Raw genomic sequence first — 461628 nt, forward strand, 5'->3', positions numbered from 1 at the left:
TAGGCCATGGAGGAGCCCCTGGTGGAGCAGGTGGATGTGGCCTGGAGGAGGCCCAAGGAGAGCTCCCGCAGGAGCAGGCCCTGGGCCGGTGCTGCAGCCCGTGGAGAGGAGCTCATGCAGGAGCAGGGGGTCTGAGGTGAGCTGCCACCCGTGGGGAACCCATGCTGGAGCAGTTTGCTCCTGACAGATGGACCCCGTGGTACAGACCCATGTGGGAGCAGTTCTTGAAGAACTGCTGCCTGTGGGCAGCCCACATAGGCTCAGTTTGGGAAGGACGTCATCCTGTGGGAGGGACCCCACGTGGAGCAAGGGCAGAGAGTGACCTAGAGGAAGCGACCTTGAGGGAGCAGCAGAGACCAAGTGCCCATGCTCCAGAGACAAAGAAGGGCTTTGTCGTGTAATCAGGCAATTTTAGTCTCTCAACTGTGCTGGGTAATCTTACTAAATCAGAAGTCATATCTAGGAATTGAAATAATGAAACTACTGTGAGCAGACTGTAAAGAGGAGCAGAGTGAGAATCCAGAGAAAATGGCGGAGAAAGTGGTGCACAACAGAGCTGAAACAAAAGGATGAAAGTTTGGAGTGCATAGACAGGAGGAAAGCTATCAAGAAGGACAAAATACAGTTGACAGCCTCCTTCTGTGCTGGTCTATTAGGAGACCTTTATTCCCAGTACTGGCTGCCACGCAGCTGGAAAGGGATACTCACTTTTATAGACTACTTAATTCCTCAGGTAGGGACAGCAAAAAATCTTGATTGAACTGACAGGTAAACTCATATTGTTTTTATTAACTGAAGAAGTATTTAAACGGTCTGACATGCTCACTCCACCAAGTGTGTTCACCATGCAGCTGTTAGTGGCCACAAGGTCATTTTCTACATAGTAATTTAGCAATGCTATGACTAAGTTCCAGTCCAACCCTCTCCCATTCCCTTTATGATCAAAACAAGCAATAAAGGGTTGCAATTTCTAAGATTTAACAACAAAAAACAAAAACAAAACAAAACAAAAAAAACTTTTTTAGATAGAATCAGTGTTGGGTAGATACAGATCATCATGAATGGACCAACATACAGTAGTCATTTCTTGCAAAAACTACTCTTGTTCATGCAACGCTTCCATTTTAATGTCAAATAGGAGCAATGTTGCTGAACTTATTAAGCAGCATGTGAGTTGCATGGATGTCCTCTGCCCCTTCCAGGGACCAGTCCCAGTGAGTGTCCCCCTGGCCAGGGCTTGTCAGGATAAGAGTAAGGTGCCCAGATGCCTGGTGTTGGTGGCTGTGTCACAAGCAAGTGTGGTGGTGGGATGAGCACTGCTCTTCTCCCGGTAGTCATGGGGCTGCCATTCAGGACTTCTGCTTTTCCTTGTTTCCCAAAAGGGACGGCTTGATCAGGAGACTCTATTTTCTTGCCTAGAGTAAAGATTATGAATGTTATTTTCCTGAAAGCAAACAGTGCTTTTCTTTCTTTTCCCCAGTGGATGCTGTTTCTTCTACATGCAATAACCCAAGTGTCTTGGGTTTTACACTTGAGCATCTGAGTGAGGAAACCATTAATAAGATAGTTAGTCCCCGGCTAAGAGCCAGTAAGTCCTCTTTGCTGGTTCTCACTGATGAATTTAAAAGACGTTAAGTCCTACTAACCCTGCTGGTACATGTGGCCCATGTGGTGGTCACAGACAATTGCTGATTATAGTCTTTATTTTCAATGCACCCACAATGCTGCGAAAATTATTTCAATTTAAATGAATGCTGTGGATCTGCTTCCAGGAGGAATCTGTACTGGCTTGGTCCAAAATTTCCAGTTCATTTTGGCCTCTCTAAGAAACAGCTATCCATCTAAATGCAAGACGGTTATGATGGTACTAATTTACTTTTCTCATCTGCATTGATATAAATACAACATCTTTTGCATGTGCTGCACTGTTTTTTACAAATGAGAGCAGAAGGCTTTGGCAGTCAGGAAAGGTCTGGTCCAAGACAGAGAATGGAGTATTTGTCTTCACTCTTTCTCAAGACTGCCCTGACTCTGGTACCAGTGCTGTATCCTGCACATTTCTGACTAGCCAGGGACTCCCTCATCAGAACTTACCACATATGTTTATTTGCCCTAAGACCAAAGCAGTCATATAAAAAGCTTCCATCTCATTCATAACAAGTTTTTCAATGAAAACCTCAATTTGTAAAAGAGGAAAAAAAGTCACACCTGGCTTAATTCACCAGTCCAGAAACAATGCTGAAACTTAATTCCTTAAATGGGTTCTTGGTTTCATGACTGGCATGACTAATAGCTGGGATTTGAATAAAAAATTTTGTTTGCAACCCCCATGCCTTGATAAACCTGTGTGACACACAGTCTAGTCTAAAAACATGCCTTTCCTGGGTGGCCATTGGATTATGGACTTCTGTAATTGGACAAAAACTGTGCAGTTATAGTTATCTGATTCCTTTCAGCTTTGTATTATCCCATTTTCTCAATCCTTCCCAGTCACCATTGGATGACAAAGGGGATCTTATCAGGAAGGTTGTAGGAGTTGTTTAATTTTTACCTTCTGCTTGTTTGGGATAGATTTCACTCTTTGTACTTGGTGCAAGTAAATCCTCCAGATCTTGCATCATGGAATTATTGTTGATTTTGTTGTTTCTCTTGTTTTTATCCTCTTCACGTTGCTGCATAAATGAAAATCATTGAGTTTAGTTTGAAACTGAAGATCTAATCTGTGAAATGGTGGCCTGATGTCATGCTTGGCCTGGCTATGTGGCTTTGTTGTTAGGAAAGTAATGTATATGCCAAGTTCAAAGTGTTGCTGAACCTTGATCCAGTGACCTAGGGTTAAAACCTTTTTATGGAAAGAAAGTGCACCCCAGGCAGAACCAAGAACCTTATAAGAGATGGCTCTGCTCCTGTTAGGGCAAAGGACTTTGTGATAATGTGGTTTATGTCTACCAGACCTGTGGGTTTCTGCAGCTGTCTATTTGTCCCCATGGGAGTTTTGTTTTGTTTCAAATTTGCATTTTAGGGGGTAGGTAGGAGTACCAGTGATTAAAAAACAAACAAAAAAAAAAGTGGATGAGGAGGAAGTGAGGAAGGCACAATAGCATGGTGATGAAGAGTAGTATAAGGCTATCTTTGTTGTTTGTTTGTTTGTTTGTGTGTGTGTATTTTTAGGTCTTAAAAAGATTCCCATATGGATGACAGAGAGAGAGGAATAACAGGGAGCTGTTAGGAAGCATAGGCTTCCCTCTCTTATGCAAAGAGAAAACCCACATGGATGCTACTCCAGCTCCACCCCTCGTCCCAAGAGTTCGATCCCCAATGGAAGGTATTGCATGCTGGAGCTATGGTGTCCAAAGTGACTCATGGCCTAGTTACAGCTGAGAGATTCCAACCCACAGGGAGGCCTCTGTCTCCTTGGACAAACCTGGCAGACATTTGGACAACCACAGCAAATCTTGCTGAGCTCAGTGGGTTGTCATACAAGGGTCTCTGGCAGGGTCCAGCAACTCTGAGGGAAACTGCTACTACCAGACCAGCACAGCCCTGGTAGCAGCCTTGGTCATAGCTCTGCTGTTTCTCATTGAGGCTAATTATCTGAGCAGAGCTAGCTCCACTTCTGCAGATGTTCTGCTTCCAGACCTAATTCATGTTAGTTCAGGCATCTTTGCATCATAGTCTTCTGCATGTTGCAATCTCCCTCAATTCTGGGTAACACAAGGTCCAAATCCTACCCTGCAAATTCTAGTCACTTCATCTGTCTCCATCTTGGTTTTCCCATCTATATAACAAAGACAGATACCAGCCTCCTTTGTAAAGTGCTTTGATAATTACTGGTGTGAAACATTATTGCCATGTTGTTATTTAGGGCTCTTTGCTCTTCAACTTGTATGAAATCAGGCTGCTGTTTTGATACACTTATCATTGTCCCTGGGAAATCTCAGGCTCCAAAACATTACTTGAACTTTGAGGTAACTTATTTTTGTAGGTGGAAATTGCAGTTTACGGGAACACTTATTGTAGTTTTGATGTATAAAATTGTCTGTTGTGGGATGTGACCACCCTTTGCCATTAGCCATTCAATGTTATCAGAGTGGAATGAACAACCATTAAATGCATCCTCCCCTTGTGTCACTAATGTGGTCTGAATAAAAAGCAATTTAAAAGCATATGTGTACATCAAACTTGAAGTACATGGTATTTCAAACATGGCTTTGCAGGGCAAGTACTTACCATTTGCATTTTCTTCTTCAGCTCTGCGTTGGCGCGCTGGTATGCTTCAGACACAGCATTTAGGTAATATATAGCAAGGCTACAAAAACAAATACGTTGCTGTAATGTTAGGATTGGGGAGAGAGAAAGTTTCATAGACAGGAAGCATAAAATTCATGGAGGTGCTGCCTTCCTGAAAGCACCAAGTGAAGCCTAAAAATCCAAACTGACTTCCTTTAGGACCCATTGCAACCCATATAGTGGGCCTGTGTGCACCCAAACATCCCAGGGAGGACTACCTATGGGACTTAATTAGACTTGATTCCTGAGCCTGGACTACACTGCCACTTACAGAATCACAGAATGGTTTGGGTTGGAAGGGACCTTAAAGATCACTTAGTTCCACCCCCCCTGCTATGGGCAGGGACACCTTCCACTAGACCAGGTTGCTCAAAGCCCAATCCGACGTGGCCTTGAACACTTCCAGAGATGGGGACATCTGCTGCTTCTCTGGGCAACCTGTTCCAGTGCTTCACCACCATCAGTAAAATTTTCTTTCTTATATCTAAGTCTAAATCTCCTCACTTTTAATTTAAAACCATTATCCCTTGTCCTCTCACTACACTCCCTGATAGAGTGTCTCCCTCTCCAGCTTTCTTGTAGGCCCCTTTTAAGTACTAGAATCCTGCTATACGGTCCCCCAGAGCATTCTTTTCTCCAGGCTGAGCAACCCCAACTCTCTCAGCCTGTCTTCATAGGAGAGGTGCTCCAGCCCTCTGATCAATCATCCTTGTGGTCCTCCTCTAGACTTGCTCCAGCAGGTCCATGTCCCTCTTATGCTGGGGGCTCCAGAGCTGAATTCAGTATTCCATGTGGGATCTCACAAGAGTAGAGTGGTAGAATCACCTCCCTCAACCTGCTGATCGCACTTCTTTGGATGCAGCCCAGGATATGGTTGGCTTTGAGGGCTTCTGCCCATTGCCAGCTCATATTGAACTTCTTATCAACCCAACACCCCCTAGTCACTATACCTTAGGGCTGCTCTCAGTCCATTCTCCACTCAGCCTGTGTTTGTGCTTAGGATTGCCCTGGCCCTGGTGCAGGACCTTGTGCTTGGCCTCATTGAACTTCATGAGGTTCGCACAGGCCCACCTCTCAAGCCTGCCCAGGTCCCTCTGGATGGCATCCCTTCCCTCCAGGATGTCAACTGTATCACACACCTTGGTGTCATCAGTAAACTTGCTGAGGGTGCGCTCAATCCTACTGTCCGTGTCACCAACAAAGATGTTAAATATTTCCAGTCCCTGTACAGACCCCTGAGAGACACTACTCATCACTGGTCTCCACCTGGATGTAGTTGTTGACTGCAGCTCTTTGCGTGCAACCATTCAACTAATTCCTTATCCACTGAGTGGTCCGTCTCTCAAATCCATGTGTCTCCAACTTAGAAACAAGGATGTTGTGCAGGCCAGTGTCAAATTCACTTGGTGGGGATAAGGACTCAAGTTCACCATTTAAGTTTTACCTACTTCCTCATATCTACTTTTCTCACTGGCTGTCTCCAAGCTACCTTTAGAGATTCAAGACTTAGGAAAAACTCAGGCTGCCTTGTGGCAAAGTCAGTTAAGGTGGGCTGAACCAGTCTAACAGCTCAGCTCTGCTTAAATAAAAGAAAAACGGCCTGCCTGCCTCTGCCTTGTCTGTCTTCCTCTACATCAGCGATGGCCCTTAGGTCCTTTCTTGATGGTGAGCTCATACAGCTTGTTCTCTGGAGGAAAATCAATACAGCTGATAAAACATGTGGCTTTCTGCTATGTGTTACAGGAGACAAAACAGATTAGTCAAGGAGCTTAGAAAAACAAATAGGAAACCAGGAAAACCATGACAGAACAAAGACCTGAACCGTCTCCTGAAAGGTGCATTGCTCAACTCACAGTCCACCAGTTGCAAGTGAGCAGAGATGGGAACAGGGGACAAGTAGGAACCAAGTGGGAGCAGAGCCACTGGCTTTTGTTTTGATTTCTTCTTCTGCAAAAAGGACATGCCAAAGCAGAGGAAGAAACCAGCCAAGCTTGAGGGCACTGAAAGGCAAGTGGGTTCTGAGAGGGCATGCTGGCAGCCGGTCTTTGGTGTGCAGAGAGGCACATGCTTCAGAAGAAGCCCAAGTGTCTGGGGCTGTCTCACTACCACCTGATAATATTTAGGTTGTCAAAAATGTCTTCTGCTTTTGTAGAGAGCTTTTATTCTCCTTAATTACAAACATCATCTGCTTAGTGACTCTGGACCATTCCTGGGAAAAGCCTAATCCATTTAGTTCACTGCTATTGTGCTTTGTTTTTTTTAAAAAAAATCTAATATTAAAAAAAAAAAAGAGAAAAGGGCAGACAAAAAAAAACAACAAAAACTTTTGTCAAAAAAAATATTTTCCTGATAGTTCACAAACACAACATATGACTCTGGCCCAAGCTCAGCATCGTCAAATGAGGCTAGAGGATTTTAGTACAGTGTCTGACTCTAACCACAACAAGGCACCATTTACAGTCATATTGGTTTCCAGGTGAGAGATTGGAAAGGGATACTCTGGATGGCCTTTCTGGAGACTTTTTTCAGGGGTCTGTCTGGAGGAAATACATTTATTTCCTTTTGCCTAGAATTAAACTAAAACTCAGTCTTGGTGATCTTGGTGATTTAGGCTCTTTGTCCCAACAAAGCCTTTTAGAGTTTTTATTTTTGTTCTTCTGTAAGGATGTGATTTTTTTTCTTCTACACTATGAAACTGACTGCTTAGGAAATATAACACCACCATAATCCTTTGAGGCTACTTGTACCATAGCAGAAGCTGAAGACTTTAGAGAGAAGGCAAGAAATCAGGGTCTTGCATATGACTTACAGTCCAGAGAAAATGGTGAAAGAGATATAAACCTAAATTTCTGTCTCTCTGTATATTGCCTCTCTTCTAGCTAGGGGTGTATGGCTTTTGTAGGTGGACAAAGATCGTGCATTAAATGGGATTCTCTCAACTGAAAAGTTTCCAAGATGAGAAAAATCCTTAGAAAAAGTACGTGTATGGTGGCTATAATTCTGTCCGGAACTTTCTCAAGAAAAGTTTACATGCACATGGTAAGCAGTACTTACACCATGCATCTGATGCTGTAAGGACATGCAGGAGCTACTGGCAGCAGGCTGTAGGTCTGATTTATCTGGGCACAGTGGAAGCATCAGCTTTTTATTTATTTATTTTTTTAAATGGCTGTGACCCTCTCAGTAGCCGCACAACTGGAAGTCACCAATATCTAATACCCCCAAAAGCTGCACAGACAGTGTATCTGGGTGGGAAGCAAGGTTGTTTTAGGTAATGTGGACACAGAGTGGTATCTCTCTTTTTGCACAGGGAGTCAGGGCAGAGACCAAATGGTGTTTTAAGGAGAGATGGATCCATGGAAGACTGTGGTGTGGGAGTGAGGAGCAGCCCTCCTCCTGGAAAAGGGATGATGAAAGGAATGTCTTCAGCAGGTAAATGGGATTCATGCTGTTTGCTATCCCAGCTGTCAGTGGAGTAAAGGGCAGGAGATTGTCACTGACCAAAATGTTATTTTCAACATTCTACCACTCTCATGCCACCTTTTTGGAGGGTTTGCATCAAAGCCTCAAAAACTGATTTGCAGCTCTTGTAAAGGTTATTCATTTGGGCTGGATTAGTTTTGCAGTTATATCTGCACTTCATATCAGCAGTAGCATCTGTGAAGCCTACAGGACTAGAGCTAATAATTCAACAATATGCTTGGCCATACTGGGGATGTGACATGAGACTGCCTTCTGCGTGCATCAGATCTGATTTTTCCAAGTATTCTTTTGTCTGCACCAGTTACAGTAACTGATCATTTTTATTTAGGTTAACATGAGTAAGGAGTTTGAGGCAAGTAGAGGGATGCTGGTTGATTTTCAGTTTAATTGGGATTTTTCTCAGGCTGTTCCTATAAGAAATTCCATAACACATAAACTTGTATTTGATTTAATTCAATAGTATTATCTTCAGTGTAACCTAGTAAAAACAAAGGATCACAGTGCCCAAGAGAAGTGGACCAGATCAGAGGCCCATCTCCAACGTGCACATACGCCAAAGGAAGTGTAAGAGAGGCAAGCCTGTGTAATATGCTCCCTGACCCTCTCCCCATCTCAATCTGTTTAGCCTAGCATGTTCAAAGCTGTCTGTAAACTTTGGCTATGGCTTTCCCACTCATTTTGATAGCCCTGAAAGCCTCAAGAGTAATGCCAAAAATCTCTTTTAAAAATACAAGTAAATGAGAACTGCCCTGGTCAGGCTGCTGAAGGAACTAAGGATTAAGCATGGTTTCAGATGTGGCTTCAAAGCTGAAATGGTCTGATGCTATTGAAACAAATTTCAGATATATTACTTGGAAGAAAAAAGAAAAAAAAAACATATTTTTGGAACATGTAATTTTTGAATGCCATGCCTTGGCAGTGCTGTAAATACCACCAGCTGTGACAGAAATTGCTTCTCCACAAGGTACCAGGCTGAGACTGTCCATTTAGTTCCTACGAGCTACTGAAAATTTTAGAGATGGAAGCTGTGACAACCACGACGTCTGTGTCAGCAATGTGTTTCATCTACATGGTTATGTTTAATTGGGTTAGGAAATTAATTTTTGGGAAATTGGGTCAGGCAAGGGTTGGGGGGGGCGGAAGGGAGGGATGCAACAAGGAGTGTGTCTGCTTTCATCCAGGCCATTATCTCAGCAGATGTACCTTGCTAAAATTACAGCATTTTTTTCAACCTCTTTCCATCCCTGCAAGATTGGGCATGTAATATTGCAAGGAAAACTTACACCATGAGTAGAATTGCAGGAATGATCAGTCCTGGGTTTGCCATGTAGCTGAAGATCTTGGCAATAAAAAGTGGGAAATCAAGCTCAATCGTCTCTTGAATGACTTCATACATCCTTTTCTTTCCACTGGAAAGAGAAATAGTCAGTTAAGGAGTGTACAGAACTCCTGGAGGGATACAGAAGCTCTCAACTTAATAAGTAGCATGTTTCCGCTCTGCCAGTGAGCATGATCTTGCTGTTGGCCAGCAAGGATTTTTAAGTAAAAATTCTACTGAAATTACTTCATTTCAAATTTTATTTTAGTCCTCTCCCCTCTCTCCCTCCTTTAGTTATACAAATAATCTCTGTTAAACCAACTTGCTCCAAAAGATAGTATGTTTATTTCAATGTGCAGATCCTTTATGAATTCTGCCTATTTACCATCCTGAAATGTATAAAAACCTACAGATTGCAGTAACTATACATTTCTGATCAATTTCTTATTAAATGCAGCCTTCTCATGGTAGAGGTAATTTTCCATATGCAAATCCCAGCTTTCTGAAATAATGAATCAACTTGAAGAGCTGTTAAGTAAGGACAAAAATAGCAAGCTGTGATTATGGCTTAATAGGAAACTCAGTGAAAGAGTCATTTCAAATTGGATTGGTAAAACAGATGAGAATGTTCTGTGTGAAAGTAGCACAAATCTGTAAAAATTGGTGGTTGGGCTGGTTTGCATAATTGACCTTCTTCTCTCCCCACTATCTATGAATTCAGCCCCATGAGTGCCATTCCTCATCTTTAAGCTTGCTTCCTTGTGAGATCTTGCAGTCCCTTTAGATTCTGCTCAGGAAGGCATTGGATTCCTTCCTTATAACAAAAGTCAATAAAGTCCAAGTGGCTAAGTGGGACTCCAACTTCATTGGCTGCCTTAAACCTAGGAGAGTTTTCAGTCAAGTTATGGGTGGAAAGTTATGCTGAGGGGAGTGAACCAGGCTAAGTAGATTTTGAAGGTGTGATTGGGAGTTAAAATAGTGCTCTCATTTCAGGTTAGTCATATCTAAAGGATAGCATGCAGGCAACAAGTTTCCTGACAGATCTTCGGATATTGCATGTTGACACCTATCCTTGTTACAGAACAGACGGAATTCTGGTCTATTGCCTTCTCCCCAAGTCATTTAGCTTTCTGATGTTGTTCTCAATTAGCAGAACAATTTGTTCCAATCTGGTTCTTTGCTGTGTCAGACTCAGTGGGCCTAGGAAATGGTGTTACTCAATCAGATCAGACATTATTGGCATGTTAATCCAGTCCACTGAATGCTCTGAACAGTGCTAATTTAGGAGAGAAGGGGAGGAAAAAGAAGGCTTTTTTTTTTAAAAGCAACAACTCCTCAGGCTCAGACCTATCCATTTCCTATTTTCCATCAAAAATTCAACACAGTTCATGCTGTGGGATTTCTTGGCTCTATGCAAGGTCTTGGGAGGCTTTAGACTCTAGTTTTGCTACCATAATGTTGATGAGAGCCTTAGGGCTGCTCCTGTTGCTTTTTTCCTGGGGGCTGCACCTCGCTGTCCCACCCCTGCTGTCCTCTGATGCTTCTCCATCACTGTGTGTTGGGGAAAGCACCATCAATCAGGTAGCAGAGGAGGGAGCAAAAAAGCTGGGTTTGCAGAGCCTTCCAGAGAAAAGCAGACATGCTCAGAGGAGGCGCAGCACCCATAGCAGACTGGGCGGGTCCTGTGGCTTCACATCACTAGGGATTTAACAAGGAAGGAAATGGAAGTATTATACCATCTTTGCTGGAGACCAGGCCTTCAAACTTCGTGAAATTAATCCCTTGTAGCAGAGCAAAAACCTTGCATTATTGGTGTTTTGCTAGTACCTGAATGGTCCACAGTCAAAGGAAGGAGGCAAGGACATGATGGTGTAGGCCACAGGCAGGAGGCTGAGGAACAGGATTAACAGTAAAAGTCCCATGTAAAAGTTGTTAGACTTGGATGCTTTGAATACTCGTTCATGAGGGACATTGCTACTCATAACAGCCCAACATTGAAAATACATGGAGGTTAATAAGCGCAGCACATTTATACCCACGAGCCCTGGTGCATAAAAGGATCCCATCCTGAAAAGGAAAGGAGAGGAAAAGATGTTTTTTTTTTTCTTTTTGACAGATTGGAAGGGTTTTTATTTTCAATAGAAGAAAAAATGTTGCTAATGTTGTGGAAAGCTTACCCACAACTAAAGTCCGAGTGGGAAAGCTTGTGCTATCTATCTTGTGTTTCTGGAGGAGAAGTTGCCTGCATCCGTGTTAATGTACAGTGACCATAAATTGAGGACCAGACAGATCTTAGACCTCAGTGGTTGCAAGGAAAGACTTGCAGTTTGTGACAAAAATTGTTTGGGGATAGCTTGGAATATGTCAAGTAGAAGAACCCAGCAGGGAGAGACATTCTTGAGTCTACAGAGGTGTTGTAGTAGAGGATCATTAAATCCTGGCAAAAGAAACCTTGCTCCCAGAGGAGGTGTGGGATTTTGTGTGGTTGCCTGTTGACTCTCATTCTGTCATATGAGCAGCTTTTGTTTGCCCTCCCTTGGGGCAATTTTGGGATATACTGTCTTGCCTGACATGTTCAGCTGACTCCAGGGCCAGCCTTGTGCTCACAAGTAAGCTCACAGCACCTTGCTCCCAAGCCTCTTCTGATCTCTTCCCCCAGCACGTGAGCCATCTTGAAAGGATGAAGTACATTTTTGTGAAAAAATGATTTTATAAAAGTGAGAATAGGGCCGGGTTTGCAAGACTGTTCTCTGTTTCAGTTGATAGTTCTTTGACAACTAAGCTGGCATTTTTAATTTTCTACTTTTTTATACAAGAACAGAAAGTCAAACAATCAGAGAAACCAAAACCCAAAGGCTATTCTATCTGGCTTGGAAGTCTTCTGACTACACTGTAGGTCTTTTTTTCAATAATGCAAAAACAAAGAAGGGAAATATCTTACCAAATCATTCCTTGGTTGAAGACCAAACCCAAAACATTGCCACTGATGTCAAACTCTGCATAGGAGGGCTGCATGGGAAGAGAAAGAGTTTGTTTTTGCTAGAGGTACCTGCTATTGCTTGCTGTAGCTGCTGGGTATAAGGATACTTATTTAAATTTGATATAGAGTAATTTCTGGGAGGGCTCCCACTGTGTGTGCACTGCTTGAATAACCAGCACCTGGGCTGTGGGCTGCCTTTCTCTTGGCTTGCTTAAAATTGGACAAATGTACGGAGGTGCTTAGAGTTGCACAATGTTTATATGTTCTCTCAGCTAGCAAAGTCAATTGTGAACAAAGGAGCCATGGCACAGGACTCGACTTTATACTCCAGCTGGTGTATCTGGCTGCTGATTTGCAGTTTTATTCTGGTAAAATATTGAATGTTAAAACAGTCATAATGATGATCTGGAGGGCAAATGCTACACCAGATATATCCATGTCCCTAGGTCTTGCAGCAGCAGGCTGCTGCAGAACAGAAGTGGAGAGCCTAGGGGAGAGGAATGTGAAGGAATATATTACCTGGTCAGTAAGAAGTGGCATTTTGCCCTGTTCTAGATAATAGTTAAAATATTGTTTTCTGTGGATCGGCCCTTCTAATGTGGGTGCTAAAGGTGGTAAGTCCAGAACAGGCAGGTCTAATCTATTGACAGTATTTGTCACTTTATAAGTTATTATTCTGGTAGATTTGCCTATGATGACACTACTGTTCTATGAGTATATGCATAAAAACTCAGGTCCAATTTAGCAGCTTATACTATGTAAAGTTTTTTCTGTTTTCTCAAAAAAATATTTTTTTATTTCAATACAGAACACAATTCTGAAAAATGATGGGTGATGCCCTCATATGTTTGAAATATCCTGTGTGGTATGTCTGCTTTCGACCCAATTTGATATCTGATTCTGTCTGAATCCATCTGTTTTTATCACTTAAATGAAAAAAATGAACCTTTTTTTCACAGTTTCGCTCTGTATTTGTGCAGCTCCAGTGCTGGCCGCTTTGTAATGTTACCTTTATGAATACCAAAGAGTTCAGCACTCCTGTGTGTTATGCATACATGAGAAGGGAAAGAAGAGCTCTTTACTCCTCTGCAGCAAAAGTAACACCAACCTCCAGAATAGATCAGAAGACTGTGCTATGAGTAAAGCATCCTACTGCCTGCAGGGCAGGCAATGAACAAGAAGGGCTTTAAGAAGAGATGAGTGTAGAAGGGCCCAAAGGTTTGAGGTTATAACAACTGAATGAACATCAGGTCAATTTTTTTCAACTCAACTTCATCTTTTAAATTCCTGAGGTGCGAAAGATAACTGTGTTTTTGTAGGGTACTTTCTGGGGTGAAACTGATTGATCCAGAGTAGTGATGCAGAGACTGCCTTCACAGCTTAAATTATCAAACAAGACCAGAAAATGGATGGAATCATTCAAAATCAATCTGTGTCATATTTGAACAAATGGCCCTGTATTACCTCTAGCTTCTCAGCTATAAGACATTGACTTACAAATCCAGCCTCTAGGTCCCAGCACCAACAGTAATTCACAAATCTGACAAAGCAAGCTCGGATAAAATCTCCCACCAGGATGGTTACATAGGTCACCAGGATATCAGACACTGTGAGCCTTACAAACTCCTGCAATTTAAAGCACAAACAAAATATTTAGCTCCTATAATTTCAGTAGCTCATTCAGGGAGTGCATTTTATTTATTAATCTATCTCCCTCTATATGACAGTAACCTTCAGAACTGCATGCTGTGAGTAATCTCCCTACCTGTTTTCAGCCACTTGGCAGTGCCAAACCTTCACTTTTGTGCTTGGGAATAACAAACTCCCTTACAGCTATTAGCCCTGATAGCTGTTATTAGTATTATTGACTGCGCTATATGTTGTGGCAACACATAAAATGGAAGCAGAATGCTAACGCTGCAATAAAGCTGTAAAACATGCAGACAAAGAAGGTAATTTTGATGGTGCTGTCACAGAAATCTGTGCTACTGTGGTTTACATTTGTGAGCTGTTTTTGCAGGTATTTCACTGTTCTGAAGAACTACAAAACTTTGGTGCATGATGAAAGCTGCCCAAAGCAAGAGAGTTGAAGGGTAGGTTTGTGGGGTGAAAGTTGTGGTGCTGAGGACTTAAAGGCCACCTTCCATGCATCTCAGGGTGGGTTATCTTCACCTAGCTCTGCCCTCATCCCCTGGCCTCATGGTGCATTAGTGGTTGGGATGTGTCAGGAATTCCCTTGGGAACACATCCTCTGGGTCAGGCTTCATCTGTGTGCTCCAAAACCTCTCTGCAATGCAAATCAAGTGCAACAACAAGTGGAGAAGACAGGTTTGCTTTGAAGGTGCTGTCATGATCTGAACCAAGGTATGATGTAGGCATGACCATAGGCTACCTGGACTTTTTTTACTCTTTTGAAGGAAGTGTTGGAGGTCTGTGTGTGTTGAGGGTTTCACGGCCATAGCTTGAGAACAGTGGTGAAGGATTTATATTGCCTTGGTACTGCTATGTGAGAGCTGGGAAAGGAGATGTCTTTTGCAAGGAAAACTTAAATCCTGGAAATGCTAAAAACATCAACCATAAAAACAAAAACACAAAAACAACACCGAAATCATCCCAGAGACTTACTGCATAACAAATTTCTTACAATGCCGACAGTTGTCTCCCAGCAGGGTCCCCTGGGCACGTCTGCAGGATCGAGGGGAGGTGGGGTGTCAGCACTGCTGTTCCCCATGGATGAGTTGTGGTGGCCAAGCAGCATCCAGCGTGTGATGTTCTTCACAACATCTTCTTCAGCCAGCTGCAACAGAGAGATACCTCAGCCAAAAAATGTAAGGATATGGTGACCACAGAGGGTGCCAATGTGTTCCCCTCTCTACCAGCTACCATTCCTAATACAAGAAACTACTTAAAACGGATTTGAAGTGACAGCACTGGAAAGAAGACTAGCACAGAACCTTGCTCCCTTTCCCCAGGTGTCAGGGAGCAGCCCCTCCAGATCAAAAGAAGCTTGGGGGCACCATGAGTTTTGGGGGATCAGCAGCCAGCTCCCTGCACATGGAGGAGCCAGACCTCCAGCAAGATGAGACATGGTTTGAGGGCCAGGGAGAGCAAGGAGCAGGGCTGCTGCTAGTATGCATGGAAGAGGAGCCTCTGTGCAGTTCTCCTTCCTTGCTTTGTTCTTCATTGTCAGGGCTGAACAAACCTCCCTGATTCCTCTTACTCTTCTCAGCTTAAGTAAGGGTCATTTTTTTCTATAGATCAGTTAGACATTTATCCTTTCCTGCTGTTATCTGCCTGCTGCATACTACCAGGATAATGCTAAAGTGGGGAGGGCAGGGGAAAAGGAATATAAATCACATCCTTGGGGTCTGCATTAATAGAAATTGCAAATAGTGTCAGATGGAAAAAAAAATACCCTAATATTCTGTGATTTTAGATGACAATAATAGACAGATCTAGGAGTTCTTTCTTGAGTCCCTGACCTCTGCTCAGCAGCAGGGAGCTCTGTTCCCAAAATCCATCTCAACCTCACTCTGGGACAGCTTGATGCTTAAAATGCTTGAGAGCACTGGGGAGGGGTGGGGGGCACTTGCTGCAAAGTGTGGGATTGCCCCTGGTAGCCATGGAGATGTGCTGCACTCACCCTTGGCTCCAAAAAATGCTAGTGCACTTAGCTTTTCAACTCAGCCCTTACTTTTTCATTGACGTCATCCATCAAGGCCAACAGGAATGTGTAGAGGTTCCCCAAGAAGAGGGCAAAGATGCGTCCCAGCTGCCACTTCAGCCCGATACGCGGATGGTAATTTTCGAGTGCAGCGATGGTTTCAAACAAGGGGGGGCAAAACATGCCCAGCAAGGACATCACAATTTCAACCTGCCAAACAAGGAAAAGGCTACTGCTAACAGCAACAACAGAGACTACCTTACTGTGAGTTGTGACCAAAATTAAGTGTGCACGATGACCCCTTTCAACGGGGGGCAAGCTAACAAATCTCTTTAATATCAGCAAATGACTTTCCACTAGAGCAGGGCAGCAGAAGTGGAAGCAGCACATAATGGAGAGAAAGTTGTGTTATGTAATAGTGTGCCACCAAATTAGTTTCTGCTCCTCCCTGCTAACAGAGGCCAATTACAGTAATAAGGTTTGGACCAAGGGACATGTGGAGTAGAGCACGAGCTGCCAGCAACCTGTCGGCAACTGGCTGGAGATTCTTGAAGGTTTTATGATTAGGAGGGAGCCAAAATGAGCTCAGCTCCTTGGCTTAGTGTGCTGGCAGCACAGCAACAGGCTGCAGGGCTGGACTGCAGGGCTTGCTCCTGCAAGAGGACTTTTGTTATTATCTCAAAGGGATGAGCTCTGCAGAGTGTATTCCCTGTCAGTCCAAGCTCATGCATATTTAGTTTCTTCAAGTCACTCATACTATTGCCTGCATCAGCTCCTCATTTGTTATTTTAGTTTTAGAGGAAGCAAAAGACTTGTCTTAAAAAGTAATTAGTCAATGCTAACGTTTATTTGCCATATTTGGCATGTCCTTTTGCAATAGGCAATTATGGATGTGAATGGAAACGCATCAAGGACTCAGTGTTGCAGCCCAAGAAAATATGTCCCCATCTCATATTTATTCTTCTGTATGGGGCAAAGTATTGGGTTGCTGTGGTCAATGAGATCATTGATGTGTCAGCATTAGGTCAGGCATGGTTTGCAAACACTATCTTCTTTTTACAGCCATCTAGTGCCTGTTGGCCTGCAGAGGACTGTGTCTGGACAGCCACCGGCAGGTTCTGACTCATGGGTCTCTTGTTTCTTACTTTTGTTTCCAGAAAGAGGAACAGTACCCAGAATTGTGTATATGCAGATCTTAAGTTATTACCAGGAAAGTCTCAGTTGCGAGACTTTTTTTTTGTTTGTTTGTTTGTTTGTTTTCCCTTTGGGAAAAGTTAACTAAATAAATCAAAGCATTTTGTGAGCTGTTTTGCTGATGTTTTCTGATGGAATTACGAAAATGCATAAGTTTGAATTTGAGTTGCCTTTGATATTTAGATACATGGTAATGGAGTATACATTGAAATTAAGCCTTTCAATAGATAGAAACAATTTTGTGTGAGCGTGGGGAGAGCTTCGAGTTTGAACAGTTCATTCCAAAATAAGACAAATATTTTTGACAACTGACATTTTTCTGCTGATTGTGAAATCTTATTCCCATTACTCAGAAGGAATGAAAAAGATCTGAGTTTAACTTCGTGTCTTACAATGGACATTTTCAACACTCAGCTTTCTAGTACAACATAATATTTGAGCATTAATATATAACTTGAAGTTGATGCTTTAAAAAATGGTGATGTAAGTACTGAAGGCCCATTGACTCTTAATGCAATTTATTGTGAGAGCATTTTCCCCTGCCTACAGGAGCTGTTAATTTGCCCTGAAAACTCTCAGTGAGACCAGTGTGATTCCTGGCTAACACAAGTACAAAGTTACAGAGGGACTTTTGAACATGGTGGGGAATCCCTCTTCTTTGGATGCCATCTTCAGGCTGTGGCAATGATTATGCTGATGTGCAAGGAAAGTTATTACATCAGAAAACTGGAAGGAAAGTTTCCATACCTCATTTCTTTCATACCACCCAACATTTTGCATTTTGGAAAATGTCTGGGAGCGTTTCACCACAAAGTAAATGAGGTAGCCACTCCCACACAAGCAGCATATGATGAGGACATTGGCCAGGACCCGCAGGAACCTCCTCAGGTGGATGTTCTCATCTTTGTTGCTTTCTTGCTCATCCACGATAGATTCCTGAAAAAACAGAGATACTCACAGAATTGGAGCAAGTAAGTTGTAGCACTGAGCCTAAGGCAACATCGGATAGTTTTCTACGTTATAAAATGTAATTCTGAGCTATGATGGCTATATTGAACATGGTACTTTGCGTTAAGCTCAAACAAAACTCCATGAAGACATCTCATTTTGCCTGGAAGGCACGAAGTGGCAGACAGCCTGCCACATCCCACGGGAATAAGGTGGGGGAATGAGGCTCTAAAATAAAATATCTCCCAGCCAAGTCTGCAGCTGGGTTGCAAGGCTTTTTGGATGTCACTGCTAGCTGCTGGACAGGTGGTTGCACACCGTCATCAGGTCACCTATTGCAACTCATCTTCACAAAAAAGAAAACTGATCAAGCCTTTGAAATCCGCAGCTGTTAGGCTTTTTCTTTACTCCATGTGTAATTTTTTCCTGTGGCTAATTCCTGCTCAGTATCCCAAGCCTTAGCTCTTTTACAGTCCAAAAATTGGTTTGTGCATTTTAGCAAAGATCCTTCTGGTTTTATCTGTGTGCAATACTGCTATTAAGTCCCCTTTCTCTGGGATTTTACATGAAGTGTTAGCTCTGAACAAGGTTAAACTGGATGAAGTTACTTTTCAGATCGAGCAGCTACATGCTGAGTGGCGGCTCTTTTATGTATTGCTTTTTCCTTACCCAATCTGGTATGAATATGTAAAAAAAAGTGTGGGGCGAGCTATTGTTGGAAAAGTTCTTCCCTCCTTCAGCAGATGCTCAATATATTTGGCCTTGCTTTATATGTGTTTTATAATCACAAAACTCAGTCCAATTTGTTGAGTATTTTCTTTATTTTTTATTTGTAATTTTTTAATTTTTGAAACAGTTTTTGGTTAATGGAGCTCCTAGTAACCCAGAGGCAGAACATTACATAGAAATTTCTGTTAACCAAAAATAGTTTTGGATCTTTTTTTTTTTTCAGTTTCAGATAAAACTGTTTTGTTTTTTACAAACTTTGTTAATTAAAAAAAAAATAAAGCCCTTTGAAAGTAGGCTTTAAGAGCAAATTTTTTGACAGAAAAATATTTTACATATTTTTTTTGTCTGCTTTTGGTTTCTGGTTTTCATTGGAGATATCCTCACTGTCCTCCACATTTTGTTTCTACTTGGCTTCCAAAAGAAAGAAAAAAATCTATTAAATTGTCTTAGAGTTGTTTTCTTTGATCTTCTCTGAGGTTAGGTTAGTCCAGAATTTCTGATTAAATAAGTACAAATCTGTTATTATCCACTGATATTAGTGGAATCATTTTGTATTCTTCCAGCATGCTGGAGATAGGATTTCTCATAGTATGCAACATAACTTTAATAGCGGGTAAGCTTTGTCTGTTTCTGTAGGTATGTATTGCCCCCATACTTACATGTGTGTAATCAGCTAAGCAGTGAAATTATCTTGGAAGAACAAACTTTTCGGTAGTGCGGACAGCAGCTGTGGTGGGTCACAGAAAGCTTGTGGACATTGAAATGGAAATGAAGAAATTCCTCAACTTCTTTGCTGAAATTTTAAGATAGGCTCCAAATGGGAAGCTTAAACCTACTGTGTTCAGAGAGACTGAGGTGTGGGCTTTGTGGTGTGGACAACAGGCTCTGTGACACAGCCCTGGGATCTGGGATGTTACAAGAAATCCAGGACAGTTTTACTGAGTCTTCAAGAGGGCTTTAGCTTTTGTGGATGAGATGTGGTCATGACTGGGACAAAGGAACAGAAGAGACAAGATATTTTGGAGGGGAAAGCTGTAGAAATTGCCAGCCTGTGAAGCTGTTGCCTTCTCTTGTGCTTCGAGTCACAGAGAAAACAGTGCCCCAGGAGGAGGATGGCTCTGGGCAGAAACTTGCCCTGAACTCAGGGGTGATGGGAGAAGAGGAATGAGGACATGGTGGCCCCCTGTGCATATGGCCTTGGCTTCATGCTGCAGGGTGGCTTGTATCCCGCCTGTCCCCTCTGCTGCTCCTGCTGCCCCAAACATTGGGCGTGCAATGGCATTGGGTTCCCACAGTTTCTATTCTGCCTGGTGCCGAGGAGAAACATATGATGGCGAAGTGATGGAGATGGTTAGGTTCTCACATGACCACAGCAGCTGTTTTTTCCCACTTAGTGCTCCAGAGGAAAACAATACTCATCTGGTTTTCCAAATCCTAAAAAGGGGCTTGGGGTGACCCAGGGCATTGGAGCTAGAACTGCTGTGATTCAGTGTCATACCCTGTTCATTCTGAGAGATCTTGTACAGATACCCAGATGTCCTGTTAACCCTATGCCATGGAAGGTGCTGGGAGCATCCCCAGAAGCAGAGAAATGCCAGTTAGGGGTTACCTTGAAGCCGGTGGTGATGGATGCGAACTTGTTGTCTGCAGTCTCTGGGTTGCCAATGAGGTAGTCCCAGCTTGTGAACATTTTCCAGCTGAAAATGAAGTTGTCATCGTCCCCATCTGCTGTACTCTGATTGGCATTGCGTGCCATCCTGTGTAAGGGCATGCACAGTGACAAGGTCAGGCCAAGTGTTTCACAGAGCCACCACACATCCTGTTTCACAGAGCCACCGCACTTGAGCTTTGCTGGGGCAGCTGGTGGGTGAGGAAGGAAAGCAGGGTGGTCTTTCATGGGGCTTGGGTGTGACTGTCAGGGCTATACAGGCCTTGTAATAAAACCCATAATGTATAGAAAAACTAGAATAGATGATGAAAGCAGGCAAGGGATTGCTTCCACTACCTTGTGCATGATGAAAGACTATTTACAGTGTTTCTGGGCCCTAGGGTAGAGTAAATGATAATGGCTAACTTTAGGTAGTTAAATTTAGTCAAAAAGCACTGGTGCTGTCCAGTACAGTCATTGCAACACAACATTTTAGTGATATTTTTGGTAGCTGCACAATGTTGGAGTGAAAGAGCTTGCAGCAAATCATGCAAGGAGAGGAAAAGGATTATTCTTGTTAATCAGCACAGGAGCAGATACGGCTTCTGTTGTTTCCTCTCTGTTATTTGATCCCTGAAATCCTTGTATGAGACAACAGATGCTGCCTTTTCGTGGTAAAAACACAGTAAATCCCCATGCCCTACTCCAGTCAAAGACTCAAGAGGTTCTTTCTGCTGCATAGCAATAGTCTGTTTCGATAGCAATACAAATACATTGGCTTATCCTTTCTTGTAAGGGAAGGATAACCTCTGCATGGTGTGGCCTCCAGAGTGAGACAGGGAGTTTTATTTTTGGCTTTGCAGACTGTCTTCACAGTGTGACATGATAGCTGTGGGGCTCACACTGGCTTTCCACAACTTTTTTTTTTTCAGTGAAAGCATGTGAAAAGGAAGCTTTGAAACCTACTGCGGGTAAAATCCTCCTTCATGTTCACATGAAGGAGGGAACCCAGATTTGGGAACCCAGCTAGGAGACACTGGCCTTACTTACGATCTTATAACAACCATCAGACTGTAGCCAAACACACTGATCCCAACCATGAAATATGCCATTGGTAGCCTATATTTCAACCAGCCAATGGTCCGCTGGTTGTTGTAGTAGCCATAGAAGAGTGCTGAGTACTTGATGTACCCCTAGAGGAAAAGCAAACACAAACCTTTGTGTAAGCCATTTGGCTGTTCCTCTGTAGGAAAAAGGTTTCTGGTGAAAACTGAAAATTTTAAACAAGGAAAATCATCTTGGCAATTATTTTAGCGTCTCACTCTGAGCCATTTGCTGCCTTGTCATTTTTGAAAGCCATCAATGCACTTATCCTTTTACAAGAGGGAAGAAGGGGATTGTGTCAGAAGATACTGGCTCAAAACTAAAATGCAATTTTTTGTCTATCACTGTTTCATCCTTACCAGAAAAAACCTCTTATTGTTCTTTGTGACTTAGCCCACCTACTTCTCTAAGTCAGTATCAAACACTCATGATAGGAATGCTGTAGTAAAGGGGCTTCCCACCATGATATGAAACTTTTCCAATCAGCTAAGATGCAGTTGATGCTTGGTACCCTGTGGATTTAGCTCCTTTTACTGGCTACTACCTGCAGAGCAAATATAACTAAAGACTAAAATCAAAGTATTCACAAAGTATTTTCACATTTCTGTGAAAAACAGAGCTCAGACAACAACAGCTACGTTGTCTCAAGTAGACCTATTTTTTACTTGCAAACTGTGGGGCATTCAGCAAGCATGCAGTTCTCCTAACCTGATCTCTCTATTTTTCTCTTACCTCATCCAGGTTGATGTGTATCATTGTATATTGTGCCTTTCAGCTCATAAGTTAAGTGTAGTTAATCAGTCTGCCCATGATAGTTGAGTGAGCTCCCTTCCAATCAAGGTTTTGGAAAAAGACAAAGTTGAGACATCACTTGAAAACCATATCAAAGGCTGTGCACTGGGTCTAGTTTAGGGACATCCTAGGGTGCAACATCAGCTGCACATCTGTCCTGCACAAAGCACAGTGCCACAGGTACAGGATAGTTTTGCGTGTTTTTCTTCCGGTGCTGCAGGCTGCAACTTGGGGAAATGCAGCAAGCCTGTGGCTTGCAGACCCAGAACGCATTGGCTTGGGGTTTGGAGCATGTTATTTGTAGCACGTACTGGGTAACCGCAATGAAAAAAAAGCCTCATAAAACATAAAGATTATGTTTCTGGAGGGCACTAGTGACATTTTTTTCTCAGATTGGAATCCCAAACTTTCATCTTTTTGATTCATCAAATTGTGGGGACTGAAAAATTAGTTTTTCTCTGCACATCAAAAAATTAGTTTTTCTCTGCACATCATCCAGTATACTCTTTAAACTCCATTTGTGAAGCATGGTGTCTGGTATCCAAGTGAGATTTATTCCTTTCTGCTCCTCTAGGAATCTGTGATGTGACCTCCTTTCTGTCAAAGCATGCTTTTCCCCTGACTCCTCTCTCTTAAAATGTATTTTTCAGGCTCACAGTATTGCCTCATTGTTTTACCCCTGCTCTGAAATATGTTCCCCACTGCACCTCTCCTGTGGAGCACACTGGACATCCATTCATTTTCAAAGGACAAGCCTCTGTGAAGGGCTTTATTCAACATCTTCTGGCTGCAGAAGGCAGTTTTAAGTTGTTGCCCCATAGCTGGATATTGTTTCACAAGCTTGCCAGGTGGGCGGCTGGCATTGTTTGGCAGAGAGACCCACAGGATCAAGCTCTTGATGAAGAAAGGGTGATGTAGGTTTATTTACCAAGCCAAAGGAAGGAGACTGGCAGGTGCTGGTAGCTAGTCTTTGATATGATGGCACAGCCTCAGCAAAAAGAAAACTTCTTTACTGATGTGAATGTGATGTGCGTGGTTTATTTTCTACTAGAGAAAACCTACAGCTGTGGTTCAGCAAAACACCTGTTTGGTTTTTGTTGTTGTTGGTTGCTGTTTTGCTTGTTTTTTAGGTAGGGAGGTGTTAATTAAAATGATGCTTCATGTATTCTTCCATCATGTTGGTCAGATGAAGTTTTTGTTCGCTACAAACTTATTTGAAGTGTTGCTAGTTGACCCCTGACTCTGGTGAATTTGGATTCTGACAAGCAGGTGAAAAGGCTGGGAGAAGGAAACATAATGGAGCAGATTATCTTGAGTGTCATCACGCGGCACTTGCACGGCAACCAGGTGATCAGGCCCAGTCAGCATGGGTTTGAAAGGCAGGTCCTGCTTCACAAACCTTATCTCCTTATATGACAAAATGACGCGCTTAGTGGATGAGGGAAAGGCTGTGGATGTGGTTTACCTTGACTTCAGTAAGGCTTTTGACACCGTTTCCCACAACATTCTCCTCAAGAAACTGGCTGCTCTTGGCTTGGACTGGCATATGCTTTGTTGGGTTAGAAACTGGCTGGGTAGTCGGGCCCAAAGAGTCATGGTGAATGGAGTTAAATCCAGTTGGAGGCTGGTCACTAGTGGAGTCCCCCAGGGCTCAGTACTAGGACCAATTCTCTTTAATATCTTTATCGATGATCTGGATGAGGGGATCGAGTGCACCCTCCGTAAGTTTGCAGATGACACCAAGTTAGGTGCGTGTGTCAATCTGCTCGAGGGTAGGAAGGCTCTGCAGGAGGATCTGGAGAGGCTGGACGAATGGGCTGAGGCCAACTGTATGAAGTTCAACAAGTGCCGGGTCCTGCACCTGGGGCACAACAACCCCAAGCAGTGCTACAGGATGGATGATGAGAGGTTAGAAAGCTGCCTGGCAGAGAAGGACCTGGGAGTACTGGTTGATAGTCAGCTGAATATGAGCCAGCAGTGTGCTCAGGTGGGCAAGAAGGCCAACAGCATCCTGGCTTGTATAAGAAAGTGTGGCCAGCAGGACTAGGGAAGTGATTGTCCCCCTTTACTCGGCTCTGGTGAGCCCACACCTCGAGTACTGTGTTCAGTTTTGGGCCCCTCACTACAAGAAGGACTTGGAGGTGCTCGAGTGAGTCCAGAGAAGGGCAAGAAAGCTGGTGAGGGGTCTGGAGAACAAGCCTTACGAGCAGCGGCTGAGGGAGCTGGGATTGTTCAGCCTGGAGAAGAGGAGGCTCAGGGGCGACCTTGTCGCTCTCTATAGGTACCTTAAAGGAGGCTGTAGCGAGGTGGGGTTTGATCTATTCTCCCACGTGCCTGGTGACAGGATGAGGGGGAATGGGCTAAAGTTGCGCCAGGGGAGGTTTAGGTTGGATATTAAGAAGAACTTCTTTACTGAAAGGGTTGTTAGACATTGGAATGGGCTGCCCAGGGAAGTGGTTGAGTCACCGTCCCTGGAGGTCTTTAAAAGACGTTTAGATGTAGCACTTAGTGATATGATTTAGTGGAGGACTTGTTGGTGTTAGGTTAGAGGTTGGACTATGTGATCTTGGAGGTCTCTTCCAACCTAGATGATTCTGTGATTCTGTGATAATGGGTTCCTCATCAGAAAATGGTGGTGAACATAAGTCTGTCCCTGTCAGCTTTCTTGGTGCATCAGTACTTGAAGCTTTGCTAATAAACTAGTTTAAATTGTCTGGTTTACATTAGCTTGTTAATTTGTTTGTTTTAACAAACGAAGTTGTGATGGTTTTTATTACAGAAGGACTGGGTCCCATACATGCAATGTGTGGGCCAGCACCAACAACCATTTCATAGTTGTTTCTATTAGCAGCAGCTTTGAAACTCAGATCCCAAGATATTGCCTGCAGCAGCATCCCTTCATGCCTGGCCCATGGGGATGGTAGGAGTGAGAGGATAATTCTCTTCCCAAGGCTGTGAGCAAACTCTGTGGTATGGGAAGATGTTCCCTGCCTACCAACCAGGAGTGCTGCTTGCATTTCCTTTCTGGCTTGCTGGGTTGGAGCAGCTCTTGTTTTTCTTCTTCATTGTGGTTGCCTTTTCAGTTGAAAGTCAAATGGCTCTTGTTTGTACTAAAGACTTTGGTTTTTCAGGATAAAATTCTACATTTATGAAAGTGAGTTGATACAGATGCAATATTTGTTCTATGCAAGCTAAAGATAAAGCAGAAATATGTTTTTTGGGCACTTTTTCCTTGGAAAAAGATATTTTTTTTGCCTGACTTCACAGGGCAACTCTGTGAAAGTGGTGTAAGTAAGTTGCACCAAGCTCACAACTGGGCAATTTACATTGTCACTGGCTTCTATTAATGCTCATGCAAAAATGTAACATCAACTCTGGTGTTTCATTAGTAAAATTATTGTGTAGATAAAAGGGCATGGGGTTCCTAAATCTGCTTTGACTTCCCTCAGCATGGAGCTGTGCAACTCCACTGGCCTTAGTGGATTTTATTTTGCCCCATTGCACCTCATTAACCCCAGAAAGCACATTTTTGGGTGGTGTTAGCCAGCTCTGTGTTGGGATGTGACACATCCCATTTAGACTAAAAGTGCATTTGTTTTGTTCCTGATAAAGCAAGAAATATACACGTGTGTATACAAACACATATGAGATATGCCAGGAAGCACATTTGTAGATGGAAGGATTCAAATCCATATGCATGTGTCTTAATACACATATGCTATTTTGGCCAGGAATCTCTGGGGATCTGCACTATGGCATCTGCACTGTGGCACTCATGGGTGCGGGCATCTCTTCATCTTCTAGAAGAAAAAGGTTCATTGTTGGTTTACCTCAGGACAAATTCATCCCTGTAGCTTCACTAAATTCTGAAGGGTTTTATCATGTATTAAACTGATCTACTAATCTCTTATGATTAACACCCCTGTACTTACTTCAAAATCCCAAAGAACAGAAAAATCCATAGCTGTTGCTTGTTCAGCCCGGGGTACAGTTTTTCTTGGCATGCTCCCATATGGCATTCCCATCAGGATCTGGTGAGCATTAATAAGAGAGATGTATGTGTAGTATAACACACTGTAGTTTTTGTTTGTTTGTTTGTTGTTTTTCTTCCTTAGTGAGTTGCTTTTGGTTGATTTTTAATATGTATTTTATTTCTTAGTACCTGAACAGCAGTGTAAAATATTGAGAATTAATTTCACCTGAATAACTAGAGGAGTTCCCTTTCCTTGGTAACATCCATTAAACAGGAAATATTTTGCTAATGAATTAGATCCCTCCATGAACAGCTCCAGTTTAAATGTCCTTGGTTTAGCAAGAGGCTTCTTTGTCTGAATTTCATGGGTCTAATGCAATAAAGGGATTAGTTTTATCTATTTATTCAGGACTCTTTGAGAGAAGTCAAGAGCACTGGGTTAAGCTTGCAGTAGATTCTGTATTATACAGTCTTGAATTGAAAAATGGTCTCAAGGTGAGGTGAAGGGCAGTTAGGTTTGGGTAAGAAGCATATGACATAGTGACATAAAGAATAGTTTTCATAGCACAGACTCTCCTGATGACACCATGCACAGCAGTCCTTGCAGCAAGTCCCACAGCTACTGAAGTCCACACAGAGAATGTCAAGGGCTATGGAGAGTTAATAACATATTTACCAGCAGACTCTGGTGTCCATACCAAAATATGTCAGCATTCCTAGCCTAGAAAGGTCCTAGCATATCATCTATCACTTATTTTTAGGGCTATCCCATTAATTTCAAAATCATTTGTGACTAAATGTTTATTGCCTAGCTACTCTCCATATTGTAACAGCTCAGTAGCAATGAGTAACATTATGCATACATTAAAAACAAATTATATAAAGCTTCTTAGTCCTCTACCATACACATAGTTCGCAAAAACAAAACAAAACAAAACAAAAAACAACACACAAACCCCATTTGTATTTTTCAGTGCTAATGGCTACATCTCTTCATTCTGGGAGGAAACAGAGCTTTTGCTTTTGGTAGTGTGAACAACCCCATCAAGGAGAACAAAAGCATGGTCCTCAGGAGAGACTCTATGCTGCATTTTTGCTCCATAAAAATCTGTGTTGAACAGAACAGATGCCACTGTCTGTGTATTACACAGCCTTTAAAGACTGTACAGAGTAATTTAGCCAGAGGTATAATGGCTACATTAAAAAATTATTCAATAAATGACCATATAAAGTTAGCTATTAAATCCTTTTCCTTCTCCAAGTACAGCGAGAAATGCAAAAACTAAAAATACAACTCATCCTTGTGAATCATCTGAACTAGAAATACAGAAAAGGGATGCTTCCCAAAAAAACATTATTTGGCAAAGTGCTTGGGACACCATTTGTTACTTCTCTGGATGGTTCCTTTTCAAGAATCTCCTATGCTCATTGATCTGAGGCCATGGCCCTTGTAGGGCCCAAATGGGCTCCTGAGCCCAAGGTGGGATGTTGGCATTGGTACTATCCATCAGAAACCTTGGCAGTTTTTCCAGTGTGACCTTATCCTTGAGCCTGTGAAAGCTCATGCAATGACATGTTTGTCAAAGCTGGACTCGTCAAATCTGGTGAGGATTGCATTGCAGCTGATGGCTCTGGTCCTTCATAATTATGTAGGAAGTTATATATGAGCCTACTTCATTATCTTCACTGTGATTCATAAAATGCAGAGAGGTGAATAAAACATTTGGAAATGTCCCATAATGTCATTGGGGTTTTCTTAATCTGTTTAAGAGCACAGTCCATTTCTTATGGCACTTACGGACATGAACCTGTACCTAGGTTGTGTTTTTCACTTTAGTTGAAACAGGAAAATAGCTTCATGCTAAGGTCTCTGAGTTCCTATGTGAGCTGTTGGATGGGCAGGATCTTCAGCAGCCTTTTAGGTCTACTGATTTCAATGCAACTTTTGCTCCTGTCTCAGTAACATCCTTGTAAGTTGTTCTTTGTAAGCAATCATCCCTACACATTTCATTTTTCTAAAGCACTGCCAGTTACAAATTCTTATTTGAGCCAACAGTCTCACATTCATGTTAAGCAGTGGGTATGATATTACAGAGAGGATTAAGCACTTACCTCTGGAATTATAACCAGTCCAAATATTAAACCAAAAAGGACAAGATTTACACCGTACATCCATCGCAGAAATATGAAGTAGGAAGCAACTGAGGAGCCAAAGTGACCTTAAAGCAGAAGATACTTAATGGTTAGGAGTTTGGGGGTGGCTAAGCTGTCCTCAGCAAGACCTAGACCCATATACCCCATAGATCTTCCCTCATATATTGCTGAAGACCCTCCCAACTGTCCCCACTGCTGGTGGAGATGCCAAAGACTGGTGTATGTGCTTCTTGTGTGTCACTGGTGCCTGGGGTGAACAGGGACCGGGGGAACTGGAGCACGGTTTGAATGAATGCAAAACTGCCTTAAAAAATGTCTCACTGCTGTCACATGGCATGGAGAAACTTCCACTTACTTTCCACTTCTTTTATCTTCATCTCCCAGGGTATGCACTGGGTTTTAAAATTGTCAAAGTCTCTCTTAAATTTCACCCATTTCTGAAACAAGACAACATGGCTGTGAGTACAGAGGTGCGAAGCGCGAGGCTGCTTTTTCTGTAGGGCTTCCTCATGCCAAGGTTTGGCAGCACTGCTAGAAGTGGGTGGAAAGCCCTGAAGACCAAATCAAAATCTCTGGTCTAGATCTGGGTCTGATCTTTTGGACTGTTTCAGAAACTACCTTCATCTCCAAAGCCCCTCATCCCCCAGGCGTTCACATTCATTATCTGAATTTATCCCTTCCCAGGCTTTTAGAAAACTACAGTTGTCCTATGATTTTACCATGTTATAGAAGGGTGGAAAATTCAGCCTAGCTCTGGACTGAAAGAATTGATGCAGAAATAACTCTTTAAAACAAAATTTAATATGATAAAGTACAGAGCTTGGATCCTTCCTTATCAGACCAGCATCTAAATTCCCATTGATTGCATCAGCTCAGGTCTGGCTCTGGTTTTCACTTCTCAATATAACCTCCATGACAACATGCAACTTGGTAACCAACCTCAGTCTTAAAACACCATCAATGCCCCCCCCCGTCATCTCATCATTAACTGGGAGGATGATATTTTACAGGAGTCCATAGGGCAGTGCAAGAGGCATGGCCTCTCGTGTCTTTAGGGGTACGTTGTCTCACACTTCAAGGTTTCTGGAGATCACAACCAGAAAGCTGTGCTTTTTGCTGTTCAACCAAATCCCTCCTTACTCCAGGGAAGGTGACAATGAGATTAAGATAGGGGGAAATTTCCCTCTGCTCTTTCAATAATCATCATAGAATTGAAGCTGGCTAGTATTTTTTTGAACATGGACAGCAAGTTTTATCCTGACATCCTAGTATTCCTTTTGCCTCCTATGAGTTAATAATCTACCAAAAGTATGCTGAATAAATAAACAGTTTCCATGCTTTTCTCTGCTGTCATTTCTGTACTTACTTTTGCCATCATCATCTTATATGCATACAGCTTTTTGCCTTTCCCTTTTCCCAGGGCTCCTTCAAACTTCTCAACAAAAGCTTGTGCCTCCCTAGTTGGAAAATAAACAAGCATGGATTACTGAAAAAACGAAGGGGCTCTTTAGCTTTACACCTCTGCTTCTTTGAACCCAGCATGACTATGATAATTTCTCTCCCCTCATGCATTGGTCAAGAAGAAAATGATACTTTCTAGCGAAACAAACTCCAAGAAGATGCAGAATTTCCTTCCAACAAACAACTCCATAGAAACAATTTCATTTAGGTTCCTTAGAAGGTAGTAATGATTGCAGTGGTCCAGGGATAACAAGAAAGGACAGAGGTACGTGATACTAGGTAGAATTTTCACCCTGGTCCTACCCCAAAGGGAAAATATGTCAGAAATAATATTGCTTTGCTCTTTTTCCTTTTATTGCAGAACTCCAGAATCTGAGGGTCATAAAATTTTATTTGTAATGATCTCAGGCTCATAGTGTACCTGTGAGACAGAAATGCTGCTTTAATGCAGTTTTCCTGTACAGAGCTACAATCAGATTTTTAGAAATACGTTGGGGTGTTCAAGGCTCCTGATGCTAAGGGAAGATAGAGCAGGTATTGGTCTTCAGGGTGTAAAAGAGTAGCAGAGGCACACAGGGACTGTCCACCTTCACAGTCCTATTATGGCACCTCTGAGCAGCCATTTGGCAAAAGCAGAGTGGGGACATCACCCACATCCATAGGGGGCTGTATGCACCTTACAATGCTATTTTTGAAGTTGAAATTGTTCTTGGGATAAAGGAGGTTTCATATGGTTTTTAACCAAAGATCTGGGATTTGCCTTGAATGGTTTGTGATGAGCCCTTCCCTGTTGGCCTGTGAGCAGCAAAGTTATCTTTGATCCACAAACCTTTGCAAATAATACACTATTTTTTTCCAAGCAACACCTTCTCAGGAAGTCTGAAGTAATACGGCACCTTGCTGCTTTGATTTCCGTCTAGCAATGGGTATGAATAAGCAAAGCAGGGCACAGAGTTTGCTTTAACAAGTAGACTGACAGAAGTGAGTCACTTGGTTTTAAATACAAGTGTAGAATGACATGGTAGTGGATATCAGTTGAACAGATTTGCACCTTGTCTGTTCTCTGGTTACAGAGACTGAAAATCAAATTCCACATTTTAACTCTGATCCTCTGAGCCCAAACAGGCTGGCCAGGTTCAGCTGGTCACTTTTTCTGAGGCTGAGGTGTTACGGTAACAGCAGCAAAAAATGTAGTTTCTAGGAAAGGCAAAGTGCAGCTACAGCTGGTGAAGACTCCAGGAGTGAAGGTTCCTGGTACCTGAGCACTGAGAGCTTCTTCACCATTCGCCAGGGCTTGTTCCTCATGGTGGAAATCAGTTTTTTCCTTTGCTCTACCTGCTCCATCAGCATCGCAAGCTCTTCCTCTGACAGCGATTCCTCATCAAATGAGTTGGAAGACTCAGAGGAAGTACTGTGAGAGACATAAAATTAACAGCACAAAATTGAAAAACTCACAGGAGTTATAGGGAAGTTCTCATGGGTGGGGTGGTCATGTTTACTCTGGCTCCCATGCGTCCTGGGGCAATGTGCAGAACCATCAGCTGGCCTGCAAGTGACAGTCTGTATCCCATGGGGACCACTGTCTGGAGGAAAGAGTGGCCAGCTTCATGGGAAGGCCTTTGGGTGTTTGTATACTGAAATCTCCAGATCTCATGGAGCAGGATAAACTGAGGGGCAGTGCCCCCTGAGCATGCAGCACCCACCAGCATGGTTGATCAAGAGCTGATTGCATTCCACCATAACTCAACTGACATAGTGCTTTGGACCATGTTACAGATATAGAAGCGCTGCCTAGTGCAACAACTGGCTCTGGAGAAATGTTTTTCATGCCTGGGACAAGATTTAACAAGGATGAGGCTTGAAAAAGTGACAGATTCCTTTTAACTTTAACATTTCTATAGACCAACCTGGAGAACGTGCCTGGATCTGAAGCATTTGGGCTGAGAAACAGTAATGAAAGAAAACTTTGGAAAGAGTTCGATTGCATGGCAATTTAAGTTAATGTTTTTTGCCCTTGTATTTTTTTGGAAGAGCAGTAATATATTTGTAGGCTACTAGTTTTGTAGTTCTGACCCATACACCACAAACTCATGGCGTGTCCATACAGCTGCACGTCTGTCATCTAGCACACTAAAAGGATCATCAAATTACCTGTTTTTCCTGTCTTTCTTCTGTTTGTTCTCCCCCTCCTTTTGTTTTTTATTTGTTTTCTTTTCTTTATTTTCTGAATTCTTCTGATCTTTAGTAGAAGCCTTTTTGTCTCTCTCTTTTACTTCTGCGTTTTTTCCATCACCATTTTTCTTTTGATGTTTTTTTCTCCTAGAAGCTCTGTTTTGTCGGGGACAATTTTCTTCCTCTTTGCTTTCATCTTCTTTGTCTCTCTGTGGCTTTTTTCTTTCAAGTCTACCTGCTCTGACAGTTTCCCTGCGGGGCTGTTTCTTAGATATCTTCTCCTTTCCTTCATCTTCTGCAAGGGATTAAAAACAAAAAACCAAAACGAACAAACAAACAAAAACACTTTGGAAAACACTTAGCTTTCCATATTGGATTGGCACAATAAGGATTCATTAGAAAAGTGCCAGCAGGATGCCTGCTGCAAACCTGAGGGAAGTCAATGAGCAGATTCCTGTTGACCTCAGCGGGTTTTGCATTATGCCCTGCCCAAGAGCCAAATACAGCACTTTGGTATGCAACTATTTAAGACAGCAAGGCCCATTTTATCACATCAGCAGCTGATGTGTAACTATGAGAAAATCGGAGCTTAGTTACAAAAGCAAAAGCCCATCCAGCAGAGAGCATAAACAGGTATCTTCCTGACCTGTAAACACTCCAGAGCAGCAGAAACAGAAACTGCAGTCAGTTAAACAGCATGCAATGTGCTGCTTGTTGCAATGTCCTTGAAAGCTCTTTACTTCTTTAAACTTGCTACGGAGGTCTTCTATTTATATATAGAAAAGGTAGTGCTTAGGCAGCACCAGGTTTTGCTTCTCTATTTTGCCTTCTATAAGAAGGTCTATATCCACACAAGGAAAAGAAAAACGGGTAATCTTTGATACACATTTTATTCTCACTGGCATTGCAAATAAGAAACTCATTTGTCCAGGTTAAGAAGCGTCTCCAGCTTAAAGGATTGAAATACAACATGCTTTTTATTGCAGAATATCATGGAAAAGGGGAAAATAACATTCTAAAAACTCCAAGCCCCTCCATCCCTTTTGCCACCAAGTACATTAAAAATAATAGTAAAGTTTTTCAGGTTCTCTTCACTTCTAATTGTCCAAAATTTGACTGATGAATATAGGGTTCTCATGAAAAATGAAGTTTGTAGTTTTGGCATGGATTTTTTTTCCTAGGGTTGAAGAAATTACAATGGAAGAAGGAAATTGTGCTGGAGTAGGATTCATAGGCAAAGATGAACAGCCTAAGAGTAGAAGAAAATGGAAGCAAAGAGGATTTTAGTATTTGTATTTTTCTTTTCATTAAAAGATAGAAGTTAATAACAAGCAAATAGTTTTTGCTTGCTAGTCAGGAAAAATAGAAGGAGATGGTAATCATACTTGTCTTTGGGAATGAGAAAGAACTTTTCAACTCATTTCTTGAGATCCATTAGGTAGGTTTCACTTACTATGTAATGTTCCATCTCAGCTGAATTTCAGATAGTGATCTAGATCAAAGGACCAACTACAGTCTTTGAGAAAATGTTCATTTTGTGCAGCCAGCCATAACAGTTTTAATTTGCAACCTATCAAATACTAGGGTAAATGTGGAGCATTCATCTATTACTTTTATCTTATTTCCTTCTTTTCCTGTATGGGAAAGGTGGATATATTTAAAAAAAAATCATAGTCATTTTGCTAATTACTTTCTCACATTTTATGGATAGTATAGACCGTACAGACATGGTTGTGAACCATTTTTTCAGTTGTCTAGACACTCGTATCATCTACCCAGTGTTGTTACAATCATAAGTCTTAGCTATCTCTATTTAGTGGTATAATCCTACCCCTTAGCTATTTCTCCTTATTAGGCTGTCCTCAATCCATTTTCATTTTTATCTTCTTGTGGTCAGGGTTAATCAAGACACCAGTGCATTATAGCAGCATGCATTGCAGGGAAAGCAAACAGGACCTCGGCACAATACAAAGCATTCACAGGGTGATGCTTTACTGGAATACCTGTTATACTTGGGGTGGCTGTAGAGGGACAAGGGCTACAGCAGCCTCCCACGCTAGGAGCATGGATGAAGAGGGGCAGGCTGCTTAAGCTTGGTGTTTTACATATCGCTATCATAAATCAAACCTCAAGGGAAAAATCTGTGTGCTTACAAGTAGCTCACAAAATGGTTCCCATTGTAGAGCATGTCAAAACCCAGAGAGAAAAAGGAAAGACATCACCTCCTGGATTTAAAACAAGACCATATTGTTTAATCTCTACATTACCTTCACTCTGTGTGTCACTCTCGACTTGTCCATCAATCTCTATTCCAGCTGCAAGACAAAGAATGAAGAGTAATTGCACTTGTTGCTGGGATTTACACATGATGCTTTACACAGCGGATCCTTAAGCGCAAGCTGAGCTTGGCAGAACATCCCTTATTGATTACACATTATATTCTTTTCCTACAGTGATGCTCTTAATATTCCTTTTAGTTTAGCAAATAGACAAAAATTCCTTGCATGAGCAAACAGAAATTGCACAGTCTTTGAAAGATGAAACATGGTGCGCTTGGGAAGTCCTGAGACATTTTGCTAAGTGTGTGGCAGCATCTGAACTGAAATGACCTCACAGTGATACCAACCATCTTCCATGATGACCTGTAACGTGCATTTCTTTTTCTTCCCCATGACAGCCTCTGTCTTTTGCATGGATACCAAAGCTGCTGTGCACCTTGATCATAAGCAGGTTACTCTCTCTTACAGCATCCACGTGCTCCTTCTCTCAGCATTGTGGGCAGACAGGCACGTCCAGCTGTGGCTGGGCTCCTGCATGTAAGCCATGCGGGCAGGGAAGGCAGAGAGGAACACAGCTCTGCCTCAGCCCACCCAAATGCTTTCCCTTCTTCTTCCCTCTCCCTGTGAAAGGCAGCTGTCGGCGTTATGTTGCATTTCATGATTTAAACATGAAGGAAAGCCCCATGGTGGATGCTTGGCAGTATCGTATGAAACACAGACACAAGTCACGTCTGGTTCTGACATAAGCATAGGGCTGCAGACTTCAGCTGTCTTAATGCCATATTCTTTACTGACCTGCCTCAATCTCTGTAGCCGTGTTAGTCCCTCTCTTGCACCTCAGTAAACATCTTAGTGTGGTGCCTCTTGGCAGTCTTGTTGTCCTCCACCCGTGTCCTCTGTAGGGGTCTCAGGAACAAATAGAGGCAGTAAGGAGCCAGCACTCAGGATGCTGGCCTCTCTTTTTCTTTCCCTCCTTCTGCTCTGTGTGACCTCTGCAGACTCATTGTGCTTGCTGGTAAAATGGGATAGATTTTCCTTCTAGGTGCTCCGAGGCTTAATTAATTAATGCGAGACCCTCATTTGGAAGGTCCTTTTGTACCGCAAAGTATTGTGTTGCATCCTGCAGCTTGTGTCTTTCGATGGGCTGAGCCTCCAGTGGTGATAGGTTTGTCTGAATTATCTCTGGTTTAAAATCCACAGTGTCTGCCCCAGCGGCTGGCCTCAGGAGAAGGATTCAGCAACAGCTTTAGCTTTCACTCAAATCGATGCATCCCCAACACTGGGTTTCTGGCAGGTGCCAGCCTAGATGGGGGATCCTTTTTTTGCTGAATTTTGGTCCACAGACACCTTCTGAGTATTTTAAGCCTGATCCCATGGATTGCTTGATCTACCTTTGACTTCAGCTCAGTTTAGCCTGAGCTAAATACATAATGCATTATAATTTTAATTATATATATATTATTTATAATTTATAATGTATGTGTCCATACATTATTAACTGCCCTGACCCTACAAGTTCATTACACAGGGCATTTCCACCATGCTTCCCCACACCTATGAGTCTGACTGGGGCTGAAGTGTTTGAAGGTCTTCCCAGTGAACAAGTTTCACCTGTAACCCTACCTGTTGTTGCAGTAGGCTGAAAAGTGTTTGCAGATGTGATCACTGGACCATTGAATTAATACTGCTCCAGGCCAACTTGCAGCTGCTGGAGGCTACTGCACCAGGTATTCTGCAAACCACTTCAAATGCCTCAGGGCTCAGACCTAATCATCTGTTTTCTAAAGGGAACTTCATTTCCCTTGTTAACTGAAAATCACGTTTCTGGAGAACCAACTGCTCCGTTCAGATTAAGAGATGAAAGGGGTGCAGGTGCACATCACAATCCTGCAGGACTGCTCTGGTGCTGGTGCTGCTTCTGTTTTAGGGCACCCTACTTCTTCAGCAAGGTGCACCTAGCTGCTGCTTACATTCTCAAGGTATGTTCATGTGGGCATCTCATTGCTGGAGGTATTCAAAATGCTTCAGGAAGGAGTGACTTGAGTGTCCTGGTTTCTACCCTGCCATGTGGGCAGTTATTCATCATTCATCTGAAATGGGGCAACCATGGGCTACAGGAGTACTTCTGTGACTTTGCATCCCCACAGATACTGGTTACATGATTTTTGGAAGGTGTTACAGACTGCAGAAACATTTTACTGTGGTTCACTGTGTCTTTGAGATCTGCATAGCCATTCCTGTGAAACACGGTGCCCCCCAGAACAGCTGCTAACACATGCAAATACATGGCCAGGTAATACTGCTGCCTCCTGTGCTGAGCCAAAATGCCTGCCCTCTGATGTTATAATCTGTACTCCAGCTCACAGATGTGATGGCAAGGTTGCAATGTTTTCATGGCAGTTATAGGCGTATTGGGCACAACAAACCCAGAGGAAATCTGTGGCCCTCACATTGTGCCCCTCACTGCACAGAGGATGAGATCCCACCACACCATAGAGGTGTGTTAGATAGAGGGTGTTAATGAGGGATCCCAGAGTACAGGAAAGAGCACAAATATTAGCTGTATTTAATGTGAGGAAATGCATGAACATGGCTGTTTAGTTGCTCAATTTATTTGCAATAAGCTCTCTGTTGATGTTGCTTTCCGTTCACTGCACCTACAATGTCAAACATAGCAAAGTTGACCATAACCAAACAGCACTCTTAGAGTTTTGGTGTCAGCATTCTCCCTTTTTTATAAGGAAGGATCATTATCTTTCACACTGCCAACTTCATCGGGCTTGCTCATGTGAAGAAGAGGGAGGTGCATAATGGTGGGTAATTATGTCCTAATAAAAAGGATTATTAAGATGTCTGACTGAATGTTTGCCGGTAAGGTGAGATCCCAACATTGTTTTTCAGATTTGGTGTATTATATTATACATCAGTCTCCTTTGCCTGAGAGTCTCACATCAGTGTAAACAAAATAACCACTCCAGCTGGTGTTGCCTTCCTCCTCCAGAAGCAGCGGTCCACCTACACCTGATCTACAGCCACATGAGAATGATAAAAAAACCTCAAGGTCTTTGACCCTCATGACACATATCCTTGGGAGGAGAGGCAGAGGAAGACCAGGCAGTGCCAGATAGTGGGATGCAGAAGACAGGCTGGGCAGGTGAGCCTGGGGAACCTTGAAAGGGTAAGGTTTGATGTGGTTTTTGATATGTGCTTAGAGATCTGTAGTTTTACCCCAGAATCAAGCTGAAGGAGATCTTCCTGTACCTCTGTGCTACTTTCCATGTGTGGCATTTGTAGTGCATTTCAGGTAGGCTGGACAGCAAAGAATGTTGGTCAAAAACAGGAAGAGTGAAAAAAAAATACTGTTTATGTATAAAGCTGAACTACTCATAAAAAAAAAAGCTGAGATAGTCTACAAAAATGCTGTATGTGAAGTTGGAAAAATACACTTTGTTTCATGCCCTTTTGGTGCTCCTCTTTCTTTGAAGGTTGCTTCATTAAAGGAAATATATACAAAAACATTGCAACAAACACCCATCATGGCAGGCCTGAGAGAGCAACAAGACATCTGTGTTCTGAGAGAGGTCGCACAGGAGGACCTTCCATGCATCAAACAGATCCTGAAACAGCTCTGCTTAGGACTGACCTGGGCTCACGTACCTGTACAGTGGGGAAACAGTGCCAGACTTCAGCATCAAATATTATCATCCTCAGCTATGAGTTTGATTTTCCTAAGAGGGTAAAGTGTCTTGCAGGTTTTATGATTTCTTAGGATTACAGATGAAGTGGGATTAATGGATTAGTCTGTTACCTCAGAGTTATTCCACACAAGGTATGAATAAGTAATGCACAATCATGAATCCAGCTATTACTTATGTAAATTTCAGCATTTTATGCGTAGCATGAGCAATTTATGGAGTTCTAGCACTAATTTTCTGGTCCTATACTATTTAGTTTGTTTCTCCTCACATCGGTGACTAATGCTACATAATTTGGCAGTTTCAAGCATACAAGGACGTTAGACTTCTCACACACCTCCAAGTGTTAAATAAAAAGCAGTTGTGTTATGGAGAGAGGGTAACTGAATCCAGGAGGCACATACAACATGCTCCTAAATGCTTAATGAGATAGTGTTTCTTGCTTGCTTGCTTTCTTATTAATATAGGGCTTTAGCTAATTAATCCATGGATTACATGTATTTAATATTCATCTCATCTATAAATAATCTTGACTTGAGAAGGTTTTTCAGTAATAACAGTAATACCTGAGCTGTGTGTGGATATTTTGATCAGAGCCTAAAAGTTGAGAATTGTCAGAGCCAACTCTAATGTTATATCTGAGACAGACATTTAAACTTAGAGATCACTTCCCAGAACTGACTCACTTCTGTGGGACTGATGGTTAAAGAAAGCTACATACTTTTGGGAAGGAAAATAATCGTGTTTTCCAGGGTCTCTCAGACATGCTCGATAAAATTGGATCGGGCACAGTTGTGATCCAATTTGTTGACCAAAATATGCATTTTATTTTGCAAAACAAATTCAGACTGAAGCATGGAAATGCAGCCTAGGCTACATGTTAAACCTGAGCTGTGCAGAGGTCATCCTCGCTCTCACACAATCCCTGCAATGCTGCAATGTTGCTCTGGACTTTGGTATAGGAGTCTGGAGTGACCTCAGTTAAGGCATCAGGGAAATGCTCAGAATGTAAGGAGTCATCAGCAGCATTTGCTGTAAATATGTGGGTAACAGTTTCATTAATTTAACATAATCTGGCAAAGAAATTTCTCAGCTTTTTGCAGTCTCTGAAAATTTAAAGAAGTCGTCTGTCTCCCAAGCAGAATGGTTGGCCTGGACTGTGGCTGGAGGTGCCAAACATACATCCTATGCTGTTTATGCACCATGGGCATTAGCTACTTTCAGGGACCATTTGGTCGCACTGAAAGAACATGTGTGAGACTAATCTTATGGTGTTTGGGATGTTCAGCTCAGTGTCTTGCCACCTCGTGCTTTTACCCATGGAAATAACCTTTATCTGAATAATCTCAAGCCAAGGTGGGGAGCACAAGGTCCTCAGAGCCATCAACTTTCAACAGAGCCATAAACCATCAACATCAACTTGAGAGCCTCAAAGCCATCACTTTTTCAATTTCTTTCTTGTTATTATTTCACAGTGTTCTATTTTTGGCTTTTCCTCACCTCATGCCTGAAGGCATAACTGAGATTTTCCTGGGAAGGATCACAGCAAGCTCTGAACATGCAGTTGGTCTGTATTTTAGCTAAAGAACAATTACTGCCAGAGGGCTGCTAATTCAGGTGGCCTGTCATGGAGAATTGAAGCAATAATAAAAAAAAAAAAGGTGAGGATGTGCACTGGTAGGTCCTGGAGCTGTGTCATGCTGGACAGATATCTTCAAGCTTCAGATCAATCACAGGATACAGCCCTCAATCTTCTACTTCTTACTGTGTAGAAGCCAGCAATAAATTATTGTTCTTGGTTTCTTGAAATGATGCTTATATTGCCCAGCTGTGTGAAGACAGAGCACTACTTTACCAGCAGCTTCATGGGAAACACCACAGTTATTAACGCCCCAGCCTAGGGCAAAACACAAGCCCGTGTCTGACCACTCACAGTTGTCATCACCAACTCCATGTCTCAGGTTAAGCCTGTGCTTGAAATTGTCCTGAATCCACAAGAGCACATGCCTTTAAGTGCTCTCCAAACACAGCATGTAGGTTTTTGGTAGCGGTGGTGCTGGACAACCGCTTTGATTTCTACCTGAGACAGAAAGCCCTACCCATCTCCCACACTTTTTCTGCACAAAGGTTTTTCCATTTTCTTTCAGAAGCATTAATGAAGTCCAAAAGTGAATATTGTCATGAAGTTTTCAAGGACAAGAAAACAGTGGAATTATTAAAATAACAGAAATTTCTTGCCTGTCTCCTAAAGCATGAAACTAAGGTCAACATACTCATGCAAGATTTAAGTGGAGAATGATTTCATCATAAAGGATTTCTATAAGGAAAATTCTTGTTTAGAGAACATATGTGAAAAACTGGAAAGAAAGCAATTTTATTCCATGAATTCTGGAGTAAGAGGTTTCTTGGGGAGGAACATTTATCTTGGGCTTCCTTCCTACCTTATACATCTGCTCGTCTCTGTTCTGGAGGAGAAATTCCAGTATGGCCCCTCCGCTTTGCAGGAGGTACTCAAAAAGCCTGCAATGTAGGGCTCAGAATAAGTCTAGGAGAAGAATGTCCTTCACTGGTGTTGAGCCTTTTTGCTGCCTTTTGTCCAGCCCCTCCAGACACAGAGGGATGTGATTGCTGAGTTTCCCTCTCTTTCTTCCTGAATCTGAGAGGATTTCCATGGGGAAAAAAAGATAAATCCTTCACTTTTGTCTGGAATCTTTTTTTTCCTGAAAAAAAAAAAAATATATATATATATGTATATACAGAGAGAGTGAGGGAGAGAGAGAGAGAGAGAGAAAGACTGAGGGAAAGTTTCCTGACAATCTAATCATGGCAAGAGGATCATACGTGCTTCTTATTTCTTCCTAAAATGCACAAAGCTCCCAGAAGGGCTCTGCTATAGGCTCTTAAAGCTTTAGTGACTTCCTCAAGTCTCTAACAAGTTACACCAGCCACAAATTTGTGCCAAATAACTCTAAAGCTTCTGCTAAATCCTGGGCTCAGTGATGCACAGGACTTTGAGGGGTCTTCCTATAAAGCATGTGCAGAGTCAGAAGTACATGTGAAGATATCAGAAGGGAGGAAGTGAGAGACAGTGAACAGGGACTGGGAGTCAGAACCAGTATCTCTGTTCAAAATTATCTCAAGGCCTTACTACACAGACTATTTCTATTGGAAAACAAAACAACATAGTCCTGTGCCATCGTTAGAAACATAAATGTGTATTAATGAAATGCTTTGACTTATTTTTTTCTGGCTTTCCAGTTAAGTTTTTATAAGGAATAAAATGAAGCACAAAAACAACACCAAGATATTGCACAAAACTCACATTGCTTGAAAACGAGTTAAGACAGAACAGAAGCAGTTTGTTTGGGGAAGAGAAATACAATCAATAGGCATCCTAAGCAATCTTCTGGTACATTTACATCATGCTATAGTGTGGTGGTTTCACAATGATGGCCAACTGAACTCCACTACGTTGCTTTCTCCCTCCCCCTCTTGAAAGGAAGAGAGGGAGAAAACAGGATGGGAAAAAAAAAAAAGGCTCACAGGTTTAGATAAGGACAATTTAATTAAATGGGGAAGAAAAAAAAAGAATAAAACAAGCAAAGGACATGTAGAAGCGAAAAGACAGGAAAAATTATTCTCTACTTCCCATCAACGAGCGATGTTTGGCCACGGCCTTGGAAGCAAATCCTCAACATGTGTAGTGGTTGTTTGGGAGGATGGACATCTTCATAACTAGAGCCCCCCTCTCCTTCCCCTCCACCCAGCTTTTAGCGCCAAGCATGAAGATATGTGGTGTGGAATATCCCCTTGGTTGGTGCAGGCCAGCTGCCCTGGTGATGTGTCCCCCCCTACACACAAACTTTGTCTCAGTCTCAGCTACTCTGTGAATGATAAAAAAATACTATTCACAAGAGTTATACCCTAGGGAGGTGTGGGGGTGTGGGGTTAGATTGGATGTCAGGAAGAATTTCCTCACTGAGAGGGTGGTCAAGCATTGGAATAGGCTGCCCAGGGAGGTGGTGGAGTCCCCATCTCTGGAGGTACTGAAGAGATGTGTGGACATGGTGCTTACAGACACGGTTTAGAGATGGGACTCAGTAGGTCAAGTTGATGGTTGGACTTGAACTTAAAGGTCTTTTCCAATCTCAATGAATCTATGATGCTACCATTCTATACTCCATGCAGCCAAGGTTCAGTGTGTGAGAAACACTTTGTAGCCAATAACTTAGGCTCAGGTGAGGATCTCAGTGAAGTAGTAATTTATTCGCAATTGCAACGGCGGGCATCCCATAAGCAGGAGCACATCTACTAGTCACATAGTACAGTTTATATACTTCCTTTCTCAACGACCGGGACCCTCCCCTGTTTTCCCACTGACTGGGCAATCCAGGTTCACAATCTATCCGATGCTTCCCAGACAAAACATGGCCTTCAGTTGCTGGCCTGTTAAATTTCAAATTTCTTTTGACATTTTTATTGTTTGAAGTGGTAATGTTTCTTCACTTATCTGACTTGACACTGTGATTTTCACCTAATTGCTCTAAGGAGTCTGGTTGTCTGCATTTTACAAGGTCGTCTGCTAAGCTTTCCTATCACTGCAAGCATACCCCATTCCTTCCCTCTAAACAATGTAACTGTGCAAAAACATTTTTATTCCCACAATTCCCCCCTTTTCTTCTTTATAAATTGTTGATTTTTGCAAAACTTTTCTCTAAGGTGTAATTGGTAGATATCTTCCTCTTCTTCACGTTTTTTGCTTTCCATCTCCTCTAATATCATCATCTTATCAGAGTAAGGTGGTGGCTCCATGGTCATTTGTTTCAATAGTGCAGTTTCAATTAATCACTGTACTAGTCCTCTTACACAGGGGATAATGCAACAACCAATGGCTGTCAAAACTCCTGCTACTACGATCAAGGATGTGAACATGGACACTACCATCCCTTTCCATTTACCAAACCAAGATTCCAACCATCCGGTGATGGAGGTGTCTGTTCCTAACTTTTCTGCCAATTCACTGGCAAGGGTGGTAAGTCCTTGCAATGCTCTAGTTACTGTGCCATCCGGGGCAGTATTGTTGGGTATAAAAGTGCAACAATGGTTGCTCAATATCACACACACACCTCCTTTCTCCGCAAGCATCATATCTAATGCTATTCTGTGTTCCCAAGCCATTTTGCTTGTGGCATCTAGTTGTTCAGTGATTCCTCTTACCGCATCCCTTGTATAATTTATGAATCTCTGCTGATTATAATAAATATAATTAATCCAATCCACATTCTTATTGATTGTTACCCACCAGAACAGTGACTTAAACCCTGCAGCAATTTGATTCCTGGCTTTCTGTGCATCGCAACTCCTCTAGGGACCCCAACAGAATTTATGTATCATCGAATGATACTCCTAAGCCTCTTTTACTTCTTCCAGGTATTTGTGATGTTTCTCTTTCAAATGCCAGGGTGAAGGGTATAGCTAATTGAACAAGTGCATAAGTGCCTCCCCAATTAGATGGTAGGGTGGACTGTAAGATCTTCTTTCCACAGTACCACCAGAGATCTGCCCTGGGGATCTCAAGTCTTGAGCAGTTTCCCATCAAGTCCTTGGTAGCATTCAAGGTCCTCGTGCACAAGGCAAATTCTCTCAGATGCCAGGTAGCACTCACACCCTGCTGTGAGAGGCAAGCTGCAGAGAATGCAGGGGGAACCATGGTAGTGCTATCACGCAAGGAAGGGAACAGCAAAGAGAGAGACTTACAGGCCTCATTTCCCCAGGCAGTCTTTTCTTGGTACAATGCAATCATACATCACATCCCCTGGGAATCCTTGGTCCACCCCAATGGGAAGGGCACTATCTGGGCAAACAGTCATCCCAAGGCAAAAGCATAGCAATCACTATGGTTGAGATTCTGGACAGTATATCTGACCCATTCTGTCCAGACATTCACATCCCCATACCCTGTTTCAATCTCAAAACTTGCCTAAGATCTTTTATTTCTTTAACTGTGACAACTGCCACATTTCGAAAAGGGCCTCCTGTTTTCTCTCCTGTTTTCTCCTCGTTTCTCCCTATCTTTGGTGGTAATAGAGGATCGTTTCCATATAGCTATTCTCAATATGGCTGTTGGGTCTCTCTCCCAGTTACATCTGCTCCGAGACCATAAGTACGGTTATTAATGTAATCAGCCTGACTAATTGTCATAGTTATTCGATTACACTGTAGATGCTGACAATTGGTCTGAACAGTTCCTTTAAATATATTACCATGTTGGGCAAAAGGGTCCTTCAAACATCCCCCTAGTCTTAGGTTCAGGGCAGGTTTGTCCTCTCTGCTCAATTGTTGTTGGGTGTTTAAATCTCCACAAGCTAACACCTCACAAGCATCAAACGTGATGGATTGTGGTACATAAGCCTCTGTCACAGTCACCCATATTTTGACAGGGTATCCCATCTTTGCTGTTATCTGGTCATGCCTTTTTCAAGTTGCCAATTGACCAAGGCCTTCTCTGAGGCCTACAATCACTAGAAACAAAAATAATAGTTGATTTTTCCCTGTCATTATTTTTAAACCTTAGGTTTCCAAATAATTATCAATACAAAGAATAAGACATACGTACACTACTACTAGAACAAAAACCCCTTGGGAGCACTTTGATTCGCTATAGGCTAGTCCTTTCTTTCAATCACAAGTCACACTCATTAGTTACCTGTGAAAATAAAAGGTTAGTTTACAATTGTAATCTTTTATCCTGCTCAGACTCCATTATGAGTTTTTTCTTTTTGATTTTAACCTTCAACAACTCTTCTGTAGGAACAACTTCCCAGGTACTAGGGTCGACGGGTGCTTTCACTCGAGTATAGTGAGTCCAACCTTTTTCTGCAGTTCTTACGGCTGTTTCAGTGGTTAGTAATGGTCCTTCCCATTCAGGCCGGAGTTTTGATTCTTTCCAGGTCCGAATCAGGACCCAATTTCCTGGGTGATGGTGGTGGGGGTTTGAGCCAACAACCCACAGGTCCTGAGAGATGACAAAGAGGACAACCCCAGAATACAGTTCTTAAGAAAACTCTCTTGTTTCGAATTGTGGTATCTCATCCCTTCTGCCCAGATAGGGTAATCCGAACAGCATCTCATACGGTGAAATTCCTATATCCTTTCTTGGTGCTGTTTGAACCTGTAGGAGTGCTAAAGGTAAGCATTTTACCCAAGGAAGTTGGGTTTCTAACACTAATTTAGTTAATTGCTTCTTTAATGTCTGGTTCATTTGTTCCACCTTCCCAGAAGAGGAGGGGTGCCAGGCGGTGTGAAAATCCCATTCAGTCTCTAAGGCCTGCATTAAACCTTGCAGTACTTGTGAAGTGAAATGACTTCCTTGATCTGAATCAATGTTTTCAACATCACACATTGCTTGCACCTCCCAAGGACTCTCTTGATGTAAAACGATTAATATTTGCCTCGTTGGTGCTTTACTCAGCATTTCTCTCCCATCAGGGAGTATCCATTTTCCGTCAGACTTCATTTCTCCTGATTACTTAAAAAAAAAAAAAATCTTTCTCTTATAACTTTTTATTTCTTTCTTAGTTTTCAACAATTCCTTGAATCCTCTCTGGATTTATTCTTCGTTTTCCCTCAGATATTAGATGCCTTAAATACTTGACTTTTTTCTTTTTTTTCTACATATTGTAATTTATTTTTCAGTACTCCCAAGCCCTGTTTTCACAGAAAGTTGAATAGCTTGTTAGTAGCTTCCTTCACAACTGTTTTCTCCTGTCCTGACAATAAAAGATCATCCACATATTTGTAACAGTAATACCTCCTCGGGAGGTTGGAATTGCCCCAAAATCTGCTCTAGAACTTGCCCAAATAAATCGGTGGCCCTGTAAACCCCTGAGGTAAAACGGTCCATCTGTATTGTTGCTTCTGCCCCATTTCAGGGTCTTTCCAGTCAGAGGTGAATATAACTTTGCTCCCAGGGCCTGAGAGTGAGAGAGGGAGTTAGGAGAATATAATAATTTACTAACTTTTAGAGAATTTACTAACTTTTTAGAAGAGGGGGGGCTGAGAGAGGGAGTTAGGGGAATCTTATCAAGTAGAGATAGAGTGCTGACGGCATGAAACTAGGATCCTACTTAGTGTCATACTAACTATGGTGTTTGTGCAAATTAATTAAAGCGAGAAGCCTTGGGCCCCTTTACCAAGGTCAGTCTCTTAATAAGAGTGTGAACCTATCTTAAGAAACTGGTAGAAACTGGTCCTGTGGATGGACAAGATCCAAGAAGCAACTGAGTCTGCGCAGAGACAAGAGGTCAACTAGCAGTGACAAGGAAGAGTCATCAATCTTCATCCCCACGATCCCCGACGACCACCACCAGAATACACTGTGCAAGCGCAGATGGGAGGAGTTTATGGAAATGACTCCTTGGAACTAATTTTAATACGAAGCGGGGACAGGTTATGAATATGTATAGGCGTATTGTGAAACTTCATGCATATGTAACTCTTTACTGCATATAACCAAGGCAAGTTGCTGTGTCAGGCGTGCACGACTTTGGCAGGACTACCCCCCATGCTGCCCAGCGCTGAATAAACATACCTACTTTACAATCTTACTGGTTGTGGAGTCCGTTTTCTGCAAGTCAAGAGCACTCCATTAATAACACTGCTATTCCAGTCTAACAATTTACTATTTGAATGCCCAATTTCATCATCAAATACTTTCCCAACAAGTTAGTCCCTGCCTTGGGTACATACAATAATTGCCCAGTGATCATTTTATCCCCTTGTCTCAGCTTGGTATCCCCCAGAAGTGGCACTGTTATCCCAGCGCCTTCTACCCCCATCACTTTTAGGATTTCATTAGATAATTGAATCTCTGATACTTTACAGGCCAGTAATGACCTAGCTGCCCCAGTGTATTGGGTTTAATGGCAAGGTTCTGGGGGGGGGGGGGGCTGCAGTGGCAGCCCCCGCGAGAAGAATCCAGGAGCCTCCCCGTGGCAGATAAGGGACAATTTCAGCCAGCCCCAAAGGAGCCCACCGCTGCCCAGGGCCAAGCCATAAGCAACACAGTCCGTGCCTCTGTGAGAGCACATCCACGATAACAAACAAACAAAAACCTGCTGCTCAACAGCAGCTGGGAGAGCTAGGAGCGAGAAACCTCCCCCCAGACACCAAAGTCAGCGCAGAAGGAGGGGGAGGAGGCGCTCCAGGCGCCGGAGCCGAAGCCCCCCTGCGGCCTGTGGAGACGCCCCTGGTGGAGCAGGCTGTCCCCCCATCCCCCCGTCCCTCCCCGATACTTGGGAAACTGACTAAACACCACAGCAAATATACCAAAACTTCTAGACTGTTACTTAGATAATGCCTACATCCTCTTTCCCTGCTCATTCAACTTTAAACAGCTCTGTCGAATACTACATACCATACCTTTAACACCTTCAATAACCCTTTTTAGCACTTCTTTTTATCTTTCTCCAACCTGTACTTTCACCAAAGTCTGTCATTGGCCAACTTAATTCCATACCGTTCTCCCTCCAGGATGCTGAAACGGCATATCAATATACCATATTTCATCCCATTTTCCTTCTCTCCTCCTTCTTCCACTCCGGATATTCCTATTTGAAGTGGCCAGCCTGGCCACACTTAAAACATCTTATCAAAGCCTGTTCCTGCTAGGATTCAGGCTGCAACACAGGTAGCTTTCCTTGCCTGCCATTCCTTCCTCTCTTCCTCTCCTTTCCATCCTGGCCCTGCCTCCCCCTGAAGATTTTCTTCCTCTTTCTCCAACCCTCTGCCTGACTACCTGCTACACTGTCAATACCATTAGTTTCACTCTCTGCTTTTCCTTCTCATCTCCCCTCCTGACATACATCTTCAGGGCCTCCCGCAGGAGGGCCCCCCAGTGACTGTTCACTACATCCTCCCACCCTCTGGAGCCCCCTCCTCCCCCCATGTATCTGACCAGACTCCAACCATAAAATGAACTTTCAAGACCCCCAGGACACCAGATCCCCGGGACTCACCTTGAGCACTCCCCCACCCCAACCCCAAGTCTCCCACATGACCCCTGTGCTGTGCACTATCACCACTCCAGCCAGGATCGGCAAGTGGGCACCCCTGCTCTGCCGGTATTACCCCCAGTCCCGGAGGATGAGTTACTTCCCATTCTTGTATAGCAGCTCTCCTCCTGACCATTCCCATTTCTTCCCCTCTAAACAACATACTTAGTATAGACATCATTTCCCCACAAGAGTATAAGTTAGGTCCTAGGAACTGGTCTAATTGTTCAGCTAGCCTGATGGGTTAAAGACTTCATCTCCTTCTTAAAACCCCTAACACCTCTCTGCCGGTAAGGAAAGGGGGGAGTTCACCTAAGAGGATACACAGTTAGTGTTAGTACTCTTAGTATCAGGGAAGGCAAAATTCTCAATATCTATTCTACCTTGTTCTAATTCTTACCAGAGCTTAGAGTACGCTCTTCTCTAGGGACAGTGTTAATTGCAGTCCCTGTCTCCCTTCCTGGAGCAACTGCTGCTGCCACCGGTGCAATATTAGGATTATAGAGAGCATAACTTGGCTCCTTCTCCGAAAAAGGAATCTTACTGTTTACATAAAAATTTAAAGCCTGAATTTTCATCAGACCTGTATTTTGGCCAAAATACTGCTGTTTCCTTAATTGGTTCTTTTGTCCAGACTAATACACAATATTTAACCATTTTCTTCCTTTATCATCTCCTCTAATTTTGGGATTATTTTTCTAATTTCTTATCATTCTTCAGGAAGAACTGTCAGCAGGCACTCCCCCAGGGACATCTCCCTGTCCCCTGGAACTCATATTTCCCATTTTTCCTAGCCCTTGTCAGTGTGCTCCTACAGAAATTTCCCTCCTGCAGGGTACCACACACTAACGTTCCGATTCTGGAAAATGGGGGTGTACTGCCAAGCACTTTACTGTAAAAGGGGTACCGCACACCTATGAGTTTACCAGATTCCCTGGTGTACTGCCAAGCACTTCACTGTGCAAGGGCTACCGTACACCAAATTTCCCTGGTGTACTGCCAAGCACATCCCCGTGCAAGGGCTTACCATACACCAAATTTCCCGAGACTCTTCCTTTCTCTCCCTTATCTCACGCTTCGTCCGTCTCCGGCCGCGCCCCTCGCGGAGCTGCGGAACCGCGGATCAGGACTCCACACTCGCTCCGTACAAAAGTACGTCTCAATCACACGGCACACAGAGTCTCACCCGACCCCCAAGGCAATACTTCCTATTTCTTACCTTGGTCTGTGCACAGAGTTACCGGATCAATTCTCAAAGCCGGAGTGCCTGCCTTCTTCCCTTCCCCACTCCTTCACGGATCCTGCCTCTTTCATCAGTGTCGGGCCCTCTGTCAGCTCTCCGCAGAACCGCCACCGTCGATGCACAGGACCGCTGAAATCAGCGGGGCATGCCTTCCTGCTGCTGCGGCAGTGGGGCTCCCCGGTAGGTGACTGGATCCTGGACAAGCCCCCAAATTGTGAGAAACACTCTGTAGCCAATAACATAGGCTCAGGCGAGGATCTCAGTGAAGTATTAATTTCTTTGTGATTACAATGGCGGGCATCCCACAAGCAGGAGCGCACCTACTAGTCACACAGTACAGTTTATATACTTTCTATCTCGACGACCGGGACCCTCCCCTGTTTTCCCACTGACTGGGTAATCAGGTTCACAACCTATCTGATGCTTCCCAGACAATGCATGGCCTTCAGTTGCTGGCCTGTTAAATTTCAAATTTCTTTTGACATTTTTACTGTATGAAGTGGTAATGTTTCTTCACTTATCTGACTTGACACTGTGATTTTCACCTAATTGCTCTAAGGAGTCTGGTTGTCTGCATTTTACAAGGTCGTCTGCTAAGCTTTCTTATCACTGCAAGCTATTTCAATACCACATTCCTTAACTTTAGACAATGTAACTGTGCAAAAACAACATTTTTATTCCCACATATTGCCCTCATATTTTTCTGAAGCCCTTAGCAAAGTTTTCAACCTGCAATGGGATTTTTTATTAGTTTTTAAAGCAGGAATACTGAATCTGTGAGATATTAAGAAACTGAGCCTGATTCCAGCTGTGTGTGCTTAACATGGGTCCAACTCTCCTGACAGTAGCTGTGCTGCTTTTGATTTTAACAGATGTCGCATCAGGGTACAAAGATGACAAGCTTAAATCAAATCCAAAATTTTAGTTCTTCTGTTGCGTATTCTTACAGCCTTTTTCACAGTCATGCTCTTACACATACTCAAAGAGATTTATCATTTATTTGGTTGATTTTTATCAAGCTTCAAATTTTTTTTAGAAAAATATTGAAAAACATACTTGTGTTTGAAAAGGTAAAATTAAGTTTTTAGTCTAGGCTATAACTGTTTGACTAGAGATGCTCTGCGTGAGGGTTGGTGAAAATAGTCAAATTATTGCTTTAGCTCATTGGCAGAGAAGCTGTCTTAAAAGATTTGCTGAGAAAGAACATAGCCTGCCTATCACTTTAATGTGACCGTAACTCATGGCTGTTCAATGTTGTGAGAAACACTCCGTAGCCAATAACTTAGGCTCAGGCGAGGATCTCAGTGAAGTAGTAATTTATTCGCGATTGCAATGGCGGGCGCCCCACAAGCAGGAGAGCGCGCCTACTAGTTCCAAAAACACAGTTTATATACTTTTTGATGACAGGACCCTCCCCTGTTTCCCCACTGGAGTGGGTAATCCAGGTTCACAATCTACCTGATGCTTCACAGACAATGCCTGGCCTTCAGTTGCCGGCCTGTTTTTGAGATGGTAATGTTTTCTCCCCTTATCTGGCTTGACTTAACATAGTGATTTTCACCTGATTGCTCTAAGGAGTCTGGTTGTCTGCATTTTAGGAGGACACCTGCTGAGCTTTCTTATCACTGTAAGCATATCTCAATACCACATTCCTTCCTTCTATACAATGTAACACTGCAAAAACAACATTTCTATTCCCACAATTCCCCCCTTTTCTCTTTTTATAATTTGTTGATTTTTGCAAAATTTTTCTCTAAGATGTAATCTGGTAGATGTCTTCCTCTTCTTTACTTTCTTTGCTTTCCATTTCCTCTAATATCATCATCTTATCTGAGTAGGGTGGTGGATCCATGGTCATTTGTTTCAAAAGTGCAGTTTCAATTAACCGCTGGACAAGTCCCCTTACACAGGGGATAATGCGACAACCAATGGCTGTCAAAACTCCTGCTACTACAATCAAGGATGTAAATATGGACACTACCATCCCTTTCCATTTACCAAACCAAGATTCCAACCATCCTGTGATGGAAGTGTCTGCTCCTGAGTTTTCTGCCAATTCATTGGCAAGGGTGGTAAGCCCTTGCAATGCTCTAGTTACTGTGCCATCCGGGGCAGTATTGTTAGGGATAAAAGTACAACAACGGTTGCCCAGCATCATGCACACACCACCTCTCTCCGCAAGAATCATATCTAATGTTATTCTGTTTTCCCAAGCCATTTTGCTGGTGGCATCTAGTTGTTCAGCGATTCCTCGTATCGCATCCCTTGTATAATTTATGAATCTCTGCTGATTATAGTAAATATAAGTAATCCAATCCACATTCTTATTGATTGTTACCCACCAGAACAGTGACTCAAACCCTGCAGCAATTTGATTCCTGGCTTCCTGTTCATCGGGAACTCCTCTAGGCACCCCAATAGAATCTACGTATGCTCTATCATCAAATGATACTCCTAAGCTTCTTTTACTTCTTCTGGGTATTTGTGATGTTTCTCTTTCAAATGCCAGGGTGAAGGGTATAGCTAATTGAACAAGTGCACAAGTGCCTCCCCAGTTAGATGGTAGGGTGGACCGTAAGATCTTCCCTCCACAGTACCACCAGAGATCTGCCCTGGGGATCTCAAATCTTGAATAGTTTCCCATCAAGTCCTCGGTAGCATTCAAGGTCCTCGTGCACAAGGCAAATTCTCCCAGATGCCAGGTAGCACTCACACCCTGCCGTGAGAGGCAAGCTGTATGGTTACCTATAGCTGTGGAGAATACAGGGGGAGCCCTGATACTGCTATCATGCAAGGAAGGGAATAGCAAAGAGAGAGACTTACAGGCCTCATTTCCCCAGGCAGTCTTTTCTTGGTACAATGCAATCATACATCGCATTCCCTGGGAATCCTTGGTCCACCCCAATGGGCAGGGCACTATCTGGGCAATCGGTCATCCCGAGGCACAAGCATAGCAATTGCTATGGTTGAGACTCTGGACAGTATATTTGACCCATTCTATCCAGGCATTCACAACCCCATACCCTGTTTCAATCTCAAATGTTTGAACTGCCGCATTTCAAAGAGGGCCTCCTGTTTTCTCTCCTGTTTTCTCCTTGAGTTTCTCCCTTTCTCTGATGGCAATAGAGGATTGTTTCCATACAGCTATTCTCAATCTGGCTGTTGGGCCTCTCCCAGTTATTTGTTGTCTCTGCTCAGTTGTCATTGGGCATTTAAATCTCCACAAGGTAACACCTCACAAACATCAAACATGACAGATTGTGGTACATAACCCTCTGTCACATTCACCCATATTTTTATGGGGTATCCCATCTTACTATTATCTGGTCATGCCTTTTCCAAGTTGCCAATTGACCAAGGCTTTCTCTGAGGCCTATAATCACTAAAAACAAAATTAATAATTGATTTTTCCCTGTCATTATTTTTAAACCTTAGGTTTCCAAATAATTATCAATACAAAGAATAAGATATACACTACTACCATAACAAACCCCCCTTGGGAACACTTCAATTCACTATAGGCCAGTCCTTTCTTTCAATCACAAGTCACACTCATTAGTTACCTGTGAAAATAAAAGGTTAGTTTACAATCGCAAGCTCTTATCCCGCTCAGAGTCCACTATGAGATTTTTCTCTTCGATTTCAGCTTCCAACAAGTCTTCTGTAGGAACAGCTTCCCAGGTACTAGGGTCGACGGATGCCTTCACTCGAGTATAGTGAGTCCAACCTTTTTCCGCAGTTCCTATGGCTGTTTCAGTGGTTAGTAGTACTTGGAAGTGTCCTTCCCATTCGGGCCGGAGTTGATCCTTTCCAGGTCTGAATCAGGACCCAATTTCCCACGGGTCCTGAGAAATGACAAAGAAGAGGACAACCCCAGAACACAGTTCTTAAGAAAACTCTCTTGTTTCGAATTGTGGTATCTCATCCCTTCTGCCCAGACAGGGTAATCCGAACAGCATCTCATACGGTGAAATTCCTATATTGTTTCTTGGTGCTGTTTGAACCTGGAGGAGTGCTAAAAGTAAACATTTTACCCAAGGAAGTTGGGTTTTTAACACTAATTTAGTTAATTGCTTCTTTAATGTCTGGTTCATTCGCTTTGCCTTCCCAGAAGAGGAGGGGTGCCAGGGGGTGTGAAAAGCCCACTCAATCTCTAAGGCCTGCATTAACCCTTGCAGTACTTGTGAAGTGAAATTATTTCCTTGATCTGAATCAATGTTTTCAGCTATCCCATATCTAGGGACTATTTGCTCCGGTGATACCTTAGCCACCGTGTTTGCAGTGGCAGATACAGAGGGGAAAGCTTACACCCATCCAGTCACGTGGCCAATTAGGACAAACAAGTACTTAAATCTCCCTCCTTTACGTAACTCAGTAAAGTCTACCTGTATACTTTGTAAAGGTCGAATCCCTGGCTCCCGTCCCCCTCTAGGTTAGTTACAAATGACCTTTTTATTTGCTTTTTGACATATGGTACATCCTCTGCATATTTGCTTCACTAAAGTGTATATTCCTACACAGACATACTTTCTTAGCACAACATCACACATTGCTTGCATCTCCCAATGACTCTCTTGATGTAAAACATCATATTTGCCTCATTGGTGCTTTATTCAGCATTTCTCTCCCATCAGGGAGTATCCATTTTCCCTCAGGCTTCGTGGCTCCTGATTCCTTACAGAAATCTCTCTTAAAAACTTTTTAGTTCTTTCTTAGTTTTCAACAATTCCCTGAATCCTCTCTGGATTTATTCTCAGTTTTCCCTCAGACATTAGATGCCTTAAATACCTGACTTCTCTTTCTACGTATTGTAATTTATTTTTCAATACTCCCAAGCCCTGCTTTCCCAGAAAGTTGAATAGCTTGTTAGTAGCTTCCTTCACAACTGTTTTCTCCTGTCCTGACAATAAACAATCATACACATTTTGTAACAGAAATTCCTCCTTGGGAGGTTGGAATTGCTCCAAAATCTGTTCTAGAACTTTGCCCAAATTAATCAGAGGCCCTGTAAACCCCTGAGGTAAAACTGTCCATATGTATTGTTGCTTCCGCCCCCACTTCAGAGTCTTTCCAGTCAGAGGTGAATATATCTTTGCTCTCAGGGCCTGAGAGCACTCCATTAATACCACTGTTATTCCAGTCTAACAATTTACTATTTGAATGCCCAATTTCATCATCAAATCCCTTCCCAACAAGTTAGTCCCTGCCTTGGGTACATACAATAATTGCCCAGAGATCATTTTATCCCCTAGTCTCAGCTTGGTACCCCCCAAAGGTGGCACTGTTACCCCAGCCCCTTCTACCCCCATCACTTGTTAGGGTTTCATTAGTTAATTTAATCCCTGATACTTTACAGGCCAGTAATGACCTAGTTGCCCCTGTGTATTGTGTTTGATGGCAAGGTTCGGGAGGGGGCTGCAGTGGCAGCCCCCACAAGGAGAATCCAGAAACCGCCCCGTAGCAGATAAGGGACAATTTCATCCGGCCCCAGAGGGGCCCACCGCTGCCCAGAGCCAAGCCATGAGCAACACAGTCCGTGCCTCTGTGAGAGCACATCCACGAAAACAAACATACAAACAAACAAAAACCTGCTGCTCAACAGCAGCTGGGAGAGCGAGGAGTGAGAAACCTCCCCGCAGACACCAAAGTCAGCACAGACGGAGGGGGTGGAGGCGCTCCAGGCGCCGGAGCCGAAGCCCCCTGCGGCCTGTGGAGAGGCCCCTGGTGGAGCAGGCTGCCCCCCCTGCCCCCCCCCTTCTCGATACTTGGGAAACTGACCAAACACCACAGCAAATATACCAAAACTTCTAGACGGTTACTTAGATAATGCCTACATCCTCTTTCCCTGCTCATTCAACTTTCCCAACTCATTCAAAAAAACAGCTCTGTCAAACATTACATACCACACCTTTAACACCTTCAATAACCCTTTTTAACACTTCTTCCTATCTTTCTCCAGCCTGTACTTTCTCCAAAGTCTCAGTCATTAGCCAACTTAATTCCATACCTTTCTCCCTCATCCCATTTTCCTTCTCTCCTCCTTCTTCCACTCCGGATATTCCTACCTGAAGTGGCCAGCCTGGCCACACTTAAAACATCCCATCAAAGCCTGTCCCTGCTAAGATTCAGGCCACAACACGGGTAGCTTTCCTTGCCTGCCATTCCTTCATCTCTCTTCCCCTCTTTTCCATCCTGGCCCTGACTCCCCCTGAAGATTTTCTTCCTCTTTCTCCAACCCTCTGCCTCACTACCTGCTACACTGTCAATACCATTAGTTTCACTCTCTGCTTTTCCTTCTCATCTCCCCTCTTGACACACATGTTCAGGGCCTCCCACAGGAGGGCCCCCAGTGACTGTTCACTACATCCCCCCCACCTTCTGGAGCATTTTCTGTGCATCTTGCCAGGCTTCAATCACAAAATGAACTTTCAAGAGCCCTTGGGATACCGGGTCCTCAGGATTCATCCCCAAGTACTTTCTCATTCTGACCCCAAGTCTCTCATATGATTTCTGTGTTGCACACTATTATTCTTCCAGCCAGGATCGGCAAGTGGTTATTTCTGCCCTGCCGGTATTACCCCTGGTCCTGGAGGATGAGTTCTTTCCCATTTTTGTATTGCAGCTCTCCTCCTGATCATTCCCATTTCTTTCCCTGTAAACAACATATTTATATACATAATTCCCCCTCCCCAAGAGTATAAGTTAGGCCCTAGGAAACTCCTAACCTCTCTGCTGGTAAGGAGGGGGGGAAGTTCACTTAAGAGGATACACAGTTAGTGTTAGTGCTGTTAGTATCAGGGAAGGCAAAATTTTCAGTACCTCTTCTACCTTGTTCTAATTCTTTTACCAGTTTGGGGTACCTCCTGTTCCCAGAGCTAATGTTATCTATAGTTCCTGTCTCTTCTTTTGGAGGAACTGCTACAGCAGCCGCTGCTGCTGCAGCAACTTGGGGGTTATAAGGAGGAGGTAAGTTATCCAGAAGGTCCCATTTATCACTTGTCTCTTCCTTTTTCTTTCCCTCTTTATTCTGATTTTGCTCAAAACCAAATTTATTCCTTGTATCCAACAAGCTGCATACTCCGATTCTTCTTCCGAAAATGGAAATTTGTTATTAACATAAAAATTTAAGGCCTGACATACCCAATCTTTGTCAGACCCGTATTTTGGCCAAAATACTGCAGCTCCTTTAATTGGTTCTTTCGTCCAGACTGATACACAATATTTAACCATTTTCTTCCTATCTTTTTCCTTAGTTTTGGGGTTATTCTTCCAATTTCTCAACATCCTTCCTAAAGGACAGTCGGGAGGCACTCCCCCAGGGATATCTCCCTGTCCCCTGGAACTCATATTTCCCATTTTTCCTATCCTGGAAAATGGGGGTGTACTGCCAAGCACTTCCCCGTGCAAGGGCTACCGCACACCTATGAGTTTACCAGATTCCCTGGTGTACTTCCGAGCACTACCCCGTGCAAGGATTACCGCACACCAAATTTCCCTGGTGTACTGCCAAGCACTACCCCGTGCAAGGCTTACCGCACACCAAATTTCCCTGGTGTACTCCGAGCACTACCCCGTGCAAGGATTACCGCACACCAAATTTCCCTGGTGTACTGCCAAGCACTACCCCGTGCAAGGCTTACCGCACACCAAATTTCCCTGGTGTACTCCAAGCACTACCCCGTGCAAGGATTACCGCACACCAAAATTCCCTGGTGTACTCCGAGCACTACCCCGTGCAAGGATTACCGCACACCAAATTTCCCTGGTGTACTGCCAAGCACTACCCCGTGCAAGGCTTACCGCACACCAAATTTCCCTGGTGTACTCCGAGCACTACCCCGTGCAAGGATTACCGCACACCAAATTTCCCTGGTGTACTGCCAAGCACTACCCCGTGCAAGGATTACCGCACACCAAATTTCCCTGGTGTACTGCCAAGCACTACCCCGTGCAAGGCTTACCGCACACCAAATTTCCCTGGTGTACTCCGAGCACTACCCTGTGCAAGGATTACCGCACACCAAATTTCCCTGGTGTACTGCCAAGCACTACCCCGTGCAAGGCTTACCGCACACCAAAATTCCCTGGTGTACTCCGAGCACTACCCCGTGCAAGGATTACCGCACACCAAATTTCCCTGGTGTACTCCGAGCACTACCCCGTGCAAGGATTACCGCACACCAAATTTCCCTGGTGTACTGCCAAGCACTACCCCGTGCAAGGCTTACCGCACACCAAAATTCCCTGGTGTACTCCGAGCACTACCCCGTGCAAGGATTACCGCACACCAAATTTCCCTGGTGTACTGCCAAGCACTACCCCGTGCAAGGCTTACCGCACACCAAATTTCCCTGGTGTACTCCGAGCACTACCCCGTGCAAGGATTACCGCACACCAAATTTCCCTGGTGTACTGCCAAGCACTACCCCGTGCAAGGCTTACCGCACACCAAATTTCCCTGGTGTACTCCGAGCACTACCCCGTGCAAGGATTACCGCACACCAAATTTCCCTGGTGTACTCCGAGCACTACCCCGTGCAAGGATTACCGCACACCAAATTTCCCTGGTGTACTGCCAAGCACTACCCCGTGCAAGGCTTACCGCACACCAAAATTCCCTGGTGTACTCCGAGCACTACCCCGTGCAAGGATTACCGCACACCAAATTTCCCTGGTGTACTGCCAAGCACTACCCCGTGCAAGGCTTACCGCACACCAAATTTCCCTGGTGTACTCCGAGCACTACCCCGTGCAAGGATTACCGCACACCAAATTTCCCTGGTGTACTGCCAAGCACTACCCCGTGCAAGGCTTACCGCACACCAAAATTCCCTGGTGTACTCCGAGCACTACCCCGTGCAAGGATTACCGCACACCAAATTTCCCTGGTGTACTGCCAAGCACTACCCCGTGCAAGGCTTACCGCACACCAAATTTCCCTGGTGTACTCCGAGCACTACCCCGTGCAAGGATTACCGCACACCAAATTTCCCTGGTGTACTGCCAAGCACTACCCCGTGCAAGGCTTACCGCACACCAAATTTCCCTGGTGTACTCCGAGCACTACCCCGTGCAAGGATTACCGCACACCAAATTTCCCTGGTGTACTCCGAGCACTACCCCGTGCAAGGATTACCGCACACCAAATTTCCCTGGTGTACTGCCAAGCACTACCCCGTGCAAGGCTTACCGCACACCAAAATTCCCTGGTGTACTCCGAGCACTACCCCGTGCAAGGATTACCGCACACCAAATTTCCCTGGTGTACTGCCAAGCACTACCCCGTGCAAGGATTACCGCACACCAAATTTCCCTGGTGTACTCCGAGCACTACCCTGTGCAAGGCTTACCGCACACCAAATTTCCCTGGTGTACTCCAAGCACTACCCCGTGCAAGGCTTACCGCACACCAAATTTCCCGAGACTCTTCCTTTCTCTCCCTTATCTCACGCTTCGTCCGTCTCCGGCCGCGCCCCTCGCGGAGCTACGGAACCGCGGATCAGGACTCCACACTCGCTTCGTACAAAAGTACGTCTCAATCACACATCACACATCACACAGAGTCTCACCCGACCCCCGAGGCAATACTTAATATTTCTTACCTTGGTCTGTGCACAGAGTTACCGGATCAATTCTTAAAACCCTGAGTGCCTACCTTCTTCCTTTTCCCCACTACTTCACGGATCCTGCCTCTTTAATCAGTCTCGGGCCCTCTGTCAGCTCTCCGCAGAACCGCCACCGTCGATGCACAGGACCGCTGAAATCAGCGGGGCATGCCTTCCTGCTGCTGCGGCGGTGGGGCTCCCCGGTAGGTGACTGGATCCCGGACGAGCCCCCAAATTGTGAGAAACACTCCGTAGCCAATAACTTAGGCTCAGGCGAGGATCTCAGTGAAGTAGTAATTTATTCGCGATTGCAATGGCGGGCGCCCCACAAGCAGGAGAGCGCGCCTACTAGTTCCAAAAACACAGTTTATATACTTTTTGATGACAGGACCCTCCCCTGTTTCCCCACTGGAGTGGGTAATCCAGGTTCACAATCTACCTGATGCTTCACAGACAATGCCTGGCCTTCAGTTGCCGGCCTGTTTTTGAGATGGTAATGTTTTCTCCCCTTATCTGGCTTGACTTAACATAGTGATTTTCACCTGATTGCTCTAAGGAGTCTGGTTGTCTGCATTTTAGGAGGACACCTGCTGAGCTTTCTTATCACTGTAAGCATATCTCAATACCACATTCCTTCCTTCTATACAATGTAACACTGCAAAAACAACATTTCTATTCCCACAATGTGTGCTTGATTTCAGAAGTATGACTGCTCCAGGTGCTGCACTGCTGACAGATGCATGCCTTATGGAAAAAGCAAATCTTTCATTTAGCATGAAATAAACCTCAGCACCAACTCAGATCTATTTGCAGCCCACAGAGAAAAATATTGTACTCCTTGCTGCATTTAATCTTACAACCTCTCTAGTATCAGAAAAGGGTCTTGCTGTGAAGAAATCAGCATTAATGGGGGCTTGCTGTCTCTGCACAGAGTTCTGTTACCTCCTCTCTCCCCTCGCACCCCTCTCCCCCCTTCAGTTTATGTCTAAAACGTAAGGAAAAAATATGATGGATACCTGCTGTGTAGAATACGGAACATAGAAATGAGCCCTCTCTTGCAGAGTAGCTTGAGAAAGTTTCCCCTACAATCATTTTCTCTGCATGTATTGCATGTATTCACCTACCTCCTTCCTCTATCTGTTTTCTTTATCTTTTTAAAATGATTGCAGCTGCTGGTTCCATTGTCTCTGATTTATTGTTTAAAGCTAGAACAGGTGGTGATATGTCTATTAAATACTAAACTGTGCCATACAGGAATCATTATCACAGCTATATTGGCCTCTTGTAAGAGTGATTTTCTCCTTTGAAATAGATTAAAGGAAGAAATAGATTAAAGGAAGAAATTCACTGCACTGTTGGATACCTGTGGTGGGCTGAATGGATGACACTCCACTCCTGGCCAAAAATACAGTGGGGAGGAACAACTAGCATCCTTTCCTGCAGTAGCAGATTTGCCACAGGATTCTGTATCCTTTAAAGCCATGCAGAGGGAGCAGCCGAGCAGGGCTATTTGCTGGAAAATGGCCTCCACAGAGCAACAGCCCTGCCAGCTGCTGAGCTACTCCCTTGCTGTCTTTGCATGACTAGCTAGTCAGAGTTGTATGAGGATACTGCTAAGGGAACCATATTTTCCTCTGTTTAACACAATTTTCCATGACTCCCTCTGCAATTGGATTGAAGAGCTCAAAGTTTTTGGAGCAGGTATTATCTTCTCTTTGAAATTTAGAACATACAGTGACTGGGTCAGTGTGCCCCAGTTTCTTCTCTTGGTCTCTCATTGCCACAGTGCAATTAATTAATAAGAGGACTGGTTGTAATAAGCCACAGGAGCTGCAGCCCTCTGAGTGATGCATTACAAAACAGGATTCAACAGGCCTAGGTTGGATTCCCTGGAGTATAGTAGTCTCTAATGCAAATGGATCAAAATGTTCTGTAAAGTAAAATTAGGATGTTTCCAAAGTACAGGACTGTATTTTGGTCTAATGAAAGTTGCCAAAAAGTATTTGTTTAAACAGAGTAATTCCAAATCCTCCATTCCTTTTTTCCTCAGTAAAATTGATTTTGCTGTTGAGATAGTTAAAATATCCTTTCCATCCATTTCAAGTGACACCATACAGTGCAATCAATACATTTAGAGAGTTTCATGTTGTTGACACAGTGTGGAAACACTCTTTGCTGGTGTTTCACTCTCTGATGGAAATGTGATGGGTTGTCAGACAAGGGTTCTTCTTGTACTGCAATTCACGCTTTCATGCCAGCACCTCCCAATTCAAATAGCTCCAATACACTTCTTCAGACATAGACTTCACTGAGGGTTCATTTCAGTTCTCTTATGCTCATGATTTTCTCTGTTGAAGTGTCAGCCAAGCTGTGCTATGAACCCTATGTGAACTTGGAAGCATTTCTATTTGTCCTGGAGAAGCGGTATTTTGCTGCACAGCTGTTTCAGGAGTTCATCAGCATAATGGAACTTGTGGCTTTTCTCCTTCCCTCTTTTCCTCCCTCCCTCCCTTCCACTGCTGACCATATTTTTTCAGCAAATGGTTTTTAAAACTTCACTGATTTTTTCAAGTGAGTTGGAAAATCTTTATACTGGGCTAACACTGCATATTTTCGAACCATAACAAATGAAATTGCATTTTATTGGGTCACTGACTTGGCTGTCTCCCAAAGCAATCCTCCACTGGTCCTGTTCAGTGTTTTTGTTAGCCATAAAACCATGCTTTTGGTCTGCTAGAAAAAGGCTTGCTCTGATACTACAATGAAAGGAAAGCAAAAGCTTTTAAGGCCCAGACTTGATTTGCATGTCTGTGTTATATAGAAATTTATAATTCATAGAAAAGAAAGCAGTATCGGTTAGGCTATACAGGTATAGTACCATGTACTTTTCCTCTACTCATTACTTTAATTGCTCTGGTAGGATGCACATCAAAGGATGCATATCTCCTTCCAATTGCAGCTTCAGCACGAGTTGTAGACTAGGGTAGCAGAGCAGACCTAGGTTTACCATGTCAAATCCAAGTATATATAATGGAAAATTCAAGAATAACCAAGAGAATATAACATTGACAAGCACTTTGGGATTTTTACTTCTCAACTTTTGTGTGTGGCTTTACAAGCTCTACATCCCTATCCTAATTTCTGTCTGGGTCAAGCAAATAAAGGATGTGTCACTCTAAAAAAAGTGATTTGAGGCACTTTGAACTGACTATTAATACAGTTCAGTTCTGCCATTTAGATAATAGATTTTGAAGCTGAGTTGCAGATGTGGATTGATTGGTTGACTGTTTGGCTTTCTTGTAACTTTGATGAAATTCAGCTAGTAATGCTAACCTCCAGAGAGGGTGCATGCATAAGCAAATATCCAAAGGCAGCCAGAGTCTTCATCCTTAGCAGCTAGTTAGCTCTGTCCCCTGTACTCTGTGTGCATGTTAGTAACTACATTTCCTATTGTTCACAGATATAGGCTCATCATCATCTGAGTATATATAGTGGTAAGAAAGCTTTTTCATGGTCTCTCTCTCTCTCTCTGACTTTTCCACCCTTCTAGAGCCAGCAGCATTTATTTTAACTATATTGTTAATAATATTTAACTGAGGTTTCTCAGTTTAGAAATATGAGCTAAATCCTTCTTTCTCTACATACTTCCACTAAACAAACAAACTAAACAAAATTAGAGTCTGGCAGTACAGGTCTTGTTATCAAAACTCTTGAGAGTCACTGGCAAATGTCAGCAGAATAAATTGCATTATCTATTGATAAATGGCATGTCCATGGATAGTTCAAGCTAAGCAGAGTATAATTCATTCATTTTCTTTGCAACCTGAAGTCTGTCTCTGCAGTGAAATAAACATTTATTTTCCCTGCTAAGCTTTTCATATTAGATTTTAGTTCAGTGTTGAAGGCTAAAATCTCAGTGAGTCATTTGATTCATCAGAAAACTTCCTGAAGTAATCACCATTCTTTGAGGCATATTTGTGGTCCTGGCCTTGCCAAAGAGATGAGGTGTTAGTGAAGGCCCCCCAAAGCTGGAAGAATAAGTAACTGCAGCTGCAGCAGGAACAGTGGCTGCAACCAAGCAAGCCCATGGAGGAATACACAGGCCAGTCCCCTTTTCTGTATGGTCCATCTTTAATGCTTAGTAGATAGTACCACTATATAAGCAATGAATCTAAGAATAAATGCATCGTGGTACATCAAAGCTCTGTTCACTGTACACACTGGGTGTTGCAGTGCTTTTAACCATGATAAGGATTCATTGCAGAAGGTCAGCCTGAAGGAAGATTTCTCAGATGCTGTTATGGCAAGGAGACCAAGGTCAGCAGAGGCATGGGGCACACTGATGTCACTGAATCACAGAATCACCTAGGTTGGAAAATGACAGCCTTTTCCCTGACAAGCCAATAGCCTCAGTAGACAAGTGTCTAAGTGGAAACACTGACTTCCTGAAGAGCACTGAGTGGGCTTATAACAGAGTTGGGGATAACATCAGGGCTTCATTCTGTGTCTTAACCAGCAGATGACACCACCTTTGTCATTATGCTGAAACTCGCTTGGCCTACCTAATTCCAGGGAAACAAACACAACCTTTCCTGCTCACCCATTCATGGGAGTGAGGATCTGGGATGGAGAGCTCTTATCAGGGTATCTGAAAATTTATTACCCCAGTTTAGGAGCTTACACTTGCTCTTTATCCCTTTTGTGCTTTCTGGTAATGGGCATGGCCTAGAGCCATGGACAGTTTTTTGTTGTTTGTTTTTCCCCCCATGTTACTACCTCTAAAAACATCACTCATTTCATGTTTTGACAGTAATCCATCACTGTGATAGTCTCCTCTACTTTGCTGGTTTAAATGGGGGAATGAGTAGCCCAAGGCACCACTTTTCAAAGTTACACTTACTTTTAAGATGTTTTAAGATGATATATTGGCATAATATCCTATAAAAGATATCCACATTATAAAGACGACAAGAGTCCTGAAGCGTCAGAGTGTGGCAGAGCAAAGCATAAACTTGCATTTGCTGGGATATAGATCAGATTCGGGCCCATTAAGCTATTTTGCCCCAAAAGTGGCCTGTAGCCTCTAAAGTTTTCTTATGATAATGTTATGTTAGAATTCTTTACCTGTAAAGAACAAAAGGCTTAACTTTGTTCCACCTCAACCATCTTTTTCTTAAACCTCTTAGTCCAGGTTAACTATTCACTTTCTCATGTTTGAATGGAAGAGGCTTCAATATGATTGAAGGCATATATATATTACATATTTTATTATAGAAGGCAGCATATAGTAGATCATGGAAATCTAGGTTTTTGTTAAAGTCAGGTGCGAGTGTAGATATACATATTCCTGGATGACTTTGCCACCAAGAGCTCTGTATCCTTGCTGACAGAGAGTGCGTATCTTTGTCAAAAACTGCCCTTGCTGAAGAGCTATCACAGATGGCAGTACCTGATTCTGTATTTGGCAATTAAGAAAGCCCAGCTTAATTATTTTCCTTAGCACTTGGAAGTTTAATTTTTAATGGAAAACTTGGGGATTTATAAAGTTTAAGAAGATGAACAAGCTTTAATATGGAACCCATAAAACATTAATTAAAAGCAAACTGGCTACCACATCCTTAGCTGCCCTTTAACAAGTAAATTTAGCTAATGCCTCAAGCAATGATATTCTAGCTAATTTCACCATTTGCAAGGGTCACTAATCATTTTTGGATGATGCTACAGCAAAGGGAATTTTAAAACAATTATATTTCTTGACATAGCTTTTGCAAGAAAACATTGTGAACTGGTAGCTTGTATTTCTGAGCAAGTGATTGAAAGAATACATCAGTTTCTGTGTTCCTGAGTAAAAGCAGGCAAATTGACAACATGGTGATGTAAACCATGCGAATATAAATAGTTATACGTATTGACCATGAATGAAACCTTACTTCTATGGTCATCCATGAGAACTCAGACAATAACATTATAGGGCCAGGAGTTAAGCTCAGAGATTTTGGGGTTATACTCCTTAAGAGTCTTGGATCTGGAAATCCCTTTTCTTGCATGTAGCTGGTGAAAATGTATGTGAAACTCCTTCACTGGAAGCTACACAGGTAAAGTTAGATTGCTGTACATATGAAAGATGATAAGAGTTAGAGAATTGAATGTAGGCATTTAGAAATTGATTTGCTAGATCAGGACAGTTGTTCATCTAATCCAACAATTCATCTCCATCAGTAGCTTAAACATGGTGTTTCTAAAGCATGATCTAGAAACTCTGGAGGAATTAGTTCATTGGTAAGACATAAGAGAGAAGCTTTCCCAAACCATTCTCTTAATATTTGAATTGTCTTACACATTACTACTTCTATTCTTTTAAGAAGTGTACCCCTCCTTTATTGATAAAAATATGGATCACTTCATGCTCCAAATGGAAAATCCTTTTTTGGGGTTCACTAAATTGTTCACCTAAAAACTGTGTCTGAATGGGCAGCAGTCTGTTCTCTCATATCGAAAAGTACAGTAAAGCAGCACCACATACAAAATTCTACCAGCTTGCTTAACACTTGAATCCAGGCCCTGAGCTCTGAAAATACCAAGCCAGCACTCTGTGTAGAGGTTTGTCACTCTGCCCATAAAAAAGCCCCATGCAAGACTCTAGTTTGATCAGGAGGATGCCAGGCTGCCAAACAGCTGATGCACTTCCATTACTTGCAGGTGATTGGTTAAACTCTCCTTCTGGACTTCCAAGCCTGGCTCTTGCCCAGGCAGTGTGGGATCTTTCCTCTGCAGCAATCTTGCAAGCTGTGGATACCCCCACCTCCTCCTCAACAACATGCTATTTCAGAATACTTTGCTGTGTTTCTATGTGTTGGATCTTTTCTCCTTGCCAGAAACTTTCTATAGAGTAGGAAGGGTGTGGAGAGGAGGAGTTGATGATATGAGGATGTTATCTATTGTACAAGCTGGTTTAATATGTGACAGGGCTCAAAATCCAGCTTCACAGAGCTTGGTCTCCAAATCTGAGTTCAACAATAGAAGTCTGCATCAACATAGTTATTAGGGTATGGAAAGATTTAGTGACATACATGAGATTTTGGAATATCCCTTTGATAAATTACTGCTATGGCTAGCAGTGTCTGAGAAAGCTCTGGGAGTTGTAGGCTTCACTGAAGATGTACCCTCCTTGCCAGGTTTGCTCTCTGGCTGACAGCAAGCAACCTATGTATGGATGACCACCACCAACTCCTTCGCAAAAGTCGTTAATGTAGCTAAAAATGTTTGTACCTTTACTTTATCTCCTTTAAATGCATTAACACTGTCTAAAGTGGAAAGGTCTATTCTGCTTTAGTTACATGAATTTCAGTGTACTACCTTAATTTTAACGCTGGCAGCACTATTGATTCTTCTGGGAATGGCACTGGGATCTCCATGGGGAAGGGAGACTGCTGGTTCTTGGGAAACAAAATGAAAAAAAAAAAAAAGTCATCAAGTTAAATTGACACTAACAAAAGTAAATAATATCCCAAATAAAAACCAGGTCTTGTCTCAGTCACTCAACGTTCATGCTCATGGCTTTTGCCAGTTCCTGGTTAGTCACAGTCTCCAGGGAAAACTGAATGACTTGCCTTCAATTTCTAAGACATAGGCCCCTCCATCCTCCAGCAACATCATCTTCACTTTCCTCCCCCAAAGGCAAAAGTAAAATATCTCACATTCTCAGGCCAACATAAAGCATAAGGAAGCAAACCAGACACAAATACATTTTGCCTTTTCAGTGATCTTTAAGTCTATTCGTTTGGATTGTAGGAAACAATTCAAAAGGATCTAGAAAGAGTGACAAATTTGTCACAATATTTTTTAGGTGCCAGATGGATTGCTCCCTTGACCCATCTCTCAAATGCATGAATTTACACATTAGAATACCATGAAATCTTCTTCATACAGAGATTATCGTTTGAACTGTTAAAGTCACAGGTAAGGTCTTTATTTTTACTTTGCATGCTGCTTGTATTCTACTGCTGGTAGTTAAAACATTGGCGAGGTTGAAGGGTGATATCTCCTAGGCAGCTGAACATTTCTGTTATTTCTCATCTGAACATGACAAACTCTGGTGAGGTCAGAGGTGGTTTGAATTTATCTTTATAATGAAAGATTTTCACACACATAGTCAGGATCCTGTTCCCATTTTTTGAGGGAAATGGGAAGATTCACATGACCTTCCAGCTGTGTAAAAGTGGTGAAGGGGAACAGTGGTTAGAGCAGCCATGGGATCAGGCTCCAAACTAGTCCATGCAATCCAGCTGTGGAGAGGTTTTGGTTTAAATCTATATCCTTTTATTTGGAAGAAAGCTTTATTTGGAAGAAGAAGCTTTATAAATTTGATCAGATGTTTATTGATACTAGGAGAAACCTGTGAAATACTGATAGCCGTCCAGTATACATGCAGCAGTCACACAATTTTTTCCATGTTAGTTTACTCGAGCCGATATCTCTGATCTTGTCTTGTTGGGAAAGAGTTTGCCTTTCCCTAGCCCTCTGCGAGACCCACTTGGCTGTGCAGTGCTTCCCCAGCAGTGCTGTGCTGCTGGCTCCTACGGGGACACTGCTGAGACCAGCAAGGCACTGACTTGCTTTCCCAAAAATGCTGCACAAGCACCAAATATTGCTGATGTGGGTTCACAGAACTACAAACAGCCCAGCAGAGAGGTGGTTTGTCTAAGGAGGAATGCAGAGGTAGCAGAAACCACAAGAGCTTTAGATTATGCTGGCAGAAAAAGTGTATTTGGCTGAAGGAAACAGCAAACCTTCCGGGGCTGCATGCAGGGAGGTGTCACCACTGTGACAGATTGCCTCTGCTCCTCTCCAGCCCTATGCTCCTCTCCCCATAGGAAGGTGCTGGACATCCTGTAGGAGCATTTCTGAACACCCACCTACGTGCAGTTAGGTGTCCTATGCTCACCCTCAGTTGCTTTTGGAAGAATCCATTCTCAGTTTTCCCAGGTTTGGAGTAAGGACATTTCTCTTCCTTTAACTTACACGTCTTTTTCTTCAGCTTCTCCACTTTCTCAGGCACTGTGAATTCAGCCCTCATTTGCTTTAGCTGCTTTCTCTATTTGTCTTTTCTGATTGCCTTCATGCTGCTGACAGATGAAAAATAATTCTGGGCAGGAAGTGCACCTGTCTGATGTGTTGAAGGAGCAACCCTAATTGCATGTGGCACCATGGCACAGTGTACGATAATTGCTAGAGGCATATCTTCTGTATTGTAGATACATTCATGATCCTAAATCTGCAAGTGCCTGTAATGATAAAGGAAACAAACTTCAATGAGAGCTGATGCTTTTAGTCAGGAAAGTGATTGACTGGCATGTCAGTTGTGTCTGCAACCTCCACCTCATGTATATCTGTCACCAGCCCTCAGAGGGATTTGGGGTCTCTCTGACTGCTGACTGTCAGTTATTTTAAAATGTGCAATAACTTCCCTGTTTCCCCCAAGCAGGCAGTGATGGACTGTCAGTTGAAATAACACCCTAGATTTATATAGATTTAAGAAGATATGCATAGGTACAGGGTTCTCTCTTTGATTAAAATCATAGTAATTGCAAATTGAATTAAACCATTCGTGTTTCTGTTCAACCAAGGCTCAGATGCTGGACCTGTGATATGCCCTGTGTGGCTGGTTGAACTCAACCAATATGAAAACATGTGTGGCTCATCCAAAATCAAAGTTTTATAGTTTTAATTCATAGAATCACAGAATGGTTTGGGTTGGAAGGGACCTTAAATATCATCATCTAGCTCCAGCCCACCTGACATGGACAGGGACAACTCCCACTAGTCCAGGTTGCCCAAGGCCTCATCCAACCTGGCCTTGAACACTACCAGGGATGGGGCATTAAACCATTCTGGTGGTTGCTGGATCTTTTTGCACATAGCCAAAAGTCAGTAGACATTTCTGTGTCTGTGTTGGTTTTGAAGCTTGTCTTCTGTTCTCATTGCCTTTTCATGTGTCACATTAATGAGAGTCACAATATCAGTTTTTGGGATTGTCCTTGAATAGCACCAAAATACAAGTTTAAAGCTGCTTCATTTTTATTTCCCTTTGGTGGATCATTGGCTCTGCATTTGCTGAAGACTCTGTGGTCAGCTCATAGGACATGGGTGTATTGTGTGGTAGACTCTCAGTCCTTGTTTTCAAATACTTCTGGCCTCTAAAATATTTGCTGCCTTCCTAAGGATTTGGGGACCAATCCTGACCTCCTCCCCAAGTCCCAAGGTTGGGTAAGATGCTCTGTAAGGGGAATGGGAAGTGATCAGAAGTGTCAAGAAGCAAGTTCAACACAGGTCTCTTAACCATTGTAGCTACTATAGGGTTCACCCTTCAAGATTATTCCACCTGATTCTTGAAAGTTTTAATTCTCAGATTAAAATCTGAATTGAACTCTTGACCACTTGCACTGCACTCTCTCAGTAGTTTATTTGCCTTTTAAGAACAGCAGAAAACAGAAAAGTTTCCCTTCTATGGCATTCTGCCTACCCAAATATCCATAATAGGATTTAACAACTTCTTGTCTTAAAATCTGGCACATTTCTGCTGTTAAATAACTGTCATGTTTCATGTCTGAACTGGTTCTGCATTTCAGTGATAGATGGTGTGCTGCATTTTTATGTATTGTATTCCATCCACAGACTGAAAATTCAGTGCAATCTTTTTGGGGGAAAAGCACTAGGTAATGGTAGGTATGAATCTTTTTATATAATATCTAACTGCAGTTATTGGTGGTTCAGATATTCATCTCACATCAGCACACAGATGTTTAGAAAGCAAGCTTAAATTAAACAAAATTAAAAGAAGTTTGCCTGCTTTAGGTGTTTGCATCACTTACTGCTTTTTGCATTATGGAAAGTAGAGCATTTTTAAAATTTTATATTAAATGCTATTTCCTACTATGGCTGATATGTTTCTGTTTCATTCTGCTCATTGTGATCTTATTTCTAAATAAAACTGGAAGATAATTAATCCCCTTCTTCTTCCCAGTGGATCAGAGGATTGAGAAGGGTAATTAGATTCTCATCCAGAAGTTATCTGAAGAGTGGCTTTTAAAAGAACAAGTTAACAAAGCCAGGGTGTCCAAGGAGTATTGCAAAGTGCTGACAATTAATTTATTTCCCATGTTAATCATCAATTCAGTGTTAATCTTCCTTGGCAGACAAAAAGCTGTCATATCAAAACCAAATTTTCTTCATCATTCATGTTCTGAGATCCCAGTTTCTTGGAGCATATATGTGTGTATTACAGGTGTTCGCATTCAGTGCCAGTAAAATTATATTATCTTTCCACACCTTGTCAAGCCACCATTAATTTCTGGTTTAACCTTGTTATGAGCAAGTGAAAGAATAGCATCACAGGCTGACGAAGAACAGCACAGCCAGTATTAACATGTGATGTAGCCAATGGCAGAGGGAAAAGGAATTCCATGCAGCTCCTATTGCATGGCCCAAAGACTAGCGTAAGGATGAAATGCAAGCCTAACAGGTAAACTGAGTGAAGTCCAGAAACAAGTGTTGAATCTCCCAGTGAGTGGGAGATTTGGTTGGTTGTAACTCCTTTTCGCTTGGTTGTAACTCCTTTGGTTACAGCACTGCTGGACCATCCTCTCTGGCATCTCTGGCAAGCCTGGAAGTACCAGTGCAGTTCCTGTGTACAATGGTTCCTGTTTTTTGTTTGTTTGTTGTTGTCATTAAAAAAAAGAATATCTTTTTTTTCCTTCTTCTTCAAGCTTCCATATAACATCAGAGAGCTGTCATGCATGGTTTTGTGTGTCTTAAAGACGTCATTGTGATGCCGCAAGAGGTCTTTTCAAGTTTGAAAAATGCAAATCACAATCTAGACAAATGAGAGTTGCAGAGGAGTGGGAGAAGAAGGGTTCCCATCTATAAAAGGAAAGCTTATGCACAGAGTAAATGAACTTCATGAGATCTCTGGGGAAGCTAGGGAAACAGCAAAGGGTTGAACTTGGATCTGAAGTGCAGTGGTGACCATGAGAATGCATCCATCTGAGGTGTGTTTCCTGCATGGAATGCACATTCTTGTTTTCAACTCAAATCCATTTTACATTGTTCCATCTTCACCCTAACTTTACTAGAGCTAAATAAATATTAGTAACGCTTATTTTTATTTTAAGTTGAATGAAGCACTTGATTTAATGCTCAAACATTTTCCAACTCCAGTTCAGTGTCATCAGGTAAAACAGGACTGTAGAAATTGAAGTACGGATTTAAATCTCAGGTGTCCTTCAGTGGTAGTCAACCTCTCTTCCACTACTCCTCTTGTCATATGCCTTCAAACAGGGCGTGCAGGAGAGATCAGCTCTGTCCTACCCCATTGCAGGGGACAGGGAACTGAGCCTGCTCTTCTCATCTGCTTTACTCCTTTAATTCTGTCCTGGTTTCAGCTAGGATAGAGTTAATTTTCCTCCTAGTAGCTGGTAGGGTGCTATGTTTTGGATTAGGATGAAAAGGGTGTTGATAACACACTGATGTTTTAATTGTTGCAGAGCAGTGCTTACACTAACCCAAGGACTTTTCAGCTTCTCGCTCTGTCCTGCCAGCGGGCAGGCTAGGGGTGCAGCAGGAGCTGGGAGAGGACAGACCCAGGACAGCTGACCCAAACTTGCCAAATGGGTATTCCATACCATCTGACGTCATGCTAAACAATATATAGGGGTGACTAGCCAGGGTGGGGGGGCCGGCTGCTCAGGGATAGTCTGGGCATCGGTCAGCGGGTGGTGAGCAAGTGCATTGTGCATCACTTGTTTCGTATACATTATTATTAGTAGTACTATTATTATTATTATTTTTTTCCTGTCTTAATAAACTGTCTCTATCTCAGCCCACAGGTTTCATTTTCCTGTTTCTCTCCCCCATCCCAGAGAGGGAGGGGGAAGGGTGAGCGAACAGCTGTGTGGTGCTTACCTGCTGGCTGGGTTAAACCACAACAAATCCTAAAGATATACACTAAATTGGTAGTGACTCTTTCTCCTCCATTTTTGGTTGTAATTTCCCAGCAAGTTTTATTTCAAACCCTTTGCTGGATTTGACAGAAACAAATGGTTAATTTCTAATCCTTCCTTCCTTCCTTCCTTCCCTCTTTTCTTCCAAGACAAACTAGTCATATGTTTCATTACACTTTTTGGGAAGATCTTGTTTCCTTTTAAGTGATTCAGTTCAGCTATAGAAATGCGTATCTCCCATGCCATCTGGAAAGCAGGAGCTGGGGGAAGTTCCCCTTCCCACAATTGTGTTAGCTGAGGAGTGGGGAGTTAGAAAGAGATATACACCTTGTGGATCTAATCCTACCTGTCCTTCATGGTTCACCCATGTACCATGGCTGGTGTTACATGTGCAGTCAACCCTGCTCAGGACCTGCTGTCTCTGGGATAGGAGCAAGAGGACAGCTGGGAAAAATGTCCTCCCCAATTGTCCCACCACCTGGGAGGTTCACTGCAGGGTAAGAGCCTCATGGCCAGGCTGTGGAGACACATGCTTATATCTCCAGCTCATCTGGGGTCATGGGGAAATTAACATAGTAAAGACAAATGTGAGCATGAAGTGTGAGAGCAGGAGCATCTTACTGCTGAATGACTGACCTGAAACATGGCAGGCTGTCATGTGCAATTGTGATGGACAAATTTGGTCTCAGTAACTGTTTAAGGCAAACCAATGTATTTAACATCTGTAGCTTGCACTGCATCTCAGCATTTAGTAAAATGAATTTTGATGGGATTTTCATTTGAGCTCCAAAGAGACAGAGTTGAGTTTGTTTAGTAATGGTTCAAAAGGGAACAGAAAACTTTCTGAAATCCACTTAGATTGCCATTTGTTAACTTATTTACATAAAACAGTTTGCCTGCTACTAGGAAACTTTAATTAATTAATTAATTTCATCTATCTAGGGATTTCATCTATCTAGGGATTTCATCTATCTCTCATCTCATCTATCATCTATCATCTATCATCTATCATCTATCATCTATCATCTATCATCTATCAATCATCTATCATCTATCATCTATTTCTAGGGATTTCATCTATCTAGGGATTAATTTCATCTATCTATACATGTTTCTAGCCACAGTTTTGCTCTAAGAAGCACGAAACCATTTTATCACTTAAGTCCACTACAGTGATATTTACAGATCATAAAGCCCACTAGTTTCATTCTTATCTAACATAGTTTAAGAAATTAGGGTTTTGCTTTCTTCTGCCTGAAAACATTTATTTTGCTATTATTATTTCTTATTCATTGCAGAGATTAGAATCTAAAACATCTATCTGTTTTCTCTATAGAGTTGGAGGTAATAAATGGATGAAATCAAGGACTGTCTTTCAGAGGCAGTGCTTGCTGACATCTTGGTGGTGTTGTCTTCTCCCTCCCCCAAGATTTTGCAAGTCTAGCCAGTTGGCCTCCAGCAAACAGCTGGAGGTGTTGCCTAGGGTATCAAGACTCTGAATTAATACAGAGACAGTGACTGTCTGGGCAAGTGCCCAATGCTGTCTTACTAGCATTCAGGAGTCCTGCCAATGTGTAAAGAGAAAAAAAAAATCATCAGGGTGTTTTTTTTAAATTTGCTTGGCCTTTTTGTGTGGTAACAGTGGTATGTGGCATAGCAGAAGGAGCAGGGGCAATGAATGTAAGTGACGTCAGCTGATGGCGATCGAAGGAATGGGATGACTGCTTTGGGCATGACAAAACTGTTCTATCAGGCATTAAACTATGAGTAATTTATAATTATGGAAAATGGCAACACAGTAGTCTCCTCTTCCCATTAGTTTTTGGGTGCAGGGGTACTGACTGTACCAATGGGCTGATGGAGCTGGGGCAGATTTTGGAGCATGGAGACCTCTTAGAAGCAGCTTGACAGGGTGGTCCTTGCTTTATTTATGATTTCTCCTCCTTGGATATATTTCTACTGCTTTTTAAAGCCTGTGGTTTTATAGCTTTGGGAATGATAATTTAAACAGAATTAGCACAAGACAGGACTATGAAACCCATTCACACAATTCAGCATCTGTGGTGGTTTTACCGTGCTAGGCAGCTGAACACCACAACTGCTCTCTCACTCCACCTCCTTAGATGAGGAGGGGAAGAAGTAAAGGAAAGAACAACTCACGGGTTGAGATAAGGATGATTTAATTAAAGGGGAAAAAAAAGAAATAATTATTAAGGAAAGATTATTATTAATTAAACAATTTAACTAAACAATTTAACTAAACAATTAACAATTTAACAAAAGGGGAAAAAAAGGAAAGGGGAAAAGGGAGGGGGAAAGGGAAAAAAAAACAAAACAAGCAAAGGCTATGTGGAAGTGCAGAGGAAAGAAATTACTCTCTACTTCCCACAAATGAGCGATGCTTGACCACGTCCTTGAAGCAGGGCCTCAACACACGTAGCCAGTGTTCGGGAGGAGGACAGACGTTTTCACAGTGAGAGCCCACCCCTCCCCTCTTCCTCTTTTTCCCACCTTTTATTGCTGAGTGTAACATCATATGGTGTGGAATATCCCTTTGGTTGGTTTAGGTCAGCTGCCCTGGTGATATTTCTTCTCTCACATCTTTGCCCACCCCCAGGGGGGTTAGAGAGATTCCTGATGCTGTGCCAGCCCTGCTCAGCAGCAGACACAACACTGGTGTGATACCATTACTGTTTTAGCTACGAGTGCAGAGCACAGCACTGTATGGGCTGCTGCAGGGAAAGTTAACATCCCAGCCTGACCCAGTACAGCATCATGTAACGAATGGTGTATTTACTGTCTCCTCCATGGTGCTAAACCAGTCCACTTTCAAAAGACTGCCTTACCTCAATTTACATGTCTTTGTAGTTTGTCTTCAGTATCTGGCCACCTCAGATTTTAATTGCCTTTATCTGAGCTGGTGAATGGCGTGTTAGTGGTCACAGGTCAGTTGCTGTTATTACTCTTGCTGTTGATGAATGAAAAGTTGTGCTTGCTTCCTGTTAAAAAGGTGTCTTCTCTTAAAAGTAGTTTGTGTCACAGAAGATGGCAAGCCACTGTTACAAGTTTTATTTTAGGGAGATACAGGCAACCTTGCTTGAATAATGAGTGGGTCTACAGTACATTTCATCACAGTTCATCACCTGCCTATGCCAAAGGGCTGCAAGTTGCCTACCCCAATTGGAGTTCTGCCTGAAGAACATGTAGCTAAAAGTGAGAAAAAAAAGGGTGGGGTGGGGTGGGATATGAGGACATGGGTAATTAGAGGGTGGGTAATTTGAAATTGGATCACTTGGTAGCTGCGATGTTTAAAAGAGACTCAGGTCTCCTTCTAAGGTCTCTTTTAAGTCTCTCAAAAGAGACTCTCCTTGAATTTCAGGGAACTGCACCCATCCTGCAGGTTCATTACAGGGATCAAGAGTTGGTCCAGTCCTGTGTAACAGATTCATGAATGATCTGGAGGATGGGGTAGAGTGTACCCTCAGCAAGTACACTGAGGATCCTAAACTGGCTGATGCACCAGAGGGCTGTGCTGCCATCCAGAGGGACATGGACAGGCTGGAAAAATGGCCTGACAGGAACCTCATGAAGTTCAACAAGGGGAATTGCAATGTCCTGCCCCTGGGGAGGAACATCCTGAGGCTTCAGGGCAAACTGGGAACACCCAGCTGGAAAGCAGCTCTGCACAAAAGGCCCTGGGCTAGCAATACTCTCCAAAGCGCTGTAAGAGGTTTCCTTTGTCAAGGAATGTGAAGAATAATAAGATGGGCTTCTACAGGTATGTTTGCCAGAAAAGGGAGATTAAAGACAATGCACACCCCCAGACACCCCAATAAACAAGACAGGAAAACTAGTGACAACCGACATGGAGAAGGCTGAGGTACTTGACGATTGTTTTGCCTCAGTTTTCGCTGGCAATCACTCTTCCCTGGGCTGCATTAGGAGAAGTATTGCCAGCAGCTTGAGGTGATCCTTCCCCTGCTGAGGGGGATCTCACCAGGTGATCCAGCCCTGGTGAGGCCACACCTGGAGAACCATGTCCAGTTCTGGGCTCCCTAAACCAATAGAGACATGGCCATACTGAAGAGAGTCCAGTGAGCGGCAGCCAAGCTGGTGAAAGGACTGGGGCATTTCTCCCATGACAGGAGACTGAGAGAGCTGGGACTCTTCATCCTGGAGAAGAGAAGGCTTGGGGGGATCTTATCCATGTCTAGAAATGCCTGAAGGGAGGATGGAAAGAAGACAGAACCAGGCTTTTGTCAGTGGTGCCCAGTGGATGTCCGGCTCTAGGTGGCCCTGCTTGAGCAGGGGGGTTGAAGCAGAAGACCTTCAGGTTCCTTCCATCCCCAGCCCCTCTGTAAGTCTGACAGCTGGGCACAGACCTGAGCTAAAGCAGGATCACTGAAACAGTCCCAAGCAATTGGGAAGGTGTGAAGTAGGCTGCCAGTTGGCTTTGCAAGCACAGGCTCTGTCTCTGAGGCTTGGGCAGCTCCCAGGTGCTGTCATGATACAAAAGGGGAGTTACCTGGCTCATGGGTGCATAGAGATCGCAACATTGGGTTTAAATCAGTTAACGTGACCTTCCAGCGAAACTTCAACCAGTTTAAGGAGGGGGAAAAAAAGAAACCCAAAATACAACCCAGCTACTAGAAAGAAAGGGAAGAGCATGTGCAACATGGGAAGCTTCTCAAAGAAAGTATCTCTGTTCTGGGTAAAAAACAGGCCCTTTTTATTCCATAGAGACATAAGATGGTGTAGGACACCACCATTTCAGGTAACTAAGAAAGATGCTGTTCATTTCTCTTGTCTTCCTGAGACAGCCAATAGGTAACAATGTTCCTGATATTCTTTAAACAACTCTTGATTTCTCATGCACGTTCCCACTTTCTTGGGCCAATTTCTTCATGCCCAGGCTTTTTCGCCTTCCCAGGTGATAAGTTGTTCCTCAAATTCTTGTTGTCTCCTCATTGATAGTCTCTTCAGGATGTCTCTGGTGCTCAGGTGTCCAGCTGAATGTCAAGGATGTCCCTGACTCCCAGGTGCAGTTTCCAGGCCAAAGGCTGAGCTCCCGGCCTGGACCCCAGCCTGGCAGACATTGCTCCTGTCAGCGTTGAGCAGACATTTCATGTCAGCATCTTCCCATGACAGTCAGGTTACTTCTGTAAGTGCTACCATCAGGGGCATCCCGAGACCTTTGTGATGTCACCCCAGAGTCACTATGGCCTCACAAAAGGCAGCTGGCCATAAGTGCCTGAGCGTCCAGCCTGCATTGAGTCTGCCTGGTGGCACTCGAGAGGTTGAGGTCCCACTGCTAGAACGTGAGAAGTGGAGGTGTTACTGGTGGAAGGTGTGACATCGAGGTCATTCCGGTGGCACGCGAGATGTCAAGGTCCTTCGTGTGGCACGAGAGACATGAGGTCCTTCTGAGTGGCAGGTGAGGCACCTCGGTCCTTCTGGTGGAACTTGAGATGTCAAGGTCCTTCTGGTGGAACGCGAGACGTCAACGTGCTTCTGGTGGTACATGAGATGTTGAGATCCCTCTGGTTGCAGGCAAGGCATCAAGGTCCTTCTGGTGGGGCACAAGGTGTTGAGATGCTGCTGGTGGGCTGCGAGTCTTTGAGGTTCTGCCATCGACCTGCAAGGGAGGTGCTGAGAACCAGAGGCACCTGATACCTGCTTGTGATCAGAGCAGCGTCCTTGGGAGAACAAGCATCTCCATGCCGGAGAAGCCATGGGCACCATGAGCCAGACACACCAGGAGCAGCCAGAGGAGGGCCCAAGAGAAGAGACCTGCACCATCTGCTTGAGCCCTTTGCACAAATCCATGTAACAGCTTGCTGGTGAGGGGGCAGGCACACGCTGTGTGGACACCCTACACTCATCTTCCAGGCTGCCCAATGGTCACTTCCCATCTCAAACAAGCCCCAGGGGAGAGGGACAGGCTTTCTGCTCAGTGCACGGATGCTGTCATTCCTCACAAGAGCCCATAGGTGTTGCAGCAGCATCAACATTAATTACAAATAATAGACAGGGACTTTCAGCTCTGTGGGGAAGTGCAGCAGCATTGGACATGGCAAGGGAAAGGTCTCTCCTCACTGTTTTGCTCAGTGTTCCTGGTGTGCAAGGCACCATTCACACCTGCAGGAGTTATTTTTACTTCTCTGTATCCCAGGTGTCTTGTTAGCACTTTGTTTCTCCAGAACATTTCTGTGGACTTCCTGTTTGAAACACAATTGCTGCACACTGGTCACTTAAAAGGGAGCCACTACCAGCTCCCTTACAACCCCGCCTGGGGGAGGAGGACTGGAGGCAAAGCAACTATGTGATGGTAAAAATTAAAAATAGGTCTGCTGGAAAATAATTCAAAATTCATTTTTTTTTTTTAAGTAGGAGGTTTCTGTATATTTCCATGACAGACAATTTAGCTGAGAACTTTCTATAAGGCTGTCTGTGTTTACAGCAATTAATTAAAAAAAGAACTTAATTTATATGTGTCAGCATGACCTGCAATTCCCTATAAAACACCAGTAAATATGAATGTATTTATATTCCTACCTCCAGTGAAATAGCCATGGGCAAATCTGATAATTAATAACCTCTGCTTACAAAACAAAACTGCATTTCATCTAAAGCCAAATACTCAGTTCTTCTGAATGCAAAATATTTTTCCATACCAGAATGTGATTTCTGCACAAAAATGTGTGAAGCTAAGCCTTATCTAACTGCTTGTGTAAGTATAGTTCTCAATATGTTTGTGTTTGTAATAACAGAGTAATATAATTTTCTCTCACTATATATTAGCATTAATAAGAAAAGAGTAATGTAATTTTGAGTACGTTTTAACTGTACTTTGAAGTAGTGTATTTGGCATGGCAAGTAATGAAACAAACAAACTGCTATACAGATAGAGGAAGACGTTGTAAAAGATGAGTTCTCTGAAATATCACAAAAGCATTTTAAATTGATAGCAGTAAATAACAAGGGGACATACTCTTGCTCAAGTTACTCCATTTTTAGAGGAGTCACAAAGCAAGAAATATACTGAAGCCATCAGTAAAAATATTTTATCCTGATGTTTAAAGATGAGAGGAAAGCAAATTATGTAGTTATGAAGTTAAATTATGTAGTCGTGAAGTTATGTCATTGGGACAGCAATGCCATAGCACCTCCACTCTTCTCCTATATATATTTGTTCTCTTCTTGGGAAGAATGGGAAATCATGCTCATAGCGTAATTTATGCCAATCAGCTTATGTGGAGCAACTCTTGCCACATCAGCTTGGCTTGCATGTGGGAAGTCCAGCTTCCTGAACGTTGTTTCCACTCTTTGTCAGCTCTGCTGCAGAAGGTAGCTTGCTGGGCTGATGCCCTGAGAAGGCTGTTCCAGGACCTGACCACACCTCCAGCTGTGGCATTCAAACCACACAGGCTAGGAGGCCAGATCAAGACCGACCTCTGCTTGCCAGACAGTCAGATATAGCTGGTGTCGCTGCAGAGGATTACTGCATCCTAGACACAGGACTTTACATTTGCCTGTGCAGAACTTCATGATGTTCCTGCTCACCCTCTTCCCCTCCCTGTCCAGCTCTCAGAATAGCTGCGTAACTGTCCAGTATAACCATCGCTCCCCCCAGTGATAAACTTTCTGAGATATCATGTCACTTCCCTGTTCTGATATTAATGACAGTGATACACAATATTGGCCCAAGTATCAATGGGCTGCCTGCTGGGTTTTATTCTGCTGATCACAGCCCTTTGAGGCTGGCAGTCCAGATTTCTACCCACTTTGTATTCCACTTTTCCAGGTGATAGCACACCAGGTTGGTTATAAGGAGACTATAGGAGACAATGTCAAAGGCCTTACAAAATCCAAGATATGCAATATCCAGTTCCCTAATCACAGGCATTGGAAATCAAACCCTCATGAAAAGAGCATTTGTGTTTGGTCTCATCCTGATACAGCCACATAGTCTACAGTGTCAGTGATTTAGCTGGTATTTCTGGCTGGCACATGCTTTTCTGTACAATTACCCATGCAGGTCTCTTCTTAATCCAAACATCCCATCCATAAACAAAGCAGAGCAGATAGACAGTATGCCCCTCAACACTAACAAGATACAAAAATTTGAAATGGTTTCAGGGAAAAGGGCTGAGTCATGCTCATCAATGGAGTTCAAACAAGGATAATAACTATTAATATTATTTGAAACCCTAAGAAGGCTTTCAGTAATCTCTCTAAAGTCTCAGTGTTGATCTTGGCTATTTTTATCTCATCTGAACTTTAAAACATATTGAAAACTTAGGTGTAATTCCTTCAGAGTGCCGAAAGAAAAAACTCCAGATAACTATGTTGAAATGTTGTGTTCACCACAGTCAGTGGGTTGCTTGAAAAACAGACCAGAAGTCACCAACTATTAACTGGAATTTGCTGATTGGGTGGAAATAGTTGCTGCTTTTATGTTCAAGTTTTTGTCTTAAGCACTTTCCACCTGACTGGTACTCTGACTAAGAGATGCATAGATGGCAGTGCCTAAATAAGAAAAATTACAATCCTACTAAGAATTCACCCTGCTCATGGAAAAAGCATGTTGATCAGGAATATTTTATGTCCAAAAGTTGTATATCCAGTAGAAGGTCAGAAGCAAAGCACTGGACCCTAGCCAATCAGTGAAACTGTGTCTGAAGATCTTCTCATCCTCTTATTAACAGATTTCATAACGGTTGAAATGAAATGCACTTATGATACACCAGTTTTGTGAAATGAATTTTCCTGCTGCTTCTGCTAAAGCTGAGCTCTCACTAAGGGTAGTGGTTTAACCCAGCCAGCAGCTAAGCACCACTCAGCCATTCGCTCACCCTCTCTCCCCCTCTCTCCCCCTGCCCTGCCATGGGATGGAGGAAAGAATTGGAAAAAAAAAAAAATAAAGCTTGTGGGTTGAGATAGAGACGGTTTATTAGGACAGAAAAGAAAGGAAAGCAACAATAATAATGATAATAGTACTACTACTAATAATAATTTGTACAAAACAAGTGATGCACAAAGCAATTAATTGCTCACCACCTGCTGACCGATGCCCAGCCTATCCCCAAGCAGCCGGTTCCCCACCCCCCATAGCCATTCACCCTATATTAATTCACTCTGTATTAATTGTTCAGATGCCGTATGGTATGGAATAACCCTTTGGCCAGTTCAGGTCAGCTGTTCTGGTTCTGTCCCCTCCCAGCTCCTGCTGCACCCCCAGCCTGCCAACCAGCTACTAGGAGGAAAATTAACTCTATCCTAGCCAAAACCAGGACACTAAGTAAAAGTTTCTGGTATTCAGGGCTCTGATACCAGTGTTTTCTGTGGTAGAGTGTTCTGTCATAGGCTGTTTTGCTGGCTTGTGGACTATTTTAGAAATTGTGTCTCTGAGCATCTACTTTGGGCACAGAAGGCTGTGTGCCACCAAGACTGGAATTATTAGTATACAGGTCAGGTTGGGTGTTTTTATGTCTTCCTTCTTGAGAGGCACTTTTAAGAGTAGGATTTTTAGAAAAAGATGGGTACTAAGCCCATTCTGAAAACCAGCACCTCTTAAACAGCTCTAAGTTGGGTGCCCAAAGCCATAAACCAGCCTGGAAAATGTTCAACCGGCATTTTTTTTTTAACTATTTTTTTTTTGTTTTCTTTCTGGGATCTTCCTTGAATTACTTAAGGGCAAAAAAAGAGAGATTTCTCCTTGGCCATATTTGGGTTTATTAAAAGAATCTGAACTTAATCTTATTTAGAGAAGACTTAGTGGTGAGGTTACGATTTGACCTTATGCTACCTTGTCAGGCACATGAAGAAGAGAAAGAAATATGCTCCCTGTCCCACAAAAGTAGTCTGGCTTCTCAAAGTCCCAGCAGAGAAGGCAGTATTGGGAATCCAGTGGGCAGCAGACAAGGTACCACCAATGTGCTTTCCTCTGCACTGCAAGGGGTGGGAAAGGAGCAGAGAGTTAGGGGTAAGGACGTGAGTACAAGCCAACACATTCATTATCCTTGCCATGATCACCAAACAGCTTCAGATTTGGAGCTATGGTGACTGAATCTTGTGAATCTTGTGTACCCACATCTAAAGCAAGATCATCAAAGCAAACTTGAAGAAGTTCACCATGAAGGCAGGGAAAGGGAGGTGGGGATGTGCTGGAGAGCCGAAAGAGCAGGGTCAGATAAGAAGCTGTTGTCTTGCTGAAGAAGAATGACTCCAATGCTGTGTCACACCTTGAAAGAGATTTAAAATGTGGTTCCCTGAGGAAGAATGAAAATGGATCTGCAAAGTTTGAAGCAATGAAAATAAATAAGGAAAGCCCTAAACTTACAGCAACCATCACGGTGACAGGGCTTGTTTAATAGCAACCTATAAATTCTGAAGGAATGTGGTATTCAGCTGTTAGCTCCTTTGTGTAGCTCGTTTGTCAGTGCTAACAAAAAGGCATTTTGGCTCCAGATCTTATTTCTGTGCAAAACCAGATATCTGAAGGAATTAATTACATAAAATGCAAAATATGTACATGTGCACAGGGAATGAAGGTAACAGTCAACTAATTCACTTCTCTGTTTTTGTTATTGCAGATATGCACACACAAGTATATAAACCTACAGACGAGTAAGAAAAGTCTCAGACAAAACCATATTGCTTTGCTGTTTGTTTTTGATAGACACTTTAAAAATAAAACAAACTATATCAAGTATCACCAAAGGAAACATAGGTGCTCCTTAGGAAAAGAGTGAAAGATAGAGGATGGGAATGCTGTATCTGGGTAGGTGGGGTAGGGGGGTCCTCAGTCATCTTGCTGTCATTTTCTTGCTGCACAGCTGAGACTCTCCATCCCAGGACAGAGCCTCAGCCCCTTCTTGTACCTCTGCTTATGAGCCAACGCACAGACCAACCAAGTAAGATCTCTGTTTTCCCTTTGCAATATTTCTCCCATCAGAGAGTGCTGATTTATGTTTGCATGCAGAATCAGTTTAGTTTTGACCTTTGTTTTTGTTCACCCACATCGCCACTCACCCATCATAGCATCCTCCCTGCATTGCTCTGGTTTCTAGCTCATGTGGGCAGCAGGACCCTGGAGGTCCATCACCAAGTGGGGACCCACATGCCTGGTTTTCAGGGAAAGCTTGCTATAGTCTTGATGTTACACACAGTAAAAAATGCCTTGATGAGTCCTGGATTCCTTGTTCAGAACCTGAAGCATCTGGTAAAGCTGGAAAAGCCAGTGTGTGCACAAGAGCAAAACATGTCAGATAATGCTGCTATGGATGTAACAAAAAATACCTCTGTGGTTTGGGTTATCTTTTAACACAGGATATTACGAGGAAGCCAACTGGATGACTATGGTTGATTGGAAGAGCTACGGTATTACACAATCCACTATGTCTCACACACATATGACATAAAAAATGCACAGCTAGACTGTGCAAGGAAAAGTGTTTTGTGTAGCAATAAAGGTTGCTGGTAATGAGAGAATAGTGTTGGTGTATATTTAAGCAGAACAGTTGAGTGCTGGAGACTGTCTTCCAGATCAGAAAGTTTGGGTTGATTTGCTATTCTATGCCATGTGAGCAAGGTAGCTATGAGATTATTAACACAATTATTTTGTAAGCAAGCATCAGGGATCTGTGTGTTCTAAAGAAGCAGGTTTCATTTTCAGTTTCATCATCTTTCCCTTTGCACACTTAGGTCAGGGTGGTGCAAGGCAAGAAGGTGCTTTAAGTGACATGACAGAGGTTTTTTCCCAGAGGGGTAGAGTTTGCCTGAGCCCTGGTGACTTCCCACATCTCCCATGGGGAGAGATGAATCTCCAGGGCTGTACCTCCTTCTGTGCCTTCTGCACCTCGAGGTGAGAGCAGGATGTGGTGGAGAGTCCTGCAGCGAAGCTCTGCCTCCAGTGAGTTCACCAAGCCAAGATCGAGTTGCCTTTTAGAGGGGTTTAGTTCAAAGCTTTGCTGCCCACAGGTTAAGACCCTATTGCTTAAACTTAAGCTACATAAAGGGATTCTTAATGCAGCCAGGGATCATTCTGCATGCTTAAAATCTTGCATAATTCAGTTCCAAGTCAGAGGTGCATGGGCCTGAGGGCTCCTTTCAGTGTTTAATGGAATAGCTGTGATAAACACTCTGTAGCCAATAACTGAGGCTCAGGCGAGGACCTCAGTGAAGTAGTGTGGGAATAAAAATGTTTTTGCAGAGTTACATTGTTTAAAGGTAAGGAATGGGGTATTGAGATATGCTTGCAGTGATAAGAAAACTTAGCAGGTGACCTTGTAAAATGCAGACAACCAGACTCCTTAGAACAATTAGGTGAAAATCACGGTGTTAAGTCAGATAAGTGAAGAAACATTACCACTTCAAACAGTAAAAAAGTCAAAAGAAATTTGAAATTTAACAGGCCAGCAACTGAAGGCCATGCATTGTCTGGGAAGCATCAGATAGATTGTGAACCTGGATTACCCACTCAGTGGGGAAACAGGGGAGGGTCCTGTCATCAAAAAGTATATAAACTGGGTTTTGGAACCAGTAGGTGCGCTCCTGCTTGTGGGGCGCCCGCCACCGCAATCACGAATAAATTACTACTTCACTGAGATCCTCGCCTGAGCCTAAGCTATTGGCTACGGAGTGTTTCTCACAGTAGTAATTTATTTGCGATTGCAATGGTGGGCGCCCCACAAGCAGGAGAGCACACCTACTAGTTCCATAACACAATTTATATACTTTTTTTTTTTTTTCTTGAGGACCGGGACCCTCCCCTGTTTCCTCATTGACTGAGTGATCCAGGTTCAAAATCTATCCGATGCTTCGCCGACAATACATGGCTTTCAGTTGTCGGCCTGTTGTAAGTCAAATTTTTTTTGACTTTTATACTCTTTGAGGTGGTAATGTTTCTTATACAGTGATTTCCGCCTAATTGCTCTAAAGATTCTGGTTGTCTGCATTTTACAAGGTTGTCTGTTAAGCTTTCTTATTACTGCAAGCATATCTCAATACTGCATTCCTTGCCTTTAAACAACATAGCTCTGCAAAAACAACATTTTTATTCCCACTTAGCTGACTCTGTCTGCAGGGTTTGAGGAGATTTGTTGATAGGATTCCTGCCTTTTATTGTGGACTCCCAGGGGATCTCACCAGTCTTTGAGAGGGCCAATGTTCATGTTTTGTTTAAAGCTGCAGTTTTCCTTTCTTGTTTTGTTTCTTTGTTGAATGTGACATGAGATGGCTAGGAACAAGGTATCGTGGTGTATTCTTCTGCTGCCATACTAGGGCTCAGCTTTTGGTTGTTCAGCAGTATGTTTCAGCAGTTCAGTCTGTATATTTTTTCCAATTATCCAAAACTATGAAACATTTCTATTATTTTCTATATAAACACAGGATGCCGTCTTATTTCTACACTAAGTGCAAGGACAAGTTGTCTCTTGCTCTATAGTGTTACCTTTGCAGAACTAGCTTAAAATAGGGTCTGGCCAAAAATTTTATTTATTCCAAACAAGAACAAAACAGAAAAATGAAATTAAAAATGAAATCTCCTGAGGAGATGGGGTTATGAATTTCCAGAGGACATTGCCCCAGGCTATGAGGGTGGGAGGGCAGCCCGCCCATGCCCACACCTGCCACCCACCAGCTTACAAAACCATGAGGTAGATAAAGGACAGAGGAGATCCAACATAATTTGTCACTATTTGCTGGATCAGCCAGTTCTCTCCAAAGAAACTACGGATCAGAAAGGAAGAAGACTATTTATTTATTTATCTATCTATTTATTTATTTATTTATTTTGAGGGGGAGGCCATAGCAGAGCAGCTGGCACTGTCAAGGTGGATGTTACAGCAAGAAGTACAGCTGCCTCTGTCTGCAGTAACCATCTTCCCTGCTCGTCCTCTGCAGCAAAACATCAGTCAATACAGGCTGGTGGGACACTTCAGGGGGTGTTGGTGAATCTTATGTGAACCAGTGTGTGTGAGTGTTTGAGCATTGTAGACATCAAAAAGCCACCAGACAAGGGCTCTATTGTTGACACAACATGCAGCAATCTAGTGGCCGCAGCAGTTCAGCTTTTATCAGGGTATTTATTGTGGTGTTGCATATACTTAGAGGAGAGACTGCTGCAAACAGCACCATAAAATTAAAGACAGAAAATAGGAATATTGAGTTTTTAATGGCAGTTTTAGTGTGCTGCAGCTCTAATAAGTGGTTTAGTTTTGTAGTGTGATTAATTTTCTGGCACAGAGTAGTTTTTGTTAATCTTGGAGGACAGAGAATTGGAAGGAGTGGAAAACAGGCATTTTAAGCCTAGAAATTTAATTGCAAGATAGTACCTGAAATATAAATTGATATGTAGAACTACTCTGAGAGATAAGCATTTCCAATGACATTGTTTTCTGGCAGGCAGGATCATCATGCTATTATGAAAAAAGATACTGCTGTGGGCTTTTCTCTGTGATTTATTTGGGCAGGAATTTATTTGACATGATTCTCCTGGCTGCTTCTTATCCTGCAATGTGGCAGCAAAGCTCTGAAATCTTGTTATGGGCATGTGGCTTCATGGAAGGGGTGGAAATGCCCAAACCCTCCCCGAAACACACAGTTGTAAGAACCAGGTTTATGCTTTCTCTCCAGTTGCCCTAAACCAAGTTTTTCAATCATGTTCCTACCTTGTCTCTGTTCTCCACAGTCTTCCCAAGGATTGGGTAAGCTTGTATTTTGCTAGAACAAAGCAAGGCAGTTCCCATTTATCAAGATGTGGCTGAATTAGCTCATAGTAATTAAAATCATAAATGGCACCATTCATCTAATTTCTTTATTGCTCTTCAGTGTTTGAATTTCCAAGCAGTTGTTTTTTTTTGTTTTGTTTTGTGTTTTTTTTTGTTGGTTTGTTGGTTCTTTTTTTTTTTTCTTTGCTGTTTTTTCTGCTCTTTCAGATGTTCATTAATTAGGAAGGGAGACTCATAACCATTTTAGCATCACAGAAGAGGACAAAGTTTACAAGTACCACTAAGTCTATGAAAACATTCCCACAATGGTGATGGCTGAAATGTTGACAGCAGCCATTATATAGACTGAAGTTGACCTTTTCTCTGTTAAGGATTTTATTTATTTATTTATTTTTAATAAATGGATTCTGATTCACGTTTAAAGTGGACAGATTTGAATTCACAGCTGTGCTGCTCATTGCCTCTCTTGCCATAGTACTGACCCTGGTAAGGTGGGTGACTGCTGTATTAAGGGTCTTTGGAGACATCTGCTCTTTTGTAGACATCCCTCAGGCAGCTTCATCCCTCTGTGGTATCACCACACAGGACAACACCAAAACATGTAGAGGTACCAGCTCTAGTGCAGAAACTGTGTCCATGGGCTACTCTAAGCTCATGGCAAGTCTGTGCAATGTCACATGAGCATAGCTGAATTGCTTTCAACTTTGGTTCATTCAAAGCTGATATGGTGCCTCCAGTCACCTTGTACAGTGATGCCCTCCTGAGCTGGGGTCACCCAGGACTTCTTTGTCATCCCACCCGTGAACCTGGTGTGCCCTTATGGATGGAACAGCTCTGCAGTCATTAGTGGTGCACCCCGCACATTTGAATGTATGACTTTTAGGGAAATAAAAGGGGATAGTTTCATATGAAGACCTAAGCCAAATACCGGTCCTTTCTAACTTTGGCAGACAAGGCACCCTCAACTGTGGAAACCTAAAATCAAGACTGTATCAACTTTCTGGTACCATCTGGATTTAATCCAATTTAATTTCAGACACCTGAAAGCTTGTTTTCTATTTTAAATGTTATTTCCAATGGAAACTTACAGCAATGTCTTTAGGAGCTTTGACCTGCCATATAATTCCTATATTCTATGTATTTGCAGTCTGTCATAAACAGGAACTGTGTATTAAAGAAAGTAGATATAACCACAAGCCAACAGAAACAAAAGAGTTGGGTTTCCAGCTCTTTCTCCTTGGATTACCAAGGACCCCACAATCTGCCTGCAATTGCTTTTCATCACAACACATAAACCAGTGCTGCTAAAAATATGCAGCTCTATATCAGAGCAGCCCTGGCCAGAGTTCACAGAATCACAGAATCGTCTAGGTTGGAAGAGACCTCCAAGATCACATAGTCCAACCTCTGACCTAACACTAACAAGTCCTCCACTAAACCATATCTCTAAGGGCTACATCTAAACGTCTCTTAAAGACCTCCAGGGATGGTGACTCAACCACTTCCCTGGGCAGCCCATTCCAATGCCTAACAACCCTTTCAGTAAAGAAGTTCTTCCTAATATCCAACCTAAACCTCACCTGGCACAACTTTAGCCCATTCCCCCTCATCCTGTCACCAGGCACGTGGGAGAATAGACCAAACCCCCACCTCGCTACAGCATCCTTTAAGGTACCTATAGAGAGCGATAAGGTTGCCCCTGAGCCTCCTCTTCTCCAGGCTGAACAATCCCAGCTCCCTCAGCTGCTCCTCATAAGACTTGTTCTCCAGACCCCTCACCAGCTTCATTGCCCTTCTCTGGACTCTCTCAAGCACCTTGATGTCCTTCTTCTAGCGAGGGGCCCAAAACTGAACACAGTACTCGAGGTGCGGCCTCACCAGAGCCGAGTACAGGGGGACAATCACTTCCCTAGTCCTGCTGGCCACACTGTTTCTTATACAAGCCAGGATGCTGTTGGCCTTCTTGGCCACCTGAGCACGCTGCTGGCTCATATTCAGCTGACTATCAACCAGTACTCCCAGGTCCTTCTCTGCCAGGCAGCTTTCCAACCACTCATCTCCCAGCCTGTAGCTCTGCTTGGGGTTGTTACGCCCCAGGTGCAGGACCTGGCACTTGGCCTTGTTGAACTTCATACAGTTGGCCTCAGCCCATCGGTCCAGCCTATCCAGATCCTCCTGCAGAGCCTTCCTACCCTCAAGCAGATCGACACACGCACCTAACTTGGTGTCATCTGCAAACTTACTGAGGGTGCACTCGATCCCCTCATCCAGATCATCGATAAAGATATTAAAGAGAACTGGCCCCAGTACTGAGCCCTGGGGGACTCCACTAGTGACCGGCCTCCAACTGGATTTAACTCCATTCACCATGACTCTTTGGGCCCGGCTATCCAGCCAGTTTCTAACCCAACAAAGCGTACGCCAGTCCAAGCCACGAGCAGCCAGTTTCTTGAGGAGAATATTGTGGGAAACGGTGTCAAAAGCCTTACTGAAGTCAAGGTAAACCACATCCACAGCCTTTCCCTCATCCACTAAGCACGTCACTTTGTCATATAAGGAGATAAGGTTTGTGAAGCAGGACCTGCCTTCATAAACCCATGCTGACTGGGCCTGATTGCCAGGTTACCCTGTAAGTGCCGCATGATGACACTCAAGATAATCTGCTCCATGAGCTTCCCTGGCACTGACGTCAAACTAACAGGCCCATAGTTCCCTGACTCTACCCTCCGGCCCTTCTTGTAGATGGGCGTCACATTTGCTAGCCGCCAGTCGCCTGGGACCTCCCCTGATAGCCAGGACTGCTGATAAATGATGGAAAGCAGCTTGGTCAGCTCCTCCGCCAGTTCTCTCAGTACCCTCGGGTGGATCCCATCCGGCCCCATCGACTTGCGTACATCTAAGTGCTGTAGCAGGTCACCAACCATTTCCTCATGGACAGTGAGGGCCACATCCTGCTCCCCATCCCCTTCCACCAGCTCAGGGTACTGGGTAACCAGAGAACAACTGGTCTTGCCACTAAAGACTGAGGCAAAAAAGGCATTAAGCATCTCACCCTTTTCCTCATCTCTCGTCACTAAGTTTCCCCCCACATCCAGTAAAGGATGGAGATTCTCCTTAGTCCTCCTTTTTGTGTTGATGTATTTGTAGAAACATTTTTTGTTATCTTTAACAGCAGTAGCTAGATTGAACTCCAGGTGAGCTTTGGCCTTTCTAATTTTGTCCCTGCACAGCCTCGCAATATCCTTATAGTCCTCCTGAGTGGCCCGCCCTCTTTTCCAAAGATTATAAACCCTCTTTTTTCTCCTAAGCTCGAACCACAACTCTCTGTTCAGCCAGGCTGGTCTTCTTCCATGCTGGCTCATCTTTGGGCACGTGGGGACTGACCACTCCTGAGCCATTAAGATTTCCTTCTTGAGGAGTGCCCAGCCTTCCTGGACTCCTCTGCCCTTCAGAACCTCCTCCCAAGGGACTCTGCCAACCAGTGTCCTGAACAGCTCAAAGTCTGCCCTCTGGAAGTCCAAGACAGCGGTTTTACTGGTCCCCTTCCTGACTTTGCCAAGAATAGAGAATTCTACCATTCTGTGGTCACTCTGCCCAAGACAGATCCTGACCACCACATCTCCCACCAGTCCTTCTCTGTTTGTGATCAGAAGGTCTAGCAGGGCCCCTCCCCTGGTAGGCTCTCTAACCAGTTGCGTCAGGAAGTTATGTTCCACGCTCTCCAGAAACCTCCTAGACTGCTTTCTCTGGGCTGTGTTGTGCTTCCAGGATATGTCTGGGAAGTTGAAGTCCCCCATGAGACAAGCGCTGATGATTTCACAACTTCTGCCAGCTGCCTGTAGAACTCCTCATCTGTCTCCTCATCCTGGTTCGGCGTTCTATAACAGAACCCCACCAGGAAGCTTGCCTTGTTGGCCTTCCCGCTGATCCTAATCCATAGGGACTCAACCTTATCATTCCCAGCCTCAAGTTCCACAACATCAAAACACTCTCTAATATAGAGAGCCACACCACCACCCCTTCTGTGCTGCCTGTCCCTTCTGAAGAGCCTATAGCCAGACATTGCAGCACTCCAGTCATGAGAGTGGTCCCACCACATTTCAGTGATGGCAACCAAGTCATAGCCTGCCTGCTGCGCAATGGCTTCCAGCTCCTCTTGTTTGTTACCCATGCTGCGAGCATTAGTGTAGATGCACTTCAGCTGGGCCATTGCCTTCTCCCCAGGCCTTGCCATTGTTCCCCCTGGCTCACCTCTAACGAGCCTTATTTCAGCCCCGTCCCCCTTCTTACCTAGTTTAAAGCCCTCTCAATGAGCCCTGCCAGCTCCTGGGCTAGGATCCATTTTCCCCTTAGAGATAGGAACCCATCTGCGGCCATCAGGCCAGGTGCCGAGTAAAGTGTCCCATGGTCAAAAAAACCCACAAAATTTCTGTGTTGGCAACAGCCTCTGAGCCACGTATTAATCAGATGGGCTTTCCATGTCCTCTCTGTACCCCTCGCTGCCACTGCAGGGATAGATGAAAACACCACCTGAACTCCCGCTCCATCCACTAACTGTCCCAGTCCCCTAAAGTCCCGTTTGATAGCCTTCAGGCTTCTCTCCTCAATATTATCACTGCCAGCCTGGACTATCAAAAGAGGATAGTAGTCAGAGGGGTGGACCAGGTTGGGAAACTTTCTGGCAACATCCCTGACCCTGGCCCCAGGGAGGCAGCAGACTTCCCTATGGGTAGGGTCAGGCCGACAAATAGGGCCCTCTGTTCCCCTGAGGAGGGAGTCGCCTACAAAGATTACCCTTCTGTCTTTCTTGGTGGAGGCAGTCTTGAGGTGTGGAGTCGACTTCCTCGCCCTAGGCATCCTCCTGGGTAGACTTTCTACCTCGTCCTCACCCACCGGTCTCAAACTCCAGGGCCTCAAATCTGTTATGTAAGGGCACCTGGGAAGGTGGGGCCAGTGGGGGGGGGGCGGGGGGGGGGCATCGCCTGCAAGGTCGAGCAGGGACCTGTCTCCATTCCTCCTCAACTCCTAGGTCCCCTCCCTCTGCCCGACAGCGATGGGGCAAGGGGTACACCCCCATTTGGGGTGTCTTACCGCGGTACCTCTCCTTCAGGCCCTGCAGGGAGTTGCTCCACCAGTCTATCTCCCACTCACACTCCCTGATAGCCCTCAACCTCTCCACCTCCTCCTTGAGTTCTGCCACCAGGCGGACCAGGTCATCCACCTGCTCGCACCTCACACACACAGTCTCTCTGCCTCCCTCAGATGGCAGCAACAGGCTCAGACACTCCCTGCATCCAGAGACCTGAACTGCTGCATTGTTGAGCAGGCAGTCAGTCTGAGTGGTTACAGACTTTCTAGAGAGCACTCTGCCTGGTGTATACCATTGCAGCCTAGCTAGCGGTCGACCGCCGTTAGACGAGTTGTTCGTGTGGGCGGGGGGGAACGCTCTGCCCTCCCTGCTCGTCGTGCCTGCGCGAACTGCCCCGCCCCGCCTTTCTGACGCGCCACGCCCTGTTTGTTCGCCGCGCTCGTAGTCGCCCGCGCTCCCTAGGAGCTGCCTTTGAACGGCCGGGGAGGGGCCGGGCTGGCTCTGCCTACGTCTCGTCAGCCTCCCCCGCGAGGGCTGCCGGATCCTGTCGGCTCCCTCGAGTGGCCTCGATGTCGGAAAAAAAAGCCCTGCCTGTCCCGATCCCCCGCTCCGCTGCAGAACACGTCTGCCCCGGAGCCGATCGCCTCGGCAAGAGTAAGGAGCAGAGACTAGGGTACAGAAGTGCTTGCTGTCATTCGATATGGATTTCCTCAGAGAAAGAATAGAGGCATTTTTGCATCAAAGACTTGGGATTGCAACATATGTAAACAAAGCATATCGATTGATCTCACCATATATAATCGTAATCCCACCCTTAGGAGGCAGCAAGAGGAAAAGGGATTTCAGTATCATCTGAGATCAAAGCAGAAAAGTGCAAGAGGGGTTCACATGAGGTGTCCCAAGTTCTGCCCAATCTGAGATCAAGTCTTAGCTGATGTCTGATCAGATTTAGTTGATTTTGCTTTCTGCCTTGCTTAATTCCAGCCATGGTGAGAGGAACTAGATACAGATACCTGCAGAAGTTTATGTGTTGTGTACATACAGATATATGTACTTTTCATCTCTGAAAAAAACGAATAATTGAATGAAAGAATAATAATGTTCAACTTGTATTTAAAAAAAGTGCAAAAAGATCAAAAAATATCTTGCAAGTATACTATTTTTGTTGTAATCTTCCTGTTGTAATTGTAGTCCCTTTTCTATGCTGCATCCTCAGCAGGTTATGTAAAATTATTGTAGGGGGCATAATTTATTGCAATATTCAGTAATCAGATAAGTGGTGAATTCACAGGAAGGAAGACATTCTAGCATTCAGCCCTCTGTTCAGCTCAAAAATAGCTCAGATGTTAAAAAAAAAAAAAAAGGAAGAAAAAAAAATAAAGGAAAAAGGACATGATTGCAGGCACTTACTAACACTGGGTTCCAGGGACTTTTTCAGTGATATGCAGTGCATCACTAGACAATACAAAGGCAAGTCATTTGACTTAACAAAAGAAAACTGCCATGGCTAAAACAGGCTGAATGCACCCGAGTGGCCACAATGCAGAGCTAGATCAATGACTCATGGGCAATTATAGCTGACATTAATTTCATTTGGCAAGAAACTAAACCAGGAATTTCAGTTCTCAGGAGAAAACCCTCCTAAGGTTTGTCAGCCTACCTGTGAGTCAGACACTTCCTTTTTGTTCCCCTAAATGAATTTTTAGCTGATATCCGTTTTAAATCACTTAGAGACTCATGAAGGGGAAAGCATGCCTGTGTGCTTTACTGTAGCTCAGAAATGGAGCATTAGCAAAAGGCAGAGGAGAGGTAAAGCATGTGCAGGGCAGATACTGGTCAGGTCTTGAGGGGTACAGCAGGGGCAGCATGCCAAGTTGATGCAAGAAAATGCTGTCATTGCTGCTTTCCAAAGCACCTGCCCAGCAGCACTGCATGAAAACCCTTAAAAATGACAGCCCCAGTCTTTACCCTACCAGAGGCAGAAACCTCATTTTCCTTCAGACCCAGGCCACTTCTGGCATAGCTTCTGATTATTCCAAACCTGAGGGTTAGCAAAGGATTACATTCTGGTCCCACAGTAACCCCTAGCTCAAATAAAGACAGGACCTTTGAAACCAGCATTACCATCCAGACCTGGGTCTGTAAACTGGTTTGAAGTTCTAATGATAAGAGTGTTTGAGACTGGGCATTGGATCAGGAGAAACAGGCAGCTTGATTTGGTGCTGGTGCCAGTAAAGACTTTCTCTCTAATGTTTGGTTTGGCCAAGTCCAAAATTAAAGTTGGGGTTCAGGCTGGAATCCGTGCTTGAAGGACTGGAGGAGGAAGGAGTGGTTTCACATATAATTGAACTGGCTATACTAGTGATTGTCTTTCCAGTTGTAGACTGGAAATGGCAGGTTAGGATAAGTTTCATTTTAAGACAAGATAAGGGTGGGGCGCTCACTAGGTGGAGTAGATGTGCACGACAGTGCTGACTGGGTTTAGAGCTCACTCTAGCAAACACCTACCAGTTTGCAGAATGGAATGACAGGACTCCGAAGGGATAGGGCTAAATCTAGGCTTCCTCATCTCATCTTTAACCCCCAATTGCAACTAGAATCCAAACTTTTACTCTAAATCCAGAAATGCCTACTAGCATGAGATCTAAAAATAGAGATTAACTTGGTTTTGGCCTGAGTCATAAACTTCATCTGGAAGCTTTCTGGGGTTCCAGTGAAATCCTAACTCATGGGTTCCTGATTGCATGAGAAGTATGTCCCTGAATTCTGCAGTCCACTGATATTTTCATAGAATAGGCTGAAAAAGTGAATGTTTTCATGTGATTTAAGACTTTGTAAATACGTTCCTTGAAAGAAGGGACCAAGTGTCTGCAGGCTCTACTATGCCAGACAACAGTCACTGAAACACATCTATTTCAGTTGTACCATTGTTACTGTAGCTTTCCTCATCCCCTGCTCTATGAATGACTTATCCACATCCTAAAACTGGGCATAAAAAAAAAAAAAATCTTATTATTGAGTACATGGTTTCAGCTATTTGTTCAAGGAATATCTAAAAGTAATAAATAAAATGTGACTAGTGGTGCAGGGAGGCACTATATTGTCTGCAGAACAGAATATTCTGGAAAAGGCTTTTTGGAAACATTATGTTTAGTCAAGAGTTTTGCAACTCTGTTGGCTGTTGGCTGCCATAGCACAGGACCTAGGCATAGCCACACCAAATCCATGCCAAAGATTTAACCCATGGTGTGCTGATATATAGGCAAAGAGTATGAAAAGAAGGAGGCATACAGAAAAAACACCCCTTTCTTCACCATCATCTGTATATCTGTATATCTGTATTGTCTCTTAAGCTGGTACCCTCCATCTGAGGGTATCCAAATGTCCCTTGGAGGATCTGGAAAACTAGCAGTTTTTTTTTTTTTGTTTTTTTTTTTCCTACAGGCACCATAATAACCAGTCATTGTGTAGCCTTCCCAAAATCAAGTGTTGTATGTTTGGAACTATTGCACTTTCAGGAAAATGAATCTTAGATCAAATTGTAAATGCCTGTGTTCCCCACAGTTCACCCAGAGAACAAAACTGAGGCTACACACCCCTAGTCCCACACTGAGCAATGCACAGGTAGCATTAAAGGAGTTAATTATATTTAAAGAGAATGGATTTATATATATATATATACACATACCTTTTCAGTTGTTAGAAGTCATTTAATTAAGTGAAACTGAACTGAACAGGCAACAAACCAGTTTAAAAGTTCCCAGAGTTCTTCATCTTGGTGATTCAGTAAGGTGATTTGCAAGAATGACGATGTCTTGGTGACAACTCAGTGGTCACGGTAGGGTGGATGTTTTCTTAACAAGACAAGAAAGAAGCTACTGAGTTTTCTGATGAAGGACTACTGCTGACCTGTCTGTCAAATGTTGTACTGCACCTTAAAAAATTAATACAGAAATGGGAATCCAGGTTGGGCTGAGGAGTGGAGACCAGTATCTTGATGAGTTTCCAGCTGAGCCTGTTTTCCTATAACCAGCAATGTCCCAGTGGTGATAGCAGAACTGTGTTAGGATGTCTTCAGGGCTCTCTCTGGATGTGAATTCCCAATGTGCCACTGGCATGTGAGCTAGTTCAGTGGGAGAACTAGATTCACACAAAAGCTTTCAGCCTTTTGTGATGAGAGTTCCTTCATGCTCATGCTCATTACTTGCAGCTCCATTGATCTGTCCTATCTGTCCTGAACAAGGTCAGCAATAAATCTTGATTTATTGGCATATTAAGCAGACAAGGACAAGGTCTGGAATATCTGCTCTCCTCTCCTCCATCAAGAAGAGGATCCTCATAGAGTGGTGTTGAAACACATTATCAAGACCAACCTACAGAAGAGTCTACTGCACCATTTTCCCTTGTCATCAGTGGGGAAGCTTTTGTGAGCATTGAACTGCCTGATTTTAATTTCATACTAATAAAGAACAAAAGCAAAAGCAAAGATCTCACAAATGTGGTGATATACACACACTTGAAAAACAAAATCAGGTAGGGTCTGAAATTTGTGCTAAATGCTAGGTAGATAAACACTCAGCTAGACTCGTTTAACAAATAGCAAGAATATCTCATACTTCAATCTTGGTTGTTGAAATCTCATATGTTTAAATATTATAAATCTTGCAAGCAACTGTAACATCTTATCTTGTCAATCTCTTAGCCTGGATGTAACAGAAGATAGAAAGGGTAAGGAAAGAGCGTGGACAAGAAGGTTTACAGAACAAATGTTTATATCTTTGAACAAAAATACATCAAAAACTGACCATTAATGAAGGTGCCCAGTATGATTTTATGATAATACAGAAAGGCACAGATGAGGCAACTGGTGTTTAAAACAATCTGGAATGACACTAAAAAGGCTCACTCATGGTGAACCAGAGAGATCTCTATTACTGTGTACCTCTGACCCTCTGGAATGAGGAAATACTTCCCTTTCAAATTTGAAACTTTTCTCAGGATTTCACTCAATTCTCAGACTTTCCTCCATATTTGCCAAATTCTCATTGTGTTTCCCTTGTTTCCCTTGATATGTCTGTGGAGGTACCTGCTGTTCTGCTCCTTTTGGAGCTATTGCAGTGGATGCTGAAATTCATGGTCTTTCAGCAAAAGATGGATTATTCAAAAGAAAAGTACTTCAGTAGTACACAATCTTAAGGCAATAAATGGGCTACACATGTCAGGTTCCCTGGGTCCATCTGTTTACTCTTCTTGATTCATGTGGGAAGCTCTTTTGAGCAGCTACTGTCTCCTTTGATATCTCAAATAATGTTTCATCTGACATGTAAAGTGCTTAACAAAGTGTATCTCAGGCCTAGCTGTGCTGTCTGCTCTCCATGTTGGATCCAAGAGGACAGTGTACTGACAATAAGAAATACAGACATTTCTGCCTACAACAGCATCAGCAAAACAACAATATACCAAACACCCTCTTAAAATATTCATTTGTTTACTTTGATTCTAGAAATATTCATAAATTTGGCCCACTCTGGCATATTTACCTGTCTTGAAGAAATCTATGTATAGTGAGTTGTGGGGATCTAGCTAACAGGGAACGATAGTTGAAGTATTGTGGAACAATGTCATTTCTGGTCACTGGGGAAAGAACCTGGTACTAACTATCTATTTTGATTACACGTTTTCCCAGATAAATTAATAAATGTGATTACACACAGCATATGACACTATACAGGTTGAACATAGCAGAATCCGAAGAGGCATGGAGGTTTTCAAAGACTGGATCCAAGAGTAGCCTAACTGCAGCTATTGTCACTGATATATCATGAAGTCAGAGCTCAGAATAGTGAAGAGGAGTTAGTCACTGGAAGGAAACCTAAATAGTTTAGGTTTCTGTCCCTAGCTCCCCATGGGCTCTTTTTCTCTTGTACTCAGCAGCTGTGACAGATTTCTTTCTCTTGTCATCTCCTTTGTATCTTCATGTAAAAACACTTAACCCATGGGAGCACACCTGTATATTTTAGTGCAAATTCCGAGGCATGGGAATAAAGCACTTTGTTTAGCTCAGGATGGTCCCCCCACCTTCTTGCAGTCCTTCAGAGAGATAGCAAACATGAATTAACTCCAGCTGCAGTGACCCTGAAAATCTTATCTAGAGGGGTACACCATTTATGTCATCTGTTCCAGCTGTTTCAGGTAGTACTTCTCAATTGTCTGCTCATGAAGAGCCTCATGCACATGATCAGAGTAGGTCCAACCAGCCAGTGTGTTGCCATATTGCACTGGCACATGGCAGGATCAAAACTCAGTATCTGATAGCTATGGATGTCTCTGTTAATCATGGAACATGTCTTCACGCTCTGATACAGCCAGTTTGGAGAAGCAGAGATCATGTTGCAGCTCATAATTAAGAAACATGCCTTTTCTTGTTGTTTGGTCTTCATCTTTCCTATTGGAATTTACCACACAGTTTGCAAAATGGGAACAAATAGACAGAGCCACCCTGGAAAATATATTTGAATTCTTTTTTTTTTTTTTTTTAAGTCTGTTGCTTCACAGACTCCATAATCACAGCAACTTGTTTGCAGTCTACTGGTAACATTACCCTTTGATGTTAAAAAGTTTATTAGTGGATCTTCATTTTGTATCTGAATAATACTTTATCCTGTGAATTTGTATTTAGAGCTTCTCTCTACTTCAGGCAGTCAGAGAGGAACAGGGGAGTCATTTCCCAGAGCATATTTAGTACCATCCTTGAAATCTCTGACTTTTGTATGCAGAAGAGTGAGCTTCGGAGAAGAAAGTATTGTTTCCAACAGTTCAATGTTAGCATTCATCATCTCATTCTTAAGAATTAATTATTTCTGTCATGGAGCTACTGTCTCAGATGGAAGACAATGCTTTAAAGGAACACAGGATTGGAAGGGATGCTCTGGGGCCACAAAATCTTACTCCTTGATATAGCAGACAGCTGTATCATACAGTTCTTGCTGGCCAAACACTGCATGAAAAGCCACTAGGATGTTTTTTCCTATGTTTCCTTTTCCTGCTCCTGTTTAGGCCAGATCTTTCAGATCCCCAATAAAAACGTCTCCACTTGTTATCCTCATAGGCTTTATTCTAACTTGGTCTGAATTCTCTTAGACATTTCAAAGTGCCCAGGGATGCGGACTGTACACTAGATGAGGCAGCAGGAATTGCTTGTGCAGGAGCTTTAATAGTTTCCTTTCCCACCTGGAAATGCCTTTTCTGATGCATATTAATACCATTTTGGCTTTTGCTTTGTCAGCTCCTTTATCAGCATGCACTTCTGCCTTTTACTGCATCCAGAAGCCACCAGCTCCCAGTGCTCCAGGTGACCTCCAGAAAACTTTGGACATCCTACTACACTGGGAAAAAAATACCTTGTCAGATTAGAGAGAATGATGATATTTTACAATGTGTAATTCAAGCATCTTACTGGTAACCGTAAGTTAGTAACCTGAAGTACAGTTATACATACGTTTTGGCAGTTCAGCTGCAGAACTGAGCTGTGGGAGCAGGATGCGGCTTCCTAATTGCAGGCAGCAGTAGGGCAGAACCCAAAGCCTGATAGCACAGTGGTGCCTGAGGAAAGGTAAATGCTTGCAGCAGCAATATCTGCAAAGTTAGCATGATGTTCCCTCCTGCAATTAAAGGTACTTTCCTTTAGTGCCCTCAGAGGTTTTGGAAACACATCTGGTCCACCAGCTTTCTCACCTGCCCTAACTCCATGCTACAGGCACTTGTTCCCTGCTAGCTACAACTGCAAGGTTACCCAGCTCTCCTCTGTGATTTGCCACCACTTTTCCATTGTTTTAATCTCTAGTTACAAATTTCAATGTTTTTGTGAGATTTAAAGCACAAATATGTCATTTCTGGATTCCTTTCCAGGGGAAAATGAAGTCTTTAATAGCCTGCATATCTACTGGCTGCTGTCTTCTGCAATATTTCTCCTATACCAGTCCTGATAGTTCACACTAGATCAAATGTTTAAAAATGTTTTTCACAAGTTTTATTTGCAGTTAGAGGAGTTTTCCAAGCAGGTAGCTGGAAAGATAGATATTTGCTCAGTTATGTATATTTCATCTCTTCTGGTGAATAAGTTTTTAAAATTATTGGCCTGCAAGTGAAAAATGTTGTCTGAATTTTTGTAGACTGAATATTCATAGGAGGTGAACATTTTAGAACATTTTAGCTGTCTGCAGGGTGAGTACAAGTGCAAAAATGTACATCCTGGACCAATTTCTACTAGAAATTTCCTGCACAAAACAAAAGATTTTGAAGTGACAACACTTTTCCACTTCATAAGAGAAGAAAAAATATGATTTAATTATAATATTTAAAGCACTCACAATCAATTCTTTGATCAGAATTTCTTTCAGAATTTTAAATTATCTTGTACACATAAGATGTGGACAGCTCACTGCTGGTCACCCATACAATATCCTCATCTTTGCTGTAGTTCTGCCATATATCCTTCCGGGAGTTTAATGCTGATAAAGCTGCTGAATACCTCCAAATTATTGTAATAATTTGCAGTAAGTTTAAGTCTGACAGAAAATGGAAATTTAAGGCAAGGACAAAGAAATAATTCCTTCTAGATTTTGCCTTGTTTTCGTAAGCTTATTTTCTACCACAGGTAGGTTTGTCATGTCTGTGTTTGGTCACAATACAATGGAATTGCTGCCCTGAAATTATTTTGCAGGAAGGAATGGAATATGTAAGGTATTTATTGAAAGATAAGGTAGAATATTTTTATCCTGAGGCTCCCCCTGAAGTTGTTTCATTCTTGTTTTAGAGCATGATTTTGGCAGTGAGAAGCACTGTGTTTCAGATGTTGTTAATGTATTTAATGCAATCAATCAAACTCTTCTAAGAGTCATCAAGGAGCTGTAAGAATTCTGGGAAATGATGTGGCACTTTTTGGCCCAAAGGCAATGAAATGCAGTGAGATGTTGGAGCCAAGAGAAAAAAGACTGGGATTGGACCCAAATACGTATGGGTTCAGATTGTGCTTTGGAGGGAGTACAGTTAGAGCCCTTTCCTTTGGATAGACTGAAGTCAATTGGAAACTTGCTATTGATTTTAAACATCTCCATTACTGCAGTCTTAGTGGACACAGTTACAGTTTCTGTATATTTGCTAGTAAGCTTCTCCTGTAGTCAGTGAAGTTACATTACTGCATAATAATGTAGAAATAATGGAAGAGAATTGGGCTTGCTTTTTTGCATATGGATCAAGAACAATCCAATGAGACCAGGGACATGGTTTACTGATGGGATTCAGTAGGTCAGGCTGACGGTTAGACATGGTGATCTTGAAAGTCTTTTCCAACCTACTTGTTTCTATGATTCTGATTATCCCGGTGTTACAAGCACCAAGAGCTGAATTTTCCTAGCTGTCCTGGCTACAGGATGACAAGCATGGAGCATTCTGGTGTTGTCTGCACTGTTTTGCCTTTGTGCTACCTAACAGCCATGAGCAGCATCTTTCAAATCAGAGCAGATCTCCTTCCATACTGCTTGCAAATGACTAAGATATCTGAACCTGCCAAGATTACTGGTTTCTGTCTGCACCAACATCCTTCCATCTTGATGTGCTATTTCTTGACATATTCGAGGACAGGAACTCTCTTTGCACTTCATGTTAGCACAATTCCTAGTAAAACAGCCATCTGGTGTGGCGCTCCTTTGAGTTTCAGCAATGCAGATGGGAAGTAACATTGGATTAATGCTCTGCATGTTTGTCTCATCACTGTAAAGACTTTCAATGTAAGGAAAAAATGTGTTCACCTTCAAGGCATGGCTGGCTGGCTGCACAGGGGCAAGGAAAAACAGCCTTCCACCTGCAATGCTGCTCTTTGTTGTCTTGGAGGCTAATACAAGTGTTAGTCACTCTGTTTCTGAAGATAGGGAGGTCTCAGCTTGCAAGACCATGTGGGATCCCTACCTAGGAAACGGTGAGAAGGACTAGTGGTAGGGACTGGTGGCAGGGAGGGCAGTGCTTGGGATACTCATCCAAAATCTCTGCTGAAGAATGGAAAGCTGCTAGGTAAGCTTGTGAGGAACTTCTGGGTGGTGGTGGGTCTGGGGGAAGGAGGCCGGTGTGTGTGTGTGTTGGGGGGGGGTGGGGGGGTTGTTAAGACTCTTCTCTCTCAGTTATACCTATTTGTAGTCTTACAGTAAGAGTGGCAGAGTAGTGTTATTCTCCCCCAAAACCTCAGAGCTGAGAGGTGTGACTTTGAGGCTGTAAGTCCAAGAGCTCTGTTTCAGGTTAGTGAAATCACTAAATGCTTACACAAATGGTATACAGCTACATGTTATATTTTCAAGCAATTAGAAAAAAAAAGGGGGGGGGGTCACAGTTACAGGCAGTAGCTGACAAAGCATTTACCCACATATATTAAGGGCAATCTTTTTACAGGTTCTTGTTAGTTTTATTATTATTTCTACCTCTTATTATTTGTTTTGGAAGTAATATTTTTTCTCTTTCATTGTAGACTGACAGAAAGCACAGGTAAACAGCATAATTTTTGAGCACTTTCTGACCCAACAAATGACATATTTTTCCTTACTTGGTAGGACGTGCACTGCCCTTCTGGATAGCAGTCTGCCAGAAGTTGTCTTTAGGCCAATGAATTACCTCAGCTACCAACACTGCTTGGGACCCAAGCCAAAGATGAATCTGGGTGCAAAAGAACGGAGTTAATTCAAACTCAAAAGATCTCCAGTAATACCAAAGGGTTGAGGGAGAACAGAAAATTAATGGATAAGTAAATGACTTTATGAAGAGACATTCATACTGATTTAGTTCTTTGTTTGTTTGTTTATGTTGGGTTTTTGTTTGTTTTGTTTATTATTATTTGCCCTGGTGTGAAACTCACTGTTAGAAGTAAAATTAGCAGTGGTATAGTATATTCTGTTTAATCAATATTAAACCTATTAAACTAGCTAGATAGACATGGAAAACAATTATATAATCTGAAAGAAACAGTAACAATAATTATCTGAAGAATTATATGGCTTTGGACTTGGATATAAAATGAAAATACACGAAGTGCAAAACTTTTTCTAAAAGATGTAGACAGATGGGGCAAAGTGCCATAAAATTAGTGTTGTCTGTCTGACATTTTGAAGAAAGATAGGGGTATGCATCTAATGGACAGAGAAATTTCTTTCAGAGTAAATACAATAAGCCATGCAGGGAACTACAAAGTATAATTGTTTTATTGAATTTCAAATTTGATGCTGGTTGAATGAAAAATTGCTGTCAGTGGATAGAAGCAACAAAACCTTTTGGGTGGTTGGTTATAACTACTGAATTAAAGGTGTAAATTATTCTGGTGAGGAGATGTTCCCTGCCTATGTCCCTGTGATTCAGTTTAGCATTGATCAGAGATGTGTACGGTACAACAACCTAAGGAAATATTTCTCTCTAGAGCATGTTTGATCTTCAGCTGAGGCTGTAAAGCAATAAATCAAAGCAACTACAGCAGATAGCAACCATTCACATTTCTGCTTCCTTTCCCACATATAATGTAGGATGAAGTGTTTTTACATTTCTCCTAGCAAAAGGTAGTAAACTACTGGGAAACACAAAATCTAGCTGTTAGAGCCTGGAGTATTGGGTGGCACTGAGAGCATCTGGCTTCCCTTCTGACTTCTGAGAAAGATGAGCTATGTGACACTTGGAAAGTAATTTAACTACTCCATGAACTGTGAAGTTGTAATAACCTCAGTACATAGCACAAGTGCATAAAAGTCTCATTGTGTCAGCACCTATTGTGTGAGTAGTGGCAGAAGCACCAAATAACGTCTTCAGAGATACTGGGCATTGGCTTTGCACTAACTTTTTTTTTTTTTTTCTTTTTTCAATTTTTGAGCAGCTCAGTCTACATGAATAGATGTAAAATCTTTGCTTTATCAGGATTTATATAACTGTCCACCTCAACTTTGTGCTGTAGAAAGGGTTGCTATTCATATTGCTATTCATATATAGCACATTTATTTTTCTCTGACTCCTTTGCATTTAAGGCATCTGAATTCAGCCTGCAATGCACACAGCAGATCAAGCCTGCTTCTGCTGTCCATCTCTGTAAAACATCCCACCACCACCAAACTGTTGCATAAGGGTCTGCTCACTGGGACTGGTCACCAAATCCTAGCAACTCAATAGAGAGGACATCTGTACAATGACAAATCTAAGCATGTCTATTGCTGCTTGTCTTGCATGATGCATATGAGTACTTTGAGAGACCTGTGTTAGTTATACCATGCAGGGAGCCTTCTGAAGGATCTGCTCATTTTCTCTCCCTGCTTTATTACATCTTCCCCATGATGCCATACGTTTCAGCTTGAAGTATTCACATAGACTGAACAGGCATTTCTCTGAAATCCATGGGTGGCATTAATTAAATGTGGCTGGAGAGCAACTTTCTTCATATCAGAACCTCAGAAGTAGAGCAAACCTGCTTCTTTAGACTACCTGGGGGTGAATTTAGTTGCTCTTGTTTTGTTAAACCACTTTGTTGTTGCTGTTTCCTAACAAATGGTTGAAAAGGGAAGTGGTTTGGTCTTCTATACTTCACTTTACATTCCTTCAAATAGAAAAAAACATATGTAAAGGAATTTTAAAGCCTGACCTAGGTGTGGCAGTGCCCCCGGAGCAACCTGGACTGGTGCAGAGGGAAGCATTCATTCACAGCAGGTGTACTGTAGGTCCAGGTGATCCATGATTAGGAATAGACAATGTATCCCAATGAAATGATCCTTTCCAGCTCCTACAGTGCAGCAATGGAGTAGCTATTTAATTGCTTTGCTTAATTCTACAGAAAATATTGATGTCTTCATGTAGTATGTAATCCTGTAGGACTGAATGAACCACATCTATATGCAGGAAAATGAGGTTCCTTAGCCCTGAAGGATCAAGTTTGATCAAGGTCTTGTAAAGCTTTTTTCATTATATTATTTTTGCGCTATTATTCAAGGCAAGCTGGGAAGATCATTTTATGAACTATTAGTTGGGTCATTTATTCTATTGCCATTAAAATATGAATACCTTCACCCTATACTAATAAAAACTTTCCCCCAGGGACATAAATAACTAGATGCTAAATGATGGTAACTTAATTTTGAAAATGTCCAAATTGTGCATAAAATTTCAGAGCTCAATTGCATTACCACATGTTTTCACACAGGCCAATTTAGTTAATTCTATAACAGGGCTCAGAAATGGCAGCACTCTTGGACAGCAAGATATTGGCTAAATTGACTTCTTACGTGACCTCCACAAGGTGACATCAGAATGTGTGACTTCTGAAGTTATATTCTGGCCTTTCTCACTTAACCACACATCCAAAAAACTGACACTGATTAACTTTGCAGAGGAAAAAGTGTCCCATTTCTTGTCTTTAATGAGCAAAACCAAGGACAGAACATTTCCAACCTTATCCTATTCTACCCTAAGCAAACTCCTGAAGAGTGTCAAACAGGTACAAGGGGCTATCCTCCTGGCCATGAGATGAGACTGTGGGTTCCTGAGGCCAATTGAAAAAAGGAATCAGTACCCAAAAGCAAGCTGAAGAAGAAAGGTGAGAAGTGTGCTGTGGTGTGGAGAAAAGGCTCCTTAGCATCAGAATTGCCTGTGACAGTCAGAGGACAAATTGTTGTTTGATTTGCATTTACCCAAAGAGCATATGGTTTCCACTTGGACAGAACAAGTCCTCATAAATGTAGATGCAGGTTTCTTCTTAGTCTTTTTCCCAAGGTGGGGAGGAGACTGATAACCCTTCCTGGGGGAAGATGGCCCCGTTGTCACTCAGTACCCCTGTGTGTTTGCTACATGTGGGAGCTGTAGTGAGGAAATTGCATAGAAATGGGGAAACAAAAAATGCCTAAAAGTTGGTATCTCAGAAGCTGCAGAGTGGAGATAAATGAACAAAAGGCATCTCCAGAGATTTGTTCAGCTAAATATCTGAATTGACAGTGCTCCAAAGATCCTTAATCTCATGTCCTAGCCCTTGTGCAGCCCACTAGGTTTAGGGCAGTCCAAACACCTATCTCAGAAGCTCTCTCAGCAACTGCATTTTCCAGCCATTGGTTCCTTTAACCTTTAGCCCAGGGGGACCTTGCCTCCACTATTCAAAAACATAAAAGCAGAAATGTCATGTACAATGAAACACAAAGTGATTGCAGAACCCAAATCCATTGCTCTCAAGGCACTTTGATGTTTGCTCTTTCAGGTTTTAAGGTTTCTAGATGTCTTGTCAGCACAGCGTCCCGATCTGTCCCACTCCTCCTCACCTCTTAGAATTGTGCTGTTGATTATTTTATTTGGGTAGTTATATAAATACAACACACTGAGGATTTGAGCTCTGTGCCTTTGATTTTGACTTGTCTTGTTCAGGCAATAATTGCAAACCTCTTGTTCAGCGATCCGCTAAGGCTACAGTTTGTGGGTACAGAAACAGTCTTCCAAACAGTGGCATTAGTCATTATTGTTATTTGTTAATAGAATTGGGACTTCCTCTAAACATTAAGATGCACTGTCCAGAATTAAATGAGTTAAGTGGGGTTTGTAAAAGGACTGTTGAGCAGCATAGGGAGATCTGAGTTGCCTAGCCTGTGTGTCCTCTGGGCTAAGCAGCCTTGGAGAAGCAGGAAAAATCAACCGTCACCCTGAGCTCAGCATGTACACAGCTTAAATCTGTGTCCTTCATATTGCATCAATAAGGGCAACAGCATTTCCTGCATTATTTCCTTCTTGACTTTTTTTTAGCTTGCATGCTCCCTTTTAGTTTCAACATTTTCTCAGTCATGGTGGTGAGATGGTGTCAGGTGAGGTGATGGATGGAAAGAGGGACATGCACAGCCATAGATTTGCTGTGGTGGTGTCCTTCTATCTCCTCCCACCCCGGCAGTGCCCTGGGAACATACTGTCCTCCTCCCACTCCAAGGATCTTGTTCCTGGCCAGGAAAGGGCAGAGAGGAGACAGCTAGTGGTCTTGTGGTCATTGCCTAGCTCCTGGCCCAGTTGCAGGGGACTGGTGTAGGGCTTTGGGCAAGGTAGTAGAGACACGAGTCTGACAGCTACTCTCTCATTTCATACCTAAAACCACCTCAAATAACTTTAAGGATCAAATTTTAAAGATCTTCTCACAGTAGATTGCCTGGGATTAAATAAATTTTAGTTTTCCCCTACCCTCATCCCCGTTTGATCTTTATGGCTCTTTTGCTAGCCTAAAGCCTTCGTACTTACCTACTGTGACAGGTTAGAACAATTTGTTCTATTTAAGGAAGCAGCAATGGGCCTTTCTGTCACCTTTGTCATTTAATTTGGCCCTAAAACCATTGGCTCAGATGATTAAATATGCTCTGGAATTAGGAAGCGTTGGACAGCAGTTAAACATATCATTCTTTCCAGATGTGCTGATGCCAAGCTTGTGTGCTTCTCATCCAGTCAGATATACCCCAGCACCTTCTGGGCCCTAAAAGGTGGCTGTAAAACCTTACACCCTGAAGTGTTCCTCCAGAGCCCTGCTGATAGAAACATCTCTGGATTTCATGGGAAGGAAAGACAGTAGGGGTGGCTTGCCTGTTTCTCATGTCTACATGGGTTTCCTCTGTACTTCCCTGTAGAGAGGGTAGGAAGTTTTATGCTAGTTGTGCCATCCTGACATGTGCCTCCCAGGACAATATGAACTGGTGTTGAAGTCTGGATGGGGACAAACATCAGCCAACAAACACTCTTCACACAAAGACCAATGATTTTGAAGTACACAAAAGACTGGGCATGTTTTAATGAAGCAATTCAAATCTTTCTGGGGGCAGAGGTAAAAAAAGTCAAAACAAAACAGCGGTCCTAGAAATAGTTGTCTCAGAAATCATAGTTCTTTCTTGAGTCATCACACTGTTTTTACTGCTTTTTTCCCTTGCTCAGTTCTATGTGTGTGTGTGGATATATTAAATTGCATTAAATCTAAGCAATTTCATTAGCAAGAAACACCTGTTTTAGCCCCAGAGGAAAATAAAGAGGTAAGCATATCCATTTCTAAGCAGTGAGAGGCTGACTTTCCCACTCTGATTCAGCATTCTGGATTAATATTGAAAAAGTGTTTTGAAGTTTCTCTTATTTAGATTGCCACTTCAGCAAACATAGGCAACAAAGACAGAGGCTCTACTTCAACAGAATACTTTATGTTGTGTCATAGGGTGATGCCCCATTTCTGCTCTGAGATAATGGCTGCAGACTTGAAAATTGGCTCAGCAGCTGCTACTTCTCAAAGCACTGCACAGCTGCTTAGAATGGCTTTGATAGCCTGTCTGGGAAGTGGACATGAGGGAGAGTCCTTCTTCTGTCCAATGACTGGCAGCTGTCATCCCATTGGGCTTCGGGATAGCAGAGTTCTTGCTTTGTAGCATTACGTAGATACATGTTTTTCACAGAATCATAGCAAGGCAGGGAAGAAATGGTGAGTCTCACACTCAGTGTGTAAAGCCAAATGGAACAGTAGTGGGGAAAGCCATCAGAACCTCTAAAGAGCTGTGAGGCTTTGCTTGTAGACAAGGGTCTGGAATATGGCCATGGAATGGCAGTGATGTCATTGGTTCAGCAAGGAGCAATGCTACCCAACTTTCAGGGGAAAGACCATGGCTCAGCCTAGGAAGAGGAGACAGACCCCAGGGAGTGGTCTCCATTCCTCACCAGCTCACCTGGCACTGCAAGGGCAGATTCAGCAAGCATTTCATAGGTCCTGGCTTCAAGTTTTTCTGTATATCTCCAGCCCCAGCGCCAAGTGGGGTTGGGCCAGTGGCAGGAGGATGCACACTGGGATAATTCTGGTCAGTCCTGTGTTTGATGGTTGGCTCTGTGTGGTTTTTTTTTTTTTTTTTCATTTTAGATCTCCTACTTGATATTTTCCCTCTTGCTTTTTACTCCTTCTTGAGGAAATTAGAAATATTTTTGCAACCTCTTATGCTGCCCCTCACTTCTTGTTAATTTTTTTAAGCCCTTACCTCTCCTAGAAAGGACTTTTACACTACCTGCCTCTGATGGGGTTGGGGGTAGGAAAGGACTTGGAAATCAGCTTTTTTTTTTTTTTTTTTTTCTACTTCAGCTAGAAAGTTTTGCAAATGCTGCATTTCTGCTGCACAGTTTTCATTCCTCTAAGGTCCATATATACTCTTCCTGAGATGACATCTACCTCTGGAGAGAAAATAAAAAAGAAATATATAGTCTGTGGCTGCTAGCTAAAGATTTGCCAACTCTCGCTTAAGCCCAGGGATGATACCATACATACCAAAATGCCTAGCCTGTGGAAAATGGAGGTGATTCACTTGGATTGAAAAAGCTATAAGAAACAAAGGGTTCAGAAAGTTCTGCATGCTTTTTGATCAATTTCTTTTACAACAGTACAACGATCACCCCACAACAATTTAAACTGTTCTGTTGGTTATAGCCCCAAGGAAGCCTGTTTTGCTACAGATCTTCTGCCTCCTGTGTTTTTCCCTACATGTCTTGACAGAGCTGGATGTTCCCATAGGATGGCTCTCCTCACCTTCACTGGATGTGTTCCGCTGCCTCTCTCCCTCCTACCCATCGACATCTTTTCTTGAGCTTTGAGGCATCTCCTCCATGAGATGCAGTTGAAATTGTCCTATCTATTCAAAGTAATTATGTGGGCACTTGCAGACAGATAAGACCATTTCATACATCCTTTTCTTGAAAAAACAGGATAAGAGTGTGTAACTGGCCAGCAGCATAAAGCATTTGCATTAAAAAATGAGAACAGCTCTGGGTTGTAATGTATGCGCAGAGTCTGAAACATAATAACAGGATATACACTTCTTCTAGGGTTTATTAATAAACTGCCTGACATTGTATTTTATGATAACGTGATTGCACAATGGGGGAGCACTGCACAAGACACCCACCAGGCCTGTTAATGCACCACACGCAAGGATATGTTTTTACGTCCTTACCTCTGAGCGCACCTGTGAGGTCCTCATTCTCTGATATGCCCCTTTTTTTATATAAGTGTGTATAAGTTACATGATATCCAGAAAGACTAAGCCACCAAAAATACTCCTCGTGGCAAAATCAAGTATCTATCCATTTTCATTGGAAAATGACTGAAAAAAACTTTTACGGAGAAGGGCACATCTGGCATGCACATCCTCACTATTTCATTAATCTAAAGCAAGAAATACCACAACTTTCAGTATATGCATTAAATGAACCAAAATATTTCCCCTTAGCATCACTCAGGGGAATGGATGAAAAATGTTAGCTCAAATTTTCCCTACTTTCCTTCAGGCAAGCTGTCTTGATAATTTTATCTAGAATGGTTGAAATTTACCACATTCAGAAGTGTGTTCTTTTTTTTTTTTTTAATGTATTTTAAAAGAAAATATCCACAAGTTTGAATGCTAGACATTATGGCCTTCAAGCCAATACTAGGGAAACAGTGTTATTTGTGCTGTTGAACAATTTTAAACAACGCCAACAGGTGTCTAACTGTACCTATCCATACTAACCATGAAATCACTGCCAGACCTCAGCGCTGATTGATGCAGGATGAGTTTAGAGTGCTTGGATGCTCAGTGGTTAGGCTATATTGGGAATGGGGGCATTGGCATTAGCAGCTTTTTAGTGGTGATTATATTTCACCTTGTATGTCTTCTGTCAAGTCATTGAATTATTTGAGTGTAGCTTTTTTAAACAAGAACAAACCTTGAAATTTGGAAACCTGCATGTTGTGACTCTAACGGATATAGTTTAACAGTACGTCAGTTTGATGGTTAGACTTGATGATCTTGAAGGTGTCCAAACTAAATGATTCTGTGATTCTGTATTTGGAGTGATCTTAGACGTCTTTATACAAATCTCTTCTGCTATTTGACATCTGCCCGTTTTCATTGCTATGCAAAACCAAGATCTTATTCCCATGCTTGTCAGCCTCTAGTGCAGCCTAAATAAAAGTGCCTGCAAACATCCCAGCAGGAAGGATCTGTTGCTCCTATAACATCTGGAATGGGGTGCTGGTGCTGGGAGTCTCATGGATCCCCCTCTGTGTTTTCGCAGGCTGTGGGAGAGCCAAGCACCCCAAAATCATCTATTTCCTTTAACTTCTAAGAGCAGCCTTGTTCTGGGAGATTTGTAGATGGTACAAGTACAAGTCTGTGGGGCCTGATGACATGCATCCCAGAGTCCTGAAGGAACTGGCTGGTGTAGCCGCCAAGCCTCTCTCCATCACATTTGAAAAATCCAGGCAGTTAGGTAACTTCCCTGGTGACTGGGAAAAGGGAAACATCACTCCCATTTTTAAAAAGGATAGAAAGGAAGACTCAGGGAACTACAGACTGGTGAGCCTCACCATTGTGCCTGGAAAGATCATGGAAAAGATTATCCTGGAAGTAATGTCAAGGCACATGCAAGACAAAGAGGTGATCCAAGGCAGCCAGCACGGCTTCAACAAGGGCAAATCATGCCTGACCAATCTGGTGGCCTTCTGTGGTGGAGTGACTGCATCAGTTGACAAAGGAAGACCGACTGATGTCATCTACCTGGACTTCTGCAAGGCTTTTGACATGGTCCCACATGACATCTTGGTCTCCAAATTAGAGAGATAAGGATTTGATGGGTAGAGCGATTATCCACTTTCCATTCAGTGGATAAGGAGTTGGCTTGGAGGTCACACCCAGAGAGTGGTGGTCAATGGCTCTATGTCCAAGTGGAGGCCGGTGACGAGTGGTGACCCTCAGGGGTCTGTCTGGGACCGGTACTGTTTAATATCTTTATCAATAACACCGACAGTGGGATCGAGTGCACCCTCAGCAAATTTGCAGATGACACCAAGCTGGGTGGTGCAGTTGATACACCAGAAGGAAGGGATGCCATCCAAAAGGACCTGGACAAGCTTGAGACGTGGGCCCATGTGAACCTAATCAGGTTTGACAAGTCCAAGTGCAAGGTGCTGCACCTGGGCTGGGGCAATCCCAGATGTGAGGACAGACTGGGAGAAGAACTCATTGAGAGCAGCCCTGCAGAGAAGAACTTGGGGGTTCTGGCAGATGAAAAGCTCAACATGAACCAGCAGTGCGTGCTTGCAGCCCAGAAGGCCAACTGCATCCTGGGCTGCATCAACAGAGGGGTGGCCAGCAGGTCAAGGGAGGGGATTGTGCCCCTCTGCTCTGCCCTTGTGAGGCCCCACCTGGAGTGCTGCATCCAGGTCTGGGGCCCCCAGCACAAGAAGGATGTGGGACTATTAGAGCGGGTCCAGAGGAGGGCCACAAAGTTGATAAAGGGGCTGGGAGCACCTCTTCTACGAAGAAAGGCTGAGAGAGCTGGGGATTTTCAGCCTACAGAAGAGAAGGCTCCGGGCTGACCTCATTGCAACTTTTCAGTACTTAAAGGGAACTTATAAAAAAGATGGAGAGCGAGTCTTTGCTCAATCAGATAATAACAGGATGAGGGGGAATGATTTTAAACTAAAAGAGGGAAGATATAGATTAGAGGTTAGGAGGAAATTCTTCACTTGGAGGGTGGTGAGGCACTGGAACAGGTTGCCCAGGGAGGCTGTGGATGTCCCATCCCTGGAGGTGTTCAAGGTCAGGTTGGACGGGGCCTTGGCCAACCTGATCTAGTGGGTGGTATTCTTGCTCATGGCAGGGGGGTTAGAACTAGATGATCCTTAAGGTCCCTTCCAACTGAAGCCATTCTGTGATTCTATGGCTCTAGTGTTGAGCAGCTCCAAGGAAAGGAAAGGGATGGAAGAGACAACAAGGTACCATATACCAAGGGGGAGCTATTTAATGGGAGTTACCTTTTTAAAAGATGGAACAAAAGCAATAGGGAATCCCATCTGGATCAAACACAGCTTTGAAACTTGGATGCAAGTGAGAGGCTTTCACTGAAATGGAAGTGAAAAAAAATATGCTCCATACCCAACAAATCACGCTGTTCTTCCCAGAAGGAAGACATTTGTTTTCAGGCACTTGACATCAAGGCAAAAGAAGGCAAATGCTTGATTTGCAGAACCACTTGTGTATGAATGGCCCCGGGGCATCCATCCAGGGGTGCTGGAAATCACAATTTAACTCCTCTCTGTGCCTCAGACTTCTGAATTTGATAAATTTACAAGATTTACTTTTCAGAATAATGCCTTTGGATGTATTTGTCCCACTACAATCTGTCACTTGCACTGCAGGGCACTGTGGAAGTTAAATAAGGTATTATTCTAGTGGAACCTTCTGATTCAGAAAACAAAATCCAGGTCATATCTTTGAAAATGACAGTGGGAAGGTGGAAACAGGGAACACCTTTCGGTGTGTGGTGGTGGAGGAGCCTGAAAGCATAGAAAGGATGGTCCAAGGTCCCACCATTGCAACTTGGTTTGCAAGGTTAAAAGACCTAATTAAAAACAGAACTTCTGTATGTCTTAATTACCTGCACAAAACCCACAGGGCTAATTGGTAAGCAGAAATGCTGTCTAAGGAATACCTCCAGTACATGAAGTTTATTGGCAAAAACACTTGAAAATGTGTTTATCTTGACCCTTGAGGGAAATAGCAGAAGTCTGAGGTGCAAAACCACTACCTAAGTAGTGGTGATGATATCTAGTGGTGGTGACCATTACCATTACCTAGCACAACATGAGGTTACGCATGTTGCATGCAATGCTTGGAGCTGATTGTCACTGCGCTGGGGACAAGGAGGAACTTAAGGGTCATTTGTGTTAAAATAAAAATAAAATTCAAAGAACTTGAAAGTATCAACTTGGCTATCTTGTATGTTTATTATCTCTTGCCTCAAGCAATAACGGTCTACTCTATTTCTGCTTTCTAACTTCAGGGAAATGGCCATCAGTGGACCTAAAGGGCAGGAGCAGTGCTGTTCCCCTGTTCACCTCCCTTATAATCTCAGAGGGGTGACAAGTACAATCACAGAGGAGTGACAAGTCAGGTGGCAAGGCATCCACTTCGCCATGAGAGCTTGCTCTCTTTTGGCCATGGGGACGTTGAAGGGCTCTCAGGAGAAGTAAATACAACAAGCTTTCTGTACAGCACCCCACAGGCTAGCTCCATCAGTTTAAATCCTTGTGGGAAATGTTCAAGTGACATGAACCTGTAGAAGCTTGGAGAGATTTTCTACTAAGAAAATAAAATGTATAAATAAAAATGTGGCTTGCTTTATTTGAAAGCATTTAATCACTGTTTTGATAAATTTATTTTGGTCAGCAGGCTAGTCCTGCACTAGGCTGATCTGCCAGCTGTGTAAGGGATACTTGACAATTTAAGTGCACCAGTTTCCCTCGACATTTTACTATGCCATCCACTTGCGTTTTGCTGCCAGGCAGACTTGCAATCTAGCCTTGCAATCAGTAGCATGAAGCAGGCAGCTGCACTGCATTTCCAAAACACAGGTCAACACAGAGGTGCTGCATTGCCCTTCTCCACAAAGTCTGGGACTCTGTTTTGCCCCATGTCAAGCCAGATAGAAACCTCAGAAAGGGAAAAGGCCAGCCATACAGAAAATGTGACATTGTAAAAATAGACAGGTTGGAAGAGGATTTGCCATTTAAGACAGGCACAATTAGAGTCACTTTGCCCTGCCAGGCTCAAGCATGCATGACTTTGCCGGAGGAGCTAGAAAGTGGACATGGGGACAGTGAGCCTGGGCTCAGCACACAGCAGAGCCAGCCTGCATCCCCAGTGTCAGAGGGATTTCCACCACTTGTTTGCAGTCCACCCCATGTGTTGCACATGGATACTCAAAGGTGAGGTTAGGGGCTCCTTGCATCCTAGCTAAACAAAAGCACCCCGTCCTAGCTAGAGCCAGTGAAAGAAGGATCACTACAGAGCACGTTACTGGGCTCGTTTCATGGGAAGCACTAGGTGCTCCCAAGTCCTACTGAGAGCAGCATTCAGCACATGACTGGAGAAGTGTAGGTGTGTGTGAGACAGAAAAAAGGATTGTGAGGAGCCAGCAGAATAAGATACCACTTTCCTTCCAATTATTATTATTTTTGATCCATCTGGTGTTTAAAGCAACCTTGCCAAATCATAAGAAAAAGATCTGCTTTTCAGCAGTATTGCTGTGAGTCCCAGTTGATGCATGTTCATGCATTATTAAGGAAGTTTCTGGACAGGAAACAGCCCTTTCAGGGCTAGGAGAAGCCTCACATCTTTCTGCTCCTTGTGTTGTGTGAAAAACAAACCAAAGGGTCAGACATCCACTCTGATTTCACTGCTAGCTAAAAGGAGCTAAGAATATTATTTTCTTACAGTGTTATAATATTAAAGGTCAAATCTTAGTGGGGCAGATAAGCCTAAGTCCTTACATAGGTAAATTACGTGTTTTAAATATAATGTAGGTAATTAAGCAAAGGTGTTATTTATATGTATTTCTAGTGTATATTTTTTGCCATATTAATATTTAAAAAATATTTTAAAAATTGCCTAAGTTGAGTACAGATAAGTACTAGTATATATTTATCAGTCTACTCTAGGAACACAGTACATTTGCTCTTGCATGGTAGAAACCAAGGTCGGAACAAATGGTGATATTATATATAAAGATAAAATTTGAGATTTAATCTTCTAAAAATCATTCATCTGTTTCTGGAGAGTATTGTAGCAATTATTTGGGACAGGTTTTTACTATGAAGACTTTGTTCAATGATTTTTCAGGATTTTATAAGCAGTCATTACTGAAGAACTGTATCAGATCTGTGGGGAGGTACAGGTTAAGTCCATGGTACAAAAAGAAGTGATTACAAGAGAAGTAATTGCAAGTTAAAGGCTGAAAATTTCAAAACTTGTAATTTGCCCAAATGAGGAAAGCCATCTTCAGAAAAGATGACTTTTTATCCCACCCTTGAATAAATATTTTTCACATCTTTGTAAATTCTAGAAATTGCTGGAATGAACTAGAAAAGAGGAACGAAGTGAACAGGTCATTTCTTACTATGCTGTGCTTTCCCAAAGTGTAAAACTTCTAATTTTCTGTCTCCTAGTGAGGTTTTTAATATCCTTTTTCAGTGTGTGTATGTCTATATTAATGTCAGATTTCAGGCTGGTTGTCTGTGAACACTGATTTCATTACTTTCTCATTAATGATTCCAGGTAGAAAATTTCATTTGGACCATTTTGATTAACAGGAATAACATTTCAGGCTTTCTAGAGCTAATTTTAGAATTTGAAGTTATACAGCATTTCCTTTAAATCACAGAAATTAGAAATGCAAATTAACATTTCGTTCTTTTTTTCTGCCATTGCAAACCCTAACTGCAGCTTTCTGCAGCAAATGTTGTTAAGCCAAAATCCATTGCTCCTGTGTAGATGCCAAGAGACCATGAATGTATGGAGATGGGGAATATTTGCACTGACCAAAGAGGGCTTCTTCCTTCTTTCCTGTTACTCCCACAGAAGTAATTTGGGGGATGGGTGGGTTTGGACACCATAACCTGCTCATGGGGACCAACTCGTAGCACTGGAGCCTTGTCCTTCTGGTACCACACAGTGCTTTTGAAGCTGCTTTTGAAGCTGCATGGCAAGAATGCTCTCTATAGGTGGGACTGGTTTTTCTAATTAACTGTAACATGCTGCACATCCGTAGCTATTGAACATGAGAGCATTATGGATTTAAGAAGTGGGAGGGGAAAAATTATATGAAAACCAAGTCAAGCCATGATAAACATCTCTGTCCCTTTGCATTGTCTGTTATTTCAAGCCGATGAGTGTTCCCATTAGTCGGGCTCCGTAGCATGCCTGGCCATACCTGTTTAGTGGAGTAGGGGGGTGCTTTCTTTATAAAACTGAAGGGATGAAAGACACGGACTCCTGATAGCTCTTGAACAGAAGGCCTTTATTGCCATTTTTCTCCACTACATATACTTTCCCCGTAACCCCATGCGCTGTCCACGCGCCCGAATCGGTCATACAATTGGTTAGAGACCCTTAGACACACACCTCGAGCCAGCCAGCAATTCACCACTGCCCAAAGCTCATCTTTAACACTGTAGCCAAGTTAATTTATCTCGACCTTGCTCAAGTTTTTGTTTCTACCGCTTATTTCCTCATTATCTCTAACTCAGGGACGTGTGAAACAGCGCAAAGCCACCTACAGATTCCTTTCCCACATAAAACGGTCCCGTTGCTTCCTCTAAAATAGTGCTGGTAAAAAAACCCACATAAGATAAGACTGGTTTCAAACGTGTGTAACCTTACATTTATTTGACAGCAATCTATGAAGATCCCATAACTCTATTTTAACCTCAGTCTAGGCTTAATTTTGCCTAGTCCATAGCATTTACTAGTTGTACCAGGCTCAGATATGCTATTTTTTTCAAGTAACATTGTTATTTCCTCCAGAATGATGAATCTGCACCTTCTGTTGTGTTACAAGAACATGTTCATTATCTTCATCTTCATTATAACCCTTCACAAAAGCAAATATTTAAATACTGGGCCATTCAAACAGCTGACTTGAGCTCTTGTGGCTCACCAGACGTTTGCTCTCTTCTTGAATCCTCTTCAGGCATCCACCAGGAGCCACAGTCACACAGGACCCATATCTGGCCTCAGCTGTGGTCAGGACAGGACCATGCATTTTTACGCTTTTAGGAAGTAAATATTACATTTGAAATTCAAGGCAGTATGATTTTTTAAGTTTTGTAAGTTTTGCTAAAAATTGAAAGGTTGAAGTGAAACAGCTTCATTTGTCAGCACATAAAATAGTGAATGTAGCATTCTTGAAAGCCTATACTAGCAAAATGGGAAATTATGCCTCCTATTTATCTTAAGATAAAAACTGATTCTTTGGAACATAACCCAGGAAAAGCTACTGTGGAACAACCCATTTCCTACCAAGGCCTTTTAGTAAATTTTTTTTTTTCAAATCTAGTCTGCTATTTAATTTTGATATGCAGTCACTTTTCTTCCAAGTTGAGCAGGCAGCACAACATCCAGATATTGTGAGAAATGTTATGTGTGCACTTTCCATGGTAGCCTTCTGCAGCTTCTGCTCTGCATTGGCTGGAGAGGTGGAGGAAAGCCTTTGCCAGGCTGCAGCAACACAACCAGCTTGAGGGGTGGTTAGCAACAGCCTGGTCCCGGGAAAATGGCCCAACTGTATGTTGTTGCTTGTTGATTTGCTCGAGTGGACTGGATGGGAGCAGGCTGATATTACGTATTTGGGTGGAGGTTCCCACCAGCTGAGCACTGGCCCCATGGACAGATCCATCTGTGGGAATGGGCAAAGCTTTAAAGAGGAGGTAGGGGGAAGAGTGGAAGTGTAAAAGAGTCATTCTGCACAGACTGTGGAGAGATACCAGCTGACCCCACTGTATTTTGTGCTTGAGGCTGAACACAGAATCACAGAATCGCAGAATCACAGAATCATCTAGGTTGGAAGAGACCTCCCACATCACCGAGTCCAACCTCTGACCTAACACTAACAAGTCCTCCACTAAATCATATCATTAAGCTCTAAATCTAAACATCTTTTAAAGACCTCCAGGGATAGTGACTCAACCACTTCCCAGGGCAGCCTAAATAAATCCCTTCACATGAAAATGGGAAGTGGCTTTACAGAAGGATACAGACTCCTTCAGTCCAGATCACCTTCTCTTTCTTCACTGCTCAGGAGAGCACGAATCATGTTGTTCACATAAGAATAGTAATATGAGAAATTATTCTGCTAAGGCTAAGGTTGAAGACTCTGGCACAGGTGTAAGACTTTGTGTCCACTAAAATTGAATTAAAAATGTTTGCTGCCCTGATACAGCCAAATTTAGGTTCCAGGATATAGAACAGACTTGGGTCCACTGAATCTATATAAGCTATTCATTTCCATAGAAACCATATATTAAGCTCTTCTTCCTAGTTCCCCATTAAGTAAGAAAATGAGTGGCTCCTCTGAGTAGTGAGCTTTGAGCATTAAAGGGAGATGATTAGGTCAGCCTTCCTTTGCAGTGTGAGACCTGTAGTAACTGACTGGTTCCTAGTGCACCCAAGCCATTAGGCATAGTCTTCTCTCATTAAAAGCAAAACAAAGCAAAGCAAAACAAAATAAAACAAAACAAGCTTGTGCAAGGGAAAGAGCAAGGAAAATGAGCCTAAGCCTTGATCCCCAAAAGGCCAGTTCTGACCATGGTTGCTAACTCCTTCCACTAGAATGAGTAGAGCGGCTGTCCCAGGTAAACACAGAGCAAAGGCTAAGACAATGACAATGATGTGTTACATGTATACAGCTGTGTGATATATTTCAGGCTCTTCTGTGATCCAGCAAATCCAAACTTAAGTGAAAACCTCCAGATACAGGGCCACACATCTTCCCAGCTCCAGACATCACTGGTCTCTAAACAGCCCAGAGCAGGGACAGCTGGCAGAAGATGCTCTGCTGGGTGTTCTCCCACCCGGAAGACAATGAGCACCTGCATCTCCATCAGGCATGAGGTTGCTACAGAGGCAAACTGGGACATGGTTTGACATTTTCTTTGACCTTTCAGAGCTACCCTTCTCTGCTGGGGGAAGAAGAACAAAGAGCTTGTGTCCTCCATGGTTGCTATGTGCAGTCCCCACCCAGCAGCTCTCCCCTCCCGTAGCTGTGTTGTTTGAACAGCCAGAAGCATGGACAATTTGGAGCATGTTGAGAGAGGCATCTGCCATTACTTCTAGCTTGGCTTCAGTGCAGCATCTTATGTGGGCACCTGACAGTCAAGCAGAAGCCAGGAACTGTTCTGTCTTCTAAAATTGAAGCAGTGGCTAGAGATGTAACAGGTGAAGACTCACTAAAAAAATAGAGGGCCATCTTCATCTGTTGTATCATTTGAATATGGAGCACTAACTTCAGGTTGGAGTGCTTTTATACTCAGTGCCATTTGCTGTTCCTGCCTCTTCCTAGTCCATTTACTTGATTCCTAGGTGCTGCTTTGCACACTGGTCACCATTGAAACAGAGTATTCGAAATACTCTCAAGCACACTGTAATGGGAGACTTGTTTCAGTCATCTGATCTAAATCTGAATTCACTCTGAGATAGGGTATTTGGATTTGGAGTTTCCACATGACCCAGTACAGAAGGAATGTCTCACATCCAAATCTCAGTCCCTATCTAGTTTTCCACGGAATACAGCTTGACAGAGGAAGTTTGGCAAAAGAAAGGTTGAAAATTTTATTTAAGCTCTTAGGAAGAGAGGGAATTCTAAACTGAGGTTTACTGGGGTGGAAAAAAATATGTGTTTAAAGAGCCAGACTGACACTCAAAAGAACAAGGAATGTTTCCTGAGTCTAGTACAGCTGTCTTTCCCTTGGAACTTCAAGAAAGTGTTTTGAAATGCTTCATGCATCTGTTTTCTCCATCTATAAACCCAGGCAATTGTTTCTAATTTGCTGCACCCAGGTTTCAGAATGATTTATTGAAATGATATGTACACCAACTTTCTGCTCCTCTATCTGATGTTATGTGCATCTTTCCACTGACCACCTGGATGTTAGTGTTGACATTTTCAATCTGGAGAGGAGGTATATGTCAAGTCCTCAGCATGCCAGATCCTTCATCTAGAGGAGTATGCTCTTGATGTTGGTCCCTTCCTTCTCAACTTAGGATGGTTGTGTTGGGGTGATTTTTATGCTTGCTGACACAGTCTCCACATTTCTCTTTCTTCAATGGTCTGCATATCCACATTAGATCCAACTTTACTATCCATGGTATATTCCATGCATGTTAGATATATGTTCTTTGCTCTCTTTGTTAGTCCCTAAGCTGGTTATACTGAGCTGTCAAGGTTTCATTTCTCTGATGGCCAGTAACGGACCACTAATGAGTTGTTTATAGCCATGGGACCTCCTATACAATTCTGTCCCTGTATTTCTCAAAGCTCCATTTTATTTTGTGATCATAGGCCACTCATTATAAAAACAATAACTAAATATTCTCCTTATCAGTTACAACATCTATATAACAACAGCTGTTGCATCACACAATGTTGCAACACTGAGTAGGCAGGTAATAGTTACCTACATGGTCATTAGATAATTGCTGTTACAGGCAAAAATAAATCTCCATATGGGCTAGGCAGGGTCTGACAGGTTTCTGAGGGCTGCTTCAAGGCTGCTTAATACAACCCTGCATTCTCACAACCCTAGTTTTACTGATGTCTCCTCTGTTTACAACAGATGTGAAACAATCAGCAAAAAGGAGCTTTTAACAGGCATCTGTAATATTTTTACAGGCATCTGTAGGTACACTGCATGGGCAGTGATCACAGTGTCTCCACAAATGGTCTATGTAAAAAAAAATAATCAGATGTCTGCAGGTCCTAAAGAGCCCTTGAGCCCCAGGATTTCTGTTCTGAAGAATGACCTTGTATCACACAAACTGGAAATCAACCCATCACACAACCCTTGTATCACACAAATGGGATCAATCCATCTAGCACTAATAGTACTTTTTCCAGTGCCAGCAAAAGAGTCCATGGGCTTGGGGACATCACCTGAGCAGGGAGCTCCTTCTGTGCCCTGGGTCCTTTGTTCTCATTCATCACTTCTTGAGGAAAAGGGAAAACACAGAGCAAGAGGATGAGGAAAAGCCTCCTGGTACCCCATGCGAAGTGCCCTCCCCTGTTCTCACCCTGAGTGGCTAATCAGTTAGGACTTCAGCAAGCCTGTGGTTTTGAAAGGGGCTTCCTGTGGACTTCTGTGTGCCTGGAGGAATCCTAGATGATGAGGATGCTCCCTGTCCTTTCAAGCATTGACAGAAATCTGCATTTTTTTTTTTTTTTTTTCCTGGAGCTTTGTTTGCATTCATATCTGTTTCAGAGATGGCAAACACATCTATTTCATCTAGATTATTTAAGACTGACAGGTCACTTCACCAAGAATACACGCAGTCTCATGTACCTGAGCACTGAGGTAACATGCATGAAGAACTTTGCCAGTATGTAATTACAACTGTTTTTCAAGAGAAATGTAGAGGAGGAGATCCCGGAAGAGAGGCTGTCTGCTTGACCACGTGGTGATTGCTCCCTGGGACATGTTATCCAAGGAATCTAAATGATGGAAATTACCTGGCTGCTCCACAATGACAGAAAAAGCGGGTAAGAGCCAGGTCCTGCTTTAGGACCAAAGGGCTGTCTGATTGATGGAGAGGCTAGAATGTGAATTTAGTGGGGGAAAATCATGCAAATGCACCCACTTGCTGCTTCTGTACAAAGAGGATCTACTCCTAGGAGGAAAGGAGAATGGTGCAGAGAGCAACACAATGAGAGAGATGCTGCACCCTGTTCTGTGTGCTTAGTTTTGGAGGGACCGAAAGTCTCCTTCTAAGAAAAAGGTCTCTGCTAACTTTGAATCAATCACAACTGAACAAGCAGCAGAGAGGTGTTCCTACAGGAAAAAATATAACCTGTGGGTAGTTAAGCTTCTCTGAAGGAGTGAAGGAGGAAAAGGGAAATTTATAAAGGTATGACTTCAGAGAGAAATAAAAGGGATGTGTGTTTCTGCAGCAAAAATAAACTACATAATAAATTAAACTGGGAATTTATTGTCACAATTTTAGGGAAAGCATGTTCAGTAATATTTGGTTATTAAAATGCCTCTGAATAACTACAAGAAGTTTATCAAGGGAAAGTGCAAAACAAGAATGAGAAGTAGCTAGGAAAAAATGGTGTTGAAGACATTTCAGCTAGAAATTGTTGCTAGAAAGGGTTTAAATGGATAAATAGCACTGGCTTCAGTCAGATGTTGGGTAATTTTATTTCCTTTTCCAGATTCATTATGGTACCAGTTTGTGGTGTGCAATGCTACTATTTCTTCTGGATAGTAAATGGCTCTGAGCAAAAATAATGTCATGTTTCATCCTGTAAATAGAAGATGACTGAGCTGAGGTCACTATGTTCATTTGCTTTGTTCCCAGCTGATGTTTGAAGTTTCCAAAGTTGAAAGGAATCCCTGTCTTATTACAACAGAATTTGGAGATGAGTCAAAAATGCCACCCTGTTGATATTTGCATTTCTCTGAATATTTTGTTGGAATTGTCATTTCATTTTTGGTAGTTGGTGGGGAGGGGGACAATTTCCATTAGAATTAGTGTAGATACTTCTTGAGTGTCTTTGTGCATTTCTTGCAAAGCTCTACAGTTCACTTTCCTGAGAGTGGGAACAAAAATGTTTTTGCACAGAGTTACATTGTTTAGAGGGAAGAAATATGGTATTGAGATATGCTTGCAGTGATAAGAAAGCTTAACAGACAACATTTTAAAATACAGACAACCAGACTCCTTAGTGCAATTAGGTGAAAATCACGGTGTCAAGTCAAGTCAGATAAGTGAAGAAACATTACCACCTCAAAGAGTAAAAAAGTCAAAAGAAATCTGAAAAAAAACAGGCTGGCAACTGAAAGCCATGTATTATCTGTGAAGCATCGGATAGGTTGTGAACCTGGATTACCCCGTCAATGGGGAAACAGGGGAGGGTCCCGGTCATCGAGAAATAAAGTATATATACAGGACTATGTGACTAATAGATGCTCTCCTGCTTGTGGGACGCCCACCATTGCGATCGCGAATAAAATTGCTACTTCACTGAGATCCTCGCCTGAGCCTATGTTATTGGCTACAGAGTGTTTCTCACATGAGCACTGGTAAAAGGAATCATTCATTTCCTCTTCTAGATGTCATCTGCTGTTCCCCAGCACTACAGGATGTGGTTCATTTGTAACATGAGTCAGGTGAGGGAACTTGGATTGTTTCTTCTGGGATTGTATGTAGCATCAAAGTAGAAGACATCTCTTACTTGAACCAGGTTAACTCCACTGATATGCTGGATCTATCTGTGGGTAGGGATCAGGCCTATAGAACAAACTATTTACATTTTTCTCATTAGATTTCACTGAAGAACTGAATGTGAAACAGAGCCTAGAGAGTGCTAAATAACGTGGTTGCTCTTAAAGCAAGAAAATTTATGTTTCTTTGATTGCCCATGTCAATCTTGCTTTTTACTTTCAGAAAGTTTGATTGCTTTTGGATTCCAAATGCCTGGTCATAATTTTTTGAAACAATATGTGAAATAAGGAAAAACGTTATAGTAAGACTATACTTCTGCTACTTCTCAGAAGTAATATAAACACTAGAGATCCACTAAAAGCAACCCAGATCTGGGCCTGGCTGTGGTACTGTAGTGGGTTTATGTGGCAAGGTTTTGGTAGGAGGAGGGCATAGGGGTGGCTTCTGTGAGAAGAATCTAGAAGCTGCCCCATGTTAGGTAAGGGCCCCGCTGCTGACCAGAGCTGAGCCAATAAGCGATGTTGTTTGCTGTGGCGTAGTGTTCTTCATGTCCCTGTTCGGGTGCCATTTGTGGTGTAATGACCACACAGACACCAGGGTTCTTTTAGGGATCAGTAACTGCTACTACTTTATTGATGACATAACTTCAACTCCCTTATTGAGGGCAGGCTCCCTTCTTATACCATTCGCTCTACAGCAGTACTTTTCCACTAACTATTCATTGGTCAACAACTTTGCCCGGCAACAGCAAACACCCAGCAACTTCTATGTCTTAACGACTGGAGAACAAACAGTCTGCGTGACAGCAAAGCATCTTTTGAATCACCCTTCTTTTTTCCTTCTAAACACTTTACATTCCTCCTGGCCTCATTGCTAAGAGTCCGATGTTCACACTCCCACAGTTTGTGCCCCTGTGAGAGCATATTTAAGAAAGAGGGAAAAAACAAAACAAAACAAAACAAACAAAAAAAACCACGCTGCTACACAGCAGCTGGGAGAGAGAGAGGAGTGAGAACTAGCCTTGCGGGAGCCAAGGTCAGTGAAAAAAGAGGGGGAGAGGTGCTCCAGGCACCGGAGCAGAAGTCCCCTGCAGCCTGTGGTGAGGACCATGGTGAAGCAGGCTGTCCTCCTGCAGCCCTTGGAGTACCACAGTGGAGCAGGGTTCCATGCTGCAGCCCATGGAGGAGATCACAGTGAAGCAGGTGGACCTGCACTGACAGAGGCTGCTGACTCGCGGAAAGCTGACTCCACAATCAGTAAGATTGTAAAGTAGGTATGTTTATTCAGCGCTGGGCGGCACAGGGGGTAGTCGCGCCAAAGTCGTGCGCGCCCTAACACGGCAACTTGCTTTGGTTATATACAGTAAAGAGTTACATATGCATGAAGTTTCCCAGTAGGCCTATACATATGCATGACCTGTCCCTGCTTAGTATTAAAATTAGTTCCAAGAAGTCATTTCCATAAACTCCTCCCGTCTGCGCTTGCGCAGTGCCTTCCGGTGGTGGGTGCTGAGGGTTGTGAGGATGAAGTAAGATGTCTTCATCAGGGTTGAACTTTTCACCTCATCTCCTTGCGCATGCTCTCTGAGGCCTTGGTCACAATCTGGGCCATAAGGTTGGTTTGGTCCGGTTCTCGGGGTCCAAGGGGCTCCTGTTATCTCGAGGCCTTGCATTTTTGACATTCTTTATCTTGTCCTTTTGTGAACAGTCCTCCTTATCTCTGAGCCCTTGGTCAAAGTCCGAACCATAAGGTTGGTTTGATCTGGTTCTTGGGGTCCTAGGGGCTCCTGTTATCTGGAGGCCTAAGCACAGCACAGGCAAAGTACATCGCAAATGTAGCACATATTAAGCAATGAGTGTTGCCTACATATTCATTCTTAATCAATCACTCTCTAATTTCTAATCCCATGGTTCACTGCGGCCTGTGGAGGACCCCTGTCAGAGCAGATTCCGGGCCAGACCTGTAGCCTGTGGAGAGGAGACCACGCAGGAGCAGGTGACCTGGCAAGAGATGCTGCCTGTGGGTGACCCAGGTTAGAGCAGTTTGTTCCTGATGGATGGACCCCATGATACAGACCCATATCTGGAGCAGTTCTTGAAGAGCTGCTGACTGTGGGAAGCCCACGCAGGATCAGTTCAGCAAGGATTGCATCCTGTGGGAGGGACCCCACGGCACAGGGGATGAGGGTGACCGAGAAGGAGTGGCAGAGACAAAGTGCTATAGACCGACCACAACCCCCATTTCCCCGTTCCCCCGCGCCACTTGGGGGGAGGAGGTGGAAGTAGGTGGATGGGGAAAAGGCGTTTTTGGTTTCTTTCCTGTTTCTCACTTCTCTAGCTTGTTAGTAATAGTTTATAAATCTTACTATCTCCCTATGCTAAGTCTGTTTTGCTCATCACAATAATTGCTGAGTGATCTCCCTGTCCTTATCTCAACCCTTGAGTCCTTTGCATTGTATTTTTCTCGCCCTTTCCCTTTGAGGCGGGGAAGTGAGAGAGCAGTTGTGGTGGAGCTCAGCTGCCCACCCAAGTAAAACCACCACAGGTATGCAGGTAGGTCAATTTCAATGCTGAGTAAATTGTTTTAGTATTACCAAAGTCCTGGGGAGAACATTTCTGTCATTCTCTGCAAAGTTCATGCTAGCTGGAGTTTCTTAGTAAGCTCTCTCTTATTTTTCAGCCTAAGATTAAGGTGCTGAAATAAAAATTCCCTTTACAGTACAATACACTGGTGACCACTAAGAATTACTGAATCCAGTATGAATTTCTTAAAGTAACACCCTAAATTTCCTGGGAATATTTCTAATTTTAGTACGTATTATCTAAGTGCTTATTAACTGGAATATTTTCCATTTTCCACTGACATATTTTCACTGCAAAATAACTACCCAAATACAATGTTATTGAATTCCTATCACAACCGTTGTCTTTATCTTACTGCCAATAAGAAATTTAATTGGCCTTGTACAGCCTTCCACTAACCCATGATAAAAAGTTATTTAAATGGGATGGATATCATCTCCACATAATTGTGAAAGTCTGTCTTGGTAGGCAGAGCTGAGTATGCAATTTCTTTTCAGTAGCCTTTAGAGGTAATAGAGACACCTTATAATTAATTGCAACTGTCTTGATAAATCTGATCTTTCTAACCAAGCTAAGACTTTTTGTAAAAGACTTCACTAAACTGCCACTGAGGAAAACTGTGGAAAGAAAGCATAATTTTATTGTTAATTGTCTGCTTAGTTGGTTAAAAAGTTTGTGATTTCATGTACTGCTCCTGAAGTAAGAAATGGATGCTAAAGGGATTTCTATAGGTACTGTAAACTAATCAGGACTGAGAAAGGAGGGCTCTGGAAGATAAGGGATTTCTATAGGTATTGTGAACTAATCAGGACAGGGTGGAGACAATGGAAATGATTTTCCGGAACTCATTGCAATAAAGACCACCCTTTCAGGGAGAGGTTATGAATATGTATAGGCAATCCCTTACCTGTGTAACCCCTTCTGTATAAATACAAGATGAACTACTGTGGTGGGTGTGCATGATTGTGGTGGGACTACCCGCCGTGCTGCCCAGCGCTGAATAAACATACCTACTTTACAGCCTTACAGGTTGTGGAGTCTGTTTTCCGCAAGTCATTCCTACTATTTTAACGAGGAAGACAATAACAACATCAGGAGTGTGTATATGATAGCTGGTTCCAGGAAGCTTGGGAGGATAATTCAAATGGGAAAATGCCCAGCCAAACACTGTCGCATCCCCACTCTGTTTCGTAATCTGTCATACATCAAATTCATCTGCAGTAACTGACGATATGTTAATTTTTCTACTGCAAATATGTCTGGCAGCTGTGTAAGTAATTAAGGCAAAAGCTGTATGATTTTTTTGCTATGTTGGAGGAGCAGATTAGATAATGATCCCAAAGCATGCAATCCTTGCATTTTGACAGCCGCATAGCAGTGTGCCTTGCCATCCTCATTAAATACATACAGCAAATCGTGTGGTGACACTGCCAGCATTTAAAGTGCCTGCAGAAGCAGCATGAGGGGGAAAGAAATTCGGTATGTACCTTTCTGTACCCTTTACAGCACATCTATTTTTAACACCTCTCAGAGGACTTTGCCCCTATTCTCTTTAGAGCATGAGCCTGTCAGCATTGCTCGTCACTTCTATTTTCCCCTGACTGGAATAACTTGTAAAGGGAATTCAAGAAGTAAGCAGACAGCAGACATGACGTGCACCATCAGGGGCTGATAGCAAGCAGCTTTAAGCCATTCTCCAAAGTGCAATCAGTTTTATTTCATCCTCCACCTGCTTGCCCTGTTTTCTCAAGGCTCCATGATTCCGCTCAGAATCGTTTTAGGGGAATTGGCCAAAGCAAGGCAAGCTGGAGGAAAAGGGGTAAGAAGAGGCTGCAGCACACCGAGAGCACTGGGCTCGGGCCTAGCGGGGGATGAGCCGACGGTCTGGTCCACAAAGGATGTTGCTGGCCCAGTGCCCTCTCTGTGGCAGGAGCACACAGGTATGAATTGTGGATGTGGTTCACTGCTTTGCTATGCCAGTTTGGGGCTGGAGCAGATGGCGTTGAAACCCCATGGTTGGGCAGGCATGAAGTCCAAGTAAGCTGCCAGGGTTCAGGCTTGAGTTATGCAGTGTGAGCAGAAGTTTGTTCCGGCTGAGGTACCAAACAGCGGTCACTGGTTAAGTTGGCGAGAGGATGTAGATTCTTCCAGCCACCAGAAATCAAAGAGTGATGTTAAACTGTTTGGATCAAATGTCTCTAATTGGATGAAGAGAAATGAGCAAACAGCAGCCAAGTAGGAAGCTCTGGGTGCATTTTCATCATGTGCCAGGGTTGTCTGAGCTACGTTTAACAATTAACACTTCTGTGGCTTAGCAGCTCGCCGGTCCTCCCGCTCCCACAGACATGTCTCAGCATGTCCCTCACGTGTCTCTTCCCTGGGCCCAGCCAGCCTTTTCTTTTTCCCTTTTCTTCTCTCAGCTGGGTCCTAATAAGACCTGCTGTGCTCGTATGCATCCTGGGGTGGTGGCAGCAGTGGTGATGGTGGTGGTTATCATCTCAGTGCAGACAGTGCCCAGGTGCTCTATTTAAGCACTGGCAGGACTACATAAGTATAAACAGAAGCTTTAACATGGCCAGTGCTGGTATAGAAATCAGACTTAGGTCCTGATTGTCAGGGATATTTGGCAGCCACTATGGTCCTCTTTTCTCCTACCCCTTTCATGGCAAAGCCATGTCCTTTCCTTGTCAATTGAACAACTGCCCTATTTTGTGGGGACGTCAGGAAGCAGAGCCTGCTCCTCTTGCTTCCTTGCCCACCTGTCTCATCTGAGTACGCAGAGATGGATGACTTCATATCAAATGTGTTAAAGGGAACAGGAAGCTAAATGTCTTCCTATAAAGCCTAGGCACTTTGCTGGGAGATGTCACTGCTTTCTTCAGATAAAGTAGTGAGGAAGAATGCAGGGGTTTGTAATGATTTTCAAGGAAACTCTCAAATACCAATCATTAACTCAACCTAGGCGGTCTTGGTAGGGGTACAATTTATACAGCTGTGAGGTAAAACCAGGAGGGAGTGGTAGCTGCTCTTCAGGTTTAATTAATTCTTTTTAATGCAACAACAGAAACTTAATTTACAAGTTACCAGCATTATGAGACCTGCTCTCCTACTGCCCAATTGTTCTACTCATGGATTGTTTCCTGAGTGTTTCTCTCCTTTCCTTGGCCACGTGGTTTTGGACTTCTCTATTTTTTTCCTGCCTCACAACTCCTGGACACCTTTTCAAATTGTGATTAGCTTTAAACACTTGCTCAGTCATCCTTGATGCTGAGCTTGGCTTCTTTCTTCTATCTTAGCAATCTCTTCTCCTTTGAAACCTTTAAACACTGACAAGTATCTGTTCTTCTTCCTTTTCTCTGAGCTCCTCAGCAAACATTTCACATTGTCATCAAACAATGGTGCTTACAAGCTGTGATTTTTTTTTTTAACGTTTACTTTTGGTAATCACCCCCCTACCCACCCCACCCCCCCAACTGCAAGCTGACAGCTTGTGGTGGGGAAAAAAAAAAAACAAAACATTAATTTTATAGGCCCTGAATAACAGGCTTTGTTGAGGTTGCACCAGCAAAAGTAAAGCAATTTGCAGTGCAGAAATGAATCTGAGCTGTTGATGTGGGAATCTTCTCCTGTGGATCTGCTCTCCCTGATCTGCTGTTTGTGCAAACACAGTGGATTCCTGCTCCAGGAGCACAAACCTCAGCAGCCTGATGCGGAGGAAATCTGTAATGCTGCTGGGCTGGCTGGGGAGAAGCAGCAGTCCAACCTGGCCCCTTGGAGAGCTCAGCTCCAAAGGAAATCATCTGGTTATCTTGCTGTGGATAGAGGAAGGCTGTAACTGGAACCTTCATCAATTGCAAACAGTGAGGTAAAAACTTGTCAATGAGTCATGCTAAAAATCAGTATTTCTTCTGTAGGCTAGAGGAAATGATACAGGGAAGGTGGGTGTCCAGCATATCTTTATCTGAGCTTGTTCTATACTGGCCTGTTCCCCTGTGTCCTGGGGAAATGCACTTGTGCCTGATCCAGCAAAGCAGTTAGGCAAACTTCAGTGTTTCAGTTCAGGCTTACCTGTGTTGGCACTGTATGTTAAAGGACATCTCTTAGACGCAAAGCAAAGTTAGAAAACCAGGGACAGAGTGATCATCTCCTTCTGGAACAAGAGCACAGGAAATGTGGTGAGTCAAATTAATGCTATATTAAGGAAAAACGGAGAACATTGAGATTTCAGAACACCAGGTGGAGATTCACTGTTGTGGTAAGCTGATTGAAGTGCAAGTTGCTGGCTAAAAATGAACGTTTTGAGAGTTATATGGGAAGACAGTTTTTGGCCAGACAAGTTCCTTGGGCTAGCTCACTATGTGGCTGCCCAAGAAGAGAGAAACATGACTGAGGAGGAACTTAGTGACAACACCATTTGAATGCAACCCTCACCCAGGCTGACATCTCATTAGCAAGGAACTCCAAGCCTCAGAGATATGGCGATGTTTTTGCAATATGGTGTGTTCATGACAATTGTCCACCATCTTTTTTCATCCCTGGGTTCCATTTTGCTTAGCAGAGAGGAAACTTCAACCAACAACTGTGCTTATCACTTGAATGAAGATCAGGATGACAAATTAATCATGGATTCATGATTAACTCTTGTGCTATTGTGTAACTCATCAAGCTCAAATCCCTACAGAGCTGAGGTATTTTAAGAAGAATTATCATAAATATGGCCAGAGCATTGAAGATGTCTATTGTTTTTCTCACTTGCTCATGAACTACCGTGGCACATGATTCACTAGTACTGCAAAGAATGAGCTCTGGGGACATCATGCTTGCTTTGCTGTCCTACAAATACAAAGGTCAAATTTTAATATGAAAGGTCTTGAAATTTCCTATTGGAAAGATTCTGTTTCAGACCAGTAGAGGGAGAAAGCAGGCCAAAGACGTAAATAACTGGTTTTCATGAAGATTTATTGTGGAAAAAAATCCAATTTATCCTCATAGTTAGAGTGCAAGAACAGTTGCTCAGTTTACTGCTGGATTCTTTGCTGATGCCCTTTATTATTTCATTTATTAAAAAAGTTAATGAATAGTAGGTGTATATTTTCCTATCCTGACAGAGTAAAAAGGATAATTTAATTTGAGTAGCAGACTTTTAGTAGTTGGTAGATGAAAAGTACACTTGAATATTCAGATAGGTAAAAATAAAGTATTTGTACATATGAAATACTTGCTGCAACTCAACCAAATTAATTTTCTGAATGGGTGTGTAAGATATAATGTCACAGGAAAACATTTAAAAATCTTCAGAGTAATAAAACAACAATAAGCAAAATACTAAATGTAGTCACAAAAATTTGGAAAGCAATTGGCTCATATTTCCCAAGGAAGTTATTTTTGCTATGAAATCACTGGTCTTATCTATTATGGGTCTGGTACAGTATAGGCAGAGGGATCTCACCAAAAATGACATGTGACTCCTGTGAAATGAGAGTTCACTGTTCACTTGTACTGCCAGCTCTTGAAAACGTCTTTAGGATATTTTTTCTCCAAACATCTTCACAATTTTGTCTTTCCTGTGTTCATCTTCTCCTAGATAAGCCAATTTCAACAAGTATCTGAACCATTGTGCTGTTGATTTGTCCTTGTATTGGTAAAGACAACCATTCACTTAACTTTTACTTTAAATAATAAATCTAAGTAATCCTATATATGAATAGTAGTCCTGCAAAGTAACAACAATCACAGCCACACAAAAGGAAGTCAGAAATGCATGAGTTTATTTTCTTACTTTGCTGTCTTCTTTTCCATCACTTATTATATAATCGTAGAATCATTCAGGGTGGAAAAGACCTCTAAGATCATCTAGTCCAATCTTTAACCTAGTACTAAAGTCCACCACTAAAAGTACCATTATAAAGTACCGTCTCATAACATGTCCCTTTTTCCCTTTCCTGTGTCCCAGATATGTCCTAGGTTTGACATATCAGCTTCCATGAGTGTGTGTAGCTGCTTCTTTATAATTTTCTCTATAAGTAGGAAAGGATATTCAGGTACTACAGCTGACCAGAAAAGCTGATACAAATGTCCTGCTCCTGAATTAGACTTTCTCAACAGGGTGAAGGAATTTTATTTTCATTATTCATACAGATGGTAAAATCCTATGCTTTTCTGTCTTGCTCTTTATCAAGAATTCATCCTTATCCTCACCACCTCTCATTCAGAGAACCTCACTTCAAAGATAAAGCTGCGCCTGGGGGCGCAGCCTGGGGGCGCAGCTTTAAGTAAAGAACCTCAAGCTTTAAGTAAAGAACCTCAATAATACCATCAAGGATAGAGCACTTTTCATTTCTTGGTACTTGATCTGGAATTTTTTTGTTTGTTTATTTATGAATCCAGTAGGGGTAAGATTAAGTTGCAAGAAAGGGCAATATTGCTGTGAATGAAATGAATGAATATCAGATATAAAAGCTAATGTCTTAGAGCAACATTGAACTAACAACTTATTTGCTGTGCTGTTTATTTGTTTGTTAGTGTGTGAAAGAATTATAGCTGGCAGTAAAGCTATTTACATCAAGTACATCAACTGGGATTTGGTATTAAAACTGTAACTGAACCTGTTCCTGTTAATGTTGTTTAATATAGACCAATGAATGGTTTAAAAGTAATGAAGTCACATAGTACTTAGGATCTACACTGGGTGACCACTAACAGTTGCTGTGGAAACCTTATCGTCTCTTCTTTTCTACCTTAGCAGTAGATAATCATAGAGTTGTGGTTTTTTTTTTTCAGTGATTACATTCCATAACAATTTCAAAGAAGAAAAATTAATGACCTTCACCTAAGACAGCATAATTAAAGGAGAAAAAATTCCTCACTTATCTGCACTTGGGAACGGGAGAGTGGGGCTGCGTTTCAAATTGCATGTCAGGATGACTCCAGCTTCAGTATTCAGACACAAGTACATAAAAGTACAGAGCCAGGAGCACTGAAATCCAAAGGGCTGAAATTTCCAGTATGAGCTGTGGTCCATCTGCTGTTCCAGAAATGAAGCCATAAAGCAATTGAGCTGTAACAGCTTAATTGCTCATGCCCATGGAGGCCTGATCTGGATGGTTTTGCATTCAGGGAGGATCCAGACAACCACGGTTTTTCACATATTGGGTGGTAGCAATGTGCAGCACATCATTGGTACTGATGCATGGAAAACACCCACCCAGGAAGGCCATTTGCAACAGGCTGGCATTTATGGCCATGCTACTGCCCATGTGTGTTTAAAGTAATCAGCACTCTTGTTTTTTGTTTGTTTGTTTGTTTTGGGGTGGATTTTGTTTTTGTTTTTATTTTCTACACTGTCAGGGTCCATGCTCTTTCTCCTAGGACAACCAGCTGTCAGTCCTGCTGTGTCCTGCTATGAGGAGTCACAGGCATCTTTCTGGTCCTCGAGTTGTCTCCTCAGCCAACAGCAAAGACATCTGAATAATCCTTCATAAGGATGACCACAAGAAATCAGTTGAGGGCCTCCAAAGTAGATGTCAGGAAAGAAAGGATGATTTTATCAGAAAGACCATTGGATTAAGACTTGGTTGCAGAGCCTTCTAGTCCTGACAGTACCGCATGTGAAAAATGAGACAAACATTCTCCATTCTAGACCCTATTTCAGTACAAATCATGTATAATTTTTATTGACTTTATTAATATTGCACAGATATCTTATTTGTACTCATTACTCAGCTTTCTTCATTACCCCATGGCCTACAGTAGAGATGCCACTGAGGAGAATGGTAATTGGCACCCATAAGAAATTAAACTATTTGAGCTTTACACTTAGAGACCAGTCTCTCCCCTTAAATTCCTAATTAATTAATAGATGTGGGTATTTCAGATTTTAAAATCTCAGTGACTGTATTTGTATATATTCACCAGGAACTTGAACAAGGAAATGAAGATCAGTATATAAATATTTGTCTAGAATGACACACCCTGTTAGTTTTAGAGCTGATCAGGGAAAGAGGGCATGTTTGATTTGTTCCTGGGTGTATGGAAGTGCTGGTATACTCCAGTTTCCAAACTGGAAAGGTGGTTCTTATATGAATTATAAAAAATGAGAAACTCCTGAAATCTGTTTTGCAGTAAGATACTGTCAATTTTGGCAAAGTTAAAGGAGGAACAAGCCTTGCAGAGATATTTGTAGTCTTGCACAAGGATGTATTTGTGCTACGTCCGTAGCCCTCAATGAGGACTTAGCTAAAGTGAAAAAAACTGGCATGGTCTTGTCAGGCACAATAACTTTAAAACAAGATGGGAAAGTATAACAGCTAATGTGGGGTCCCAATGCAGGCAGAAAAACAGAAGAACCTCCTGTGGATCTGGGACAATCCCTGGAGGATCTGATTTGCATAAAACCACACAGTCATTTCAGCAGCTTGCAACAAATATAATCTTGCTCCAGTATGTCCCATGCTCTTTTGGGGTTAAGTTAAGTAAGAAGTATTTTTTTTGTGTGTGTGAAAAAACACCAAGGAACAAACTGATTATACATAATCCAGGGAGGGGTATTAGAGCATTCATGGGGTAAGCTCTTTGAAACAAAAACGATGTGTTTTCTAGGGTTTTGTAAAGAGCACAGCTCAAAGCATACTGAGAGCATAATCAGGGCATATGAGCAGTTGTGCAAGAATATGTCAAACAGTAATGTCATTTCATGCACCAGCATGTGACACATTTACTTTCATAATACTTTGACTCAATTCTTTTCTGCAAAGGGGTTATGGTATGCAACCATCTTTTAATTGACATAACTATTGCTGCTATGTGTTTGTCTCTAAACTTTGGGTTTGGTTACAAAGAAGCTAACTAAATGCAAAAGTCATCACAGAAATCATTTTTTCTTGATTATTTTTGTTTTAATAACTCTCTCTGGTAGATGCGCTGTGAAGACAAGTTTCTCTGTATCTGTTGTTAATAGAGCTGGGTAAATCTTACCTGTCAGTGCATCTAATTAATATAGTCTGTGTTCCTGGCTCAGCAATGTTCATAAACTACACTGTGTTGTTCAAAAAAGCTTGCCCCACTGTCACCAGGCATTTTTACTGTTTACCAAATCCATTTTTTCAACAACCATGTGGTAATAATTCAGAAAAGATGAATATCACAGAAGACTTAGATATAAGATATGTACATAAAAGTTTTATAATTGTATAAATACTTGTGTGCATGAAAATTTACCTAATTTCATACAGTGGCCTAATGGGAAAGAAAAAAAATGAGCAAGCTCACCTTTTCCCTGCATCTGAGAAGTGGTTAAATTCTATATAGCCCAAATAAAAGGTTAGAAAACTCTGCTCAACTGGTTTTATTGACTGTATTCCTGCACAGAATTTACTGTCAGGATTAGGCTTTATTTCACACAAGAATTTCTGAAAATTACTCAGAATGTACTAAAATCTAATAAGTTAATATATTTTAATTTTCACTAATCTTGCTTAAGGGAATTCACTGTTTTTGTACTGTCTAGTATTTTAAGGCTGTTGATATGGATTTGGTACATTACTGCTGTGATTTTGCTTGTTAAATATAAGCAGGGGTTTATACAGTGTATAATCTTTGCATCTGAAGATAGATTGTATAGAGTTATTATATGGGGGGAAAAAAAAACCTCTAACACCACCACCTACATTTAGCAGCTTTAGCCAAAGGCAGTTGGTTTGATGACAGCTTCTAGAATTTCAAATAATTTCAAATAATGAAAAAGCTCCACTTATTTGAATATGAAGAACATTTAGTAGGTCTTTCTATGAAAAATAACCTACTTGACTGTAGTCTGGCTTTGGGCATCAAAGGTGGAAAAAATCTACATTTAAATCAAATGAGCAGTTTGACACTGCTAGAGAATTGAACCAGTAGTCTTGGCAGTCAGGCAAAGAGTTTTTAGATGTTTTTGTTTTGACCCAAAATGTTACAGCCACCTGTTGATTCCGCTACAAAGAAACAAAAAAAAAGGTTGAAAGAAAATACCTATAAGCACAGGAGGAACAAGAACTGAGCTAATACTGGCTCCCATTTAGTTAGTGTTTGAATCTGTGAAGTCAAAGCTGACTTAAGATAAATACAAATATTTTACAAATATTTTCCTGGCTAGCTGAAGACTTTTTTTTTTTTCCTTATTCTTCTCCTGGCCACCATGCAGCTTTCTCTCTCTCTCTCTCTCTTTTAATTTGTAAACAAAACAGCACTGAATTGTACAAAAGATTCTACCACACCCTCAGCGCCACTTTGCACAGGATATAAATTAAGCTCCAAAGAAAAACTTCAGTGGCTCTCTTCCCTGGTGCTGCTGCTTGTCCTTGCATTGATGAACAAGAGGGAGTTACTGCAGGAAAGGTGGGACTAACTGGAGATAAGGATGAGTATAACAAACCACTGTGGATGAAGAACACTTGCCTTGTGTATTTCAGCTACTGTCACAAAATGAAGTACATTCTTCAGGTCAATTAGAGAACCCAGAACAACTTTCTAAGAAATTTCTTTTTAAGTTGTAGAAATGTAAGAGCTGAAACTTGTCTTCTCCTATATACTGGCAGACATAAGGGAAGAGCATTAACTGAGTCTTCATTTCACTGCATGCAACATGTTCCCTCAAGACACCTTCAAGATTTCATTTATACACCCTATATGAGTGAGGAAATCTACTGTAACAAAGGTACCATCAGCATTCTGTTCTCTTCCAAAACCTTTCTTCCCATTCTGATTCTTCTTCCCTATAATCATGGGTAGCTCTTCCCACCATTTTTGTTGCTCTGCCATCTCTCTTACTAACTCCTATTCCTGTTTTTAACTCTTAGCTGACCACAGAGAAAAAACAAAATGACACCCTCACAACCACTCACCTCTTTACACCACTGCTGATCACAACAATTCATTTTGTTCTGTCAGTTACAGCTTGTCTCTTTCTGTTCTTATCCCAGTTTTGAGACTCTGGCATACTTGTTTCCTTTCAAAGTGTTAGCTTGCCTAAGTTCTGCTGCTGGTTCAATAGGAAAACTTCTTCAAGCTTTCTTCTTTACTAAAATATGTATATAATCTTAATTCTGTCTTCTCTCATTTTTCCTTTTTCTCTGTTCACACTCGCATTGTGAGGCTCATAGGGCAGGTAACATGACTGGGCATCTCTGAAGAAAAGTCATGGCAAAGTGCCCTATGAAAGTGTATGCTGTATGTATTATAGATTTTTAAAAATTTGTCCGTTATTCTAAGCTCTTTCACTTTTTTCCTATTTGCTAATGGCTATGAATTACTTAACTGGTTTAATTGAGTTATCCTAGTACATCGTGTTGCATACTTTATAAAATCATTTGTATTTATGCAGTTCTTTGATACCGTAAAGTAAAAGGTTACAATGGCATCCAAGTTATTACTATCAAATTATTGTTCACTATGTTTTATGGAAATACTTTGAGGTCTTAACAGATCTGTTGAAAGCAAGAGAGGCTTAATTACGTATTATTTTCTTTATATTCTGCCCTGAGATAGCAATGGGCTGACATAAATTCATAATTGGTCCCTGTGGCTGACACAGTGACTTGTCCCTGTCTAACAGTACTGTCCCAGTTTGCATACCCAGTTTCCTTACTCTGTTTGCCTAAGAAAGTCTACCTTTGTCACAAAGGCTGGGGATACTCAGAAAGCAAAATTTGCAAGTTTGGGACCCTTTTTCTTATTAGAGATATGAACAATGCCAGGAAGGCCAAAAACCTGGCCCCTGTCTCATTGGAATGAATGCAAATCAGAAAGTTCCTCTGAGGTCAGTGGTCACCTGCAGGGCCACAGGACAGGGCCAGATGCCACCACAGTTCCCTTCCAGTCCCTGAGTTTTTTCAGACAGGGGACACACAGGAAGGAGACTTTGCTCTGCTCCCAGTTCTTCTCCTCATGTGGGATGGGGCAAGCTCCTCTTCCTGAATCCAGGAGCTGGAGTGCCTTTCCCCTCCAGTTTAGACACAGCCTTTTGATTTTCAGAACTCTTAGCATGCAATTATTTTTTTTAATTATTATTTTTTATTTTTTTTTTCAGAAAAGATACCTTTCTACATGCCTGAAGTATTCTGTGATTGTCAACAAAGTCCTTTATATAATGCAGTGTGAATGCATTTGCTAACACTATCTCTTTGCATCCCACTGTATATCCTCTGAGTGATAACAGTGCAAATTTTATTCCCTCCTAAACCTATTTATTTGCAGGTTTTGTGATAATCATATGTGATAATCGCTGTTCAACAAAAGATGGACAGCCTGTTGGTCATGCAGTGCAGCTTGGGGAAAGGCTCAGGAATAGTGTGTTGGTCACTGTGGCCCCATATCCATGTGTAGCTTATGCCAATACCAAATGTAGTTCAGAGCTTTCCAAGGAAAAACCAACAGTTTATTTCAATCTACATTTGGATTACTTTTTTTTTTTCCTTATAAAAAAGTCTGACAAGAAAAAATCACCACCAATAAAATACTTAATTTCTTGTCCTGCACCCCATTATTACTAGATACACTATTTTTTTACAAGATTTTTTCCATGCTACAGCTTATATAGGTAGCACTGTGTGGTTGTTGTACTACAGATGTATACTGGGGGGTTTGACCACTTCTTCAGTCCTCTCTATATGGAGGTTATTGTCACTCAAAAGACTGCATGACCTGCAACATAACTCTGTTGTGAAGATAAGGAGAACTGGGAATTTCAGAGATATAGGAAGCTACATAAACATACAGTGCATTCCCCTTTCCCTGATGACCACCTCATTGTTTCTGGTATCCCTTGTACCCCTCCATACCCTGCTCCTCTTTACAGAGTCCCCTCTCCTTATCTTCATGTTCCTTCAGTCAGTCATTCCGGGTGCAAAGGGGTCAGACACATTTTGCTCACAGGGCAAAATTCCCCTACTATCACTTGGACCTCATCTTTGGCTTCAGAGATTCTCTTCCTTAGAATTCTGTTTATACTGTGTCCGTATTTAGATACATATTCTAATTATTTAATGGCTGCATCTTATATGACTCTAGCAAAAGTCTGGTATATCTCACTTTCACTCATCAAACCCTTATAATTTTTTGTATAAAGGTGAAAAGGTGATTTTATTCAGCAGTTTTTTTTTTTTTTAACATGACTGACATCCATCAGAAAATACTTGCTACCAATGCAGAGAAGTTGATTTCTTTTGAAGTGAGACATCAAAACCAGTTTATGAAGACAAACAGGACATCCAACAGGTATGAGAAGCAGACAGAGAGAGGTCCAGCATACCATCCCTAAGACTATTACAGTATTCCTTCACTTGTGCTTTGCTTTTCTCTTCCCCTTCTCTTAGTTGCACTCTTGCAGTTGTTAATGACTGGTTAATTGTGTAAGTTAATAATTTCCCCATGGAGTAATGTATGGAGTGCATAGAAAAAACATACTGGTTACTATACTAGTAGGGAACATATGATCCTCTATTCTAACGCTTTGCCTCCAGTGCAGTAGAACATGAAATAGTACAGGGAAAGGTATAAACTTGCGTGTGTCTAATTGTACAATATTGAGACAAGGGTGAAACGTTATTCTTGAACTCAACATTAATATTAGCTTACTAGCATGAGTGTGAGGAGTAGTCACACAGTTTCACCTGTTTGATCTAATGGTTATATAGTCATGGGTGTTATATTTAATTGATGTTGATGGCTGTTTTTAAAACATAGCTATTTCAGTGATTCAGCTAGAAGTATAAGATTGGAGATGGATTTCTACCCAGATATTTTTTTTCAATTATTAAAAAATGCTTGGTGCATGTTATTGATTACTATTCTGAAAAAGGCAATGACTGACCTTTAGTTTTAGTCAGTTCCTGATTTGTTCCCATGTCATGTTGCTCCTGAAAAATGTTATTGTTGAAGACGATTGGTTCCTTTTCTAGCTTTTATTTAAAGAAGTAACATTTTTTTTGTTGTTGTTTTTCTGCTTGGGAAATACCCAAATATGTACTTATGTATATTTATGTTTGTGAAATACAAACCAGTATTTGATGCAGAACAATTCCTGAAGTATTTTTACAAGCACTTTTGAAAATGAATGTGGTGTCTGTCTCACAGAGTGGCACTCACTTTACTAACATAGAAGTGTAAGTTAACATAGAAATAAACATTTGATAAACCAGTTTATTTGTAATACCATGAAATTAATGTAAACAAAAATATTTTCCTAGAAAATACTTTCCTTGAAAACCTGCCAAGATTTACTGAATACGTCTTGACAAAGCGCTTCAACTGAGATCAAATAAAAATGTACCTTGCAGTGAACAGCTGCAGCTATTTTAAAATGAAGTTAAGCAAGCGTGAAGAACAGGGGTGAAAAATAACACCACAGTAAAAGTAATTAGCCCGATGCAGTGCAATCTACAGTGATACCAAATGTGTAAGAAGCACGGTCGCATTACAGCAGTGACGCACTGATCACTTGAATGGATGACGATGGTACTTCTTCATTAGGATTCTCCAGAGCACCGAATCCCTACGGCAGCGCCTCTGTCGGTTTGTACCTCTGGCCTCATTTTCAGAAGACACCTCCACGCACGGCCTGCGTGCGGTACTTACAGTAAGGCTCAAACAAGCACCGCCTGGCAGCATCTGCTTGCCTTCCCCTGCTTTATTTAGCGAAGGAGCTCTCTCGCTGTGGGCAAGCCGCCAAGATGACCCTCTGCGGTCATCTCGAACGCGTGTTTGTGGCAGGACGGGGCAAGGGTTGAGAGACCATACCACGGCACGGCCAGGATCGCTGCTGATCCCTGGGCACACGCTGGAGCTGGAGGGAAGGAACCTTGAGCAACCTAGAAGGAGCGGAGGCGGGCGCGGTGCTCTGATCCTCCAGCGATGCGGCTCACCGACCCCAGCGGTGCTGCGGGACTTGCATGGACCGTCCCTGCCCCTCACTCGCGGCCTCCATCCCCGTACCCGTCACACAGCCCATCCTTGCGACGCCCGCCCCCCACTTACCCCGGTCCTTCCGCCTCCACCCCGCCTCCCGCCCGGCCCCCGCCCGGCCATTGGCGGCGGCGGCGCCCGGGCAGGTGCCGGTGAGCGGCGGGGCCGCACCGCAGCAGCGGCTTCTCCCCGGAGTGGGGTGCCCTTGCCCGGCGGTTCCCCATACCCCCCCTCCGGGGGTCCGCAGCCCCGCTGACGTGGCTCTGTGCCCGTGTTGCCAGCCGCCTTCCATCTTGCTGCAGCCCCCAGGTGAGTACCGCGGGGCTGGACACCCCCCCGGGGTCCCTGCCGCCGCCCTCTCTTCCTGCGAGCACCGGCGCTCGGGGATGCGCGTACAGGGAAGGAGCCGGCTCGGTTTCATCGCCAGCCGGCTGTCCGCGGCGCTCTGCCGGCGGTACGGCTGCTGGAGCGCGGCGTTGTTGTTTTTGTTAACGGGGGATTTTACTCCTCGTTAACTTCTCCGAGAGCACCGAGGGTGTGGGTGAGGCGCGGCGGGGGCGCTGCCCCTGCCTCCCCTCCCTGCCGGAGCATCGCGGGGCTCCGCGCTGGTAATGTATGCCTCGGGGTGAAGAGCATGCGTTTTCCTAGTATCAAGGTCAGTTTATCGTAACTCCCGAGGAAAATACCGTATGGCTTAAGCTGACTTTTCGTGGGGAATCTAATCAAGTCGGGCTACGTGGTATGCTGTGGTTTGTGTTGGGTTTCAGTTTAATGTAACCACGTTCGATCATAAAATGCCTTGGAACGCGCGTGCATCCCTCCTGAAGCATGTTCCCGAGAATGTTAGCCGTGTCTGGCAATATATATGTTGACAGATGGTGGGTTTTAGCCTTATATGTACTGTTTTACTCTTTCCTGCGTTTTTGAAGATGTGGGTAGCTGTCATGCTCTGGAGCCTGGAGTTCTTTAGAATAGGCACAGCAAGGATTTGGGCAATAAAGGCTTTTACTCATTCCTCTGATAACCCTTTTCTGGAAGGCTAGAGAGAGAGAGGAGGGAAAGATTGTTTGGTTCTTGTATTATCAGACGTTTCTCTGACTTTGAGGGAGCGGTCATCAGGCTAGACAGTTTTTTTTCACTCACTTATTAATGGTGGTAGCGGTTCACTGTGAGCTGCATTGAAACCACTGACTCTGTCCCTGCGGCTAACTGTAAAACCATAGTGCTTGCTGGTCACTTCTAGCTCTTCATGTAGCTCTGTTACTGCATCATCTGCTTGAGAAGGTTATCTTCTACTAGGTCTTTCAGCCTCCTGCTATACCCATCATTACTCAGGTACCGGATTGGACACTCAGGCTTAAGGCATCAGTACACATGTGCTGATACAAAAATGTATGCAGCAATTCCGTAGCCTTCCTGTGGAATTTGTTAGATAGCTTGGCACAACACATATAGCAGACACAAACAGTAGAGTATCATTTTCAACAGCTGCAATACATGAATTGCCTGTGAGAACTCTCAGAAGTCGATTCTACCCCAGTTGCCCCCATGCTTCACGAAGAGCTCTGCCCCCTGTTATAGGACTTGCATCTTGAATCTGCTTCTGATTCAAGTGACACAATACCGTCCTTTCAGACAGGTTAATGCTTTTTAACAGACTGCCTAACTAGTGCTGTCTAGGGGTGATACAAGATCACACTCTAGAACAAGACAAAAGCAAAACTAAAACTTCTATTTATTTTCCTGAGTTCATTTCCTGCTTCCAACCTAACCTGATGAATATAGCTGAGTGTATTGACAGTTGATTGCTAAACCAGGCTTTTTGGTTATATAGGGTGTACGCGACTTTATGAGCATGGTAAGAATTCATCTTTCCCACTTCATAGTTGCAGTAAACAGAACACTTCAAGAACTTGTACTTAAACAAACAAAAAAGTCCTGAACAATGCTTGGCCGATGCTGAAGAAAGGCTGTATATACCAAAAGTACTATTGTTCATAAACAGCACAACTGTATGACAATGTGACTCCTTTGTGTTGCTGCCAACATTAACATGACCTATTGTTATCAGACTAGAAACTGCAGTTTGGCGGTGTAACCCGCCTTAACTTGCCCTCAGAGAGTTGGATAAGTAGAAAGAAACAAGTCAAGCAGAGACCATAGGGACAATTTTTCCTTCAGGAAAACCCATTGATTTGAGTGAACTAACTCAGCTTTCTGTGGAGTGCTGTATTTGCTTTTGTTTTGGGTCCAGGTAGCTTAATTACTAGATAAATATATGGAGATAATAAAGGTTTCCGGCTTACTAGTGAACCGCTGAGAGACAGAAAATAAACCACCCTCAGCCTCAAGTTTGTTATATTTAGAGATTTGGAACAGTGTACTTTCAGAAGAAGCTTATTGGACTTGAGGAGGATGGTAACTGCTGCATTTCAATGTGGAGGGAAGCACACTGCATTGCTGCTCAAATTGTCAAAGAAACTTGGCCTATATATAATATAAACAGGAAATTTTGTAGAAGGGCTAAAAAAGATTTGAAGCCATGGTCTCGTTTTATGCATGTCTTTGTGAGATTGGGCAAAGATGCATATCTCCAACCTTTATAGAGAGACCTCGATTTGACACCTTACATGTGACACCCACACTATTAGGATCTGTCATTCATGTGGAGTAAACTAGTGATTATGACCTGTTCACTACTTAACTTTCAGTAGAAATTTCTGTTACCATGTTTCTTTGTCTTTTAAGAATGCTGCAAAAAAATGCAGCGTAGTATTTTCCTGTAACTTTATTTTCAGTAAATAAACTTCTTCAAATTTCTGTGTCCTGAAAACAAATGAATAAACACTGTAGTGGAAAGCAGCAAGGAATCGCCTAACAGCATTAATGTAGTATAAGTAGAGTATAAGGACCACAACGGCTTGACTGGTCATAGCCTAACTTCAGCATTACTGCAAGCACAGTCTTTTAAATTCTTATAAATTCTACGAACACATTAATTTTCTGGGCCAATATGCATTCCATTTCAACAGCAGGGCAATTCCCTCTCCTTCTCCCCCTCCCCTCCCCCCCCTCCACCCCTCTCTTTCTCTCTTTCAATTTATTTCTGAAGAATGTTATACTAACAAAAACCTTTGTCGTGCAAATTTGTGCTGACCCACTAGCTCCTGAGCAAGTTCAAGGAAACAAGACCTCCTTTTACTTCTTATTACCTGTGTGCTTTTTTTTACCTATTGATGGTCATAAAAGAAAAACTGAAAGTGATGTTTGGTATTCAGATTATTGCAGTTATCTCCTGGTTGTTTTAAGATAAAATATTACTGCAAGAAATTAATTTTGGATTGTCCAAGGCAAAGTACACCTTCAAATATAATATCGCCTACTAAAGTGGATGAAAAAACCACTGCGGAAATTAATCTTTCAAACGAGACATTTTCATTGGCATTGTCTCAAGTTGACTCATGGTAATCAATTAAGTAGTCTTTTTGAGTTCTGCTGATGTTGGCTGGCAGGCAGGGAGGCTCTAGCTTGCCCTACCTGCTGAAGAAGACCCAAGCTCAAGTTGTGCTGCACAGAACTTTTGGAACAGCAGTTCCAAAAAAATCTTCTGTTGCAGGGAAGCATCCAGCAACATATGTTGCTTGTTGATGGAGAAGAGTAAGCAGGTAACTGACTTGATCCAGAAACTGTGGCTTCATGAAGTCTGTTCAAAGGGTGCTGTGGTAGTTTACTGTAGGAAATGAGATATAGTCTCTTGTTGTTGCAATCTGAAATGTAGAGCCTTGTCCAAAGGCTGTTGAAGTCCATTGCATTCCTACTGGTTTTAATAAGTCCTGAAGCCAGGAAACCACCTGAAATCTTTGCATGCTTTTCTTCTTTAATAACAAAACAATCCCTTACCAACACTGTCAGCCCCCTTGCATGCAGAATAATATGTAGATCTGCTGTTGTAAACCAACTTTCTGTTCCTGGGGAAGACAGTACATAATCTGTTATTTTCCTTCTGGAAAGGAAAGAAAGAAAAACATGTTTACAGCTTGAGGAGTAAATTATCTGTTCTGCTCTTGCAATGAGGTGTTTTATCTTCTCTGAAACTAATACAAGAACTTCTTTGCTTATTAGGCATTACCTCTGATACAGAAGGTCACTTTAACATGATTTTCTTCTCTCTCTTTTTGGGCTGTATGAATAGGATGTTGTGACACAGTGCAGTTCAAATAGAAAAGTGCTGGTGGTTTGTGCCATTATTGCTAATTGCTGCAGCATGGATGCTCAGCATATGGTTTAAGTGCTGTTGACAGAAATATAGGTAATACTGTCCTGGAATACCTCAAGTTGCACAGTGTACTTACTTTTCTAACCATTGTAAATCTTGCAAGAGGTTTATTCCATGCCTCTCTGCCAAGAGAACTGATCCCTCCCCACCTCACTGGTCATCCCCAAGACTGCTTAGTGTGCCTTTCTTTCAACACTCACAACTAGCAGACCTAAGTGCTTTGACACGAGTATGACAGACCACAAGTAGGCTTTAAGTTAAAAACTGTCGTGCATGGATTGGAACAACACTGGATTTTAAAAGCAATTGAAAGAGCTTTCAGGAGGATTCTAAAAGATATACTTTGGTTTCTAGAATCTATTTCAGATTTGATCTAAAAATCAGTGCCAAAACTTGTCTGTATGTTGATTAACGCAAGAATAAAAGTAATAGATTGAGTCCCAAATCGTGAAGAAACCAATTTTGTGCTAGAGGAAGGTCAGGCTGATTATCCTCCCTCCTTCCTCTTTCTCTTCTAACATTTAATGATGAGGCTTTAGATTCGTCTTCCAAGTTAGTAGTTAATATCACAGTTCAAAAAGAGGGCAATCAATGGAGGAAATACTGTGGACTTGGATTCTGTGTGTGATTATGTGGTCTGCACCTCTTCTGTAGAAATATGCTATCTATGTAGTTGTGGTAGCTGAAAAATACCTAAGATTATGCTTTCAATTGGGAAACTGGTGGCAATGTTTTATCAAGGTCCATAGGACCCATGAAGGATACTGGATAATCTTAAAAATTTGGAGAAGCTAACATAGGAGACTAAAAACTGTAATTTTCTAGGTATTTAAAAAGCTGGTGCTCATGTAGGAGCATGCTTTTTCAGTGTACTGGTAATGCTGTGTACAATTTTGAGAGTAGACCTTGATAAAGGGAACAATAAAAAAAAAAAAAGGGTGGGGGGTAAAAAAGAAAAAAAGCAAGTTAATTGGGTATGGAGGTGTCCCAGCTTGCCCCTAAAGGTGGTGGCTTAATAATGCGATTGTTAAGTTGACCAGATAATAGTCATTGTGAGATCCAAGAAGGATGGAATAAAGGTGTCTATGTGCTGTCTGGTTGATTCTCTAAGCATGTAAGGGGATGAACTCTTTTGGTTCCCTAATCTAAAGAAGCAGCGTGGCTGCTCCAGTTTAGAGTCAAATATGAGTGAGCCAGGAGTCAAAACATGACTGTGAAGTTGGTCTTTGACTCCAGCAAATGCCTGACTGAGTCATATACTTGAATGTAAATGTTCCTTGTTTGTATAAACTTGAGAAGTTCAGGCTTGTACTTATGGGCCAGATAACAGATAGCATTGTGCCATGTTAATGTGTAAGAGTAGCAAAGCTCACGTCCAAAGACAATGTCTCTTCTACTCCACACTGTGCTTAGGTCCCAGTGTCAAATCTGTGGTGACAAACTAAACCATTTAATGCTCCCACCTGAAAGATTAACCCAGCCTCCAGTTCAGTTTTCAGAGGCTCTTTACAGCTCTGGCTTTATTTTACTCTTGTTTTATATCTCTTAACAAATGTTTATCTAAAATATTCAAAGACAGCCTGCTTCTGAAACCCTTTTTTTCCATGTGTGGTGCATAAGTTATGTGTCGACCAACACATCATCACCAAGATTCAGTGAATTGGGACACGTAGCTTTACAGATGTCACTCTTCGCTCTGCCGTAACTCTTACCATTCTTCTTTGCTCTAGCATAAATCAGAGCTAGAAGCACTTTGTAGGTGTCAGGGTGAATGCAGAAGGCACAGCCTTATGACGTGTTTTTTTTTTTTTTTTGTTTACTTTGTTCATTTACTTGCTAATCTGTAAAATGCAGTAATTTTCAGTGGGTTTTCCTGTTAGTGGTTTGAATTAGTCATGATTTACTGTATTAAATTTGTTTTCACATCTGGCACTACTAGAGAACACTGTCTTACTGTGGCAACTGCTGCTGGAAGTATTTTCTTACCTCTGAAAACGCAAATTTCTGATTCTAGTCCTACAAAATCTCTCAGTGAAAGATTAGTTCTTGGTTAAAATTTAAGGATATTTGGATGAATGATATTTAGTAAGAGCTGTGTAAGGTGTCAATTAAAATAACATATGGTGTGGGGGCAAAATCCATTTTATCATGTAGGATATTCAAAGTATACCTGTGGTGTGTTTACATATTGGTAGGTCTAGATATTTTGGTAGCGAACAATACACTTAATTGTTTACTTTTGTAACTTATATAGGTTTCAAGTTATGATGAGATTTGTAATTTATTATAATGATTTTCCTGTTTTATTAAAATGCAAAATTAAATTCCTATGCAGATATGAAATGTGTGGTAATTCCAGAGCTGTTTGAGGTCTTACAAAAGCTTCACTTTTCCTTTCAGTGCTTCCTTCCCTAGATTAAAGTTATGAATAACTCAGATGAGAGATCTTACCGCTGTTTTATATAGTAACCATGGTTTGGCATCTTGAACTTGCAAGAATTGCCTTCATGGATCTATGTTTTCTCGGCTAGCTTGTTGAATTTTTTTCTGTAGGATGCTTCTATGTATCTGTTCTTTCAAATAGTGACTTCTATGGTACTAGAGAAAGTGTTTAACTTTAAAATATGTTTGTCACGTGCCGCTCAGAAGCTCATATGGTATTGGGCCTTCTTTATCATTCAGTTTCCTCAGGCCTTTCAGAAGATGGGATTTTAAGCGTCTGAAACAGGGATCTGCACAAGGATATTCTGACTTGTGTTCTTCTCATATGCCTTTCTTCATGAATGAATTTTATATTACTTTCTGCAGAGTTAAAAGCACACAAGGTGGAAAATGCTTCTGTTTAACCTCTCTAGAGTAGATATTTATTTCCCTCCCTGTGGAAGAGTATCTATTTGAACATTCCTTGGCTCAATGTGGTGTTGAACCTGAGCCTTTTTCCAGGTATTACTGTCACACAGATAAGGCAAGTTTTCCCATCTTCTCTGTCTGTCTTTTAAAACAAGATACAAACTGCCATCAGTTCTCTGAAGAAACAGAGGAGGATCTGCTCTTTCTTTCGTCTCCCTGCGATCTGTGTAGCTCACTGCATGGCCATTGATTGTGTGATGCTGAGACTGACAGGTGTCCTGGGAGAAGACTGTGGCATGCACGGTGCAACCCAGGTGGGTGAATGCATTTCTGCAGTTCTCAGTCCCGTGCTAAGGCTCAGGAGAGAGGCAGGAATGCAAATGAGCTGTTTGTTTAGTATTTTTCTCCTGTTAGCTCAAGCTTAGAAAGTACAGTGTGAAGACCTGTGTGCTGGTTGTGTTTGTGTGCGAGTGCTCTCATGTGGGTTTTGGTGGGAAGGTGGAAGAAAGGAAACAGCCCAGTTGAGCAGCCTGCTGTTCTCTGTGCAGGGAGCTTAGGGTCCCACTGTGCGGGTCAGGCACCCAGCAGGAAGCTCTTGCTGTCTCCTGCTTTGAGCTGTACAAACATCTAAATGTGTTGGGCTCTTTGAGACCAGTTACATGCCCTAACTCCACATGCTGGCTTTCTCCCTGACCTGTGGTTATTCACCTGGGGCTTGTTGACAGTCCATTAGGGTAATGAGCTGCATTTCATGCTTTGCATGGAAGGCATGTGGAAGAGAGGCCAGTCATCCGAGGTACAATTGCGTCTCAGTGCATTACTGCTCCAATTTTGTCTTTCTTGCCAAGCTGTCTTCCTCGTTTTGGGAGAAGTAACAGTCTGTCTCTCACAGTCGGAATGCTGTCAGATTGATCATCACTACTACACACTCTTTCGTAAGACAGTTGCTGCTAACTAGAGAAAATAAGGCTGAACGTTGTTTGCCTAAATTCAGCCTAAACAGTAGAAGATGAGACTGAAGTGAAATGAGAGTATACAGGAACTAGAAAGCAAATGACAGTGAAATACATGCTAAAAATATATGCCAGGACAGCTGTGATCTTTCTCAGGTGTAGGGCCACATCTTGGATCAGCCTCTCCTTTAGGAGTTCACTGTTGCCAGTGAGAAGATTATTCTGGTCAATGAATTTGGCTTTTATATCACATTTGAATTCCCACTGGGGTTTATGCTTGTGTATCAGCTGTAGGCTTGGTTAATAGGTATAAGATGACCATGATTTATTATGAAGATTATCTTTTTTGTAATGGCATTCATCTTTTCTTTTAATCTGTCAAAAGTAGATGAAAGAAATGAAGTCCTCCAATTTAATCTTTGGTCTTCATGCTGTAAAAACAATTATTTACTATTTAAATAAAGTAGTTTCTAGTTTTTAGAAACAGTTTAATATGCTTTGTTCTGGCTCTTGCCTACAGGTGAGAAATGCCAGTCTTTTTTAAATAAAATGTGATTTTAGTAGCGCTTTTGTACTTCATATTCAGTACTTAAGCTAATATAAGATACGGGAGCAAGAAGAATATGAAACTCCTATTTATTTCCTAAAAAGGTTGACATGTAGAAACACACAGTGCTAACCTTTGACCTTTAAGATTTACTATTTCCCTTATTATAGTATGTTCCAGTACTCTTAAACAAATTACACACAGTTATAGTGATAACTTGCATTAATAGGGAACACTTCTAGGAGGAAACAAAAGAACTTCATGGTTCTTTTCAAAACCCGCTGCTTTACCCCTATCCCCAGTGAAACAAACCTAACATTGCTCATGGACTTGCAAGCTCTTCAGTCATCTAAATAATCTCATGTAAGATTACTGCAAGGCTGAAAGGAAGATAATTTTTGGCTTGGTTATAAACCAGGAAATATGTGCAGTAAATCTCAGTTAAAATCATTTTGGACATGGAGAATAACATCCTCTTTCATGAGATCTTTGTTTTATGTCTGAGTTAAGCTATGGCACACCAGGTACAAGTCCTCATGTTGAAGTCAGCTGGACCATACTTAATTTTTCAGCTGAAGAGGTGGCTTTGTATTTCCCATGAGTTTATTTTCCCATCTCATTATTTCGGGACATTAGTTTGTTTCCAGTGAAAAGGAAAGAATATTCCTAGTGCTGTTTACTGCAGCATCTAGACTTTATTAGAGTCTTAAAAAATTAAGAAATTTCTGACCAATTCTGATTATGCCTCATCTTAGGTTTAATGATGTACTAGCTGTGGTTGAAGTGACTTTGGACAGTAGTGTTCTTTAAATGTTTTCTTTTGGATAAAGTCTGTTTTGCTCAACTGTGTTGAGATAATTCCAAAACCAAGAGCTTCCTTACACTTTCAACACCTGGGGCTTATTTTTGTCAGCAAGTAAAGTGTGTGCCATCATATGCTTTAGATGTAATATATTGTATGACATTTACATTGTCAGCAAAAGGTTATTATACTACATTTGTTTCAGTGTGATTACTTCTTTGGGACATACATTTAGCAAAACTTTTATTATGATTATTTTAAATACGGACTACAGTGAAGGAACTCTGCTGTGTATAAAGTACTTGTCTTCTGTCTTGTACGTGTTAAATGGTCAAAATCTTCACCTTTAAGGTTAGAAAAAAGATTTCTTATGGTTCTAGAAGGCTTCTGCAGAAGCTGATATAATGCCCAACTATAACGACAAGACAGATTGAGCAGGATTACTTAAGTCCCGACAGTCTACTGGTGTCAGGACTCATAAAGATGTGTTGGTTGGTGACAGAGTCAAAGATATAATTGCTAGCATGTTTTTTGTTCTCAATTTTCTACCTGGAAAAATACCTGAAGTAGTAAAGTAGCTGAGCAAAGTAGAAAAGCTCTGGTGTTCAGTTTGGTGAACTCTAAAACTGAGAACAGGTGAGGGAAAGGTATTTCATGTGAAATACTTCAGTTGCAAGTAGCTGGGTTGAATGAGTTTATGAGATTGGCTCCTCCAGTATCACATTTTATTAATGCATAGGAACAACATTTCAAATCAAAAAGGATACTGCATTGTCAAATTGCATGAAATCTCAATGCAAATTTGCTCGTAAGTGGAAAATGTAGGGCATTCTTGTCTGCAGTGCCAGGGTGTTGGAGGGATGTCTTCCAGATGCACACTGTAAGCCCCCTTGAAACATCTCTTCTCCAGGCTGAACAGTCCTAGCACTCCAGCCTCTCCTCACATGAAGGGTGCTCCAGCCCTTCACCATCTCTGTAGCTGTGTGGTGGGTTTGTCCCAGTAAGTCCCTATCTTGCTTGTGCTTGGGAGCCCAGAAATGGACCCAGTGTCCAGCTGCAGCCTTGCTAGTGTGGATTTCTTCACTGCAGCATTAAAGTAAAATAGATATCTCTGTTCTACAATACTCAGTATGACCATTTGCATAATTAACTTTGTAATGTGGCTCTCTGTCATACATAGGATCTGTTGGTACTTAAAAAAAAAAAAAAGGGGGGAGGGGGTAGGGGTTTTGTGTTTTTTTTCCACCCACCCTCATGTAATGCTAATCTTCTGCTGAGACTGCAAGTCCAAGCAGCATAGCTCTCATATGAGTGACTAGGAAATGTATTACTTGTCTTCATTTCTTGTGTTGATGCTCTTGTCTGTTTTAAAATGCAGAAATGTTGTTTGCGCTTCTAGAAAAACATTTTATTTTGGTTTGTCTCTTTTGTTTGTTTAGAAGGGGCTAATTTCAAGAAATGTTTTCAATGTGGAAGTTTTAATTAGATTTAAACCAGACTGTAAGTAGTATTAAGTCTAGAGTATTATACAAACAATACACAATCAAGTATTGTAAGCCTAGGCTTTCTTGTTACAATGTGTTAATTTGTTGAGAAGAAGTTTTCTAGGAAATTATATTATTCACTGTAATTTCTCTGAGAGTGTAACTTTTGCATTCAAACTGATATTTGGTAAAGAAGTATTAGTAATGAAGGCAAACATCTGAACAGCCTCATTCAAGTTATTTCAATTAAGGCTAGAATTTATTTTAGGCTGAGAAACTATTTGGTGGGACTTGTTTTCCTGGTAGCTCTTTCTATAGAGAGTTTGCCATAGTATATTTCCATTGCATAATCTGGATCTACTGAAAAAGATATTTGAGCATTGTTTATAAATATTTATATCCTCCTGTGATACTCCTAGATCAGAGGTGATTTGGCAATGTGAAGAAAAATAACTTCCTGGAGGAAACAAAACAAAGCAAAAACCAAGTTCCTTAGAGGTTAATGGAATACTGGAATGCAGACTGAGTCTTCTATGTAAATAAAACACATGAAAATCAGTATGTATAGTGACTGTATAGTATCCGGTGACTCTAAATAGACCTGAGATCAAGTCTTCGCCAACCCATAGAAATCAGAGGTAGAGGGGCTGCACATGTATCCCAGAACTTAGGTGTAAATTTTCCCCATCTAATATATGCTGGCAATCAACAGTGAGAAGTGAATCAAAGAGATGCTAGTCTGTACAGGTAGGCCATAGTTTGTATATATCACTTTATTATTTGGAACGCTTACTTGATGCTAAGTAACATTTACCTCTTTGGTACAGTGTAAGAACTTTTATTCTTAATTACATATATATTATGAGGAGCTCATAAAAAAACTATGAAAACTGTGCTGTTTCTGAAACTGTAACTTAACGTGGAGATGGATACCTTCATAATTGCCCAAATAACTCTATAAATCAAATTGTAGAAATTAATTCTTAGAGCTGAATTTACTAATTTTCAACACAATTAGGTCATGAGAAAATAAATTGGAACAAATTGATGATAATTCATTAGTGAAATAAATGGACTAAGCTCTAATTCAAACTTCATAATACCTTCTATTCACACATAACATTGACCACTTTTTTAATCTAGTTGCCTTTCACAGGAAGGGGAAATAATGATACTGTGGTGGTAGGGACATCTAAATCTTTCCAGTAGCTCTGGGAAAAGTGTTTGAAATGTCTACGCTTACTCTTTTTCTATGGTGTTTTAAAATAATTCCTGATCCTTAGTTGGTAGTACAAAACACTTGTGATTGTTATAGAATAATTTGTTCTTGGTTCATGCACGGTCTCAGGGGTTGCATTTTGCAAACAGTTTTGCAAAGTGCTGACATAAAATCTTAAGAAATTTCTAAACCTAATTTCAGTTCAGTCATTTTAATGTATTTCTCGCTGAGGGCAATATTACAGTCTTCTCTCAATATTTAATATCACAAATAATAGATCTTTTGCATTTCATTTTAAAATTGAGGGTGATTGCTTTCAACACATGGGACTTTAAAAAAAATAGTTCTGCAGTGAATCATTTTCTTCTCTAATATTTATGGCAGAAACTTTCTTTGTGTTGTGGAGATGTACCTGTGATTTTAACACACTCAGGAAAAATATCAGTACTTTCAATTTATGTTGCGTTTTGTTGCTGGTTTTGTTTTCAGATATTCCTGATAGTTGTTCACATCCAGTGTAGAGTATATAATGGGGAGAAAACTGGATCTTTCTGGCTTGACTGATGAAGAAGCTGAGCATGTACTGCAGGTGGTTCAGCGAGATTTCAGCCTTCGTAAGAAAGAAGAAGAAAGGCTGAGGTAAGATTTAAAACATGGTTAGAAATATTAGTTGTTTTGGACCATTACAAACTGTTCTGTGGGGAAGCTGGAGAACACAGCTGTTTTGGCCTGTTTTTCTTTTATTCAGATACTTTGTCTATATGCAAACATCTGAAGGTGAAGAAACTCAACCCATCTCTTTCCCCCAAAATAAACAGTATGATTCTATCCATTATACTGATAACTTAACTTTGCTTTCAGTAATCTAAACACAAAATGATTGCAAGCAGAAACAACCCAGAAGAAAGTAAATGAAACTTATTGCAAGGTAGCTTTTTCAGCCCTGGGACTTCTGTGTGTGACAAGGGGGGCTACTGGCAGAGACATGAATTGGATGCATTACTTTTCCTGTAGTTTCAACAATATATTCTTGAATTATCTCTTATTTGTTTAATACCTTCTTTGAACACATCATGGTATTTTTTTTTTCCCTGGGACAGTCTAAAGTCCCTGTCCATAGTTAGCAAATGCACATTCTCTTATACTACTAATCACAAATACCTGCTTCTTTATTATATAGCACCATTCTGAAGTCAGCAGAGCAGGAAGATGACTGAAATCAATATGAAACTAGGTGTATATGTTATGTGCAATGGTGAACTGAGGGGATTCCTGTCTTTGTCACTTATTTTCTGTTATTTTCTGAAACTACTTGGTACATCAGGAGCAAGAGAAGACTTGCAGCATAGGCCTGATTAATTTTCAATGTGCTGTAATAGTTCTTGCTTGGATTGGTAGTGCAAGATTGCTGCAGGGAAGAAAGGCTGGATGAAGAAGGCATTCAGAAGGGTTTTTCTTGTCTGTTTTGTCATGGACAGTACTAGTTTATTTATTTATTTATATTTTATTTATTTATTTTTTAGTCCTTCACAGTAAAGCCGAGAGATATTATGGAGACAGGTTAAGGAAAGTGAGTACAGGGGCTTTCTCTTGCCTCATTTGTGTGACTTTTTTTTTGTAATCTTACTGGGAGCAAGCATACAACAGCTAGCAAGCACTGGGCATCTTGCCTATTATATACAACTAGATCCTCTAGTGAGAGAAGGACAGGGGAGGATGTAAGGCATGCCCACAGAAAGTTGATCAGAAAGCTCAGTCTTGCTTTGCTAGCAGGAGCTGAAGAGTCAAATAACATGCCACAGGAACTGAAGTTTATCTTTACTCCCAGCAGATGCTTTTAAGGCAGCTGTTTCAGAGCTAGACACCACCGTCTTCTACAGTATTGCAGTTGTTTACATGTTCATTTATTTTTATGTATTCTGTAAACAAAATGATATAATGAACGTGTGGAGACAATTGTATATTTCTGTCTGAGTACTTTCATAGATGTGCTGCTAATCAAATGTGTGACCTTCCTAAAGCATAGGTAGTAGTTCAGAGCCTGGGGAAGTTTGACTTTTTACATCTTTTGAGAAGAACTGAAGCAACACCCCAACTCTGTGAAAGTTGGGTTTGGGGGGAGTCAAAGGCCTTTCTTTTTTTTTTTTTGTCTTGTTTTTGTATTTTTATGAATAAAACCTGTGCACACTGAAGTTCTCCCCCCAGTAATACAGTAATATAATTTTGTCATCCTTCACATGGGTGCTGTGTAAATACTGAAATGAAATGTAACATATGCAAGAAGACACACTGATCATTTGCATTTTCTGCTGCAAAGCTGAGTTGAGTCTCTACAGTAAGAAATTTTAGCAGTGGTTCTCTAATTTAAGTCTTTCTCCTCACTTTGTGTTGGTGTTATCAGACCAGCTCCTGTATATTTTGTGGAGTAAAAATAGTAAGATAACAATAAGATAACTGCATATAGTTAGTAATTAGTGTGGTTGATTTGTCATGCCTTGCTGCTTCCTGTCAGTGCAAGTTTTTCTTTTTTTTTTTTTTTAATCCCCTGTGGCTCTCAGCCTGATATCAGATCAATAATATTTACTATTCTTTGTTGCTTGTTCACCCATAATCTTTATATTTTGATTGTGATGGTTCTGTTCTTTGGCAGTAGTGCTATGTTTTTATTTACTTCAATGTTGGTGTAATCATCCAGAGTCATTGAGGCTAAAATTACAACACAGTCTTGTAAATAGACAGTCCTGGTTTTCTGTGAATCAGAAGTAGGCACACCAGGCAGATCTGGCACAATTAGGTAGGTGATCAGTTTGAGTTGCTTGGCATACACGCTCTTTACTGGGTTGTGGTAGTACAGCTTTGTGTACTTCACCTCTATCGTAGAAGCTCTACAGGCTGTCTGTTGGCTACTGGGATACTAATTATTATAATTTGCTTTTAGAGTAAGTTTATTGCACATGCTAGTGGTCTGTTTTCTCATGAACAATCTATTTTTAATCTTGAATTTCAGACTTCATGTATTTGAGTGAGCAAAGAGGAAGATTGGACTGTTATGAGGGTTGAACTTTTGATGTTTTGCTCTGTGTGATTTCTGTGTAATGTCTGCAGTTTGCTTTTTGAAAAGAAACAACACAGGAGAGCTTATAAGAGCTTATAAAGCCAAATGCTTTTTTGTGAGATAGGCCTCTTTACACAAACAGTTGTGTAAAAGAGATTGAATGCACTGGCAGTAAATGGAAACAAATAAAAGGCAACGATCTTCCAGATCATCCAGGTGCACTATGGTCTCCTCCACTGTGGGTAAAATATATTCCCACATTGGTTTTGTTTTTACGGTACTGTTATAAATGTGCTAGTCCATTTGTTTCAGGTCGGGACTGCCGTGAAGTAAGAATGTTTTAAGAAGTAAAATAATAATTTACAAGAAAAAGTGATGGATTTTCTTACTGCTTGGAGCTGCTCCTAACTTGTTATGTTTTGTCCATGTGGACAGATTGAAGGATAGGTGCTGCGCTGATACTGAGTTTACTATTCAGAAGAACTGTAAAGGGGAAAAAAGTTAGAAGGATGGGAAAGGGGGCAGGGGTTGAACGGGTTCAGTGAGGCAGGAAACTCTCAGTGCTGATAAGGTGCTTTACCTGTCAGCAGCTACTTTGCTTCAGGAGGCCATGGCCTAAGTCACATAAGCAGTATTACTATAAGTGTTTGATGACAGAAATTCCCATCCCCATATTGAATACTAAATCAACTATGTGTGTGGTGGTATTCTCATGGTAAACCATGGAAACTTGCATGGGGCAGGGGTGGAAAATGTTTCTGTGGGGGTGAGGGCATGGGTCTGCCTGGTTTAAACCACTGGTCTTAATCATCTGGGAAAACAGAATTACAAGGAAAAATTACTGACCTTCAGGTACCACATTGACATGTCATCATAAGCATGTTAAGCAACTAATATGTTACGTGGGGTCACCAGGACAACATGAGGGAACTGTTGTCAGTTGACTGTCACCCACAGGCAGAACACAGTGCCACGTGCCTGTTATTGTGTGTCATAACTATCTGGCGAATATCAGCTTTACTGTCTTTATGCAGTTACATTTTCAGCTGTGGTAAAGATGAATTTCACTGATCCATGATCAAATCTCCAGTACTGCTTTATTTGCAGAAAACATTACACGTATGTGCTCACTGGAAGGCCTTCTATATTCTGGTTGTTCTGATTTTCTTTTACCCAGATTTGGTAAGGGCCTAGAATAGAGCCTTGTGTGGAAGAAGATGAAACCTTTTAAATTAGGCGTTGTTTTTTTTTTTTTTTACCTACTTTTTTCTCTCTGCCTCTTTCACATTGTAGCTCGTTGGCGCATGAGTAGGATTATGAAGAGGCTTCTTAGGGTACAGATGCTCATACCTGACAAAACTGAGAAACCAGTTCGATGCTTTTTCCTGTGAGACTACAGTAGGCTTCAGCGTATGCACAGTATGTGTCATGGGTCTTGTAGTGGATAAAATATTATACTCCTCCTAACCTCTGTTAATAGAAATATTGTCCATGAGTCATATCAAACGGGCAAAATACCAAGTCTGACATTTGGGTAGCTATCTGTTAATTTTGCTTATCAGTTCTTGTTCCTTCTTCCTGTGGCAGATGTATCAAATACCTGAATAAAAACAAAACAAATCTATCCTTCTTCCCTCCTCCCCTCCAGTCCAAACAAAGCCATTTTAAAGCTGTTTTCCTGGGGGGAAGGGAGTAGGAGATTGGTCTCGTCTTCTCCACAGGCTTCAGAGTTCCAGCAAGTGAACTGCTGATCAATACCTGTTGTCAGAAGGGATTTCCTAAGGTCAGTCTGCCTGCCCTTCTCTCCAGTGAACAGCATGGGCAGAGCACAAAGAACATTCCCCTCCAGAATTCTGGTATTTTGTAGCAGGTAGGCACAGTTCTGCTTCCTGTGCCTGCTCATTAACTCCTCAAGGGATCTGGTGAAGGAGGCTGTAACATACCACTTCATATTTGTTTCTTCCCATTAGCTCCGAGAGCAAGGCCCCATGCAGTGCTAAGGAAAATGGTTAGCACTTATTTATGGGCTGTCCTGACAAATGCGTTCTCTACCTATGGTAAAAAAAGCTTGGAACAATTTACTCCTTTGAGGAAGGATGATCTTTGCTATTCTCAAGTTAACACAGCTGTGCACACTTCTCCAATGCAAGGCTGTGCTGAGCTGTCATAAGCTCAGCACTCATCTACCTAAATTTATTTTTGAGCACAATGAATTATGATTCATCAGAATTGTAGCTGCAACTTAATATGTTATTTTGCTACTGCTTTGGCTTTTAAGACAAAATTAAATATATCTAGGGCAGTACCACTGTTTCGTGGAGGTAAAGGTTCATTAACAAGATTAAGAGCAAGACATCTTTATTTATAGATTATCACTATATTTGCTACATAATGTTCCAAGATGCAAAGAAACCTTTTTCTGAGGTAATGCAGGCTGTCAAAGTTAAGAGTTGTCATTAACTTCATCTATTTACTAGATGCTTTATACTGTTATTTTGTAGCCCTCTCTAAACAGGGATACTTAATGTTTTAACAGAAATCCCTTAACAGTATTCTTGGGTCAGGATAAGTTGCTTATCAAAAAATAGTTAATGACCTGGATGAATTCTGAATAAAAGCCAGATGATGGTTTCTTTGGCTGCAAAGTCAGTAAGGATGCGCTTTAAAATGCATTTAGAAACTGGCACTTGTCATTAATTTCAAGAAACATTGATCCCAGTGTACTGCTTGCAGTCAAATTATGATGTATTTGAAATTATGCAAGGAAGTAGGTATCTCAACAGTGATACAACATGGCTGTTCACATGCAGTGCAGCGGTGTTGAGTTGGGATTCTGCATCTTTTCTTTCTGTGGTTTGCCCCCAGCTCCCTGCTCTAACAGCTGATGGTCCTAGTTCAAAGAGTGGGTCGGTTCCGCTGGCTCAGCAATGGTCCCTGCTCCACCTATGAGCAGAGAATGTGACTGCAGCTGACTGTGGGGTAGGACCTAGCCTGTGCTTTACTGAAGAGAAATCAGGGCTCTGGAAAGAGTCTAGAATTAGTAGCAAAGAGCTTTTAGTTGCTGAAGGTATAGGTTTAGGTCCATATTTATGTAGCCTAATTAAGAATTAAATACCACTGTATTTCCAAAAAGAGCAGCTTATGCTTAGGTATCTCTGAAAGCAGCTTCGCACCGCTCACTTGGACATACTCACTTGTGCTCTCCATTGCTCTTGACTGTAGTGGCAACCCGCAATGTCTGTCCTTGTTATTTGAATTCTGTTTGGGTGCTCTAGGGAACATGTGGCCAGAACTGCTCAACAAGCTATTTGGCAAATACAGGACCTCATTCCCCAAACTGTCTTTCTTGAATTTTGTGCCAGGTGTTTTAATACAGACAATTCCAGACGGGAATTTTGTCTTCTGTTTTAATTGTGTTTACAAATGCAGCCTTGGCTGAGAGGAAATGTTGGTGAACAAAGGGTGAATAAATATGAGATGATCTTTATGAAATGGTGCAAAAAGGAAGAAGCCTAATTTTAGTGAATTTTAGAGATGCTTGTTCAATCTGTGCCAAATTTGAATGGTCTGTTGGCATGCATTTAATAAAAAGAGAGTTTTTGCAGAGAGTTTATAAAATTTATTGCAAGCTTTTTGTGATAATTTGGTCATCGTCACAGGTTATGACTTGTCAAATTAACAGCCATAGTTTAGCTAAAAGGAGTGAGCATGCCTAGTGGTAATGAATGGCAATAATGTAAAACCAATATTTAATCTTCGATATCTTCTATATCAGGAGTCTAAGCTGTTAAATGTGACTTAACATTAGGATTAATCTTCTCTCACCTTAGTAACCCTGCACTGGCAGCCAGGGATGTTCTCTTGAGTATTGAGTAATGTCTGTACAATCTAATCATGGTGAAAATAGTTGTTGAAAATATTATATATTAAGTGTCTTTTGCAGAGAAAGTGTTTCAGCTTTTTTTCTGAAGAAACAAGATGATTAATCTTTTTAAATATGCTACTCAGTTTTAATTTATTGGAAACTTCTTTATTAGAGCTTATTGTTAGTTCATGGGAAAAATGTACAAATGTTCGTGAGTTAGTATAGGGAATCTGATGAGGGAAGAGGTTGTTGAAGAAGTCACAGAATTGGTGTTAAAGGTTTTAAGGATGGGTTATTCAAAGCTCTATCTGAATACCATCAGTTTCTAGATCCCGCTTTGGGCATGAAGATGAACCTTCCGGACCTCTTGAGTTCTGTCTCCTGTTGTTCCCTGAACTCCGAGCTTTTGATCCCATGGAGGTCTTTAAAAGACATTTAGGTTTAGAGCTTAGTGATATGGTTTAGTGGAGGACTTGTTAATGTTAGGTCAGAGGTTGGACTCGGTGATGTGGGAGGTCTCTTCCAACCTAGATGATTCTGTGATCCTTTAGAGGTTACCTGGATCTGGGCAAGCATCATGTTGAAAGTTGAGCTTGTCTGCTGTGTGTCTGTCATCTTTTTATCTGTACTGGAACAAAATGCTAACATGTGAACCAAAAATGATAATTTTCTAGTCTCACATTGGCATTGCTGGGTGGATAATTTTCCTAAGAGAGGGAAAAGCCCGTCTTCTAGCATGTAATCACTGGAACATTCAGCCTTTTGGTAAAGAAAACTTGTTTTCTTAGTAGAAAGATGGAAAGGTTGGATGACCTCATGGACACTAAATGAAACGGAGTGCTGGAGAATAAGTTTTCCTGTGAGACGCCTGATTTTTTTTTTTTTTGAGCAAGCAGGGAGGTTATAAGAGAGATGCACCAAATAGCTTGATTAGTGTATGTGTTGGGCTATCTAAAGTAATGAGTAAGGTTTTATGAAAGGGAAATAAGTAGCTTATACAGAATCTGATGTTCCTGAAGATGAAAACTGAAAACAATAATGCCTGCAAAGGTGACCTTCTGGGAATCGGTTGTTACAGTGCTGGGGAGAATGTTGAAGAGCACATGTGTCAGGTCCCAGGCAGCTGAATTTCAGGGCTTTTCTCCAGAGGAGGAAGTTCTGGACAAGGCATCTGCACTTTGGAAGGGTGATTAGATCCAAAGCTGGAAAAGCCAAATAAATACTGTGGAGTGGGGATCCAGCTACTGGATCCTCTTAACTTCATGGGCTTTTTATGACATCTAATAGCTGTTACTGTAGTGCATGAAATAAAATAGAGATTGCTGCTGCAATTATAGAAGTGATTAAAAGGTCTATATCTGGTGTAATGCATCAAGGTTCAGTGGATACGTTGTACGAAACCTATGGCTTTTTTGAAGGAGTGTTTTTATCTAGTTCAGGGATAAAACCTGGATAAAAAAAAAAAGCTTTATGGGTCAAAGTCTTGTTCAACTTACAGTACTTATTTACACAGGACCTAGGTCTACTTTATTTGTTGGTTTCTCTATTCAGGTGTTACTATAGTAATAAAACTTTCAGTATTTACTTAAGTTACAGTAAAACATAAATAAACATGAAAACAAGTGATACATATTGTAACTGATGACTTACTCTCCTTACTAGAATTCTTGATACATAAATACTCAAAATACATTTCTGTAAAATGTTCACCAACTTGTAAGCAGTAAGTACCAAGTTCAGTTGTGGAAGAAGTGCTATATTTAAAATGCATTTTTTTGACGCTAGAAGGGACTGGTTTTTTTTTATGAGTTTCTATAGCAACATGTTGTAGACCTGTCCTGTGGCACATTAATCTGTTTATGGATCTGTCTGAAGCTGTATGGCTTCCTATCTTAAATATACTTGCCTTTGGTTTTCAAGAAAATCAGAAAATGCTCATCATTATGAAGTTTGTCAATTTGAAATATTTATGAAACCGTCATATCTGGAAAAGTAAAACACTTCCCTCCACCTACAAAACAGTAACCATTCTTAAAAAGTACTTCAATATCTTAGAGATAATATATATAAGGAAAGTAATATTGGCCTTAAACTGTATTCACTGTATGTTTCAGTTCAGATGAACTACAGTGGTGAATCAAGGGACAATCATTGCCTTCGTTAACTCTTATTTTTTGCAACAATTTGAACTTCTACTATTTTGGGGTAAGACTCAAAGAATCTCTGGTCCGTTGTTCATAGAAAAGCCCTGGTCTTTTCTTGTGGCCAGTTCTTCTGCCCTTGGTTGAGAGCAGAACCAAGAACACGTGTAAGTAGTCGCCCAGGGAGATGTCAGAGTGGAAGAGACGTGATGTTGAGTTGCTTTCATGCACTCAAATCAGAGTGGAGCTGTCTCCTATTGACAGTGGTTTTAGCTGTGAAAAGATGAATTTTGAATACTCCTTAACATATCCTTTCCAAAGCCTATGAGGAACTGAAAGCCTGTCAGAATGTGCATGGCAAATAAATGAGTAGGGTGTAGAAGAAACACCTAAAGAAGGTAAAACCACTGTATTAGAATGAGCAAAACGAGTGATTTATGTCACTGTTCACTATGCTGAAGATTAGGGAGAGTGTGACAGGATCTTCCCCAAGCTATTGATTGAATCAGTGGAGGTGAAGTGAATTTTAACAAATTTGACATGGTAACTTTGTTTTTGCCTAACACTTCATCCTTCAAGTTCTTTACAACTTTTAGTTGTCATATGCAGCTTCTTAAAGCTCTGCGTTAGAAATGAGCTTTGGAATGAATGGGACACCAGTTCTTAGAAGCCTGTCCTGACCCTAGGAACCTATGTCATGAGAAGTTCATGGAAAGACAGCTGCTTTGGAAATTAAAGTTTGATAGAACTTCTGCTTGATTCTTCACCATTCTACCACATTTCAAACTGCGATCTTCTTGCTTTCCAGAAATCTCACAACATTTAGCTATGGGGAAGCTCAATTTTTATTGTTTGTAAGCATGTTCTGTGTTTATGTGAGTTCAAAGGACTGCCAGACAACTTTGGGAAGAGTACAGAGCTGACTGAAGTAAGGGGTATATTAAAGGGAGATTTTTTTTTATTATTTTTTTTTTTTACAAATGGCAAAATTCTCAGCATTTTTCTGTCTAAATGAAATTGGTGATATTTTTGCATTGAACATTTTCAAAATGTTGTTTCAGAAATGTCTTTGGAGATGCTTTGTTACTGTAGGTATATTTGTTGGTTGAATACGTGAAATAAAATGTATTGGCTTTTGATACCTTTGTGAAAATTATTTTTTAAAATAGCATAAACTAACACTTCGATCTTCGCACTTCTAATATTTTAGACATGCAAACATCAGCTGTTGTATCAGCTGAGGATGGTATGAAAATTAATGTATCACAAAACATTGTTGTAATGGGTACTACCTGAGTATATGTTTCTACCCCATGATAAATGTGAGGTAATTGTAATTTACCCTTGAGGGATAAGGTAAGGAGCTTCATGTTTACTTTGGGGTAGGAGTATGTATATGGGCAGTTACAATAGATTAATACTTCTCATTGTAATTGAACTTAGGGTAATTTGTTAATATACTGTTAATTGTATTTGCAGATGGTGTGTAACCACAGAGGTGGTAACCTCTGCGTCTGAGGCTACAAAAAGTCTTTGAACTGCACATCAAATAAGATTGTGAAACGGCCTGTTCCTTTATATTTGACTGGAATTAATTATTACTGGTCAATATATTTGCTTATGTCTCTCTGTCTTTATTACTTTAATTCTTTGATTCTCCTGTTAGTTATGACTTATCTGCTTTCAGGAAAACTTGCTCTCAAACGTGCTTTGTTTCTCTGTTTCCCTTTATGGTACTTACTAAAATTTAAAGTACTAAAATAATCTTACTATATTTACTCTTGACTACTATACAAATTCAGTGTAGAAAAATATATAAATCTATATATATAGATAATATATAAACAGATCAAAGCAAAAAAATCTATCAAATCAAAAAGAACATAGCAGAGAAGCTTGTTAGAGGTGGCAGAGATTTAAACAAACTTTCTGCTGTTTAGAAACACTTTGAGTGAGATGGAACAACAATCTCTATCACTTGGCTTCTGTAACATTGTCAATGATGTTTGCTGATGACATGCCGATGGCATGTTCTCTTCTCCCCCTACACCCCTGTTAGTTTTCATCAATACATCAAGACTTCTGGGTTTTGCTCTGAGCATAACACTAGAAAGCACGGGACCATTGCATATCAATAGAATGCCTGTTCATTAACAGGAGGGTAGTTCTGTACTATTGCCACTGTCATAGTTTTTATGGTTTTGAATCTGCAGGAAGTGATGAGTTTCTTGTTTCTGATCTCCCTCTTTTTTTCTTACTTTATTTTTATAAAAATAATTAAAAAAAAAAGTGTGCTTTGAAAAGGAATTTTGAAAATATGTTCAATTTTAAGGTCTTTGTAACTGCATCTAGGCTGTCAAGCATCCTGGAGGGAAACCTGTAGCTATCTTCCTTGGTCACACAGAAGAATGAAACTGTCTTTGGAATTAATGTCACTTCATTTGATAGGAAGATGTTAGCTGTGATTATACATCTTGAAAACTGCATTTTAATGGGTTATGAACTAATAGGAAAACAGACGAATACTTCTATGACAGGTACACAGTATCTCGTTAGATAGGATGCTGTAATCTAAATGATACTGTCACTAGTGAAGAAATCTATTTCAAGCTGTAAGATATCATTTGAAGTTTCTATATGCCTCATAAATATTTGATGTTGCTTTGTGACTATTCTGCTATTACAGGTAGAGGCACTTAGTCTGAGTAGAATGTAAGTTTACATTTCAAGTATAGTTAATTAGTCATCTAGATGAAGACAAATTTCATTTTACCATTAATTAAAATTACTGTGAACTTATCGTAGTTTTCCCTTTCATGTTTTACCCATTCCTGCTCTTGAAAACAGTTCTTTAATGATGACATAAAACCTAGTTACCCAGTGAACAGCTTTGTTCTGTGATAGACGGTTAAGTCTGTGTGAAAGCAAGAGTGGATTTAAGTTCAAAATGGAACTCTTAAGCAGTTTATATATCAGTCTAGAGCTAGTGGATTGTCTGTGCCTTAGCAGGCACAGTACAGTAGCCTAATGGTTGTTTTTCCTTCCCCTATCTGGACTTTCATTTCTTTTGCCGTTTAAAAATTCATTGCTATTTTTATATGTAACTTTGTATAATCAGCACAACAACACTGTCAAAGTGCCTTCAGAGTGCTAGAACAGGTAAGAAAGTGGAAGAGGACTGACAGCCTTGGGAATAAGAGATTTATAGCAAGTCAAACATGAACCTCGCTGTTTTGTGCGAACATGGGCTTGACTTTGCATCTTTGGAGAGTTAAAACTTGAAATTTGAAAAACTACTTTAGAGTGTCTCAAGTGGCTCACTTTCAGACAGACTATGCATTTAGATTGAATTAACATTCATACACTTAGAATAGTGTAAAATACAGTCTTTTGGATGGCACATCGGTCAGCCAGCTGTAACAGGTTTTCCTGGCTTAGAGTAATCTAGTAGTCTATAAGTAACTGCTGGAAAATGTACTTCTAATGTATTGTATTGGGTCTAAGAAGGAACAATATTTAAATTCTTCACATTTTCAGAACACTTTATTAAGTTACAGACTGTTAGTTTTATTTTGTTGTGTTCAGAATAAAAATAAGTATGGAAAAGACGTATTTTTTCTTTCAAAAAAAACACAGAAAAACCACTATTTTAGTCCTTAGCACAGTCCATGAGGCTCTAAGAGTGTTCACCTGGTCAGCAATTCTCTCAAATTTCATTTGTCTTTAATCAATTGAGGAAGCAGCTCAAGCACTCTAAAGACTTTCTAGCCTTTGGTTATGTAAAAACATGCAGAAGCTTATTTAATCAATTTAGGACTCAGTTTCATAAGAGAAGACAGCAACTGTATCATCATCTGAAAAGAGAAATTCACTTTGTTTACTTTTTGGGAGTGCTTTATTTTGATCTACCTGTCCCTGATTAAGTTGATAGCATTGGCACTTTGTATGACATGTATGTTGCTTGAAAATTCTCCCCACCCCCAGTATGATGTATCTGTGTTAAGTAAGGTGTGCCTCAGAGGCAGTACTGACCTCTACTGGGAATGACAATTGAAGCTGTTGGGTTTCAGCAGTTGTGTTGTCTTGCAGTAGACCCATGAGCAACAGCCGAACAACACCACCTTTGAATAAATCAGCAGAGAGGGCAGTGTTGCAGGAGGAGAATGTGACTGTCTGATATTATCCCTTTCAGCAGAAATGATGATCTTGGTATGATCAGAAATGATATCTTGGTATTGCAGAGATTGATGTTTTAGCATCAGTTATTAACATGAGCATTAATTACTACTAGCATGTTGAGCAATGCATAATTGTAGCATGTGTGAACAGGCAGGTATTTTGGAAACAGCTATGATGCTTTTTGATTCAGTGGGGAAAAAAATCTAATCCCAGTATTTGCTGATTGCTGCAGAAGAGTTACTTCAGAAATTTGGCAGAACATTTCAGGTGTGTCTTTGTCTCCACATTTAACACGCTCAATATGGTGGTGTTTACCTTTTGATTTGTAAAATTCTGAAGCAAACAACACTTTTTAATGGTGATTGAGATTATCTGAGACAAGGAAGATTAGGAAAAGAGAGGGAATCCTGCAGTAAGAAAGAATATCACAGAAGCTACTGTTATCCAGTGAAATCAGAGGCTGATGTTCATTTTATCTTATGTTTTCATGATTTTGCTGCTACTGGTATGACTTATGAATCTAGCTCGGTTGGCTTTGCATGGATAAAACTTCTCTTCAGTATTATAAATTTTTTCTTCACTTGCAAGCAAACGCCTTCAACTTTAGGTAGCAGCAGATAGCACAGAGGACTTAAAGTCAAGGCTTAGACTCTATTCTGAATAGTAAAAAACAAATAATAAGGCCCTAAGTCTTCTGCATTTTGGGAACCTGGTCACATTTCCCACCCTACATTGTAGGTGTGTCATGTAGTAAACCAGACTGAAACAGTTTGTTGTTGAGATGCTAATGGATATTAGCTTTTGTGAAGCTGTCAGAAATCATGTGACAGAAATCACAAGCACCGTATTTTTATTTTTTTGGTATGCTGCCAATCTTGGAAAAACAAACAGGTTCTCCACAGATAATCTGCAGCTAGAAAATGTGTCACAGATTACCAGCAGTTATATTTGAATGGTGCCATGTTCTGAGTAAAACATCACCAGATACCTTACGTTTGAATATGTTAAAACTATTTATGATTATGGCTTTTTGGGGGATTTGGGAAGGCAGAAGAAAAGCTCGAGGATACAAAGAGCTTCACAGGCCTCTCTTTTTCTATTTGAGTGGTTTTTCTTAGGGGACAGATAAATTCTTGTCCTTTATTGTTAGTGAGGAGTCTGGTCTTCCCTGAAAACGTGGAATTTAATAAAGGGTTGAGTAAATAATACCTCTGGTTCCTTTACATCTCTTAATAGTTGCCAGTAGAGCTCCTTAGCTATAGATCAAAAAACTGTGTGGTAATCTTGAAACCTGTTTAAGAAGGACCCACATTACTTGTACTGTGTCTAATGAGTTGTACTGACTTCACAGGTAACTGTCTGGTAGCAGTGGAGCACAGCCTTTTTCTGTGTTAAAAATAAACCTGTGACTACACAATAGACTTTACTGGTTCATTTGAACCATTACTTCCATTTAAAATACTCTCTGTAGCAGAGAGAGGAACCTAAATTAGAAAGCTGAGTTAAAAATAAATAAGTCTGAAACAGGGAATCATAATGGGATGATTTGCCTATCATCTCTCATTGTGTAGAGTCATGTAGATAGTTCTCAAAATCAAGGTATTGTGGTACATGTCATAAATGTTTTGGAAGATTTTGACTTTAAGGATCTTAGTTCTATAGAGAAGATATCAGAGAAAGCCTTATCTATTCAAGTGCTGATTAGATGTATGTCCTGATACATACATGGGTATACATACTGTAACAGTTCTCTCTTTTTCAACTCCTTGTGTTTTAAAGTATTTCACTGCTTTGCAAAGCTTTAAACTGTGGTAACATTTTCTTACCTGGCTTGTGAGCTGTTATTTATTGACTAATTTGGATTCATTGTACATAATAGCCTTCCTGGAAAAATATTTAAGGTTTGCTTTAATGGGTAAGCAAATATTTAGAAGATTGTACATATTGTTACAATTTTAGAGCTGGAGACAGTAAATAATCCATTTCTATGGCCATAAAAAACCACAGCATTGTTCATTACAGCACATTTGGGTTATATAATTACTGTCTCTGTTATTGATCTCAGAAAAGGCAATGTAAATACATTTTTAAACAAAGCTTACACTTAGCACTGATAGTATGTTAATAAAAAGCTGATTGGATTCCTGGCAGGAGTCATTTGGTGGGGTGTCCATTTGTTCTCATGATTTTGTGAAATCCAGTGGAATTATGCTCAAAAACTCCCTGGAAGGGGAGCCTGGCACAGTGGCACTCCACGAGGATACCTGTATGGTAAGCAGCTATCTTAGAAAGCAGAAAAGCCACTGGTACTGCCATATTCCTGGCTGCTGGTACAGAGCACTGGGGCTGTAGAAAGTTTCTTTCCATGATGCCAGAATACAATCATAAATTTCTGAATGTCCTTGTTTGGGGAGTGGAAGGAGGTAACTTATCAGTTTTTGACTGAGACTTAGTGAGGTGCAGCAGGTATGATTGTATTTGGCTGAAGGAGACCCTTTAATGTATTTGTAGTTCAGAAAGATAAAATATAAAAATGCTGTAAGTCCCGTATTTACTGCTTCTTGGTGTTCTCTTACCAAATATGTTCCATGTAACCTTAATACTAACTCTATGAACTTGACCACTGCTGTAAAAGTTGAGCTTTCTTTCAGTTTCATGCCTTACTGCCCTTTTAAAGTCCCTGCAGCATTGGTAAGATGGAAGTATTGTTTGTGCAACCTTTTCATTGCTGGTAGGGTTGCATGATAGTGAGTAATCAGATTTTTTTTTTTTGTAAGATATTGCACAAGAAGTAATAAAACTATCTGCTTTTCCATTTAGCAATGATGTGTCTTCAGGGCTTCTGAGGAATAAGAAGTTGTATACTGATTTTCATCAAACAAATATGACTGTGAGAGAGTCTTTTTTTAAAATAAAAATAGAGACTTTTGTTCAGTTTCAGTTCAAGTTAACGTTTCTGGAACCATCATCCAAGGAACATACCCTGATGACATAACACCTCAGAAGTTTCAAATTTTAGGCATAGTGAACCTTTCCTTTGAGCTCTTATTTACAACTGTCTTCATGTTTTCACTTTCCATGGGTGAGAATAAAATAAAATACTATTTTATGTGTCTGATAGATAAAATGAATCTTCCATGACAAAGTCTTTAGCTTTAATTATGGACATAAATCTTTAGCAGTTGGAGAAACTTCAAATTATTTAAAAGACAACTTGAGTTGTCTTTTGCCCATCTATTTACAATTGGCAATGGAATGTTAATGATAAAGTAATGATAAAGATTAAATTGTACCTTGAAAGGCAGATTTTAATTGATCACAAGTAAAAATATAGTGGACAATACTCAGTCTTCCCCTTTCTGTAGCTGATTTCCAGTAACATCAATGGATAGATAACCTCTCATTAACTTTTGTTGTAGAAGATGAAGTTGTTAAAACGGTAACAGTGAAGTAGGCTTTGAAGGACTTTGCCTGATAATGTTTGTCTTGTGCAAGAAACAAAAAAGCAAAGAAGAGAGTATCCACTAAGACTGTACTGTGAATACTTTGGGTGAATACTTTTTTCTGAACTCATCACAAGAATTTGGTAAGCAAATATGTGAAATTTGACTTTTGTTTTTCATGTTTCTTTCCGAACACACTTTTACTGTCATTGGTAATGTTAATTGAAATCCGTAATAAAATCCGTAATCCGTCTTCAGATGCTCAGAAGTTCTTCAGAAAAATCATGTTTGCTCTATATGTCTCATTCTTAGCTGTTTCTGATTAATCTGTGTGTGCTGTTGGTCTGTGCCCCCCTCCTGCTTGCTTTGGGTTTGCAGCTTTTGTTTCTGATGCTTTTTGGCATGAGTCAAGGAGCAGGAAGAAAGAGGGCTGAACATGTGTCCATGAGCTAGGTGTCCCTTTCTTACTGTAGTCCTAGAGCAGCTCTAATACAGTCTAAAGGGAGTGTTGCACTTCAGTGTGAAGTTGGCTGTTCTGTTAGTTTTCATGTTTTTTGCACCAATCCAGCATGGTTTGTTTTTGTGGGTCTTTGGTCACACTCTGATAGTGGCAACTCTGTCTGGCTCTGAACTATACCGTTCCTTGGAGGTTGCCCATCCAGTTACTGACCCTTCATATGGGCATTTGAAGGTGGACAAGTTTGCAGTAGATTGAGGATAAGCTGAGAGCCAATTTAAGCACCCTGGGAAATAAACCTGATCCTTTTCTAATAGACTTGCAAACTTAGCTGAGTGCATACTTGATCTGAGGAAAGCACTGTGTTTCGTTCTGTGGCTACAAAGACCGTAGAGGGCAAAGACCTCTGCTTAGAAAGGATTAGCTGGGTACAGTGACCTGGTCTCCAGCCTCAGCCTTCCTGAGGGTGTTTCTTTAGCTTCATGGATTTGAGTTGGAACACTGGCATTTCTTGAAATAATCTTGTGTATCTGCTTTAACAAATGTTTGTTCTTCCATTTGCTGTTTGTAGTATTAATTAAAGCCAGAAGTTTAAGACGAGTTCTCTGGAACCATGCACCCATGGAGATTTGTCAGCTTTAATCCTATATGGACCCTCTCAGCAGAGCACAAGAAGGCTATTATCGCTGCCTTGGCTTATGCTGTTTTCATGTTACAACAATGAGCCTAATGCTTTTAAACTTTGTGTTTCTCTTTATGTGTTAAAGAAATGTATGTCAATGAGCTATCAGCTCTATTTTTATTTTAATGAAGTAATATATAAAAAAGTATTTTCTGTGTTCATTGTCACCCTCTGAATTAGGGATATGCAGCTTAAAAAAAATAATAAAATCAGAATGGAGGTTCCTGGTAGGAAGGGAGAACTTGTCGAGCCAGAACAGTTTCTCTGAGGTAACGAGCACAGAAGGACAAATAAGTTTGGCTGTGTTAAGCTACGCAAGGAAAAAACAAGGCAGGTGAGGTTAGTGTTGCGTACAAATTTATCCCTCAGGAACATCCTGTGTGTCTAGCTTTGACACAATACTGGTGCTAACAGCTAGAATTTGGGTCAAAAACTGGGGGTAATACACATAAAGAGGTGTGAAAGTTTTGCGTTGTTGTTTTTTTTTTTCTTTCAGTGTGGTAGTGGTGCTGAGACCAACTATGAACTGAAAGTCATTTTTTGTCTGTTTTGCTACCCTCTTCAGTTCCATCCTATTTTGCTATTGTGATGACTTCTTATATAATATCTCATTCAAAAATCTGTGTATTTAGTATTCTTTTTTTTCAGTTTAAACGTTTACTGCATAAACATGCTGTCCTGTTTTCAAAATCATAAAGACAGTAAATGGAGCTGGTCTTGCATTGTTTCCATTGTGTTGTAAAGAAGTCTAAAATTCTAAGATATCATATTTTTTGGGGGAGTGTTCTTGTGTATGTGTACTTCTGATCTCAGTGAGGATTTTATCAGATTTTTCATAGCTCAAGTTGGTCACTGCATTGAACTTGCCCTTTTCCATCTGTCAATTGTGGTATCCTTTTCAAAAAGGAAGGTGTGTGTGTATGTAAATAAAAATATATTTGAAGTTCATGTTATCTGTGCTCTCTTTAATGTGGTGTTACATTTTTTGTATTGTTTCTAAGGTTTGAAGTTGGTTGCTGACACATACATACCCACAAGTTCACTCCCAGCTGGGTTCTATCATTTGCTCCGAAGCATTGATAAAATCTTCCAGAGCTGCATTATCTTCTGTGTTTGACAGGCTCCACCCTCAGCTAATAGCTTTCAAGTACAGTGTTCTCTGGGCTTGACATGTAGTGCTTCACTGATCCCTATGAACCTGAAGCATCCAGTCCCTGCTTTCAGAACAGATATATTATGAGTGACAGGCTGTCTATAAGTGTATATGTTGTTCCTTTTGAAATCTGCTTGGGACAGGTTCTATGCCTTGGTACAAGTACCTCTGTAAAAGATAATTAATTACAATTCAGAGCTAAATTAGAAGCTATTGCTGACCAATAGATGGAGGACATGAGTTTTCAGTTTGCTTCATAGCTCTTCCACTAAACTTTGAACCTTTTATTTTTACCATAATGTTTGGGAAATGTTTTAAAGGATAGCAAAGACTGTCAAAATAATTTGTAGTCTCTCTAGTAAACTGAAGTGAGTGCTGCAGTAATTCACAGCAGGCAGAGGTACAGTAATTTATTTGATGGGCATTTAACCTTCATATGCTTCCAGTAGAACATTTATCCGGTCAGTTTGTTAAGTCCTGTGTTGAAAATGCAACCGCAGCTCAGTCGGAGGTATAAATAGGTCCCAAGGCAGCTGCTTGGGCAGTAGCTGCCAGCCACCTTTGCACTGAGTGGGTTTCATTCCACCTTTGTTTCAAGTATTGAGTTTCTTGCCTTCTTGGTTGTGGCTAGAGCTGTTTTTAGAGCTTAAGTTAAGGCTAGTTGTTTTTGTGTTCCTATGGTTCTCTCTGACTTGATTCACAGCATCCCTGACCTGTTGCTTCTGTGGTGTAGTAAGACCCAGGTGACGGCCTGTTTGTGTACAGTGCTGCAGAAACCCTCCTGCCTTGTGCATTTGAAAGAGTAGCTCTGGCAGCAGAAGGATATCACAGCGGCTTGTGCTCCTTCTTGGCAGTGTTGGCTCAACAAGAATAGGTGATCTTTTTTTGGGTATTTTTTAAATATATGAGCAAATGGCTATCTTTCTGACTGAAAGTATCAGGAAGCAGATCTGAGTATGAATGTGCCTTTTTTTCCCTCCTAGAAGTCATTTTTTAGTGAGTAACTGTTCTTTTGTTCTGTCTAAAGCTGGCATGTATTATTCATTAAGGCTAGACTGGTTTTATTAAAGACAATTCTAATCAGGTAACATAGAAAAAAAATACATCATTTATTAGGTGCAAGTTCTTTATGTTCCTGGGTCACTGGTCATAAACAATAACTCTGATATTGCAGGTTTTCTCTTTGTGTTGTGCTAAATGTTTTTTTCATTTTTTTATTTTTTTTAAAAACAAAAGCCCTTCTGTTTTAGAAAATGTCTTTTGTCCTTCCACCTCCCAGATGTTGTGAAACACTCGAAGTTAAATGAAGGCAGCATGAGGTGGTTAGCCAGCTTGAGAGTTCCATTTCTTTTTCTCAGGTCCTTTTAGGAGATTTTTAGTTCAGGCTCAAACTATTCTTTTAAACTAATGAGTGTTGGGAACACTTCTGTTGTAAGCAAAACTGATAGCTTAGTGAATATATGTGTATATTGCTATGCTCTGTAGTGGAATTTAGTCAGACTTCTGATAGCAATAACTCCTGACAATAGCATGAAAAGTAAGGAAAACTTCATGCTAGAAGTATCTGCTGCAGGATTCAAAAATACCCTGAAGATAAAGACTCTGTATATCTGTGGGAGATCTTAAGAGTATGTTGAAGCCACAGCATGAGATAATGTAAATACTGTATTAGGAGACAGCTTTTTATTACGACACATTCTGTATGAATTCATGAGTTTCCTGACACTTGTTTGGCTGTGCAAGCATGACATCCTGCAATGCTACTTTTTTTTTTTTTTATCAATGAAATTCTCAGTTGTTTTAAATTGGAAGTAAAAATAAATTTCATTGTCAGGAACAATTTTCTCATCATCGTCTTTTTCATGCATTATGCTCAATAAATGAAGCCAGGGATGCTATCTAGTCCTGCCTCATTAAGAAATTGATTCAGAGAAGTACTAAGTGTCCCTAGCTCTAATTTTCTTTGTGAGAGTTGAAAATACACAGTGCCCAAACAACAGATCTGATGTATGATACTAGCTCAGTGAAGAGAGAGATCCTGTAAATACAAAACCATAAGTGTTACATACAATCTGAAGCTCCAGAAATATTTCTAACTCTTTTTTTCCTGAAAAATCTTGGGCATTGTAATCAGAGAGCACTTGTAGAATAGTGTATCACATGCAAATTGAGATGGATACTAAAGGGTTTGACTATAAACAACATGTTTTGGGTGGTCAAACCAAATTTCTCATTAATTTCACATGAAGCCATCCACTAGACATGTTGTGGGGCTGCTCCAAAAGCTTTGATTGAATGCCTCAGAGCATCAGGGAAGATGCTTTGGTACACTTATTTTCAGATTTTTTTCCATAAAAGGCTAATAATTGATGACTTTAAATTTACAGTGGGGGAAAAATAATGATATTCAGAACTGTACAACTAAGATAATTTCATTCAGATGAAGTTCAGTATGAAAACTGATGCATTTGAATTACTGTTTTAAATGCATTAGAGTACTGTTTATAGCTTTGTCTTTGTACTGGTCTTTTCTGGTTTAGGGTCTCGTTTTGAAAACAACCCGGTCTTTGTCTGCCCTTTAGTTTCTGATGGATATCTCTTCTTGTTTTCCTCTATTTTGCAGTTGGTAACAATTGTCTGACAGTTTCATATTCCATTGACATTACCCTGTTAATTAACCTTGCTAGAGTTTTCAGATTAAATATAAAAGCACAGCACAAATAGGACAATTGTTGACTTATTACTGCTAAAAGTAATTCCAAAACATAACTTTCCCAATCTGTTTGTATTGAGCCAGGTTCTAAAAAGCATTGTATTGATGAGAACTACAGCTCAGCATTTAATTGCTGTTTGACCAGTATGTGCAGTTTAGCACGCAGTTTGTTCTGAAGAGATAAGCTTTAATGGCACTTCATACTCAGTTGATGCTCTCTGAATAACAGAGTGGTTCAGCTTGGAAGGGGCCTCTGGAGGTCAGCTGCTCCAGCCTCCCTGCTCAAGTAGGGGCAACTAGGGCAGATTGCTCAGGACCATGCCCAGGTGGCTTTTGAAGACCTCCCAGGAGGGAGACTCCACAACTCTGAGCAACCTGTGGCAGTGCTCTCTCATCTGCACAGTGAAAAAGTATTTCCTGATGTTGAGACAGCGTCCTGTGGTTTGGCTTGTCCATTGTTTCTTGTCCTGGCACTGGGCACCAGTGGAAAGAGCCTGGCTCTGCCCTCTTTGCACCCTCCTTTCAGGTATTTATAGACATTGATGAGATCCCCCTGAGTCTCCTCTTTTCCAGGCTGAATAAGCCCAGCTCCCTCAGCCTTCACTCAAAAGAAGAGATGCACTGGACCATTCGTCTTCTTTGTGGCCCCTTTGCAGTATGTCCATGTATCTCTTGTACTGGGGAACTCAAAACTGGATGCATTTTCTAAGAGGTATTGCAAATGCCCCATTTATTTCGAGGTCTAATACCACTTTTTTTTTTTTGTACAAGTTATTTAAAAAATTATGTAACTTACCTACAGCAGTTCCTCAGTGTCCTGTGGGGTTTTGTTTTCTTCCCTTCAGAAGAGGGGAATACCAGCCAGTGCCATTAGTGTCATAAGAATGACCAGAGCTGTGAATCTCTGAAAAGCAAGTCACAGTGATGCAGCTTCTCAGTGAGGACACAGAGGAGTAACTTTTCAGGATGATATGGGTAGACAGTCCTTGAGGAATGATGCTGAGACGAATTTTTCCTTGAGGAAAAACTGCTGAGAAAATGGAAAAGCTTCCAGACCTCAATTAGCTCCTTTTTTTTCTTTTATTGAGGACTTCATTTTAAAGAAAAATGTACCAAGAAGCAAGGGGGGGGGGGAGAGCTTGGGACAGGGCAGACAGGCCTCAGGACTCTGCAGCATTTCTCCAGTCTTCTAAAGTTTTTATATTTTAAGTTCAAGTATATTAGAAAAAAAAAAGAAAAAGGCAGTCTATCTGAAACAGCTTCTAGTAATAAACTTGTTAATAAAAACTATTTAGTCCTATAAGTTAGGACCTTCCTGTCTGAGCAGTTTCTTGGAGAATAGTTCTGGTTTAGGCAGGGATGTTCTAGTGTGCAAAGGGGAGAGAAGTGGAAGAGGTCTTGCACTGGCTCAGTGTGCTGTGGTATACGATGTACTGTTACATGAGGATTAAATCGAGGGATCTCTTTGTAAGCACAGCACAAAAACTCACAGTGAGCTGATGGTAGACATGGTTCAGTAAATCTGTCTTTCTTCACCAGTAGGAACTTTTCAGTAGTTGTATATCCTTTGGATTTGTTTTGCTATGCAATTTTTACATTTTTTTAATTAAAAAAAATATATATTTTCTAGAAAAGATTCCTGTTACTGCATTCTGGAAAGTGAATGAAAAATATGCTCGTGTCGTTCCCATGATCAATGTTTCTTATAAAACCATCCACTCCTGATCATGTCCAGCATGACATCATAATCCTCTGCATATGACGGTACAATCCTCTTCACAGCAGCTGGCTGTGAAAAACGTTCACATGATTCAAAGCATTAATCTAAGTCGCTTTTAGGCCTAATTAATTCAGTGTTAGCAATTATATTTTTATTTACATGGAACAGAATTTTAAGATGTTAGACATATGTCACTTTAACATTGATGTTTTTTCTATGCTAGTGGTTCTTTTGTTTGTTTGTACGTTTTAATCAAAAACCATTTCCCTTCCATTTTCTTTTATTTATTGACCCCCAGCTTTTTAGCAGCTTTCTTCAACTGCACCTAATCAATTTTCTCCAAATACAAATGGTTGCTTACACAAAGCTGACTGGCAGCAGATCACCCTGAAATATGAATGCATAGTATGAGAAAGATATTGCAAAAGCTATTATCTAAAGAAAGTGAAAATAAGGAAAATGCAGTCCTTGAGTTTGGGTTGGATAGAGTTGTTTATTTTTCGGTTTGTTATTTCTTGCTAACTAAAAGCAGTTGGGTTCTACTGAGAGTGTCAAAGGAACTGTCCTTTGGGAGCTATGTCTCCTATGATTTAACAGAACTATTTGTGCCGAACAAGTACTGGGAAGGAGTTTATGGGGCAAGGCTGAGCCCTAGAGATCATTGAAGTAGTAGCAGTAAGAAGGGTGAATAAGCTGGAAGACTTGATGCAAATATGGAATTCAAAATGGTAAATTAAAAGAAAGCTGATATGTACATGGTTCCAAACCTTTAATAAATAAGTACAAATTTAGGGTGTAGAAAATGGTCTTCCTGTGTTTTACCTAATGAAGCAAAACACTACCAAGCCTACCTATGTTTGGCTTGCTTACTTGTTTGTTTTTTCTACACAATGACTCCCAGTTTGCAATTCTTTTTTTTGGTGTGCTTTTCAAGGGATTACTTACCAAATTTAGCTACAGAGAAATATACATAACATACTTTTTGAAAAGAAAATTGATGCTTGAAACTACCTGTATAATCTTTCTTAATTAGTTCTTAATTTCTTAGTTACATCGACAACTTAAGTGTCTCTGATTTTTACTGTTTATTTTTTCCTAGATATCATGCATCTTTTGCCAGAGACTGAATAATGATAGCTACTGAACAGAAAGACCTCTTCTTGTTCGCAAAGCAATTTCAACAGAAGAGGTGGTGGCACTGTTGTATCTCTCTTGTGTTATCTATGTCTTGTTTACTAGTGTTTTGAATGACAAAAATGATTTTATTGTACAAAACAAAAAGAACAGCTAAAAGGGAAGACACTTGGAGGCAGGATGAAAGCTATAGACTCAAGTAAATATGTCCCATCAAGTAAAGGAAAGTCTGAAAAGACCAAAAAATTATTCAAAAAAAAAAAAAAGGAGTGGGGGGAAAGGGCAGAATGAAAGGCATCCTTCAAAAACTGACAGCCACATCCACTGAAGAAAATAAAAAGGAACTCAAATTCTGCCATTATAAATATAGAAACACAACAATGAAAGCCAAACCAGATTTTTCAAGTCCGACTTTAAAAGTGCATAACAGGTAATACTAAAAACAAACAAACAAAAATATATTCATATATTTTAATCCATAATAAGCAAGAAACAAGTTTGCCAGGGAGTCAACAAAACTAGTAATATTTAAAGTGAAAAGGAGGCACTACTGGAGGGCGATGTGATTGCAGCACAGCCATTTTGTCTGTAATGTATTTCAAAGTAACCTTATTTTTTACAGACTTATCTTCTAAGTCTTTCTTACACTGAACTGATGAGCTCTTCTTCCAGATATGAAACCTAGTTATTGATGAAGTTTGCATGTTATTAGTATGCATAACTGTAAAAGTTGTACAATTTTATATAGCTTGTACCAGACTCAGATCTGTATTTATGGTAAACTGTAATCTGGAGAAAGCAAAGATGCCTTCTGGTTATTTAGCATGTTTTCTCTTAAAAGAGCTACAGTCAAGTCTGAAGTCTAGACTGTCTCTGTTTGATATTGTTTTGGTTTCCGCATAGCATTACTTCAATTCATTTTTAAGTGTTCATTTTAGTTTTAAGTATCTTGGTTGATATTTACTGGAATGTTGTTAGATTATAGTTGCTAAACTGGGGAGCTAAAGAGGAGAAGGAAATGGAAAGAAAGCCTAGTTGAGATGCCCATTTGAAAATACCAGAAGACTATTTTGGATGAGGATTAAAGGAGACATAGTAGTAAGTAGGGTTGTGTCTGAGCCTTTATACTAGACATAAACTCTTAGTGCATTGAACAGCAGAAGGTTCATCACTACATTGAATATATCCCTTTATCCTAGTGTTTTGATGCCCTGTCAAATTTCACTTCATTCTTGTATTTTTTTCTTGGGTCTGTTCTAATTGTTTCTGATATATATTTTTTTTATTTTTATTTTTCGGCCTTCTAGGCTGTTAGTGTTTTCAGTTTTTCCTTTTAATGTTTTCAGCTTTTTGACCTGTAATTGTGTGTGGCTTTCCTTGTTTTGAATTGTACTGTTCTTGTGCTTTACAAGAACTGCTTCTGACTTCTGAAATGCTGTGCCTAAGCATTTCCTTCCTTTAATTGTTGCTTACCTCACTGAGAAGTAAAGAAAAGTCCAACTAGGAAGTTACTCAACCTTTTTACTCAATCACAGATCGTCATGGTTTGGTTATCAATATTACTCAGGTTGGAATATGACAGCAGCAGTAATTATTTGTTTACAAAATCATTATGAAGATTTGTCCATCCAGATTGAAATGTGAGTTATAAGCAGTTGGCAACACTTTTTTTTTTTTTTAATGCACTGATTCTTAAAAAAAACATTCTTATAATCTGAGGGAAGAAATTTGTGAATTTAACCTTTTTAGCGTAGCTTCATTCCTTGTAACATTGACTTTCTCTGTTCTGGTCTGCTTGCATCTGGAACTCTGCATGGACTGTGTTTTGGAGCATGGGCTGGTTGAGTGGCAGTTATCACTGCAGGTAGAGATAGAGATCCAACAGCCATTCAGGAGGGTGATTTGTGAGAATACAACAAATAACATGCACTGCATCAGGTCAGAAAAGCAAGGAGCAGAACAGGAAGTGTTTGAAGCACTGTTTGGGCATGCAGGCACAATGTTGAGAGCAGCTAGTTGGTCATCTAGTGGTCTGTAATCCATCTTTCCAACTAATTCAGGTGGGCATAATTACTTAAAGGGAATTTAGTGTCATCCATTACTGATTAGAAAGAAGAGTGAACTGCTCTGTGAGATGGGCACTGTCAGGCAGGATGTGCACAACTACCAAGCAGACATGCAGTGTTGCCAGCATCCTCCTTTTCTTTGTGCACCATGTATAGCCTCACCTTGGTGTTCAGTTACAAACATGTTTTGATCTAATGACAGCTGTAATGTGCTATTAAGGTGATAGGAAATCAGTTATGTTTTTACATGCCTAACATTCAGATAAGCTCCTGTTTCTTGATCTCAGGGTGCGGATGGCCTCTTTAGAGATGACTGTTTGAATATGAAGATGCTTTAACTAAGGCCAAAAGGGATTCAAGCGGTATCATTAAAGCAATGACCACATTAGAAAAGGCAGGTTTATTTCAGCTGATGCTGTCAACTGAAATATGGGACACTCTAGTGTTTTGTTTAGTTTTCTTGTTATTTGCTTTCATTTCATCTGGTTCTCACTTGGAGAGCAGACTGAGTGAAGAGCGAGTCTAAAAATCCTTCATGATTGCTGTGGCGTTGAATAAATATTTAGAGTGGGTTCAGGGTGTGACTTATGCTTGCAACAGTGTTAGTTGGGGGCTCTCTCTCCTGCCTCTGCCACCGGTGTAGTTATTTCTTTCAGCATTTAGTACATTGAGAAGGTCAGACTTGTGTGTGTTGCCCACCAAACAGCATGGATCGCATTGTAGTCACTTCTTACTCCATTGAATCCATGGGGAAAATGGTGAGTCTGTAATGTGTGAATCATGAGAATAAGTGAGGGAGTTGTTCTTAGCAAGGCACTGAAAGGATCAGTGAACAGCTAGAAATGGTACTGATGGAGAAAAATGTGTGTCTGTGCTCAGAGGGGGCATGGCAGGAGTGCCAGAATTGTGCACAGTGTCTTCTGAAAGCTGAGCCTGGTTGCTCCTTTCCCAAGAGAAGCAGGTGCCCAGTCCCTTCAGATCCGGGAGGGATCTGGGAAACCCATAGAGAGGTCTGACGGGCTGAGCAGGGGTTTTCTGCCCTGATCAGGAGCTAGAGACAACATCAGAGCAGTCCTGCCCAGCACAAAACGTGACTCTGGGGTCTTCCGTATTTTTCCCCTGTTGTTGCTGCAGTATCCCAAATACAAGGGCTACGGAGACAGCATTTTCTTCAAAATGCTTCAAATTTTTCTTCAAAATATCTTCTGGGAAATGGGGAACCATCTCTGTTGCTCTCACAAAGGTGGGGTGTACAGCTGAGTGGAAATACTGGTCCCCAAGAAGATTGGAGTTAAAAATATTAAGGCTAAGTGAGTCAGTGGGGAAAGAAGCAGCTAGCATCAGTTGACTACAGTCACATTATGGCCTCTCCCTGGTTATCTTTTCTGCTCCTGCCCAGCTCTGTGTACTTCCTGGGGGCTTCCTCTTTGCTCTTCAGTGCTGTACCCTACCTGGAGACCACTGGAGGGGTCATACTGGACACAAACTGAGTCTGGGAGTCCTAGCAGTCAGTATCACTGTGCTAAGGTTGTGAGGCACTTATTTCTGGGTTTATAGATTCTATTGATTTTTTTTTTTAAATAAACTTCCAGATGTTATTGTATGGTACTTGAAAAACACAAGAAGTAACCAGAACACTATATTTAGTTTTAAACATTAGAATTATAAATAGACACAATGGATGTGTTTAAATGATTGATTAAATATAAATAATGGAGCAACTTTGTCTTTTTCTAAAGGAGAAGAAACAAAGTGCACAAATGCTCAACTCAAATTTTAATTTGAAAAGACACTGTCAGTATGAGAACAACATATTCTACTCTTTATCATGCTACAATGTTATTTCAGGATCAGGGTAACTTGTCTAGACTTGACTGGTGAAGTTCTGTTGGTCTTTAGCTGAATGTCCATAATACTTCAAAATGTGAGTTATTTCAAAATGCTTTAGATGTTGGCATGGCTGTGAATGTGGGGCAGCACTCTCCACCTCCCTGCCTTCAGAGACAGTAACCTTTCTGGCATATTTTCCTGTCTTTTCTGTCTTTAGCAATCTGACCATCAGAGTACTGGCAACTTGAGATTTTTTTAGGCAACTGGAGTACAGCCCGCCAGATGTACCACCCCTCCACACACCCCCTTTTGTGGATAATTTGAAGTTTCTCATTCTAATTTTACACTGTTGTACTGGTTATAGTGATGTAGTTCTGTATATTAGAAGGCACTGTTGTTGTGCAGTGCAAGGCAAAGAGTTTTAATGGTTTTCCAGTAAGTTCATTCAGTGCCTATTCTCAAAGACTTCACCTTTGGGACTAGGTGGCATTATGTTGTGCTGAATTTAAATGGAATGAATGGGATCCAAACAGGAAAGGTATTTAACAGTATTTCATAGCTCTGCAAGATTTGTTAAATAAGATTCTGAGTACTGAGGCCCTACTCGATCACAAAGTAGCCAGGTGCTGACTGGGGAAAGAAAGAAATCAGTGTGTTTTGTGTAAGAATACAGTTAATTACAGAACTTTTTTTTTTTTGTGATAATGACATCTAGTTATTTCTGTATCATGTAAATAAAATTTCTGAGTTAAAATATTACAGGCAGACTAACCAATGCTTAAGAGGAAGGGAGAAAAAATAATCAGTCACTAAGGGGCTAATGGGGTGGGGTGGGAAACCACTGTTTTTGGAGCACCAGCTTGCTCCCTTAAAAACCTCACAAGAGGAACACGAGGAAAAGAAGGACAAAGGTAGGAAATGGCTCCCATTTCTGCAGCTAATGTGCTAAAGGTAGATGCATGGCGTAAGCTCTCTGTAGCCTCTGCTTGCCAAGACTTGGAAAGTTTATGTCAAGCTTACCCTTCGAGGAGAGAAAATTCAGGTGGCATTCCTCTGAGGTGTTACCAATAGATACTGTCTCATAACGTCAGGGTTTTTCTCAAGATCATTGGGGTAGGTAATGAATTTAGCTCTGGTAATCAGCATTTTCCAAGCGAATACTTCTTGCATTCTGTCACAACTCTCATAAACGTATGTGTATTTCCAGTAAAACAACTGTGAGTCAGCTGTTTTAACTGTGATGTGCTGGTTTATGTGCCTGCCTACACTAAACTGGCTTTCCATTATTCTTCTGGCCCAGCGATCAGTGCGTGATCTTCCTGTCATAGTGCTATTTGGAGGTTTAGGTGGTGCAGGCATAGCTGATCTAGCAGGGTATTTTTGGCACTTGGCAGATGGCATAAATTAGGGCAGCTGAAATTATGGATATGAATGGAATTTGTGGAGAGGGAATAAGCAGAATGAATGATGTATTCTTGGAATTTATTTTAACCACATCTGTGTCATGCATGATATGAAATAGCTAGGAGTATTTTCATGGAAAAAATACGGGCATGAATAGTAGAACACACAATGAAAAGCCCTTTTGGATAAGAGTATCTTCTTTTAAATTAATTTAGTACTGCAACATGCAAAATGATGTTTACAAGAGAGAGAGAAAAAAAAAAAGGAAACTCTTTCCACAGTAATAGTGGGAATTTGTTAGTGTCAGTTTTGAAGAGAGATAATTAGGATTTGCTTGGCAAATTCTCTGCTGGTTTCCATTTGTTTTGGAGTTAACAGGGAACACTTCTCCCAGGTTTTCAGTAGCAAATTCATTAATATTTTCATACTTAATGGATGCAAATTACATGTTTTCTGCAAAGTCCTGATATTTTCCATGGTTCTTACGAAAATCAAAGTTTCTGGTTTTGTTTCTTGTTACTGACCTAGTTGAATCACACTGCCTTTGAACTTTTGTTGACTCAAAATATTTTTTTTTACGTTTGTTTTCACTATACAGTATGCAGTGTAATGAATTATGTTATTTTTCAAGGCTGCAGTTTTTACTGCTTTTAGGGTTAAGTGAGGCTATGCATTGAGGTTCATTCCTCAGTGCTTCAATCCAAAACACCCACCATGTAATATCCTGTAGTGGAGTGGGTATGTGTGTGACATGACACGACAGTCTGCAGTTTATAGAGGGTTGCTAACACTAACTAGTTTTTTATTTAATCCTGTTTTGAGATTTGTAAACTTGCTTTTTTCCTTGGGATGAATGCTTCTTCAAAGGGAACAGTGTGTGGAGTTAGGAAATGGCAAGGAAACTCACAAAAAATGAGTTACTTTGTCTTGTGAATGCATGCATGGGGAAAATGACACTTAGCTGAGCTGTTTGGTGCCTGGCTGGTTACTAGAGTATTTTAGACCATTGTGCTAGGAAAGGGAATGTGTGCATATGTGTACAGTGCGATGTATAATACATAGCGTTTTGTGCTGCTCTTAGATGCAATAACCACTCTCTGCTTTGTGGCTGGGACCAGCATGGTGTTGGGAGAGCAGAACAGCAGCACTGCCTACTGCAGTGGAAGGCTAGGGTGAATGTACTTTGGGGCAGACTGCCCCATGGATACATCCTCTTACTCCAGCTCATTCAGTACTAATTTGGATATGCAGCTAAAAATAGCATCAAAACAACTTCCCCTAGAATCACAAAGGAGTGTACAGGAAGTGCTCTGTGAACAGAGGCAGCCTACTTGATGTCCTCCATCCTGTTAAGTGCAGGTCCCTGCCAGTGTGCCTGTAGCCTGTGCTAGCATGTGCTCACTGCCTGGCCTGCCAATGTTATCAACCAGCTGCAGAATAGCCAAGCTTTCCCTTTTAGCTGAAGAAAACTAATGCTCTCTCAGTGGGAGTCTAAATTTTTTCATCCCCAAACTGCAGCCTAACTCAATGCAATCTCATGATTTTTGCCAAGTCCTTACACCATCCTGCAATAGGCTAAAGCCACATTAAAAATATTGCAGTCTGTGAGAACTGTTTTGTACTGATCTAATAATTGCAGACAGATCCAGATTGTTTCTCATTAATAAGAGAATTCAGATAATCCCAAGACTGGCTGTGTCGAGAGTATGCTATCTCTCTTGGGAACATTTGTGGATATTGATGCTTCATATCCCGTGGCACATTGTTGCTTCTATTGGCAGAAGCTTAGTGGTTTCTTTGTTCTGATTTTGCAAAGATAGTTTCTGAATTTTAAAATTAAGTAGGAACAAAGGCTAATTTCAGTATTCCATGCATAGAAAAGAAATTTAATATGCGTAGGTATAATTTATAGTTATGTTTTTGAATTAGAAGCAGTGACTTTGTATTCTTAGTTAATCATTGGACACATCAGACAATGTAATTTTTCGGTTATCTGGCTAAGTGTGTAATGTTATGTTGCAAAGTAGTAGATCATTATGACTGTTCCATAAAGCATCGTGATGTCTTGATAGAAAAGAAAGTTAATTAAGCACGGTATTATATCATGGTGTTTATTCCTCAGTTCTGTTCAGCTGACAGGCTATTTATTTTTTTGTCAGAAGTAACTTGTATTAAATTCCTGTGCATAGTCAAGATGACTCTGGAGGACTTCAAAATAATAGACTCCATGTTCTTCCGAATCACTGAACGGCTGATGTTGGAAGGGACCACTGGAGATCATTTTGTCCAGCCCCCTTGCTCAAGCAGGGCCACCTACAGCTGGTGGCTCAAGACCACATCCAGGCGGCTTTTGAAGATCCCCAAGGAGGGAGAGTCCACCACCTCTTTGGGCAACCTGTGTCAGTGCTCCATCATCTACACAGTGAAGCAGTATTATCCTGTAATTGCGGTGTCTGTGGTAGTATGTAAAGGCAGCAGTGTCTTGCAAGGTACTGGTAGAGTAGTAAGTAAGTAATGATGCATCATAAGAAGAATGTGCAACCCAGTCTAAAAAACTTGGAATTTTTTGAGAACCACTGTAGCAGAGGTCAAGCAACAGTGTTAAATAGCTACGTGATATTACACTCTAGATAAGTATCATGGGAAAGTACGAAATTAAAGGGTAACATCCTATTTTGTAATTCTGTTGCATGTACTGTGGTAGAATAAGACAGTAATATATGGGAGGCTACATATGCACTTATGTTCGTTCATTCTGAGAACTGAGTTACATAAAACACATAATTAAGAACACTGCCTATTAAAATTAATCGCAAAATATAGAAGTTTAGAATAACATAATTTTTCAGTCTAAGAATGAAACTATTGACAAAACTAAAGTGCCATTAATAAAGATGTACAATGTTTAAAAAAACCCACTCAATTAAGCAGGATTATACTGCGTGATAACAAGTATAGTGAGACATTTGTTCTCCTGTCTTTCAAGCCAAAAAAGATAGGTAGTGTACATCACCTGTATTACCCTAAGATGAGAGCAGTGGGTATCACAAGAATATTAACAACAGAGAAGCCGAATAGCTGAAAGGTACAACGTAGTGTGTTAGGAATGTCATGGCAAAGACTTCAGACTCCTTCCTCCAGTTTTTTTTCCTCTGCCTGTGTGATTTGCATTAGTGTTCCTGTGTTTAAAAAGCTAGATAATTTTAGGGCATTTTCCGGATATGAAGCTTTTCACCTTGAGATCACAAGTTCAAATTCAGATATAAAAGGCAATGACGAAGTAGTTGCCCTGTGCTCGTGCAGTGACTTGCTGGTCCTAGCCTAGAGGTCTGTGGAAATGTGCCCATGTAGCAAATGGCATGGAAGTGATCAAGCTTGCCAGAGGATAAGAACTGAATGGGCATCTGGGCACTTAATTATTCTCCAACTCCTACAGAGTATATGTGTTTTTGCAAATATGCAGTCAGACAGCAGTCAAACTCAAATGGATTGCCTCTGAGCATTTTCTTTGCCCTGAGTTTTTCTGAAGCTGAGACACGATATGAACACAAGCTCAGATATCTGTGTGTGGTTGTTTAATGTAATGTATACATGGATTTATTAAGTTATATTTAGGGAGGATTAATTTTTCATGTGGATTACTTGAACAGAGCTTCTCCAGTGATGTCAGCCATTAAGTTGGCCTGTCTCTTACTGTTCATAAATAAAATGTCCTGTTTGTTACTATTCATAAATTAAAAACAAACAAACAAACAACACACAGAAACAAATGGTTTCTTGGATGGGAAATAAGCTTTTCTTTTTCCTTTGTAAGAATTAATGAAGAGGTTTTTTGCTTTGGTCAACCCTTTCCTGTAACTATTACTTTGACTGAAATGCACTGCTGTAAATGTCTCTTATGCCCCTTTTAATCTGATAAAAAATATTATTTAGCATTATTGAGATCCACAAGAAAAAAAAATCAGTTTTAAAATGGCCTTTTAGTGCTACAATTAAATCTTTAAAAAGTGGGGGGGTGGAACAGAAGCATTATAGTGTTACCATTTTTGTGCCACCTCTTGCCTGCATTTCAAACTCTTTATTTGAGGAACAGAAAGTAGAAAGGTTCAAAGGTGGAGCTTCTAGTACGTGCAGGATTAATTGCTTTTCCTTTTTATTATTATAAGCAACACTGTTGCCGTATAGTCATTACCTGTATTCAAGGGTTCCATCTTTTCTTGTGCATCCCACAAGATCTGTTCCCAGATCTTTGATCCAATGTGTCTTACTGTAGGACGGCTGTCTTTCTACTGGTAGAGAGTTGATTCATCCTACCCTAGATTTCTCTCCTTTTTGGTACAAACTCAACCTCCAGCCTCTCTCTCTCTCCCCCCCTCAAGCAAGGGGGATGGAATGGGGTGGTGGTTGTGAAAAACATGGGACTCTTACTACCTATTTGTAGCTAAACTACTGCTCCTAAGCTTTGCTTACCCGGCTTCTTCCACTACCTTTTTCATTGCAGAGGATTAATTCATCATCCTGCCTGCACTTCGACCCTGCAAGCCAAGTGTCATCCTTGACACCTACCTTTAGGGCCCGGTCTCTGGGCTGTAACAAAAGATACAGGCGCGTGATGCCACCTGATTGAGTTGCCACACTGAATCTTTTTTGTCTATCTGCCTTCAGAACTGTAGTCCTTGCCTTGGTCATTGCATACATTTTGATTTCAGTCTGTCTAATCTCAATACCTGTTCCCTTGCATGCTTCAACCTTTTAGCTGCTCGCTTGGCTTGTCACTTCCTTCATCAGCTTGATTTTCTGCAGTCGCCCAAGTCAGATTCCTCGTCCTCCATTTTTCAAAGTTTCTAGTAATAGTGCCCCTTACTTACAGCTAACTAGGATTGATTCCTGTTGTAACTCTGCCAATTATGCCAGACTTCATTTCTTAAACTTTTTCTGTTCTGTAACAAATGTGCATCACATATCTTCCAAAAGCAGTCTGGCCTGCTGCTCTGAATCAGAAGCGTTGGATATTGCTCTTGCTTCTAAAAGGGTTTGAAATTCTCACACTGTTTGCTGACTGCGTTTCATGTCTATTGTATTAACCCCCTTCTTTTGGTCATCTCCAGATCCGTTCCCGTTTTCTTTGTCTTGTCTTGTTTGGTTTTCCTCCCAGTGCTCTGTAGGATGTCTGGGGAGTGTGGGTAGCAGCTGGAAGGTTACGCATCCTCTGAGGGTGAACGGGAACAGCTACAGCATGTCCAGTTCGGGATTATGCTGGTAGCCAGTCTTCATGTCAGGAGTGAATGCTTTCCTCTGTCTTCACTGGATTATTTTGAATGTATCACTTTTCTCTCTGCAGACTGGGTATGCTGCCAGTGGATAGGAATCTGTTGTGCTAAATTTCCTGTTATAGTATGAATCCTTGATATGGATAACTTCTGCATTCTTTGACCTACTTGTTCTGCCTTTTATGCTTCCTGATAAGGTCTAGAGGGTTGGTGCTTTTGTTACATGTAGCTTGTCATTCATGCTGTTGTTGTGTTTTTGACTTAACCTAAATGTCTGTTTCATGGCTACTTATAATTTGATGGTTTTTTACATTTACATGCCTGTAAAATGGTATTATCCCATTACAGTATCTGTCGCTGCAATACTCTTAATACTCTTTCTAAAATCTTATCATCAACTTGTTTTAAAAAATTAAGATTTCCAATGATCAGATCCTTTCTTATAAACTGTAAACTTCATGTTCCTTTCACAAAAGCAAATTTAAAAGTTCTATGTTTCAGGACAAAGTCCCACCCACCTACCTCTTCATCCCATTTTGTTGCTTTTCTCTTCTTTAGGCAGCAGTTTCCAGTATATTCTTGTCTTGCATTGCAGACAAGTATGCACAGATCCTGGAGAGGAGTGTCGTTCCAACCCCTTGAAATCAGTATAGATATCAGTGTTCTTGTCTATTATAAATACTGATTTCAAAAGCCCCAGTAGATTGCACTACTCTTTTGTTTCAGACTTTATCCGTGCAAAGATAAAAACGATTCTCATCCAACATTACAGACTATTTCAACATGGAAAAAAAATATGCCACTGTGGACAAATCTGTAATATACAAGGCCATAAATGCAAGGATGGATGATTTTTTTTTTTTTGGTTATTAAATGTCTGGCAGTTGGAACTGGAGAAGAGAGGTCAGGACAGAAACTTAGCAGAAATTAAAAGTATCAAAGTTAGTTTTGCTTATACCATCAAGTCTCTAAAACACTGACAGCAATGGATAGAAGTTGAGTGTGTAGGGGATTACTATATTAAGGGAAAGTCATGCTGGAATAAAGAAGTTCAAATGAAACAGTTTATTCAGTGGAGAAACTGCTTATTGTGCACAAAACTAGAGCTACATAATGGATGTGCTTTAGTCCCTGTTATTTTCAAGGGAGATTTTCAGCATTGCTCTTTAGAGAATAGTGCAAGAGAGAAAGATGAAATAGCGGAGACTTGTTATTGTATTGTGCTGAATTTTTATTTGATTTGTCAGGGCTGAGCCTAGACTGTTTTTATCTTGGAAGAGAGACACATTTTAAGTTTGCTGCTGGGTCTCAGTTGAATCATCTAAATAAATATGATTATTTCATTACACTAACCAGGTTTGTTTTTGATGGTAGTTAATCTTTGCAGGCCACAAAGACAAAAATACAACTGCATATACAAAGCGCACCAAAATACAAATTTTCCAATGCAGCTATTCCAATGAAAATTAAAGACTAGTCTGACAGTTTGATTTCACCTTTCATCTGGCTTTTCAGTTGTTATACTGAAATAGTTTGTTTTTCTCACAACTGTAACTCACACTAAGAGTAAATTATGCTTCATTTATGAAGTTGGGATAGCTTTTATTATCACAAAGAGAAGAGTGACCAAGATGGAAAAAAAAATATTTCTAAACATGTTTTCTCATGGTTTTTCATGGTTTCTGCATCCATCTGCAAACACATGATTAAGTTAACTGCAGTAAACATTATTACAGCCACTCATACACTACTGTGAAAGAATCTTAAGTGATGAGTCCAGTCATGCTCGAAGTCTTTCATATTTTGAAATCTGGAGGGGGTTCAGAATATAACCTTTAAAATAACTCTATATTATACCATCCTGGAATGTTATTTGAAATTGGTCAACCATATCTTCTGCTACTTCAGCATATTGACTACAAAGCCCCTGAAATGCAAGCAAAATGCATTGAAATTATATACTGTGCCATCTGAAAAGCAGGGAAAATCATACGCCCAGTGTAAAGAAGACTGTGCTCCTATTAGTTTGCAATGTGTCTGCATTGTTAGTAGTGTGAAATGTAAGTAATAAACTTTTTATGTTGCTGTTTCAAAACAGTGGTTGCTTTTCAAATGTAAAAACAAATTTCCTTGTTTTACTGTATTCAGTTTTTATGAAGAACACCCAACGGTTGGTATTGCTGTTTAAAGGCAGCAAATTGTACAAAATTTACTAATCATTTCTGTTTATCTCAGTGTGAGACATTGCCTGTAGTAGTAAGATGATTTCTTTCTTATCTGCTCAATGTTTGTCGCTACTATGTAGTCACAGTCCTAATGCTTGTTTGTGCAACTGTTTATTTTTGAAGTGAGATGAAGGCTTTACTTACGTGCTTATGTTTGAATAGAGAAGAAAACCACGCAGGTGAAGAGGTCAGCGTATGACTGATGTGCTGTGAGGGGCAGAACCCTTCAGATACCTTAAATCTGTGTATTGCTTGGTTCCTCCCTTGCCTATAAAAAGATGAGGGAGCAGCTATATTTTTTTTCACAATTCCATTTCTTTCACCTTAAAAACGATATACTTTCAGGATGTATGTGCTGAAGGAAAACAAAAACAAAAAACCTAGAGATATTTGGATATATAATGTTACTTCTGAAGAGCAGTGCTTTCAAAAGCAACAGGCCTGTTATCAGTAGGCCAGGGAATGAATAACAAAAATAAATAGCCTGTTTGTATTTGTCCTCCTACAGGTGACAGTAGAGTTTTAAAATTAATAAACATATAAACTTTTTTTTTTTTTAAATAAAGATGCCTAACCTATTATGGATTGAAGTTTCTAGAAAGAAATGTCTGACCTGACTGTAGTTTAAAATCAAAGTATCCCTTGCAGGGATAAGCAGATATTTCCCATTCACTTTATATTTAGTTAAGAGACATAAATTACAATGACTTAATCATAAAGTCAACTCAGAACAAGGTAGTATGTAAATTATTATAGATTGTCCAGATTTTAAAGCAGCAGTTAGTAATGTCAATAAATATATGGAAGTCTTGGGTCCTTACTTGTTATTTTTGTAGTCTTTTCCATAGGCAGCTGAATCTGCTTTTAGGAGGCTAATGAAATATGCATGATATATTTTGATATATACAGCAGAGAAATTATCCTTTCAGCAGTACAAAAGTGACCTGAAGCTAATGCATTTGTGCACTTAAGCATTCAGGCAAAGCCTGTAAAATCTCAGAGCACTTGTTGGACTCCTCTGGTTATGTTCATCAGATACCAAAAACTTTTAAGGCTTGTTTCTTTTTTTTTTGTACCTCCAACTTTGCTGTAGCTAATCCCTGAATCCCAGTCATTCAGAGGGTCTCTAAAGGTGTGTGTGGGGGTTGAGGCTGCTCATCATCTCATGTCGTGATTGAAACAGGATTCTCTTAGTACTAATTTCAAGCTTGAGAGATGGGATGCTTCTTGCTATAGGATTAATACCGTCTGTGTTTTATTAACTGCTCCTTTCCTTAAAGGAGCGGAATCCCTTGTAACTCACCAGTCTCATGATACATTGCATTTTCTACCAAGTGATTGCAGCTCTTGTGACTTTGGAGTGAGATTCAAGACCGTCTGTATGTTGAACGGTGTTGCCTACCTGGGTATTCCTCTCTGTTTCAGATCAGCTGTGGCAAGTGACTTCCATATCCTTAAATCTGGGAGCATCCTCTGGGCTGATCAAGGCATTAGAAGAATGAATCATCTCTTGGTAGCTAGTAGATTGCTAGCAGCCTCATTCCAAGTTTGCATAATTTATAAAAGTCTAGAGTTTCTTTACACAGTGCCTGCAGCTGCAAGGAGGTGAACAGTTGATTTGTTCACCCTTTGCTCTTGCATCCTTCACTTATTATAGCTTGGCCAAAATCCAAGATCTTGCTTGAAAAATAACTCTTATTATTTTTAATAAGCCTATACTTCCAGTGAGGCAATGGAGGTTGAAGGTGGTGCTTGAAGGGTTAAGAAGCCTTATTCCAACTGTTTCTTAGAAGGGTCATTGTGACCTCTGCAATTTTTAAGAAGCCAGTGTAGCATTTTTAGACTGTGCTGCTGTGCACTGCAGCATTTAACTGCATGTCCAGAAACTGTGCAGCAATCAAATGCTGTGCAAAATATGATAGCTGTCTAGCAAAGCTGGATGCTAAAGCCAAGTCAGATAATACCACATTCAGGAGTGTCCTGACTGTCATCAGTTTCCCAGGTGGAATTAATTCCTGGAGCTGGGCTAGCCTTTTGGAGACCCAGGTAGTTTGTTGGTTAGGAGACCTCATCTGTGTGTGTATATGCTGCTGCTAGCTCAGCTGATTTAAGGAGTTAATGTGAAAACAATTCCCATTTAAAATAGGGAAAGGTTATTGACAGGTGACAGTCTCCTTGAGTCAAGAGCCTCCTTAATTTCCCTCATCTGCTTTGGTGGTTGGTTGTTGTGCTGCCCTCCCTCTGCAATCTACTTATTCACTGTTTATTCCCTTGTCTGCCTATCACTTTCAGCCTTTTAAAACCATCCCAAATGCATATCTTGAGCCTTTCATTTAAAATAATAATAATAAATGAACTCATAAAGGACCTTAGGAAGTTGGTCTTTTTTCTAGGCATAATATTTTCATTGTGTAGATTTTCTTCGTTATATTCTTTATGGCTAGATCTCGGAATATTTTGGTTGGTGCTGCAGATAGTTCAGTTGGTCCCTAGGTTACCGAAAAGCAGTACCTAACCCTGTCTAAGACCTTACCCATATGCAGCAGGCTGGAGGGTCATTTCATCTGTTTCTTAGCTTGTTGTGCTTTCAGTACTTTTCCTTTGCAATGTTATTGGGAATACTGTTGCTTTCTAGTTGGCTTGTAACCTTCCCCAGAAGAATCCATCCTTGGAGAATGGCTGACCTACTGCTCTTCCATCCTTAGTTGTGCAGTTGGTTCTCTGTGTGTGCCTGCACAATCTTGGGTTTCTCCCTTCACAGAGGTTGCTTTTCAGGCAGTTTATCAATTTTCTAGATCATTTAGAGTTTCTTCTGGCTGACTTTGTCATCTGCAAATAAGCATATATTCTTTTGTCAGTGTCATTAATTAATGACTGACTGAAACAGACTACAGTGCCATTTGATGCGCCTTTCCATTTTGAGAGTGTTCTGTTGATAGCTCCTTTGTCTGTGGTTATCCAGTTTTGCATCTATATTTATTATGTCAAGACTATGCAGCACAGATTAATTCTTCTTTATTTTTAACCTTTCTATAAAGGACATCCTAAATACTTATCTTGAGAGCTTTTCATTGAGGGAAAAATTAGAAGTGTTTTTGAAGATTACCAAAAAGATTGGAGTTTGTTCTTGCTATAATAAAATGTTGTAAAACCTGCTTTTTCTGACAGATGCAGTTGCAGACCATAGCAGCTTAGATTACATTTTGTTGTAGATTGATTGAGCTTAAACAGGACATAGTAAAATAACGAAATTGTTGCCATGTGTTTTTTTTTCTTTTTCTGTTAAAAGTAGGATTTCCTGCTACTAGAATGGTTTCTTTGTAAACTGAACAATTAATTTCCATCACCGCTTTCACTTATGTGGGTGAGATAGTGAATTACTTAATGAGATAGTGTGGAAGGCCCTAGGAACTGAAGTCATTCTTCCTGTGTTCCTCACTCTGATTTAACAAAACAAAACAAAAAAACCCCTCCTCAGTCACCAAGTCTCAATCCAGCCTGGTTTATGCTGATGTTTTACCAGAAAAAGTTGGAAAATCCTGTTATCAGAGTTGACTTGGAGTTTTCTGTATAGACTTCACTGTGTGAGCTTGGGCAAATCTTTTGGTCCCCACCTTTGGAGGTATATGAATACCTTACTTCTACTGATTCCTTTGAATTAAATGTACTTTTTATTGCCTCCCAAGGGATATGTAATACATATATGTACTCTCTTTACATTATTAAAAATTAGATTTGCTTGCAAAGGGTGAATTTCATCCTTCCTATGGAATCATTTTTGGATTTTGTTTTTCTTTCAAAATCTCTTTGAGTTTTGGATATAGGAGTTGCCTTTTCTCAATTAATAACCAGATTTCAAAAGTTTTGTTTGTTTTGGGTTTTGTTTGTTTGCTTTGGATGATGGGATAGTGGTGATCATTAGGTTTGTGTAATTGTAGAGGAATGTTGTAATGCCAGCCTGGATAGCCTTCCTCTGCTCTACCTTCCTTCATGATGTTGGTAGCGAAACGCACAAAATCCTTGCATCCTTTTTCCACACAGTTGTGTTAACTGTTACCTTCATCATGTGAATTAAAGAACGTGTGCTTGGGTTGTGTTCTTGCAACAAATGCAAATTTCACAAGTTATGCAAACTATTTCAAATCTCTTCAGAGGTCCTAGAGGCAGCTCTCTTCTGAAGTTGCATGTCTCCTGTCATGAATAATAGTTCTATATATTCCACTATGAAAACAGGTGAAAACACAGGCAATTTTTTTAGTCCTCTTAACTCTGGTTTAGAAAGTAAAGTTCTATGTCTACTGATTTTTCAGATCTTTGTCTTGAATGGATCCAGAGTCTTGTAACTTCTACTCTTGGCCCATAAACTATTTAGAAATGCCTTTGCAACAGGTGACTTCTTCCTATACCACCATAATCATAATTAATATGATGTAATTTTAAATCATCAACTTTATGAATGAGAAAAACAGCAGAGCAAACATAGGTTACTTTGTTTCTGCAGTGTTTATTAAGTAATATTTAAGTTAATTATAATTCAGGAAAAGCTAGTTTGCCTGCAAGCACAATTCTACTCATCTGTATGATTTAATTAATAGTTAATTATACTGTAATCCCTACATAATAAAGTTATGCAACCACATTTTTGTGTAAATGACTCCTTACATCTGACACTTTAACGTGGATAGCCTCGGGATATAAGAGTAATTTTCAGTTTTCAGCATCTTTGCCTTTCTGCTAAGGTCAGAAGCGTGTTTTCACCTCTTACTGAAGATGATAGGTGTTTTGCCAGAGACTAATGGGGGTTCAAGGAAAACAATTTGAATCAATGTGTGCAGATTGGAAATGCAAATGGTCTGGAATTGCAAGGATGCTTTTTGAGTGGCAAGAGCTGGCGGCATGCTGTTTGTGTAGGGACTTAGCTCCAATCTGTTCTAACACCTGTGCCCCAACTGCATTACGTTTTCTTGTTTTCTAATAAGACTTTGACTTCTCTGATAACAGCAAGATTTTCTATGCATCTCTTTCACTTTAGTTTTTAATTGATCTTTAATTACAGTAGCATCTGCTACTTGAGTCTTAAGTCTGCGTAACCTTTTATGCATCCTAAATTCTGTATTATATGCAGGTAAAATTGGGGATACAAGTGATGCCTAGGGGCCAGAAGACAAGAAGTGACTTGTCAGATGCCACAGGGGATGTTTCCGTAGTGTGGGTTGCTACCTCTGGTGTCTGAGTCTCAGCCCAAGCCAGCAGGTTGTGCTTTCTCTGCATAATCTTTCTGAAACAGCCATTTCCAAAGTATTGTGTTTCCTGGTGTGGAACAGACTGCAGAGTATACAGTTGAGAGATGTGTGACTATAATAGTAATCCTGTCCTTTGGTCTTCAAAAGTACTACTAATAAATTCTTTCAGTAACTGACTGATGCAGGCCACAAAGTATCTCTTTTCTATCTTTTCTACCATCTTAAATGTGCCTAGGTATGTACAGAGAAATTAAGTACAGATCACTTACAGAAGTAGCCTGTTTTGCCTGTACGTGTTTTAGATCTATTTTAACATATGGTTTTCTTTTCAAGGTCCTGAATAGTATTGCTTGCTCATGGAATTGTGCATATACTGAGTCTCAGATTTCTAGTATATCTAAACTTGTACCCTTCCTAATGTAAGCGTCACAAAAAAGCATTCTTGAGAGACTGGGCACATTATGGATGTAAAAGCAAATGAGACAGCCAAGCTTAGAATGTAAGAATTTGTGGTATAATGCTTGGTGCTTATATATCAAGAAATAAAAACTAACGTTCCTTTGCATTTTTGGCTTATAGCATTTTTCCATTTATATTATCATATAAAATATCTTAACCTAACTCCCCTGACAGTATAACAATTAGTATTTTGAAAATTAATGTTTAATATTCCAATTTGTTCTCTGTTCTGAGGTTATTTGGGAGTTACAAAACATAAAAAGGAACATAGTGGTGTAAGGATTATTCAAGCTGAAAGAACTCCAAAATTACTTCTCCTTAGGGCTTGTGGCTGTTTTTTTAACTGCAGATCTCTGCTTTCTTTCTGTAAGATGAGTAGTCATTTTCCTTTTTTTGGTTTTTGAGTCTGGGTAATTCAGCATTGTCTGACTCAAGCTGCAGGGAAATGTGTTGTGCCCTCCACCTCTTCCCCTACCCCTGACTGTCTTATTGAAATTAGGAAAAAATAAAAATAAAAAAGGAAAAATTTTGTCAACCTTTAAGTAATAGTCAGAATATCTCATTATTCTGGCAAACCTTTGTGCCAAAATAAGTCCAACAATGTCCTTTAAGTTTTGTGTCTTTTAACATTATGTCATTGCTTTTTAATATAGAATTACAGTTGGCAAAGAGCCAAGTTATGTTGAACATTTACATTAATATTTTAGAAATCAGTATTATTTTAGTGTTTTCTAACTCTATCAACATGATTTGTTTAAATAGTTCCCCCAAACTATTTAACGTGATTATGGTGTCCTTCAGGTATTGAAGTAAGTAGAAGAGCACTTGAACTGAGTAGTCATGTGAGTGTGGATAGAGAGGAGAAGAATCTAATTTTTGATGTTACTAGGAAGTAAAGTATTATCAGGGATTTAATTTAAGTCTGGGGTCAGTATTGCAGTGCTGATAAAGAGGGAGTTTATCACTCTGTATTTGTTGTAGAGCAACTTTGCTTGAGGGCTCCACATCAGTGAAGGGGGGAAAGGAACCATCATCTTGATTTAGAGCAAAAAAACAGTGAAATGCAAGTCTGAAATGAATATAGGGTGGATATAGTGGTGTAAATAAAAGTTAGTGAATGTTTTAGTCCTTTTCCTTGTGCCCTGGTGCGTAGGTGTATTCAGTAAGAGGATATCTCTTCAGAACTGTGTGGTACAAGGGAAAATGCAAACCAGCAAACTAATACAGCAAAGCCAAAAGGAACAGAATTTGCTAGAAGAGAAAGGCATGGGGATATTTTGTTAATGTTACAGGTGCAGAGGCAGACAGGTGGAGAGGAGCTGAATTTGTGCATTATAGTTACAAATTTCTTGCCCTGAAGCGCAGTGGTAAGCTGTATGGATGGGAGGGTTGTTCAGGCCTGTTAATGGAAAGACCTATGTCCTACCTTGCTGTCAGTCCCAATGAGCTATGGAGACCAGCAAGTCAGTGAGAGATGTGTTTTGGTGAGTACTTAGTGCTGCCATACTGTTTGCAGGTGCTTAAAACCTTTGAGAACAACAGACTTTTATTTTGATGATCTTTGAGTCACATGTGTGCAGGGATTTGTATGGATATATGTATGTGCATATGCTATATAAATATCACAGACTGGAGTTGTTGCTGGTGTCATGCTAGTTAAACGCTGCAGGTGAGTGACAGCACTGCTGCAGCAGTGACAAAGTGGCATTTACGAGGTGCCTGTGGTCACTGCTGTTGAGGAATTGAGCACCATGAATTGTGAAAGCAGAGCTGGTACACAACAACCCAAGAGTTTAATTTTAAACGTTATTAACTTTCAGTGTCTCCTGGAGTGATTTCTATAAGGTGGTGTGTCTAGGCTGCACAGGGCATGGGGTAAGCACAGAAGCGCCTGTTGGAACAACTTTGTGTATCCTTCCTCTCCTTCCCAAGTTTTCTGAACCACTTCTAAGATTTCTATTACAGTAGGAGTAGTTGTCCTTTATTCCTGGGTACATAGTGTACTTGGAACTATCTAGCATCAATATACATTATTCAGACTCTACATAATGGCAGGCAACCAGCACAGACATAATTGTAAGATCAAAGAGATTTGGAAAACAGTGGAAAAGGAGCTGCTTCCTCTTTAAACTTAGAGATAAGAATACAGGCAGAAGTTGAAATAAACTTACTTCATTAGGGAAAATATTATTGGGGCCGCAGGATCCGAACTGCTTGCCAAATACTGCTAGGCTTTTAAGTATTTGCAGGCTTGTGTTTGGTGCATTTATTCCATTCATAATGAGCCTTCCTTGGGAAAGATAATCTTTGTGAGAGGGGACACAGTGTGACCCAGAAACAGGGCAGTTCTGGTCTTGGGAGAGCTAGAAGAACATTGTGAGCTCTGTTACCAAGTAGTGTGTGTCTTGGCAAGTTAGTTAATTCTCCTCTTTGTTCCTCAGTACTTTGCCTAACTAGGCAGAGCAGGCAGGGCCAGTTATTGGCACAGTTAATGTTTCTTATTGTACATTTGTATAGTGCCTAGTACAGTATATCCCGAGTCATAAGAGGCTTCAGTGCCCGAGCTAATGTGTGCTGTAAGCTGTGCAAAACAAATGGCAATGCTGAAAATCCTCACAAAATGCAGAATGTTATGTTAGCCTACCAGACTTCTGTATTGTTCAACACAGTCAGGCAGTGCAAGTTTTAATGTGGTGCCTTATTCAAGAAGATATCTCATTGCTGCTAGCTTGCTCCAAGCCTGCAGAAGTGCCTAGCTGGTAGGGTAGCACTTGGTGTATTGAATTAGTAAGTTTGTGCCAGGGCAAGGATGAGGGCTTATTGTGTCTCTTCTGGTTTTGCATCTGAGACAGTGTGAAAGGGCTTGAGCTACAGATTGTTTGTCAGATCTTGGTTCTGTTTTTCATTGCTATGGCTCCTAGAGTTGTGGATATCCAAGTAACAGTGATGCCCAGTGCACCATCGGGGTGAAGTCTGCTGGCAGAACTTGGGAGGGAAACGAACACTGTATGGTTAGTCCAGGGTTCAGTGGGGTGTTGCAAAAATGGAAATGGTAGGCAAGGTAGTATCACTGTCTAATAATAATTAAATATATATATATGTTAGACTCGCCATATTGAGCAAGTTATTAAATAATTCATGTTTTCTTGGCTTTAAAAACAGGTATGAATGTTGTATATGACAATAGCTGGGCTCAAAAAGTCCTTTCTGGATAGACTGGAGTACAACAGCTTTATGAATTGGAAAATTATCAATTAAAGTGATTAAAAAAAATGCAGCTTCAGCTTCAAAACTTTTATCATATTACTGTTGTTCCCTAGATGGCAAAGTTTTGTGGTGGTTAACTGTAGTGGAAAGGGGCAGTAGTATGACTAGGAAATGTTAAAAAGAAAGTGCAACATTTTGTTTGAGTAACAATTCTTCTTTTCCCTCGGGTAAATATGTCAGGTGTGTGTGTGTGTGTTTTTTTTTTGGTTGGTTGTTTTTGTTTGTTTGTTTGTTTTATTGATTACCCAGGAGATTGGAATTGTAGTTAGGCAATAACTAAAAAATGCATATTGTGTATCTAATAGGCCAGTACTGTTGAATATATATAATATTTCTATAGATTTTTTTCCTAATTTTGGGATGTTGTTAATTTCTGAATAATTATGTATTTTGGATTTTTTTTCTGTTGAAAAAAAAACCAAACCAAAAACCAATAACATTTGTTAGTGCCAAATGGAGAAACCAAACTGTAATTCTGAAAGTCTTTGACTTCCTTTTTTTATGACTAAATTTGTTCTTGTGTTGTCTAGAGCCTGTACATTATCTTTTCTCTGTTTCAAGGGGAAGGTGGATATTTTGGGAACATTCTAAGAGAGTTCTCACAAATTGAACAGATGTTACATTAATTCAGGGAAATAACTTAAGGCTAATTACACACACAAATTTTGAACTAGTTCTCTTCCATGTGACATCACTTCTTATGTATCTCCTTTGCTTGCATTGACTTTACAGAAGTTTTGTATTCTCCAAGCCAGCTCTTCCCACATTAAAGAATGGCAACATAGAGCTAAGTTTTCATTGCAGACTGTCTGAACTGAACAAAACAAAACAAGCTGAGGTCTAATCATAATCTAAACTATATGAGAACATATTATTGAATGTAATGGAAACCACACTTTTTCTGCCAGAGTAAAAGCTTTAAATCATAGAATAGGCTGGGTTGGAAGGGACTTTAAAGCCCAGTTCCAACACCCCTGCCGTGAGCAGAGACACCCCCCACTAGACCAGGCTGCCCAAAGCCCCATCCAGCCTGGCCTGAAACACTTCCAGGGATAGGGCATCCTGATTTAGAATTTTTTTTTTATAAGACAAAACAAAATTTGTGTGAAGAAAAAACACTTCCATTAATACTTTAATGGGCTAATGACAGTGGTAATGCTTCATAATTTTTATGGAGTAGAAGGATACTAAGTATCTAATGTAGTAATGTGTATGGTAACAGATTTATTTATTTATTTATTTCCTGCTAGACAAGTTAGCAAAAGTTATATTGCATGCTAAAAAGTTCAGTTATTCATTATGCTGGAAATTGAATATTTCTGTTAAAAAAATAAAAATAAAAATCAAAGCTGCTTGATATGTCTGCGTCACTGAATGGTATTCCGTGCAGTTGAACACTCCTTCCAGTTTATGTACACATAGTTAATGTGTTCAAAAGGATGAAAATACTGAAGTCTTGCATGGTAAAGCAAAACAGTGCTTTATTTTGATTGCAGAAAGCTCTAGTACTAAGGAAGTGAACACAGAATTGGCCTTTCCAGATTAATAGAATGTGATAGATCAAATAACATATACTACCAATAAACACAACAGGAGATCAGGAAAATTAAAATGTCACTGTTACTATCTTTAATATCTATGGAATTTTGCCAGCTTGTTTTTGATCCAGAATAGGTTAGTTAGGTTTTCTATTTTAAGTTTGATTCTGTAGGTGTATAAGTTTGCTTTATAAATCATTTTAGCTTCTGTCTTGCCTCTATTGTAGTTTTTCCTCTCCATCCAGGGATGTGAGTAGGGTCCCTCTCCCTGCTGAAGTAAGATGCAGTCTGTCACTGTGCAGGAGAACCTGGTAGTTCCCTTGATAGCCAAGGTGAGGTAGGAAAACGCTTCTGTCCCCGTTTCATACGTGAAGACAAGTTAAGAAAGGTGCTGTGATTGTTGTCCAAATGTGTTATGGAAAGACTTCTTGAAGATGACTGGGTGACCTCTTCACCATGGAAGAAGATCCAGCTGTCAGTCAAGAGAGGGTCTCTTGTGCAGATCTGGGATGAACAGGCATCAGAAGAGCTAGCCTAGACCTCCTGGGGGAGGAGAGCTAAATGTCCTGTACTGAGGCATCTTGGACTTGATGCTGTTTTAGGTATGGCCTTGAACATTGCCTTGATGGACCTCTTTACTAACTTTTGTCCGATATGGGTCTCAAAACTGATTGTTGCCATAATTCATACTGGAGAAAAATGCATGCCACCATGAAAAAAAGTAATAACAATAATAAATATACTCTCTAAGCAACATTTGAGTATAGGGATTGAAGGGAATTGGCAGGAAAACCCTATTTTGTTTTAAAGCTGGATAAATTTCCACACTTGTGTGTCTTTGTAGCTTAAGTTGTTATTATTTTTTGACTCACTGTTTGATCATCTAAATGGAACCATTTTAATGGTGCTTCAAGTAAACAATAGCTAAGGGTTTATTTCTGAGAGTTATAGTCTTTGACCAAATGCTATTGATTCTCTGCTAATTTGCATGGAAATTACAGCCTCTGGTTGTTTGTCAGTCCCAAATAGTCAGACAACCAGGGTTAGAGCTTATTTTTATTAAAAGAGGATACTTTTAATAAAAGTACAATTTTTCAGAAAAAAAAAAAAAACTGTGTATGCTTGTGAGATATTTGATAAAGTAACACTGTAAAACTATATCTGGGAGATGATTTATGCAAGCCCTAAGGCTTATTTTTCATTTGTTAAAAATAAAATATCCTATTTCTTGAAAATACATTCTCTTATTTTGGTGATGGTAGGAAGTCTATCCATGAAGTGCTTGTTGGTAGTAAAATTAGACTTATTTTGTCCAGGCAATTTGAAAAGCAAGAAGTCAGAAGCTCACCAGAAACACTTCATCTAATCAAATTTGAGAGATTTGTTTATTCCTGTATGACAAAACTGGTCTAGAGCTTCAGGCTGGAGCTCCATCAGTCCCGAGTGTCTAGGGAAATAATGGATATGGGAAATAATACTGGATTCTCCAAAAGCAAAACAAACCAAACCTAAAGCCCTAAAGTTCCAAACTCTGCTGTTATTTAAGCAGTAATATTTTTACCCCGCTTCTAAGATGTGGTATTCTATTCTATCAAAATTAATTTTCCATATTTTGGGGGACTAGAAATCCATATAGCAGAAACAATACAGTTAATTATATTTACTGTTTTATCTGCTTCTTTTGACAGAACAATGTGACATTGTATCACGTGTCCTTTACATACAAGGTGGAACTATATATATATTGTGTAGTCCTGTTCATTTTTCACTGTGGAACAGTTGATGGCTGAATGAATCTTGATTATTTTTTTTTTATCCCACTTTATTTACTGGCAGTCAATATCATAACTCTCTTCATGTAGCTGGGCCAAAATGTTGAAAATCATGAACCATATAATTCTGAAGTCAAATACAACTTTGAGTATTTTTGTAAATTGCATAAAGGAGTTTATCAATTTAGTTTTCTGTTAAGATTTGTTTGACCCTCAAACTTTTCTAAGTATTCAGGTTTGTTAGAATTTTATGTGTACTGTTGTGTGCTTATGAATGCACCATGCGAATGTATGCTACATACACGCTTTATTTTTGGATGAAAGTAGAAGAAATCAGTATCTTGAAATCAACCAGTCAGATTCTTTTCAATATAATATTTAAATAAATCTGTGGCTTTCAAGTATATCCCTTTCATATATTTTTTTTGTTTCTTTGTTCTTTACTTCCAAAAGGTCTGAATTTCATATAGACATTTTCTTCTGTTATAGAAATGAACTCCACTGTATTGTAAAACTAGAAAACGATGAGTATTGGTTAAAAACAGCTAGCAATCCTACTCTCTCCTGTATATACAGATAAAATATTGAGAATTTCCCTTGAATTAAAAATGAAGATAAACAGAGTGGGAAAAATAATCATTTCTTTGCAGATTTTCAACAGTCTTGGTTTACTTTTGAACTAGAACTTGATGAAATATTTGAAGTGGATTCCAACTGGAATGCAAATGTATGCAAAAATTCAAACAATTTAGGTTAACATGTCTTATTCTCATTCTTAATTAGTACTTTCAGGTTCTTTAAGTCCCCAAGGAGATGTTAGTTTATCCTGCTGAGTATTTTTAAAATTAATTAGGCCTTTATGATTTGACCTTATCTGTTGAAATTCACTTAACTGAAGCTGTCATGAGTAATTATAGATACCTAAGAAATGAAGGAAGAACACTTCATTTTTGAGAATTTATAGCCAGATGTTTTAGCTCAATTAAAAACAAAATATATTTTTGACTTATATTGTGTAGTTTGCTGTACGATAACAATTTAGGTAGCATTAAGACCATTAAAGCAAGTTTTATTCAAGCTCAGAATACCAAGAGAGAATACAGGAAAACATGAATTACAAAGAATCAAAGATAAGATTATTTCATACATCCAAGTGTTAAATCCTAATTCCATGTGGCACAATACAAAACATCACGCTGCAGTTTCATTTGAAGCCCTATTCAGGGCAGAAAAAATGGTCCCTCCACTAAAGGGATTTTGAGACTTCTCTTGAACGTAGTAACCTAATGTGGACACATCTTCATATTTTATTTTAATTAGTTAGGATATTACAGCTTTTCCTGAAAACTCTGATTACTTTGAATGAGTAGGAATTAGCAGTTTTAGAGAGATCTTTAGCTACTATTTGTGATCATTTAAGACTGATGGTAGTTGTGAGGACTCCATTGCTCTAAGATGGATTCCACATCACTAACTTAAATTGTAACGATTTTGGTTATATCCATTTTCCTGACATTCTCTTCTGCAGCAGATTTCAATAACTTGTGGGTGTTTTTACCCATTTTGTTAACCCTAAACTGTTTTCTACTAAGATGAAAGCTTTCACATGTACCTACTCTTTTACATTGAGTTTCTGTGACCTATCCTCTTACACATCTGTGTTTTTTTTGTTTCAGCTTGGATGAAATTGCTTCAGAATAATCCAATTTGTGTGATCTACTCAGGGAATGTTTTCACTCTGTGCTCAGAGGCTGGTCAAATGAGTGAGTCAGGGGGGTGCATGATACAAAATGGAAAGCAATATCCTCAGAGTACGTAAAAACAGGACAAAGGCTAATTTCACGGTTGTGTAGTAGAATAGTAGAAGTAATGAAGTCTAGTTTTAGAAAGATTTGTTGGATTTCAAATACTTTAAGTAGTTCTTAGTAGTGTAGAAGTATTACATGAATTTGTAGTGGACCATCTCACATCTCTTTTTTTAAAAAAAATTAGCCTTGTTAGTCTGGGGTGTGTGTGTATAACATATGCTTGAGTCAAAGAGGTTAAATTGTCCTAATATCAACCACATTAAAATGTTTATCATGTACTACTAGCCTTTGGATGGAAAATAAGTGGACTCATATTACTGTGTTTACGTTTCCGTTGCAGACTTCACTAAGTGGTAGAAAGCCAGGGTGGCATGTTGTAAGGGGTGCCTGCATTTTGGATCTAATTGTAATTCTAACAGAAATATGGAAAGCAGTTATAGTGAGTTAAGCTGGTCTGGGAAACTATCCTGTAAGACATCATATAAGCTGCTCCTTGCATGTCTTTATTTATTTATTTATTTATATATTTTATTTATTTATTTTCAGCAGGTAAAAATTTGTTTTAGTTGGTACTTAGAATAAGTAAAGTGTGAAAGGCTTGAACTTCTCAGAAAAGGATGAATGATCCGTAACAGTCACATGAGAGAAAGAGGTGGACTAATGAATGAAGGTCAAAGTCTATTAAATTAGAAAACAAAGGTGTGTGTGGTCTTCCCATGTCCTCTTACGTGCTCCGCATTTGAAGATCTCTGACGTACTTTGAAAGGCGTGGAAGCTGTCATTCAATAAACATACAGGTCCTATAGCTGTTATCCTGATTGCTTATTGACCAGCATTGACAGAGAAACCTGAATTAGGTGAAATAAATATTGTATGCACTAAATTCTGGATTGAGTCTGGAATACTTTGTAGATATTATACTTCAAAGTTTGGATAGGCTAAATTGTACCATATACACTTAAGGAATAAAAAGGTTCGTGTAAAAAGACGGGCTAAACTACTGGATATGAATTAATGGCTATAAAGTGGAGCAAGTGTAAGTGTTGCACAACCCTTAAACCCTGAGGTCAGTGAGGTCCTGCAATGCTTACTCACAAAGACCGAAGGATCTCCATTTCAAAAAATGTTTTAAGAATAAGGAAATATTTGCCAGAAGATATATAGATGTATGTGATTTTGCCTTGGGTGTGAAGTATGGTTTAAGTGATCTCATGTAGACCCTTCCCTGCCCAATTTACCTTGGCTCTTCATCTATAACCTAGGTTGTCTGGTCACCTGCATGAAACATGTCTTCAAAAAGTAGAATTTTCTGTCACATGGAGCACCAAGAGACACATCTCAGGTGCCCAGATCTCTGCTTTAGTTGCTTGAAGCACTTTTTAGTCACCTTGTCTCTTACTGGAACAAAAGACAAGAAGTAGGGCACTGAAGATAACTGAGAGTATTAGTATTAAAAAGTTGTTTTAAATTCTGTGCTTTGAATCTTGAGTAAAATGTTTCTTCTAGTTAAAAATAATACATAAATAAAAGTGGGTGAATACAAGGTGCTCAGCTACTGTTTGGCCATATTACAGAAGAAAAAATAATACCCCATTTTCACAACAACTACCTACTCTCTGTAATTTTTTTTCTGTCAGCCACAAAGGTTTAGAGTTTAGTTTATTGAAATACAAAGAACTATGAACAAATTAGGAAACATTTAATTTAGTCTGTTTTGTTTCGAGTTATCTTCTCATTCTTCATGCAGCTGCAGCAGCCAAGGTTGCAGGTAATTGCAGCCAAGGTTTCAGTAATAAAATGTCTTGATATTGTAAATTAGCCAGGTGATACTTTGGGATATCCAGCATGACATGAATAGCAATGTTTTCTCACCTAACCTGTGTTAGAAACAGAAGTATGTCCTGATATTTTCATGCTGTTTGTTTAATCTGGGAAGTACAAGTAGTGTTTGGCTGTATTCTGAAATACATTGATAGGATGTAAATCATGTTTGTTTCATGACAGAACTTCATAGTATCAGTGATTATTGGCCATTACTGTTAGTAATCTGTGGACTGGCCTTTCCCAGGCAGTTGGTCTGTCTAGTCTAAGCAGACAGCTCACAAAAGTTGTCAACTGACTCTTTACAGGTGCTTTCAACTGTGTTTATATATACCCACTGAATATCTTCACTGACTCACATTACTGAAAGCTTTTTTTTTCCTCAGATAAGCAACATTTTGAAAGTTAGAATTGTTCTGGTGTTTAAAATATCATCTATTTTATATTAATTTATATACGTGTGTGTATATTAGACTATTTTGGAAAATTCTTATCTCATATTTTCCATTTTCTATTTTCATGCAGAGCTGATACTGTATAAAATCATATTCAGAATCTGCATGCAGTTTCATGTGAGATGTTATGTTACAATTCCTCTTGGTCGTTTTTTTGTGTGTGTTCTGCATTCAAGGACTGTAACTGAGGTCCTGTGCCAAATCGTATATAGTTACAAATATTTGATCAGAGCAATTGCATGACTGAGAGCAAAGAAAAGGCATGTGTAAGCACCAAGTCACAACTTCACTAACAACATTTAACTGCAGGAGTTAACGGACACTTCAGTCTCTCCAGAGACTTGTGCTTGTCCATTTGAATCACCTGTATCTTTCATGTTTGAAGTGGAAGGGTAAAAAGGATCAAGATACTGGTTGGAAATGGCATTAGTATTTCTTCTCAGACACTGTTCTCTAGGAGTTAGCTTTAGTATTTGTTGATGGGTGGTTACAATAATGTCTATCAACTTGTAATCCTGATGTCTGTTAAACACTGTTCTCTGCTGTTGGGAGGGTAGAACAACAACATAAGATACAAGACCTTTGACAACTTGCATATTATGAGAGAGCATTCTTTTCTAATTCTGCTAGCCCTAGTTGCTTCACCTAAACGAGCAGTTAGTCCTGCCATGCTAGAGCATGCCTGCCAACCCAAAGGAACACAGGGTTGAAAAGGCTCGAGCATAACCCTAAAATCATGAAGAAGATGGAAGCAGTTTGACTTTTCCCTTCTCTTTAAAAGCTGCTCATTGCACATTGTCTGTTCATTTTCCCCCCTTGGTAAAAGTTGCACTGTATTCATTTGTGTTACATTGCAGGTTCACTCTGAAGAATGTGCGAAGGTTGAGTCTTCATGGGGATTCTGCTCTCTGGGGCTAGAGAAGAGCCTGAGGGCCATCGCCTGTATAAACCTGCTTGAGATCTGCAAATGTAATGAGCAAAATATGAGTGTCTCATCTCATTTCAACCATGGCAGATGGGGATTCAAGTGAAGAGGGGAAGGAGTCCAGAGTGTTGCTTGTTAACAGTAATTCCTATTAGTCTAAAATAGATCTTGGTTTCACTGGATGTTTTTCTACTAGCAGGAACCAAAGCTGTGAGTTAGTAATGATTGGTCATCCTTCTCTTCACGCAAACATACTTGAGTTATAAGTGGACTGTGTGGAAAGTTTATCCTACTCAATTTTTCTGTATAATTGGAGTTTCTCTGAGTATGTGCTTTTATTTAAACTCTTAACACTGGAGAAGGTTATAAATAATATGGAAGAAGTGCAGGGAAAACTAACTCTTTCAATAATGAGTCACTCAGCTGAATTTTTAGCTCAAATACTCTACTGGCTCAAATTCCCATCTTGTGTGTGTATCAAAGCAGTGAATTTAATTTTCTTACTGCTCTGTAAAATACCCCCATAATATTTCTGAGGATTTGGGGAAAAGAGAAGAGTTGTGTTTTTCTGAATCAGGAATGATTCTCTTGTTGGTGAAACCTTGAAATTCACCCTGATGCTCCAGCGGACCTAATCTGAACATTTGATTAACCTGTACTCTGGGACTTCTTAGGATGCATATCTAGATGCAGCCAGAGTGGTCTTCCCATGCTCAGGTGTTTTTCTTTTTTTCTTTAATTCTATATTTTATGTTGAATGTAGACTGTTAAATGAACACAAATGCATTGTTAAAAAAAATGTTGAAGACAAAGACGTGACTTTGATTCTTAGCTATGAACTTTTTTCTCTCCCTGCAAATTAATAAACTCAGGATTTTTAGGTATTAAGACATGGAGCCCTCGAGACTTGGCATTGGAACAGCTACTGCTACTTTTTTCAGCACAATAATTTTCATTGTGTCTTCATAATAAAGATGCCAATAACAAAGTGAATTATTTTATACACATTGTTCTCAGTGCTTTGTGTTTGTCCTTTCCCCTACATTTTTCTTATATTTTTCCATTTTTTGAGAATGTTAGAAGTATTCAGTTAATCATGTTACAATATATGAGAAAAAAAGTCCTTCATAGGTGTAAACACTGTTTCAGACAGATAGCTTGTTCTTTGTGATAAAATTATATTCAAATCTCTCATAGAACACCAACTTGAATTCAGTGTGAAGGCACCTTTACTGAACTGCTTTATTGTACTGAGTAAAAGAGGGCATTACAGAAAATAGAGGAAATAATATGATTTTAAGGATATTGTGTGAGTCAGACTGTTTCACTGACTTTTAGACACTTGGTGTTTTCCAGGATTTTACAGGATTTTGTGGTTTACACCTGTTAAGAAATAAAGGATTTACCTAGCTCATCCATAAGAAAACAAATGTATTCAAACCAAGAGACAAGCAAAGCATGACTACTAACACTAGTTTTGTTTGCAATTAATAACTTTCATTATAGTGATGCTAAAACTTTGATTTCATTTATCACACAGTTCAAAGGGCTGTAAGAGAGGTTGGCTAAACTTACTTGCTGGACATTGGTACAGTGTGCTGCCAGGTCTTGAGTGTTTTCTGATCCTCCTTTTCTAAAGGAGGACAGTTCATTTGCTTAATCTGCAGTAGTAGAGGCCATAGTTTAGATTCACAGCACATATTAAGGAAACTTAATCACACATGCAGTGACTTGGAGATCTCCTGTGTAAGTATCAAACCAAATGCAAATGTACAAATCCTGTTCTGCTTTTCTGAGAGCTGTTATTAAATTGCTTCTCTTTTATCTGAATTTGTTGAACTTTAGTCTTGCAGTTGTCAATGACATAAATATAAAGAGGTGTATGTGAATAAAAAACTGTAGCTTTTCTGTCTCATTGGACGTGGAAATCAAAAGATAGAGCAGAAAAACCACACCTTCATTGCAATTATATCAGTTCAGGTAGTGTCTGAATTTAGAGATAATTCAGGTACACCTGTTTGCAAGGTAGCAGAAACTACATGAAATTTACTCTAGGTGCACCAAAGCGTTTATTGGTCTAGCTTTGTAGGGGGCTTGAAATCTGCTTGGTAGGTATTTTGTTGAATGCAAAGCAAGTTGTGCAGCCTCCAGCTACCACCACATTCAATGCTTTTGTGTCCCAGTCCTCTTCACAGGGGATAAATAATGGCAGGTAAGGAATGTGCTGTCATGGCAAGGTGTAACATAAAGTGAGACGGTCTTTGTGGAAGTCTGAGGTGAAACCAGGCTTCAGCCAGCCATGATTTTTGCTACTGAGGAATGGGAAAAGTTGTAATGTCTTTGAAATGGACACGTTCCTCTGGGCTATCTTAGTAATTAAAGAAAAAATGCTTATGATACCAGGTATTTAATATAAATTCATCCTTATAGAAGTTTTTATACTTATTTTATACCTTTATATACTGTATTTATGAAAAATGATGGTCTTAATCTTGCAACCTTCTGTTTCTGAAAGCCCCTCTGGGCAGCTGTATGCTGCCAGTAGCCTCACATATCTGTCTGGCTAGTAGCCCTTGCAGAAGTTAAGAAGGTGCTGCTTTTCTCTAAAAGGCTTAGGTTATACTGTTACTTTACACATCCTCCTGTGTATATTAGAATATACTTCTACTGAGTGCGTGCTCCACTGTTACTCAGCCAAAGCTTGTAGTGCCATCTACTTGATACAGTAACAGATCCTAAATTTAGCAGCTAAAAGCAGAGTCTAGTGAGACAGAAGTATCGCTAGGATAAGGATCTTGGCAGATTCATTGCAGGTTTGCATTGTGGGTTGTAAGCCTTGCATTTGATGACTTCAAATTTGTCAGGTGACATTTACAAAAGCACTGGAAATCATGGTAAAGCAGTGTGACTAATGATCTAACCTGAAAGTTCAAGACAGCAGGACTGTTTGAAAGAGAAGCCATATGCTGCTACTGTGACTTCTGCTCCGCACACCTCTCTCCTTTAACATCATTACTTTGGTGTAGCCCAGAGAAAGCAAGTGAAGCTGGGTTGTTCTCAAATTCCTAGCACAACTCTTCCTACTAAAGTAGGTGTTTTATGATCAATTCCTGCCAGTTGGCTGTCAAATGAGCAAAAGTTACTCTCAGCAAAGTTAACTTCCATGTAGTTTATTTGAATCATCCTAGTTTTATATGGTTAAAAAAAAATCAACAAAACAAAACCGACAAACTGTCCAAACATTTTTATTTTCTGCATTTTTCCATCTTGTGAGTCAGAAATTGCAAAGAGATGGTGTTACTTACAAATCTAAGGGCATCATCCCACCCTAGGGTGATGGTGGTAAATGCTGCCAGTACACTGCCACAGAGCAGTCTCATGATGACTACCAAGTAATCAGCCAGACAAGCTGTGCTCTTTTTTCTTGAAATTGTTAGCTCTGTTTCTTTTCTAAGATGCTAAAAATCTGCTTCTTAGAGTAGAAGTTACAGGTGGTCTGTACTTGCAGAATTTGGATCATGCAACTTCTGTCTGTCCTGTAGAGCATATAAGTAGCATCTGGGTTAATTTTCTATATATTAAGTTACTGGTTATTTTATTTATTTATTTAAACACTGTTAAACAGTTACTTTTGCTTACATGGAGAACCTTTGAGGACTCTTACGAGTTACAAGCCATAGTTTGGGGGCACGGTCTCAAAGATTATGTTATGTTTTTCTGTGTACCACATACTGTAGGATTTGAATGTTTTTCTGATTCTTGAAAGAAAAGTGCATAATCTTTCCTTCTTTTCCATTTCTAAGACTCACAGAATGGTTGAGGTTGGAAGGGACTTCTGGAGATCATGTTGTCCAACCTCCCCATTTATAATTGACTGAGTGAAGCTCTCATTGTAAACTACGGTTTGGTGTGAGTAAAAGTCTGACCAGTGCATCAAAACAGCTGAGCTACACTGAGAGTGTAGGAACTGATGAATTTTTCCCTTTGATGTGGTAGGGTTTGGTACAGTGTTGTTTCTCATGTCATGCAAAAGATATGAGCTCAAGCTGCCTGTCTTTTCCTGTTTCTAGATACTCGCTATTGCACTCAAGAAGCTTACATGTTCAAAATTCAGGAAAAAAAATCTGCAACAGATTGTGTCAAGCTTTGATTTGGCCTAGGTAGTGCTTTAGTGTTTTTCAGTTAGATTTTTTTTTTTTTTTCTTACTGGGAGAAAGATGGTGGCAGGAAGACACTGCTATTCTTGCAAGACGTCAAGAAAGGGGGACCTGCTGGGGAACGGCTCTACTTTCTCTTTTGGGAGCTGTGTCAGGAGTGGAGCGGGAGGGTCTGCTTCTCAGTGGGTTCCTTTTGCTTTCTCTGGCTGGATCTTCAGCTGCCGAGAGGAGATCTGAAGAACTTCAAAGTGAGAAATTGCATGACTGCGTCTTTTCTCATTTTTGCTCTGATATTAAGGTTTTTCAGATGTAGCCCTTCATTACAAAGGGACAGGTTGAAAGGTGGATTGTGAGAGGTCTCTTATAGTTCCAGCAGCCTGGGAAACAAAGATTTGGGAAATGCTTTTCTTGTTTCTGGGACAGTAGGTGGAGCTGTTTATTACACACTCAAAACCTCCTTGAAAAATGAAAAATTCCAAAACGTGTCTGAGAACCAGTTTACATGTTCACTGAATGAGTGCAATGTCCTAGCATCCCCAAGATGCTAATTCTCTAAATGTAAGTCTGTTCAGAAGTGAGTTGTCAACTGGCTTTGTAAAAATAAATTAATAATTGTAAAAAACATGCAGCTTTGTCCAGTCCCTTTACTGGCATTCGTGTAATTTTCCATACTTCCCAAATGAAGCAGTTCTGTCCTGGTGTGCCACATATGACTTCTCAGTTTTTCTGCCTTCTTTTTGTGAGCTTACACAGACCTTTACAATTCAAACTTCTGTATTTCTAATTTGATTCATTTTGTCATCATATAAGAATTTTATGTCAGGTATGTCACAGGGGGATAATCCTGCTATGGAGGATGGTCTGAGAGTTTTTATGTAGAACTCACATTGCTTGCAAAGGCCTCCAGCTTCATCCCTGTTTGATGAGCTGTTGCGTACACTGGGCACATACTGTACAAGTCTGCTGGAGCTCTGTAACTGCTCTGCTTGTAGCTCTGTTCTAGCAACACTTTCTCAATCCCTTCAGGTGGTGAAGTCTCCTGTAGCATTACAGGAAATCAGTCCAAAATGTAACAGATTAGATTAATGGAAATTGATATTGTAACTGAATTTAAGCCCAAAACTTTAACAAATAAATTAAAAATAATTATGTTGCATGCTTGCAAGCTCAAAAAGCAGAGCAAATATTACTGAATTAAGTCATAGGATACTTAGTAGTAATACATACACTTGCTGTTTTCTTTTGCTAATTAAAGTCAATAAAACAGTAATTGCAGTATCTTTTGTCAGACTGTGCTTAATGATAACCTTTGATGTAAATAAACTTCTTTCATATAACAGCTTTCTTTCCAGTGTTGGCAGGTGAGAAAACTCATTGAGTAAGCACATAATTTAATTTTCTACAGCGGGTAATGTAGCAGAACACTACGGTACGCAATCAAGAACAGAAGCAAAACATTGCTTGCAGTCTCTGTTTTCTTGGTGTTGTACAGGACCTCAGCTAATGAGGTTTATTGGTGAAATGATCAGGTTTACAGGTGAAATAATAAAGAGCGTTACAGCATTTGCAGAGCCACTGGGTTCTTGCTTAGTTAATTGTATACTCAGTAAAACTATTCTTGGAAACCAGAGGGATCTGCTTTTGCAGAATTGCATAACTACAGGCTGAAGTCAGGAATAAAAGGCTTACAAAACAGTATCAGCAGCTCAGCGTATCATTTTAAATAATCTGAAATTGTCTAATGACTTCTAAAGTGAATTACTTAGTAATGAAAAAATAGCAGTGCATTGTTCATTATTGCTATTATTCATCAGTTCTGGAAGACTTTGGGATGTTTCATGAATACATGATTGTATTTTATTCCAGTCATTTGACAGCTCCTGAGTAGGCGCCTTACTGTAAGTTAGAGATAGTAGATTCCTTCTTTCTGAAATACTTTTGGGATTTTATTAGGATGCGAGTATTTTCACATAAGAATTTCCTGCAGGTATGTCCCCTTCTGATTTTGAAAATCTGAGCAAAACATTTGGATGCTGGTTTAGTAGTTCATACTATCATGGGGAAAAAATCTAGCTGCTTAATGGAGAAAGCTTTGGAAAACATGGTTAGAACCTAACCAATTCAGTCATGTTTGCCTGAATTTGCAGAAAAACAGAAATGAGATTTTGGAGGTGTAAACTATCCCATTAATATCAATTCAGATGGCAGTGATGATATCGTTAGTGTTAATGGTTTCTTTGATGAAGGGAATGTGCAGGGAAGAAGAGGAAGTAGCCTATTCTTAAGACTTGAAATGAACGTGAGGCTTCATTGCGGAATGACTAGTAATGACATTTTGATCACTAGTTTTGGTTTTCTGTTACATAGGTGACAAAACTTGCCAGTGAATTAGGAGATCTAAAGCACATCATAAGGGTAGGGTAGGAGTAAATAATTTAAAAAAGCAAGTAAAAATTTGTGCAAAGATATCAGAAGGAGGATGCTTAATGGAGAGTCTTTGTTGGAGTCCTCTGTCTAAAGAGGATGATGGAAAAGGAGCAATCCAGGAAGATGAAGTCTGTTAATGAATACAAAATAAATATTTTGCATTGGCTCTTTTTGGAAGAGTTTAGTAGAGTTTCCCCATCAGTCTCTCACACTGTGAGGGTCTGCCTTAATTGGAAGTGTCAAGAATAAGTTCTAGACTAAGTGAATAAAAGGAACTGAGATGAGTCTCCGGGACCATAAGGCAATTACTCACAGGTTCCAGAGGAACTCAAAAATGAAGTCTTTGAATTGTGATATAAAAACAGTCTCCTAAATTGTTCCTGGTACCAGGAAAATGGATGAATTTACTATGTGATGCTGGTTTCTGTAAAGGGGATGCAGTAGCAGGGGAACTGCAGACTAGAAGGTTTGGTTTCTGTGACTGAATGAATGACGAAATTAATAAAGAAAATAATTCTCACACTGGGAGTGCTGGAGAGGAATCAATGTGATACTGGAGAGCTAGGGCACTCTTTACAAATGTGGTAGACGCTATAAGGGAGCCAAGAAGCATGTGAATTAAGTTGATCAGGCTGCTGTACTGCACATGGGATTTAAAAGTCTCTTGATTTCCCTCACTGAAAGCTCAAGGAAACAAACCTGTTGAGCACCAAGAGAATATATTTAATGGATTAATTACTATAAATAATTTTTAAAAATAAGGCGTAGAAAAAAATAGAACAAAATGATTGCTTTCTTTAGTGTGAGTTTATTAGTGGATTTCCCATAAAAAACTATTACTACTATTCTGGCAGAAGAATAAGTAATGAAACGACTAAGTTTGAATAAGCTGCAAAGAGGCTTCATATCCTTAGTGACAAGGCAGCATGTGAGGATAAATATTGATAAGTTTAGTTTTTTATACACACACGTATATATGCATATAAATGCACACATATTTGCATATAAATGCAAACGTGCCAATGTTAATATATATAATATATGCAAAAATAAATATGCAGCAATAGGGTCTGTTGAGAAAAGAGACCTTAAACATCCTGAGTGATAAATTTTTACAAAGATAAACTCAGTATTCAGTGGTGATCAAAATACAAGTTGAACATTTAAGTATTAATGTGAAAGGATTGAGAAATAAGACTCTGTTGTGTTGCTTTAAGTTGATAGTGTCGCAGCATTTTGGATGGGGTGGGCAGTCCTGGTGGCTATCTAGAAAAGAATGGTAGAACTGAGAAGGCACAAAGAAGGGCGGTGAATGTGATCAGAGATGCAGAATGGCTTTTGGCAGGGAGAATGGAAACAGCACTTTTCAAACCATTTGCTGCAATTCGCAAAGGAGTAGTAGAACAGGAGTAAAGGAGTAGTGTGACGCTTTATGCTGGCCTGGGAACAGTAAGCAGCGTGTCTGCTGCTAGCAGTGAAGAGGAATCTTTATGGCTAAGCATGGAAATGCTGCCTCCTTTTCCACAGGGTTTGAAAACTCTCCTGCTAGGAAGGCCCATCATCACACTGTTTGGATTAAATGCCTGGAAGTCTCCTGAGCTGAAGAAGAAATGGGTCTGTGACAGGAGTCACAAAATTTCCACTGTCTCAAGAGTGCTCATTCAGCTGTGTGAGTTAAACTAGCTGAGCTGAAAGTGTCCTGATCTTTTTGTTAGGTTTAAACTGTCTTTTTCAGAAATACCTGCAAGTCATTTGACGTATTTGGCGTAGTCATCTGAATTCTGCTTCACAGAGGAATTTCAGCATTTTACACTGTAATTTGGCAAACAAAGTGAGGTAAATGTTCACCAGTAAGCCCTGCCTAATATTGCTCCATTGCTCCATTATTCAGAGTTCATAACTCCTAATTTGTGCCTAATGATGCTAATGTCCATCAGCCCTGGTTAGGCAACATGATCGAGCCAGGGATGGTTGATTATTTTAACCTCCATTTAACTGTGAAAAAAGGTTTATCTTACTCTCTGTCAATTTGACATCTAATTAAACATGAAGGTAATGAAACTGTTCTGGTTTATACTGGTTGGAAAAGCTCTTCACATTATGTGTTACCTTGATAATTAATACATGGTTCAGTTACTGCACCTTTACTACACTTCTATTTTGCACAAAACAGACCTGTCCAGGGATTTTAGAGCATGCAGTCTGCATTAACGAAAGTAATTTTCCAGACTCCTGCTCTCCTGAAATACCATCTTCCCCCATCCCTGTTCCTGCTCTTCTCTCTAGGCTTCAGTTCCATGATGAATGGTAACCACACTCAACTGCAACTTAGTTACCCACTCTATCTCTAACTGCATAATCTTTTTCCTTCCTACCTATGAAGCTAGTGTCACACACTACTATTGGCTTCTCTATTGCTTTTAACCACTCTGGATTCCAGCTTTATTATGCTGTTAGGTAGGATTCTCTTATTGCGCACACAATTTAAATGGTTTTATTAAGTAAATTCATCTGTTTCATAGCCAGCATGAATTCTAATGCAGACTAGGCAGCTTTGAGCAGCAGTGTGTTGCTGACACCACCAAAGCTCCTCTGACTGTCTCCAGGGCTCCAGAACATCCTCTAGCATCTACACTGCTGCTGAAACTTGTTTCAGCTTTGTGGAAGCTGCTAAACAGCTTTGAGATGTGGCAAGAATTGGTGGTAAAGATGTGAGGTGAACCTGCTTTGCAATGCTGATAAAACACAATGTAGTCATTTTAAAGTTTTGTCTGATATGGTCTGCCACAGGCACAGGTGAATTTAACTTGTTGCTTAAAACTAGAATTTTATTCCACATGTTTTTGCCAGATTGCTTGTAAGTTGTCCAAAGCCACATGCAACTTTTATTCACCAAAATTGTGCTTTTAAAAGTATGGAGCATGTCTGGATGATAACTGATTTCTTTGAAACTGGTGAAATACCTGAAAAAGTAACTGTGGTGAGTGCTATACAAATGAGTGATTTGAGGTTTTTTTTTTTTCTTTTCACAGTCTCCAGCTTTGCCTTTTTTTTTTTTTTTTCTCCAGTTATGATCCTGGGAGTGTATGTTGTGGCCTGGTGGTCATTTGAAAATACTTTTTCTGTCACTTAACATTGGAAGGTAAAGTTTCCAGCAAGTCAGTTAGTGATTTTTTTCCATCAAGGATTATGTTGAGATGGTTCAAAATTAAGTTGTTGCCCAAAATTTGTGATCTCCATTTCTTAAATGATCTTTACTAGTAGTAGAAAACCTAACTTGTTCTTGAAACTTTTTACTTTCAAAGGTATGTTCCCAATGTCTTTGTTACTGTGGTAGAAGAGAAGATTGTCCTCTTTTTTTTTTTTTTCTTACCATTTAGAGGGAGCTTGCTCCACTGACTATTGAAAACCCATTTTGATCCAATATTCATAGAAACACTTTTTTTTCCCCCATAAATAAATAAATAAATAAATCTCGTGTAAGTTAATAATTTTAAGAAAAGAGAATGCAACAAACTCACATACCAGCCCTAAGGCCCTTATAAATGTTAACGAAAATAGTGTGCATTAAGCAGTGTTGCATTTTGGTATAAGACTTTGTGCCTCAGGCTGAGCTTCACCCGAAGGGTTTTTTGAATCCATCTGGAGCCTTTCACTGATTTCAGTAAGGTGTTGCAAAGATGTAAAATTCTTCTTACTCTGTTTACCTGCTTGAAGATTTGAGGCCCAGACTATGTAGTTCATGTCATTGTTCTACATTGGAGAAGGTAATTTCAGCCATTCCTGAAAACTGTAAAGCATTCTTTTCTTATTTCTTTATCCAAATGTTGGTTGCTGGTTTTGCTTAGTAGTTCACAGGCTTCATGACTGGATCACAAATAGGACTTTATATAAATAAAAATTTATTTAGGGCTAGACAGAGGCACCAAATGAAGCTTTCAAAGTTTCAAGTTTTAAAATAGTTTTGATAGTAACATTTTCTCCTGTGGAAGCTTAAATGAGCATGGGAAAAGTTTGTCTTTGGCTTTGAGGGACATAAAGTTTTCCTGGGCATATCTGAGTAACTTGCGCAAAAGAACATGTGATGAGGATATTTGTGGTTCAGGAGATAATCACATCATCATTTCCAGCAAAACATTTTGCTGTGAAATTTGGCTGTAAGTAATACATGGCATTTATGTTCTGGTGTACTTCAGGGTGCAGTGTTTCATGCATATTTTTGTTGTTTTGGAGAGTATTTGAATGTTGTTAATGTAATAAAAATGACATTTTTGCTATTTGTTGTATTAGCCATTAATTAGTAAAATGAGAAGTGATAAGAGTTGAAAACATCTTAATTTGCGTTTAAATTAAAGTATGTTTTCAAATCTGTAATGCCATTATCTCTAGCAACAAAACAAATTAAAAGACATCCACTATGTGTGTCTCATATAGCACTTTGTCTTGTCAGTATGATTGTGTCTTACAAAAGAGTTGAGTAAATGTTGTCATCTCCATTTTAGTGAATGGACTAAGAACAAAGCTATTTCTCTGGAGAATTGTATCATTAATGAAATTACTTGTGTTCTGATTTAAATAAATCCATTAGGGTCTATTAAAATATATATAAAAAAAAAAAAACAGCTTCATATTTAATATAAACTCCAGGTGCCAGAGTAAGTTTCTAGTCTTGACTCATTTTGCTATTTGCTATGCCTGACTCCATAGATGTACTTTCTTTTGATTTCTAAAAGTTTTTGGAAAAAATCCCATGTGAAAAGATCAAAAAAAGGTCATGATGTTATCAGGAGGTTAGAAAAATGAGGTGCTGTAGATTAGAAACTGCGGCTGAAATTAAGGAATAGAAACAAACAGTAAATTTTCAGTTTTGGCTAGAGGCATACGGGGCTTCATATTAAAAGACTTATTTAGTTTGTTAAATGATGATTTGGAAATGGATGGCAAGATGTTCAGAAGAAACAGAAGGATTTAGATTAGGTAAAATCAAAAGTCCATGCAATGATGTAGGTGAAGCATTTATTTCAAGATTTGACTGTGGACTGGGATTAGGATTACATTGGGCAATGCCACCTGGGTAGAGGAACCTTGCCCGGTATGCTGTACTGAGTTTGAAAATTCATGGGAAATAGTTGGGTAGGAAGATGCCTCAGCAAAAACTCTACCTGTGCACAGTATTGTAGAATGCAAGAATTTTGGTGAAGGATAACACTGATGGCCTTGTAATTCCATTGTGCAAATTGAAGGTGTCTTCTTGCCTATAACAGGCATTGCTTCAGATCAGAAAAACAGTTCATAAATGATTGAGAGCTTTCATTAGAAGTTTTCATGTTTAAAAATAAAAAAATCAAAGTATTCATTTACAAAACAGACCAGAGAGGACACAGCAAAAGTACAGATGTGGTATAGAAACAAGTGCTCTTGCATTTCTTTTTGATAGCAAATGAACCATAATAAAATTTGCATTAAATAAAACCATCTATTCTTGCATAGTTAGGCTGGGAATTAATTTTCCAAATAATACTGAAGTTGATATTTAACGGGATTTTAGACCTAACAAGTAAGCAACAAGATCTCACATTACAACCCCTTTATGGATTTTCAGGAGTTAAAGTAACAACATTCACTCTTTGTAGTTTAAGGGTATTTCTATAGGCAGGAGCAGGAAGGGAAGTTAGAAATACAGCTTCTGTGTTCCAGTTACTCCTACCCATCTGGTCAGATATCTAACCCAATGTTACTTGGAACATAGTCCATCTTGGCTGTTTTGGAATTTATTTTTCAAAAGTAAACTTTACTTTTTTTACGTCCATCATTTTATGTCTGTTAGTCACAAAACTGAAATAAGAAAAAAAGAAGAGGAAGCAGTACTAAGAACAGTGATTAAAGTGAGGGAGAATGGATATCTGTGTAAGCTTCAAAGTCTGTTACAGACAGCACAGAGACACTATTGAGCCTTGAGAAACTATTGTAGTGCTGATAGCACGTTTGGATCATGTGCATTTCAAAAGAATAGTATGGGTGAAACTTAATTCTGAGACTGGGTTTTTAAGTGAAGGCTGAACGGAGAAGCTGTTGAGATAAAGTTTTAGCTGTTGTTTAAAAAGTTCAAGGTAGGCAAATTATTATTTTTTGGATATTTATAGTCTGTTAAGCTCAAGACATATGAAAATCCTTATTCTGAGAGCCTTTTAGACCCCCCTGTGGGACAAAGACATTGGCAAGGTTGCTGAATAACAGCACCAAGAGCACAAAGTACAGCAAGTGGTCTGTATGGCACCTGCTTTAGAAGAATGGATTGGGGATGAATGGAAAAGGTATGGTTTATTATAGAAGTATAGTGATTTAAAAAAAAAATCTACACACAATAAATCTAGGTGATCTGACACTTTTGCAATATGATGATGAATTCTTTGGTCTCTAGACAATTATCAATACGAGGCATTCTACTGTCAATAAAAATAAGACACTGATACACAGAAGAATGGTAGAACAGACAGAAGTGCATATTGGGTAATAATTGAGTTAATGTGTGTTTTGCAAAGGTGATATTTATTTCCAGGGGCAATACGATACTGAGACCTTCATGGATCCTTTTCTATTGAAATTCTTGAAAATGTGAAGTAAAATGAGATTCATTGCTGCCTAGTTTAGCCTAATGTAAGATGAGGTAAATGTTAGTGGGCACATACCTGCTCTTACTGTGAGCATCAAGTGATATGGATGCTCCCAAATTTATCACTTGCCATGACTTCCTTTCTGGATGTGCCAGCACAAAGCTCCCCATGAGGACAGCTGTGTAGCCATTGCCTGTATCCATTGTGGGGTGAATTGCTGTATTAGCAGGAGACAGAGAAACAGGAAGGGAAAGTGGAGGGAAAATGAGTAATAGCAAAGAGACATAATATTGTGGAGTGGCAGCTAAAGCAGCTTCTGCCATCCTCCTGCTTGCTTTTGAGAGTGGAGAGAAAGCAGGAGTCTCTATACTTTGGCTCTTAGGAAAACACAATGTTCACTTGATCTTTCAGAAAAGTACTTTTGACACTGGTGGAATTTTTCCAGTGTCAGATCAGGTGGAAGGACCATGTTTTTGAGTGACAGTTCAACACACTGCCTGTTTCTTCTCACTAAAGCTGAGTGCTGTCGCTAGTTCTGGAATGTGAAGTAATAGGGAGGTTATTTAATCACATATCTGGTGCAAAAAGCAGATTTGAACCTTCACTGTGATTTGGTCTTGTTGCTGAAACAAAGAATGAAACAGGTTGGACTGGACATTTTCTTTTGTTCTGTTATTAATAGTAGGGTTTTGTTGGGGTAAGTTGTCACTTTTGCATTGTTAAGGCATAGATATGTGTGTGTATATAAACACTTTATATAAATACATTCACACATATTCACTGTTAGGTGCTGACATGCAAACATTCAGGACAAGGAGGGAAAGTAAAAGAAACTGCAAGGCAGCTGTTAATCAAGTAGAAATAATGGAGCTCTGGGAAGAGTATCCCAAGTAAAATGCTGAATCCTAAATAGTATCATGCTCTCAGGGATTTAGTTGGGTTTTTGTTTATTATAATTGGATACACACAAATGTATAGGCATATAATGCATATTTTAAAATGTTTATCCAATTTATGTAGCTTGCTGCTTTTCTTACTGGATCTGTGTATCTTTGATCTTCTACAAACTTCCCTTTATGTTCTTCTGATTAAATAATAAATCTGGGGATTTCTGCCCTGTTAGAAATAAATATTTTAGCAATAAGGATTTTGAAGAAGTTGAAGTCACTGAAGGCTTTTGAAATTATTTTGAAGAAACTTCTTAGCTATGCACAGTAGAGGCAGTTTAAAGAAAACTAAGTTTGTTTCAGTCCAGTGTTTTTTTTTTTTTACATGGATATTTATAGTATATTTTCATTTAAGATAGAAAAAGTTACAAGTATTCAAATATAAGTTGAATATAAACAATTTTAATGGGATGTGACAACAGCTGATATTTTAGTGCTTAACAGTACTGGGTAACAAAGCACATGTGTGATGCGTGCTTTTGGATCTCTCAAGACTGAGGTTTGCAGACAGAGAAAGAGTAAAAAATTAAGGGACCTGATTTTCTTGAAGGGCTGAGCCATCACTTAAAATCACCACCTTCAAAGCACCTGTCATTCCACATCCCATAACTAAGAAGACAAAAATCTGGCCTTAATCATCTGGCTCAAGTTATATACAGTAGCTAAAAGATACGAATTGATATTCATATATACCCATATACCACTAAGTATTCATTTTCACACATAGATATGGTAATGAGTAAATAGCAAGGGTTTGAATTAAAATTGATTATTTTAATATTAATGAAAAAATAACACTACAATAAGAGTTTGGCATTTGTATTCTATTTCGTGGGCTTTCTCTTTTAGACTTAACCAGATGGAAAGAATTAAAAATGTGGTTTGAAAAACTCATCCTGAACAGACACTGTGGATGACCAAACCTAATGAGATTTCATTTTTTTTTTGGTGTTGGTATTTTATTTTATTTTTTGCTTCGCTTCTGCTGTGGGGTTTAGCTGGGTGTTGTACAACCAACAGATCTGTGAAAACTGCTGCTTGCTTTTTTTACAGCATCACTATAATTATTGAGTGTTAGTTGAGCTTAGTCTATTTATTTTCTACCTGGTGGTAATCCATCCTAGCAGAAATGGTAACAGTGAGATGTATGAGCCATCCCTTTATTTTCTTTTGAAGTGCCCCTGCTTAATCTGAGACAGACGAGCTTGTGTGCAATTAGCTTACAGCAGGCTGCTTCAATGCACTTAGCTACCTTAGACTCTATCTGCTTCTGCTGCATCCTTCCTAGAGTTGTATTCAGCTTGCAAAGCATTTGTTGTCATCAAGAATATAGGTTTTCTCAGGACAGGGCCTTCAAGGCACCTTCTGACAGCAATAATGACACGGTGACGTGTCAAAGTGGGTACATAATCCCACTGACATTGGAGATTTTCCTTCTCTTAGTATTTGTGGTACACACATGATGCAGATCATCAATCTGTTCAGTGTATTTTTCAACCAAGCAACTCTAGGTGAAGGACTGTGGTTTGCCTCACAGCTCTGGCCTCTGTATTTATTTCCTTGACATCTCTTAAACTGCAGCCTTCCTAGAAGTGGTAAGTGTTTTGTCCCTCCTTGTATGCTCCCTTCTTTTTTTTTCTTTTTTCCCTTAATAATATTTCATAGCTTATGGTGTTTAAGAGTCTCTTTAACTCAGGGATCTGGTTTACTTTTCAATTAACTTGGATTTCAATTGACTTGGATGCCATTAGTATGGGGATTCATCACAGTGCTCAGCATGGAAAAGTCAGCCAACTGTTTTTCCTGCTTCTAGCTTTTAGGCAGTGCTTAATTTCTTACATGTGTGGTCACATTGCCCAAGTAATTGTGGGTTATGTCTACATGAAACAGAGATGTAGCAGTGACTGTAATATAATTGTGTCCTAATGGGGCTTGACAAAACCATACTTCATTCAACTGCTTTCATTACACAGCATCATGTAAAATAGAGTTCCGTGCAACCTTAGCTCTTTCAGTCTCTTGAGCTTTGGTTTGTGAGATTATAGTAAAGAGATCAGCTTGTGAAGACTTATGTTCACATTCTGAGGGCAAATTAGGTTCATTTCTTTTCAGGTCCCTTCCAACCCGAGCCATTCTATGATTCTTGATTAGGGGCAGAATTCTCAGTGGGTGTTTCTGCGTATGCAAGCTTCTGGATAGATAATTTTATTGGTGTTAGAGGAAGAACAACTTTGAGTATGACCATAGTTAATAATGTTTTACTCCTTGCTTCCTCTTGTTTTCATACCTCCATTACAAATCTAGCATTGGTCTCTCGTTCATTGTCCTGACCTCTATTATTTTAATTCCAGTCAGCTCAGCATCTCTTGGTTTGCCATCCATATGCTACACCAGAACCAGTAAGATAAAAATCACTGGTGAAGGCTAGGTGTCAAATACACATTCTTCTCCCTTGGCATTACATGTTATATTTGGAGAGCTTTGTACAGTGTCCTGTTTTTAGGCAAGTTAGTACCTTTACTATTGAGCTACTTTGTGTGTGTGTGTATGACTATACCTACATGCCATAAAAAGCTGTTTTATTTCCTTTCACTGTTTAGTGATGCTGAATTGTGAGAGCAGTCCACATGACATTTGAATTTCTAGGAAGCCTTTCCAGTAGACATCTGGCTGCCTTGATCCCTCTCAGCAAATACACAAGACTGAGAAACATAAATAACGGTCTTTGTTTATTATTGATAGTTTTTTATAGTTTTTCAGTTTCAGAAGATACTCTCTCCAACAACAATGAAATGGAAGACAAAAAGAAATTAGGAAGTTCTGAAAACTGCAGAAATGTGGAAGGTGGGGTAGAAGAAAGACTGATGGAGAACTTTCTCTACATAAGTTAAGGTACTGGCATGGGTACTATGGTAAATGCAACATCTGGTCTATGCCAGAATAGTACCAGAACTTCCTATGCCAGAATACAAATCTTGAGGTCCGAGTTAGTACTTCCAGGTTAGAGAGAGATTCAGCCTCTTAAGTGAGCTGGGTATGCTTAAGTGTATATTTGAAGCATGTTAAGTACTTGGCCACAGAGTGTGTGGTGGCACTGTTCAGAAAATGAACTGAACTGAAATCAAGGGAATCTGTTAAACTTCAGTGTTTCCTGATAGGAGAAAATATATCAGATAAAACAACCTTGTCCATCACAGCTTGTGTGTTTTGCAGCCCACATGTGCTTTGCCCTTGTAATAAATGTGAATTACTAAGCTTTAATTGGTTGCTGATTTCAAATGATGTTTCTTATAAAGCAACAGCTCTTCTCAAAGCTGCTCTGACTTTTTAAGTAGTTTTGCTTTGATTTCTAAACGATCGATCATTCTCTGAGCTTTTGTTTTGTCTGTTTTTGTAGTTTTATATATATATATAAAACCAGTGGGTGGTGTTTTTTTTTTTTATGCTCAAGGGGAAGGGGAGTCCTTGATTTGAAGTATCTATGCATTCCATTTTGGTTTATAGCTCTCAAAAATATTATATAATTGGTCTTTTACTTTATTTGTGCAGTTTTTTCTCAGTAAAAATAATTGACTGTTGGCTACGATTTCTAGGGGATTTTTGTGTTTTGTTACAAGTGCCAAATACTTTATTTTTTTAATGTTTGATTTATACATATTGCAGTAGTAACTGGAATTTGCACCCTTGTCTTAGAATGGTATTTTGAAAAACACTAGGAGTGTAGTACAGAATTGAGTAAAAAATTTGGTAGCCCTGTATTGAAAGAAAAGCATCATCATGCCATTTCTGTATTTGCCTATGTTTTTCTTACTCTTGGTTGAACATAAATGGCTACTGATTTGCCAACAACACTTGAATGCATGCTTTCTTAGCCACTGCTTGGGGTGATAGCTACTTGACTTTTGGTACTTATGTCATAAATTTGGCCCTCAACTTGCACCTTTTGCAGGATGATTGTGCTACGGCCAGAAAATACATAATCATGCTGTGACAGTGTGGCACTCTATAAAAATGAACGAACAAACACAGAAAGAAATTGTGACTGCTTTGGTTTCTATGGAAAGGAAAGGGAAGAAAACTTTGTGTATGTAGGTCTGGAGGGAAAAACATTCTGTGCTGATGCTGTAAAGGAGCACTGAGGTAGCAGTCTTGCGTGCATCCAGCTTGGAACTGAAGGGCAACTTCCTGTACTACACCAACCCTCTTGTGGCAATTCATGTCACTGAAGGAATCTGTATTGTCTCATTGGGTGTTACATCTTTCATAACCATTATTTTTTAATAAAAGAAGCTACTTTTATCACCCTTTATATAGCACAAGATTGTGCGGGGAAAAAGCTGCTTTGCTAAAGCATTGACCCTCCTGCACCCAAATCACATTGTTGAGACAGACACATTCCAGATGGAAAGCACCTCCACAGATATGGAATATTCATGCAAAATATAGTTATGCCTTTTACCTTGTCTGAGCAGTAAAATCTTGGTTAAATTCTTACACATTTTTAGGACAGTTTTGAAGGAGATCTCTGCTTGCTTTTGCCTTAACCTCTGAGAATCAAGCTGGTCACTGCTTAGCCTTTTCAGATGCAACTATATCTGTAAAACTGCTCTGAGTAATTTGGTTATTTAAAAATACTTATTTTTTCAGAACTGAAATTCTAGTATTAGAATTCTAGTATTAAATTAATAAGAATTATATTGGTATGGTTCCCTTTGGCAGAGCTTCCTCGACTTGGAGTTTAATTAAATGCACTTGATTATTTGTTATAAATCAACAGATATTTCAGTTACAGAGATATTCCCTTGTGACCACTTATGTGACCACTGTGAATTTTGCAGTCCTGCATTTATGGAGAAGTCAGTGCTTTTGTAAGCAAGTTATTTTTGAATGATTAGTGCTTCATGTTATTCTTTTTTTCTTTATTTTTGAAAATAAATGTTTGTATTTAAGAATAAATTGTTGCCTTTAAACCAACAATTCCCCTTTAGGTGTATTTAACATTTTAAATCACTGACTGTCACACATCTGAAGCAGCTGTGATCTGTAACTCAGGTGATTGTACATCAGCCCAACTCTACAGAGTAGGTATTAGAAGAGGACTGTGCCTGGTTGCCCAGTCCAGCAGCTGAACTTGGAAGATAAATCAGAGCTACATTTACAAAGAGGAACTTTGGTTTAATTTGGAAGCATGATGAGGGAAAGAGGAGTTGACTGAAGCGCACAAATCTCAAAGCAGTAGTAAAGCCTGATAAAATGACAGTTTTTTCCATAGAGAACCCATAGGTTATTCTGAACTCACTTTCTACTACTGAATAAAAGCTGACAGTCTGACCATCTTCTGGTAGCATTTCAGGCTGTAGGTACAAAATATGGACATTTGATTCCTTATTCCATCACCCCATCTGCCTCACCATATCACAGCACTGATGGAATTGTGGAGTAACACCAGCAAGAACTGATGCAGTGATATGGAGAATTAGATCAGTTATGTTTAAAGGTATTTCAAAATAACTGATGCAAATTAAGTTCATAGAATCATAGAATATCCCGAGTTGGAAGGGACCTATAAGGATCATCAAGTCCAACTCCTGGTACCGCACAGGTCTGCCCAGAAGTTTAGACCATGTGACTAAGTGCACAGTCCAATCTCTTCTTAAATTCAGACAGGCTTGGTGCAGTGACTACTTCACTGGGGAGCCTGTTCCAGTGTGCAACCACCCTTTCGGTGAAGAACCTCTTCCTGATGTCCAGCCTAAACATCCCGTGCCTCAGCTTAACACCGTTCCCACGGATCCTGTCAGTGGTGATAACAGAGAATAGGTCACCTGTCTCTCCACTCCCCCTCGCGAGGAAGTTGTAGACTGCGATGAGGTCCCCCCTCAGCCTCTTCTCCAGGCTGAACAGGCCCAGTGACCTCAGCCACTCCTCTCATGTCTTCCCCTCTAGGCCCTTCACCATCTTCGTAGCCCTCCTCTGGACACTCTCCAACAGTTTAATGTCCTTTTTGTACTGTGGTGCCCAGAACTGCACACAGTACTTGAGGTGAGGCCGCACCAGAGCAGAGTAGAGCAGGACAATCACTTCCCTCGACTGACTAGCAATGCCGTGCTTGATGCACCCCAGGATACGGTTGGCCCTCCTGGCTGCCAGGGCACACTGCTGGCTCATATTCAACTTGCTGTCAACCACAACCCCCAGATCCCTCTCTGTGGGGCTGCTCTCCAGCATCTCATCGCCCAGTCTGTACATATAGCCAGGGTTGCCCCATCCCAGGTGCAGGACCCGGCACTTTCTTTTGTTAAACTTCATGCGGTTGGTGTTTGCCCAGCTCTCCATTCTGTCCAGATCTCTCTGCAAGGCCTTTCCACCCTCATCTGAGTCCACAATTCCTCCAAGTTTGGTGTCATCAGCAAATTTGCTCAGAACACCTTCTAGTCCTACATCCGAATCATTTATAAAAACATTGAAGAGGACTGGCCCTAAAATGGAGCCTTGAGGGACCCCACTAGTGACCATCCGACAGCCAAGTTCCTATTAGTAGTGCTGTATAAAGCTAAATTTTAGGTATAACAACCCAAGGATATGTCTTGAAATAAAGTGAGTGTATTATACATTGGATTTCTAATGCTGTTACAAGGAAAATTTTCAAAAACCCATGCACTAGTATTGTGCACCACTGAATTATTACTATTTTTTTAGAACAAAAATAATTTCTAATCAGAAACTACTTCTTGCTTCTTATGTATAATTATAAATCAGCATCTTGCATCTCTGTTAACTCTCAGTGATATAGATGTAGAAATGTATAAAACTTAGCTGTGTGTGAGATTGTCTGAATTTGGAAAACCATTCTGATATCTGCAATGCTGTTACAGGCAAAATTGTAAGTGAAAAATGAACTGCTGAAAGTACCTGTGTTGTGAGAGGCTCTTCTACTTGTCTGTGATTGTATTTGTTATATTAGTTAAGAGCAGTAATACAGTTTTGGAGTGAATCTACTTATCCTTATTTATCACACCATGGTTTACTTCACAGGTTAGTTTTGGTATGCACAAACTAGATTCCTTCTGGAAGAAACTAAGCCAAAGCTTACCTCTAGGTGTGCGCTAAATGTGCCCTGTTTGGTTATAAACTCAACCCCACTAAGCATATCCATCTCGAAAACAATGTGAATCACACTCTACTATAGCTTTCAACTGTGAGCAAGATGGGAATATTTAATCCAGGGAATCAGACCGTCTTTGCTGAAGCGAGCCTACAGAACCATGTACAGTGTTAGTGTAGGCCTTCAGCACTGTCTGGTTCAGTCTACTGGTCTGCCCTTGGTATGGTGACTTACCTGGTCATTCAGACACAGCCAGAAGGTCTGTGCAAAGTGATTGAACCAAGCCTGGGGTCTGACTGTGCTATGAGCTCCGCACAAATGAGATCTCTTCCATCTGCTGCTTATAGAGAGGGAAAATGCATAGGGAAGGGAAGTAGGCATCAGATATCTGAATGGTAGGATCCACAGAAGAACTGAATAATAATATTTGCAATTTCATTGAGGGAAAAGTCAATTTCAGAACAAAACTTGACATTTTAAATGTTCAAAATAATCTTTTAAAATCATTGAAGAACCATTCTATCTTTTCCAAGTACTTACCATCCAATCATCTTTCTGAAAATATTTGTGAATTCTAGTTGTTGAATTAGATGAATTTAAGTTTTTCAGGAACTTTTGGCTTATTTCAGTTGTTTTTCTACTGTCCAAAAAAATCCTATTGAAGCATATTCAGTGTTCTTCAGACTGATAGACACCTAATCAGGAAGAAACAGAGGGCACATAGGTCCTCAGAGGAGAAATGAAATATCCATATTTTGGGTGTTCCTCTGTCTCCTTCCTCCCCTGTGGGAAAGTCCACAGTTTATAGCCCTCTGTGCCTTGGGAGAGACATTCATTAAAGGGTGGAAGAAGAATTTCTGGGACACATACTACTGTGGGAGCATATGCTCAAGAGGACTTAAATTAATCACTAGTTCATTAATATCCTGCTAGTCTTGTAACCTGTTTCCTCTTCAATACCTGCATTTACTTTTCAAGGATGATACTTCATAACATATTTCAATGAGGATAGGGTGTGGAGAGTTACAAGGTGTGTGAGATTTGCAGTCTTTACTTGCAAAAGTTATTGAATAATGTTTTTTTTTCTATGTGTATGCATGCACGCGCACGCACACAGAGTAAAGCTAAATAACTTTGACTTTAAGTGCAACTGCAAAATAAAGATAATTATTTCCTTAATAAATTCCAGATTATTAGCTTTTCTTATTATTTGTGGCTGCTCACTGATTTTCTTTCATTTCGTTACTCTGTATTCCTTTAGATGTTAAAATATTAGTATGTTATTAAATTTGCAGAATATTCACATAATAAAAATATTCTGGATTAAGTTAGGAGCATTAAATATGAGATACTTGAAACATTGTAATGGGGTTGAATGAAGATTGGGTCTTTGGGTAAATACTGCTGTTACTATAGCAATAGCTATGTTTTTTTAAAGGACTACCTTAAATGTGTGTTTGAATGGTGAGGTGGGGGTGCTGTAGATATTTTCCTGCCCCTCTGCAGAGATTTTTTTGTTTTGTCATAAGGGATGTTATAAATTAGTTTTGGTAGAAAACATCCCCGACACATCGTGGGTAAGGTAGATTGAATTTCTATTTATTTGAGCAATTCAGCAAGCAGCGATAAGTAAAACAGCGCTGGGCGGCCGGGGAGTCTCCTGCTCCGCCAACGGCACACACCTAAGCCCGCCAGAGTCTCGATTTATAGCCTAGTAGTTCCGGGTTTAGTGGCACATCCTGGTGTCTTCTTACGACTCCGAGGCCTGTTGCTAGGGGGTCTTCGTCAGTCCTCTGGTGGTCGTGGGGATGAAGATCGTTGCCTTCCTCTGTGTTGGGGTCGTGACTTTGCTGCTGCTATGTGTGTTCTCATGCGAGGGGGAATGCCATTTTGCCCTTTTTTGGAGCTGGTTTCTTCTGCAATTGTTAACTTAACAGGAAATTCCTATACTTGTTTTTTTCCTTCAACAGGATATTGGGGGTATAAGCAGTTAACCATTGAAAACCCTCCCATCAGCAATATTTAATGAACAAACAAGGCTTTACCCATTACAAGGGACACACTATTGCTTGTATAAGGTGTTAATATTGCTACTGTAAAACACACTGGGGTAATTTATGTTAAACATAAGTTGTATTCTGTGACAACAGATCCTTTTGTCTGCCAAAGTACTGTCTTGTGTACAATAGAAGTATATGGTAAATTTAAACTTGCAAGTCTTGGTCTTTAAAACAAATAAAACCCCACATGGCTGTTGCAGGCAATTCCTATACTCAAGAAAATCATTATTTATAGGAATAAATTTACTAAAAAATATATATTTAAATTGCAGAGCCTATGTAGAATATCCAAGAACATTATTTACTATACTTTAGGAGTTTGGGCGGTATGAACAGGATCTGGACTAGGGAAATGGACTTTAGGAGCTATGCACATGCAGACCTGTTGAAAATACTGGGTTGCAATTCACAATTGCAATGGCTTGCAATTCAGCGAACAGTTCACTCAGACCAAGTTGGCAGGGCCTCTTGCTTTGAGGCTTTTCTTTCTTCTTTCTTTGTCACCTTACTTAGTATGAGCCTGGTGTGCTTCCTAGAGCTGCATAGGAGTTTCACCTAAAGCAAATGCCTGCTGTCTGAATGGCCTGGAGCATTTGGTAACACCTGCTTTCTTCTTGTTGCATAGTACAGCTTCTGTGGCTCTTGCAGGAAGTGCAAAAATACTCATAGAGTTTTCTGTGGGTGAAACTGAGTGGATTTGCCTGTGTTGCATTATGTGCTTCCCAGTGCTGGCAGAGAAAATGTCTCTCCCGGCTCCCATCCCACTGGGGTTCTGGAGTGGCCGGTGGTGCTCTCAGGAGAAGGCAGCAGTCATGATGGGCAGATTTGATCACCAGCCTCTTGAGGCAGAAGACCCCCACATACGAAGCATTACTCATCTCATCTGCATGTGAAGTGGTCTTTGTGTTGTTTTCTAACACCACACACACAGCTCTCTGATGTTGTCATTTCTTACACTGTAAAGCCTGCTTCCGTAGCAAGCTCTGCTGCTTATTCTGCTACACAGCCTTGTTTATTCTGCTGCGCATTCCTTGGGAAGGGTCAAGGAAAACTCCCTTCATTTTCTGATGCAAAGAGAAGTAAATAATATTAACTCAGCAACAACACTTATTCTAGCACAAATGTTAGCAGGTCTGTGTTGTTTGAAATCCCACCAGGAAGAAGGAATGATTACTCATGGTGAATACTCTGAGTTTTTCAGAGATGTATGAGTTACTCTCCCACTGTACACTAGCCAGGCTATGAATCAGATTTTGTAAGGTCAAACTGGATTACACTGTGAAAGGAGCACTGGAAGAAGAACTGTTTAATGTAGTAGGGGCCTTTCTGTTCTTAAAGAAAATTGTACAAGTTGATACAGGCTTAAATATGGATGCCTATCAAAGGTAGACTCACAGATGCCACTAGAGATGCAGAGAAGGTATCACACGTGTGATGGAAAAGTGTGTACATTTTAATATTTTCACTAGTTTTTCTTTGTTCTGTTTACACTGAACAATACTTCAGTCTTAAGAATGCTAGTCGGTATTTATTGTTCAGGTACAACCAAATGGGATAAATGAAGGTCATTAACCTCAGATAACTTTCTACTGCAAGTCAGGACCTGACAGGACAAACATGAAATTTCCTAGTGAGAGAGACAGGCAAGAGGCGCAGCGTGACAAAGGGCAGGGAGGAGTGTAGATAAATGCTACTGCTGTAAAGTATTTGTTTTAATATTTACTTTCTTTTGCTGGTCATGAATACACAACGAAATACTTGGAGAAGGAGGAAGTTGGTCAATGTGGTCAGAAATTCAGTTTTTGTCCCTTTAAAATTAGATGTACCCAGGAATTAACTCTATTAAATTATTTTTTTCCCACTCAATTGCAACAAGGAGAAAAAAAATCAAGATCAGATATTTGACAAAATGCACTATCCTGACCTGTGAAATGGTAAATAGAGGCAGTGACTGATGTAGAAATAATGTATTTGAGAGGCTTTTAGACACTTGGACTGCTTAATATGTAGGTTAACCCTTAATGGATGGTAGAGAATAGATAGCTGCTAGACTGTGGAGTTTAACAGGACAAATCAATAACTGCTTCCCAAAAGTAGTTTGTGCTGTTGATTGAGTGCAATTCTGTAGACTTCTTGATATTTATGGATATGTTTTACATTTCTAAAATTCTACCATAATTACCTAAAATATGCAAGAAACATTGACATATTGCAAGAAACATTGACATTCTAGTTATAGAAGGACACCACATAGGCAGTGAGAAATACGCTTTTAGGGAAAGCAAAATGACATTTATTGAGAGGAAATGAGATAGATGGGAATGTAGTAAATGTTTATATAAATATGAGTCACTATAAAATGTGGGAACTATAAAAAAGGGTAGGAATTTGAGAAAGGTGGTAAAACTCTAATAGAGTTTTGCTAGGTTGTTGGGATTTTTCATGGGGAAGTACAATGTAGTGTTACATGTTTGTAATCTAACAGAAAGGTGTCACAAAATAATAAAATATTAAAGTGTAAAGATTGGTAGTCAGATTGGGGGGAATATTATATACAAAGGAGAAATAAACTAGATGAAAACTGGCTGGATGAGTAAGCTCAGATAGTAGTGGTCAGTGCCTAACTGGTTACAAGCATTACTTCTTCGGGATTGATAGTGGTATTAATTTGGTTTAATGCCTCCATTAATGTTCTGGGCTTTGAGATGCAGTCCACTTTCTTCAGGTCCACAGATAACACAGAGTTGGTTGGAAGGGTTGACGTACTGGTAGATGGGGCTACTCCAGCCTTTCAAGGTCCATCTCAAGAGAAATGGGTTGCTGGGAACTTACTGAAAAACCAATACCAATCCTGCATTTTGGATGGGACAAGCCCTTGCAGCAGAATGGGTTTGGGCCTGACTGTCCAGTGATCAGCTCTGCTGAAGGGAACCTTTTGATTCCTGACGGACAGTGAATTTAAAGCAGTTAGTCCTTGTAGCGGTGAAAGTGTGGTCAGTGGGTTGAGGCAAGTGATCATTCTGCTTTTTTCAGTACTTGTGAGTCTGTATCTGGAGTAGTGTGTACAGCGTTAGGTCTCCCAGTACAAGTAACGCATTGCCAAACTGGAGCATAAGCCTCACCACCACAACCACAGAGATGGTTAGGGACTGGAACATATGACATGCACCAAAAGGCTGAGGGAGCTGTGTTTCTTCAGTGTTATGAAGACTAAGGGAGAATCTACCTGCAGTCTACAACTGCCTAATGGGTAATTAATAGAAGATAAAGCCAAAGGCTAATAGACTACCAAACATATAGTACTGCTTCTCTGAATACTCTAGGACTCTGCATACCAGGATTTTTCTAATCCAGAGAAGGTATCTCTGTATATATTAACTCAGGACACATTTTTCTTCTATTATTTTTTCCAGTTGCTCTTTGGATCTGTGCTAACTTTTAACATTCACACTGCCCAGTGGTAAGCATTGGTATGGATATAATATAAACCCAGGATTTAACCTGAAGGTCCTGAACCTGCAGAAGAAGTGCTTGTCCCAAATACTAATGAAGCATTTCACCTCAGAACACCCCACCTGCCTGCAAAGTGGTCTCTTAACTGAGCTAGGAGGGCAAAATAGAAAGAAAAGTGAGGAAAAAGTGTTGAAACACAGATTTATTTCCACGTGTTCCATGTGGCAGTATTAGAACAGGAGGGCAAAGTGGTCTGTACTCACAGCACTGCTTCTTGGAAAAGATAATTTCAGCTTTCAAACAGAGATACCTGATATCATCAGAGCTCCCCAGAACATCTACTCTGAATTTTCAGACCTGCTTCTCCCTCTCTGCTCCCCTTGCACCCAGATTTCAACGTCGAACAGTTAAATGAAGTACACAGTCTGTGCTCCTGTGATATCTAATGTTAGAAAAGAAAATGGGGTTAAATACAATCTCTTGATGATTTACAAGTTTACAGGGTGAGAAAAATTTTTAAAAATACCATTTTATTTATTTCATTTAACTACACTCTGATATGTCAAGTCATTTCCCATTGATGATAGACACTGATTGACAGCACTTGTCAGCAACAGAAAAGGAAATCTTCCTTAAGAGCCCCTAGTACAGTATCTATAGATTAACAGAGGACAAATCCGTCATGTCCTGAAGTAATAAAATTGTTAACAGATTAGAATAGAGCCTGATACAAGAAGCAAGGTATCAGTCTGCAGCAAGTGAGCTACATCTGAACTTGGTGCTGATTGACTCTGTTCTCTATGTAGCAAGTTCATTGTCTGATACACGTTTTTAAGACAAGGCTAAGTGTCAAGCATGTTGGCATTTTTCTGGTTCTATCAGCGGTGGAACTTGTTCAACTGTGACTAGCATACAGCTTTCACAGCTTGTTATTCACAACATTTATTTTATGGTATTTAATAAGAGATACAAAGGTGTTAAAGCAACTCGTTTCCCATTATCAGAACTGCTAGCAAATGCAAAACAAAACAAAAACAAACAAACAAAAATTATCACCACAGTTGTGGATTTCTTTCTTTTTAGAAAGAGATTGTCATCGGAATCCATGATACTTTTTCATATAGGTAGCTGATTATTTTTCACAATGCTATCCCAGACTGTAGAAGGATAACTTTATTCGTTAAAGGTGAAATATACATTTTTCTTTCAGTGATAATTTGTTCAGCATCAGTCTAGGCAGGTGTGTATGTTGCTAGGGTAATACAGAGTCCATTTAGCCTCTACATGCTTGTTGCAAAACCTTGTTCAAAATAATAATAATAATGAAATACTGAAATAGGTTTTTATTCTTGTACCTCACTTAACCTTAACTAAATATAAAAAGTTATTGTAAGCTCCTAATACATCGTTATCTGATCAGACTGCTGATGGTATTAAAGTTGCATGCTACTCGGCTCACTTTTCATGTGTCTAATTCCGTTGTTATTTTCTTGATGGTGTTCACACTGACGGTAGCCACATGGTGAGTGCTCCGGACATAGTGGCTTTCATAGCAGGCTTGCTGTCAGTCAATATTAAAAATTATTATTGATTTTAGGCAGAACATTGCTACATCAGTTCTGGATGCTTTTAAAAAATCTTATCCGTTCAGCCCAATTCCCTCATCTCCCTATGTGCATGGAAGCTGCTTTCACTTTTTCCAGTGTGCACATCACCCCTGCAATATTCATTCCCGCTTTATAACCACTTAAATAAGAGAAAAGTCAGCACTGTTCCTTTACCCAGTGATATTCAGTTTGAATGCACAGTAGTCACTGAATCTTTAACATTGATTTTTGAAGGCAATGCTGTCATTGCAGGCCTTTTGAATTAAGTGGCAAAGGCAAGGTTTGGACAACAATTTAAAACAATTTAATGGGACAATATCATCAGTTTATACATAGGCAGCACCATCAAGCTCTTAGTTTTGAAAAGAGAGGCCAAGAAAAACTACAAAGAAAGATTTGAGGCTATTTTTGTAGAAATGAGTAACTCAAGGGAAAAAAAGAACCTGAAGAAATGCTTGTGAGATAGCACATAGAATACAACTACAGCTGCAGTAATTGGACTGTGAAATATTTGTCTTAATTTTTGATACAAGAAGTAGTTTACTCATAACAGTTTATGAGCCTCTTAGCACTTGAATGCTGAGGTGTTTCCCCCAACCTGCCAAAGCTTTGTGTTTTTCTGGTTTTGAGGGATTTTTAATGTTACTTTTTTTTTTTTTTTCCTCTGGTACACTCCCTGCTGTCTAATCCTCTCTGAAACTCAATTACTGCTGGTGGATCGATATCCCTGTGTAGATTAAAGGGCTGTGTGTTCTTCGAAGGGTCCCCAGCTGCAAGCAGTATGTTTGCACATGTACTAACATGTTTTTGATGTTGTTGTTTTTTTTTGTTTTGTTTTTTTTTGACAGCACTAATAATGTGTAGAATACTAATAGACATACTATGTGTTAAATATACCACAAGGCGCAATTGTGACTTGTGTTGATAGGAGCCTAGAAAAAAGACACTTTCTAAGATTATGGCATAACTTGGCATTTCCTCCAAAGGTACCCAGTACAATCCTGTGCTCTACTTTTTGAAAGACAGGCAAATAGAGTTTCCTCGGGGACAATTTAGTAAAGATGTAAGGAGAAATAAAATGTCTGTAGCGATGGTGTAGCACTGCCTCTAACAAGGGATTTGTGTTAGATGCCCATCCTGATGGAGAAGAATAAACTACCTGAGAAGGAGGCAGCTAAAATAAATGAGTGCTGAATCCATAGAGAGTAAATAATGAGGGAGGCATATGCCTGCTGGAGGAATTTGGTTCTTACTGTATATAGCAGGAGAAAAAATATATGACCCTGTCAGTATATAGCTTTACCACGGTTTGCACAATACACTTCATGGCATAGAGACTGTGGAAGTGATGAAATGCTGAGGAGTTCTCCTTGGCATCTCCGGCTAGTTAACTCCAGGGCAGATGTTGGAGAGGGGCTATAAAAATTCCAGTTAGTGTTTTCCCTAAATTTAGTGGCATTGCACTCACCTGGTTGTCCACTTCTAGGGGGGGGGAAAAAAAGTGAGGAAGCAAGAGCAGAGGTGGGGACTCCCTTTCAGTAATAACATTCTTGGACCTTGAACATCAAGTTCAAAAGGTGTGAATGGGAGAGAAGTTTCAGCAATCAGCCTGTGACTTCTCATGGTAGCCAAGGAGTAAGGGACCATCAGGTTCTGCACAGATTAAAGGAGCATCTGATACACAGCTGGCAGGTCTACAATTATATTTGTCCATCACCTGAGGAAGCTACAGGGGGTATGGGAACCCCACCAGCTGGACTTGGCCTTTTGTAGTGTGCCAGTTTGAAACAGAGGCTGGTGTGAGGTGAGTGTCAGCTGGCTGCATCCCGTCAGTTGGAGATGCTCCCTCAGAGAGGAGCAGAGGAACAGGTTTCGGGGAGCCTGGTAGCAAAATTGTGCCAGGACTCTGTCCTGGAGCTTGACATCCTGTGTTGTAGCTGATACGTTTCATCCTTTTTAAAGGACTGCTACCAGGTTTCTGCAGGTAATTTTTTCCCTTGTTATATGGAAAGCAGGTGGGTTTTTGTAGTTTTATATTTTAATAAAGCTGACTGGGGCCTTCAGCATTGCTGTTTCATGAACTCCTTCCAGAGCAGCTCCCAAAGGAGAGGCCTGGAGTTTGATCATCCTAGATTTTTTGTTTTGTTTTGTTTTAACCTGTTTCTCAATCATATCCTAGTCTTCCCTCCAGCTTGTTTTAAACTTCACAATATGTGTGGTGAGTTGCCAATGTACATTGCTCTTAACTTTGCATTTAATGGTTACAGCTCTACCTCCCCTCAACCCTTGAGTATGTAATCACAGCAAGGCCTCTAGAGGGGAAGCAAGAAAAGTTTTACAGCTTTTTAGAAGGTTTTACAATCTGAACAGAAGTCATAAAGATTATTTACTTGAAACTCTGAAGAATGTTTATTCAAGTTCAAGCAGGTGGGCCAAACCTTTGTACTGGGGACAAACAACAGAAAAATACATTGTTCTAAAGTTTTAAATTCATAAAACCTGTATCTGGAATATGGTTAAATATGACATACATGCAAGTTCAGAAATGACATGCTTTAGATCACTACTGTAATTGCCTTTTAGACTTGAGGTTTAGAATTGACCTGTCAGACTTTAATAAACAGGCTGTTTTTATTTTAAATTGTTACTCTGTGACAGAAATGGCAAATTAGAAGATGTATAGCCTAGTAAAGTGAGTCTTTTTAACATTCCAGGCTTGGCTCATAATGATGCTTATAGATTATCTTGGTTGAGTTTCTGAATAAGTATGCAATAAGAGTATTCTTCTTCTTCTTCTTCTTTTTTTTTTTTTTTCCTGTACCAAGATATTTAAGCATAAATTTAAATACAAGTCACCGTGTCACGACTGTCTTCCTGCAGCTTAATCCACCTCTTATGGTACCTCTAGATTTTGGTGTTTTTTTTAGAATTTTGTGTTACTCTAGTCTTATAAGTGGTTCTAATCAGTGCTTAGAAATAGTAAGTTAGCTACTACTAACTCTGAAAAACAGAAAAAAATGAATATATTTATAGTTGCACTGTTGTTCTAGGCTTTTGCTAGCATGTTTTTCATGAATGCTCTTTTCTTTTAATACAGATACTAGTCGTAGATGCCAGAAACTGTCCACTCACACAACTGTTCATTCTGACTGTTTTTCATTACTCATATCGTGTATTATATTGCTTCATTTGGAAAATATCAAAAGCACTATAAAATGGGAGATAGCAAATTAATAAATGCCACACAAAATCTTTTTTTCTTTTTTCTCTTTTTTTTTCCTTTTTTTCTCTCTTTTTTTTCTCATTTTTTCTTTTTCTTTTCCTTTTTTTTCTTTTCTTTTTTTTTTTTTTTAATAAATGAGCTCTTTTGCTGGAATACAGAAAACTCTAGAGGTCTGCAATAGAGGTCTGAAAATCTTTTCACAAACAGTTGGCAGTTGGCTCAGTATTGGTCCTAATTTAGTTTAAAAAAAAAAACAAACAAAACACTCTGGAAAGAAATATGCGATTAACTTCCTTGACTGAGCTATTATAAATAATATGACTCCATGAATTAGAACACAGAAAACTTAGCACTTTTGTTTTCAAAACTATTGAACAAAGTATTTTTTCTTTTAATTACTGTACACCAAGTCTTTTGACTTTCATAGCCTGGTTTTTGATTTGCGAAGTGCTCTGAAAGCAGACATGAATTCTCAGATGTCACAAGGGCTTTGTACAGCTGGAGTAGGTAGAGTAGTAGTCTGGTTTTGCAGAGTGTTACTGGAGCTGTGTGAACGGAGATTGTTTGCTCTGACAGAGCAGAGTTTACATGGACCAGCCACATGTGACGCCAGAGAATGTAGGAGCTTTTGCTTCTCAGTTCTGGATTTAGAATATGCATTTCTGACATTTGTTTTACACCTGCAAAAGTTATTTAAACAGTATCACATGAAAATATTGAAAGAGGAAAAAGGCAAAGAGATTTATATTTGTTCTTTTGGTTTTTGTTCCAGTGAAATGAAGCAGAAGTTGGATGAAGAGGGTAACAAGTGCAACATCCTTTCCAAGCAGCAGAAGTTCAATGAGCACTGCTGTATTCGCTGCTGTTCCCCTTTCACCTTTCTTATCAACAGCAAGCGACAGTGCCAAGATTGCAAGTACAACATCTGCAAGAGCTGCAGCTCTTACCAGAAGAAGGAGAAGGCTTGGATTTGCAGTGTCTGCCAGCAAGCAAGGTAGGCACCTATTGTTCAACAGCCTGTATAAAGCAGCTGTGGCCTGACCTACTCTTTTCCCTGTATTTGTCAGTAGTTAAGACTAGCAGGATGGGACACGAAGTACCTGTTTATGATGGGGTTGATTTGTTCCTGAGCCATGATGTACCTGTTTTTCTAGGGGTTAATTTGTTCTAAGAATGTTCTAAGAACCTGTTGCATTTCCCAGGTTTGTTTAGTTGATCTGATGAATCAGCAAGCACTAGTTGGACTTAGTTTGTACATGGCTGTGATCGTGAATGTCTAGGTAACTAACCTAACCTGAGTGTAGTTAATCATTTTTCAGCAAATCCCGTTGATAGGTGGGGCATGGAAAGAATATTAGTGACTAGATCATCCATCTGTGAATGACTTTTGGAGTGCTTTTCCAAATGCTGGCTTATTGGTAGGGATGCTTTGGGTTTACTTTGGCAAATAACTGTACAAAACAGCAGTGCAACCTGTTATAATTCTTAACATTTGTTAAGAATATGCTGTCAGGCCTCTGTTTATAGATGGTATCAGTGGTTTACTTGTTTCACCCTTTTGAGGATAATATAGCCAACACATTTAAAGACAGCACCAGAAAACCAAAGCTAATCCAAGCAAACATAACAGTGGGAAATGGACCACTCCCTGGAGGATGACTCTGATAGACCTTCTTATCTGCATTGTAGGCCAGGTACCAAAAGCAGCCTCAGTTGCAGTAGCATAGTATCATCTCTGACTTCTTTACTTGGATGAGAAGCATAGATGAATTTGATCAGTTCCTCATAGTTTAATTTTGAACATTGGTGAGTAAAACAGCTGAGCAAATATGACAGAGATGGCTGGAGGATCAAGACAAGAGCTGTGTCCTTTTCCAGTGTTGTACAGTATTTCTGTGCTTACCAGCCACTCATTTTTCCTGCTTGCTTCTGATCAACACCCACTTGAATCTTAAGTTTTCACATCATATCTGTGAATGAAGTGTGTGCCCTTTTGCACAGGGCTTTAAGATCATAGGGATCCCAGGTGAGTGACTCTGTTTCCAAATGCCAGCCTTTGAGCCCAAAGGAGGATGTATTCCCCAGGGGCATCTGCTCCTCCTCTGACATTTCCTTAGGGAAACCTACTCCAACAAACCCCTGTCAAGGCAAGAGAAGAATGACAGGAGTCTCTTTTCCAGCAGCACAGAGAGCTGCAGAGCCAGTGTTCAATTCTGCTTTATCCATTTAACCATTTCATGACACCTCTTTCCTCCACTTCTCTCAATTGTAATGCGTTTACAAACATTTTCCTAATTTATGAAATGTGGGACTCCGCTTGAGTTGTTTTCCAGTAAATAAATCAAATAACACTGATGCTAATAATTTTATGCCCTGGTTTATTGGACCATGTGACTTACACATCCCTGCAGGGGAAGCTGGGGTGAGAATTCCCCGGAAGCTGCTGAGGTGTTTTTTTTTTTTTTGTTGTTGTTTTTTGTTTTTGTTTTTTTTGTTTATTTGAGGGGGTATTGTTTTGAACTACCACTCAGTATTTCTTCCAGGGAAAAACCTGGGGGGAAATGCCACAGTTTGTTGTCAGTTCCAGTCCCTTTCTTTCTCAGTGACTTAGAAGTAGGGAGCATGGACTATGCCCTCCCATTGCTCCAGATGTCCTCTTCTTATTATGTCTTTTATTTTTTCCTGTAATAAGTTAACACTAGTAGTAAACATGGCTCTTTGTTTAGCTGCTACTTCTCTGCATGTCTTACTACACTATTAGATACTGAGCTAGAAACATCTCAGAGGACTGTGCTTTCAGGTTGTTCTCTCCGCCCCCCCCCCCCCCCCCCTCCATTTTTCTTTAATTATGTAAGAATTAATGTTGTAATTCTTTGCTATGTAGAAAGGGCTTAGTTGAACTGGGAAAGCATGAACACTTTCAGTTTGGATTTTCCTTAATGACCTGCTTGTGCTCTTCAGTTCCACTCTAGAGCAGTGCTGGAATACCCTGAGTTTCACTTCTAGCTTTTATTTGGAATATGTCATACGGTTCTCTTATGTTGGAAGCAGTTTCTTACTGTACAAAAGGCTATAAAGCATTCCTAGCAGTAATTATTTTTTTAAAGATGGTTAACCTTGTACATTAGAGCTTGGAACTCTAATTAGGTGAATTGAAAGCTGCTTTGTGTCTATATGTACATGCAAAAAAAATCTTAAAAATTCCTTTATGATTTGGGAACCAGGACCAAAGACTTGGGGATGATTTTTGTTTGTTTTGTTTTGTTTTGGAGAGCAATACATTGCATAAGTGTCACTTGGGTTTGAATTTAAAACACTTCTGAGAGCTGTGTCCTTACCTTTAGATCATCATTTTCTCTATAAGCTTTCTCTAAAAGAGTCGCATCAACTTCTGCAGGCTGTAAATAGTTTACTGGTAGAATTCTACAAGGGGGTAGTCTTGACACTGAAGAAAATCTGGTATGTTTAGTCAGTCTCTCAAGGCATGACCCTACTGCAGCTATGTGTTCGGTGGAAATTGGTTTTCATCTTCCAAAGCAGAGATCTACATTTAGCAGAGAGCAAATAATGCTGGTCAGGATTTGAAACATACAACATTTGTAGAAAATGGGGCCAAAATGTTATAGTCTTCACTTCTTCTAAAGGCAGTAAGCTCATCTGCAAGCCAATGGGAAACAAAAATAGTGTTTTTACTCTTTAAAGCGCATCTCTTCTTTTGATGCATCTTTTAGGTATTACAAGATTTGTCTCAGCATAGAATCTCAATACTTGGAAATGGCTTTCTAGCAATGTTGCTGTGAGGAACTGCAGAACCTTTCTTCGTTTTCCCAGTTTTTCAGTTCTGCAACACCTTCTGCTAACGCATTCTGGTTTAGATTTATCTCTGAAGGCCTTTATTAACATTCTAGTGTTTTGTTTTTTGTTTGTTTGTTTGTTTGTTTTGCTCATGTGTATCTTTCTAATTTCTAAATATGTTATGATAAAATTGTATACTATTGGTGTCAAGTTTTCCATTTGTGTATGGTGTCAAGTTTTCCATTTGTGTATAGTGCATTTCTGGTTCTTCAAAAGCTTTGTACAATGTCTTCTAGTTAGACACACATAAGATGATGTGTTTGGGCAGCAGTCTGTACATATTAGTAAGTGCTTTTGGCTAAGTAGATTCCAGACACAGTTGCTCTGCCCTCTGGATTAATACTTGGTGCCAGACAAGGGGGTTCTTTGCTCATTTATCAGTAATAGGGCATTATTTCCATTTGTCTGATGCCCTCAGACGGAGGTCTTTCCTTGTCTTTCTTTTCCAAACCATAAGGAGTCATATTCCACAGCACCCTGCTAAGGGATACCCTGCTTTCCAGTTTAACACTTGCACTAACAACAACAACAACAACAACAAAATAAAAAAATATATAGTGTAAGCCATTAAAATGCATATTTTTGCAGGCTTTCTACACCAATCCCATAATACTTCTAGACTGTAGGAGGGGGGCTTATACAGGTCTATCCAAAATAAGGTACACAAACATCTGAAGGCTGTCCACCACATTTTTTTCATAACTCTCTAGCATTCTAGGTTTCCTTTTTCTGGTGTCACTTATTTGCTTATTAGAAGAGCTCTGCCTTTGTGAGAATGTGTGCACCTAATCCTTTCATGCCTTCACATCCATCTGCTGTGTGATTCTCTCATTTGTTCTCAAAAACCTCACTCAGATGATGAGAGATCATCATCTGGTGGCCTCTGCTTAGCTCCCTTGAACCACGTTTTGAGTAAGGGGGCATTATAGGGGACATACAGGGGTCTGCAGAGCATCATCATTCTGCTTCTTAGAAGCTGCTTTGCTGCTGATGGTCCTTTGCTAATGACAGTTATTAAGACACAGAGATCCAAGCACTGCTCCTTTTCTCCTTAATGGTGTTGACTAATGGAAAATGCAGTGATGCTGCATAAACTTGAACTTCATGCAGTCAAAGTAGTGGTCTGAGCATCTCAAAATGTGTCTCAAAAATTGTCACTATGGTTGCTTGCAGCACAGATTTTTTTTTGTTTGTTTTGTTTTTCATACTTCCAATATTGACCCAACTTTTCATGATAATTTGACTGCTGCTTTAAGAAAAAAAAAAAGGGGGGGGGGGGGGGGGAAGACACTATTATTTATCTTCTCAGAGTCTCAATCCAGAGCTATTTTTGAGTGTTTTTTACCACACTTTATTTTGAGATTATTTTAGAGCACAGTTGAAAGGTAAGGTAAGGTTCTAACTAGACTAACAATTAGCATTAGTAGCAAATGTAATTGTCTTACTGACCATGAAAATGAATTAGATCGATTAGATCGCTTTTTAAAATGTACAGTACAGCAAGAAATGAGGACAATTTATTAAGGTCTAGCCTACCTGCAGAGCCCAGTACATTTGTCTCTGACTAGCGTGTATTGGAAGTAATACTAATATAAAAAAGGAGCAATGGGCAGAAGAACACCCTTCAAATAGGCTGGAGCTTTGCCACACCCAGGAACAGTCCCAAATAAAACTTCTCTATTTCAGATGGTTTTGTTTGGAGAATGTATTTAATATAATGTGCTGTGATGTCAGCAAAACAGTGTATTTTTGTGGAAACATGGTAGAGTCAGTGTGAGTTTAGCCTTTCAAACAGTACATCTCCTCTGCTTAGCTGATGCAAGTTTTAGTGTAAAACTCTTTACAGTCTCTGCAGGAATACTTTGTCTGCTCTGTGTGGATGAGCTGGATGGGGAACTCTGCTAAAGTTCAGTCTGGAGACAACTTGCAGCAATGATGTGAAGCTTGTCTGATGTTTGTCATGCTCTCATTCTCCTCCAGCAATTACCAGAAAAGGCCTGTTCTTCTGCTGGGTACAGTTAACAAGGAAAGCATCTGAGAAGTTTCTGCAGAGAATTTGGGAACATACATTAAAATGCAGATGCAGGAATGCAGTAAAGGCACCCTTGGCAGTGCTCACATTCAGCCAAAGCTCACCTTGGTACCTGAGCTCGCAGGCCAGACACAGTTAACTGTGTAGTGGAGGCCTATCTTACAGTCATCCATATATGTATTTGCCTTGTGTATCCCTGCTGCCTGTTTTGAGGTGATGTGTTGAAATCACTAAGACATTTTAGAGAAGTTTTATGGATGGGAAGGCATCTCTTAATGTGAGGTACCAAAACCACATACATTTTCTACAAATTTAATCTCTGGCGTTTGTTAGCAAGAACTGCTGGCTGAAGTTCTTTCATCTGTGTAAAGAGAGGATGATAATATTTCTTTATTTCCTGTTTATTTCCTGTCTTGACACTAACACCAAACATGAACTGTTCCCAGTTTCAGGGCTGCGTGAAGCCATGATGTTGGGGCCTGCAGCAGCTCCCCTGTCCCATGACCTAAAACACCCTGCAGCTGAGAATGGGCAGGCTCTGCCAAGTGAAAAGCAGATGAGCGCAACACTAACTTCCATCTCTCTGTTTCGCTTTCCTCTTTTTCCCTTCCACTCCATTGCTGAGGATTGTGTATATTGGTAATGGCTAGTAAATTTTTGTGAAGTTTTGGCCTGGGCGTTCAAAGCATGTGCAGGATGTTTCATGGTAAGGAACTCCTGTGACACTTTTGAAATAAAAGTGTGCCTAAGCTTAGCTTTCAAAGGTACTTTACAGCTAGAATTATAAATTACTGTGTCTTTGGGGAAAGAAAAACACATGCACACAAACGAAAGCAAAATTTGGCAAAGCCTTGGGATGGTATTTATGAAAAAGAAGTAGTCCTAGTTAATAATTGAACCTTGTATTTGTTTGTTGATGCATTTAGCTGTAACAAAACAGTTGGTTTCATGACTTAGTTGTGGAAAGCTGATTAAGTATAACACTGCTTAGCAATCTTGTTTTGTTTTCAAGCAGGCTAAACCATCTGGTAAAAGGAAGCTGAAGTATCTTTTAGATAGTCTACCTCAACTGCAGCTTTGTGCATACCTATATGAAAGCTGGATATTTCTGTTGTGTGAGGTTCCTGTCTGAGATTTGAGACAACTTTTACAGAATTTGGAAGCTGTGACTTTGTCACGTAAATGGCAGGAAATGTACATTTTTCCTTCCAAGATAGAATTGGATAGGAACGTTTGCTTGCTGTGTGGAAGAAAAGAAAAGATGTTTTAGCTCTGCCGTGTGCGTGTTGTCTTCACTGGACCCATATGGGTTTTGTTGTCTCTCTTTTTTTTTTTTTTGAAGTCATCTAATTTAGTCCATTCATATTCCACCTAAGGGATTTACTAATTTTACGTAAATAGCAGTGAAAGTTATTTTCCTCAGCTCCTCAGCTGCATGTACTTGTACAAATTGATGCAATTCCTTCCAAAAATGCCTGCCATTCTATTGCAATTTTCTTCCTCTTCCATTTCCCACCATTAACTCCCTGGTTTATATCTCAACTCTTCAGCTGTTTCTGTTTACCATTCTTTAGGATTGATAAGCTCTCTAGAAACTTGTGAAAGCATCACATTTGCTTACAGTATCCCTGAAGAGCAAGGGCAGTAGCCTGGATTTTGCACATGAGCCAGGAAAAGTCTTTGCTTTATTTAGTTTTTTCCTAGCTGGGTGGGAGAGGGAGAAAAATGTGCAAACTGTTTGCTTTGGCAGGCTGATCTCTACTGGTTTTATTTTTTTATTTTTTTTAATGCTATTCTGATCTGTCTTAATTATTTCCAAAGTATGCACTGTGAACAATTTCAATTCTGCTATACAGTGTACAGCTGTACTTGTTTAACACACAGCCAACTGCAATGCTGCACTCAGTTTGAAAAAAAGTATCTAAAATGGAATTGGAGAAGAGAGTACAAGAGAGGTCTATTAAAATGTCTAAATAGAAATGCTAATTAGATGATCATTTCTAGCTTTGAGTAACCTCTGAAGTGAGTGTGCAGCTGAGTGCCCAGAGGACTAACCCGTTTTTTAGGAGATCTAGATTCCAGTTCTAGCTGCTCACCTGATTGCCATGTGACCTTGGGGAAGTTCGCATGTCTCGAATTTCCCCATGTGCAGAATGGATTTAATGATGCTGAGGTCTTGGAGGTCAGTTGTTGAAAAGTTAAATGCTATGGCTGTAAAATGTTAAGTATTTATAACATACTGTTATTATAGACATTTTGCTGCAGTCAGCTTAGTTAAAAACTTTGCCTTCTGTGTTGCAGTAGCACAGGAAAGTAAGTGCTTGGATTCTCCCAAGCACATTACTCCTGTTTCTGAAAAGAGTTAAAAGGAGGACTCAGGGAACTACAGACCATTGAGCCTCAGCTCTGTGCCTGGGAAGATCATGGAACAGACCTTCCTGGAAGCAATGTCAAGGCACATGCAAGACAAGGAGGTGATCCAAGACAGCCAGCATGGCTTCATCAAAGGCAAATCATGCCTGACCAAACTGGTGGCCTTCCGTGATGGAGTGACTGCATCAGTTCACAAGGGAAGACCAACTGATGTCATCTATCTGGACTTCTGTAAGGCCTTTGACATGTTCCCGTGTGACATCCTGGTCTCCAAATTGGAGAGAGATGGATTTGAAGGGTGGACCATTCGTTGGATAAGGAATTGGTTTGAAGGCCACACCCAGAGAGTGGTGGTCAATGGCTCTATGTCCAGGTGGAGTCTGGTGATGAGTGGTGTGCCTCAAGGGTTTGCCTTGTTGATGTCTTTATCAACAAGTTTGATAAATGACACCTCAGCAAGTTTGCAGATGACACCAAGCTGAGTGGAGCAGTCAATACACTGGAAGGAATGCCATCCAGAGGGACCTGGACAAGCTAGAAGAGGGGGGTCCATATGAACCTAATGAGGATAAACCAGTCTAAATGTAAGGTGTTGCACCTGGGTTGGGGCAATGCCAGGCCTGGGTACAGACTGGGAGCAGCCCAGAGAGCAGCCCTGCAGAGCTGGTGACTTGGTGATCCAGATGAAAAAATAAATACTGTGTAAATAGTGTGCAAAAATATTGGGACTGCTGAACTGGGAGATGAGTAAGCAGGGATGCAGCACATTTTTTTCCACATAATAAGCAACATATGAATTATAGATTGACCTTATTTAGCCTTTCAGTTTTTCAAAAGCCATGGCCTTTCATTGAAGTTGACAAGTGGAAAGCTAATTAAAAATACCCACAATTCCTTATTTTAAATGTGATCATTCCTGTGTGTTGTGATGGACTTTTCTTGGTTGACAGGTTGACAGGGTGAGGTTTGCTTTCCTGACATCCCCTCTGCTTCAGCAGATTTATGAGCTGATAATTATAATAAACTCAACATGGCCAAGCACTTTTGGAATCTGATAAACCCCTCTGAATATCCCATACTGCATCGTCCTTTTCTCTCCACCTGGTGCCTGTATGTGGGTGACCTTGTGGGTGTTTCTCTAGGCCCCTGCAGAAGTTCTCGGGTAAGCTTTCTGAGAGGAAGAACATTTTGGCTCAGTCCTGTGGTAACATGAGCTGAAATGTAGGATAGTGTGCTTCAGAGCAGGAGCTCCCCAGACAGGCTGAATTGTAAAATTCAAGAGGAGACATTTGCTGCCCAGGCATTTCAGCCCCAGTGCTCCCCCTCCAAGCTCATGTGGCAGCACTGGGCTATCTGCTGGCCTTCAACGTTCTGGGTCATCCTGCAGCTCCACCGAGTGTCAGCCTTTCCTCGTCCTCTCCAGGACTACAGGATGCTTACTTGCCTGGCAGAAGCTGACTTCTGATTCATGTTTTTCTCCTCTGAGCTGGGTTTCTAAAATCTTGTTAGCATAACGTTGTTTGGGAAATGTTTTTCAAAACATATTAATCTGAAAAAGCTGTTAAACAAATTACCCCTCCGACTTTTTTTTTTATTTTATACCAATTAGTTTCAGTGAAAGTGCCCTTGGAAAAAAGGTAGTGAAGTTTTAGTAAAGAATTTACTAATCTTTAATTTAAAAAAAAAATGTATAAACAGCGATTTTGATAATTTCTAGATGAGATGTTCCATTTTTGGGTTAAGTCAGAGAGTCTTCATGTTTCCCTGTGTTAGAATTCCTTTTGCTGATTTCTGCCAAATGACAACTCTGATGAATTATTTTTTAAGGTGGAGAAAAATCACATTCCAGTTATTAAGTGTTATTTTTCTCAATTACTACTTTGCCATCATAAAATGCACAGAATAAATAAAAAGTACATTGGGTTCTTTCTAGCAACTTTTACAGTTGCCTTTAAACAGAGCAGACTTTTCAAGTGAACATACTTGAACATCTTTATACGATCGATATGAAAGAGTGCTAACTGACTTGGCATATGTTTGTTTCTGTTAGCATGCATTTGCTGAGTTGTCAGGTTTTCTCCTGCTGTATTTGTGCAACTGTCAAGCTTTGACAAAGAACAGAAATCAGTACCATGCTCCCTCTGCCACTGATGCTGCCACCTCGAGGAACAAAGCCAGGGACCGGCCTGTGCTCTGCCAGTCCTCTCTGTGTGCTTTTTGCCTTTTTTTTTTGTGGTTGAAAAGTTTGTAATGTTTTGTAATGGGTTTGTAATGGGTTTGTAATGTTTTGTTGGGCGCAATGTGAATTTAAGGAACTGGAAATCAAGAGGGAAGATCTCTGCAGTGAAGGAAGAGTCTTCTCCCACCTTAAGAGTGAAGTATAACTTATTTATATTGATACTGTATGTCCCTCTGTCATTATGAGCTAAAGATTGTATCCACAGTCCACAAGTATGAGCCAAATCCTATTTTTATTCCCCTCCCTGTGGATCAAAGGCCCTCTGTGGCTCTGTGCATTTTTCCTTAGAAAGATTTATCCTGTTAACTGTGAACAGCTGCCCAATTATGTGTGGGTACACTTAGAGCATTATAAATGCTGTGGTTTGCACAAGTTTTCTTTTCCTGGTGATAAAATTGGAAATCCTCCAGATTTGTAGCCACTAGTTGTGAATGGCAATAATAAATGTGTCTTTCCTGTAGCTAATGTGCTTTGCTATCAGGAATAGTATCTTCTTAAAAGGTTCTTCTGTTACCAAAGAAGTTAAAATGAAAATTTAATTTGTCATTTTTAAAAAGCTCAACGACACCGATAAGTAAATCCCTCATATGCTGTTATTCTTCAGAAACACTTCTCACTTGAAATAGATACTGAAGCACATACCACTTATTATCTTCAATATGAATCTATGAGACTAAGAATTTATGTATTTTGTAAGGCAATAATTTATCCTACTTCTGTGACCTAGGTGTAAAGAAAGGTGGAAAACGCAATTGCCCTGTCTTTCTGCCAAAGACAAGGAGTGGTTACTAAATTTGTATGCAAAATTAAGTATATGGCTTTTTGTACTGTTTTTGTAGTAGCACATCTCTTCTGCAGTCAGGTGTTCGTAAGGTCGTTCTCCAGATACTGGGACAAGTGTATGGCTATTGGAGTTAATTATGTTTCTTGCATCTTCCACCCTATCTACTTTCAAAATATGACCCTACACTTGTGGATGGTGAAATAAGTGGTTACGCCTGCCAAAAGTACCTGTATTGTAAATATGTTTCCTACTTTTTCTTATTGCACATCACATCTGCACCTTGTGCTGCAGCTATTCAGGCAAATACCATTTTACCTCAGCAACTAGTAGGCAACCCTTGTATTTATTTTGTATCCACAAATAAAATAATTTTAACGTAGGGGGAAAACAATCTGTGACCTAAAGCTGTTTTTGAGTTTGCATCTGCCTTTATTTCAGGTTGTTGTATCTTTTTCTGCAGAAACTGCTTTAGAGATGAAGATTGGATATTGACAGAGTGCCTAAATAAAAGCTTTCTAAAAACAAAATACTTTTAAATCTGCTGTTTGATCATAGCAAAAGAAAGCTTCCTGTTTATTTCCACATTACTGCTGGATTTACAGCGTGCTTAAGAATTTCCTTGATGAAATGCTTTCATCAGAAAACTGTGTTAGTGAAAAATGGAAATCCTTCACAGATGGCACGCTTGTTTTGACTGGAAAATGATGAGGTCCAACATGGAAATTTTACAAAGGAACAGTCCCCTGAAACATGGGAGCTGAGATTAAAAGCTTTCCTCAGAATCAGGTGGATCAGTTAGTATCCCAGTATTTAATAGTTTATTTTAAAATATGTTTTTTATTCTCCCCATAGTCCCCCCAAATATTTTAAACTGGTAAGTTTCAGGGAATTAATGTGATATAGTTTTATGGTTTGACTTTTGTCTCTGGATTGTTGGATGCCAACAGCAAACTTCTGGCACATTTCTGGAGCTGTTTTATTAGTCCTGTTGTCTAGGGGATGTTCTGTGACCAAGAGATCTTGCTTATTTTGGGGAGATAAACTTTGTAAGGTAATGAGATGGCCTTTGCCGCTCTGGTTGTAGTAGTGATTGCCCTTATCAATTTGATTTCAAATTTTCTATGTGGTAAAGCTTGTTGGAATTTGGTGAGTGATGTCCTTTGGCAACACCTACAAGCCAGATGTCCTCACTAATTCTTTTAGGTCTCATCCCTGCTTCTGCCCATTGACGTGCAGACTAAAGGATGCTTTTCCAGGCCTCAGCTTAAGAGACACTTCCTTCTCTTTTCATTAGGCTTCCAGGAGATAATTAGCAGTGAATGAAAAAGTCCATTTAGTGAAGAAATATTCTGTTCCATCGTCTGTCACAGTCTGAGGTTATACAGGTTAACAGGATAATGAAGACAGCGTGGTTCACACTGCCTTCAATTTGCTGATGACAAATCTTTCTGTTTTTTTTTTTTTTTTTTTTTTTCCAGGCTGGTCAATATTGTGGCATGTAGAGTAGAGGCTGGAGCATGGAAGCTTGAATGAATGCTTATGTGATAGAAGAAATCCTTGTAAAGAATGGTAGAAATTGCATAAGTAGTCATAATAGTCCCACTGATGCGTTTGCAAGTGCTTCATAACCTAGGGGACTTCTTAGGTTCTCTGTATCTCAGATAGCTGCAGTTCTCAAAAGCACTTTCAATCTCTGGCATGATAAGAGTTAGAGACAAAGACGTTTATGACATGGTTCCATCATCCTGCAAACTCACAGGTATCCAGGTGTCTCTCTGTGATGGCAGTGCATATACATCTGATCAAAAATGTTTTTGGAAATTGTCCTGAGGGGAAAATAATTATAGAGTGTTGTACTGTGAAGAAGTGCCCACCATGAATGACATTTTGAATGCCTCTGTCTTCTGTGCCTTGGAAGTCTTGAGCTATTCATTTTTGGAGGGAAGTAATTCAGTTGCATTCTGTTTGTCTTAAACAGACAAACAAAACCAAACAAACTAGCTAAAAAACAGCAAACATTGCAATTGTTTCCTTTAAGTCTTAAACTCCATGATCTGTGTCAAAATGCCTGTTTGTGTTTTGCCTCTAGGATCAGAGGGCTGTTGGAAGTAATGGAATTTGAGGTTAATAATTTAGAATTTGTTGGCATTAACTTTGCTCCATGAACTAGTTTCTCTGAGTATAGAAACTAGACCTCTCACATGGAAAAGATAACAAATGAGTCTGTTGCTCCTAAACATAGTGTGTGTTAATACATTTTCTTGTTTCTCATCAATAAAATTATTATTAGAGGTTGAAAATTCTCGGGAAACACCAGGTTTCCAAACAGTCTTACAAAGAGTTTGAGTAGTGAGGGCTGTTTTTCAGACCTGCAGAAGCATAGATCTCTTGAGTCTGTCCTGTATAGTGTGTTTAAGTGCCATATTTTCCACTTTTGATGTTTTTTACTTGTTACCAAAAAATGGGGTTATGGCAAGAGAAGCAGTAACAAAATAGAGTGAAAGGAGATTGATAGGATAAGTATGAGGAGGAGGTTGAGGGGAATAGTACAATTATAGTTTGAAAAATTAATCACATAATGTGTCATCATAATTCCCGACTTGCAATTAAACAGCAAAAATCTCCATAAAAGATCAGTAACTCTGGAGAGCAATGTTCAGGATCCTGAACAACACTTCCAGTATATAATTTGCAAATTGGTTGACAGATACCTGCCTCACATGTGCTGTACACTAACATACTCCAATACTTACTATAAATACTTCCAGCAAAACCAGAACTCCAGTTGCATAGCTAGCTGGCTGTGATGTTGCAATATACCAGCTTCATGAATAGCTTAAAATAAAAGTAAAGAAGTGGCAGATGGGATGTAGTTAGGAGCTATCCAATCAGGATTTCCAATGTTTTCATGTATTCTCTGCCTCTTGTCCTTCCCTGGTGACCTCTCAGGAGAGTCTGGTGCTGCTTTCTCCAAGCCCTCTTCTGAGGTTGTTGTGGGCAGCAGTTTGACACCCCAAGCCTTTGATACCCCAAGAGGCCACACAAACACCTCTCCCTCAGCCTCTCTGAGGCATGATGCTGACTTGTGCTCAATTTGTTGTCCACCAGCATCCCCAAGCCCTTCAGTGCCCAGCCACATCAGTGCCCAACTTGTGCTGTTGCCTGGGTTGTTCCTCCTGAGATGCAAACCCTTGCTCCTGCTCTTCTTGAACAATATGAGCTTCCAGTCAGTGCATTTTTCCAGCATGTCCAGGTCCTTCTGAATAGCAAGCTCTGCCATCCCATGTGTTTACTGCTTTCCCCAGTTTGGTTTTGTCTGCAAACTGGCAGAGTGCACATCATCCCATCATTCACATAAATAAAGACATTAAACATAGTTGGCCTAAATATGAGTCCATGGTAACTGGCTGCCATTTGGACCTTGTACTTCTGCTCGCAGTTCTCTGAACCCAGGGTTCTACTTGTGCAGTCAACTCACCAGTTTGGATACAGGGAGACTATGGGACGTGACTGGAGCCATATTCTTGGTCTGTCTGAGCTGGTAGCCTGTGTCCCATAGAAGACTCAAAGATGGCCTCAAACTCTGTGGTATTTAGTTAAGTGTAAATGTCTGAAAGCTGGATACTCAAAAGTTATTTCATGGTTTTTCTTTTGCAAATAAGAATCTGAGGAAAAATGCAGAGATAAACCTGAAGCCACGCACTTTGCTGAGCTCACTGTAGTCATAGTATCACTTTTGTGATACTTGCTTTTAGTGATAGCTCACTTTTGATAGTGGAATTAATGGATGCCAAGAGAACTTCTCAAGTGGTCAGCCTGGACTAAGCTACAGTAGTAGGATTTCAGGATAGAAATCCTCTTTTATCTGAGATAGCCAGGACTCCAGCCCTCCAGGCTCTTTGGGGGCTTTATTTAAATCTGCTGACTTTTAAAAGGGATACAGAGCATTATGTTAAATGAGCATATATGTAGACTTTTCAAAGCATTGTTCCAGGTTTGGCAGTGTTTGACATTTCAATAGCTCAGATGCACTTGATGATGTTAAGGAGTCATGTGATGTAATTACTACCTTGAAATTCTGCAAGCCCGGACTTAGCTCCCAGTTTTCCTTCAGACTACCTCTGTCTAAAGGCAGCTGTGTTAAACTTTGTATGCCCTAATTCTTTATTGGGGAAATATAATAGATAATGGTGGCAAATTCATTTATGTTTTAGTATAGAGATTCTCAGGGAAGAACCACCTCTGAATTGTGCCCAAATCTTGGGTACAGATGATGACTGCTACTAGAATCCAAGCAGAAATCAGCACCATTTCTGAACTCTGGCTTCTTACAACTGGGTGCCTTTCAATATGTAGTTTAGCCTTTGCAAAACCTTAGTTAATTCTTGCCACACAAAGATTGTGCTGTTTTCAGTTCAAATGTACTTTTCCATTTTTAAAAGGACATAAATACACCATGCGCACTTCTACCCTTTCTGTATCGCAAAGAAAGTTGCTGTCCCAGCAGTACTGAGGCTGAAAAGTGTTAGTTGTCAGAATTACTTTTTTAAAATAGAAAGTGAATTTATGTAATCTTGATTGACAAAGTTTCAGGATTGTGCTGAATCTCGTGAGCTGTCTGATATTTGCACACTTTTCATTTAGGTTATAAAGGCATCATTGTGGCTTCCAAAATTATTTGGACACTTCCATTTTGCTGGATGATTGCTGATGCTGATTCTGTGCATTTCAAATGTCTTTGAGTAGTTTATGAAAGGCAGAAGGACTTCAAATTCAAAACACAGCTTTAGTGTACATATAAAGGTAGAAAATGAATACAACAATTTTGCCACAGACGAAAAGAGTGTTTCTTTCATGTCTTTCCATGTCTTATATAGAAGGGCTTGCAGATCGTTGCTTGTTTTTTTGTTTGTTTTTGTTTTACAGTATACAGAGGAATTTTTTTTTCTTCCTCTGCAGGTGCCTGAATTCATCAGGTGAGGAAGCAGGCAGTGGGCCAAGAGCCTGCTTCCTACTCAAACTTTACTTGCTGCCTGGTGACAAGGCCACCCTGCCTTTGCCTTTTTGGCTTTATTTAGAGAGAGCAAGTAATCCCTACCTTGATAAAATGTGTATAACCTTTGCATAACTATTGTTCAGCTTGAGATTGTACAGACTTGGAGTGTCCAATTAAAACCATTGATGTGAGAGGAACCATATGGATAATGGAGGTTCTGGAAGGATTTGATAATTTTATGGTGTGTTAGTAGGGAACCACAGCTATGCCATCCAGACAGCCAGGTGAGACTTTTCAAAACTTTTCTCCTCCTGAGCCCTCTGCAAGAATCAGTTCAGAGTCTCATCTATCAGAATGCAACAGTCAACTTTTCTCTGTTAGTTTTACTGTTTTCATGCTTGCTCTGCAGCCTGTGCAAGAATATGAATTTGAAGAAGGACTTTTCAGGTTAGAAGAGTGTAAGTTACTCAGTTTTGCTGGAGAATTGTGTAATCCCCCAGGTTCATACTGGATCAAAAAGGCATCAAAATGGCTCAGAATTTGCTCTCATGTCTGCTGTAACATGGGGAAGCAGATCTGAGGTTTCTGCCATCAGATCCAAACCAGATTTTTACTACTTTTAATTGTTAATCATTACTGCTGTTACTGCAGTGGCGTGTTTTTCTATGGTCAAGGCAATGCAATTGAATATCAGAGTTCTGTAGGAAAAGCGGCCTTTCCTGTCCAAATGATTTTCAAGTGAAATGTGAGGAGAGGTTGCTGGCAAATTCCCTTAGTTGCTAACATAACAGATGGAAAATGGGGTCTTGATCAGAAAGAAATAAAAATGAGCCTTGCATTTAGTGAAGGGGAATACTTCCTCCATACTGTCTTTAGATTCTAGATTTCATGGTTTTAATTTTTTTTTTTAATAGTGAGAAAGAATCTAAACACAGTACTTCTCCTAGTTACCATGTAGACTGGAATTGACATTCATCCCAATTAACAGGCTGGTTAAGATTGGCATCTAATGCTAGCTGATTTGGTTGAAAATGGGCAGCTATAAGTATTTTCTTCTAATGAGATTTTTCCATGATTAACCTCGTCCATAGTGATGTGATTTCTTAAATCACAGCAAATCCTGTTCATGGAATCAGCTGTGGGCATCCTAATACAAATAGCAGCATCTCCTGATGCTTCTCTGGGTACCAGCTGGAGAGCTTTTCAAGGATGATGATGCATCTGGGGGCAGGAGTAAGAATTTAGTATAAATGAGAACTGGGATTCTGAAAGTCCTTTACATTTAGTAGGAATTGTAGAAAAACCTGTATGTTACAATTTTCACTGCTAGAAACCGTGGAAGATAAAGTCAGCATGTAGCAAAATGAATGATGCCCTTCATTTATAAGATCTGGATCATTCTTCAACAGTGCTCTGGCAATTGCTAGTTAAGCAGTATAGGCAGCACCTCCCACATTCAGTTATTTATTTATGGCAGAAAAGAAACAATATCTGATGGGGAAAAATCAGCTTCTTATGGGAATGCTCTTAACTGTGACTCTTACCTTGAATTTCCTTAGTAGTAAGAAGTTTCTGTTATGCAAGGCTAGAAAGCGTAACTGTCCTGCCATGGTTTTGTGAAGGTTTCTTTGAGCTAAAAATGTCTTTTCCCTGCAGTAGCATACTGCAATAAAACTAAAGAGGGTTGAGGTGGGGAACCAAATGCTAAATAGCATTATTGCTGCCCCATGGTTTCTCCTAATCCCTGTTATTTATATGACAGGCAGAAAATTTTCACCTTTTTTTCATTTAAAACGAGTAGTTTTGCTAGTGCACTGCCTTCTTAGAAGGAGTCAAATGCTCTGTGGAACGAAATCCCATATACCAAATCTTTAATGCCTCAGGTTGCACGGCACTGGCAGACCGTCATTTCTAGAGAGAAAAGATTTCCCCTCAGATGCAAATCTCACAGGTCTGTTCTGCTTTTAATGCTTGCTGAATAATTGTCTCCAGATGCTTCTACAGATTCATCTCCAGTCTGAACACTGCTCTCAGAATAAATGTAGCAGTTACTGCCTCTGAGCAAAGTAACACCTTTGTCACAATTTATGGTTATTTTGTCCCAACTTATTCTTGTTCTCATAAGTTTACACTGAAAGTTGGATTATACAATGCTTCCAGTCTTTTACATAGTTTAGATAAAGTCTCTGCAAGAAGTCCTTGCAGGTTCTGCATTTCCTTTGATGCCTTGAGTTCAGTTGTGTGTAAAAGCTCCATGTGTAAATGGCTTTTCTGGGTGTTTACAGACTGTTTAGCCTTGTTACAAAAAGTACACAAGAGATGCTAATTTTGAATGTTTAAAAATCCGCAGTGGTGCTGTCAAAGTCATGGAAAAACACTGCGAAACCAAATCTGACTTCTACAGTCAGTATGCAGATATCTGATATTATCGTGTGGTCCTGTTTTAGTTTATGTAAATAAATATTCACTAACATCATCTGTGAAATGTTACTTGATGTTATTATGCCAGTGCTGTTTGTGCTTCCATAATTAATTTAATATTTGAAGCAGAGCATCATAAGAGGGATACTTCACAAGAAGGATACTTCATATTACTCCTAGTATTAACAAATATATTTAGGGATTGAAGTAAATATTCTGAAAATTTTATAAGTATCTTGATTAATTTGAATTTAATCTAATTTCTAAATCATTTCTGTCCATAATATAAAGTAATAGCAGAACAGGGTAGGCTGTTTAGACTTCCCATTACACTAAATCACTGAAACCATTTGCAGTTGAGTATATTTGGAGAATATACTCTTCGGTCATCATTTTTCCACCATTCTCTATATCTGAAAGCTGCTTTCTCAACAGGGAATGAAAACATAATCTTTCAGTGTCACAAACTCTTTAAATCCCTTCCCTCTCTCAAGATCACTTCCACTACTCTTCTGTTCAGCAGGACAGATGTCTTTTAAAAGGCATGTTACTGATCTCTTACACGGGCTAAATCTTAGCCTTTTCTTGGGAAGACAGTGACCTTGCATTTAAACTATCCCTGAAGTGTGCAGTACAGACATGTTCATGTTGCATTCCCAAATGAACCATAACTTTTGCTGTGTCATAGTACAGTCTGAGTAGAAATGAAAAATGTTCTTTAAAAGTAATTAAAATCTAACCTGGAATTTGTGAACCTTGTACATTCACCAGAATGTGGTGAAGGGGTACACTTAGAGCATACAATGGTTACAGATTTTAGTTGCTTGAGTAATCCTGCTTTGCAGTTCTGTAACTGCATCTATTTGAGATGGAAGTTGATGTTTTAGTTTTTCTTGGGATAGTTGGCACAAATTTATGATTTTTTTAGCATGAGTTTACTGCTGCAGACTCTCAAATGCAATGTGAGACTAAGGCTGAAGAATTAAAACCATGTATTTAAATTATATAAGGGGGAAAAAAATCCTTCATTTCTGGAGATGATTTGTCCTTACACTGGATACCTGCTATTTTAAACCTGAGCCATTTTTCTAGAGCCCTTCCATTTGTCTTTGGTGTCAAACATTTCCGTGGTAACATGTCACTTCTCTGCTTTCCTGTTTTCTACCTTTACCTTGAAATAAAAGAGGTGGCAATTGTTGAGAAAAGGTACACTTCAGATAGATTGTAGTGGTCTTGGATATTTTTACTGATGTTATATTTATTTTATCAGCTAATACAGTAGTTTTATTCTTTGCATTAATAGTGATCTAGTTCTTTTTAGCTTTTCAGTTCTTTAGATATTTCTAACATTCTGTAAAAGCTTGAAGGCTACCAAAAGAAAATCATCGGGATTATTTAAAGACAATCTGATGGTATAGTTACCTCAGTGACATGCACAGATATTTAAAGGGCGTTTAAGTTGCAATGGTAAGCACATAAAAGTTTTGTGATGCAATGATTAAAGAGACTGTGAAATGATGGCTCAGACATGATCATTATACATTTCTTCAATTTGTGATTTCTTACCAGTTTATCCATAGCACATCTGCCTTACTGTGGGAGTAAAAAAGAACTATCTAGTGGATGAAAATGAAACACTTGCTTCATTTGCCTCAGAAGCTGGCAGTAATGTGGTCAATAAGCCAAAATTTGTCCTGGAGACACAGTTTACATTCCTGCATGGGATTCCAACTCCAAGCTTCTGTACTCCTTCTGTCAATAAATAAATAAATAAATAAATAAAGTCTTCCCCATGTGCCACTAGACTGAGAGCTATGTGCATCTTTAGCAAGGCCAGCATCTTTCAGCAAATACAGCAAATACTTTGGCACTCAAGGCAAGAGGAGTAGCAGGCTGTTATCTTTTGGGAGACTACGCGAGAGGCAAATGGGACACTTTGTCAGTCTGTTTCACAGATATCTGTCACCAGCAAATGACTCAGACTCCACTCCTGTCTTTGCTTTAGTGAGCATTTAATAAGCACATTTTTTAATTGAGAGTGAGTTCACAAATTACCTGATTTTTCACTGGTGTAGCATATTCACACATGTAGGCCCGGAGGATCAGAGGGGGGTATCTGAGGGGCAGCTAAGTCACACAGCTTTGCTAAGTCTCCTGTAAACTTGACTATGATTTCACAAAATGACATACTTTTGCCAAATTTTGTGCATTTTCATGGTGAAGCACAGAATTCCTTCTGTCCATTTAAGATGTTATCCTCCACTGCATTCAAGTGCTAACCATGTCAAAGATCGCAATATTAATTTTTTCAGATATGTGGAAGGCATGCTGTTCTTTAGCCTCATTCTTAGAAACTGCAGAATTATTATGTTTTTTTTTTTCAGAATATTTAAACTAAGACAAGTCCATAGCACATGTAATTCAAAGGAGCTCAAGTTTATCCAAGTAATGAGCAACAGATGGAGATGTGTCAGGTAATCATAACAGGAACAGCAAATGACAAGCCAGATTATGCTATACTTCAGACCTTGCCTGCCCACCTCCTGACAGTCATGTAATTAGCTAACTTAATAGGAATACACTTGCTATCACTGATCAGTACTTCCAGTTATTTCTGTGTATTTCCATAGCTGGTGTTGATAAATCTTCTGATCATTGTACCTCTTTTGGGTTTAGAAGATAATTGCAGTACAGGACATGCTTCTCTCCCCTACATTTTAGCAGATCATTTCAGCAAGTGAGACTCCATACAACTGTGTCTTACAGCCTTGCAGCCCTATCACTTTCTTTTGTAACTGTGCCAGTTTTTGCAATGCAGCTTCATTTGCTGAAAAGCATTAAGAAACCAGCAGGTACTGGGAAACAGGAGGAAGCAAGAGTATTACTTTAGTTCTGAGCTCTTTTTTTGCTTGTTTCCATTAACATAGTGGGGATCATGGACCTGTTCCTATTGCACAGTTCCAGAGGAGTAAGATGTACTCTATGAAAGCACCCATGTCTCTAATCTGTAAAGGAGTTGATCAGTGTGTGTATATATATTTATATAGAGTTATATAGATATATTTTGAATGCTGGTGTGAAGGTTTCCTTCCCACTTAGAGGTGAGTTTATGTGCAGATGTAATGTATAATCTCATCCCTGTAGTGCTGCTCTGTGTGGCAGGAAGACCTACTGATTTTGCTACAGCAAAGACTGCTGAGAAGTCTGGAGCATGTCGCTGCCATGCAGCCATTCATGTGCTCCGTGTAAGGGCTATCCTTCAGTAGTTCAGCAAGCTTAACTTTTATTTCATGGATTGTTCCCCATGCTGACAGACTGCTGGCTTTTCTGTGCAGAGGTATTTCCTCCTGCTGCTTTTTGTTGTGGGGCATGGTAGGGTCCTAACACTGACAGACCTGCTACAGAAGTCCTACAGGAGATGTGACAGCAAACTGTGGTGATGGTTTCCCTCATCTTTGCAGGGGGGGCTTTCTTCCTCCCCGCCCAGTCCCCTGTGAAATCTTTTTTCAGAGCCTGAAAAGCAAATTAAAGCCTTAATTAACACAGAGCTGGGGATTATTTGATGGTGTGAGCATGTCGTGGTTTTTCTTGTCATTGCAAGCCAGGCTGAACTCAGAATTGTTTTACTGCTCCTGATGATCAATTAAGAGTTAATCATGTAAGGGAAAATTTAGTAGGGGGGAAGATTGTCTTTCTGACTTGAAAGGTGACATTGCAAACAGTGGACTATATTGAAGTTTTAAGTAAAAGTACTGCTAACTTCTCTTTAAATTTTACTGTCTATCTGCTGCAATCATCTTTTTCTGAGGAAGTTTAAAGAGCACAAGATCGATACTACCCTAAAGTAAAATATATTGAGGTGGTTGTTTTTTTTTTTTTTTCCATTTTTATGGTACCAGTATGTGAAGATATGATAAATATTTGTATACATATCTATATGTGATGCGTGTATATATATATATATGTACATGGAAGCTTCATGTTAGCGTTACTTAATGAAACATTTCCTACATAAATGCATATTTATACTATTGCCAGACCCAAGAGAGCGATTTTGATGCAATAACTGCACAATGAATGAGCATTTTAAATAATGATCAGGAACAGAATCTGAGCTGTATTTCTTCAACTTGCAGACATGTTTGTTGATTATTTGGGAGCCACTGGATTTAACAGTTTAAATGCAAAGTAGGCCTGCAGTTTTAGAAATATATAAAGAAAAACCTTTGAATTCAGTTTCTCAAAGGCCTCTTTGAACATTACACCTAAAAGAACAAGGGGTTTTCTTAAGCACCTTGCACTGTTCTACCAGAACAAACATAGATGGGAACTTCAACATCGTAAAAATCCTGTTTTAAATTGTTGCACCATTCCCACACCTGATACTTCCTTTGGGAAGTGGTGACCATCTTTTTAATAGCTTCCTGCAATACTGGGCAAAACAGTTCACTTACAGGTAGAACAGAGTGTATTTATCAATGTGAAAAATCTACTGGAATGAATACTGTGAAGTCTTCAACCAGTCATCCAAATTTCTCCCACCTTGCTGGCAGAATGGATTTGTTCCTAGCATAACTGCTTTTTTGTTTTGTTGCAACCTATTATTCCCACAGAATGCTGCATATCTGCAGATCCTGAAAAAGTATATTTGCATGGAAGCAGATATGCCTATTTCTCTGCTAAATTTTCCAATCAACTCACCATAAGCACAGCAGACACTCTGCTTTGAACCATAACAGAAACAAAATTTAGTAATTTTTTTTTTTATTTTTTAGAAGTCTCTCGCTTTAATTGGTTACACAACAGTGTTGACCTGAAAATGGCAAATTGTGCGGCTTCTGCAGATTTTCTGGATATGATTTATGCTGCACTAACATCCCTGTGCAACTTAAGTACATGAGAGATTTTAGAACCTAGAGAAGGGGAACCAGAACTTCAGTTTTCTTCCTTTACTATGAATCTGTGAATGAACTTAAGCTGTTTTGGAAATCCTCCTTTTTCAAAGTTTGCCACCTTATTAGAGGGTTTTTTTTTGTTGTTGTTGTTTGTTTGTTTTTTATGTTTTGTTACAGAGAATTGCACTACATACACTTCCTGAGTTTGAGGATTTTTTTTACTCTCCTCTGACAACGTTGTATTCTGAAATGTTGTTGTGCTGTGAGGAGTACAATGGGAAGCTGGTGTTGCCATAGCCACAGGTTTTAGAAGCTGACTATTGAAACAGTTCCTATACCAACACTGTCATCAGCATAAAGAAGTCAATATTTTAGCTTCTGTTGAATGTATTATTTTTTAATATAGCGAGGTTCTTGGAAAAAAATACTCTTCAGGTGGGGGGTATGTGTGCTCTACTTCAAGTAGAAGAGTATACAGTTGTGACCATCGTTTCAATAATTTCCTGTGATACTGAGCAAAACAGTTCACTTACAGATAGAATAGAGTGTGCTTAGCTATGCCAAAGTTCAGGGGTGAATCTTAGGGTCTGGCTTGTAGATGTCAGTCTTAAATAGGTAATATCCAAACAAGAAATGAGAACTCATAACTGTTTGCATTGCCACGTTAATTGGAAGTCTTGCCCTTCTCCAGTCTCCCTATCTTAATTTTCAAGCCCCATAGAGTTCTCTTTTAGAACTGTATTTCAAAACTGCAGAGATTCAAAGTAGTTTTATAAGTACTGCTTTTTTGTTAGTAGGATTAATTTCTCTAAAACCTCACTAAGTCCTTTGTATACATTTAGGAATTTTAATGTCTTTAATTTTAAAAAGTAAAGTCAAGTATAGCTGCAGAATTTCTATTAAAAAATTAAGAATGGAGTGGGTAGCTACAAAGATAGGAAATTTATTTTTTCCAATACAGCAAGTCTTTAATCCTCTTTCTGATTTAAATGAGAATTCTCATGAAAGAAGTTGCATCCAGAGATACTTATTCTACTATTGTTTTCTAAAAGCACCCATGAACTAATTGGTATTATCCAAATATATAGAAAGACCCAGTACTTCCTCAAAATAAAGAGTAGCCTATGCACACAGTTCTGTAAGACCTTTATCTGTAGCTTATTTTATTTGAGAAATTATAATAGATTCTGTGCATAAATATTTTGTATAATTGAATTTCTGACATTATTCTGTTTCTTCTTATATTATTAAAAAGAACTCCATCCCAAGATACCTTTGGAAATGTGATTTTTTTTTTTTTCTGCCATCTACCTTCAAATATATTTTATATTTAGGTATATCAGAAGTAGATAGAAATCCATGTTACAGACATCTGGAACAGCTAGTTTCTAAATTAAGTCAGTCTAAGAATAATGAAAATTTCAATACATCAGAAAAGCAGATTTCCTAAGCTTTTTTTTTTTTCCCCCAAGAGAAGAACAAGTGCTAAGGATCCATATTTAATAATATGTTGAAATTTTACTGCTTATTGATTAAGAACATTACAATGTTTCTAACATTGCTGAACAAAATATTTATGTTATCTTCTTACTTAAAGTATGGTGTTCTGACACAGTATGTAAAACTCTTTCTGCTATTTATAGTAGACTGCAATTTCTGATAAAATTGGTTTGTTTCACTCTCATTTTGCTTTTTTATTCTGTCCAATGTGATTGTTAAAATAGTATACTCTGTTTGTTATAATGAAGCCACGGTTGTGTACTTGCCTTCAATTTGAGTTTATTTCTGCATTTTAACTGTCAGTGGTAATGAGGCAAATGAAGGTAGTTCACATGCCAAAAGGTTGGAAGTGCTGGAATATGCACAGCAGTTGTATGAACGGTACAAGATATAAAGGTGAATTAGCATTGCTTATTAAGGAGTGAATTAGTTGTCACATTTAAGTCTCAAAAGTAGCATTAAATCCTTTAATTTGATGCGATCTGCTGGTGGCAGAAGGGGAAAAAAACACACCAAGAAGCCATGATGAGATGTTTCCATATGCTTACAGTCATTGTAGTTCGATCATTGCAAGCAAACTGCTGTTTGTGTACTGACTGAAGCTTTGGCAAATCATGGAAACATTCAGATAGGAAGGAACCTCTTGAGATCATCTTGTCCAATGCCCCTGCTCAAGCAGGTTCAACTACAGCAGGTTGCCCAGGACTGTGTCCAGTCAAGTTATGAGTATTCCCAGGGATGAAGACTCCACAACCTCTATAGGCAGCCTGTGCTGGGGTTTGACCATTCTCAAAGTAAAAAAAAAAAAAACAAAAAAAAACAAAAAAAGCTGTTTTTTTGAGATCAGATGGAGTCCCACATGTTTTAATTTGTGCCCACTGCCTCTTGTCCTGTCACTGGGCATTACTGAGAAAAGTCTGGCTCCCTATTTTTCATTTCTTCTCATCAGATATTTATACATATTGGTAAGATCTCCCATAAGCTTTCGATCTCCAGGCTGAACAGCCCTCTCAGCTTCTCCTCATATGAAAGATGCTCTAGTGCTTTCATCTTGTTGACCAACTTATAATTCCCTGTGTCTACCTCCTTGTCATTCTTGAAGAATGGAGTGACATTTGCTGTCTTCCAGTTTGGAGGACTAAGGTTGTGCACAAAAGAAGCTGTGTGTTTAAAAAGGTGCTTGGAAGAGTTCTCTGTGGTTTTGTTACAAAATGAGTGGAGTAAAATGTTGATGTACTCAGAATGAATTGTGCTTGTGATGAAATGCAGGTAAGCGAATTTTTCCTTCTGTTTCTCTTGCAGAGGCCTGTAAGCATTATGTTATATAGTAGGGTTTTTTGAAAAACTGCTTTGGTTACACACTGGTAGAAGTCCTGTTTTGCATCTGTAATGCCTGAAGTAACACTGATGCAGCCTTTATAAACGTAGGTGTTAGTCTTATGGAAATCTTTACCTTGTTTTATGTTCCAAAAGTGCCATTTAAAGGATATGAAAACCTTGCAGTTGGGAGTGGTGTACAGAAGATACCAGGATTTTGATCAGTCACCTGCAATAGTCCAGGTTTGGCAGCACCAAGTTCTGCTCGGGAGCATTTACCTTGCCAGTTTGAGAGCTCCTGCAGACACACTTAAAATCCTAAATCCTTCCTGTTCTTTTAACCCTTCTGCAAGGCCAGATGCTTTCTGGATTCCTAATGGTGTAGTGGGTTTATATGGCAAGGTTTTGGTAGCAGGGGGCCATAGGGGTGGCTTCTGTGAGAAGAATCTAGAAGCTGCCCCATGTTTGGTAAGGGCCCCAATGATGACCAGACCTGAGCCAATAAGTGATGTTCTTTTGCGCCTCTATGAGAGCATATTTAAGACAGGAAAAAAACAAGAAAAAAACACGCTGCACCACACACAGCAGCTGGGAGAGTGAGAGGAGTGAGGAACAGCCTTACAGGCACCAAGGTCAGTGAAGAAAGAGGGGGCAGAGGTGCTCCAGGCGCCGGAGCAGAAGTCCCCTGCGGCCTGTGGTGAGGACTATGGTGAAGCAGGCTGTCCCCCTGCAGCCCATGGAGTACCATGGTGGAGCAGGGTTCCATGCTGCAGCTGCAGCCTATGGATTACCACGGTGGAGCAGGGTTCCATGCTGCAGCCCGTGGAGGAGACCACGGTGGAGCAGGTGGACCTGCACTGACGGAGGCTGCGGCCTGTGGAAGACCCCTGCCAGAGCAGATTCTGGGCTGGACCTGTATCCTGTGGAGAGGAGACCACGCAGGAGCAGGTGAGCTGGCAGGAGCTGCTGCCTGTGGGGGATCCAGGGTGGAGCAGTTTGCTCCTGAGGGATGGACCCCGTGGTATGGACCCATATCTGGAGCAGTTCTTGAAGGGCTGCTGCCTGTGGGAAGCCCACGCCGGATCAGTTCAGCAAGGACTGCATCCCATGGGAGGGACCCCACAGCACAGGGGATGAAAGTGACTAAGAAGGAGCGGCGGAGAAGAAGCGCTATAGACTGACCATAACCTCCATTCCCCTGCGCCACTCGGGGGGAGGAGGTGGAAGAGGGTGGATGGGGGGGGAAGGTGCTTTTGGTTTCTTTCCTTTTTTTCTCGCTTCTCTAGTTTGTTAATAATAGATAATAAATCTTACTATCTCCCTACGCTGAGTCTGTTTTGCCCATCACGATAATTACGGCACAATCTCCCTGTCCTTATCTCAACCCTTGAGCCCTTTTCATCGTATTTTCTCCCCATTCCTCTTTAAGGAGGGGAGTGAGAGAGTGGTTGTGGTGGAGCTAGTCCGCCCACCCGAATAAAACCACCACAAATGGCATCTATCCTTAGCTGCATTCATCAGCTGGACTTCTTGCCCAGGGTTTGCACTGGAAAAGTTGTTGGTGCCGAAAGCCTTCAAAACTGAAGTTGCCCTTATCCTTAATGGCAGAGGAGTAGCTGGTAATCAGGACGTGTTTTCTAGACCCAGTGTCCAGAGGCCTTGCTTTCTTCTTTTAGCAAAAGTTCCTGGTGTTTTTGTTTTTAAATGTGCCTATGTGGCCTTGATTACAGCAACTCAGTACAGAGATGTTACCATCGTGCTTTATTTTTTAAAATGACAACAGTAAAATAGAAATACCAATCTAATGTCACATCCACCATAGCAGATTCAGTCTAGTGGAGAGGACAATGGGATGACAATCAAGCGGTCAGCATCTATTTTTGGTTCACTCGCTGGCTGGCTGACTGGCCTTGGGCAAATTGCTTTCACCTCTCTGTGCTTTTGCTCCCCGTCCAACTCTCTGTCTTTTTCATTTAGATGATTAGCTCCCCTAGGCAAGGAATACATCTTGTTTGTACAGTTCCCTGGGTTTCATTTGAAGCCTCAGGGTCTCCCATAACAATAGTGATTCACATGAGTTCTACAACTTCTCTGATATACAGATCCGAGGAACCTAATCTTCACAAAGAGATGGAAGTTCCTGGCCATTGTGTTACTGATGTACATCAGGGAGATAGATAAAACTGCCAGGCTCTTCTGTTTTTGATGTGCCAGACCCATTCTGTCCCCAGTGCTTTTACCAGGACTCATACAGATGTTGTTCCTGCTCTGTGACACTGGTGTCACACATGCAGGAGTGTGGCATGACCTGTGCTTGTGTGGGTGGCCGGAGGGTGAGACGTGCTCAGCCAGCACATAGTCTGCCAGCCAGTCAGCCCTGCATATCTGCTAGATAACCTCGTGCACCAGCCTGCAGCCACATAGAAAATTTCAAGGTACCTGTAGCCCTGGCTGGTGTATCTGCATTGCCATATGGAGTCTGGAAAAGCAAAAGAGCTTGTATTTTGTCAGAGATCAAGATCTGCGTAAGGTGAGAGAGAGAATATACACTGTTGTCTTCTCTTTGCACTGGTGGGAGCCATGTCCTGGGTTTGCATGTAAAAGCAAACCAGGGTGCACATCATTTACTAGCTATTGGAGAGGTAAGTGGCATGTAAGTGCTACAAGGTAATGATTTTTCATTTCCTGACTTGTTAGAGGGTCTCTGCAGTCAGCCTTGGGGGAATGCTCTTGTTTTGAGTCTTTCAGTAACTGCATTTGCCTTTTTGACATGGTACTCACCAGAGCAGGCACTTTCAGTGCAATACATAGGGCACTGCCACTTGGACTGACATTTGTGCCTCCCTCCCCTGCCAAGTACAAGTCACTTCCCCTTTCCCCTCCGGAAGTGTCACAGCTGTACTCTGTTCACTAACATGGCACTCACAATCTAGCTTGTGTTACTTGCTGTTCCTTCCTACTAAGTTTTCAACAGTTTGACCTTAGTGACAACTTCATGTTGTTACGGGATTTTGTCTTTGCATACTACATGAAGTTGCTGACAATCATCATTTTATTATGGATCTTGTTGCGATTTCCCTTAAAGCTTCAGTTTACACAGTGGTGGAAATCTGAGGTCTCCCTTTTAAAAATAGTTGCAATGCTCAGCTTTTTAGAGCAGAAAATATGAATCTTAAAGGCTAGTATATTGAAATGATAAATAAAAACACATCCATTTATTCTGTTTCTTAAACTCTGAGTTTTTGAAAGGCTGGGATTGACAGTACTGATTATGTAATGTAGTAAAGAAATGATAACCTGCTGCCACCCACTGTCCATACCATTTCAGTGAACACCCACCCCCCAGAGTGGAGGATAGGGATCCATCATGAGAGCATATCTCATTTCTTGTCCTAGCAACAGTGTGTGCTGCTCCCAGACATGCTGGGACATGCTCTTCTTCCAAAGAAGAGTGCTCTTCTTCCTTAAGAGTGTGATGATTTCACCAAATCCGTGTACAATGTAGGCAAGTATTATTATAGGATGTGTCAGTGGGTTCTTAATTTGCATAGGAATTAGCATATATAAACCACATTGGGATGAAAATTCTCCCTGAGAGTAACTTCTCTGAGCTATTATTACTAGATAACAAAGTGTAGTCGTTACTATATTGTTGCGAATACTATTAGCAGAACAATGATTAAAAAAAAATACATTGTAAATAATGTTTTTTTAAACAACATGGGTTATGGGTGAGAGAGAATTGGGTTCATATTGCTTAGAGCTGATAATTAAAGTAAGCAAGGACAAGAGAGGCTGTAGTAATTTGAATTCGTTCCTTAAAAAACAAACAAACAAAAAAATGCTATCTGTAAGCAATATGTATATGAGAATTTCAGTTACTGTGGTTTAATGCAAAAGGTGCCATTTGCAGAGCACTGGGGCTAACTGTGAGATTAGGTGCAGGGAACACCTGGGATCTGGCCCCAGAAAAGTAGCTCCTGGGGTCGGAGGGAAGCCGCAGAAGGGGACACCAGGTGAATAGCCCTCTTCTACAAAGAAAGAGGCTCAGCAGGTCTCTCGCACCCCAGTTGCATGATGATTGGATGAGCCTTGCATGGATCTGATAAAAAACTGTTTTTCTCTTCATTTTTAGCACGTGTGCTGTGTAGATTTGTTGGTGGTTTGTACATAGAAAATAGTTTTTCATCTCAATGGTCACCTCAGTTACCATCCAGCAATGGGCTGCAAACAGATCTAAGTGCCTGTGAGGGTTAACGTCTTAGTTGTTTATTCAGCATGAGAGAGAAAATACAGTGGGGAAAATGCTATCTGTAAATTCAAACAAGAAAAACGGTGGTAAATGAGTCTTGGGGAGGGGTACCAGAGCACGACTGATTCTACGACTAGATTTCAGGCCAAAGATATTATCTCACAATATTGCTGTTTCTCTCAAAATGTATATCACGTTACAAGAGTTACAACAGGGAGGTGTTGATGTTGCTATTGGAAACTTAATATTTTGCATTTCCTAACCTTGGTTATTTTAACTAGCTGTCTGCATTAGATCTCACATAGTGTATCTCAGAGCCTTGAAATCTTTTGTGTGCCTATCCTCAGAAGACCCCAGGGACATGCAGCATGCCTGAGCTGTGAAGAGAGAAGCTGCTTCTTGAGCATTTTCTTCCCTTGCTTTCCCTCACACCCCCCTCCCCCGCTTACTTGAGAAATTCTCTTGTTATTCTACTGCAGGCTGTTCCACTGCGAGTGAGCTGCATTTGCTGTGGAGAGAAGTGCTGCTGAGAGGAGCTGCATGCACTGCATCTTCTCTTCAGCAGAATCTTCCCGTCCACCTGCATCATGAGAGTTTAGTTGCATGGGCTGAGAATGGGGGGATTTTTGTTCCCCCTCCCTCTGCCTTCCATCTGAAAACCTTGCAGTTCTTCACTTAATGATGAGGAACACACGTGTCGTGAATAAAATATTAGTACAAAGCAGGAAATATACTTTAGGGGTGATTATCCTGAAAGGAGTATGAAACAGAGCAGAAATAGAACACAGTAACTACTCCAGGTAAATCTGCTTATTGCTTTATTTCTTATCATTTGTACTGATGATACCCATATCTTTGTCTTGCATGATATTAAAATGAGATGACTTCATTTGTTGTGTTGTGCATCACTGTCTTTGCAATGCATTTCTTTCAGTTCACAGCATTAATGCTTGATTTAATCACAGGTCTGAGAGTATCTTTCAATTTTGGAGACTGAGATGCAGAGAAATTTTTAAGTTTCAGTGTTTTGAACTTGTGACAAATGCATCTCTGCACAGCATTTACTGGATTAGCTAGGGGGAGCTTTGTTTTTCCTAAAGAGGTTTTGATTTATCATTACATTTGCAATGACTTTAAAAGATGTTTTGAAATAGCTTTGTCCCAAAATGCATCCTTTAAAAAAAATTGGAAACAGAGAGGTATATGTGAATAAAATAATTTTACTTTTCAAATTAGTGAGTAAATACAAATGTATACTCAATGTTTACTGGCACTGCTGAAATCCCAAGCAGTGCAGTGCTGTGAGGCTTGCACAGGGAAGTAGACACAATCACAGCAGTAGTTTTCTTGGCCAGATAGATATGCTGAGAGCTCTCTGATGCAAACAGCTGATGGATTTAATCATCCGCTTTGATGATCCATGATATTCTTTGTAACAGAGATAGGACAGGTTTCCTTCAGCATTGTTTTTTTTTTTTTTTTTTTTTTTTTTTCTGTCTTGACAGTGTTTTGACAAAGATTCCCCTTAGCACTTCTGGAGATGTTCTATCTTAAAGCCTTTTAAATGTATTCCAGGAAAGCAGCATTAACACTGAACACTGTTTTCTGCTGCTGCAATCATAACATGGGGTTTACAGGCATCAATGTGAAGTCTTCCCAGATGCGTCACAGCATCTGTGTTGTGACGATGGAGCAGTGATATGTTATACCACTAGCATAGAGGGAATCACAACTTCTAAAGTGAGCAGAAGCTGAAGCTTCATTACACTGCATATACTTAAGTATAGGTATTGGGAGGATAGTTCTCCCTTCTGTGTTTTGCCTTGGCAGCCACAGCAGCTTCAAAATCTTGAATATCTATTTTTGTTATAGGATGGATAGGAAAAAAAGAAGTTAGTCATGCCCAAATAATCATCTCTTTTGGGTCACTGTGAAGCATATTCCTGCTCGTCTATAAACACCTTTATAGTGGTGGCAGCTTAAAAAGAATGTAATTGTCTCTCTTGCAAGTATAATCAATTAAAACTGATACAGAGCAATTAGAAACTGTATTTGAGCTCATTGCTGCAGAGCAATTGTTCCCATCTTTGCTCTCTGTGTTTTGGAGATGAACTATTACTATCAGTCTTTCTCTGTGCTGTTCGTAGAAAATACGTCTGTATGAATAATTGATCATTGTTTGTAATTCTAGAGGCAATTGAAAGCATAGCTGTGGCTGTCAGTAGGAGAATTAGCTGCTAAGATCTGATGATATTAAGGAGACCCTAGCCCTGGGATCCCATCTTTTTTAATAATAACACTTGTATGGAGCTCCATCCTTTGATAACCAGTTTAGGGTTGTTTTCTGACCTAAATTCCTCCTTTGCTAGGAGACTGGTGGGAATTTTCCCCCATCCCTGCTAACGCTTCTGCAGTTAGAAGAGAAGGTTCTTACGATGGAAAAGTACATATAAGCTGCTAAAGAGAGCACAGGAAGAATCTCCTCTGCTGAGGGAGAGCCCAAGAAACCAGACAAGTCTTTCTAGCTCCTGAAAGCCTGTAGTGCAGACAAGATCAAGGTAGGGCATGAGCAAGCCACGTGCCTGTGTTAGCTGCGGAGGGACTGCCCAACAGGGTGGGACAGCCACTTGCTTGTCCGTATGAAGCTTAGGTTGCTGGGTGGGAGCTGCAGGCAAGGTATCACCCTCTGGGCCAAGTTGTTGGTGAAGTAACACTTAGCACACCCGCCAGAGTATTGCTCTGATTTTGTAGTTCACACAGTACATAGTTGGGTTTTCAGTCTCTTAAACAAGAAACTAAGTATGAGGATGTAGCAGCAGGCACGACTAAAATGTTGCCTTTGTCACATGTTTACAAGCAGTTCTGCAGGTGCAGGTAACATGTGCACCAGATTTCAGGTGTTTTAATTACATGCACTGACATACTTTCTGAATGAGTTGTCAGGTGAATGCTTGATGCAAGAAAGAACAAAAAGGGAGGCACAGTGGTACAGGGAAGAGGCTGCTAGACAAAGTTAAAGCAGCATATGGAAAACTAAGGTGTCAGATTCAGTTGATGATGAGCTACAAACATTTATTCTGGAAATGTCTTCGGAGTTCCCTGCAGTGCAGGGTGTGGGCAGGTGTCTTTGGGTTCAGGTCTGCCACTTCCCACACTCTCATCTCTTCCCCCTTTAGTGTCTGTGTGGCTGTTCAGTGACTTTTAGGAGGCTCTTCCTAACATTTGGTTACATGCAAGGCACAAGCACCCGTGGTTCAGCTCGCTGTTGCCATGCCATTCTCCACTGTCTTCTGAGGAGCAGCTGGACCTTGCCTCTTTCTGCTCTATAAAGCTCTCCTTGCTGAGCCTTTGCTCTTGGGCTCTCTGCAGATCTCTTCATGCTTCTGGGTATAATTTTGGGGTTATTTCTAGAGAAGTCTAGTGAGAAGAGGGAAAGACTACACAGCTTTCACTTGGAAATGCTGACAATTCCACATTGAGGTGGATCTGGTCTTCTGACGCTGGTTCTGCCCTAGCTGTAAGAGCAGGAAGTTGAAGTCCACAATTGGGTAACCTGTTGCTCCAAGAAATTACTCATTTAGATTAGTTTTCCTATTTTAAAAAAATATATATTATTCAGTGAGCATTATATTATCAAGGAATTATTATTATTAAAAATAATAAAGGTGGATTTGTGGCTTAAACATCATTAGGAAGAAATTATTTGAAACCAAAGAAAGAAGATCTGCTGGGAAATCTTAAAATTGATACAAAGTTACCCCAGCCTGGAGTTGTATTTAAAGGACAATTACTGATATAAATACTTCTTGACTACTAGTAAAATAGCAAATGATGGAGGTGCTTTAATAAATAAATAAATAAATAAATAAAAATTTTTGTACACTTGCTGCTATCTGCAAAGAAATATCAGAAATATTTCAGGCTTTCCTCATGCTCTCCCATTCAGGAAAGCACTGAACAACCAGAAACCTCTCTGGGTAAAATTACAGAACACCATACCATAGTGTTTGCTTTTGTAGACTGGTGGATTCTTGTCAAGAACAAAATGGTTATCTGATGGCAAATTTAAAGTGCATTTTCTATTCTACTTTAGAGGGACTTCCAGTATGCCTCCAACTGATAAAATAGTCTTTTCACTATGTACAAACAAGTTAAAAAAATACAAAAAGGATTATTTAATATATTAGATGATGCTTATTGACTGCTGATGCAATCAGCAGACTATTTGTGTGTGTTCATACAGCAAAATACAAATCCTGCCTCCATGTACCTCTTTGTGTATTTGTATGTGAAAAAAGACATAAAAAAGCAGTCATTCTGACGGTGCAAGCGGTAGGAGAAAGACTCATCCAGCTGGCTATGTACAAAATCTTATTTCATACATAATAGCCATTCCCAATAGTTGAAAAGATGAAAACCTGTTAATTAATTTCATTTGTAAGAGCTGGATAATAAATTTGAAGAAATGGAGAATAAGCAATCACTGAAGAACGATGCCGAGAATACAATTAGCTTTGTTGTACTGCTCCAGTTAAGTTCATGAATGATACAGAACACAAAGATCACTTCTGCACAGAGATTAGGTGAGACATAACTCAATGATTAGTCACAAAGCCATTTTGATAGTGCCTTGATGTATTGCAATAGACAGTTTCACAATACAAGAAGAGTTAATCATAAATGAACAGTCAAAAGCATTTCTATGATTTTATTAGTTACTGTTATGATGTGGCTGATGACAGAAATGCACCATTGTATGCGACATTCTCATTAATGGCCTCATTTTACACGGTTAAACTCCATTGCAAAATACCTACCACCTTCAGAAGTGGAAGTATTTACTGTTTGCACCACAAAGGGCTTGTTGAGGGCTGTATTCCAGCTGCAGCATGTGACTAGGTAGATGAAAAGGTAAAAATACATGCAAGAATGACATGTAAATAGATTTTCATTCTGCAATTTCAATGTCCCTACTGGCATTTCCTTCACTTTGGCAGAATAACTAGGCTGAATATTTTTAATCACTACGGTTCTAGTCATTCCAATCCCTCTAAAATGCTTTCCTTTGGTGAATAGGGGGAATTTTTTTATTATTTTTTTTTTCCAGAAAGTTTAGGGGTGAGCAGAAAATAACAATGAGCTGCTAATTTCCTTTGGACAATGAACAAGTGAATTCTATAAGAATTAATGACTTCTTTCACAAGCTTAGCTCAGAAGTATTTGTTGCTACACAAGGCTCCTGTAATGGTAACAACTACGATATAATTGCATGGCCTCGATGTCCACTATATTAAGAAAATAATGATCACTTGCAACAAAAATGAAAAATCCATTCAATCTCCAAGGGAGAATAAAAAGTATCTGAGCAAAATATGACACTAATTATCATCATTCTTCAACTTTTCCTACATTCTCTGACCACAAAATGTATGTAAAATTGTAGTGGTTTGAGAAAAATTCTACATATATCTAATTAAAACTATTTGAGGATATTTGATTTTAGGGTTTGTTTGTTTGTTTGTTTGTTTTAAAGAACTCAGCTAGATTAAAATTGCAGTTAAAATAAACTATAGAAAGTATTAGGAAGCAACTTGATAATGCTGATAAAAGGCTGTTAAATGTTGTCTGTAATTTTGCAGCTGTAAATCTTGCCTGGATCCATGTAGCCCCCTGTGTCCTGGTGTTCCCCTTTCTAAAAGCAGTTCATAGTATTTCCCCACTGCTGCAATGCAGGTTGAGCTTTCCTAGAAGAAATCATTGTTCAGAATTAGAGATAATGTTGCCTTTTTGTGTCTGATGCTGCCTATATGTAACTCAGGCTACTTTCCTGACACAAGCTTCATTAAACTCTGTAAACTGAACCTGATTTTTTCCCATTGAGATTCTGGTTGGTAATATCCAAAGAGGCAACTATTATTGCTTCATCCTACTTTAAATGTAGCCTATGTTGTCCTGCCCCTTCCCTCCGCCTTCAGTTTATCAACACAGAAAATTAAAATTTTATTAATTGTTTTTAACAAGAATTAAAAAAAAAAGTTACCTGTGTTCTGTTAGATTTATCCATTTAATTAGAAGAGCTACATACATCTAATTACAATTATTGAATACTCCAGCCTCCTCTTTGGCCTGCACAATCTTAAACAACCTAATGGTAAGTGGTTATTCTCGGTTATTCTCTCTGAAAAGAATAAGTAACCCTGAAATTTGTCTTTTTTTTTTTTTTTTAATTGTTTAGAATTTATGTAAATGAAAAATGTCCTCTTGAGACATGCATAGCTGAAAATATTACAGTGCTCAGATTTGGTCAATGTGCCTACTCTGCAAGGAAAACAAACAAGCAAACCAAACTGACAAACTTGGGGGTTTTGCTTGTTTGTTTTTAAAGCAGACCAAATTCTGCAGTTGCCATTGGGCAGAGTGACTCTGCCCTGCACCCAGGACAGCACATACATGTTGGGAGCAACCTAACATCTGCAGTGGGTCAGTGTTTTTATGCTTTTTAGTTTAAGCTCTCATTCCTTTGCCATGTTTGAGATGTAAAAGGTGACAGCTCATGCCTTGACAAGAGGTTGCTGTTTTTTGGCAGAGCACCTTGACTCTTTCCTCAGTGGCTTTTCCCCAGCAGAGCTTAGTGCTGTAGCCCATCACAGCTGCCCCAGCCCTGCTGGCCTTCTCGGGGTCCCCTTCTCACAGCCTCTTAGAAAGGCCAGAAAGGAAGGGACTGAGCACCACCTTGTCAGCAAACTCAACATACAACACAGTTTCCAGTGAGTGGTTGAGAAGCACTTAGTTGGAAATCAGTACAGTTTCTAGACCATGGGCTTGCTGAAGTCCAGCTGTGGTGGTTCTTCTTACCTGTGCAGCTCTTCTGAATTTTTGTCTGTGGCTGGTGCCTTGTGGCAAAAATAAATAAATAAGTAAATAAAAATAAATAAATCGTTCCATGTTTCCTGAGTTTGAGAAGAGCCAATATCCCAGTGTTGATAAGGAAAATAGTATATTAGCTGTATTGGTATTCTGTGATTTTCTGTAGTATTGTGTAAGTGTGATGTGATTTTAGTGCTTTTTCTTTGTGATAGCTCAAGAGAGAGAAGTAGGGTGTTTGTGTTTTGAGGATTTTGGGAAGTAATGCTTTGCTAGAAGTTAATTCAAAACTTGCGTTACCAACAGCTCCCAGTTTTTCTGGATGCTCACAGAGGCCAGTGAACTCTACAGCATAATTCAAGGAAGGAAGAGTTTGCGACCAACAAAAGTGACTTATGTTCTGTGAAACGATTTATGAGTACATTGGCTTTCTGGTGAGCATAGATTAATAACCTTTAAATATGCCTCAGAATAAATCTTTCTAAAGAGATACAGAAGTGATTAAAGATGAGGAATGAAGGAAGCATGGAGTGAAGCAAATGGAGCTTAAAGCTGGTGCTGCACTTTTGTATCAGGAGCATTGCTTCAAATGCACTCAAGTTGCATGAAGCAGACCTGTATGGTGTTTTGCAGTGCTGATATAAATTGTTTGGGTAATTCAGAAGAAATCCTGGCTTGCTTTATAGCACTTCTTCTGTTGGTGAGTTAAGAGTAAGCCTGTAACTCCAGAACAGATCCAGTGTGGGAAACCTGTAACATATTGATTGAATTTAAAATGTGCATGGGAACTGGTGAGGTATTTCTGTCCACTTTCCTGCCCAGCTTTCAGAAGTTGGCATTCTTCAAGAATTGCAGAGTAAATGATCTTACTTGATCCACAGAGTTAGAGTAGCTCAGTAACTTGACCAGGCTGTAAGCATTACAGGAGCAAACAAGTAGTTTTAGGGAGAAGGCTGAAGCTGATTTTTTTTGTGCTACTAATCACATCAGCTCCAAAGCCACATCACAAGAAGACTTGAATGGAAGTAGGAACGAATACTGATTTTGTTTCAGATATTAGTATGGCCTCCTTGTATTTCATAACTCTTATGTAATTAGTGTATGAGGAAAGAAGTATTCCTGTGTTGTTGTTTTAATTAACCCCAGATAAAAGAGGGAGAAGGGTCTAGGATCCCTATCTGCTGAGTCAGTCTGTAAGCCTGTGGGTATTCAGATGGAGGGAGGAGTGTTGTTGTTTTTAACATCACATGAGGGATGGACAAAAAGATTTGCAGTTTCTAAGCAAATTTAGTTCTTCCATTAGACCAGAGAAAGTTTTTAACTTTCTTACATTTCTTAATGTTTGTAATGAGCTTGGCATACTTGTTGCTTTTTCAGTATTATTTGAGCTGCTGCTATAGCTTTTGTCCTACTTTGGCTATCATCATTTTTAATGAAAAGAAAAATCGGATCTCTGTGGGGGAAAAGTGGCTTTAGAAAAATGCTATGTCCTCCGTTTAGACACATGAAATAACAAATTAATCACAAATATCTTATGAAAAAGTGTCTCTATCAAAATCTATGAAGTCAAATGAGAACATTTTAGTAAGTAGTCCATCAGATCTTACGTGTCATTTCTCTGATCTAGGTTACAATTATGAGATAAAAAATCTCTCAGTTAGAGAATGCCTCAGTTAGAGGAGGTGTTCAGGTAGAGAAAACAGAGTTCATAAAGTAAGTTTTCAGCAATAACACAAGGTTTAACACTCCCATAAAGTGCCAAGAGATCCTTAATAGCTAGAAGTGGTGATGAACATTATCCAAAAAGTTGCCTTTTGGGGGAAAGATTAAGGCGTTCATTTAGTATTATTTCATATTAGAAAGTTCTAAATCTACTATTATTTTACCAGTGTAACACATAGTTTGTTGGAAATTTTGTGTAATTCTTCCTGCAGTTGTCCCATGGAGGAGTTCACACAAAGTAAGCCAGGACAATGTGTGTGCTTAACCCTCTCTTCCTTCCTGACTTCCTGAGGGACAATCAAGCTAAGTGAAAGTAGCACCAATCATTTCTGAAGAGGCTTCCATCCAGAGACAAAGTAGGTGCCCCGGATTTTATGTATGTCAGGGAAGCAAGTTGCTTCTGCTTCACAGGCCTTGTTCTGTTCCACATTGGAAGATGGTGAGATTGCCTATCTGCTCGCCTGGGTAATCTTTTTCTTTCAGTCTGAACTATTTATCATTTGTTCCTTATCTCTTGTCACTCCGTATGTTTTTCATATGACTCTGAATGCTTTTGAATTTGAAGGAACTTGGTTTTGTCAGACATGAGAAATGCAAGGCAAAGGGATCAACGCTTAAGGTATATTGAAGTGCTGAGTGTTTGTGGTGACATTACTCCTTTGATGTGAACGAGTGACCATTTCAGTTGTATGCTACGTGCCAAAGAGATTTTAACTACCATTGAAGCACTCCTTTGTGTGCTTATCACTCTTGTATCCCATCTATAAAATGCAGATAAGATTTGGGATACTTGCTCATCAGGCTTCCAGGTCTGCAGATCCAATAGTGCCACAAAAGACTTGGGTATAGTCAATTCTCCTGGCATAGACACTGGATGATGTGCTGGGATGTCAAACAGACAATTCTTGTGTTCTGTGTAGTTACCTTGGGGTCTGTCAGTTCTCCAGACAAATAAGCAGTACCACTGAAGAATGAGCTCTGTTTGATAAGCTTTTAGCAATCTGTTTTGTTTCCATGTATCTGGGGAGAAAAGTGCAAAAAACCTCAGCTTAGTCTATTTCTCTTTCTTCCACAGCTGTCTCATGTCACTTTTTATCTATGGTTCAGACTATCTCTGGAAACATCCTCTAAATTGTTTTGCAGGGAGCAAGATAGAAATTGTACATTGTCGATAGTCCTCAGTTCATTTGCTTCTTGCGTCACTGGGGAACACAAGTCATATGAATGGCCTCATGCAACAGTGTCTGTACTTTCATAAGCCCTGTTATTCACTTGTTATTCTGAGTCATTTGATAATGACTCTGTCTGACTCATTTTTAGTGGATTTGCTTGTCTGCCCCCTCCTTCCCCTGTTATGCCAGCAATATTACAGAGCTGGTGAATGACTTGGCTGGGCTCCTGCAGAGACAACACTGTGTCTGTGAGCCCAGAGGATCATATATGCAGGCACAATCTTCTCTACTTCTTCCCTTCCGTTAGCACCTGCCAGGCTACATTTTTTAGCAAATGTCAGATGACCAGGTAATAAATAGATGGAGGAAGGGGTCAAAGGAACTTGGGTTTCCTTCTTTCTGAGTGACCTGCTGTGTCACTATGGCTGGGGACGTGTTGTCCTGTTTGGTGCAGATGCGTGGACATGAGTGTTGACTCCACATCCCTTTCTGCTTTGCAACCACACAGTTACAAACCTATTAGGTTAGCAGTGTTAGAACAAATATATTTGTGCATGTCAGTGCAAGAAACTAAGATGAGATTAGCCATGCCAGGGCAGACTTCCCAGCTGTGCTGGTGTTCCCAATCTCATAGAAAACCACGATCTGCTCTGAGTATCAATAGAGTTATGGAAGGAGTGGGGTCCAGTTCATGGAAATGTGTCCCCTTTTGTGCATCATTGTTTGAGGACACTGATGAATATAAACCCAAACACTTATGCTTTTCAACATCTCTGTCCTTTATATATTTCTGTAGGATTTCAGTGTGGATCCTGAATGGCACTGGCCATCTGGTCATGTTGATGCTGCTGAAGCATTATGCATGTTTTGGAAGCTAAAAAAAGCTTGCAATTGATTTATGTGCTGCTTTACCTGGAAATCACGTGGTGTAACTGAGCTGTACTCCACAGTGCTCAGTGCAGCAGCATTTGTAACCCAGAATCTGTGGATGAATCTATGGGAACACTGAGGGTACCTGAGTGGTGAGTGATCCTGACTTCCAGGTGTCGTGCATCATCTATGCTCACTGGGTGAATTTTCCTGAAGTCAGAGATGCCCTTTACTTGTGCAGGCCTTGGGGTAGGTTGCTTCTTGCCTGGAGAAGTCCCGTTATACATGGAGCAGCTCTCTGCAGCCTCACTGTGGCATGGAGGCTGTGCACACAGGCTGGCACAGGCTGGCCCCTAACTGTGGCCAACAAGGTTCCTCAGGGGAGCTCAGATCTAGTGGCTGTAAAAAAAAAGAAAAAAAAGAAAAAAAAGGAGCAAATGAGAAGAACAGAGAACAGGCAAGCCTGAGAGCCTGAGGCTAAAAAGGAGGAGAAGTGGTGTTCCTGAGCCTGTGAGAACAAGCATCACTCTGGCACAAAGGCAGCTTCATTTGAAACAGCAATGCTATCTTCAAATGCTCCAACAGTCATGTCCCCTAGCTTGTTCATAAATTGAAAATTAGTGTTAGTGTTAGTGAAGACTTTTAAATGGATGTTTCTAATAGAAAAAAAAGAAGGTGGTGGGCTAAATGATAAAGAGTTCATTAGATCTCGTTGTACTGAAAGCTAAGAATGCCCTTTACCCTTATTTCTGAATTTACTGAGGTTACTGTAAACAGTAATAATAGTCATGTACCTCCAATGCAGATCTAAGTGCCTTTCTGACTAGTTGCTGCCACCCCAGTGCAGATTTTAACATGTTTTCTGGAGAAAGTACCTCTCTTCAGAATTGCACTACTGGCAGCCTTTGGAATTTGTGGTGGTCACTTTTCCTTTTTGCACAACAGCTTTGTGTATGTTATTACTCATCAAAGGCTCCAGTAAAAGTCTGAGAAGTGAATTTTACAGCTACAGCAGCATCTTCTTACAGCTGTCAATGCAGGGGAACGTTGTGCAGTTCTAGGAATCCAGTCGTGAGTATAACACCAAGAGAAGTTTGAAATAGTGTCAGTGCTAACAAAGATGTTAATGTAGATAAAGAGGGTAAACTGGCACGTAACTTTTTTACTGGAGCATTTCTTCATCCAGATATTCTGTGTTACTTTTTAATGAGGAAAAATACCTGCTCATTTTGGGCATAAATCCTCAGGATTCTAGAAACTATTTATTTCCAAAAATAAAGCTGACCCGTCTACTTCAACTAGCCAAGTTTTGTAAATAGCAAAGCATGAACAAATTGGCAGTGCAATAATAAGCAGTTTGACATTAAAAGTACCTTTTAATCAGAAGAGTTTAAAGATGTGATTCTTCTACAGAAATCTTGTAGGTTCTTTTTGGAATGCCTTTTCTCTGATGCAGCAGAGATTTACACCTGTTGGAAGAAGCATCTTCAGAACAAATGCCTGGAAATTTTTCTTCAGTAGCGCAGTCATCCTACTTTAAGTTCAATATTTCATTTTTGCCTATATAAGTTCTGTAAACTGTCATACTTAAATTCTGATTACACTGAAAATCTAATAAGTAGAGTACAGAAAGATTAGTTAACATTAAGTTTTTTATTATAGACCTCATTATATTTAGGCTAATCCTCCATATTTTTTTTCCCTAAATTTGATACTGAATTAATCTGAATAAGCATTCTAGGGCTAATTCAAATATGTGAGATGTGGGTGGGTACAATCTTGTAATCACACTTCTTAATCCTAAGGTACATGTTAAGAATAAAGCCCTTTAATTTTATCTGTTAAATGTATTTGCAGTCTTGATGTCTGGGTCAGAGGTCCATCTGTAACACAGCACATCCTTAGTCTTCTGTGCTGTGTATTTATGACTCATTAACCTTCCTTGGACCTACATATGAGCAAGAATCTTAACTTATATCTTAAAGCCCAGCCAATGTAGCTTAGGTTTATCTGCTAATGATTAGTGAAACCACAAATGCTTGACAAATTATCCAAATGATTCAGCGGAGAATTTAGGAATTAATTTCAGAAGCTGCTGCTACAAACTGCTTCCTATCAAATATCGTGAAATAATAATGGTCCTAATGCTATACTGAACTGTCTGGCTGAACTTTGACATAAAGCACAGAATGACATTTAACATATTGGGGCAATCAATGACCTCTCTGACCTCTCATTGAACTGAATAGAAATGCATACTTTCTCACAATAGTTCTCTTCCTGCAAGTATTCTTAGATATGTCTATATAAAGTGCTCCTCAAAGATGCTAATTCTATGTAGCTTCTCTCAAACCTTCTGAAATACCTTAATCCACACAAATCTGCAGGTTGTATAATGTTTTGAACATTCTGTACTTGACAAAATCACTTCTGTAGCAAGTGCAGTCAATTCACCTTTCTCTAAAAAGAATGAGGAAAAAATTCTTGCTGTCTTTTACTCTTACAGTTTTCCTGACTGTTTTAACTTGGAACGCTGTTGGACTACACTTACATAAAATCTATTTTGTTCTTTGTTACCTGCATTAGATGGTTGGGAGTTTTTGTTTGTTTGTTTTCTTCTGTGTTTCTGAAGGTCACTACCAACATGCTGACACTGGCAGGCAATCTGGTCCAGCCAGCACATTAGGAGGTCTCACTTGGACAATGAGCAGCTGGTTTCCTTGGTCATCCCTGGCTAATTCTCATGCCAGCAGCCTAAGTGTGAACAAGAAGCTGCTGTCCGAGATCCTAAGTGGAAAAATTTCAGTAGGTCCTTAAGTGGAGAAACTTTTTGGAATCAGATGATCTTCACATTTTTAATTTTGCTTTGAAATTTAGTAGGTAAGGAGAGTATCAGTAAACATAAAGCTAGAGCCAAGCAGACGGAGAAGATTCATCTGCTGAAGCCAAGGTGGGAGGCAGCATTTAATTATATGAGGTTTTGCTAAGCTTAAGGTGTTGGTGGGATAAAGTGTTGATGTGAAATTGGCATAGTGGGAGTAATGCAAAAAAAAATAAATAAGACTTCATATAGGGATTTTGTTTTGAGGGAGAATTTGGGATTTTTGCGTACCCCTCTCTGAGCTAGACTGCAAAAGAATTGGACCAACGATGATGAGGGGATGAAGGAAGAAGTGCAGCACAGGTAACCCAGACCACCTCAGCCCTGTGACACTTCTCCAGATAAAGCATTACACTTTTACATCAATAACTTGCCATCAGTGTGGCCAAGTGAGTCTGTGTCAGGGCTAAAACTAGGTTGAGATGGAAGCATTAAACATTATGACTGTCATGTAAGGAAATCCCCAAAATTGCAGAAAATGATACAGGTCTTTCAGCATTATTTTTTTTTCTTTCATCCTTTGAGTCAGACTGTTAGGTCTCATCTCTTTTATGCAGTAAACCCATTTTCTTTATCTCCCTGGTGAAGCTAAGGTTTTCACATAGTAACAGAGCTTTTAAAACAGACACATACAGGCATGCAAATTTTTGCAAGACTTAGGTGATTGTTAGTGACACTCACTGTGTTTTCTCCTCAGGGGAAGGGATGTTTGCAGTATTCCCATCTTTTGCAATAGTTCTAGTACATCACAGTAGCTTGTGGTGACACTGGCAAATTGTAAAAATGTACAGTTTTGGTTTGCCCTAAATCTTTCAGAGCAGAGATGCACGACAAGCAAAAGCAAGCTAGCTTGGTTTGGATCTGTCACTCGTCCCTGCGTTTCTACCTTGAGTACTGCCTTATGTCCCTTGTCTTGTCCCCACCACAGGATCAAGCTCTTGCTGGATTTATAACCTCTGGCTAGTAGGCTCAGGAAAAGCAGTCGCACACTCTGGCTAGCCTAGACTTGATGGCCAAAATGGGCAGCCTATCCATTTAGACAGACCATCTGATGGATGCTTGGTTGCTGTACACCAGCCAGCCAGTGCCTGTCACTTGCTGGGCATGCCAAAGACCTGTGAGCTGGCCCAGTAGGTAAAACCAGCAGATACACTAGACAGTGACTGTCTGGAGTACAAACATGTGCAACTCTTGACCTAACAGGATTATTAGAAGAGGGTGAAGGGAAAGGTTAGGAGGAGAGAGAGGAACCCTGCACACTGTATTCATGTAGCCTCTTTAGTTGCTCTAGATTTGTGAGTGTTCTGTATCTAACCCTACTGTCATCATGGAAATTTGAACATTTCAATACAAATATCATACACCTTGGGAATGCTTTCTTCTTGAGAGAGATACTAATGGCTTAGCAGCCAAATATTCATGCCTCACTGTCCTGAGTTACAGTTTCCAAATCAATGCTCATGGCTGTTACTGACATTTTAATGGCAGTTCTTGCCAAAGCCATTGCAAGTCATCAGCTCACTCTTTCTCCCTCTGTTTCTTTTGAAGGCAGCTGTTTAAGATATACTTGCTTTTGCTGAGAAAGAAATAATGAAAACTTGATCCAGCAGGGATGAGTATCTTGTAGCCTCCTGTGCCACTGAAGTGCTCTGTACTCAGCCAGCAACAAAAGCTGTGATAGCAGCTGTCTTTACCAAAACCTATGAATTTTGAGAAAAGAGGATAGGCAATGGTGGAAGTAGGGAGAGTTGTTCTATTTATATTTTTGCATGTGCAAGAGTAGACATTGCATTAAACAGGGAAGATGGTGGGAGGAAGGGTTGAAGGACATTGGCGAAGGTATAGATGTCAGTGCTGACCATGGTGACGATGATCAGAAACTCTTTTATGACTGATGTTGAAACTAAAGTGTTTTACCCATCTCTCTTATGTGCATGGATTGCCACCCCACACCCCCATCATCTGTAAAGGGAAAAGAGTTTACAAAATGCCCTTCAGAAATATCTGAAAGAATTCCTTTTGCATTATCTCATATGAGACGTGTTACCTGTGATACCTACAGGAGAGGAGAGTTTGCTTTCTTGGATACTGTTGCTCTGTAGCCAGAGCTCACCAAGCGAAGTGGTACCCAGATCTTCTACCTGAAGGCTTAAAGACAGGTGAGAGCATCCGTAGAGCTGTGAGAGATCATGGAACTGTCTGCTACTCCCACAGCGAAGCACTGCCTGATCTCAGAAGTCAGGCTTTGGAGAAAGCCTCAGGGGAGACGTAGTCATAAGCCAAAAGTTCAATACATGGGAAGTAAAGGCCAGCTGAGGACTTTACATGTTTTTGGCTGTTTCTTCCCAGTCAACCAAAACAAGCCATTTGCAGGCAGTGTGAGTCCCTGCATCCAGCTCTATTCCTGAAGAGAGGTGATGAACTATCAATTTTTTATCTGCAAGAAAAATTAATCTCTCCAGGTAGGATAAATTGGGCAAAAGGGACCAAAAGATGTGTTTGCAAAGGAAAGGTTTGAAGATGGTATACAGGAAACATCAGAAAAGATTACATCTGCCACTGCATTTTTTTGTCTAAAGATCTCTGAAAGGTGCCTGGGTGTGAGGGAAAGAAATAAATATATGCACTTCTTGTCTTTTCTTTGCAGTAATCATCACAGTCTTCTCTTTTGCTTTTTATTTTGTTAAACCTCGAAAAACTGATCTGTCAATATCTGTGGGTTCTTAGGGATTTTTTTTGGTGGAAATGCTTTGGTGGTTCATGTCAGAGAATGTATCACATAAACATGGCGGTTCAAGTGGGAGAACATAATGACTGTGCAGATATATTGGGGGTTTTACGGTTATTTGGTGTGTTGACACCACCAGTTTGTTACACTTATTACTAGAGAAAAAGCTGAAAATGTTAGTGTAAATTTTTTAAGAGGACCAGATAACCTGCAATGTGGTGAACTTGGATTTGATCTGTGTTTTAAGCCATGTTGAATAGCAAAACACCCAGGTCATTGCTATCAAGTTGAAACATAGAGCATAAGAGATATGAAGAAAAAAAAAAAAGTATTTGTTGACATCTGCTTTTACCTGCTAGGCTGCATGTCCCCCCAAGAAATCACAAAGGATGCTTACACAGAAAGGAGAGCAAGCATTTACTCAGCTGGTGTCAGATGTAATAGGGGCCACTTGCATGCACGGCTGTTTATAAAGAAACAGCTGGATGTGACCATTGTTCAACGACATTTAGAAAAATAATAATGAAAGAGTGTGTGTCCTGCTGTAGTAACTGGCACCGTGCTCTCAATTTTTTATTTCTCTTTTTTTCTTACTCTATTCCCAAATTGCTAATTAGAGTCAACAAATTGGCTGTAGAATACAACAAGGCATCATGCAGTCTGCCAAAAGGAGTGGCTGGCATCCGTACAAATTGGGTTATGATGTGTTTGAAGACTTAATGTTGAAAAATGCTTTCAATATTCTCCTCATCCTCCCTGTCCTCCTACTGAAATGACTCAATCCCAAAGGCAGCAACATACTACTCCATTAGTATCAGAGGTTTGGCTAACAGAAATGAGCTTCCCCATGAAGAAACATGTTCCTCTACAAATTAAGTTTCATCATTGTTCTAAGTAACCGGTAAGTGCAGCCCCAGAGTGATGGGTGATTTGGACATAACCCAGCTGAAACAGGTAATAATCACTGCAGTATCTTGGCTTGGCAGAGTTGTCTGGAATGCAAGACTTCTGTAGCTCCAAAGCAGCCTCCGTAGATCTATTGCAGTCCTAAGGTGCTGCACAAAATATGCCCTGTGGCTGTATTGTCCCTCATTATGCCTCATCACAGAATCACAGAATTGTAGGAGTTGGAAGGGACCTCAAGAGATCATTGGGTCCAACCCCCCTGCCAAAACAGGCTCCCTAGAGCAGGTTGCCCAGGTAGGCATCCAGACGGGCCTTGAATATCTCCAGAGAAGGAGATTCCACAACCTCCCTGGGCAGCCTGTTCCAGTGCTCCATCACCCTCACTGTGAAGAAGTTCTTTCGCATGTTTGTGTGGAACTTCCTGTGATCCCTTTTGTGGCCATTGCCCCTTGTCCTGTCCCCACAAACCACTGAAAAGAGGTTGGCCAAGTCCCTCTGTCTCCCACACTTCAGATATTTGTAAACATTAATAAGATCCCCTCTCAGTCGTCTTTTCTCAAGGCTGAACAGAGCCAGGTCTCTCAGCCTTTCCTCATAGAGAAGATGCTCCAGGCCCCATATCATCTTTGTGGCCCTCCGCTGGACTCTTTCCAGGATATCCCTGTCTTTTTTGTAGTGGGGAGCCCAGAACTGGACACAGTACTCCAGGTGTGGCCTGACCAGGGCTGAGCAGAGGGGGAGGATCACCTCCCTTGACCTGCTGGCCACACTCCTTTTAATGCACACCAGGATCCCATTAGCCTTCTTGGCCACCATGGCACACTGCCGGCTCATGGTCAACCTGTCATCCACCAGGACCCCCAGGTCTTTCTCCGCAGAGCTCCTCTCCAGCGGGTCATCCCCTAGCCTGTACTGATACATGTGGTTGTTCCTTCCCAGGTGCAGGACTCTACACTTGCTCTTGTTAAACCTCATTTGGTTTCTTCCTGCCCAGCTCTCCAGCCTGTTCAGGTCTCGCTGAATGGCAGCACAGCCTTCTGGTGTGTCGGCCTCTCCTCCCGGCTTTGTATCATCGGCGTACTTACTGAGGGTGGACACTATTCTCTCATCAAGGTCATCGATGAAGATGTTGAACAAGACCAGACCCAGCACCAACCCCTGGGGAACACCACTAGTCACAGATCTCCAGCCAGACTCTGTGCCGCCGATCACCACCCTCTGAGCTTGGCCAGTCAGCCAGTTCTCAACCCACCTTGCTGTCCACTCGTCTATCCCACACTTTCTCAGCTTTGCTAGCAGTATGTCGTGGGAGACAGTATCAAAAGCCTTGTTAAAGTCAAGGTAGATGACATCCACTGCTCTCCCCTCGTCTACTCAGCTGGTGATGCCAGCATAGAAGGCAACGAAGTTGGTCAAGCACGATTTCCCCTTAGTGAATCCATGCTGACTGCTCCTCATAACCTTCTTCTCCTCCAATTGTTTGGAGATGGCATCCAGAACGAGCTGTTCCAACACCTTTCCAGGGACAGAGGTGAGACTGACTAGCCTGTAGTTTCCCAGATCCTCCTCCTTGCTGTTTTTGAGGACCAGAGTGACATTGGCTATCCTCAAATCTTCAGGCACCTCTCCTGTTCTCCAAGACCTTTCAAAGATTATAGAGAGAGGTTCGGCAATCACCTCCACTAACTCCCTCAGCACACATGGATACATCCCATCAGGGCCCATGGATTTGTGTGCATTGATCCCACTCAGACACCCCTGAACCACTCCCTCATCAACCAGAGGGAGCTCTCCACTTCCCAGACTCTTTCTCCTCCCTCCATGGTCCAGGAATCCTGGGGGGGGGGAATTGTTTGAAGCAAAGACAAAAGCAAAGAAGGCACTCAGTATCTCCACCTTCCCAGTGTCTCTCATTACCAGGACACTGGTAATGGATATGGGTGCATGGGTATATAGCCATGGTATTATATAGCATGGGTATGGGTGACAGAAAAAGTTGGATTGCCTAGAATGGAGGTTGATATTTGAAAGTTGTTCTGTACTGCTCTGCCTGGTACGACAGCATCTGTACCTGTTTTTTACTGGTATAGTGGAAGGCACATTTGGCTTTCAAGGCTATGCAGCAATTTGTACATTTGTTTTCTTATAGGAATAATACAAGACTGCTTTTTACCCAAAATAACATGCTACAGGTGAATTCAGAGGAGACATTGGATCTGAGGATGATGTCAGGTGAAGAAGCAGTTCCCTTTTCTCCTGCAATCTCCTGCTTTGTGGAGCTTTCAGTTAGACTAGGTTTCAATTGCTTTCAGTAAGCCCAAACATAGAGAGATGATCTTTCTTATAAAGGGAATAAAACTAAAAGCATTCAACTAAGTGGACCTGACTCCTGCTGCTGTGATGTCTCTGTGAATGCAGAACCTTTTTTATCACCTTGGCCAAAAATATTTTTACAAGTGTTGCCCTGTTGATAATTGGGATCTTGAGCAATTACAGTCTTTTCTGAATGAGGAAGCGTGAGAAACTGTGAAGAAGCCTGTAGGTGTGGGCTTGTAGGTTTCAGTGCCATCCAAATTCCTCCAAGAATAAAGCCAGACAGTGTTTGGGCCACAGGGAGTGCAGAGTTGCACAAAGGGATTTGTACAGCAGGAGCTGGCTGAGGTATATGATATATATATTTGCGGATCCTTGGCTGTAAAGTGTGAATGTCTTATTTCTCTGATAAGTTTCTGAGTAAAGAAATGTAGCTGTTGTAATAAAAATAGTGCTAAATAAGCTTAATGCACATGATCACCTTTCAAGTTTGTATCTGTCATTACATAGTCAGCCATTTATAATTCTTGCCATATATCTTCACAAAACAATCTGCAAAATCCTTGGCTAAAGGCTCTTTCCAAGTTCAGATGTGCTGATTGTCTACTGGATTTGGAAGACAATTGCATGCGTTGTCACGCTGACTTACTCAACCCTTTGATTTTGTTCAGAGTTACTCAAGCCTAAAGATTTTGAGAGTGTTGGTTTCCTTTTCTCTTTGACACAAATATTTCATATAAAATATTTAATCCAAACAAATTGCAGATAAAAAAAACAGAGCTTTTACACAAATTTTTACACCTCAGAGGGGAGATGGGTCAGCTTGAGTCAAAAACACCAGCTTTAGAGTCAGGCTATCTGAATTCCTTTCTAAACATGCTAGATTTCCAAGGTAACTAGAAGCAAGTCTTTCAGCGTCTTTTTTTTTACCTATAAACTGGCTTTAAAGGATATTTAGTCATTTCTTTTATTTACTTGCTAAGACTTAGTGGGTTTCCTTTCAAATATTTTAATTGCTTTCAGATAATTGCACTAATGTCCATGAGTAAATAAGTTTTAGTAACTGTGATATATGGTACATAGTGGATTACTGTAGAGAGTAATAAAATTCTAAATAAAAATGAAGCATGAAGTAGGATGTATATCAAATATTTTTATTAGTTTCTTCACCAACTGTAGAATTGTGACATTGGTCCCTTAAAAAATTATTTGTCCAAAGATTAGGAATTGGATCACAGAATTTAGTAGTTGGCTCTGATCCAAAAAATATTTTTGTTACTATCAATTTAAGAAGTTCTTGTTTTTAATTCTCTTTCTGGACTTTTTTTTTTTTTCTGGAAAATCTTTTATGTTCCCTACATGTGGTCCTATTTTAGGCATACTCCATAAATATTCCCATTGTTGCAACTAGTGGAGTATTTAATATTATCTCAGATTGTCTTATTTCACTAATATTGTAGATGGATTAGACATATAAAATCCAAATATTTTAAAACAGTAGTACTAACCTGTCATCACTCATGGTATGATTCATTCTAGGAGTCAAATGTCCATGAATGTAGATCTTTTTATTATTTTCCTCAATATGCTGAAAGTAAATAGATTTTCCTACTGCTTTATATTGGTACAACTTCTTACTTTGGGGGGCAGGGAGAAAAGAAGGATTTATATTTTTCATCTTGAAACTCAAGTCAGGATTGTTGTTTTTTTTTTTCCTGATTTTTGTTTGTTTTTTCTTATTTCCCAGTGTTTCTACCCCTGTGGTCTCTACCTCTTTTGGAAGAGAACTTCTGAAAAAAAAAGAGTGTTGTTTTTTTGTTTGTTTGTTTGGTTTGGTTTGGTTTGGTTTTGTGTATGTGTGAAAGTTCATCATAACTGAAAGAAAACTCAGTGAGGGCAAACACCCTTGAGTACTCAGTATATACATCTTTTGCTTCATAACTAGAAGAGATAATCATTTTTGTCACTCCGCTTTTCATTACACATATAGATTAATCTGTCATCTTGAACAATAATCTGTTTTGTATTTCACTTACATGACTCTTTTAGTGTTTTTCTAGGTCCAAAGTCATTTTAAACTTATTTTGAGGAATAGAAGTTGTGTTAGTGAAAACATTTGTAGTATTTCTAAAACATGCCTGTGGAGGGATTAGTTGAAGTTTCTGGCCTTGGGTAGCATAGCTCTGTATTTCTGATTCTTCTGATTTCCACTCTCCTTTTGTTGTGTCCTGAGCAAGTAGTCATTTGTTTGTTTGGCATCATTTTAAAGGCAGGTTGTCTTTTGCCTTGGGTGAAAACAAATCACAGTAGTCTATCTTTCTCAACTGTTCTGTCTCATGTCAAATAATTCTGTCTCATGTAAGACTGGTATTCTCCAGCTTTTTCAGACGTGTTCTGCTTAGTATACTGAAAGCTGCAGGTGCTGTGGCTCCTGTCTCAATGCAATCCCACAAGTGTACATGCAAGTCCTCTTCCTGCACCATGAACATTGGGCAGGATGCAAATTGGTAATCTGCCAGGGTTGCAATGCTACCCCACAAAAGCTTTGTCCCTCTGCATTGTGTGACCAGCTATGTGCCTGTCCCAGGATCCTATGTGCATGCATCCACCTCAGATCTTGTCTTTGTTGTGTGACCTGGCTGGAGTTCTCTTGTAAGGTGGGACAGAGGGAAGTTGAGAGGTCTCTCTGCAAAGCTGTGCATCATTTGGATGAAAACATGCTTGCACTGTCCATAGCACTATCCTTAAAAATTTGTCATTAAATGATTTTCCCATGGGTATGTATGTGATGGAATCCACTTCAGCACCTGCCCTGTCTTTCTATCAGGGCAAGTAAAGAATGACATCGGTCGTGTGATAATATTTTCACATTTTATATAATAGGCTTTTTCTTGTCCCTGGATGTGTTGCACAAGGGCTGGTGATTTCTCTTATTCTCACCACCTAAAAGAAGGTCAGTACACTAATGGAGCAGCAGGTACACTGAAGACATCCCTAATGCACCACCTTCTACTGACTGCCTGCCCCAGTACTCCCCAAATTTATCTTCAGCAATGCAAGTGAATCATTTATCCCACCTTCATGTTTTCCTAAGGAAAAAGAAGAATGGAGAAAGAAGAATTACAAGAAGCTTTCTCTGAGAGCTTGAGAGTTACTTGACAACCTTTTGACAGAAGAACTGTGTATGTGCAGAGAGAAATGATGTTTTAATTTGTTCCTGTAAGGCTCCCGCCTTAGATGCACAGAAGGAGAGAGGGTCATGCACACACCCCTCAGTGTCTGACCCACTTGGGCTCGGCAGCCATTTGGCAGGCTGCACCATGAGCCACACCAGCAGGCAGCAGTTCCCAGTGCAACCAGCTTGCTCCTAGTAGCAGGGATTGCTTCCCCAAAATGCGGTCAAGTTTCTTTTCCTTATGGGATGAGTTCAGCTTGAGAAGAGACCTATATTTTCTCCCCTTTGATGGAAGATGAGGGTAAGACAGGTAGCTTCTTTTGGCTCTGTCTCTCCCTATGGCCACTACACACAGGAGGATGCCTCCTTTTACTGCACTGAGACCTTCTCTGCCACTATCAGGTGAAACAACAGTGTCTTAATGCAAAAATGTCTACTGTATGCAGCCTTGTATACAATGGATCTACAGTAAGTCCCTTTGTTTGCTTAGGCCCTAAGCAGCATTGTTGGAAAAAAAATGCCACAAAAATTGCCTCATTGGCCTTTCCTTAGCAAAACATGAAAACCTCTTTTATGAAACTAAAACAATTAAGGCAAGAAGAGAGAGAAGAGATATTTTGGTCAAATAACAGCCACTTTGGATGCATTTCCATCTCAGTGTTATGGGAACTCAACAATTCTTGGTGTGCTTTTTGAGCAAAATCCTTGGTGTGATTGCTCTTCTCAAATGAGCACTGTGGATCTAGCTGAGAAGGGCTGTGATTTTTGTGCTCCACTGGCTGCCAGCAGTTGCAAGCCAGCACTATAGGACTTGACAATCCATTGCACATCGTCATCTTTGCTGCGTGACCAGGTGGCTTTGCAGCCTCTACCTGCTTTAACCTCTCCTGTTCATATCCTTTCTTCTAGTTTCTTACATTTTTCTTGATGGCTCTTGATTAAACTTAGAGCAAACATGCTGATATCACACATGCATTTCTGCATCTTATCAAAACTGGCTGGCCCTGTGAGGATACCACCTGCCTTGTGCAGAACAGCATAAGCTGGCCCTGGAGAAGACAGGAGGATAAGGCCTTGAAGCTTTCTGATGGTTAAAGAAGCAAATTCTGCTCTGGAGAGCAGTTCAATATTACCCAAGAGCTCTGAGTAGGGCTATTTTACAGAAACAGCTGTATTACTCTGACAGTATGGCTAATCTGTACTTATAGGACTGTTTTCTTTTTATTATTGTGATACAACTATTTACAAAACTAGAGTTCTTTTTTTTTTTTCTTTTTCTATTTGTCGTTATTCAAATAGCTGAAAATCCATATGAAAAGTATATTTGTATGTGTGCCCGGATGTTAGTGAGGCCAGCTGGGATTAAAGTCTCATTTATACAATTTGTAAAGGCTTTGGATTTTTTCCTACAGTTTTCAGCTGTAAGCTGGAATTTAGCTTTGTCAGACTGCTGAACGGCTTGCACAATAAAGCTTCCAACTAAAAATATTTTCTGTGCAACAGGGTAAAGCACACAAGGGAAAAATATTCATTTTAAATGTGGTGACTTCAGTTGGTTTGAAAAAAGAAATTATATTTAAAAAAAAAAAGTGCCCTGTTTTTTTACAGCTTAATCAGAGAGCTCTACTCACAAGTAGCACAAAACAGAGAAAGCAAAAGGCAAAGAATGGTAAAAAGCTCAGTGGGCGCACACTGTATGTTCAGGACGCTCATTGGCATGCGGTAGCAGACAGCACCATTGCACAGCATCTGATACCCTCACCTCAGTCTTGCCCAAAGGAAGAGCTGCTGAGATGCAATTGGTGGCTGAGCTGACCTTCTAGGGCTAGCCAGCTATTCCCGTTCTAGCCTGTTTCCCATTGTAATTCAAGAAAATTTTTTTGCTTGAACTGTGCAGGATAACTATCCAAACTGTGTCTGGGTGCTTTGTTTTCTGGGGAGTGCAGCATCACTCCATCTCATTCTTCCTCCTTGCCATAGCTGGATGGGTGGCAAGAAAATGCTTTCTTTATATCCCCCAGCTCAGGACCTCGTGAGACTTGGATTTGGATGTGTTATGCTCCTGCTGTGTATATAATACATTATGTATACTGATATATATATTTATATTTATACATATATAAAAGAAAGCAGTACCTCCAGCTCAACAGCATGTTTCTTAAGCTGTCCTGTGGCTTGTGGAGTTGAAAATCTACAAATACATGTAATCTCAGGAAGCGGGTGGTGGAGTCACTGTGCGCTTAATTCCCAGAAGAAGGCTTTACAGCCTAGCTTAGCACAAGTTGGGCTTGCAGGGAGAGAGTACCGCTACAAAAGATGAGAAATTAAATTGCATCTCTTCACTACCCATCAAAGTTTTAGGGTTTTCGGCTTATTTTATTTTTTAAATTTCTTTCTTTAAATAATCTTGAAATGAGCTCTGTTTTCTCTTTGATTTTACATGGTGATGCTTCTCATCTTTGCTGGCATTTCACAGCTGCTTGTTCACAGCTTTCTCCCAACACAAGAGCAGAAACAGACCTTAAAGCAGAGGATTGTTGTCTTTTTGGTGTTCTTTAGCTCTATATTAAAAGCCCTGCATATTTTTCTAATCAGGATTACAGAATTAATTTGCATGTTTTATCCTCTGGTATTTTTTTCTGATGGAGTGGAGTTTGTATCTCTTGTGAAAATTTTTATGCTGCATCGACCTCGCTTGTTTTTTGTTCATCTGTTTTTCAAGAATCTGTGGATTAAAAATGAAGTTTGCAGAAAGAAAATCCTTCACTTAAGTAATTCAGATAACTAATCAAAATTGCTTAATGTTCTGTTGTTTCATTTGCTATCTGTTTGTTGTGGTTTAACCCGGCTGGCAGCTAAACACCACACAGCCGTTCGCTCACCCTCCCCCCTCCCTCTCTGGGATGGGGGAGAGAAACGGGAAAGTGAAGCCGGTGAGTTGAGATAAAGACAGTTTATTAAGACAGGAATATAATAATAACAATAATAATAATAACAGTGATAATGATAATAGTATTAATAATAATAATGTGTAAGAAAACAAGTGGTGCACAGTGCAATTGCTCACCACCCGCTGACCGATGCCCAGCCTATTCCCGAGCAGCCAGCCCCCCACCCCGGCCAGCCACCCCTATATATTGTTTATCATGACGTCAGATGGTATGGAATACCCCTTTGGCCAGTTTGGGTCAGCTGTCCTGGGTCTGTCCCCTCCCAGCTCTTGCTGCACCCCTAGCCTGCTCGCTGGCAGGACAGAGCAAGAAGCCGAAAAGTCCGTGGCCTGGTGTAAGCACTGCTCTGCAACAATTAAAACATCAGCATGTTATCAGCGCTCTTCTCATCCTAATCCAAAACATAGCACCCTACCAGCTACTATGAGGAAAAATTAACTCTGTCCTAACTGGAACCAGGACACTGTTATATTTTAGTTGTTATATTTTGACTGAAAATAATTTCATTTCATTAGCATTAATGCAAAGTTCAATGACCAGATTTTCCTGAGAGTGTTTTAATGTTGCTCTCTGCATTCTGAAGTTGATTTATGATTTTTTTTGTTTGAATTTTGCCTTACTTCAGTGGATAGGTACAAAGGATAAATTTGTAATGTTTGCTTTAGCATGTTGCATGCATATGAGTGTCATAAATTTGCTAATGATGCTTATTGATTAATTCTTGTTATTTGCCTTTAAAATATCCAGTACAGGGTGACCAGGATACAGAATTTCTTCCCTTTGAAAAAATATTGAGACGCTGAAGTGTATTTTACAGCAAAGGAAGATAGGGGAAAAACAAAAATACAAAATTTCATCTGAAATGAAATTTCTACGGGAAAATGCATTCAGATAAAGTGAAATCTTTCCTTTTGTTTATGGGGGAAGGTTTGTTTCAGTGGCAACATTTTTGTTTGTATATTTGTGATTTCTATGTCATAAAATAAATCCTGTAGATCATACACAAATAGAATGAATGTATCCTGTAATTTAAGATACCCTCATAAAAAAGCTTTTTGAAGCTAAAATGTGAAATGTTCCATTTTCGTAATATGAGCTTTCCAGCTTTAGGCAAGCATTTGGATTTGGACTTCTTTTGATTTGGTTTCAAATATCCAGTGGCAGCTTACTTAATTTTCATCAGGGCTGACTGGTAATATTACATGTCTTTCACATGATTTTCCTGTGATCACCACTAATAATGACAGATATGGTTCATGTCCCCGCTCCCCAGCACAGCTGGTGTACTCTTTTCCTCAGGAGAAGCCTAAAAATGGAGTGGTTGAGTGCTGGAGGTGAGAAATGTATTGAAAACTGTATGGAATATTCTTGCTTATAAAAATTTTGCATAAGCTTATCCATTACTCCTATGGTGCTACTTGATTAAAGCAAACACATTGCTGCACTAAAAAAAGGGCTGGGGCTTTTAATACTCATTCAAGTTTTTCTGTTATTAAAGCACAAGTGTTTGCTTAGCTTTCACACTTTCTAGTAAAGCAGAATTTTAAAATCACAGTATTCCCCACTGCGAAAAGCACGTCAAAATGTAACTCAGCTCCATGGTAATATTATATAACACAAAGAATGTCCTTAACATTTAAGGGTATTTAAAAATAAAGACATAGCAGTCTTTGTGGCACAGAAATAAAGAGAAATAGCTTCAACCATTCCTGCTTCTTTAAAATGCATACAATTAATATCCTTTCTGTGTGAATTTGATTTTGTGGAGAGAACTTGCACACATTCTATTAGTGGTAATAAGGGAAGCGTTAAATTTTTACAATTTAATGCTAGTAGTGGCATAGTCTTCCGTTATTCTGGCCTCATGGAACAGCCTTTGCAGAACATGACTTTAAAATACAGGTCAACAGTAAAGGATTTTGAAACAAGGGGAAAATGCTCTTATTTCTCTTTTGAGTGAGCCCTTTATTTTAGTATCTATAAGGAGAACTGCTCTGTTCTCCAAATCCTTTCTCCCCAGAAGAGTCAGCAGGCACATTGTGACTTACTGGAAAGTTAAGAGGCTGAAAAGCTTTAGAAGAGACCTTATAATCTCCTATAAAATGTATGCAGGACAGAATCATAGATTTGGAGCTGATGGTAGCTCTCCAACACATAAGAGAGAAGCGTGAGATGTTTAGATTACTCACAAAGTGTTAATCCTGCAGAAATGAGGAAGTTTAAAAAAATTCCCAACCCTGTTGTTTATACCAGATTAGCTAGTACAAAGAAGCAAGCATGTCTTCTTTCATTGTTTCTTTGAGATGTGTAATCTCTTATCAATTTTACTCTCCCAAAGTTCATGTATGGAAAATGTTACCATTACAAATACAGAGCCTACCCTTAAATTGTGTTAGCTGCAAAGCAGCGTATTGTCCTTTTAAGAAAACAGTGCTAATTAGCTTTCTGTTCTTACAAAAACAGTATTGATCAGACCCAGGAAAACATGGTAACATGGGAAAAAAATATGGGGCAGAAGAGCATTTTTCCTGGCTAATACCTCTTGCTAAGCCTCTTCCAGCCCAGTTATCCAAACTTAGTTATATCCATAGTAATGATTGCAACTCCGTGCTGTTGACTGATATATTATGCTCCTAGCACATGCAGAAACTGAGTGGACAAAATGGAATCAAATACAGCAAGTAGAAGACAGTTTGTTCCTTTCTGGTACAGTTTACATGAAAGCACACAGTTCCTGCCAACAATGAAGGTAGGATCTCAAAACACCAAAGAACTGCAGGTTCTGCAGAGCAACTTGCCTCCATTCACATATGTGAATGGAGGCAAGGCATTCATTGATGTGTCAGCTGCCAAGCCCTGCTCTGGACCTGATTACTGATCATAACTGGTTCCTTAGTGGCAGAGTTGCAGGAATTCAGAAATCTGCTTCACAGACAGACCTATGCATAGAATCATAAAATCATTTAGGTTGGAAAAGACCTGTAAGATCAGCAGGTCAAACCATCGCATAACACTACCAAATCCACCACTAGACCATGTTCCTAAGCACCACAGGCACACGTTTCTTATCACTGCTGTTGTTTGCTACTAAACACTTCCCAGTGGTGACAGAGGAATGAACTAGATCGTGATGTTCTGCTTTACATGAAGCAGATATTCCTGTTTAACTATACTGACACTCAAAAAATCCAGAGATTGACTGGAAGCACTTAGTTGAAACCTCTGCTCAGCGTAGTTGGTCTCTATTGAGCATCTCTTAAGGGTTAGTGCTGAGTAAGAACTACACTGTTAGTCTCACAAAAGGTGAGATTTTATTTTCTTGTGAAATGGCGTATGTTAAACAAAAACTGTGGATTTTCATGTGCTTTTCATTTTATAAAGAAAAGTCCAGAGTCCCTGAAGAAAAATGTAAAGTTTAGACTGGGTTTTGTGTTTTTCTTTTTTACCCAAGGCCCCAGATTTAATAAATGGAGTTAAATCATTGAATTTCTTCAAGTATGGAAGCGATGAGAGTCCAGCACTACTGACAGTAATAATTTCTGCGGGGGTTAGCATGTTGACACTGGTGACTAACCTTAACATTTTGATTTCTAAGTTCTTCTGCGTCATCTCTGCTTAATTATGTAACAAGCTCATGGACTTTCTAGGTTTAAGACCTCTATTTTAGTAATTAGTACAAGGGGGGAATTGCCTTCATAGCTGTTGTGGTTTAACCCGGCTGGCAGCTAAGCACCACACAGCCGTTCGCTCACCCTCCCCCCTCCCTCTCTGGGACGGGGGAGAGAAACGGGAAAGTGAAGCCTGTGAGTTGAGATAGAGACAGTTTATTAAGACAGGAAAATAATAATAATAATAATAATAATGTATACAAAACAAGTGATGCACAGTGCAATTGCTCACCACCTGCTGACCGATGCCCAGCCTATCCCCGAGCAGCCAGCCCCCCACCCCGGCCAGCCACCCCTATATATTGTTTAGCATGACGTCAGATGGTATGGAATACCCCTTTGGCCAGTTTGGGTCAGCTGTCCTGGGTCTATGTCCTCCCAGCTCCTGCTGCACCCCTAGCCTGCCCGCTGGCAGGACAGAGCGAGAAGCTGAAAAGTCCTTGGCTTAGTGTAAGCACTGCTCTGCAACAATTAAAACATCAGCATGTTATCAGCATTCTTCTCATCCTAATCCAAAACATAGCACCCTACCAGCTACTACGAGGAAAATTAACTCTATCCTAACTGAAACCAGGACAGTAGCCTGTACTGTATTCATGTCATATCAAAATATCTTGGTTCCTGCATTTGTAAGTGCAGTAAATTAACTAAAAATAAACAACTGTGGCAGTATGCAGAGGAACAAATGGGCCCAGACAGGAAAGAGAATGCACAGAATTAACTCATATTTACTGGCTCAAGCTTATTTCTCCTTCCTGCAGGCGTCTGGGTAAATCAGCTTTAACTTACAGGTAGGACCTTAGTGCTTACGTGCTTAGGACCCAATGTCACCTTCTATAGGAAACACATGGGTGTGCTGTGGGTTTCCCTGCAGTAACCTGTGGTTATGTTGCCTGGGCATATGGCGTATGCTCCACCACCAACCACTGAAGGAACAGGGGTGAAGTGAGTGCCCTCTGCCAGGTGGAAAAGAATACAGAGCTGAACAGTATCTCATGGCTTTCTAAAAGTTTGTGAGCTCTGGGGACAGATCCAGTAGGTTCCGTTATTAACATCAATGATGCTTATTGCTGGACGTAACAGACCAAACTGCAGTTGTGAGAACATCCTCCCAAAAGGTTGTCTGCCTGCTTCTCTTTCTCATTCTGCTTTGAGGTTGTCCTGGTTCCAGTTAGGACAGAGTTAAGTAGCTCATAGTAGCTGGTAGGGTGCTATGTTTTGGATTAGGATGAGAAGAGCGCTGATAACATGCTGATGTTTTAATTGTTGCAGAGCAGTGTTTACACCAGGCCAAGGACTTTTCGGCTTCTTGCTCTGTCCTGCCAGCGAGCAGGCTGGGGGTGCAGCAGGAGCTGGGAGGGGACAGACCCAGGACAGCTGACCCAAACTGGCCAAAGGGGTATTCCATACCATCTGACGTCATGCTAAACAATATATAGGGGTGGCTGGCCGGGGTGGGGGGGCCGGCTGCTCGGGAATAGGCTGGGCATCGGTCAGCGGGTGGTGAGCAATTGCATTGTGCATCACTTGTTTTCTTACACATTATTATTGTTAATACTATTACCATTATCACTATTATTATTATTATTGTTATTATTATTTTCCTGTCTTAATAAACTGTCTTTATCTCAACTCACAGGCTTCACTTCCCCGTTTCTCTCCCCCATCCCAGAGAGGGAGGGGGGAGGGTGAGCGAACGGCTGTGTGGTGTTTAGCTGCCAGCCGGGTTAAACCACAACAGTCTTTTTGGCGCCCAACGTGGGGCCCGAAGGGTTGAGATATCGACAAATCTGACCAGAGTGTGTTAAACTAAAATTGGTATAAGTATTGGACCTGCTTAATAGTTGCTAGTCACGATGTTGATTGCCTTAATCTCCAGTCTGCTGTACCTGTATTCCAAATTGAGTTTTATGGTGCGTTACTTTCTGTATGTGCTCCCTGTTGCACTGTTTATCCTTTCCGGGCCCTGGTTTAAGATTGTTATGGTACTGTGCGGTGTAGCAATGGCTTATGAAATGATGAGATATCTGGTCATGACTTTAACCTGGTATTTGTACTCAGCACTGACATCGACTCTATACTTTGGAACCCATATCTCGGAAACTATTAGCAATTACACCTATTGCCTGTTTTCGTTAGGGAGCCAATCTGTGAAGGGGACAGGGGAAGACATGTTTCCCTACCTGTTCACTCTCCCTTTCTCCTTCACCACCACCCTCTTATCCCCCGAGTTAGTTACGGTGGTTCTCCGAGATGTTGAATATCCTTGGGATACTCAGACCAGCCTGCTCTTGTTGTTATGTCTCCTGAATGCGCTTCAGATTTTGTGGAGGGTTAAACAACTACTTAGGAATCTCATCCGGAGATCTGTCTTGAGGCGGGATAGTTGCGAGTGGCAGGGAGTGTGGGAGGATATGGGCAGGTTTCTAGAGCAGTGGTCACCTCCAGTGTTTTGGACATTCACCCCTGAACAACTGCAAAATCCTAAAAAGCTGGCAGAATGCTTGAAAAAAAGGTGTCATGACTCTGGCAGTTCCAAAGTGACACAAATCACTGTAGCGTGCTGGGGTCTGGCTTGTGCCTATCGAGCTGCAATTGATGCTACTAGCAACCTAGCTCCAGCTCCTGTAGCCGTTCCAGCTGCAGCTCCTGCAGCCACTCCAGCTGCAGCTCCTGCAGCCGCTCCAGCTGCAGCTCCTGCAGCCGCTCCAGCTCCAGCTCCTGCAGCCGCTCCAGCTCCTGCAGCCGCTCCAGTTCCAGCTCCTGCAGCTACTCCAGCTCCAGCTCCTGCAGCCGCTCCAGCTCCTGCAGCCGCTCCAGTTCCAGATCCTGCAGCTACTCCAGCTCCAGCTCCTGCAGCCGTTCCAGTTCCAGCTCCTGCAGCTACTCCAGTTCCGGCTCCTGCAGCCGCTCCAGCTCCAGCCCCTGCAGCCACTCCAGCTCCAGCTCCTGCAGCCGCTCCAGCTCCTGCAGCCGCTCCAGCCCCTGCAGCCACTCCAGCTCCAGCTCCTGCAGCCGCTCCAGCTCCAGCTCCTGCAGCCGCTCCAGCCCCTGCAGCCACTCCAGCTCCAGCCCCTGCAGCCGCTCCAGCTCCAGCCCCTGCAGCCGCTCCAGCTCCTGCAGCTGCCCCAGCTCGTGCAGCTGCTCCCACTCCTGTGTCTGGGTCAGAGAAACGAGCTGTAGCAGTGCAAGTTGACCCCGCAGAGGGTATTCCAACCCCTGTGGCAGACCCTGCGTCTGGGTCAGAGAAACGAGCTGTAGCAGTGCAAGTTGACCCCGCAGAGGGTATTCCAACCCCTGTGGCAGACCCTGCGTCTGGGTCAGAGAAACGAGCTGTAGCAGTGCAAGTTGACCCCGCAGAGGGTATTCCAACCCCTGTGGCAGACCCTGTGGCTGGGTCAGAGAAACGAGCTGTAGCAGTGCAAGTTGCCCCTGTAGACAAGGTGAAAAAATGGTATAGAGGCTCAGGTCGTTTAAAACGCAGACAGTCTTCTGCTAAGTCTGGGCGTAGTGAAGACGAGGCTGGGCCATCAAAGGTGCAGGAGACTGAAGATGAGGATGAGGATGGCGAAAAATCAACAGTAACTACCCGGACTCCATACCAGCCATCAAAGGTGCAGGAGACTGAAGATGAGGATGAGGATGTCGGAAAATCAACAGTAACTACCCGGACTCTACACCGGCCATCAAAGGTGCAGAAGACTGAAGATGAGGATGAGGATGTCGAAAAATCAACAGTAATTACCCGGACTCTATACCAGCGTGAGCTACGAGATGTGCGAAAAGATTTTGGTCGCTGTATAGGCGAGCAGCTTGTCACCTGGCTGCTCCGGTGCTGGGACACGGGAGCCAATTATGTGGAATTGGAGGGCAAGGAAGCCAGGCGGCTGGGATCCCTTGCTAGGGACGCATGCATTGACAAAGCAATTGGAGATGGAGCACAATCTCGCAGCCTCTGGAGGCGTCTCCTGTCAGCTGTGAAGGAAAGGTATCTCTTCAAGGAAGAACTTGTATGTTTACCAAGCAAATGGACCACCATGGAGAGGGGAATTCAGTACCTGAGGGAATTGGCCGTACGGGAAGTAATTTATAAGGACCTAGACGACGCACAAACATCCGCAGATCCAGATGCAGTCCAGTGTACACTACCCATGTGGCGGAAGTTTGTACAGAGTGCCCCATCATCATATGCCAGCTCATTGGCAATGCTAGCCTGGAAAACGGAGGAGAATCCCACAGTGAATGAAGTGACTAAAATACTCCGGCAGTACGAAGGAAATCTCTCCTCTTCCCTGAAGGCCTGTGTCTCAGCTGTGGAGAAACTCTCTGAAGAGGTCCACCAACTTAAAGAGAATTTATCTTCCCCTCCACCTGAACGAACCAGTGTCCACCAGCTAAAAGAGAATGCTTTAGAGAAACTTTCTGAAAAGATCCACCAACTTGAAGAAAGATTATCTTCCCCTTCACCTGAACGAACCAGTGTCCACCAGCTAAAAGAGAATGCTTTGGAGAAACTTTCTGAAAAGATCCACCAACTTGAAGAAAGATTATCTTCCCCTTCACCTGAACGAACCAGTGTCCACCAGCTAAAAGAGAATGCTTTGGAGAAACTTTCTGAAAAGATCCACCAACTTGAAGAAAGATTATCTTCCCCTTCACCTGAACGAACCAGTGTCCACCAGCTAAAAGAGAATACCTTGGAGAAACTTTCTGAAGAGATCCACCAACTTAAAGAGAGTTTATTTTCCTCCCCACCTGTACAAACCAGTGTCTCAGCTATTAGGGGTAAACGTTCATCTATGCAAGGAAGACAATATGGTGGGCACACACACCGCGCCACCCTGTGGTTTTATCTACGTGACCATGGAGAGGACATGAGAAAATGGGATGGAAAATCTACTGCGACCCTAGAGGCACGGGTACGTGAATTGCAAAGGAAAACAATTGGGAAAAAGGAGTTCTCTGAAAGGTTTGCTGCTCCAACTTCCAGCAGGCAGTCCTTTAAACACAGAAATGAAGATTCTGACCAGGACTAGAGGGGCCCTGCCTCCAGCCAGGGGGAGGAAAGGGACAATCGAGTTTATTGGACTGTGTGGATTCGATGGCCTGGCACGTCAGACGCACAGAAGTATAAGGCTTTGGTAGACACCGGTGCACAATGTACTCTAATGCCATCAAGCTATAAAGGGCCAGAGCCCATCTGTATTTATGGTGTGACGGGGGGATCCCAGCAGTTAACTGTATTGGAGGCTGAAGTGAGTCTAACCGGTAATGAGTGGCAAAAGCACCGTATTGTGACTGGCCCAGATGCTCCGTGCATCCTTGGCATAGACTATCTTAGAAGAGGATATTTCAAGGACCCAAAAGGGTTCCGCTGGGCTTTTGGCATAGCTGCTTTGGAGACAGAGGACATTAAACAGTTGTCTACCTTGCCTGGTCTCTCAGAGGACCCTTCTGTTGTGGGGTTGCTGAGGGTTGAAGAACAGCAAGTGCCGATCGCTACCACAACTGTGCACCGGCGGCAATATCGCACCAACCGAGACTCCCTGAGTCCCATCCATAAGCTAATTCGTCAACTGGAGAGCCAAGGAGTGATCAGCAAGACTCATTCACCTTTTAATAGTCCCATATGGCCAGTGCGAAAGTCTAATGGTGAGTGGAGACTAACAGTGGACTATCGTGGCCTGAACGAAGTCACGCCACCACTGAGTGCTGCAGTGCCGGACATGCTAGAACTCCAGTATGAACTGGAATCAAAGGCAGCCAAGTGGTATGCCACAATTGATATCGCTAATGCATTTTTCTCCATCCCTCTAGCAGCACAGTGCAGGCCACAGTTTGCTTTCACTTGGAGGGGAGTCCAATATACTTGGAATCGGCTGCCCCAGGGGTGGAAACACAGCCCTACCATTTGCCATGGACTGATCCAGTCTGCGCTGGAGCAGGGGGAAGCTCCTGAACACCTGCAGTACATCGATGACATCATTGTGTGGGGTGACACTGCAGAAGAAGTTTTCGAGAAAGGGAAGAAAATAGTCCAAATCCTTCTGAAGGCTGGTTTTGCCATAAAACAGAATAAAGTTAAAGGACCTGCACGAGAGATCCAGTTTTTAGGAATAAAATGGCAAGATGGACGCCGTCAAATCCCAATGGATGTGATCAACAAAATAACAGCTATGTCTCCACCAACTAGCAAAAAAGAAACACAAACTTTCCTAGGTGTCGTGGGGTTTTGGAGAATGCATATTCCAAATTACAGTCTGATTGTAAACCCGCTCTACCAAGTAACCCGTAAGAAGAATGCTTTTGAATGGGGCCCTGAGCAACGACAAGCCTTTGAACAAATTAAGCAGGAAATAGTTCATGCAGTAGCCCTCGGGCCAGTCCGAACAGGACCAGATGTAAAGAATGTGCTCTACACCGCAGCCGGAGAGAATGGTCCCACCTGGAGCCTCTGGCAGAAAGAACCTGGGGAAACTCGAGGTCGACCCCTGGGGTTTTGGAGTCGGGGATACAGAGGATCTGAAGCCCGCTATACTCCAACTGAAAAGGAGATATTGGCAGCATATGAAGGAGTTCGATCTGCTTCGGAAGTGGTCGGTACTGAAGCGCAGCTCCTCCTGGCACCCCGACTGCCGGTACTAGGCTGGATGTTCAAAGGAAGGGTCCCCTCTACGCATCATGCAACTGATGCTACATGGAGCAAGTGGGTTGCACTGATTACTCAGCGGGCTCGAATAGGAAACCCCAGTCGCCCAGGAATCTTGGAGGTGATTATGGACTGGCCAGAAGGCAAATACTTTGGGATATCACCAGAGGAGGAGGTGGTTCGTGCTGAAGAAGCCCCCCTGTACAACAAGCTACCAGAAAATGAGAAGAAATATGCCTTGTTCACTGACGGGTCCTGTCGTATTGTGGGAAAGCATCGGAGATGGAAAGCTGCTGTATGGAGTCCTACACGACGAGTTGCAGAAGCTGCTGAGGGAGAAGGTGAATCGAGTCAGTTTGCAGAAGTAAAAGCCATTCAGCTGGCTTTAGATATTGCTGAACGAGAAAAGTGGCCAGTTCTCTATCTCTATACTGATTCATGGATGGTAGCAAATGCCCTGTGGGGGTGGTTACAGCAATGGAAGCAGAACAACTGGCAGCGCAGGGGCAAGCCCATCTGGGCTGCGGCATTGTGGCAAGATATTGCTGCCCGGGTAGAGAACCTGGTTGTAAAGGTACGCCATGTAGATGCTCATGTGCCCAAGAATCGGGCTACTGAAGAACACCAAAACAACCAGCAGGTGGATCAGGCTGCTAAGATTGAAGTGGCTCAGGTGGACCTGGACTGGCAACATAAAGGTGAATTATTTATAGCCCGATGGGCCCATGACACCTCAGGCCATCAAGGTAGAGATGCAACCTACAGATGGGCTCGTGATCGAGGGGTGGACCTGACCATGGACACTATAGCACAGGTTATTCATGACTGTGAAACATGTGCTGCAATCAAGCAAGCCAAACGGTCAAAACCTCTTTGGTATGGAGGACGATGGCTGAAATATAAATATGGAGAGGCCTGGCAGATTGATTACATCACACTCCCTCAAACCCGCAACGGCAAGCGCCATGTACTTACAATGGTGGAAGCAACCACCGGATGGCTGGAAACATATCCTGTGCCCCATGCCACCGCCCGGAACACTATCCTGGGCCTTGAAAAGCAAGTCTTATGGCGACATGGCACCCCAGAGAGAATTGAGTCAGACAACGGGACTCATTTCCGAAACAACCTTATAGACACTTGGGCCAAAGAACATGGTATTGAGTGGGTGTATCACATCCCCTATCATGCACCAGCCTCTGGAAAAGTTGAACGATACAATGGACTGTTGAAGACTACACTGAAAGCAATGGGTGCTGGGACATTCAAAAATTGGGATACACATTTGGCAAAGGCCACCTGGTTAGTCAATACCAGGGGATCTGCCAACCGAGCTGGACCTGCCCAATCAAACCTGTTACGCACTGTAGAAGGGGATAAAGTTCCTGTAGTGCACGTAAGAAACATGCTGGGTAAAACAGTCTGGGCTACTCCTGCCTCAGGAAAAGGCAAACCCATTCGTGGAATTGCTTTTGCTCAGGGACCTGGATGCACTTGGTGGGTAATGCAAAAGAATGGGGAGGTCCGGTGTGTACCTCAAGGGGATTTGATACTGGGTGAGAATAGCCCATGAGTTGAATTGTAGTATGTTAATTATTATATAATAATGTATGTCATCACTACCATGATTGCTATATATCATAGATGAAAATGGTGATTAATTAGAATGTATTGGACAGAGTGTAACCTGAGCATGACATAAATGGTATGGAATAAGGGGTGGATATCTGTCCTGGTTCCAGTTAGGACAGAGTTAAGTAGCTCATAGTAGCTGGTAGGGTGCTATGTTTTGGATTAGGATGAGAAGAGCGCTGATAACATGCTGATGTTTTAATTGTTGCAGAGCAGTGTTTACACCAGGCCAAGGACTTTTCGGCTTCTTGCTCTGTCCTGCCAGCGAGCAGGCTGGGGGTGCAGCAGGAGCTGGGAGGGGACAGACCCAGGACAGCTGACCCAAACTGGCCAAAGGGGTATTCCATACCATCTGACGTCATGCTAAACAATATATAGGGGTGGCTGGCCGGGGTGGGGGGGCCGGCTGCTCGGGAATAGGCTGGGCATCGGTCAGCGGGTGGTGAGCAATTGCATTGTGCATCACTTGTTTTCTTACACATTATTATTGTTAATACTATTACCATTATCACTATTATTATTATTATTGTTATTATTATTTTCCTGTCTTAATAAACTGTCTTTATCTCAACTCACAGGCTTCACTTCCCCGTTTCTCTCCCCCATCCCAGAGAGGGAGGGGGGAGGGTGAGCGAACGGCTGTGTGGTGTTTAGCTGCCAGCCGGGTTAAACCACAACAGTCTTTTTGGCGCCCAACGTGGGGCCCGAAGGGTTGAGATATCGACAAATCTGACCAGAGTGTGTTAAACTAAAATTGGTATAAGTATTGGACCTGCTTAATAGTTGCTAGTCACGATGTTGATTGCCTTAATCTCCAGTCTGCTGTACCTGTATTCCAAATTGAGTTTTATGGTGCGTTACTTTCTGTATGTGCTCCCTGTTGCACTGTTTATCCTTTCCGGGCCCTGGTTTAAGATTGTTATGGTACTGTGCGGTGTAGCAATGGCTTATGAAATGATGAGATATCTGGTCATGACTTTAACCTGGTATTTGTACTCAGCACTGACATCGACTCTATACTTTGGAACCCATATCTCGGAAACTATTAGCAATTACACCTATTGCCTGTTTTCGTTAGGGAGCCAATCTGTGAAGGGGACAGGGGAAGACATGTTTCCCTACCTGTTCACTCTCCCTTTCTCCTTCACCACCACCCTCTTATCCCCCGAGTTAGTTACGGTGGTTCTCCGAGATGTTGAATATCCTTGGGATACTCAGACCAGCCTGCTCTTGTTGTTATGTCTCCTGAATGCGCTTCAGATTTTGTGGAGGGTTAAACAACTACTTAGGAATCTCATCCGGAGATCTGTCTTGAGGCGGGATAGTTGCGAGTGGCAGGGAGTGTGGGAGGATATGGGCAGGTTTCTAGAGCAGTGGTCACCTCCAGTGTTTTGGACATTCACCCCTGAACAACTGCAAAATCCTAAAAAGCTGGCAGAATGCTTGAAAAAAAGGTGTCATGACTCTGGCAGTTCCAAAGTGACACAAATCACTGTAGCGTGCTGGGGTCTGGCTTGTGCCTATCGAGCTGCAATTGATGCTACTAGCAACCTAGCTCCAGCTCCTGTAGCCGTTCCAGCTGCAGCTCCTGCAGCCACTCCAGCTGCAGCTCCTGCAGCCGCTCCAGCTGCAGCTCCTGCAGCCGCTCCAGCTCCAGCTCCTGCAGCCGCTCCAGCTCCTGCAGCCGCTCCAGTTCCAGCTCCTGCAGCTACTCCAGCTCCAGCTCCTGCAGCCGCTCCAGCTCCTGCAGCCGCTCCAGTTCCAGATCCTGCAGCTACTCCAGCTCCAGCTCCTGCAGCCGTTCCAGTTCCAGCTCCTGCAGCCACTCCAGTTCCGGCTCCTGCAGCCGCTCCAGCTCCAGCCCCTGCAGCCACTCCAGCTCCAGCTCCTGCAGCCGCTCCAGCTCCTGCAGCCGCTCCAGCCCCTGCAGCCACTCCAGCTCCAGCTCCTGCAGCCGCTCCAGCTCCAGCTCCTGCAGCCGCTCCAGCCCCTGCAGCCACTCCAGCTCCAGCCCCTGCAGCCGCTCCAGCTCCAGCCCCTGCAGCCGCTCCAGCTCCTGCAGCTGCCCCAGCTCGTGCAGCTGCTCCCACTCCTGTGTCTGGGTCAGAGAAACGAGCTGTAGCAGTGCAAGTTGACCCCGCAGAGGGTATTCCAACCCCTGTGGCAGACCCTGCGTCTGGGTCAGAGAAACGAGCTGTAGCAGTGCAAGTTGACCCCGCAGAGGGTATTCCAACCCCTGTGGCAGACCCTGCGTCTGGGTCAGAGAAACGAGCTGTAGCAGTGCAAGTTGACCCCGCAGAGGGTATTCCAACCCCTGTGGCAGACCCTGTGGCTGGGTCAGAGAAACGAGCTGTAGCAGTGCAAGTTGCCCCTGTAGACAAGGTGAAAAAATGGTATAGAGGCTCAGGTCGTTTAAAACGCAGACAGTCTTCTGCTAAGTCTGGGCGTAGTGAAGACGAGGCTGGGCCATCAAAGGTGCAGGAGACTGAAGATGAGGATGAGGATGGCGAAAAATCAACAGTAACTACCCGGACTCCATACCAGCCATCAAAGGTGCAGGAGACTGAAGATGAGGATGAGGATGTCGGAAAATCAACAGTAACTACCCGGACTCTACACCGGCCATCAAAGGTGCAGAAGACTGAAGATGAGGATGAGGATGTCGAAAAATCAACAGTAATTACCCGGACTCTATACCAGCGTGAGCTACGAGATGTGCGAAAAGATTTTGGTCGCTGTATAGGCGAGCAGCTTGTCACCTGGCTGCTCCGGTGCTGGGACACGGGAGCCAATTATGTGGAATTGGAGGGCAAGGAAGCCAGGCGGCTGGGATCCCTTGCTAGGGACGCATGCATTGACAAAGCAATTGGAGATGGAGCACAATCTCGCAGCCTCTGGAGGCGTCTCCTGTCAGCTGTGAAGGAAAGGTATCTCTTCAAGGAAGAACTTGTATGTTTACCAAGCAAATGGACCACCATGGAGAGGGGAATTCAGTACCTGAGGGAATTGGCCGTACGGGAAGTAATTTATAAGGACCTAGACGACGCACAAACATCCGCAGATCCAGATGCAGTCCAGTGTACACTACCCATGTGGCGGAAGTTTGTACAGAGTGCCCCATCATCATATGCCAGCTCATTGGCAATGCTAGCCTGGAAAACGGAGGAGAATCCCACAGTGAATGAAGTGACTAAAATACTCCGGCAGTACGAAGGAAATCTCTCCTCTTCCCTGAAGGCCTGTGTCTCAGCTGTGGAGAAACTCTCTGAAGAGGTCCACCAACTTAAAGAGAATTTATCTTCCCCTCCACCTGAACGAACCAGTGTCCACCAGCTAAAAGAGAATGCTTTAGAGAAACTTTCTGAAAAGATCCACCAACTTGAAGAAAGATTATCTTCCCCTTCACCTGAACGAACCAGTGTCCACCAGCTAAAAGAGAATGCTTTGGAGAAACTTTCTGAAAAGATCCACCAACTTGAAGAAAGATTATCTTCCCCTTCACCTGAACGAACCAGTGTCCACCAGCTAAAAGAGAATGCTTTGGAGAAACTTTCTGAAAAGATCCACCAACTTGAAGAAAGATTATCTTCCCCTTCACCTGAACGAACCAGTGTCCACCAGCTAAAAGAGAATACCTTGGAGAAACTTTCTGAAGAGATCCACCAACTTAAAGAGAGTTTATTTTCCTCCCCACCTGTACAAACCAGTGTCTCAGCTATTAGGGGTAAACGTTCATCTATGCAAGGAAGACAATATGGTGGGCACACACACCGCGCCACCCTGTGGTTTTACCTACGTGACCATGGAGAGGACATGAGAAAATGGGATGGAAAATCTACTGCGACCCTAGAGGCACGGGTACGTGAATTGCAAAGGAAAACAATTGGGAAAAAGGAGTTCTCTGAAAGGTTTGCTGCTCCAACTTCCAGCAGGCAGTCCTTTAAACACAGAAATGAAGATTCTGACCAGGACTAGAGGGGCCCTGCCTCCAGCCAGGGGGAGGAAAGGGACAATCGAGTTTATTGGACTGTGTGGATTCGATGGCCTGGCACGTCAGACGCACAGAAGTATAAGGCTTTGGTAGACACCGGTGCACAATGTACTCTAATGCCATCAAGCTATAAAGGGCCAGAGCCCATCTGTATTTATGGTGTGACGGGGGGATCCCAGCAGTTAACTGTATTGGAGGCTGAAGTGAGTCTAACCGGTAATGAGTGGCAAAAGCACCGTATTGTGACTGGCCCAGATGCTCCGTGCATCCTTGGCATAGACTATCTTAGAAGAGGATATTTCAAGGACCCAAAAGGGTTCCGCTGGGCTTTTGGCATAGCTGCTTTGGAGACAGAGGACATTAAACAGTTGTCTACCTTGCCTGGTCTCTCAGAGGACCCTTCTGTTGTGGGGTTGCTGAGGGTTGAAGAACAGCAAGTGCCGATCGCTACCACAACTGTGCACCGGCGGCAATATCGCACCAACCGAGACTCCCTGAGTCCCATCCATAAGCTAATTCGTCAACTGGAGAGCCAAGGAGTGATCAGCAAGACTCATTCACCTTTTAATAGTCCCATATGGCCAGTGCGAAAGTCTAATGGTGAGTGGAGACTAACAGTGGACTATCGTGGCCTGAACGAAGTCACGCCACCACTGAGTGCTGCAGTGCCGGACATGCTAGAACTCCAGTATGAACTGGAATCAAAGGCAGCCAAGTGGTATGCCACAATTGATATCGCTAATGCATTTTTCTCCATCCCTCTAGCAGCACAGTGCAGGCCACAGTTTGCTTTCACTTGGAGGGGAGTCCAATATACTTGGAATCGGCTGCCCCAGGGGTGGAAACACAGCCCTACCATTTGCCATGGACTGATCCAGTCTGCGCTGGAGCAGGGGGAAGCTCCTGAACACCTGCAGTACATCGATGACATCATTGTGTGGGGTGACACTGCAGAAGAAGTTTTCGAGAAAGGGAAGAAAATAGCCCAAATCCTTCTGAAGGCTGGTTTTGCCATAAAACAGAATAAAGTTAAAGGACCTGCACGAGAGATCCAGTTTTTAGGAATAAAATGGCAAGATGGACGCCGTCAAATCCCAATGGATGTGATCAACAAAATAACAGCTATGTCTCCACCAACTAGCAAAAAAGAAACACAAACTTTCCTAGGTGTCGTGGGGTTTTGGAGAATGCATATTCCAAATTACAGTCTGATTGTAAACCCGCTCTACCAAGTAACCCGTAAGAAGAATGCTTTTGAATGGGGCCCTGAGCAACGACAAGCCTTTGAACAAATTAAGCAGGAAATAGTTCATGCAGTAGCCCTCGGGCCAGTCCGAACAGGACCAGATGTAAAGAATGTGCTCTACACCGCAGCCGGAGAGAATGGTCCCACCTGGAGCCTCTGGCAGAAAGAACCTGGGGAAACTCGAGGTCGACCCCTGGGGTTTTGGAGTCGGGGATACAGAGGATCTGAAGCCCGCTATACTCCAACTGAAAAGGAGATATTGGCAGCATATGAAGGAGTTCGATCTGCTTCGGAAGTGGTCGGTACTGAAGCGCAGCTCCTCCTGGCACCCCGACTGCCGGTACTAGGCTGGATGTTCAAAGGAAGGGTCCCCTCTACGCATCATGCAACTGATGCTACATGGAGCAAGTGGGTTGCACTGATTACTCAGCGGGCTCGAATAGGAAACCCCAGTCGCCCAGGAATCTTGGAGGTGATTATGGACTGGCCAGAAGGCAAATACTTTGGGATATCACCAGAGGAGGAGGTGGTTCGTGCTGAAGAAGCCCCCCTGTACAACAAGCTACCAGAAAATGAGAAGAAATATGCCTTGTTCACTGACGGGTCCTGTCGTATTGTGGGAAAGCATCGGAGATGGAAAGCTGCTGTATGGAGTCCTACACGACGAGTTGCAGAAGCTGCTGAGGGAGAAGGTGAATCGAGTCAGTTTGCAGAAGTAAAAGCCATTCAGCTGGCTTTAGATATTGCTGAACGAGAAAAGTGGCCAGTTCTCTATCTCTATACTGATTCATGGATGGTAGCAAATGCCCTGTGGGGGTGGTTACAGCAATGGAAGCAGAACAACTGGCAGCGCAGGGGCAAGCCCATCTGGGCTGCGGCATTGTGGCAAGATATTGCTGCCCGGGTAGAGAACCTGGTTGTAAAGGTACGCCATGTAGATGCTCATGTGCCCAAGAATCGGGCTACTGAAGAACACCAAAACAACCAGCAGGTGGATCAGGCTGCTAAGATTGAAGTGGCTCAGGTGGACCTGGACTGGCAACATAAAGGTGAATTATTTATAGCCCGATGGGCCCATGACACCTCAGGCCATCAAGGTAGAGATGCAACCTACAGATGGGCTCGTGATCGAGGGGTGGACCTGACCATGGACACTATAGCACAGGTTATTCATGACTGTGAAACATGTGCTGCAATCAAGCAAGCCAAACGGTCAAAACCTCTTTGGTATGGAGGACGATGGCTGAAATATAAATATGGAGAGGCCTGGCAGATTGATTACATCACACTCCCTCAAACCCGCAACGGCAAGCGCCATGTACTTACAATGGTGGAAGCAACCACCGGATGGCTGGAAACATATCCTGTGCCCCATGCCACCGCCCGGAACACTATCCTGGGCCTTGAAAAGCAAGTCTTATGGCGACATGGCACCCCAGAGAGAATTGAGTCAGACAACGGGACTCATTTCCGAAACAACCTTATAGACACTTGGGCCAAAGAACATGGTATTGAGTGGGTGTATCACATCCCCTATCATGCACCAGCCTCTGGAAAAGTTGAACGATACAATGGACTGTTGAAGACTACACTGAAAGCAATGGGTGCTGGGACATTCAAAAATTGGGATACACATTTGGCAAAGGCCACCTGGTTAGTCAATACCAGGGGATCTGCCAACCGAGCTGGACCTGCCCAATCAAACCTGTTACGCACTGTAGAAGGGGATAAAGTTCCTGTAGTGCACGTAAGAAACATGCTGGGTAAAACAGTCTGGGCTACTCCTGCCTCAGGAAAAGGCAAACCCATTCGTGGAATTGCTTTTGCTCAGGGACCTGGATGCACTTGGTGGGTAATGCAAAAGAATGGGGAGGTCCGGTGTGTACCTCAAGGGGATTTGATACTGGGTGAGAATAGCCCATGAGTTGAATTGTAGTATGTTAATTATTATATAATAATGTATGTCATCACTACCATGATTGCTATATATCATAGATGAAAATGGTGATTAATTAGAATGTATTGGACAGAGTGTAACCTGAGCATGACATAAATGGTATGGAATAAGGGGTGGATATCTGTCCTGGTTCCAGTTAGGACAGAGTTAAGTAGCTCATAGTAGCTGGTAGGGTGCTATGTTTTGGATTAGGATGAGAAGAGCGCTGATAACATGCTGATGTTTTAATTGTTGCAGAGCAGTGTTTACACCAGGCCAAGGACTTTTCGGCTTCTTGCTCTGTCCTGCCAGCGAGCAGGCTGGGGGTGCAGCAGGAGCTGGGAGGGGACAGACCCAGGACAGCTGACCCAAACTGGCCAAAGGGGTATTCCATACCATCTGACGTCATGCTAAACAATATATAGGGGTGGCTGGCCGGGGTGGGGGGGCCGGCTGCTCGGGAATAGGCTGGGCATCGGTCAGCGGGTGGTGAGCAATTGCATTGTGCATCACTTGTTTTCTTACACATTATTATTGTTAATACTATTACCATTATCACTATTATTATTATTATTGTTATTATTATTTTCCTGTCTTAATAAACTGTCTTTATCTCAACTCACAGGCTTCACTTCCCCGTTTCTCTCCCCCATCCCAGAGAGGGAGGGGGGAGGGTGAGCGAACGGCTGTGTGGTGTTTAGCTGCCAGCCGGGTTAAACCACAACAGAGGTCCTCAAAATAGTGTTTTCCATAAATAAAAGCAGTGATATACTTTTAGGAAAATTTTATTTTTGAGTGTACTAATGGGCTAATGTTCTTGCATTATCTCATAAACTGTGGAAATAAAGGCTATTTTTAAAACCTTCCTGTGCTGTTCCAAGGCTTGTTTATGCTTTTCAAAAGGCTGTAGTTTTGGAATTGTAATGTAGCAGGGGAGACCAGCTGTTTTGATAGTAGTCAAAACAAAACAAAACTTTGAGTAATGCCAAGCAGATATTTGCTCAGTAATTACCTTTACTTTTTGTTCTAGTATCAGACACATACAAGATACAAACTCTGAAGAACTATTCAGAAATTAGTATCTTTATGCTCTAACGCTGTAAAGATCCCTTTTGATATAAAGGGATAGTAAACAGTTTGGTTTATTTATTGTAGAATCATTCCAAATATGTTGTTTATTTTTTGTTTTAGGTTCTTGAGGACCCAGTCTCTGGATTGGTACTATAATAATGTGAAGAGCCGTTTTAAGTGTTTTGGAAGTGCCAAAGTCCTGAAGAACTTATACAAGAAGCATAGACTGGAAAGCGGAGTTTGTCCTGATGTAATAGGTAAAAACAGCTGTGTTCATGTCTTATTAGTTTACCTACTTTAACACACGAGCTAAAACAATGAAAATTCTGAGATTATTCCCCAAAATAATAATTTAAAGGTTATATTTTTTTCAGAAATATCATAGTAGAGAGAGAAAAAGAGGTGAAGTGCCTTAGAGAGCTGTTTTAATAATTCAAATAATATTTAATCTTAATTATGCCACTGATAATCTTAATTATGCCACTCCTTCTAACAGCAGAATTGTGATCTTCAGTCCATAAAGTAAATTGCAGTTTGCATTCTAGTCCATGTCTCAAAATTTATCATAGTCCTGAGTAGTCAATTGATAAGAAAATAATCTTGCATTCAACATTTGGCTTGAGAACATATTTTATGGCATTTGAAGCAAAATTTTGTTAACATAGGATACATTCCATATATCTAAGTTGACCAAAACTTAGATTGTCCTCACTTAAGGCTTTGCTTTCTTAAAGATTTCAAACAGGCCACATTTTATTGTAATGATGTTTGTAAATGGTTAAAAGATGCTGTGTTGGTGGCACCCTTTTAAATGAAGAGACACAATCCTTCCTGAAGTGTTAAAAACCCTGTAATAGTAATTGAAGATGTAAAATAGATTACAAGAAAGGGTATTTTGTGTCAGAGTGGTAATTTTAATGAATTAATCAAAGCACAACTGGCTGAACATTTGAGATTTCACTGGCTTTATTAGACTGGATACTTTTCTAATGTAATTCCTTCAAAATTTCTACAGCAACTGCAATTTTTATGTAGTCTTTAGCTTGTCTTTTTCTGAAGTTATATGATGGTAAGTGGACTCTCTAATCCTGAGTGAAAATTCTAGGTGTTTCTTATGAATACTGGCATAAAAACTTCTAGGAAGAAATGAGCAATGTATTAAATTCTGATATATTAGTCTTTCTGCTGTCTCTGCAATCAATTCATTTTTCTAGAGAAGATTCTTTAACAGCCGATACACAAATATGTGTAAAGGCAAGAATGCTCATACCAATCAGGATGGAAATAGGACAGTGGACTTAAAAATTGTGGGGATGGATCCTTCAGAACTTTACTATGACGTGTTGTCTTTCCTCAAGCCATATTGTAACTGAATTTGAGTGGAACTGTGAACAGTGCAATGGTGAGTTGGAGTGGCATGTGCTTGATCTATGAGACTTTTCTGAGGAAGGCCTTTGAGTCTAAATGTCGCTGATAACTTTCTTCTTCTGCTCTCCATGTGACTGTTAGGTAAACCTTTTGTTCCATTTGAAGATATATGCTAGTATACATGTCTAGGTTTCGGCTTATTTCTACAGCGTTGCCCTTTAAAATATATAATCAATTTCAACCCCAAATGCCATATTAAAAGCAAATTCCGCAAACTTAACTTTCACCATGTAAGTTTTATGTTCTAGTAGCTTCTTCCTCTCTCTCGTTTACAGTACAAATAATTTTCTAGGGCTTTCATATAAAAGCAGTGTGTTTTTTTGGCAAAAATGGCTGCAATCATGCTTTATACAAAAAGGTAGGGGGAATTATCTGGTTATCCCTCTTTGTGTGAGGTGTCACTGTACCTTAAGAGAATATTCTAATCTAATAATATCCCTGCTGTGAATGGATATTTCTTATACTAACACATGGTACTGTCATTTTTTTGAGCAGAAGGAGGTTTTTTTGAAGGGAGCTTTGAAAATGAAGGAAGCATTTGTGGCAGTGACTCTACATTCTGCAGACAGACAGAAGGTACACTGCTAAAAACTTATTCAATTAAAACTCAATCCTTACACTTTGACTTACTGGACAAATAGCCTAGAGTGTTGATAAGTCTTGTTTACAGATCCAACAGTCTTTTAGCTAAAATGTTTAGCAAGATACTAAAAATCCTCTGTGTTCACATGAACTTTGTTCGGATTTCTTGCTTTACTATTCCAGATATTACATGCTTATTCTAACATGATTGTCTTAATGTTCATTATTTGCTGCTTCTCTCTTCCTTCCTTTCCTATGCTTATATTTTTTTCATTCTTTTTCTCATATCCTCTTGGTGTTTACAGGAAGCTTATGGATTTTCCTCCTATGACTAACTATTTTTCTGGATTCTAAGATAAGCAGCTTAGAAATACTATGTTTTATCATGTTTAATATCTAAATTTAACAAATTAAATAGAAGTTGAGATTTATTGCTCTCTCTTAAGGTGTTTATTTTGCTATGCATGATTATGGATTGAGGAAATAAATTTAGCCATGAACAAACTGAGATTTGAAAATATGTCCAGAATAGGGGTCTGAATTTTGCAGTTCTTTATGCAAAATATATGTATATACTGAACACAGTGATTTCAATTTATTCTTCACCTAGGACACAGCATGATGGATACCCTTGCTGTGGCCTTACGTGTTGCAGAGGAAGCAGTGGAAGAAGCTATTTCTAAGGCAGAGACCTACAGTGACAGTCTGGTAACATTTTCTAATACGTTTTGTTAATTTAAACAGAACAATTATGTTGCTTTTAATTTGGGTAGTAGTATGAAAACAAGTAGATACAAAAGAAAAAAAAAAGTGACAACGTGCATCACCTGCAGAGTTAGGTATGAGTTTTATGAATTTGCATTCAAGATGTATGCTGTGTTTCAGAAGGTGATGCATGATGTAAGTACCTGCAATTTCTTCCCACAGTGCCAATAGGGCATATTACCCACTTTTTGATCTATACAATTTCTGTGGAAAGGCCATTTTTATGTGATCTTAGCATCTACAGATAACTGTCTTCATGCAGGACAAGCAGAACGAGGCTTGCTACTTGCAAAAACACAAGGAGGACCTCATAGAAGAGCTGGCCACAACCATCGTGCAGAAGGTATGGCAGACATTTTTTCCATAGCTTGTTCAATAGCCAAAACACAGTTCTTTAGTCTGGTGAGCTGTGGTTCTGCTAACAGAGAAGAGGATGACACCAATGTAGGAAGTACACAGTAAATGACAAGTTGCAATTTGAACTACAACAATCTAGGCTTAATCAGCTGTATCTGACAGAGAGATTAATCTACAAATAAGCTTAATCCAGTGCCTAAATTGATAGCCTACACCCTCAGAGCTGAGAGGTAAGACTCCTTCAGGTCTGTGATATGCTTGCTGGGAAAAGGAGGACCCTCCTTACTAGGATTTTATGTATATATTTCAGTTCACAAAAGGCACAAAGTTTTTCCACTATAAAGGAGCAGGCATTTGACTATACCAACTCTACTGAACTCTGAATCTACAAAACATATGAAAAAAACATTAATCATTAAAATACAATTCTGTTAAGGATTCTATGTGAGAGATGCAAAATACCACAGAACCCTGATTTGTGTGGCTTTTTTTGGGAAGCTTTGTCTTCTGCCTGTAAAGCTGCAGTTGGCTCAGATGCAGGGCCAAAATGGAGGGCTAGTGGGAACAAATACCCCTTGAGTTTGTCTGGACAGGCTGGAGCAAGGCAAGACAAACATGAACAGAGTGATTCTGAGTTTTAGGGATCAGAGAAGCAACCACTCTGCTTATTCAGTCTGCCTCCGTGTGAACTAAGCTCATTACCACATCTGTATATGCTCAATGGGAAATGATCCGTCTTCTTTTTTAATAGGGATATTAGAAGATCCATTCTCCTTATCAGGAGATAGTCCAAATGTCCAAAGTCTATATCAGCTAAACTTGAATTGCTACCACTTTTGTCAAAAGCTGCCTAACGAGATCTTTTATGCTGTAGAATAATGTTCTGTATATATTTTAAACAGAAGCCAGGAAAGTTGTGGAAATGAAGTGTAGCAGGAAATAATCTGTCAGTGTAGGGTAGTAGGTAATTTATATGACGTCTCTCTTAAAACGGTGTAGATTTGCAAAAACAAAAATAGTGTCTAGACACCTAAAACCTCTTTGTTTTCAGTAGAAATGAGTCTAGATGTCATGGGAGCCTTTGAAATTCCCCTCATATGTTGTATTTTATGTTTCTTTGCAAGTGTTCTTTATCTGAGAAAATACTTGACATTAGATGCTGCTAATGTTTAAAGTGTTACAGTAGGAACAGGTTTCCATGTTTATTTAATTCACCTCTGATATTCCTACAGGCATTGGTTATGACTAATTGTATTGTTGCTTATGTGCTTGCAAGCAGTGTGACTTTAGATGAGAAACTTGCAAGCAGCTTGTCAGAATCATCCCTGCATGAACTGTGAAAAAAAGCAAAGGGAAACTCCAGTGTTCTTTCTGGATAGTTTGCCTTGACACAGAGTTAATGTGATGTTCTAAAAAAGAAAAAAAAAGTACTTTTTTCCCCCTCTCTCTCCATCTCCTGTGCTCCCACCCCACCTACCCCAACCTTACAGATTATAAAGAAGCCGAAAAGCAAAACCGAGCAGGCTGAAGCTGACTTTGAATGGCCACCATCCAGAAGCAGTGGCCTGGCATCCGTTGCTGTTTCAGATCAGAGTATGCTGACTTTTCCAGGGAGTCGCAGGGGATCCTACACATTATGGGTGAGTGACTAAATACAAATATTGATGCTTTCTGCTGCACAAAACTGGAATATTGAAATCCTGGATGAATATACTTACTGCCTAGAAAGGTACATACAGATTTGCAGAGAACAACAAGACATACTGCTCAGTTGTGTGATTTCCATAGCACATCATGGGCTATGAAAGTACATCAGAGAGATTGTCTTGCATTGGTGAGTGTGTTAGGGAGAACTAAGATCATAATACAAGCAGTCTTGCTGCTTGATTTGAAAGCTAATAGGATGCCATGCCTCAGTGTTTATTCCTTAAAAAGTTTTATGCTTACTTAGATTTAATTTGGATTTTTGCTGAATGTTATGTCTTCTTTTGTACAGTGTTAGATTTCTGTAAATTATATTTGTTACCTTAGCCATCTTAAAGAAAACAGTCAGTACCACAACAACAAAGAAGTAAAAACTTTAGAGCACCATTTATGCCTGACACTGAAGAGTGTTTCTTCCTCCTCTCACTTATTTCTCAGTACAATGCCTTTAGCTCCTGCTTATAAAGCTGAAGAAAATCTGACAAGCTGCATTAGTAACATTTTAAGAAGAGCAGCAAGGGAAAAGAAGTGAAAATAAGCCATAGGCTTGGATAGGCTGTTTCACAATAGGAGGGCAAAGACAGTGACAGATGAGTTCCAGTGAATTTTGATACAGTGGTTTAAGCTGCTGCTCCCAAATGTCCTGCTATTGCATTCATGTGTGCTTTCCCCCCCAGCAAAGCCATCAGAATTGAATGTGTGCTGTGCCTTAGCTCCAGTTTAGTATGCTAGCTTATGCTGCCAGTGAAAATAGATTTACACCAGAATTTAAGACTGTGGGCCAGAACTGCTGAGATATGTATGGAAGTATCTTCCCCCATCTATTTCTAAACTGGAGGAGTAATGCCTTTAAGCTGCGGCTGTTTACTGAGCAATCACAAGTCAGAGTGAGCATGTTTAAGCGCTTTGCTCTGTAGCTTCTAGGCAACTTGCTTGTAGTACATAGGAGCCAGGAGAGGGAGAGCTGATTTTCTCTCTGACACAACCAAGCTTTCTTTCTGGAGTTTAAGGACAGAGCCTAGGGGAACACACTTTTCATATCCTCAGTTATTACATCAGAAGCCTGTTGCTGTTTTGAGTTTGGAGAGTTAAACTTGAACCCAACACATTTTGAAATTCTGTTCTGAAATAACAAGTTTGAGTCTCAAATTTTCACCAGAGGGAGGTTCTCCTTTCATTTGAGAAATTGTAAACTGTGTGGAGGTAGACATCCACAGGTAGACTTGTGGAAAATTTCCATGCTAAGGTGAGAACAGCTGCAAAGAACAGCTTCAAAACTTCTGCAGCCATCAGTCAGTACGAGAGATTCAGGTGTGTTAAGTGGTTTATAAAAACTTTGTACCTTTGAAAAGTTTCTTTTTCCAGATTTGTCACATTTTGGTTTGTCTTCCATTAAACCAAGTGCTCCAGATTCTGTCAACCTTTCCATAAATTCAGTTTCTGCATTTTGCTTTGCTAGTGTTGCTCTATTGTTTGCTTTTGTCCTTTGAAGTATGCATGTGTTTATTTTTGCTTTGTTTTGAATAGAGAGGAATTAGTATAACTAGACATCCTTGGAAAACTAGAATAAGCCCAGTAGCTAATGTTGATGCAGTTATGTTAGCCTGCTAGGAAAGTATACTGAAAGGCCGCTTGTGCAGAGCAAGTGTAAAGCACTTACTGCCTGTTCGATGTTCAGCAGCAGCAATGGAACAATGCAAATTCCTTTTCCTAAGCTTGCTTTCATTTCAACTTCACCTTCATACAGCTATGAATGGTAAGCATGCATCTGTCAGTAGATTTGGAGGACTAAATTGCATCAATATCTCTTCTGTTTATCATTTGAGAAAGTTACCTTTTCTGTCAAAATTATTGCAATATTTTTTCTTTCCAAAACAAAAACTGTGATGTGCTAGAATCAGAGGGACTGTGTCCTAGTGAGGCCCTTCAGTCGGATACACAAGGTGCTGCGTGTAGGGAGGTGCATTTGAAGTGCTTCTACACAAACGCACACAGTATGAGGAATAAAATGGATGAGCTGGAAGTCTTGGCCCAGTCCCAAAGCTACGACATCATTGGCATAAGCGAAACCTGGTGGGATGAGTCCTGTGGCTGGTTTGTTGCAATAGATGGTTACACGCTCTTCAGGAGGGACAGGCAGGGTAGGCGAGGTGGTGGGGTGGCGATGTATGTGAAGAATAGGCTGGACTGTGTGGAACTTCAAGTTGGCGATGGCAAAGTTGAGAGCCTCTGGGTAAGGATTAAGGGACGAACAAATAAAGGGGATGTCGTTGTGGGAGTCTATTACAGACCACCTGGCCAGGATGACAACGCTGATGAATTATTCTTTGCAGAACTAAGAGGTGCCTCGAGATTGACTCCCCTCGTCCTAATGGGGGATTTTAACTTGCCAGACTTCAGCTGGGATCACCACACGGCTGACACGAGCAAGTCCAGGAGGTTCATAAAGCACCTAGATGATAACTTCTTGGTGCAGGTGCTAAGGGAGCCAACTAGGAAAGGAGCCCTCCTAGATCTGTTGCTGGAGAACAGAGATGGTCTTGTGGGAGACGTGGCAATTGGAGGCCGTCTCGGTCATAGTGACCATGAAGTGGTTGAGTTTAGAATTTATGGTGACAGAAGGAAAGCTGCCACCAAAACTTAAGCCCTGGATGTGGGGAAAGCAGACTTCAGGCTGCTCAGGGAATTAGTCAGCAAGGTCCCCTGGGAAACTGCTTTTGAAGGCATTGGTGTCCATCAGTGCTGGTCCGTCTTTAAGCACTGCCTCCTAAAAGCTCAAGATCAGGCGATTCCAAAATATCGGAAGTCAGGCAAGCGGGGCAGAAGGCCGGCCTGGCTGACCAGGGATCTTCTACTGGAGCTAAGGCAAAAAAAGAAAGTGTACGGCTGCTGGAAGGAGGGTCAGGCGACGATGAAGGAATATAGGGATGCTGTTCGTGTTTGTAGGGAGAAAATTCGTGTGGCCAAAGCCCAACTAGAGTTGAAGCTGGCCATGTCTGTGGGAGACAACAAAAAAGTTTTTTTTAGATATGTGAACAGAAAAAGGAGAACCAAAGAAAACATAGATCCGCTACTAGATGGGGAAGGTCCTCACAGACGATGACATAGGCAAAGCAGAGACGTTTAATGCCTTCTTCGCCTCTGTCTTCAATGCTGATGATGGGCTTCGGGACCCAGGGTACCCTGAGCTGGAGGACCATGACGGTGGGAATGACAAACTCCCAGCTGACCCTGAATGTGTGCAGTATTTGCTGCTCCACCTGGATCCATACAAGCCCATGGGTCCGGATGGACTTCATCCCAGGGTGCTTAAAGAGCTGGCAGACGTCATCGCGGGACCTTTCTCAATTATTTTTCAACGATCTTGGGAATCTGATGAGGTCCCATTGGACTGGAAGCTGGCAAATGTGCCAATTTTCAAGAAGGGTAAGAAAGAAGACCCTAGCAATTACAGGCCTGTCAGTTTCACGTCAGTGCCTGGTAAAATTATGGAGAGGACGATCCTTGAAGTTATTGAAGCGCACCTGGGGGACAATGCAGTCGTTGGTCCCGGCCAACATGGGTTCATGAGGGGTAGGTCCTGCCTAACAAATTTGATTTCCTTTTATGATAAGACCACCCATCCAGTTGATCAAGGGAAACCAGCTGATGTGATCTTTTTGGATTCAGCAAAGCTTTTGACACGGTTTCCCATAGGATCCTACTGGACAAAATGTCCAGCATACAACTTAACAAAAACATCATACGATGGGTGAGCAATTGGCTGACGGGCAGGGCTCAAAGGGTTGTGCTAAATGGGGACACATCTGGCTGGCGGATGGTCACTAGTGGGGTCCCTCAAGGCTCCATTTTAGGGCCAGTCCTCTTCAATGTTTTTATAAATGATTCGGATGTAGGACTAGAAGATGTTCTGAGCAAATTTGCCGACAACACCAAACTTGGACTCGGATGAGGGTGGAAAGGCCTTGCAGAGAGATCTGGACAGATTGGAGAGCTGGGCGAATACCAACCACATGAAGTTAAACAAAAGCAAGTGCCGGGTCCTGCACCTGGGATGGGGAAACCCTGGCTATACGTACAGACTGGGCAATGAGACGCTGGAGAGCAGCCCCGCAGAGAGGGATTTGGGGGTTGTGGTTGACAGCAAGTTGAATATGAGCCAGCAGTGTGCCCTGGCAGCCAGGAGGGCCAACCGTATCCTGGGGTGCATCAAGCACGGCATTGATAGTCAGTCGAGGGAAGGGATTATCCCGCTCTACTCTGCGCTGGTGCGGCCTCACCTCAAGTACTGTGTGCAGTTCTGGGCACCACAGTACAAAAAGGACATTAAACTGTTGGAGAGTGTCCAGAGGAGGGCGACGAAGATGGTGAAGGGCCTAGAGGGTAAGACGTATGAGGAGCGGCTGAGGTCACTGGGCCTGTTCAGCCTGGAGAAGAAGAGGCTGAGGGGGGACCTCATCGCAGTCTACAACTTCCTCGCGAGGGGGAGTGGAGAGGCAGATGACCTGTTCTCTGTTATCACCAGTGACAGGACCCACAGGAATGGTGTGAAGCTGAGGCAGGGGAAGTTTAGGCTGGACATCAGGAAGAGATTCTTCACCGAGAGGGTGGTTCCACACTGGAACAGGCTCCCCAGTGAAGTAGTCACTGCACCAAGCCTGTCTGAATTTAAGAAGAGATTGGACTGTGCACTTAGTCACATGGTCTAAACTTCTGGGCAGACCTGTGCGGTGCCAGGAGTTGGACTTGATGATCCTTATGGGTCCCTTCCAACTCGGGATATTCTATGATTCTATGATTCTATGATTCTATTACAGAGAAGCTGGCAGTTATAACTACGCCCAGGTCCACTTCCCAGGAAAAGCTCCTTACAGCCTTCCAGGAGGATTTTGGAGCTCTTGAGTCCAAATTTGTGACAGAAAATCTTCATGGGCTGCACTAAAACAAGTGAAGTTTTCACATTTCCTAACTGATGACACCAAAATAATGCAAACCCTCAATTTTCATGTACACATCCTACCACTGAGCTGTATGTGTTTGTTGCCTTAGTTGAGCAGAGGTCAGCCACAACAACCCTAAGGGAAGAAAAATAAAAGTTTCTTTTTTTTCCCAAATCTATCCAAGTTTGCTGTTACAGAGGCTGGAGTTACTTACATTAACCTGTTTCCGCATAAGGATTGTTTAAGTAGAGCTCCGTCTGTTTAAGGCTTTTTTTTTTAACTTGGCAAACAACTTATTACTTGAAGCAAGCAAAAGCAGTATAGATTAAACATAAGGGAAGAATAAACGAATAATAAAACAATGACAGAAAGGCACAGGAAAGTGCCTTATTGCATTGCACTGTATTATCAGACACTTGCTAACAGAGTGGGGGGATCTGTATTAATCCCAGATTACTAACAGTGTCGTTACAGCTGCCAAGTAATTTTCTTCTACTCACAGCTATTTATGTGCAGCTCATCCACATCAGCCAGAAAATTCCAGTGAGCTTTGGAAGCCCTGCATTACCTCTCTGCTCATCCAAAATCACTTGCTTTGAAATGACCATTAGATAAGTTATTCTACCTCTTTGTATTATGAAGTAAATGCTGTATGCAGAGAACTTGAGCTTTGGAAGCTAGGAACATCACAGCTTCAACAGACCAACTGTGTGAGACATGCTTAATTAGAGCAAAATCTATTGATCTTTGCATTAATGAGCCCACCCCCCCTTGTATCTCCCTGAAATGTATTATTGATTGATTAACTGCAGTACTGAAGTTATTGTCTTTTCCTTTTTTATCTTTTCAATTTCTTTAAGATCTCTTCCCCATGCTAAAAATACATTTTTTTGCATGGCTGAATATTTTATTTCTCCATCTCATAAAAAGATATGGATGGCACCAGTTGTTTCTCATTACCAATAAGCAAAGGCTGTATAGTGTTGGGATAGGAGGAGCTTAATACAACGAACAGATGATTCTGTGCTTTCTCACTCCATTTCTTCCCATACGTCACTGCCAGTGATAGCAGATGACCAGTTGGCATATTGTATCCCATTCAAACACTGATGGAGTGCAGGTATCCTGGTGTGCTTTAAGTGCTGTATTAGCAGTCTTTATTTTACAGCTAAAAGATTGCATATATAAACAGCAGCTCATCCATAATTTATAGTATTTAAAACAGCTAAGAATATAGGGAAAAGGAGGATTTCATTAAATACACATTATGGTGCCCCTCAAGGGAAGAAGAAGTTTACTGGTTAAGCTAATTATAAGGTCCCCTGTGTACCGTGAGTTGTTTTTTTTTTCTTTCTTTTGATTTGGTTTAAAGCCTGAGGTCCAACACTGCTTTGGAAATCCCTGAAGGTTTTTCAGGTGCTCTGTAACTTTATAGGTTTGTCCCAAACAAATATTTGAAGAAAAGCTTTTTAAGGAGGAGTCCTGTTTAGCAGTCTCATGATACAGCAGAAGAGCTGCTTCAGATGAGGGAGGCATAACACTGTAGAAATTTATGCCAGCAGACATCAGTTCTTACCTGTCAATGACTCATATCAGAAGCATCATATTTACTTCTAAGTAATAAATATGTCATGTCATAGATGGAGCTTTTAGCTTTTATGCATAAGCTGGGATCAGAAGGTTGCACAGAACGTGTTGCTGAGACCTACTTCCAATAAGGCAGGTGTTCGTTTATCCAGAAACCCATCAGCTGTATCCTTATGAGTTATTTACTGTCTTGTTTCCTTCCAGCAAAAGCCAGCTGCAGCACCATTTTCTCTGCACAGCCTATCACAGAACAAGAAAGAACAATAAACTTTGAGATGGAAAAGCTCTTGGTACTTTAGAAATAATGGGTCTTTTTTTATTCATACTTATTTTGAGACAATCCAGCTTTCTCTAAGTACTTTGCACGCTACAAAATCTGCTGGTTTTGCAGGTGTAACATTGTGGTCTTACTGGAAAAATGATCTGGAGTTACCTGACTATATGGTGCTTCGTGAATTTCAGATCAAGACAGTGTTGGCCACAGCAATCTTGTTGATTTCCCACCTTCCACTGTAGCAGAAGGATAGGCTACAACAATCAAAAGATAGGCCTTTGCAATCCTCACTCAGCAGTTATCACTTTTTAAGGTTTCAGGTGGCTAAACATTCACTGCAAGGCTCAACAGCATTGTCCTTCTAAAGTAGTATTTGTAGAATTATTTTAAACTAGAATTTGTTTGAGATGCAGCTTTTGCAGAAGATTACTTATTCTCAGTTGTATAGTACTATTCATGCACTTGACAAACATCCAAAAAGACAGTTTTGGATGCAAGATATATGATCAAGCCCATGCAGGCCTAAATTCAGCTGAATTATATTTACTGCCAGCAAGCCAAGATGGGTTTTAAGGCATGAAAGGGAATAGGAGAGGGACAGAGAAAGATGGTCATTCTACAGCGTTATTTTCTGAAGAATATAGATCATATATGGTTCTTTCAGTTTTTTTTAAAGACGCTATCCTAACACCCTGTTGGTTATCACAAAGCTTTAGTGTCTTATGTAAAACTTATGATGCTCAGAGAGAGGCTGCCTGACAAATCTTACTATATTTTTAGATGAAAACAGGGTGTATATTGTCACAGAGAGAAGCAAATAAGCACGGAACACTTAGGGCTTTCTCTGTCAAGCTGTTTGACTAGGACATGCAGTGATCCTCTGTGATGGGTGAGTGCTCTTTTGATCACAGCTTTGTAGATGAGGGTCAGAAAGGGACATGAAAGGTTGAGCAACCTAGAAATTAAAGAAAAAGAAAAAAAGATTAATTGTGTTCAGTAATGTGTATTCCCTTGAAGAAAATGTGAGTTTATGTGTGAGGCTGCAACTAGACTTGAGATGAAAATGCTGTTTCATCTATGCTTTTATACACATCCACTCTTCCAGTGGAGTAGACTAGTACCAACTTATAATTATATTGCCCTATACCAGAACAGATATCTGTCCTTTTCAGTTTCTCTACTGTAAATGTGTAAATGATGTTCTCATCTGTAAATAATACAATGATACTGTCATCACAAGATGCTAACTAAGCTCTCAGTGTCCTCAAATGAAGGGTGTTATGCGACCGGGAAGCATCTGCACTGCTGGTTTTTTGTTTGTTGTTTTCTTAAAGTTCAGGAGGAGTGAGCCACTCAGGAATACGTGATAAGTAATAACAACTGACCTAAAAAAGGTACCTGCAAAGGTACTATTTAGATTACAATTGCATTGTTACGTCTCTCTATTCCTGTCAGAGCTTGTAATAATTGATTTACCAGAAACTTCTACAGACTTGCTCACATACATCCATGACATTGATTGAACTATGCTATTTTATGCATCCTACCACTTTCCCAAATTGTTAATTCCATAAGTACAAAAAAGAATGTCTATACTCATCTTATGGTACCAATATTTAAATATTCCTTACTACTAGCTTACAAATCCTTTGCGCTAAAAACAATAGAGTTTTCTTATTTGGAAAAAAAAAAAAAAGTCCATCAAAAACCGGATTATACTTATGTGTGATAATGTGTAGAGCTGCTTGCATACCCTGCATCAATGGGGTTGTTGGGGAATAATCTCCTGTCTCTCTCCTTTATAATCTCCAGGTCCTCAAGGTCAGCTAATCTAGGCTGAACCAAAATAAATGCACACCCAAATGTGGCTCTACATGTTCTTACGCAGCTGTGCAATTCGTTTTGCTGATGGACCTATCCCTGATTAACTGAGCATTACTTTTGAACTCCTGTTATAGGAACAGAAATGTTAAAGGGAATAGCTGTCTGAGCAGATGGTGAAAGGATGGAAAACCTACCTAACACGTAGCCAAGCTATGTCTCCTCTGTCATTAGCAAGCAAGTCATCTTGGGCAGACCCTGGACGGATGGATGCTCTGAGGCTTTTACAGGAGAAAGAGCAGTTTTGCTTTCTCCCAGTCTGTTATTCAAGGATTTGCCCTGATGGCTCAGGCACAAAGCTACTTCTTGAGGTGGCATTTCAGGATAGTGTGATACCCTAAGCAGGGTTTGGGGCAAAGCATGAAGGGAGTTTTCTTTCAATTGAGTATGAAAATTTCCCATTTGTCTGCCTGTTCTTGCCCCTTTTCAGAAGCCATAGAGTTGTTAACAGACACTTTGCCACATACAAGATTAACTAAGGAACAGATGCTTGGTATTTCACTCCCTCTGCTAAATGTCTGGATTGCATACATTTGAGCAGAGTGAAAATCACTTCCAGAGATAAATATGGTGTGGCAGAGTGTCACCGTTCTCAAGCTCATCCTGTCTTCTTCCTGGTATGGGAGTTTACTTACCAAAGGATGCATTAGCTGTTGATGTTTAAGGATTGCTACAGTATTTGCTCAGGTGGGTGGGACCTGCTGGTTCTGCCTGTGCACTGACTGTATTTATAGAGCACAGATGAGAAGTGGGTGATAGTTTTTTTGCTGCACCACTAACAGGTGTAGCTGTAAAATTTGCAGGTGAGGAGTGGGGATGGTTATGGTTGTACCTAAGTCACCTGTGTTTGTGCTGTCAATTTTAGGCTTCATCACTGAATAAGAAAAGGAATCTTCAAAGCCCAGCTTAACAGCTTCCCCATAGGCTGGAGCTTGCACAGCACACAGGGCTCTGCTGCTCAGATCCACAGGTGCCTTCGCTGCTCTCAACCCCTGTGTTGATGTCCCAGTGCTTGCAAGGGCTCCTGTCACAGTGGCCCTGCGGCTGCCTTACCCTTGTGGCACCAGGGGTTTAAAACAGTCCTTTATCTACTGTAAATAAGTGCAGAATAAATTTAGGTTTTACTAATTACACAAGACCAAAGAAAGGGGGAAATGGGAGAGAAGTGAGGAGAAAAACATGCATGATCCAGAATATTCTATGTAGAATTCAACCAATTGCTTTGGGGATCTATTTTGTATTACTAATTTGGCTTCTGCTTAGAAGCAAAAGGAATTAACCATTGATGATACTTTTTCATCTTTTAGGGAAGAATGTAGAACAAAATAGGTATATTATCTCCCCATAGAATATGTGTACATATAAAAGAGTTGTTCAAGGTAAATAATCAATAGATTATCATATTCACAAATGTATTTTATAAATAGTTGTTCTTCCCTTAGGTTACTTGTTCTGGTTTTATTAATCCAGTGGCCAGAAGCTTGCAAATTGTTATAAACATTCAGAAGATGAAATATTTATATTTGTTAAATAATAGAAGACTTCATATCTGGTTACTTTTTATCCAATCCTTCTCTAATCTTCAGAACTGACATAGGACAGCAGTGAAACGAGATTGTACATGCAAAAATTATTCCTTTTAGTGCTACCCCAGTACAAGATGAAGGCTGAGTTCTCTCTGTCAAGATGTTATAACTATGCAGCAGAAATTGCCTGAAGAGGTGGGGTAGAAAAATAATGTGTTTGGAATTTCTTTTTGAAAAATAAACAAAACATCTCACAGCAGATGCCATTGGGCAGGATTCAGTGGGCAACTCATCTAACTAAAGTGTTGGGAAATGCCTGTCAATACTGTATTTTGCAAACTGTGCTGTACCGCACAGCAGTCTGGTATGCAGCATGTATCTCCAAGAAGGAAACATGTGCCAGGGGTATAGCAAACGACCTGTTTGGTTGCAGTGCCATCTCCCGATATACTAATTTATTGCAGGAACTAACAGTTGGACTTTAGTGTCTGACTGCAAACATAGAGGGCAGGGCAGCTTTGTAATTCGTCACAAATAAATACACCTAAAATACCATTTGGCTGACAGGTGTATGTTTGTTTTTGTTTTTCTCTCTGAGGAACCAGAACTTCTGGTTAGAAAAAGTATCAGTGTTTTCAACTAGGAGGGAAGGGTCTTGACTTCTTGTTTTTTCATAAATCAGGACCAGAGCTCCTACATTTTTGTCTCCTTTTGAAAACTGTATTTAGGTTACTGTATTATTTGTGTGCTTGAGGCAAATGCACTAGATTGGTTTGTCTGCTTGAGATCTTATTTCTGTCCAAGTTTGTAGGTAATGGATAAAGATTCTAGGCTACGATTCCTCCATTCATTCAGTAAATGCCCCTTTTTTCCAATGTCAGCTGATCAAGAGCCTATCAGTGTAGCTGGCATTACCTCTGTCTCCTGTCTGCCTCCACATTCAGCTACATGAAGCACCAGGTAGGCTTCTCAGTCCTGTTCCCTCAAGTTTAATGTTTGCTTCCTATATGAAAAGCATCCCATGTGGATCTACAGATGGGCTGTTATCTCCAGGAAGAAGGCAGGCACAAATGCAACATAGTAATATATACTTCTGCAGTCTGCCACAAGTAAGCATAGCAGTGCAGTCAGCAGGCATCTACATGGGTTTATAGCCCACACAGGCGGCCATGCAACTATCGCTGTACAGCTGCTGAGTAAGCAGTGCCAGCTGAGCTGAAGGTGATGCAAATGTGCCAACCAAGATTAGAGCTTTTGCTGTGCAACCTCACCCCAGATGACTAACTTTCTATTTTGTCTCTGCTCTTAATTATGAAGGAAACAAAAGGAGGTCTTGAGTCATTTGTTCTTCAAATACAGTCACCAGTCAGGCCAGTAATTCATTAGAGGTGAACTTCTAGACATTTGCTTTTGTGCTTTGAAAAAAAAAATAATAATAAAAAAAAATGGGCATGTCTATGCCACTGTAGACCAATTTTTTCTCATGCCAAGACATGTTTCTGTCATATTCCTGCCCCAGTCTTGGGTATTGTCTGTCCTTTTTTTGTATAGTTATCAGGGTTACCTGTGGTTGTACCAGTCATTTGAACTGCTATCAGGAGTTAGTATTTATACTTCCTCTCCACCCATATTTGTCTGAGTAAAACAATTGTATTATCTATCCTTCCATCCTTATCTAAAACTGACTTTCAGAACAAGAGATAGCCCAGCCCTCTTCTTTTATTTACAACTTAATTGGAGCTTATTAGCAATGACAATTTTTGATCTTTTTAATCTCTCTAGATAAAACAGCTACATGGAACTGCAAAAGTAGTAGTGAAGAGTGTTAGTTCAACAGCTTCCTCAGTAGCATCTTTTTACTCTTTTTCAGAATCTGAATGCTGGGATGCAGTCAGCTGTCATAGCATGGCATTACTCTTCTGTCCTCAAGCCTTCTGTGACATTGAACCATCTTCAGTGAGAAGAGGCTGTACTTCTAGCAGAGCAATCCAAGACAGATTTTATCAAAGATTCACATAAGGCATAGAAAAGGATGTGGAAGGCTTCAAGCCAAGTTTTAGAGGCACCTTTTTTCCCTTTCTTGCATTTGGAGGAATTTTCCTGGGAATTAGCAGTAGTTTAACATATTGTTTTTGTGCTGTCCACAGAAAGTTGACAGAAACTGTGGACAACAGTTTCCCTCTGACCTGCCCCGAAGGTTTCAGCACACAACTTAAAAGAATCCATTTGTCTTCTATAAGCATCCAGTGTATTTGAGGTCCTAGGCTCCATCACTACATGGGACAGTGTCTTTGCTGTGCTTCTGTGTTTCAGTGCTTTTTGTCCATCAGGCCCCTCATGCTAGCCTTCTCCCTTTTAAAATCCTTCATGCTATTGCCTATTTTCTAATCCATCTGAAGGATGTATCTGTCCCACAGTGCAGATGCCTCCAAGCTAGATTTAAGTTGCTCAGGTTCCGTCTTGCAGTGATGCTGCAGAAGCAGAGGTCTTAGGGCAGGATTTGCTGAGCTCCTTCCATGATATTTGCACCCCATGCCAAGTTCTGCATTATCATAGCTTAGCTGTTAGCAGATCTCAAGATAGCTGAGAGCTAAGTGCAAATACTGCCATTGCCATAATGCAACCTTTACTGTGATGTTTATGAAATGGTGAGTAGGCAGGCGAGAAGCTGCCATTTAAACAAAACACCAGAAAAGTTGTCAAACCTACAGATTTTCCATAAATAAGAAAAAACATGTTGCTTTCATTATCTAAGCCCAGGTTATCATTAAACAGACTACTTAAGGTTTTCGTGACTTTTTTTTCTCCTCCTTATGATTCAGTTCTTTAAGTAATAAGGGAAAACAGATAATAGTGATTAAACTATTACTGTAGGATATTCCTTCTGGGTTCTTCAGCAGTTCTTCTTGTCTGTCTGTTTGCCACATATATGACAAAAATACTCACTTAAGGGAATGTTCTTCGTACTGTGCACATAGGGACAGACACAACCACTTGCTGCTCTCAGTACGTGACAACTTAAACACAAAAATATCAGAGTATATGGCAGACATGAACTGGACCTAATTGATTGTAAGAATGTGAAGTTTGGTAGTCCTTTTTTTATAACTAAGTGAAGTCAGTCACAGCAAAGTTAAGCTTTATCATTGTTTAGGCAGCAACTTTGTGGGAAAATTATTTATACTGTCCATATATCCTGGCTTTCACCAAGTTGTATAACAGGATGAAAACAAAGTAAAAGGAGCAAATTCTATAGTAATATAGTTTATTTACCTGTCTATATTGTTACATTATTAACCCTTTTACAGGGTTAGAGAGGATTTAGGTGATCTCGATTTGGTTGGAGGTTTGTAACAGCCTGAATATACACCAAACTATAGGTGAAGTTTGTGAAAGTAAAAGTGACTCATTTGAAAGACTCCACAAAATAAAATTATACAGGACTGTGAGGTGATTCTTAGTTGTTCATGTCACCAAATTTGAAAGCAAACATTCCTATGCATCACATTAGGAGCTGTCTTTGCATTGACAAGTTTCACCAAGTTGTGTGGTCATTGTGTTTGTAAAATATTTGATTCTAGGACAATAATTCTGGCTTTTCCTCCAGAGTTCAGAAGCCAAACTAAACCCTAGTGCATGGCTATGTTTCATTTTACTGAATCTGTTATGAAATCATGCTGCTGAGCCAAAGATACGGGAAGATTTGCAGTTAATTAAATCTTCTGGCATGATGTATAGGTTCCATACAGGAGCATTTCAGATGGGAGGAGCTACAGCCAGAAGAGAGGTGTGTAAGTGTTGCTCTCAAGCCAGCAGGACTCGCAGCAATGCTTATGCTGACCTGGGAGTTGAAGGGACTTGAAAATATCTCAAAGTCAAGTTATCCTTTTCCTCATCAGCAACAGTGCAAAGCAGAGCTCTGATGCAGGCAAAAACTGGCCCTTTTAAGAATAACAGTTTTAGTTAATTATTTGTAATTTGAACATGAGTTAAAATGTACAAAGATTTGAGAGTGCCAACATGGCCTGCGTAAAGAAGCTGAACTACTTGAAAGCATACTTCTTAATGAAACCCTAGTGTATACAGGCAATTTCAAATGACCTTGCAAGGGAGGCCTAGAAAGAGTTTTTGAGTGGTAAGAAGTTAAGGGGGAAAAGGCTAATTGTCATTTCAAAAAGTGATCTCTTTTGCCTTACAAGATGCCTAAGCATGTAGTCATCAAAAGCGAAATTATTAATTAAAAATAAATAAATTTTGCTACAGCAAAATAGTGTCAGATGGATAATAAAACTTGAGTCAATCTGCTCTAGCCATGTCTCTAGAATTACACAGATGATTTGACATGTAAGAGTGAATTCTCCTGAAATCAGCAGGGCACTGCCAGCTTTCACCTTTTTTGAAAACCTGGCCAAATTTAAATATGACTTCTGTAACTGATCCCAATACCTAAATCAAAACTAAAATATCTGATGTATCTATGTGGATCCAAAGGGAAACCCTTTTCCCTCAGTAATAGAGCTCATTAACCAATCATAACAGTATTTTACCTCATTTTTGCTTGAAATGTGACCTTACTAGAAATAGATGTGCAACTGTAGGCTATGTTGAATGCATTAGCAAGATTGTATAAAACTGTCCAGCATATTGTGTGATATGCATATCCTAGCAAACAAAAGAATTCAGCATTAAAATTAGTTGAGTTGCAGATTTATTTCTGGGGAACAGGCTGTTTGCTTTTTCTTCTTAATTTTTAACTTCTGAAAATTGTTACAACAGATGGCCTGTTGAGCCAACAATAGATCATCATGTCTCACCACAATGGGATCTCTTTCTGGCTAGCTTGAATTGGGAACTGTTAGATATCAGTCCTCATCAAGCACATTCAGAACAGCTACACCTTGATTACTTCTTTCCATCTGGTCCCTTGTAGTTCAAACAAGTTCCTGCCTCCTTGCATAACATCAGAAATGCACATAAATATGCAATCTAGCACTGAAACTTAGAATCATCATAGAATCATAGAATGGCTCAGGTTGGAAGGGACCTTAAAGATTATCAAGTTTCATTAAGTTCCACTTAAATTCCATTTCTGGATGCTAGCAGTCCCCACACTTCCATGCTCATACTAATTAAAGAGTTTGATAACTAAATATTTCTATCTTAAAATTATGCTCATTGATTTTTATTCCCACAGAGGTCTCAGTCTGCATTTTCCCTGGCTAGTGAAGATATGCCCAGTAAAGGACTAGACCCTGCATCGTCTGTGTCTGAGGCTCTTTGGAGGCAGCAGAAAGGACAATTCAGGAAACAGAAGGAACGCAAGCTCTCTGCATTACCCAGCTGGAAAAGTGTGGACAGGCTAAATGAAACAAGTAAATATTTCTAGTACGAGTATGATTCCTTTTTTTGGTTCTCACACCCATGTGGAATAAGTAAGACTTAAAGCAAGAACTTTGCCCACAAAATTTCTGTTGACATCTGTGCTTGCAGGTGTCACATATAAAAATGTCTGAGAATTTGGCGATGGTTGTGTGTCATGGCGCATTGGCATGTATCCTTGCTTATCCTACCATTGCTTTTTTCCAAGGAGAGATTCAAAATCTGGGCATTTGGGAAGTTGATTTGGGAATTTTAGGAAACATTAGGTATCTAGCTTGGATGTGTTTCAGAGCTTCTAAGACACAAGAGCTTAAGGGCCCCGCTTTTTTTTTTTTTTCCTACTTACTTGTCCTCCCGTTGAAGGAGTTTGCATATGCCCACAGTCTCCCTTCTGTTGCACAAGTTAACTGTTTTTGAGGTTACATAGTGAACCAAACAGTGAAATAATTCAAGTTTAAGATTCCCCCTCACACCTTTATTTTCAACCCTGATGAATTCACCAGCGCAGCGTGCTGTGCAGCCTTGAAAACAGCTGTTTCTGCACACGTTGGAGGAAGCTGTATGAGTAGGAACTTCACAGACCATCAGCTTCCCTAGACCAATGTCCTCCCTCTTTGTGTGCATTAGATATGGATGTAAATATGGACAATGTATGAAGTAACATCATAAGTCAGCTCCGTTACTTAACCAGCACCCTGGATTAGAATGCAGTTCCCTGCTTACTTCAAGATGCCGTTAAGTACAGGCTGTATTTGAAAAAGTTGGTTCCTGCTCTTCTGGGGTCCAATTTCTTCTTTTCCTGTTCTGGCTTTACTGTTCATGAAGCCACATCAGGCAACTGCTGCACAAAAGAGTTGGTTAGCTGTCATCCTCACAGGTGTGCTAATGATCACGTTGACACAATGGGAAGCAATGAACTGCTCATTTTAGCAGCAGCCCCTGGCTCCAAGTGATGGGGAACAGCAGAGCTGACCTACCTTTTGCTGTTGTTCTCCCATGACACAGGGCTGCTCATTCCTGTGCCCTCTCTTGTAGCAGCTGTAGAGACCATCTGATCCCTTTAGCAATCCCTGACAAGGCTACCTATCAATTTGATTCATGCTGCTGTAATGTCAGTTGAGAGGAATTGCAGAACTTGGGAGGCTGGAAATTAGACAGCGTGAATAGTCTCCTCCCCCTGAAAATTATGTGATAATAAAGTAGTATTAAAATCTGACTTAACTAAGTATGCTTTACTTTGTGAACTCTTCATTCAACCTCCTGTCAGAAATGTTGTTCTGGGCATTTTAGCTGAAGGCCTATTTTCAGTAAACTAGGGTGCTTAAATTTAAGAACCCACTTCAATCTCATTGAATTCAACTGTTCGGCAATTTGCTACTTAACAGTTGCTTAACTATAGCAGAAAGGAAAATTGACCCAGTTTCCTTTCAGGTGCTCTACTCAGAGGATTTGCTCTGCTTCTTTCTTACATTAAATAGCTGAGTGTGCTAATATGTTGAAATAAGATCTCACCTGTGCAGTAGTAAATAGCTCTGTATTAGGCTGCAGAAAATGCGAGAAGTCTCTTCCAAGTGTCTGGAGTGGTAACATTAGTGGGCATTCTTAGTCATGTAGCCTGTTCACAATTCATTTTTTAGTCATGTAGCTGTTCACAATTCATTTTGATTACAATTTGCACTGGTTTAAATGATGACTCAAGAGCCAAATCCTGAATTTGCAATAGTTTCATAATGAGACTTATTAAAATCTATTTTCATTTTCACATGTATAAATTATAATGAATACCCAAAGAACTGTGTACAAAATCCATTCTTTCAAATAAGTGACTATGTTTTGAAAAATCAGGAAGGAACCATTTGACATTAGTTGAAGTTGGGATAAAACTGAACCAGGTATTTTCAAACAAATTCTCAGCGGCTTGCCTTTCTGTCCTGCTTACGTTCTAAGATGTAATCAACTATTATCCTGTCCTTTCTTCAGTTAACTGAGGATGTTAGACTGATTCTTATGTGTAGCTGCTAAGCAAAATAAGGGGTTATGGTTTGGGAGAGAAAAAAACATAACAGTATGGCCCTCCACTGCATGATGTTCGTGTGATGTGCTGTAGCTGAATTCAATTTTTGTTAGAGATTTATGTCTTCCAAAGCTGGTTGCTTTGTTTGAAAGGAGAGATGTTTTTATGGAAAGAAGGTCTTCTTTCTCTCAAGAGAATCCTGTACTGAGATTAGTGAGCATAGTTGGAAAATACAAGAAAGCTTCTCACGCTGGAGAAAGATTCTCATGCTTGATAGCGAGTCCTTTTTTTTCTCCTATATCAGTTATTACAATAAGGAGTATGCCTCGGTTGGAACTGTTTTGATGTATTTAGTAACCTTCAATGGATTCTTCCTGCATGTCCGTAGCCATCTCCATTTTATCACAGATTAATTACCAGTATCCATAACACCCTTGGCAAGAAGCTCCACGGGTCTGGTACTCATTGCATCCCTCTTTTTTTTTTTTTTTCTCTTTCTTTTTCCCCTTTTTTTTCTTTTATTTTTTTTGAACCTAGATTTCACTAGTTTTACTTGACGTTCTCTAGTAGTTAGATTGGAGGAGATTCCCCCATCTTTTCTAGCATGAATCTTTGTCTTCTCTTCTCCAGATTTAATCATTCCTTAAAAGGAAGCTATTTCAGAACCTGGCTCATACTTTGTTGCTATTGTCAGATCCTTTTCCATCTTTCCTTTTCAAGATGGGGCACCAAAACTGCACACAGAATCAAAGACATATGCGAAACATGGGATTTATATGTGTCTGTGTATTGATGTTTCTTCATTCTTTCCTAAAAATTCTTTCAGGAAAAAAAAAAAAAGCCTTGTTCCAAGCATTCTCACATTTGCAGTTGTCATCACCATGACTTTGAATGGTGACTTCTGATTGAACGTATAGTAGCATAGCTCAGAGAATGAAAGAATTTATAGTAGCAACAATGCATTCATTTGTTCATTAGTTTTTCTGAACCTTCCAATTTGCAGCCAGTTGATTGTAAACTGGCAAGCAGAATGAGCTCTACACACTGTGATAACATAGTGGTAATTAAAGAGTTTGTTATTCTTTCATTTTCATAGATCCTCCTCCTGTTTTACAAAGCACTGATGGAAACTGGGTGGCTTTGCAGAATGTTACTTTGCCTCGTCCTCGAATGCTCGCCAAACCAAAGAGTCAAGTATTTGAAGCTTTGGAGAATGAATCCACTGTTGTGTCCGCATATGATGAGATGGGCTCAGACAGCGAGGATGACTACAACTGGAATGTGGCCTTGAACAAGCTGCATCAAAGACCTCGGCAATTACCAGATGATTTCTATTATACCAGTTCCCAGTATGATTCTGAGTGGGTTTATGGTAATGATCAGTACCAGGCAGTAACCTCACCTTCCTCTGGGTTATATATCAATACTGAGACACTGTTCTCTGATTCTGAAACATCTTCAGTAAACTCTTCCCAGGAAGCTAAAGGACCTAGCAAACTTCTCTGGTTACAAAGCAGAACTCAGAGTGATGTGCCCAGAACGGAAAAAAAGCATTTCCACGGAGAGCTGGATGTAAATTTCAATCCGCAGGCAACCAGCTTGGAATATTCGGATAGCAGCGAGACTGAAGAAGTTCATTATGATTTACAAAAGAAATCAAGAAGGTGGAGGAAGAACAAAATCTCTAAAGAGATATGTGAAGCAAAAAAACACACAAAAGCCAACGTGAAGAATTTAAGTCAGGTAATTGTGTTTGATCTTTCTGAATGCGATCTCAAAAATAGCAGGGCAAAACTAATCAAGCTGTGTTGTCAATAGCATGTGAGTTGTGAGTGGAAGGTGCAGTGTTCTTGCAAGCTTTGTCCTCCTCATGCCTCATAACCAAGAAGAACCAAAGGTAAAGTGTTAAACATATCATGAACAGGCTTTGTTTCTTTCTCAGATATGCCACTTCCATCTGATCAATGATATTGTTAATACTGTAAAATGCAGTGTTCTTAAAAAAAAAAGGCAGGGTTTGCCAACAGCTAGCAAATGTTGAGTAATTACCTGTTGACTTTTTTGTTTATTCTAACGCCTTTGTTGTTGGAATAAGAAATAACTCATATACCTGGGAATCTTTGGTATGCTGTTGTCATCGTATGGGATAAAGATAATGAGCAGCAGAAATTCAGAAAGGAATATTTTTGAAATATGGTCCAAATGATGTCTGCTTTTAATTGATCACTTGATTGTTTCAATTCTAAAGTGTTTTAGTGAGTGTTTACAAACTACTTAGATTTAAATAATTAGACAATTTATTAAAAAAAAAAGTAAGTGCTCAAATTTGGAAAAACTGATCATAGATGTTAAAGATAGCAAAGCACTCCCCAAACATTTCTTTCAAACAACAATTATGAGATAACCAGAAAGTAAAGAAGTCATCTTCTTTACAAGGATTTTTCCAGGCTATGGACTGATAGCATGTAAGGGATCCAGTTGTCCCCCAGAATTTTTCAGCAGTGCAAACACACTTCTAACTCTGGAAGAAGAGAACACTGAATACTTGTTCAATTCCATTTCCCATATCTTACTCCTCTCACATCCTGTAGCTGGACCACTGCTGTAGTACAAAAATGTTGAACCTGAAGCAAGGAGCTAAATGTCTTCTCCCTATGCCTCTGACTACAAGCAACCCGATCCAATCTTTAAAGTTGTCTAAGCAATCTTAGAATGTCTGGAATAGTTACCCTTTGCTTGTGCTACTAGCCTGTATCTCCCACTGAAAAACATCAGCACAGTTGATCATAAGTCAAGGTTAGGGTTATAGGATTTGAGCGGGTTTTTAATGCTGGGTAAACTATAGTTAATTCTGTATCTATTCCTTCTGCTTTTAGGAGACAGGTGTGGGTGTTCTATACTGACTCATTTATAGTCATGTCCTCATACATTTATGATCTACAGCTGTTGAGGGGGACTTAGATATGATACTGTGCTCCAACAACACATCAGTGGCCATTAAAGACTTCTTAGAACATCAGACAGAATAACAGAACTTTCGAGGGACTGTACAAAGACCATGTTTTGTACACAGAAATATATTTCAATTTCTGGCTTTACATATTTGTGCATGTTCTGTATGTGTGTGCTTATATTCATATTGCAGCTTTCTACATACTACTGGTCTGCAGAGTATAGATGAGCATTGCTCACAGGTGTGGTGGTTTCACCCTGTTGGGCAGCTGAACTCCACCACAATCCCTCTCTCACTCCCCCTCCGCAGAGAAAGAGGGGAAGCAAATACAATGGAAAGGGCTCAGGGGTTGAGATAAGGACAGGGAGATTGCTCAACAATTATTGTCATGGGCAAAAGAGACTCAGCATAGGGAGATTAATGTAATTCATTGCCTATCACTAACAGACTAGAGCAGTGAGAACTAGAAGCAAACTTCTAGCAAAAAAATAAAATTAAATAAGGGAAAAAAAAAAAGCCACAGGGGAACTTCTGCTCCGTGCTTGGATCACATCCTGCCCTTCTTCTGCACTAACCTTGGGGTCTGTGGAATTGTTTCTCTCACGTTTTCTCACTCCTCTCTCCTAGATGCTATTGTGCAGCAGTTTTTTTCCCCTTTCTTAAGTCTGCTCTCCCAGAGGCCCAACCAACATCACTCCCTGGCTCAGCTCTGGCCAGCGGTGGGTCCCTTTTGGAGCCAGCTGGAGCTGGCTCTGATCTGACATGGGGAAGCTGCTGGGCTCTGCTCACAGAGAGCATCCCTGCAGCCCCCCTGGTACCAAACCCCTTTCCACATAAGCCTACTACAACAGGTTAGGTCCCCTCCAGGGGAGAACAGAGAGGCAGGGTGCTTCCAGGCTGTGACTGCACCCTTCAGCAGATCAGTGTGTATTTCAAAGAGCAAGCTGGTGCAGAAAGTGATAGTTCTTTCCAAATCTCTTGTGAGTTGCTTTGTATCTTCAGTGCTGCTCAGACCTCTCTGTTGTGCTCAAAACGCAAGGTTTGGGATTCTGAGCCATTCTCCTTTTTACCTTAGGCAAAAAGAGACTGTTCCTGCTCTCCTGCTCCCTCAGTCACAGTGGAGCAGGAAGCGGCACTCTGGTTCCATGTTTTCAAAACAATGAAATTCTCATTAGGAAGTTTGTGTATAATAATATGGATGGGTGTGCATGCATTTCATTTGTGTTTAGACACACACACAGACCCCGGTGGCTGATGTGACAGTTGGTGCCTGCCAGCAGCCACCTGTTCCTCCAGCCCTTGGTAGGGAAAGCACTGCTCGGAGCAAGAATGGACTGGTCAGTACAATTTATAGCAAGGATGTTGCTAGGGGTGAGAAATTCTAGGAAGCGATTAAAATGATGAAGACTATGAGGAATGTGATTTGAGGTATGATACTAAATTAACCAGGCATCATTTGTGTTGCTTAGAAAAATGAGATTCAAGAGATGTCAGGATCTCATGTAGTCCCCAAAATAATGTATTAATCTAGGTAAAATGTAAACTGAAGCAGAGAGCCCTACAGGTGAACAGTTTGCACAAAGTGATAGCATACATATGGTAAACTGCAGATTGTAAATTTAAGGAAGCTTCATTGTGTGGCATTAAGCCCGTCATAGATTTTCACACCCTGAGATTAGTGAGAATTTACTGAAACCACACAAAATGCTCTCCTAAACCATGTTGCATCAAGACATCAGACAATGAACAGCTGATCATATGTAAATGACAGCGAATAAACTTAATTTTTCCTTACTTTACTGCATTATAATAATAACAGGATAACTTGTTAACCACTGTGTTTTCATCAGCATTGTAGATTTCAGTTTAGCCATGTAAACGTTGGATTTTCTTTTATATTTTTTCAAATAGTGAAGATTGATTTCTTTATTGTGGCTCCCTGAGACACGCTAAAATGAAAGTGGGCCCTTTCCTCTCTCCCTGCTCCAAATCTGGAGAGTTGTTAGTGGTAACATTCTGGAACAATCACAATCATTTCATAGCTCACAACTGAATTTCTATTAAAAAGTATATATATATATATATTTAATCCAGATTTAGTACCTAGATTAGAAAAATGCTGTGGCATGTCTTAAGATGTGTTTCAGACTCAAAACTAGAATGCTGACTTTATGTCTGACAGAAAATTTATAGTCTGAAGTCTGCAGTGTCTTAAAAAGGAAAACCTGAAAACAGATATCAAGTTGTGCTGAGTTAGGGGAGACATTTTGCCACTTTATGATAGGTAAAAGAACAACCTGCTTTAGTGGGTTTTCTGTAGATAGGCTGTAAACACTGTCATGAAGCAGGTAGAGCAGGACATTAAAACTGCCCTGATAAAAACAAAATCCTACCGTAGGAAGTTTCTGATTGCTTATGTAGCACAGGAAACAAATTCCTGGGGAACGTGAATTGAGATGTGCAACCTTACATCTACCTTCTCTGATTTTAATGATAATTATTTTCCAAATTGTCACTTTTTTACAAGAAATAGCCACTCAAACCATCAATCTCTGTCTGTTTTCATCATTACTACTGTTGTTTTATTGGCTTTCATTATATTTTTGAGAGCAGGATATGCTGCTTATTGTAGCTGTAATTCTTATATATCTGAAGGAAAGCGGAGTCACTTAATTGCTTCCAGTGACAGAAGTGTCCTCATTATGAGTTCGCTTCTTTTATCAGAAGACCCTACCTGTTAATTACAGCTGTCCTGCCCCTGCTGCCCTGCAGCCAGGTGAGGGGTGAGCGCTGCTGGACTGCCAGTCCCCACGGGATGGCGCTTGGGATTTGTTTATCGAAAATAGCTGCCCCGAAATTACACTGACTCATAGAGAAACTGCCTGCAAACCTCACAATTTGTGTCATCTTCTAAAAACTGGAGTTTCTAATCTCTGTTTCCTATTTCAGTTTAGAGCTTTCTGTCCATGATGTAGCAGAGACTTGTGTCTGGAGTGAACTAGCCAGGACTTAGCTTGCTTGGTTTATTTTGAGGCTTTGTGTTCACTAAGATTACATTGAGTTATCAGCCATTTGTACACAAGGATTTGTGTAAAAGCAGTCTAGAAGGTTTCTGGAGAGCGTGGAAGATAGCTTCCTGACGCAGCTGGTTAGAGAGCCTACCAGGGGAGGTGCCCCGCTAGACCTTCTGTTCACAAACAGTGACGGACTGGTGGGAGATGTGGTGGTCGGAATCTGTCTTGGGCAGAGTGACCACAGAATGGTAGAATTCTCTATTCTTGGCGAAGTCAGGAGTAGGACCAGTAAAACCACTGTCTTGGACTTCTGGAGGGCTGACTTTGGGCTGTTCAGGACACTGGTTGGCAGAGTCCCTTGGGGGGAGGTTCTGAAGGGCAGAGGAGTCCAGGAAGGCTGGGCACTCCTCAAGAAGGAAATCTTAATGGCTCAGGAGTGGTCAGTCCCCACGTGCCCAAAGACGCCCAAAGACGAGCTGACGTGGAACTAGACCAGCCTGGCTGAGCAGAGAGTTGTGGCTCGAGCTTAGGAGCAAAAGGAGGGTTTATAATGATTGGAAAAGAGGGCGGGCTACTCAGGAGGACTATAAGGATGTTGCGAGGCTGTGCAGGGACAAAATTAGGAAAGCCAAAGCTCATCTGGAGCTCAATCTGGTTACTGCCGTTAAAGATAACAGAAAATGTTTTTACAAATACATCAACACAAAAAGGAGGACTGAGGAGAATCTCCATCCTTTACTGGATGCGGGGGGAAACTTAGTTACAAAAGATGAGGAAAAGGCTGAGGTGCTGAGGTGCTCAATGCTTTCTTTGCCCCAGTCTTTAGCGGCAAGACCAGTTGTTCTCTGGATACCTGGTACCCTGAGCTGGTGGAAGGGGATGGGGAGCAGGATGTGGCCCTCACTATCCATGAGGAAATGGTTGGTGACCTGCTACAGCACTTGGATGTACGCAAGTCGATGGGGCCGGATGGGATCCACCCGAGGGTACTGAGAGAACTGGCGGAAGAGCTGGCCAAGCCGCTTTCCATTATTTATCGGCAGTCCTGGCTATCAGGGGAGGTCCCAGTCGACTGGGGGCTAGCAAACGTGACGCCCATCTACAAGAAGGGCTGGAGGGTAGACCCGGGGAACTATAGGCCTGTTAGCTTGACCTCAGTGCCAGAGAAGCTCATGGAGCAGATTATCTTGAGTGTCATCACGCGGCACTTGCAGGTCAACCAGGCGATCAGGCCCAGTCAGCATGGGTTTATGAAAGGCAGGTCCTGCTTGACGAACCTGATCTCCTTCTATGACCAAGTGACGCGCTTGGTGGATGAGGGGAAGGCTGTGGATGTGATCTACCTTGACTTCAGTAAGGCTTTTGACACTGTTTCCCACAACATTCTCCTCAAGAAACTGGCTGCTCGTGGCTTGGACTGGCGTACGCTTTGTTGGGTTAAAAACTGACTGGATGGCCGGGCCCAAGGAGTTGTGGTGAATGGAGCCAAATCCAGTTGGAGTGGAGTCCCCCAGGGCTCAGTGCTGGGGCCAGTCCTCTTCAATATCTTTATCGATGACCTGGATGAGGGGATCGAGTGCACCCTCAGTAAGTTTGCAGATGACACCAAGTTAGGTGCGTGTGTCGATCTGCTCGAGGGAAGGAAGGCTCTGCAGGAGGATCTGGATAGGCTGGACCGATGGGCTGAGGTCAACTGCATGAAGTTCAACAAAGCCAAGTGCTGGGTCCTGCATCTGGGACGTAACAACCCCAAGCAGCTCTACAGGCTGGGAGATGAGTGGTTGGAAAGCTGCCTGGCAGAGAAGGACCTGGGAGTACTGGTTGATAGTCAGCTGAATATGAGCCAGCAGTGTGCTCAGGTGGGCAAGAAGGCCAACAGCATCCTGGCTTGTATAAGAAGCAGTGTGGCCAGCAGGGCTAGGGAGGTGATTGTCCCCCTGTACTCGGCTCTGGTGAGGCTGCACCTCGAGTACTGTGTTCAGTTTTGGGCCCCTTGCTACAAGAAGGACATGGAGGTGCTCGAGCGAGTCCAGAGAAGGGCAACGAAGCTGGTGAGAGGTCTGGAGAACAAGTCTTATGAGGAGCGGCTGAGGGAGCTGGGGTTGTTTAGCCTGGAGAAGAGGAGGCTCAGGGGAGACCTCATCGCTCTCTATAGGTACCTTAAAGGAGGCTGTAGCGAGGTGGGGGTTGGTCTATTCTCCCACGTGCCTGGTGACAGGACGAGGGGGAATGGGCTAAAGTTGCACCAGGGGAGGTTTAGGTTGGATATTAGGAAGAACTTCTTTACTGAAAGGGTTGTTAGGCATTGGAATGGGCTGCCCGGGGAAGTGGTTGAGTCGCCATCCCTGGAGGTCTTTAAAAGACGTTTAGATGTAGCCCTTAGAGATATGGTTTAGTGGAGGACTTGTTAGTGTTAGGTCAGAGGTTGGACTAGATGATCTTGGAGGTCTCTTCCAACCTAGACGATTCTGTGATTCTGTGATTTGTCCAGTGTGTATTAGGAAAGGTGTATTTCATATCTCATTGCCTCCTGAAGGATTTAAGCTTGCATTAGAAACACTTGATTTACTTTTAGTGAGACTGTTTTGTGGCTGTGTCAGTCTGCCGTGTCCTCACTGAAGCTCTCTTTCCAGATAAACTAGTGTCCCTTTATTCTTGTTTTCAGGTGTTAGTGTTATTTGCTTCTGACAGATGCAAATGGGAACGTACACAATGATTTATACAAACACGAGGATGTTGGTAATCTTAACAAATAGAGCAAAAGTGTGACCAGTAAAGAAACGTGAAGTTTAAGATAGCATCTATTAAATAAATAATAATTCCTTTCAATGTATTTATTTTTATTTGTTGTTTCAGCTTTTAATGCATTTTTTTAATCTGTTAATTCATCTCATCACAAACAGTTCACTGCCACCACCTGAAAATCTCAACACACAAGCCAAGCAGCCTACCAATAACTAAAACAGCAAAGTATAGCATTATAGGATATCATTATCTCTGCATGTAAGCAGGAAATAATAATTCTTGCAAATGTAACTACTACAAGCAGAAAGATGAATAATAAGACATATCTGAATGCAGCTGTAATAAAATAAACGCCTTCAAGGTAAGTTCGCCCCCCCCGCCCTCCCCCCCAAGAAAAGATGTGTATTCAGTAACACACATTTAGCTAACACAGAACAACCCAAGCGATAACAAGGCAGCTCATAACTTTCACCTGTGCTGGAAAATGTAGCAAAAAGCTATTTCCCTTCTAATGAATTAGGAAAGTTCCTTTACATATATTAAAGCACAAGCTAGAACTGGAACATATCAGTGACAGTGTCACCTGTTGATGCCCAAAGAAGAATTCCTGCTTTCCTGTCTGCCTTCCTGTCTTCCCTCCCCCTGCCTCCAGCATGGTCCAGTGTCTCTCCTACATCATCTGTAGCACACGCTTGGAGCCTTTTGCCCAGCCTTCGTGACTTGTTACAACAGGGTGAAGGACAATTCTTTCAGCAGCATAAGAGCTCACCTTACCTAGGAAATTACATTTTTGATTTTTCATCCTGCTGAAGCCTCACAGCTTAGCAATATTGTCCCATCAGGCCTTCACCTGAAATGCATGGGAAGCCAGCTGGTAGACTCCAGGTGATTTTGCTGAGCTTTGGGTAGAGGCAATAAAGATCAACCCAACAGGTGCTGCCATGTGTGATCTGGGAGACCAGCATTTCTTTCAGGATCAAGAGTAGTTGTGATTCTGCCAATCTCACTATGGATTCTTGTGTACGTTACTATTGTGATACATCTGCTAAACAGATATATAAGAGGCCCCTAGAGGAACTGTGCACTTCTTGCATGGTACAGCGATGAGGTAGAAATGTGAGAAAACCTACCTCTCTGGACTGACAGCCTTCCTCACTGCTCTGCTAGATTTTGTACCCAGCTTATTTAAACAAGATTATTAAATTTTTATTTTTGCAAGTTTGATCTGCTCCAATGTCTGCATTGAATGATGGTGTTTGGTTGGTTGTTTTTTTGGTTGGTTGTTTATTTGTTTTCTCTCCCTTGCAGACTCAGCCCCAAGGTGAACTCTTTCTGTCTAGACATTGCTAGAGGAAGCCCACATTCATGGTGCAGAGCTGTCAGAACTCACTAGCAAATCTCATAATCCTAAACCACATGATTTGATAGATGGGAGAGTAGGTCTTTGGAGGTACCTATTAAATAAATGCAAGTACCTCATTTAAATAAAAAGGGATTCTAGTAATGAGCTGAGACCAGATAACTAATAATACATATCTCAACTTTAATACAATGTATCTCCACTAAACTGTATTCTCTCCTAAAATACAAGTGCACAGTTTAGCTGTGCTTTCTATCCTGTAAATTCTCTAAGTTATGATTGTTTTTCTCCAAATTGATGGATAGATGCATTCAGCAACAACTTTCAGATTTTATTGTAATTTAGAAACCTGTATGTTTCATTACCAAATTGTTGGAGGGGAGTGTAATGAATTGTTGTGTGAAATGCAAGATATATCTGAAGAAAAAATATTGTTACTATTTTTTTTACTAAAAAGTTGAAAATATACCAGTCACGTAGAAGCAAGTAGAAGTATATCATAACATATTATAAAACCAAAGTGGAAACTCACTGATTTGAAATCTTGTTCTTGATCTTACTCAGAACAGTTTGGAAGTTCATTTGAAAGAAAAGGCCATTTACTCAGCAAAAGTTGATTGTACAGGAAAAAAAATAAATTATGACATGAGCCTGTGGTTCCCCTTTTAAAATGGCTTGCCATGTATTTTAAAATCCTGATTTTCTAAAAAGGCCTTCCACATTCTGAAAGTGAGCTATAAAGCAATAATCTAGTTGTGTAATTGATTCACAGATAACTGCAGAAAAAAATAGTCCAGAAATCTGTGAAAGTGCTAGACAATGCAGTACAGTTTACCGTGTGAGAGATGAATGCTGACACTACAAACATGATGTGTCAATCCATTAAGAGCACTTGGGCAGGTAGAGTTTCTGAGGGAGTTGTCAGTTAACATTTCCCGTGAGAATTGGAGGTAATTGAACTGTCCATAAATATGACTGCTGAGCCTGCAGAGAGAGTAGCTGTGCAAAGCAAATCTCCTGTTTATGCGTTGCCAAATGAATGGTAAAGAAAACATAGCTTTTAGTCTCTTCAGACAAATCTGGTCCTGTCACAGTAGGAGAGCATAAGGCAAATAGGAATAATTTCCTGGCAAATAGGAATAATTTCCTATCTGAGAATTGCTTCAAATCACCATCTTAGACCTGCTACAATGTGCCTGCCACTTCTGGGTCCCAGGCTGCATTCTTTACAGCCTCCTCCTGGGTGTTTTTGTCATGATTACACTGTGTCAAAGAATTTGTCACTTCTGAAACCCATCACATTCCACCTTACTTTATGCACTTGGTTGAAGCACTGAACAAAGTGTCCAATTATTCTGAGCTCTCTCTTAGCAGTCAGCAGAGAAAGAATAGCATTTCCAGAAAGCAGTTAACGTTATAGGCTGTGTTGTTCTGGGAGATGCTCTCTCTCTCTCCATGAGCTGTAGTAGGAAACTGGGTTCTAATCAGACAGCACAGATCCAGAAAATGAGTTGGTACATATGCAGACATCAGTTTTTGATATAGTCATCAGGCACTTTTAGATTTCCTGCAAGAAAAAAAAAAAAAAAAAAAAAAACCTTTTCCACATCTTTAAATATTGGGCAGGCAACAGGCCAGGCAGACTTGTAAAAGGATTTTGTTTTTCTTCTATTTGGCCTGCAAAGTAAAGGACTTGTCATGGTCAAGTCTGTAGCACCAACCGTATTTAACCAAGCATCTGAGTACTTCCCACCTTTAAGGATCCAGAAGTAAGAAAAGGTGTTCCTGGAGATTGAACTTGTTCTAAGGAGGCTGGTGTTTGGAGAATAATTGTAGCTGTAGTGGATCCACCTATGTAAATGTTCACTGGGAAAGCTGAAAATCTTAAATACTGTCACTTAAAAAAGGAAAGATTTTTTAAAAACTTGTTTCTAGTAATCATAAGAGAATAAGGATAATGCTCAAGACCAGCCAGCAGGGAATGTGAGCACAGCTTTCAGCTGGAAAGTGGACACAACTGCCAGGTTGTCATGGATAAGTGGTTTCATTCCCGCACTTCAGTTTCTTTATATGCACCAAAATAGACAGTGATGGAAATGCGGTACTGAGAACGAGAATCGCCATTTATGCTTTTGTTTTATTAGCTGCACACAGATATGTAATGATTTTGATAGTTCCTTTCTACATAATATAAAAGTAGCCAGGAATGATAAATATTATCCAACAGGTGTGGGTTTACTGGCCTTCTTTTGTAAAGATGTGGTAACTTTTTATCAGCACGCTTTGCTTTCTTTCTAGCTTCTCTTCAGAGTGATCTTATCTACCCTTTTCTAGGAAGCTGCTTGTTTTCCTGCTATACCTATACAGTAATTATTACTGTTCTTCCAATTTCTTTGTAGGATTTTGATGATTTATCAGAAACAGATATAAGCAGTGAGGATCAGCATTGTAATATCGAGCCCGACCTTATGGAAGAGGAGCTTAAATCCAGGTTATTTCAGCTTGGAGCGAAAATGAGTGACAAGGAAACATCTTCTGGTGAAGAACAAGAATCTGAACCTAGAACAGACCCTGAAAACCAAAAGGAGAGTTTGTCCTCAGAAGAAAATGGCAAAAGTATTCAGGAGGAGTTAAAGAAGGTAAGTGGTCATTATAGGGGAGTGAGCTTAATACTGTAAAAGTTAGAATCCAGAAATAGATGCTTGTGGTTAGAGAATAAAACACAGCTGATTAAAAAAATAGGTCCTTTAAACTGGGTCTGAGTCTGCAACCCTTGTGCAAGTAAAACTTCGATTAAGGTGTGGGCTTCTTCCTGTGAGCCTACAGCATTAACTCTAAAGCAGTGAACTTCGTTTGTGTAATAAACATGTTAACTGATTGATACTAATGAAACTATGTCTGTTTATACTAACTGTGAATCTACTTGCATATTTTTATTTAAAGGCACGTTCAGATCTCCTTTTTTCTCCTTACTAACCAGCAAGCAAGGTTCAAGTTTTTTCTTTCTTTCTTTTTTTTTTTTTTTTTATTTATTTGCTCCCCTGGTTTTGGTATTTTTAGCTCATTCTGGTATCATAGATTCTTCTTTTGCCTCTCTGTTGGAATATTTTGTGCTTCCCTAAAACTTTATGGCCTGTTACACTGTCAGCTAATAGGTTTCTGGCAGTAGTAATGTATTCTGGTGAAACAGTAATCCAGTGTCAGTTCTGATAATGAATGAGATCTTCCATTCACACCATTTCACCCTACAGTAAGATGTCTGACTTAAAGTGTCACTCCACTTAACACCTGCTCTCTTCCCTTCCTGCTTCTGAATTTCTCTTCATATCATATAGTGTACTGGAATGTGGTATTCAGCCATCTTTTGTGCTCAGTTCACCATAGAGGAGAATTAGAGAGAGAATTAGAGGAATTGATAGCAGAACTTGCTTCAGCTGTAGAGAAACAAGCAGCCTGCTTTTGTTCTTATCCCTGACAGTTGTCTTTAAAGGTGATTTAAGTCTTCTGATGTGAGCCTTCTCTTTGGAAAGGTGGCTGTCCAGCATCTTACAATGAAATACTGAAGAAGATGATGGTGTATAATACCAGCTGTGGCTATGGTAACCTAAAATATGAAGACATACCTAAATTCATTAGGGTGGAGTAGAGTGGAGTAGAGTGGAGTAGAATGGAATGGAATGGAATGGAATGGAATGGAATGGAATGGAATGGAATGGAATAGAATGGAATAGAATAGAATAGAATAGAATAGAATAGAATAGAATAGAATAGAATAGAATAGAATAGAATAGAATAGAATAGAATAGAATAGAATAGAATAGAATAGAATAGAATAGAATAGAATAGAATAGAATAGAATAGGTCATTTGGAAGGAACCTTCAAATATCATCTAGTACATTTGCCTGACCACTTCAGAGCTAGCCAAAAGTAAAATCGCATATAAACATGCAATACCTTTAAAATGAGTGTATGACATGTCTCAATGGAGACAAGCATAGAAAACTTATCTTCAGGGAACCAGTAATTTTAGATGCCTCAAAAGCCAAATGTCCCAGTATGCTGTCTCTTTAAAAAGCCCAATTTCTGAAGAATACATGTGTAGGGAATTGATCTTTCAGACTGGTATTTAACATTCTCAGACAGAGACACAGACTTCTGATAGGGGCATTGAGTTTCAAATTAAGTTTACAGAAGCTCTAATTCTGAGCAATTAAAATGAGAGCTCATTTGCCCACAGTCTGCTTTGAGCTCCTGAACACAGATTAAAAACTGTATTTTAGCCGTCCTGCTTATATTTTATCAGTGCTGATTGTCTTTGTTAGCTGTTAGTTTTCTATTCTCTGGCTTTATACTGGAACACATTAGCAACCTTAAATCACAAAGAATTTTTTGTTACAATATACCTGACCATAGAATAAAAAAAGATTAAAAAAAAAAAAAGTCTCTTTCATTGAGTCACTGGAAATAGGATACCTGTTGGTCATGACGATCTGACTTCTACATGTCTGCACCTTTAAAAATCTAGACTTCTGGTTTTCAGTGGAAAGTGGGAATCTCATGTAGTCGCACTGAGCTGATACTTTTATAGGATATTTATTACATCAAGACTTTTATCAATGGGAAGAATTGGCACAGCTTGAGTAGTGGGGAGTTTGCTGAAGTTGGGTTCTCAGTGTGAAGTTATGGGTTCTCAGTTCTCCCCTTAAGCTGTGTTTTTGAGTTGTATAACTGCAAACTTGTTTGAGATAGAAGGTTGAAAATGTTTCCTTTGAGATATTTGTTTAGGTCATGTGGGATACTTGAGGATTTAGGCGGGTATTAACACTCATTAGTTTTATGCTTTAGATTTAAACCCTTCTAGACCTTCAGTACAACCATCTTCAACATTTCTAAGCCTATGGTTGCCTAAAATGTTCTTCTGGAGATTCACAGCTCTCTAAAGCAAATATAAGCCTACAGCAGGCTTGCTTTACAGGTAATGTTTTGTGCTTATTATGCTACAGAAGCAGTCTGTGATCTTTGAGGGGACTGCAGATTCCTGAAAAGCCTGCTTTTTCCAGCTGTGTAATGAAATGCCATGGGGTCCTGAATGCTCAGGCTGGAGTTAGCCTGCAGCCTCTCTATATTTCAGGTGTGAACAAACCATGTTCATGTTGTGCAACTATTCTATTAGTGAAGCAACTTGGACTAGCACAGTGATTTGCATATTTTTTGTGCCTTGCTTTTTTTTTTTTCTTTTTTTTTTTCTCGTTAAAACACTAACCAAATACTTAAAGAAAAAAGCAAAATCTAAATCCCCTTGGGAGTATCTTAATGATACTAATCCTGAGAATGCCAAGCATGATAAATGGGGTATATTTAGCTCTTGCTCACTCCTCTCTCCTTCTATTTTTTTTTCATGAAGATGAACAGGACAGGTCTATATTTCATGGTACACCACAGAATTACATTCTAGAAAACAATTTTAGCAGTGCCTACATAAATGTGGCATTTTGAATGCAGTCTATCACTGTGACTACTTTATTGGATACTAAGCCATAGAGATACTGTTTAAAAAACAGACTAGCTCTTGCAAATTTTGTGAATTGTCCCATGTAGCATAAAAACTGAAATAGTTGTTAAAACCTCACTTGGGCTTCTGGCTTTGGTTGCTCTCATTTTGTACTCCTTCTTTCTTAAGGTACAAAAATTAGGAAGTTAAATTTTGGTAGTAATGTTCAGTTCTTGTCCTTGTTGCACTGATTTGCTGCTCACAACTTGCTGTGTGCTTGAGGAATTTCCTTTAATCTATTTCTTCACTTACTTCTGCTCATAAAATCTTACAACCAAGGCTTAGGAACTTTTTGTTTAAATCCTGTGTTCTGTTGACATTATTATGTGACTAGGCACACAATTCTTTTCTCAACACCAACCTGTGAGTAAGTTGGTTAAGTAGCAGTGAGATCCTGCTCCCTAAGTGAAACCTTCAAGTTCCTTGATCATATGAATGACAGCATAAATATTCTTCCCATACAATATTTATGCCTTCATTTCCTGGAAACATTTTGCTCATCTTAGGTTTTATAAAGCTTTATTTTGAGTAAAGTATGAGCTACAAGCACCATCTTCATGTGTATTTGTGCCAGAGTCCCATGTTCTTTGTTTTGAGAGAGTACATCTTACATTTCTTGCCAGGTGAATTAGCACTTTTCAACTACCAGTATGATGAGATTGACATTTTCTAGAAAATCTGCCTGGCACCTCTCTTCAGTGTGAGGAATAGCCGGTAGCTGTGGATGTGGGTGCATATTTCCACAGCAGAAAAGACAGCCAGCTCCCTGGGGTGTGTGCTGGTGGCTATGCCTGGGGTGCCCAGGGCTCACTGGGGGAGATTCAGTGAAGGAGAACTCATGGGACTTGGTTGCTGGAGAATGTGCTCATGGCCTTGATGTAGCTGCGGAAGTGCTGTTTTTTCCAAAGACCTGCAGGCTGTGGCAGGAGGAAACATTTGTTCTTGCAAGTGTGAGGGGTTTCACTCAACTGCAATCTCATTTTCTATCTTTCAGGCAGGTTGCCTGTTAGGTAGAGGTCTGAAGCTGCTTGTTGGCGTTGGAAGTGCACCACATGGTGAACCCCTCCTGTGTACCACAGAGCTGTTGCAGCATCCCAGTACAAGTGGCTGCAATGTTATAACAGCGGTGCTGTAACAACGAGAGCGAGCTTGTGTCTCCTGCTGGCTGGGTTTCCATGAATAGTTTACTCCAGTGCCTACACCATCCTCACAGAAGATAACGTAGTAGTTTTTGTGGTGGTTATCTTGCAGCTCTCTGAACTGAAAACTTTCTGACAAACTGCTAGGTATTTTGGTTGTTGGTTTTTTTTTTTTTTTTTTTTTTTTTTTGTCTGGGCAGGTTAACTGCCATCCAGCTTTGTATGCCTGAAAACTTTGGAAGTGATTGAGTAAAAATTCCCAAAGAAACAGAACTCTGTGGCTCACTTAAGCAAGAAATTTAATAGCATATTAGCTTTACTACATTGCTATTACCATGCTAATAAAACTGAGCAGTGTAATGCAAGGCCATCTTCCTGGGCTGACAGAAGATGCTTGTATATCTTCTCAGTATCTCAGTAGATACTTGCTGTTTCACATATTTATATGCAAGATTCTCAAAATAATTCATGTATTTTGGTGGATGATGGCTTTTATTATGATGTTAATTATCTGGGCAGTATTCCAAAGTCCAGAATTGAAAACTGAAAATGGGCAGCATTGTAAAATATGATCTTTAAAGTTTATGAACTGCAACCAACCTACAAACATGATTTTGAATGACAGTAAAGACATTTTTGCAAAAGAATGTGAAACAGTGTTTTTGTTTTCTTCTAAAATAGGCATGAGACTTCAGTCTTCATATTGGATTATGGATCTAAAGTTTTAAATTCTCAGTTCAACGAAGCAGTCAAAGATATGTTCTGTTTTGAACTGGGGATTTGCTGGACACAAATCCCATTCAAGAGATTTCTCCCAGATATTTGCTATTACTTATTGATCTTTACTATGGAAAATTAAATTGATCCTGAGTTTGTTTTGTCAGAATATGAGTATGGTTTCAGGCAACATAGTTGCTTCAAGAGCATTTTTTTATTGCTTTTTTTTTTTTTAAGTTTTAAATCATCGTCAGTGATGTTTGCGTTCCTCCAGTTCTGACACCTTCTGAGCTCAATGCAATTATGCCATCTGAGATGTCCTAGCATATCCTACAGGGTCATAACCTACTAGTTCAGAGGAAACATTATCTTCTAGGTCCTGTATCACATCCATCAGCTTCGTTTGAAAGTCCTCAGGTACTTTAAGGTGTTTCAAATTGTACCTTGTCTGCCTGTGTTTAAGCAAGTGAATCTACCTGTAGAAGTGCAGAATATGTAAGATTTCAGCTGGCTTCACACAGGGATTGCAGCACTTTTGTAAACAGGATTCCCATAGTTTCAAATTTGATACTTATTTATGTGCATGCTTGCCCAAGCCAGCTTTGTCCAATATGCATGAAATGGGAATCTCATTCGAATGGCTGACTACCAAAGACTTATTTACTTACCAAGAAAATGTAAAAGCCATTTTACAGGTACAGCCAGAAAATCAGTGAAGATTAGTGTAAGCTGCTTTAACAGAACGGTGGGAAAAATAGACTGTAACAACAACAACAACAAAAGTTATTATTTTCTTGTTTTTTATAAGCAGCCCAAAGACTTGGCAGTGACAGATGAGCTCTATCAGATCTAGCTGGAAGACACTCAAGAAAATGCTGCTACTCACTTAGGTGATACCTGTCACAGCACAGCCTATAGTGCAACTGTGGTTGTGTCATTGCTTCAAGAGAAAGCCACATGAGTTTAAATAGACTTAAGTTGGGGGGGGGTTAAGGTAAACCTACTGACTTGGCACTGGAGAGTGGTAGTGTGAAGGATTTCACTTGTTCATCTTGGGACAGTGAACTCCAGGCGAGGGACAGTGGCAAACAATAGGAAGTGATTTGTCACAAGACATCTCAGTTCAGCATAGGTGTTTCAGATGCAAGCATCTGGCACTGGTGAGGTACACACCCTTTTGTAACTGGAAACACATGCAGCATCCAAAAATTGAAGGGATGGCTAGCTTTTCATTTTCTTAACACCACTGTAAAAGTTTCCTTCTGTTGCTAGTGCCGCTTTGTTTTGTCATGGTGGAAATCAGTATTTCCCATCTGCTTCATTTTATAAAAAATGATGTGTCATTTGCAAAATCTGCCTTAATGAGATTGGTTATTTTGAATCCTACAAACAAAAATATAATAGGTATTTCTTTGTTTTAAATACCTTGGTAATAAAGCTAATATCTAAACTTTATGGTATTTTATATTTGATAGTTTCTTTATCCTTGCTGTTCATCCCAAACTTCTCTCTAAGTCTGAACCTATATAGATATTAACCTCTGTAGATGTTAACGTAATTTTTCTGCCTTTTTATTTAACTGCTTTTCCACTATCTAGGAGAAACAAAAGACTTTTGATCTTCATTTAAAGCTGCAATTTTTATCCACTATATTGCAGCAGGTGAGAGCACTTTATTTTGTCTGTGTCTTCTGACATCTCTTACATAGTAAAAAGTTATAAAGTGAGATTGAGGGTTTCCACATTTCCCAAGCAAAAATTCTCAAACTCAAATTATTTTCCTAGAAATATCAGGCCTGAAAAACCAAACCTCTTGACTAGATTTAGTAAGCATTGCAGAAAATGATTTTCTCATCACAGCCAGACCTATGTTATGGGAGTGACGAGCATAAAGTAGACATGTGGAGCAGACTGGTTCTCTTATTTGGATTCATTATGATAATTTGTATTTATCAATTAAGAAGAACAGAAGATAAATATAAGGTATATGGTCTTCATATTCTGATGTACTCACCTATATTAAGTGATTTGGAAGGAAAAAAAAAATACTTCAGCAATATGTTTTTAGCAGTTTCTGACCGTGGTGGTCTTCAAAACTCTTTGTAAACTCCCAGTTTAAAAAATGAACAAAACCCTTAATTCATTGCAGAGGTTTTTGACAGTGCACAGGTACTTTCTCACATTGCTGATAGTGTCTATTTCTTATCGTTCTTCTTGGTGGGATGAGGTTTCATATTCTGTGCTATTTGAGTCTTAGCTTATTAGAATCAGGTTATTAGAACAGGTTTTCATTTTATTTACTGAGCAAATATATGCTTACCTTGTATTTTAAAATACATGCTATTTTTAGTATCTCTTATGTAGCACTAAGCAAATTAATTTTGTAGCATTCTCTCAGCCATAAAAAAAGGAATCACTTTTTTTGTGTCAAAGGTTGATGCTTAATTCAGCAAAACACATAACCCCCTCAGCTTTTTCTTTTTTCCATAATCTTAGAGTTAAGTTTTGTCCTGTAAGTTTTAATTGCCTTTTAGATCTTTTTTTTTTCTTTAGTAAAAATATCAAGGATGATTTTAAAGAAAAAATATTTTTTCCATTTGTGCAACATCATCATCCTGTAGATACTCTTACAGAATCCTGTGCAGATTTTAAGACTTGAATATTTCCATTTCCAACTTGAACCATAATATTATACCCACTGGAAAATAATTTTCTTCCTCATGAGTATAGGAACCTTGGTTTTATAAACAAGACATTGCAAATTATAAAAACTAACATCTGTAACTATATTAACACAGTGGACTGAATTCATTAGTTAAAATGAAGTATTGAGAATTACCTAACACAACCAAAAAGACTGATAAGGTAATTTGGCTGTGAGGTAATTTAACTTTCATTTTCTAAATGAGGACACATAAATGAAGTTATTGACGTTAAAGTCAAGGCAAGAAGTCCCAAACTTACACTTGTGAGTCATTTCTTAATAGCATGTCTTTTCATAGTACGCTTGTCTTCAATCAGTTATCAAGGGAAATTTTAGCTTTCTTTCCCAGTTTTTGTGGTATTGATTAGCTAGGACATACTTTTAAGCCAAAAGATCTTTCGAAGGTCAGGGTTGATGACTGCAGTTAATGGTCGAGAATTGATGGCTTTTTTCGTCCCACACTGTGACTTGACCAGTGTCCCAGATCTTTCTTGCCTGTACAGAAGATGGGCTTTTGGTGGGCTTTTCAGGGCATTCTCAAGGCTGTACTATGAACTCCCACATGGGTTGGGAGAAGGGGAAAGGCAGGGTTAGGTTTTGGTTCTGTTTTTTTGTCAAGTCTGGATTCAGTCCAGTTACTCTGAAAAGATGAATCAACCAAAGGCAAAGCAGAGCTTCTCCCCAGTCCCTCTCAATTCCTCACGCGAAGATGAGGGCTATTAACTGAGAAACAGGCACACAACTGAGAGCGTTACAGAACAGTTTGAGACTGGAGCTAAAAATGACTGCAGTACAGGTCACCAAGGACATGGTCAATACTGACAGGGCTGTTAGTGATGGAAAGCTTCCCTTGCTCGGTTTCTGGATCTAACTGTTGATATCAACTGTTCTCTATCGAACAGTAAAGTAAATAATTTACATGCAAAGGAAGTGGTGTGGAGATGTCATAGGCTGCTGAGTTCCATACATGTACTTAATATTCACCTACTCTTAGCAGTTTGGACACTTATGTTGCTTCAGGTTTATCAATCTGCTTTACTTCCATTGCTCATCATCCTTTGCACAAGAATGCAAATATAGTTCTAAAAAACACTTTCCAGTGTAGCATCCCTAATTTAAAAAAAAAAAAAAAGGAAATTCTGGCAGCGTCAGTAGGGAAAAGAGAGACAGCAGCAGAGAGGGGAAGTGGCTAAAGGTCAGTGATAGGTAGTTTAGACCACTGAAACACTCTCTTCAGCAAAACGGGAATCCTTTCCATCTGTCCAACAACACATAGAAACGGCAGTATAGATGTTTCATAAGATGCTGTTTGTTGTATTCAATGTATACAGGCACACGTGTATGTACATGTTTGCACACACACACACTTTTTTAGTATTTCATTGGTTTTAAAACTGTTCCACCAAGAACTCAGGAACCTGAACTTCTCATTTTGATTATGTCTAATGTATTTGTAAGCCTGGTTAGGAATTATCATAATATATATATATATGTTTTCTTCATTCCATTAAACTCTTAATCTCAAATTCAGTAGAAAATAAATTATCATAATCAGTATATACATTCAATTTTGGATGAACTGCATCAATTTAATTTGAGAGGAGTGGTGTCAACAGAGCAGCATGGTAGCACAGATGAAATCATAATGCATCCCAGTGTTTTGAGAAGAATGGCTGTGCTTAGTTTTTCTGTGATAGCTATTTGTAATAGAGATTGCTTTCTGTGTCTCACATCCATATTAGTTCTTTGCTTGACAAGATGGATGGGAGAGACTTCATCATGGCATGTCATCTGTCTCTTTGAATCCCTTATAGGTGTTAACAATGACCTTTCTTGCAAAGGCAAAATCAAATTAGACAGCCAAAGGTCTTTATAGCAATTTGAAATGTCCACCTACCAGCATGATATTGTGTGCGCGTGTCTGTGAATTTTAGGTTATTTTCACAGAACCTTGTAACTTCTGAGTTTGACGTGGGTGTTTGGGGAGAGGATTGTGAAAGACTAAAACTCCAGGATAACACTTTTTCTTTTTCTTTTTTTTTTTTTTCTTCTGTATTTCCCTTTATATATCTTAAGTAATTATCTCTAGATTACCCCACTAGGTTTGCAAACTGGCCATTTTGGAATATAAGCAGTTTGAACAGCATTTGACATTTTCTGAAGAGATAGAAACATATGAGACAAAAACATTAACTGAGGAGCTGTTTTGTTTGTTTGTTTGTTTGTTTGTTTTCATTTTGAAAACCCCTGAACTCTTTACATATTAATTTTATGTCTCCTTCAGGCAGTCCTTAATCTCATCTCACTTCTATAAGTATGCAGCCCAAAGTAAAACTGATTTCCAAATATCCTTTAGCAGAAAACTTACACACAGTTTGAATTTAAATAATTCCAAGATATTGCTTGTACTCTTCAGTTTTGTGAGATCTACTCTTCAGATGTACTCCGAGGAAAATCACTTCTTCTGGCCATTTAATTTCTTTATGGTGTTTAGTGCTGTACCTTTGTTATGCTATAAAAGTAGATGTTTCACAAGCGTAAAGAAAAGCTTTAACTCTTTGACTCAGATACCTCAGATACCTGCAGGCTAGCATCAAGGTATTTTCACGGAGACAAGCACTTTATGAGCATTTATCTAGCTGCCATGCACAACATTTAATGTGAAGCAAATCTTAATCTTCAGTTTTAAAAACCAAGCAGCATCTGCCACTAAGAACTTATCAAAAATCTAGAAAAGCTAAAAATCACATTTCTTACTTGCTGAACTTTTCTTTCCCTGTCCATTACATACTGAGAAGGAAGGGTATTTTACTCAAAATCTTGATTTCATAAAACTTCCTATCACAGAACACTTTACCAGGAAAACAATAACTGTGTTCTGCAGTAATTGGTCTCTGAAACTAGATAGGAAGGGGGACGGGGATGAAATAAGGCTCATTAGAGGTGTGCCAGGGGGAACAATGGCAAGGCCTGGGGAGAAGGCAATGGCCCAGCTGAAGTGCATCTACACTAATGCATGCACCATGGGCAACAAACAGGAGGAGCTGGAAGCCATTGTGCAGCAGGCTAGCTATGACTTGGTTGCCATCACTGAAACATGGTGGGAGCACTCCCATGACTGGAGTGCTGTAATGACTGGCTATAGGCTCTTCAGAAGGGACAGGCAGCACAGAAGGGGTGGTGGTGTGGCTCTCTATATTAGAGAGTGTTTTGATGTCGTAGAACTTGAGACTGAGACTGGGAATGATAAGGTTGGGTCCCTGTGGGTTAGGATCAGCGGGAAGGCCAACAAGGCAAGCATCCTGGTGGGGGTCTGTTATAGACCGCCAAACCAGGATGAGGAGACGGATGAGAAATTCTACAGGCAGCTGGCGAAAGTTGCGAAATTGTCAGCTCTTGTCCTCGTGGGGGACTTCAGCTTCCCTGACATATCCTGGAAATGCAATACTGCTCAGAGGAAGCAGTCTAGGAGGTTTCTGGAGAGCGTGGAAGATAGTTTCCTGATGCAGCTGGTTAGCGAGCCTACCAGGGGAGGTGCCCTGCTGGACCTTCTGATCACAAACAGAGAAGGACTGGTGGGAGATGTGGTGGTCGGAATCTGTCTTGGGCAGAGTGACCACAGAATGGTAGAATTCTCTATTCTTGGCGAAGTCAGGAGTGGGACCAGTAAAACCACTGTCTTGGACTTCCGGAGGGCTGACTTTGGGCTGTTCAGGACACTGGTTGGCAGAGTCCCTTGGGGGGAGGTTCTGAAGGGCAGAGGAGTCCAGGAAGGCTGGGCACTCCTCAAGAAGGAAATCTTAATGGCTCAGGAGTGGTCAGTCCCCACGTGCCCAAAGACGAGCTGACGTGGAACTAGACCAGCCTGGCTGAGCAGAGAGTTGTGGCTCGAGCTTAGGAGCAAAAGGAGGGTTTATAATGATTGGAAAAGAGGGCGGGCTACTCAGGAGGACTATAAGGATGTTGCGAGGCTGTGCAGGGACAAAATTAGGAAAGCCAAAGCTCATCTGGAGCTCAATCTGGTTACTGCCGTTAAAGATAACAGAAAATGTTTTTACAAATACATCAACACAAAAAGGAGGACTGAGGAGAATCTCCATCCTTTACTGGATGCGGGGGGAAACTTAGTTACAAAAGATGAGGAAAAGGCTGAGGTGCTGAGGTGCTCAATGCTTTCTTTGCCCCAGTCTTTAGCGGCAAGACCAGTTGTTCTCTGGATACCTGGTACCCTGAGCTGGTGGAAGGGGATGGGGAGCAGGATGTGGCCCTCACTATCCATGAGGAAATGGTTGGTGACCTGCTACAGCACTTGATGTACGCAAGTCGATGGGGCCGGATGGGATCCACCCGAGGGTACTGAGAGAACTGGCGGAAGAGCTGGCCAAGCCGCTTTCCATTATTTATCGGCAGTCCTGGCTATCAGGGGAGGTCCCAGTCGACTGGGGGCTAGCAAACGTGACGCCCATCTACAAGAAGGGCTGGAGGGTAGACCCGGGGAACTATAGGCCTGTTAGCTTGACCTCAGTGCCAGAGAAGCTCATGGAGCAGATTATCTTGAGTGTCATCACGCGGCACTTGCAGGGCAACCAGGCGATCAGGCCCAGTCAGCATGGGTTTATGAAAGGCAGGTCCTGCTTGACGAACCTGATCTCCTTCTATGACCAAGTGACGCACTTGGTGGATGAGGGGAAGGCTGTGGATGTGATCTACCTTGACTTCAGTAAGGCTTTTGACACTGTTTCCCACATTCTCCTCAAGAAACTGGCTGCTCGTGGCTTGGACTGGCGTACGCTTTGTTGGGTTAAAAACTGACTGGATGGCCGGGCCCAAAGGGTTGTGGTGAATGGAGCCAAATCCAGTTGGAGTGGAGTCCCCCAGGGCTCCGTGCTGGGGCCAGTCCTCTTCAATATCTTTATCGATGACCTGGATGAGGGGATCGAGTGCACCCTCAGTAAGTTTGCAGATGACACCAAGTTAGGTGCGTGTGTCGATCTGCTCGAGGGAAGGAAGGCTCTGCAGGAGGATCTGGATAGGCTGGACCGATGGGCTGAGGTCAACTGCATGAAGTTCAACAAAGCTAAGTGCTGGGTCCTGCATCTGGGACGTAACAACCCCAAGCAGCGCTACAGGCTGGGAGATGAGTGGTTGGAAAGCTGCCTGGCAGAGAAGGACCTGGGAGTACTGGTTGATAGTCAGCTGAATATGAGCCAGCAGTGTGCTCAGGTGGGCAAGAAGGCCAACAGCATCCTGGCTTGTATAAGAAGCAGTGTGGCCAGCAGGGCTAGGGAGGTGATTGTCCCCCTGTACTCGGCTCTGGTGAGGCCGCACCTCGAGTACTGTGTTCAGTTTTGGGCCCCTTGCTACAAGAAGGACATGGAGGTGCTCGAGCGAGTCCAGAGAAGGGCAACGAAGCTGGTGAGAGGTCTGGAGAACAAGTCTTATGAGGAGCGGCTGAGGGAGCTGGGGTTGTTTAGCCTGGAGAAGAGGAGGCTCAGGGGAGACCTCATCGCTCTCTATAGGTACCTTAAAGGAGGCTGTAGCGAGGTGGGGGTTGGTCTATTCTCCCACGTGCCTGGTGACAGGACGAGGGGGAATGGGCTAAAGTTGTGCCAGGGGAGGTTTAGGTTGGATATTAGGAAGAACTTCTTTACTGAAAGGGTTGTTAGGCATTGGAATGGGCTGCCCAGGGAGGTGGTTGAGTCACCATCCCTGGAGGTCTTTAAAAGACGTTTAGATGTAGCCCTTAGAGATATGGTTTAGTGGAGGACTTGTTAGTGTTAGGTCAGAGGTTGGACTGGGTGATCTTGGAGGTCTCTTCCAACCTAGACGAATCTGTGATTCTGTGATTCTGTGATTCCCCCTGTACTCGGCTCTGGTGAGGCCGCACCTCGAGTACTGTGTTCAGTTTTGGGCCCCTTGCTACAAGAAGGACATGGAGGTGCTCGAGCGAGTCCAGAGAAGGGCAACGAAGCTGGTGAGAGGTCTGGAGAACAAGTCTTATGAGGAGCGGCTGAGGGAGCTGGGGTTGTTTAGCCTGGAGAAGAGGAGGCTCAGGGGAGACCTCATCGCTCTCTATAGGTACCTTAAAGGAGGCTGTAGCGAGGTGGGGGTTGGTCTATTCTCCCACGTGCCTGGTGACAGGACGAGGGGCAATGGGCTAAAGTTGCACCAGAGGAGGTTTAGGTTGGATATTAGGAAGAACTTCTTTACTGAAAGGGTTGTTAGGCATTGGAATGGGCTGCCCAGGGAGGTGGTTGAGTCGCCATCCCTGGAGGTCTTTAAAAGACGTTTAGATGTAGCCCTTAGAGATACGGTTTAGTGGAGGACTTGTTAGTGTTAGGTCAGAGGTTGGACTGGGTGATCTTGGAGGTCTCTTCCAACCTAGATGAATCTGTGATTCTGTAATAAATGCCAGTATGGATTCTTATATTCTGCTATAAGAAAACCTTTTTCTAATTTAATTTAATCTTCCTTGGAAAGCCATCATTAGCTACATCGAATAATAATAATAATAAAAAAGTTAAGAAGTAATGAAAGCTGAACTGGGGCTGCAGTTCTTGAAATGGAGAACATACATCAACAAAGATGATGAAGGAAATGTACATGATGAAAATGTAGTGTCTGGCCTTTATCCTTTTTTGTTCACTACGGATAGGATAGAATAAGAATTAGGTACTTGTAAAAACAAAGAATAAAACAAAGTAACATTGATTTCCTCCTCCATTCTATAAAATTATTGATCTGTTTTTAACCTAATTGGCACTTGTGAAAATAAATGGAAAAAACAGTAGGCTATTTATGGGGTTCAAGTATTTGTTCTCCTTAAGAGAGCCCTAGGCTTCCTTGTTCAGGTCTGTGTTAGCTGTCCTAACAAGCTAAAGATCTGTATGCAGTAGCATACTGTATTTACTTTGTTCTCATTCTCTTTAATCTCATGTATCTAAGTACGTCTTGTAATCCAGAGAAATAACAGTGCTAAAGATGCCTTAATGTACTGATATACAACAATTGAGCACACACTGCTAAAGAAGTAGTTTTTCAGTGAAAGTCTTACCTAACAAAAACGAACAACAAACTAAAGGAAAGACATAATACAAGAGGTTTTCCAGTTAAATCCAGTAGAGTCTGTATGAAGGAAACGAATGTTATTTCTCCTATATCCTGCTAGGGAAGCCAGCTGGCATATTGATTAATATAATATTTAAGTGATGTGCATTTGTTGTTAAAGACATATTTCACCAGTTACACTTCTCCATACTGTATGATTTACTGTGTAGAATCCAAACAGTTTCCTCATTTTTGATTCTGCAGATATTTTGTTTTGGGGAAAATATACAGATGGGTGGGTCCCTCAGTCACATGCATAAGTATTTGCAGGTTTGAGGAATTAATTAAATTTTGGTCTGAACTTCCCACACTTTCTTTTAGGCAAAGCAACATTGAAAGTGTTGCACGTAAATTCAATGAGAGTGTTTGTATTGGCTTCAACAGGCTCTGCCTTGATCTCAAAGCTGTATAGTTTAGATGTTGAATTTGATGCTTGAGGGAACATCAGGTAAAATTTTATTGCCATCAAAGGGGTTGTCCTGAAAGCTAAAGCTCTGTAAAAATCATCAGAATTGGGATAGGTAATAACAAATTGCAAATTGATTAAAAATTGCACATGGATTAAAAAACAGAAGTCTTACAGTTGTGTTTTTTTTTTTTTAAACATGGATAAAACTGCATGCTTTTCCTTGGTATTTGATATAAGTTATTTCATAAATATTTTTAAAAACTGGTTAATTGATTTTTTTTAAAAATGGGATACAAATGTGTACATGCCTGTATCTCAACCTTTCGTTTTTGAGGCCATCATATAATTCCTAGCGATCATCTATGTAAACTGCTGTCCTCATGGGGCTTCTGAAGATCTGAAGATTTCTCTCCCTTGTACACAGCTGCAATGTGATAGCTCCTGTATGGAGACAGGTGATTCCACATCTGTTTGGCAGGACCCCAAAAAGATGATTGTGGTTAAAAAAACTGTTTAAAAGCTATTGCAAAAATAGCTGTATCTAGCTCATTTGGGTTTTAAAGCGGGATATATGTAGGTTCCTTTGACATAAGTTTTGGACCAGCCCTCTAGTAGAACTAGTGTTGTGGAATAATTGTGTGTGTATCTTATTTTGTATGCTGTATCACTGTGCATGTGTTGAAAAGGGAGGGAGAAAAAGTAGATTCCTCAGCAACTAGCCAACCATATTATGTTAGCATTTTTAAAGCTACAGCTTTAAGCTAAGCCATGTTGCATAATACCTCTCTGTGCTAATTTAATGCTGTTTTCTCTGTCTGCTCTTGTAACAAAACAGAAGTACTCTGCTGTCTCTCTCTGCAACATATCTACAGAGGTCCTGAAAATCATCAATGCCACCGAAGAACTGATTGCAGAATCCACCAGTCCCTGTGATTTCCCAGATGATGCTCAGGACAAGGGAAGAGGGACGTTCCCACTGGGGACAGACCCCATCAGACTTGATGAGCAGCTCACTACACTGGAAGAAAACGTAAGAACGTGAATCAGTGTATGAGTGAGTGTATGTGTGTGTGTGTGAGACAACTGAAAAGAGAGAGTGCTCAGGTAGGTACCGTCAGTGTGTGTTGAGAATGAATCCCATGTTATTAATTCAATACACAGAGAGAACAAAAGATCTTATTTCAAAGAGGTGCTCAGCTGCTTGATGTTTTGTTGTGGTTTTGTTTTTTGTTTTAATGTGTACTTTAAAATATGTGAAGGAGGGGAAGAGTTGCATGTGCTGAGTTTTAGAACTAATTTCAGAACCCCTACATTAAAAATTAATTTAAGCCCTCCGAATCCCTGTGGCTGTGCTGCTGTGCCATGCCTTGATGAAACCACACATCTCCAAGTCCCAGCACAGCCTGATTATTTTAAGGGCTGGTAGGGAAAGCATTTTCCAAGTCACATGGAGAAGAAATGGAGGACCTCTTCCTCCACCCATGCTTTCCCTGCATACTGAGATGAGTACCCAGGGAGCCAGAGCTGCCCACTGTGCTATTAAAAACAGCTGGCTAGAGAAGCTGAATTAAACATTTCTGTTCAGCCACATCTGAATCTTCTGTCCTTTTTCATGAGTACCTGTCATCTGCAGGGAAAAGCGTAATGCTGAATCAGAGAGGGAAGCCACTACTCAATGGAAATTTTCATGCATCCACTTAATGGAGTTAGTACACTTGCAACTTCCGATTTTCTCCTCTTCCCACATTTAACTGATTACATTTCAGTGATTTTTCTCTTCGTTAGGAGCTTTTAAAGATCGTACAAGAATCCAGGCTGTCCTATTATAACACCCTGATCAATTCAAGAAAATAGATCCTGTTTGTCTTTAGTCCCTAGAAAATTTTCAAAGACAGAATCTCCTCTTGGGGGATAAAATCAGTTTCCTTCACAGAAACCCACTCCCACAACAGCCTGGATTCCTCAGAAAGAATGCAATTTGCAGAGAGGTTCTCCCACAATTTTTTGTCTGTGGAGAACTGTGTTGCAGATTATCTGATGTGCATTTTTTTTCCGCACTTAAGCTCCAGCAATCCTTCATGTCTTTGTAACTATTTGACGTCTGTGGTGCTGTGACCCCTAGTTGTTCATCTGAGCCAAGCATTCCTCACTGGTCACTGAGGCAGAGCATTTCTTGCTGTGGTGTTTCCCTGCTTGCAGCGTATTGCTGATTTATCTTCTCTCAATGGCCTGCATAGTTCATAAGGCATCCAGTTGGGTCAGCCTTGCTGTGTCCCCACACTATATCTTTCTCTGCCCCACACAGGATTTGAAGTACATGACAAAACTGCGTGGTTTCATGATTTCATCACCACAGTCAATATGTAAATTTAAAAAGTCTTTAGAAATCCAGGAATCCATATTTTTTCCCAATGCAGGTGGGGGCATACCTGCATGCAGCATATCTTCTTTGCAGCAAATTGTGAAAGAGGATCTGGGTGCACATGTAGACAGACACCTTACTGCGTTCATTCTTGTTCTCAGTGTTTTGTTGATTGTACATGCATCAGTGGGGAGAATGTAGGGGCCACCTGTCCCAGCGCTAGGTCTGGTGGGTGTTAGTAGAAGCTATGCATATCTAAATGTTGGTAAAAATAAGTCTCCTGAATCTGAATGTTAATGTATGCAAAAGGGTGTAATTTCACGGAGACCTGCAAGTACACCATTGCTGCTTGAAGTGCAATGATTGTTCAGGTAAAAAGAATCTTAAGAAAAATCTTCTATTTAAGTCTAGATGGAAAATGTTCAATAAAACCAAAATTTAACAAATATGGGGGTTCTTATGTTACAAAAATATTGTTCACCTCTTGCCATGTTTTTCTATTGTCCTGTTTTATTTATTTATTTATTTTTGCTTGTGAAATATCCAAATTATTGTGAAGAGAATTTTGGCATAGCATTTAAACGCGTCTTTCCTTCAACTTCCTAAAGAGGTTTCTGATCATAGTGCTCTTCTTTCTTCTTTCTCTGATATTTAGATGTGATAGAGAAATCAAAAAAGAACATGTTAATCTGAAGTGGCTGTGGTACATTGCACCAGAAATACGTACCACTGATGTAAATGGAAAGAATACTTTAAACCCACAAAGCAGGAACATTTCTATTTAAATCAGAATGTTGACTTTATGGTCTACCTGTGTCTCCAAGTACTTCAGCAAAGATGTTAAAACATATCACTTATTTGTCCTAGGTACACTTTTCAAGAATTTCATGCTTGCAGTTAGGTTGTCATCTAACAAGATGCAGTTCATACAAAACATAGTGAATTTGCTTCTTAGCAAAGTCATGTCCAGGAACAAAATGTATATATGTTGTATATGTATATACCTTGAAACCAGTAATACAAAGAAGAAAAACAAACAAACACACAAAAACAAACAAACAAAAAACCTATTGCAAGCAATTAAAAATCAATAACACAATAAAAATAATAGTCATTCTCCACCACTTTTGATCCATGAAGTTACAGCATGGCCACAAATTATTTGAACACTTGTTACCAGTGGATTGCAGGGTCTAGGAATTATGGGCAGATATGATGACTTGAGTGGAAAACATATGCAGTGAAGGTATGTGCTCAAGGATCTTGTTCAGATCCTGTTTTCTTGCCCCTTGAACCATAAAGTCTGCCACAGAGTATGTTTAATTCGTGGTAGTTCTGTAGCACTGCAGCCTTTATTGGTATTGGAAGTGATGCTGCCAGTGGGGAAAATTAGAATATAGATTTAATTCTACTGTCCTGTTCCCAGCTTCATGGAAACAATCTCTTGACAATCTCGTAAACGGGCAGAAGTTGCAGTATTGTCACATAAGTAGCACAATTTTAAACACAGTTATCAAAAGATAATATTTGAAATTGGGCCGTTCACAACAAGAAGGACATTGAGGTGCTCAAGAGAGTCCAGAGAAGGGCAACGAAGCTGGTGGTGGGTCTGGAGAACAAGTCTTATGAGGAGCAGCTGAGGGAGCTGGGGTGTTCAGCCTGGAGAAGAGGAGGCTCAGGGGCGACCTTATCGCTCTCTGCAGGTAGCTTAGAGGAGGCTGTAGCGAGGTAGGGGTTGGCCTATTCTCCCATGTGCCTGGTGATAGGATGAGGGGGAATGGGCTAAAGTTGCACCAGGGGAGTTTTAGGTTGGATATTAGAAAAAACTTCTTTACTGAAAGGGTTGTTAGGCATTGGAATGGGCTGCCCAGGGAAGTGGTTGAGTCACCATCCCTGGAGGTCTTTGAAAGATGTTTAGATGTAGAGCTTAGTGATATGGTTTAGTGGAGGACTTGTTAGTGTTAGGTCAGAGGTTGGACTGGGTGATCTTGGAGGTCTCTTCCAACCTAGACGATTCTGTGATTCTGTGTGAAAATTAGCATTTTCTATAAACAAGGACCTTCATCCAGCGGAGTCTTAGATTTCTTTCTGAAATATAAGAAACACATAAAACACAATTTATAATGAATTATTGCTCTGAGTAGCTGAATGTGAAATGAAACCTTCACCCACAGTGATCAGAAGTATTGCAGATGGGTCAAGATATTGTTTATTTTCAGAGAAGATCTCTAAATTATAGAGTCTGTTATTCTTATGTGGCCCAGATAAGTCTATTGACCCTCCACAGATTCACTCCAAAGGGCTAGAAGATGGAAAGGATTTTGGCTGCTGTATAATTGGGTGAGTGCAGGATGCAGTGGAAAAAAACCCTTGTGCATACAATAAGCACAGGTATAGGGTAAGAAGTTTATATCAATATGCTGATGAACAGATTCTCGCAGATTTTTTGATTGACTGAAGGCCTTGAGTGTGTCTTACACACAGTGTGACAGTCTTTAATTGCAGTCTTTATGTTATTAAATTGAATATAAAAAAAATAACTTTTCAGCATTCTTTTTTTTTTTTTCTGGTGTATATGGAATAATTCTGTTTTGTAGTACTATTGTAACACCTATGAAATTTGGACTTCAGCTACCTCATACCCTTCTTTTTCTTTATGGATGCGTGTTTCCAGATTATTCCTCCCTGATACACCTCTGCCAGCATCTGCTTGCAGTGAGTTGGCGGGGGTGGGGGGTGGGGCTCAGAGGTGTCATGGACGATGCAGTCTGCTCAAACCTCCATGCTCACGAAACAGAAATCGCCGACAGCTCTCCCTCCTGGGCCCTGCAGGTGTACCTGACAGCTGTCACGGTGTATGGGCTGGAGGGGCAGCTGACCGGCCTGGAGGACGCGGCACGCAAGATCAACAGCATTACGGCAGAGTCGGAGCTGGCCGAGCTGGAGGATCAGGTGGCCACAGCAGCCGCCCAGGTTCATCACGCGGAGCTTCAGGTGAGGACGGCAGCTCCTCCCCACCTGCAGTTTCACACTGACTTCCCTCGTGCTTACCTTTTGTCTGTGCACACTTAGTTGTAATATTCTTTTGTATCACAGCGAACTCGTGATCCAAGGATACACAGCTGCGTCACAGGAGCTGAGTAAAGCATAACTGAGATGTGTCACTCAGCGCAGCCAGATGTACTGCAATTATTTCTTCCCCCAGCTAGTTTTTGGACAACAGCATGTTACTGTAGTACTAATACTGTACCTGCTCCTTGTTCCCAGGCAGCTCGCATGGTGTGCTCTGTCGTGTGCGTGCCTGTTGTCTGACTGCAGATATGGTCTTAGGTAGTTCTTCTACTCAGCAGACTGTAGAGCACTTTGCAAAAGAAGCCAGTGTCAGTACCAATCTACCAAAAAAGACCAAAGGCAGAACCCAGAATTTGCAAGTCTGCCTTGGGATTTAGCTGCTGAGCAGTGCACATCCCAGCCAAAAGGCAATTGCTCGTGTGTGCTGCAGTCTAGTTTCTCCGTAGTGGGCTCCAGAAAGTCTGGGGCTCTGAAGAGAACTTCATGACCTGGTGCAGAAAGCTGAATGAGGTAAGGCTGTCAGACTGCAAGGGAATAATGACCTGAATAATGGCTAGCAGCAGTGGCTTACTGACCAGTCTGTACCACATGACGCACTCTGACATGCCTGTGCCAGACGTTAACAGGGATGTACCCATTTATTTTCTTCAGTGACAGCACATTCAAATTAGGATTGAGCAAAGATCTCAAAGTCCTTCCTGATGTCAGAAGTGCACTGATGAAATAGATGGCAACCTGGCAGTGTCATCTTGTTGGCCTTGGTCACTAATTTATGTTACATATATTAATGGACATGAGAAGCGAGGAGGGGAGAGGCCTGAGCTATGAGAGCAGGGTGACAAAGAAGGTAACATGCAACTGATCCATCTGCAGCGTGAACAGCTTCAGGTATCGTCGTTAATCAGGAGTCTGATTATATGTGCAGCTGAAGTCTGACTTCTCTGACACTTTTTCCCTTTTGGTGACACTTGTATCTGCTAGTCTCTGCCTCAGTCTAGTTTCTCCCCAGATGTTTGTTTCCTTGACCTTTTGTTTTTCCTAGCAACTTGTTTTTCTTTGAGTGTTTTTACACAGTGTATACTTGCATTTCTGTTTGTTTGACATACATGTACATTCAAATTATAACAAATATTCAAGATCAAACATTTGGATTTTGAGACAGAGGGTGTACCTTGTGTGTGCATGAAATTAATTTTGAATTAGGAAATGTGTTCCACAAAGTAATTGTTTAAATGTAGCCTTTGAAAAACACATGCTTGAATGAACATGGAATTATGTAGCTAGCAGTAACTGGGAGATGGCAGACAGGGGTTTCTCTCCTTCTTTGTTTCCTCACAAGGAACAAAATGCCTCTTCATTGGAGTCACATAGTAGGTTGGAATGTTCTTTTACTTCATCTTTACTAACAAATTAATCCCTCTGACATTAGGACTAAAGAATACAGGAGAGCAAAGTGTCAGAATTGATGAAGAAATCAGCCATCTGTTCATATTTTGTGATTAAAGAAGATTTGACTGGGGGGAGGGATATGTTTTAGTAGTGGCATCCATAGTAATTTTAAAACTTCTTTTTCCCCCTCCCCATCTGTCTTTCTCTGTCTCTTATTTTCTTTGAAGATTTCAGATATTGAGAGCAGAATATCAGCTCTCACTGTTGCAGGCTTGAATGTGGCTCCATGTGTTCGCCTGACAAGGAAACGGGATCAAAAGCAAACAAACCAGGTGCCAGAACATTATGTAGTATTCAAAAATACATTGGGGAAATCTTGCCTCTTTTTCTGTAATGGAGTTGAGTAATGCATATGTGTTGTTAACAGATGCATACAATAGACACATCAAGACAGCAGAGGAGGAAACTTCCAGCTCCACCAATAAAAGGTGCACTTGTTACATATGATAAATTTATAGTCCCTCTTTATAAGTTTCAATGCAATGTACAGTTCAGAAGAATAGGGGAAAGATGAAGTTATAAAATGAACAGATGTGTCTACATTCCTCATTTTCCATCGCACTTGCAAAAACAAAACATACATTTGGCACGTAAAACATCACCACTTCCTATTTCAGTGGAAAATATGACAGTGGCAAATTAACAGAAACAGAACAGAAGGTTGGGAAAAGCAAATGAGGACTGCTAGATGCTTGTCCTATAAAAGTCAGGCCACTGCTGAGGTGTGGCCAGGTTTAGGCTGCAAGGGCCAAGCTGTCACAGTGCTAACTATGAATAGCCACTTGCCACTCTCCACAGCCCACAGCTGCTTTCTTAAAGACTATGCCTACTGAATTCAGTCCATGTTATCTGGCTCAGTAATGTTGCTGGTATGTTAGGGTATGGCTGTGAGTTGTTGTTTGTTTGTTTGTTTGTTTTAAATATGGTTCTCTTTTCTTTTCTTTCTTTTTTTTTTTTTCTTTTTAAACCTGCAGTGCATTATCTGTGACAATTCTGGGGCCTGCTTCACCTTGTTTTACTCTTGTGTAATTCTAATGATTGACACGACCTTAAACTTTAGTAAACTTTAAGGTGCACAGCCTGCTGTTTTTCATGTAACTTAAATTGAGCTTGTCTTATGTGTTTGAGGGGAAGTTTTTTCTCTCTAGAAGCTGTGACTCTTCAAGAGCATTATTACATTCTCTTCAATCTGTAAGGTGAAAAATTTCCTTTGTTGTATTTTTAGCAGGTGAAAAAATAGATTGTTCTCCAATTACCACTGTCAGAACGTTTAATAGAAACTTCATGCTTCAAGGATCTCTAACGCAAAGAACTGAAGAGAGGAAAAGCACTGCCAAGGACTTCATGGTAAAATCATAATATATGTTTTCAAAAATGCTATTAAAAGCAGTAAGTAGAAATATAGAGGTATCAGTGTATATGTTTCAGCATCTTCACAAAATTCCTCTTAATAGGTGGAGGAAAAAGAATAGAGAATGCTGAGGTAACTCTGAACAAATGTGTCCAGTGTCCTGGAAGCTGTCTGACTATAGCGGTATGTAGCAGCTGTGTGCTCCAGAATGTTAGCCTGTAGGAATATATCACAGCTGCCAGGTCTACAGGAATGTGCTACCCTTATTTAAAATTAAGAAATAAATTAGTGGACCTGCAGTTCAGACCCTTCCAGTACCAATTTCACAGCATAATTCTGCAGGTGAGGGTCACCTCGAATCTTAGTGATTTTTGAGAAAAGTTCAAAGCTAGCATAAGTGAAATTTAAGGAGTAGACAGGCTGCACATTGACCCAGCAGGATTTGAACAAGTAGGTTTCACTGTACGGCTGTCAATCATTTTCTTCTCTAGCAGCTGTAGATGCATAAGAAGAAAAGATGACTAAGTGGTCTACCACTAGATATGTGTAAAACAGGTAGGGAGGTGAGAAAGGGAAGGATCTGGCTCCCTTCAGCAACCTTGTTTTGTGTTTCACTCATGTTTCTTTCTTTCCTGTCCCTCTCTGTTCTAGGAACCTGCTATAGGATCTGCTGTGATGTACTAAACTTATACTTCTCTACTGCCAATAACACACTGCCTAAGGCTGTACACTAGAGTGCCTTTACTTAACAGCCATTGTGTATGTCCAGCTGAAAATGGACCCTCAAGAACCCACAATGCCTCAGTTACAGGGCTTCGTTTGGATACCTCACTGAGAAATCTGTCCAAGTCTTCAGCATTGTGGTCTGCTAAAGGAAACTCTGCCTTAAAGTTCTCACAAGACTCTAGAAAGGATGATGAGTTTCAAAAGCAAGGCTCCACATTTTAAGATGCACTTTTTCTCCCCATTGGTTGTACTAAAGTATGTTGTCTTTAAACTACAGTATGTTTTTGTACACTCAGTCAATCATAATTACAGGCCAATATTTCATTCAAAAAGAATGAACAAAGCAGACTTGTGATCCACATTTTCTGGCCTCTTAATGTTCATGTAGGCATCTGTCTTGTCGAGCAATAAGAACAACTCCGTGCAGTGTATGCTGCTTTTCAGCTACTTGGTGGGAGTGGAAAACCTGTGTACCTAGCTCTGCTCTCCAGGAGCCAGTGGAAGTTTTGACAAGGTTGGTAGGAGGAGATGCGATATACAAAGACTTCTCAGTTCCCTGAAAATACATTTGGCAGAGTTAATGTTCTAGCTCCAGAGCTAGGTATTTGCAGTTGGTGGCAGGGGGGAATGTGGATGTCATGCTGAGCCATGAATTGGTGGTAAGCAGCAGATGTGGACCAGATGTCTGTTGAGTTACAATCCCAGCATCTGGATGCATCTGAACACTGTTGTGAAACCAACACCTTTGTCTGTATCATTCTTCTTGGTATCATTGTCCCCTTGATGGCATCTAACCATGCTGTAGTTGAGAATAAATTCTGACCAAATCTTTAAGATTGGAAAAAGAAAGTAAAAGCATTGTGGATGAGATCTCTGCTGACTGGCTGATGGCTGCAAGGTGGCTGTAAACTATAAGAGATTCCCTTTGGCTGCTTCCTTTTCTGAGGAGGGGACAAATGTAGCCCAGAAGTCTTTTCCTTTACTAGTCTGTAGCCATCGTGGAGTAGCTGGGGCCTGTCACTGGTGCCATATGCACCCCATTACCATTGGACCACTCTGAATCAGATTGTGGACAGTGAAATTTCTTCTTTCATTTCCTGAAACCCTTAAAAGGGGAACCAAACCCTGGAAGGCCCTTGATCAAATGCCAAGGAGTGAAGATGCCATTTACAGAGTGTTCCTCTGGCCCTTTTGGGGGAGGGCCTTGCCAATTTGTGGTACCTTTTCCTCTGGGGAATACAAAGGAGGTAGTTAGAGGAGGTGATTGTGATATTCTACATCAAATTCAGTGCAAGTACCCAAATGCATTCTGCACTGATGTGAAATCATGCTATGAAGGAGAGCATGAGCTGGTAAGTTCCCTGTCAGCACTAAGGAGCCTTGGGCCAGAGAACACCTCTCTTCAGTGAGATGCCTCTATCTTTTGCTAGTACTAGCTAGGGGGCTCTGAGGTTGCACCTGGCTGACTTCATGGCTTCTTTTTTTTTTTTTTTTAAATTGCTGTTAAAGCATACAGAAAGCTCAAGACAGAAAACACTGAAAAAAAATCAGACTGGTCTCAAACAGTTTGTTCCAATTTTTCAGTCCACTCAGAAGACAGTAACCTGATTTTCAGAGCTGGCAATGAGCTTTCTCAAGAGCAGCGGGTACCAGGAGAGGAGGAGAGCTGCTTCTTTCCCCAGGTTCCCAGCTAGCAGAGCACCCACACGTTACCTGCCAGCTGGCAGGAACATGGTCCCCTGGGACACTGGGCCATGACATGCTTGTGCTTGGGCAAGTATGAGCAAAACTTGGCAAATCTCCTGACTACATTGGGGTTTGGGGGTCAGGTGGGGTTGATAAAGGATGGCAGGATGGGATGGTTGGGAAAACAGTTCCAGTTACAAATCTGTCACCTATATTTGAAGCCAAGTTTGTCAGCGTGCTGATGTCCAGCTGTAGGTAAGGAACTGTCAGAATATATACAGCCATCTTCTCACCTAGAAGACACAAGTGTCGCTCTGTCTCTTTGATGAATTACCATCTGCCGAAGGTCTGACTCGATATGTTTATTCTGGGTGAAATTATGCCTTCTCTTACTCTCACACAATACTAGTTCTCTGGAACTGGTTTGCACAGATGTGAGGGTAGAATTTGGCCCGCTTTGTTTAATATATAAATATATATATAAAAGATAGATTTTATTTATATATGCAGTCCAGTAAAGGAGATTAAACAGAGTAGGATGCTTAGGAATTTTCTTTTATTCAGTCTCCTCCTCCTCCCTTGACTGTTCTCATGTATGTATACAATACATTCCCAGGTTCTGGTTTATGCAGGTATGCGTGTTATGAAATGTCATTAATGGTGGTTGGTCTACATATTCGTCTAATAATAATAACTAATGTTGTGTATGTAATATCAATGCAGAAATTACTAATTTTAATAGAATAACTCTTTGGCTTTTGTTCTGTTAGTGTGATTTAAATAAGCCAACAAATTTTGGAATAGGTTGTTTTCCTTAAGAGGCATGAAAAGCAACTATTATCATGTTACAATGTTAAAATATTCAGTCTTCTTTGACAGAAAAATGTGTACTGTGTAAGCATTGCAAAAAGAAAAAAGAAAAAAAATCCTACCTGCTATAAGGCATTTGAATTTTTACAAATGTTTATTGTGCCAAATATGTGCAAAGATATAATTTACTGTTTAAAAAAATCATAAAAACATATGTTATAGCACACAAAGAATTATTTTGTCATCAAGTAATTTCAATCTTTAGTGTTAATATTTATATTTAGATTAATTTTTATAAATGAAAATATTTTAACGGGTAAAATGAAGACTATATGATCTATTTGATTAAGTCTGAGTAAATATTAAGCTTGCCTTGTTGTTATCAGCATACTCACCAAGAATTATTGTCAAGAAAATTATAAAAGAGTAAAAGCAATTTATGAAAATAATGCCTTTTTCAAGGACTTAATTCATAAATTAAACACAGACGTTCTCCTCTGTGGTGTGGATTCATGTGCCCTTCCGGTCAGGAAACATGCTGACCATGCTGCTGCACGCAGCTCTTCAGGTACTGCCACATCACAAACCACCCATTCTCTGTTAAACACAGGAGATGGGCAACTCCAGAGTCACCTTGTTCAGTTGAGAGGAGGAATAAGCATTAACACACTTGGTTCAGGTTGCTTTTGGCTGGGTTGGGGCAAGAGGGATCCTGCTAAGAATATTTGATGGTGTCTTCTCCAAACCATCATGCCTGTGCGGTGAAATACGATCTCAAGCAAGCAGAATTTCTGTAACTCTCGCTGGGATTGCTACCAAAGGATAAACTGAGCAACAGCCCTGCCAATAATCTTAGTCTGGTATTTTCAGAGCCTCATAAGACAAATGATAATCAATATATATTTTTTTATCAGCTTAGTTTCTACACCATGAGGGTGTTCATTTAAACTAATGTTTTTTAAGTAAGTAACACTTTGGGTGAGCAGATATGTTGATTATAAATAGCAATAACTACCTTAGTATATAAAAATCCACTCCTTGTTGATAGACCACTCACAAACAGAAAAAAAGGGTTGAATTATCTGTTATAATTAATTCAACCACCAGCAAATTTTAGTAGTAGTTGTAGCAAAGCACAACTAGAAATGCAAGTTCATTCTAATTTGCAATTTGCATTAGGATTCATGGCCTGGATTTAACCATCATTCATTAGCTAAATTGTAAGCTATCTTTTTTGGATATACGCCATAGATTAAACTGCATTTGAATATTCTTGCTGGTAGTAGTAATCAATCGAGATTAAACATATTGCAAATAACACTTCTTATAAAATGAGTATAACAAAGTTAATTACTGTGGCAAATATGACCGTTAAACCACAACCCAAGGCTTATTGATGTGGACTAATGTGGTAGTTTGTACATTGCTTGTGATCCTCAGAGAGTGGCTTCAGCTTGATCAGATAGTGTACTTAAAAACAGCAACATTGTTTTAAAGGTTATCAGATAGTTTAGGCCCTTAACCATTTTGGTACACGATAATACACCATGATAATGGTACACGATTACACGCAGTAAGCACAAAACGACTCTGAAGAGTTTAATTAGCCAATTTTTTCCTCATTTTCTGACCTTCAGCAGGGTGAAAATACTTATCTTTGACAGAAGCTCCTTTTTGTTCATTAATGTATCTCTCCAGAAGCATGGGAAGAATCATAAAAGGCCAATGGGTTGCTCAGGGCGCCATTCCCGGAAGTGGATGTTAACAATCTCTATAACATCTACACACAGAGCACGAGCATTTCATGCCATTAATGCAGGTACATTGAAAATTAGTGAGAGTCTTTTTTCTTTCTTCCAACTATTGCTTTTTATTTTTACATACGAATAGCCATTGACTGTGAAATGTGACAGAAAGGTTTCATGATACACTTAACACTGCAGAGTTTAAATCCCAGCACAGAAGCTGTTTGTTTTTTGGTTAAACCTAACGCTACAGTGCATGGTATCATTACAGCTCAGGAAAGAGACTGGTGAGGTATAGGAGGGAAGAAGCCCTTTTAAAAGCTATGTTTGCACTTGGTGCTAGTGTCAATGCATTGTCTTTTACCTGCACCCCAAATGTGTTTGTTTTTGGAGGAATTTGCACAAGAAGCAAAGAGAGGAGAAGCATGGGATTGCTAGACAAAAGCAGAACTAGAGGTCTGATGTGCAGGGGAGGGGCAATTCAGAGAGCAGAAGTTAGGTCACCACCTCAGGACACAGATGTCACCAGTCACTGTCCTCTGCATCCAACACTTTTTGTTCCCACAAGGCATTCAAGATGAAATCCAGGTGCCTGTTCATGGGCCTCAGGCTGCCACGGCTGCTTCTCATCTGCCTCTTCCCAAACCGACCGATGGGGCGAACGCCACGTCCCACGTACCAAAAAGGATCAATCTCAGGACCTGGAATTCAAAGCACTGGGTGAAGCATCTACTACTGTATGTAAAGGCAGCACTTCCTGAACACCTCAAGGGCATTAAACAGTTTATTAGTAGCTCAGGAGAAAAGCCAAGGGGAAGGGCTGCAGCCAGACACAACTTTCTGGTGCCTGTGAGGGTCGCTTGCCATATGTTGAACCTAAAGAAAGAGCATTCAGATGCAAAATTAATTTTCATCTGTCTGTTCTGCATAACCTGCAATTCTGGAAGAGGTTACAAAGCAGCCTACATCCAGGAAGACCACAGCAGTTCCCTGGTCTGCCCCTTTTAGACTATCCCCTCTGAGGTGCCCAAAATCCTGAAGGTCCTACTTTGCAGCGTTCATTTCTGCTCTACGTACCATCTCTAAAGGCTAACAAATCCATTGGATTGCAGGGAGGGTTCCTGTGCTAGAGGTACACATACAAACCTAATTCTCCTTCAATTGTTTTCATGGATGATTTTTTTTTCGTTTTAATGCTTATGAAATATACTCATAATTGGCTTATTTTATAGCCTGGTGTAGTTCTACAGCAGGTGTGGAGAGGGTATAGTTGTATTAGAAGACTAAGATATAGTGGCAGGGAAAATATGCAAAGGTGAAGCTTCCCCAAAGAAAGCCAAATCATTGCAAAGCCAGTGGGATGTCAGGAATAGGAAATAGATCTCAATTTAAGTGCATCATACAGTATCCAAGTCACGCTAAAGTCTCAGGCAAGGCAGCAGGATTTTCCCCTGTGTGTATCCCCACTTGAACAGAGAAAACAAAACAAAACAAAAAATCCACTTCGGCTGTAAATTTCTCCATACACCCTGTAAGTGTTTCAGCACAGTGTTTAACATCCCACTGCTCACCAAAACCTAAGCCATTTCATATTTTTCACTCAAGTACCTAAACCAAGGCTCCCCACATCTCTAATTGTCTTTGAAAGCGGAAAGAAGTGCCACTGAGAACCCACGTGCCTTACTCCCCACACCCAACTCTCTCCCACTCCACGTTCAATCATCACCCATTGCTCCTTGGAGGGAAGGTGAGATATCATGATCCAGATTCTCTCAAAAATATTTTGTATTCTGTGTTAGCATTTCCTTAGGACATTCAGAATTATCCTTCATCTGGGCAAGCTCTGTTCTTCACAGTATATCTGAATGAGTATGCTTCAACCACTTTTATTTTGACTTTCAGACAACTTGTAATTCCAGACAGACATGAAGATCCCTGTAAAGCAAATTTAAGCTACTGGCACATGCTGCTTTGTTACTCCTTAGAAGCAGCCATGAACTGCCACAGATCTACAGAATATAGCTGAAAATTAGATGCTTAAATAGTCAATGTGTACTGCCTTGCATTTTCTTCATCAGTCTTTTGTAAATTCGTGTCTCCTCTGGTGTTTATAAAAAATTACAGTATTTTCCTTGGCAAAGTAAGGGTCATGAGGTGGAGATTAAGTTAATGTAAATTGAAGAACAGGATTCCACACCACGCTTTATCCATCCATTTTATCATGGAAACACCCACGTGGATTTGCTGCTGATCTTTGCCTGACAGTGCGACCCTGATCCCTTGATGCACCAGAGGCCACAAGGTCATCATATAGGGGTCCACCACATTACGTCAGGTGAGACTCATACTTACTTCTGTTGTCTATCTGATGTTTAAATGGCCTGCTCTGTCCTGAAGCAAAGCTGAGAGATACCAAGAGCACCAGCATGTAGACAGTGACCAACTTTAAGTGCTTTGGTGACCACTGGGCACGTGGTGTCCACGAGATCAGATGCCACATGGTGGAGTGGTGGTAGGAAGGCTGTGAGGAGAAAAATGGGCATAGGGAACACATATGAGTTAAAGCCCTCAAGGTGAAGGAAGGTGTCAGTTGTAACAGTGTGTTCCTGTCAGAGCCATTTCATGACTAAGTCCTCTGAAACCCAGACACTGGGAATGTCCTGGGTATTTCTGTTTAAAGACAAAGGCTGTACAGTGAAACATCTATTGAGGTAAGTTTTCAACTTGGGCTTTTCCCCCATCATCCATAAAAACCTATGGCACAGCTTTACATGACACTTGAATCCTGGCCCTGAGGTTGCTGTTTGCTGACTTTCTGTGTGCCCCTCTGTATGGTCATGGGCATTGGCCATCAGAGTGTGTTTTAGCCATTATCTCTATCATCCTTTCCACACTTGTGAAATATATTTAACATTTGCAATTTACACAATCTCTTTAAAACTAAGTGCATTAGAAAGATTTACTGAAAGGGAATGTTTCTCCCCTGTCAGCTCATCCTTTCACAGACAGCATGCAAAAGTATGATTTCCAGTTATGGTTTCCACTGTTAGATGTCCCAATCTTGTCAATGCATCCAGATGCAACCAGATGAGAAATCCCCAAGAGAGAAGGACTGTGCCTAGTCAAGCAAACAGCATCCAGGAGGTAAAGAATCCCGGGCTCTGGTTATCACTACATCCTATCTATGTGACATTTTGGGCAAGCTACATCGCAGCAGTTCTCCCAGCTGTAATACTAGGAGTCTACCTTGTAATGTGCGAAATTTGGCCATATTTGATGGTCTGGAGCCTCTGCATACAGAAGTCAGTAGAAGCCCTGTTTGCTTAAGTATTAGCTTAAGAGTAGATACACAGGCAAAGAGCTACAGGAAGTACTTTTGGCTATGCCCACACAGAGGCTGCGCCCTGTGTAAGGGTGGGATTTTTTTCCCCCGTTGTTGCCTGACCACTGTAATGCTAAAATTTTAGCTCACTTTCAGTGTGGGCAGAGCAGGAATGAGAATCTTTTGATGGAAGATGTTCCCAAGAACACTGCAAGAGCAACAAAAGAGCACATGAAAAATCTGTCTATATCTTTCATTAAAATGCAGTCTAAAAGCTCTTTGAGCCCTAGTAATCAGTGAAGGTGTTTTTTTGTTTGTTTGTTTGGTTAGTTTTTTTTTCCTTCCCCACACTAGCAGTTACTTAGCAGGCAGCTAGGTGGAAAATGATTTTAACCAGTAATTTTAACCAAACTGTAAATTATTTTTTTAATTTAATATCTCAAGGCAATCAGAACTAAATGATCTTAGCATGTAAAACCACATGGGATGCATTCTGGCTTCAGTTTCAGCTGGTGTACATCTCTTGTTGCTCCATGTTTAACAATGCTTTAAACTCAGTGAGACAAAATGAAGATGTTTTGAGGAATTTCTCCTGTGTGCTTAGATGGCTGTAGACAGGATTTCCAGATTACTTGCTGTATGGTTTTATGTCTAGCTTTTCTGGGAACTGAGTGATCGAATGGAAGACCTGATGTTGAGCTCATTGGTAATAAAAGACAAAAATTTCCTAAGCAATGCTATGTCTCAGTCTCCATCAGGGGGTCCTGTGCCTAAATCAGCCATTCAGGCCACTTCCTAGAGTGCTGTTGTTTATCAAACTTTTTGTTCAGCTCCTTGACCTGGCTGGGGTTTCAGTGAAGCTCATGGTGTTCACTGCTCTTCACTAAGTAACATGCCATGCCATAGTCAGGGGACTCAGTACCTCTGATCCTCCCTATTTTTTCTCCTCCTAATTGTCCTACCCCTGCTTGTATGGGGAGAAACATAGGCACAGGTGCTGCCAGAAACTTGACCCAAAATGATGCTGAGCATCTTCAACTCCAGCTCCACCCTGTCACTAGGCATGAAGGAGAAGTACAAAACTCTGGTTACCGGCTCACAGGCCTTTGCATTGGCCCTGAGAAGCAACAGGACTGGGAGATGGTCTGTGATCTCCTCAGATACAGACCTGCCTGAGCCCACAGCCCACCTGCCTCCTTCCAAACAGAAAATTGGAAAACTAAGACCTCGTGTAGTCTTTTTGCCTGCTCTCCCTTTCCAACCATTAAATAATCACCAAAAAAAAGTTTAAAAAATTTACCAGTTTCAATAAAACTTGACACAATTAAAAGGTTCAGGAACAATTTTGTTCATGGAGTGCAGCATGAAGTTAGCACCACTGCCAACTCAGTCAGTTTGCTGGTTCTGCTTGGTCCCTGTGCAGGAAGAGCATTTAAACTTTGGCTGAGCAATATCTGTGACAGCAGTCCGGTAACTTCAATCGATATCAGAGAAAGTTACAGCTTGTTTAAGTAACCGGCAAAATTACAGTGAAGCAACTCATTTGTATTTCCAGCTAAGCCATTAAGGAAGTCATTGCACCTAGGTCCTGTTTGTCAGCTCTGACCATGCTATTCCCAGCTGAGGATATCAAAGAAATGTTGCTTTCCAGCAGCCTTGGAGTATAGCAAGTATCCCCAGCACCTCTGGCCCTGTCAACATCACAACTTGCTGTGGATATGCCCCATACAAGCAGTAGGAGGCAGCCTGGCCCTCCCTCTGGGCACAAGGGCTCAAAGCACACTGAACTTGAGTTCTGCTACAGGTCCATCTGGTCTAAACCTACAGTGGATATCTTCAGAAGACAAGGTACTATTAACTCTCTAAACCCTAAAATAGCATCTTACTCAAGACCAGCAACTGTGTTACCCTTTTCCTGTGCAAATCCAAGTGGCTTTCAGGTTTGAAAGCAGTGTTGGAAACCTCCACAAGAGCTCAAACCTAGGGTGACTCCAGGCCTGGGATCAGGCTCGCATCACCACTGTGCTGCAGGCTCCAGCCTGTGCTCTCCCTGCAGAGGCATGAAACTGCCCACAGGTTTCCTCGGCACTGCCTCCTTCACTGCCAAAACTGGGAAAAAGTGCATGGGACTGAGCACAGAGCACAGCTATGTACATTAATGTAGAGAAGCAAAAGCCAAAAATAAAAATTAAAACAAGGAAATCCAGCAGGAAAGAGCCAGGACAAGTGCCAAAGCAGCTAGCTGTCACTCACCTGTTTGCACCAAGGCAGTTCCTCAGGTAGCTGCTGTTCTGAGGAGAAGCAGGGTGGCTGCTGGGGGCTCATGGCTTTTATAGTGCAGAGAAGTGGGCTTGAAGGTGGGGGGAGTCAAGAGGTGGGCCAGGAGGACGTCAGCAGTGCTAGTGAGCAAAATTTAAATTCACAAAGGGAGGGGAAGAGAAGTGAGGCTCCCTTAGAAAGCTATTGATCAGGGCAGGGAGCAAGAGCCGAGGGCGGCGCTACATGGAGGCGGGGGCCTGGAAGGACATCTCGCTGAGGCTCCCCAGCACACCAAGATGAGAGCAGAGGGCAGGGGGCCACAGGCAGGCTGGGGCAGTGCTGGCTGCCATGCCCAGTGCAGGGCAGAGCCTGGCTGCCTGCCCGTGCTCCTCTGGCTGCTGTCCCACCTCCCCTTTTCGCGTGAGTCCACAGCTCTCATCCTGACCCGCAGCTGGGGCCAGCTCACCCCTGTGCACACGTGAGGCCCTTCAGCAACAAAGCACCCAAGCGACTGATCCACCCAAGCAACGGATCAAATCCCATCAGGCTCAGCTTGTGTCCAAGCACATGCTTATGAAAGTTGTGGTGGAGAAAAGTTTCATCAGCACGAGGCTAAGATCTCAAGCAATACTGCATTTCTACAGTAGCCATCTCTTCCACATGGCTATTTTTACCTCTCTCTCTTGACTAATGTGTCAGCACAGTTCTCGCTGTTACAGATCCCACAGCTTTAACAGCTATGACTGTATTTACTGTGAGGTTTTGTAGAGGATCAGCATTCACCCTGGCAGGTATTTCACTCCTCCGTTGCAACTCTGTGGAGAGGCTGAAATGTGGAGGGCCATGGGGCTCTCTGGAGACCGCGGTCTCTGTTGCAGATTCAGGGTCGTGCTCAGCTCCTAGTGAGAATGAACACCTGAAGAAACAGTTTGTAAACCTGTGCTTAAAAGACTTGGCCCTGAGACATGACTCAGTCCATAAGCTGCGACCAAGTAGGAGATACTGCAATGCCAACAGAACAAAGTGGGAGTTCAATAGCAGAACTGTCATTTAGTTTTCCTACAAAGACACCTCCAGCTGAGGAAACCTCAAAGTATAAATGACACTTTTTCACTGCAACCACCTCCCAAAAGAAATGAGTGATTTTTTATTTTTTATTTATTTGGGGGGAGGGGAGAGTGTAATTTGTGAGGTACTTGTACAAGGAAGCATGACTGAAATTCTGTTTTGCCCTGATCTTACTCAGTATCAAGGCATCCCCACCACCACCATCCAGGGGAGGGGGTGATCACTAATATGGGAGTTAAACTAAATTTCTCACTTATGTGTAGTAGTTTTCTCTACAGCCATGTGTATGAACACACACAGTAAGGAAGCCTAAGAAATACTCTTCTTTTCTCCAAATTCTACTTAGTAACAGCTAAAAGAAGTGTCTCCCTTATCCAAGTTTTCAAGAGTTTACTCAGACTACTTAGGATCACAATAGCAACATATGAAGAGCACTTCAAGTCCATGACAGCACAAGAGGTCTTTCTACAGCCAACACAATCAATATACATTCTTCCTTCAGCAACCTCCTTTTAGCATGTTCCCTTTGAACCTTGCAAACACTCACTACTTAAAAAATCAATCTGCATCCAAGAACCAGTCCATAGCTGTGCCTCCATTGTGCTAATTTGGTGTGCATGTGTGGAGGGGTTATCTTCGTAAGTAAAACCCTTCATTGTTTTGCATCGTAGCTCTTTTCCCTTATGACTCTACATGTTTATTTGGACCAGAAAATGTAGGTATCCTTTCTTGATCTCTAGTGGGCTATAGCTGGAGTGAGAGTTTTTTCTCTTCAGGATGTGTAGCATCTGTTCTTGTTTTGCTAAGTGATCGTATCATCTTAAAACAGAAGTAAAAGGCAAACTCATCCCTTTTACTCTTTCTAGTCTTGCTACCATTGTGACGTGAGACTTTCAACAGCACAAATAATTTTTACTGATTGATGCCTACATGACCATGTAAAATAAAATTGTGCAATATCTTCATCTAAACATGATATGCTTATTAGTAAATGATGCCTGAAAAATAATATGCCATAAAAAGAAAAATCATTATTAGGAGAGCCAGCATTTAAAATGCTCTAATATGCTCAGCTGCTTTCACTCAGGCCCAAGGTTCATCTGCTGCAGTATCTGGCTTTTGATGGTGGCCCACAGAGAATATCTAGGGAAGACTCTGCAAGCAAGGCAGTATATTTTGATGTTCCTCGCAAGAACACCCTCACAGGCCCCAGAGATTTGTGATTCAGAGACTTCCCAAGCCTAATATGTTTTTGTAGCAGGTAGCCCTTAATGGATTACTTTATCTTTCAGAGTTGCCTCTTGAACCCATGTTAATTCTCAGTATCCACATCACATGCCATGGATTTCACAGCTCTCTCCCTGCTACAAGAAGGATCAAATCCATGCCTCTGTTCTGGATGCACCACTTGCCAGTTTCAAGCACTTATTTTTTCATTTTTGCTTTTGGTCATTCTGCCTTCATGAAAGGTTACTGTAAAATGTTCTGGGCAATGAAGACTAGTCAGCTATGAGACAGTCTATTTAAATGAGCCTCATCAGGCATCTCTCTTACCAAAGTACTATTTTACTCCACCTTCATTGACTATAAGTAGTCATCTCTTTCCAGCAGGCCACAACCAAACTATCTTAGTGCTATCTATAGCACTGAGAGGCTTCACATAAATCATCCTGTCTTCTCAGAAGCTTTTCAGGAAGTTGTGATCTTATTTTATTTAGATAAGCTGTTCATAGCAAGACTTATGCTTTGGCTCAGGAAAGCAAGACAGCACAGAAATGCAAAAGACATTCATAATTAGGAGGAACTGGGAAAGAATGATCAAGGGAAAGGAGGTGATGAAAGCATGAACTGGGAAGATCATCTAGAGGACAGCTTGGCATGCAGTGAAGGGGCAGAGTTGTTACTACCTCCTTCTTTCTTCTGTGTTTACTGAGAAGTTGGGCACATGCACACAAACTAAACGTGAAAACCACCAAAGCAAAGGCATTTAATGCAGTTGGATAGAAAAACAAAAACATTTTATTTTCCAGCCCACCACTCTCATTGTTTCACATGCCAACATGAGAATAGTTCGAAAATACCACAGTGTTGAACTTCTACATAAGCCATGAATCTGCCCAGCCTTCATACTGAGGTAGAAAATGACTTATATGTTTGAAATGAAGTAATAAAATATGGCCATTCTGATTTTGCTTATCTTTGAATGAGAGGGAGAGATTTGAGATTTGTGCTGTCTGGAGCTGGAAATTCTTACCTAACTAACCAGGAAATATTATATCAGTGATTGAGAAGAGGCCCAATTGCACTAACTGAGTTTGGAGGATTCATGGAAAGTTGTATTCAATCTATTCTGAAAACCATGTCAAGTCAAGCAACAATGTGTGACCATTAATTATGTCTGGATTTACACTGAAGCTCTTCTCTACTAACATTATTCAGGTTTAGAGAAAAGCCAAGACTGGCTTTATTTTGGAGTAATTTTTTTCTTTGAGAAACAGGACCATCTAGTGGTTAAGACAGAAATTAGCCTCTTGCTCATCACGGAACAACAAATGAACCCCCACTAGTTTCAAACAAAAGCATGTGTATCTCAAAATCTAAACGTGTACCTGAAGCTAAACTGAACAGCTCTCTAACAAGTTGGACTGGATATCCAAGTGTTTACCACCACCACAGTGCCAGCTTTGCACAGTTCTCCAGTTATCGCTGGAACAACTGTTAGCAGCTGGGCAGCTCAGGCATGGGCTACAGATCAGGGCATTGATCAAGCTCCCTAAGCCCTTCCTTAGCACACTATGGAGGCTTTGCATCAGATTTAGAGCCCAGATGGAAAAATACAAGCCAGACTTGGCGTGGTTACAGCCACTTTCAAAACCACATTGCTGACAGTGTAGATAGAGGGAAGATTTCTTCTGAAACTTTTGCTATTCTTCCTCCCTGCTAGAGGCATTACACAGCCTTCAGCGTAGCACCTAGCATGGCTGTGAAATGCAGCTGGGTATAGTAGGTAGACCCATGTAGCAGGAGCAAGGAAGAGTACAGTTCACGAAAAGAAATCAAGGATGGAAGTAATTTGGCCTGTCTTGAAGCATCCAGCGCTGTATTCCAGCACTTGGTCATTATTTTCAGATTATCAACATTAGGCCAGAACAGTCATACCTCTGGTGCTGGAGTAGAGCTGAATTTGTGTATAAAGTAGTTGCATTGATAGAATACAGGATTAGTGCTGCTATTTGCTATTTGCACATTCCATGCACAATTGCTTTGTCAGGCAACTTAAACTGATGCTTGAACACTGCATACTTCAAGCAATAATTGCCTGGGTTTCCAGGCTGTAGCAAAGGACAGTCAGCACAGGGTCTGCTATGGCCTGATAAGGCAGAACACAGGACCATGAGCAATCCCCAGTTAAATTAACAGACCTTTTGGCTTTGTAAAGGCTCCTAAGGAATAAAAAATTCAGTATTAGGGTGCTGCACATGAAAGTGTGTGTATATATATATATGTACATATATACACAAACAAAAAAACAAAACCCCCAGTGTTGTTCATTCCACTTATTACAGAGATGATTGAAGGGAGCTTAAGGTAAGGGCATCCTTATGTGTACACATGCCATGACAGATATCATTCAGAATCGTACTTAAAGCAAGGCTTTAGCCCTTACCACATGGGTGACTTCTTCTTTCCTGACACATAGCTCTTGTGGTATTTCTGGCTCAAATTTCCAACACAACAATTCTCTGGAAGAACAATATTTCTCCCAACTGTCTGGCTTACTTGTTACTCCTGAAGGGCAGCTGAAGTACTCCTGGGGGTACTCAGTAAAGGTGTGGTTTTGAATTACCATGGCGTTGTGTGCAAAAGTATACTTGATGGCTCCATTGTGTCATATTTTTCATCTGCGTGCCAGTGAGTCCCTGGATTTCATCCTTGCAGCTGATCCAGTCATAAATAACCTTCAATGATTCACATACCATTTGACAGATGAACTGAGATACTGTCAAAGGAAAGCTCTAATTGCTATTCATAACCAGGTCTTGCAACCATTACACTTAAATAGCTTGAAGCCATGATCAGGATAATTAGAAAAGATGTTCTTCTTTTCCTGCAGAATAGTTGTCGAGTTCTATATTAGCCATGGAATAGCAAGAATATTGGTCCCAGACCATTGCTTAAGCACTGATATTAAATAGATATTAGGGAATGGGATTAACTCCAGTCTTGTCTCTAGAACAATTAGCTGCAATCTGAAATTTAACCCTAAGCAACAACACCTCTGGTTTCCACACAGGCTTTACACCTATTTTAACTGCTCATACCTAATTTATTTGCTGCTGCTAGGCCATGCCTGCTTGGCCCACCTTTCTGCAGCCAGGTGCAGCTGGAAGCCTTCACTACCAAGATTTTCACAGCCACAGCAGTGGATGCTCAAGGCCATGGAGAGGACTCAGTGAAGGCAAGGGACCTCTGGACAGCTGCCAAGGGGGCAAAAGTAGGAGAAGCACCACATCTCCAGCAGGATGCCACCTGTCTCTACCCACAGTGGCCAAAACCTGGTGCAAGATGGTGGCAAAGACAATGTTTGTGTCAGACCTAAGTGATGGATATGACATGGAGACCTGCAGCTCCCTCTGAGGAGGGCAGCTGAGAGAGAGAGCTCTTTGCATTGGCACAACCTTGCAGAGACCGCACACCAAAGCACATGGATGCTAAGGCTGGCTGCCAAGGGAACAATAAGCATGCCTGACATAGCCTTTGTTTTAATTGTCACCCACTGCATGCCAAGATGTGCAATTAGGATTTGTTTCCGTTCCCTCTGCAGCTGTCAAGGTTTGCACTTAAGAACTGGTTGTTCTGATTTTGTCAGGACAACGAAGTCACATCTTCTCAACTTATAAACCAGCTTTGTTGTTTCCCAGACACCAAATCTCTCATTTGTAAACTGTACAATAAATCTCACAGTTGCACCATGAGCCCATGGGCCTGGGTTAACCCTACTAAGGACTACAAGTACGAAACTATTTAAAATGTATAAAGGTTCAAAGTAAGCACAAGGACTTCTGCAGTGAGCAAAGAACTCACCTAAGCCTGCACACTTAGACTTTCGTTTTCTGTCTGAAGATCCACTGTCCTCTCATCCACAGCCTGTCCCAGCCTCTGTCCTCTTTGGTTGTCCCAGCAGAACTGTTGCAGTATTATGCAAGTGAAGTGGAGTTGAGGTTTTAAACTTTGAGTTTGTTTTTATAACCCCAAACAGTTTGCTGATCTATTTCATCATGATGCCTTACAGAGACAGTGGTAGTGGTCCAGACAAGGTAAAGAAACTATGAGCTGGGAGAAAAAAGGGGTGCCAGGAGGCCTGCTTTGCTGCTGGGAAAAAAAGTTTCATCAGATGATGATGGGTGAGCGAAAGATATAACAACATTTTGCATAGAGTCTTAGTGTTGGCAAAACCGCATCAGAGCCAAAAATTACCCATGTTAGTAGTAATGTAAGTTCTCTGAGAGAGGTGCTGTAGACCTCCTCGGGACATGTCCCTAAGGTTGGGTGTCTTGAGCTTGGTCAATCTGCCCAGAAGGTCTCTCTGTGTCTAGTTTGGCATCCTCAATCCACAGATGCTGTTCAAATTTGTAGCATGCCTCTGTGACTGAAGCAGGCACCACAAGCCTTGTAATTAGCATCTCCCCATCCTCCCATTGCTGTCCCCATAATGCACTTTGCAGACACCTGGGTAAGACTTAGACAACCTTTCTCTGCAAGCCATATTGCAGTGAAAGGCTTCAGTGATGGCAGCACACGGTAGGTAGAGGGTTTGTTCCATGACAAATCACCCTGCTTCCCCCAGGGGAAAGAGGAAATCCTCCCTGCAAAATGCAGGGAGGGAGGGAGGGAAGGAAGAAAGGAAAGAAGGAAGGAAGGGAGGGAGAGAGGGAGAAATATCGGTCCTGGCAGGCATGCCAATGCAACTAGGTTATTGTACATCTGCAAAGCCATTAATCACCTCCTGAGGACTGGCAAGCTTTGTAATGCAAGCACATCTTTTCAAGGCAGAGGTTTAAATGCAAGCATTTACCACTGCAGCCCCAACAAGGGAAGGAGCACGTGAGGAGGTGGTTTGTGTGGTGCTGACCGTCTCCCCCAACACACCCCTGACGTTGAACATCTTTTTGTCCAGGAAGGTATGCCTGAAGAAGAGGTTGTATTCCCAAATTGTCTGAATGGGGAGTGGTAAGGTGAAAGAAAAAACACCCCAATTCTACGACAGCTTAGAAGGTCAGCCCACCTTGGAAACACAGAGGGAGACCCAAGAAACAGCAGCACCCAAACCAGAGGCACCCAGACAAAGGGAACCCCATGGGGGCACCCCAAAAGTTAGTCAGCCTCAATAACGAGAGGCTTCCGTGACCAGGGGCTTATACTGTGGGGAAGTGGGCGTCCAGACCAGTTATTTCCAGGTGCCCGTGCCCTCCTCGGGAACATACTGAGCTGTGAACACAAGCACACCGCCAACACCTGGGCTGCTCCTCAGCCGCCAGCTGCTCCCGCAGCCACTTCGGCGCGGTGCACTCTGGGCACTGTAGTCCTTCGGCCCTCCGCGGCGCTGCGTGCTCTCCAGCCGCGGGGCGCGGGGGGACTCTCTTTCCCACGGCGCAGCGCGGGGGCGGGGGTGGCCATCAAGTACCCAGAGCGGGGGGGCGAACCGCTATCTTAGGGGGAGATGGGGCGGCTGCTACCCGTTGGTATGTCGTGGGGTGGCGTGCCGTGGGCAGGCGGCTCTCACCGCTCCTCTATTCCTAGCTCTCGCGTTTAGTCTTTCCTCCCTCCGCCTCCCTCGCAGATTCGTTACCCCTCCCTTTCCTTTCGTTATCCCTCCCCGCCCCGCTCCCCACCTCCGGCGGCGCTGCGGAGCCGGAGCCGTGACCGGAGCGGAGCCAGCCGCGGCCGTTTCCCCGCTGCGCCAGCCTCCCGCCGCAGAATCGCATGTCCTCTATCCAGAACCTCCAGTCCTTCGGTAAGGGGAGCCGCTGCCGCCCTGCTCCTGCCCCCCGTCTTGTGTGTCGCCGGCCCGTCGCTTGCCTGGGTGTGTGGGAGCACCCCGAGCCGGGCTCGCTGGTGGCTGCAGCCCCCAAGGTCTTAAAGTCTAGGTGGGCAAAGGGAGGCCGGGTATGGTGTCAGGGAAGGGAAATTTCTGCTTAATACCTCTGCTCCAATTAAAAAAGCGCCTTGCTTTGCTGCAAGACTGCCTTTTCCTTGCTAATGCCCCAAAACCTGATATATGCCCTACCTATGATACTGTTTGTATAGATCGAGCTGTATGGGTGGTAGGTTATTTCTCTTGTATTAGCATGGAAGTTTACCTTACTGGGCTGTGGTTCTCCAACTTTCTTATCTGTAGGCAACAGAAGCAAGCAAAAAAGACTTTGTAAGATAATGTTGTCAAGCTTTTTGTGTTAATTTTAACTCTGGCCTTGTGCACATAGGAGACATAGTAGGAGGTTATGTAAATCATCATTTGGGAGTTTAGCTCACAGGATTTCTCTTAAGTTATCTAGTGTTAACACCTACAGTGTTGGCTCATCTCCAACCTAATCCTAAACTCTGTCAAGCCACCTTTGTGTCAAGGCTCCATTTTTCTTACACCTTTTATTTGAAATTTTAATTCCATTCCTTTTTCTGCTGAAGTTTTATTCTTTTGGTATGTTTGTTTTAAGTGGATGGCAAAACTTAATTAGTATTCTTGGATTTGTGTTTTGGATGGAAGTTCAGGAAGTCGTAGCTTGCACAAATGTTGAACCTGTGTTTCATGTGTATGAGGCTCTTCAATATGGTTCTGACTAGTATCCAAAAATTACTTTGTATGTTAATAGAACAAACAAAAAAAAAACAACCAACCAAACAAAAAAAAACAAAGCAGTTCATGCTTCAAGATTTATTTAGAGGAGCTACTGATTAGGAAACTTGTAGGGCTATCAGGTAGAATAGAGTCAGTATTAAATAAGCTTTTGCAGAGAACAGAGAACAAGAAGTATAACCTGGAAACCTTTCTTCTTCAGTGCCTTCCAGTTTTAAATGTTAGATATACTTAAGCTTGGAAGCATTTGAGAATGGACCTTTCTGTAGTTGAAGTATAAATGAACTGTGTTACAATTCTGGCCTAAAACTACTGACTGACAGAACAGTGCTGGTTTAGAAACAGCTGCAGTCATCTGTTAACTTCTGTTGCTGTGTTTTGTTTAGGTTATGAGTTACAAATTACATTGGTGGCTTAAAAAGCTGGTAGTGCGGTAGCTGTCAGAGTGTAAGATTTCTGAACTTGTACAGGAGTGTGTTTGCAAGAGCTCTTTTATTTTTCTAAACCAGTTATCTGATAAAAGATATGACCTCTCCCTGCAAACTGTATTTTACTTAAAAAGTATATGGCTGTCTAAAACCTTATGTGCACTTAGCATTCTTTAGAAACCATTTTTCACATGCAGAGCTTCATGATTCATGGCTTACAAGAAATAGTGCAGTCAATTAATACTGTAGCTGGCAATTGTTCATGTTCAGGAAGGTATTAAAGCAGCTAGATGCATGAGAGCGCTGTGGTGAGTTAGTAGGCTAGGTAAGGCATAATACAGATATAGAAGAAAGTAGAATGTGTTCTAAAATGGGAGAAAATGGCAAAGTTAACCCCTAAAGACCAACCTTTGGGAGGTGAGGAACTTGTCTGATAGTTTTTGAGCGTTTTTCTTGCACGGGAATTACACAAATCATTTTCTTCTTGCAGATCCCTTTGCTGATGCAACAAAGGGTGACGACTTACTCCCAGCAGGGACTGAGGATTACATTCATATAAGGATCCAACAGCGAAACGGAAGAAAGACACTAACAACCGTTCAGGGAATTGCAGATGACTATGATAAGAAGAAACTTGTGAAAGCCTTCAAAAAGGTGAAGTTCTTGATTTGATTTTAAGAATAAAGGTACTATATAAAGGAGTATGATAGCTATTAATGCTAAGTAACAGAACGGTTGTTTTATCTCATTCTTGTCAGTGTACATCACTTCCATATTCAGGTTGATCCCTTTCCCTGTCTTTCTCAAAATTCCTCTTGGAGTCCAGTGACATTGCTTCATGCTAAACAGCTAAACATTTCTATCCTATAAAGAATTAAGTGAAAAATATTCTGGGTGTTGATGTGAATAAGATCAGTTCGAAGTAGAACTATTTTTGCATTCCTGCTTCTTTCATTGGTGGGTTACTGTTGAAGTAGAGGTCATCCTTGTGCTAGGATGAAAATACTTTATTTTAAAGTAATCCAGAGTTGAAAGACTGTATCTTAAGCCTTGGTTTTTCATTCTTGTAATGAGCATTGGCTAGTTCCTCCTCCATGGTGGCTAATCCTATCTTTGCTTGAATTTACCATCAGCAGCTTGGTTAGTCTCTGTAAGCATTACCAGACATACTCCATTTACTCTCAAAACTAGTGTAGACTAGATCATGCCTTTGCCTTGCTTGACATCAGAATATAGTAAGCAGCTTCTGTGACAAGATTCAGAAAAAGAAAAGCAGAAAAGACTTTCTAAGTAAAATCATAATGTACATTCAATGTCTTAGAATATGAATGTCTCTTTTTAGAAATTTGCTTGTAATGGTACTGTGATTGAACATCCTGAATACGGTGAAGTTATCCAGCTTCAAGGTGACCAGAGGAAGAACATTTGCCAATTCCTTTTGGAGGTGAGAGACTAAAGATAAACATCTTGCAATATTCTGAACCTGTCTGAAAGCAATAGTGTAACAGGTGACCACTGATGTTAATTAAGCAGATGTCCACTCTTCCTTTATGCTTGCAGCCAAAAAGTAAATTGACACTTGCAGCACTTGTAGGATGAGAGTAAACCTCCAATAAGAATCAAAGTGCCTTAGAGTGCATTTACCCTGCTACAACATACTACTTGTTTTCTCGAAGTACAATTCAGGTTCTTTATTTGTAAAATAAAGTGTTTGCAAACAGTAATTTTGAGACTGAAACTACTATAGAGGAAAGAGGCTATCGCCACTCGCTTACTAGTGTAAATCATGGTGGAGAGTTTCTAAACTGTCAAAGACTAATTGCTAGGACTACAGAACAAATGCAGTATCTGATAGGATTTTCTTTTTTTGAATAGTAAATTCTTCTGTGTGACCCAGAAATGTTTTGGAAACAGAATGCTGCTTTCTTGAGGATACACTGTATTTCAGTTTCTTTGATCAAAGTAAAAGATTGTGGTAATTTGATATCACAACACTCTATAAACATGTAAGCTTTACTGAAATATGTTGCTTTTTTCCTTTAGATTGGCATTGTCAAGGAAGAACAACTGAAAGTTCATGGTTTCTAAAATACCTGTACTCTCATGAAGAATCCTGCAGTATTTGGTCTTACCTAGCCTGGCTCTTCTGTGAAAAATGAATCTTTGCAGTGAATGGACTTCCCTGTTACCTGAATGTTTAAAATCTGGTTCAGATTTGCATGACTATGTGAAATGTGTGGCGTGTAGACTAGAAACACATAAGAAAACTTCAGTAAGGTGGTAATGAAGACAGTTGTGAACTTCAGCACATTTCCAATGGAAATGTTTTAGTGATGATTGTTCAGTTTTACTCTTCTTCATCTGACTTACCTGTGTGAGTTGTCTTAAAATAGTATGTGTTGCTTAAAAAAAAAAGTTTATTCATGTATTTTCTGGAATATCTTGAAATGCTTTAGCTTAAGGTTTAAACTAGTATAGTAGCCTTGCTACAGAATGGCTAAAACTGTTTTGTGGCAAGTACATCTCAGTGCTTATTGAATAAATTGACAAATCTATGTGATGAAGTATTAGCTAATTAGTAGATTAGCTTGATGCGATTTTATGCTGTAGCAGTAAGACTAGAGCTTTAAGTCTCTTGTGTAGGCATATCTTGGTAGCAGTGTGGTAAGACATTGTTTGCTCAGTAACTGAATCTTCTCTCCAAAATTTACTACAGTGGCTGTAGTAGTGGTAGTGTTAAGTATAATAGGACTAACATAAGCTGAAATACTTAAAGCTGCTGTTACTAAGAGCATGTTAAACATCTAGGTCTTAGATGCTACTGCCAAAAGATTTGAAGGAAGTACGTAGAATTCTGTATCTCTTCTGCTAGTGAAGGAGAAGGATCTTGAGTTGGCTTCTGCAATGACTGAGCATTTAATGTTGGCAAGCAGAGTACTTTAATTAGCTGGTAATGTTAGCTGCAGAAGTAAAAGAGGGAACAGGCTCTACACTAAACTTTTTTCCAAGTTTGAAAAGTCTTACTGTGATTAATGGTTAACATGGAGGTTTATTGCCGTGGGGTTTGGGTGTTACTACAGAAAGATGATTTGGGCTACTTTTCTAGCAAGCAATTAATTTGGTGTTATTTGAAGTTATAATAGTTTTTTTTATACCAAGCTCCTCATTTTAGTTAGCTGTCAGTGTTTGGTATTCTGCTTGCAAGATAAGACTCTTAACAGAATGAAATGATTTTTACCTGGTCAAACATGAAGCTCCTTTCTTTGTTGTGAGGTAGACATGGAAATTTTCTCTGAAACAATTGAAATAGCACTGAGCTGGCAAACCGTAAGAATAGTGGGGAGCTTTTTTTTTAAAAAAAAAAGTCTTGTTGTGTCATGTATTCCTTGTAAAGGAAGAAAGATTTCTTTACTACTGAGACTTATTAGCAGCTTATTCAGGAAAAAAATTGACTACCTAAGTAGTCAAGAAATGTGCAAAACATTAGTTTTTACCACCTGTATCCATACTCTTTCATGTTCAGAGACTTGCCTTTCTAGACAAATGCTAAATTTTAACTCATTTGAATTCATTTAGATTAATTTAGATATGAACCTTTATGTCACTAACAACAATTAGGGAAGCATTATAGAGCATTCATATGACAACTTTGTACTCTCTTGTCTAGGTAATTCTACTTGTAAGAATCCAGTGTCCAGTCTCTCCACAATTTTTTCCTCGTGTTACAGTTTGTACTGTTCCAGAAGCAGGGTGTTCGAGAAAACAGTAAACTCTTAAGGTATAATGTACTCAGGATGAGGAAGGAAAGCAAAACAAAATGTCAGCACACACAACTAAAATCCAAAGAATAAGTCTTTTGCTAGTCTTAGCGTATTAGTGGAATAAAGTCATTGTACCACAGGTTTGCCTAGTCCTGATTCATGAGCATTAAAATGATTAATCCTTTGGGGATACGTAGCACTTAATGATCTCTGTTTTATCAAATACCAGAAAGACACTTAAAGCTTGTTCTCCTGTCCAATAGGGAAAAAAAAAGCAGTACTGTCTTCTATTTCAGTGGTACTACATGAATACTTCTAGTGGGTTTTTGAGCTGGAGATTAACAAGTCTCACGTGTTACTGAGTCAGTCTTCATTTCAGATGATGTTCCATTAACTTTTACTACCGAAGCTTGAGTCATTTCTCTGTAGTCATTTTACTTGAAATGAGGAGAAAAAAAACCTTTCCCTTCATTTGAAAGTCCTTTCTGATAGGAGGAATCTTGAGTTGATAGGGAGCTTGATTTTTGTGCTGTAGTGGTAGAGTTTTGTGCTTTGACCTTTGAAGGTCAAAATTGAGAGAACAAGCAGTACATTTTGAGTTTAAATAGATGGGATTTGTGACAGTGAACAAAACCTCATCTTTTAGAGGAGGAAAGAGAAACTTCTTACATATTTTTTAAATAAGAATAGTGTCTTGATGAGATTGGGCTCAAGGTTAGCTACAAATCTCTGCATTTTACAGAGGAAAGGCCTCTACAATTTCATATTCTATTATGTAATACTAAAAAATCTTTCTCAGAGCTCAGCCTACTTGAAATACAGGCCGATGTTTCAAGAATGCTGGAAAACATGAGACTTTAGAAAAGAATTATGCAAGACCTGTTTCCACAGTGAAGGCAGTTTTCAATCTTTCCAAATATTTCAAAATAAGTTAGAAAATAAGATAGTATGTCACCCATAATAGCTGAGACAGGAAAAGGGAGCTAGTAATAGAAAATACTTCTAAAACCCAGTGATAAGGATTGAGAGTGTGCAAGCTTGGATGACAAAGTGGTTGTTTCTTTTTGTTGGCATATGTACTCCAAATCTCCAGCACTGCCTCCTGAGTGATATTTAGGCTTAATCACTAGCTCTGGTTGAGTGTATGGACTGTTGTTTCAAATTCATAACCTTGATATACATAGGTATGTTAGGCTATTGCAGCTGGCTTTCAGCTAATAAACTGGAGTAAGCTGTTGCATCAATTTTTTGAATTGTATTTTTAGAGCCTATTTAATGCAGCTGTGAGCAATGAGACAATTGCTTCTGAAACTGGCAGCAGTCAGTACTTGTAGAAGATGAGATGTGGTGATTTAAGTATGTAAACTTCCTACTTGTGTAAATTATCAGACACTTGACCTTCACTTGTGGTCTGCCAAATTTGTCATGTTCTTTGCACAGCCTAAACAAAAAGCATTTTATTCTGGAGAACTCCTGGGGACGGAGGGTAGGAGGCAGGGGCTGGGTGGGGAGAAGAGTGGAAAAGCTTATCAGGACTTAAGTTTGTCTTAAATCTATTTTATTAACTTAGATTCTCCTGGACTGAATGACCACTAACATTGCCATTCCTGTTTGTGTATCTTTCAAGGAAGTTTAATTACAGCTTTTAGAGCTTGGTTCTAAATTTATCTAAGCCCATTATAAAACTTGAAATCATGAACCCTTGTTGAAGCTTAAATATTAAAAAAAATCAGTTCTGCATTTATCCTATTCTGTCCTCCTGATTACAGTCAGTTTGCAGTTGCCCTAAAGATGCATAATGTATTCACAAACCTTCCAGTAAGCACAGATTATGTAGGCAGCGTAGACTGCTGTAAAACCGTACCCTGTTTATAGTTTGTGTAAGCACTTACCTAATGTGCTGCAATGTTACAGACTGTACTATTCTAATCTTACAGTATAGGGCAGAAGAGATGATTTGAGTTTTAGTCAGCAATTCTTTCCCTTAATCCTTCTGGATGGCTTTAGTGTATAGGACTCGTGTGACACCCCTGGTTAAAGTGGCTCAGCAGTATTATGTGAAAGTGTGTATGAGATTGGTATTTAGCAAGTTAAAGAACGTGACAGGCCTTTTATAGATTAATTTGGGGTACAGTTGTGGCTACTGTTGCTTTTCATGTGTTCAGGGTTGATTTACAGGGTCACTGAATGTTGCTCTACTGTGCTGCTGTTGCTAGGAAACTGGAAATGTTCTTAGAGGGTTATGTGTATTATCGTAGTAAGGATCTGCCATCCTCCAAAGACTCTCCATATATCTTTATTTGGTGTAGTCAGGAGCATGTCCCAAATGCACAGCAACATGGAAGCTGACAGTTGCCAGTCCAAAAATTCTTAAGATGAATAAGAGAATATTTTCTTGTTTGCTTTCCAGATGCTCCATGCCTACTGTTTTCCAGTTGATATGAAAAAATATCAAAAGAGGATTTATACTTTCTGGCATGCATTTTTAATTTTTGTTACATGCCTGTGATATGAACAAGTCTTAACCTGTATTGCTAGAGAGTTCATACAACAGTCTTTTGAAATAAAATGTACCAATGTTGTTTTATGTATGTTTTTCTAAAGCAAATGTAATTTTATGCTATTAAGAAGTTTTTGGTTTTTTTTTTGGTGGAAGTTAGAAGTGTAACTGAATGGAGATGTATGTGATCCTTTTGTAATTGACCATCTGATTACTTCAAAAGATGTTATTTCTTCCTTTAAATTTCTGCCATAAGCCATGTTAACTGACTTAATAAATATTGTGACTTGTTCTGGGATGATCATATTCTAAAATAAGATGACAGCTGTTGGCTTGAGGTCTAAAATTGTAGGTAGAAGAGGATCATCCATTTTCTTAAATAAGCAAAATGCACAATGTTTTAAAATGAAGCCATTAATGTGTGCTCAAGTTTGGTCTGTTATTTTAGAATGCCTTTCATCTGTGAAATGTGACATCACAGTTCTGAAATTAATTCAGGGACTGATAAAAATATTTTGGTTTATGTTAAACCATCGTTGCCGTGATTATGCAGAACAAAGCAGAAACAAACAAAAAACCAATCTAGGCTCAATTCTCCAAGCTTAGATTAGCTGAATTCTGCAGCCGTGGTTGCAGGAAGACTGGCCGTGCTCCTCAAAGATGGAGTTTAGTTGTAGCTGTTTGTGGTCCCTCTCCCAATCAGGGAAACAGCACTGTTCGTACAGTATGGAAAGACAAGTCTTTGATATCATGATGGAACATTGAACTCCATGAAAGAGGAGGCACTACAGTTGTGTTGGTAGCTGTCCACCATGTGAACTAGAAGGTTGTTCTTTTAGATGGACCCAGCAAATGATGTTAATAAATTCTGATTTTTGCATCAGTATTTATGTAGTAAGAAAGGTTAAAAAATGGTCCATACCCAGGAATTCTGAAAAAATCGAACAGGGGGGAACTTTGTTTTAGAGGAGTTAGTCTCAGCCGTTCTCCAAAAGAGAGCTACTCAAGTGGTGGGGTTTCTTCCAGATGAATGACAGGCTGCACTTCAGTAAATACTGTAACACATCTGTGTTTGGTAACACTGGTGAAAAAGATGGCCCTGCAAACTGATACTTGTTTGTCCTGCAAGGACTGCCAGTCAGAGCAGAGATCTGGATTATGACTTGAAGCCAGAACAAAGCCACTGTACAGGTTCCTTTAGCAACTAGTAGCCTCTAAATCAATTCATAAATTCTTCAAGAGAATTTAAGAAATGAGTATGAAAAAGGTCATGGAATACGGGGAAGAATATTTTCCTTCCTTAACTACCCTGTCTTTAGGTAAGAATTTGCAGCGTTATAGAAAAACGTGTCTGCTAGTGGTTTTACTTAATAAAGAAATTCTGTCAAGGGTGCTCTGTTCAAAAGCAGATGAGCACTGGATTCCTCACCCATCATTGCTTTACTTGACTTGCTTGCTGAGCTATTTTTGAAAGACACATGGGCCACTAGGGGGAGGGACGTCTCTTGGGGTCTTCAAAGTGTCTTCCTGTTAAGTCAGGATGAAACCATTATTGTTCAGTAATGCTGTGGAAGATAAAGGGCATAATAAAAATAGCACGTGTTTCTGCAGAGGGAGAAAAGGAAGGTGGTGCCTGTACCTTGTTTCCAAGCAAGGCAGTGCAGAGCCCTTCGGGTTGCCCCAACCTGAATCCTGTAGCATCTGCTGCCTTATGTTTTGCACAGCAAGGGAGCAGCCATATTGTTTCCAGGCCTTAACTGCTTTTGTTAGTAGTCAGCCTGATACATGGTTGTGCCTCTGGCAGTAAATCTAAAGTACCAGAGTACACTGGTGAGGGCACATGATACCATCATGCAAAGTAGAACCGCTACTGTGGGTAAGTCACTGTAGTCCTTTAATTACTTGTTGTCTTCCTCATAAAGAACATGTCTTAACTTCAGGGCAGTGCCCCCTGAACAGGGAAACTTCTCAGTTCTCCACTGTGGAGATTTGTGGGGGATAGGGGGGAGAACTGCAAAACCAGAAATCAGCAAGGCCAACATCCATAAACAGCAAACAAGAATATCAGGACAAATTTATATGCAAAAGCAGTCTGTTGCTAGCAGCTGCCTATTGCTGGATGAGGCTGCAGGCAGTAGAAATGCAAAGGAAATGTGCTTATCCGGTTACTTAAAGTGGCAATACCACTTAGCTGTCTAGAGGCTCTACAGGCTATTAAGCAGAGAAGGTGATGTGTTGCTTGGAAATTGTTGTGTCTAGACTGTATCCTTGGCTCTGTTTACTCAGTGGATTCCATCTCCCCACTCATGTAAATTGCAGGACATGATCTCTAATCTACGATTAGTTTCCAGTATCTTACCAGCTGTATTTAAGTTGACTTTAGACTGCTAATGCTCGTGTTATTAAGGTATGTTTTCAGGAGAAAGGCATTAAGGATACTTTAAAAGGAAAGCTTAGGTGAAAAAATTGAATATAAAGAGGCAATGTGAGAATCCTCCCAGTGCATGATTTGTGGGGCTACATTTCTGCAAACCAGCTATGAGAGACATTTCCTGCTCAGAGAAGTTTTTGTGTTTATTTCAGTGCCCTAGATCATCCCCTAAGCAGCGCTTTCTTACAGATCCCCTCACAGTAGACACAGTGTGGGTTAAATAAGCTTTTGACGAGGCTGGTGCAACTGGTGCTGCTCTTGAAAGTGCCAGGAATGTGCAGTCTGTGTCAGTGCCCCAGGCTGGGCCATGCAGCTGTGCTTACCAAGTAGCACAGCTGTGTGTTGGAAACAGCAGAGATGGTGAAAACAACCAATTGCAACTTCTACCTTCTGTAGTGGTTTAGTAATCTGCCAAAGTAGCTGCTGGGAGCAAAGAGGTTGACTTTTCTCACAGTCCCCACACAGGCAGGGATCAAGAGGAATTGTCCTAAAGTCATGAGAATTGGACAGATGGTATTTTCCAGATCACATCTCATAGTGATGGTCCTGGCAAAGCATCCACTGTTTTTTATTTTTCAAAAATTGATTTGACTTTTTTTTTTTGTGGGTTACAAAAAATAGTTTCAAAACCAGGCTTGTAGCAGTCAAAAATTGTGTGCATCCAAAAAGCCTTTGTTGTTTAAGAACGAATAAAAACTGTATGTGTTGATTAAAAGGTGTTTAATATTGACAGCTGATGTGTTTGAAGTAGCATTCTGCACTGCAGAAATGTGAGTTGACTTCTGTGGTGTGTGTTTCTGCTGTCCACTTTAATTTGGACCTCAGCTGGCACAGCTTCATAAGCTCTGACCAAAAGATCTAGTAAAATCACCATCTTGCCTCTTTCCCCACCTTCTCCACAGTTTTTTTTACATGAGCTGATTTAAATACTTTGGTTTGGGACATAAAAACCCTTGGTATGTGTTTAAGCACTTCTTTTAATTTGATGTCTTTTTCTGATAATATATTCCACATTTCCTCCTGTCATCAAAGAGATGCTGTACTTTTTTGGATTCTCTGAAGGGGCCAGGCATGAATTAGTGCATGAATTCTTTTGTTCCCCTGCCTCACGAAGAATCAAGCAGTCAAAATTTACATGGAGAAATCCAGAGCAGATATAGACTGTACAGTCTATAGACTGTACACTGAACTCCATGGAAGATGGAGTACACAGAGTCTGTTTTTAAGAAGCTAGTAAGGAGCTAGCCTATATGTTTTCTGCATCTTTGGTGTGATTTATTATTACATGGGTGTGTAGTGCATTTTTTGTCATCCTATTTGGCTGTTCCCTGGCTATGCTCTGGAGCAAGTCTGCCTGCTCTCCCAGTAAAGAATTGGAGGCACAATGGGAAGATTTGCTGCTGCTTCAGCTTTGTTCCCACAGGCAATAGGAACATGACTCCTTCAAGCTATTCAACAGCACAGACTCAAGTCTGACCTCAAGCCAGGCTACAAGGTATTCTGTATGGAGCCACTGTTCGCTCTGCTCCCCTGCCTGCACCTGTCAGTTGTGTCTTGCCATGCAGATAAGATCTCCAGGTCAAGACACATGCCTTTGTCCTGTGTAGGTGAAACACCAAGCACAGTGGCTATGATTCACCACGGAACTGACATGCAAAGATAATGAGTAAATGGGTAGTCAAAGCTATGAATAAATCGATCCAGCTATACAAAGCAACTTGCTTACTCTGTTTCCCTCGAAGTGTTTCCATCTTGCTGATGACTTTCTTTCTTTCCACATGCTTTTTCTTAGTAATGAAATACCTTCATCCTGCACGTATACTGTGTACCAGCATGAAATATTGTCTGTCAGTGTCACTTCTCTGGTATCACTTTATGAAATTAATGCTAATGCACGTGAGCTAAGGACTGGGCCTTAGGGAGTATAATGCATTAGTCCTGCAAAACATGAGGTTCTTTTTCCCCAGTCTATATTGCAACTGTCCCCTAAGCCATTGGCTTATTTAAGGTATGTAGGTTTGTGTCCATTGTGTGCAATAAATGTGATTGAAGTGACTGATCTTACAATAGCTATTTGTTGTCACAGAAAAAAAAAAGTTTCTGGGGGGAGATAGGAGACTCCTGGCCTTTTTTTTTTTTCAAAAGCAATTAAATAACCAGCCTCTATCAAACCAACCGGTTTTGTCAGCTTGAAATATGTTTTAAGTAATGTTTATGTAAATGATCAGCTTGTTATTTCCAGTCTGTATCCCTAGATGGCACTGGAAGACAGCACATGCTGAGCATGGTGCCGCTGAAGCCAGGAGAAGTGACTGCAAAATTTAGATAGGTTTAGATAGAATGCAGAGGGGGAAGCTTTGCTAAAATTCACAAGTGGTTGCGGGAATAACCTTTGTGAAACTGTACTCCAGAAGAAATTTCTTCTACCTGAGAGGGATAGGAAGAGAAATCTGTCCTTTGATGTACCCCTTCCCTATGGCTACTGCCCATCATCTCCTAGCTCAGTGCGTGCTTGCTGCAGTGCCCTGCACACCATGCACAAGGAAGAGAGTTCCAGAGCACCACCTCAGAGAAAAGAAAGGAGTCTACTGGTAGAGACAGGAAATGCAAGCAATGTCTTCATTACAGGTTAGAGTCAACTAATGGCACGGTACCACGGAAAGAGGCAGACTTTGTGCATCTCCATGAGTTTCCACCACCCCTGACAGCAAGCCAGTTCTGGGATGTAAACTGCCAGGAAATTACTTGCTGTTGGAAGAAAAGAGTTGCTTGTCCAGTTAGTACTCTTGGGTTTGCAGGCTCAGAGAAGTGCTGGTGTTGGGAACTGGGCTGCTGGGCTGTGGTGGAGGAGAGGAGCTCAGTGCAGTACAGGGGAATGGGAGCAACTGCGTGCCAGACCCATCTGCCAGCAGGAAAGAGTTGTAAGGAGACAGCATTGCAGAAGCAGTCAAAACCATGGCAGATGTCAGCAGAGGCCCCACTAAGGATCAGAAGTTTGTGTGGCTGACAGCCCTCCCCATTGCCACCCCAGGCTGCTGGACCCTTAAGGGTATTTGAGAATTTGAGTGTATTTGAGTGGACCTGTGTCTGGACAGTGCCTGAGGGGCCCATTCCTCTCCCAAGGCTGTAAGAGCTGGAAGCAGCCCATTAAATCTGGGGTCCTTGAACAGTCACAACACTTCGGATTTCAGTGGGTATTTGCTCATTAAAAAGGAGTCTGTAACCAGTTTCTGACATCTGTAAATGGCTTTTATTAAAACTGTCATAGAAGAGAAAAATATTCTGATTTGATGAGTAAGTGTTGGACAGTACTCCTAGGACTTTGGCAGAGAAAGCATAAAAGCCATCACCATGTGATCTTTTAGGAAGCTTGTTTTTTTTCCTGAGCTGAAATTGTACAAAGAGTGATTTCTACTTCAGCACTTGATTTAGAAGCTGCTATGAATCAGTAGCAGACTTTATCTTGACCTTAGCAATATTCAGGTGAATAAATGCAGCTTCGTAAAATTGAAACCTCCCTTTTGTATATTAACTTTTTTTTTTTTTTTTTGAGGCGGAGGAAGAGAAGGAGCAGTACAATGACTTTATGAGATTACAAAATTAGAAAGTACATTGTGTCCATGAGATCAGAGTTTCTGAAACTCTGGAGCCAGTTGTATCAAATGTGTAGGTGACTTGCATCAAGTGAGAGCCTGGTTCAGATCACTGGGTATGTGATTGCAATATGAGCCATGCCAGAAGATAGCACAGATGTGTGAAGTTATTTCTCCAGACAAATTTGTTGGTAACTTAAAGCCCATTTTCTTAAAATAATGTATATGTATATATGACTATTTTTTCTGGTCAAAGCAGGAATGCTGACCCCTCGGCTTGGGAATTTTAGATGTTCATGGACTGTCTTAGCATACATTATAACAACCGGTGTCAGTGTTTGATGCTCTCAGGTCTTATGGTGGGATGCACTGTGATTTTGTAGCTCATATCAACCAGCGTCACCATTCAACAAATCCAGATACATCACTGAGACCTAATTTGGGAGTGTGGGGAGGAGAAAGCTCTGGATTGATACAGAAAACATGACTGTATTTTTGGGTCCCTGATAGGCAAGATGGGAACGGACTGTTCACTGCTTATTCCTCACTCAAGCAAGCAACCACAGCTTTTTGGGCCAACCATCAGGCTAGGTCAAAATTAAGTTCACCATTCCTCCTGGAGGTATTTATTAGTCTGCCTTTGCCTTGTGGTTGTGCTGTGGGGGACTTTCTGGTAGCAAGGTAAAAAGTGAATATCCCAGCTGAGTTTACTCAACTGTAAACTTGATAAGCTGGACTGGAAAATTTTTGGTTTGTGTTTTCTATGTGAAAACAATGGAAAAATATTCATGATCAAGTTGATAGCTGGGTCAGCAAATGTTTGAAAATTCTCAGCTGTTATCTTTGGTGGCATATTTCACTCAATTACAAATTTCAATCCCATTCCTACAGGGCAGATATCCCATAGCTATAAGAAACAACAAAACAGATGACAGGTGATGTTGGTGTTGCACTCTTTAAAACCCTGAGCTTCTAGTCTCTTTCTCATAAATGGGCCATGGGAGGAGAACTGTTCTGCTTTTTACTCTTGTTTGTTCGTTGCCTGATTTGCTGCTAAGGGGCCTGAACTTCCAGCATGCACTGCTCAAAACCACAAGGAAGATTGTCCCAGGCCTTCTTGCATGACGCCAATTCTGGGTTTCTGAAAAGCCACAAATGACAGAAAATTCAGGCTCACAAGACTTCAGGTTGGTCATGGTTTGCAGCAAAGGCATACTATGCTGTTTTTACTTCCAAGGCAAGCAAAGGCATACTATGCTGTTTTTACTTCCAAGGCTGAAATGATTTCTTTTATTTTCACATTCCTTCCTTTCTGTCCGTACCCTGTTAGAGCACGGTGAAATTGTGTATGAAAGCAAAAGTGAATTGTTTTGGAGAAATATATTTTATTTTCCTGGGGGAGTGGTTGAGTGGGACTATGGTACATAGAATTAAAATTCCCACCTGTAGGTTCATAAAGCTGAAAATACAGGTCTGTGTTGAGTGCTGCTTTCCAGAAGAGGCACTTCTCTGATGCACCTTCTCTGAGTTGCACCTGCCTTGAGCTAAGACCCTTCAAGTGAGAGCCTGAAGAGGCACAGGCATATGCTTCCTCCCTTTGCTGAGATTGGTATATGAAGTGTAGCCCAGGCTCAGTGATAGAAGGAAAGAAATTTGCACCGCTGTGGCAACCAGCCAGAGAAATTTGGTTGGCTCAGCCTCCAAAGACTTGAAAATACGCTCCATGAGAATGATGTACTACCCCCTAGCTGTTTTTCCTGTTGAAGGACCCGATTCTCATCGCTGATGAGATCTCAGACCACATCTCGTAGACATAAATAGCTGTTTTGGAGGCTTGAAATGGAGTTCTGTTAGGCATTGTTTCCATGGACTAGATCTGAAAGTCGTAATTTGGTCAGATTTTTGAACAAATACCTTTTGCAAGTAAAATTACATTCAGTTAGTAACTCAGATGCACAGGATCAAAAGTGTTTTCAGAGGTAGCTTTGTATTTTATCAAATTTCTAATATTCATGTCATTTCTTAACCATCCCCAAACACCCTTCCCTCAGTTGTTCTCTTTACAGGAAGAGTAGCCTTTTTTCTTCCTTCCTTTAGAGGCAGGATTGGAAAGGATTTGCCAAAACACAATATTCATCTGGTTGCCTTCTTCCTTTGCTACCTCCTTCAAACCATGATCCTCCGTCCCCCCTCCAGCAGCAAAAGCAGAGTGCCAAAGTGACCTCCTGCTAGTGCCACAGTGGTGCACAAGGCACCACTGAAATCCAGGCTTTTGAGGCATAGGGCTGGCTCCATACGTCTGCAGGGGCCTTTCCTGAGGAACCACTGAGCTAGTTGGAAAGGCACAGGGTTGGCATTTGTATATTGATGGAAGGCTAGAGGCAAGAAAGGGGTGATGGAATGGGGTGGAAGGGAAGAGCTTGGTCATCTCTGCCCTTCATACATATTCTGGAAGTGTAAGGTGAATGTTTCCTGGACTGAATAAATACATCTCTTCAGCATTAATGAAATACTTCAGTGTAAACAAAGTTTCACTATCCACCCCCACCAAAAGAAACCACATAATAACAGAAATAATCCTGCATAGCATGAGACTTCATTGGATGAAACAGCTCAATTTCTATTTCTGCTCCTACATAGTTGTGACCCACATTTCTCAGAGGTGAGTAATTGAGGAACAGTTATTGGTAGTTTAGCAATAATGTTTAATGATCTGAAAAATGATCTGTTTGTAGGAGGATTAATAGCCCTCTGCATTAACCTCATGTGGATTGGTAAGTGAAAAGAAAAAAATGTCTTACAGTGTTGTCCTGCAGCTTTCAGTCTTCAACTTTCAGGGTGCGTTGAAGTTTACCTCCCCATCTAGGCTTGGAGTTAGTTGGCAGTTGGGGAAATAGCAGAAAGAATAGAATTAAAGGGAGTATTCCCCAACATTGACACTGCAGGTGCAGTCTGTAGTCCCTGTTGTGGTATGGAGAGAGCAGTTTATATCACCATCCACCACCACCACCCCATGAAGTACCTTTTGGAAATATGCATGTATAATTGTTATAGTAAAGCATACGATCTACAGACAGCATGGCATGACAACTGGTACCTCCAGGAATTTGCTCTCCAGCATTAAATAGAACTTCCTCTTGTGATTTTGCATAGGCTGAAGCAATGAAGGCTTTCATTTCAATGCCCAAGGAATGTAAAAAGCCACCTCTGTTGCAGAATTCACCAATAAAAGAGAGAGAGAGATTATTAGATCTGGAAGGGAACTGAATGACCTATTTCTAGGTTTGCACAGTGGACACCTTTGATCGTTTATCTGCATGATGAGCTGGCTTTTCTAGAACACACTAAATAAAAAGTTGGTCTGGCAAGAGGGAAGAGATATGACTGTGGCGTAATGACCACACGGACACCAGGGTTTCTTTAGGGATCAATAACTTCAACAACCACTTTAATGAGGACAGGCTCGCTTCTTATACCACTATCTCTACCAGCGGTACTTTCCCACTAGCTATTCATTGGTTAACAACTTTGCCTGGCAACAGCAAACATTTAGCAACTTCCATGTCTTAATGGTTGGAGAACAAGCAGTGTGAGACACCAAGGCATCTTGTGAATCGCCCTTCTTTGCTCCTTCTAACTTGTTTACATTCCTCATGGCTTCATCATAAGAAGTCCAATGTTATCACCAGCCACAGGGCTTGTCAACCCCCATGATGATACTCTCACATATGACAGTAGAAAAATGGGCATTAGAAGCGTGGGCTTCTTCTCCACCAGTAAACTCACCAGTAGATCTCCAGTAAACGTGTCTGGAAAAGCTAAGCCCACACTGACTGTCCTCTATCATTCACAGGTTTTGTCCATTAATTGAAACCCAAATTCTCTTTCAGAGCAATGGATGCAACATTGGATTAAAAAAAAAATACACAACTGTTTTAGGTTCCCAGATAATTCATTTCTACAGCTAGTGGTGGATATGATATTGGTCTGTTGCAACATTTCTTTAATCAGCCCAATTCTGGCCTTATACTCCTGCCAGGGTTTAGTGCAGTTTCCTTTCTACATGTCTTAATTTCTGTAGCTTTGTGTTCTATCAGTTATTGCTAAGTAAAATTAGACTGCAATTTAATTATAACACAATCAGCAGTTCTGGTCAATTAGAATGAGCCTTAAGTGCCATGCAAATCTATTACAGTAGACAACAATGCTGAAAATAAGCACTTTGGAGTCTCTAGAAAAAGGACACCCCTGTGCCTGTGCAGTCCCATCCAGGCAATTTAAATTCAGCATATGCAAGATACAGGCATGCACTTTCCCTGCTCTTTGCCAAGATGCGGGATGCCTGAGCCCAGTTCTCTTCTTTGCCAAAGGCAAGGATTTTATGGTCTGTTGTCTTTGGTGGCAGTACCAGATGACATTTTCTTCTGCCATGAAAAAGGAAACATCAGGTACTGGAGCCAGAAAATACCAAAAATGACAGCCAGACCCTAGTACCTGAGCAAACGCAGTCGGTGCACTTGACCTGCTTGCACTAGCTGGTGGTCACAGGGGACACTGGCATTTGCAGGGCCCTCAGACTGCAGGTAACGCTGCAAAGGGCTGAGCAGAAATTAGCTGGCAAGTTCCTGTGCCAGGGCAGGGGACTTGCCTTGAATCTGGTGTCCTGCTGCCACTAAGTAGTTTAAAGAGAGTCAGTGATCTAATGGTGCTACTCCATTATACTGTAACAGCAGGAAGTTACACAGACTGCATAGACATTAGATAGATGGCAGTAAAAACTGTGCTTTCCAGGGGCTCATTCAGGCAGAAATGGGATTCAGCCAGGCCACAGTGGGGGAACCTGTTTGTGGAATGAACCTGTTTAAGTGAACCTGTTTAAGTTTCCCTTTAAGGCCTGCCATTGCTAGCAGGTCTCTGTGAAACACTGCACTGCTAGGAACTGTAAGCACACCAGAGCAATTGCCTAAGAGACCACCATGGACTAATTGCTCAACCAAGATCATTTTAATTAGGCATCTAATAAAAATTAGTCATCTAATAAAACTATACGGAAGGACTTGGGGGATATTTTAAAGTGGTCACTGAATGCCAGTGGTAATTTGCTGCAGATGCAAGGAGTAGCTCATGAATGTCCTCAGGCAGGGTTGTGGGTGCATAACTCTGGAATTGTAGGGGCTTTGAAATTTCCCTCTGTATAAAAGGGATGCTTATTGAATTACTGTTATGGTTCTATGGTATGATGATAGCTGGTCAAGAGGCATTACTGTAGCACTCTCAGGTTGAAGTTTTACTGAGACTTTGAAAAACAGATACACTCAAATAGAAGGGCAATTGTGTCACATGGTCTGCCTTGTACATGGGGAAGGGCTTCTGAGCAGATTAAAAAAAAAAAAAAATCTTTCAATACCGTATAAGCCACTTGTTCACTTAGCCACAGCAGCACAGCAGAGCTAACAAAACCAAATGTTGTCGACTCAGTTTAATTGCCATGCTGGTAAGCCTTGTAGTGCCTCTTAGGGTTTCTCTTTGGTTTTAAGTCAAAACGTCTTGCGAAGGCAAATGAATATAGAAGATTTTGATTCTTTTGTTTACCCATTTTTGTTTTAGTCCCTCTGCTTGAATGAATGAATTCTTGATTGAACTTAACTACCTGGAGGCTAGGGCATAGGCATAGCACTGAGATGCTCCAGTTTCACAAGCTATTGCATGTAAATCAAAAAAGGATACTTTTCCCTGTAGTTATAGGGCCCAATGACTATGTCCGGTCTAGTTTATGCCATGCCTTGAAGCCTGCACATGTATTTCGGTTCAGCTGAAATGTGGTGCCTTATTAAGTTGCAGTCTCATGATCATGCATCTGAGTCTCCAAAGAAGAGGCAAAAATCAGACATTAAATCCCTCTGAGACAATTTTATTGTTGTTTGCATATATTTTTTTTAAAGTCTACCTAAAAGTCTACAGTGCCCACTGTGGTGGGTGTATGGCCATACAGGTTGAGAGAAAGAGGGAGGACCAGAGGAGCATCTGCTTCTGAGATGGGCTTAAGGTTGTGTGGGCCTCTGACTCCCTGCCCAAGAGCTCAGCAGAGCCTCTTTGAGCGGTCCTGCCAGACTGGGTCCTGTAGCTGGTTGTTCTAAGTGGGGAGATTTTGTTCAGCCCAGACAATGCCATCTGCTCTCCCGGCTGTCCGATCAGGATCTCAAACCAAAGTAATTCAAGGTTTGTTTTAGGGATTGAGAAGTTTGGAAGCACTTCATATAGGAGAACCCTTTACACCACCAAACACATTATCTAGCCAAAAGTTTGCAAAGCTCTCTTTTTCCAGAGGGCTATCACACAAGTTTTGTGTGTTCACTCACCTCTGGCAGTGCATTTTCAATACAGTTCAGCAGGAATTTTAATCTGTCTATTCATGCTTGGGACAGCATTTGCTGTTAAAGAACGCACACAGAAACGGGCATTTGAACACTCAGATGCTGCAGTTTTCTAGGAAAACAAGCCTTGAAAGATTGTTACCAGTGAATTCATGACTTGTTCAGGGTAGTGAAAGGTTTTTAGCTGTCTGGCCCTTAGTGAGCTAGATGGGAGTAAGCAAGCTCTCAACATTTGCAAATCAAGCCTTCAAGTTTTTCCTCTGAACCCAGTGCTTCAGGTTGCTCAGACAAGGCAGTTGCAGAAATGCACTTTTATACCTGCCGAAAAGCCCTACAATGGGTAGCCAGAATGGCCAGATGGTGATGCAGTTTGTGCAATGTCCCTTGGGGAACACAACTGGTTGACACAAGCCAAGGACTCGCAGGCTCCTCTTATCTGTGCTGTGAGGTTCTGGGTGCCTTTGTAACAAGTCTCTGCCTGAACCCAATCTCAGAGTGAAACAAGGTGAGATTTGTGAGAGGCACACAAATAAATGAGGCATGCAACTATTGTCAGTAATCAGTCTACATTATATATGGATTTTAAAAATTCAATGTTGCTTCTTGTGTTGGAGAGCTCCAAACTGAACGTGTACATCTGCTTTTGTTTAGCCAAAAAGATTTTAACTTGTGACATCTCTTAGGAGAAATCCCTGAATTTAACATACTGTTTTCTGTCACTGAGGTGCTGGTTAATTTATGTTTGCCTTGTTATTATGTTTTCCTCAAGTACCCCATTAAAACATATTTAAGTGGTAATTAGCTTCCTGTGTTATTACTCTGGTTTCAAGCAGCATAAGTCCAAGTCTTCTTTTCTCAGCTAGACCCATCTCTGTATGGCAGAAAACTGTTTCAATATCCTTAGGTATTGCAGCAGGACAACTAGGATAAATAAGAGTGCATATATAGGAATGGCCTAGACATTAAATATTAATGTTAATCAAAAATGTAGCAGCAGGAAGCAAAAATAATGGCAATTTTTAGTCATAGGTGTCCTGGCATTGTTTTGCAGAACAAGTATTTCTGTTACCTATACTTCAGGTGTCCCTTTTGTGTTAATGAGACTCTTTTTGCTAAGAACTAAGTGTTATGGGCAATGTAAGCAGAGAATAAAAGCTAGTCCCTGCCTGAAGGGCTTCCATTCTTACTGGATATAACCAAAAAAAAAAAGGGGGGGGGGGAGAGAAAAGCATACAATTTACAGGCAGAAGATTAGGAAATGAGTCACTAAAAATATGAGTCACTAAAAATGGAACTACTTAATATAAAAGACTTACACTGAGATCTCTTTAGCTTGCTCCAGTGTTTTCCTCTTAAGTCCATATTATCACGACAGGCATTTAAAAGTGCATGCACTCAATAGAATGACTGTACAGCTCTCCCATCCAGGAGTCAGAGTTGAGGCAGACGTTTTCTCTTGTTTAAATGTGTACAATAGCCACCAAGTGTGTTTTAATGTAGACAGTAGTAAGTGGCTCTTTCCAAAGGATTATAACAGAACAAATATTTAGGAGGGCACATTGATTCATAACTGGCTTCCGGTGAGATGATGTATGAAGGGAACATGAAGATCAATAAGACAAGCTAAATGAAAGAGCTTGAGATAAGCAGCAGGAGACGGAAGAAATCAATACCATCCAGCTACTGTGATGGCAAAACAGAGTCCAGAAGAGATCATATTAAACTGGTAAGTCACATATTTCAAATACCTGTCTGTAACATCATCTATGACAATATAACTGCAACAGGGATTGGTGTCAGTATATTTTTATTATTAATTGCAGTGAAATTCTTCAGATTCCTAGTCAACTTCTACTACAAACTACCACAGTAAGTTCATGTTCATGACAAGACATGTTTTCCAAAATAACCTTTATATGTTTAGCATAGAAAGATTTATTGATAGATCAAATATTAACCTGCCTTTCATAACTTGGAAAAAATAAGCCACATCAGGAATAAAGACACTGACTATTACCCTATTGTTGGCTGTTGGTGTACACAGATAAATAATATTTATCTGAAGACTTTTTCTCAACTTCTTTTGCATTTATTCCTCACTTTAATTCTACTGTGAAAGTGTACAATTTGGTGATGTGAGAGAGTGAAGGCTCATCTTATTTCTTTTCCAATTTAGGATTTTCACAGATTCACAGATTCACAGATTTCTCTAGGTTGGAAGAGACCTCAAGATCATCGAGTCCAACCTCCGACCTAACACTAAGTACTCCACTAAACCATATCCCTAAGCTCTACATCTAAACGTCTTTTAAAGACCTCCAGGGATGGTGACTCCACCACCTCCCTGGGCAGCCCGTTCCAATGCTTAATAACCCTTTCGGTAAAGAAGTACTTCCTAACATCCAACCTAAAACTCCCCTGTCGCAACTTTAGCCCATTCCCCCTCGTCCTGTCACTAGGCACGTGGGAGAATAGACCAACCCCCACCTCTCTACAGCCTCCTTTCAGGTAACTGTAGAGAGCGATGAGGTCGCCCCTGAGCCTCCTCTTCTCCAGGCTGAACAAGCCCAGCTCCCTCAGCCGCTCCTCGTAAGACTTGTTCTCCAGACCCCTCACAAGCTTGGTCGCCCTTCTCTGGACTCGCTCGAGCACGTCCATGTCCTTCCTGTAGCGAGGGGCCCAAAACTGAACACAGTACTCGAGGTGCGGCCTCACCAGAGCCGAGTACAGGGGCACAATCACTTCCCTCGACCTGCTGGCCACACTGCTTCTTATACAGGCCAGGATGCCGTTGGCCTTCTTGGCCACCTGAGCACACTGCTGGCTCATATTCAGCCGACTATCCACCAATACTCCCAGGTCCTTCTCGGCCAGGCAGCTTTCCAGCCACTCATCTCCCAGCCTGTAGCTCTGCTTGGGGTTGTTGCAGCCCAGGTGCAGGACCCGGCACTTGGCCTTGTTGAACTTCATGCAGTTGACCTCAGCCCATCGCTCCAGCCTATCCAGATCCTCCTGCAGAGCCTTCCTGCCCTCGAGCAGATCGACACACGCACTTAGCTTGGTGTCGTCTGCAAACTTACTGAGGGTGCACTGGACGCCCTCATCCAGATCATCAATAAAGATATTAAAGAGGACCGGCCCCAGTACCGAGCCCTGGGGGACTCCACTAGTGACCGGCCTCCAACCAGATTTGACTCCATTCACCACAACTCTCTGGGCCCGGCCATCCAGCCAGTTTCTAACCCAGCGAAGCGTACGCCAGTCCAAAAAAAATTTTATCACGCAGTACATTCTCCATATCCGACATTAAATACATAATGTGGACTGTATTTTTTCCCAGTGTTTCCTCACTGACCATGGGTTCTCTAACTTGTTCAACCACTTCTAGATCCATGCCAAAGCCTTCCAAGGGCATCCTTTCACTGTTGTGGTATTAGAATTAAATTCTGTTGGTATATTGAAACCTCTGCATAAATAATTTTTGGACAAATCAAACATAGGCAAACCATGGTTAAGCTGAGCTCAAAAATGTATGAGATGGAGACAAAGGAGTTGTAATACAATTCTAATGTTTTCAGGAGGCAATAAGGAACTGTTCCACAACCCAATGAAATAGCTTAACTAAGACTAAACCCACAGCAACCCTTGCACCAGCTGTCCAGGAGGCCTGCTGTTGTAGAGCTGAGGTGTTTTACTAGCACTGTAAAGATGTTAGAGACCTTTGCCTATATGGAGATATCTTCTAGTGAACAGGAAATCCTGAGGACATCACCATTTTCGCACAGGTCTGACTTTTTGGTTTTTTTTTTGCCACCTTTTTACAGTTTCTGAAATCGGAGTTCAACACTCATTTCTTCTGACTGTTCCATACTCTGTAACATCTCCAGCCATTTATAATTTTTTAAAAATTACCCCAACCTATGGTTTAACAGCTGAAACTAGTGAAATGTACTGAAAACCAAGATGTTGTCTTCCTAGAGCCTTGCAACAGAGGAATAACAAAATTCCTCGTGTTTATTATATTCTTCTCCTGAAGTCTTATGTTTTATGCCTGATTTATTTCTAATATCAAACACTTTTAGCGTTTTTCCCTCCCATTGGAATCTAGCTGGCACTTCTTCCTCCTGAAATGTATTACCTTGTATTTTTCTACACTGAGCAATATTTTAGTGCCTAGACATAACTTTTCTGTAACAGCTCCCTCTCTGCTGCCTTTGTTCCGAACATCAGAGGAATAAGTGCTCTTCTGCACTAAGGTTCCCATCTGGAGATGCACCGAAATTGTCTTTGGAGCTCACCTTTCGAAACTTAGCAGAAGTCTGGCTGTAGTAGGCTAGTGACTCTACAGCAATGTTTGAGGTGCATCCCCCCCCCCCCTTTTTTTTTTTGAGTTTGTAATGCAAAGTACTGGAAGATCTATTCATCTTTGTGCATCTTTTGCATTGCTTATTCTTCATTTATTTACTGTTTATGTGCTTACAGTCATTAACTTCCTAAGGAAAACAAAGACATGCTTGCAAGATTACTTTAGAGTACTTGATTTCTCTGGGGGCAGGTTTGTTAAGTTTCTTTGCATTCCCAGCTTATCTCTTAGGGGAGAAAATATGTGAGATTTAGTTTGGTGATGTAACTGATTCAGCCCACAAAAATGGGATTTGTGGCCTCAAGCATGTAGCTACCAGGAATCGTATTTCCTAATGCAACAACTTGGTTTTCAAAAAAACATAGAAAAGTATATTCCTGCTGGATTTTTGGTTTTCAGTGAGAGGTCATAAATTTTGAGAGAATACATTTTATGAAAATATTGCACTGCATAATAACCTTTGTGAATAATTAGATTGTACCTTAAACACTTCTTTTTGATGAACAGTATTCAAGGAGACACAGTTTTCCATTGCAAGGTATCAGTGAAGGTATTTTTGAGGAATTCATTGCCGTTACAGGTTTGATGCCTTTTCCTTTTGTGTTAGGATGCTGTTTCATTGTCCAATTGACATTTCCAAATATCACCAGCAAATTGTCTTCCTGTAGTTATAGACTGATTAAAAATGCATTTTTGGTATGTAGATGTAAAAATGATAATTTACCTAAGCAAGAGGAAAAGCATCAGCCATTCCAAACAGTTCTTTAAAATCGCTTTTCCTTTCTCAACTGCCTGAATAATGCAGTTCCTCACATTTTCACTGCTATAAACACAGCTGAATTCCAAAGTAACTGCGTTCATTTCAGCTGAGTTACTTTGAAGTGGTGCACCCTAAGAATGGGACAGTACCAGTGAGACATGAGGAAAAAATTGGTATCATTTCCACCAGCAAATGCTCACCATTTGGCAGTGGAGCTGAGATGTAGCATTTAAAGGAAAGTTAAAGTGAGAAGAGCTCTTCTTTGGAAAAGGTGCATCTTTGTGTACGTGTCTCAACTAAATTCATCTCCTGGTGAGAATCTAACTATGCCAAATCCAGTATGAGAGGGTCATATGAAAGTCAACTAATCTTGCCTTTCTGTTCAGTGGGGACTGTATGGTCTCCATGTATTTTAGGCAATTGTCTGACAGTAAGGGGAATAAAACTTTGCCTTGCTGTTTTACGCACCAGAAGTCAGCTATTAGCGATTCAGTATTTGCAGTCTCCCATCTCATGCTGGAAATTTACAGGAAATGAGCCAAGTCACAAACCACCCCTATTTCTATCACAGCAAAAGTAAGACATCCCTCACTTCCTTCTCCTACCTCACCACTGCATCACTTACTGGAGACTGAGAGGATGGCAGGAGTGATTCAGTGTTCCCAGCAAAAATCATCTTTTCAGGAATAACTTTTGAGTGTGAATCTCCTCACAGGAGCTGTCAGAAAATAATTCATTGGCCTTAAAATAAGACATCCCTCAACCAATCCTCACGCACACACAGGGTCTGCAGTCTCCTAAATCTTGCTGGGTTTTACAATACTTCAAAGAGAGCTGAGACATGGCAGAGCCAAGATCCTGAAGCTTTTAGGCCAACCAGCAGGACTAAATAGAGGTAGATAGCGAAGTGTCCAAAGTCTAATGAGTCCACGAAGCTCAGAAAACCCTTTGTTACTAGCTTGGTTGGTTGCCGGAAATGTCTTTGTTGTAAAAATCTGACTCCACAGTCAGTATATCTAGTATTTCTAGTCAGTATCTCTAGTATTTTGACAAAAGAGTGTTTTGCTGTCTGCATTAACAAGTGGCCTGAGTCCAGAGTCACTAAGAGACATTTTTACAGGGTGGAACAGGAGCTCCTCTAAGTCTCACAGAGGCCAAATAACCAAAAGATCAGTTGCTTTCATTCCCTTTCCAGAGATGTAGTGCTTTTGCTTATCAGAAACACATACATTTGTTCATGAATTTATTATCAAATAGTACAGAAAAGGGCTTTCTCTGAGGCTCGTTCTCAACAGAGCAGAAGAGGCCCCACTCGTCAAAATTAGGACTGTAAATCATATTTTTTCCTCCTGACTCAGGTGCAACATATTTTATGCCTTCAGACCCTGGGGCTTTCTGCACTTGCAGGCCTTCCTGTGGCACCAGCAGCTGCACAAACACCTTGTGCTCAGAGTGTGCAGCACTTCGCAGCTACCCTGACTGCTAGGGAAGGAGGCGAGTGTTGCCTGACAAAAATACTGTTTTCAGGATGAAAGGATATTGCCTGCTGTGGTACAAAGGGGCACTATTATGTTAACTGTGATGGAGCCAGGAAACCAGAAGACTCCAAACTTTCATCAGTCGTACCATGTTTGAAATTCCTTGGGGGCTCTTCAGCACACCAAAGTTTTGCCATCTCTTCAAGCACCTCTGTGTGCTTTCTGTTAGGTCCTAGGCAAACACACAGGTCCAATACTCCAACACTCATAGGCTTCTCCATCTTTTCATTAAGGGTGTCTTAAGGCTGCAGTGTGCATTTACCTGATGGGAAATGCAGGCGGGCTGTTATGCCAGCTGTACAGCTCTTTTGCATCAGCACAGCAATGAAGGTAGCATAGAGTACACTGCTGAAAGCAGGTTAGAAAACTTTTGGCACCTATTCTTTGTGCCTAAAATGATTTGGTTGAAAAATAAAGGTCTGCTGCATCCATACATTCTGTGGGCAAACATGCATCCTTCCACAGAGGACAACACTGTATATATAATATACTAAGTCTTATGATTTAGTTGCTTCTACAACAGAGTTACGTGCAGGCTGTTCCCCTCTTTCTTTGAAACATCAGCAAATGTGGAGGTCAAACAGGATAAAATTCCCTCTACCTGGCCAAATCACAGTGGTACCCCTTAAGCACTAGGTCCACTTAGGCAAGTTTCAGTGATGCTGCCATGCCTCTTTGGACTTTTGTGCTGCCTGATGAGAGTCTGAAAATTGTATTCAGGCAAATCTCCTGTAAAGTCAATAACCCCTCCTAAGACGCCCTAGGAAAGAAATGCTGTTGATAGTATGTTACTTCAAATATGCCATTGTTCTTGATTTTTCTTTCTCTTTTTGAAACAATCTTTTATTTTCCACAGTCCTTAAATTAGATCTCACAGGGATGCTGGCTCCAGAAGTGTGAAAATTAATACACAAGCAATTGAATTTGAAAACAAAACAAAACAAAAACAAAAACAAAAACTACAGCAATGGAGCAGGAAACATGTCAATGGCATTAAAGCCAGAACTATGCAAATTAGGTCATAAACTCTCAACCAGATTTAGGAAATTTTCTGATCTTTAATTCACTTCCCTCTGCCATCAGAATCCTTCTTCTTTTTCCCCCAGGGTGAAAGTCCACCATTAAATAATGGATGCATAAACTCCTCTATCTATTTCCTCCTCTGAATAAAACTTTATAGCAAATAACAAAGAGAAGCAAGAATTGAAGATGAGAAGAGACTACAGTGATGTCAAATGACAAACAAAGCCAGGGCTTGACAGATTAATTTCATTCTCTAAATTACGCTGATCTTATTTGCAGGGTCATTCTGTGCATCTTTGTTTTAGACTGAAGTGTCCTACACATAGAGAAAGGGGGAAAAGGAACTTGGTCTGAAGTACATGGCATTTTGTTTTACTTGTGTTTTATAAGCAGTTGGCCTCTTGGAATACTTGCCCGCAGAATCAGTAAAGCTATCATGGTGCTATTAACATTCAAGCCCTCTAAAGCAACAGAATCCACAGAAAAATAAGGCCTCCGAGGCGTAACAAAACACAGTGGCCTTTAGGGAACACAGCAAAATGTGTTTTATGAAATCAAGGGAAAATTGCCATGTCCCAGGGTAGCAGGTGAGCTATGAAATTTTGACTTTTGGGTATTAATGCTGTGTACCTTTATTTATCAACCCAAAGCAGTTCCAGTGATCAACACTAAAGCCTCCACTGTGCTGCTGAGGGAGGTACAGCTCAATGCTGGGGTTGCCCTGCTCAGAGCAGACCTTTGTGGCTCCTGGAGAAGGTCTTCCCTTCTCCCTGCAGCAAAGCCTCTCAGTGCTGGAGTCACTGGTATGAAAAAAAATCCTCGCCTATACAGACATTCACATTCATGTAGATCTATACTGTCTATATCTATATAGATATATTTACAGTTGTAAGCGTGGTTAGCTAGCTAGAAATGTTAAATGGCAAAGTCAAGTAGCTATAAATTGGAAAAAGCCACAATTAAAGCTTCCGTTGTCATCTTCATTTGTTTTTTCATGGATACCCATTATGACATAACCAGATATTTAGCATTTTGTACACTGGGCTCTTTTTTTTTTTTTTTTTTTTTTTTACAGACATATCACTAGAGGAATGTAGTGGTGGAGGAGGGGAATTGCTGTCTCTTTGGCAATAGAGCACTATTCAGAGCAGTGCTGTAACCATTCATTTTGCCCCCAGGAGGATCTCTATATATCTCAGCTGTAATTAAAAGTTGTAATTGATAGATGATTAAAGGCTGTATCATAAAAAATGACTTGACCCTCCTAGTGTAGATTATTAGATTACCAAAGATAAATAGGCACTTTCCAATAAGACTCTTCTCCTCTTCCAGATTATTCCTGACAGCTCCCTTAATGAAAATGTCATGATGTCTCTGTCAAATGCCTCTGAATTAAGAAGACACATTATGATGTTTTGCAAATTGTTACCAAATTACACTCATCAAAGGGGTATTTTCCTTCAGTGATTGTTTCCTTCACAGCAATGCATAACAAAAAGCTTAGAGATGGATGTACTTGTGCAGCAGATTTTCTGTCATGTTGTCAAATTCCATTAATGTTCCTGTGGCTCATCTGTGCTTCTGAAATACCTGCAGTATTACTTACGTATCTGTACTATTATATATTGTACTTCTCTAACACATATTAACTGTGCAAGCTGTAGACCTTGAAAGAGACATTAGAATTATAGGCACTTCATAGGGGGCTGAAGGCTCTATTGTATTTCATTATACAAAGGGCTTAATTAAAGAACTGCTGAAGGAAATGGTTTAAGAGCCTCTTGAAAATGATTAAATAGAAGGAGTCCTTCATTACTAGACTGATTCTGCTAGACCAGAACAATATCTATATTTTTATTTCTAAGCACAGCATGAATATCAAGCCTTGCCAATTCATAACGTTTTCGCAGCCTGTCTTATGATAGATAGTTATAGATGCATAACAAAATATATATATATACTGTGTGAGCTAGCTATGTAGATTATATATAAATCTCACAAAAATATGTATACATATAGATACAGAGTATTAATTATAGCCCTACTTCGGTGTCTTAGAATTGCAGGAATATTTCAGTTTTCATATTTAAAAGATTCCTGGCCCCTATAGTCAGGAAAAGAACCCAACTATTCTTTCTCTGCTCATAAAGAATAAGAAAGGGGGAACAGAGTGCAAATAAAAGAATACATTTTCCTTCTTTTCCTTTTTATGTCTCAGAAGCTGTAGATCAATCCCTCAGTTTTCTAAAAGTTTGCACATACAGAAGTCAGTATGCAGAACTGGTTCTCAGCAGCAGATTTTGCTGTTTACAGTCTGTAATCTCTTCAGCTTTTAGCAAGGAACCCAGGAAAAATGAACTCAAAGTAAGAGTTATAACACTGATAAAGATAAGGGGAACAGTAAGGAAAAGGTTTTTTTTGTTTTTTTTTTTTAAGTCTATAGCAAAGTGGAAGAGGAAGGTGGGACTCTCAGACACAGACCAGGAAACTTCATTTAGGAAACTAAAACTTTGCATTTCCTAGTTAAACTGACCTTTGGAAGGAAGGTAAAGCTTTCTGCAGATATGAATTTGAGATCAATAGGAGATAGGAGGGTTGAACTCTGTTCTGTTGGCTTTCTTTCCGGTGTGCAAGGTAGCTTTAGAGGCTTGACTTAAGAAATTCAGGTTTTAAATCACCTTCCCGGGTCAACTTTTGGACACAACAAAGCAGATACATCTTCACAACTATCACTGTTTTGCTGCTTCTCAGAGTAGCAAGCAAGAAAATGACTAGTCAGACTGGACACTGGCTTACAGAACAGGATGTAAGCAGGGTCCTAGAAGGGCCAAGACGCTCATATTAGTTATACAGCTATGCAATAATGAGGCTGTGTATGTGATCCTAATGGTACAGCAAAAGTGTGGGTATCTTTGCGTGGACCTGGAAAAAAGTGCAGAGGTACATGCACCATAAGTACATAGAAATAGTTTATTCGCTCTTACCAGTTTACCTTCTCATTCTGTAAGTGTTAGGCTGGAGAAATGATATAGATGCTGCAATAATTCTAGATGTGCCTGTCTGTCCAGTGGAATTTACAGTCCAGGTCATGGGCCCAGATTTGCCATCCGATGCCTAAGAAAAAAATAAAATAAATGGAGATTATCAGATCCAGCATGTTAACTTGGAAGCACTTTTTTAAGCGAGGACAGGGATCATGCTCTCTCTTCCCCTGTCTGGTGTTCACGTGCATCACTTGGCAGGGAGACATTGTATTGGGTTTATGTGGCAAGGGCTTGGTAACAGGGGGCTGCAGGGACAGCCTCTGTGAGCAGAGCCCAGCAGCTGCCCCATGTGAGATCAGTGTCAGCTCCAGCCACCTCCAAAAGGGACCCACTGCTTGCCAGAGCTGAGCCAGGGAGTGACGCTGGGTGGGAAATCAAATTTAAGGAAGGGAAAAAAGAAAACTGCTGTGCAATAGCAGCTGGGAGAGACATTACCATCCCTCCAGCCCCCAAGGTCAGTGCAGAAGGAGGGCAGGAGTTGCTCCAGGCATGGAGCAGAAGTTCCCCTGCGGCCTGTGGAGAGGCCCCTGGTGGAGCAGGCTGTCCCCCTGCAGCCCATGGGTCCCACACGGAGCAGATCTCCACGCTGCAGCCCGTGGAGGAGCCCCTGGTGGAGTAGGTGGATATGGCCTGGAGGAGGCTGCGGCCCATGGAGAGCCCCCGCAGGAGCAGGCCCTGGGCCCGGAGCTGCTGCCTGTGGAGAGAAGCCCATGCAAGAGCCGGGGGTCTGGGGGGATCTGCTGCCCTTGGGGGACCCATATTGGAGAAGTTTGCTCCTGATGGATGGACCCCATGGTACGGAGCCATGTGGGAGCAGTTCTTGAAGAACAGCTGCCTGTGGGAAGCCCACACAGGATCAGTTCAGGAAGGACAGCAACCGATGGGAGGGACCCCATGTGCAGCAGGGGCAGAGGAGATGAAGCGTCAGGGACCGACCACAGTCCCTATTCCCAGTTCCCTTGTGCTGATCGGGTGGAGGAGGTGGAAGAGAGAGGGTGGGAGGGGAGACGTTTTTTAGTTTTCTTTTAGTTTCTCACTGTGCTAGTCCACTAGTGATAGGTACTAATCTACCTATGCTGAGTCTGTTTTGCCTGTGACAATAACTGGTGAGTGATCTCCCTGTCCTTATCTCAACCCTTGAGACCTTTCCATCGTATTTTCTCCCCCTCTTCCTTGTAGAAGGGGAGTGAAAGAGGGGTTGTGGTGGAGTTCAGCTGCCCAGCAGGGTGAAAGCATCATACACTCTTCCGCCTGGGATTCACAGCTTTTAACACCTTAATGGTGTCAGGATCCTAAAACCAGTTCTCATTTATAAAACACAACCAAAACACCAAAAAGTAGCTACAGTGACCATTTTTATTTTGCAGCTCTGGGTTTTGCATGAGACAGTTCAGCTTGGTTAGTGGTGAACTCAGGATCACTTCCCTCCACAGTGTACATCTTGCCCCAATACACTAAGGTGCCTATTTTTGCCCTAGTCTGCCTATCTGCCACTGGCTGGCATGGAGAAAAATGAGAGAATCTAGCACCATTCTCTGCTGACAGTGTCAAAAATGCTTGTGTGTTTATTTTTAAATAATAATATATACATGATAATGACTGCAGAATTTTCAGTAAATATGAATATAAAAATCACCATTTCAACTTGATCAGTGGGGTCTCAGATAAGTAGTCTTTTGTGAGACCCTGCAATTCACTCCAAGAATAAATGCTATTTTACTGCATTTTGAAGAGACAGGTTTTATAAACCATTTCTCATCATTCTCCCTTCATTTTTTTCATGTCTTTCAAAGCATTGAGGAATACACTTTTTCTGTAGTACCTGCAGCCACTCTGCCAGCATCCCACCAGCACAAAGCATACATATGTATGTATACTGAGTGGAAAATTCCACTGAATGGGAGCTCTCACAGTACTCTTCCAGGCTTATATCAGCTTCTACAAGACAGGGGAGTGAAGATATTCACTTTTAATACAGCAGGTGCTTAGCTTGTGGAGTATGTTTGTCAACTGTTGTCAATTCCTGTCCTCTCTCTATATTCCATGGGAAAGCTGTGTGTGAAGATTGGCAGGACTCCTAACTGATATATGTCTTTATCTATGAATAAGGAGCCCTGGTGTATTCCTTGACACCTACTGCCAGAGGTTTGATTTAACTTCCTCATTCAGCTATAGTTGTAGTCAAGAGATTACTCCCTGCCCCACTTTGCCTGTTTATCCCACACTCCCTGCCAGTAACAATTCACATGATCATTCCCTAACATACAAGGATCACTGTACCAAACACTGACAGATAAAAATGAGCTGTTTGGATGGAAAAGGCACGGCTGAGACTGCACACGTCCCCAGGAAGGGTTGCACTGTGTCAGTGATGGTGATGCAGTGCAGCTCGAGGTATTATGTCCAGCTGGCCCAACCACAGGCAGGTTGAGCGCTTGTGGATGCAGGCATGTGCTTGCTCTCCCCATGTAACTGACATTGCTTTGTTAGTCATTTTTGTTTTACAGACTTGAGGAAATTCCACAGCTGGGGAGGAGAAAGGCAGCAAATGAATCCTGTGTTAGAGGAACAGTAACGTGAGACATATGCACAAACTACTAGAAATACCAAGTTAGTCTGTAGAAGTGTGACATGATCTTTGTATGCACATGCACAGCAATGTGCATTTGAATTTTCTGATTGGTGGCAATCACTCTGCAGAATCCCTGTCCTATATAAGTGAATACAGGCTGAAGAATAAGAGGAAGTGAATGCCTTCCTTTAAAGAAGTCCATAATACATGCTACACAGTAATCATAATAATGCCAATTAAAGGCTTCTTAATTCTCCTTCTCACGGTACAAATCCAAACAAAATCTATACCTGCAAAACCATTTAATGGTAAAATGAGCTACCAACAAAACAAAAATAAGCTGTTGAAAAATCATACCATGAAAGAGACACAAACTGGCTGCTGGTCTGTGCTGTGATTACATACAAGTGCACAAGTTGATACCTGACTTATTCAGTTGATGGGCAGCTGCTACAGAACATAAACCCCAAAAGAAATAATTGTACCTAACCAGCACCATTTCATGCCCTAGTCAATGCAGATGGTAGCATAGTAATGTATGGACATGAGAGGAGTCTGTTACTGGAAGCTGGACAGATTAGAGAAGAGGAGCCAATTAGTAGTGTGTAGTGCTTTTGCCAAACATGCTGCCAGAAAACACAAGGAGACCCAGGCCAACCCAGCAAAAACATCCCTGAGAAACAGCTTCTTCTGCTCCCTCCACTGCTGTGATGAAGTCTGAAGCTGCCCAAGCCTCTTTGCATTTATTTTCAAAGTTTACTTCTGTAATCTACTTTTTTATTGCAAGAAAAATGCCAGAGGAGGAATACCAGCACTGACCATGAGGAATAAAAACACGCCAATTAAGTCTCATCTAGATCTGGCTTGTCTTCTGGCCCAGCAGGGCTGGAGCACGACTGCTCTCCAGTCCAGGAGAGCAGCCCCATTCCACCCCAAAAGAAGGTGGCCTGCTCCAGACAGATTGCTGTGAACAGCCCCTCACTGCCCCTCGCACTGTCATTGTTTGCAAGACCCTGCTTGGCAGAGGCCAAAGCTCACATCCAGTGCAGGCAGCCATGGCAAGTGATGTTACACTAACTTACCTTGTGCTCAACTTCAGCAGCACTTGTAAGAACTGTATCAAATGGTAAACTCTTCAAAGAGCTGCTCTGGCAGTGTAGGATGCTTTGCAATCTTCCATTCACATGCCTTGGTATGAGCCTACAAGAAAAATTAATTTTGGTCTGTTTTTGCTGAATTACCCTGCAGATGGTAAACAGGAAAGGTTTTATAAAAGAGTGCATTTTAAAACAATTTCAAGGTTCCAACAGTTAGACAAAATTCTGGGCCAATGTTACAGGTCCCACATATGCAGGTGTTTCCACAGCAAATACGTGAGTTTCAGGATTTAAGTGTTTTGGTAACAGGATGTCAGTCCCATCAATTTCTTGACAGAACAGTGCAGAAACGAACATCGTCATTTGGAGCTTATTTACACCGTTTTCTTCCTACCCATGGAAATGAGGAAATTCATGGAATTTATACATCAGAGAAATAAAATATTTTTCTCTAGTTCACACACACGTTGAATATCTTGCTTCCTCTTGAAATAACAGCATGCTACCTGTGAAATGGCAGTAATGAAACATTACCTCTCATGAGTGCAGCCAGGAAGTGTAAGGCTACAATACCAACAGAGACAGACCTAGAAGAATATTAAACCCAGGATTAAAAGGGTATAGTAAAGAAACCAAAACCCAAAGCCCAAGGAATCTGTAGCAGGTGGGAAAAAGGAAAAGGATGAAGCTACCTTTGATATTTCCGAAGGTCATATTTTTTTCTCGGTATTATTTTCACTCCAAGACTGTAATTCATGGCCAGCAGGTGAGTGTTTTTCTGCGTACATGAAGAGGGCATGATCTTCTGATTCTGAGCTGTGCACTAAATTCATGTCAGTCCTATGTATTGTGTTAACAGCCTGTAGCCTAGCATAGTTTTGGTGAAAATCACATTTTTAATACAACAGTGGACAAAAAGTCACTTGTTTTGCAGTTTGGCCTTCTCACTGAGCTCTTATATAACTGTGAGTTAAAGCAGTTCTCTCTGACAAATCTCTGGTATGGTCTCACTTTATACTCCTGGCTCAAAATAATTACTGCATGACCCATATCCTCATCCCCATAACTGCAATATTTCTAACTATGTTTGACACTCAGCTGCAGAGCATTCCTCTTGCCCCATCCTTTTTCAATGTGAAAATGGAATTTGGATTAATCAAACCCTACTGCTCACCACCTGCAGCACTTGCAATTTCCAGCTTTCATGGCTGCAACGGCAACAGGAAAGGCTCATCAGGGCATGGTAACAAGGCAATTGCTTCAAACCAAGGGTATGAATACTGGCCACATAAATATGGAAACATTGTCACAAGAACAGGGAGGCTGCTCCATCAAAAAACAAACTCAAGGCTAAATACCACCCCCTTGCAATTACTTATTAAATTATGTAACTGGGAGTGGATATCGGACAGGTCAAGGCTAAATGCTTAGAAATGTAGCTATCACTCTGCTGGGTCCAGTTTATAAGAGAACATATGGAGAGCACATTTTACCATTGCTACCTGCTACACAGAGGACCTGCCAATAGACAAACCTGAGGTAGTGAGCTAGGAGTGAAACCAGTCCATTATCTCTGAACTTTATTGCTTTTGTTTAATGCCTAGGAGACAAGTTGCTTGCACATATAATGGAGCCTGCTCCCTTTTCTCTAATCCACTGAAAGCAAAGGCAGATGCATTAGAAGTACTAGGGGAGCTTTGTCAAGTCATAAATTTCTTATTGATGCAGGAAAGCCCTGCATTTCACTCAAACAGATGAGCTAATCATTACAGAAATAGAGGAAGAAGTAATCCCATTCTACACAAACTTCTAGGTGAACAAAAATGTTCCTGACACAAATCAGGTGAAATCATAAGCTCTTAAAAGATTTTAATGAACTGACAACTGAAATAAAATGACAGTACAGGAGAACTGAAAAAATAAAAATAAAATAAAATTGTGAGTTTCAAGTTGTGGCTACTTCTTGAAGTATCCAACATTTCAAGATGGAAGCTTTCTTCATTTGGAAAACCACTGGATTTTATATATATATATATTAGCAATGAAATGAAACATCTGAGGGCTTTGAAACTCTTTTCAAAACTTTCTGTTCAAAATTTTGGAAAAGTTCAGTTGATGCCTCCTGATAGAAGGTTCTGGTTACCACAGGTCGGCCCTTTCAAATAAAATAACATAATACTTACAATCTCAAAATGGAATTTATCACAAGTGCCTAGTTTTTAGAGGGAACATTAAGTTCTGAGGATTATATAACTCTTCTAAAATACCTATATTTGTTTAGATTCACCTGAAAATTGCATTTCAGGAAAGCTATGGGAATACTGAGCTTCAGTGAATCAGACATGTGGTACCTACCTCTGCACCCTGTAACAAAACCCAACTTTCTCTGATTTCTGAGTGACAGGCTCTTCAGTGTTGGAGGTATCCGACAAGCTTCCCCAATTTTCTCTGATTTCTGAGTGACAGGCTCTTCAGTGCTGGAGGTATCCTACAAGCTTCACAGCCGGTGGTGCAGCTGGAGACTGAGCTATATTTCTACTCTGGCTAATCTGAAGGGAAGCTTCCTTGAATGGCCCTCTCAATTATATCAGCTCCAGATGCTCCTTTTCTGCTCTCCTCAGCCAGTTACTGAATGCGGACAGGCTCCCCCCCCAATTTTTATTTTTATTTTTTGATCAGTTAGTCATTATTATTCCCCCAACAGTTCAACATTGGAATTTTTTTTTGGCCCCGCAGGAAAGAAATTTCTCTCTTTCTGCCCCTCTCTTCACTTTCCCGCTCTCTTGCTATTAGTCTTTTTCTAACATGCAACATAAGTTTTCCATCATTGCATCCACACTGAAAAGAGCTGTGCATCTGTTGCTCTGCAGCTCCACAAATCTCAGAAGCTCTAAGCTAATTTATACTAGCTAAAATTCTAGCTCTGGTGGATGGTAAAACTCGTCCTTAAATTTAACAACAAACACATCCTTAAGGACATAAAAATGAAATTATATTTGGCATTGAATAAATATCTCTCCTCTGACAGTCTACTAACAGGAAACAGCAGGAGATCATGAGAGTTTATCTCTGTCGTACAAAAACTAAGGAAAAGTCTGAACTGACATTTCCCTCTAGCATATGCACACACATGCACACACAAACACTTCTGCTCACGCACAGACACTGGTAACCACTTTTCATGACCGAAGGACTTGACATAAGATGCGCGTATGAAAGCTCAAAAGATGCAGTTATAGGGCAAATTTATTTCGACATGGATATGCCTCATAGCATTTTCAAAGATTTCATTAGTTTCAACCAAGTACAAAAAGAATATTGTGCATTTGATATTTGTGATACGTGGTGTCACCTGCTACAGTAAATGCATTTCAAGCTGCAATTACAAATGCATTTCTCCTCCAGGGTATAATGTTCTCGTCTATACGGCATAAAAAAATTCATCAGTCATATGCGTGTAATCTTTTATAAATAATTCTTGCCCAGCAGGTTATTTAACTCAGAACTGCTCTCTACAAGTAGTGGTCAAAGGAGATAAAGTAAGAAGTGATCTGTTAAGTGAGCAGTATTTGAAGTGCACATGCTCTCTTGAGTAATTGATTCCTGTAACTATTTTGATTCAGTATCCATTATGTTATTTGTAAACCAGGTAGACCGACAAAAAAGAATTTCTAATATATCCCTGTGTACATCTGATCATGAAGTGACACAAGGATAATGATGTTATACACATACTTTTGCACGTATAACTGTCGCTGCACAAAAACCAATTGAACTAAAGCAATTTACAGCAAATAAAGTTTTATAAAATATTTAGAAGTTTATGGCAACAGTAACGCTAAGGTCAGATTTTAAAATTTAATAAGTAAACAGTTCTCATTGCAACTGCATGACTAACTTTCACTTACAACTATTGCCATTATGGGCTTCAATACTTAATTGCCATTTCCTTCACAGTGTGCTTTGTCTCTGCAGGAAACATCTCATTTGGATATAAAAGAACAATTCCTTCCTGGATGCCAGGATATGAGCAAGGCATCATCAATTAAGATTCAGAAGGGTTCCTTTATAACAGTTTATGAAGGCTCTAAGGCAAACAGAATAGTTTTGCTGAGATTTCTGGACAGAGCATTCTTGCATTCTGAGATCTCACATGGGATAGCTTTCATTTGTTTTTATATATACTAGCTACTTCAGTCTATTTTTTTTTTCAGAAATTGTTTAAAGTATATTTTCAAGCAAGGCCTGGCATGGTTTAAACAGTTATATCTGACAAGTTCAAATAACTGGAGCTATTTTGGTGACAGTGACCCATCCCTCCTTCAAATTAGCTATTGAAAAATCTTTGACAGGTTTGTGGACTGTTTAGTAAGAAGAAACTCTTGGCAATATACTCCAAGTGCTGCAGGTCTCAGCAGGACTGAACAGAAGGGAATTTTCCAAATTCAACAACAAGAACCATAAACAGCACCAGCACTGGGAAACTTGGAAGTTCAAGTGTAGTCACTAGCCATTTCAGCTATTTAAGCCAACTGGTAGAATCACGAGAATACGCGATGCAAAATTTCAACTACACAGCCAGAATTCCCCACTATTTCATTTACAAGCCATCACAAAGAGAGAATTTATAAGTATATATGGAACATAGGGACTCCAGCAAAAATTTGGGATAGAATGAAACAACCTTGCCAATTTTTGGGTGAAGAAAGAGGGGAGTGGTTATCCCCTACCTTAAAGTTGCTAAGCCTATTAATATACATAGTAATTATTGCCTAATATTAATAGATTAAGCCTAGCAACTTACCCAATGGGTACCAGAAGCATTTAAAAGGCTGCATGTACTTCGACTGACCTGAGCAGTTGCCCATTACTGTATCCTGATTTCTAAAGTGTCTTCAGAGCAGTGATTACGGCTCCTACAGGCCACGTGGCTGTAAGGAGGCCTGTGAAAACCAATGTGTACAGCCTCTCTCATAGCAATCACATGGGTTCTTCAAAGCAGCTCTACAGCAGGTCAAGGTGGGTGTGAGCAGGGAAGCCCTCTTCAAACAGGCATAGCTGACATAGGAGGACGAACTGCTGCCAGGTTTGCACTGGGAGTCAGCCAGAGACACCAGGCACAAGCAAATGGCACCATGACTGCTGCCAGCACAAACATGGGGCTGGTCATGACACCAGCAGCCTCCACTCCCTGGGCCCCCTCAGCCAGGCATTAGCTGCCACCTGCCTCCAAGCAAGGCCCAGATGCCATCGCTATATATTTTGCTGTGACTAGAAGGAAGTTCTCCAGCAAAGTGCTTTCCCCAGAAGCAGAGATATGGTTCAGTGATGTAGCACAGTGAAGGAAGGTGAATTTGTTCATAGTCAACACTGGCTGTGCTTTTCAGAGCTTAGAAAATAAGCTTACGATTCTTAAGTAATAGATTGTCTGCATAAATCCACCCCTTGACAGTGCACTAGCACTGTGTTACCACAGGCGTTAACAGGTTGCAGCAGAAATGGACTTTGTCATAGAGACTCATGAGTCTCTTTAGGTTTTATATGCCTTACTAATGCAGACTCTTTAAAAACTGACAGAATCATTTCAACATGAATATCAGAAATACTTCTCTTTGACATTATGTCTGTATCCTATGCTGTGTGGGCAATGCCATAAGTGCCTTTTTCATGCTGTGTGTTTCTGTACACAGGTGAATGTATCTTCACTACACACTCATTCCAAAACTGTGAAAATAGCATATGAGGAAGCAAGAATTTATCTCAACATCATTGCAAGTGAAAGGATGATGGGTTTCTTGATTAAAAGGCATCCTGACTGGCCAAAAATTGCCTTCAAGTACAAACACAGCCCAGTCTCTCCACAGTGTTAGACTGCTGTGGAAAGCCCAGGTGTCTTGAAGGACATTCATCATTCAGCCCTATGTACTACCTTGGCTGGCTCTGCTCTTTCTGTTCACAGACAAGGGGCTGTAAAATCCCAAAAACACATTTCCTGCTTTCTTTCTAGTAGTCATAGTTACAGATAATGCCCATCTCCTTCTGTTGCTCTCCCTTGGTCCCTTCTTGGCCAGTCTTAGATATTGAATGCAGGCCCAGGTGGCATGAAGGAAGTGTAAGGAGAATGATATCCTGCAAAAATAAATTTCAAGGGATTGTGGGGTTTTGATGATATAATAGGGGAAAAGAGCCAGGCACTCATAAGAATGACCCCTTTAGGATGAAAAACAGAGGCACTGTAGAAAAGCCCATCTTTAGTGGTGGCCATGACAGGGATTCATTTGGATGTAAAATACTTCTTAATCAACACTTTGCATCAACATAAAAAGAAGTAGGGAAGGAATGAAGTAGAGGAAAATAAAAATAAACTAATAGAAACTGTGAAGAAAATTAAATTCGCCTTTTATTTCTCCTGTGGTTTTCCTCTCTGTGATGCTCTGCTACAGTTCACACATCAGCAGTTGCAAAGCCTATGCTTTGCTGGCATTACAAAAACATCCATACAGTTTAAAAGTATTTGTAGCAGCCAGATTCCTGAAGAAGGCTGTGAAGAGATCAAACGAGTGAGCAAAAATAATTGATATGGTTGATTCACTCATTGTTTCCTGAAGATAATGTTAGATAAACTAAGCCCACTTCCCCTTGCAAATGAGTCACTAGCCAGCTGTCTATTCTGCAGTGACTCTAAATGGGGGAAAACTGAATACAGGGTGAATGAAGCATATGTTTTTAATAGCATCTAGTCTCTCATTGTAACATGTAGTGAATTTTTTTAGCTCTTTTTCTTGTAAGAACTCTGAGCCTGTGACAATGTTTACTATTGTCAGAGATGGGTATTCACTATTATTTGGAAGAATGTAGATGCTATTCTCTTTAGGGAATTAAACATTAGTACTGAGTTGCAATCACCTGCTTATCCCAGTTAAACCCTCCATCTGGTTATTCATGAAGAAGGCCACTGTAGTTTGTGAAATATTGCAAGGACTGGAAGAGCTCTTCTGAGACTTAGCAGGGGAATACGTGCCAGTGTTGAGCAGTCTGGGGAGAGGGACTGTCTGTTTGTTTGTTTTCTGACTCATATCAAACATTTTTTTCCCCACAGCTCTGAGCAACAGGGCACTATTCTAATTCAGCCAAATATCTCTGCAAACCATAGCACAGTGTCATTCAGTTATGACTGCTGTTTTCTGAACAGCACAAGATAATTAAAATGAGTAGTTTTCCAACACCACCAACAAGCTTTTCTTCAAGAGGTGTTATTTTGTCATATGCTGAACAGTAGATATTGAAGCAATGACACTTTCCCTCTCCTAATTGGAATGCAAGGAAGGTGCAAGGAATGGAAGTGATAACTGAAGGTGTGCAGAAGATGTGGGAGATCATTAACCCCAAAGCAGCAGCTGGAAGTAGCTCGACAGTGGAAAGAGAGAACAGATGAGAGAAGGCAAAGCAAAAACAGGGATAAGCAAAACCACTAATAATACTGAAACAACTGTGACAGAGAGCAGAAGGCAGAACAGACAGAAGATTCACACCAGAAAAGGAGGAACTCACAGGTCAATTGCCAGAGAATGTGGGGCCCAGAATACAGCACTGCCTGCCAGGAGAAGGGATGCAAAACATGAGGGAGGAGGGACGATAATGCCTGACAATTCATCATCTGAGTGCAGAAATGTGTTGCACTGGAACAATTAAAAGTGAAGTAGGATGCTGAAGGTCTCAGAAGAAATGTAGCAAAGTCTGGGGACTGCCAGGGATTTGTGGGTTTTGGTGTTTTGTTTTGTTTTGTTTTGTTTTCAAAAGAAATACAAAAACTTGAGAAGATGAGGAAGGTACAGATTCCTTTCAGACTGGTGCAATGTGGAAGATTTTAGGGATTTGATTATAGCTGCACTTACTATAAGGTGGACTGTCTGGGGAAAGTAAAGTCTCAAAAGGAGGCTGGCCCAACTGAAAGCAAAATGAAAGGGAGATAAAGGTGAGGATCCACTTCATGCCAGCATCTCATATATTAGAGTGGAGCAAAATGGTAAACATGGTTGGAGCGAGGAAATGTCTACTAGCAGGGAGATGTCTTGGGGTCTGTTCCAGTTCCTTGACCTGTTTCTGTATGAGACAGTCAGAAATAATCCAGGGACATCACTCCCATCTATCAGAAGGACACTACCAGGACACTGCTACCCCCCTCCTCTGGCCCTGTCAGCACAGTGTCAGCCCAGTACCTACAGAAGAATAGGCTGGGGGCTTCCTTGGAAGGGAGAAAGTACAGCCAAACCCTCTCTGGTCAAAGCAGGATGGGAACCCACCCTCCTTGCTTCATGGTCAAGGGCTCTGACTTGGGGTGGGGAATGGGGTAATGCACAAAAGAGGTGTCCCACCATATGACACACCTTCTCTCTCTCTCTTTTTTTTTTTTGTTAATTGTTGTAATGTATTTCATGGTCAGGTTCCATATAGTTCTTCAAGGTAAAAGACCATGCAGAAAACAATTTCCAAAATGAGGAAAAAAATAGGTCTTGTTTTTTAACTAGCACTGCTCATTATGTCATCCTTCTTCTTCAGGGCAATCTTGGAAGAGCACAGTGGCAATTGGGAACCATAACCATTGCAATTTAAATCCGATGTCTCAGCGAGGAAGTTTCTACTGGTGATATTAAAGACAATTCTGCATGTTTCTGTGTCTCTAAAAAAGGTGGTGCAATTTTTTCAAGCAGATTGTGTTTTCCTGCTTGTGGTAGTTATATTATTATGCTATATGATAGTTACATTACTCAGCAAATATGACTGCCACGACAAGTAATACGTATTGTAAATAGCTTTTCTGGATTTAATATATGAGCTCCATATTGCTAGTATTCCTGAGAGAACAGATCAAGTGAATACTAGGAATTCACATTGAATAAGTTACTCAATTAGGGCAATCAGTATCGTCTAATTACAAATTAAATTTATTGAATACATCTCCTCTCCCCTTGTTGCTTGACCTGCATGTTATTATGCAGTTCTCTGGACACTACCCAGTTGAGCTTATCAGCACAATATCTCATTTCAAATATTTTAATATAACTTTTTTATATTATTTTTTTAATTTGATGCATTCTGAACTCAGATCCAGTCTGAACAAACACCTCCACACAGGCCTCTGAGAACAGCCCTCTTCCTCTCAGGATCCTCTCATGCAAGTGAACCCAAGTATATTGTCGATGATGCAGCATATTGTCTAACACAGCAGCCCACTAACCTCATTGCACTAATGATGCTGGTCATCAAATTGCTAATTCTAAAGAGGACAGAGGGTCATTATTTGATTCAGTGGTGTATCTTGCTCACAGCTGAATAGAAAAAGATACTTCAAAATGCTTTAATAAATGTGTCTCATAATTCTTGTAAACACTGCTGCAGAATGATGCATCATTCCTTCCTTTGGGAGATAATTCAGCCACTGGTTTTTAGGGGTTTGAGCTTTCCTTTGATTTGCTCTGGCACAACGATGAAGAAGGCATAAGGAATGGAATAAAGATGAGGAAGAGGAGCATGGGAGAAGCATGCTGGCACTACTGAGTAATATGTTCACAACCGTGTGTCTAGGTGCTTTGAGGACACTGTCCTACACAAATGTATGAATTGGTCCAAAAATGCAGGAAAAATAAAAGATCCAAAAATACAAAGTTATACAGAATGCTAACTTTGAGAGTAAGCACATGCACTGCCTGGTCTCTTTGTGAAGTTCTGATCCTCAAGTCTCACTTTTTAATGCCAACAATTAACAATGGAGACAATATATTTTAATAAAATATAGTGTTACTGATGTGATTGGGGAAAAAAACAGATAAGCTTTAAGAAACTTTTCTTCAGATCTGAAGCAGAATTTGCCGGGTTTGATGATAAATAAGAGTGGAGAATTTGTTCTGAATTTATGTTAGACCAGTTGAGTGAGTTGGTGCTGTTAAAATGAAAATGGTAATAAGGTTGTAATACTATAGGAGGACTAGCCAGAGGCAGGGGGGGAAATGATGAATGAATGAATAAATGAATGAATGAATGTGTGGATGAATGATTATTTCTGAAATATGAAATTGCGTGTGAACATTCCTGGCATGGGTAAGTACAGAGTGACAAACAATGAATATTTCCGCTTAGGTCTAAGTGACTGACTATATTAATGTCTCACCTGCAAGGGGATCATAAAAATGAAATTTCAAGCATCCAACTCTATCCAGTGTATAAAATGTTATATTTTTAGGCTATGTCTTGGCATAAACTCAGGCAAAAAGAGGACATATGATAAACTTCCCAAAGAGCAGACACACTCTCTGCAGTTGGATTAGAGCACAAGGATTGTCTCAGGTTTGAACAGGTCTATCTCCACTGTAATCCCACTGGATACAAAATTCAACATTTCACTTCAAAACAACAGTAGACTTTATAAAGCCATGAACAGTTACTGTCATCAGTGTAAAATGATCAATATTGCAATATTATGTGTACTGCTCACAATTTAGAAAGGGTTTTGAGCAGGAAGTAGAATATTCACAGAAGAACTGAAAATCAAATGCAAATTTCAGTCTAAAGGCCAAGACCAGATAACATTAAATATAACCTTTCATATGCCATAAATGCATTGAATATATTTCCATCTATTTTCATATAGATAAAGGGACTTGCATTCACTCACATTTTAAAATTAGATTTTTAAACATAACTGCATATGCAATGCTATGACTACTGTCTCTTTTCTGAAGCTTTGTATAACAATCTAGAGATGTCAAAGAAATGGAATATTTCGGCACTTCATATTAGCTTCAAGGAACATCAGAAAATTTATCTTTGTTGTTTTCTGACATCTTTTTACACTAAAGCTTTAGCTTTTATGTAATGATTCCTTTTTTTTTTTTACTTTTTTTCTTCCCTAAACAAAGGATATAAACACTGCTAAACTGTTTCTCAACAAGCTCTACTTCCAAGCCTAAACCTTCACTGACATAATGTTCACAATCAGGATATTTGAGGATGGGAACATGAAGGCAGGACCCTTTGCAGGTGACATAAAAATGATCCTGTAGCCCAAAAACACCCTTAAAAAATCGTTGTTGAATTGGATGGTTTCTTTCTGAGAAGCTCCACTTATGACATTACGTAGCATATGGTTTCTAAAAAGTAAGGAAAGATTTGAAAGAAGCTGCTAGGAAAACTGTGAACAGTCAGATCCAAAATATTGCACATTTATTAATCAGAAACAATCAGAATGTGTGAAGCAAGGAAAGCAAAGAAGCTAATGCACAAGAAAAAGTTTAAAATGACTCAAAAAATACGTGCTTTAGTCCCTGTTTAAAAAGTAAAAAGAAAAAAGGAATCTGCTAATGATATTCCTATTAAAACATGGGGGAAATAGCTGTTTTTTTGCACTGTGTCATTTATTGCATATAGCACAGTCTATCAAGCAGAAATTGAAATAATTCCTTATTAATTGATCTTGCTGTGGAAAGAGAAAGTCTTTCTCTTATGGTACAGTTGGGCTTAGTTTTCATACACTCTGTACATAACAATTCTAAAATTTTATTTAACTACATTTGCATTTTCTGTGTAAATGCAATCTAAATAATAAATTAATGTAGTAAAACTGGTCATAGAGGTAAGTAACAAATAGCAGAAAATTTTTTCCACCTTTCACAAGATGACATTTAACACCATAGTATAATATAATCAATAGAGTAAACTTCATGTTTTTGATGTAAGATTATTTTCCTCTAGGGATGTGAAAAAGAAATCAACATCAGTTTCATTATTTTCTGTAAAAAGAAAGTATGCAAAAGAAAGTGTAAAACGAATATTAAATTGAAAAAAAAAAATTAAAAGCATTTTTAATGAAAACATTCTCCTTATATAGATTTTCAAAAACAATTAATTAAAAACATCCATGAACTCTAAAACAATTTTTCTTAATTTGGTATTTCTTAGCCTGAGAGAGAAACTTAGGTCACGTCATTAAAAAATAGTTGGGCTTCAGACTTGGACAAACTGTATATATCATAACATTTGTCGGGCTACTTAGCAGTTTCCTCACCAACAGTGCTCTGTACCAGCGTGTGATGATGCCAGGCATGTATGGGAGCTGGGGGAGTACTAGGTAAAGAAATGAGTCAAAATATTAGTCCATTTTCCTTTTTTTCTTTCCTTGAACTGAACATTTACACACACACAAAGCATACATATAAATAAAACCTTTTAACTGTTTTAACTTTTAACTGTTCTGTTGCTTGTGAAACAGGTCCCCAAATCCTGCCTGAGTGTTAGGATTACTTCATTGCCTACAGAATAGCCGCGATCTCCTCTCCCACTTTATTACCACTTAAACTATGCCATGCATGAGTGCATGAGCACCCTGGGATTTCCTATCCTGGGCACCAACAAGACCTGCTCCTGCCCAAGTGTGGCAGCACCTTGGATGTGTGAGGTCTGAACACTCCCATACACAGATCATTCAGAGGAAGAAACTGAGTATTTCCCTGGCTAAATGCAGTCATGGTACAAATGGGGCAGATAACTTCGGAGCATGTCCAATGTACAGTGAGGCAGGACCTTCCTCCAAGACATTGCTCACCATCTCCTGTTAAGATATTGGGGGTGGGGTGGAAATGAAGAAGCTTCCCCTTTTGGAATAGCCTGTAATCCTGCCCAGCCTGAGAGACAGATTTAATTCCTTCTCCTCCCTAAGTAAATTCAAACCCACATTTCAAGAGAATGAGCTGGCCTGACAGCACAAGAAGAGGCATCAATCTATGTTCAAATGAAGTAAAAGGACTCCATGCCTCCTTTTGTAACAAGTCTTTTTTTTTTTTTTTTTTTTCTTTTTAATACAAAAAGCAGTTACTAGGTAAAACAGGGAGGTAGTCTTAGGTCAAAAGAATATTGTTTTGCTTTCAGTGGAGTAAATCTTGCTTTGGCAATTGGGTTCTTTGGTTTTGAAGTTTGTTTATTTTGGTGGGATGGCACAGACTAGGCAGAAGGAGCTGAACACGTGCCAGGAGTCACGTCTCCAAGGCAGACCCCTCATAATGAGAAGTATGGGCTTGAATCCCAAGAAATTCAGTTGGGTCCCCTCCTGCATGAGTACTACACACAGTGGAGGACTCAACCAGAGCAGAGGGTTCAGAGATATGTACCCAGAGTGGTTGAACAGGTCCCCCTTAAAGCCAGAACAGGTGTTCAGGGGAGAGGAACAGGATGTTTATGCATGTTTTTGCTCCTCAGGCTGCCTGTTTAGGATCCCATTGTGAGGTCTAACACTGCCAAAAGATACTAGGCACAGCTTTTGGGTTTCTTGATTCCACCAGCACCTTGGTATGGTATTTACCTTGCTCAGAAAGGTGAGTTTTAGCCATACTCCTCTCACCACTGGGTAGGACAAATGGCACATCTAGCAGCTCATGCAGACTACCCTGTCTTGTATCTAATCTTCCCTAATAAACTAGAAGTACTGAAGGGACTGACTTGGCTCTGTGAATTCGCGTAGACAGCAGTCACCTCATCTCATTTAGCATTGCAAGTCACCTCATCTCATTTAGCATTGCAATACTTACACCATTTCATTGTTCTAGCTGCAAATGGTGAGAATTTATGAATTTAAAGAAATACAGATGTAGAAACAAAGTGCTGCATGGACATGCATGGTCAGGATCAGAGCAACCTCCACATGGCAACTAGTAACTGCATCAAAGCTCTCCCATAGTGAGAAATGGACAGATTGGAGAGCTGGGCGATCACCAACCGTGTGAAGTTGAACAAGAGAAAGTGCCAGGTCCTACACCTGAGATGGGGCAACCCTAGCTATACGTACAGACTGGGCGATGAGACGCTGGAGAGCAGCCCCGCAGAGAGGGATCTGGGGGTTGTGGTTGATAGCAAGCTGAATATGAGCCAGCAGTGTGCCCTGGCAGCCAGGAGGGCCAACCGCATCCTGGGGTGCATCAAGCACGGCATTGCTAGTTGGTCAAGGGAAGGGATTGTCCCACTCTACTCTGTGCTGGTGCAGCCTCACCTCGAGTACTGTGTGCAGTTCTGGGCACCACAGTACAGAAAGGATGTGAAACTGTTGGAGGGTGTCCAGAGGAGGGCTACAAAGATGGTGAAGGGCCTAGAGGGGAAGATGTACGAGGAGCAGCTGAGGTCACTTGGCCTGTTCAATCTGAAAAAGAGGAGGCTGAGGGGAGACCTCATCGTGGTCTACAGCTTCCTCATGAGGGGGAGTGAAGGGGCAGGCACCAATCTATTCTCTTTAGTGACCAGTGATAGGGCCCGCGGGAATGGTGTCAAGCTGTGGCAGGGGACATTCTGGATATCAGGAAGAGGTTCTTCACTGAGATGGTTGTCATGCACTGGAAGAGGCTCCCCAGGGATGTAGTCACAGCACCAAGCCTGTCAGAGTTTAAGAACTGTTAGGACTGTGCTCTTAGTCTTATGTCACCTGTGTGGTGCCAGGAGTTGGACTCAATTATCCTTATGGGTCCTTTCCAACTCGGGATATTCTGTGATTCTATGAACTGGCAGGCAGGCACAGGAAAGCATGAACAGAAGATATTAACAGCATTAGTATCTTCAATTTGAGCCTAGATTTGTTCACTTGTCATGACCTATTAGGGTTGCCTGACCTGCAGGTGTGTGAAGATCACAGCATCGCTCCTGTTTAAATATCAATCTTGTTCAAATATCTAAGATTGTAGAATCTATAGAAGTTAATTGAAAGTTGCTGGAAGAAACAAACTGTATTTCACTTGAAAAGACATTGTGGGATTTTGCCAGAGGGACTTTCTCATACTCTGATGATTCCTTCCCTTCCTGATAAGGTCAGGATACAGGACTAGACTATAATGTTGGCAGTAATCTTCAACAGTCAGTGGCTGACGTCCCGTGAACTGAGATGTTTCTAAAGCTGATATCTGGAGGAACAAGACTCAGTAGTCTGGTGAAGTTTCTCAGTTCTCATTTCAGCGGTGATATGAAGAAGCGCTCTGGAGAATTTATTCCTTCACTATGCTGACAGAACAGCTAAAGCTTGGGCAGATCATGTGACACTAAGACAGATGGAAAAAATACAGGAACCTCTCTCACTTGCTGAATCCATGTGAGCAAGATAAAATATTTACCAGGAAAATATAAAAAAGAATCGCCTGATAAAATATTCAGTATACTTTCAGTGGGACTTTTAAAACATTAATTGAAGAGGTCTTTCTAGGTAAGAAAGAAAGATAGAATTGTCTAGCACTGCCTCCCAGGAAATGTACGTTTTCTCTCTCTTTTTTTTTTTTTTTTTTGGCCTTCAGGCCTTCAGCACCTTTTGGACTTGTCTGTCCATGCCATAACTGCTAGTTTCTTTAATTCTACTACAGATAAGATAAAAAATTTCAGTTCCTAAAAGAACTGCCCCCTATCTTGAGCTATGCTATTCCCTAGATAAATCAATGTATGTGGTTCACAGCATATCAGTTTCCTTTTCGCTACCTAGCTGCTGTAGATTGTACATATCTATAGGTTTTTCTACAGATATTCTGCCACAAAAGGAGCTTTTAAAATATTTTTTAATGGTCACCTCCATTCTCATTTGTATAAGACACAGACAAAGCAGTTCATACTATGACTACCCGTGAGCAAGGGAAGAGGTATGGCCTTGTCCAGACAACCTCGAGTGCTTGCCCCATTTCTCCTTCACCATCTTTCATCCATGGCCCTCAAGTCTCAGGCCCAGTAAAATACTTTCAGTGTTACTATTGCAAGAGTGGACCTACAGCTCTTTACAAAACTCATGTAGGTGAAATGGGTCCTGCTTGGACCATCTGCACAGGAGACAGCATCAGCTGTTCTCCCGGGAGAATAGAGGATAACTATTAACCCAAAACAAGGTAGGGACTCTGTTCTTTCTGCTCCATATATCCTTTCAGGTATGGGACAACATGTGGTCCGACTTCATATATAAAATTTCAGACAGTAGACAGCCTGATTCTCTTCATCATTTCTCATAATGTTATTAGCCACCTTCTCTTTTTACTATGCTGTTTATTGGAGCTCTTATTTTGCCAGAAATATATAAGCATCTCTGTGTATTTCTCATTGCTATGCAGAGTCATCCTGGAACTGAATCACCTCAAACAACTAAAAGGGAACAGAGAGGGATCAGCAAAGAGGAATATATACAATTGAAACTGAAGGGGGCATTTGTCCGGGTGAGTAACACGTGAACAGACCAAGTTGGGTTTTACAAAGAACACTGAAGATAACAGACCTCTTAAACACACAGCATACGGCTGATGGATGAACACAAGTCATCCAGGCCTTACTAGGACTATAGTCAGAGACTATAGTCTCTTTTTCAGTGTTCAGAGATTAAGCAATACTTGTATGATGATCCTGAACTGCTAACCCCAAATTAAAAATTTTCCAGCCAGTTCACCGTTGCCTTGTATTATAACTAAAAGCTATTAACAACGCCAAATAATAGCTTTGTATCTTTGTATTCTGGTCTTGTGAATTAAGGCTTGACATACTGATGAATCAGGTTTACTCTGATATGCTGAAAATAAGAAGAGGAAGAAGGACTTAGCAACATGGGGCTGCATGGGTGATATGTTGCACCTACTGTGCAACAGCAGCCGTGAGTAAGAGAAGAAAGAAAATAGAGAGAGAAGCAGCCCTGCAGCCCCCAAGGTCAGTGCAGAAGGAGGGCAGGAGTTGCTCCAGGCATGGAGCAGAAGTTCCCCTGCGGCCTGTGGAGAGGCCCCTGGTGGAGCAGGCTGTCCCCCTGCAGCCCATGGCTCCCACGGTGTAGCAGATCTCCACACTGCAGCCCGTGGAGGAGCCCCTGGTGGATGTGGCCTGGAGGAGGCTGTGGCCCATGGAGAGCCCCCGCAGGAGCAGGCCCTGGGCCCGGAGCTGCCGACTGTGGAGAGGAGCCATGCTGGAGCAGTTTGCTCCTGACAGATGGACCCCGTGGTACGGAGCCATGTGGGAGCAGTTCTTGAAGAGCTGCTGCTGATGGGCAACCCATGCAGGATCAGTTCGGGAAGGACGGCATCCTGTGGGAGAGACCCCACATGGAGCAGGGGCGGAGGAGACAAAGCATCAGGGACTGACCATAGCCGCCATTCCCCATTCCCCTGCGCTGCTTGGGGGAGAACATAGAAGAGCAAGGGTGGGAGGGGAAGGTGTTTTTAGTTTCCTTTTTAGTTTCTCACTGCTCTAGTCTGCTAGTGATAGACAGTAAATTACATTAATCTCCCTATGCTGAGTCTGCTTTGCCCATGACGATAATTGTTGAGTGATCTCTCTGTCCTTATCTCAACCACCACACAGGACTGTGAAGTTTGCTTTGGGATAAAGGAGTCTCTGGAAGAAGAAATGAGTAAACCTGCAGAAATCTGTCTCAAGGGATTGCGTATTCCAGAGAAAGTTTACTCCTTTGAGACCTAAGAATAGTTCTAGGAAATATCAAGCAAAATAACCAAATATTGAGTGAAACAATACATTCATCAACTAATTATAAAATAAAGTATCACTAGATAGATGTTCAACAAATGGTTGCACAGACAGGCAATTACCGGAATATCATTATAAAGCACTGACAGTTACTCAGTACATTCAAAGGGCAAATGATTGCTCAGTGCTGTGCAGCAATATAATGCACAGGTGTTGTGGTAAGCCCCACACAGCCACAGTGGTATGTGGGAGAGAATTGAAAAGGTGGAAGTGTGAGAACTAGTAGGTTGAGATAATAACAGTTTAAAAGGTAAAGCAAAAGTTGTGCATGCAAGCAAAGCAAAACAAGGAATACATTCACTGCTTCCCATTGGCGGGCAGGTGTTCAGCCTGTTCCAGGAAAGCAGGAATCATCACATATAACAGTTACTTGGGAAGACAAACACTATTACTCCAAACATCCCCCAACGTACTGAGCACAACCCCATATGGTACAGGACATCCTTCTGGCCAGTTTGGTTCAGTTGTCCTGGCTGCATCCCCTCCCAGTTCCTGGTGCACCCCCAGCCTCCTTGTTGGCATGGTATGAGAAGATGAAACTCCTTGACTCTGTGTAAGCAACAACTAAAACATTGGTGTGTTATCAGCATTATTCTTATCCTAAATCCAGAACACAGCACCATGCCAGCTACTAGGAAGATAATTAACTCTATCCCACCCAAAACTAGGACAACAGGGCATACAATAACTCTACAAATGACCAAAGGGTGCAGCTTTATGACAGTTTGATTTATTTTTCACCCTACATTCTGTCTTATATTATTCTCACCAGTGAAGTGTTTGTGTGGATACGCTCCTTCCAGCCCAGCACAATCACAGTCTTATGGCTCTCCACATGCTATGACTGACAGCAGTCAGGAACTGCAAATGAGCTGTCCTGGTGGCTCATTTATTCTTTCCTGTTTGGTCATGTAGGCCCTATCTCTGCTGCTTCATTTACCTTTAAACAGGACTGGTAACGTGACCTATCTCACAGACGCCTATGAGGCAAATTGAGGAGCTGGTGTACCACAGACACAATAAAGGGAACAGACTCTAGCTTAGCAAAGTATTGTATTTAAAACTGAAAGCTACCACATTTCTAGGAGAGATCAGGAATTAAGGATGGCAGCATAAGCTATGCAAAGAAAAGGGCTGGACCATTCACAAGATCTATTTCTATCCAAAATTGCTGATCTTTTCATTGAACACAGTCCCTTGTTACTGTTAACAAACAACACTGAATAGATCTTATCCTAGATCAGAGTTATTAAGCTTAATTATCTAGCAAAATACCTGGAGGCAGAAATGTAAAATATAACTAGCATATTTTACTTGTAGCAGCTTCATTGTTCAAAGGTATTAAGGACTGAAAATTGCAGAAGTGTTCATGTGTGCATGCTAAATGGGCACATACAGTTTTCTTTTAAGGAATGTGCAAAAGCATTAAGTCTGTATAAGACTTTAAGAAAGGTGTTCTTAAGGGTGCTTTTGATGCCTTGCAGCCATAAGCGAAGACAATATGGGAATTCTGTTTGCCTTCTCTGGACACTCAGGAGACCAGAGACAGAGTAATTACTCCTGCTTCCACAAAACAATGCAACTCCACCATTCTTCATGGAAAGGCCAATCCCAAACTCCGAATGGTAGTAGTAGTTTGATTACATTAATGTGCACCTTGAATTGCTCAGCAACAGAAAATTAAATTGAGACAGAAATAACCTCCCTTTGATGATGTCTCTATTAATACAAATCATGGTACATCTGCATTCAATTCACATTGGAGGTTAACTATTACACATATCAATTGGAGGTTAACTATTACATGCCTTAAGGGTCTGGAATTTTTCTCCCACCCCCTCTCTGTATTTTGAAAAAAATTAAAATGATTTGATGCCCACGGAGGTCCTAGGAAGTATAAAATAGGAACACGATCGAGTCCCCAAACTGCACTCCTCTGGTTTGGAAAAAATGGTAGAAACATTGCTCAAAATAGTGCTATTGACAACACAGTCATTAAAAAAAAAAAAAAAAAAGTGTATCAGGCCTCAGACAAAATAATGATAAAACCGAAACCAAAGCCAGCACATACTCATTTATGATGTTGTGAGTTTTATTTATATTATGCTTCTGAGCTTTCAGGATGTCCCTGTACTGCATTTTTTTCCACCCTCTCAGAGGTTAGAGATCTTCAAAGAATTTTAAATGAATGCAAAATGAATTCTCAGTTAAGAAAAAAGATAAACTCTTGTGAGATCTGTGGTAAAGTATCAAGAAGTACCAGCACTGGAACTTGGTTCCTAGTCACCTCTCAGGTCCCATTTCTAAGACTGCAGGAAGTATGAACAAGGTTTATATCAAATTCTATATACTGGAGATTCCCAGATTCATCACTCTGTGGAAAGACGTATATACTCTTTTCCCTGATCCAAACCAGGGCATTTTTTTACCTGTTGCAAGAAAGTAGCTGTGATTTAACAAAGGTGTTTGATCAGCTGGAATAGCTTAACCTGTGTTTACTAGTAGTGTATTACCCATTATTTTGTCCAGTCTGAAAATAAATAAAATCAGAAAACCTCAAAATATTGCAATTGTAGTAACTCTTCTCAAGACCGTAGAGAACGTCAAACTGTAGTTTAGGTTTAGCATGGCAGGGAGGCAAATTGAAACAAACAAACAAGCAAACAAACAAAAACAACCACACAAGCAAAACTGAAATCATGAGCTATAATGCTGTGAAGCTCAAAAGAAAAATGATCAATAAGGAAGAACATCTGTTATTAAAGAATTCTTAAGCCTTTCCTTACATCTGCTACCAGAAATGACAGCTAGACTTTCATCTCCTCCTGTGTAAAAGAGTAATAGAGTAGTCTTTTGAAGATGTCAGGTGAAACAGATCACTGAGAAATCAAGTGTTGATCAATTGGTGGTAAGGATAAGATAATTAATTCATGAAGATACTATCCATAGCCTCAGAGAATGGACTTCTTCCTACCTTAGTTACTTACAAACCGCTGAAAATTTATCTGGCTGTAAATCTTGCAATTTATATGCCATTTAGAGATCCTTGTCCATCTTGGAGCAGAACAACTATTGTACAATAACTTTGCTTTGTTTACACTGTGATTTCAACAGCAGCCCAGCAAAATTAAATCTTCTGCAAGGTGAAAATCATTAAATACCAGGTGAAAATGATTAAATTTGCAAGTGCCACATAGCATTCATTTGAATGGGTATGGACAGCTCATTTATTATAAAATATTTATGTTTGACAGGCCTGTCATGACAGCATAAACCCTTGAGGAAAAATATTTTTTCCTTTTGCTCCACCATCTCAGACAGCATTTGTCATTTGATAGGCAGGTATTATTACCTTGGCCTTTTACACTGGCTCAGGACCTGTTTAACTTGAGAAACCAATCAGTCCAGTGAGGCTCTCATCTCATTCAAATGGACAGGAGATTCATCTTAAACATAAGAAAAAACTTTTCTCTGTGAGTCATCAAACCCTGGCACATGTTGCCCATAGAAGTTGAGGAGTCTCCATCCCTGGAGAAAACCTGACTAGCTATGACACTGGGCCACCTGCTCTAGTTGACCTTGGTTTGAGCAGGGGTGTTACATTAGCTAATTTCTAGAGGTCTCTGCCAACCTTAGCTATTCTGTGAGTCTGTTACCACTTTCTAGTTCACGTCTGACATGATGCAAAGAAGGCATTTTCCCCCGGTCCCACCACTCAATATAGTGCATAGTGAATCCGATAAGAAGATTCAGCACTACGCATCCTGCAAAAATAGGAATATCAGAGGGTCCCAGCAATATCTGTGGCAACTCCATGGCTAGTCAGTATAGCAGGCCACCTACCAGCTATGACTATATAGTGAAGGAAATCCCCTTTCATAGGGTACACCTCAGAAACTACAGGTTCAGTCTTGGGATTTTCTGTAATCTAAAATTTACAAGATTTTAGCTTTTTTTTTTTTTTTTTTTTCTCCAGAAACTAAATTAAAACCAAAATCAAAACAACAACTATGACAACGACAAACAACAAAACCAGGGGAATCCACAGCAATTTCTGCTTTGGCTTCCAGATTTAGGATCTTATATGAATCAGCTGGTCCTTATTGCCTTTGCAGTTTCTCTGAGGTGCTTTCCAACACATCTTTTCTTTTTTACTGTTTCTCTTCCTATAGCTTGTCTTATCCTACATTTCTGATGGCCTTCTCTATATGAGGACAAAGTCCCATTCCTCTCCAGGTCAATTGCCCAGATTATACTGCCTCATTGAAGCCATTCCTGTTTTGTAGGAGATAACAGCTTGGGAAGGTTAGAGCATACACTTGTATCTGTATGTGAACGTATGTCCTCTCATAATGGAAGTCTTCTCTATAGCATCAGTGTCATCTTATTGAAATTAGCTTTTCAGAAAAGACAGCATCAAATAGCTAATTTGACAAGTTTTAATCTCTGAAGTTAGATTAAGGTTTTCAGGAGCACTAGCACTCTGCTCTCTTTGAAGTCTGTAGAGATTTATCATCAACTGATCTCTTTGGAAATGCTGACTGTAACAGAGATTAATAACAGCAATCAACTAGTGATGAAAATCATCTTGCTGAAGGATTGCTCATACCTTCAGCAGATGTTTTGGAAGATCAAAAAATCCTTCTGCACCATGTCTTATGGTTTTGGGCTGCTGCCAGAAACAGTCTGTATTTGCTCTTCTGCCAAACAAATGGAATAAAGAAAACAAAGCTGATAACAGATTGAACCTACAACTCCAATAACTCTCTAGCTTCATTCACTAGCCTGATATCTGGAAGGGTAGACACAAACATTCTTGTTTAAGCCTGAATTTCACAGGACAGAGCTCCTCTTTCAACATGAGGTAATTTCTAGAGGCTGTAGCAGAAAATGCATGGCCTACCCGATGGAGACCACAGGAAGGATTTAGAGGTTCTCACTCAGGTGATGTGACCTATGCATGATGGGAGCAGATACCTGTTTTTGTAGCTGGTTGCAATAAATAGTGACAAAGGGAAATTTTTAAGGGAAGTGGGATGTGATGGGAAAAGATATGATCGCTCAGCTCTGATCCTGGTGATCTGGAAGAATATAAAATTAAGAACAGAAAAAAAGAAGAAAAACAACCCATTAAGGAAAGCTCTAGAATGTGTCGTAAGGATACTTTCACTTTGGAATTTTAGGTGATGTTGGGATTCAGCGGGTTTGTGGTAGCTTCTCTCCAGAATTCTTTAGTATAGCATAGAAATAAAGATTGTCTGACTCCAGAAAATTCTGTAGGTGTTAAGAAGGTGTTAATTTCCATGCATTATCATCAAACATGCAACAGATTTGTTTCACTCATTACAAAAGCAGATTCCTTAAAGGCATGATGTCAAGTCTATGGACAGGGAAGAGGCAAGATATCCTAAGCCACATTCTTTGACATGTGACTGTGTCTTGCCATTCCTATACGCTTTAATGAATTTTCAAATCCCTGAAATTTCTGCTTTCCTTCTTTGATTTGCAGTCTCCGTCATATAGGTACCATTGCATCAGTGGTATCTCTTGTACCAACAACACATGCGTGATCACCTACTTCAGTACCTGTCTAGAAAAGCAGAAACACCTCACAAAATCTAGCCATTTCTACTTCGGGTAGTTCAATAGCAGCCACTTGACAGGAAAGATACTACTGAAACACTGCATGTTTCAGAACTACTTCCAAAAAAATAAAAAATAAAAAGCAACTTGAGGGAAAAAAAACACACAACATTTTCAGGATGCAGATCCTGTGCTGGTCCTGAACACAGAGCAAAGAACGCCTTCCTTTTTCATTTATACCCATGTTCCTGGCAAGCAACACTAGTGGCCAAGTCCAAATCCTTTTTATTGTGGAAAATACTCCACACAAATTGAATCTTTTTCACAATATGTGTGTAACTCCAGTTACAGCTGCAGTTCAATTTCATTTCTCTGGAAATAGTCTGCTTAAAGAGAAAAAGAGAGAGAGAGAGAGAAACTAAAACAAAACAAAACAAACAAACAAACAAAAAACAACACAGGAATTTAGCAGAGGTATAACTCTCCCTAACTTCTGCTAATGCAACTGTAAAATGTGGATTGCTTTGGCTTCAGGGAAAACTGCAAACTGTTATCAGACCTACCCAGCAGAAATATCTACTATGTTGCTAACTTTGTTTCTTTCTGTTCCTTTCTAATTTTATTTTAAACTGAAGAAATCAAGCATGTGGGAATATATAGTATAATGAATGGGTTGGAAATATGCTTTGAAATAGAAACCATTTCCAAACTGAGATGAGATTTCTGCAAGGCCTATGTCTTTTAGTACAATATGTTTATTTTGCTACTGATTTTGATTGTTCATTCTGATCTGGAAGCATCCTGAAAGCATGGTTGTTTACATCTAGGTTCATCTCATCTACAGAGAAGCATTTGACTGAGGCACCTGAGACAACGAATAAGCAACTTGATAGGTGCTCTGTGGTCAGTGAGTGAGATGATCACCCCAGGAAGGGATCAAGCCTGCCTAAAACTTGAACAACTATGTGTTGGTTTATTGGGTTCTTCTATGCAGGAATTTATGCTGTTAACAAAGAAAACACAACACAGGTACAGCTGCAGGGATGAAACCATCCTGCGCTGTTTGCACCGTCCCTGCTGTTCTGCTGCTGGCACCCTCTCTTCATTCCCTGCTCCAGGCTGCTGGGAAGCTTTGTCAGCTGAAAGAAGATGATGTGTTTTCTTTAGCGCCTTAACAGCAGTCAATCTCTAGTTCATGTTTGGTGGCTTAGGGCTCAATTAAGCTCTCATCAACTCTGGTGAGTCTTGGCCTGAGAAGGATCTTTTTGCAAGTTATGCAGACTTAAAGATAAGAGCAGTATAATGGCTGTTGAGTTGCCATAGGAAATCTATTTACTGTACTGTATTTTACCTTTTTCTCCACTATCTACACTACCTGCCCATGATAAATTGGATTATAGCACAGATTGGCAAAGCTGGTTGCAAATATCCTCTGGTGCTCATTTCAGAAACCTCTCACTATTTTGATTTGACCTGCAGATTTCACAGATGTCTTTCTACTGAAGGGGAATGAAATGGAAAATGCTTATCAGCATTTACACTTTGATCTTCTACATCATCTTACCTCCAGTGACACTCTGCTGACACAAAGGTAGCTCCTAATACCAGGAAATCTGGATGACAGAAATAGAAGGGATCTTACTCAGCAAAACATAAGAAGTCATAGAGTGCTGTGACTTCGGGGGAATTTCCATATTAAGGGAAATTTCACCGTAGCAATTAATTCGTGACTTTTTTTTTCATTAAAATCATTTTTATCTATAAATTCTTTTCTGTTTTTGTACTTTAAATAATAACCTAATCAGAGGGGTAAAAATTATCCTAGCTTAAACTTTGAACAAAGAAGCACTTTGTCCTAATCTAACCTCCTCTCTCCTTGAGGGCATCTTATGCCAAGCTGCCGTATTTCCATTTGAATTTCCACCAGAGACAATTTCTGTAACTTACAGATGGAGTATGGTGAGCCCACAGGTGGCAGGGCCTAATGAAAAAAAATGTGTTATATTTACTCTGTCCTCAGTGTGTCCACCTTCAGCACAGTGTGGACAATGCCATCAATTATTCAGTGAGGACTACAGCTTCTCGCTCCCTCATGAGTGGAAGGAAAGGCCATGGTATTAGAGCATTCTCCCTTGGGACATCCTGTAGGCTTTTACCTGTAAGCAAAGGCAGTTTTATACCATGTTGCATGGTTAAGGAACTTGTCTCCCACCTCCATTCCCTTGAATAGTTTGTTTTAATTTTCCCAGATTCTCAATTACAAAACAAAACAAAACAAAACAAACAAAAAAAAAACTTGAAAACTGCCCAACAAACTATCTGTAAGAACGGGTGCACTAGGTTGGGCCAAAGATCTTGTGCATTCCATATTCTTTCTCTGACCATGCCTGGTAGCGGCTACTTAGGAAAAAGTGCAAGTCCTTCACCTGCAATGCTCTCCCAGTTTCCATCAAGCAGTAGTTCAGAACTTTCTGAGGTAAACTTGCATCCCATATTTATCAATAATCACCATACTTTTGTCTTCTATGAAAATCTTTTTGTATATATAGCTTCCCTGACACCTTGGAACACTGAGTTATACACAGTAACTACTTGACATATTAAAAACTGCTTCCTCTGATTTATTTTAAACTCGCTGCTTTTATAATGCCACTGGATGAGGTCTAGCACTTTTGGACAAATCTTGTAAAATGCTAGTACTCTTAAAACTCACTTTGCTGTTCAAATAGCAAATATAATATTAGGAGTTATTAGAATCAAGGAACCAAGAAGAAAACAGAAAATATTATATACAACAGTTTAAATCTGTGCTGTGCCCATACTTTAATATATTTTTATATAATATTTCATTTTCATCACCCAACTCCCAAAAAAGAGTCAATGGAAAAACAGAGAATTACAGAGAAAGAAGACAAAGATAACCAAAGGGAAGAGGGAAGAAAATCAAATTTCTAGATTTTCTAAAATAAGTAACACATAGAAAGATTAAAGAAACCCACAAAACCTTTACAAAATGTTTAGGGACAACAAGTTACAAAGATTAAAAAGAACAGCTATGGTATTTGTCAAGAAACTTGGGGATAGCTCACTACTGTGTGTGAAAGGATTATGATAGCCACTCTTTTTAACATATTGTAATTTAAATATAATACAAGTACGCTAACTTCTGTCATCATTTATGCCCACACCTGTACATGAAGTACAAATGTACAGCACTGTAGCAGACAGGAAAGTCTTGTACCTTAGATCTGAATTTTACAATCAGCTTTATATAACAGTACCATCTTGCACACATGTACACCAATACACAGATAGGGACACAATGCAGAAAGGTCGTACATAGATACAGAATCATAGAATCACAGAATATCCCGAGTTGGAAGGGACCCATAAGCATCATCAAGTCCAATTCCTGGCACCGCACAGGTCTACCCAAAAATTTAGATCATGTGAATAAGTCCACAGTCCAATCTCTTCTTAAATTCAGACAGGCTTGGTGCAGTGACTGCTTCACTGGGGAGCCTGTTCCAGTGTGCAACCACCCTTTCAGTGAAGAACCTCTTCCTGATGTCCAGCCTAAACTTCCCCTGCCTCAGCTTAACACTGTTCCTGTGGGTCCCATCACTGGTGTTTACAGAGAATAGGTCACCTGCCCCTCCACTCCCCCTCGCAAGGAAGTTGTAGACTGCGATAAGGTCCCCCCTCAGCCTCCTCTTCTCCAGGCTGAACAGGCCCAGTCACATCAGCCGCTCCTCATATGTCTTACCCTCTAGGCCCTTCACCATCTTCGTAGCCCTCCTCTGGACGCTCTCCAATAGTTTAATGTCCTTTTTGTACTGTGGCGCCCAGAACTGCACACGGTACTCGAGGCGAGGCCGCACCAGCGCAGAGCGGGACAATCCCTTCCCTCGACTGACTAGCAATGCAGTGCTTCATGCATCCCAGGATACCGTTGGCCCTCCTGGCTGCCAGGGCACACTGCTGGCTCATATTCAACTTGCTGTCAAGCACAACCCCCAGATCCCTCTCTGCGGGGCTGCTCTCCAGCGTCTCATCGCCCAGTCTGTACATATAGCCAGGGTTGCCCCATCCCAGGTGCAGGACCCGGCACTTGCTTTTGTTTAACTTCATGTGGTTGGTGATCGCCCAACTCTCCAATCTGTCCAGATCTCTCTGCAAGGCCTTTCCACCCTCATCCGAATCCACAACTCCTCCAAGTTTGGTGTCGTTGGCAAATTTGCTCAGAACACCTTCTAGTCCTACATCCGAATCATTTATAAAAACATTGAAGAGGACTGGTCCTAAAATGGAGCCTTGAGGGACCCCACTAGTGACCATCCGCCAGCCAGATGTGTCCCCATTTAGCACAACCCTTTGAGCCCTGCCCGTCAGCCAATTGCTCACCCATCGTATGATGTTTTTGTTAAGTTGTATGCTGGACATTTTGTCCAGTAGGATCCTATGGGAAACCGTGTCAAAAGCTTTGCTGAATCCAAAAAGATCACATCAGCTGGTTTCCCTTGATCGACTGGATGGGTGATCTTATCATAAAAGGAAATCAAATTTGTTAGGCAGGACCTACCCCTCATGAACCCATGTTGGCCGGGACCAACGACTGCATTGTCCCCCAGGTGCGCTTCAATAACTTCAAGGATCATCCTCTCCATAATTTTACCAGGCACTGACGTGAAACTGACAGGCCTGTAATTGCTAGGGTCTTCTTTCTTACCCTTCTTGAAAATTGGCACATTTGCCAGCTTCCAGTCCAATGGGACCTCACCAGATTCCCAAGATCGTTGAAAAATAATTGAGAAAGGTCCCGCGATGACGTCTGCCAGCTCTTTAAGCACCCTGGGATGAAGCCCATCCGGACCCATGGACTTGTATGGATCCAGGTGGAGCAGCAAATCTCGCACACATTCAGGGTCAGTTGGGAGTTTGTCATTCCCACCGTCATAGTCCTCCAGCTCAGGGTACCCTGGGTCCCGAAGCCCATCATCAGCATTGAAGACAGAGGCGAAGAAGGCATTAAACGTCTCTGCTTTGCCTATGTCATTGTCTGTGAGGAGACCTTCCCCATCTAGTAGCGGATCTATGTTTTCTTTGGTTCTCCTTTTTCTGTTCACATATCTAAAAAAAACTTTTTTGTTGTCTCCCACAGACATGGCCAGCTTCAACTCTAGTTGGGCTTTGGCCACACGAATTTTCTCCCTACAAACACGAACAGCATCCCTATATTCCTTCATCGTCGCCTGACCCTCCTTCCAGCAGCTGTACACTTTCTTTTTTCGCCTTAGCTCCAGTAGAAGATCCCTGGTCAGCCAGGCCGGCCTTCTGCCCCGCTTGCCTGACTTCCGATATTTTGGAATCGCCTGATCTTGAGCTTTTAGGAGGCAGTGCTTAAAGACGGACCAGCACTGATGGACACCAATGCCTTCAAAAGCAGTTTCCCAGGGGACCTTGCTGACTAATTCCCTGAGCAGCCTGAAGTCTGCTTTCCCCACATCCGGGGCTGAAGTTTTGGTGGCAGCTTTCCTTCTGTCACCATAAATTCTAAACTCAACCACTTCATGGTCACTATGACCGAGACAGCTGCCAATTGCCATGTCTCCCACAAGACCCTCTCTGTTCTCCAGCAACAGATCTAGGAGGGCACCTTTCCTAATTGGCTCAATATAGTGAGCCAACTAGGAAAATATATAGTGAGCCTCTTTATGACAATACCCCTAAAGGTTTGTTCTTGGAGATAACTCCATTTTTTCTGGCTTATCTCTAAAAGGTATGATCTAGGAAAGACAGTATCAAATATAGGAGTAGAAAATCCAGTCCACTTTTCCACAGGTGGATTTGAAGATGTGAAAACTAAAGGCTAATGCCAATGTGAAATTACCTTATCATCCAAAAAGGAAAGACAATATATGCCAGTATTTCCTGCTTAATGGCTTTGGCCAGTTTGGCTCAACCTTATTTAACCGTCCTGAGTAACACTGCTGTTTTTTTACAAACTTTGATGAAATGTTTGTAAACACTAAACAGTGCACATCTTTGCCCTAATCTTCATTGATATTTGACCGTTTGCTTTGTTCTCTTGCACAGATGCATGTTGACATTAGGTTGTCATAAACAGTTGATGATAGTTTGTGAAATTAATGGGCCGGGAATTCTTCCTCATTCTGGATTAGAGGTTGATCAATCGTACTGCACTATAGCTGTCTCTACTGATATGGGAAGTTCAGTATTCAATGAAATACTTTTTACAATATCGTCACTGGTATGTTTTTTTGTTTGTTTGTTTGTTTAAATAGGCTGGCACCACTTTGTTTTCTGTATACTTTCTGATTGATTGTATCCACTGCAGGATTAAGATATGCTGTTTGAAACAATTCAGTGATTGAATTGAAAGGTTTCTGTAGAACACCTTTTTTTTTCAAAAGGGAAATGGAGAGATCCTGTATCTTACAATAAACTGTGTTGTATGCAGTAATATCTTATAATCTTCCACTAGCCATTTATAATCTTAGAAAGAATTAAGGACCTTTCATTGATCCATTGAGTTTTTCACTGGTAGCAGAATTCAGGGTATGAGTAAGTGACTATGGCGTCTGTTCCCCAAACTTAAAGAGAGTCTCTATCAGCTGCTACAGTATAAGACCTCATTCTCTGAGACAAAATGTAGAGCGTGTAATGTGACTGCCTACACTGAAACAGGTTTCAGTCTCTCAGACAACGAGCAATGATATCTGTACTATATGTATCATGAGTTGTATTACACACTTTCATTTTCTTTGAAGACAGTACTAAAAATCCATGCCTAATGCCTCCTCTGAAGTGCACCTCTGGTTGTTTCCCCAGAAGATAAAATCATGAAGAAGGCTTTTATCTGTGCATGGATGTACTTGCAGGGGTGCAGGAGTATCTTGAGGGGAAGCTCACTGGAGCACAAGAGGCAGAACAATCACTTCTTTGACAGATCTAGAAGCATCTAGGCACTTCTGGCAGAAGGCAGTGCAGTGACTAGTGATGTTGTGTGTACATTACTCTTTGAATGATCTTTCTGGGAAACACTGCAGATGTCTCTGCTTTGGTGTTGTTTTGTTTGTTTGTTTGCTTTCAAAGTTTAAAACCAGGCCATATGTTTTCAAAAGTGGTACATGATTTTCAAAGGTGCTGGTCTGTTTTAAATAGTTTACCAGGGCTTGCCTTCCAGAAGCAGGATGTTACTTTAAATACATCAGTCCTCCAGGACTGTAGTATCTAGAGCCTGAAGTGGCCCAGTCTGCAGTGTATTTTTACTCAAAATTATCATTCACTACAGACCAGAACAAAAAGTTCTGTTTTTCACAAAGTTTTATTTCCTCTTGGGGAAGGATTCACTGGTGTTTTATGATCTGCTTCCCTGTTGCCATTTGTGGGAGGAATGATTTAGCAGTACTGACTTGCAAATATTGATTGTATCCCATGGAAAAGTAATTAGTTCTGACTGCATCACATAAAGAGGACAGTTATTGCACAAAACAGATTAACTGCTGTCATGAAAGTTGTATTGTTGCATACATTAAATAGAAGTAACGCACAGGGAAAAATGGTTTTCTACACCCATGCATGCTGTTTTTAAAGCAACCTAAAAACATTACACCTTATAATAACACTTATTTTTCTTTTTCTCATTTTATACGCATTTTTCTGCTGACTAAGTTTGCTGCTGTTGGAGTGATATAGACCGGAGGGAATTGGTTCTCCTTGATGCATGCTGTGTACAGTGCACACTCTCTCAGGGACTGGTTCTCATATGGCTGCCTCCTGTTGTGTACCAGCTTAAGTGAGAGCTCTGACAGTTCACACAGGTGCAAATGAGAGCAGAGCCATGAGCTCAGCTTACAACAGTGTACATCTGAGGGCAGAGCTAGACACCCCTTGAACCAGTTGATTCCATTAGTACCTTCTGGCAGATGCTCAGCACAACTCAGCATTCCCAGATGCTGTTAAACTCCCAGGCTCAGCTAGTGGCATGGAACATGCCAAGTTTCCTGCCTCTGCAAAAATCACCAGAGGAGCTCAGACCACTGAAAGCAGTGTCAGTCTATGTCAGAATGAACAACTTCTGCACGTAAATGAATGGGGCTAATGCAGACAATCTACTAGATATGCTCTTTTTTCTTCTTTCTTTTTCTTTTTTTTTTCTTTTTTTTTTTTTTCAGGATGACAATTTCCATCAGATGCTCAGAGGTTTATTTAATTAGCCATTTGCTAATGCATTTAGCCATAGGCCAATGTGTAGTGCATTGAAACAGGCAACAAGAACCTTGTCTGCTTTGCACCGACCACTTGGTGCATAGAATCAGAGATTGAAGATGGATACTTTTGACTCACAGTACATTTGCCATGAACATGACAGGAGAAGAAAAACGTAGCTAAGCTTCATTATATATAAGGGAATCTGGGAAGAAAACAGTGAATATGAGGTACAAGCCATTTGAAAGAAAACAGTAACACACCTTGTTTTGAACCTGCATGTATAAACCCTAAACATTACAATTTCTTCCTTCCTCCTACCTGTGGCAGGTTTAGGCTGCAGCTGTATTTTGGCCCAATGACAAATCAACTTGTAAGTTCCAGTCTGAATTTTTGCTATAGGTTGACTTTAGTAGTTAGTTTGAGTCTCAGAGACTGGTGGCGACTATCAAATATGTTTATTTTCAAGCTTTTCCTTGGTCTAAACAACCAAGAGCAGAGAAGACAGCAAAGGGAAAACATACGTTCTCAGACATCACCTGCATTCTTCTGTCTCTGGAAATAGAGATACAAAGAACACGAACCACTGAAACAGTGTAAGGGGTAAGGGATCAGTAAGGAGGTAGAGAAATAGAAAAATTCACCAGAGACTTGTTAGAGTTTGCATGAAAGATTCCTAAGTAGGCAGCTGAGAACAGTGTGTTATCTCTGCCAAAATAATGAAAAACAGATTGCAAAACAAATTAATAACAAAGGGCAGCATCTGGGCAAAAGTGGCTGCATACGCTTCTGATTTATTCCATGGCAGAAATATGACAAGACTATAGAGCTGAACCAGAATATATTATAATTTTAAGCTCTTCCTCACATGCTAATCAGCCTGCCATGCACTTGTTTCCCCATACACTGTTCAGTAGTAGACAAGGTAAACTGACTTGTGGATAAGATTAACCATGCTTTGTTAACTATGAGCCAGTTTAATTAGCTGTAAGGGAAACCACCATTCACAGATGGACACCCATCCTGAAAAAGAGCTTGATGTGAGAACTAGGAAACCAGTCCACCCAGGAAGTCTGACTTCCACAAAAGGCAAGTTGATGGAAATGGTAATAAAAACTCAGTTCAGTAGACACAAGGGTGATACACTGGGGAAAAGCAAAATCCTTATGTAATGTAGGTTTACATCAGAAATAACTAGAATTTTATCAGGGAGTCAGCATGCATCTACCTAAAGACAGTTTGGTTGCAAGCACTTCTATTAGGCTTCGAAAAAGTCCCCTACTGAGTACTGTTAAAGACACTATGTTATCACAGGCTAAGTAAAATGGTCTTCCCAAGATTAAGAGTTTATATAATCATAATCTTTGAGAAAGGATAGACACACATGGTCAGTTTTCAAAATGGAGGTCATCCATGGCACCCGTTTTGATCTGTGAGGTTCAACGTATTAATGAATGGTCCTGGAGTAAATAATGAAATAGTACTGAGATAAAATTAGCCAGGGTAGTGAAACTGACTGCAGAAAAGTAACTAATGAAAATGAGTGGCTGGTGATCCCTCAGCAAATTAAAATAATTAAAAGAGCAACCTCAACGATACACATATATGCTACGCCTATGCTTACATATAGAAACTGTTATACAACCCACAAAGTTAGCAATGCAATATCTGTAAGAAAACATTAGATATTATCTGAATATAATAAAGAATACAGTACTGATTCCAGAGCAGATGGGCATTACATGCAATGTTTGACGCTCAGTGTATGACATTAAAAAATAAGAGTTGGGTTTTTTTTTTGAGTGAATATTCAGTTGAGGAAGATAAATAACATATTCTCCACTGGACAGAATCCTTCCATTTACTTTTAAAGTTTCCTAGGGATTCACCCCAAGTTATAAAAAATCAAAGTTGTTCTCAGGAAAAAAGGAAAAACAAAACAGCAACATAACCACCAACTTCAAAACTGCTCCTGTACTAATTTCTTTATTTCTATTTTTCCTGCAGAGGATTGAGCCTCTCCATTCCTTTCTTAGGAACATTCTCTAGAATGCTTGTTTTGCAAACAGCACAAGAAGATCATGAATGACATGACAGCTTCAGTTTAGAGTTCTGATAGAGATCTGGATTAGATGAGATTGCATAAATACCCATTGAAGAGAATTGAAATGGAATTGAGATGCAGATCCTCAGTAAGAATAAAGTTGCATTGAACTCTGAGCAGCTGTGATTTAGAACAACAAGTGATTCAATCCACTCCTTGTCATCAGAGCAAACACTAATGCATATGTCAAAATTTGGAAATGAAATAAAATAAACATGCATATGCTACACAGCTATTCCAGCACTCACTCCCAAGAAGTGGGATTCATTAAATTATTTAAAAACAAGGATTAATTACACACAAAAAAATAATTGAATGGTAGAGAGCTAGAGATATTAGGGTTATATTAAAGTAAGCAGTCATCAGTGCTTCCTTAAATAAATTTCTCCCTTTCTCATCATTTGAAAAAGAGCTCTAAGTGAGTTAAACGGTTGCAGAAAATACCAGACTTGATAGCTGTATTCTAAAAACAACCTTCATTCAGACATTCAGATTGGCTTGTTGGAATGTGAATGCTATCTACATATCATGTTTCAGTTTTACAGCCTTCAAGCATGAGAGAAAATGTGCCCTTCTGAAGCTGTCTGCAGATGCATGTGTTGTGTTTTTTTTTTTTTTCTAAGAGACTACTAAGTCTAAGTCTACTTTTGTAGAAAGTTCTGGGCTATGGTTTCCTTAAAATATGATGGCAATTCTCCTGCATTAAAGATTGTTTTTCTAGGCTATTCTACAAAACAGTTTTCTACCAACACAATTACATTTAACTCAATAGCTGAACCTACCTTTGGACTCAAAAAAACAAAAAGTCATGTCACACATCGTATTCATAACTCTTTTCAGCTAGAACATTATGAATGCTGAGCCATGGTACATTCCATGATGCCCTGTAGTCATAAGAAGCTGCCATGACTCAAGTGCTGAGTAAAAACATCTCCTAATCCTGCTGTCCTCATATAAAAGTCAGTCCTGAGTGCCAAACTTCTGCAAAGCTCTTCTACTCAATTCCTTACACAGAGAGAGACGTATATAACTGCCTTGACAATCTTACACATGATCTGGTCCTCCCCCTTGGCTCCTAGAGGCTCTTTCTGACTTGATTTACATCTATTCATAACTATTTGTTTCTTTGCTTACCTATTGAACTGGAACAAAACA

General features: G+C 40.9%; 4 protein-coding genes and 1 long non-coding RNA gene across 19 annotated transcripts; 2 read left to right on the top strand and 3 right to left on the bottom strand.

Moving 5' to 3' along the window:
- Positions 1 to 762: 762 nt before the first annotated feature.
- On the bottom strand, positions 763 to 49812 carry TMC2 (transmembrane channel like 2; the record flags this gene model as incomplete). The annotated part of the gene is made up of 21 exons (XM_083827014.1): positions 763 to 1415; positions 2552 to 2672; positions 4231 to 4309; positions 9057 to 9182; positions 10919 to 11158; positions 12033 to 12100; positions 13569 to 13697; positions 14716 to 14868; positions 15766 to 15945; positions 17677 to 17865; positions 20216 to 20363; positions 21305 to 21447; positions 26083 to 26181; positions 28236 to 28342; positions 28633 to 28714; positions 29644 to 29734; positions 30997 to 31149; positions 31890 to 32202; positions 34178 to 34225; positions 49156 to 49223; positions 49808 to 49812. The coding sequence occupies 21 exons, from the start codon at positions 49810 to 49812 to the stop codon at positions 1159 to 1161; spliced, it is 2799 nt and encodes a 932-aa protein (XP_083683140.1). The 3' UTR covers positions 763 to 1158.
- Positions 49813 to 123791: 73979 nt separating this feature from the next.
- On the top strand, positions 123792 to 377794 carry MYRIP (myosin VIIA and Rab interacting protein). Of its 14 annotated transcripts, XM_083826515.1 has the most exons (20): positions 123792 to 125397; positions 136556 to 136674; positions 139144 to 139232; positions 140204 to 141227; positions 153539 to 153688; positions 240040 to 240261; positions 315827 to 315963; positions 317630 to 317710; positions 318327 to 318424; positions 318744 to 318824; positions 320329 to 320478; positions 335945 to 336122; positions 339240 to 339886; positions 350615 to 350854; positions 366678 to 366872; positions 371037 to 371198; positions 372893 to 372997; positions 373093 to 373153; positions 373951 to 374072; positions 374728 to 377794. In XM_083826515.1, exons 5-20 carry the CDS (start codon positions 153579 to 153581, stop codon positions 374758 to 374760), a joined length of 2622 nt encoding a protein of 873 aa, XP_083682641.1. In that variant the 5' UTR covers positions 123792 to 125397; positions 136556 to 136674; positions 139144 to 139232; positions 140204 to 141227; positions 153539 to 153578; the 3' UTR covers positions 374761 to 377794. The 14 variants fall into 14 exon arrangements, 13 of the variants coding, with proteins under 13 accessions (XP_083682641.1, XP_083682635.1, XP_083682643.1 ...); XM_083826509.1 differs by having other exon boundaries at positions 139144 to 141227; XM_083826516.1 differs by lacking the exons at positions 123792 to 125397; positions 136556 to 136674 and adding an exon at positions 125460 to 127924.
- On the bottom strand, positions 180872 to 207600 carry LOC310895347. The gene is made up of 2 exons (XR_014580627.1): positions 191208 to 207600; positions 180872 to 190654 (listed from the first exon to the last, which is right to left on the bottom strand). It is a non-coding gene; the product is annotated as an uncharacterized lncRNA (long non-coding RNA).
- On the bottom strand, positions 376456 to 387271 carry LOC310895340 (uncharacterized protein). Its single transcript, XM_083826566.1, has 3 exons — positions 384619 to 387271; positions 381396 to 381564; positions 376456 to 379744 (listed from the first exon to the last, which is right to left on the bottom strand). The coding sequence occupies exons 1-3, from the start codon at positions 384688 to 384690 to the stop codon at positions 379566 to 379568; spliced, it is 420 nt and encodes a 139-aa protein (XP_083682692.1). The 5' UTR covers positions 384691 to 387271; the 3' UTR covers positions 376456 to 379565.
- A 5066-nt stretch (positions 387272 to 392337) lies between these two features.
- On the top strand, positions 392338 to 400527 carry EIF1B (eukaryotic translation initiation factor 1B). Of its 2 annotated transcripts, XM_083826572.1 has the most exons (5): positions 392338 to 392435; positions 392534 to 392707; positions 394466 to 394629; positions 395318 to 395419; positions 396019 to 400527. In XM_083826572.1, exons 2-5 carry the CDS (start codon positions 392677 to 392679, stop codon positions 396061 to 396063), a joined length of 342 nt encoding a protein of 113 aa, XP_083682698.1. In that variant the 5' UTR covers positions 392338 to 392435; positions 392534 to 392676; the 3' UTR covers positions 396064 to 400527. The 2 variants fall into 2 exon arrangements, with proteins under 2 accessions (XP_083682698.1, XP_083682699.1); XM_083826573.1 differs by lacking the exon at positions 392534 to 392707 and having other exon boundaries at positions 392353 to 392435.
- Positions 400528 to 461628: the final 61101 nt, after the last annotated feature.

Source organism: Anser anser (genome assembly GCF_964211835.1).
Source record: "Anser anser genome assembly, chromosome: 2".
Lineage (NCBI taxonomy): Eukaryota > Metazoa > Chordata > Aves > Anseriformes > Anatidae > Anser > Anser anser.

What these genes read in the sequence shown, in the direction of transcription:
- EIF1B (XM_083826572.1), top strand. Translation starts at nt 392,677, where the DNA reads ATGTCCTCTATCCAGAACCTCCAGTCCTTCG. An exon ending in CCAGAACCTCCAGTCCTTCG is followed by an intron (nt 392,708 to 394,465) that starts GTAAGGGGAGCC and finishes TTCTTCTTGCAG; the next exon opens with ATCCCTTTGCTGATGCAACA. An exon ending in TTTGCCAATTCCTTTTGGAG is followed by an intron (nt 395,420 to 396,018) that starts GTGAGAGACTAA and finishes TTTTTCCTTTAG; the next exon opens with ATTGGCATTGTCAAGGAAGA.
- MYRIP (XM_083826509.1), top strand. Translation starts at nt 153,579, where the DNA reads ATGGGGAGAAAACTGGATCTTTCTGGCTTGACTGATGAAGAAGCTGAG. An exon ending in AAAGAAGAAGAAAGGCTGAG is followed by an intron (nt 153,689 to 240,039) that starts GTAAGATTTAAA and finishes TTTTTGTTCCAG; the next exon opens with TGAAATGAAGCAGAAGTTGG. An exon ending in AGTTTGTCCTGATGTAATAG is followed by an intron (nt 315,964 to 317,629) that starts GTAAAAACAGCT and finishes TTTTTTGAGCAG; the next exon opens with AAGGAGGTTTTTTTGAAGGG.
- LOC310895340 (XM_083826566.1), bottom strand. Translation starts at nt 384,690, where the DNA reads ATGAGCCCCCAGCAGCCACCCTGCTTCTCCTCAGAACAGCAGCTACCT. An exon ending in AACTGCCTTGGTGCAAACAG is followed by an intron (nt 381,565 to 384,618) that starts GTGAGTGACAGC and finishes TTCTCCTCACAG; the next exon opens with CCTTCCTACCACCACTCCAC. An exon ending in ACATCAGATAGACAACAGAA is followed by an intron (nt 379,745 to 381,395) that starts GTAAGTATGAGT and finishes TTTGAATTCCAG; the next exon opens with GTCCTGAGATTGATCCTTTT.